Source organism: Pinus tabuliformis, chromosome 9, assembly GCF_031772625.1.
Source record: "Pinus tabuliformis cultivar Carrire ecotype Pingquan chromosome 9, CPIR1, whole genome shotgun sequence".
NCBI classification, from domain to species: Eukaryota; Viridiplantae; Streptophyta; class Pinopsida; order Pinales; family Pinaceae; genus Pinus; species Pinus tabuliformis.
The window spans coordinates 944,582,050-945,158,765 of NC_142307.1; the positions used below are offsets into that span (position 1 = coordinate 944,582,050).

Consider the following 576,716-nt stretch of genomic DNA (forward strand, 5'->3'; position numbering starts at 1 on the left):
GAGACACGTGGTAGACAATGATTGGTTCTGATATGCTACATGGCAGCTGACATCATCATGACGTGGATGTATGGTGGACACATGGCATGTAGATATGGCACTTTCAGGGGTCATATGAGGCCAAAAAAGGATGACACATCTCACCACTACCCATGTGACACATGGAAAATGATGATGTCAGTTCACAGATCAACGATCACAAGTTGAGGCACATCGATGCATGAAAGTTAAATCTTTTGATTGAGAATGTGCAATTAAGGGGCTATGATGTGGGGGCTGGCCCACGGTCACAAGTAATTTAAAGAAGCAAAGGCCAAGGCTGATAACAAATAGGTTAACTAAAGTTTTATAAAGATGAGAAGTTTAATAAAGGAGTATATGTGTTAAAATCTTACACGGGCCCTTCCTCATCCCCTCTCCATGTGGATTAGGCCACATCACTCATCGGGGACCGCAAGTTTTAGGACTGCAACCAAATGCTACATTGTGAAATCGCTGATTGTAAAGTCTTGATATCTCAAAGGCCCGGGTGCATATATGTTGTGGTCCCATGTATCACACATAGGGACTGGTCATAAAGATTCTGCCTAGCCCCCAAGGCTAAGCATATCACAAAGTTTCATCCCTGCACAGTTCAAAGTGGCACTTAACAAAAAACACCAATTTTGTTAAAGTTCCAATGTATTGGCCCCCAGTTGTACCCTTGGTCGCAGAACAAAGAAGTGTATTAAGGCACACAAACAGGGAATATTACACAGTTGCAACACATAACATAGGGGCCATTGTTTCTTATTTTTTCATCCCAAAGGACGAGGAACCTGATAAGCTTGAAGGAGGTCGATAAAGTAAAAGATGAATGAACCAAGGCGTCCAGAGGATTTTAGTTGTCTTTAGCAGGACTTTTAGCATTATGGATGACAGTTTCAGTTTTTTCCAAAGGCACTATTTTGAATTGCTGTGTCTATTTTTTATGAGAAAAATTAAGTTTCTATTTTTGTGGAATGGATAACTCATACATTGAATCTGGTCATGAGATTTTTTTATGATGTAATTCTATTTAAAACCTTGAAAGGTGATGTAGAAAGGGTTGGTTGTTTCGTGTGTGAAGAAAAAAGACTTGTATTATGTTTTTTTAAATTATTTTATGTGAATAGAAGAAGGCCAAGGGTGTTTTGTTAGGAATTCTCAGGTCAGGTGTCTGTTGGTACGTGTATTCTCTTTTTTATTGGTGTTTCTTATGTTTCCATGGTGTGAAAACAATTCTTCATGCTCACATTAAGGAAATTTACAGAATTCGCTTTGAGATTTGCTTTGTATCAGCTGAACATTTATGTGTTTCCTTTTCTTATAATGGAAATTTGAATTCATCTGTAGTTTGATTCTCTTATTGTCACCTTTTGGTGTTTCACTCATCCACTCACTACAATGAAAATTGTTAATTATCAATAGAGTTGTCTATCTTGCCCCTGCCCAAAATATCATCATCATCCCTTATTCACTTAAATCATTAAATATAATGAGCCTTTTCAAAGTGGATCTCCCTTATATCACCTACCTTCAAGCAACAACTTAAACCTACCTTTTTTTATCGTCATAAATAGTCTAAAATCCACATCCTATTAATATTTTTTATTCATAGTTGATACAACGAGAGATCCCTCTCCAAGGTTAAGGGGAATGGAGCTTAACCTACAAGTGGTTTGTTGTTACCTCTAGAATCCATTTCCTCATCCTTAAGGGATTTACAAAGTGCTAACATAGTGGTGCCGTTTTCAGGGATCGAAAGCCAAATTTTCCCTGGGAAGATATCTTGTTTTGAGAGTTTCATCCTAGTCCTGTAGGTGACAGGTTGCTCAATATTCATAGGCTAAAACCTTGAAGATCACCCAAATTTGTGTTGAAATTGGTTGCGTGCAAACCTATGCAAGAAAATATGGCTTCTAAGAGGCATACTAGACAAAATCCTAATCCAAATTCTCTTGTAATTGTGAATGATCCTGAAATACTATTGAGGAAGAAACGAACATTTATGGAGAGTCAAGGAAGTAATATCCATTTTGAGAGATCTATTTCTTTGCCATAAATTTTGACCATACATCTTTATTTTGAACCTCCTCTGTCCAAAACTAGATCGGAGTCTTGTATTTCTAAAGCTTTGGTGGATTATTCCATTATCAATCCTCACATCCCACTTCTCGAATCAGAGTTTAACATAAATATATTGCAACAGTTCAGTTAACTTAGAGGTCTAGTCAGTAAAGTACCAAAAACTGCTAAGAAAGCGGTTCTTTTTAAAAAACAGTCCATTCACAAGTTGTAGCTCTTGTTACATTTGCAACTCCTACCAGCTTAAGTTTCAGTGCAATTCCCACATCATCTATTGTTTCTACATCACCTTCCACAACATCCATCCACTAAAATATTCCATCATCGTTTGTTGCATTTACATCATCAGCAAGCTCCTTAACTACGCAAGCAGTAGTTATGGCAGCAAGATATGCCCCTTTGGTTCTACTTGCTTAGTTGCATGATCTACCTCAGAATTATGGCTAGAGACTTCCCCAATATGATGGTACAGGGGAGATTACTACTCAACAACATGTGGATAAAGTGAATGATTTTGTGGACCTGGAGGAAGTAGATGATGATGTTAAAATGAGATTGCTTGCTCAAAGTTTCTTTTGTGAGGTCTAGAAGTGGTTAAGAACTATTCATGCTAGAACTCTTGCCAACTATCAAGAAATGGAGGATGCCATCATTGCTAGATGGGGTGAGAAGAAGAATTCATTACAAATCCTTGTTGAGTATGATAATTTGAAAAGGAATCCTGGTCAAACAATCTAGGATTTCTCAGCACATTTCAACAAGGTGTACAATTCCATACCTGCATACATAAATCCTCCTCTTGTACTAGATTTTCTCCATTATCCTAATGGTTTTGATCCTGAAATGGCATACCAACCCAGGAAGAGAAATCCAATGACACTAGAAGACATGCAGAACAATGTAGTCAGTGTAGAGGTTAATTTATTGGTGAAGAAGTCCAAAATGTAGTCATAAAGAAAGGTGACTATAAAAGAAGAGGCTACCACTTCCTCTAATGCAAAAATGGAAACCTTTGTCAAAAAAATGGAGAAGATGATGGAGAAGAGGACATTAACTTATTGAGCTCCTGTTAGAGAAACTCAAGTTGGTCCTCAAATCTGGAATCCTAATTTTCGAAGACAGCCACAAGTGCAAATCAAGAAAAGGGAGCAGAAAGGTCCAGAGCAATCAAAACAACAAGAAAGATCACCTTTTCAGCAGAACTATGCCCAAGAACACGACAAAGAAGATGAACAATCACTAGAAGAGCAGATTCTTTTCTTTGGTGATGAGCAACAAACTATGTATTTGACCAAGGAAGATCAAGAACAAGAGAAGTTCAAGAATTTTATGACAGAAGAGGAAGAATTGCTGCATGCTCACTCCCAAAATGACATGATGATGGCTGAATGCGAAGAATACAAAAAAGGGTATCAAAATTCCATCATGGAGGTCTAGAGATAGTACAATTTGAGGAGCATAAATGTGGGAAACAATGCAGCAAAGAAAGATGTGGAAGCCAATGGTATAAAGAAAGATTTCCCAAGCGCCAAAAGAAATAGCCTCCAATCACAATTTTGCATAGGAAAGAGGATCCTTCAAAGGATATTATAGACAAGAGAGATGTTGTCCCTAAGGAAGTAGACAGAGCACCAAATCCTTTTAATTTTAAGAATGAGCTTGCAAAGTTGAAGATATCCATTCCCCTTGGTGAATTTCTAAGAAACGATCAATACAAAACTCAAATTTTAAAGGCATTGAGAATTGAAAAAGCTTATGATACTGTAAACATAGCTGATGACCATCCAACTATGATTTCTGGGCCAAAGATTGATGGAAAATGACAAGAAAGGGATGTGTCCCCTTTTTATGGTATTTTGAATGTGCATGATCAAATATTACACAATGCTATGTTGGATTCCTGGGCTTCACACAATTTGATGCCAAAGGTGATTATGGAGAGGTTTGGGCTTGACATCACTAGACCTTACAAGGACCTGTACTCTTTTGATTCCAGCAAAGTGAAGTGTCTGGGATTGATCAAGGATTTAGAAGTCTCATTAACTCAGATTCCTTCCAAAAGTATGGGGATGGACATCATTGTAGAAAACATACCTCCCAAATATGGTATGCTCCTTTCCAGATCATGGATGACAAAGATACACGGTGAAATGAAAACTGATATGGCTTGCATCATCATCTCATTCTTTGGTGGTCAGGCAAGGAGGTTGTACAGAGTACCACTCATGCAATATATGATCAGTAGCAAGGAGAAGCCTACAAATCATCTGGTATATGCTATTCATTTTGATTTAGATTCTTTTTTTTTTGTTTAATTCTAGTTGTTTCGATGAAGAGGAGAAAAATACAGTCTTGTTAATAGAGATAGAAGAGGAAGAAAATGTAGAATAGACCAACAAGCAAATTGAAGAACAGAGCAGCAAAATATTTCATGAAGAAGTTGAAAATTTGAAGGTTAAAATATGTGAAGAAGAAGAACCAAAACAACACCTTTGGACCATGAATTTTGATGGAGTAACAAGTAGAGAAGGTGCTGGTGCAGGTGTATGGATAGTTAGCCCGGTAGTCGGAAAGACCAGGCTCTATTCATACAAGTTAGTTTTTGATTGTACCAACAATGTGGTGGAGTATGAAGCACTCCTTTTGGGTTTGCAAGTCTTGAAGAAATCAGGAGCCAAAAGGATAGTTGTCTATGGAGATTTAGAGTTGGTCATTAGGCAAGTTAGAGGTGAGTACTAGACAAAACATCCTCGGATGCATGCTTACCAGAATGTTGTTCTAGATTTCTTGCAAAAATTTTCTGAGTATAGTTTTTCAGTTGTTCCTAGAAAAGAAAATGTTGTTGCAGACGCCTTAGCCACATCAACCTCTGATTTTGAGATTTCTAGCAGTGTTAGAGGCAAGTATAAGGTTGAAGTGAAACATAGGCTTACTGTCCCAGATAATGTGAAGTACTGGCAGGTTTTCGAGAATGATAAACAATTGGAAAATTTCCTCCTGATGAAAGAGGAATTTTCCAAATCAAGGATTGAAAATGACTGCAAGATAGAGGAAGATGAAAAGCAGATTTTCATAAATCAAATTAAGGAAGAGTTGGACAGATAGGGGACAAAATTGAAGGTGCTGCAACTAAAAGATAATGTCATACCAAGAGGGTTGGTACTGTTGGAGGATATTTTCGACCAGAATGATGTAGCCAAGAGGTCGAAATTGATGCCTACTAAAGTTGGAGTGGAGGAATGTAATATAGGCACAATGGACCAACGAAAAATGATCAAGTTGTCCAAGAATTTAAGTCCCAAAATGAAGCAGAATTATTTAGACCTATTGAAATATTTTTCTGATGTCTTTGCCTAGGGATATCAAAATTTAAAGGTATATGACAAGGACATCATAAAGCACACAATACCGATTAAGGAAGATAAGAGGCCATTTAAACAGAAGTTGCAGAGAACAAATCTTGTTCTGCTGCCCTTGATCAAAAAAGAGGTGAGGAAATTATTTGATGTTAGCACTATAGTACCTCTTATATTTTCTAAATGGCTATCTAATTTAGTGCCAGTTAGGAAGAGAATGGGGGAAATCAGATTGTGTATAGATTTTAGGAATTTGAACAAGGTGTCTCTCAAGGACAACTATCTATTACTGAAGATGGATCGTATCCTTCAGAAAGTGGTGGGTGCGAGACAGATGTCATTGTTGGATGGTTTTTCTAGGTATAACTAGATTTTGGTTCACCCAGAAGATCAAGATAAGACTACATTCACCACACCTCAAGGAACCTTAAAATATGCTAAAATGCCTTTTAGTTTGATGAACGCGGGAGCGAGATTTCAGCGAGCTATGGAATTAGCTTTTGCAAATGAGATGGACAAGTTCCTGGTGATATATATGGATGATATCACTATTTATTCCCAGCAAGATGAGGAGCATTTGCAACACCTGAGGGCATTTTTCTTAAAGTGCAGAAAATATGGCATATCACTCAACCCCAAAAAATCTTTGTTTGGTCTTAGAAAAAGGGAAATTGTTAGGCCATATCATTTCCAAAGATGGTATTAGAATTGATCCAAAAATAATTGCAACCATTCAGAAGATGAACATTCCCAGAAGTAATAAAGAAATTCAGTCTTTTATGGGCATAATAAATTTCCTTAGAAGGTTTATTCCTAATCTAGCTGAACTCTTGAGGAAAATCACAGACATGCTAAAAAAGGATAGAGAAGTAAAATAGGATGAAGAAATAACAAAATCCTTCGATGAAGTTAAATCTATGCTTTCCCGTGCCCCTGTGCTTATTATTCTGGACTACACCCAAGATTTTATTATCTTTTATTTCACCTCAGAACATAGTATTGCAACTATTTTGATGCAGAAGAATCAACAGGGTGAGGAGTAGCCCATAGCCTTTTTCAGTAGAACACTCAAGGATGTTGCTCTCAAATATAATATTATGGAAAAACAAGCATTTTCTCTAGTGAAGCCTCTGAAGGAATTCCGGTTGTATATTTTACATTCACATGTTTTTGCTTATGTGCCAAGCGCTACTGTCAAAGACATTCTTACAAAAGATGATATAGAAGGTTGACATGGAAAGTCGATTGCTTCTATACTTGAGTATGATATTGAAATCAAGCCCACAAAGTTGATCAAGGTACAAGGGTTGGAAAAAATGATGGCAGAATCAAATCTTCATGCTCTGGAGATAAATTCCTTGTTTTCCCTGTCAGAAGAAGATGTGTTGCGTCTAGTTCAACAGGTTGCAGAGAAGTTCATTGTATCTCCATGATATGCAGACATCTTGTATGTGTTGTAGCACTTACAAGTGCCCCTAGGTTTGAATAAAACGAAAGCTATATTTTTGAAGTTAAATGCATTCAATTTTTGTATTATAGATCATTTTTTGTATTGGAAGGATCCTGGTGGCATGTTGTTAAACTGTTTGTTAGAAGATGAAGCTCAGAATACCATGGAGGAATTTCATAAAGGGGACTGTGGTGGACATTTGTTTTGGAAAACCACTGCAAACAATATCCTAAGAGTGGGGTTTTATTGGCTAACTTTATTTGCTGATGTGTATAAAAGAGAAGTTAGTTTTCAGGAATGCAAAATATTCAAAGGAAGGAAGAAATTACACCCGTTGCCCCTAAAACCCATTGCAGTTGGGTCACCATTTTAGCAATGGTGACTTGATTTTATCGGTGAAATCCATCCTACTTCTTCAGGACAACACAAGTGGATATTGACAGCAGCCGACTATTTCACCAAGTGGATCAAGGAAGTTCGAGCCATACATGCTACAGACTCTATGATCATTCAGTTTTTGGAAGCTAATATTTTGTCCAGGTTTGGTTGCCCACAGAAAGTCATCATAGACAATGTTGTTGCTTTTAGATCAAAGAAAATGATAGATTTCTATCATAAGTACAACATTGTTCTTGGCCACTCAACAACCTATTACCCTCAGGGTAATGGCTTGGATGAATCTTCCAATAAGTGCCTACTTAATATTATCAAAAACTTGCTACAATAAAGAAGAGGAATTGGCACAAGAAACTGGTAAATGCAATGTGGGCTAATCGGGTGAGCACCAAAAATTCAATAGGCATGTCTCCTTTTCAACTTGTCTATGGTACTGATGTAGTTTTTACTTCTTCATTAGGAGTTCCTGTGATGAAATTGTTGCAAGAAGTGAAGTGGAAACAAATGACATACAAAGGAGAATCAATCAGATGATCCAGCTTCAACAGTCAAGAGAAGAGGTATTCAGAAATACTCAACTTATATATGACTGAATCAAGAAAATTCATGACAAAAGAACCAAAGCAGCTTATTTCCATATTGAAGACTTGGTGTTGAAATGGGATGCCTGAAATAAGGAGAAAGGAAAACATGGGAATTTTGACAACTTGTGGAAAGGTCCTTTTAAAGTTACTACATTTCATGGGAAGAATGCTTATCTACTAAAAGACCTGTCAGGAGAGCTACTTGGAGGAGGGCTTGTCAATGAAAGGCTATTGAAGCATTTTCCTGTTTAAGTTATATTTGATCCAACATTCCATTGTATATACCATTTTATTTTTCAATATTGCAATTGTGGGCAGTTGTCATTAGGATTTTAAGCCCGAAGTGAAGGCCCTAAGATCTTGATGGTCTTTTTCCATAAGTAAGTTCAGTCAATCAGTCAGTTATATTTTATTTCAGTTAGCCAGTCAATCATGCTTTCAGTTTTTTATTGTTTTGACTCAATTTCCCAATGGTCCGAATAGGCTACTAGTCTACGTTTTGTTCTTGTTACCTCACTAGGAGGTTGTCATCCCCATTGGAGCTAATGTTAGGGTCCCATAATAGAAATCAGTGGTGTTGGACTCTTACTATTCATTTTGGTCAGTTTAGCCTTTGAATCACTGGGTGTCATAGCCTAAACATTTTCCATGTTAAAAGGGTCATTTATCAAACCAGTCAAAGTTTGGGGAGACTTTTTTCTTGTCAGGTGTTTGTAAAATGACTTTGCAGCTGAAATCAAAATGAAGAACTCTAAATTAAATTTCCAATGAGCTATAGATCTCTCCAAATGGGTTCAAGCATTAAAATCTATGGAAAAAATAAAATCCTTCTTCAAAAGCCAGAAAACAAAGGGAAAGGATAAGTGTACCACATATCAGAAGTTTTAAAAGAGGAGCAGTGGAGGTCGGAGTAAGTCTACGGTCAGCGATCACTGATATCACATATCGGCGATTAGAAGGTTCAAACATAGCACCACAATAGAGTAATATCAGTGATGTAGAAATTCTCACTGTAGATTAAACTGATTGTGAAATGTACTAAAGCAAAATACTCAATCTACATCTACTATCAAACTTGTGAAAGCTTAATCGATTTTGAGCAAGATCAAACAAAACACATATAATAGAGAAGAAGATTCAATCACACATGAAACACAGAAGAATACTCTGGGGAAAGCCTCAGCTAAAAACCCTGGTATCTGTATTATCATACAAGTGGAAATATCTCAGGATTACACAAAGCTTTAGCTCTCAAGCTATCCAGCTCTCAGTACAATCCCTCACTGCTGCTCATAGATAGAATAGACAACACATATGCCTTCTCCTCTATCCTCCAAGCCTCCTATTTCCTTGCGCAGTTTCTCCTGGGTCCTCTAGCTGTAACCTGGGTGATTCTCACCTCACACACTACTCTAACCTCTATAGTAACTGCGCAATCATCAAGGAATGAATTCCTTCTACATGCAAGAGATATTTACATGGAAATGTTCTAGCAACTGATAGTACACTGTCCCTACGTTTAATCTCAACTGGGTCTTTGTCTGAATTGACATGCATGAATTTATGAGAGAATATTCAGTTACCTGGAGAACACTAGTTGCATGCATGCATGCATTAACTGACTGAACTCACAATTAGTTCCACAAATTGTTTGGAACTAATTTAACTGGACTTAACTTAGTTAACTGAGCTAACTAATTACAAATCAAATACAACTCATCCTTATCTCCTTAATTAAGGGATAACTTCCTCAATCAAAGAAATAACTGTTGTATGTCTTCACAAAGACTTCATGTTTGAATTTCTCCAACTAATTAACTCAAGATGAATTAATTAATTATTTTTCAAACAGCTAGTGAGACTAAATTCAAATTTTAATTCTCAATTTTAATTCAAGGACAAATTTGTTGAGAATGCAATGAGATGATGGAGCTTAGTGGAAAGGAGTCGCCTTCACTAAGTGGGCCCGCAGGCAAATTATGGCGCAAAGTCTATTTTTAGACTATGTCTATTTTTAGACATATGGATCATGGTCTATGAGTTGCGGGATGTTGTTTATGGATGATTGGTCATGTTGGGAAAAATAGATGGACTTCTATTTTTGGATCACAGCAGGAGTGATCAGAGTCTATTTTTAGACTGCTAGTCAAAAATAGAAAAGTCAAATATTATTGTCTCATAATAATATTTAGACTATAAACAATATCTTATCCTCTTGGAGCACTTCAATTTGAGCTACAGATGTGGCACATGCAGCTATCAGAAGGAAATACGCTTTTCTTGTGAGTCAGTTGAGCTATTGCATGCAGGACTTTAGTTAGAACTCAAGCAGTTGAGTTTGGTGGAGTTGGATGTGGAGTTGATGGAGTTGTGTTCAGTTTGACTTGGTTAAACTAGTTGTAATTAGTCTAACTGCAAATAGACTAGTGATGAGTGATGTGAATTAATTGATTAAATTAATTCACTAATTATTAACTCATAATGCAACTGAAGAATACATCAGTTAACTCAGTGAATGTACAGTTCAGTGGAGACAGGTGTTAGAGGTTGAGATTGCTATCAGTTGTGACTATAGTTGTGCATGAGATCTTGCACAATCAATGTATTGAGTATGCCCATGATAATTGCCTAGTATATGCCCAGTAGAATAGCCTGTGCTCACATTATTTCCAGTGTGAGTGATTCTCAGCAGGTATTGTGCAGTGGAGGCAGGCAAAGCAGCGAAGGAGATTTGAACTTGTGACTTGTTCGGATCTGAGCTAGTTTTGTGTGTAATAGGTGGAGATAGTGCTGGATACTTGTGAGGAGTATTGTACTCTGTAATGTTACATGTTCTCAATCATTAATATACAGATAGTGTGGGGTTTTCAGCTGTAAGCTTTCCCCAGGATACATACTGTGTTAATGTGTGCATGCTATTGATGTTTCATTGTTTTTGATGATGCTAAATTGATGATCAACGTAGAGGAGCTTATGTATTATGCATGTATTCCGCAATAGTGTATAATCGGGATAATCTCTGTTGAATAAGTGTTTATTATTCAAAATTTCTACATGGTATCAGAGCTGTTGATCATCAGATCTATTATTCAGGAAGTGTTTACATCTTATTTCTTCAGGCAGAGTCTGTAATCGAGCCAGGTAGCCTCTGGATTCATCCTTCTTTTGGAAGGTGAGATATCCGGTAAAAGCCCATACAGTTAATCTTTGTATGAGAAATACTTCGTTCTCACGAATTTTAGATCCGAGGCGGTTGAGTTTGGAGCTGGTGGAATTTGAATTTGCAGCAGTGTTTTCTTGGTATCAACGAGGCAATGTCTTTCAACGGATTGCGATTGGAGTATGCCCTTGAGGGTAGCTCGAACTATATTGCATGGAAGGACAAGATGGAGGTAGTGTTGGATGATAACGGGCTGAAGGATTTCATAGAGGGTGATGTCCCAAAGCCTACTGATGCTGCGCAGGTTGATGCTTGGCAAAAGAAGACAGCAAAGTGTTGAAGGATTCTTTTGGAGGGCGTGAAGGATCACATTGCGTCCAACCTGCATGGTAAGGCTTCTCCATACTTGATGTGGAAAGCGTTGACAGATCTATTCCACAGCAAGAGTGATCAGAGGAAGCTGGCACTCAAGGATAAACTCAGAAACATCAAATGTGAGAAGGGAGACAGTATGCCCAAGTATCTCACGAAGTTCACTCAGTGCAGAGATGAGCTGGGAAGTGTGGGGGTGACTGTCAATGATGAGGACTTGGTGAGCTTGGCTCTCCTTGGTCTTCCGAAAAGTTTTCATTCCTATCAGGACTCTGTCAATGGTCGGGAGAAATTGCCAGGATGGGAGAGACTTTGGTCAGATCTTGTGCAGGAGGAGATCAGGCGGAATACCAGGGATGGATCTTCATCAAAGGGAACTGATGAAGAAAATTGCGCTTTGGCTGCCAAAGGAAAGAAGGGGAAGAGCAAGAAAGATTTTCAGTCTGGTGCGAAAGGCAAGAAGAAGGACATGTCCAAGGTGAAGTGCTTTCACTGTCACTAGCACGGACACTATGCCACTAATTGTCCGCAGAAGAAGAAGAACAAGCAAGCTGACAGATCTGCAGTAGGAGAGGCTCTAGCCTCGCAGTTTGAGCTTGATTTTTCATTGATCGCATGCTTGGTTTCAAGTGTGATGGGATTGGTGTGGTTCTTGGACAGTGGTGCGTCTTTTCACATGACAAGAGATCGAGATTTGTTTTTTGATCTGGAGGACAAAGATCTTGGAGTGCACATTGAGATGGGCGATGATGGTAGATACAGTGCGACCGGTATCAGTACCATTTCCTTTGAGAGGGAGTTTGGTAAACCCTTCGTATTGAAGGAAGTGATGCATGTTCCAGGATTGAAGAAGAATCTTATCTCTGTGGCGATGTTAGAAGACAAGGGATATGATGTTGTTTTCAGCGAGGGAAAGGCTTTCCTGTGTAGCAAGACAACTGGAGAAACTCGGAAGATAGGGGTTTGAGTGAGGAACCTTTATCAGTTGCATGTAGATGGATGCACAACAATGGCATGCAAGGCAGAAGGATTGGTGAGCCAGGATGATGGCGAGCTATGGCACAGGAGATTGGGTCACCTTCACCATGGAGCCTTGAAGATACAGGGCTTCCTAAAGGCACTCTTGCGCAGTTAGATCAATGCAGGGGGTGTACTTTGGGAAAGTTTGTGAAAGCCACCTTTCACGAGAAGGATAGTCGCGCCATGACGATCCTTGAGAGAATTCACACAGATGTGTGTGGACCTTTCTCAGTAGCTTCGACAGCAAAACATAGGTATTATGTGATTTTTGTTGATGATTTGTCTCGTAAGTGCTGGATCTTCTTCATGCAGAAGAAGAGCGAGACATACTCAAAGTTCTGTGAGTTCAAAGCACTAGTTGAGAAGGATTCAGGGAAGAAGGTGAAGGCTCTTAGGAGTGATAATGGTGGTGAATACATCTCTGACGAGTTCAAGGATTTCTGCAAAGCAAAAGGGATTCGAAGAGAGCTCATAGCTCCCCATAACCCACAATAGAACGGGGTTGCTGAGCGGAAGAATAGAACGATCGTTGGTGCTGCACGGGCGATGTTGCATGATCAGGGCCTACCCCTTCACTTGTGGGCGGATGCATGCAATACAACAGTATATGTGCAGAACCGTTGTCCTCACAGGATACTTGAAATGAGTACACTCGAGGAGGCTTATTCTGGTAAGAAGCCTGATCTTTCTCATTTGAGGATTTTTGGTGCTAACATTTACATATATGTGATGAAGGATGCTAGGAAGAAGTTGGAGCTGACCGCAGAGGTTGGGATATTTGTGGGGTACATTGATATGCCCCACAACTATCGTGTGTATTTTCCAGACAGTGGTAAGACTGTTGTGCGACGGGATATAAAATTTTAGGAGGAGAAAGCCATGAAGTGTTCGCTTGAGAGGGAGCCACACTTGCATGTAGATGAGGAGCTATTAGTTCCTAAGGATGAGCTTCAGGACGTGGATCAGCCACAGGACGAGGTTCATGGAGTGGAAGAGACCACTCATGCAGCGCCAACCATCAGAGGGCGAAAGCGCTTGACAGAAGCTGAGTGATTGGCTCAAGATGCAGAGAAAGTTGTAGGACCACCTACAACCCAACGTAGGCAGAGACAGTCACTTGATCGGTACACTGGATACATGGCTCTTATGAGCAAATGTGTTGTGACTGAGCCATCCTCTTTCGAGGAAGCTGTGGAGGATCCCGCATGGGTGGATGCCATGGTGGAAGAGTATGATTCGATTGTCAGAAACAGTGCAAGGGAGATTGTTCCTAGACCGGAAGGGAAATCAGTGGTGGGTTCGAGATGGATCTAAAAAGTTAAGTAGGCAGCTGACGGGAGTGTGGAGAAGTACAAGGCAAGATTTGTTGCCCGAGGCTTTTCACAGATAGAGGGGATCGATTATGAGGAGACCTTTGCACCTGTCACAAGGTATTCTTCCATACGGACGATTCTTGCTCTCTCAGCGCAGATGGGGTGGCACATTCATCAGATGGATGTGAAGATTGCGTTCCTCAACGGAGTCATTGAGGAGGAGGTGTACATTGAGCAGCCCGAAGGTTTTGAGATCTTCAGCAGCGAGTCGCATGTGTGCAGGCTCAAGAGAGCGCTGTATGGGTTGAAACAAGCACCACGTGCTTGGTACACATGGATAGACAGTTATTTCACCAGACTTGGATTCTCCAAGAGTGAGGTGGATCCTAACCTATACCAGATTGTGGTGGAGGGTAAGTTGCTTATCATTGTACTTTATGTAGATGATTTGATTCTAACGGGTGATGAGCTATTGATACTTTCATGCAAGGATGATCTTGCTAAGGAGTTTGAGATGAAGGACTTGGGCCTCCTTCATTATTTCCTGGGATTGGAAATTTGGCAACGCAGTGATGGACTATTTGTTTCTCAGGGTAAGTATGCTTGGGAGATAGTGGAGAAGTTCAACATGCATGGCTGCAAGCCTGTTGATACTCCTCTTCCTAGAGGTTGGAGGAAGGAGGATGCCACTTCGGCAGAAGAAGTGGATGCCACTATTTATCGACAGTTGGTGGGGTCGCTTATGTACCTGGTCAATACATGACCCGATATATGCTATGCTGTTAACCAGCTTTCACAAGATATGGTTAAGCCAACCAAGCTCTTCTGGAAGGCAGGCAAGCATGTATTGCATTATTTGAGAGGCACATCAGGATATGGATTGTGGTACAGACAGGGGGATGAGGTGAAGCTATGTGGCTTCACAGATGTAGATTGGGCAGGGAGCCCAACGGACAGAAAGAGCACATCAGGAGGGGTCTTCAGTATCGGGTTGACCACAGTTTCTTGGTACAGCAGGAAGCAGAGATCCGTGGCACTCAATTCAGCAGAGGCCGAGTATATGGCAGCAAGTTTGGCTGCATGTGAGGCTATATGGATGAGGAAGATCTTGGTCGGTTTGTTCGGTTCTCACTTGGAGCCTACTGTGATTTACTGTGATAACTAGAGTTGCATTAAACTCTCAGCTAATCCTGTATTTCATGATAGATCTAAGCACATTGACATCAGGTACCATCATATCAGAGATTGTGTGCAGCGGAGAATCATGTTACTTTCATACATTCCAACGAAGGATCAGGATGCTGATATCTTGACGAAGGTGCTCACTAGGAGCAAATTCGAATACCACCGACGCAGGATAGGGGTTGCTGATAATCCATATCTTGTTGAGAGGGAGTGTTGAGAATGCAACAAGATGATGGAGCTTAGTGGAAAGGAGTCGCCTTCACTAAGTGGGCCCGCAGGCAAATTATGGTGCAAAGTCTATTTTTAGACATATGGATCATGGTCTATGAGTTGCAGGATGTTGTTTATGGATGATTGGTCATGTTGGGAAAAATAGATGGACTTCTATTTTTGGATCACAGCAGGAGTGATCAGAGTCTATTTTTAGACTGCTAGTCAAAAATAGAAAAGTCAAATATTATTGTCTCATAATAATATTTAGACTATAAACATTATCTTATCCTCTTGGAGCACTTTAGTTTGAGCTACAGATGTGGCACATGCAGCTGTCAGAAGGAAATACGCTTTTCTTGTGAGTCAGTTGAGCTATTGCATGCAGGACTTCAATTAGAACTCAAGCAGTTGAGTTTGGTGGAGTTGGATGTGGAGTTGATGGAGTTGTGTTCAGTTTGACTTGGTTAAACTAGTTGTAATTAGTCTAACTGCAAATAGACTAGTGATGAGTGATGTGAATTAATTGAAAATTAATTCACTAATTATTAACTCATAATGCAACTGAAGAATACATCAGTTAACTCAGTGCATGTACAGTTCAATGGAGACAGGTGTTAGAGGTTGAGATTGCTATCAGTTGTGACTATAGTTGTGCACGAGATCTTGCACAATCAATGTATTGAGTATGCCCATGATAATTGCCTAGTATATGCCCAGTAGAATAGCATGTGCTCACGTGATTTCTAGTGTGAGTGATTCTCAGCAGGTATTGTGCAGTGGAGGTAGGCAAAGCAGCGGAGGAGATTTGAACCTGTGATTTGTTCGGATATGAGCTAGTTTTGTGTGTAACAGGTGGAGATAGTGCTGGATACTTGTGAGGAGTATTGTACTATGTAATGTTACATGTTCTCAATCATTAATATACAGATAGTGTGGGGTTTTCAGCTGTAAGCTTTCCCCGAGATACATACTGTGTTAATGTGTGCATGTTATTGATGTTTCATTGTTTTTGATGCTGCTAAATTGATGATCAACGTAGAGGAGCTTATGAATTATGCATGTATTCCGCAATAGTGTATAATTGGGATAATCTCTGTTGAATAAGTGTTTATTATTCAAAATTTCTACAAAATTAAAATTGGAATATATCCTGAAATGCTATCTATAGCAATGTTATTTTTAGCATTTCTTGTTGCTATTTTCAACAGGTGATTTGTGATCGCCAATTAGATATATTGGTAGATCGACAATCAGTAGGGTCCTATGCACAGTGCAATCAGCAAATCAGCGTGTCAGGGGGTTTGGGACATATCACAAATCACAACAGCGAAGGCACATCAGTGAATAGCCATATTGGCGATCAACAATCGACATTCGCATGTCGCAGGGGTGACAATTTTTGAAAAATTGTGATATGCGATATTGTTAAAGCTGCTAGTGTTAAAGCACCGAGAGGGCCGAATATAATTTAACAAAGGATTTTATTAAAAAACAAAGTAGTTCTGGGCCTTTTCTCTCTCCTCTAGAGAGAGACATGGCAAACAGTGATTGTTCCAATATGCTACGTGGCAACCCACATCATCATGATGTGGTTGTATGGTGCACACGTGGCATGCAAATATGGCACTTTTAGGGTTCATAAGAGGCCAAAAATGGGTGACACGTGTCACCACTCACCATGTGATGCATGGAAAATGATGATGTCAGGTCACAGATCGATGACCACAGGTTGAGGCCCATTGCTGCATCAAAGTTACATCTTTCAATTGAGAATATGCAATTAAGGGGCCCCGATGTGGGGGATGGCCCACTGTCACAAATAGTTTAAAGAACCAAAGGTTGGGGATGATAACCAAAGGCTATCTCACGTTAGCAATCGCAAAGGCAGGCAATGACATGAATATATGTTTTTTGTTAAAGTCAAATCTTTGGCGGAAAAGGTTAACAAACTTTTATAAAGCAGAGAATTTTAACAAATGAGTATATGCGTTAAAACCTCATGTGAACCCTTCCTCATCCCCTCTCCATGAGAAGGAGGCTACAACACTCATCGAAGATTGCAAGTTTTAGGACTGCAACCAAATGCTACATTTTGAAATCGTCGATTGTAAAGTCCCAAAATCTCAAGGGCCTGGGCGCATATATGTCGTGGTCCCATGTATTACACATGGGTACCGTTTATAATGTGGAAATATTAAAAAGAATTGTCCCCCGTCCCAGCCAAAGGGTTTAGCCCCTAAAAAGGCTCTAGCCTTGAGTTTCTAGGTCCCAGTCATAAAGATTATTTCCAAGCCCCCAGGGCTAAGCGTATCGCAAAGTTTCATCTCCGCACAGTTTAATGTGGCACTCAATAGAAAACGTCCATTTTGTTAAAGTTCTGATGTATTGGCCCCCAACCGTACCCTTGGTCACAAAATAAAGAAATTTATTAATGCACACCAACAACGATTGTTACACAATTGCAGTGTGGAATAGAGGGGCTGTTGTTTCTTCTTTTTTCATCTGAAAGCTAGAGGAACCAGATAAGCTTGTGCTGACAGTGCAAGACCCGCCAACATTCAGGGGATCTCCCTGGTATGAAGTCTCAAGTAGATCTCAAACCATTTGGTGTAGGAGTCTCATTCTGTATAAAGGCCTGGTTGCCATATACTTAGAGATATGCCTTGGCTCTAGCTATCAACACATGAGAGCATTGTGCTAGTATGTTCAAACAACAAGGTAAGTGTACTTGGTGAGTGTGTAATGTAATTTGTGTCTTGGTTCTCTTACTAAAAAGGGGGAGAGTAAAGTGAGCCTCTAAGTGAGAGGTAATAGTACCACTGAGGAAGAGACACACATGAATCGAAAAGGTTTGTCCGGTATCCAGCAGAATAGTCCACAGCAAATGCAGTAGTTGTTAAAACTAAAGTGCAAGGGAAAACAGGTACACAACTTAGCGGAATAGTCCACACGGATGTGACGGTCATTAAAATAAAAGTGAAGGGGGCAATACATACACCACCTAGAAGAGTAGTCCACACAGATGTGATGATTGTTATAACTAGAAACAAAGATGGTCTTTTGAGTATCCCGCAGAGTAGTCCTCAAGGATGTGACAATGATGATAACCAATACAAAAAGGTGGTCTATCTTGTATCCCATGGAGAAGTCCATAGGGATGATACAATGGTGATAACCAATACAACACATTCCCAAAAATGTAAGTACTAAAACAACCGAAGTAGTTCAACTATCTTAGTTCATGTGAAACAAACATGCATTACAAACTCTGAAAGAATAGTCTTACAAACATCTACAAAACATGCATGAAAACATGTTGTCCTTAACAGGCTTTTGAATTAACAAAAAGTCCCAAGACACATTTGTACACCATACATCACTAGTCCCAGTAGTGGGACATTGGAGCCACTCCTTTCTCCTAAAAGAACTGACTGTCTACTCCTAAGGCTATGTTGGAGGAGCCAAGGTGAAAAGTCCTTGCTCATACAATGGGAGGGGTATATATAGCCAAGGGTGATGCTTGACCCTTGTTACTCTTGGACTACCCTCATGACCATTCAACTTCCTATGACTTTTCAGCTGACATGACTCTTCATCTTCATGTGTGTGTCCATTGGATGTCCACTTTACATTAATTTGGTTACAATAGATATGGACCATAATAGTGATGTGGCCTTGAAAACTCTTGACACAACTTGAGATGACATTGCTGACATGTACTGGCTGGCTATGGTGGCCGTGTCAAGTTGCTACACTGCTAAGTGATGGATGTACTCTAGGGTGTGCTTTGTCTTCTCCTCCGCATGTCTTGATGTTGCGGGGTCTTCAATGGTCTTGGTTTTGCAAGATGTTTCTGTCCATATGTTCCATTTGCTTGAGCTTCTCTTGTCCATCCAACTACAATTAAGTATTTCAGCTTGTTCGCTCCTTCTTCATCTCCTTCATCGTCTCGCCATGATCCATTAGTCCACCTGTCCTTGCAGTTCACTCATGACAAGATGACATCAAATCCAAAACCTCCTAGTCTAAGATGTGTGCATTGTTTTCCATGATTCGGTCCCAGGACAGATAACAGGCTGGGAAGAGGGCCCAGCAACTATGAAATGTGCAGTTCCAAGTGACGTGGAGGTGGACTAGTCACTGAGACTACACAGAGCCAAGTTCATGCTTGGACAAGGAAATCTGGGGCACAGTCCTCACTGTCCTAGAAAACTGTGCATAGGCTACTGGGAGGCAGAATTGCATAGTTAAGGACACCAGTGGTAGCTTCAAGGTTGGAGCCTAAGGGACACCTCTGCGAAGTTTCTAGAGGGTAGACAAGGCAGGACAATAGAGGGACCATAGTACATTTTTGTGCAGTTTTTGAGAGCAGTGAGTCCTAGCTGAGGGAAGTCACTGGGAGGACATATTTGCGCAATTTCTGGGAGAAGTGTAGGCTCAAGTATCTACACAATGTAGGATTCTAGCAAACAGGAAGAAGGCTTGATCACTGATCTTATGAGGTACGAAGTTCAGGTCGGGGCCTTGAGGTAATTTCTGCACATTTCTGGGAAGGAAGACAGGCTTCTCACCTTTGGGATTATGCAGTGCAACTGACCCGGATGACGCCTCAAGCACTTCACAGTTCCATGCATCATAGCAGCACCAATGAGGGTTGATACTACACAGTGCATGATCCCGATTTAAATAGGAACGCAACAAATTATAGAGATAACCATAAAAACAAAGATGTAGTGGAAATAATACTTCATTTGATTAATGTAAAATACTGAATTATGCTTACAAATAGAAATGGAAATACACTAGCTAGGGCGATGGTAGCTTATCTCTAAGAAGAGATGTGGCGAATACATGCCTCTGAACTCCGTTACAATGAGGCTCGAAGGCCTATTTTTTGTTGAGAAACAATGAAAAACCCTTAACATCCCAAAACCTAACCCTAGAAGATGAAACGCCAAATTGTGGGCCTCGTTTTGGGTAAGTTGGTACATCAACTTCCCGGGGTCTTAACTTTGGCACTCGATCTCCGTTTGACGCGTACAATAGCTTGTTAGAAAGATCTATCCGAGAACTATAACTTTGGGAAGACCAATGTTGCTCCTAGATTTCCCAAAAAAATGTAGTTTAAGGCCTCAAAATGGCTCCAGAAGTTCAGGACCCGAAAAACTGCTAAAAATAGTAAATTGTGCTACAATTACAGAAACTGAAAAATTGAAAGAGATAGTTGTGGGGGTCCAAGTGGGATAGGTGGGTGGCCACCAACATCCACCTAGATAATTCCTCCCCCCTTAGGAAGTAATGGTCCCAATTGTGTTGAGTTCCTCCATATGTTGAACTTGGTCCCTGGTGAGCTGTTTTGCAATCTCAGATGTGTCCAGTAATGGTGGGAAGCATGGTCGAGGGTGGTACACATTGAATACTTGGTGCAGGCGAAGGAATGGAGGAATCCTATGCTCGAAAGCATTATTTCCCATAGCCTTAGTAATGGTGTAAGGACCATGTCGGTGTGGTCAGAGCTTTTGATGGGCTCTTGTAAGGCGTTCTTTCTGCAGATGCAACCAGACTTTGTTGCCCACCTGAAGCTTGTGTGGTACCCCTGTGGGTGAGGAGAAGTTGTTCCTGTGTTCTGTCATGATTGTATCCTTCTACTGTTGCTGCTGCGTGGAGGAACCCTTTGCAGGGGTCATGGATGTGGCTACGATCTTCCCCTTACCTTGGGAGCGAATTAGACAGAAAATGAATTTCCTAGTCTGGGAGATGAGCTTGCTTCCTTTCTTAGTAGAAATCAAAGAGGTGGTGGTAGGTGGGGCTTGACTCATACACAGCATGTCGCCTCCACAAGTATGGCTGGCCTAATAATACATCACAAACATCCAGAGGTGTAACATCACACAATACCTCATATGTGAAGGGCTTGATGCTGTAGGGAAGGCGACACTACTGGCGAACTGGTCTTGCAAAGGTTCGACCAGTTCAAGTCCTAACTCCTTATATCTCGACCTCATTGGGGACATGCAAAGAAAAATAGAGAAAAAGCAGACTGCTCTGATATCACTGATCCCGATTTAAACAGGAACACAAAAAATTACAGATATAACCATAAACACAGAGATGCAATGGAAATAATACTTCATTTCATTAATGTAAAATACTGAAATATGCTTACAAACAGAAATGGAAATACACCAGCTAGGGTGATGGTAGCTTATCTCTGAGAAGAGATGTGGCAGCTACATGCCTCTGAACTCCATTACAATGAGGCTTGAAGGCCTATTTATTGTCGAGAAACAATGAAAAACCCTTAACATCCCAAAACCTAACCCTAGAAGATGAAACGCCAAATTGTGGGCCCCGTTTTGGGTAAGTTGGTACATCAACTTCCTGGGGTCGTAACTTTGGCACCCGATCTCTGTTTGACACGTACAATAGCTCTTTAGAAAGATCTATTCGAGAACTATAACTTTGGGAAGAGCAACATTGATCGATGGACCCATGTTGCTCCCAGGTTTCCCAAAAAATGTCGTTTAGGGCCTCAAAACGACTCTAGAAGTTCAGGACCCAAAAAACTGCTAAGAATAGTAAATTGTGCTACAATTACAGAAACTGAGAAATTGAAAGAGACAGTTGTGCAGGTCAGGGTGGGATAGGTGGGTGGCCAGCAAAATCCACCTGGATCAGTGCAACTTAGACGGGGTATGGTGAAGTCGGGTTGTTTAGTCAGAGATATGTTCACGAAAATAATTATGTGTGAGAGGCAAGTGAACTTGTGAGAACTTTGAAATTGTGATCACACACTTAGCGTACTTTGACAACATGACAACACTGACCTCTAGGAAAACAGAATAAAGCATGACCCTCTATGGGATTGTTTAGAGTTGAAAGAGACAAGTGCAACATTTCTTATAGACCTTTGGACAAATGTGACAACACTTGCTCGATAGTCCTTACAACTTTGTGTATGAGTGCAATAGGTGTTCACATGGCTAGGGAAACTTGTATACACAAAGATCATCCTTCATGGTCACTAGAACGGTTAAAAAACATGACATAACAACCAAACATGTGAAAAGACGACAATTGATCCAACAAGCTAAAGGGTGCACAACACGTAGAGGAAACACATGGAATGAATTTCAGTGCTTGCAACCATGCATGTCATTAAAGATAGAATGACATGACAATGATAAGCAATCCTTCAAGTTAAACTAAGAGGTGTATTTCAAAATATGTGCTTTGTTTTCCATACCTACCCTCTAAAGGGTTATGCATTAGATGGAGTCTTCATGCAGTCCCGATCTTCTATCATACCTTGGGTTCCTTGGTCTACTTATCTTCCTCCTCAACTCCTTGAGAGTCCTCTAGAATTTCATCCTTCTTGTGATCACTGAGAGACACATCTGTGTAGTTTCAGTGCCTAGTGACTGCTGCGAGATGAGGCCCTGGGATGGAACATCTGTGTAGTTTTAGGATGCAAGGAAGACTGATTAGCTGGGAACAAGCTACATAGCTTTAGGATGCAAGATACTGCTGCGAGATGAGGTCCTAGGAGGACACATCTGCGTAGTTTTAGGATGCAAGGCAGACTGGGAAGTTGAGGGACAAAAATGTGCAGTTTCTAGAGATAGTGGCTTCCGACTAAGGGAAGGACACTGGAGGAAACCACTACGTAGTTTTGAATGCTAAGGGAGCTGGGCAGGTTTCTCCTTGAAGCAAAACAAACTTCCCTTTGCATAACAAGCGATAATCCCCATCGCTAAGGATGACACATACTGTAGAAAGATAAAAGTGTGAACAACTCTTCATATCGAAAAGGGGAGATTGAGATCATCAGCTTACCAATAAGTGACTAAGATTGATTGATCACATGATCCCCAGTAGGCTCTGAAATTTGAGTACAAACCAAAATTTTGGAGGGTGTTGCAGCCGCTACAACACTTGGTGACACAATGGTTGAATTCTTGCTTCTCTATCTTGGTTCGTTTAGTGCAGGGCCTTTGTCCATCAGGGAGTATTAATTCATCATGCAGATTACTTCAGCTTCCCCACTTACCCCATGGACAGACATGGTTTTCCTTGTACCAACTCAGTTGAACACAACACAAGATTCAGCCAAATCATAGTGTTTCGAATTGGGAAGGGTAGTTTAGCTCGCGAGCTTAAGATTTTCAGAGTATATTTTTTCATCTCTGGTGTTGCTCAAGTGCCAGCAGGCCTGGACAGTACCTCGATGGAGTCACGTAGGAACAAAAGCATTTCGCCACTGCTGGCGAGCCTGGACAGTACCCCTATGGAGTTTCTTGCTTCACCTCTCTGTGTAAGAAACTTTTCTCTTCTTTCACCTTTGTTATTTCTCAAAGAGAATTTTGCATTGACACTTATTTATTTTTTGGGCGGAAGAGGGATCCTGACTTATTGAGAGCAAGAGAGGTTGTTCCTTCAGAGAAGCATGTAAATACCTCTAATTTAGGTTTTCTCATTTAGATTTTCCCCTTTTTCATTTATACTAGTTGGATAAGCTTGAACACACCAAAGAATAAAATTGAGTGTAGCCATGAGGTTCCCAAACTGGAAATAGGTTCATGGTTGGACCAATGTTGTCCTTATGGACGAATCATATTTTCTATCAAGAATTCATCATCCAACAATTACAACCAAACATAATGAAGATGGAAATAGAACTAGCCAAGGGCTGTAGTGTCACAAGACTCTTTTAACTTCAGCCACATACACATTCAGAAGCTAGGACATAGGTCCGGGCACAACACTTATTCGTGTAGTGAAATCCAACAAAAATTGAACAAGGAAGGACATAAAGCAAAAAGAAAGTAGACACAGAACCAGGAAACCAAAATAGAAAGACAAGACAACAAAATAACTAAAGTGAACATGATGTAAAACTGCAATAAGAAAATCAAGACGAACTACTAGGAACGAGTGCAAGATGAGTGCAAGGAAAAAAAATAAGATGCAACTAATCCCACTCCTATCCAACTAACCCCACTCCTATCCTAACATCTAGATGATCTAGGTTACATGTACTGAAATTTCCACTAAAACCATCATAGCTTTTCTCGACCTGCATCCACAAAGACATGAACAATTAAAATAGATAAACAGTGATGTGCAATAGAAAATACAAAAAACTTAAAAAACTTGCACATGGGAAGGAAGGACTTTTCTGTGGGCAAAAAGACGTGTCACAACCACTACTTTTACCCAATTTACATGCTTACCTCTTTGATGGATACCAGTTTTCAACAAACCTCGGAAGCCTCTTGCGGGTGCGTCCTTGTCTGTACCAAATTTCTTAGCAAGCACAAGGAAGGATTGAAACTTGATACCTGCAACAGAGATTGCCAAGTAAGATTGTTCCAACCATTCAACAATTGGAACGTAAAATTCGTAATGGGTGTTTGGAAAGCCTCATGATATTTGAAAAGATAAATTTTTGATTAGAGAGATGAGATCACGTTGGGAATCTTGTAAAGAAAAATAGATCTGATCATTCTTTGTGGTTATGCTGAGACAATGTTGACCTGCCATAGCCATCAGCAAAGGCTGAATTGCCTCACCTACTTGAAAAAAGTCTGAAGAGAGATGTTAAACAGTGAAGATCAGAGAGCACAAAGCCACTATCATCAGATGTGTTGATGGGAAAATGATACGCTAAATGATAGTCACCCAAGATAGAGAAATCAACTAATTGAGACGTTAGATTCCCAGTTTGCAATGAACAAAGAAAAAGCCATGTGAACAATCTTGCAAACACTCGAACCAATGGAACTAATTACACTATGAGCTAGATATGATAGAAAAATTTTCAATACAAAGTTTGCAAGAAGACCGAGGAGCTAACCATGAAGGGGAAAATTCGATAAGTATGATTGTGAGAAAAGATAGTCTTTGAGATGATCGACTTCACAGTTCCATGACTTCATGAGATATGGACATTCCCAACCCAAGTGTTATGTGAGAGATGTGCATGAAGATGGATACATTGTAACAAATTTGTGAATTCAATCATAAGTGAAATTTTGAAAATTTGAGAGATCACATTCAGAATACCAAACATTTTTTACACAGGGATCCACATCGAATGAAACCATGCAGATAGATAGATTTTGCGTGAGAAACCAGATTTGATTTGGTTCGAGGGGTTTACCAAAGTCGCAAAGTCCTGACATAACCATCAACAGATGTTGAAGTGCCTCGACTCCTTGGAAAATTCTAGATTTCCAAAACTGTAGAATCACATTTTGAAACTTGAACCAGATCATGTATGGCTTGAGGGTGGTTGTTGTTACTAATTTCATAACTGCTTTCTGGATGGAAACCATCTCTGTCACAGGTTTCAGCAACAATCACATTGCTCAATTAAGGAGGTTATCCTAATGGTACATCCAAAGATAAATGAATTGGTGAGCTCGCATGAGCAAGATGATTTGACGAGTTGTCTTCATGCAACATAAGAGATGATGAGGGGTGGGAAGAGTCCTGTGCAATTAGACTATTTTCAATTTTATCATGGACAACCTCACCATCTTGTGTCAATCGAGGAGATAGCTCATCAGATGAAGAAGCAAGAGAACATGGAGCATCTCCATCGCATGTAGATGCATTGCGAATGGTAGGACACAAGGGAAAGTGAGGTGGAGAGGAAGTTTCGATATGGACATCTTCTTTGACCGGAGCACATTCTAGATCTAAGTTTAAGTCTTCATGAAAAAACTAAAGATCAAATGATGTGCTTGGGCATTCGTCACGGCATATGGAAGCATGGGAGTGATGGCTACCCAAGACCGGGGGTTGATTGAAAGAATTGGTTGTACAGGATGTTCCACCGAGATTAGCAGATTGAGAATCGTCTAGAAATGGAAACCCATTGTTTTGATGCGGAAAATTTTGAAACAGAGAGGAAAGATTGATAATTTCCTCACCTTTCTACTCCTCTTCCCATGTAATGTGACTGCCTTGCACCAGATTGCTATTTGAGCCAGAAAATTGAGAATCAAGAGAATGCAAACAACTATCTAGTGAAGCGGATTGATCAAGAGAGTCATGGCTTGCTGATGATAAAGGATGGCAAAGATGCAAATCATTTTCAAGACTTGAGTTATGCACGGTGACATCCTCTTGCGAAATGGAGGAGTGAGTCTTCACTGTAGGCTTCCGAAGACATTCTAGAATGTCTTCCATTGAAGCAAGAAAAAGATGAGAAGACGAGATGGGGACTTGATGCACATATTTCTCAGCTTCATGATCACCGCAAGGGGGCACCCACATCTGGACCAGAAAAGGAGGAGGACAAGGAACAAATGGGGTAGTGGGCTCCTCCTCTGCAGTTTGAGGTGCCTCATGATCCGCAAGAGTTGGGGAAGAAAGGAAATTAGGAGGTTCACTGTATTGAGAAACATGAACCAAGCATTTGAAATCTTGTCTCACGAAATCTAAGTTCAAAAATTGGTTAGGAATTTTGCAATAGAGGTGAAGGCACCACTCAGCAAAGTCCTCAAAATAATTCATTAGGATCCATTCTTAAACAAAGGATTCGTTTATAGACATCTTGGTGGTTTTACTTATCGAAATATTTACACAACATCTTGGCAAGCTGAGCGAGCGAATGGATAGAAGCAACGGGTAATGTATGACACCATTTCTCAACACGACCTTTGAATGTGAGGGTGAGTAATCTAGAGATGACATATTTGGAACCTACTTTCTTACAAAAAAACAATGAACAACTTGAAAGATATGTTCACGAAATGTTGATTCACCCTCACCATCAAACTTAAGTTCGGACAAGTCATGAATGAGTTCCACAGGGATGGTACAATTAAACTCTTTGGAAAAACATCCAGGGATTATGATTTTTGGATGAGCCATTTTAAAATTAAGAGATTCAAACTAGACTCAACAGGCTCAACCTGTCTTCTGGCCCTCCTTTTAGCGCCAGAAATGTTGATGGTGCTGGACCCATCAACATTCAGGGGATCTCACTAGTATGAAGTCCCAACTAGACCTCACCCCATTTGGTGTAGGGGTCCTATTCGATATAAAGGCTCAGTTTCCATACACTTAGAGATATGCCTTGCCTCTAACTATCAGCGCATGAGAGCACTGTGCTGGTATCTTCAAACATCAAGGTAAGTGTGCCTGGTGAGTGCGTAATGTAACTTGTGTCTTAGTTCTCTTACCACAGAGGGGGAGAGAAAAGTGAGCCTCTAAGTGAGAGGTAATAGTACCACCCAGGAAGAGACACACATGAACCAGAAAGGCCTGTCCAACATCTAGCGGAATAGTCCACAGTGGAGGTGGTAGTTGTTAAAACGACGTGCAAGGGACAACACATACACCACCCAGCGGAATAGTCCACATGGATGTGATGGCCATTAAAATTGAAGTGAAGGGGACAACACATAAATCACCCAACGGAGTAGTCTAGACGGTTGTGATGATCATTATAACCAAAAAACAAAGATGGCCTATCGAGTATCCCGCGGAGTATTCCACAAGGATGTGATAGTGGTGATAACCAATACACAAAGGTGGTCTGTCTAGTATCCCACAGAGTAGTCCATAGGAATGAGATAGTGGTGATAACCAATATAGCACATTCCCAACAATGTAAGTACTAAAATAACCAAAGTAGTTCAACTATATTAATAGTATAGGTGAAACAAACATGCATTACAAATGCTTAAAGAATAGTCTTACAAACATCTACAAAACATGCATGAAAATGTGTTGGCCTTAACAGGTTTATGAATTAAGTAAAACTCCCAAGACATATCTGTACACCATACATCACTAGTCCCAGTAATGGGACATTGGAGCCACTCCTTGGTCCTCAAATAATTGACTGTCTACTCTTAAGGCTATGTGGGAGGAGGCAAGGTGAAAAGTCCTTGCTCATACAATGGGAGGGGTATATATAGCCAAGGGTGATGCTTGACCCTTGTGACTCTTGGACAACCCTCATGAGCGTTCAACTTCCTATCACTTTTCAACTGACATGAATCTTCATCTTCATGTGTGTGTCAATTGGAAGTCCACTTTACATTACATTCGGTGACAACAAATATGGCCCATAATAGTGATGTTGCCTTGAACAATCATGACACAACTTGACATGACAGTGTTGATATGTACTTGCTGGCTGTGGTGGCCATGTCAAGCTACTGCTTTGCTAGGTGATGAATGTACTCTCGGGTGTGATTTGTCTTCTCCTCCGCATTTCCTGATGATGTGGGGTCTTCAATGGTCTTGGTCTTGCAAGATGGTTGTGTGCATGTGTTCCTTTCACTTGAGCTTCTCTCATCCATCCAACTGCAAGTAAGTCTTCTATCATGTTCACTCCTTCTTCATCCCATTCGTCATCTCACCATGATCCATCAGTGTACTTGTTCCTTCAATTCTTTCATGACATGATGACATAAAATCCAAAACCTCCTAGTTTAAGATGTGTGCATTGTTTTCCATGATTCAGGCTCGGGACAAATGATAGACTTGGAAAAGGTCCTAGAAATTTTTCAATGTGCAGTTCCAGGTGATAGGGAGGTGGATTAGCCACTAAGACTGTGCAGAGTGTAGTTCAGGCTTGGACAAGTAACTCTGGGGCACAATCTTCACTATCCAGGAAAACTGCGTAGAGGCTACTAGGAGGTCGAATTGTGTAGTTAAGGAAAACAGTGGTAGTTGCAAGGTGGGAACCTGAGGGACACCTCTGTGTAGTTAAAGGGAAGACAAGGCAGGACAATAGAGGGAACAGAGGACAATTCTGTGCAGCTTTTGAGAGCAGTGAGTCCCAGCTGAGGGAAGTCACTGGGAGGACATCTCTGCGCAATTTCTGGGAGCAGTGTAGGCTTAGGTCTCTTTGCAATGAAAGGTTCTATAAAATGGGAAGAAGGCTTGATGAATGATCTTGTGAAGTGTGCAGTTCAGGTTGGGCCTTGAGGAAGTTTCTGCGTAGTTCTGGGAAGGAAGATAGGCTACTCACCTCTGGGATTTCATAGTGAAACTGACCCAAAGGACAACCTCAAGCACTGCATAATTCCAGGCATAAGAGTAGCACTACTAAGGGCTGAGACTGTGCAGGGTAGCTCAGTTGGGGTCCGGTGAAGTGGGGTTGTTCAATTAGAGAGATCTTCAGGAAAATAGTTAAGTGTGAGAGGAAAGTGAACTTGTGAGAACTTTGACATTGTGATCACACACTTAGATTATTTTGACAACATGACAACATTGACCACTTAGACAATAGATCAAAGCATGAACCTCTGTGGGACTTTCTAGAGTTGAAAGTGAAAAGTGCAATACTTGGGATAGACCTTTGGACAACTGTGAAGAAACTTGTGTGAGAGTGATTACAACTTTTTGTATGAGTGCCATAGGTGTTCACATGGCTAGGACAACTCATATACACAAAGTTCATCCTTCATGGTTACCAAAATGGTTTGCAAATATGACATAACAACCAAGCACATCAAAATATCACTATTAATCCAACAAGTGAAAGGGAGCAAGACAAGTAGAGGAAACACATGGAATGACTTTCAGTGCTTGCAACCATACATATCATTGAAGACAGAATGATATGAAAATGATAAGAAGGCATTCAAGCTACACTAAGAGGTGTATTTCAAAAGATGTGCTTTGATTTCCATACCTACCCTCCAAAGGGTTATGCATCAAATGGAGTCTTCATGTGGTCCCGATCTTCTATCATACCTTGGGTTCCTCGGTCTACTTATCTTCCTCTTCAGCTCCCTGAGAGTACTCTAGCATGTCATCCTTCTTGTGATCACTGAGAGACACATCTACGCAGCTTCAGTGGGTAGTGACTGTTGTGGGATGAGGCCCTAGGAGGACACATTTGCGCAGTTTCAGGATGTAAGGCAAACTAAGAAACTGGGGGACAAACTACGCAGTTTTAGGATGCAAGACATTATTGTGGGGTGAGGTCCTGTGAGGACACATCTATGCAATTTCAGGATGCGAGGGAGACTAGGTAGCTAAGGGACAAAACTGCATAGTTTTTGGAGACAGTGGTTTCCCACTGAAGGAAGGAAAATGGAGGGAACCATCGCATGATTTTTAATGCTAAGGGAGGTTGGGCAGATTTCCCCTTGAAGAAAAACAAACTTCCCTTTTCATAACAAGTGATAATCCCCATCCCCAAAGATGACACCTACTGTACAAAGATCAAAGGGTGAACGACTCTTAAGATAGAAAAGGGGAGCTTGAGATCATCTGCTTACCAATAAGTGACTAAGGAATGATTGATCACAAGATCCACAGTAGGCTCTAAATTTGAGTATAGGCCAAAATTTTGGAGTGTGTTGCAGCCGCTACAATAGCTTAAAGGAGGTTGATAAAGTAGAATATGAATGAACCAAGGCATCGAGAGGATTATGGCTATTTTTAAAAGGATTTTTAGCATGATGGTAGACTGTTTCATTTTTTTCCAAAGGCACTATTTTGAATTGTTGTGTCTAATTTTTATGAAAAACATTAAGTTTATGTTTTTGTAGGTTTCCATCTATTCTAAATGGATAACTCATACATTGAATCTAGTCATGAGATATTTTTATGTTGTAAGTCTATTTAAGACCTTAAAAGCCAATGTATAAAGGGTTGGTTGTTTTGTGTGTGAAGCAAAAAGACTTGTATTTTGTATATTTCAAGTATTTTAAGTGAATAGAAGAAGGCCAAGAGTGTTTTTCCAGGGATTCTCATGTCAGATTTCTATTGGTATGTGTATTCTCTTTTTTATTGGTGTTTCTTATGCTTCCATGGTGTGAAAACAATTCTTCATGCTCAACTAAAGGAAATTTGCAGAATTCACTTTTTTCTCTACTTTGTATCAGCTGAACATTTATGTGTTTCCTTTTCTTCTAATGGCAATTTGAATTCATTCATGGTTTGATGCTCTTATTGTCACCTTTTTATGTTTCACTCACTACAATGAAAATTATTAATTATTAACAGATTTGTCTATCTTGCCCCTGCCCAAAATATCATCATCATCCCTTATTCACTTAAATCATTAAATATAATGAGCCTTTTTGAAGTGGATCTCCCTTCTTTCACGTACCTTCAATAAACAACTTCAACCTACCCATTTTTATCCTCATAACCTGTCTAAAATCCATATCCTATTAATCTTTTTGATTGATAGTTGATCTAGTGAAAGAGCCCTCTCCAAGGTTAGTGGGAATGGACCTTAACCTACAAGTGGTTTGTGGTTACCTTTGGGATCCCTTGCCTGAGCCTTAAGGGATTTACGAAGTTATAACATGTTCAACTAAGGAGTTTTGGAGGGAATAGGAAAAAGTTAATTTATGTTTGGCCATAGTATTGAAACAAGTCCAAGAAGGTGGGAAAAGGAACTTTACACCACCGAATATTCAACCTTTGTTGAAGGAAATTAAGGATATTATTGTAGATGATTTACCTACAACTTACCTCCCATTAGTACATCACACCAAATTGACTTGATATTAGAGTCAAGTTTTCCTAACAAATCTTCTTATCAGACGAATCCAGTAGAAAGTGACGAAGTGAATAGGTGGATACAAGAGGTTCTTGACAAAGGAATGATAAAAGAGAGTTTTAGTCCCTATGTTGTGCCAGTAGTGTTGGCACTCAAGAAAGGGGGTGAATGGAGAATGTGCATGTATTTGCATGCTATTAATAAGATCACTATCAAATATAGATTTGTGTTATCTAGCATGGACAACCTCATTGATTTTTTAAGTGAAGCCAACTACTTTTCAAAGATTGAATTGAAGAGTGGATATCATTAGATTTAGATAAGGGAAGGTGATGAATGAAAGACAAAGTTCAAGAATAAATATGAATTATTTAAATGGTTGGTCATGCCATTTGGGTTAAGAAATTATCTTAGCATATTCATGAGATTTATGAATGAAGTCCTGAAACCATTTTTGGAGAAGTTCTTTGTTGCATACTAATCTTTAGTAAGACCAAGGAATAATACCTGGCGCATGTGAGAAAGGTCGTTATAGTAGTTGAAGGAAGAGAAATTGCTAATATTTTAAAAAATGTGTTATCACACAAAAAAATGATCACCTAGCCAAAATCATTAGGTGGATCAAAATATGCCATGTTAGTATGGGTTTTACACATTAAACCCCACTTTCACATTAAACAATTTTCCTAAGTTATTTCCATTAATTAACCCATTTACATGAGAATAACCCATAAATTCATTAATTTTATGTTATTATCATAATTTTACCCATTTAGGTGAAAATAATTTAATATATTTTCACTCACATTATTCATTTCCACAAAAATACTTTAATATATCATTTATTTATTAATTACTTCTTAATCTTTTAAACATTCTCATGGAAATAATTTATTACATCACTAGTTGTGGATTATTTTCAACCTATTTTACCCATCCAAATGAAAATAATCTAATAAATCATTTATTAATGGATTATTTTCATTAATTAACTCAATGAATCATTAATTTTGAGTTAGTTACCAAAATAAATGTCATTAATTGTTATTTTTGACCTTTTTCTCTCACAAATAATAATAAAATACCAAATTAATTAGATCTTGATTTGGTCCAATAAATGTTTTATTATATTTGACCTCATGAAATCTAGCTAGAATTTCATTATAAATAGAAAGGTTTTCTCCCCATCTCTCATTATCTATTTTCATCACTAAACTAATGATCCTAAACCTTTTGAGTCTTCTCCATAAGAAGTGCTCTATTTTTCTTCTTTTTTATTTTTTAGATAATTTTCCCTTTGGAGAGAGGGAACTAGTTGATGCAGTCGTGATTTCATATGAACTCTCCTAAGGAGGAGCTCCCCAGAAACACAATTCATTTAGAGCTCCCCACAAGTTACACATTGTAAAGTCTTTTTCTGGGTAAATTGGAGCATTTCACACATTATATTGACTCATATTTTTTTCCTTCAATTTCTGTTATATTTTTACATATTTTAAAGTAGGTATATGAATGTGTGCCAATCCCATGGTTTTGTTATAAATCCTAAGTCCTCATAATATTCTTGTTGGACTACTTACAACTTGTAGAATAGATATTTTTGCTAACCTTTGTTTTAGAAAAACATCCAACATATGGTGACTCCATTAGGGATCTAAAAATTTTAGGTATTAGGTTATGTGATGTAAGCTTTCTTCCCCTTCCCTCTTTTAGCGAATTTCCAGTTTTGGCGATTTTCGGAAGAATTTGGTGCCTTTTTCCTTTGCTAAGTTTTTTTTAGGTCACAAGTCTTGGGACAACAACATATGGAAATCTGAAGTAGACCTCGAAAACCAAATCGCTCAGGCAACCAACACATATTTTTGCCTATTTTTTGCACTTCCAACACTCTTATTGGCCCATTTTCTACACCTCCAAAACATTTTTAGGTCATATTTTTGCATGGGCCAAATTATTTTGAAAGTTCATTTATTTATTTTTCTGCCTAAGTCTCTACTATAAGGTTTTTGGCTCCCTCTTGTCAGTAGTATATTAGAAAATCCTTCATGTTTTTATCTTCTAAAACTTAGGAGGAAGAAACAACCACCTAAATGGATTATAGTACTTCTCCACCAAGCTCAGTTTTAGGGGTTGCATTCGTAGTTTGTTGTATTTTGGATAAAACCCTATCACCAAATTTTCAAATCTATTCACTTGCTTATCCCTTATAGCTTGAGGTTAAGAACATCCCTTTTTTTATTAGTATGAGTCTCCCCTTTATATTCTCTTTGGATTCCCCTTTATAATAGATCATTTTTATGATAAATTACAATCTAAAACCATTGTTTTCCTGCTATAACCTCTACAAAAAGTTGGCTATAGGATACTAAATCAGATCTCATATTCATTTTTTATTGTTTTCTATCCATTTGAGCCTCCTTTTTTCCATTTTTTCTTGCCTTCATTTTCTTTGCATGAAACCTTCATAGGTTAGGTAGTGGCTTAAGTATGGTGAATGTTTAATTACTATTCATTTGCAATATTTTGTTTACTATTTTTAAGAAGTTCATTACCTTTAATTTCATTGGAAAGTAATTCCATTTTAGGTTGTAAAACATTACACTTGCACATACCTACACACAAGAAAAGTAAAACACTTAGTTCATGACCCAAGATAAACATTTAAAATCAACCTTAATCTAGCACACATTTAATAAGCCCACTTGAGCACCAAAGTAATCTATTAGTTAGGTTATGATTAATGGGACAAAAATCCATATAACATCCATTGATCACTATACATTGAAACATAGAGATTCACTTTAAGGATTTTGAAATACTTAACCATCTAGTAGTACAAAGCTAGTGCATAATAAAAATTGTGAAGGGGGTAAGGCTTATATTTCCTAAAATACCAGTTCCCCTTAAGGCTTCCAACTCTTGGTAAGGAATCCAATTCCAAAGTTGACACCCAAAAGCTAATATTCTCTCACCCCCACCGAACAATGGTAATATTAGTGGAAAATATTGTAGGAAAAATACCCCATTAGTGGTGGTTGTGGGAAGAAACCACATTTGGGACAAATGTTTGTGGGCTTACAGGATTTCATCACCTGACAAATGTAAGGGTAAATGTCTCTGATACTTACACTCATCATTGTTGGCCTTGATAATCTAGTATAGGTTGTTTGGAAGGCCATTTTGAAACAAATATAGGGCTTATTTGAGGAGTAGTTGATCTATTAGGATTTTCTTTTGTAGGTTGAGCCTGCTTGAATTAGATTAGCATATCACTCATATAGGACACCATACTATACCACTACACATATTTTATGCTTTCTTCTTGTCAATTTGATTCACTTCTTCATCCCTTTAGCCTCCCATATTCAACCCAGTTTATTGTGTATATTTTTTCTCAACATCATAACTCTTATCAAGTGCTAGTCATGGAGATTAGAGGTCTTCACCCTCAATTTCCTCTTGGATGATTAATAACACTTGTTTGATGAGCTAAGGTCCCTCCCACTATCCCTCGTTTAGGCTCTATCTCTTCTTATCCCTCTGTTAGTTCCTATTATTTGATTTCAAGTCAACCCCAACTTACTAACATGGCAAGTGTTAACCTTTTTACCAATATTAGTCCCACTATGGGTGCCATCAGTGGAGGAAATGTTGGTGCTAATGCCAGTAATAACATGTTTCCTAATCGCAAAACCATGTAGGAGCCCCTATCAAAACGAACATAACTCAACCATTTCTACCATTTATAGCTATCTTGAATCTACCTTATTTGAGAAAACTCATTAATGACCCCCTCCTCCATGATTCAACATGACCTTCAATTCCACCTAAGCTTCCATCAAGTATCACCAAGTTTTAGGGGAACCCAGAAGAGGATCCATGATGGACTCACCTTGTTGATCAATATATTGTCGCATTCATTCCTCCATTGATCTAGGTGGATATTGGTGGCCACCCACCTATTCCACTTGGACCCCCATTGTTGTTTCTTTCCAGTTTCCTTAATTGTAGCACAACTGACTATTTTTGGCATTTTTTGGGTCCTAAGCTTCCGGAGCTATTTTGAGGGACTAAAAGAGTTTTTTTAGCAAAAATGGAGAGAACAGAAAAGTCCCAAAATAGTTTACCAGTTTACTTTTGGCCTCCTCTTTGAGATATTTGAAAATAGGTATTATGATAGCCAAACAGAGATCATATGCCAAAGTTACAACCCTGGGAAGTTGATGTACCAATTTACCCAAACGTGGCCCACAGTTTTGGTGCTTCATCTCCTAGGGTTAGGTTTTTGGATGTTTAGGGTTTTCCATTGTTTCTCAATAATAAATAGGACTTTGAGCCTCATTGTAACACAGTTCAGAGGCATGTAGCCACCACATCTCTTCTTAGAGATAAGCTACGATTGCCCAAGCTAGTTTATTTTTATTTCTATATGTAAGCATATTTTAGTTCTTTGATATGAATGAAATAAAGTTTTATTTCTACTACATCTTTATGTATATGGGTATTTCTGTATTTTGTTGCACTCCTGCATAAGTCTAGAATGGTGGTATCAGAGTGGTTTTCTCTTTTTTTTTTTTCTTTACATGTCCCCAACGAGGTCAGGGTATAAGGAGTTAGGGCTCGATCTAGTTGAATCTTTGCATGACCAACCTCGCAAAACTCGACGACCTCCCATGGTAGAAGAAAAGAAAGATGAGGGGGTAGGAGATCCTTTCAAAATACTGCTCGAGGAAGCTCTCGAGTGACAAAGGAATGCGGTCATGGATAACGTTGCCCAGGTCCTTTGATGGCTACCCATAGGTGACACATCTTAATCCATCAGCCACTTTGGAGGCCCCACTCCTTTTAAGGTACAAGTTAACTTTGATATTCCCATATTTGAGGGTCAAATAGATGTAGATGTCGTAGATAAATGATTAAATCTATTGGAAGGACATTTTTTAGTTCATGAGTTTTCCAATTAGGAAAATATTACTTTTTCACTCCTCAAATCCGCCCCACATGTCAAGGACTAGTGGGAAACCTACTGTGAACAGAAGGATGAGAGGGAATCCTCATTGTTTTTAGCTGCATCCACTTGAAATTATTTCTGAGATGCCATCAAGGAAAAATATTACCCTGTTGGGAGCTATGAAGATAAATACATAATGTAGACCACGCTACGACAGGGAAGGGACCAATATGTGTCAAACTTTACAAATTTTTTCCACACCCTTCGCATAAAGCTGGGTATCAAGGATTCTAAGCAGCATTTGGTACTCAAGTACCGTGGTTGTCTACACAAGTACATCTAGGATGAGATGGAGTTCTTGGACATTTCCTCACTCGACACGACGCATCGATATGTTGTCAAGATTGAGAAGAAGTTTAAATAGAAGAAGTGAGATTTTCGATCTACGAATCCAAAGTAAGGAAAAGGCGCCCTCAAACCACAAGCAAAGGACAAATCCAAGGTGGGGTGACCCAGGACAACCCACCAAAGCCGAAAGCAAAGAAAAACACCAAGAAGACATAGAAGGACACAAGAAAATGGTGTGAGTGTCGAGCCAAGAAATCATTGGTGGCTGAGGTGAAGGCTTCCAAATCAGATGCATGTTTCAAATTTGAGTTTGAACCTTACAAGGGGAATGACAAATAGAAGAAGATCATTGACATGGATCTTAGTGCCATCGTGGCCACCACTAAGATCTAGAAGAATGAGCCTGAAGATCCAGAGGAGGGGGAACACTTCCACTCGCAAATGTGGGTGAAGGGTTCTCCATTTCAATTCATTGTCAACAGTGGGAGACAAAATAACCTCATGTCAGCAGTGGTTGTCAAGTGGCTAGGCCTACTCACTACAACACGTATGCAACTATACACCATTGGGTGGCTTCACGAAGGACGCGATCTCTGCGTCATCCATAAGTGTCACCTTCCCTATAAAATCAAGCCCTTCAAGGATGACATACTGTGTGATGTTTCTCCCCTTGAAGTTTGTGATTTATTATTAGGACAACCATACTTGTGGAAGCAACATGCTATATATGAGTCTAGACCTCGCTATGTGATTATTAATTTGGGTGATAAGTTGTACAAGATACTGGAGGTAGCCCCGCCTACCTCCATCTCTTTGATCACTGCAAAGAAATGCAGTAAGATCATTTCCCAGACTAGGAATTTTGTTTTCCTTATGATTTTCCATCACGAAAAGAAGAATTTTATGGCCATGGCTTCCAGACAGGGCTCCTCCTCACAACAGCAGAAGATGGACAAGGTCATGGAGGAGTATAGGGACATTCTTGCCTCACCTATAGGGGTACCTCTACACTGTTAGGTCAAGCACTCCATCGATATGACCCTGGGCACATTGCTACCCAATGGACTAATCTATTGATGCCCTATTCTGGAGAATTATGAGATCAATAGATTGAGGATCTATTGCAGAAAGGGCACATCAGGCCAAACTCATCACCCTGTGGGAGCTCAATTTTATTGGTACAGAGGAAGGACATGACCTGGAGACTCTACATTGACTATCAGGTGCTGAACAAGATCATTGTCCAAAATAGGTATCCAATCCCATGGATTGATGGCCTTTTGGACCAACTCAAGGGGTCTAAATATCGGAAAGATTGACTTGAAGTCCAATTATCACCAGGTTCCTATCGAACCCTATGATGTGTGGAAGACTGCCTTCAAATCCAAGAAGAGCCTTCTCAAATGGTTGGTGATGCCTTTTGGGTTGACAAATGCCCCCGAAACCTTCATGAGATTGATGGATGACTTCTTGCGACCCTTCACCAATGAATTTGTGGTGGTGTATTTAGATGACATCTTGATATTTAGCTAGAGTTGTACATATACGAGGTACACCATTGATGAGTAGGGCATGCATGTGGACCCAGCCAAGGTACAAGTCATTTGGGATTGACCAACCAAAACCACTCTAACAGAGTTCTGCAACCTTCTGGGTCTTGCCAATTTCTATCACAGGTTTGTGTTGGGGTTCTCTCATATCACTTGACCTTTAAGTCAAGTCACCAAGGGTAGAGTGAAAGAAAAATTCTTTTATTGTGAATCCCAACATAAGGTGTTTTTCAAGTTAAATCATCGCCTCTGCTTTGCACCAGTGCTCACATTACCAGACCTGTAACAACCATTTGAGATTGAGACAAATGCCTCCAACTATGCTATTGGTGCAGTTCTTACTCAGTAAGGGAATCCATTGGAATATCACAATGAGACACTTTCAAACACAGTATGAAAGTATCCCACCTATGAAAAAGAGATATATTCCATTGTGCAAGTCTGTCAACAATGGAAACATTACATTCCGAGGAAGGAAACAACCATCCACACATACCACCAACCCCTGTAGTTCATACAGACACAAGGGAAGTTGCATATCGATCACCATCATAAATGGTTCACATACCTGCAACAATTCCATTTGAACATAAAGTACAATAAGGGAAGCACCAACAATGTTACAGACTACCTCAGTCGACCACTAGTCATGGCGCTGACCACTGCACTCGACTCTTGTGGGCACGAAACTGCGGGGTGGGCACATCTTTACAAGAGTGATCCAAAATTTGAAAGCACATACCAGACACTCTTGGAAGGTGAGAAAGTTCCAAATTTTCACCTCCAGGATGCACTATTATGCCACCTTGGACACATCTGTGTTCCTTCAAGTGAGTGTGCCAAGATTATTTAGGAGGTGCACTACAGTCGGGTCGCTCGACATTTCGGGATAGCGAAAAGAGTGGCAGTGTTGCAAAAGTATTTTTATTGGCTAAACCTTTGACATGATGTTAGGAAATACATCAAATCTTGCACTACCTACACGATTGCCAAACTGGTCATCAAGATGTAGAATTTCCCATTGTAGATCACCAGATTATGCTTTATACTAAAGAAAAATACAAGATCTACTTCTACAACAAACTTTGCAGAACCTTAATCGAATATGAGCAAGATCAAATAGAACACATATGACTGAGAATGAGAAAGCAATCACACATGAACACAGAAGAATACTTTGGGGAAAGCCTCAGCTCAAACCCTGATCTCTGTATTATCATACAAGTGGAAATATGTTCAGATTACATAAAGCATCAACTCACAAGCTATCCTGCTCTCAGTACAATCAAACAATATGGCTCACAAACTGAATAGACACAACATATGCCTTCCCTCAGCTCTCCAAGCCTCCTATTTCCTTGCGCAGTTTTCCTTGGGGTGCAATCCTACCACTTGTGTGAATTGACCTCATCACACACTCATCAAACCCAAAAGTAATTGTGCAATCTACAAGGAATGAATTCCTTCTATATGCAAGAGATATCCTCCATGGAATATTCCTACAACTGATAGTACACTGTCCCATCATCTAATCTCAATTGGGTCTTTGTCTGAACTGACATGCATGAGTTATTTATGAGAGAATATTCAGTTATCTGAAGTGCAACAGTTACATGTATGCATGCATTAACTAACTGAACTCACAATTAGTTCAACAAACTATTTGAACTAATCTAACTGGAATTAACTCAGTTAACTGAGCTAACTAATTACAACTCAAAGTAAAACTCATCCTGATCTCCTTTAATCAAGAGATAACTTCCTCAATCAATGGAGAAACTGTTGCATGTCTTCACATAAACTTCATGTTTGATTTTCTACAACTAATTAACTCAAGTTGAATTAATTAATTATTTTACAAACAACTGCTAAGATCAAATTTGAATTTCAATTCTCAATTTTAGTTTAGGGACTAACTAAAATTGGAATGTATCCCGAAATGCTATTTATAGTAGTGCTATTTTTAGCATTTATTGTAGCTATTTTCAACACTCCCTCTCAACAAGAAAGGGATTATCAGTAACCCCAATCCTGTCTCTGTGGAACTTGAACTTGGATTTTGACAATGCCTTAGTCAAAATATCTGCATCCTGTTCCTCAGTCGAAACATACAGCAACAACATGATCCTCTTGACCACACAGTCTCGAACATGGTGATACCGAATATCAATGTGCTTGGACCTGTTATGAAAAACGGGATTCTTAGAGAGTTTGATACAACTCTGATTATTGCAGTAGATCACAATTGGATCCATCCTCTGACCAAACAATCCCACTAGAATCTTCTACTTCCAAATGGCCTCGCATGCTGCCTGACTGGAAACCATGTATTTAGCCTTTACTAAGCTAAGTGCAATTAACCTCTATTTCCTGCTGTACCAAGAAACTGCCGCTGAACCAAGGTTGAAGATTCCTCCAGAAGTTCTCTTCCGGTTTGATGGACTCCCTGCCCAATCTGCATCTGTGAAGCCCTGAAGCTTCACTCCCTCTGTCCGTCTATACCACAATCCATACTGAGATGTGCCTCTGAGGTATCTCAGCACATGCTTTGCTGCCTTCCAAAACAGCTTGGTAGGCTGAACCATAGCTTGACTCAACTGGTTCACCGCAAAGCATAAGTTTGGTCATGTGTTCACTAGATACATTAGTGAACCCACAAGCTGCCGATAAATAGTAGCAGCTACTACCTCACCTGAAGTAGCATCCTCCTTCCTCTAGTTCCCAACTAGAGGAGTTTGCATGGGCTTGCACTTCTCCATGTGGAAGTGCTTGAGTATCTCATTGGCATACTTGCCTTGAGACACAAATACTTCCCCATCTTTCTACCACACTTCCATGCCTAGAAAGTAGTGCATAAGACCCATGTCTTTCATCTCAAACTCTCTTGCAAGGTCCTCCTTGCAAGACTTGATCAACTGATCATCACCTGTCAAAATCAGATCATCCACATAAAGAACAATGATCAATGGCTTACCTTCTACCATGATGTGGTAAAGGTTCGCATCTGCTTCACTCTTGGTGAAGCCAAACCCGGTGAAATAGTTGTTGATCCTGGTGTACCAAGCACTGGGTGCTTGCTTCAGCCCATACAAAGCCCTCTTGAGCTGGCACACATGTGACTCATGATCGAAGGTCTCAAAATCTTATGGCTGCTTAATGTACACCTCTTCCTCAATCTTTCCATTAAGGAACGTGGTCTTCACATCCATCTAATGGATCTTCCAAACCATCTGGGTTGATAGTGCCAACATTGATTTGATAGATGAGTACCTTGCTACAGGAGAAAATTTCTCATCATAGTCGATCCCCTCAACATGTGAGAAACCATGGGCAACAAACTGTTAGTTCCAGTCTTCGCAGCCTGTCACCAGGGATCAAAATGGGCTCTTACTATGTCCGGTTTTCAGAGATGTTTTGCACATAATATTCAGTTCAAATCATATCCTTAGTATTTCCATAAGAAGAATCTCGAAAAGATCTTTCCAACAGTATATCACACTCCCGTAACCGGTTTTTGGATCAAAAGATATGATCGAAATGAATGAGTGATTCTTCGTTATGCATGTTTTGAGGTCAATTGCTGCACACAACGACAAGTTTACTACAAAATCAGTTTCTGAAATAATGGTAAGGAATTTTTCAAAAGTGAAAGAATTTTTTGTCCATCACATACAAAATAACAAAAACCTCCTTTAGTTTATGCACATGTGCTACTATGTGGGAGATATGCAGTGATATTTGGAGCCTACATTAAAACAAAGCAAATTTTTTATTTATTTTACTGTTTTAGTCATTTTAGTGCGGTGCCATTTTACAACAGATGGAAAGTAATTTTGAAAAAACCAAGTAGGTTTTTGTTAATCATGAGCCATATAACAAAAACCTCTTTCAGTTTTGTAACAGGTGCTATGGTTTAGGAGATACGAATTCATCTTCAACACCTATTTTCAGAAATGCGGTCCAAGTTTAATGTAACTGATTCTATTTTGAAGAAGATGGTTGAGCTCAATTCCATTAATACATGGATGAGCTAAATGTATAAATTTTATGAATTTCATATTGTAGAGGTTGGATTTTTGCATCAAAAGTTTTATTGAATATCATAATAAAGAAGTTTTTGCCCTTTAGGCTTGGGATTCATCACGGTGCTTAAATGTTCAGTATGTTTTTTCTCCTGTAATTCATTTACACATTATGTTTTTCTCCTTTGTTTCAGCATTATCTAAGTGATATGTTAGGAATTCATCCATAATGATGCTCCTTTCATGATGATTTTGTTGTTAGTTGTAATGGTAGTTTTAGCAGAATTCATCTGTTGTTAGATGCTCTATTGAGCAACCTCATTATTCTCTTTCATCTAAAGTTGCTGCTGCAGATCCATCCTTTGTTTGATGCCTGTAGGCCAGTAGTCCTTCTCCTTTATACTTCTCACATTTACAATCTTCACTTGGTTGAACATGGCACTTAATTTGCCCCAGGTTTGCCAACAGAAACTGACATTGATGCCATAATCCAAATCATCCTTTCTCTTGCTATTTCGACCCAAACAAATCCAAAAAAACCCTAGAGCTACTATACCTAGCCTAAAATCAGCATTCATTTCAGTCATCTCAAGACATAATTGCAGTCATCTTAATTGATATTGACAAGGAGAGAGCCCTCTCCCGACCTAGTAGGGCTAGCTACCATGTTAAGCATGGTTTGATGTTACCCTAGACCTACCTTCCTTCAGCCTGAGGTAGATCTAGGCACTAACATAGTGGCGACTGTACTGGGGAAGAGGTGACAAATCTTCTCCGAGAAAGATCATTCAAGTTGCAGATCTGATTGCTGATGGTGGACAACAGTTAGACACATATGTGCGCTGGGCGAGAATGAGCGAAATTCACATAGGGTTTGGGGAATATTCTTATCTTTTGGAGTCATTTAGAAGTTTCCCTTACTTATAAACTCCTATGAGCTCAAAAATGGATGAGGAATGAGTTAAGGTGCTTCCTATCCTCTTATCCCTTCCTCCATGGAACTAGTTCTAAGTATGGAAGGCCATTCAATGCCACCATTAATGACAAAACCTCCTTCATATTCCTATAAATTGACCACTCATCTAAGTGATCAAGGGCTGGACTATGTTGAATTGTAGGGAGATAATGATTCTATGAGATTTGGCTTTGAAGAAAGTATTGTGATGCTACAAGTTTGTCATGCTTTTGATGTGATGTGGATGGGATCCAAGCTGGAGGAATGGCTTTGAATCAGACACCAATGGTTGTATTTCCTTCTTCTATCTAATAAAGTGTTTGAACCTTTTTCCCATATGTTTGTATTGTTTTATAATGCTTATGTGTGTGAATTGTATCTGATTCCTTTCACTTATATTCAATAGATCGTATGCTTTGATTGGTTTTTGTCTTCTGTTGTGTTTACAGGGTACTTCACAAGCAGTTTAAGTATGGGAAGGAGCGATGAAATTGATACAAGGGAGACAAGAGGAAAGTGGAACTACAGGTAGGCCTTCTATCTTCTCATCTTATCTATTGCTTATAGGAAAAGTCTAAAACGCTTTAAACTATTGTTCTAGATACAACTACTTATCTAGGGAATTAGTATTTATTTGTAGATGATAAATTCTCCAAAACACAGATTCCCCCTAATAAATGAGGTTAGAAGGGGTACATGATGGCTGAAATATATTAAGTGTATAGAAGGAATCATGCCAAGACTAAGGAGGGGTTCACCAGAATTCACGTTTGCTAGACTCGTTAAAACATAAAATAGCGATGGATTCACCCGAAGGGTGAAATTATACAACAAGCATATGTTATCCTCCTCAAGCTTGATAAAAATAAAGAGGTACTGGTCAACAATGACCGGGGAAATGGGAAAAGGGGAAAACCACTTTATGGTAGCAGGTCACTCTTGAACATGACACTTTCACTTCATCTTCGTGACTATTTGGGTTGGGTTATTTGCTTGACGTTTATCATAATTATGGTCTATCACACCATCCATCAGTTTTGTTTTGGGTCAATGTTTCTAATTCATTTAGACTATTTGGGTTGGGTTATCTGCTTGATGGTTATCATACCTATGGTCTATCACACCATCCATTACTTTGGTTTTGGGTCAATGCTACCAATTCATTCAGTGTCGATGATATGTTCAAGAGAAGTCATCCTTTACAGTACCATAAACCTTCATTTTCATGACCGCTAGTCCTGAACCTTGTGTCGTCAGTCAAATTCCATCTCTAAAATCACTACACTCATTTTGTGTCGTTGATGTGGGATACATCAAGGCCCTCCTACAATGAGTCACTTCTTGTCAACATAAACATATTATCTCGGAAGTTGACTTAGAAACACCCATTCCATACCTTGAAGCTTGCATACATCAATGGCAGGTTTCTCACTTTCGGCGACAGGCATACATCAATGGCCTTCAACCGAAAGAATTTGTATGGTGTTCGACATCAAATCATCCATTCACACCATGCAGAATGTACTGCAGTACCTTGAGGATCATTATCATTATCGGTGATTTCTCTCACATCTGTTAACATCTTACATCATTGGTTGGTAATCAGATGGTGTCTTCCCATGTTCGACTTCAGATCACATATTCACATGGTTAGATTCATACTTGAGCGAACGGTTGAATGAGATTGAAGACCTCGGATCTAGTTTCATCCATCCGAGCTACGATTTGAGGAGTACTAAATCATATGTACAATGGCTTTACATTGATGGTCATTCTGATCATGGATCTATATCTGTAGACGACTATTTATGTACATGCCCCACTTTGTGAAAGGACCAACGATGATAACAGGAAAAAGTGGAGCTAGATGTGCACACATTTTCTGAGTATAGACCTGACAAGGACGACATCTCTTGACCGCCTCAATACAATATTTGAAGATTGAAGGCCAAAAGTAGCTTGCTCGCAATTTTTTTTGGGCTATAGCAAGCCCAGATAGATGACCACCACAAGCTCCACTGTGGAAATCATTAAGCATTGACTTAGCCTTTTCCAAGGTTAAACAACGTCTAAGGATTGAATCAATCGCGCGACGATATAAGGTGTCACTTATAATAACATAATTCTTAGCGAGGTGAGGGGTACATGATGGCTGAAATATATTAAGTGTATAGAAGGAATCATGCCGAGACTAAGGAGGGGTTCACTAGAATTCAGCCTGCCAAGCCAGTGAAAGAGATCAGAAAGAAACTGTTGTTTGAGGCGGGCATACCCATGCTCAGAGATAGTAAGGCATGTCCACATGTCAAGTACAAAAGTGGATCCAATATGCATACAAGTATAAAGGAACTAAAAATACATAATGGATCATCCGATCATATCCAAATAAGTACACGTCTGAATATCACATATAGATTACTGACCAATGATGCTAAAGTGTGAATCTGATCACTGAAGTCATAAAGCTAATCCAAAACTGCACCATATAAGGTGGATGGTGTCAACTAGCAGGAACAAAAGCAATTGACAAGTGAACCAAGAAATGTTAATGCAAACCTGAGGTCTTCATCGACCACCGTGGTACATTTCTACACAATGGGAATAAATGATTTGAAGTCGACCATGTGAGAAATCATTTGGTTACCAGTCATTGATGTATACCATTAACAAATGCATGACTACTCACTGATAATGATGATGAGAGCCAAGGTACCCAGTAAAATCTAACAAGTGCGAATAAATGAGATGTAGTTGAACACTTGGAAGAATCTATCAATCAAGAGACAATGATGTTTTCCTACTGTCGATAGCGAAGGAATCTTCCACTAATGACTGAAAACCATAAGGTACTACCAAATTGACTCTAGATCTCTTTCCTAGAGCAATGAGATGAAGTCGAGGGGAAAAGATCCTCTAGAAGTAAAGCATTAAGGCATCCTTCATCAATGTAGCATGAGTGTAACCCATAGGCTAATAATGTGGAAGGAATCAGACGAATAAAGATGTAGTAACCCAACCGAAGCATGTTTCCGGTGTACACAAGATGTAGCTAGTGCACCATAGAAACCCTCTGAACCAACCAATAATGAAAGTTTTCATAGAGGCGAGGAATCCACCAATAGGGTCAAATGGAAACCAAGGCACTGCACGAATCCTAATGTGTGATAATGAATGCTGATGTCGAACACAAGGGAAACCACTTAGTCAAAGACCCATGATATTGATCGATGCCGAGCACAAGGTGACCTATAAATAATGAAAATAGGGCCAGGGTGTGGCTCTAGATTTTCTCTCAGAGCAATTTGTCATAGTCGATAAGAGAAAGACCCACCAGCAAGAAGTTAGTGGAGACCTTCTCAAACCGGCATGAGTAAAGGACCAAATGGCTGATGTGATAATGAACATGATTTTGACAACGAGGGATACTGACTGAAAAATAGGTCAAGAGACACTGCAAAGAGGTTGACTCAAGTTTACTTCCCTTGAACAAAAGCACGACTCAACTGTGACTACATGGCAGCATATGATAACTTTGTATAAGTTTGTCATGCAGGAGGCATAAGCAAACTCTCCATATGATTGGAATAGATAACCAATCGAAGGAGTATTGACTGAATAACAAGGTTAAGGCTCTCCTAAGTCAAACTAAACCCCATCTCAATGGAAGAAAGACTTATTTTTTGAGTGCTTTGTTCAAGGGCCACACAACTGACTCTCACTACCATCACATATGGAAATAATGTCCCATTCCCGATCTTTTTTGGGATATATAATTTTTTTGTATTTTTCAGTTTTATGAAGCCTGAAAAAGAATAAAAGAATGCTATAGTACAGTGGAAAGAATGAGTGTCAAAAAAGCAGATGCTCTAGTTCCTGGGAGGGGAACATTCCTATGCTCAATGCAAGGTGGAGAAACTGGTCAATGACACTCAAAGTAATGTTCTTTCCATGGGTGAAAGGGTGCGTCAAGTTGCCGAGGCTAAGTGATTGCAAGGTTTATTTTTCAGAAGACATGATCAAAAAGTGGCTTAAACATGAGTCCAAGTGAAGGTGGCTCAAGGCCAAAAGGTGAAAATAGTCAATATGCAATGCAACAGTACAACTCAAAATAAAGGAGCTGTGGTGAAGTAAAATTATAAGTGTGGACATGAACAAATTCCTCTAGCCCAATAATGGGTCTAGCCACAACAGGTACATTCCATGGAAGATTTCCTTAGGTTAGAATCAATCAAGAGGGCCTACCTCTTGGTCACTCATCCTACTTGCTGATGTCCTCGCTTTCTCGCTCTAGCAATATCTCGCTTCCTTCTTCAAGTTCCTGAAACAAGTAAACAACAACAGCACACAAACATAATAATAGACAAATTTCAATTCAACCTACTTAATGAGTCAAGAAGCATCAAGAAATGAATATGTAATATTACAAAACATGTAGGAAATCAATCAATAGTTGCATATATTAATATCAAAGAGAGATTACAACCATTCGTCTTGACGTCGCAGTCTTGCTCTGACAAGACCAGGTTCCCACACACTTCTGCTAGCACTTCATGATGGCTTCAAACACCAATAGTTTAAAGACTCTTCCCTTTTAGGCTTCACTCCAAACCAAACACACTTCTCCCTCAAACAACTAGATGACTACAACTAGTAATAGCTTGCTTGTCAAATCAAAATAGTATACTCACACTCAACCAACAATCTAGCTAGCTTGTGCTTGAGAAGAAGGGAGGTTTATATAGGAAATATGGATGGGAGATGGATCCTTTTCTCATGGGAGAAGGACTTATCCCTTGAGGTAGTTCCATAATTATAGGAGAAAGGATCCCAAACTGTCATCGTCGACCCCATCCGGCCAAACCATTTACCAGAATTATGTTACGTAGCTTCTAGAGATGGAAGCTTCAGCTATAATTTAAAAAAATTTCCATAACAGGACCGGTGTGACTAGAACACAGCTTAGTCACATCAATTGGCACAGGGAATAGTGCTAATATTTGCACATCGACACGGGGGAGGCAAAGGCCATTAGCGCTAATCATGTAAATTGGGAAAAATAGAAGTTTCAGGGAAAATGGTGCAAAAGGGAAATGATCTGCTCATGAAGAGGGACATAATGGGAGTTTCTCCATGAAGTAATAGCATGCGGGGTTCACTGTAGAGGTCCTCCAGGATCAAGGAACAGGGAGTACAAGGACAATGACAAAATGTTGTGTAACAGATGCCCCCTAGCGTGAAGGCCGAGTCGGAGCGAGGGATGAAATGATTTATAAATCAGTGCGGGGAACCAGTCTGCCGTTGAAAAACCTGCAAGCAAGTATAGATACATATACATAAACTGAGATCTGTGTCGAATGATACATGAATCATGGCTTGGATGCAACCATCCAAAGAATGACCATGTAAATGGATCCAGGTATGGGTGCAGCCATCTGTCAAAGAGGATCATAATGAAACCAAGGTATGGTCACAGCCATCCAATAATGAGAAGGATCACATATGATAACTTCATGGTCTAGTCGTAGCCATCCATCTGATAGAGACATGCATATCATCATAACCATGTCACACCACTTCACAACCTCAACTTTTATGATCTGAGTCTAGGGTCTTGAACTCCAACATGACTCGATCAAAGTACACATTCGAACATGTGAATAGATGTGTTGACATCGAACATGCTAGAAATTTTCCTGATTGCCAGTCCATGATGTAAACTATTAACAAGCGTGAGAGAAACCACCAATAATGATAATGGCCCTCAAGGTACTATAAGCACAATTCATGGGATGTGAATACAAGAGCTAAAGTCGAACATCCGTGAAATCACTCGATCAAAAAGCCAATGATGTGAACTTGTCGTCGAGTGCAAATAACTTGCCATTGAGGCATGCATGCTCTAAGGTACTGGAAGGTAGTCTCTCGATCAACTTCCTAGATAATGAATTGATGTCGAAGGAAAGTGACCATGTCAAAGGAGGGCCATAATGAATCCCACATCATCGATGCGAGATGAGAGGATGAAAAATGTTTTTGGATGATATAGAGAAACAGAGGTAAGTGTAATTGCAGAAGGACAACTACTGAACATATCGGCGACACAACTGGATGTTTGGCAGCTTTTGGATCCATAGGATCGGTGGTCATGGTGACATAGCAGAGATTAATTGGAAGGCAAAAATGAACAGCCCAAACCCAGGAAGGTCAATGATGTAAAGGAGGATGTCCCAACTCGACACAAAGTAAAGAGTGTCATGTTCAAGAGTGAGCTGTTGACATGACTTGAGAGATTTCCAAATTTTTCCCCCACCATTTCTAGTGAGTACCACAATTATTTTTTATCGCAAGCTTGAAGGGGATAACATGTGCTCCCACTATAAGTTCATCCTTCGGACGAATCTGGCCTAGTAAGTTTAACGAGCCCTAGGAAGGATAACCTTGTGTTCGTCATGGTGATGAATCCGATGTCGTTTAATAGTTTAATGAGTCCAACAAGGGTGTAACTTGGTATATTTTTCATGTTTAGAGAGTTTGAAAAAGACATGTAAAAGAAAACTCCACATGGTCCCTTTTCGTACATTTGTGTCTCTCAAGCCCAAAAAGGTAGAAACTAATACTTGGGAGAACCACTTGACCATTTCAGTCAAGGAGTACCTTTTTCATAAATAGTGCCTACTAACCCAAAAAAGGGGTAAACTTATACTGGGTGCACGACATTTCATAGCCATTAACGAGTTCAAAACGACAAGGGCTTGGCCATCTTTTCGTTGTTAAAGGGTTGGAAAAGAGCTTAAAGCAGACCCCCAATTTTTATTCTCTTTAACGAGTCAAAAAGGGAAAAATACTCGGCAATCTTTTCATATGAGTTTAACGAGTCGAGAAAAGAGCTGAAATATGACTCATCGCCATCGTCAAATGTCCATCACCTTTCGCTACACAACCAAGGAAAAGTGAATTATCAAGTCCTTGAGGCAAAATAAGTCAAAACTATTTACAAAACCTGATATTTTCATGAAAAAATGAATAAATAGGGGAAAAGTAAATATATTTTTACCATTTACCTTTTTACCTTTGCAGTGAAGACTTTTACCCACTTTTGCCCTATTTTTTCCAGAGCAGATTGCGGGAGATCCCAGAGGCCAATCGACAAGACGTCAGTTCCAGGTAACAGCCGAAGCCCTGAGCTCCATTTTCATGATTTTCATTTATGCTTTTAAACATTTTTTTGGATTTTTAGGGAGGTTTCTGAGAAATTTTTTCACTCTCGATTAGTGCGATTTCCGAGCATGGGATCGTGCCAACCAAGGGTTATTTGCACGGCCATCTGTTCTGACCAGTGTGACTGTTTCTAAAACAGGCGAGCCAACACCATGGATAGGGCAAAAACAAATTTTCTCAAGAACTGACTGTTAAAATTTGATTTTTATGTACCAAAATTGATGATTGACTCAAATAAATGGCTTTTATAGGAGAGAAATCATCGAAAATGGTGGATTGGAAGGAAAGAGAACACAAAGATGTGGACACCCAAGCAATGAATGATCCAAATTGCCTGGAGGCTTTGAGGGCTTGTGGGTTCCTCAAATTTTTCCTTACACCAGGGATGTGGGCCCAGCCCGAATTGCTTCGGTATTTGATAAGCCTTTGGGACATCAATCATGAGATTTTTGTCATTGGGGACCATGAGCTGGAGTTGACAACTTCATACATTTACTTCATCACTGGGATGTCTCACAAAGGTGAGCCAGTGAATTTGTATGGGTCACGTCTGGTTAGGGCAAGCATATCTTCCTTGCTTGCCACGCATTGTCCTAAGGCTTTGAAATCCAAGAGTAGGAAGATTGAGATTTCTAGTATACAGGATTTGACACTGAGGGTGCCTCTGTTGACCATCAACAGAGTGGCGAGGTCCCAGGTGAACCATGAGACTAATAAGTCAAAGTTCCTTTACACTATTGACTGCATAGCTCCTACGATCTTCAACTGGGCAGAGGCCATGAAGATGAATATCAAACACCAGTTGTCCAAGGCAAAGGTGGGAAATCTGAAGCAATTTGGCTTCAGATCAGTACTTGTGACCTTTTTCCTAGAACGAGTGCCACTATTCCAATATCAGTTGACTGAGGTGGATCCTCCTATGCCACGCGATCCGCAGATGGCCTACTGGAGTCATTTGATGCCCAAGATCATTAGGGGTCAGAAAACGTCCTACCGACCAACATTCTTTTCGTGGCTACGAAGATAGAAAATCATCGTGGAGGACTGGACGTACAACAACACACTGATTTCCGTGGAGACTCAGATATGCCCTTGCCAGACGGGGAGGACTTTGATGACAAAGGTAAAAAACCAAACCGAATTTTGATTTTGATGTTTTTTAATTGTTTTTAGTACATGCATGTTTATAAAATTTCTCTTGTGTATGCAGATGTTGGACCAAAGCGGCCAGCCGGGATGTCCCTGATAGCCAGGCACTATCCCCGTCCTATTGATGTTGTCGCCCCTTATTAGGAAGGGAGCGATAATGAGGAGGAGATTGTGAGGAACCTCGAGGGGTTGACTCATGGTATCCCTGAGTATGCTCGGATAGGAGACATGCTTCGACGGTACCAAAGGCACACAGTGGGAGTCTCAGATTGGATCCACCGATTACTGAGTCGTGTAGTATGATCTTTCTCATGCTAGCATGACCACCATGTTGAGTAGTTCCTAGGTCTAGTACTTACATATTGAGGCCTGCGTGCCACAGATGTATGAGTCCTATGAGCCGCCAATGTTATTGTAGACAAATATATTTTTTTTTGGGGTTTTGATGTATCAGACATTCTCACATATGTATATATGTTATATTTTCCTGTCTATTATGGTACAAATGGTTTGTCTTATCTTTTACATGTTTCACAAATGTCTATCCAACACGTAATTAGCTAATGCATATGTTAGTGTATTCATGCATCTAGGAATATGATGATATGTGATATAATCAAAATGCCTTTCCAACAGACAGATACAGAGATAAATTCGTAATATTTGAGGGTTCCTGACGGAATATTTCCCGTTGAGTTGAAGCAGGACAAGCTGTGAATCTAGGTTGACAACCAATTTTCTAATTCCCAAAGCGATGGCTTCTGATAACAGTTCGATGACCGCCCTGTATTCAGCAATGTTGTTGGTTGTACGACCTAGGAAAGTACCTTAAAGGTCAATCAACTCACCGTTAGGATTATAGATAGCCCATGCCACAAATGATAGGTTCTGGGTACTTCGGCAAGAACCATCGGCGAAACTGACGTGAGGAACTGCAGATATCTGCAAAGCACGAAAAGCAAAGTAAACAGGAAAGTTGTTTGAAAACTTCCACACAAAACCACACTGTATAGAAATGAATCACACACTAATGTACATAAGTAACCATGCAATATGAACTAAGCATAGTACCTTTTGAGGTAAAGCCCGTTTCGGGGCTTATCGAGAGGATTTCCTTCATAATCAATAAGTTCATAGGCTCCTTTCTACAAAACAAGTTTTACAATATAGGGCCCATGCCACATAAGTTCAAACTTTCCTACCCCCAGCTTATCATTAGCTTGGTCATATAGCAAGACCAAATCACCCTCAAAGAAAGCGTGAGGGGAGACCAACTAGTCGAAATGGGATTTGACCCGTTTCTTTTGTGCTTCGATGACCAAGGCAGCGAGACGACGAGTCTCGTCCAGTCATTCCAAATATAAGAGGTGTTCCTCTTGAGGTGATGTTTCAGGGAGGAGTTCAACAACTAACTTAAGTGAAGGAATCTCACATTCAATCGGCAATGTTGCTTCCAGACCATAGACCAGCTAGAATGGTGTGAAACCAGTGGCATCTTTGGTTGAAGTTCGGTAGGCCCATAGAGCTGAAAAAAGCATGAGATGCCAATTTGACTTGTGCATCCCAATAGTATGCTGAAGCATGGTGACCAAAACTTTGTTCATGGCTTCAACTTGGTCATTGGCCTAAGGGTAATATGGGGTCGAGCCATCGTGGCACAAGCCCAATGCAGATGTCAGTTCTGCCATCATGTAATCTCTAAAATGGGAGCCATGATCTGTGACAATGGCTTGGGGTACGTTGAACCTGGAAATAACATGGTTAAAAAGGAATTGAGCTATCGTCTTACCATCTGCCAAATATGTAGGCATCACTTTGGCCCATTTGGTGAAGTAATCCACAACAATGATAATGTAGTCGTGCCCCCCAACTGAACGAGGGTTACATGTCATACAATCGATGCCCCATTTGGCAAAGGGACCAACGATAATGACGGGGTGTAGGTGAGCGGGTGGGGCGCACATCTTGCGTTGGTAGATTTGGCATTCGTGACACTTGCGGATAAAAGGAATGCAATCTTTGAATATGGACAGCCATAAATAACCAGCATGAAGGATTTTCTCAACTGTAGCATAACCAGACATATGACCACTACATGCCCCAGAGTGGCAATCATTGAGAACTCTTTCAGCTTCCTCAATTGTGAGGCATCAGCGAAGAACAGAGTCGACATCGACACGGTATAAACTATCACCAATAATGTGGTAGGGTTGAGAATGATGTCAAATCCTTCGATGATCATCTTTGGTTAATGCAAACCGAAACTTGGGGGTTTGGAGATACAAGATGATATCACCATACCATGGATCAAGGGTGTTAATTAGGAAAAGGGTCTCATCTGGGAGTTGTTCATCTGTACCAACAGGGAGAGCTTTGGAGGGAAGTGAACAAATCAATTCTGTGAAAACAAGTGACTTCTTAGATTTGGTCGTAGTGAAGACCAAATCAAATTCTTGCAGGATAATGATCCATTTAGAATACTTGTCCCCCAGCAACTGATGAGTCAGGATGTAGGTCATAGGGTTGCATTCAGAAATCATTGTAGTCATTCGTAAGAGAATATAATGTTGAAAACATTGAAGAACTTGGACGGTGGCCAAAGCCAACTTCTCGACATGTGCATAACGCATTTCAGTGTTGAGGAGATTTTGACTCAAGTAGTAGATCACGTGTTCAGTAACTTCGTCATCATCTTGAACCAACACCATAGCTATGGTGCTAGGGGTTACAGCTAGGTAAAGGAAGCAATCATGATAATAATCCAGCAAATGCAACAGAGGAGAATTTATGAGGACAGCCTTAAGATCATCGAAATATTTTTGGGCTATGTCATCCCATGTAAAGGGTGTGCCTTGTTTGAGTAACCGGTAAATCCCATAGCTAGCCCGATGCAGTTGGGTATAAAATGACGAAGAAACTTGGCCTTTCCCTAGAGGCTCTGGAGTTGGTGCAATGAAGATGGAGGGGGTAAGTTTACAATGGCCTCGACTTTTAGCAGATCCAGGTGAATCTCGTCCTTCGAAACGATGAAGCCGAGGAGTCATCCTGATTCTATGTAGAAAACACATTTGTGTGGATTTAACCGGATGTTGTAGTGCTTGCAACGTAGAAAAATCTGTCAAAGGTGGTTTGGGTGATCTTGTCGCTTATGAGAATGGGTAGGAAGGTCATCCAAGTAAGGTTGGACAATGTTGCGAATATCATGAAACGCATAGGACATTTCTCGCTGAAATGTGGCCCCAACATTTTTTAGGCTGAAAGGGAGCTTCTTGTATGCGAACGTACCCCATGGGTAGATAAAGGTTTTCTTCTCTTGGTCAACCAGTGCGATATTGATCTAGTTGTAACCAGAAAAACCATCCATGAAGGAAAAAATCTTGCTCCCGGCACATTCATCAATGATTTGATCAATGAAGGGAGTAGGATAGTTGTCTTTAGGACAGGCATGATTAAGATCTTGATAATCCATGCAAACATGGATCGTGCCTTGTTTTTTATTCACTGGGACAATGTTGGACACCCAGTCTGTAAGGGGAATGGGATAAATGAATCCAACTTTTAGAACTTTTTCGACTTCGCCCTTAATAGCAGCGGCCTTTCTAGGGTGCACCAGACGAAGATGTTGGTGAACGGCTTTCGCATCCGGATACGTTGGTATTTCATGCACCATGATGTTGGGATCAATGCCAAGCATTTCTTCGTAAGACCATGCAAACACATCATAGAATTCTTGAAAAAGACGAGTATATGTCTTGATCTCATCTAGAGAACAAGATACCCCGATATGAACGTGTTCAACAACACCGGGTTTGATAGAAATGTCAATCGGCATCGTTTGGGTAATATTACCCAGATTTCCTTCCGACCATACTTCATGAGTAACAGTCAGTGGTGGAAATGGAGAAGAGGACTCTTCGAAAGAAGTAGACATGACCGTCAGGCGAGGCAGGAACGAGGAGCGATGGTGGGTATCGATCCATGGTGGTTCCTCGAGAGACATGATTTCCATGATACCTTCATCGGCGAGGAAGGTCTCGACTAAGGGATCAGATGATTCCAAAGTGCCAAGCCAGGGGGATTGAGAATACATATTGAGATAGGTCTTCGAGATATAAGAATCAAAGGATGCAGAGTTCGCATCCGAAGAAATTTCCACGTAATTGACTTCGGCGGGACTAAGCGGCATGACGTCACCCCAAGCATCAACCAGATCTAGTGCAGGTATCACCCAGGGATTAGACTTGACTGAGATCATGTTGACAGAGGCAACATGAGGAGGTGAGAGTGGAAAACCCCCATTAAGGCAGAATCTTTGAAGAGACCTGCCCCCACACTCTCAAAGGGAGCACCGGAGTGCTTGACATATGGCACGTTGCCTTTAGAGGAGGAAGAGGCAAAGAAAGATAGCTGATCAACGGTGAAAATACTCCCTTGATGGGGAAAATGAATCACACAAAACAAAGACGAGGCCACAGCATGCATGGCATGGGTACAACTTCGGCCGAGTAGAAGATTATAATTGAGATTGGCATCAACAATCTCTACTTCGACTTGCACTGTCTTGCCTTCCAGGGTGATGGCAAGGTTGGGTAAAACACTGAAGGGTCGCGAATCATGCCCATCGAAAGCTTCCAATGTGTTTGGAGATTGGTTCAATGTAGGGGAACCAATAGCCTTCCAGCATGCAGTTGACATGATGCAGGTAGAAGCACCTTCATCAATGACAGTGCGGTGGATGGTCTTTTCATTAATGATTACCTGAATAAGAAAGGCAATCTGATGAGGGAGTCTCGGAACATGGTTCTCTAGATTGAAACAGATCAAATTAGAATCGGTGGGATTCATGCCCCCAATAGCTAACAACAAATATTTCTGCTATGATGGGCAGTTTTGGAGTACCTTGAGAGCTGACATGGCTGACGGCGCCTGAGCCAAAACTTCAACAATATTGTAATGTTGAGCGGCTTAGGCGTTGGGATTGTATGATGATTTCCTTAGCACACCTCGATAGGGTGGTCGTGGAGCGGAATCAGGGTTAGGGAGCTTGATTTGTAGAGGGCCAGAATTCAGGGTAGAAGAAGAAGGTGGAACTTCTTTTTCTTTCCTTATTGTGGGAGCTGGAGTTTGATAATCCTTCAATCGGGTAGGCATATTAATGCACGTGCTCATCATGAACACTTGGGATCCAGAGGAAGGAGATCATGGTTGGTCTACCATTTGAGTTTTCTAAGACGGAAAAGGCTCTCTGAGAACAGCAGGGGTCCCCTTGAGCAATCGACTAACTTTGGATTGTCATGGACAATCCTTAGTATAGTGATCCTCCTCGCAAATGAGGCAAGGATACTTAGGTTTCCATTGTGATGATTTACCGGCAGATAATTTGGGAGGACCTTGTTTTGGGGCATTGGCTTTAGCCTTGCCTTTGCCTTTATTTTTTCCTTTCAAAGATTTGTCCACTGTGGTAGACTGGACAGCGTGAACCTCTGAGGTTTTACCAAGGCCTGGAGGGTTTTGAGATGAACTGTTGGGAGTAGTATTTGAGACCGACTTCTATTTGGAAGAAGTTTTGACACGAACCTAGGATACTAAACCAATAACTCCATCAATGGGAGGGATAGTGGGTGACTTCGATGTTGCGGGATTGGATGATGGCTGCGGAGCATTGGGTAATAATTCGTATAAGGTGCCAGACTAAGAGTAGACCAGGTCCAAGTACTGGGCACGAGCGATGGCTTGCTCTTCAGTGACGCATCCACCCATGGCTATATTGTGAGCAATTTGGGATACGAATGATTTGGTAAAACATTCGGTGAGCAACTGATCAGCTATTTCGAACTTGATCAGTTGACGTCTACGTCTCCATTCATGGATATGATCAGAGATGTGCGTCGCAGTGTCTTGCTTAAGTGATGTGAGAAGATAGGTGCCCATTTCATAACAAACCGACAACTGAAAATGTGTGAGAAAGGCCATGGCTAATGAATTGAAGTCATGAAAAGTACTTCAAGGTAGCTCGATGTACCATTTTGCTGTGGCACCTGTAAGGGTGCGTTGGAAAAGAAGAAGATGAATGGAATCGTCCATGTATGAGTTTGACGAGCACCAGAGGTGATATTTCATCACATGGGCCTCAGGATCTTCTTTAGCTTTCCCATCGGACTTAAGGCAATCACTTGGTATCTTGGATGGCACCCATTGCCAGTACAGCAAATGAAGAATCCGAACATTTGTGAGATGTGATACATCCAGAAACTCAAGTGTAGCCAAGAAAGGTAATTGAGTGTTAAAAGGCATGGGAGGATGATAAGTGGGCCCATAAGGAGGAGCCCATCCTTGCTGGTAAGGATTTTGTCCCCACAGTGGGGGATTTTGGCCATATGGCATCTGAGGCTGGCCCCATTGCAGGTTACCTTAACCAAAGGGAGGATTCAGACCAAGAATACCTTGAAACTATCCATGCATAGGTTGCTGATAGGCAACGTATGGGTTAAAAGGCTATTGAGCCTATTGACCTTGGACATGTGGGCATGGGACCTGCTGTCCTGGAACATAGGGCTGTTGAGTCTGTTGTCCCTTAACAAGAGGGTTTTGGACCTGCAGTCCTTAGGAATAAGGTTGATATGCTTTTTGCCCTTGGACATAGGGTTTCTATACTTGGTGCCCTTCGCCGGCAGGATTCTAAACCTGTTGGCCTTGGACAAGAGGATTCTGCACCTACTGCTGCAGGATTTGACCTTGAACCTGTCCCTACAAGGGTTTCCCTTGTTGATAGGTATACAAGGGTTGCTTTTGCATAGGTTGCTTTTGCTGACCTTGAGGTTGCAAAATTTGTCCCTGGTTTTCCAGAGGTTGGCCCTGCAAGGGTATGGGTTGAGAGGTATGTAGAGCATATTTCATCTACTGTTGCATGGGTTGTTGCAACTGTTGGAAGGACTAACCTTGCGATTGTTGCAGGTGACCTTGTTGTGGGATAATCTACCCTTTCTATTGCGTGGAAATCCCTTGCTGCAACAAAGGTTGTCGTGGTTGTTGCAAAAGTTGTCCTTGATGATGCAAGGGTACTTCAACAGTGCCCGGGAAATTACCGAATTGAATCTAGCCGTAAGCAAGCTGCATGCACTACCCAGACGGGATGGTGTAAGGTTGATTAACCAATCCCAGAGAACCATATGGAACGTAAGGATTTTGGTATTGGACCTGAGCCCCATAAGGCTACTGATATTGAACATTGTTTGATCTAGACAGACCACTAGGATTCTGAACCTGTTGGTACTGGACATTGCTTGATCCAGTAGGGTTAGCAGGGTTGTAAATAATACCAGAAGAGGGTTGGTTTATACCAAGCATGTGAGCTTGTGAGCCGCTCACATTAGTGGCACCTGACACCATAGAGACATTCAGATTCTGCCCCCCAGGTGGTGGCACAATCTGGCCATTGACTAACGGGACAGAGGAACTGGCAGAGACAATCTTTGAAACTGCCAGTTGCGACTGACATGTAACTGGGATTGATGGTACAAGAGTGTTCGGGATGGTGGGTTGCACTGGGACTGAAGTAACAACTGGTTGGGAGGTCGTGTTCATGACGAATGGACTTGACATAGGTATGACACCTGATGCCCAAACAGAGTTATGGTAGAGTGATGAGGCACTCAGCGTGCCCAAAACTAAGTGCCCTAAAGACACATAGCCAAGTGGCAAGCTAGCAGGAATACCTTCTAAATAAGGGAAACCCTAAGGAGGGAACTGAAGCTGCAATTCTTCTACCTCAATAGTGTTTGGATTTGAGACTTCAGACTCATCCGGAGAAGTGACTGGAGCATCACCCTCGGGTTCCATGTTTGGAACTAAACGACGACAGACAACTGAATGTGTACTAGGGAATAGTTCCAAAGGAACACCTGGTTGATCATACAGACTATAAGGGTGTTGTGGTGATATCTCAACAACATCAAACAGAGGGTTCGGAGGATAGATAACCAGTCCAAGCTGACCGTTAGTGGCCGAGAAGTTCTCTAGAGTTCGAACGGGATTATCTGGAGATTCCAGGTCAAAACTAGTAGAAGACCCTGAATCAAAAGTAGGTGGATGACGAGATGATAATGGTTGAACAATCAAAACAATTGCAAGTTCAACATTTTGGTCCTCGAATGGATCTGATAACTTAGGAAGTGGATCCTCATACAATATTTTAGACGGAGGAGAGGAAGACGAAATGGGTGAACCAGATGGTTCAGCCACGATAACCTTGTCTTAGCTGACAAAACAAATAACTTCGTGGATTTAAAATGTCCTTTTAAGGGAACTTGTGATTTGGTCAAAAAATCTAATAGGATGTTGTGGATCATGGGCAATCAATTATTTAAGACACATAAAACACTGATGTTCTTTCATTTTTAAAGAATTGAGAAAGAAAAAAAGATGACTCTGTCACTTTCGATTGGAAACGAGCTCGAAAGGACAAATGCTCGGATGATCTTTTAAGTTTAATGAGTCAAAAATATCAAATGACTACTCTGGCTGATCTAGGTAAACAGGATTACCAGGCAACCATGAACTGCAGAATACCTCCTGGTGAACTAAGAAGTACGAGCAGGCAATCTCCCTAAATGTTGTGTTTGATGTATCACATTCGCAAGGCGGCCAACTCGGCTTCCTAAGGATAAAAGGATTGCAACCTAGTGGGGTCTCCTGTTATATACGCGATGGTACGAGGAGCAAAAATCTGTGCTAGCACTGTCTAATGCTGAAGCTAACGACAGATGCTAGGTTTACAGACGCCAGAACACGTCTCTAGCCTAGACCTTCTAGATGTGATCGTTAATGTTAAATGCACCTTAGGTAAATTGAATTCATTTTAGAGTTGATCTTGAGTTAAGTTTCAGTTTTCAGGTCTTAGCATGCTACTTGGAAAACCTAAAATGCAACTGAATGGGACAAGACCCTTTCAATTCGATGAAATGCCTACACTAAAGAGGGTAGAAACTACTCAATCAAATCCAAACAATCAAGCAACTGAAAACGGAATGATTTTTCACTAGTTCACTTTTTTTGAAAAATAAATTAATGAAAAATGCATTCCAATTCCTAATTTCCTGACAAGCACTTATCTATTAGTCCTTTCGAAATGAAAAAAATTCTCTTCCTTTTCAAATGCTGATGAAATTCTAGTTCCTAAGAGATGCGAATCATAATGAAATGACAAGCTAGAATTTCATATTTTCTCATGAAACAACGAGACAAACTTTCGCATATAATATTTCAATGAGAAAATTTTCAAGACTATGAGCTCTTCAAGCAAATGAAAACATGAAAACAAAAGTTCATTCAGATCGACGAAGCACCGACTTTGCCAAACAAAAGACTGACAACGTAATCTATGTTGGAAAAAGACGTTCAAACTAGTAAACAAAATTTTTTCAAACTTGTGCGAAAAGAGGTCAAAGTCATAAGAGGGACCAAAAACAAATGCAAGTAGCAAATACACCCAAAAACAAACTCGACGAATCCACAAGCTGCTGAATGGACGACTAGCTAGACGTCCTAGTGTCGCTGGCCATTCAATGACTTCATCAATCAAACAAGAAGATGACAAGCCTACAAGCAAGCAAAACCAAATGAAAAGTAGCTTTTTAATCAGGGAGAAAAACAGTCAAAAGGCTCATAGGGTCAAAAAAACAAGAGCAAAACACACTGGCCGACATTGGGATCTGTCCATAATCTTCACTTACAGGAATCGACGCGAATGCCTAACTGACAACAAACACCAAAGGCGGGACGACACGACTATTCCCCTACAATTCGCACTGATCGGTGGGACTGTTCCTCTGCAATTCACGCTGATTGGCATGACTGTCAACTGATTAACGTGTTGTCTGAGGAAACTAAGAAAATATAAAAAAAAAACTCAAAACGAGGACCAGATCTACTACTATGATTTTTAGACTTAAGCCAGTAAGCAGGAGAAAAGAAACAAAACAGAAGGGAAAACATGAAACTAGCAAAGTTCTCATGAAATCATGAAATCCAAAACAAACAAAAAGATGGGATCTCCCTAGTGGAGTCGCCAATTTGTGGTGAAGTAAAATTATAAGTGCGGACACGAACGAATTCCTCTAGCCCAATAATGGGTCTAGCCACAACAGGTACATTCTATGGAAGATTTCCTTAGGTTAGAATCAATCAAGAGGGCCTACCTCTTGGTCGCTCATCCTGCTTGATGATGTCCTCGCTTTCTCACTCCAGCAATCTCTCGCTTCCTTCTTCAAGTTCTCGAAATAAGTAAACAACAACAACACACAAACATAATAATAGACAAATTGCAATTCAACCTACTTAATGAGTCAAGAAGCATCAATACTTGAATATGTAATATTACAAAATGTGTAGGAAATCAATCTATAATTGCATATATTAATATCAAAGAGAGATTACAACCATTCGTCTTGACATCGCAGTCTTCCTCTAACAAGACCAGGTTCCCACACACTTTTGCTAGCACTTCATGATGGCTTCAAACACCAATAGTTTAAAGACTCTTCCCTTTTAGGCTTCACTCCAAACTAAACACACTTCTCCCTCACACAACTAGATGGCTACAACTAGTAATAGATTGCTTGTCAAATCAAAATAGTATACTCACACTCAGCCAACACTCTAACTAGCTTATGCTTGGGAAGAAGGGAGGTTTATATAGGAAATATGGATGGGAGATGGATCCTCTTCTCATGGGATAAGAACTTATCGCTTGAGGTAGTTCCATCATTATAGGGGAAAGGATCCCAAACTGTCATGCTCGACCCCATCCAGCCAAACCATTCACCAGACTTCTGTTATAGAGCTTCTAGAGATGGAAGCTTCAACTCTGATTTAAAAAAAATTCCATAATAGGACCGACGCAACTGGAACACAACTCAGTCGCACCGATCGGCGTGGGGAATAGTGTTAATCTCTGCACATCAGCGTAGGGGAGGCAAAGGCCATTAGCATCGGTCTTGTAAATTGGGAAAAACAGAAGTTTAATGGAAAATGGTGCAAAAGGGAAATGATCTTCTCATGAAGAGGGACATAATGGGAGTTTCTCCATGAAGGAAAAGCATGTGGGGTTCACTGTAGAGGTCCTCTAGGATCAAGGAATGGGGAGTATAGGGACAATGACAAAATGTTGTGTAACATGAGCTTCTAGGGTATAAAGCCAAAAAATAGCGAAGAAGAACAAGAATGAGTCTACAACGCATAAGTCATGGTGGGAATAAAGAGGACTCTCAAGCCTACTCAATATAGCAACATGGGCAACATATGTCAGTGAGGATCTAACTAAGATGCCCATGTAAAGGTTGGCTCTACCATCACGTCATGATTTTAAAAGTCAACAAGTGAAAATGGTTTGTGAATCAAGACATGATGGGGTCAACCCTATGGAAAAAATATCGCAGTATGGAGGCTAGTATGCAAAATGCAGTGGAAAGTGATATTCCCTAACCTATATGCTAGTAAGAAAGTGATACCTACCATGACGGGTCTGCAATCATGGGACCGAAGTGATTTCTCAAAAAAGTCTCCAAAATATCCTGTAAAAACAACCCATTCTCGACACTCCAAGCCAAAAGGTCAAAAATTCCATAAGATAAAAATCAACTTTAGAAAAAATAATTTTCATTTTTCAACCTATATAAGGACTTTTGGACTCACATTTTTGTCATTTGTGTTTTGAGCAAGGAGTTGTGGAGAAAAACTCAAACAAACTTCCTCCGTCAAATTCAATCATTCAAATTGCTTCAAATCTTCTAGGTAACCCTTTAATCATGCTTTTAATAATTTTTTATGGTTTCTAGATGTTTTTTCATAATTTTTACTGTAGGAAATTATCTTAAAAATTTCAACTCTGAGTACACGCAGCTTGGATATAGGTAACCCACGTATACGAGGGCCCTACATGTGACTGTGTAAAAAGGGAACCCGCATGTGTGCGAGTAAAAAATTTCAAACATTGATTTAATGATTTGAAACATCTTTTTTGGAAGGATGAAAATTACCTGGTGTGAAAGGCAACATAGTGCCATTGATAACCAAGTGATGGAGGATCAAAATGCCTTAGATGCTTTGAGAGGTTGTGGTTTGTTAAAATTCTTCAAAATGACAAACATGAAGGTGAATACTCGATTGCTTGAGTTGCTGATTCACTACTAGAGTGCAGAAGATGATGCATTCATGATTGATGAGATGCCCCTGAGGATCGAGGTAGAAGACATTTATTTCATAACAGGTCTTTCCCAAAGGTGAGAGAGAGTGGAGTCAACTGGAAAGACAAGAGGTAGTCTTAGTGTAGAAGACTATGTTCGCATATACTGTCGTGGCCACCTCGAAAAGGTTGGAAGCTAGGGGGTGGTGAGATCCCTAGGATGACTTTTGATGCCAATTTTTTATTTTTTTTACAGGTCATTGTAGTCAACGAGTACACCTATGCTGGAATGGATTTCCGAGGGGATCCAAATCTAGTATTTCCACCAGATGCAGCATGGGGTGCCATAGGTAGAAATGATTTTTTTAATTTTTGAATTTTTAGATTTCTTGGACTTTTAATATAAATGAATTAAAAATATTTTTGATGAGACAAGATGCTTACAACATTTATTTATTATGTTTCATATGTGGGACCAGTGAGACCTGATAGATTTCCTCGACATAGGCATCGTGGAAGAGATGTCAAAGGGGTTGCAGCTGAGATTGAGAGAGTTCTCCATGCAGTCCAGAGGAACTTGGTGAGATTGACTCACCAAGTACCCATGGTGGCCATAGGGGAATTACCAGAGGAGATGTAGCGACGCATGGAAAGAGTACCACGGGACTGGGTGTGACTATTTCGACATGTGGCTAATGTTTTCATTCATTTTCTAGCTGCTCATCCTAAGCAGGATCATTAGATAGATGATCAGATATTTTTGTGATTAGACATGACAATGGGCATAAGCCCAAATTTTGTAGGGCATTTTGTCCCAATTTTTGTATATTATTTTGGACACAAACACTCTATCTATATACAGATGATGTTATGATGATCATATATACAAATGATACTTCGATTATTTTTGATATTTTTTAATTGATGAATGATTTATATGCCAATCCAATGCTTGATTAGCAATAGAATCTGCTAAGGAAATTTTTATCATGGAATGTGAACAAATGTGATGTAAACAAATGATCGTTGCAAAAGCCACACTCTCAGAAATTAGCGATACAAATAGGGATCTAGTACCTGATAGATGTTATTTAGTTGAGATACCACCAGTTGTGAATCTAAATAGACTACTAATGAATCAATATCAAGAGATATCGCTTCAGATAGTAAATTAATTATAGCAGTATATTTTGAAATATTATTCGAAGCATGACTGATACATAATCCTATCGAAACCATCAAGTGGCCAGATGGATAATAAATCACCCAAGCCATGGAAGAAAATTCCGGGTGTGTCTACTGGCACCATCGATGAATCCTAGATATATCAAACTGTCCATCAATACCTGCCAAAGCAGATCAAAAAATATCGACATCATTAAAACCTATAGATAGATATGTACAAACATACAATATATACAAACAAGTAAATTCTCGGCCGAAGCCTAAAGAAAGTACTTCTTAAGGTAGAGCCCATTTCTGGGCTCCGCCAACTTGTTTCCTTCAAAGTCAATCAATTCATAAGCTTCGTTTTTAAAAACTCGCTTGAAAATAAAGGGACTGTACAACATAGACTTAAACTTGCCTTCCCCCAAGGCATCTTTGTCTTGGTCGTAGACCAAGACAAGGTTGCCTTCAGAAAAATTTCTAGGACGGACAACTTTATCATATTGAGTTCTTATGCTCTTTTTATGGGCTTCGTTTATTGTGGTAGCATCTTGATGCTACTCATCAAGAAGATCCAAATGAATGAGGTGCTCTTTGAGACTAGAAGTCTCAGGAAGAAGTTCTACAACCAGTTTAAGGGAAGGAATTTCACATTCAACAGGAAAAATAGTTTCCAACCCATAAACCAGTTGAAAAGGAGTAAAATTAGTGGTAGTCTTAATTGACGTTCGATATGCCCAAAGTGCCGGATACAACATGATGTGCCAATTGGATCTAGCTTTGTTAATTTTCCTTTGTAGGATGATTTTAAGGGATTTATTCATGCCTTCAACCTACCCATTGCCCTGAAGATAATATGGAAACAAATTCTCCTACCGGAAACCCAACTCGAGAGCCAATTCAAACATCAGTTGATTTTGGAAATGATTGCCATGGTCAGTGACAATCTCTTTAGGAATACCGAATCGGGAAATAACTTGATTGAAGAGAAACAAGGTCGATATCTCACTATCATTCTTGAAATTAGGCATGGCCTCGGCCCACTTAGTAAAGTAGTATACAACCACGATGATATACTTGTGATTTCCTGCCGAAGGAAAATTACAAGTAGTAAAATCAATGCCCCACTTTGTGAAAGGACCAACGGTGATAACAGGAAAAAGTGGAGCTAGATGTGCACACATTTTCTGAGTATAGACCAAACAAGGACAACATCTCTTGACCGCCTCAATACAATATTTGAAGATCGAAGGCCAAAAGTAGCTTGCTCGCAATTTTTTTTGGGCTATAGCAAGCCCAGATAGATGACCACCACAAGCTCCACTGTGGAAATCATTAAGCATTGACTTAGCCTTTTCCAAGGTTAAACAACGTCTAAGGATTGAATCAATCACGCGACAATATAAGGTGTCACTTATAATAACATAATTTTTAGCGAGGTGACGCAATTTTCTACACTCGTCCTTAGAAAAAGCGGGTGGAAACTTTGAAGTTTGGAGATATATAATGATATCTCCATACCAAGGATCTTGTGAGGAAATAAGAAATAGATGTTCATCAGGAAAATTTTCCTCATGAATGATTTCTTCCTTGCAAGGCAGCTCTAATATAAACTCTACAAATACTAAAGATTTCTTAGATTTAGCCGACATGAATTCGAGATCAAATTCTTGAAAAATGACAATCCATATATTATATTTTCCCCCAATCACTAGCCTATTGAGAACAAACTGAAATGGATTGACGACTTCTAAGATGAACATTTTTCAAAGCAGAATATAGTGTTGAAGCTGTTGGATAACATGGACAGCTACCAAAGCTAATTTCTCGATGGGAGAATAGCATAGTTTAGGACCTACCAAGCCTCGACTTAGATAGTAAATTACATGCTCACATAAGGCATCATCTTCCTGAACCAAAACCATACCAATGGTTGATTCTACTCTAGCGAGATACAAGAGGAAATCTCTGCTATAATCAGGTGGACTCAATAATGGAGCAGAGGTTAATGCTTTTTTCAAAGCATCAAAAGATCATTGCGTGAAATCATCCCATAAAAATGGGACCCCTTTCTTAAGAAATCACATAAATCCTTTTGTTATCTTGGCATAATTGGCTATAAATATCCTCAAGAAATTTTCTTTTCCTTGGAGGCTCAGAAGTTGACATATGGAAGATGGGGGAGGCAACTGAAGTATTACCTCAACCTTGAAGGCATCTACACGAATCCCCTCTGTTGACACGATGAATCCCAACAACCGACTGGATGTGACTGTGAAAACGCACTTATTCGGATTCAACTGGATTTTATAAAAACGACACTGCTAAAAAATCAACCAAAGATGTTTAGGATGATCAATTCTCTTTTGAGAATGAGCAGATAAATCATCCAGATATGCTTCGATAATGTGCTTGATGTCGTGAAAAGCATAAGACATGGCCTATTGAAAAGTAGCTCCAACATTTTTGAGGCCAAAAGGCATCCTTTTGTATGCAAATGTACCCCAGGGACAAATAAAAGTTGTCTTGTGATGATCTTCTAGATGGATAGTAATTTGATTATAACCAGAGAATCCGTCCATAAATGAAAAAATCTCATTACCCACACATTCATCAATAATTTGATCAATAAAGGGTGTGGGGTAATTATCCTTAGGACAAGCCTTATTTAGATCCCTAAATTCAATGCATACTCGAATTGTTCCTTGCTTTTTTTCTACGGGGACTAGGTTAGAGACCCAATTAGTTAAAGGAACGGGGTATATGAAACCCGCCTTAAGAAGCTTCTCGACTTCAGCTTTAATAGCTGTTGCATTTCTAGGATTGACCAGTCAAAGTTTTTGATGAATAGGTTTAGAATTTTCATACGTCTTGATCTCATGATGGACTATAGATGGATCTATTCTAGGCATTTCCTCATAAGACCAAGTGAACACATCATGAAACTCTTTGAAGAGATTGGTATAAGTTTGAATTTCTTCAGGGGAACAATCAACTCCAATGAGGAAATTTTCAATAATGTTGGGATTCCTAGAGATGTTCACCGGTATAGTTTTTGAGATAACTGACATGTTACCTCCAACATAAAATTGTGCTGGGGCCAAAGGGTTTAAAACTGCATGAACATCCCTAGTAGAAGGACTGGACAAACTTGACTCAACTTCTCGCAAATGAGGGAGGAAATACGAACGATGATGCAAATCATCCCAAGGTCTATCAACACCCATCATTGCTTCTAGAATTGCTTCTTTAGATGGTAAGACAGTATCTAAGCAATCTTGAGCAGAAGTCGAATCGAGGGTCCAGGCCGAAGCCACATCTCCATCTAGCTCCTCTGGTGAAAAAGGAGTAGGAACAAAGTCTGCAGAGTTAACAGTAGACTGATAAGCAATTTCTACTATAGACATAGGACATGCCATCCCACCTACCCGCCCTTCATCTAATGTGGTGGTAGATGAGGGTAAAGGCCAAGGGTCTGAAAAATAATAAGTTCTAAAGAAAGCTCTTCAAGAAGGTCCCTTGGAGGATGAAATAACATTAATTCTAGCTATAGGATAAGGAAGATAAAATGTACACATTAAGCAAGAGTACATTCCAACTCCTAAATTCTCTATAGGTTGTTTGGGATTGTCCACTAATGGAACAATAGACTCAGAAGATGTGTGGGAGTCACCTCGAGAATAATCCATCTGATCAACCTTTACAATTCTACCTTCACGAAGAAAGCAAAGGATGTGAAATAATGATGATACAATGGCATCCATCTCATAAATCCAATTCCTGCCTAAAAGGAGGTTGTAATCCAGATTGGCATCGACTATTTCTACTTCAATATTTAGCAACTTTCCCCAAACACATATGGGAAAGGCTGGAATAATCCTGTGCAGCCTATGAGAATGACCATAAAATGTTGTCAACAAAGTTGGTGAAGGAACATCTTGGAGCGATCTAATCGCCTTCCAACATGACATGGACATTACACATGTGGAAGCTCCCTCATCGATAACAGTTCAAAAGATATTAGTCTTTTGATATGTAGACTTTATCTGGAAATCCATATGATGCGGGAGTCTCTTTTTTATGTTTAACATTGTAAGTTTTAACCACATATAGAAATTACTTGCATACGAATTCTAAAACATAGAAAATAAACAATAGCGAAAGAATAACACATAAAACAAATATACACAGAGATTTTCCCCTGGATCCCAAAACCGGGACTACCAGATTGATTTTTCATTATTTTCCTTTCAATGTTACAATACATATATATACATGTCAAAGAATCCAATACCATGGACCGAAAACCATTGTGCCCAAAACCATGTGCGAAAACCATGCGCAAAACCATAGGTAGGTCTACCCCCCCTCTAATCCCCTGGTTAACTAGGGTAACTAGTCGTGGAAAGAATATAACACAACCCAACAGACATATCAAATGTAATCACAAGATATTTTTTTGGATCAACTGCTATGATTGTAGTGAGTAATGCACTCCTTTGCACAGGGCACGACTGGAGTACCTCTAACGCTGAGATAGCACAAGGACTCTGAGCCAGATCTTCTACAATCGAGTAGTTTTGGGCTGCCCTAGAATTAGGGTTAATGTTCGAGCATTTTGTGGAGCCTTTCGGCATCCGAGGTATAGACTCAATAGAGGGCCTCTCAATATGGAGTGGCTTGAAACATCAAAAGTGGACTTAGCCTTGGATGACTTTGATTCACCATAATCACATGATCACGTGGCAACGTCAATATGTGAACTCATCATGTAGATATTTGATGTATTATCCCCTTCTTGGTTCCCCTTGCGGGGGTATCAGTATTGGAGTTCGTGCCAACAAGTAATTGATGCCCTTGGGGAAAAGGGTTAGTGAGCACAATCTGGGAGCTAGAAGACCCCTGCTGAACTAATAAGCGATGAGCATCTTGGATCTTAGGGCAAAGATGAGTCAAATGATCTCCATTGCATAACTTTCATGGAAATTTTACTTTTTTCTTACACTCCTTTCTACCCCCTCCGGCATCATTGCATGGTTGGTTTGCATTGCCCTTCCCATCCTGATTCTTTTTCTTACCTCGTCCTTTCTTCTTCCCATCGAATTGTTGGTTTTCTTTGGGGTTAGAAGTTTGGACGACATTTATAGACATAGGTTGAGAAGGCATAGGTGTCAATGGTGATCCCTGCATAGTAGAGGAAGTTTGTAAAGACAATTGCAGCAATTGATTCAACAAGTTAGTTGTGTTAGCATCGATCGATCCAAAAAACCCAGTGGAGTCACCAATTATGTTGCAGGTGAGAACACCCTAGGGTCTTGGGTTCAAAACCCCAATAGAGCGGAGGGAAAATAGGAAAAATAAATTCTCAGAAAAACAATCTAAATGCTTATTCTACTGAACTAGGAAGAAGTGTCCTTACCCAGAGGTCCTATGTTGGGGTAGATCCCGCAGGGTGCAAACCCTCTACTTCTCTTGATGCCTTTAAAACCTGTAAAGTATTCAAGAAAATCATATACAGTAGTAGAAACATAAAGCATATTCATGATATATATGTTGGATCATATAAACAAATGAACAATTACACATTAATATAAGGTCTATAAACAAATCACAATATAGATCAATGCATAAACAAAATTAATATCAAGAACAAAACAACCTTTCTTTATTGATGTAAGCTACAAGAAAGGTGGAAAAGTACAACCTGAGTCTTCCTCCATCTCCAAGTGGAACCGTCCTCTGGATCCGTCTTTTCCCGGCCTCAGCAATCTTCCTCCATCATCATACACAAGGATATCTCAAGAAGGATGAAGGATATCTCAAAAAAGGAAACAAGGGTTTCCTAAAGCTTTGTGGAGTGCAGGAGGCACAGATATTTCATCAGACTTGATCAGGGATCAATCAACTATAATATCAATATATCATTTCTTCTCCCTTAAGGCCTTCCCATGGAGGTTTATTTATACTTCTCCAAATTAGTTTTTTCAGTTGGGAAACAGTTGGGCCACAGGCTATAGGAGGTGAGTAACAGGTAAAACCCATGAACTTTGCCCGAAATTAAGGAAATTTATTATTTTTAAGTGTTTTAACACATGTACGTAAGTTGGGTATACGCTGACCCGCGTGTACACGCTTTTATCACAAGGCAAAGTAGCATATAGGAAATAAAACATTGTTTTTTAGGTTTTGGATCAAGTCTGGAAGGAAGGGTTGCCCTAGGCCATAACTAGAGCATCAAATCTACCAAGAGTGGTAAATAGTGCTATAACACTTAATTGTAGCAGAACTTACTATTTTTGGCAGTTTTTCGGGTCCTAAACTTCCGGAGCCATTTTGAGGGACTAAAAGATGTTTTTAGGGAAAATAGAGAGACTAGAAAAGTTTCATACAAGTTTACTAGTTTGTTTTCTTTGAGATCTTAGAAATGAGGTATTATGATAGCCAAACGGAGATCATATGCCAAAGTTACGACCCCGAGAAGTTGATGTACCAATTTACCCAAACAAGGTCCACAGTTTTGGTGCTTCATCTCCTAGGGTTAGGTTTTTGGATGTTTATGGTTTTCCATTGTTTATCAATAATAAATAGGCCTTTGAGCCTCATTGTAACACAATTCGAAGGCATGTAGCCTCCACATATCTTCTGAGAGATAAGCTACTGCTCGAGCTAGTTTATTTTTATTTTTGTATGTAAGCATATTTTAGTTCTTTGATATTAATGAAATGAAGTTGTATTTACATTGCATCTCTGTATATATGGGTATTTCTATATTTTGTTGCATTCTTGCATAAGTCTAGATCATCCACCTAAGCCACAATCGACACCCTCCACAAAGCCTTTGTCATAAAAAAATGGAACCCTATAGATCCATTTACCAATGGTTGAGGAACAACCTAAGATCACCAAGGGACTATTATGTTTAAATGCTACCTATTCCCTTACATTGGTTTCCCACAACTATAGTAGAGTAGATGACTTGGCATAGTTACCTATTGCCATGTCAACTCTATAAGTCCTCCAAACATGCCCTTCATAATGCAAGGCTCTAATTTCTACTTTGGGTGATGTGGACCTTTCTAATGATTATATGATCATCTTTGATATCGATAAGGTAGACACTCCTTGTCTTCCACCATTTGTTTCTTTCCAAGTTCTAGTGTCTATCAAGAATGTCATTATCCAAAAGTGCATCATTAATGAAGGGGCATCCACATGCGTGATGTCCACCCAAATCTAGCAGAATATCGGTCACCTGAACACTTACCATCTATAATCACATTAGGAGTGTATATTGGTATCCCCTTGCAGCCAAAATTCTTGTATCATAAATGGCCTGTCAACTTACCCAACAAGAAAGTTTTGATTGATGTGGAGGTTATTGACACCTGTTTATACTATAATATCCTATTAGGTCGTAGTTTCGTGTATTCCATGAAGGTGGTTTGTTCTTTTGGCTACTATACCATGAGAATCCCTCATAATGGGAATATTTTCACTAGAAACTAAATTACATACTATGATCCTCAGCTTCAAGTTCATCTTGATAATATCATTTCCTCAATGGTTGGAAACCACACTATGCCTTCTTTAACTAATATCATCCCCGAGGTCCAAAAAGACCCCTCCTTACTAGGGGCATATTATGTCCCACTGCATGTTGACCCTACACCTATCACCTCTCAAGTGTGTATGGTGTTTGGTTCCCAAGCTTCTTAACAGTCTGGGCCCTCTTTTTAGTAGTTAGCTCCTTGGAATATTTCCACTGCAAATGCAACCACTGTAACTGGGGATGTTCGCCTGATCACTATCCATTCAGTTACCTTTCTTATTCCCACCTTTAGGAATGGTTAGTACATCCCTAATTCCCACATTGAGCTTACCTAATATCACTTTGGGGCTTCTAGTTTTGTACTTGGATCCTCCATCCTAACCCCTCCCAACCAATTAAAAACTTATGTGGATTTCACACCCACGCAACCTATTTTTTCAACCCCTTCCACTAGTTCAGTTCCACAACAACCTCAACTGGAGTCTACTCTTATTGTACAAGTAGTAATAAAAAGGACAAAACCAAAAAGAAGGGGGGAACTAAGAAGCCAACGTCACTTGTGGCCACCCAAAATTCTACACCAATGACTCTACCTCCTTGTTCCTTATGCAATATTCACAGCCATGCCAACCACAATTGTCCCTATCTCCCCAAGCTAAAAGGTCTCATCAACCTGGATGAATTTCAGAAAAATCTAATGGTCCTATGAGTGCAAGTCACTCTCCCTGTGTCATCCAAGAGGAATAAGACTTGTACCGAAACAATCTATGATAATTTTTCAATATGTACGAGCATTACTCCCATCACTACCCTCATCTTCCACACTTCCACGATACCCTCAATGTTCTATGTGAATTGCATGCCACTTATAGTGGAATCTCTACTCCTCTAATTATGATCCCTAGTACCCCTTCCATGCTTGGGTAGGAAACCAATCAACTAATCACATATTGTTCCCCGTGATGTGAAAATGGTAGAGAATATTGTAGACATCCTCTATCTATCAACATCCATGACATGAACATTTTTAGACCCCCTAGAGTGTCTAACAATGTACATTCCAACATATCTCTTATGTACCATATCACTTTGGTCTAAACATTGGTGGAAATTCAATCCACTAGCTTTTACTCAATTTTTATATATGCCACACTAATGATGATTCATATCCTTCTTCATCATCCACATCATATGGTCCTTTTCAGTTTTGTAATCCAATATTTCATTCCAATGAGAACATTATGGAGTCCCTTACCGTGCCAGAATAATCATGGGATGATATGTATCATCATTCACTAGTACAAATGGGACCAAAATTTGACATATATTCATCAGATATTCGACCTATGGTCATTATCTATTTGAAACATTGGATCCGAGCTCCCCATCAGTGGGATTGTGTCAAATAGTCAACACTTTATTAAACATCGGATATTCGATGGGAATATGTCGCATATTCAATGCCAAAGATAACAAAAAGCTTCTTTAAAAATCCGATGCTTTGAGGTCGGTTTTGCGATGCCCACATTCATCGGATATGTGACGAGGAAAACATCGGTTGTGATTCTCGCATTCAACGAATATGCAATGATTAAACATTGAATATCCTCTACCCCAGATGGAAAATATGGTGACGCTTTGGCATTGGATATTCAACACATTATTACTATAGTCTGACGAGACCTGAGGGTTCATTTCATCAGTATGGAGTTAGATTTTTGACAATTGAGCATCAAGTAATAGACATTAAGATATTTTTTTGTGAAGGGAGTGTTATAGCTCTATCACCCTAGATGTAAAAAATGGCAACACTTTAACATCAAGTATTCAATGACATATTAGTTTAGTCTGACAAGATAGTTTGATGATTGAGTGTTAGATAATCAGCGTTATAACAAGTTTATGTGATGGGAGTGTTATAGATCTGATGCTTCATTTCATCAGTAAAGCATCAGATATCTGATAATTTTTCCCATCAGATAAGAGCTAGATATTCAACAATTTCCACTTCTTGACGAATATCTGATAGACTTATGCGCATTAAAAAATTTAATTTGATCCAAGGATATAAGAAAAGCCTCTTAAGGCTGGAAGGAGAGGATAGAAATAGTATACCATATTGTTATTCTAGAGAATTTCTGCTAAGATACCTTTCCCTATTGCATAAATGAGCCCAGTCTATGTCTATTTCTCAAGAAAGGGTGATGATAAAGGGACTGGAGAGGAGAACCCTACTTTGAAGGTATATTGTACTTCTTTTACCATACATACATACATACATACATACATACATATATATATATATATATATATATATATATATATATATATCTATATATAAGTTATTTCCCTCTTTTAAATTCTTTTTTATATGAGATCATGATGTGTGTCTTCATGTTATGATTAGATCATATTATGTCCACCAACTTTCCTTTGATTGAAGGAAAATGATCATCATTTTCTTGTTATTGTGTTAGGTGACAGGTTTCGAGCATTAGAGTGAGCTCGTTTGGTAATCAGGAGGAAGATATTTAGCTATTGGATCAATTCCATAATTTGCCTTGGCATGCAAGGATAACCAAGTGATCCATGCTTCCATTGTTTCTAATTTTTTGAAAGGATTGTGTACATAAATATTCAGGGGAGTTCTACTTAGTTTTTATAGTCTGGTAGTTCTCAAGGTGGGATCTACGGGAAAAAAATCCATTTATGCTAGTGTAAAAAATTTGTAGACAAATATACAATTCTCCTTGATCAAAATTGAGTGATGTTATTTATGGTGGTATGCTCAAATTGACTCAATACCACCAATGATCCTATAACACACCCCCTTACATAACCATGGGTGGTCATTATGTTAACTCGAGACTCAACGTGTGGTTAAGAGAAATGGTGTAATTTTTTTTTTTTTGTGAAGGAGATCTTCATTTCAGTGTAATAGCTAGCAAAAAGAAACATGAGACAGTTTTAGTCATTTCCCATAACATCTCCTTGTTAGATTACAAAGCACACTTATTCCAGGTAGATCGACAAGATTACATTTCATAAATGGAGTTTTAATTACAGTGGGTGCATATTTAGGACCACCTACTATAGATCATCAAAAGGATCATTACTCTTTATTTTTGATTAGTGATGAGGGAAAAGACAATTACTATGGTGGTCAAATTTAGCATAGACAACTTTGTATGGAAAAAATGAAGAATCATAATAAAAATTAATCCCTTTGAGGGGCCCTTAAGTGGGTGTCAATGCACAAATATTTTCCAATATTATTATTGGTGAAATCCATTTGGACAATATTTATATTTGATCATTCTGTGAGTATTTCTAAAGTAAAATTGGGCTATGTACACACATTTTTCACAATGCTTCTGTTAATGGTGTGTGGGGAATTGAAATGAGGTAAGTTGCATAAAATATTTGAGTATGCAATAAGCACATCATGTAATAGCTAAAACTCAAGTGAGATGAAAAAATAGAGAGTTACTTAGGTAGGTAAACCAAAATAGAGAAACTTATAATTAAAGATTATTCTTCATGCTACAATATTTGTATTCTTTAAAACATGTCCAAGTTATCACAAACATAAGACAACAGGTGATCCTTGAATCCAAGGATAGCTAAAATGTTCCTTTACCAAGTCATCATTGTGATTACAGATCATCATGCCTCACGCTAAAACTAACTTTCTTCATACTATGTAACTTTTGCGGATCTTTTAATATTGAATGTCATAAGGCTCTAATGATGATATAAGATGTAATAGTGAAGCAACATTGTTTTGTGCAATGGTACACAATGAAAAACATTGCCATGGTTCTCTTACAACTTACTTGAAAATGCAAAAGCATCAGTTTGTAACATTCTTCACATAAAATCACAAACTAAAGCCTTTCACCAACAAATTTTAAATCCTTTGTTAGTTCCCTAATTTGCATCCTTTTTGACCATTTTTTTCCTTCCCAAATCATAACCATTTACCCTTGTTTTACTTATCTTATGCGCCCTAATCTTGCACTAGTGCGAAAACGATGACACATTTTGCATTAACTTCATATTTTACATTTTTTAATTTAACTTAGCATTTATTAACTATTTAGTACGTGATTTCCTGCTTAGAATTACTTTTGTAACTTATCGTTAGCTCCTATGTTATTTAATAGTTAAACGCTCACCTTGATTGCTGATTTTAAGCGCAGATCAGATCTTGCACTAGTGCTAGCATCGTGAATCTTGGCAGCACATCTGGATCTCTTAGATTGCCACCCAATTTTGCACCGCCTTAGCCACAAACAGCAGAACATATCTGAAGGCATCCGAGTCCCAGTTATAACAGCAAGTCAATCTGGAGTAGCTGAGATCAGACTTAGGTGGAACGAACAACTGGAGATAGCCACAGCCTGTTCTATTAAAATGTCTAATTGTGGAGGCTGAGAGCTTATTTTGCAATCGGTTATGTAATCTGGTGTAACGAAAGCTTATTTTGTAATCAGTTATGTAACGAAAGCTTATTCTGTAATCGGCTATGTAATGAGTTAAACGATCCTTTTGGCCTTCAGCCAAGGATCTATATAAGAAGAAATGTAAATAGGATGAGACGCTAAGTGGTTGATAGAATTGTATAGAACAGGGAGTAGAACCAAGAAGGCGGTAACAGGACTGTCTTTTGTTATCGCCCAAATCTAGGCTGGATATGTAATCACGCATGTACTTTCTTTGATGATTTAATAAGAAGAGCTCCGCCTTATGCTTCATGAATTTTATTCTTTATGTTTAATAGTTGATGAATCGATTCAATACTGAGTAGCGTTTCCATTTAAAAGGGAAACACGCTAGTTGGCTAGGGCCCAACCAACCTAGCACATTTTCCCTCTTTTTTGATCTTGTAATTTATGTTTTTGAACTGCCAAGTGTGATTTACTTTACAACATTTAAATTCCCGTCTGAGTGAAAGTAGATCTGCAGCTTGAAGTAGTTAAATTTCCTTTTCTACATCTGATTTTGAGTTGGTTTTTCCCGCCTAGTTCGAGCAGGAGAAATTACCTGCACCAGTGCATGTTGGAGTGCTATTCACCTTCTGCATGATTGGTTTGGTTCTACACGCCTGGTTCGAGCAGGAGAAATTACCTGCACTAGTGCACGTTGGTGTGCTATTCACTTTCTGCATGTTTGGGTTGGTTTTTGCCTGGTCTGAGCAAGAGAACTGTTCCTACACCAGTGCTAGATAGTGTGATGCAGTAACCCTCTTTAGTTTAATTCTAATAGCTTTCTTGCTTTCGTTAACATTTCACAATAGGATAAATTGAAAAAGATTGTTTCTTCACTTCTGCAAATATTCATCTTTTTGATATGCAATCTGGTTTCACAACACTTGCAGTAATTAAGCATTGGTTTCAAGAATTAAAAATTTAAAGTATAAGAAGCTCTGATCGAGTACAAGAACCAGTTTCTTGGTACTAGATCTGAGTGCTTTGGACTTGGGAAAGTTCAAAGCCCTTGCACGAAGAAAAGCACTTTTAGTACAAGACATTACTTGACACCTTTTGCATAAATTGTTGTTCTTGCACTAGTGCAAGATCGATTCCTATGAGAAGGACATCTTTACATAAGCAGGTTTGAAGGGGCCCATTTGTTGAAGACTGCTAAGGTGTCTTTGCTAAAGAAAACCATTCTCAGTAGTTAATCAATAGTCAACTAGAGTAATTTCCTCTTATTTCTGAATCTCTTTTGCGAGCACCTTTCTTCTTGTTCCAGCCTTGATTATTTTGATGGTTCGAGTTGCCTTTTTCCTTTATAGTTTGATTCTGCAATTTTCCCTTTAAAGAAAGTAGGAGTTGATATTAGAAATATTCCTACCATCTCTGGCATTGCCTGTGCTTCGTCTCTAAGTTTACGAATCCCCTAGGTTGACAATTTAAGTGTTGAGGAGTTTACTTAAGTGTAATTCCTGCACCCAACATTTTGGCACCATTGCCGGGGAGGCGATTTGATTTAGTAAGAATTTTATTTTGATGCAATAGGGGTAAGTTTCCTTTATCTTTATGCAAGTGTGGTGAGCTTTATTTAAGCTAATAACTTTTAAAATCAATTATCTTTAGATCCTAATCTTTAACGTTATATCATTTTTGGGGTGTTGTAAGAACCCCCGTTACTAATATGTGTGTGGATACAGGGACTATCAATCAACCAGATGGACTTGAAGATGATAAATATGAAGGACCTCTCACAAGACCTAGGAGTTGCTGGGATCTTGACCTCTACCTCTCAAGGAGAGAACTTCTTAACAATATTCAAGAACTTGTCCATTTCTCCACCACCACAAGAGGATTTGGAAGTCTCTTTTGATTTCCCTGACTAGTCATCTAAGGAGACGAATGAATCATGCACTATAATCAATGGAGAACATCCACTGGAACCCGAGATCGAGGAGTTCTTGACATGTCTATTAGCAGATCTAGAATGTAAGCAAGAGACTGCTCACCCTACGGAGAACAATCAACATGACATGGAAGAAGAGGATGAACAGCATGGGCCAAATCAAGAAATGGACCAGGAATACCATGATCATATCGAACATTGGTTCCGAACAATGACTCAAGCGAGGGAATGTTCTTCTCTTGTAAAACTCTTGTTGTCATATCAAGTACATTGGTTGGTTCTTCATGCTCATGTACACTTTCAAGTTTGTATGATAAATTTGAGCATGAATATATATTTTCACCTGATCCGCACATGGCTTCATTGGAAGTACTCCTATACATAAAAGGAAGTTTTCCACCTCCTAGGTAAAGTAGGGTAGGTGAATAAAATTCTATTAAGGTTTTTGATTTTTAAAGTGTAGTCACTAAAACTACTTTTGATCCGCATTGGTTGTTAACACACACATCTGTGACACATCTTGTTGAGTATGATTCACTCTAATACCTCATGATTTTTCAAAGTAACCATGACTAATCACTCTAAGAAGTTGTCATCTAATATATATAATTTCAATTTCCCTTAGAAGGTACTATTGGAAACCCCCTGTGGAGGACCACTCTTGTTAAGATCATAATAAGCTATTCGTGAGAACACTAGTGTTCTTAATTCAAGGAGTCTTTTAGTCATTATCTGGGATATCTTTAATAAGTTTTTGGGGCAGAGGAACTAGTCAGTAATGATTAGTCATTAAAAACTTTTCACGCCATCCCGTACTCTTAAGGAGTAGATATGTCTCCCCACTTATTAAGTAACCTTTTAGGTTAATCATAATCAGTGTATACAAAATATTTATGGAAGGATAGGAGGTCTCGTGATGAGCCGACGTACCACGATCATGAGACCTAGCATGCATGAAATTACTGCTTCTAGTCACCAAGCCAAAATAATGGCTTTCAACCAAAAAGTTGGAAGACAGGAGGTCTCATCACGAGTCGACCTGTTCATCCATGTTACTTCTTGTGAGTGGCACTGCCATTAGTTGGTTACCAAGCCGAACAGTGGCCCTCATCTAAAATTAAAATAAGATAACTCTGAATCCATGCCTAGTAAGCTGGACACAGACATTTCGATGGGTCAAAAGACACCCCCGCCGAGGTTATGGACACCTGCGGGCAGCAGGGCTATGTTTGTGGTATTAAAGTTAATTGCATACTATGATTTTCTTGGCTATCTTTCTCTTCCCCTAAACTTATCCTTTTTTTTCTTGGAAAATGGTTTTAAAGATGATTTGAACATGATGCTTTGAGTTATATCTTCCAAAAATCAAGAATCTTTAAGGATGTGGTACCCTTAGTAAAGGTTATTCTTTGTGCTATATTAAGAGGAAATTTAGTTTAAATCTGGATGACAACGAAATTTAGAGTGTTCAATAAAGAGGTTGTTAATTGGTATCATAACTCATTTTGACTTTCATGGTATTTAGAGTGATGAATTACTCAATGATGACTGCTCACAAGATGTTGGTTGGCAACAATGTGTATTGATGGTAGTTGCCTCTAAATATGTGCTGCATAATCTAGGTACAAGATTGCTATAGTAGGTGCATGAACTTGTGGTAGTTATTTTAAGATTGCACCTTTTCAACAAAATTTGATTTTCATTATAAGACTTTGGGCAGAAAAAAAACAAGGAATTCATTTGGGACAAGGTAATAGGTATGTACCATACTCTTTTGTCTATAATTTCTAATTTTTTGTACCTAATCTTGTTGCATTCTTACAATTGATATTTTCATTAGAAGTGTAACGTGGTTAGTAGGCAGATTTTCCAAAAAAAAAAAAAAAAACTGCCTTTCTTCATATTCCACTTTCGTAATACTCCCTCAGGTTTCTTCCTTTATCCCAAAATATTGACCTTCCCACATTCTTCTAAATTTACCTTGTCCGTTTTGAAGAAATCCCACTTTAACCCTGAATTTTTTTCCTATCCCACTTCCATTTATTCCCTCTTTTGGTACTTTCTTGGAATCCCTATAACAGAATTCCTTCCCATTCTAAAAATTCCCCTTTCTCACTCCTTTATTCCCTCATGGTTTATTGCAGGATCTTGCATACGAAGAGCAAAAGGATGTGCTCTGAAACATCAGAAAGGGTGAAGCAAACTTCAGAACAAAGTTGAGGAAATCATGTGAAATCTAGCCTATATTTTAATTCTCTGTCTTAATATTATGCTTGCACTAGTGCAAGCATGTTGTCCTATGTGATAAGATGAGTAGAAAAGTACCAGCAGAATGATATGATTTAAGTGGTGCAAAGATCAGTACGAGCATGCACTTCATTGGCAGCATAGTACAAGTTATCATATGACATAAGAAAGTGGTTATTATGGAAATTTATATGATGTATTTTCATGTCATCGATGAGTATTTATGCTATTATACTACCTAGGAGGAAATTATTTAAAAGTACAAAGTTTTTAAGTAGAAGTCATGATTTTTTAATGAGTGCTAAGTCCTTTTTTTGTAATTATGAAGAAATGTAAGAATTGTGTTAATCATTGCTTGCATATAATCTACCCCACTCCACCATGATTTGAAACATCTTTCACTCATAATTCCCCTGCTCCTCCATTTATCCTAAACATCCCTTCACTGTGATTATTATTGCACTCAACCGTTAAACCGCTGCCGCACGTACCAATTAGGCCTGACCAGAAATGCTGAGTATCTATGACAAATAAATCGGAAACACGGTGGATGAACGGTTAGATTTTTATTTATGAAGGCCAATTCCCCGGTATTGCATGCAAAGTCTCAGAGCTCAACTGTTCACAGACGCTAGCAGCAATGCCGCCTGTCCGAAATGAGACCCTGTCTCTCAGCAAAATTGAGCAAACTATCGAATATCACAACAGTCTTGCACTGTTGCAAGAGTTGGGATTTTTACAGTTCCTGCAGAAGTTCGACGGGTATGACAGAGAGGTCGCCCTACAATTTGCAAGAAGTTTTAAGAATGGTCAAGTGAGAATTGGGCCGCTAAAATTTAAAGTCACGAAGAAATTTGTAGCAACAGCAACGGGTTTGGAGAATACGGGGGAAAAGTGGTTCAAGAACCAAAAGCTGGAAAGCAAAAGTTGGCACCATTTTTTCGAGGATAAAAAGATAGAGGTGAACTGGAAATGCGAAGTCCCGCGCAAAGCCCTGCTAGGTCAATGGCAGGACCTCCTGTTTATTTTGTAGAAATTTGTGACTTGCAAAGGGAGATACGCCCACACCCTGGTGTATCACTTCAGAATGCTGCAACATTTTGAAGCAGGTCGGCACATTCATTGGAGGATGAACTTCCCTCACTTCTTGCTCAAAAGCCTGGAGAAAATGGCTAGAAGTGTACAGGACGGAAGGGAAGACCAGGTCGATACACAGTTATACCATCATAGCTTGATCAATATCTTGGTCCTAAAACAATTGGAGAGCAAAGGTATGTCATGGGAAGAGCTATTGAAACAGTTACACGAAGAGTCAACCAAGGAAAAGAAGACAAAGGCCGCTGCTAGTACAAGCAAGGGCCTGAACAAAAGTGAAAAGGGAAGTCCTTCTCGCACTAGTGCAAAAAGGAAGCAGTCAGAGAAATCAACAGAAGAGAAGACCTCATCTTCCACTAAGGAAACAACTAATGCACCCGCTGAAGAAACCCCTTCTCCATAGGCACAGGCCTCTGAATGTGAAAACTTGTCAGTCCTTACAGACGCGGTGAATATTGCACAAGTCAGGGATGATACTCCGCTGGTAGATTTTATCAAAAGGTCCCATAAGAAGAGTAAAATCTCTGGTGTAGGTAAAGAACCACAACCCCCACAGGGTATGGAACCCCATCCTGCACCAGTACAGGAGGAAGCACCAGCCTGAGAAGATGAACAGAAGATAGAAGGAGGAGCTGAAGAAAAAGAAGACGCAGGAGAAGAAGAGATAGGAGAGGAGGAACCAGACAACGAAGAGCTTGAAAAAGAAGAGACAGAACCCACAGAGGAAGAAGAATCGGAGGAAGAAGAACCGAAAGAAGAAGAACCGGAGGAAGACGAACTAGAAGAAGAAGAACCGAAGGAAGAAGAAGAGGCAAAAGAATCCGAAAAAGGAAAGGAAAAATCAGAAGAAGAGCAGAAGGAAGGAGACCTGGAAAAAGAGGGACCATAGGAAGAAGAATTCCCTGATATGACCATGGCAGATATGGAAGTCCCTGAAAATGTGATAGCCCCTGCTGAGATAGAGGGAGGAAAAGAATTGGGGATTCCTGCTGCTCGAATAGCTGAGTTAGAGCTCCAAATGCAAAACTTGGAGGAACTTGTGACCAAAGCACAGGAGGAGAAAGAAAAAAGCAGGGAAGAATTAATGGCAGAGCTCAAACAAAAGAAAAGCGAGGTCAGAGTTTGGAAATACTGGGCTGGACGCTATTTTAGGTGGTTGAAAAAGGTAGCAAATAAGTTAAGGCACATCAAGAAGAAGAAGGCCGAAACAGTGCAACCTGAGGACAACATGCCAGAATAGGATTGAGTTGGAGTGCTCAGAATTTTGAAGTTTTTTGCAGAGGTAAAGAGTTGTGTGAGGACACACAATAGTTTAGGGATGGGAGGATGTTAGTTCCCTAATTTGCATCCTTTTTGACCATTTTTTCCTTCCCAAATCATAACCATTTACCCCTATTTTACTTATCTTATGCACCCTCATCTTGCACTAGTGTGAGAACGATGACACATTTTGCATTAACTTCATATTTTACATTTTTTAATTTAACTTAGCATTTATTAACTATTTACTACGTGATTTCCTGATTAGAATTACTTTTGTAACTTATCATTACCTCCTATGTTATTTAATAGTTAAACAACCACCTTGACCACTGATTTTAAGCGCAAATCAGATCTCGCACCAGTGCCAGTGCCACGAATCTTGGCAGCAAATCCGGATCTCTTAGATTGCCACCCAATTTTGCACTGCCTTAGCCATGAACAACATAACATATCTGAAGGCAGCCGAGTCCTAGTTATAACAGCAAGTCAATCTGGAGTAGTTGAGATCGGACTTAGGTGGAATGAACAACTAGAGATAGCCATGGCCTGTTCTGTTAAAATGTCTAATTGTGGAGGCCGAGAGCTTATTTTTCAATAGATTATGTAATCTGGTGTAACAAAAGCTTATTTTGTAATCAGTTATGTATTGGAATCTTATTCTGTAATCGACTATGTAACGAGTTAAACGATCCTTTTGGCCTTCGACCAAGGATCTATATAAGAAGAAATGTAAATAGGATGAGATGCTAAGTGGTTGATAGAATTGTATAGAATAGGGAGTAGAACTAGGAAGGCGGTAACAGGCTTGTCTTTTGTTATCGCCCAAATCTGGGTTGGATATGTAATCACGCATGTACTTTCTTTGATGATTTAATAAGAAGAGCTCTGCCTTACGCTTCATGAATTTTATTCTTTATGTTTAATAGTTGATGAATCGATTCAGTACTGAGTAGCATTTCCATTTAAAAGGGAAACATGCTGGTTGGCTAGGGCCCAGCCAACCCAACATGTTTTCCCTCTTTCCTTATCTTGTAATTTATGTTTTTGAACTGCCAAGTGTGATTTACTTTACAACATTTAAATTCATGTCTGAGTGAAAGTAGATCTGCAGCTTGAAGTAGTTAAATTTCCTTTTCTGCATCTGATTTTGAGTTGGTTTTTCCTGCCTGGTTTGAGCATGAGAAATTACCTGCACCAGTGCACATTGGTGTGCTATTCTATTTCTGCATGATTGGTTTGGTTCTCCCCGCCTAGTTCGAGCAGGAGAAATTACCTACATCAGTGCACGTTGGTGTGCTATTCACTTTCTGCATGTTTAGGTTGGTTTCTGCCTGGTCTAAGCAGGAGAATTGTTCCTGCACTAGTGCTAGATAGTGTGATACAGTAAGCCTCTTTAGTTTACTTCTAACAACTTTCTTGCTTTCGTTAACATTTCACAACAGGATAAATTGAAAAATATTGTTTCTTCACTTCTACAGATATTCATCTTTTTGATATGCAATCTGGTTTCATAACACTTGCAATAATTAAGCATTGGTTTCAAGAATTAAAAAGTTAAAGTGTATGAAGCTTTGATCGGGTACAAGAACCAGTTTCTTGGTACTAGATCTGAGTGCTTTGGACTTGGGAAAGTTCAAAGCCCTTGCACGAAGAAAATCACTTTTAGTACAAGACATTACTTCACACCTTCTGCATAAATCATTGTTCCTACACTAGTGCAAGATCGATTCCTACGAGGAGGACATCTTTACATAAGCAGGTTTGAAGGGGCCCATCTGTTGAAGACTACTAAGGTGTCTTTGCTAAAGAAAACCATTCTCAATAGTTAATCAATAGTCAGCTAGAGTAATTTCCTCCTTTTATTTCTGAATCTCTTTTGCAAGTACCTTTCTTCTTGTTCTAGCCTTGATTATTTTGATGGTTTGAGTTGCCTTTTTCCTTTGTCGTTTGATTCTACAATTTTCAATTTAAAGAAAGTAGGTGTTGATATTAGAAATATTCCTACCATCTCTGGCGTTGCCTGTGCTTTGTCTCTAAGTTTACGAATCCCTCGGGTTGAAAATTTAAGTGTTGAGGAGTTTACTTAAGTGTAATTCCTGCACCCAACATCCTTGATTCTAAACTCTTGAATATTAAGAATCTATGATGTGTTAACCAAATAATACTATTTTTGGGATGCTTAGAAAGAAAACAACACCTATAGTTCTCTTGACAAGACCAACATTTTTTGTAGAAATACAATTGGGTAAAAATATGTGCAAACTCATAACCACAAAGGCACAAGCTTCCAACCCATATCTGACATTATTGAATCTATATACCTGAATCTATCTATGAGAAATTTTGACTCATATTTTATTTCTATTAGGACCAAAGCTCTTTATCTGAATGAAATTGTCCAACTTATTGGAAAGGATACATTATTTTTGAGAAGATTCTTTAGCGAAAATCACATAGAGATACTTTTGTTGACACGTTTCGAACCAACCAGTGTGGTTCATCGTCAAGACAAGTTGAGTGAACAGATCTCGTATTGCACATTAAATAGATAGGGAAAAATATCCAATGACCCAAAACCTTCTCAAAAATTGATATGGATCACAGAAGCCTAAATTCAATAAGTAAAATGGTTGTTAAATATTGTGGATCTGTAGCAAATGATAGAAACAAAACCTACCAAAGTCCTGATATATGCAACAAAATTCGCTAAAAAACAAATGAAATAAGAAATTAAGTGCAAATAGCTCCAATAAACCAATGAAAACCAGATATAATGAATAGATTTTATTATGTGAGACTTGTGAAAGGAAAAAATGATGTTACCAGTCCCCCTCTGTGGGATGGGTTCTTGGCTATCCTCAATGTCTTCAGCTCTATAGATTCTCTCCTCTCTACAATGTGTAGACCCAACAAAAAATCTTTGAGCTCAATGGGAACTCAAATGGAAAAATAAAATGGCAAGCGACAGTGATTATAATCAAAGTCACAACAATGAAAATGATCCAAAGTGAAGAATGAATGTAAAACCCTCCAATTTATAACAAAATATAGGGTTATTCTTGAATAATGGAAAATAATATAATATTATTAACCAAAATCTAAAGTTAATTGTTTGGGATATTTTATTATATTTGGTTGGAGGGAAAAAGTATTTAAATTGGTTAAATACTATTATTTAGAAATAATAAATAAATAAATGATTTATTTATCATCTCAAGGAATGTGGTTAAGGAATAATATACAAATAATTATTTGTTTAAGTATTCCTAGAGGATTTAGTCAAACTTGACAAGGAATAATAACTAAATAACCATTAATTATTCATAGAGAAAAATAAGAAAAATAATGATTTATCTAATTATTTCTCATGATTGGGTCAAATATGACAAGGAATATTAGTTAAACAGTGGTTTAATTAATTATTTCTAGAAGATAACTAACTAAATAATGATTTATTTAATTATTCCTCATGGGTTTAACTACAAATAACTTAACGAATGTGGTTTATTAAGTAATTTCTTATAGCGAAAGCAATTTTACTATGGTAAAATTGGCCCTACATGGTGTAATTTGATCCATCTAATAAGTTATGGCTAGATGATCAAATTTTGGTGATAATAATTTTTTTTATGAATTTGACTCTTATTATGAGAATATTTCAGTTTGAGAGTATCCTTTTATCGCTGGTACAGTTATGAATACCTTCGTAGTTAAGAGGGAGTGTTGGAAAATGTAACTAGTTTCAGATTCTATGATTCTCATTGTACTCATGTCATGATGTATATATTATGTAACAAGAAAAAGGAGAAAGAAAAATATAATTTTCAAGCATGGGTTTCATGCTACATTTTATTGGTCAACTAGGTCAAGTATTTTCTTCATGCTTCTAGGGTTTGTTAAGTTGTAAGAATATTTTTCATGAGTCTTAAAGTAAAGTCTCATTTAAACTTTGAAAATAACTTTTAAAGAAAAATTTATTTTGAGTCAAAATGTCATTTTTATCCCTACAAGACCAAGTCAACCCTGTCTCTTCAAGTCTACCCAGTTTGGGGTAATTTGACACCCACAGATAAGTATATATAAGAGTAGTTTGGCTTCATTTGAGACACACAAGAAAGTTCAATATCTTGAAGAAGGAGGAGAAAAATATCAACAAAAAAGTCAAGAGAAGAAGTCAAATCGAAAGGAGAAGAAAGTGAAGTCAAGAGAGAGAGATAATCTACCCTAGAAAACCTCACACATGCAAAATTTTTAGAGTTGTTGGGAGGATGAAAATTACAAGTTTGTTGCAAGAGGCTGAAATTCTATTGCAAGGGGTCGAAGTCTGAAGTTTGACCAGGTTTGGAATGATTTTACCATCGTTGACTTGAGGACACTTTGAATTGTTGAAAACGCTGGAAAGGAGGGATGACTTGGGGCTTGTGAGTGGACTCGGTCTTGGAATTTGGGTCTTGGATTTCTTATTTGAACTGATTCTATAAGAAGAGAAGATATTATTTCTAGATTTCCCCCTTGGAGGGGCTTTCCCTAGATTGGAGCCTATATTTTGTGTCCATTGTATTTTATGATCTTTATGGTGTATGCTCTTGATAATTTTTTGATGAAGAGAATTTAATAAAGAACAAAAAGAAGCTAACTACTGTTCATAATAAATTATTAAGAATATGCGAATTGTTTTAATAGTTTCCCTACTAGTTTCTCCAAGAATATGATGTCAACTTCCTTTGCATCAAAATACAAATACCTTAATTTTACTCAAGTGAAATACTTATAGGTCTTTTTGTTACCTTTATACATGCATTGTGACCAAATACCTAGAGGGTTACTATAAATCATGAATATTCTCTTCTTTAAAATGGATCTTTGTTGAAACACACTTGAATGATTAAAAAAGGTATGCTACAGGTGGTCCTGCAACCACCTCAATGTTCATGCAACTTTGTTTCAAATACAAAAAAAACAACATTCTCTTGCTTGGTCTAGTTTTCTTGAAGCTAATGAAAGGAATGAATGTTGGATTTTCTCCTGTGCTCGATCCATCAATGTCAAGACTAGTCTTCATTATTTTCCAATAGAATAACTAATGTCAAAGCTTCCATAGGAATTCTAGCAATGTTGTTACTGCATAAACAATGTTATCATTGAATACGAAAAGTGGGGGAAGGAATCAGAGAAATAAAATAACCTGGCTTCAAAATTTCTACAAAGCATCTCATGAGTAGCCTAAGTTAGTCATTCTTCACCTTAATATCCTCATTATAAATAAAATTGACTTGAATGCTTTGGCATTAAAAGAAGATGTGATATTGGCAAAAAATATTAATAAAATGATGCATTCCCAGGATGAGCCAGTTATCCTGCCTCATCTCTCAAATTCTTACCATCATCCATGTGTATAATAGAATCCCCTCTTATGCAAGCAAAGTGAATCACCTACACTAAGGTTCCCACTTTCATGAAAACCTCCTTATTTCTAAAATATAGAACACCAAAGCATAATACGAGAAAGATCTTAAAGCCATTCTCAGGAAGGTATGAAGTTTATTTCTTAGCTTCAACTTTAATGATAATTGCTTCAAAATGTGTCCCATGGTTTTTTCTTGCAATGAGTTTTAAATTTGTCAATGTGTGTTATCCATCTCTCTTACCTGACATGGCCCCGCTGCCAGCAGACCTGTTCAATACCCCAACAGGTTTTCCTTGGTACTATATAAGCATAGCCCCACCGCAAGGAGGCTTGGTCAGTACGCTAATGGGTTTTCTTGTACTTTTTGATACTTTCTTTTATCATTATCTATCTATCTATCTATCTATCTATCTATATATATATATATATATATATATATATATATATATATATATATATATATATATATATATATATATATATATATATATATATATATATAACTCAAGAGATTTGAAATAATGTATACTACTCATTGGAAGCTTATAGAGTGTAAGGAAGCCAAGTGGTACGAGAGTATTTTAGATTTTCCAAGAACATAACTAATTATTTATATTTAGCCTAGGGCGAAATCATCCACAATAACCTTAAATCTTAGTTATCAATGTATAATAAGGCATTTCGAGAATGACTAACAGGTCCCTCTTGTTGATCATACTAGGGTTCTCATGAAATCCCATTGAGGTTCTATAAGAGCGATCGACCATAGGATGATTTTCAACAATACCTTCTTACAGAAACTTAAAAATATTTATTGGATAACGACTTGCTAGAGCGAATGGACTAGGAGTAGTGTTTTGGGCTTATGAATAACAAAAAAAAATCCCCTTGACTAACTAAATGGATTATCTCAACCATAAAACATAAAAATGGACCAGTTAATCAATTATAGTAGCAAGTTCACAAAATAATGAGGCATTAAGAGTGAATTTCACCTGACAAGACTTACCACAAAAGCACTTAATGTTGATAATAGAAGTCTCAATAGTTGTGCCTAAGGAGTTGCAGTTTCAAGAGTGTTGTTGTAATAATTTTATTTCAATATAGTATCTATATATATATATATATATATATATATATATATATATATATTTCTTATATATTATCCTATCCTATTTTATTTGGAAACAGGAAGATATCCTTCAAGTGTAGGAGTACTTCTAGTGCAACCATGTTTGTAACATAATACTAGATATACTCATACTCAAATTTAAAAGGTAAGATCTAACATATATTAGAGTATAAGAAACCAACTACTTTAATTGATATGGTGCAAAGAGCTATTGAATGATGGAGGAATGTTGTATGTCGACAATTTCTTGAAACCAGGCTTTGATGTGGTCCACATATTCATGGTTCTCCAATTCATTAAAAATTGTTGCCATGTACTTGTTTGTTATATTATGGAAGTCTTCCACAACTTGATGACTGCTCTCTTGAAGGCATAACATATTTGGTGAGAGGTAAGAGAGAATCTCCTTGATCTCAGGCTCCAATATCTGCTCTTCACTAATGATTTCTTCTCCTTGATATTGGTAAGGATGATTAAGGAAAATTCCCTTGTTTTTTTATCAATATTGTGCATGAGATTTAACAATAGTTTTAGAACAAGTTCCAACTATATATTGTTCCTATAATGATATTTGGATTGGAGCTTCTTCCCAAGGTAAATGCTTTGTGGTAATATGGTAAGTTCTCGAATTCACTCCTCTCCCCAATATGAAATATATGCCATTACATTAAATAGCGGAGTAAGTGGGAAGGGCAAGTGTTTTGACTTGTTGTGCAACCTTCTTCTTTGGATTTGGGTTAGGTTGTATAGGTAGTTGGAACTGTAGAGGATAATTACTTGGTGGTGCATTGGATAGGAATTGCAGTTGTTGTTTCTTAATAAATTGAGTTTGCATGGAGAACTACCCTAGAAAGGAGGCTCCAAACAATCCTCGAGGCCATAGGAATATCTGACCCTAGGGAGAGGGTCATTATGGCTATAGGGTAGGCTATTGAATCAGAGCAGGACTAGAATTTTTCCATGGAACTGTAGGATTATGAATTTGTTGAGGAACTTGTTGAGGATTATAAATGTTATTCCCAATGTAAAAAAATAATGACAGATTTTAATATATACCCGACAGTCTATTTTTTTCTTCACTTAATACTTCTTGTAATCCTAATAGTGATAGGAAATTATTTTTTGAATGATCCTCCTCACAAATACCATAGACCTTCAGACTACTAGGTGGACGCTCTATGAGGGAGTGTTTCTCCCTATAGATGGAGCAGAATATCAGTAGTGCATTTTCAATTTTAGCCTGCTTTTGTTTTCTTTCAAAACATTCAATTGTGAATTCAAAGAGCTACTGATATCACTGAAATCTTCCACAACTTGATGACTGCTCTCTTGAAGGCATAACATATTTGGTGAGAGGTAAGAGAGAATCTCCTTGATCTCAGGCTCCAATATCTGCTCTTCACTAATGATTTCTTCTCCTTCATATTGGTAAGGATGATTAAGGAAAATTCCCTTGTTTTTTTATCGATATTGTGCATGAGCTTTAACAATAGTTTCAGAACAAGTTCCAACTATATATTGTTCCTATAATTTATATTTGGATTGGAGCTTCTTCCCAGGGTAAATGCTTTGTGGTAATATGGTAAGTTCTCGAATTCACTCCTCTCCCCAATATGAAATATATGCCATTACATTAAATAGGGGAGTAAGTGGGAAGGGAAAGTGTTTTGACTTCTTGTGCAACCTTCTTCTTTGGATTTGGGTTAGGTTGCATAGGTAGTTGGAACTGTAGAGGATAATTACTTGGTGGTGCATTGGATAGGAATTGCAGTTGTTGTTTCTCAATAAATTGAGTTTGCATGGAGAACTACCCTAGAAAGTAGGCTCCAAACAATCCTTGAGGCCACGCGAATATCTGACCCTAGGGAGAGGGTCATTATGGCTACAGGGTAGGGTATTGAATTAGAGAAGGACTAGAATTTTTCCATGGAACTGTAGGATTATGAATTTGTTGAGGAACTTGTTGAGGACTATAAATGTTATTCCCAGTGTAAAAAAATAATGACAAATTTTAAGATATACCCGACAGTCTATTTTTTTCTTCACTTAATTCATTGAATACTTCTTGTAATCCTGGTAGTGATAGGAAATTATTTGTTGAATGATCCTCCTCACAAATACCATAGACTTTCATATTACTAGGTGGACACTCTATGAGGGAGTGTTTCTCCTTATAGATGGAGCAGAATATCAGTAGTGCATTTTCAATTTTAGCCTGCTTCTGTTTTCTTTCAAAACATTAAATTGTGAATTCAAAGAGCTATTGATATCACTTTTAGTATTTTCAAACAAAATAATGATTTATTCCCTCGTGCCTTCGCCATTTGTTGATTTTTTTATATCAGTAGAAGTATCTGATAATACCCTTGAACTTCTCATTAAGAGACTCCTCGAAATTCCTTTTTCTTGTTTTCAACAAGCTTCTTTAGCAAGTTGGTATACTCTTTCAGCATATGGATTAGCATATATTGGGGGGTTCTTACAACACCCTATAAATGAAAACCCTTTTAAAAATACAAACAAAATATGCAGGAAGGGAACAAATTCAAGGAGAAATATCTCATGTACTTGGAGGCTCTCATGCTATCAAGACTCTGTTGAAATGACTTAGATTTTCCTTTCCATGAATCTACTCAAAGAAAGAAAAAACTTGCAGGAAAAAAAGGTAAATAAGCAAACCAGAATGAGAAGTCACTAAGATCTATCCTGTAAGCACCTCCCCGGAAACAATGACAGGATTTTGGTGGCGATATATGTTAAATTAATGTCCCAACATCATTATGTCAATTCGAGGTCCATAGACATCAATATGAATCATAGGATGTGCCAGAGAAAAATTCTAGAGACCTGCAAAACCAAACCCTATCCTATTCTATAAATTTTCCATTAACACTCTTAGATTCCTACAAACATCATTCCTGAATTCTAATGGAAATTGAAAAGAAAACCCTAACTACTTGATCACCTAGGAATCTGGACTCTAGCTCCTCACCAAACGAAGAAACAAACTTCAAACCATAAAAAAAGGATTATAAATGTAAACCAATTCTTTCCCTAATTCAATGCAGAAAGAAAAATCAAAAGAGGAATGAATTCAACTACAAATTTGCATGCAATCCTATTTTTAATTACTCTCTATCAAATCAAATGACCTTCTTCAAAAAAGAAAGTTCTAGATTTTTTTTAGTCACACATTATCTTTGTAAATAATGTGCTAACCTATCCAAGTCAAATATTCCACTTTAAACACGATTTGACAAGAAAAGGGAAATCTTGTCAGAGAGGATTGTAGGTCTTGTATTTCATTTACAGGGAACAAAACATTAGGGGAATTTTGAGGTCTAAAATGGGCCTCCTAAGGAAATTATAGAATAATAGTGGAAATAATAAAATAAGATTAGATTACAACATCAAATGTTAGATGGAAAAAATAAAAAGCCTATTTTTTTCAACTTATCTCTATATCGGTTTACTCAAATTTCAAGAAGAAACACTCATTGGAAGAATACTTTGATTCCTCATCCAAGGAGTATCCATTTTGCATACTTTTGATGGATCCTACTACACGAAAAATGAGAAATACATGAAAAACATGATTGTAATCACAATTTTTCATGTCTTTCTTGTTTTTTGTGTAGCAAGGTCCATCAAAAGTATGCAACATGAGTACTCCTTAGATGATGAATTACATTTTTCATCCAACAAGTACTCCTGCTCGAAATTTGAGTAAAAACTTAGAGAGATAAGTTGAAAATATGAGTTGAAAAAGTAGCTTTCTTATTTTCTTATTTTTTAATCTTTTTACATTTTTACTCCAAAAATGATGAATCATCCCCATAGTTGAAATCATCATCTTGAATCCTATTGGTTCTTATAAAGTTTATTTTGGTTGTACATTTTTCTTAGGAGGCCCATTTTAGACCTCAAAATTCCCCTAATGCTTCCATATCTAAAAATGACATAAAACATGCCTTTAGAGAATATGATCAGGTTTGTGCACATCCTACAATTGGATGAGATAGAATGGCACTTCATTGAAGATGATGGTTTTGGTCCATTCAGTCCTCGGAATGGGTTGTAAGCCTTAAAATTCATCCACTCTATTGCATGTGACCTCCTTCAATTTTATAGTAGTGAAGATGCACAACCATTGCAATTTAAAGTTTTTGATCAGATAGTCTGCTCTACAAATGAACACGCAGAAAATATAGAAGGTGTGAGATGTACTGGACAAGCAAAAACATACTTATTTTACTAGGCTTAATACCCTATAATAACAAGATCTTAAACTGGATTCACATCAAGTTCACTTGCAATGGTTACATGGATTTTTTTCCTTTTCAAAATATTCTTATATATCAAATCTTCCAAACGTAATCTTCCCAAAACGATTAAGGTAAAAAATTCATATAAATAGATTACGACTTCACTGGTATAAAGAAAACTGAAAGACTTCAGATAAATAGCAAGGTAAATATACTTTGTTCTCATTTGAAAAAAATAGACAGATCTTTGAAATGATACTACAGAGACACCTTGTATCATGATGGTTTTAACAAGTTACAAATCAAAACTCAAATATGTGCCACAAGTTTTGGATCCAATAATCATAGCCTTCCTATGATGAATTGTGTGAAATAATCCTTATGAGCATAGAGCATTCAACAATTTCTTAACCAAATGTGTACATACACAAACTTCCAGTGCATTGTATATGGTATTAAATGTAGTGAATCATCATAGTTTTAATCCTATCATTTCCATATTAATACACACATCTCGAATATAAACAAACGAATAGTGTATTAGGAAACAAAGCATACAATATTACTTTACTATTGGCACACAAAAATTTCCAAATTTGCAAGCAATGAGATAGATCGAAACACCACACTTCAACAAATTAAATGTTGGAGAACAAATCTATAAACTAGAGCATAAGATAAGTAAACAAAGGAGGGAAATGGAGGAGAACAATGGGCTAGGTTGACAGGCCCAACTAACTAGCTCTTTGCCTCATGTAGGAGACCAAATTGCAAAGTGATCAAATAATAATATTGAACATAAAACCTAGCATATCATCCTTGTATTACATCGACTGCTTAGTCTTTACATCACAAGGAAATAACTCAGATTCCAATGACCAAAGGGAGTGACCCAAGAGTCTAAACCATCATCATAACCTTACAATGGTATGCAGCCAACCATGAAATAAGACTTGGTTAATACTTTACATTATTTACATTACAAAAATGGGCTTTGAATGAGCCAGAACATATACAAGAAAAATAAGTATATATCATAACAATATGTGGAAGAAGATAGATCTGTTGCACCCATAAGCTAATTCATGAAGATTGAAAATCTTGTGTAGGAATAAATTCAAGATTAGTTCCTCCTATCTCGGCCATGAACTAGCTAAAGTCTCATTAAACTGCACTTGACCTAACCTTCATTAAATAATTTGATAGGGTGTGCAAGTCATCCACTCATCACGGGCCCATGTGGTGATCATTGTACCAAATAGTCACGTGCATCTCCTCCTTGAGTACCTAGGCACAATTGGACAATTATTAGTAACAATATGATGTGAATCCTATTGAAACAAAGGAAATATATCAAATAATAAACAATTACCTTGCCATGCTCAAATTTAAGATAATATCCCAAGAATGTGCAAAATAATGACAACACCCATAAAACCTAGGTAAAAATATAAGTGATCACAGGGAAAAAAGTTGTGAAACTACATCAAAATGGAGGTTCAACAATCTCATTTCACTGCAAAACAGGTTTGCACCTCATGAGATTTGATCCATCTTGACACTTAGTAGATATTTTTGTAAATACTAAGCGGGGGTGGGAAAAAAATCAATATTTAGTTTATTAACCAATTTTTAATCAACAAATCACTACATCAACCATTCGAATTTGAACATGTGAACATAAAATATTTATAATTGAAAGAATTTTTTTATAAATATAAAGAGTACAAATAAGTTTATCATCTCCAACTCAAAATTTTTTAGCTTCTTACATATGAGATACACCAATCTCTTAACTGAGCACCAATTCAGTGAATTCATCGACACCAACCCACATGATACACCAATATTAATCTTCTAGATGAGCACCAACTCAACAACTTTGTAAGATCCAACCTCCTAAGCTAAGCACCAACTCAGAAAAACGTCTTGGGAACCAACTGAGCTCAAATTTATACTATGTATTTTTCATCAATTACTTCTAGTCTTTAACAATTCCTTCTATCTGAATTGATAGTCACTTCACCATGCAATCTTTATATTTACGCTCTCAACTCTTATGGAAACCACCTTGCCTGCACTTGAATTTTCTTCTTCTTCAAATGGTCTCATTGAATACCTTTAAGCTTGTTCCTCTTCTCATTTTAACCTGTTGCATACTTCCCCTTTCTTTTTTTCTGATTCCCTTAGTCTTTTAATTGTCCTACATGCATGTGGCCTAAATAACCCTTGTCACCTTCTACAACCTAATAATTGTGCACAATACAAGATCCTTTCCTCCAACCTGCTTGAGTTGATGAGTCAGTCCTTGTATGAGCTCAACCTTGTCCACAAAAATCACACAGCTCGATCTAGATGACAGAGTTGGGGTTTTTATAATCAGTCACAACGTTGTTAATTGATTGCACTTAAAGTCAATTGAATCATTGGATTGATATATCAATTATATTAAATTTATATTCATTGTAGGTGCCATTTTTTTTTTCCTTCTACCACGTAGAAGAAAAATAATAATGTACTTCCTCTTTTTGGAACTTGGACCTCAGAATTAGTATTGCTAAAAACTCACCTTAGACTGCCTTAAGTCTCCTTTCTTGACTTCCTTAGAATACTTGTGCTCATTTTTCCTTGAAATGGAAAGTACTAACTCATATTTAAACATGTATAGGTGTATAATTATTGAAATTTGTCCGGTAATTTTTTACGAAGCCAACCTATTAACCTTAACTTGAAAATTACTTGTAATATTTGATGGATTTGATTGTCAACCTTAACTTGAATCCAACTTGTAATATTTTAATGGGACCTAATCTGAATAGATCTTACAAGTATGTTTGAATGTTTTGTGATGAGCTCAAGTCCTTTACTCACAAACTAAGCAGAGATTCAATGATCTAATTAAGAGTTTGAGGAGGTTTAATTAAGGATTTAATGCTCAAACTAATTCAGTGACAGAGTGTGATAACATAGCCCATATTTTTCATGATTCCTAGACAATTGTGAGGACTATTTTTTTTTGTATCCTTTCAATCAAAACCAAAGATTTGATATGACATCTATGAGATCGACTTGCCTTGAAATGAATTCAAATTTATGTCTGTGGATCTATAACTATGAAACTTGTTCTTATCTTCTAGAGTGGGGGAAGAAGTAACCAAAAACCAATATGAAATATCCTTATTGATAATGATGGGTTTTGGAATAAGGAATTACTGAGAGGTGGGGGCAGGGCGGGGGGGGGGGCGGCGTGTGGTTGAATCAGTAATTAGTGAGGTTCTTAAACTTTAAATTCAATTCTTAGTTTCTCTTCATCCTTGGCAAATACTTATGTGGAATTATTAATACAATAAATGTACAACTATGTAAACCATTCACATGAACACAAATTCCATCAATTGAGAAGCATGCACATATTGACACATGTATTTTTATGTGGAAACCCAAAGGGAGAAAACCACCAATCTATTTTTTATTATGATATAATTTAAGATCCTGATTAGTTACATCAAGTTGTTTGTGAGCACCCAGTCACAGGAGGTCCAAACCCCTTTAAGATAGAAAGCCACTACTTTCCAAGAGGCACCAACCTCTTATGAATGCATGTCACCACCTGCTCTAGCCACCAGTTCTAGTTTTCATACAATTTTGAAACTGAAAACATAGGCCTATACAAATGCTCAGAAATATAAACCTGGTCAATTTCTCCACACAACACCTTCCCCTCTTATCTCCAGTCCTTCTTTCCACTACACACTTTAGTGCTCAAACAAATATGATCTCGACCCTCAGTTGCTCCATATGACAGACAAAGCTCAGCTCCAATCTCCATTTTTCTCACTCACAAACATGTCACACCTTGATTTTTTCCCTCATCTCACAATATTGAAGCTCACAACATTGCTCCATCTCCCAAACACACAATTGTAATGCAGGTTTATGTTTCTTTGTTACACAGAAAATGATGTTATCTGAGCTGTCAGCCACTCTGCCCGAAAGTGTACTCTTAGTATGGCTCTCCATCCTATTGTTGCTTCAATAATCTTGGCCACTACAACAACATTAAACCTGATAATGGGCACCTATGTGTTACTCCACACTGAGAATTAAATCTCAGTCAAACTGCACATTACAACAACATTAATCACATATTGGGCTCTCAGATTTTTTTTCATACTGAGAATAAATTCTCTGTTGAATTACATGCTTCAGTAAGGCTCTTCCATGCTTATTAACTAATTACAAAGTTAGGCTTGTACCTCTAGCATGGCTCATTTGATCCATATTCGATTCTTCTGCACCCAACAATAATTTTCATTTAATTTTTCATGGTGTCAAATAAAGTTTAGTTTGAATCAGGCTCATTAAATCATTTTGTACACTGCCATCCTTGCATTCTCATTTTCTTGTTCTGGACAATTTTCCATTATGGATCATTAACATTGATTTTGTCATTTTCACTACTTTTCCTATCTAGCTCTGACCTGTTCAAGCTGTATTATCCATGAATATGGCACAATGCCACATTTGGTACCCCTGCCAAAAATGAAGGACTTATCCCAGAGTTTTTGACTCATTCCAACCATTAAACATATGTCTTCAATGCTTTTTCCTATAGCCCAAAGCCCACAACATTTTTCATTAAAAATAGCTCATATGCTCTCAGTTGCTTGACACTTAAAAATGTAGCAACAGAACCATGTCCTGGTGCTTTACTTCAATCCCTAGTTCATCCTCTAGTCACCTTTTCTTTTTATTTTTTCGAAAGGACCATGGTCACTTAAGAGGCAGAATCAACGCAAAAAAATAACTTGGGCCTCTGTTCCATCAATTGAAGAAACTATCAAATTTCGGTGAAATATCCATCACCCAACTCTATTCCCCCGCTATATCTCAATTGCATATTTATAAACCTCTGGGGTAAGCCTTATGGGCTTACATGTCCCATGGGGCCGCCCAATGCCTATTATCATTGGCTCTTTACCGTCTATTCTTTTGTTGCACTGGCTCGATGCCTTGTTAGCCTAACACTTTCTTTGCACCCCACTCCAAAACCTTCCATTGGGTTGGTGGTCTTATTATGTGTGCCTTGAATCCTTCTAGGCCAGACTTTGCAGGATGAGTTGTTAGGTGGGTACCTCCCACTATAGGTCCCAAGCCAATAAGCTACTTTCACTGTGCTGCTATGATTTCCACCATCAACCTGTCTCACATCATCCTACTCATACAGTTAAGGACTCCTTAAGATCGTCCAGGATAGACCCATCAGGGTAACTGCATCAGGATGATGTGTATGGGTGGCTCCACCTTGACCAATAAAAGAGCCTCTTTGCTAGTGCGTTATTGTTCCAATTCATCCAACACAATCTCCTTGTGATCCTTATAGTTTCTCTAGGGTATTATCATCGAGCTACCTCCATTAGTATGATTGTTATGCGGGCTTGACCTAGTCCAATGACCATGTTCTCTGTTGCTATGTTGTTACTTCCACGTGCACCCAACACTTTTGATGGCATATCCTCCATTATTTTTGTTGAGTTTTGAAACTTCACAAACTTAACTATGTGCACAATGGGTCTCCAACCAATCTTTAGTTATGCTACTTTGACCTTGGGCATTCTAATCTTTGGCTAGATCTAACTTATGATCCAAGAGGCCATTTTTTGACTTCCACATACCATTGGAAATCTCTTTCCAAGCACTATCTAACTATGTCATTTCCAATAGAATCTAAACTAATCTTTTGAGGCAGATTTTCCTCAAAATCTTGGGACTCCCAATCATCATAGTTATCATATTATGGCTTCTCCAATAAGCTTGGTACTATGATGATTCTGTATAAGAGACTTCAACAACCATGGGACTCCCCCCTGAGATGAACATAAATGTTGGTTTGGTTGACATCAATGCCAACACGTAGGATGTTGAGAAATGGCAAAAAGAAATTCCAGTTTAATTTGTCCTTGAATTAAACTGAGAATTAAAATCGAATTATATTCTCATAGAAACTTGTAAATAGTTAATTAGGTTTAATTAACTTAATTATCTTAGGAATTTTGAGTTGGAAGTCTTTCTAAAGTCATGTATATGTTTTCCCTAAGTTTTAGGGGTCCAGTATGAGTTTAAATTGAGTTGGAAATTAGATCACTTAGTTTACTGAGTTACGTTCAGTTAAATTAGATCCAAACTATTTTTTATACTAATAGAGAGTTAACAATTAGTTGGTGCATTAGTGCATCCACAAGTGTTACTCTAGTGAATTGAATATTCCCTCATTAGAAACTCATTCATGTCGATTTTGAGAAATACCCAATTGAGACTAGAGTGTAGGGACAATGTACTATCAGTGGTATTATTTACTAGAGTGTAAATATCATGCATGCATTAGAGATCGATCCTGTGTTTGGATTGCTCAATTTTGGAAGCATGAATTCCCTTCAAATACGGGATATTCATCCTATGAATTACACAAGAGATTAGGGGCTTGGAGAGCTGCATAATTGGTTAAGTGTTGGCCAAGAGCTAGCTTGTGAGATGAGAGAGTTGAGCATACTTGTGCGGAATTTTTCTAGTGAGAAAAATATTTCTATCTTCACTCATATTTTTGATATATGCAATACAAATAATGGGGTTTTGAGCAGTGGATTTCCCCAGATACATCTTGTGTTATGTTCCATCGATTTATCTTCTTCTTGTTCATATTGTTTTCATTGATCTGTTGGCTTCTGCTAGTTTAAAGTAGAAGTAGATTCTTGTCCTGTGCTTTAGTAAATTGCATGAGCTTGTGAATCTACAGGATTTTCTACATGGTATTGGAGCTGAGAACAATATACTAGAGGAGAATTTAAAGTTTTGAGTTTTGGGTTATAGGTGAAATTCAAATTTGCAATACATACTTCAGGATCAGAAGATGGTGTTCTACAGTTTGTGGCTCGAGTATGCCTTGGAAGGAAACTCGAATTTTATGGCCTGTAGGGACATAATGGAGTTTATGCTAGAGGATAATGGCTTGAAGGAATTCGTTGATCAAGAAATTCCTAAGCCACCAGCATTAGATGCACATAATTTGACTGAATGGAAGAAGTGTGTGGTGAAGGCGAGGTGAATAATCCTTGAGGGAGTTCGAGACCACATTGTCTTGAGTATCCATTGTAAGGAAACTTCATATGCTATGTGGAAAATAGTGACCAAAGGAAATTGGCACTGAATGACAAACTTCGAAACATCAAAATGGAGAAAGGCGAGATGATTCCAAAATACTTGACCAAGTTCACTCAGTGTCATGATGAACTTGGAAGTGTTGGAATCATGGTTGTCGAGGATGATATGGTGAGTCTTGCTCTTCTAGGACTCCCAGAATGTTGTCATAGTTATTAGGACTCTATCAATGGTAAGGAGAAAATTCTATATTGGGAACGACTATGGTTAGATTTGATGCAGGAGGAGATCAGGAAGAACACCAGGGATGGCTCTTCATCAAAGAGTGATGATGAAGAGAACTATGCCTTAGCGATTAAGGTGAAGAAGGAGAAAGGGAAAGATTCCCATTCCAAATTAGATTTTTATCATGGAGGTAAGAAGAAAGACATGACGAAATTTAAGTGCTTTCATTGTCATGAGCTGGGCCATTTTGATACAAATTTTCCACTCAAGAAGTCAAAGCAGAAGTCCTTAGGAGGAGTGGTGGGTGAGGCTTTGGCCTCTCAATTCGAATTGGACTTTTCCCTCATTGCATGCATGGTATCATCAATGATGAGAAGTGTATGGTACTTAGATAGTGGATCTTCATTCCACATGAATGGTGACAGAGAGTTATTCAGTGACCTGGAGGAGAAAGATCTCCAGATGCATATCGAGATGGGTGATGACGGGAAGTATAGTGTTATTGGATTGGGCACAATTACTTTTCAGAGGGAGCATGGGACTCCACTAACCTTGAAGAATGTTATGTATGTGTTTAGTCTGAAGAAGAAATTCTCGAAAGGAAAGGCGTTCCTTCAGCACATAGCCACAGGTCAAGTAAGGAAGATAGGGATTTGGGTGAAGAATCTATATAAGTTGGAGGTAGAGGAGTGTGCTTCTTTGAGAACAACATCAGAAAGGGTGTAGAGCTAAGACGTTGGTGAGTTATGGCATAGGCAATTGGGCCACTTGCATCATAGGGCTTTGAAGATATTGCAACAGATTTCTACCGGTCTTCCTAAAGTCATGCTTGAGAAAGTTGATACATGCAAGGGGTGTACTTTGGGAAAATACACCAAGTCTTCCTTCATGACAGAGACAGTAGAGCAGAGGCTATTCTAGAGTGTGTCCATTCAGATGTGTATGGACCATTCTCGAAAACATCCACTACCAAACATAGGTATTATGTTATATTTGTTGATGACTATTCTCATAAATGTTGGATATTTTTCATGTAGAAAAAGGATAAAAAATTCACAAAGTTTTGTGAGTTTAAAGAATTGGTGGAGAAAGATTCGAGCAAGAAGGTTAAAGCTCTACATGGTGATAACAATGGTGAGTATGTCTCAAACAATTTTAATAACTTTTGTGCAGCAAAAGGGATTAAACGTGAGTTGATAGCACCCGATAGCCCTCAGCAGAATGGGGTGGTTGAGAGAAATAACATAAGCATAGTAGGCGTAGCCAGGGTGATGTTGCATGATCAGGGCCTACCGCTACACTTGTGGGCTGAGGCATGCAACACAATGCTTTATGTTCATAATCGTAGCCCACATTAGATACTTGAGATGAAGACACCAGAGGAGGATTATTCTGATAAGAGGCCAGATGTTGGTCACTTCAAGACTTTTGGGTCATTGATATATTTCCATGTGACCAAAGATTCACAAAAGAAGCTTGAGCCTACATCAGAGTTGGGGATATTTGTGAGGTACACTAATACAACTCACAACTATTAGGTGTACTTGCTAACCAGCAGGATGACAGTGATTTGTAGGGATGTCAGATTCGATGAGGAGAAGGCCATGCAAGTTTCCCTTGAGAGGGATCTTGAGCTACATGTAGATGAAGAGCTTTTAGCTCCTAATGTTGAGGAGCCTCAGATTGATGTGGAGCAGCCACATGCAGAGGATTCGGGAGTGGAGACATCCACTCAGACAGAGTCTTCCAGAGAGGGAAGAAAGCACACCAGAGAGGCTGATAGATTGTTGGATGATGCACAGGAGAATGTGGGAGAATCCACTTCTCAGCACAGGTAGAGGAAGTCACTTGAGAGGTACACTAGACACATGGCTCTTATTGGTGAATGTGTTGTGAAAAAGCCATATTCCTTTAAGGAAGCAGTGAAGGAACCAGTTTTGGTTGATGCCATGGTGGAGGAGTATGACTCCATAGTTCGTAACAGTGTTTGGGATGTGGTCCCGAGACTAAAGGACAAGTTAGTGGTGAGGTCCTGTTGGCTTTACAAGGTAAAGAAAGCTACAGATGGTAGTGTGGAGAAGCATAAGGCTATATTTTTGGCCAATGGATTTTCACAGGTAGAGGGGATTGACTATGATGAGACCTTTTCTCATGTTGCAAGCTACTCATCAATCAGATCTATATTGGCACTATCAGCTCAGATGGGTTGGAAGATACATCAAATGGATGTAAATATAGCCCTCCTTAATGGCATGATTGAGGAAGAGGTTTACATAGAGCAGCCTGAAGGTTTTGAGACCTTTGACCATGAGTCACATGTGTATCGACTCGAGAGAGCGTTGTATTTCCTGAAGCAAGCACCCCATGCTTAGTACACTAGGATAGATAGTTACTTCACAAGGATGGGCTTCATGAAGAGTGAAGCAAATGAAAACCTATGCCACATAGTGGTGGAAGGTATACTATTGATCATTGTACTTTATGTTGATGATTTCATACTGACAAGTGATGATCAATTGATCAAGTCCTGCAAGGAGGACCTTGCAAGAGAGTTTGAGATAAAGTACATGGGGCTCATGCATTACTTTCTTAGCATGGAGGTATGGTAGGGAGATGGGGAGTTGTTTGTGTCTCGGGGAATGTATGCCAACGAGATACTCAGGAGATTCCGCATGGAGAGCAACAAACCCATGGAGACTCCTCTAGTAGGTAACTAGAGGAAGGAGGATGCTACTTCCAGAGAAGTAGTGGAAGCTACTGTTTATAGGAAGTTTGTTGGTTCACTCATGCACTTGGTGAACACATGACAAAAAATGTGATATGTAGTTAACCAACTTAGTCAAGCGATGGTTAGGCCTACCAAGCTATATTGGAAGACAGAAATGCATGTGTTGAGATACCTCAGGGGAACTTCTCAGTATGGATTATGGTACAGATGCACAAAGGGAGTGAAACTTCAAGGATTCATCAATGCAGATTGGGCAAGGAATCCTTCTAACCGAAAGAGCAGATTAGGAGGGATCTTCGGTATTGTGTCAGCGACAGTCTCTTGGTACAACAGGAAACACAGATCGATAGTACTCAGTTCGACAGAGGTAGAGTACATGGCTGTGAGTCAGGTAGCATGTGAGGCCATCTAGATGAGGAAGATCTTGGTTGGTTTGTTTGGTCAACAGATGGATCCAAATGTGATTTACTACGATAATCAGAGTTGTATCAAACTCTCTGAAAATCCATTTTTTCATGATCGGTCCAAGCATATTGATATCTGATATCATCATCTCAGAGATTGTGAATTGAGGCGGATTATGTTGTTAGAGTAAATTCCCATGGAGGAGAAAGATGTTGACATTTTGACAAAGGCGCTGTCAAGATGTAAATTTGAGTTTCATAGAGATAGAATTGGGGTATTTTATAATACCTTTCTTGTTGAGAGGGAGTGATGAGAAATGGTAACAAGAAATTCCAATTTAATTTTTCCTTGAATTAAACTAAGAATTAAAATTGAATTCTATTCTCATAGCAACTTGTAAATAGTTAATTAAGTTTAATTAAATTAATTAGGTTAGGAATTTCGATTTGGAAGTATTTCTAAATTCGTGCATATGTTCTCCTTAAGTTTTAGGGGTCTAGTATGAGTTTAAATTGAGTTGGAAATTAGATCACTCAGTTTACTAAGTTAAGTTCAGTTAAATTAGTTCCAAACTATTTTTGGAACTAATAGAGAGTTAACAGTAAGTTGGTGTGCTAGTTCATCCACAAGTGTCACTCTAGTTAACTGAAGATTACCTCATCATAAATTCATGCATGTTGATTCTGAGAAAGACCCAGTTGAGACTAGAGTGCAGGGACAATGTAGTATCAGTTGTATTATTTACTAGAGTGTAAATATCATGCATGCATAAGAGATTGATCCTATGTTTGGATTGCACAGTTTTGGAAGCATGAACCCCATTTAAATATGGGCTATTCATCCTAGGAATTACGTAAGAGATTAGGGGCTTGGAGAGCTACAAAATTGGTTGATTGTTGGCCAAAAGCTAGCTTGTGAGCTGAGAGAGTTGAGCATACTTGTGTGGAATTGTTATAGTGAGAACAAGATTTGTATATTCACTCATATTTTTGATATATGAAATACAGGGGGTTTTGAGCAGTGGATTTCCCAAGATACATGTTGTGTTATGTGCCATTAATTTATCTTCTTCTTGTTCATATTGTTTTCATCAATCTATTAGCTTCTGCTGGTTGAAAGTAGAAGTAGATTCTTATCATGTGCTTTGTTAAATTGCATGAGATTGTGAATCTACAAAATTTTGTACATGGGATTCCACCATCCATTCTGACAATGCTAACTTCCTAGCAATCTTCCCCTTTGGCATGGATGGCAATAGACTAGGCTCCTACTGAAACTAGACCAAGCTCCCCCTAAAACCAACCATGGTTTTCTCCATTTTTGTACTTCCCATAGCATCAATAAATTTCTCCCCTTTGACATCAATGGAAAAGGATGCACCAAAAAACTCCCCCTGAAACTATGCATCCTACTTTCCAATTGATTCCACAAACTTAGTAGCTACCAATGCTCATTTTGATTGAGTCATTTGGCTGGATGTGAGACAACTCTAATTTGTTGTCTAAGATATTCAAAGTGTTCTCATGCTAGTGGGTTAGTGAAAATATCTACAAGATTCTCATTAGTGGCCACATATTCAAGTCGAATAAAAATAACAACAACTTGTTCTCTTCAGAAAGGAAACTTGATGGGAATGTGCTTGGTATTTGAGTGCATGATAAGATTTTTAGAAATGTTTATATCACTAGTATTTTCACACATGATTGGAATTATATTAGTCAAATCTACCTTGATGTCCTTCAAGGTCTGCTTCATCCACATAATTTGTGTGCAACAGGTGGTAGTGACAATGTACTCCACTTTATATGTTGATAATGAGATTGAGTCTTTCTTTCTACTAACCTGTTAGTGTCAGTCTTTCCAGCCTTCCTCCAGTGATCAAATATGCTCTTACAAAGTGGTCTCAGAGTGTCAAGGTCAAATTTTGTCATTTCAGTGAGTCTTCAAGTAAAATTTGGTCACTAGGCATTAGGTCTAGGGTTTGCTTTCACTCCTTTCAAAATTGCCCAAATGCCTATCCATGTCATCATTCTGCTGAGTTTATCATCATTCATTGGGTTTTCATTATCATGTCAGTGTCTAATGAGTCATTTTACATCTTTTCATGCTTAAGTTGCGCCTAGGCAGGGTCATTTCCCTCTCCTAGGGTTTTGAAAGCTAATTTCTCTTGGACGGTCAAATCATTAGCAAAACTTGTATCCTGATGTTCATACACCTTCCCCTATCCTTAAAATACCTTATCAAACACTTCCCATCCCTTAGATCCGCCAAATTCCTCATTTTTGCACAAACCCTAGTTTCTAGCTACAACTTGGCAATTTTCTAGGTTTGGCCTGTGTTTTTCCCTTTTGGACCCCTTCCCCTCACTCAATCTCTGAGATTCCACTTTCCCCTGCTTCCTAACATCCCTCCCTACTTCCAAAAATTTCCCCAAGAATTTAGAAGCCCCCTATCCCCTTCATTTTTCTCCATTTCGACAAAATTCCTTGTTTCACACATCGGGACAAGTCGCACTCAAATGATGTTCCAGAGAAATAAAAGATGAATTTTGGAAAACTGAGAGAGGTTTTTGTCCATAACATGCCAAAGAAGAAAAACCTCCTTCACTTTTTTCACAGGTGTCACGGTTTTAGAGAAACGTCAAAATTGCAACCGCTAGATCCAAGGAGGTTGGCCAAGGCACTAAAATTACGGAAAAGGCCCGATCCACTCCAAATGTTGGCCAAAGCCTTTTTTACTGAGCATGATACTTGATTGGGGACTCCCAGCACAAATTCCAAGAAATTTTGAGCATTTTGGGTAATTTTTGGTTTTTAAAGCAAAGAACAGGTTTTTCCGCTTGACGGGTCTCACCCCTCGCGCGACCCTTTCATTTGGCAACTCTGTTCTGGGAAAAATCAGCATTTCCAGATTTTTCATGAAAATTTACACATTTTCATCCATTTCCAAGAGATTTTATGAAGTTTTGGGCCTCCAGAAAGTCAAAAAACAAGCAAAAAATGACTTTCTGCCACATTTTTGACACACAGAAAGCAGTCTTGGGAGATTGCAATTTTGGAGGGGAAAATGACAACCAAATTTAGAAATTCCAGTTGGGTTGGAAAGTAGACTCATAGGCCTTTCCAAAAAGCCTACTCTTGCCCCATTTGGACACCTGGAAGTGCCCCAAAAGTGCCCTCAAAGGCGCGAGACCCGTCAGGGAATGGCGCGCGACCCATCAGGCAAATTTCTCAAAATTTCAGTGTATAGCGCAGCAAAACGCAGTTTTGACCATGTTTAACTTTTTGGAGTGGATTGTCATCCTCCTTGATGTAAATAATGTAATTTTATGACATTTTTACACTTATGTATCTCTTCTGGAAGATTCATTCATGAGATAGGTGAAAATTAAATGAATGAATTGGTTTCCTAGTTTATAGAGGCAAGTTGTTTTGACTACCTAGTTTTCAGTGCTTAGTTTAGAATTGGTTGAAACAGCTCCTAGGATAGTGAGCTCGACCCCTAGAAGCAGGGAAAGATGTTAGATGATCTATATTATGTACTCTCTTGCTCATTTTCATGGTTGGACTCTTGAGGGAGAAGCTCTTATTGTATTACTCACTGTATCTCTGCAATTTTTGGCAAAGGAAGACCAGGGTTTTGCAGTCCTTTTTGAGATTCTTGTGGTCACATGTATTGATGGTGTGTTTCTCTTTGTACTTGTAAGTGTGTTATGTGAATCACTTCCTTACTTTTCCTTTTGCACATTAGGCAAATGAAGTGTTAAAGTAGAACTCATGACTGTCATGCTCTGCTTTTAAGTTTGCTCAATATCAATGTTTTCGACTGTTTAAAGGGAATTCAAGGTTATTGATTGCTATCTTTAACTCCTCACTAGTCATTCTCATCCATCCATCTCTATTAAAGGCATCAATACTATTTCCTACCTCGCCCCAAAGAACCCCCTGCGAAAACTGTGTCCAATCCCCGCACCTAAAATTGCCATTTCCCCAATTTTCCACCAAAAACCCTAAAAATCCTAAATCAACCCTTTTGATCAGTTGACTAGCCTAAAATCAGTGTTACCCTATTGGTTATCTCGCCCATTGAAGATCTTTATCGAGATAGACCGGAGAGAGCCATCTCCTGCCCCATAGGGCTAGCTACGAGGCTAAGTGGTTTGATGTTGCCTTGAGGTTTACCTTTGTCAGCCTGAGGTGAAATTTCAAGCGCTAACATAACCCAATACACTAAATAATATCCTAGAAAAAATGCTTCTCTAGAGATGTTTTTCTTGTCATAGAGACTACCTACCCAATCAACATCAGTATAATCCTTTAATTTAAAATATTTACTTCTAGAATACCATATCCCATTGTCTATTATGCCTCATTCATATTTGAAAATCATTTTTGTAGCAACGACATGGCTATCATAGGGGTAGGCTTGAAATCTAGCCACCAAGCCTACTACTTACATGGTATCTGGTCTTGAGGTTGTGAGGTACAAAAAACTTCCAATCATTGATCTGTATATTGGCTTATTTACCATATTTGTCTCATATTCTTTGCATAACTTACAACCAATAATCAAGGGGGTACTAAATACTTGGATTGGGAGATGAGGATGTCGTATTTGGATTGAGTCATCCATAACCCCAAAAATAAGGAGAGTTATCCTATCATGGACATCTCGAATTATCTCTACAACAGTTTGCAAATTGGTGTCCTAAATACTCCAAGCCACTACCAAAGATTATGCCATCTACATAATCCACCACAATCAACAAGTGATTATATTTAGATTTTATTTACAGATTTCTACCTGGAGTGCCTCTTTTGAGGCCTTATTTTTGGAGGTATTTATTCAACCTAGCATACCAATCTCTAGATCCTATTTGAGCGCATACAAATCCTTATTCAACTTATAGACATAATCTTAATTCTCTGAGAGCATGAAACCTTCTTGTTGTTCTATATATACTTAATCTTCTTCTAGATCACAATTGAGAAAAAAATATTTCACATCCATCTGGTACACCTTGATGTTCTTGTGACTTGCAAAAGTAAGGAACATTCTGATAGCTTATAATCTAGATACAGGTGAAAAGTTTTCTTTGAAATCTATCCCTTTTATTTGACTCCTAATCTAGCTATGGGTGCAAAGGTTTCTTGAAAATATGTCCCTTCTATTTGAGCATATCCTTTGGAGACTAGTCGAGCATTGTTCCTTATTACTTGGCCTTGCTCATTTAGCTTGTTTTTGAAGACCCATTTTGTGCCTATCGTGTTATTCTATATGGGTCTTGGAACAAGCTCCCACATATCATTCTTCTCAATCTGATCCAATTCTTCATTCATTTCCTTCACCTAGGACTTATCTTCACTTACCTAATTGAGATTCTTGGGTTCAACTTGAGACAACAAAGCATGATTTGTGTTGCTTGAACTTCCAAGGAATATCCTCTTAGTTTGAACACGAAGTCTTTAATCACTAATAATTTGACTTTCATGATGTTGTTTCTATACATACCTTGAAGGAGTTTTGGGCCTTTGCATTGTATTTCTTTCTTCATCTTTTTCCTCCATTTCTTCTTGGTCTGATATTCTGGTGGTTGAATTTTCTTCTTCATTTAAATTCATGTTTTCTTTGGATGACCTAGATTGTGGTAGTATTTCATCCACTACAATATCAATGTAGTCATCAACTCTTTTTGTTATCTTGTTAAAGAATTTGTAGCTTTTACTTTTGACTGAGTATCCAAGGAATAGAACTTCATCAATACGAGGATCAAACCTTCCAATATTTTTATCATTTCTTTTAATGAAGAATTTTTTGCCAAACACCTTATAATGTTTTAATAATGCATGTCTCCCTTGCCATAGTTCATAGGGACTCTTATCATTGTTAGGCTTGAGTGGTGTTCTATTTTATAAATACACTATTGTTTGTGCTACCTCTCCCTAAAAGGTGTGTGGTACATCTATCTTATCCATCATAGCTCTGGCCATCTCTTGAATTGTTATGTTCTTTCTCTCTACCACTCCATTCTACTATGGAGTTCTGGCCATTGAGTACTTCCTCCTTACGCCATGCTCTTCACAATACTCTTCAAACTCTCTCGATGTGAATTCTCCACCTTTGTATGATCTTAGGCACTTGACCTTTAGATCTTTTTCATTCTCGAACTAAGCTTTGAATAGCTTGAAATTATTTAGAGCTTCTAATTTCTCTTTGAAGAGAATTATCCACGTGGCTCTAGTAAAATCACTAATAAATAAAATAATGTACCTCTATCCTCTTGGGATTTTTGTCCTAGTTGGGCCACATATATCGATGTGAGTCAACTCTAGAGGTTTAGATGTTGAGAACTTTGTTGTCTTGAACTAAATCCTAATCTACTTACCAAATTGATAAGACTTGCAGATTGAGTCATCAAGCCTTGATGGTCTTGGAAATCCTCTTATGGAACCCATCTTGCTGCTTTTTATTACACTATCAAAATTCATATGACTAAGTCTCTTATGCCACAACCAGGTTTTACTTTTATTACTTATGTAGTAACTTATTTTGGAGTCATCAAACACATATACATTGTAGTGAGTTATGACTTCTTTTTCCACTATATTTCCATTCTTTTCCTTTCAAATCTCACAATCTTTGGAAATAAAAGTCACATTATATCCATTATCACACATTTGATTCACACTAAGAAAATTGTGTTTGATACCTTCTACATATAGCACATTTTGAGCCTTAGTCTTTTCATCAAGACTAACTATGACCTTACCTTTAATTATTTTTGGAGCATTATTTCCGAAGGTGACATTATTCCCTCTATATTTTTCTTTCAGAGACAAGAATTTACTCTTATCCATAGTCATGTTCTTAGAATATCCACTATCTACATACCATCTATTTTCTTGGTCATGCATAGATAAACGAGTCTACACTCCATGGTTCTTTTGGTCTTATTGTTTCCAAATCTTCTTGTCTTTTGAGAACCTTAGTTCCCAAGCATATTGTAATTTATAAGGGTGCTCAAACCTACTTCTGCACTCACTTGCCTTGTGCCCAAAATTATTGCATTTGAAGCATTCAACTTCATCCATCAAGGGAGAGAAAGGATTTCTATCTCTGATAGTGAGTTCAGAGGACTAGAATTCTGATAATTTATATATCTTAAATTTTCATCTCTTTCAACTTTTATTCTTCTGCAATTACTAGATTTATGTCCAAAGATATGTCATTTATGGAAATGACCATAAAACAAATTTGGGTACATGAAATTAGAGAGTTTACAATTTAGGGTCGGTTATAGGTACTTGTGTTGTCTTGTTCATTGGTTCATTTTTCTCTGGCATGAGTACCTTGAGAGGTTACAATTCTTGTTCCAATGTTGGTTGCCTTGCTGGCTTGATTTTTATTTATCTTCATTGACTCTTCCTTGAAGCACTTTTGCATAGCTCTAGGGGTCTTTGAATCTTGTGGACCTAAAGTTCATCTTTCCCATAGAAGACTTTTGTGATTCAGAGTATACCAATCCTATCTTGTTCTCTGGTGGCATTTGGCTGCTCAAAATGTGGTTCAACTTCTTTGTCCCTTTAGAATTTGTTTTATTCAGATCCTTCTATGTCTCTAATCTCTCAAGATTTGTTATCAAGGAGACAATTTCTACTTCTAAACTATGACAGTTATCCTCCCATTCGAGAATCATATCATTCAAATTTTTTTTCCATTTTTCTTCCTCTAACTTGACTTTTAGGGACAAAATCCCTTCTTTACATGGTTCAGAGATTATCTCCACCTTATTCTTGATCAGTTCCTACTTTAAGAGTCTATTCCCTTCTTCTATATTTTCACATGTTTTTTGTTTCTCTTTTAAACAAGGAGATAGGTTATCTTTACTTCTAATGGCATCTTCAAATTTTTATCTTTTATAAACAAATTCCTCATTGTTTGAGTTGTGCATACCTTCTTTGGCTCGCAATAATTGCTCTTTTAGTTGCTTGTTCCTTTTTTCTAGCCTTCTTCAACTCATTAATAGCATCGATGAGATTCCCTTCAAGGTCCACTACTCCCTCTTCTTCTTCTTCTTTTGCATAGTCTATGACATTTTGTTTCTTGGAGTCAAATTCAAGTGCCATAAGTAGAAATTAATTTGACTCACCTTCTGAAGAATCCTCATTATCTAATTCTGGTGCTAAGTTATCCTCTTTGGAGTAGAGCCCCTTCTTCTTCAAGAACTTATTCTTTTGATGTTTCTAATATTTGTCTTTGGAGTTTTGATATTTTCCTTTTCTTTGTAAGGGCACTTGGATGAAAAATGTCAAACTCTTTCATAATAAAATCATTTGAAGGGAAAATTCCCCTTATAATTTCTTGAACCATTTTTTAGTTTCCTGGAAAAGTGAGCCAAATCTCGATCATATTCACAGCTCGAACATTCTTGATGATTTTTTTTCTCCTTAGCCTTCTTGGACAACTTGAAAGTTGCCTCCTTTGGTTCAGTCTTCTCTTTTCCTACTCTCATCTCATAAGCAGTAAGAGTACCCAGTAGTTGGTCCATTGTGAGACTTTTCAGATCAGTCATCTCTTCAATGGTCGAGATTATGGCATTAAATCTCATAAGCAAAGATCTTAAGACCTTATGAACAATTACATTTTCTTTGATATCTTCACCAAGTCCTCTAATCATATTGGTTACTTCATCAACTCTCAGGAAATAATCTATTATACTTTCTTCCTCATTCATTCTTAAGCTCTTAAGCCTCATTATGAAAGTATGCATTTTAGCCTACTTGACTTTCTCATCTCCTTCATGAATTTGATTAAGTTTGTCCCATACTTCCTTAGAAGACTTGCAGTGCATAACTTATACAAGTTCATATTGACTAAGACCGAAGAGAATGGAATTCTTGGCTTTAGCATTACTTCCATACACCTTTTTACCATGTACATTTGTAGGAGGGACTGGAGGAATAAGACAATCTACCAACATAGAGCTCCAAACATATACCCCTAGAGACATGAGATAGGCTTCCATCCTAACTTTCTAAATGACGTAGTTTATCCCATGAAATATTGATATCTTACTTGAGTAGGCATCCTGACTCTCTTGCCTAGACATGATTCCTTATAGATCTACCTTCCAGTGGCTAAAATGTTCCTAAAGGAACTTGGAACTGATACTTATTGTGTGGATAAGGAATTACTAAGAGGGAGGGGAGTGAATTAGTAATTAGTGAGGTTATTAAACTTTAAACTCAATTCATAATTTCCCTTCACTCTTGGCAATTACTTTGTTGGCATTATGATGCATGTGTTGTACTTGATGGAAACCCACTCATAGAAGAACATCTCACTCAGTTATAACTAGATGAATCTTCAGAAGAGATATTAGATGTGACTGAATGCATGGGATGCAGGACAGCTCAAAGGAATTAGATGAAAGTTCTAAGTGTGACAAGTTAGCTTTGCCATCAAGTCCAAAGGGGGAGATTGTTGGCATTATGAGACAAGTGTTGTCCTTGATGGCAAATCACACAGATGACAGATCATAGTGAAACAGGTCAGCAGCAAGGATTTGATGATCAGACTACAAGAATGAAGAGAAAATATATATACGCAGGTTCATCGTGACCGAGCCGTGTATACACGCGGGTTAGATGTTACAAAGGCACCTATGCGTATACATGCACTTTCATGCAAGGAAAAGCGCGTATATGTTGGAGAACTTACTTTTGGTCCGTGGTAGTTAGTCCTTGGTATTTGAACCTATGGTTTTGGACCATAGTATCTCGTCAGATGTGTTGATCCCAAGTATTGGGTCCATGGTATTGGTTTGTTATGGTTTTGGACCATGGTATTTAGCAAGGCCTAAGACTATAAAAGGAGAAGAAGATCATTAGGCAAGGGTATCGAAAAAGTCTTGAATATCTGATAAAGGATGAGATCCAGTATGCAGGTTATGGGTTTATGATGCATTGCTTGATCTGAGCTAAGGAGGGATCTCACTAGTTGATGGAGAACAAGATCTAAGGATAGATCGGGATCAAATGGTTTGAAATGAACTATCTCTATATGGTGATTATGTTTATTCTAGATCTATATACTGACGCATGTAATGATCTGAACTAGGTATAACTTAAGTTTGAAATCGCTGCAAGTCATGATTGAATATGTATAGATATGTACGTGGGTTGGATTTGGTGAAAGCGCGTATGTATGCTGGTTTGGTTCATTGTAGTAGCGTATACATTTTGAGCTATGATGTTTGAAGTTACAGGTGATTTTGGTTGTTGATGAGTTCTGATGACTGTTTACTGGTTTCAGTATTCTGGATATTCAGATTGGTTGATTATGTTTAGCTTCAGTATTGATGGATGAGATCTATAATGGATCAGGATCAGAATGAATTATCCTTATGTGATCTGATGAACTAGATCTGGTTGCTAACACACGTATTACCTTTGTATATGCAATGATCTCGGTATGTCTGAAGTCAGGAAGTGCAGCAAAGTTATGAATAAGTAATTAATGACATATACGCTGGTTCGCTTTGGTGAAGTTGTGTATACACGCTGGTTCGGCACTTCCAAGCAGCGTATGCACTCTGATGCATGATTTTGATGATACAGTTGGTTCTGAATATTGTTGCAGAGTTCAGTGTTATGCTCTGTGTTCTGGTGACTGTGTTGTTGACAGGGTTTCAGTGTTTCAGTGATTCAGAATTGATGATGCTAGTATTGATTGTTTTGTGCTTCAATGATATTTATGGGTCCAGTATGAAAATTTGATGAAACATGGCCTTCAGATTATAGTGTTGTGCTTCAGGAGTATCCAGTCTGAAAATGTATGAAATGTGGTCCCTGGAGGATGAAAGGAGATTGTAGGCCGGCGCCTACGTACTAGTACATCAGCTAGTGCAAGAACAAAGGGAGTAATAGCTCCCTTATAGTAGCAGCTAGAGAACAAGTGAAGATTGGAGCATTCAGTAGGCAGGCACCTACGTACTAGTAAATGGATTAGCTAGTACAAGAGCTAAGGGGGTTGTAGCTCCCATCCAGGAGAGTCTGGAGAACGAGAGAAGGTTGTAGCCTTCTGCAGGTAGAAGCCTGTGTACTGGTATAAGACTGCACCAGTATAGAAATATTGTAAAATGAAGTTTCTTATTAAAAGAAGATAGAGATGACTTGCAGCAGGTGGTTTTCACCCACATTGGGTTTCCACCTTATATCATGGTGTTCATGTGTGCTTCTTGTGTGTGATGATCTGTTCTGTTTTACTGCACCTGCTTATTGTTCATATGGTTAATGAAGTTCTGATGCACTAACTAAAGATCAACATTTAATGGATTAACTGAATCATAAGTATTCTGGATATACGCTAGTTGCATTAGACACAGTTGCGTATACATGTGGGTTCCATTAACTGAAGTGGCGTATATGTATATAAGTATGGAAATGAAAAAGTTTTATTGATTTGATAATACTGATTCACCCCTCCCTCTCAGTATTATTTCCAACAATTGGTATCAGAGCAGGTCCTTTGGTAGAAGCTTGATCGCTTGAAGGAGATCCATGGAACTATGGGAAAGAAGCTTAAGAAGAAAGCACCTAAGAAGAAGAAGGCATCTCAGAAGAACTATGACAGTGGGTGTATTGATTGGGGAATATGTGTAAGAAGCACTTCAGATTCAGAATCAGATTCAGAATCATTTCAGAATGAAGATGAACTATCAGGTATGAAGTTGTTATCCTCTGATGTTCCAACTATCTTTCCATTTGAAGGTGATGTAAGTGATAATGAAACAACTGAATGTGCTCTTATGGGTGAGCAAGAAGGATATCAAATAGAGGTAGAATTTAAAAGGCTGACGGACAAAATTAGAGATCAAGAAGATCTATTGAACATAAAGGATGGTGCCTTCAAAGAAGTAGCTACTAGACTAAAGGCTCAACAAGAGGAAGGAAGCAAGGTAAGGAAGTTATTCAAAGACAAGTATCAAAAGTTACAAGACGAAGTAACATCACTAAGAAATGAAGTCAATGAAAAGAGCACAACAATCAAGAAACTCAGAGATAGATCCAGTTATTATGAAAGGCTTGAAGCTACGATCCTCTCACTAAAAGAAGATCTTGAAGAATCAAAGAAGTAGAATAAAGATCTACTCCAAGCTATTGAAAAACAGGAAAACGAAGTTATCAGCTTAAAATCTCAGTTGGAATGTGCCTTCAGAATTTGTCAAATGCAGCAGGATCTGAATGAAGAACAAGAAAAGGAGATTCTCAAACTAAGGCAACAAATGGAAGAAGGAAGAAAGTCTGAAGAAATTTTGAAGAAGCAATGTCTGGAAAAGGAAGAACAACTTCAGATTGAGGTAAATATCTTAAAAGGTAAATTAGAAGAAAAGGATAAACTGTTGCGATTTCAAGATAGTACTAAAGCCTTGGATGATATTCTTAGTAGTCAAAGGTCTCCTGCTATCAAGACTGGTCTTGGTTTTCATGAATCTATTGAAGGTGAATCTAGTTCACAAGGTGAGGCAAGGAACTCTAAAGAGAAATCTAAAATGATCAACAAGGAGATGAGAGAGATGAGAGGTCAACCCCATCAACAATCAAGGAAAGAGATTCTTCAAAGAAAATCTTTTACTCCTAACTATGGAAGTAATAGTCGGCCATTTACTCAGATGAATAATATTGAATGTTATGAATGTCATAATCTTGGACATGTTGCAGCTAGATGCAGAAGAAGAATGGTTCAAGATCATCACACAGAAAGATCATCTCATTCCAGGTACTTTAATGGATATTTCTTTGCTTGCAATATGTTTGGTCACAAAGCTGTTGATTGCTACAGAAGGAATATGAAACATGTAAGATGTTATGCATGTAACAAGCTTGGACATAGAGCAAAGGAATGCAGGAACAAAGTACACAAACCATACCAAAAGGAGAAAACATCATCACGCTTGAAGATATGGAAGAAGAAGGAAGTACAGTCAGAAAGATGTGGCACAACACAATATACTCAGACACAGCATAGCACAGACATAACAGACTCAGGGGGAGCTGAAAGTGTAAAACTTCAGTGTCCTAAATCTCATACGCAAGTTTCATAAAGGGAAGTCACGTATATACGTGAGTTAGACACTGAAAAGTCATGTATATGTCAGTCTGAAGAAAAGCAGTGGGGACAGGCTCAGAAAAAGGGTCTGATATGACTCAGTCCATTATATGCTCTATTAGTTAAATAGTTACAGTCTACTGAGGATGTGTGGAAATGTCTTGATACTTGTAAGATGTCTAGAAGTGTTTTGATCCTAACTTGATGATGATGATGTCTTGATACTTATTGCTGAGATATGCATGATTAGATCTAAGCAGATGGCATAGGTTGAGGGGGAGCATATGCCTTTAATAATGCATTGTTGGCATTATGGTTAATAGTTCTTGGTGATGATGCCTATATGGCTAAATGATATATCTTGTTATGATGTGGTTATGATTTTTCCATGATAAAATCTCATATGATTCTTGGGGTTACATAGTTGATGTTCAGATCATATTTGTGGATTGATTCTTAGATGGTGCATATATGATGCTTACATGGTGATCTTCATAAGGATAAGGAGAAGTACAAAGCTTGAATACACAACTTCATTACTTGATGATGAGTCTCTCATATGCTACTGTCGTCATATACATAAAGATCATATAATACAATTATGCTGCAGGATTCCTATAGTTCTTGGCACTCATGTGGATGAGGTTTGATGCTGTTGATGATATCAAGATACACAGTGCTATGTTGGATACATGGATGATTACTCAAAGTTGCATTGTTGGAGACATGATGATGATGAGTTATTACCTATATGTTGATAGGTTGATACTTACATATGTTGATTGATGCAGATATTCCCAAGTGATGATACATGGATGATATATAAGATCATCTTGTTGATGAGATGGCTATGGTGTTTTACACATATGATATAATGTGAATGATTTTATGATGATGTTCAAAAGGATGAGTTGATATCTATATGCAGACGTATCTTGTCATAGGACATTTACAGGTTGCTGATCTGGAAGTGGTTGCACACGAGTTTCATGAGGAGGATCCGCGTATATACTCCTTTTTCTGTGGATACAGTCGCATATATGTTGATTTGAAGGAAATCAGTGGGCCAAACTCAAGATGAGAAGAGTCTGATATGGGCCTGACAGAGACCATCTGGCACATATGGAACAGGTACAGAGGGAGAACATGATTGTTGATCTAGATGTTGTTGATAGCTGCTTATGGAGCAGATCATACATTGTGTATGATAGTTGCTGATGACTATCATGATCTTATTTAGATGTTTGGTCTCATGTAAAGGTCATATCAAGACTCATGATGTAATAGTGTGTCTCTATCTATTGTAGTCATTTGATGAAATCTCTTCTGGTCATATGATGTAATTTGTACCCCCACCATGCATAAGAAGGATGATGAAATATTTCAGTCATGTATTTCTTTTATCAAGGTCATGTAACGGCCTATGTTGGTTTCCCCACTATGCCTGAGATGAATGTTGTAATGTACTTATTTGTCATATGTAAACTTCTGGTATATCCCCACTTGGTTGGAAGATGGATGTATGAGTCTTTGGTGCTAGGAAGGTCACTTATGATGCATAGAGTCATGTTCTTTCTTGTAGAACATTTGTTTGCAGACCTTGCTTACAGTCAGGGGGAGCAAGAACAGCACACTTCAGCAGAGTAGAAACTTCAGCATGTACTCAGAGGGAGCATGGTTAGATTGGTACACCTTGGCATATACAAAGGGGGAGCTCACTCAGAGATTTTAGCAGGTACTCAGGGGGAGTATGGATAGCAGAATGTTGATCAAAGAAAGAATATCTTGGTCCGCCCTTTGCCCTTGATGTCAAAGGGGGAGAGTGATTTGGTGTTGTTGCCATCAAGTCCAAAGGGGGAGATTATTGGCATTATGATGTATGTGTTGTACTTGATGGCAACACACTCATAGAAGAACATCTCACTCAGTTATAACTAGATGAATCTTCAGAAGAGATATCAGATGTGACTGAATGCATGGGATGCAGGACAACTCAAAGGAATTAGATGACAGTTCTAAGTGTGACAAGTTAGCTTTGCCATCAAGTCCAAAGGGGGAGATTGTTGGCATTATGAGACAAGTGTTGTCCTTGATGGCAAATCACACAGATGACAGATCATAGTGCAGCAGGTCAGCAGCAAGGATTTGATGATCAAACTATAAGAATGAAGAGAAAATATATATACGCAGGTTCATCGTGACCGAGCCGCGTATACATGCGGGTTAGATGTTACAAAGGCGCGTATGCGTATACACACACTTTCATGCAAGGAAAATCGCGTATATGTTGGAGAACTTACTTTTGGTCCGTGGTAGTTAGTCCTTGGTATTTGAACATATGGTTTTGGACCATAGTATCTCATCAGATGTGTTGATCCCAAGTATTGGGTCCATGGTATTGGTTTGTTATGGTTTTGGACCATGGTATTGAGCAAGGCCTAAGACTATAAAAGGAGAAGAATATCATTAGGCAAGGGTATCGAAAAAGTCTTGAATATCTGATAAAGGATGAGATCCAGTATGCAGGTTATGGGTTTATGATGCATTGCTTGATCTGAGCTAAGGAGGGATCTCACCAGTTGATGGAGAACAAGATCTAAGGATAGATCGGGATCAAATGGTTTGAAATGAACTATCTCTATATGGTTGATTATGTTTATTCTAGATCTGTATACTGACGCATGTAATGATCTGAATTGGGTATAACTTAAGTTTGAAATCACTGCAAGTCATGATTGAATATGTATAGATATGTACGCGGGTTGGATTTGGTGAAAGCGCGTATGTATGCTGGTTTGGTTCATTGTAGTAGCGTATACATTTTGAGCTATGATGTTTGAAGTTACAGGTGATTCTGGTTGTTGATGAGTTCTGATGACTGTTTACTGGTGTCAGTATTCTGCATATTCAGATTGGTTGATTATGTTTAGCTTCAGTATTGATGGATGAGATCTATAATGGATCAGGATCAGAATGACTTATCCTTATGTGATTTGATGAACTAGATCTGGTTGCTAACACACGTATTACCTTTGTATATGCAATGATCTCGGTATGTCTGAAGTCAGGAAGTGCAACGAAGTTATGAATAAGTAATTAATGACATATACGCTGGTTTTCTTTGGTGAAGTTGCGTATACACGCTGGTTCGGCACTTCCAAGCAGCATATGCACTCTGATGCATGATTTTGATGATACAGTTGGTTCTGAATATTGTTGCAGAGTTCAGTGTTCTGCTCTGTGTTCTGGTGACTGTGTTGTTGACAGGGTTTCAGTGTTTCAGTGATTCAGAGTTGATGATGCTAGTATTGATTGTTTTGTGCTTCAATGATATTTATGGGTCTAGTATGAAAATTTGATTAAACGTGGCCTTCATATTATAGTGTTGTGCTTCAGGAGTATCCAGTTTGAAAATGTATGAAATGTGGTCCCTGGAGGATGAAAGGAGATTGTAGGCTGGCGCCTACGTACTAGTACATCAGCTAGTGCAAGAGCAAAGGGAGTAGTAGCTCCCTTCCAGTAGCAGCTAGAGAACAAGTGAAGATTAGAGCATTCAGTAGGCAGGAACCTACGTACTAGTAAATGGATCAGCTAGTACAAGAACTAAGGGGGTTGTAGCTCCCATCTAGGAGAGTCTGGAGTATGAGAGAAGGTTGTAGCCTTCTGCAGGTAGAAGCCTGTGTACTGGTATAAGACTGCACCAGTACAAAAATATTGTAAAATGAAGTTTCTTATTAAAAGAAGATAGAGATGACTTGCAACAGGTGGTTTTCACCCACATTGGGTTTCCACCTTATATCATGGTGTTCATGTGTGCTTCTTGTGTGTGATGATCTATTCTGTTTTACTGCACCTGCTTACTGTTCATATGGTTAATGAAGTTCTGATGCACTAACTAAAGATCAACATTTAATGGATTAACTGAATCATAAGTATTCTGGATATACGCTAGTTGCATTAGACACAGTAGTGTATACATGCGGGTTCCATTAACTGAAGTGGCATATATGTATATAAGTATGGAAATGAAATTTTTTTATTGATTTGATAATACTGATTCACCCCCCCCTCTCAGTATTATTTCCAACATACTTATGTGAGAATTATTAATACAAAACGTGTAAAACAATGTAAACCATTCACATGAACATAGATTCCATCAATTAAGCAGCATGCACATATTAACATGGGTATTTTTATGTGGAAACCCAAAGGGAGAAAACCACCAATTTGTTTGTTATTATGATGTAACTTAAACTCCTACTTAATTACATCAAGTTGTTTGTGAGAATCCACTCAGAGGAGGCCCCAACCCCCTCTAAGATAGCAAGCCACTACTTTCCAAGAGGCACAAACCTCTTATGAATGCAGGCCACCACCTACTCTAACCATCTGCTCTACTTTTCATACAATTTTCAAATTGAAAACAAAGGCCTATACAAATGCTTAGAAATATAAACTTGATCAACTACTCTACACAACACCTTCCCCTCTGCGCCGTTGTCCTTATTTTTACTGCTCACTTCCCTTCTAAACAACTATAATCTCGACCCTCAGTTGCTTTGTATGATAGTCAGCTCTTAGCTCCAATATCCCTTCTACTCACTCACATAAATGTCGCACCTTGCTCTTTTCCTTCAACCCACAATACTGTACCTCAAAATAATGCTTCATCCCCTAGAGGCACAACTGCAATGCAGGGTTCTATTTCTCTGTTACACGTAGAACAATGTTATCTCAACTGTCAGCCATTCTTCCTAAAAGCGTACTCTCAGAATGGTTCTCCATCCTGTTTTTGCTTCAATAATATTGACCACTGCAACAACATTAAACTAGATAATGGGCACTTGTGTGTTACTCAATGTTTAGAATTAAATCTCAGTCAAATTGTGCATTACAACACCATTAATCACATAATGGGTTATGAGAGTATTTCATACTGAGAATCAATTCTTTTTAGGCTTCACGCTTCAACAAGGCTCTTCCATGCTTATTAATTGATCAAAAAGTTAGGCTTGTGTATATGGCATGGCTCATCTGATCCATATTCAATTCTTCTACACCTAAAAATCTTTTCCATTTAATTTTTCATGGTGTGCAAGAAAGTTTAGTTTGAACTAGGCTCATTAAATCATTATATACATAATTTTTCTTGAATCCCCATTTTATTGTTCTCGACAATTTTCCATTATGGCTCATTACCACTGATTATGTCATTGAAACTACTTTGTAGAAATGTCTACTTTCTGACCCATTCAAGATCTGTTATCCATGAATATGGTGCAATGCCACATTTGGCACCCCTGCAAAAAATGGAGGACTTCTTTGATATCTTCCAACTAATTCCAATAATTAAACATGTATTTTTCCTACAGCCTAAAGCTCACAACATTTTTCATTGAAATTAGTCCGTAATCTCTCGGTTGCTTAACACTTAAGAATGTCACAACGAAACCATGTCCTAGTGCTTTAATTCAGCCCTCGACTCGTCCTCCTAGTGCCTTTTATTTTTATTTTTCCCAAAGGCCCATGGTAACTTAACAGGCAGAATCACTACAAAAACCATGACCTGGGCCTTCCTTCTGTCAATTAACGGAACTGTGAAGTGCTGAAGAAATCTCCATCACCTAGCTCTATTATCTCAGCTTTTATTCTCCAAACCATATCTCCAGTGCACCTTTATAAACCTCTGGGGTAAGCCTTATGGGCTTACATGTCCCATGGGGTCGTCTAGTGCCTTTTCTCATTATCTCTCTACCACCTCTTTGTCTATTGCATTAGCCCAACACCTTGTCATCCTGATGCTTTCTTTGTGCCTCATTACAATGTTAAGAAATTTACCAGAGAATATAAATTAATTACAAAGATCTACCGAGAAGAACAACCAACAAAAAAAAATATAAACAATACAAACAATATTTAAGCGGGAAAAACCCAACTCCGGGGAAAACCCACCATAATGAAATTTCATTATCGTTGGCTAAAACCCTAGCCAACCCAGCCAAGTGAGCCTTCACTGCTCACCTCCCTGGCATATTTTACAATGAATTATTTCCAGCCTTTTATTGACTCCATTACATGCAATACCATAGGTATAAAACCATGGGTACACATTGCCATGTGCCCCAAAACCATCACCGTGTAATCTAGTGAACCTTGACTCAAAACCTAAGTCAAATTTACCTAAAAATACCCCCCTTAAACTTGACTTAGGGTTCCTTGACTAAATCCAGCCAAAACTGCTAAGTGAGACAACCCTGTTAATTCTATCCCTTACCCCCCTCAAATTTTATGCCAAGGTATATGTTAACCTGACATCCCCCCTATCAACTAGGTCTAATCGAAACTGTATCAGTGATTACCCAGGGGTACGTATGCCTTACCAGGTCTTACAACAGTATGCCCATTTACATGCAATAATTAACTCCATTCTATATATATATATATATATATATATATAGTTTAATTCCTTGTTTCTTTCTTTGTATAACTATCCTCTCATTTATCATGGATCTCTCATGACCCATTTGCCATGCTACTCACTGCTTACATTCATTCCATTCATCCTAATCCCCGGTTCACCATCTTCATGTAACGAAGGAGCGAATGTTCCCACTGCAACTTCATGTTGTTGTTCACCTAGGAAATGAATGCCTCCACTCATCTATTCAGCTCGTCTTAGCTCAAAGAAGGATCTTTCTTCAACCCCAAGGGAAATTTAGGTCCTCAGAGGAGGTTATCAGTTCGATTCCTGGTGAGCTAAAGGTCTCTGATTTTTGAAGCACTAAAGAAGAGAGTTGTGTGATGCATGCTCTGGAGCATCACCATGAGAGATCATTTCCCAGGTCTTGGATTTACGAAGGTGTCATGTATGAGGATCACATTGAGCTTCCGTGATGGCCTTCCACGTCACCTCTAGAGACATTTCTTCCTCCTTCAACTGCAAAATATCCAGCGATGTGGCATTCAGACTCACTCCTTGCTCATCCCACCACAAAGAATCCAGCAGCGTGGCTGCTAGAGATAGTGCTTCTTCCTTCAGTTGCTAATTATCCATCGATTTGACCTCCATGGATGATTTTTCACTTGCATTTCTCCTATGAAGCTTTTTAAAGAGTGATATCATTGAAGGCATTTCTACCTTATGAATGTCTTAGGTTTGAATCCTCTTAGATCTTGCAGCGGAGCTGACCTCCTCCTCTTCCAATTATGTTGTTACAGATCTTTCTGTTGACTCTTTATCATAAATTGGCTCCTCCTCTGTCTTAGGTCTATTTACTCTGTGATGCTCCAGCTCAAAATCCATTTTTTGGCAATCCTTTCCCTTTTGTTCCAAAAAAACTTCGCATGGTTTCGCATCTCCAAAGGGATTAACCTTAGGATGAGCCTGAGGGGGTGAAACATCATTGAGAGGAATTTGAGGGAGGCTCAAGTGGGCAATGGTGGGACGACTGGAGGTTCTACTCTCAATATTTGAGTCCACTTTCTTCCAATCCTCACCCCTTTTAGCCAAAACCTCCTCTCGGGGGCGAGCATTTATGAACTAATTTGGTTTCGGCTTCGTTTTTGGCACATCAACCTCTGGAGTGTCTGATAAATATGATGCTAACAGTGGATAATTCCTTGGTTAATTCGGTGCATCCAATACAAGTTGAGGCCTTCCCCTATCCTACCACCCCATCGCTTAGTGTTCATAGACCTTAATGATCTAGATCGGTGATCGCCCAAATCGGGCCTCTTCCCAACAGCCCAATTGTTGGCCTCATCTACTCTGGATGCCTACCTACCAACATTGTATCTGGATGTCTGTCCACCAACACCATAATCATATTCGCATTGAACTCATTTGATGTCATCTGCCCCAGCCACTGTATAACCTCTCACAAGTGGCTTCTCCCCGCTCCATACCATTCTTAACCAAGGTATAACAACAAATGCATGTTGTCACTTTCCCAAGAACACCATGCCACTTCTCTCGACTGATTTGATCTAATCCATGCCAAACTAAAAGAACAATACAACCCTACTAGTGTTTGGCTACAACTTGATACACAATCTATGGATTTTGATCCATATCTCTAGATCTACAAGAAAATTAAATTATCTCTCTATATACCAAGCCAATACAAACCCTTGGCAATAAAAACGTCCCTCTAAAGCCAAAATGGTTCTGTAACCAATTGTTAAGAAATTTACCATAGAATATAAATTAATTACAAAGATCTATCGAGAGGAACAACCAATAACAAATCACATAAACAATACAAACAATATTTAACCAGGAAAAACCACAACTCTAGGGAAAACCCACCATAATGAAATTTCATTATCCTTGGCCAAAACCCTGGCCAACCCAACCAAGTGAGCCTTCACCACTCACCTCCCTAGCCTATTTTACAATGAAGTATTTCCAGCCTTTTATAGACTCCATTATATGCAATACCATGGCAATAAAAGCATGGGTACACAATACCATGTGCCCCAAAATGATCACTGTGTAATCTACTGAACCTTGACTCAAAACCTAAGTCAAATTTACCTAAAATCCAAAACCTTTTGTCATGTCAGTGCTCCTCTTACGTGTGCCTTGAATCCTTTTGGGCTAGCCTTTGCAGGATGACTTGTTAGGTGGGGACGTCCTGCTCTAGGTCTCAATCCAATAAAATACTTTCGTTGTGCTACCGTGATTGCTACAATCAGCTTGTATCATGTCATCCTGCTCATATGCTCAAGGACTTCTTAATATTTTTCTAGATATGCTTGTGGGGGTAACTGCATCAGGATGATGTGTATGAGGGGCTCCACCTTGACCAATAAAAGAGCCTCTTTTCCATTGTGTTGTTTCTCCAAGTCATCCTACTCAATCTCCTTGTGCTCCTTATAGTTTCTCTGAGGTATTACTTCTAGGATACCTCCGTCAGGATGACTATTATGTGGGCTCCACCTAGGCCAATGATTGTGCTCTCCATTGCTATGTTACTTCCACATGTGAGTGACACTTTCAATGGTGAATCCTCTATTATTTCCTATGGGTTTGGAAACTATGCCAAACTTAACTATGTGCACAACAGGTCTCTAACCAATCTTTAGCTCTGCCACTTTGACCTGGGATTCTAATCTTTGATTGGCTCTAATTTATGATCTAGGAGGTCATTTCTAGACTTCCACATACCATTGGAAATATATTTCCAAGCACTATCCAACTATGTCATTTCCAAGAGAATCTGAAATAATTTTTTGAGGAAAATATTTCCTCCAAATATTGGGACTCCCAGTCATCATAGTAATCATATTATGGCTACTATGATGATTCTCTACAAGATACTGCAGGAACCATGGGACAACCCCTAAGCTTAACATCAATGTTGGCTTGGTTTAAATCAATGCCAACACATTGGATGCTACCAACCATTTTAACAATGCTAACTACCCAATAATGGGAACTTATTTGGTGCATTTTTCAATTGGCTCCCAAGGAACTCCACAAAGATGACTATAATCAGTCATCACAATTTCCCAAGCCTATTTGATTAGCTGGGATTTATTAAGCCAATTCAATGCTTCTAGCTAAAGAGGATCCTGCAATGTACTGGGATACTCTATAAGTGATTCAATTTCACTTCAGTGAATTTATCTTTGTAATTCCTTGCAATGATTTGTGAGTCACAATCCTTTATGGTTGAATCCACTTTTCTTGTGGCTTTGACATCAATGACAACTTCACACAACAATATCTTCCTTTTACATTGATGGAAACACACATGTAATGAATCCTCTATGATAATCCTTCTCCTGTCATTATGCTTCTTGATTTTTCTCCCCTTTAACATCAATGGAAAATGGGGTGCTTCCCCTGATTGAATTTGCTCCATATTACCTGTCGGATTCTCCGTCAATATTTTCTAACACTTCGAGCTTCTACCCCTACTCGTATTTCCTCATTTCCTTCAATTTTTTTCCTTTGATAACATTTCCTACAACTATTTTTTTATTCTCTTCGTAATTTCTGTACTTTCCTCTTGAGTCAGCATGTCCTTGGACTTGCCAACAGGCACCCTACCAGACTCAATTTTGGCATCTAGAAGAAGATTAGCATGTGAAAACCTTATAGGGACTAAAAGAAGTTCACTGTACTCATTTTTATACCATGTAGAAGTAATATTTAATCATGACAATTTTCTTGGTTCCTAATCAATTATAGAGGGCGATACCTTAGCTTTACTCTGTATCAATTATAATAATGGATAAATTAATCTTACATGAAGCATTGATATTAATAGAAAATATACTTTAAGAAGAGGAATCTTAAGACAGATTTCCTCTAAACCCATGCTATTTTATTTGGCTTCTTGTATGGCTACTCGCAAGAGAAAGGTTTGGTATATCAATTAAAAGAAATATGTAGATTTCCCAGTGAAAAAAATATAAAATGTTTTTCCCAAGATAGATATATTCTGAATTATAGGATCATCATTAGAGGAATATCTAAAAAGTTTGATTAGTCAAATGGGTTATCACTGACCATAAAAGAAATTTTAGTTTCAGTGTTTTAGAATAAATTTTGTAAGATTATTCATATTTAGTTTGTGCTATAGATAGGGTAGAATCCAAGAACTTATCTTTTGTGAATGGAAGCTCCTAGATGGAGAAGGCATTACTAATATATGACTTTGACAGGGGAGTATCTAAAGTTGGAGTTTTTTCTCTGTAATATCTCACCACAATCCACTAACTATAGGTGCTTCAAAACCAATTAGGGTTGTCAGCAACATCAAATTCACAAGTTGTGGCAAGTGCCATCACTCTATCCCTAGGAGAAAGCCTTGGGCATTGCTCAACTAACTTCTTGTTGTCAACAATTGTATTACATTCCTATGTTGGGATTAAGATGATGAGTGACAGAATTTGAATAGTATAAGAAGAGTAGCAATACCATACTTTCTTCCTAAAATCCAAATTCCTAGTTGGGGATCTCGAATTTCTGTAGCCAAGTAATCTCAATTAGAATTAAATTTGGAGAAAAACTACGAGAAAATTTATTCATTATATGGCTAATGTAGAATTTTCCCTTTATCATAATTCTATCTCAAAAATGCACAATTTATATTACAACAATAGGAGAAGAAAGCTCCTTCCTAAGTAGTAGAGAACCTCTTATCATCAATCACCTATTACATGTATTCCAATACTAGCTGAGAAAATGTAGATGTCAAACATCATAGTTACATCACGTAGAACTCTAGGTCTACCCCTTCCGGATAACTCTATTCAATATGCAACTAGCAACTTTGTATCAGAATCATGATCAATCATCACTCATAAGGGGTGCATTTGGAGGCACCATCAACCTAATCCTGATTGTTATTGTAAAAATTTTCAACATTCACTTGCTTCCCTTTCTAATTGAAACCCTTATCTTGTGAATTTTTTGACCATTCTAATCTTCTTCCATTGTGAACTTGTCTGTTAATTATTTCACTCTTGTAACTCCCACTGGAACTAAATTTAGATTGGTTGGACTTCCACTTTCAGAACATTACTAAAATGACCATGGCTTGGTTGTTCATTGTATTTTGTACCTTACTAGATCAACACTTATAGGTAAGCACTTCTATAGATGAGCTTTGATTATTATGTTTCCTACTAGTATACTTACTTTCATGAATAACTTCATCGTCTCTTTCATATGAAGTAACCACTACTTTAGGTAGAACTTTTGATGGATTTAAATTAGAGTCAAAGTGTTTATTCTTGGATGCATGATCTTCCTATTTTATTCTCCAATTTCTGGTGGGATTTTTAGATAACTTTTGTTCTTTGATTTTTTTAGGAACCAACTTCATTCCACTTCTACAGTATCGTGCTATATGTCCAAAATTATGACATTGATAGCATTCTATCTTGAATAATGGAGCAACTGAGTTGTAACTTTTATTTCCATAGCCATTAGGGATTTTGTCTTTTCTTTCTGCAAGCTTACTTCCAAGATTTTGATGATAACATTATAATCATTCTCGTATTACACTCTATAATGTTTAGCTTTATGACCAAGATTAGTACATGAATAAAAATATCTAGAGAATATGGTATGATACCTACATTAGAAGAATTCCCTTGATGGTTTTCTAAAATTGCTTTGTCTTGGAGGAGGTTCAATCCTTGGTTGATTCTCATTGTTACTTGCAATAAGAGAAGATTCCTTGAGGTCATCAGCATAACTTGCAACATTTTGTTGGATTTCATTGTGATTTTGCGTTTGGATAATGATGAAATCACTTTCAGGTTTTTCTTCTAATTTAGCCTTTGGATATTTACCTGCGTAACCAAGTCCCCTTTTGTGAAATGGTGATCTATGATGGTTGATACTTTCATCCAATGATTGAGAACTCTCTAGAATCTTGCATAGCTTTTCAACTTCATTTTTTCAATGAGACAATCTCTTCTTCAAACTTCTCACAATCTTCTTCTTTCTTCATCAACTGGATCTTTCATTACTTCTTCTATTTTCTTTGCTTCTTCTAGCTAAGTTGTCATGGAGATGACTTCTTCTTCTTCATGTCTCATTTCTTGTTAATCATGTTTTTCTTCAAGCTTGTTGAAATCCTTAGATCTTTCCTTAAGATGGTTCGTTAGAATTGCTTCTCTCTTTTCTACTTCCTCTAATTGGAGTCTTAAGAGGACAACTTCTTCATTTGTATCATCAAGGTCATGATGTTTTTGTTTAACATCTTGCATCTACTTCTTAATTAATTTATTTTATTTTCTCAATATATTTATTTCTTCTAGAGTAGCCATAAGCTACTTTAGCCTCTACTTTAAAGTCTTCTCCATCTTAATAGTCTTTCATGTTTTTGATGTCTTCATCTATCTCCTTTGATTCTTGATAATTTTTGTGTTATTGTTCCACATACTTTGGTTCTAGCTTAGAAAACACAAATACAAAGTCTGCATAAATGGTCTAGTGAAATATGTACTCTAGATATCCTAGGTGGACTACGTACCTTAGTGAGGCAATGCAATGTACCATTGAATGCCTAGCAGTATTGTGCTTTGATCTTGTAAGAGATAGAGTGCATAGGTCAAGGCCTTGGTAATATGAAAATGTTGTATATGATGATATTTTGATGCTTGTCAATCTAGATCCCTTATTATGAGAATATTTCAACTTGATATGGACCTATTGAGTCAATATGAATGCCTCACTAGTTAAAAGGAAGTATTGGAAAAATAAGGTTCGGTCTTCATAATTGTCATTGTACTCATGTCATTATGCATATCTTATGTAACAAGTAAAAGAAGAAAGAAATTTATTATTTTCAAGCATGAGTCTCATGCTTCTTTTGATTGGTCAACTAGGTTTAAGCATGTTCTTCATGGTTCTAGTGTTTTTCATGTCATAAGAGTAATTGTCACTAGTCAAGATAGTCAATATTAATTTTATAAGACCCATTTGGGAAAGTTGTAACATGTAAAATACTTTATTTTTGAGTCTAGAAAGTTAAGTACACTTCTAAGACCAAGTCGACCCAAGTCAAGAAAAAGTCATCCTAGAAAAGGATTATTTGACCACATGTGAATGGTATATAAAGGATATGAATTCAATTCATTTGATGACTCTCCTACAATTTGATTTGAAGAAACAAAAGGAAGACAAGGAGAATGAAAGTATAGAATACAAGAAGGAAGACCAAGCGGAGAAGGAGATCTAATTTTTACCAATCTCTATCCACATGTGTGAAGATCATAGGGTTTCTGCAATTGTTGCAGGGACAAAAATTGCAGGTCAAAATTGCATATCTTGATGAGGTATGAAATATTGGTTAGAGAAGAATTTGAAGCAGTTGACTCTCATTGACTTTGGAAGACCTTGTCTTGTTTTGAAGGATATCATTTCAAGGGTTGACTTGGTGCTTGGAGGAGGTTTAACTTTAGTCTTTGGGTCTTAAAGGTCTCATTTTGATATGATTCTATAAGAAGAGGATTGTTTAGGCTTTCCCCGATGTTGGCTTGATGGGGCCTGACCCAGGTTCAACATTATCTACCACAACCAACAAAACCCTAACTGCTGGCCCTTTTGGCAACAACCTATGTAGCGCAGGCTGCAGTCTCACCCAAAGCAGTATTGGGGGATGGCAGAACTAGTTTAAAGCATCTATAGGTCTGTGTGATAGGTTTCAGCAGTCCTAGGGTGTAGATCTACCTTCGCGAACCCTTAACCCTTCTGATCAGACAATTATTGTAAACTCACTTAACAACTTCCAGATCTTCGTGAAGGTTCTTAATCATTCATAACATGCATACTTATTACTGATCTACTACTTTCGCGCACCAGATAAGCATTAATTCATATAAAGTTTAACACAGAGCGAAAATACAAAAACTTGCAAAAGTAAGGAATAAGACAAAGATGCATCAGAATTCACTCAAAACTGTCTTTATTAAGTATAACCGTTCAAGTAAAAACTTCTTTTCCCTGCACACTCAACTGCAGGGACCCACAAACTTAGCCTGTGGACTTACTAAGGTCTCCACACACTCAATTGCAGGAGCCTTCCTCTTTCGCCTAAGTACATGACACAAACCTTTCCTTAGCTTACTTTCCCTTAACAATGATCTTCTCCAAATGTTACCTCTCTAGACTTGCTATGACTCATCTATATATAGCATTTGGCTTACAATACCATGATATGCAAGCCATGGGTGGCTCTCAAAATCTCAATATCACTTACCCACCTAAGGGACTAAAGCCCCTTTGACACATACTAAATTTGCACTCTGCTTCCACATTTCGCAAAGACTTTACATATTTACAAAAATTGACCAAAATTTAACCCCTGGGGAACCTATCCAAAATGCCCCAACACAAATTGGGTGACTTGCCCTCAAGTCACTAGACTAGTGCTGCAATTTTGTTTTGGAGTTCACAAAACTCCATCTTTAGAACCTGTAAATCTGTTGTACCCTACATCGCGGCTTGTTGTACTTCTTCGACCAAATTTTCTGTAGTAGGGTCTTCTACCTCGAGGCTCATTGTTATTTTTGTCTTCTGGATGGTCTTCAACTTGCCTTGAACTGATAAAGTAAGTTGGCTTGCTTCCTCTATCCATGGCTATGTTCTGCCCTCAAGATGACCTCTTTATGACACAACTCTTCAATCTCTGTCTGCAACTATTTTCCTTCTTGTAGTCATGCAAAGCACTGCACTGGTGCCAAAATGTGCACAGTCAACCTCATTTCATCAAAATGTTGCTGCTTCTCCCTAATATTAGTATCAATCTTCTAAATAGTGGGGTCATGTTGCAGAGATGTCCAAAGTTCAATAGCCTACTCGAATAAGTTGGTGTAGTCCTTGACTGTTGTGTCTAATGTGGCCATCCCCTCCTTAATTGTTGCTCCGCATTGCTCCTGGACTTCTGGTGGAGTGGTCAGCTACAACTTCAATGAAAACTCTAAGATCTGCAGTGGAAGTTCAAATCAGACTTGGTCGATTTCATCCTTGGATTCCCTGATCACTATCGCCAACTTCTGAATCTTTGTTACTAACTCTGCGTCTTCGAGAATGTTGAGTTCTAATAGGGTATTACATGCTTGTGTAATGGATGCCTCCAAGTTTTGGCTGCACGTGGCTAATTCTTCCTTATCCTTCAGTGCCTGCACATTTTCTATGAATATATGTTCATTGTTGGTCTTGACCTCGCTAATCACCAGCAAGACGCGATGCTCCCTGACCCTTAGCTCATTGGATACTCCTTGGTGTAGTTCATGGAGGGTTTGGATAGGAAATGCTGCAAGATTGACACCCAAATCTTTGAGTTGTGAAAGTTGGGTGTTCGCTTCCTCTGACTGTGTGCGCAGGGACCCCTCTGGATATTGAATGACTCTGAGATCCAGAATCTGATCTGTATCTAGCACAGTCACACACACTTACTACAGGCTCACCTAAATCCTGCTCCCTTGGCCCATGCTCACTTGCAACCATCCCATTTGAATCTGGAGATTGCAGAGATCCTTTTACACATTGCCTAGTGCCTGCTCGTACTCCTTTTTGAACTGCATCCATAGTTCTATTGTGGTGTCGCGGACCTTATCTTCAATTTTGTCAAAGTCCCCCTCAGTGAGGACCATTGGATCGACATGCACATGCCTGTCAGACTTCTGTTTCTTCCAAGGTCTTGAAGTTGTCTCCTTGGAGCACTTCTGTACTCTAAAGGGGGTGCCCTACTCTGCGCCCCCACCTCCTTCAACATCAAAATCCTCCTGGTCTATGATGTGCTGAGAAGTAGACTCCTAAACATCGATAGTAGTCTCCTTGGCGACCCGCTTTTTCTTAGAAGCTTCCTTAGTAACAGTTTCCTTCTTTTGTTGCACAACTTTCTCTCAAGCTGCATCCTGCTCAACCTCCTTATGCGTCTGTGCTACTTTGGTCTATGCTGAGGAACTTTCCACTACCTTAATTGTACCTGCACTGGTTTCTAAGGGGTGCAACCATTCCTTTGGCCATTTCCCCACAACCTCCTATGCATATACCTCACTCACCAGGTAGGGTAACTTGTACCACATTTTCTTCAGATCTCGTCTCGCATGGATAAACACATTGTGAAAGTCCACCTTGAACTTTGCATAAGCTTCCAGTTGTGCATATAAATTTGGTGACAACCTTGACCATTGGATAATCACCATGCAGAGATCCATATCAACGAGCACCCAAGAAAATTTAGTCTCCATGACCCGCGCAAGGTCCTTTGTCACCCATAGTGAAGCAAACTTTGTGACTTCTCATAAATCAAGTTCTTGTGGAGGGAATTGACTGTCTTTTGGAAGCCTCCATGTGACTATCTCAAGCAATAGTAGAAGCCAAGCATAGTGAAATGCCTTTCCCTCATCTTGGGCCTCCCGACAATTTGCTAAAAACTCCTTGTAGAGGTATTGTGCCTAGTTGTACTTCACACCCTTAGCACATTGTGTAGATAATGAAATTACTGGCATCGAAACCTTGTCCACTGATGAGCATCATCATTGGGTAACTTTATGGACCTTGATACACCTCCAAGCTTATTGAAATCAACCCTTCTCATAATTCCTTACATATTTTGATTATATTTTGCTTAATGCGATGAGTAAAAGTGAGATGTTATGTCTAGTGGACTAATGTGCATTGATTGCAGGTTTTTGAGGGAAAATCATGGAAATTTTGGCTAATCAATGGAAGAAACTCGAATGAGACAAGGAGGAGATATTGTAGGAGATAGATCCTCCTCATTTAATCCTCACCCATTCAAATATTCCTCCATCAAATCACACTAGCTCAGAGTTGCAAGCAGCTGAGTCATGAAGATCAAAAGGTAGTCGAGCCAGTGACAATTAAAGAACTAGTTCATCTTGAGTTTGGGAGTCGAGCCTCCCTAGATTTAAGGAATTCGTTGGAGACTTCAGTTGTATAAATAAAGAGGCCTAGAGCCTCATTAGGATTCGGGTTTTTTATGTAAAAGAACTAAGCATTTTCGAGTTCAAGAATTGTGGAAGACATTGTTATGTAATTTTATGATATGATAATGATAATGAGCATTTCCTTGATCTAGTACTGAGTTGACTCAGAGGGCTGAAGCTATTGGGTTAGGGCCCAACCCTAGTAGCAAAGACTTCTCTCCTTATATTTGTATGCTTAGTTGATTTCATAGATTAATGGTTGAATTGTTCTTAGCATTATTTCATTACAAGTAGTTGTGGATTTGATTAGTTTGGTTCCAATTGTACATTTCTTTAGTAGTAGCTTAGGAAGATAAATGAATATTAAAAATTTGATAGTAGGTATCTTTTGCCTCACTCCTCCCTTCAGGGACCATGGTTTGAGGAAAGAACTCCTATGCAGCCCCAGAAAGACATAATTCTGATTTCTTATGGAATTTAGGGTTTTCTACTACTTAGGCCATCATTTTATCAATTTTCAAGAATAAGATTAAATTGACATTTTGATATCTTCAGCCTTGTATTATATCTCATAGTGTTTCACATTATTCTGCAAGTGTTTCCATGCATGAAATAGGCAACGAGATAGTGAAATTCTGTTTTCTTAGTTGATTGAAAATCTTTCTTGTTAGACATGATTTATGGATAAATGCCAATGATTGATGATGCAGTGCAGGGGGATTTCATGACTAGCAACTCCATCCTAACCTCATCCATCCATGATTATTACTTTTTCCACTAAGTCCCTTACCAAATTCATCATTTCATAAGAACACTTCTCCAAGTTTGTTGAGCAAATCCAACCATCTCACAAACTCTGTTTTAAGCTCTGAAGGAGTCCTAGCCACTCCCTTACCTCATCCCTCCCACCATTCACCTTCCCTAATCCCTACAAAACCTTCCAAATCTCTCATATTTCTCTCAGTTGGATCTTATAGGAATATAGGGGATCTTATAGGAGCATTAGGACATCATGTAGGAGGCATTAGGACATCCTGTAGGACGACCTATAGTGGCCTGTTTTGAGGCCGAATTGTGGAAAACGAACCTAGGAAGATAGGAGAAGACCCCTACTTGCCTCCCAAGCCATCTCACCTTTCATCACCATCCCTAATCCACCTGCCACATCACCAAGAGGATTTATCATTCACATTTTCACAAAAATAGACAAAAAGAAAAAGAGTTATTGTGTTCATTTACATGCATAGCAGTAGAATGTTTGGTTATTTCAGATTACATGCCTAGGACAGTAGGATTACACACATGTTAACTTAGCATTCTTTTGAAGCAAATCCTCTTAGCAGTAGTTATATGAATGTTGTGTTTAAGCATTTGATTTCAATTTTTCATTACTACAGTAGACAAGATTTTAGTTAGTGTAAATGTCCCTTCTTCTCATTGGTTATCAAGCTTCTTCTGAATTAATAGAAGGCTGATTTGAGAAACCATAGTGGTATATCACCAGCTTAGCAGTGACAAAGAGTAGACCCATCGCATATGATTGTGTATACAACACTGTCAACTCCAAGTTTGTACAAACTCTGGGTTGATAAAGTAAAGTTGGTAGCCCCAGGAGTTGCAACATTCTTGTTGCAATACTAGTGCTCATCACTTTTTGGCGCCGTTGCTCGGGAGGTGTCTAAGTAAGATGTGATTTCTTCTTTCTTTCTTCCATTTCTGATCTTTGAAATTATGTTATTAGCTTCATTTCTACAAAGTTAATTGGAAGTTAGTTTGCTTTCTTTTCCATTCTGCAAGTGAGATTTCATTCAAGTAGTTAGTTTCCATTCATTTTTTTATTTCAATTCTACAATTAGTCTTAAAGCTTGAAAAAAACATAAAACAAAACAAAAACACTTCTTTCACGCCTCATAGGAATAGGGATAACTTAGGAAAATTTCTACCAAATACTCCCATCACTTCAAACATCCAACCTTCCCTATTCTTCGGTGGCTGTGGATTGGAGGACCCCTTAGGTGAACAACTAGAGATATTTGAAGAGCCTATAGGGGGAGAAGAAGAAGGAGAATCCATTCCAACTGACGTAATGGCTGAAAATAGGAATGATAGAGGAGATATAGAAAGAATGGAGGTTGAATTTCCCATCAGAGAAACTAATGGGGATACCAAGATGAAAAACATAAGCCCCTCTGCTCTTCCTTATTTCCATGGCCTGACCTCAGAGAATCTAGACACTTTCTTATTTAAGTACGTTGTCATATGCAAAAATTATGATTACACCACTGATGAGGATAAGTTGAAACTATTCCCATCCATTCTCAAGGATGCATCTCTACACTTATTCATGGGTTTACCTGGGGATAACATCACAACCTAGGCTTAGTTGCAACAAGCCTTCAACAATAAGTACCATGACTACTACAGGTCCAAAGACACTAAAGAGGAAATTTTTAGGATGACCTTGGGGCATGATGAATCCCTAGAGGATTATGAATAAAGATTCCAGCTTAGCTACAAAAGGGCTAGGTGCACACTTGATCCTGATTCACTGAAGCTAGTCCTACTTCGAGGAGTAAGGGAGGATCTTCTAGATACCCTAAACCTGCTAGCAGGAGGGGACATCTACCAACTACGCTATGAAGATATCAAGACTGTCGTTAGGAATCATTCTAGGGTAGCTAGGAAAAATGGTAGGGATAGTCAACTAATGGCCAATCCATCCTCTTCCAACACATCCATAAAAGGTGAAACTGGAAATATGTTGGCAGATTTCAAGAGTGAAATGCTACAAACCCTTGCCCTACAGATGGACACTATGCACATCGAGAGAAAGAAGGAGGACAAAGAGAGAGCATTAGCCATCTTCTGCCCTAGATGCACAAGTAGGCACCCTAGGACTAAATTTCCATTAAACCTTATCGAAATCTACCTAGTCTGTGAAGAAAACCACTCCACAGACAAATGCCCTTCTCTACCTGGACTAAAAATTGTGTATCAGGGAACTGAAGGGGTGATTGAACAGCTCTACTACTAAAATCAAAGGAGACCTCACGGGCCTTGGCCATACCAATAGGGCATGAAAGGGTCATCCCATGCATATTACAACCCTAACCAGAACACATACATTCCCTCTTGGGGACCCCCTACTCATCCCTCCTGGTCTACACCTCCTCCTTGGTATTTTACACCTCAATAGCATTCCTAGCCGACCAGCCAGTCATTTTAGCCGTATACTCTACCACAACCTCAGTGGAATGCACCAACCCAAGGGGGGAGGCCCCCATACAACAATGCTCCAGCTTCATTGCCTTCACCTCCTACTCAACCACAACTTTTACACCCTGCTCCACCTAAACAACCTGAGATGCCTGCCCAGCCAAATATGAACCCAAACAACAGACAGACACAACAAGTATACAGTGGAGAGACATCCTATTCTGCTTATGCTGTGGAGTTTCAAGAAATCAACCTAAGATCTGGGAGAGTAGATCCAAACAACCAACCTCCACCTCCACCTAGGGAGAGTGAGGAGGAAAGAGAGGAAATCATGCCTAGAGTGAATCCACCACCCTTTCCTAAAAGACTAACTCATCCAGTCCATCCTACCCCAGAAGAGAATGAACTTCTGGGTGAATTGAAAATTCTATGTGTCAAAATTCCACTTCTCCAAGCCATCAAGGATGCACCTATTTACAACAATTTGATTAAAGAGAAGTGTTTCAAACACCCAGGGAGGTGAAAAAGAGACACCCCTACCATTAATGTCATTGCACAGTTGTTCGACTTAATGCTGGGGCATGTAATTTGCCCAAAGTATTTGGACCCTAGAAGCCCTGTAGTAGATGTGTACATCAATGGCACCATTGTCCCACACACTTTGATTAATATTGGGGCTACGATTAATGTAATGACTAAGGACACCATGCTCAAGCTCAATCTCCAGGGTTCATTAAGAAATACCACGACAATCTTGCAACTTGCAAACCATTCCACAGTAATCGCTGAGGGGATTGTTGAGGATGTGATGGTCTCCATCGACCCTTGGGAGTACCCTGCAGACTTCCTAGTTCTCCAACCTAAGGCCAAGCTTACTGGTTATCCTATCATTCTTGGGAGGCCTTGCTTAGCCATTGTCGATGCTTACATGAGTTGCAGGGCTGGAAATATGACTATCAAAAATGGGCATCTGTCCAAGTAGTTAGTCTTGTACCTTCCTTCTCGGCCATCTCTAGAACATGGCTTACCTTTATGGCTGGAAGAGGAGGAAGAAGATGAAGTCTACTCAACCCAACTCTATATCTTCGAAACAGCGATGGGAGGAAGACAATCGGATGAAGATGATTTGATTGAACACATAATCCAAAGTCCAACTCCCAAAACCTTGTATTTATAGGAAGTAGTAAAGGAAACCAAGAGAAACCATCAAATTGATCTATGCTCAGCTAATTCAAACACTACCTGTGTCAAAACAATAGAATTCGACCCTGAAATAACTTTGAAAATCAACCCCTCTTTCTGTACACCAAGAAGAAAAATTGTGCAACATGCTAAGGGAACATCTGGATGCCTTTGCTTGGAGTTACAAGGAAATGAAAGGGGTGCACCCATTGGTGTGTACTCACCACATTTATATCAAAGAAGGTTGTAAACCAGTCTGACAACCCCAAAGGAGAATGAATCCAACTCTCAAGGATATAGTCAAAGAAGAACTGCAAAAGCTGCTAGATGCAGGATTCATTTTTCCTATCTCGGACAGTGAGTGGGTTTCTCCTTTGGTGTTGGTTCCGAAGAAAAATGGGAAGTGGAGGATTTGTGTCGATTATAGAGAGTTAAACAAAGCAAAAAATAAGAACCATTTCCCTCTACCTTTCATTGACCAAGTGCTATATGACCTGGCAGGGAAATTTGTTTCCTCTTTCCTAGATGAGTTTAGCGGGTACAATCAAATCCAGATTAGCCCAAAGGACCAGGATAAAACTACCTTCACCTGTCCTTGGGGTAATTTCACTTATAGGGTCCTTCCTTTTGGCCTATGCAATGCCCCTGCCACTTTCCAGAGGGAAGTCCTGAGTATCTTTGCCGAGCTAGTCCATGATGCAGTAGAAATTTATATGGATGATTTTACACCCTATGGGTGTGATTTCCATGAGGCTTTGTCTAACTTGGGTAAGGTGTTGAACAAATGCATTGAAATGAACTTGTTCCTTAGTCCTGAAAAATGTGAGTTTTTGATGACTGCAGGGACTATTCTAGGTCATTTAATATCCCAGAAAGGACTGAAGGTGGATCTAAATAAGATAGCCATCATCCAAAGGGTCCCACCTCCGCAAAAACGGAGGGATGTTAGAAGTTTTCTAGGTTTAGATGGATACTATTGGAGATTTATAAAATACTTCAGAAAGTTAGCTTCTCCTTTATTTGGGTTATTGGTCAAAGACTCTAAATTTTTATGGTCAAAAAGCTGTCAAGAGGCCCTAGACACCTTGAAGGACAAGTTGACCACTGCACCTATTCTCCAAGGCCCAAATTGGGCCCTTCCTTTCCATATACATGCTGATGCCTCTCACAAATCCATAGGAGCAGCTCTAGGCCAGATAGATGACAAGTTACCTTATGCCATTTACTTCATCAGTAAGAATCTGTCAAAATTCAAACTGAACTACACTATGACTGAAAAGGAGCTCCTAGATGTTGTGCATTCATTGAAAAAATTTAGGCATTACATTAAAGGTTACCAAACATTTGTACATATTGACCATGCTGCAATTAAATGCTTGATGAATAAACCTGATGTAAATGCCTGGATTATTAGATGGTTACTTTTGTTACAACAATTTGATCTAACTATTATTGATAAGCCTATAAAGGAGAATGTTGTTGCATATTTTTTATCCCAATTAACTTTTCCTCGAGGGGAGGAAGGAATGGTTGATGATCAGTTACCGGATGAACACTTATTCGCCATTTCATTTCTCTCTCGATGGTTTGCTGACATAGCAAATTACTTGGTCTCTGAGCAGTTTCCACTGAACTTGTCCTCCAAAGAGAAAAGCAAGATTGTGAGGGAGAGTGCCCCATTCGCTTGGATTAGGGGCAACCTCTTCAAACTAGGCCCAGATCAAATTCTAAGAAGATGTTTCAGGGAGAAGGAATTCGTTGACATCCTTCTGACCTGTCATGATGGGCCTTGTGGAGGTCACTTTGTAGCTAAGAGGACAACATTCAAGGTGCTACAAGTTGGTTATTTTGGCCCACTCTTCACCAGGATGTGAGGAGGTATACTAGTCAGTGTGATCAGTGCCAAAGGATGGGAAAACCTACCCTAAGGGATGAAATGCCTCTACAACCTCAAGTGACTTTCAAGCCATTTGATAAGTGGGGCATGGATTTCATTAGACCCATTGACCCTCCATCCAGGAAAAAGAAGTACATCATTGTGTGTAATGACTATTTAACTAAGTGGGCTGAAGCTAAGGCCATCAAAGCAACAAAAAAGGAGAAAGTGGTTGAGTTCTTAAGGGAAAATGTATTTTATAAGTTTGGGTACCCTAGAGAACTAGTCATTGATCAAGGTAGCTAGTTTACATCTCACATGATTGAAAATTTGTTAAACCGGCATAAGATCAACCATAGAACATCCAATCCTTACCACCCACAAGCTAATGGGAAAGTGGAGGGGACCAACAGAGCGCTGGAGGGAATTCTGACCAAAGTGATTAGCAGTAGAAGGAAGGACTAGGCAGATAGATTAGTTGAGGCCACTTGGGCCTACAATACCACCAATAACTCCACCACTAGATTCACTCCTTATGAGATGGTCTATGGGAAGAAGGCCCTATCGTCCATTAAATGTGAATACAACACCTTAAGAATGGCAGCACAACTAGATCTAGATCTCACTAGGGCACAACAAGAGAGACTGCTCCAGTTGAATGGGTTAGATGAGTTTAGAATGTAGGCCCTCCTACACACGGAGGAGACTCAAGTTCAAAGGAAGATCTGGCCTGACAAGAACATAAAGGAAAAACAAGTTCAAGAAGGTGATTGGGCTCTATTGTATGATTCCAATTACAAGGATTTTTAAAGGCAAGTTGAGGACTAGATGGTTAGGGCCTTATGCCATAGAAAAATGTCATGATAATGGTTCAGTCCAGATGAGAACCATTGATGTAGAGGCTACTCCTTTACTTGTCAATGGGCACAGATTGAAGGTCTACAAGAAGCCCTTGTCAAAGTAAAAATTCATCAATGGTATCAGCAAGTCAGTGATGGTAGTGGAGCAATTCTCTACATCTACCCCATCAAGTCCCTAAAAAAAAGAAAAAAGAAAAAAGCAAAGAGACTCGGGTGAAAACCTCCATCAGGCACCTGAGTCCCATTGTTGGGTTGAAAACCTCTTGAGGTGGCCCGATGATGTCAAAAAAAAATAAAAGAGAAAAAGAAAGAAGAAAAGATCTTTGGGTGAAAACCTCTTTTGAGGCACCCAGAGCAAGTAGCTAGGATGAAAACCTCTTGGAGGAAAACTAGTTGCTTTCAATATATATATATATATATATATATATATATATATATATATATATATATATATATATATATATATATATATATATATATATATATATATATATATATATATATAAAGAGAGAAAATAAAAACTTTGAAAATGTGTTTGCAGGTCAGCAAGAGGAGGATCAAAGCAATAAGAGAGGAGCAGAGGGACCTATAAACTCCATGTTTTCATTCCTCCATCCCATATTCTTCATTATCCCATCAATCCCTCCATTTAAGAACTCCTCCAGCTCAATTTACACAGGCTCTATGTTTTCTATAGGATTCCTTGTAATCCTACAAGATTCCCTGAAAACCTACAGGAGGATCCTGTAGGAATTATAATGGCATGGAAATCCAATAAAAGTGACCCTAGAGCAAGGTGATGACCTCCTTATGTCAAAAAAATAAAATTTTACTCCACCACTTCACCACCATGCCTCTCACCACCATGATTACCCCTGGATTCATTCAATAAGTCAGTTTCAAAAAGATTATAGTTTTCAGAGAAAAAAAAAAACAGAGGGTAAGAACAGAGGACAAAGGGACAACAACTGAAGTCTATACCTCGCACCTACCAATCACTAGACCCCTTCTCTACCCATGACAACAATCCTCATGCTCCAGAGGTGAAGAAAAGAATAAAATTTTAAGGGAGAGGCAACTATAGGACACCTTGTAGGTTTCCTGTAGGAAATCCTATAGTAGCCTATCCCACAAAAAGAAATTTTACATGTTGCAGTCATCTTTGGCATAAAGATCCTATTTTCAAAGAAGCTCCTCCAGAGCTTAGCAGTAGCAGGATCATCAGCATGACCCTCCAGTACCCACACATCAAAGGAAACAAGCATCAAAGGAGGCCAATAATAAAAAAATACGCAACAAATACACAACACACGAACATCATTCTCCAACAAGTGACATCATCAAGGCATATTACCCACAGGTATGTCATCTCACTTAAGCTCTATCGTTAGCATAATATGATAAAAAATGTAGGATTGTGGAAGAGTTGGTTTTATAAGCAAAGGTGGCCAGTTAACTTGGCCACCCTTGGCCAGTCAACAGGGAGAATATAGTTAGATAACTCCACACGTGGCAAAATTCAAATCAAAAGAAAAAGAAGATGAGGCCAAAAATGGTTAAGTTACAGATGACTGAAGTGGGAGATGATTATGAGGTAAGGAGGAATGATGAAGTGGTAGTGGGACCAATGGTCCAAAAGTGGGTGCTCGTACCTTGGTAGCCAGCACACCATCCCACATAATCACCCATATGAGGAAATAAAACATTAATTCCCATGCAAAGGAGGCATTCACAATCTCGAGGATTCATCAAAGCAAGGTTTCTCTCGGCTCTTGAAGCAGTGTCTATAGGAAAAACAGTGAATAGGTTTCAGCGCAGAAGCACCTACAGGATCCTACAGGAAAACCTACAGGATCCTACAAGAGATCCTACAGGATACATAACAGTCATCTACAGGATTAGTAGTGGGCATTTAGAGAGGAAAAATCAAAGGTTGGCTTCATCAGGCAGTAACCAAGAGGTAGGAGCTATACCTTCCCACATTTTCCAAGTTAAAAAAAATATAGAAAAAACCCTCCATTTGGTTAAGGAAATTGTAGTCTAGGGGAATTATATACAGAGTTTTCATTTAAAATCTCTCACCCATTAGAATTTGGAATTAGACCCATACAAGCCTCCATAATCATCAGAGGAAAAATGACAGGGGGATTTAACAAGAAGAAGCCACAAACACAGTGAGAATTCATCAACACCCTCCTGTAGTTGAGATCTTCACAAGGCACAATTGGATGGGTATCTTTGAAAAAATGAGGGGATACAATGATGAGTTGGCTAGATACATTGTTCTCTCACTCATACCTCTAACTACGACCCATGCCACTACTATGGTGAAACGCCTCTCAGTAGAAATCACACTTGAAGTCATAGGTAGAATCACCACACTTCCTTTAGGGTTGCCTTGGAGAAAGGAAGATAAGGGTAACAACCAACTTGCAAAGAAGAAATTCTTTTTGGAAGGAGAGCAGGCAATGGAAGAAAAAAATGGGATCAGAAGAGAAAGCTTACCATACCTTTGGAATGAAATTAGCTACCACCTCATTAAATATATATCATGTGAGGGGAGATACAATGTGGTATATGGATACCATTTCAGGCTTCTCCAAGAATTAATATTTGGAGCAGACACACCTCCTCAAAATAGACTAAGCATACCCTACTTTCTTCTTCAATCAATGATAGATATGAGCATCAAAGTGCACGAAGGAAAACATCAACAACTAGCCCATCATGGGTTAATCAAATTGATCCTAGAAGATGCCCTCCAAAACCTAAGGCTCCCTATTACATGGACAAATTTCAGAGACATGTTGGCAAAGGGATTAATAAAAGCTCTTGAATATGACAAAAAACCCACTGGTAGTGAGAGGGATGAAGAGGAAACAGAGGAGGAAGAAGAGGAAGAAAAGGAGGAGGAAAGTGAAGAAGAGACAAAAGAAGATTCAAAAGAAGAAACTGATGAGTAGAGTGAGGAACTGGAGGGAGAAGAGGAAGAGAAAGACAAGGATCAGAAGGGGAATGGAAAAGAGGAAACAAAGGGCAAGGAAGAATATAGGTCTACATTTCAAGGCAAAATGGGGGAAGAATCACCAAGGGTATCTCCAGAACCCACTGAGAAAGAGGCGGCAACTACTCTTAGTTCCCTAAGTACACCTATCAAGAAAAAAGGGAAGAGATAGAGACAAACCCCATTTTACTTTAGGACAAGAAAAAGTACAAGGATTAGGCAAGGAAGACCTCAAACACCCACCAAAATTCCTATTGTCATTGAAGACTCACCAAAGCAACAAGAAAATATAGCTCCTCTTGTGAAAAATAAAGGAGAAGGATCATCAGGACAAGCCTCTCCCAAATCTCCCGTCACTTATGTTAGGAGGCATGTCACTAGGTTTGCCTCATCAAAGGGAAAATTTCCCCTACAAGAGACACATAAGGACCTATAGGAAGTAGAGGCCATCCTACAGGAAACTCAAAAAATGGACCAAGAAGGTATCACTCAGCAAGAAACAAGGAAGGAAGATCCAGAACTGAGGGAACCTAGTCCTCAACCCAACCTTGACTTTTACTATAGGTTCATTGAAGGGGGTAGGGTCATTCCACAAAAATTTTCCATCCCCTTATTCTTTGAGCTTGAAAAAGAAAAGGAAAGAACACATAGGTGGATGAAAATTTCCAAATCTAAAGGAGTGGAGGATATAGGCCACATGGAGGAGAAAGTAAAGGAGATGGGCATAGGACTAAGAAGCATAAGGGATAGAGAGGCAATGCTAAAAGCTTAGTTGAAAGCAGAGAATGGATGGCTAAGGGGATAGTTACAAGAGAGAGAAAGTCAATTGGAAGCTATGGCTAGTTTATCCTTAGAGGAAATCCAGTGCAGGATGCAAGCAAATTCTTATACATTGTATCTTAAGGAATAGTGGCTACAATTCCAAATTAAGACTTTAGCACAGAGAGGCACTATGCCCTTCCAGGACTATAGAAAATTCATTGATCTTTGTGATTATTGAGGAAAATTAATTACCTATCATTTAATTGTCAACCCAAGGGTTTCGTAAAACTTGTGAAGTGTGCATGCACTATATATGCTAGAAATTAACTTTCAATTTAGATCAATCTAACTTCAAAACCAAATAACGACAAACCAAATTCACCTATTCTAATTCAACAATCAACTCAAAAGAAATTATAGTAAAATTATAGTACAACGCACGGAATTGAAATTACATAAAATGAAATCTACTCTAAGGGATCATGTGTGCATTATCAAATCAGGATCCTATGAAATGAATAGTCAAAACCACATGACATGAAATGAAAGAAAAAAAGTCATTCTTAACCTCACATATAAATAGATATGAAAGAAAATAAAAACAATTGCTCTTAACTTCTATATGGGAAAGAAAATAAAAACAATTGCTCTTAACCTCTAGGTAGAAAGCAAATAAAAACAATCGCTCTTAACCTCTAGGTAGAAATCAAATAAAAACAATCACTCTTAATCTCTCACATAGGAAAAGATATGAAATAAATAAATCTTAATCTACGAAAGAAATAAATCTAAAAAAAACTATAAATCTCACACATTGTAGGTGGCCAATCCAAAAGCATGAGATATGGAAAGTTGAGAGGCTCCAAATGCAAGCATAACCAAATCAAAGTGAAAATCACTCATGAGCATGGTGCCAAATCCAAATTCTATATTCAAAACATGAGCATTTCCCCAACTTTACACATGCCTTTGAAAGGAGGAGGCTCTCCTATTTATACAAAAACATAAGAAGCTACCTCATTAATGGAGGTCCATTATTCTCTCCCTAGATCCCTAGAAAATCTCATAGAGTTACAACTCAAATAGGTAATGATGAGACACATATTCTCTTTGACCTTTATCCAAATATTCTTCCATATCTTGAAGAGAATTCGAATTTGAGCATTGGAGGCCACATAAGGGTGCCTTGGAAGCTTCCAAATGACCTACACATGTCATGAAACTCAAGCCACTTCTAATTATTAGCAATTATATGTCGTTTTTCTAAGTTTTAACCATAAATTCACTTAAAATAATAGAAATCATTATATTTTGGAAAACACGAAGGTAACCCATATAATTATGAAAATGGAAGCTAATGAAAGGCTATATGTTCATGGAGTTGCAACATGTGAGTGAAATGGTGGTGATAAAGGTGAAATTGGATGATATTTTGAATACATTTTGGAGGCTCTATAGTGGTCAAAGAACCTTGGAGGATAGAGCTAAAATGTCTAAGTTTTACCTACACAACTTGGCCTTGATAGATCTAAATGTGTGGGACCCAAATTCAAAACTAGGGGACTTGCAATTGATGGCCTTGGCATCATGGATGAATCATGAGGATGCAAGAGTTGCAGAGATGAAGAAAGTAATGGCAAGATAAGGGACAAAACCCCTCATGATAAGAGCTGAGCAATAAAATCCAATGGTTGTCATCAACACCCACAACCTGATTGCAAATGACCCTAAGCTTGCACCTAGGTACCTTGCTGCCCAAGAGAAAGTAGTCACACACTTTGAAGACATGTTCAGGTTGTTAGGGGATGATAGCATGCAAGCTTGCCAAAGCAAATGCAACACTTTTCCCTATAGCCAGAAAATTAGAGAATACCATTCTCCCTAGAGAATGAGAGAGGCACTAAAGATAACACCCATGTACAAGGAAGCTCTACAAAGACTCAAAGTCAATTGGATTGGCTTGAGACTCAGTCGACCACTTATCTTAAGAATGTTGGAAGGAAGGAAGGAAGAGGAAGAAAGAAAGCAATGGGAAGAGATAGAGAGGAAGGAAGGATTTTATTCACAGGAGGAAGAAACTACAGTAGACGCATGGGATTTCAGGGAGGCCACTAGAGCAATGAAGGACATGGATATAGATTGAGTTGCTCAGAGGATAAGCAACACTTTCAGTAGGGGGTGATGATGATCCTCATCATTGAGTAACTTTATGGACCTTGATACACCTCGAAGCTTATTTAAATCAACCCTTCTCATAATTCCTTACATATTTTGATTATATTTTGCTTAATGAGATGAGTGAAAGTGAGATGTTATGTCTAGTGGACTAATGTGCATTGATTATAGGTTTTTGAGAGAAAATCATGGCAATTCTAGCTAATCAAGGGTAGAAACTCGAATGAGACAAGCAGGAGTGATTGTAGGAGATAGACACTCGTCATTTAATCCTGAATCATTCGAATATTCCTCCATAAAATCACACTAGCTCGAAGTTGCAAGCAGTCGATTCATGAAGATCAAAAGGCAGCCAAACCAGTGACAATTAAAGAGCCAGTTCATCTTGAGTTTGGGATCCAAGCCTCCCTATATTTAAGGAATTCGTTGGATAATTCAATTGTATAAATAAATAGGCCTAGATCCTCATTAGGGTTCAGAGTTTTGATGTAAAAGAATTAAGCATTTTCGTGTTCAAGACTTGTGGAAGATATTGCTATGTAATTTTCTGATATGATAATGAGAATGAGCATTTCCTTGATCCAGCACTGAGTTGACTCAAAAGGCTGAAGCTCTTGTCTTAAGGCCCAACCGTAGCAGTAAAGGCTCATCTGCTTGTATTTGTATGCTTAGTTGATTTCATATATTAATGGTTGAATTGTTCTTAGAATTATTTGATAACAAGTAGTTGTGGATTTGATTAGTTTGCTTCCATTTGTGCATTGATTTAGCAATAGCTTAGGAAGATAAAGGAATATCAAAAAGTGGATAGTAGGTAGATTTTGCCTCACTCCTCCCTTCAAGGACCATGGGTTGAGGAAAGAACTCCTATGCAGCCCCAAAAAGATAGAATTCTGATTTCTTATGGAATTTAGGGTTTTCTGCTACTTAGGCCAGCATTTTATCAGTTTTCAAGAATAGGATTCAATTGTCATTTCTGATATCTTCAGCCTTGTATTAGATCTTATAGTGTTTCACATTATTCTTCAAGTGTTTCCATGCATGAAATAGGCAACGAGATAGTGAAATTATGTTTTCTTAGTGGATTGAAAATCTTTCTTGTTAGACATGATTTATGGATAATTGCCAATGATTAATGTAGTGCAAGAGTTTCAATAATGTAGGGGGATTTCATGACCAAAAACCACATCCTAACCTCATCCATCCATGATTATTACTTTTTCCACTAAGTCCCTTACCAAATTCATCATTTCATAAGAACACTTCTCCAATTTTGTTGAGCAAATCCAACCATCTCACAAACTCTATTTTGAGCTCTGAAGGAGTCCTAGCCACTTCCTTTCCTCATTTCTCCCACCATTCACCTTCCCTAAGCCCTACACCACCTTCCAAATCACTCCTATTGCTCTCGGCTAGATCCTGTAGGAGCATTAGGACATCCTATAGGAGGCATTAGGACATCCTATAGGACGACTTGTAGTGGCCTGTTTTGAGGCCAAACTATGGAAAAAGCACCTAGGATGATAGGAGAAGACCCCTACCTGCCTCCAAAGCCATCTGACCTTTGACCACCATCCCTAATCCACCTGCCACATCACCAAGAGGATTTAACATTCACATTTTCACAAAAACAGACAAAAAAAAAGGGTATTGTGTTCATTTACATGCACAATAGTAGAATGTTTGGTTATTTTAGGTTGCATGCCTAGGATAGTAGGATTACGCACATGTTAAATTAGCATTCTTTTGAAGAAAAGCCTCTTAGCAGTAGTTAGATGAATGGTGTGTTTAAGAATTTGATTTCAGTTTTTCCTTACTACATTAGACAAGATTTCAGTTAGTGTAAATTTCCCTTCTTCTCATTGGTAATCGAGATTCTTCTCAATTAGTAGAAGGTTGGTTTGAGAAACCATAGTGGTCTATCGCCATATTATTAGTGACAAAGAGCATACCCATCACATATTCTTGTGTATAAAACACTGTCACCTCCAAGTTTGTACGAACCACGAGTTGATAAAGTAAAGTTGGTAGCCCCAGGAGTTGCAGCATTCTTGCTGCAATATTGCTGTTCATCATCTGCGTGACACTTCTGCATGATCTTCCAAGCCAAGATCTGCACGGAAAACTATACTGTCTTTTCTGTAATGGAGCAGATGGAATATTCGTGTGACTTCTTCACCAAGCCGAACTCACTCTTCATCTTGTCTACAATTTTTTTCTTTTTTTTTTCCTCCAAATGCCTTGGCTGGATCCACCCCTTGATGTGGCAAGATAGTGAACTAGTGGATCAACATATGAGTAATAGGGATGGGTTCTCCCAACCAGAGACACCCATCATGCACCAAGGTGAGTAGTTGTCGAACACAGACTATGTTGATGTTGGTTTTACTGAAATGTGGCATGCAGAGAATATTGAAAGACTTGCTTTCTCAACCCCCACGCCCCACTTCATTGGCTCCAGTCTCATTACTGCGGTCTCTTCGTAATAAATCTTCACCAAATACTTGTTCGACGAAAGCTATGGGAACTTCTCATGGTCTGCCAAGTCCCAATCCTCCAGCTTGAGTGAGGGAATGTGCCCTAATAGCGTGCCTTCAAACACCACCTTCTATGGTAGTAGTGGTGTAGAAACCATAAATTTGGTGTTGTCTGGGTCTTTCGGCACCTTTGCTTTGCCTTTTCATGGTGGGATATACTTTGGGAGCCGATTCATAGGCTCAGATTCTTCATCTTCCATCTCCTCAATAACTTCACAAAGCTCTTCTTCATCAATATCAAGGGGCTCATGCGGCTGTTGTGACTTATCCATTTTCCCCTTTTGGTGAACCTTAGTGGGGTTCTCTGCGGTGATTTCCGCACCAGAACTTGTTGCGGCTTCTTCTACTTCTTCTCAGTGATAGATGGCTTAGATCTAGGAGACCTAGGTGCCATTAGAACAGGGGGCAGGACTTCAGTGGTTATAGATTCAGTGGTTGTGGATGCAGTGGTTGCGGATTTAGACATTGTGGCTTTGGTTGTGAGGTGAGTTTCAACCATTCTGTCCAAGAAGGCCTTTCAGAAAGTTTCATATACATTAGCTAACACTGGGGGTGAGAAAAGTTCTTATCAATTAGGCACATTCGTAGACTTCAGCTCGTGGCGCAACACAAGGCTAGAAAGCTCACAATCAATTTTCAGAGAGAAAAGTGTTCTAATGCAGGGTGGCATGCCAAATTTATAGGAGATTTCAAATTCGAATCCGACCATTCCCTCCAATTTTCGATCATTAATGCATCTTTGGTGGCATATTTCCAAATATTTGCGCCATAAATGTGGCCTCCCCACTCCTCCTAATGGAAATTTAGCCATCTAATCATCTACAATGCACCCAACGACTACTTTTTGACCCAGCTGCACGGCACCAGCCTTCATGGTGCAGCCCTCTTGGCACAACTCCTCCTGGCACCTCTCTTGCTTCTGTTGTGCAGTGCCCTTACTTCATCTTTCCAACTCTTGGGCAGTGTAGTTTATAGTCCCGTACTTCCTTGTAGATGCCTAGAGTAATAAGACTATCCCACCATCATATAGTCATTGCGTAGGGGTGGGATCACCCTTGTATGAATTCAATTGACTTCCATTGAATTTTCCTAGAAACAATTCTCCATTCAGCTTTGCGAGTTGAACTACACCATCATCTGTAATTTCCTTGACTACATGGGGTCCCAACCAATGCATTTGAAACTTTCCAGGAAATTTCATAAAATTGTTGTCATATAAAAAAACTAAATTATTTGCCTAAAAGGGATGCTTCTTTATTTTTTGATCATTCCATGCCTTCTCTCTCTCCTTTTACACCTGTTGCTGAAATCCTGCTAAAAATCGATCTTCCTCCAATTCCATTAGTTGTGTGAGGTGTTCCTCTATAGCCTCACGATCATCCATATCAGTTAGCGCTGCAATCTGTTGACTCAGCACAATATACTGCATGGGCATCACAACCTCTATCCCATAGACCAACTTGAATGGAGTTTGGTCTATCAAATTTTTACACATTGGCCTATGTGCCCATAGGACTGCTATTATGTGTACATCCCAATCATTCCTTTTCGCATTGCAGACCTTTGTCAGTGTGCTCTCCAAGATGTTATTGAATGATTCAATCATATGGTTAGATTAAGGATGATAGGGTGTACTCTTCTGATGATAAACCTGGAATTTAAGGATGATAGGGTGTACTCTTCTGATGATAAACTTGGAATTCTTCAAGCATTGCGACAACCGTTTCATTTAAGAAATGCGTACCCCTATCGCTCATTAGTATCTTATGACACCCAAACCAAGTCAAGACAAATTCGAAAAGGAACTTCACAGCTGTAGCAGAGCTATAGTCCTTGACCGGTTGTGCTTCTGCTCATCTCGTCAAATACTCAGTTGTAGTAATAATGTATTGTGTGCCAGTATTTTTCCCTGGTGATTGTATTAGACTTACAAAGTCAATTACCCATTTGTCAAATACTTGCAAAGAAACCTATGGGTTTAAGGGCAATTCGTCCCTCTGCGATGGCTTCCCTATCCTTTGACAAGCATCACATGCCCTACAGTATGCCTTAGAGTCCTTATGCACTGTTGGCCACCACAATCTTGTGCACATAATATTTTGCATAGGTTCTCTACCTGCATAGTGTCCTCCCACAACTCCTCCATGTGCTTCAATGAGGATGTTGGATCGTTCGAACTCCATAACATATTGACACAATATTTTATCAGAGCCCATCTTATACAAGTGTCCAACGATAACAGAAAAATCAGTCACGCATACCACCAATTCCTTTTTCTGCTGTGTAGAATATCCCTTTGGGGCTATGCCAGTGGTTAAAAACTGGATTATGTCAGCAAAATGATCGTCTGTGACATAGGCAACAAAGTTATGCGCATTCAAAAACCCTTCTTCTAAACTAGTGGGCTCTTTGCTTGTCTCAATTCTGGATAAGTGATCCGGTCCGCATTCAATCTTCCTGGCTTCAAAATCACCTCAAAATCGTATTCTTGAAAGAGAAACACCCATCGACGGATTCCCCCCCCAACATAGACTTGTTGACCAGGTACTTGAGAGTGGAGTGATCTGTATACATTTTGAAGTGTGCACCTAATAGGTAACGTCGAAATTTTTGTAGCTTGTAGACCATTTCCAACCCTTCGAGCTCTGTAGTTGAGTAGTTCTTCTCAACCTTTGATAATTTCCTTCTCGGAAATGCTACATGGTGATCAATATCAGCTTCGCCTAGCTAGGTCAATACCGCGCCTAATGTAATACAAGAGGCATCCACATGAACATGAAATTATTTCTTCTAGTTTGGGAACACCAAAATGGGCGCATTCACCATCTTGTCCTTTAAAACATTCAAACTGTGCTGACACTCCTCATTCCAACTGAAATTCATGTCCTTCTTCAGTAATTTCTCCATTCGTGCAGTTATCTATGCATAAGCTTTGATAAACTTCCTATAGTATCCAATGTGGCCCAGCGTTGCACACAGTTGCTTTACATTCTTTGGAGCTTCTAAATTGACAATAAAAACTATCTTCGTATGGTCTACCATTAATCACTTCTTGCATACCACATGGCCTAGAAATATTCCATAGGACACACAAAAGATACATTTCTTCAAGTTCAGGGCAATCTGATATCTGTGACAAGTATCCAACATAAGTTGTAGACTTGCAACGTGGAACTTTACCAACCCAAACACAGTCCAGTCATCAAAGTAAAATTCTCATAATTTATGGATGAAATCCTTAAAAGCTAAAATTACAACCCTTGAGAATATCGCGGGCACATTCTTCAGCCTAAATGGCATCACTATGTACTGGAAGCATCCCCACTCTATCGCCAAGGTGGTCTTGTTGTGATCCTCCGACGTGATCTTAATGTGATGGTACCCCAAGAATCCATCAATGAACAAATAGGCTTCCTGCCCACTAACTTTCTCTAAGACTTCATCTATAAATGGTGTTGGAAATGGGTCATGAATGCAGGCATCATTGAGCTTTCTCAGATCTATGCATATCCTGATTTCATCTTGTTGTTTCTTTTCCTGAACAACCATAGGGCTTACCTAATCAGACTCTTCCACCAGCTCAATGATTCCAGCCTCCAGCATTTTTTCCAACTCTTTGTGCACCTTCTCCTTATACTTTGGATTTAGCTGGTAGGGTCTCTATTTCACCAGCTTTGCATCAAGCTTTAAAGTGATATTCATTACACCCAAATCCCCTACAGTTCCTTTCAGGTCTGAGAACTTGGTAGGAAACAAGTCCCGGTATTCATGTAGTAGTTCCGAAACCTTATTGACTGTATCTTCATCCCAAAAATCACATATCTTTGCAAACTTAGGCTGCGCGTAAGATCCAATGTTCGCTTGCCTGGTCTTCACAGGTTTTGTTATATCAGGGTTTACTGCTTTGAGCCCTTCAACCTCGCACTATCCCTCCGACTCTGGAATGTTGATATTTCGTGGAACATCCTTGCCTAAATATTTCACTGTCAGGCGGGTATTCGCGTACCCTAACCTTAGCTTTGTCATTCACTTGTATTATTTCTAGTCAACAAAGCTACCCTTATGCATACCCCACCAACGGGAAGACGTAGTGCACAATGCCAGATCAAGAGCCTTGAACCAATACTCTTCTGGCACCTCCCTTTGAAACTTATCTAGAAACAAACTAACATCATCTAAGCCATCATAATGAGGAATATTTCTTACCCCTGTGGATACGCATTGAAGTGATTTTGTCATCATATTGTAGCATAATGTTGAAACTTCTTAAAACCTATTCTTCCAATGCTCAAGTTCTTCATATGAATCCGAGGTACAGGAGCTATCTTTATCCCATGTAATTTTCCCATCTATAGTGGGATTGATCAAATCTTCATCACACGCCGTGATCTTGTATATTTGATCCAAGTCGTCTTCTTCTTCATAGTCGTGGACTGGTTCAGTCTAGCACGCTCCTTTAGTGGGATCCAACGCAACAATAACCTGGAGTGACTTCCTTTCAAATGTGATTCTTCACTTTTTCAAGTTAATTACTACATCCATGTCGAAGGCCCAATCAATTCCTAATAGCACATGGTAAGGGTTGTTTTCATCCACTATTTCAATTACTTCAAAGTCAGCTAGAGCGCTTGCTCCCTCAATGTCTATTGTTACCCCATACAAGCGCCCCATAGGAATGATCTTCTATTGATTGGCCATGTGTAGCTATATAGGATACCATTGTAGCATAGGTCTCCCCATCCTTTCCCACATCTGCTTTGGTAGCACGTTCGCATCAGATCCCAGATCTAGGATGACTTGATCCATTTCGTACTCTCCAATCTACGCGGTCAACCTCATTTCGTGCCCTGTCCACTTCTTATGTTTACCCAATTTCCTCATAGTGCATTATTTGAGAGGAGTCTTGATTTTACCTGTACAGTTATCAATTAGCTCCTGGAGTCCTTCCACTACCTTCCTATCCCGCAATAGCTTCATACAGGTTTTTAGAAAAGTAGCCAATAGCGAGGGATCCATGTCCTGCGCTTCATTGTTTCCAGTTGGTTTCTCCTGAATTCCTGATGTAGAAGCCTCAACAAAGTTCTTCTTGGCCTCCATAAAAGTTTCTTTAGCCTTGTTGAGATCAAATCCGACCTCTTTTCTAGTAGCCTTGCACACCTAGCCCTCAATTTTTGGTTGCTTTCCTTTATTGTCTCCTGTGGAAATACCACTTCGTGCCACTATATTGATGCTATGGTATTCTTCGTGAGGCTCTGCCCTCATCATCTGTATAGTTTGTGTGCTTGGCTCATTCTTTTTCTCCTTTATCTTGGCTATCCGCACAAGGCAATCCTCTATCACATACTCAAACTATCTACAATACTGACAGGATGAATGCGTTGGGTTTTGAAAGTCACACACAAAATGTCTCGCTTCTCCACAATTGTAGAAAATAACTTGTCCACGACCTCTTCCAGCCCATCCTCCTCTTCTGCGGCCCTAGAATCCTCTACACGCTGCACCTATGCCCTGATATTGAGGTATATTTTCTACTTGCATCCGATACGTAGTGGCTTGCTCCATCATTAATTCATAGCTTCAACATTTTTGCTCATCATGCCCAAATGATTTATAGAAGGTACAAAACCACAATTGCGGAGTCTGTAAAAACTTTTGCAAGAGGTGACAATGGTCAGTTGCATGCTTCCCAGCTATCTGGAAGATAACGCACCATAAGGGTACTCCTACGCTCAGTCCTGCAATGTTCTCAGTTTTCAAAGGAACATGACCTCCTCCAATCAGGTAATTCTAATAAATAGGACAATGATCCTTATCATGTCCCTTATCTTTACATTTTATGCACCAAACATCCACGTGCATCTCAGGCTGAGCTTCCTTTCCCATCTTCAAGCTCTGCAACTCCATGTGCAGGCTTGCCAACTCCAACTGAGTCTATTGTACTCCAACATTTGTATCCTACATTGGTGAGGCTTCCAACCTTGTCGTGATCTCCATAACTTCTGCCTTCCACACAACTTCCGAGATGAACCAAAATTGTTTGGGGTCCTCACTTCCCACCCCTTTAAAGATCGGAATCTTCATCATGTTCACCATGTGTAGCGGTTGATGCGGAAGCGGAGGTGGAGATGGAGGTGGAGGTGTAGGTGTATGTGGCAAAGATGGAGGTGGAGGTGGAGTGGATGGATGGGGTATCCTTGGGATACCCTAGGCTACTATCTGCAGTGTGCTTCCTGGTGTTCTCAAAATAGTTCCTTCGTTGTCACTATCAGAAGATCCTAACAAGGGACTGTATTCAGAGCCTGATTCTTTGTTCCTTCTAAAGGATTTTTCACTTCGCATAGTCCCAAACATCAATGTAATGGCATAACCTGTTTTTCACACAACAACATCTTAATCCAAGTCTTTAGAGATTTTAAGTACTTACCTCTTGGTCCTTTGAAGAACCTGTGCTTTGCTTCACTATAGCTGATGGTTGTATTAATTGCAAGTTCAATGATGAATCCTCCTAAGATATGATCAATCCAGTGATCAAAGACTCATGAGATGTTATTTTCTGAAGCTTCCATGTGCTTTACCAGTTCTAGGGTCCACACAATAGGGTTGTCAAGCTTCCACGTACCCTGACTATTCATTAACTTTGACAGCCACTCATGCAACTCACAAGGAAAGAAACAGAAGAAGGTTTCAAGCTCATCTAAGTACAAGTATCTCTTCATCCAGTGTTCCTTGGATAAGCATGGGTTTCTGTTCTCCTGTGCTGCAAAAGCATGCATTTTTCGATCAATCCACTTCTCAATTTATTTCTTAGTAGGGAACCACTTATTCGATATCACACATTCCTCAGATAGATCCTGGTCCCGACAACTGAACCATTTGTTGGCTTCATGGGGTGTTACACAGTATTTTGTCACACTTCCTGCACTTCCCTGTGACATACCCCAAAGTTCCTGAAACATGACCACTATACAGTGCACTAATTCATATATGCAGCTCATATCCTTCCTAAGACATTGATTGGAAAATACCTTGAGCTTTCCCTGAGAGAAATAGCTCTAAAACCCTAATTTGAGAATCATCACACTTATGAGACTAAAAACAATGATGATTTCTTATTGCACGACACTTGACCCATGATGGCATCACTCTGTTCACTTGTATACCCACGATGATCCCAAAAAGGATATTTTCCCAAAGAGGATGAGAAGCTTCATGATCTAGAATCTTCCAGAGTAGCGAACTTGAGGTTGTTTGGCATAGATGAGGTCGAATTCTCCAAACTCGACCTCTTTGTGTTATCCCTATGAGATACCTCCTCGAGATGAGGGCCTAATCCTATCTTTGGAGAGGTCCTCACTCCCTTTCCCAACCTATATATTCATCCTCTCCCATTCCGAAATGGTTGGTCTATGCCTATTTGCACCCTTATGCTAATATTGTGCATATATGCTATTCATTTGACTTGTAGAAGGAGTTCTTGGAGAGCTTAGTTTAGACTTGGATATTCATTCAAGGAGAGCCTATCAACATCAAGACTTGGTTGTATGCTTCCCTTTATTTACTATTAATATACAATTGTTCATTCATTTTCCATAAATGTGTATGCTCATGTATCATTTAGCTTAACATTCCTTGATTAGTTAAGTAGGTTGCTTTTGAATATGCTATTTTTATTTGCATGCCTTGTTGTGTCTTGATCTTTTGTGCAAATGCACAAAAGTTGAGAGTAGTAGGAATGATCCCATGACGCAAGTGATTCAAGGTCTTCAACAAAGGAGATCAAAATAGGATTAGAATGAGGTAGGCCATCTTCTTCGTCTCTCTTTTCCATTGCGACTTAGGAAAGTGTCTAGTAGATAGTCACTTCGGTTGCTAGATCCACTCACTAGGCTAGAGGGATCGTCTCTGTCCACAGAGAGGATTTACCTAGACAAGAGAATGGCGATTCCTCTGGGGATCCTATGATCCTTTCCATTCAATCCTTCACCTTGTTTTTGTGATGAATTTGACCAACCATCCATTCCTAGACCTTTTTGTTCATCTTTAAGTATTTTCACTTTCTGGTAATTGCTTGAAGGTTCTTAATTTGTGCTGCTCTTGAATATTTTTTGCTTTCTCTTTATCTTTCTTGACCATGGCAGTTTTGTCCCTAACAGTCGCGATGACATTGCAGATATGTTGATTACAGTAGAAATGATCGTTGCTTTCCTTTTAACATGTGCGATGATATTAGAGGTTGAAGAAAATTAGGGTTTGTCTTCTTGTTTTCAGTTTTTTTCCTTCTATCAGTGGTTTACTAGTGTGATTTTAGTGTCCTTATCTTGCTTGACATGTTTGTCTGATTACAATTTCCTCTTGATTTGGTTTAAGTGTGTTTGGAGCTTGATTTTCCTTTTAGGGTTTCTAGGACTTCTAGGTCATCCTTCATTCACTCATTGGTCTTCTCTTCAGAGATCAATTACCTTTGTTCAAAGAGTCTTTTTGTGTTTGGACGTCTTTTGCAAATTACTTTTGGTTCTTGGGTATTAAGTTGTTTTCATTAGTGTCAAATTGAGTAGATGCTTTGAAAGTCACTTTAGTTCCATTTGGCAAGAAATAGATTACAAAATTGTTTGTTTCGATTGAACTGAAAGGAAGTATTTTCTTTGAATTTTTTGTTTTGAAAAGCGAAAGTGAAAGTGTTTATCTTTTAAGTAGTTTTCGAAGCATTTTTTGCATTCAAAATCATTAATGTGAAAGAGATTTTCATGATTATTGAGTTGTTTGTAATCTCTTTTTCTCTTTTACACTATATTACATTGATTGCACTAGAGTAAAAAGAAATCATCATTATATCTTAAGGTAGATCACTCTAAGATTTTATTTTGGCATTGCATTTGCTTATGAAATTAAAGATTAGATTTCATGTTTTGCATTTAGCATTGGAAAATTGTCATTGATGCATTGTTTCTTGTTTGATGCATGATTTGGGTGTTGATCTTACCTAAATAGGTAGCTTTCATCAAATGAAAGGATTTCAATTTCATCATTTACCTGCATTTTAGGAACATGTGACATTGTTAAGGCCTTGAAATAGAAACATAATTTCAAGATTAACTTTAAAATATATCAATTAATCTAAGGAGAATTTGAAACGTCAATGCTCATACTTAGTGGTCTAGGCTAGAGACGTGTTCCAGTGTCTATAAAACTCAGCAGTTGTCGTTCGCTCTTGCATTAGACAATGATAGCATGGACTTGTTCTCTTCGTACTATCGAGTATATAAAGGGAGACCCTCATAGGTTGCAAACCTTTATCCATAAGAAGCCAAGTTTGCTGCCCTATAAACATGATACACCGAACACAGCATTCGGGGAGATTGCCTGCATGTACGTCAAGTCCTTGGTAAACTTATTTGCTAAGGTGTATATTGCAGTTCATGATTACTTGGTACTCCTTTTTGCCTAGAGTTACCTGAGTGGTCATTTCAATATTTTCTGACTCTTTAAATTTGAAAAGATCATCGAGAACTTGTCCTTTCAAGATCGCTAAACCTACGAAAGCTACTAGAGTCACCGTTTTCGTCCTTTTCTCGACTTTTAAAACATGAAAAGGTTAAGTTTTTGTTTCAAATTCTAAAAATAACTTCCCACGATATGTCGAACTGATGCAGTTGCTTCTTGGACCAATATTGAGTAATTCCCTATTAATTTCAAGTTTGTTCATAAGCCCTTACTGAATTATCTTTCCTTCTCTGCTCTTGAGAGGAAGGCATCATGGCTAAACCATTGAGTTCATCTCACAGTTCCCCTTCATTGTCTGATATTGAAGGGTCCTCCCAAGGAGTTCATCCAGATCTTCCTCAATCACTTGAAGATCAAGGTTTTGAACTTGGGATTATTCCAAGTATCCAACCCATGTCTTCTCATCCACACCATCGGATTCCTTGTCAACTCAAGAATATAATCCTAAGACCCCTTACAATTCTATACAAACCCCTGAGAGTCCACAAACCCCTGAGATTCCACAGAGGCTTGTTATTGATCCGTCGAATCTGTTATTTGATTCTGTTGTGAAATCTCCTCAGATTCCTTACAATTCTTACGATCAACCTAGTATTCCTTTGGATTTATCTCATCGCACATCTCGAATTCCTCGTCACCCATTTTTTCCACCCATGGATTCAGGAGGTGAGATCCAAACATCTTCTTTGGGTCATTTAGAAGTTTCCGCTACTCATACTCCTCATGTCGATGATAAGCAAGGGTGTGAATTTCCTCCAGAAGGCTTTCCTTTTACAGGAAGAGTCCCATCTCACACACTTCTTGAAACCAGTGGACCCATGCTTCCACCTGGTTATACAACCCTAACCCAGTTAATTTTAGGAACTCCTAGTGCTTCATCTTTGTATTCGAACCCCATTTGGTATTCCAATGCCATGCCTACTTTTGGTCCGTTCATTCCAAACGAGACCTCTCAAACTTCACTATAAATTGTTGTTACGTCAATTCCCGTTCAACCTACAATTCCATCACAACCTGTACCTTCTTTTCAACCAACTCTTCCAGTACAACCGACTATTTCAAGTCAGGTTTCAGTTAATTCTTCAACCCCTCCATCAAGTGGACAGAATGTACCACCGCCTGGGGGGGAAATCCAAACATTCCTTTTGTGTCAAGTGAAACCACTGTGAGGGGATTAAAAACTCACATGGCTGGAGTTAATCAACCTTATTTTGGCAGTATTCTTGACCCTGTTGATCCATCTGGGTCGGGTAATATCCAGTACCAACAGCCTTATATGGCTCAGATTCCACTCCAACAGGTTTATGTCCCTTATGGTTCGCAAGCCTTGGTTAATCCACCTTACAATCCACAAGCAGGAGCTTATGTCCAACCTAGCCAATCCTCTATTCTCAGTGGATATGGTTAGATTCAATTTTGAAATTACTAATACCCTCAAGGTATATCCCAAGGAGCTGTCTAACAACCCTTGCAGTAGTAAGGGAAACCCTTTCAGCAGCAAGGGCAACCTTTGAAACAGTAGGGGCAACCTTTGTAGCAGTCTCAGCAGTCTTTGCAACAACAAACTCAATTTATTCAGTAGCATACTCAACCTTTGTACTGGCAAGGCCAACCTTTGCAGAAGCAAGGTCAACCTTTACAGCAACAAATTCAGCCTTTGCAACAACGAGGTCAACCTTTGTAGCAGCAAGCTTCATATGCATATTAACAAGGTTATCCCTTGCAAGCACAAGGTCAACCTCTACAGCAACAGGGCCAATCTCTTTAGGTCCAGGGTCAATAGGTTCAACAACCGTACAATCTATATGCTGCATATAATGCTTATTAATGGCCTATGGTAGGTCAATATCAAACCTACCCTAGACAAATTCCACCTTATGGTCAAGGTAACCCTCAGTGGGGGAAAAATCAAATCTCGTATGGAAAATATCCTCCACTGTGGGGGAAATACCCTTACTAGCAAGGTTGGAACCCACAGTTTGGGTCTCCTCAAAGGCCCTACATGCCATTCAATCTACAGTTTCCCTTCTTGGCTACATTAGAACTTCCCGATGTATTGAGGCTCACAAATGATCCTATTCTTCATTCACCTTACTAACCTCTGGTTCCAACTAAAATTCCAAGCGATTGCCCTAAATTTGAAGGAAAGTCTAAAGAGGACCCACAAGTCCATGTAATGACATATCACCTATGGTTCTCCTCCAATTCATATGTTGACAATTATATCCATCTTCGCCTCTTTTAGAGAACCTTAACATGTATTGCCACAAAATGGTATATCGAGTTACCTCAAACTACCTATGCTAACTTTAATTCTTTGGCTATGGCCTTCCTCACCCACTTCCAATTATCGGTTTGGTATGAAACTGACACTCATTTTCTCACATCCCTTAAGCAAGATACTGGGACCCACATTTCTGATCATATCCATGAATGAGGACGTTGGTGTCGCCTCATCAAATTCGATATTGTTGATGAACTGTTCACTAAATGATTCACAAAATCATTTTTTAACAAGATTGCTAAGGATATAGCTATGGGTGGATGTGTTACTGAAGAACAAGCTATTGCCCATGCTTAGTATCTATACTTAGTCTATTCACAATCTGGCACGTTGTATGAGACGTTGCTTGATGCTCCAAGACCATCTTCGGATCTGGCAGCCTCAAAGTCTCCCGATGTGCCACCTATTGATGGTGTAATTGGTTCAGTGTCTCAGACTTCTGCAAAGGCCTCTTCGAAGCTGAAATCCATTTCAAACACTGGTTCCAATAATCCTTCAAAAAATTTGTCAAATCATTGTAAAACCTCTGAGGTACATGTTGCTCAGTCTACCGCAGTAGATAAGGCCTCAAAAGGTAAGAAAAAGGGTAAAGGTAAAGACAAAACTAATACCCAAAAACATGATCCACCCAAATCATCTACTGATGATGCTTCCAAGTGCAAGATGAAATATCCTTACCTCATCTGTGAGGAAGATCATTACACCAAGGATTGTCCCCACCATTCTGAGGTTAACCACTTATTGAAAGGGACTCCGACCATTTTGGAAGAACCATTTCCATCTCAACAGATGCAGTTGGTAGACCAACCACAATCCTCTGTCTCCTCTAGTTCCCAAGTTTTCATGATGCAAGGTTCATCGCCTATTTCGATTGCTACTCAAACAAAGGACTATCAAACCCCGCAAAAGTAGTCGATGGATAAAGAAGTATTTGATATACCTTCTTCTTCTACTCCATCTAGTTCTGGTCTACTCCATATTGAGCATCCTAACAGTGAGTCTGTAATCCGACCACCTCCCAAGGGTGTACCTTAGAAATAATCTTATAATCCGAATGCTAGATCTACACAACATTATAATATTGTTGAGGATTTAGCTCAAGCACCTTTGATGATTTCTTCTTTGGAAGTTCTCCAAACATGTCCAATGCAACGAAAATCATTGTTGTTTGTTATAGGCATCGTTGATCCTGCCGATTCGAGTTTAATTACCTTTGATCTTGAAAACCATGTCCCTCATCTTCCTCATCAGATTTCTTTTTTGATTCAGGTTTTCATTAAAGGAAAGACGATCCATCAAACTATTATTGATGAAGGTGCTTCCACTTGCATCATGTCTGTTTCGTGCCGGAAGGCCATTGGATCTCCTTCTCTTAATCAGTCCCTGAACACTCTGGAAGCCTTTGATGGCAGAGGCTCTTGTGCATATGGTATTCTCACAAACTTGTCGATCATGTTGGAAGGAAAGATCGTTGAGCTAGAAGTGGAAGTTGTAGATGCGAATATCAATTACAACCTTCTTCTCGGGCGAATTTGGACCCACGCTACGTTTTTTGTGGTTTCTTCTTTGTTCCGGGTGCTTCATTTTCCTCACAAAGGAAAAATTTTTACCGTTGACCAACTGTATTTTTTCTCTTCTGGTACATCGAACGACAATGTCCCATATGTGGGAAATACCGAGATTCCTTATGAGAGTGTGGGGGTAGGTCTTTTCAAAGACTCTTCTTTAATGGGTATTTTTACTCTCCCACCTCCGAATGTTACTTCGATCAATATGATCTATGTTTCTACAGATCCATGGATTATTCCTACTCTAGATCGAATTGATTCATTTGGTGATTCTATGTTGTTAAGTCAATTAGAGCAAAATTATCAAGAAATTGTCTTGGCTTTAATGGCCGCTTCAGAAAGTCATGTTGTTTTTAGGATGAACCTAGATATTTATGTGCCATCTCCTTGGCTTGGTTCTTTGGATTCTCCAGATCCTTTGAATGAGACATTCAGACCGACGAGAGTATCATTGAGATTATGTCTTTGGATGAAACTCCTTGGAATGGTCTCCATCATCGTTCTTCATTTATTCCCAGCCTCGGTGAGATGCCTTTGTTTCTTGAAGCATTTGTTTCTCATTGCCCAATGCATCCATTTCAAATACCTGTTTTGGTGCATGGAGTCCCATTTAAGGGTAATATGGGAAACATTACCACAACCCTGACCATTGACATTTCAGTCCAACCTGAAATCGTCAAAAGTTTTCACCTAGGGGAACTTTTTCTTCGTCATGAAATTAATTTTTTCATGCCTCCTTTTATGATATTTTTTCACTGAATCTCTACCGTTTTCCCATTATCACAATGGGGTTTTCATCTTATGACTCGTAGCCCTCACTCACCTGAGGGGCATGGGGGCATAGCCTTCTATGAGTTTTACTCTATTATTTGGTCGAGTTGATGCTTACACATCATGTCAATGGTGAAACTCCAGTTTTATTCTCTGTTGATTGATTACCCGAGTCCGAACATGGACTTCATCTGAAAAAGTATTATGTGTGAAATTCATGTAATGACTTTGTGTACATTAGTTTGTGGATTCATTAGTGTGCATTTTTTTATTTTTGGTGTTTGTTTGCTTTGCAGACATGTGTTTTGTTGCTTACCTTGTGTTCCAATTGATTTGTAGATGTCATCAAGTCATTATGTCGGTTTTTTTGATGGTGCTTGTTGTAGCACATAGAACTTGTCTTCTACAGTGTGGGTACTCTATGCCCCTATGACGAGTTGATTAATTTACAAGGTATTTGCCTCAGACAGTAAACTAACAATATTTTCGAATACAGTGTAGTCATTGAACTATTGTCAGAAGTAGTTTCTCTTGGCATTAGATATTTAGTTGTCTAGGTATATTCGCAACTTGTTGTGTTACATTTAAACAATCATTATTTAGTGAGAAATCTGTAAATATTGCGTATGTATCTACGTGTTCGATTACTGGAACGAAATTTTTATTTTATCACATATCATCACATTCCACGCAATTTTAATACATTAACAGATGCATTAGCAAATTATGTTCTTGATAGACATTTGCGTCATTTATAAAACTGATCATATTCTGGACACATAAGTAGAAAATAAAACATGCATATATATATATATATATATATATATATATATATATATATATATATATATATATATATATATATATATATATATATATATATATATATATATATATATATATATATATATATATATATATCGAGTCTGTCAAAGTTTTTACATCAAAATATCAAAAAATAAAGTGTTTTGGGACACTTGGTTTTCAAAGCCTACAAAATGTGTAAAATAGTTAGAAAGGCTATTAGCGTGCATGGTGCTCATGGTAGCACGAGACTGCTCTAATCACTCGGCCTAACAGCTGACATAGTCTTGCAGATACTCCCACTGTGTGTCTCTACCAGCGTAGTGGCACCTCATCTATAGTAGCATACTTTGGAACTTCCTGAGTAATCACATCTAGGTTACACTCCATCTTGGTTAAGGGGTCAGCCCCTTCCTCATAGTAAGTGCTCACTATCTGATGAGCAACCCGTCGTGCTATTGGCAACATTCCAGGCGGTCTTTCTAGTCCCACATCTACACATTTATCATAAGTCGAGTCTCAGTTTACACTTTTGCAAAACAAATCATAAGACTTCAAAAAATCCAAAAAATAAGTCTTTACCTGCATCGGTCCACTGTTCCCCTGGTGGCAGAGGTAGATCTGGATCCCATCTGAAATCTATACCAGCACATGCATAGTCGTCCACCATGAGTAATTAGCATTGCAACCAAGTAAAAAACTATGGAGGGTAGTGCATTTGCTAAGCCGTCCCCCCTCGAGGCATGAGTTGACTCCACCTCACTAGCCTCAGGTGTTCGAGGGCATGATCTAGTACCTTTGCCCACTGATAATAGAATAGGGGCACCCACTCTAGGAAGAGAGTCACCAATATTGATCTGAACCCAAATTGTCTGAGGTTTCCCTGCTTCCCTTTAGTCAGTTGTCTTTTCATATTCGCTAGAAGGCCTCCACACCAGTTGAATATGGTGGGACTCAAACACTCAACTCCATACCGGAATTGGGATTTTGAATTGTCATGCAAGGCTTGCATCCTAGATAGGCGAGATATGGTGAATAATATGGTTTGTAAAGGAAGGTTGTTGGTGATCGTGGTGATCTTTACCTTTCCATCCCTTGTTATCTCTGCACCTGGGCAATGCCTCCTCATCAGAGCACTAGTACTCTCACCACCTGGGTGAGATCCAAAGAGTTGGAATCTCTCTCCTCTTCGGGACAATCCCATGATGAAATAGATGTTTGATTCTTCTATTTCCAGTTCCTGTCCTTTGATCATGAAAATCTCTTGATCCACGTCCCAAAGAATGATCAAATAGGGTAGCAATTCAATCTGAACACTCAATCTTGTGGTCCTGAAGAACTTCCACAATCCACAATCTCTGAAAGCATTGATGCATTCTGGATTCTGGGTTGCTTGGTGATCTTTAGCCTCATTGCCTCTTTCTTTCCATTCTAGAACAATGATCTCTTGCAAAACATCATTTAACACCAATTAAAACCTTTTTCATGGATTGAAATTAAGGTTTTTTTCTTAAAAGAAGAGATTTTCTTCAAAAAATTCTACCTCGGCACCATCGCGCCTATTATTATAAATAGAGTGATCTCATCATGGACATATTTTAGCTCGAGAGTGATTATCGCAGGTCCGATGACCAAACCCGCGATGATCATTGATGCTCAAAAAGTTGCAAATCCTCCCTTTTAGCACACAAAATTCCATTAAAAATGCATGAAAATGTGATGAAATGCAAGAGTAAGGACAAACATCTTACATGTTGCAGATGGTTCATGAAATGGAGCCCTGAATTTCCCGCAATGGCCACTTGAAAATCGAGCAAATTAGGGTGCAAATGCACTTTCAAAACTTACTTTGGTAAAATGGTAAAAAATAATGTTACTTTTTGTTATTTACAAGTTTTGAAGTCATTTTTGCCAATATTTTTGCCAATATTTTATTATTATTTCTTGATATCAGTGATGGGTTCATTTCTTTCTGTAGTTACAGGTGCTTTTGGTAGACAATGATTATGTTTGATTGATTCTTATGAGTTTTTGTTTTATCTCTTTTTCAGACTCGTTAAAAATAAAAGAAAAAGGAACCCCCCTGGAGTCATCTTTAAGCTCTTCTCTGACTCTCGAAACTCAAAAATATCATTGAGTACTTCTTATTTTGAACTCGTTAAAATAAATGAATTGACATCGTCTTGGTATATGTTTACCCCTTTTTCAGGCTGAGATTGACTATTTACGAAAAAGGTACATCTTGGTCAACATGATCAAGAGGTTCTCTCATATATTTTTTTCTACCTTTTTGGGTTCGAGAGACAAATTATGAAAAGGGACATGATGGAGCTTTCTTTTTCATCTCTTTTTCAAACTCTCTAAATATGAAAAAGATATTGAGTTACGTTTACGTCGGACTCGTTAAAATATTACGACGAAAGACTCGTCACCATGATGAGACCGATTTTCTCCTTCTTAGGACATAAAACTTACTGGGATGGATTCATTTGAAGAATGAACTTACATGACAAGAATATGCTATCCCCTTCAAGCTTGTGATAAAAATAATTGGGGTACTCACTAGAAATAGTGGGGAAAAATGAAGATGAAACATACTTTGTAGAGGCAGCATGTCACTCTTGAACATGACACTCTTCTGCTTTCATGTTAGGTTCGGGATATCCTCACTCAGTCACTTATCCTCCTGGGTTTGGGTGATCCATTTTTCCTCTCGTTTGACTATTCCATTTTTTCATCATGACCTTCAGTCCTATGTTGATTCAAACGATACCACACTCCAGATTCATGTCGCGAGTGTTCAAGAGAAGTCCTATCTGCAGTCATTTACCTATACATTGTCTAACCCATTGTTACAGTCTTGGATCTTATTCATTTCATTCCACTTTATTCCTTGTTTCATGTCAATGATGGGGGACTCATCATTGCCCTCCTTCGACGGGTCACTTCCTGTCGACTTCAGCTCATTATCTAGGAAGATGACTTAGAAACTCCCTTTCAGTACCTTAGAGCTTTCATGCCTTAATGGCAAGTTCTTCACATCAAATGATAGGTCTTCATCATTGGCTTGCGATTGGATGATTCCATGAGTGTTCGACTTCAGATTCATTATCACATTCACGGATTGTACTATTGTACCTTGAGAGCCATTGTCCTTATTTGTGGTTTCTCTCGTACTTGTTAATGGCCCACATCATTGGTTGGTAATCAGGTGGTTTTCTGGCATGTTCGACTTCAACAAATTTATTCACATGATAGAATTCGTACTTTGATCAGGTCGAGATGGAGCGCAACACCATAAGTCCTGTCTGGTATGACTCAGGTTATGTTGAGTTATATGTTATTCATGATTGTACACATGTTTCTTCTATACGGATGGCTGTGACCATACCCTGGATCTTAGATTCACAGATGATCCTTCTCATTTGGATGGTTGCGCCCATACTATGGATCCTGTCATATAGTCCTTGTCACCCGGATGGCTGCATCCATACCATGACTTCATGATATCAAATATGTGTTGGGCCTTGAAATTGTCATTCACTTCCATTACATTTTCACCTCTATTTCATTACATTTACCTCCATTCCATTACATTTACCTTACCATTATCATTACTGGGTCATTTTGTTTTTCCAAACTTTATTAATTCTTAGCATTTTTAAATGAATTTATGGTTAAAAATTAGAAAATAATTTGCATATGCTTATACCTAACAAGTGGGATGAGATTGTTGACATGTGTAGGTCAAAAGGAAGCTTCTAAAAGACTTTTATGTGGCCTCCCAAAACCAAATTCGAATTTGAGTGGAGAAGATCATGGGATCATAAGGATATGTGTCTCATTTCCTATTTGTATTGAAACTCTAAGAAGACATGTGTCTTATCATTTCCTATTTTGATTGTAACTCTAGAGATATAGGGAGAGATTCATGGACTCTCATTAATGAGATAGCTTCTCATCTTTTTGTATAAATAGGGGAAGTTTTCTCCTATCATAGGGGGTGAAAAGGGGGGTGTAAAAAGAAGGAAAAGAAGAGAAAGAATTATAGAATGTTTTGTAACAAGGCTTGAGATGGAATGGGATGTAAAGTGAAGAGATATTGATGTAATGAGATTAGGAGTGTAGATTTCCATTGTGTAAAGTTGTGAGTTTATCAATAAAGAAGTTTCTTTTCTATTATTGAATTTTAGAATGTGAGTTTTGCGAGTTGGAATGCTATTGGACAATGGAAGGGCCCCCATCAACCATGTGCATCCCTTTGTAAATTTGTAAGATTAATTAGTTTGTTTTACTTTGATTCATGCAAATAGTTTAGTTTTCCATTGCAAATGTTATTTTATTTTTCAAATGTAGATTTAATTCACTGTGTAATTTTATGTTTCCTAAGACCACATCGAGAAAGTAGCGTTTTATCTATTTTCTAAAATTGGATTGCTTAAAGCATTAGAGCATACAGTGACTTAGTTTTCTTTCACATGTCTTTACAATGCTTTCTTAGATTCAACTTTGCATTCATTGTTTAACCCTATGTTTTCTATAGAGCTTCTCAAGAAGGTAGCATTCAACTATTTTCCAATATTGGTTGCTTGAGGCATTAAGAATAAACAATGATTTAGTTTCTTTCCTTATGCTTTTATCATGCTTTTTAGATTAAGTTGTCATCTATTGTGTAGTCTCATGATCAGCAAGTCCAAGAAGGTAGTTCTTCCAATTTGGGTTGCCTAAGAGGCATTATATCACATAGTAGCTGCAAGTTTTCATTTCCATGCTTTTATTATGCTTTCATATATCACATCTAATGTATACTAAATTTCTTAAGTCATTTCAAGAAGATGATTTCGACATCTTCCTATATTGAATGTTCACAATAGTATTTGAGCATGTAGTAGATCATAGTTGTTTTTATATGCTTGCTTTCATTTCATAGAAAAGGATTAGTTTTATTTTTTATCAAGAGTTTTCAAGGATAAGAATAGGAAGTGATTTCATTTTCATCTTATGAATGAATACAATTGTATCTGGAATAATGCTCTGCTTTTCATAGACACAGTGCCGGCCTAGATTAGACTAACCATTCAAGTGTTTGATTTGATTTTATGCAAATTAAATTAGTTGAAATACATTTCCTTTTCTTCCTTCTTAGAAATTAGTTTTTATATTAAACATCCTTTAGACTTAGTTGATCATTGACACTTAACATCCATTAAAATCATTAGGCGTAAAAGACAAAACCCTCAAAATAATACAAAACATACTCAACGAAGTGAGAAACAAGGTTAACTAAGCACATATTGTGCACCACACTTCATCAGTTTACTAACCCTGGTCGATAATTTATGTTTGCAATTTAAGACATTAAATTGACTTAAAAATATGTATATGTATGTTCATCCTTGATTTGCAAGTCTCCTAACAGTGTTTGTCCTCTTCCTTGCAAAAGCTCGTAAAACATCTCAACCATCACTCCTCATTCTACCTTCTTGCTTTAGGGGGCATCTGTTACACAATATTTTGTCACACCTCCTGCACTTCCCTGTGACATACCCCGAAGTGCCTGAAACATGACCACTATATAGTGTGCTCATTCATATATGTAGCCCATATCCTTCCTAAGACATTGATTGGAAAATGCCTTGAGCTTTCCCTGAGAGAAATAGCTCTAAAACCCTAATTTGAGAATCATCATTCCTATGAGACTAAAAAAAATGATAATTGCCTATTGCACTACAATTGACCCGCGATGGCATTTCTTTGTTCACTTTTATACCTGCGATGATCCCAAAAAGGCAATTTTCCCAAAGAGGATGAGAAGCTTCGTGATCTAGAATCTTCCAGAGCAGTGAGCTTGAGGTTGTTTGGCATACATGAGGTCGAATTCTCCCAACTTGACCTCTTGGTCTTATCCATATGAGCTACATACTTGAGATGAGGGCCTAATCCTATCTTTGGACAGGTACTAACTCCCTTTTCCATCCTATATATTCATCCTCTCCCATTCCCAAATGGTTGGTCTATTCCTATTTGCACCCTCATGCTAAGATTGTGCCTATATGCTACTCATTTGGCTTAGAGAAGGAGTGCTTGGAGAGCTTAGCTTGGACTTGGATATTCATTCAAGGAGATCCTATCAACATCAAGGCTTGGTTGTATGCTTCCCTTTATTTTCTATTAATGTACAATTGTTGGTTCATTTTCCCTAAATGTGTATGCTCATGTATCATTTAGCGTAACATTCCTTGATCAATTAAGTAGGTTTCTTTTGAATATGCTATTTGCATTTCCATGCCTTGTTGTGTCTTGATCTCTCATGCAGGTGCATAAACACTGAGAGTAGTAGGAACAAGCTTGTGGTGCAAGCGATTCAAGGTCTTCAACAAAGGAGATCGAAATAACATCAGAACGAGGTAGGCCATCTTTTTCGTCTCTCTTTTCAATTTCAACTTAGGAAAGTGTCTAGTAGATTATCACTTCGATTGCTGGACTCACGCATTGGGATAGAGGGATCATCTCTTTTTGCAGAGAGTATTTACCTAGACAACATGGGGCTTGACCTAGGTTCAGCATTATCTACGCCAACCAACAAAACCCTAACTGCTGGCCCTTTCGGCAACAACTTGTGTAGCACAGGCTGCAGTGTCAGCTGAAACAATATTGGGGGATGAAAGAACCAGGTTTATGCATCCAAAGGTATGTGTGATAGGTTTCTGCAGTCTTAAGGCGTAGATCTACCTTTGCAAACCCTTAACCCTTCCGATTAGACAATTACTGTAGATTCACTTAACAAATTCCAGATCTTTGTGAAGGTCGTTAATCATTCATAACATGCATAATTATTACTGATCTACTACTTTCGCACACTAGATAAGCATTAATTCATATAAGGTTTAACAGAGAATGAAAATATAGAAACTTGCAGAAGTAAGGAAGAAGACACAGATGCATCAGAATTGGCTCAAAACTGTCTTTATTAAGTATAATCGTTCAAGTACAGACTTATTTTCCCTGCGCACTTAGCTGCAGGGGTCCACACACTCAGCTTGCGAACTTACTAAGGTCTCTGCGCACTCAACTGTAGGAGCCTTCCCCTTTTGCCTAAGTACAAGACACCGACATTTGCTGCCTTAGACTACTTACCCTTAACAATGATCTTCTCCAAAAGTTACCTCTCTCGACTCGCTATAACTCATCTATATGTAGCATTTTGCTTATAATACCATGGTCTGCGGACCATGGGCGGGTCTCAAAACCTCCCTATCACTGACCCACTAAGGGACTAAATCCCCTTTGACTCATACTAGCTTCACACTCTGCTTCCACATTTCACTGAGACTTTACATATTTACAAAATTTGACCAAAACGTAACCCCCAGGGACCCTATCCCAACACCCGGTTTTGGGGTTTTCCCTAGAGGGACCTCATAGTCATTATATGAGATTCTTTATTATACATTGATAGCTAAGATTTAAGATTATTGTGCATTATGTTGTCCCTAGGCTAAATATAAATAATTAGTTGTGTTCCTAGAAAATCTAAAACACTCTCATACCACCTAGCTTCCTTACACTCTAAAAGTTTCCAATGAGTAGTATACATTATTTCGAATCTCTTGAGTGATCTATATATATATAATATAAAATGATAAAAGGAAGTATCAATAAGTAAAAGAAAACCGATTGATGTACTAAACAAGCCTCCTACCAGCAGAGCTATGATTGTATGGTAGAAAGGAAACCCCATTGAGGTATTGAATAGGCCTATTGGTAGTGGGGCTATGTCAAGTAAAAAATATGGAGAACACACATTGACACATTTAAAACTCATCACAAGAAAAAACCTTAGGACACATTCTAAAGTAATTATCATTAAAATTGAAGCTAGGAAATAAACTTCATACCATCCTCACAATGGCTTTAAGATCCTTCTAGTATTATTCTTTGGAGTTATATATTTTAGAAATAAGGATGATTTCATGAAAGTGGGACCCTTAGTGTAGGTGATTCACATTTCTTGCATAAGAGGGGCTTTTGTTATACACCTTGATGATGGTAAGACTTTGAGAGACGAGGCAGGATAATTGGCTCATTCTGGGAATGCATCATTTTATTATTCTTTTTGCCCAATATCACAACCTATTTTTATGTTGAAGAATTCAAGTCAATTTTATTTATAATGAGGATATTGAGGTGAAGAATGATTGACTTAGGTTGCTCACAAAATTATTTGTATAAATTTTGCTGGCAAGTTATTTCATTTCTCTAATTCCTTCCCCCACTGTTAGTATTGAATGATAGCATTGTTCTTGCAGTAAAAATATTTCTAGAATTCATATGGAAGCTCTGACATTAGTTATTCTTTTGGAAAATAATGAAGACCAATCTTGACAATGATGGATCCATCGTAGGAGCAAAGCCAACATTCATTCCTTTCATCAGCTTCAAAAGAGTTAGACCAAGCAAGAGAATCTCATTGAAATAGAGTTGTAGGATCACTATAGAGGTTGCAAGACCACCTGTAGCATACCTTTTTTAATCATTCAATTGTGTTTCAATAGAGATCCATTTTGAAGAAGAGAATATTCATGATTGATAGCAAACGTTTGGGTCTCTAGTCAAAGGATATGTACAAATGTAACAAGAGGACCTATAAGTATTTCACTTGAGTCAACTGAAGGTATTTTTATTTTCATGCAAAGGAAGTTGACTCATATTGTTGGAGAAATTAGTGGGGAAATTATTAAAACAATTCTCCTATTCTTAATCATTGCTTGTGAACTTTATTTAGCTTCTTTTTTTTCTTTACTAAATTCTCTTCATCAAACAATTATCAAGAGCATAAACCATAAAGATCATAAAATATAGTGAACAAAAAACATAGGCTCCAAGCCAAGGGAAAACCCATAAATAATATCTTATCTTCTTATAGAATTAGATCAAATAAGAAATCCAAGACCCAAATTCTTGACCTAGTTGACCAATTTTCACATGTGTGAGGTTTTCTAGGGCAGATTCTCTATCTATTGACTTCACTTTTCCTCTCTTTTTGTTTTGACTTCTTCTCTTGAATTTTCCACTGATCTTTAGATGCTTCTTCTTCAAGAGATCAAACTTTCTTATGTGCTTCAAATGAATTCAAATTTATCTTACATATACCTATCTATGGAGGTTGAATTACCCCAAACTGAGGCAACTTGGTCTTTTAGGGACAAAAATGACATTTTGAACTCAAAATAAAATTTTCTTTACAATTTATTTTCCAAGTCCAAATGGCACTTGACCTCAAGACTCATGAAAAATATTCTTATGACTTGAAAAACCATAGAATCATGAAGAACATGCTTGACCTAGTTGAATAATCAAATAGAGCATGAGACCCATGCCTGAAAATAATATTTTTTTGTCTTCTTTTGGTTGTTACATAACATATACATAATGACATGAGTACAATGACAATTATGAAGATTGAAACAAGTTGCATTTTCCAAAACTCTCTCTTAACTAGGGAGGTATTGATAATTGTACCACCGATATAAGGATACTCTCAAACTAAAATATTATCATAAGAAGAGTCAGATTGTTAAGCCATCTTTAAGCATCATCATCATAACCAGCACTACTAATATAGTAAGGCCTTAACTAAAAATCTCTATTTATATCAGAGCATAATGTTGGGAGGATTTACGTGAGACACCACACTACCTCTAAAGGCACATGCCCCATATGGATGTTCACTAGGTATGTCCTTTTATGACTATTCTTATCCTGGATTACCCATCCTCAAAGAATAGCAATCCTCTTCGACCGCTCGTGTCTTGGATACTTGTCCAATCCTAAAAGAGTATTGGTCCACTTCTATCTTGGATTCTCTATCCTCGAGGAGTATCAATCTCAAATGCTTATTCAATACTCCATTCTCCTTCCCATTGCCTTCATTATACTTATGATTGCTAGTCCCGACCTAGTGCATGACACATGGGTAATAATATGTTTAATATCACTCCCTCTAAACAATAGAGAATATCCTTATTCCCACTTGATTAGGGAATATATCCTTTCTACGTAAACATTTTAAGAACATTTCTTACTTCCTCTTAAGCATAGAGGAGATTTTGTACTTCCTTTCAATGTGGAAGTCATAACCATGTGTCTTTATCAATACATCAACCACCCATTTTTCATGGAGATACTCAAGTAGTAGGTGCATGGCTCCTCCTCTCCTTCGTACATTATATCTCTGGATGTAATAGAGACAAATATATGACAAGGTTCAGGTCATCAACCTTTCATATCACTTTCCTCTAGCCATCATCAACATAGCCTTTAGATTGAGCCAAGAAAAATAGAGCTTTAGTCACAAATCCTTCTAATCATGAAAATGATGTTCATTATTATCAAAACCATAAACATTTTGTTATATTATTGTAGTACTACCTTTCAATCCCAAGATTATGTAGACATCTTGACCACATAATCCTCCAAGGATTACTAAAATCCATCAACTCATTCCATGTATTCATTGAGTTAAACACACATTGTTGTAGACATACTTGCTTCAACTACAACATCCTTCTATTTAGCAAAACCATATACCAACCAGATAACCAATATCAAAACATTAATATCATAATTACCTTAACATGATGGCATTTTGTCAAGTTATAAATTCTTCTTTACTTGTTTTCTTTGAGATCAACATCCATCCACATGGTCTATCTCCATATTGTTGGCATTATGATGTATGTGTTGTACTTGATGGCAACCCACTTGTAGCGGAACAACTCACTTGTATATGGTAACTAGATGAATCTACAAAAGATATATCAGATGTGACAGAATGCATGACAAGAAGTGTTTACAGATGTGATGAAATGCAAGGCAACTCACTCAGATGAAAGATCACAGTATACCAGGAAAACAACAAAGAATAATGAAAGAGAGGTATACACAGGTTCACCATTGACCAAGCTGTGTATACACGCAGGTTAGCATAACAAAAGGAGTGTATAATGTACACATGCACTTTCAGAGAAAGGAAAGCGTGTATACCTTGGAAAACTAAGTTTTGGTCCGAAGTATTTGGTCCATGGTATTTTGATCCATGGTATTGGTCCATGGTATTTGATCCAAGGTATTGAACCTAGGTATTTGATCCAAGGTATTGGTCCTAAGTGGTTTTGGTCCATGGTATTGAGAAAGGCCTAAAACTATAAAAGGAGGAGAAAATCATTAGGCCAAGTCACTCAAGCATTGAATATCTGATGAAGAGTGAGATCTAGTATGCAGGTTATTGGGTTATGGTGCATTGTTGGATTTGAACCAAGGATGAACCTTAGCACTTGATGAAGGATAAGATCTAATGATGTATCAAGATCTTAAGGCTTGAAGTGAATTATCTTTATGTGGTTTGATCATTTATCTGAATAATTGGTGCATGTTGTAAGTCTGTAAATGTGGTGATCTGGGTATGACTGAAGTCTGGAATTGTTGTAATATTTAAAACATCATTTACAGATCTATACATAGGTTCACTTTAGAAAAGGCACATATACACGTTGGTTCTGCATATCAAAATAGCATATACATCATTTGCAAATCTGTACGCAGGTTCGCCTTGAGGAAAACGTGTATGCACGCAGGTTCGACACATGGAAGTAGCGTATACCTTACAAAATATATTTTAGTTGCTTCTGTTTGATGTTGCAGTGTTATGTGTTATTTCTTGGGTACTGGTTACTGTATTCTGGTGATAGCATTCTGAATGATCAGATTGATAGAATGATTGATTGATTCAGTTGAGGTTGGTTCAAAAGGAGATTGGTTGATGCAGATATATTTGATGGTTGAATGATGTTGTTGATGGATCCAGTCTGAAAATTTATGAAACGTGGTCCCTGGAAGAAAAGAGAAGGTTGTAGCCTTTTGTAGGCTAGCATCTATGTACTAGTAAACAAATCAGCTAGTGCAAGAGCTAGGGGGTTGTAGCTCCCTTCCAATAGAAGCTGGAGAATGAGAGAAGGTTGTAGCCTTCTGCAGGTAGAAACCTGCGTATTGGTATAAGACTGCACCAGTACAAAAATTGTAAACAAAATTTTCTTATTAAAAGAAGACAGAGACTATTACAGTAGGTGGTTTTCACCCACATTGGGTTTCCACCTTATATCTTGGTGTTGATATGTGTTTCTTATGTGTGATGCTTTAATCTGTTTTTACTGCATTGTCTAATGAATTCCTGATATACTGTTTAAAGTTCAATACATGATAATTTGGGTAAATCAAAATAACTATGCCTATACACTGGTTGCATTAAGTACACGCTAGTTCACTGAGTTGAAGTAGTGTATACAAATTAGTTTTGAATATTAAGTTATTGATCTGACAATACTGATTCACCCCCCCTCTCAGTATTATTTCCAACAATTGGTATCAGAGTAGGTCCTTCAGAAGAAGCTTGATCGCTTGAAGGAAGATCCATCATCATGAGTAATCAAGAAAGTGGGGGATCCATCAAACCGCCAATCTTTGATGAGAGCAACTTTGTTTATTGGAAGGTAAGAACCACAACCTATCTTCAATCTCTTGGATCAGATGTCTGGGAAATCATGGAAGGAGGATATACATTTCCATCAACAATTCCTACAGACACAGCAGGTAAAAAGAAATATGAAACCAATGCTAAGGCTGTCAATACATTATTTGGAAGTCTGCCACAATTAGAGTTTGTCAAAGTTATGCAGCTCAAATCTTCCAAAGAAATATGGGACAAAATCGTTCTAAGCTACGAAGGAGACTCTCAGGTAAAACGTGCTAAACTGCAAACTCTCAGAATTCAATATGGAACTCTCAAGATGCACAATGATGAAAGTATAACTAGTTACTTCTTACGTATAGATGAGATTGTTAATTGCATGAAGAATTTGGGTGAAGAGATAAAGGAAGTTACTTTAGTTGAAATTTTTTTAAGATCCTTGTCTGCTAAGTTTGAATCAAAAGTATCTGCCATAGAAGAAAAGCAGGATCTATAGACTATTACTATGACACAGTTGCACAAAATCTTAACTGCCTTTGAAATGAGAAAAGGAGGTCCATCAGATATGAGAGAAGCCGCATTCAAAGCTTCAGCAAAAGGAAAAGAAGAACTCAATGAATCAGGACATATTTCAGAAGGAGAAGAAGAAGCAAACTTTGTCAAGCACCTTCAATGTGGTTCCGGAAGATTTAGAGGTAAACTACCTTTCAAATGTTTTGCCTGTGGTAGAGTCGGTCATTATGCTACCAAATGTGCTCATAAAGATAAATATGATAAAGGGAAGGAATCTGCAAAATGGAATAGAAAACAAAGTGTAAGTAAAAGGAGCTACTATACTCATGAAGATAGTGATGGTTTATCAAATAGTGATGAAGATGAAAATAATAATGACTATAGACTTCTAATGGCTTATGAAGATGATGACTTTTTGGATGCTTTAGATGAAGATGACCTTTATGAAGAAATATCTAAACTCAAAATCTGTTTATAAGAAAAGAATATGATTATAGATACCTTGACATACCAACTTGCTGAAAGAGAAAAATAGAATGAAAAACTAGAATGTGAAATTGTGGGTCTAAGAAAGGATCTTGAGAAAACGAAAGCTCTCAATCTTAGATTTGTTAAACGATTAGAAACCTTAGATGAAATTATCAAAGATCAACGTTCTCTTTTTGGATGCTTCAGATGAAGATGACCTTTATGAAGAAATATCTAAACTCAAAATCTATTTAGAAGAAAAGAATACGATTATAGATACCTTAACATACCAACTTGCTGAAAGAGAAAAACAGAATGAAAAACTAGAATGTGAAATTGTGGGTCTAAGAAAGGATCTTGAGAAAAAAAAAGCTCTCAATATTAGATTTGCTAAATGATTAGAAACCTTAAATGAAATTATCAAAGATTAGCGTTCTCCTCTGATAAAGACAGGTCTTGGATATACTGAAGAAGCATCTCAAGCACAAAAGTCGTCAACCTCCACTAAAAGCTATCTTGATGTAGCAAAGAGCAGTGAAAAGTTTGATAGTCATCAACAAAGGCATAAAGTAGACCACTAGGTAAAACAGGCTCAATTTACTTCAACAATGAACAGAAGCCATAACCAACCTCAGGTAAATCATACTCAATTTGCTTCAAAGATGAATATCAATAGAAACTACAATCACCAGGTCAGTAGATTCGATAATCGCAAGAACTTCTTTAATGGCCAATGTTTTTCATGTCATAATTTTGGACACAAAGCTGCTTAATGTGTTTCTTACAAAGCCATCATGACTAGAGAAGCACGAAATCAAAGGAATATGACAGCGATCAAGAAAAGTTCCTATAATAACTTTTAACTACTTGAAAATGAAATAGAATGCTCAATCTGTAACAACTTTGGCCATGAAGAATCTAAATGCAGGAGAAAATTTCGGCAAATATCTCAAAAGGAGCAAACTCCATTAAATCCCAAAATACGGAGAAAGAAAGAACCACAAACAGAAAGATGTGGTATAGCCTTGTATGCAGAAGGACAAGAAAACCAGTGGTACATCGACAGTGGATGCTCAAAACACATGACAGGTGACAGAAAAAAGCTACACTCAGATAATTCCTTAGAAAAGGAAAAGAGTGTCTCATTTGGAAATGACATTCCTGCTATCATAAAAGGTAAAGGCTCTGTTTTCTTGAAGGAAAAAATTAAAGCTGGGAATGTTATGTATGTTGATGACTTAAAGCATAATCTGTTGAGTGTGATTCAAATGTGTGATCAAGGAAATGAAGTAGTGTTTCAATCAAATGGATGTGTTGTACGTGAGCTTGATATAGGAGAAACCATGATTAAAGGGACAAGAACTATTGGCTTTATGACATAGGTGTTGTCCTTGATGACAAATAACTCAGATGACATATCACAGTTCAGCAGGTTAACAACACAGAGTTCAGATCAAACTTCACAGGATGAAGAAAGAGAGGTATATGCAGGTTCAGCATTGGCCAAGCCGCATATACACGCAGGTTCTATGTATACAAGTAGCGTATACATACACACGAACTTTCACAGAATGCAAGGCACGTATATCTTGGAAAATTAAGTTTTGGTCCAAGGTATTTGGTCCATGGTATTTTGATCCATGCTATTGGTCCAAGGTATCTGGTCCGAGATATTGACCCCAAGTATTGGGTCCAAGGTATTGGTCCTAAGTGGTTTTGGTCCATGGTACTGAGTAAGGTCTAAGACTATAAAAGGAAGGGAAGATCATTAGGCCAAGGGACCCAAGCATTGAATATCTGATGAAGAGAAAGATCTAGTATATAGGTTATTGGGTTATGGTGCATAGCTGGATCTAAACCGAGGATGAACCTTAGTGCTTGATGAAGGATAAGATCTAATGTTGGGTCAAGATCTTAAGGCTTGAAGTGAATTATCTTTATGTGGTTTGATCATTTATCTGAATAACTAGCACATGTTTTAGTCTGTAAATATGATGATCTGGGTATAACTGAAGTCTGGAATTGTTGTAATGTTTAAATCATCATTTACATATCTGTACACAAGTTCAATTTAGAAAAGGCATGTATACACACTGGTTCTGCATATCAAAATAGTATATACATCTTAAATTTGATTTGCAGATATGTACGCAGGTTGGCCTTGAAAAAAGGGCATATGCACACAAGTTCGACACATGGAAGTAGCGTATACCTTATAAAATATGTCTTAGCTATTTTTGTTTGTTGTTGTAGTGTTTTGGGTTCTGGCTTGGGTTCTGGTTACTGTAATCTAGTTACAACATTCTAAGAAATTAGATTGAAGGGTTGTCAAAGTGATTGATTGATTCAGCTGTGGTTGGTGCAAAGGAGATTGGTTGATGCAGATATATTTGATGATTGAATGATGGATCCAGTCTAAAAATTTATGAAACGTGGTCCCTGGAAGAAAAGAGAAGGTTGTAGCCTTCTGTAGGCCGGCACCGACGTACTAGTAAACATATCAGCTAGTACAAGAGCTAGGGCATTGTAGCTCCCTTCTAGGAGAAGCTGGAGAACGAGAGAAGTTTGTAGCCTTCTACAGGTAGAAGCCTGTGTACTGGTATAAGACTAAACCAGTAAAAAAATTATAAAAAGAAGTTTCTTATTATTAAAAAGAAGATAGAGACGATTGCAGCAAGTGGTTTTCACCAACATTGGGTTTCCACCTTATATCTTGTGTTCATGTGTGTGATTGTCTATTCTATTTTTACTGCACCTGGTTACTGTTTATATGATTCTGTTGCACTAATTAAATATCAACATATGATGAATTAACTAAATCATAAGTTTGTTGGATATACGCTAGTTGCCTTAAACACAATTGCGTAAACATGCAAGTTCCATTAACAGAAGTTGCGTATATGAATATGATTATGGAAATGAAAAATTGTTGACTTGCTAATACTGATTCACCCCCCCTCTTAGTATTATTTCCAACAATTGGTATTAGAGCAGGTCCTTCAAAAGAAGCTTGATCGCTTGAAGGAAGATCTATCATCATGAGTAATCAAGAAGGAGAGGGATCCATCAGACCTCCAATCTTTGATGGAAGCAACTTCTTTTATTGGAAGGTAAGAACCATAGCCTATCTTCAATCTCTTGGAACAGATGTCTGGGAAATTGTGGAAGGAGGATATACATTTCCATCAACAATTCCTACATATGCGGCAGGTAAAAAGCAATATGAAACCAATGCCAAGGTTGTCAATACATTATTGGGAAGTCTGTCACAATCAAAGTTTGTCAAAGTTATGCAGCTCAAATCTGCCAAATAAATATGGGACAAAATCATTCTAAGCTATGAAGGAGACTCTTAGGTAAAACGTGCAAAACTGCAAACTCTCAGAATTCAATATGAAACTCTCAAGATGCACAATGATGAAAGTATATCTAGTTACTTCTTACGTATAGATGAGATTGTTAATTGCATGAAGAATTTTGGTGAAGAGATAAAAGAAGTATTTAGTTAAAAAGGTTTTAAGATCCTTGTTTTCTAAGTTTGAATCAAAAGTATCTTCTATAGAGGAAAAGCAGGATCTTCAGACTATTACTATGACACAACTACATGGAATCTTAACTTCTTTTGAGATGAGAAAAGGAAGTCCATCAGATATGAGAGAAGTCACATTTAAAGCTTCAAGAAAAGAAGAACTCAATGAATCATGACATATTTCAGAAGGAGAAGAAGAAGCAAACTTTGTCAAGAACCTTCAACGGGGTTCCAGAAAATTCAGAGGTAAACTACCTTTCAAATGTTTTGCTTGTGGAAGAGTCAGTCATTATGCTGCCAAATGTCTTCATAAAGATAAGTTTGATAAAGGTAAGGAATCTGCAAAATGGAATAAAAAACAATGTGTAAGTAAGAAGAGCTACTATACGCATGAAGATAGCAATGGTTTATCAATTAGTGATGAAGATGAAAATAGTAATGACTATAGGCTTCTGATGGCTTTTGAAGATGATGATTTTTTGGAAGCTTTATATGAAGATGACCTTTATGAACAAATCTCTAAACTCAAAATTTGTTTAGAAGAAAAGAATATGATTATAAATACCTTGACATTCCAACTTGCTGAAAGAGAAAAACACAATGAAAAACTAGAATGTGAAATTGTGGGTCTAAGAAAGGATATTAAGAAAACAAAAGCTCTCAATCTTAGATTTGCTAAAGGATCAGAAACCTTGAAAGAAATTATCAAAGTGTAGCATTCTCCTTTGATAAAGACAGGTCTTGGATATACTGAAGAAGCATCTCAAGCACAAACGTCGTCAACCTCCACTAAAAGCTATCTTGATGCAGCAAAGAGTAGTGAACAGTTTGACAATTGTCAGCAAAGGCATAAAGCAGATCATCAAGCAAATCAGCCTCAATTTACTTCAAGGATGAAAAGAAGCTACAAACAACCTTAGGTAAATCATACTCAATCTGCTTCAAGAATGAATATCAATAGAAACTACAATCACCAGGTCAGTAGATTCGATAATCGTAGGAACTTATTTAATGGCCAACGTTTTTCATGTCATAACTTTGGACACAAAGCTGCTCAATGTGTTTCTTACAAGACCATCATGACTAGAGAAGCACGAAATCAAAGGAATGTGACAGGGATCATGAAAAGGTCCTACAATAACTTTTCTCTTCTTGAAAATGAAATAGAATTCTCTATCTGCAACAACTTCGGTCATGAAGAATCTAAATGTAGGAGTAATTTTCAGCAAACATCTTAGAAGGAGAAAACTCCATTAATACCCAAAATATGGAGAAAGAAAGAATCACAAACAGAAAGATGTGGCATAGCCTTGTATGCAGAAGGACAAGAAAATCAGTGGTGCATCGAGAGTGGATGCTCAAAACACATGATAGGTGACAAAGAAAAACTTCACTCATATAATGCCTTAGAAAAGGAAAAGAAGATCTCATTTGGAAATGACACTCTTGCTTTCATAAAAGGTAAGGCTCTATTCTCTTAAAAGAAAAATTTAAAGCTAGGAATGTTATGTATGTTGATGGTCTAAAGCATAACCTGTTGAGTGTCAGTCAAATGTGTGATCAAGGAAATGAAGTAGTATTTCGATCAAATGGATGTGTTGTCCATGAGATTGATATAGGAGAAACCGTGATCAAAGGTATAAGAACTCCAAACAACTTATACATACTCAATGGAGGACAACAACAGTGCCATCTAAGAAAAAATGATGAACACTAGCTATGGCACATAAGATTGGGGCATCTAAGTTTTTCTCAAATAAGAAAAGCATGCAGATTCCAGGCTGTTCGTGATCTTCCTGATATCAACATTCCAGAAAATACAATATGCAAATCATGTCAATTTGGTAAGCAAACCAGATCGCACTTCCCTAAAAAGGAAGGATCAACTAGTAAGCCTCTTGAACTTGTTCATACTGATTTATGTGGACCATCAAGGAAAAAGTCACCTCGTGAAGAAGAATACTTTATATTTTTCATTGATGATTTTTCTAGAATGTGTTGGATAGGACTTCTAAAGCATAAAGATGAAGCATTTGAAAAGTTCAAAGCCTTCAAAGCTTTGGTTGAAAATGAATCAAATCACAAAATCAAATGCATCAGATCAAAATTTACTTCGGATGAATTCTTTGACTTTTGTGAAGAACATGGAATAAAAAGGCAATTCTCCACCACAAGGTATCCTTAGCAAAATGGAGTGGTAGAAAGGATGAACATAACTATTCAACAAATGGCTCGTGCTATGCTAGATGAGTCTAGAACTCCTGCAACCTTCTAAGGTGAAGCTGCATTTGCTGCCATCACTACTCTCAACCAAGCAATTGTTCGGGTAAACAACACTCAAACTCCACATGAACTTTGGTATGGTAAGTCTCCTACTATAAAATACTTCAAACTTTTTGGAAACAAATGTTACATCAAAAGGATTGATGAAAAACTTGGTAAGTTTGAACCCAGAGAAGATGAAGGTATTCTCCTTGGTTACTCTTCCTGAAGTAAAGTATATAAATGTTATAATAAGAGACTTGGGAAAATTATTGAAAGTATTGATGTTGTGGTTGATGAAGCATGAAAAAATACAAAACAAATAAAAACCGAAGATTATGAAGAAGATGAGGATTATCCTCCCACATCAAATCACACTAATTCTGAAGAAGAAACCAATGAAGCACCAGAAGAAGAGATAACGGTAGAATAAAAAACTCCGTCCTGGTATGTTCGGAAAAATCATCCAGAGACTCATATTTTGGGACAGAAAGAGGCAGGTGTGCAGACAAGAAGAACTATTACAGAAGCTTCAAGCTATCTAGCATTGATATCCTCCACCGAACCTCAAAATGTAAATGAAGCATGCAAAGATGAATGTTGGGTCAAGGCCATGAATGAAGAACTTAAGCAAATTGAAAAGAATAATACTTGGGAATTAGTTCCTAGACCTCATGATAAGAATATCATAGGAACTAAATGGATATTCAAAAAAAATCTGAATGAAAATGGAAAAGTTATTAGAAGCAAGGCCAGACTTGTTTGTAAAGGATATGCTCAACAAGAAGGTATAGATTTTGAAGAAACTTTTTCACCTGCTGCTAGAATTGAAGCCATAAGAATGTTCCTTGCTCTTTCTAGTTTTCAGAAATTCAAAGTATACCAAATGGATGTAAAATCTACCTTTCTTAATGGAGACTTAGAAATAGAAGTCTATATTGAGCAACCAAGCGGATTCATTCTTGGAAATGATGTAAAACTTGTATGCAGACTTAGAAAGGCTCTCTATGGTCTAAAACAAGCTCCAAGGGCCTGGTATTACCGTCTTGACAAATTTCTCCATCAACAAGGTTTTTCCAAGGGATCAGCTGATAGAAATCTATGTACAAAGATTGACAATAATAAATTGTTAATACTTGTTGTGTATGTTGATGATATCATTTTTGGTAGCAATGAAGAAGCCATGAGTCGAAATTTTGCTTCGGTAATGCAACAAGAATTTGAAATGTCCCTACTTGGTGAGCTTACATATTTTCTTTGTCTACAAGTTCAACAAAATAAAGATGGTATTTTTTTGTCACAAACCAAATATCTCAAACAGATCTTGAAAAAATATGGCATGGAAGATTCTAAACCAGTATGTACCCCAATGGTAACAGGATGCAGTCTCAGCTCAAATGATGAATCAGCAACAGTACATCAACCAACTTATAGATCCATGATTGGCAATCTGCTTTATCTAACAGGTACCCGACCAAACATCATGCATGCAATAGGAATAGTTGGAAAATTCCAAGCAAATCCAAAGGAATCACACCTTCAGGCAGTCAAAAGGATTTTCAAATATCTTCAAGGAACATAGAATTTTGGTTTATGGTATCCTAGAGATACAGATCTTATGCTTCATGCATATACAAATGCAGACTGGGCAGGAAGCGTTGATGACAAAAAAACACTAGTGGTGGTGCATTCTATATGGGTGCCAGATTAGTGTCTTGGTTTAGAAAGAAACAAAGTTCAATTGCATTATCTACAGCTGAAGCAGAATATGTGGCTGCTGCATCTTGCTGCACACAACTCCTTTGGATGATGCAAACATTGCAAGACATTCAGATGACATGTACTCCACCCATCTCCATTCTATGTGATAATACAACTGCCATAAGTATTTCAAAGAATCCAATCATGCATTCCAAGACCAAGCACATACCCCTCAAATATCATTTTCTACGTGAACAAGTGCTTGAACAAAAGGTCAAATTGGAGTATGTTCCCTCCAAAGAACAAGTTGCTGATATATTCACCAAACCACTGCCCAGAGAGACATTTGAATATCTCAGACAGAAGTTGGGAGTAGTTAATGCATCATCATGCTATTAAAACCTATCTGTTTTAGAGAAAGGTGAGTATACGCAAGTTTCATGAAGCGTAGTCGCGTACATATGCTGGTTTCTGTGGATAAAGTCGTGTATATGTTGGTTTGAGGAAAAGCAGTGGGCCAGCCTCAGAAAGAAAGGGTTCTACTCTACTTGATGATGGTTACAGTCTGTGGATGACATGTGGAAATATGTTGGCTCTCATAAGTTGTTGATAACTTGATTGATGATGATGCCTTGATAACTCTTCTATTATAAGAAATGATCAGATATGATAGTGATTGATCTGATAATCACCCTATGAGTGACCTCAGTTAAAGATTTATTGAATAAAGGTATTACAGACTCATATGCTGGTGTGTGTGTCTATGTTATTTAAGCAACGGATCGATCAGATTGCAAATACACAGACACTTGAAATGGAAAGACAGCAGAGAAATACAATAAGCAAACGCAAGAACACAAGAAATTGATAAGGAGTTCACCATATCCTCCAGGGCTACATCTCTAGTCCAGCTCTCAGTGGTGGCCTTATTTTATTGTGTTTTAAGCAGAGAATTACAATGCAGGAGCTCAATATGAGTCACCTGAAACAGATTTTCTTAGCAGGGTGGTTCTTGGATTCCCCTAGCCACTGGAGTGCACAGACTCTGTTTCCTACTAGCTCTTTGATCTCTCTAGTCTGACAGATCCTCTCTGGGATGGCTTGAATCTCTCAAGCTCTTTGGTTTTGACACTGCCTTTGGTCAGCTCGGCCCTCTGTCTTCTTCTACTTTTGCTTCACTATTCTCTATTTTTTGTCTCTCTAAGTTTCGTCCTCCTCTCAGGGTTCTGGTCTCTCTGTCTCTCGGGGTTCTCTATCCCTCTCTGTATCCGTGTGTTTTCTATCTCTGTTCATGGCTTCAAGGCCATTCATTCCAAGACTATTCAGTTCCTTGTCGAATCGCCTTCTGCAGCTGCGCTTAGAGTTCCCTGTTCAGCGTCATCATCGGGCTCACAACGAGTGGCCACATGTCTTCTTGTAAATGGCACCAGCCTACTTCGTCGGTTCGATTCTTCAGTTACATTCATGGAATGAGTCTTACTACACCGTGGCAGTCAAACAGACCTCAAATCCTTCTGAATCGCGGCTTAATCATTCATCGATTCCGCTTCCCCAACGGGCACGATCTCAGCCATCCAATCTGGATCCCCTAGATCTGACACCATTTGCTCATTTCGAGCAGTTGACTTGCTCGACCGTTAGCGTGCGATGAGCAGCGATTTTCTCTCTCCTCCACTTGCCATGGGTTGATCGCTGAGTGGGATTGCTCCAATTTTTCCAAAACCGCTTACCGTTTGAGGGCACCCCGATCAATACCACCGGTTTTTCGGAGCGCAGGTCCCACCTTGTCCTTTAGTGCTTTTTCGCTTTTTTCCCTATGGTTCTCTGGCTCCCCACGCGACCAAGTGCTCAGGGCTTCCCCATTTCAAGCCTTTTCTCCCAGTAATCGCGCATCAAAATCCACCTCTGTTTCCTGATCCGGGCCTCCCAGGGGCTAATTCAGCCTCCCACATAGTCTCCATGGGCCTTGGTCAGTGTGCTTTGACCAAGGTCCTCGTCATTCTACACTAGCTGCCATTGCCACTGGTTCAAGGTGTTTTTGATTTTGGATTTGAGAGATCTGTGGTTTGTGTCTTTTGAATTAGTGATCGGAGAATCCACAGTTTGAACATCTTTATACCAACGTTTCAAATCCCAAGTGGGATCCATCATCAGGGTTGAAGAATGATGATAAAAGAAGAGCAATAAGGTAGAATAAATACTAATGAGGAAGAAGTTAAAGGAAGAACACAGTCGGCTAGAATTTTTTAATATAATTTTATTTCATTTATATTTATTCATTATAATTTAAATTAATTATTATAAATAATTAATAATAGAATTTTATTGTTATACATATTTAATAACTAATATTTATAATAAATTATTGCTATTCATATTAATTATTATACATAATTAATATTTAATAATAATAAATTAATATAATATATTAATTAATAAAATTAATATTATTAGATCCTATTAACTAATTAATATATTAAATCTTATTAATAATTAATATTTATAACTAATTAATATAATAATTAAATATTAATTAATATGATGGCTAATAAATAAATTAATATAATATTAAAATACTAATAATAATCACTTATTATATAATAATTAATTAATTAATATAATAATTAATAATTAATAATTAATTAATATTATAATTATTAAATAAAGTTAAAATATAAGAGATAAGAATTTATAGTTGACTAATATAATAATTAACTAAAAATATTTAAATTATATTAACTAATTAATAAATTAAATCATATTAATAGTTCATATTTATAGCTAACTAATATAATTTTTTATTTTTATTTTTCTAAAAATTAATTAATAAAATAGCTAATAAATTAATATAATATAAAAATAATAATAATCAATAATTAATTAATAATTAATTAATTAATTATTATTATTATTATTATTATAAAATGATAATTAAATAAATAATATAATAATTAATTAATATAATAATTAATATATTAATTAATAAAATTATTAAATAAATTAAATTAAATTAATATATTTATTTAAATTGTTAATATTTATAGTTAACTAATATAATAATAAATATATTAATTATATTAATTAATTAATTAATTAAATTATATAGAACCCTAATGAAGTAAAACAGGGAAAAAGAATAAGAATAGGAGAGGGGACAACATACCAGAGGGATGCATTACCTGGGGATGGGTTGGCGACTTTTAATTTCTTTGATCAAGGGGAGCCAGCTTCCGCTAATTTCCAAACCATTGTCTCTGTTCAGATTCTGAGGATGCTTCATAATTTCAAGAGCTTCTCTGATCTTTCGTCTTTGATGATGTTCCTCTCTTGCGATAATGGATGCGTTTTCCAGGCAAATATGGTGTTTAGTCTTCAAGGAGTGTTCTGCCAATGCTGAGGTACGAGATCTTCCATTCTTGATATCAGCGCCATGTTCTTTGAGCCTTGTCTGGAGGGAGCGACCAGTCTCACCTATGTAGCTTTTTCCACAAGAACAGTCTATTTTATAGACTCCTTTAAGCTGAAGATTGTCAATATCATCTTTAACGGACTTCAAACCTTTTCTGATGGTACCGGGGGCTGAGAAATGAGTGGTAATGTTTTTCTTTCTTAGGATTTTAGCGATTTTGTCTGTAACCCCAAGGATATAAGGTAGAAAAATCTTACCCTGAGGTTGGTCTTGCGCCCTATGTTCATGAGATGACAACTTTCTTTCAGCTCTCTCAAAGGCTTTTTTAATCTCATGCTCTTTGTAGCCTATACTCTTAAAAGCTGAAACCAAATGTTTCTTTTCTTCATTCAGATGCTCTGAGTCGGAAATTCGAAGGGCTCTGATGGCAAGGGTGTTTAGAACACCAAACTTTTGGGCCGGGTGATGGTGGGAATCCGCATGGAGGTAACTTTCCGTGTGTGTTGACTTTCTGAAAACCTTGTGGCCTAGAGAGCCATCTTCCTTTCTGATGATTAGAACGTCCAAAAATGGGATGCTCATGTTTTCTTCAAGCTCCATTGTAAATTTTATTTCTGGAGAGATGGAATTTAAGTGAGTGAAAAACTTATCAAGTTCCGCTTTACCATGCGTCCATTTTATGTTGGTGTCATCGATGAGTCTCTGGATGATTTTTCCACTAACTCTCCTTCTCCTAATTTGAGCTTTGATCTAGTGAGCATTCAACAGCTAAACCAACACAAGCTTGTCTAACCTTACAGCCTAACGCTCTGATAACACTTGATCTGATAATCACCCTATGAGTGACCTTAGTTAAAGATTTATTGAATAAAGGTATTACAGACTCATATGTTGGTGTGTGTGTCTATGTTATTTAAGCAACGGATCGATCAGATTGCAAATACACAGACACTTGAAATGGAAAGACAGTAGAGAAATACAGTAAGCAAACACAAGAACACAAGAAATTGATAAGGAGTTCGCCCTATCCTCCAGGGCTACATCTCCAGTCCAGCTGTCAGTGGTGGCCTTATTTCATTGTGTTTTAAGCAGAGAATTACAATGCAAGAGCTCAATATGAGTCACTTGAAACAGATTTGCTTGGCAGGGTGGTTCTTAGATTCCCCAAGCCAATGGAGTGCATAGACTCTATTGCCTACTAGCTCTTTGACCTCTCTGGTTGGACAGATCCTCTCTGGGATGGCTTGAATCTCTCAAGCTCTCTAGTGCTCGACGCTACATTTGGTCAGCTCGGCCCTCTGTCTTCTTCTGCTTTTGCTTCACTGTTCTCTGTTTTTTATCTCTCTGAGTTTCGTCCTCCTCTTGGGGTTCTGGTCTCTCTGTCTCTCGGAGTTCTCTGTCCCTCTCTATCTCCATGTGTTTTCTATCTCTGTTCATGGCTTTAAGGCCATTTGTTCTAAGACTGTTCAGTTCCCTGTCGAATCGCCTTCTATAGCTGTGCTTGGAGTTCCCTGTTCAGCGTCATCATCGAGCTCACAGGGTGTGGCCTCATGTCCTCCTGTAAACGACGCCAGCCTACTTCATCGGTTCGATTCTTTAGTTACATTCGTGGAATGAGTCTTCCTCCACTGTGGCAGTCAAACGGACCTCAAATCCTTCCGAATTGCGGCTTAATCCTTCATCGATTCTGCTTCCCCATCAGACGCGATCTCAATTGTCCGATCTGGATCCCCCAGATCCGACGCCGTTCACTCATTTCGTGCGGTTGACTGGCTCGACCGTTAGCGCGCGATGAGCGGTAGTTTTCTCTCTCCTCCACTCGCCATGCATCGATCACTGAGTGGGATCGCTCCAATTTTTCCAAAACCGCTTACTGTTTGAGCGCGCCCCAATCAATACCATCATTTTTTTGGAGCACAGGTCCCGCCTTGTCCTTTAGCGCTTTTTTGCCTTTTGCCCTATGGTTCTCTGACTCCCCACGCAACCGAGTGCTCGGGGCTTCCCCATTTCGAGCCTTTTCACCGTGCTTAGCGCGATTACACTAATCGCGCATCGAAATCCACCTCTGTTTCTCGATCCGGGCCTCCCAGGGGCTAATTCGGCCTCCCGCGCAGTCTCCATGGGCCTCGGTCAACGCGCTTTGACCGAGGTCCTCGTCGTTCCACACTAGCTGCCATTGCCACTAGTTCAAGGTGTTATTGATCGCTGTTTTGGAATTCTTTGATGTTTGTCCCAACCTGATACTGTCATGGTTCCTTTGACAATTATTTATGGATCCAATTCGGATCAGTGATCATCTGGCACAAGTTCAGGGGGAGCATATGCTTCTAATAATGCATTGTTGGCAATATCTTATAGGTTCACACAGTTGTTTTTGATTCAGGTGGAACGGGTTCAGGGGGAGGACATGGTTGCTAGTCTGAATGCTAATTGACAAATGTTGCTGATGACTATCATGGTCTTATTTAAAGATATTTGGTCTCTGTTATGTATGTAATGTATATCTTTTAATGTAAAGGTCATGAAACGACCTAATTTGTTACCCCACTGTGCATGGGATGGATGATGTAATGTTTCTTGTTTTGACATGTATAAACACTTGGTATATCCCCACTTGGTTGGGAGATGGATGTATGTATGAGTCATTGCTGATAGGAAGGTCATTTATGATGTATGTATAGAGTCATGTTCTTCTTTTAGAACATCTTTTTGTAGACCTTGCTTATATTCAGGGGGACCATGGACTCGGTCATGGATCTCAATCAACACACTTCAGCATATCAGATAATTCAGCATGTACTCAAGGGGAGCATGACCCTTTTCCCTTAATGACAAAGGGGGAGAGTGACTTGGGGTTGCCATCATGTCCAAAGGGGGAAAATGTTGGCATTATGACACAGGTGTTGTCCTTGATGGCAACTAACTCAAATGATAGATCACTGTTCAGCAAGTTAATAGCACAGAGTTTAGATCAGACTTCACAGGATGAAGAAAGAGAGGTATATGCAGCTTCACCATTGGCCAAGCCATGTATACATGCGGGTTCTATGTATACAAGTAGCATAAACGTACACACGCACTTTCACAGAATGCAAGGCGAGCATATATTGGAAAATTAAGTTTTGGTCCAAGCTATTTGGTCCATGGTATTTTGATCCATGGTATTAGTCCAAGCTATCTGGTCTGAGATATTGACCCCAAGTATTCGGTCTAAGGTATTGGTCCTAAGTGGTTTTGGTCCATGGTATTGAGTAAGGTCTAAGACTATTAAAGGAAGGGAAGATCATTAGGCCAAGGGACTCAAGCATTGAATATTTCATGAAGAGCAAGATCTAGTATACAGGTTATTGGGTTATGGTGCATAGCTAGATCTGAACCGAGGATGCACCTTAGCGCTTGATGAAGGATAAGATCTAATGTTGGGTCAAGATCTTAAGGCTTGAAGTGAATTATCTTTATGTGGTTTGATCATTTATCTGAATAACTGGTGCATGTTGTAGTCTGTAAATATGATTATCTGGGTATAACTGAAGTCTGGAATTGTTGTAATGTTTAAATCATCATTTACAGATCTATACGCAAGTTCACTTTAGAAAAGGTGCATATACACACTGGTTCTACATATCAAAATAGTGTATACATCTTAAATTTGATTTACAGATCTGTACGCAGGTTCGCCTTGAGAAAAGGGTGTATGCATGCAGGTTCGACACATGGAAGTAGCGTATACCTTATAAAATATGTCTTAGCTGCTTCTATTTGTTGTTGCAGTGTTCTGGGTTCTGGCTTGGGTTCTGGTTACTGTATTCTGGTTACAGCATTCTGAAAAATCAGATTGAAGGGTTGTCAAAGTGATTGATTGATTCAGCTGTGGTTGGTGCAAAGGAGATTGGTTGATGTAGATATATTTGATGATTGAATGATGGATCCAGTCTGAAAATTTATGAAACGTGGTCCCTGGAAGAAAATAGAAGGTTGTAGCCTTTTGTAGGCTGGCACCTACGTACTAGTAAACATATCAGCTAGTACAAGAGCTAGGGGGTTATAGCTCCCTTCTAGGAGAAGCTAGAGAACGAGAGAAGGTTGTAGCCTTCTGCAGGTAGAAGCCTGTGTACTGGTATAAGACTGCACCAGTAAAAAAATTGTAAAAAGAAATTTCTTATTATTAAAAAGAAGATAGAGATGATTGTAGCAGGTGGTTGTCACCCACATCGGGTTTCCACCTTATATCTTGTGTTCATGTGTGTGATTGTTTGTTCTGCTTTTACTGCACCTGGTTACTATTTATATGATTCTGTTGCACTGATTAAAGATCAACATATGATGAATTAACTAAATCATAAGTTTGCTAGATATACGCTAGTTGCCTTAAACACAACTAGGTATACACGAAAGTTCCATTAACTGAAGTTGCATATATGAATCTAATTATGGAAATGAAAAATTGTTGACTTGCTAATACTGATTCACCCCCCCTCTCAGTATTATTTCCAACAAGAACTCCAAACAACCTATACATACTCAAGGGAGGACAACAACAGTGTTATCTAAGCAAAAATGATGAAAACTGGCTATGGCACAGAAAATTGGGACATCTAAGCTTTTCTCAAATAAGAAAAGCATAAAGATTCCAGGTTGTTCGTGATCTTCCAGATATCAACATTCTTGAAAATACTCTATGCAAATCATGTCGATTCGATAAGCAAACCAGATATCAATTCATCGAAAAGGAAGGGTCAGCTAGTAAGCCTCTTGAACTTGTTCATACTGATTTATGTTGTCCATCAAGGAAAAAGTCACCTCGTGGAGAAGAATACTTTATATTGTTCATTGATGATTTTTGTAGAATGTGTTGGATAGGTCTTCTAAAGCATAAATATGAAGCATTTTAAAAGTTCAAAGCCTTCAAAGCTTTGGTTGAAAATGAATCAGATCGCAAAATCAAATGCCTCAAATCTGATCGAGGAGGGGAATTTACCTCGGATGAGTTCTTTGACTTCTATGAACAACATGGAATAAAAAGGCAGTTCTCCACCGCAAGGACTCCTCAACAAAATGGAGTGGTAGAAAGGATAAATGAAACTATTCAACAAATGGCTTGTGCTATGCTAGATGAATCTGGAACTCCTGCAACCTTCTAGGGTGAAGTTGCATTCGCTGCCGTCACTATTCTCAACCAAGCAAATGTTCGGGTAAATAGCACTCAAACTCCACATGAACTTTGGTATGGTAAGACTCCTACTGTTAAATACTTCAAAGTTTTTGGAAGCAAATGTTACATCAAAAGGACTGATGAAAAAATTGGTAAGTTTGAACCCAGAGCAGATGAAGGTATTCTTCTTGGTTACTCTTCCTGAAGTAAAGGATATAAATGTTACAATAAAAGACTTGGGAAAATTATTGAAAGTATTGATGTTGTGGTTGATGAAGCATGCAAAAATCCAAAACAGATAAAAGACGAAGATTATGACAATGAAGAAGATGAGGATCATTTTCCCACATCAAATCACACTGATTCTAAAGAAGAAATCAATGAAGCACCGAAAGAAGAGATAACGATAGAAGAAAAGACTCCATCAAAGTATGTTTAGAAAAATCATCTAGAAGCTCAAATATTAGGAGAAAAAGGGGCAGGTGTGCAGACTAGAAGAACCATTGTCGAAGCTTCAAGCTATCTAGCATTACTATCTTCCACTGAACCTCAAAATGTGAATGAAGCATGCAGAGATGAATGTTGGGTTAAGGCCATGAATGGAGAACTTGAAAAAATTGAAAAGAATAATACTTGGGAATTAGTTCTTAGACCTCATGATAAGAATATCATAGGAACTAAATGGATATTCAAAAACAATCTGAACGAAAATGGAGAAGTTATTAGAAGCAAGGCGAGAATTGTTTGCAAAGGATATTCTCAATAAGAAGGTATATATTTTGAAGAAACTTTTGCACCTATTGCTAGACTTGAAGCATAAGAATGTTTCTTGCTCTTTCTAGTTTTCAGAAATTCAAAGTATACCAAATGGATGTAAAATCTGCCTTTCTTAATGGAGACTTAGAAGAAGAAGTCTACATTGAACAACCAGAAGGATTCATTCTCGGAAATGATGCAAAACTTGTATGCAAACTCAAAAAAACTCTCTATGGTCTAAAATAGGCTCCAAGAGCATGGTATTACCGTCTTGACAAATATCTCCATCAACAAGGTTTTTCAAAGGGGTCAGTAGATAGCAATCTATATATAAAGATGGACACTGATAAATTGCTAATAATTGTTATGTATGTTGATGATATCATTTTTGGCAGTAATGAAGAACCCATGAGTTAGACTTTTGCTTCTGTAATGCAGCAAGAATTTGAAATGTCCTTACTTGGTGAGCTTACCTACTTTCTTGGTCTACAAGTTCAGCAAAATAAAGATGGTATTTTTCTCTCACAAACCAAATATCTCAAAAAGATCTTGAAAAAGTATGGCATGGAAGATTCTAAACCAGTATGTACTCCAATGGTAACAGGATGTAGTCTCAGCTCAAATGATGAATCAACAGTGGTACATCAACCAACTTACAGATCCATGATTGGCAGTTTACTTTATCTAACAGGTACCTGACCTGACATCATGCGTGCAGTAGGAATAGTTGGAAGATTCCAAGCAAATCCAAAGGATTCACACCTTCAGGCAGTCAAAAGGATTTTCAAATATCTTCAAGGAACACAGAACTTTGGTTTATGGTATCCTAGAGATACAGATCTTACACTTCATGCATGTATAGATGCAGATTGGGCACGAAGTGTTGATGACAGAAAAAGCACTAGTGGTGGTGCATTCTATATGGGTTCCAAGTTAGTGTCCTGATTCAGCAAGAAACAAAGTTCAATTGCATTATCTACAGCTGAAGCAGAATACGTGGCTGCTGCATCTTGCTGAACACAACTACTTTGGATGATGCAAACCTTGCAAGACATTCTGAACACATGTACTTCACCCATCTCCATTCTATGTGATAATACAAGTGTCATCAGTATTTCAAATAATCTAGTCATGCACTCCAATACCAAGCACATACCCATCAAATATCATTTTCTATGTGAACAAGTGCTTGAACAAAAGGTCAAATTAGAGTATGTTCCCTCCAAAGAACGGGTTGCTGATATATTCACTAAACCACTACCTAGAGAGACATTTGAATATCTCAGACAAAAGCTAGGAGTAGTTTCTGCATCATCCTGCTGTTAAATCCTATCTTCTTCAGAGAAAGGTGGTTATACGCGAGTTTCATGAAGCGTAGTCGTGTATATATGTTGTTTTCCTTGGGTACAGTCACGTATATGCTAGTTTGAGGAAAAGCAGTGGGCTAGACTCAGGAGAAAGGGGTCTGATATGGTTCAATAAATTATCTGCTCTACTTGATGATGGTTATAGTTTGTTGATGACATGTGGAAATATGTTGGCTCTCATAATTTGTTGATAACTTGATATATAAATGATTGATGATGATGCCTTTATAACTCTTTTGATATATGAAATAATTAGATTTGACAATGAACATTTGACACAGGTTCAAGAGGAGCATATGCTTCTAATAATGCATATTTATGGCATTATCTTAGAAGATCTCGGTGCAGATTTTGTTTCAGGTGGAACAGGTTCAGGGGGAGAACATGGTTGCTGGTCTGGATGCTGATTGATAGATGCTATTGATGACATTTACTGATGACTATCATGGTATTGTTTAAGATATTTGGTCTCGGTTATATATGTCATGTATATCTTTTAATGTAACGGTCATGAAAAAGACCTAATTTGTAACCCCACTAAGCATGGGATGGATGATGTAATGTTTCTTGTTTTTGACATGTATAAACAATTGATATATTCCCACTTGGTTGGGTGGATGAGTCAAATTTGGTATATCCCCACTTGGTTGGGAAATGGATGTATGTATGAGTCATTGGTGATAGGAAGGTCATTTTTGATGCATGTATAGAGTCATGTTCTTGTTTTTAGAACATCTTTTTGCAGACTTTTCTTATGCTCAGGGGAGCATGGATTCGATCACGGGAGCTCAATCAGCACACTTCAACATATCAGAAAATTTAGCATGCACTCAGGGGGAGCATGACCCTTTGCCCTTGATTTCAAAGGGGGAGAATCACTTGGTGTGGTTGTTGTTGCCATCAAGTCCAAAGGGGAAGATTGTTGGCTTTATGATGTATGTGTTGTACTTGATGGCAACCCACTTGTAGCAGAACAACTCACTTGTATATGGTAACTAGATGAATCTACAAAAGAGATATCAGATGTGACATAATGCATGACAAGAAGTGTTTACAGATGTGATGAAATGCAGGGTAGCTTCAAGGAATCAGTTCAGAAGGCAACTCACTCAGATGAAAGATCATAGTATACCAAGAAAACAGCAAAGAATGATGAAAGAGAGGTATATGCAAGTTCACCATTGACCAAGCCACATATACATGCAGGTTAACAAAACAAAAGGAGCGTATAACGTACACACGCACTTTCACAGAAAGGAAAGCACGTATACCTTGGAAAACTAAGTTTTGGTCCGAAGTATTTGGTCCATGGTATTTTGATCCATGGTATTGGTCCATGGTATTTGATCCAAGGTATTGACCCTAGGTATTTGATCCAAGGTATTGGTCCTAAGTGGTTTTGGTCCATGGTATTGAGAAAGGCCTAAAACTATAAAAGGAGGAGAAGATCATTAGGCCAAGTCACTCAAGCATTGAATATCTGATGAAGAGTGAGATCTAGTATGTAGGTTATTGGGTTATGGTGCATTGTTGGATCTGAACCAAGGATGAACCTTAGCGCTTGATGAAGGATAAGATCTAATGATGTATCAAGATCTTAAGGCTTGAAGTGAATTATCTTTATGTGGTTTGATCATTTATCTAAATAACTGGCGCATGTTGTAAGTCTGTAAATGTGATGATCTGGGTATGACTGAAGTCTAGAATTGTTGTGATATTTAAATCATCATTTACAGATTTGTACGCAGGTTCACTTTAGAAAATGCGCATATACATGCTGGTTCTACATATCAAAACAACGTATACATCATTTGTAGATCTATACGTAGGTTCGCCTTGAGGAAAACGCTTATGCATGTAGGTTTGACACATGGAAATAACATATACCTTATAAAATATATTTTAGTTGCTTCTGTTTGATGTTGCAGTGTTCTGGGTTATTGCTTGGGTTCTGGTTACTATATTCTGGTGACAACATTCTGAATGATCAGATTGATAGAATGATTGATTGATTTGGTTGAGGTTGGTTAAAAAGGAGATTGGTTGATGTAGATATATTTGATGGTTGAATGATGTTGTTGATGGATCCAGGCTGAAAATTTATGAAATGTGGTCCCTGGAAGAAAAGAGAAGGTTGTAGCCTTCTGTAGGTCGGCACCTACGTACTAGTAAACAAATCAGCTAGTGCAAGAGTTAGGGGGTTGTAGCTCCCTTCCAGTAAAAGCTAGAGAATGGGAGAAGGTTGCAGCCTTCTTCAGGTAGAATCTTGTGTACTAGTATAAGACTGCACCAATACAAAAATTGTAAATAGAATTTTCTTATGAAAAGAAGATAGAGACGATTACAGCAGGTGGTTTTCACCCACATTGGGTTTCCACCTTATATCTTGGTGTTCATGTGTGTTTCTTATGTGTGATGTTTTAATCTGTTTTTACTGCACTATCTAATGAATTCCTGATATATTATTTAAAGTTCAATACATGATAATTTGGGTAAATCAAAAGATCTCTGCATATACACTGGTTGCATTAAGTACAGTTGCGTATATACGCTAGTTCACTGAGCTGAAGTAGCGTATACAAATCAGTTTTGAACATTAATTTATTGATTTGATAATACAGATTTACCCCCCCTCTCAGTATTATTTCCAACACATATTGTGCAAGAATCCTTCTTCATGCTTTCACTTTTAATCAAATTTCCCATGGAACAAACTAACCAAAAAGGTACAATATCGTCTTCCTTGGAGTTGTCATTATCAACTCTCTTTCTTTCTTTATAATACCATACTTTATGTTGACCAATATCATCATGTCTAAGTTAGGCTATCTTATGGAAGAGTCTTGATCCTTAGCCATTCCAAAGAATACCAAACTTCTTTTTCCAAGAATCAAGTAATCACATGAAATAATTTTGAGCACATTCTTATGACCAACTCTTTCTGCAAGATTCTTGTAGATATGAATTATGTCTTCTAGAGAAGAGTTACTGAAGACATGCATACCATTTTCTTTCATATAACCATCTAGCCTTCCTTCCTTTGAATGAGATTTATTTTATCATTAAGATATGTTTTCCTTTTTAAGAGGAAAAATACTTCAATTATGCCTTTATCATACTGCAACTTGACCATCTACATCCCTTCATCCTTCAAGACTATTGTTTCCATACTAAGTGGAATATACTAGTCATGTCATATGCTTCTTCCAAATATTAAGGAACTTCCCTTAAATGATGGTTCTTCTTGGAGGATCCTGATGAAATATGACTACCTCTAACATTATGTTAGAAAATAATTTGATGAATTATGATGTGAAAGATAGTCCCAATATTCTCATTCTTACCATCTAGATGACTTCTTCCAAATAAAATTGATCATGTAGATTCTAAATATTCTACTATCATATTCTTCCTTCTATAATGCCATGCTTCATAAAAACAAAGATTATTCTAGAGAATGCAATGATGCATGCTTACTCTAATGCTAATTTCTAATAAAAGAAAGATAAACTACAAATGAACCTGATAGATATGGATATTTCTTTCAACAGTATATATCCTTGGGATCTTAACCTTTCGACTTCTTCTCAGGTTCTTCCTTTTCTTCAGCTATGTGAGCTCCACTTCTCTCCTTCCTTTTGTTGTTTTTCTTGTTTGAACAATCACTCCTAAAATTTCCATACTCATTGCATCCAAAGCATTAGATCTTGGACATGTCTTGCTTTCCTTTGGACTTTCCAAACTTCCCTTTCTTCCTCTTCTTGAATTTTACAACAAAGGCTTGAGACTTCTCTGTTGATTTGGTTTCATCTTTTGTCTTTATCCTTATTTCTTCTAAGATACATTGATCCCATAGTTCATCAAACGGAGTTGTATATTTTCTTGAGTAGACACTAGTTACAAAAATGCTCCATTCAGGTGGAGAAGCATTTAGAACACAAGTAGTCATCTCTGAATTGGAAATGACTTCCTGAAGCCCTTACAATTGGTCCCTCAATTATGAGATATTCATAAGATATGTGGACATATCTTCATATTTTGACATCCTTGTCTATACAGTTTATTCCTCAAGGATATGTTTTTACCTGATATAGTTATAGAGTATACTTTTACCAACCTATCATAGATTGATTTATATGTACTCAAATCAACAATAGAGGGAATGATATGGTCTTTTATGGATTCAATAAGAATCCTTTATGCCCTCACCTCTCCCTTCTTATATCTTGCTAATTATTGAGTCTTCTCTTTGTCTTATTGAGTAATTTCTTCAAGAACATATTCCATAACTTCATTTTCTTTAAGCACCAAATCAATGTGTTTCTTCCATGCTATGAAGTTTGTTGATCCAACAAGCATGTTGCTTCCCTTGCAAAACAAAGTCATTTGATTTGTATACTAAAACATGGATAACAATATGGTACTTACTTCTCAAATAGTTGTCATTTCTTGATGATTCCCTCAACTATCTTGATGCTTCCTTGTTTTGCTTGTCCTTCTATGATAATGGCTACAAAGATGTCTCCCAACAAACCTTCAATATGATAGCCTTCCAAGAGAGAGATCAATATTCTTTTTCAAGATAAAAAACCTTCAGTGGAGGAGTAGCAGACTTTCTTCAATACGTTCATTTAATATCATGGAGCCTTCAAGATATAAGCCCTTCCTTAAGATTATGATGCCTTTAGTGATAGCTTGACGTAGTAACCTTCCTTCTTAGACCATTAGGTCTTCTTACTTATTCCCTTTCTTGTGTCCTTAGAAAATGATTCCCTTTAACAAGTAACCTTATCTCATGTCAACAAGATGATCTTCAAGCTATACTCTATTCACCTCAACTCTGAAACCATGTTGGAGAAACTACTATGGCAGATATTAAAACAATTGTCCTATTCTTAATAATTTATTGTGAAATTTAGTTAGCTTCTTTTTGTTCTTTATTAAATTATCTTCATCAAAGAATTATCAAGAGCATAAAACATAAATAACATAAAACACAGTGGACAAAAAATATAGGCTCCAAGCCAAGGAAAAACCCCTCCAAGGGGAAACCGAGAAAAAATATCTTCTCTTCTTATAGAATCAAATCAAATAAGAAATACAAGACCAATTCCACTCACAAGCCCCAAGTCAACCCTCCTTTACAACATTTTATACAAGTCAAAGTGTCCTCAAGTCAACTATGGTCAAATCATTCCAAACTTGGTCAAAATTCATACTTTGGCCCTATGCAACAAAATTTTAGCCTTCTACAACAAACCTACAATTTTCAGCCTTCCTGCAACTATGAAATTTTCGCACGTCTGAGGTTTTCTAGGGAGAAATTTTCTCTCTCTTGACTGCACTTTTCTTCTCCTTTTTCTTTGACTTCTTCTTTTGACTTTTTCACATATCTTTGGCTCCTTCTTTAAGAGATCAAACTTGCTTATGTGTCTCAATTGAATTAAAACTTTTCTTATATATAGTTATCTATGAAGGTGAAATTACCCCAAACTGGGTCGACTTGAAGAGACAAGGCTAACTTGATCTTGTAGGGAGAAAAATGACATACTCAAAATACTTTTTTCTTTACAATTTCTTTTCAAAGTCCAAATGGGACTTGCCTTCAAGAATCATGACAAATATTCTTATGAATTGACAAACCATAGAAGCATGAAGAACATTCTTGACCTAGTTAACCAATCAAATGGAGCATGAAACCCATGCTTGAAAATAATATTTTCCTTTCTTCTTTTGCTTGTTACATAAGATATACATAATGACATGAGTATAATGACAAATATTAAGACCAAAACTAATTGCATTTTCCAACACATATAAAACTTAACCACATGCTTTCACCCTAATTAAATCAACCATTTTATAATATCAATTAGCCCTTTGAGTTTTCAATCCATGCCCTAGATCCTTGAGGTAATGAATGTTAAAAAATAAGAATATTTTCGTCAATGCAGTAGGAATCTAAGAGAGAAGCCACAGCCCTATAGTTTTGATCAATTTCGGTATGTGTGAGAATTTTTTCTTGCATGAGAGAATGCAAGATAATCATTCTATGGGGATTTTGAGCTTCTATTTTGATGTAGTTTCACACATTTTTTCCTTGCGACCAGTTATATTTTCACCTAGATTTTATGGGTATTTCCATTATTTTGTACATTCTTAGGCTATTATCTTAAATTTGAGCATGACAAGGTAATTTTTTATTATTTAATATATTTCCTTTGTTTCAATAGAATTTACATCAGATTGTTACTAATAATGGTCCAATTGTTCCTAGGTACTCAAGGAGGAGATGTGCATGACTATTTGGTACAACAATCACCACTTGGGATCATGATGAGTGGGTGACTCGCACACCCTATCAAAGTCTTCAACAAAGGTTAGGTCAACGATACTTCAGTTGCTTTGTGGCCAAGATAGGAGGAACTAATGTCCAAGTTATTCCTACACCATATTTGAAATCTTCCTAGATTAGATTATGGGTCCAATAGATCTATCTTCTTCCACAGATTGTTATGATCTATACTTATTTTTCTTGTATCGGCTATGATTCATTCAAAGCCCATTTTTGTAATGTAAAAATTCTAAAACATTAACCATGGCTTCTTTCCTAGTTGGCGATACCATTGTAAGGTTATGATGATGGTTTAGACTCTTGGGTTACTCCCTTAGGTCATTGGACTCTAAACTATTTCCCTGAGATGTAAATACTAAGAAGTTGATTTAATACAAGGATGTCATGCCAAGCTTTATGTTCCAATATTCATATTTGATTGTTCTGTGATTTGGTATCCTATAGGAGGCAATGAACTGGTTGGTTGGGCCCACCAACCTAGCTCGTTTTCGTCCACCATTTCCCTCCTTTGTCTAATTATATTATGCTTTAGGTTATAGATATGTTGTCTAATATTTAATTTATTGAAGTGTGGTTATGTCAATATATCTCATTGCTTGCATATCTGGAAATTTTTGTGTGCCAATAGTAAAACGATATTATGTGTTATGTTTCCTGGTACACTATTCTTTTGTTTCTGTCTGAGATCTGTGTGTATTAATATGGAAATGATGATTAAAACTATGATGATTCACTTCCTTTAATACCATATATAACACATAACAATTTTTTGTTAAGAAACTATTGAATACGCTATGCTCATAAGGATTGTTTCACACAATTCATCATAGGAAGACTATGATTCTTGGATCCAAAACTTGTGGCACGTATTTGTGTTTTGATCTACAACTTATTAAATCCATCGTGTTACAAGGTGTCTTTAAAGTATCATTTCAAAGATCTATCAATTGTTTTCAAATGAGAATGAGGTATATTTAACTTTTTATTTATTTGAACTCTATGAGTTTTCTTTATACCAGTGAAGTCTTAATCTATTTATATGATTGTGTTGACTCGATATTTTTGGGAAGACTAAGACTGGAAGATTCAATACATAATAATATATCGAAAAGGAAAACAAAATCCCTATAACCATTGAAAGTGAACTTGATGTGAATCCATTTTAAGCTCTTGTTACTACAGGGTAATAGTTGGAACCCCTTCCTTCATAATTCTTTTGTCTCGTTGCGAATTTGTGGCAGTAAGAAGATTTTTCCAGAATTCGAACTTTTGTTGAAATTCGAAGTGGATTTAATTTTCAAAGAGATACATACATAATTATTTTAATGGAGCTTTATATCTGAGTGTGCATCGTGTTTTGAGTGGAATATTTAATTTGGAAATATTAGTACATTATTAGTCCCTGCCTCTGGCATAGCAGGGACTATAGCATTCGATACAGCGTTGATTGACAATTAAACACTTCTTTGACCAAACATTTCGCTTGCGTACAAATATTTAACCAAAGTTTTTGCTGGCAATTTGGTTGCACCAAAATTTTAAGCAAAGTTTTCAAATCGACCTCTTATTGGAAACTTCATGTTTCCTGAGGCAACTTTAGATGTACAAAGCGTTTTTATCCAAAGTTCGGATTGCATTTCTTCTTGGTCTATTTTGTGATATCCAAAGTAACTTTCGCTTCTCGTACGTTGCCACTACCATTTTCTTGGATGCCACCTGTTCTTGTTGCCCTGAATTATGTCACAACTCTTTGATGTGTAACAGCCCAAAATAAATGTCTAATTAACTTATTAACATTAAATTTAAATCAGAGTGGCACTTACCTAACCAAATAAACATGTAATTAATTAACTAAATTCAAACTATGAATAGTGCTTACTTGTGCTTGTGGTAAAAGTAGCCTTACTGCAACAAGGTTTTGGGGACGACTCTCCACCCAACCATAGGCTCAATTGCGCAAGGATTTGCTACAACTGGCCACCCCCGAGCCCCTCAATCAACTTACTACTGCCAGTGACTCCTAAGTCTTAAAACACCATTCTCCCAAGAGAATGAAAGATAGAATCTCGGAATGATGGAATGCAGGAATCCCTCTCATCTTCCTCACCATCTATTAAATAGAGCAAACATTGGAAGGGGAACCACATGCACACACTCCATGTGTCTACATGCAACTTTCTTTTGACTTTTATCTTTCTTGTTTTATTTCTTTACTTTTCTTTTGATTTTTAGCTTTCTTGTTTTATTTTCTTCTTTTTGATAGTTTTCTTGTTTTATTTCTATTTATTCTTATTTAGAGCTTTAGTATGGTTATTACTATTTTTATTTTTATTATTTTTATTTATTTTCTTGTATATATTTTTAATATCATTTATTATTTAACATTTATGATTTATTATTTTTATTATTTATTATTAAGTGATTTATTTATTATTATTTATTATTTATATTATTAATTATTATTTTTGTATTACCACTTTAAGGAACTTCGTCCCGAAGTTAAGTTGAATTATTTATTATTTATTATTATTATTATTATTTATTATTAAGGGGAGGGATATTACATGATGCCACATGTTCTCGGTGAGTTGAGGTAAACTACGGTCGTTTCTATGGATTTAATCGGTGTGTTGAGGTAAACTGCGGTGGTTTCTATTATCTTCAGAATAGTAAATATTTTCGTTGTCAGCGGAAGTCTGTAATGGCAGGAGTGGTAGCAATGGAGGAGTGGAAGAAATGGAGACTCCTTTCATTTGCGCCTGCACCACAAAAGACAAGGTAAGCAAGGTAAGCAACACGAGAACCAGTGGCATAGTAGTTGTTTAAGCAGTATAGCAGTGATTTTGTTTGAAATGTTTTTCTTACATTTCTATTCTTCTCTGGAAACAATTTTCGTTCTGGCATCGTATTCTTCTTTGGCAATGATTTTTCTTTCTGGTATTTTCTTGCTGCGTTGTTTTGCAATACGCATATCATTAGCATGGTGTGTGAAAAGATCATTAGCATGGCTTGCCAAAAGTTTCAAAAGGGCGCATGCAGATAAATTCCTGAAATTATTTCAACAGAAATAGGTAGGTACTTGCTGTTATAACACATCCCTTATAAGTAATATTCTCATAGGAACTTATTGCAGGTATGCCACATTCTTTCAATTACAGGAAAGAGAACCTAGAGGAATGCACCAGACCTCAAAGAAAATAAAAAAAAATAACATTTGCAATATTCCTGAAAAATAAATCTCTAGTTTGAAGTAAACAAAACAGAATTATGAAAAAACACTTACAGCAGCTTTATATTCGTTAATCTACAACCTTATTGTTAATGAAATGAATTGTATTCTATGCAGAAACGAAAGGTAGGGTAAACAATATGTAGTTATGGGCTACCATTAAAACCAGGAAAGTAGTACACACCTGCGCGTAAATGGCCCTTGAAAATCGAACAAGCCGATACCGCCATGCTGCTTCTTTTTCTGAATTCAATGGATCGAAAAACCTTTTTGCAATTCAAAATAAAAATCTAAATACTTGGAATGCCAAAAAATGAACTAGCAATTATACCATCCTATCCTAAAGTCGATCGCTCTCTGAGTAGCCATTTGATCCACCAATGATTTAGAACATGACACCATCCAGTTCGCTGTAAGCACTATGCCTATCGAACCTTTCTGTTTTCCCTGCATTTTATTTTCAACTTTACAATATATTCTTGTTCAACACAAAACCATATCAAATCAGATCACTTATTCTGAGTACCTGGTACTTAGTCTTATATATTTTTACAGCGGCGCTATGTGCAAGAAGCATATTGTGGCCTACAATATAAGGCTCTGTTGCAGAATCACCCGCTGTGCAGTTTCCAAATCCAGGGGAACATCGACCAGGAGCTTCAACCCCAATATCGTAGCCAAGATATGAGAAGTAAAGCTGTTCATTCACAGTTACCCAATATTTCACACGGTCCCCAAAAGCTCGAAAACATTCTTCTGCATATACGTCGAAGTCCTCTCTGAAAGAAAGAGAAAATTCTTAAATATATATTTCCATGTTTTGAAAGCGCCAAACAAGTATTTATGACATGATGAGTGAACATTACACGATGATTTGGCTAAGGAATCCCATATACTCGTCTCCCGAAGCCTGTGGTAATTCCCAATGGAATAGTGTAATGAAAGGCTCTATATCTGCAATTAATGCAAAGGCCATATACAAGTTTTATATATAATGATAAAGGAAAACTTCCCACTCTTTGAATGGTAGGTTTATAAATTTTTTGAAAAATGGTTCAATCCAAACTTTCCACCCTTTGAATGGTAGGTTTATAAATTTTCTGAAAAATGGTTCAATCCATTAACTCACCCCCTTAAACTGAAATAATATATATAAACATTTTGAAGGCAAGAGCAGACACAGAAGCTAAAATGCAGATGAAACAAGACAACCCAGATGAAAAATCCAACTTTTGAACTTCTCAACTTTGAATTGCAATCCACAACGACTGACAACAAGTCCTATAGACCATGCAGGGCTAATAAATGAATTTTATGATACCATTATTGAGAAGCTCGTTTATGAGATTATTGTAATAAGTGATTCCTTCTTGATTAACGCCAGCATGTCTTGGAGAGCCCTCTGTAAAAACAATTGCTAAAAATTATTAGGGAGTTACTAAAGGAAATGAAGGCTGAAAATAGAAAAAAATGACATTTCTTCAACTTACTAGGAAAGATACGTGACCAGGAAATTGAAAAACAATAGACGTCCATTCCCATATATATTAAGCGTTGAATATCCTCCTTAACATCAGTGCAAACCATTTGAATTTAATAAAAAATTAATATATTATGATTCTCTATAAGTCAATGGACTAGTTACAATGTTTCAGACATATTTACGTCAATTGCAGAATCAATTGTTTAACCTCTCACCCTCACATTTGAGGTATTTCAGGAATCTGCAGTCCTTACCTCTATAATTGAACTTACGAAAAAGTGCCCAAAAACATAGCGCACTGAACTTACAAAAAAAGTGCCTAAAACATATCCCAGACGACGCACAGCATCAAATAAGTTTTCTCACAAACGAGAATTCATGGATAGCCTGAATTTATCACAAAGAAAAATTCCCTGCACTCAATGACCCAGAAACCTGTTGTGACAACAAGTTTTTCATTTGATAGTGGGGTTACGTGCATTATAACTACTAAACAACCTCCCTGCTCATCCTTCTGCGTGAGTACTGCAGCAAGAGAATGATCAGATGCAAAAGTATACAATGAGAAATCCTTACTAAAATCTGGGTTATGCCAGTTGTCTGCTGCATTCGAGAAGAGTTCTGGAATGGCCAACCCTGAACCCAGAACCGGGACGGGAATGGGCGTCTATAGATAGATAAGAAATGGCCGGGCCGGGTCCCAGATCTCACAAGGTACAGAGAATTGTCTTAGGGGCAGAGAAAAATGTGGTTTCTTTCGACCAGCCCGGATTATCCCAGCAAGCGAGAAGCAAGCCCTGGTTCTTTTCTTATACCAGCCTCGGGTTCAACCAACTTCGGTTGATTTCTCCCAGCCCTCGGTTTCGACCAACTCTCGGGTGGGTTCGTCAAGCCATCTTGCAGTTTGAGCTATCGCTTTGTTGTGTTTTCCATCTCGCAGTTTGAGCTATTGCATGCGAGACAAGTTGTAGCGTAGTGGGCTCAAAGAGTTAGAAAAATGGTAAATTTGTGGGCCCACAGTGTAAAACGTGGTGATTTATTACTACTTTGTATGTGGCCACATCAAGATATATATCCCTTAGAGAATCTCTGATCCTAACCCAACTGTCGATCTTTCCAAACATATCCGCATAATCCCTTTATTTCTTCAAACTTGTTGAAGAAGATTTTCTGTCAAATACATAGTGCAAAAAGGGGGCTTCCTGAATATGCTTGACAATTTGCTCAACCAGGCAATAAAACAAAGAGCAAAAGTCAGAATTTCACCAGTGGGACATACACAAAAAGATGATCTTTCTAACTTATAAAAATATGATCTTCCTAACTTCTGCCAGAGAATTTGGAAACCAATTAATCAAATTTCATTAGATTCTAACTGCAAATAAAGACACATCAATACAATTGCATCAGAAAGGAAAAACCTAACAAGAATCAAGAATATTGCAGCAAATACTTCCAAAAGGTACAAAATATTAGATTTTGATTTATGGTTACTAGCGTACCTCGATTACTGAATCTCTCATCCATTCTTCGAGCTTCTCAGAGGTAACTGGGGACAGGTTTTTATTTCCTCGGCACAGGTTAGCCCATCTACACATATGGGCAACATGCTCATTTTGTTGTTTTCCTTTTTCCCTGTTTGAAATCCGGTTGCATTGCTGGTTAACACATAGGGTTTGGCGCTTGAAATACTATTCTTACATGAAATTACAGAACAGGGACAAACACCGCAAATAGAACAGAACAGGGACAAAAGTCGCAAATAGAACAAGGCAATATTTATCTGACATTGAATTGTCCAATCAGACGGCCTTCTGGATGCCCTGATTACCCCTCTGCATGTAGACTTGCCCTTGTCTTTAGATCTTGGCAATGGCCATCAGCATTAGTGATGAGGATTTTCAAGCTTGATTATATTCAGGACCATAAAATCCATAAGCGGCACTGACAGTGTAGAAGAGACTGCATATGAAATTATTTTTCATCCATAGATTAACGAATACAATTGGGCGTATGGGAAATTACACGAGTTTCTCAACCCCGGCAGGGACTACCACTACGATAGTGGCTCCCTTGTTTATAAAGTTTATGTGTGATTAAAACAAATATGGAACTTTATTTTGTAAAGAATGTCATTTGATTTGATGTAAAGTAATTAGCAATAGGACTGAGTGTATATTTGTAGTTGAATGTATTCATCTTTTTATTTTTCTTTCTACATTTAATTAGGGAAAGAATTGGTTTACATTTAGTCTTTTTTTATGGTGTGAATTTTGTTTTTCAGTTTAGTGAGGAGCTATAGTTTAGATTCCTAGGTGATCAAGTAATTATGGTTTGTTTTTCAATTGCAATTAGAATGTAGGAATAGTGTCTGTAGGAATCTCAAAGTGTTAATGGATATTTTCTAGACTAGGATAGGGTTTGATTTAGCAGGCCTCTGGAATCTTTCTCTGAAACATATTGTGTTGCATCTCGAATTCTATGGACCTGTTGTAGTGGCTACAACATCCTCCAAAATTTTGGCTTGCATCAAAATTTTAGAGCCTTCCTTGGTTTTTACTTTGATGGTTGCAAAAACTTGAGCTCACCCCATGAACTCTTGTGAATTCTTTCCACCATTTTGCTTGTTTGACCAGCGATCATCTTTCGAAATGTTGATTTCCTTATCATCCTTGTGATTTGATTCTAGAAGTTCTGCCTTTGTGTGTTTAGGTTGTATTCGCTATGTGAACACCCATTGCACTCACACACAAAGTTGTGAGCGCTGTTGCGCAAGTGTCGTCACGGTCGTCCGAAGGTCTATCACAAATATAACACTTTTTGCTCTCAACTCAAAGATAGTCTCACTGAGGGCATGTTTTGTATTGTTGTCATGGTGGTCTATTGTGTCTCGTCGTCAAGTATGCTAATTGTATGATCACAATGTCAGTCTACACAAGTTCACTTTCTTTCGACACTTAGCCGTTTTCCAGAAAATCTTCCGACCGGAAAACCCTCTTCCACCAGATACAAACTGAGTTGCACTGCGTAGTCTCAGCCCTCAGTGACACTACTATGTTGCCCAAAATTGCATAGTTCTTGAGGTTTCCCTCCAGGTCAACTGCACTGTGCAATCATAAAGGTGAGAAACCTGTCTTCCTCCTGAAATTGCACAAAAACGGCCTCCATGTCCAAATGAACTACACATTTCTCAAGCATAGTCATCAACCCTCATTCTTGCTTGCCAGAAACCTACACTCCTCTGAGACCTGGATCTGCACTGCTCCCCAAAACTGCTCATACATTCCCAATTGGTCCTCTGATGTCTTACTCTACACTATTCCCAAAAAATACGCAGAACTTCCTAGCTGACCCTCGTTGCCTTACTCTACACTACCTCCAAAAATTGCGCAGACATGTCTAGTAGTTCCCCTGCTACCTATCCTGCACTGTTCCCAGAAATTGTGTAGTCATGCTCAATAGGTCCCTCTGCAACCCTTCTTTGTCTTCCCTCTAAAAATTGTGCAGTCATGAATAGCAGTCCCTCTGCAGCCTTTTTCTATCTTCCCTCTAGAATCTACATAGAACTACCCAGCAGTCCCTCTGTAGCCCCGCTCTGTCTTCCCTCTGAAAATTGCGCAAAGGTGTCTCCCTTCAGGGTCCCACCTTGCAACTGACACTGGTGACTTTCACTATGCAATTCTGCCTCCCAATGATCACTGTGCAGTTTTTCCCAGCAATATAGATTGTCCTCTTGAAATTATTCATTCCAACCTGAGATGCACTCTGAGTTGTCCTCCCTCCCTGTCACCCAAAACGTGAGAAAAATGCATCATGTTAGACTAGGAGGTTTTGGATTTGATGTCGTCCCATCATGAGAGAATTGCAGGAATAGGTACACTAGTAGATCATGGTGAGATGATGAATGGGATGAAGAAGGAGCGAACATGCTAGAAGACTTGCTTGCAAATGGACAAACGTACCAGGCATATCAAGCAACAAGCAAAAGGAGCACAACCATTGAACCATCAAGAAATATGAAGACAATTGAAGAACTTGTAACACTATGCCATGCGGACGAGAAGACAAAGCACACCAAGAGCACATCCATCACTCAGCGGCACAGCAACTTGACATGGACAACACAGTCAGCCAGTACATGTCAGCAGTGTCATGTAGAGTTGTGTCATGAGTTGTCTTAGCCACATCACCATTATGGGCCATATCTGTTGTAACTAAATGTAATGCAAAGTGAATTCCAATGGACACATACAAGAAGTCGAAGAGTCATGTTAGTTGAAAAGTCATGGGAAGTTGAACAATCGCGATGGTAGTCCAATAGTCACAAGGGTCAAGCATCAGCCTTGGCTATATATACCCCTCCCATTGTATGAGTAAGAAATTTTCACCATGGCTCCTCCCACATAGCCCTGACAGTTTGTATTATGTTCTTTGAGGAGCGAGGAGTGGCTCTAATGTCCCACCATTGGGACTACTGATGTATGGTGCACATACATGTCTTAGGACTTTTGCTTAATTCAAAAGCCTGTTAAGGCTAGCACATTTTCACACATGTTTTGTGGATGTTTGTAAGACTAGTCTTTAAACATTTGTAATGCATGTTTTCCTAACCTATACTAAGATAGTTGAACTACTTTGGTTATTTTAGTACTTACATTGTTGAAGATATGTTTTATTGTTTATCACTATTGTCTTGTCTGTGTGGACTAATCTGGGACATTAGGTAGACCATTCTTATTTGTTGGTTATAACGACCGTCACCACTGTGTGGACTACTCTACTAGATTATGTACGTGTTTTCCCTTGAAATTTGGTTTTAATGGCTGTCACATCCGCTGTGGACTACTCCGCTAGATGTTGGGCAAACCCTTGTTAGTTCACGTGTGTCACTCCCTGGGTGGTACTACTACCTCTCATCTAGAGGCTCAATTTACTCTCTCCCCTTACTATAAGAGAACCCAAACATACATTACATTACGCACTCACCAGGAATACTCACCTCGCTTTTTTGAAGATACAAGTATAATAGTCTCATGTGCTGAAAAACAAAAGCTAAGGAAGATCTATAATATAATGGAAACCGGGTCATTGTACCAAATGGGACTCCTACACCAAACAGTGTGAGGTCTAGTTGGGACATCATACTGGGGAGATCCCCTAAATGTTGGTGAGTCCAACACCATCAACATTTCTGGCACTAGAAGGAGGGTCGCTAGCAACTTATGGCTGAATGTACTACCAACCCTACTTATCTATCATTTGGTCAAGGAAGTAACATGAACTCCCTCTCCCCCACACACAACTCTGAAGTTGGTTATTCCTCACTTCCCATACCCAAACAAGAAATTTTGTATCAGCACATCTGCGTTGTCCATCCCATCACCCGTCAATTTTCTAAGTCTATCAGACTAATTCCAGGAGTGCACACCCCTTCCCTATTCACAAAATAAGCAAAAGATTACTCCCAAAGGAGTGGTAGTCTCATATGTGGAAGAATCAATCCTCGCCACTCTTGAAGAGATGGCAGAAGTTATTGAAAATGAAGAGGAACCTCTAGTCTTCCGAGAGGGAGAAGAAGACAACCTCTTACTCTTAGCCTCGGGTTCTGGCACAGGAGGCGGAGGGGATAACAGCAGAGGAGGTGGAGGCGGAGATGAACCAACGGATTTAGAGGTAGAATCATTAGATTCAGAAGAAGAGGAGGAGGATGAAGAAGAGGATAACATGCCTGACCAAAATCTAGAATGGATGACCCAGGGCCCATTGGCACTCGCATGTTTCTTTCACAAGATGCCAATACATGCAAAAAGGTTGTTAACAAAGTATGACCCTGACAAGACAGTGAAGGCGGAAGATCACCTAGACACGTTCTACCTACATCTGCAGACACTCAAGGTATGTTATGATGATGTTGCATGTAGATTGTTTCCATGTACCTTGGATGGAAAAGCAGTTGTATGGTACCACAACCTTCCTATGAACTCCATTTAGAACTGGGGAGTGTTCAAGAGAATTTTCCTTGAGAATTTTGTTGAAGACAAAACCCCCTTCATGTTGCTAAAAGAGTTGGTTAGTCTCAAGATGGAGTAGAAAGAAAAATTCAAAGATTTGAACCAGAGGTTTAACCGTATCTTGAACAAGTTCATAGCAGACACTAAACTTCATGACTCCATCATTGTTGACTGCTACACATCTGCACTATAAACCAACATTGCGTTGTTCGTCAAGTGATCTGTGAAACAAACACTATTGGAAAATGTCCAAGAGGTAATTGTTGTGGAGAAAGACATGCACGCTACTAGAGTCATTGTAGATGATGAATCAGCTAAAGACTCCAAATACATGGGAAGGAGGTATCAGACTACTATGAGTAAGGCAAAGGAAAAGGAAGCAAGTGAAATTGAGAGCCTTACTCATCTCATCAAGTGCTTGACAAGTTTCCAAACTCAAACAATGGAAGAGCGAGACAACCATGAATAGTAGGCCTCACAAGTTCACACAAAGGAAAAATATGACTTCATGCAGCAGTAGTATCCACCCAGCCAAATTTGTGCAGAGCTCTAACCTTGTTCTCAACCTGGATGTGATCACTACAAATCATTACTGCAAGTTCCATGACGAACGACATTCAGAGAAGACTTGCCCAAGATGAAACCAAGGAATGAACACTCTGGCTACATACTTGACCGACCAATTTGCGTCCATTGAGTAGGCTCGACCTGAGGATGAAGACAAAGAAGAAGTTGATACATCTAAGGAAGCTCCAAGTGCTGGGCATGTAATCAACATGTCTCAATGTGATCGCACCGCCCAGTAGATGACCGCCGAGAAGGAGCATCTGAGCGACCATTTGGCCTCAAAGAAAAAAAATTGATATGACTTGAGAAGTTCAAGGGGCCCCACTATGTTTGAGATATTGAAATAAAAGGTAAGACAACATCTGTTTAGATTAGTTGATCTGCTGGTCAACTCAACACATAAAAGCCAAAGCAAGTCCTGGAAGATAGCTACAGCGAAAAGTACATCCATGAGCAACAAAGATAAGAGTAGCCCACTGGAAAACATGAACACAAGTCCACCCCTAGACATCTTGGTGAGTCTTCCCACTCTGGACTACAACATTGTTGAAGACATGACAAAGACCCATGCAAACATATCTCTCTATGAGTTAACCAAGATCACAGGTAAGTGGGATATTATTTTGTGCGTACTGGGGAAAACCTCCATAGACAGTGTTGCCTCTTTGATCTATGGACCAAGTAAGTCCCCTGACTCACTCACATATGTGCTCAATGCGCTCCGTATGGAGGAAGAAAACTCGCTCTGCCCACCATTTTTGTTATCATTTGAAATATTTAACTTCAATGTCCACAATTGTTGGGTTTATTTTGGTGCGTCAGTTAATGTCATGCCAATCTCCATTGCTAAGAGGATCAATGCTCAATGGAGTAGCATAATTTCACATATCATCCAACTTGACAGAACATGTGTGCCAACCATTGGTGAAATTCAGGATGTGATCATCTGGTTATCGTCTAACGGACGATTTCATCAATGCATTAACATTGTGATTGTGGACATCCCAGAAGCATATGGCTTACTTCCAGCAGAGACTGGTCCAACAAGCTGTAAGGATACTTTGCTACAGACTAGTCACACTTATGGCTTCCGCATAAGGGTAGAAACTACCAAATCCGTGTGTTGTCAGAAATATACATGAAACATAACATTACTCCCTTGAATGGTGAAAATGAACCGTTGGCTTTTGCAAAACTCATGTTTGGCAATTTCTTTCTGGAAACATAGTTGGGGTTTTATCTCACATAGCCAACTCCAACCCCGCCAGACACATAGTTGGGTCTCCTTCCTTACCCAACTAGCGAAAATGAAATTTGTACCATAGATTGTAACAGTAACAAAAATAGTGACAATAATACTAGTGCGCCAAACAGTCCTTGCACAAATAATATGTGGACCCTATACTTTGACAGATCCAATACACAGGAGGGATCTGGAGCTAGTTGTGTTTTTTAGACCCATAGCAAAGGAAACATTTAGTCTCAAGTTGCTTGGAGTTCGAGTGCATGAACAACACTGCCGAGTATGAAGCACTCATTTTGGGCCTATAGAAAGCCATCGACCTGAATGTTGTTGTGCTAAAAGTGGTAGGTGATTCATAGATTGTGGTGTGTCAGGTACATAACACCATACACTATGTTTCATCCCGTCTTAAGAGTTATCAACAAGAGGTATGGTGACTTATCCCTAACTTCCAATTTTTCAATATTATTTTTGACCAAGAATGTGTAATGCAGCTACAGATGCTCTAAGAAATGCAGTTGCTAGGATGACACCGTCAAGGGATAGATTTTCTATTGAAATTTTGTATAAGCCATTTGTCCATGATAACATCACTAATTTACGTGTTTTTGATGATGACCCATAAATACTACATTTCATGGATAAATTTGACATCTTCAAGGATGCAACAATAGATGAAGATGAGCATGAGAAGTCTCTGCAAATCACAGCTGATGACAATAAAGGAAACCTCATCCCCAAGGGTGTGGTATCATTCGAAAAGCGTATGACTTGCAGAACCATTTTCAGGGGCTCATAAATGCCAAAACCCATAGTTTCACATTGTTGCATGAACAAATAAACCTAGGAACAAACAAAGATCCAAAGTTCGTGAATATTGATACATGTTGCACACCAGAAGAGCGACAAGATTTTGTCTGCCTATTTAGACAGTACCGTGATGTTTTCCCGTGGACGTACGATGACTTGAAAAAACATGACACACGAATAATCCAGCACATCATTCCAATCAAGGAAGTGGCCAAACTGTTTCAGCAAAATCTAAGGAAAGTGCATCCATCACTTGAGCCCCTCATTCAGAAAGAATTAACTAACCTGCTGGATGCTCAGATCATTTACAAGGTTCATCATTCCATGTGGGTTTCAAATACAGTCTCTGTTAGGAAGAAGTTTGGGGAGATCCACCTGTGCATTGATTTTTGTAATATTAACCATGCCTCAGACAAAGATAACTACCCAGTGTTGTCTATGGAACACATATTGTAGACAGTATCTAGAGCAAAGATGTTCTCTTTTCCAGACGATTTCTTAGGATACAATCAGGTTCTAGTAGCAGAGCCTGATAGACTAAAAAAAACATTCCATAGCAAGTCGGGTATGTTCACATACCATAGAATGTCATTTGGGTTGGTAAACATAGGCACTACATTTCAGCGTGCAATGGACATCACTTTCTAAGGGCTCATTGGATAGAGCGTAGTGGTCTACCTCGATGATGTGATGGTCTTCTCTAGACAACAGTCAAACCACCTACGCCATCTTACGAAAATATTTGAGTGATGTCGGAAGTGTTAGCACAAGGAGTTACTCCTAGACTGCAAAAGGAGTAAGCCTTACACATCATGATTTCATTTCAAAATTTAAACGAGTTTTTTTGAGTGGTGGGATGGTTTCTGAAGGAGTTTTTAAATGATTGTGTTCCTATTTAACTTTCATGCATTTGGCAAGCTGTGGCAAGCATAAATTGTATGGTTAAGTGAGTAGTATAGGAGAGCAGAGGAAAGAGAACAGGTAGCTGATACTTATCCTAAGAAATTGAGTATCTTAAGACAATCACTTCAACTACATAAAGCCTTGTAGCAAAATCTATTTTTTGACAAGGAGAATAACAGTTAGAAAGTAGGAAAAAGTATAAAGTATTTCACAAATCCTTTGTGAAACCTTCACTAACAATTTCTACTTAAACTGATATTATGATTTACAGCAAACTGGATAGTAGATAAGTCATCATTAGATCCTCTTAATGATTCTCACTCATACTATACTAGCTGCTGTAATTTATCATTTAAAAGATTAAAACAGGTTTGACAAGGAAAACAACAATTAGGAAGTAAAAACAGGTATAAAGTATCTCACAAATCCTTTGTGAAACCTTCACTAGCAAGTTCTACTTGAACACATATTATAATTTATAGAAAACTGGACAGTAGATAAGTCATCATCAAATCCTCTTAATGATTCTCACTCATACTATACTAGCTACTACAAATTTATAATTCAGAAAGTTGAAAACAGGAGATAGACAAACCACACATTAGATATGACTTGAATCACAAAATCCTCCAGCATGAAGTGTAGAAAAAGCTATTTTATTAAGTTGAGTCTTTAGGTGAACCAAAATCCAACCCTGAAATGATATTTACAAAAGATATATATAGGGAGAGAGGCACCAACTCCAACTCTCCTAAATTGGTGGTTCCACTATTTTCTTGTTACATGGGTGTCTTTCAGATATTAAAAACATCTCCCATCGAATTACAACTGAAAGTATAGGTGTAGATGAGAAGAAGAGGAAGAATGACACTTTGCTGCTGGAAAAACTGACTGGCTGCCCCTTTTGCTGCTGAATTTTCTCTTTATGGTCTTGCCTATTGAATGGCCATATGTATTCATTAAATATAACCTTCAACAACCTCATAACTGTCTCATATCCATCATCTTTCTTATCCATATCGTTATGAGTTGTTGTCTTCCAAAATTGGCTCGGAGGTTTGCTGCTGACAACTGTATATTTCTGTTGAGACAGGTGCTACCAGAAATTCCAGAAATACCTGTAATAGCGAAAAAACTGGAAATATTTTTGACATTTTCGGTAGGATAATGTTTCCACTTCAAAACTTTAACAAAAATTCTTCAGAAATACCTTTCATTCCATGTGAGCTGCAACCTCTGCAAGCTTATCCAAATTGGTTTTAATTCTAGTAGATTTAGACCTTGTGATTTTGGTTGTTTCTCCTTTGATGATGGTCTCTTTCTTTTTCTGCTTCTTTTTGGATCTTTCTTATTTTGGAAGGCTCTAATGGCTAGTACATGGGAGCTTTAACTCTTTGCTTCTTCAAGGATCTTCTGATTTCTACAATTGAGGGATCCTCAGTCTGCAACTTTGTATGTTGTTCTTCTATAACTATTACTTCAGTCAACAAACTAGGATTATTTAGGGCCTTTGATTTCAGTCTGTATTTCTTCCGTTCCCTAGTATGCCGCCTCCTAGTTCCAGCAACTAGTTTTAGCTCTTCTTTCTTGTTTTTACTGGTTCTTTCATACCCTACTTCCTTCAATATTTCCTCATCAGAATTAAGAGGTTGGTCTTCTTGTTGCTATTCATATGCTCTCGGAATTTCAGGAAACACCTGCACTTTAGATTTCTCTTTAGCTACAAGTTTTCTTCTCCTAGTTCTTATGTAAACCTTAGGAAAAGGTCTAATAGGAGGAACCATTTTTGAGCTTTCAACTTTCTGGGTAGAAGAGCTTTCTCCTTGCTCCTTTTTCTTTTCAGTTTTAGCAACTAAAGGATTTTTATTTTTTCTGCTTTTGACAACTCTGCTCACACCTTCCCTCCTTGTCTTTCTTTTGGAGCTTCCCTCGGCTGATGCAATTGATGTCCTCTTTGTCTGAACCCATGTTGAAGAAGGTTTAACAGTTTCTTAGGGTTTTGGTGCAGGTTGGCCTGCTCTGTAAAACAAGAAATGGTCCCAAGTCTAGTTCCTCTTTTTCAATTCTTCTTCAACCAGAACCTTCATAATTGCTTGATGATACAGGTTGTACTCTGATGCTTCTTGATGTGTTTGAATCCTGGCTGCCATTTTGGTCAGGCTCTTCAATATAAAATAAGGCAAATTAAGAGTCCTCATACCTGCAAAATGAAACAGAAACCTCATATGGTAAAGAAAAACTACTATATATCTTCTCTCACAAGTGAGGAAAATCTTAACTAGCTTGACTATTTCTTCCCATTCTTTCTTCAGATAATTGCTGGGAATTCCTTTGGCCTAGTTGGGATCTTTGTATTCATCTCTAATAAAAATATTGAGATCTCCTCTTGTAATAATTTGTCCTTTAAACCACTTTTATCCTTCCTGGGGAAGGTTAAAAGCCTCTGCAATTGACTCTTTTGAAACCTGCAACTGAAAATAAAAAATGGTAGCTTCCTATCCATTGAAAGTTTGAGCAAAATCTTAGGCTACACCTTGATGTGAGTCTCCTAAACTTGTGCAGAGTGGATACCAGCCTGCCTGAATAAACAACCTTCTGACCTTTGGATTAGCATCGACTAACTCAACTCCTTGGGGTTCAATTCTCTTGATCTTTCCACCTTTCCTAGACTTTGGTGCCATAGAATATCTGCTTGTTTATTATGAAGAATAGGTGTCAAAGTGTTATAGCACCATTTACCACCCTTGGTATTTGTGATGCTTGGTTTATGGCCTAGGGCAACCCCTCCTTCTAGACTTGGTCCAAATATATTAAAAACAATGTTATATTCCCTATACGCTACTTTTCCCTGAGATAAAAGCATGTACACACGGCTTAGTCAATACCCAACCCACATATATGTGTTAAAACACTTAAAAAATTAAAGTTCCTTAATTATGGGCAGAGATCATGGGTTTTACCTGTTGATTACCTCCTATTGCCCATGGCCCAACTGTTTCCCAACTAAAAAACTAATTTGGAGAAGTATAAATAGACTTCTATGGGAAGGCCTAAAGGATGAGAGGAGATAGAGTTATTATGCTGAGAATATCCCTAACTGAGTCTGATGAATCCCTGTGCCTCATGTACTTCCTCAAGCTTCAGGAAACCCTTGTTTCCTTGATTATAGATGTTCTCCCTCTTGCTTGAGATATCATGGTGTTGGTTATGGAAGAAGATTGAATCCGAAGGACGGTTCTGCTTGGAGCCGGAAGAAGAAGACTCAGGTGAATTCTCTTCATGTTATTTATAGCTTACTGCAATAAAATAAATGTTGTCTTGTTTCTGAAATTAACTTTGTTTATGCATCAAATTATGTTGTAATTCATATATGAATGTTGTTTTGATGTATGATCAATCATTTGCTTATATGATATAAAGTCAAATTTCATGAATATGCTTTACTTCTATATTGCTATGTATGTTTGAATTGAATGATTTTCAGGTTCGAAGAACATCGGGAGTTGCAGAGGGTCTGAACCCTGTGGGACCTACTTGAACGAAGGAAATCTGGGTACGGTCGCTCTTACGTAGTTTGTTTATATAAGCATTTTTCCTAAGTTGTATGAGTGTTTATTCTTGTATTTTTCTTATGCTCTGTTGGGGTTCTAACCCAAAGCCCTAGGGTACTTATTCCCATAATAGAATTGGCGACTCCACTGGGGATAAAAATTTTGTTATTCCTAGTTTGGGTTGTTCAGTGTGAATCAGGGCTCAGTCTTTGGTTTGCTTGCTGTTATAGTCTTATTTGGTCTACTAGAGTCTCAGACCTTAAGTCTGATCTTTTTTATCTGGCTTTTTTTTTTTACTTTTCTTGCAAAGCTTCGTATACGCCTTTTACTCTTTTTACAGTAGTGTACACACGCTTGTTTCTATGAAGTGAACCCATGTATACATGAGTTTCCTATATCAAAAGTGCATATACCAATTTTTGCATTGTTTTTTCAAATCAGTCTGCTTAGAAATATTTGTTGCCTAGTCTGTTTAGTCTCTGTGTGGTCAATTTTTGTCTGTAGAATTTCATTATTCTACAAGCTCACTGTTTCGAAGTCTCTTCCTCATTGAAAATATTTGGCCTAGGTTTGCTTTTTGAGTAAGTTTGTAATTGGTGTTTTGGAACACAAGACTTTGTTCAGAAGTTTTTGATTGTTCTTATCCTCCAGAACAAGTGATTATTTTTAGTCTCAATGTCAAGCTCAGTTTTTGATATGCTTGCTTTGATTTCCTTTGTTTTGTGGCCCTATAGCTTTTCTTTCTTTTTGAAAGTCTTTTTGATGAATTTGAAATTGTTTCTTTCCTGGATTCTTGGTCAGTTTGTCAAGCTCTTTGCTGCTATTTGGGTCATTTAGTACAAGTTGAAGCCTTTTCTACTCAAGTTTTCGTTCATTTCGAGTTTGTAACTTGCAAAGACTCCTTGTGCTCTTTTTTCGGTCTTTGAGTTTTAGTAGCATTTTGAGTGATTTCAAAAAGTTGTTTTGGTTGTTTCTTGAAAAAGAATAGATCTCAAAAAACATTGTTTTTGTTTTCTTTTGCCAAGTTTGATTTTGGTTTTTTTTTGGTTTTTGAAAGTGAATTGCGATCTTTTACGATTTGTCCTTCTTGTTTGGAGAGAACTTTGTATTCAAAATTTGTATCCTCTTCAATACTTAAGTTGTCTCATTGATAGTTATAAACAAATTCTTTCGTTTTTTCAAAGTGATTTAGGATCTTGCATTTTCATTATACCTTGCATTAGGGTAGTTTGCATTGTTAAAGCATTCGTAGTCCTTTTAGTTTTTGTGTGTGTGAAGTGTGTTTCAAGAAAAAAAAAAGAAAAAGTATTTGCTTTATAGAAGTTTCATAGAACCCAAGTAGAGATCTATTTTCATCGAAGAACAAATGATTGCATTCATGTAGTTAGCTTTTCATTGATTTCTTTTGCGTCATACAAACACCATTGGTTTCACTTCCATCTATACCCTTGATTTAAAAGCACAGCCATTAAAATCAAGTGCTTAATTAAAATAAACTAGAACTTTTGTATTTTCATCAGAATACACCAACAAGTTTAGGTTTATTAAAGCTTTGGATTAGGTGAGAGGAGAGTTAACTCTCCAAGGCCGCTCTAAATTACAAAACATAGAAGTTTGATTAATGAGCGAAATCCAATAGCGTTAGGGAGACCAGGAAAGCTCTGTAAGTGGGAGTAAAGCACGAGGGTTAGTGAAGATAAGGACGAGATATACCCCTTCTCTTACTTGACAAATCCTACCTCACGACTGTTCCACCCGTCTTCTGATACAAGTTGGTGACCATAGTTTCCTATCCTAGGGACCACACAGGTGGCTGCGGAGGGGAATCCCATGGCACCTGAGGTTGATGTTATATCACGTTCAACAGTAATTCTGGAGTGCACCCTTGCAAAGCTTGGGGGCTTGCACTGGCAAAGGATGTTGTCTGGAGGTCATCGTAACTACTTCTGATACCTTCGCTAGTAGGCCTGGGGCATAATTACCCTAGTATATTTTCGAAAGGCCATTGTTATTAACTTTCTCATATTTTGGTGTCTGGTCCTAATCACCCGGAGCGGAAATAATTGAGAGTTGTTTGATTACTGATATCTTTAGGGACATTTTAGTGAGTTTTCTTTGCTCCTAGTCGGCCTAGCTTTATAATTTTTTGAGTCTTTAAGTAGATATTTTAAATAATTCAAAGTGGCTAACCAACCATCTCGACGGTCTAGGAGACTTCGTGGGCTATCACCTACGAGTCCGGAGCCTTCTCCTAGAAGGCGTAGGAGCGATTCTGCCAGTGGTTTTCAACTAGTGGTAGCAGGCACATCAGAGATTGATCCTCCGCTTGGGGGCATTAGTTCACAAGATAGACCTGGTACCAGTACAGAGTTAGAAAGGAACACACCAGTTCTTTCTCGAGTACTCTTCCAGTCAGAAGATAATATCAAAGTAGAAGAGATTTCAGTTGGTTGTGGCTTCGAATTCTCCTCTTCCTCCTGACCATCCAGACATTTTGTTATACGTTGGAACTCTAACTCATAGGCCTTCGAGCCCAGGTTTACATACATCTATTCCTTCGATGACCACTGATGGAAGCGTGGCATCTACAACGAGTGTTGTGAGCATGCAGACTCCCATATCTTTGAAAGCTTACCCAATAGCTGTTGCAACTATCTTGAATTAGGCTACCTAAAAATCTGGGATGTGTTCCTAAACTCCTTAATCAGTGTCTCCTTGACTGCACTTTATAAATTCAAAATGGTGACATTTCCTTCACTTTCGAATATTTGAGATGAAGCTATGGTTCAGTCTCCCATGCATATAATCCTTCATGATTACATAAGATTTCATGTCATAATAGATAGATGTAGTTGTCGTGATGAAGTCGAGTTACTCTTGAGAGTCCAACTGATCTGCTATAGGTGGCTGTACGAGAATCTTGCAAATCTAGCAATTTTCCTGCATTAATTCAGACTGTCCAGAAATTCCAGTGGCGTATTACGTAGAACAGAAAGAATGGCCATCAGAATTCAAAAAAATGTCTAAGACTGACGCTGCAGACACGCTTTAGATTTTGGGAAACACAATTTATTTAAGATGGGTGGGGTATAAAACGGTTGGCTATCACTGTGACTGACACCTAGCAAACATGATTAACCAAAACGATTAATGACTACCACTTGACTTGACTTGGAGTTTGTGACCTATCCAATCACGAAATCTCATGATTTGGATTAGATATTCCACCGTTATGACACGTGGACAATTGAAAATGGTTGTGTTTTCGGCTTTATTTTTAAAAACAGGAAACGCTACTGGAAATTCCAGTAGCATCGAAAAATTAAAAAAAAAAAACAAGAAATAACACAAGAATGGAAAGACTATCTGAAAAACAGGGGAGACTCTCTGAACGAGAAAATCGGGCGCTACCGGAAATTCCGGTAGCATTTTAAATTTTTTTGAAATTTACAAAATTAATCCTAAAAATAAAAATTTCAAAACCTACTCATGACTTAGCCTAGAACTGTGCTAACATTGGCTCCACAGGGGATAGAGCTCTCCCTGCGAGAATCTAAGAATTTTTTGCAGTTTCAATGCCTTTTCATTGGGCTATGGAGTCTTATTATGAAATCACACTGGTATTTAGAGTGAACCGAGGCTACCAAAAACATTAATAAAAGATTTTTTTGAGAAAACACCCATTAAATGGGCCTCCATACAGTTTTGTCCCATCAATATTCTGCAACTCAAAACTATTATTCTGCAAGACATTTGAGATTTTGAAAGGACCAAGCCATAAAGCATCAAATTTTGAATGCTTACCTAGATCTTGGTGTTGTGCATCCCACTTCAACACCAGATCTCCTATCTGAAAATCTTCTTTTTTACTCCCTTTATCAAAGACTTCCTTCACATCTTGCTGATATTTTATTACCAAATCATATTGTTGTTCTCTATTTTGCTACACTTCTATGATCTGATACATTCTTATGGTCATGTCATTTGGTTCAGCTTCATGATCTTGTAGTAGTTTGGCTACAGGAATAGCTAATTGGACTGGAAAAACAACATCAATCCCATAAAACATCTTAGAAGGTGATGTATTAATAGACTTTTTGATTGTCACCCTATCAGCCCATAAAGAAAATTTGAGTTTTGAGTCCCAAGCTTCCTTGTTTTGCTCCAGAAACTTGGTGATGATTCTTACCAAACTTTTATTAGATGATTTAGCTAAACCAATCCCTTGTGGATAATAATTTGTAGAATGAGTAAGATGAATACCATAATCTTCACAGAAATTTACCAATGGTGTGGCTTTAAAAGAAGCTGCATTATTTGCTACTAGTCTTTATGGACATCCAAATCTGGTTATGATTCCTTCCAGAAAGTTAATGACAAATTTATGAGTGGCATTCCTGGTAGGTATTGTTTCGATCCATTTGGTGAAGTAATCAGTAGCAATAAGAATCCAACAATGCTGCCCACTTGAAGGTGGATGAATTTCACCAATGAAATCTAATCCCCAATGCCGGAAAGGTGCAGAAACAATTATGGGCTTGAGAGGTAAAGACTTTAGATGCTTTTTACCAGTGAACCTTTGACATTTTTTACATGCTCTCACATTAGCACATACATAAGAAAATAAGCTAGGCCAAAAATAGCCAGTTCTCAATATTTTGTATGCAGTAGGTCTCCAATAATGATGACCTCCACAAACACTACTATGCATTTCAAATATGACCTTTTTAGATTCCTCTAGATCAATTCATCTCAACAAAACTCCTGTAGGATCTTTCCAATACAAACAATTATCCTTGATGCAATACTTAATGGTTTTCAACTTCAAAGATCTCACTTTGCTTTTATCATACTCTGGAGGGGGTTTAAAATATTTCAAAAAATAAACAACATCTTTGTACTAGCTACACTCAGCAAGATTTGAATCTACTGTCATATTGTCAACAGGTTCTAAAATTTGCGCTTCTAGATTATCATCCATGAAATTCAAACCCAACACTCTACAATTTTCTTCAGCAAATAGTTTAGCTAATCCTTGACATTTGATTAGTTTAGTAGGCTTTATCTCTCAAATTCAAGAACTTTAGTCACCCATTTACTTCTCTTTCCATCAATATCAAGTTGAACCAATATCTCTCTAACATTAGATGAAGGGACATAAGCTATCACTTGAGCATGCAAAATATAAACTCTAAAATCTTTCAGAGCTTTAACTAATGTATAAGCATGCTTTTCCAACATTTCATACTTTAATTCTCCATCTCTAAGAGCTCTACTGAAAAATGTTATGGGCACTTCTTTATTTTCTTAATCTTTTTGTAACAAAACAATAGCAATGGTGTCTTGAGAAGCAAAAGAGAAGATTAAGAAAGGTTTTGAATATTTAGGACTTACCATTTGAGGTGCCTCAATGATAGCCTTTTTGATAATCTCAAATGAATTTCTGGATTCAACTGTCCACTTGACTTCTTTGTCCTTCCTTAGCATACAAGTAATATGTTTCACCACTTCAGGAAAATTTGGGATGAACCTTCTAAGAAAATTGATCTTACCAAGGAAAGATGAATCTCTTTCTTGGATCTTGGAAGTGTTAAATCTTGAATTGCAATCACTCTTTTTGGATCAATCCTCACTCCATTTTTAGAAACTATGTGACCCAACATCTTACCTTCTTTGAGATCAAAATGAGACTTCTTCAGATTCAAGGATATACCATATTTTATGCATTTAACAAATACTTGTCTCAAGTGCTGAAGTTGTTCTTGATCTGAAGCTAAAAAAATAGTAATGTCATCATGAGCCCAAATGGCATCTTTGTATACATGAATGTACCCCAAGGAGTAGTGAATGTTTTCTTCTCTCGATCTTCTAGCCAAACAGATATTTGATTATACCTGTAAAAACCATCTAACATGGAAATTATGTCTGACCCAGTCACCTTTTGAAGAATATGCTCCATCTTTGACAATGGATAGTTACCTTTCTTGGAGCTTTTGTTAATATTTCTAAAATCCACACATAATCTGATTTCACCACTTTTCTTTCTTACTAGCACTAGATTGGCAACCTAATCTAAGTATCTCAATGGAATAATGATTTGAGCATCCAACAGTTTCTTCACTTCCTTTTCCATTACTAGTAGAAATATTGGATTGATTTGCCTTAACTTCTATCGGAAGGGTTTAGTACCATATTTCAATGGTATTCTATGTTCAATGATAGATGTATCATATGTCTTAAGTGTTAGAAAATTATATATTATAGAGCAATGGAACACATAAATTATTGCAGAAATATAAACACAGAGAACGCATAAAACAAGAGAGACACAGATATACGTGGTTCACCCAGTTTGGGCTATGTCCATAGAGAAATAGTCAATCCTTCCTTTATATTATCCAACAAACTGAAGAGATACAACCTACAACAGATCTGTTGTCATTCCCTCTTCTCTCTCAATCTCCTCTCTCTTCCTCACTCAGAATACAGATCTACATAGTCACAATACAATTCCGTCATATATAGCGAGGGGTTGCCTTCTAGGGCAAAAACCCCTAAATTAAACATAACTTCTACCCTTAGATCTTTGCCTAATGAATGGCCCAGATTGACTACAAAATTACAACATTTTACAAGGCAATTTTACATCTATTTTACAACTGGGGTCCAATGCGGTGATACCTTTGAATACAGAAGATAATCAGGCTCCACACCCAACATTAAGATCTTCATATTTCCAGGCAAAAACATCAACAAATTCACAAAACATCTTGTGATATTCCATCTTTCTTTCATCTAGTAAATCTTTTGACAACTTCACATACCTTGGTTCTGTTGGCATTATGATTCAGGTGTTGTCCTTGATGGCAACTCACTTAAATGAAAGATCAAAGTATAGCAGGCAAATAGCAAAGAATTACAGATCAATCTTCACATAATGAAGATAGAGAGGTATACACAGATTCATCATTGACCAAGCTGTGTATACATGCAAGTTCACTATATACAAGTCGCGTATACGTACACATTCACTTTCACAAAAGGAAAAGCATGCGTATACCTTGGAAAACTAAGCTTTTGGTCAGAAGTATTTGGCCCATGGTATTTTGATCCATGGTATTGGTCCAAGGTATTGACCCTAGGTATTTAGTCCAAGGTATTGGTCCTAAGTGGTTCTGGTCCATGGTATTAAGAAAGGCCTACAAACTATAAAAGGAGGAGAAGATCATTAGGCCAAAGTTTGCAAATATCGAATATCTGATGAAGTGTGAGATCTAGTATGCAGGTTATTGGGTTATGGTGCATAGCTGAATTTGAACCAAGGATGAACCTTAGCTAATGATGAGGAATTAGATCTAATGTTGAATCGAGATCTTAAGGTGTAAAATGAACTATCTTTTGTGTTGAAGCTCATGTATATTCTAGATCTGAATACTGACAAATATATTATTCTTTAAAGGATATGATCTGGGTATAACTAAAGTCTGGAATAGCTGCAGAACTCTGAATTTATATTTGCAAATGTACACGCTAGTTGGCTTTGAGAAAAGTTCATGTACATGCAGGTTTGACAAATGGAAGTAGCGTATACCTTATAAAATATGTTTTAGTTGCTACTGTTTGTTGTTACAGAGTTTTGGGTTCTGGATACGGTAGTCTGATGATAGTACTATGAAAGGTCAGATTGATGGGTTGTCTAAGTGAATGCTTGATTCAATTATGAATGGTTCAAAAGGTGATTGGTTGATATATATGTATTTGATGATTGAATGATGTTGTTGATGGATCCAGACTGAAAATTTATGAAACATGGTCCCTGAAGGAAGAAAGAAGGTTGTAGCCTTCTGTAGGTCAGCACCTATGTACTAGTAAATATACAGGCTAGTATAAGAGCTAGGGGGTTGTAGCTCCCTTCCAGTAGAAGCTGGAGAGTGAGAGAAGGTTGTAGCCTTCTACAGGTAGAATCCTGCGTATTGGTATAAGACTGCACCAGTACAAAAATTGTAAGTAGAATTTTTTGATTATTAAAGAAGACAGAGACGACAGCAGTAGGTGGTTTTCACCCACATTGGGTTTCCACCTTATATCTTGGTGTTCATGTGTGTTGCTTATGTGTGATGCTTTATTCTACTTTTACTGCACTATCTAATGAATTCTTGATATACTGGTTAAAGTTCAATGTATGATAATTTGGGTAAATCAAAAGATCTCTGCATATACATTAGTTTCATTAAGTACAATTGCATATACATGCTAGTTCACTAAGCTAAAGTAGCATATACAAATTATTTTTGAAAATTAAATTATTGATCTGATAATATTGATTCACCCCCCCTCTCAATATTATTTCCAGCAATTGGAATCAGAGTAGGTACTTCAGAAGAAGCTTGATCGCTTGAAGGAAGATCCATCATCATGAGTAATCAAGAAAGCAGGGGATCCATTAGACTGTCAATTTTTGATGGGAGAAACTTTGTTTATTGGAAGGTAAGAACCACAACCTATCTTCAATCACTTGGAACAGATGTCTGGGAAATTGTGGAAGGAGGATATACATTTCCATCAGCAATTCCTACAGATACGGCATGTAAAAAGCAATATGAAACCAATGCCAAGGCTATCAATACATTATTGGGAAGTCTGTCACAATTAGAGTTTGTCAAAGTTATGCAGCTCAAATCTACCAAAGAAATATGGGACAAAATCGTTCTAAGATACGAAGGAGACTCTCAGGTAAAATGTGCTAAACTGCAAACTCTCATAATTCAATATGAAACTCTCAAGATGCACAATGATGAAAGTATAGCTAGTTACTTCTTACGTATAGATGAGATTGTTAATTGCATGAAGAATCTGGGTGAAGAGATAAAGGAAGTTACCTTAGTTGAAAAAGTTTTAAGATCCTTGTCTACTAAGTTTGAATCAAAAGTATCTGCCATAGAAGAAAAGCAGGATCTACAGACTATTACTATGACACAGCTGCACGGAATCTTAACTACTTTTGAGATGAGAAAAGGAGGTCCATCAGATATGAGAGAAGCCGCATTTAAAGCTTCAACAAAAGGAAAAGAAGAACTCAATGAATTAGGACATTTTTCAAAAGAAGAAGAGGAAGTAAACTTTGTCAAGAAGCTTCAACGGGGTTTCGGAAGATTCAGAGGTAAACTACCTTTAAAAATTTTTGCCTATGGTAGAGTCAGTCATTATGCTACCAAATGTCCTCATAAAGATAAATATGATAAAGGGAAGGAATCTGCAAAATGGAATAGAAAACAAACTGTAAGTAAAAAGAACTGCTATACTCATGAAGATTGCGATGGTTTATCAAATAGTGATGAAGATGAAAATAGTAATGACTATAGACTTCTGATGGCTTATGAAGATGATGACTTTTTGGATGCTTTAGATGAAGATGAACTTTATGAAGAAATCTCTAAACTCAAAATTTGTTTAGAAGAAAAGAATATGATTATAGATACCCTGACATACCAACTTGCTAAAAGAGAAAAACATAATGAAAAACTAGAATGTGAAATTGTGGGTCTAAGAAAGGATCTTGAGAAAACAAAAGCTCTCAATCTTAGGTTTGCTAAAGGATCAGAAACCTTAAATGAAATTATCAAAGTGCAGCGTTCTCCTCTGATAAAGATAGGTCTTGGATATACTAAAGAAGCATCTCAAGCACAAAATCTGTCAACCTCGACTAAAAGCTATCTTGATGCAGCAAATAGAAGTGAACAGTTTGAAAATTGTCAACAAAGGCATAAAGTAGATCACTAGGTAAATCAAGCTCAATTTACTTCAAGGATGAATAGAAGCCACAACCAACCTCAGGTAAATCGTATTCAATTTGCTTCAAAGATGAATATCAACAGAAACTACAATCACCAGGTCAGTAGATTTGATAATCGCAGAAACTTCTTTAATGGTCAATGTTTCTCATGTCATAATTTTGGACACAAAGCTGCTCAATGTGTTGCTTACAAAACCATCATGACTAGAGAAGCACGAAATCAGAGAAATGTGACAGGGATCAAGAAAAGTTCCTATAATAACTTTTCTCTTCTTGAAAATGAAATAGAATGCTCAATCTGTAACAACTTTGGCCATGAAGAATCTGAATGCGGGAGTAAATTTCGGTAAATATCTCAAAAGGAGCAAACTCCATTAAATCCCAAAATATCAAGAAAGAAAGAACCGCAAATAGAAAGATGTGGTATAGCCTTGTATGTAGAAGGACAAGAAAACCAGTAGTACATCGACAGTGGATTCTCAAAACACATGACAGGTGACAAAGAAAAACTACACTCATATAATGCCTTAGAAAAGGAAAAGAGTGTCTCATTTGGTAGTGACACTCTTGCTATCATAAAAGGTAAAGGCTCTGTTTTCTTGAAAGAAAAAGTTAATTCTGGTAATGTTATGTATGTTGATGGCTTAAAGCATAACCCGTTGAGTGTGATTCAAATGTGTGATCAAGGAAATGAAGTAGTGTTTCAATCAAATGGATGTGTTGTTTGTGAGCTTGATACAGGAGAAATCGTGATTAAAGGTACAAGAACTCCAAACAACCTATACATACTCAAGGGAGGACAACGACAGTGCTATCTAAGAAAAAATGATGAAAATTGGCTATGGCACAGAAGATTGGGACATCTAAGCTTTTCTCAAATAAGAAAAGAATGCAGATTCCAGGTTGTTCGTGATCTTCCAGATATCAACATTCCTAAAAATACTATATGCAAATCATGTCAATTCAATAAGCAAACCAGATCTCAATTCATCGAAAAGGAAGGGTCAGCTAGTAAGCCTCTTGAACTTGTTCATACTGATTTATGTGGACCATCAAGGAAAAAGTCACCTCGTGGAGAAGAATACTTTATATTGTTCATTGATGATTTTTATAGAATGTGTTGGATAGGTCTTCTAAAAACATAAATATGAAGCATTTGAAAAGTTCAAAGCCTTCAAGGCTTTGGTTGAAAATGAATCAGATCACAAAATCAAATGCCTCAGATCTAATCGAGGAGGGTAATTTACCTCGGATGAATTCTTTGACTTTTGTGAACAACATGGAATAAAAAGGCAATTCTCCACCGCAAGGACTCCTCAGCAAAATGGAGTGGTAGAAAGGATCAACAGAACTGTTCAACAAATGGCTTGAGCTATGCTAAATGAATCTGGAACTCCTGCAACCTTCTGGGGTGAAGCTGCATTCGCTGCTGTCACTATTCTCAACCAAGAAAATGTTCGGGTAAACAACACTCAAACTCCACATGAACTTTGGTATGGTAAGACTCCTACTATTAAATACTTCAAAGTTTTTGGAAGCAAATGTTACATCAAAAGGACTGATGAAAAACATGGTAAGTTTTAACCCAGAGCAGATGAAGGTATTCTCTTGGTTACTCTTCCCGAAGTAAAGGATATAAATGTTATAATAAAATACTTCGGAAAATTATTGAAAGTATTGATGTTGTGGTTGATGAAGCATGCAAAAATCCAAAACAAATAAAACCGAAGATTATGACAATGAATAAAATGAGGATCATTTTCCCACATCAAATCACATTGATTCTGAAGAAGAAACCAATGAAGCACTAGAGGAAGAGATAACAGTAGAAGAAAAGACTCCATCCAGGTATGTTTAGAAAAATCATCTAGAAACTCAAATTTTAGGGGAAAAAGGGGCAAGTGTGCAGACAAGAAGAACTATTGCAGAAGCCTCAAGCTATCTAGCATGACTATCTTCCACAGAACCTCAAAATGTAAATGAAGCATGCAAAGATGAATGTTGGGTCAAGGCCATGAATGAAGAACTTGAGCAAATTGAAAAGAATAATACTTGGGAATTAGTTCCTAGACCTCATGATAAGAACATCATAGGAACTAAATGGATATTCAAAAACAAGATTAACAAAAATGGAGAAATCATTAGAAACAAGGCCAGACTTGTTTGTAAAGGATATTCTCAACAAGAAGGTATAGATTTTGAAGAAAATTTTGCACCTGTTGCTAGACTTGAAGCCATAAGAATGTTTCTTGCTCTTTCTAGTTTTCATAAATTCAAAGTATACCAAATGGATGTAAAATCTGCCTTTCTTAATGGAGACTTGGAAGAAGAAGTCTATATTGAAGAACCAGAAGGATTCATTCTTGGAAATGATGCAAAACTTGTATGAAAACTCAAAAAGGCTCTCTATGGTGTAAAATGGGCTCCAAGGGGCTGGTATTACCGTCTTGACAAATATCTCCACCAACAGGGTTTTTCAAAGGGTTCAATAGATAGCAATCTATATACAAAGATTGACACTGGTAAATTGCTAATAATTGTTGTTTATGTTGATGATATCATTTTTGGTAGCAATGAAGAATCCCTGAGTTAGAAATTTGCTTCAGTAATGCAGCAAGAATTTGAAATGTCCTTGCTTGGTGAGCTCACCTATTTTCTTTTTCTACAAGTTCAACAAAATAAAGATGGCATTTTTCTCTCACAAACCAAATATCTCAAACAGATCCTGAAAAAGTACGGCATGGAAGATTCTAAACCAGTATGTACCCCAATGGTAATAGGATGCAGTCTTAGCTCAAATGATGAATCAACAGCAATACATCAACCAACTTATAGATCATGATTAGCAGTCTGCTTTATCTAATAGGTACCCGACCTGACATCATGCATGCAATGGGAATAGGTGGAAGATTTCAAGCAAATCCAAAGGAATCACACCTTCAGGCAATCAAAAGGATTTTCAAATATCTTCAAGGAACACAGAACTTTGTTTTATGGTATCCTAGAGATACAGATCTTACACTTCATGCATATACAAATGCAGATTGGGCAGGAAGTGTTTATGACAGAAAAAGCACTAGTGGTGGTGCATTCTATATGGGTTCCAGGTTAGTGTCTTCGTTCAGCAAGAAACAAAGTTCAATTGCATTATCTACAACTGAAGCAGAATACGTGGCTGCTGCATCTTGCTGCACACAACTACTTTGGATGATGCAAACATTGCAAGACATTCAGATCACATGTACTCCACTCATCTCCATTCTATGTGATAATACAAGTGTCATCAGTATTTCAAAGAATCCATTCATACACTCCAAGACCAAGCACATACCCATCAAATATCATTTTCTACGTGAACAAGTGCTTGAACAAAAGGTCAAATTGGAGTATGTTCCCTCCAAAGAATAGGTTTTTGATATATTCACTAAACCACTGCCCAGAGAGACATTTGAATATCTCAGATATAAGCTAGGAGTAGTTGCTGCATCATCTTGCTATTAAAATCCATTTTTTTTTAAGAAAGGTTGGTATACGCGAGTTTCATGAAGTGTAGTCACATACATATGCTGGTTTCTGTAGGTACAGTCACGTATATGTTGGTTTGAAGAGAAGCAGTGGGCTAGACTCAGGAGAAAGGGTCTGATATGGTTCAGTGAATTATATGCTCTGCTTGATGATGGTTACAATCTGTTGATGACATGTGGAAATATGTTGGCTCTCATAAGTTGTTGATAACTTGATGTATATCTGATTGATGATGATGCCTTGATAACTCTTCTGATATATGCAATGATCAGATTTGACAATGAACTTCTAGCACAGGTTCAGGGGGAGCATATGCTTCTAATTATGCATTGTCAGCATTTAGTATCCACATAGTTGTTTTTTATTCAGGAGATTCTTTTAATGGACATATATAGGTTGTTGGTCAGGATGCTGTTGACATGATCATATGCTTATGGAGCAGATCATACATGGTGTATGATAGTTGCTGATGACTATCATGGTCTTGTTTCGGATATTTGGTCTCAATTATATATGTCATGTATATCATTTAATGTAAAGGTCATGAAAAGACCTAATTTGTAACCCCACTATGCATGGGATGGATGATGTAATGTTTCTTGTTTTTATCATGTGTAAACAATTGGTATATCCCCACTTGTTTGGGTGGATGAGTCAAATTTGGTATATCCCCACTTGGTTGGGAGATGGATGTATGTATGAGTCATTGGTGATAGGAAGGTCATTGGAACATATTTGTTGCAGACTTTGCTTGTGCTTAGGGGGAGCATGGACTCGATCATGGGAGCTCAATCAGCACACTCCAACATATCAGATATTTCAGCATGTACTTAGGGGAAGCATGACCCTTTGCTCTTGATGTTAAAGGGGAAGAGTGACTTGGTGTTTCCATCAAGTCCAAAGGGGGAGATTGTTAGCATTATGATTCAGGTGTTTTCCTTGATGGCAACTCACTCAGACGAAAGATCAAAGTATAGCAAGCAAACAACAAAGAATTACATATCAGTGTTCACAGAATGAAGAAAGAGAGGTATACACAGGTTCATCATTGACCAAGTTGCGTATAGATGCAAGTTCACTGTATACAAGTCGCGTATACGTACACATGCACTTTCACAAAAGGAAAAGCGCGTATACCTTGGAAAACTAAGTTTTTGGTCCGAAGTATTTGGCCCATGGTATTTTGATCCATGGTATTGGTCCAAGGTATTGGTCCAAGGTATTGACCCTAGGTATTTGGTCCAAGGTATTGGTCCTAAGTGGTTTTGGTCCATGGTATTGAGAAAGACCTAAAAACTATAAAAGGAGGAGAAGATCATTAGGCCAAAGTGTGCAAGTATCGAATATCTGATGAAGTGTGAGATCTAGCATGCAGGTTATTGGGTTATGGTGCATAGCTGGATTTGAACCAAGGATGAACCTTAGCTAATGATGAGGAATTAGATCTAATGATGAATCGAGATCTGAAGGTGTAAAATGAACTATCATTTGTGTTGAAGCTCATGTATATTCTAGATCTGAATACTGACGCATATATTATTTTGTAAATGATATGATTTAGGTATAACTAAAGTCTGGAATAGCTGCAGAACTCTGAATTTATATTTGTAGATGTATACACTGGTTGGATTTGAGAAAAGCGCATGTACACGTAGGTTCGACACATGGAAGTAGTGTATACCTTATAAAATATGTTTTAGTTGCTGCTGTTTGTTGTTGCAGAGTTCTGGGTTCTGGTTTGGGTTCTGGATACTGTAGTCTGGTGATAGTACTCTGAAAGATCAGATTGATGGGTTGTCTAAGTGAATGATTGATTCGGTTGTGAATGGTTCAAAAGGTGATTGGTTGATATAGATGTATTTTATGATTGAATGATGTTGTTGATGGATCCAGTCTGAAAAGTTATGAAACGTGGTTCGTGAAGTAAGAAAGAAGGTCGTAGCCTTTTGTAGGTTAGCACCTACGTACTAGTAAATATATTGGCTAGTACAAGAGTGAGGGGGTTGTAGCTCCCTTCCAGTAGAAGCTAGAGAACAAGAGAAGGTTATAGCCTTCTGCGGGTAGAATCCTGCGTATTGGTATAAGACTGCACCAAAACAAAAATTGTAAATAGAATTTTCTTATTATTAAAGAAGACAGAGATGATAGCAACAGGTGGTTTTCACCCACATTGAGTTTCCACCTTATATCTTGGTGTTCATGTGTGTTGCTTGTGTGTGATGCTTTATTCTGCTTTTACTGCAATATCTAATAAATTCTTGATATACTAGTTAAAGTTCAATGTATGATAATTTGGGTAAATCAAAAGATCTATGCATATATGCTGGTTGCATTAAGTACAGTTGTGTATACACGCTAGTTCACTAAGCTAAGTAGCATATACAAATCAGTTTGAAAATTAAATTATTGATCTGATAATACTGATTCACCCCCCCTCTCAATATTATTTCCAATAGGTTCTTGTGATGTACCCAAGTTGTAATCTTCTAATTCAACATATGCTTCAACTAACTTTGGCTTGACTGCAACATCACTCTTATCAAAAAGTTTCTCTAGTGGAATTAACCCCTTGGGAATATGATTGGTAGGTAGCTGTATGATAGGCTGATCAGCAATTTGTTTTTTTAGATTTATGGAATCTTGGTGATCAACATCAACATGTGTTAGGTCTTCTTCTTTATCAATATTTAGAACAACAAACTCTTCAGCAACTTCAATGAATTTTCTTATCTCCTGGTCATCTTCAAAAACTTTCTGATGCTTAACATTATCAGGAATGTTAGGTCTAAACCTAACTTCCACTTCATATTTCAACTTTATAGGAATTGGAATTTTGAATGAGTTGGCTGAAATAGAGAGTGAATCGGCTAGAATATTACTTTCTCTTGGAACAAAAGAAATATTAAAGGCAAGGAAGGAGTCTTCTACAATGTCCCATACTGCATTTCGGTAATCTCTGAGTCTAGGATGCTTAGTTTGATAAACATTTATGATTTGCTGAATAATAAGTTCAGCATCTCCAAAAATAGAAATTTCTGATATATTCATATCTTTTTCCTTCTTTAAACCAATTAACAGAGCTTCATATTCAACCACATTATTAGTTGTCTCAAATTCAAGTTTGAAAGAAAAAGTGAAACTTTACTTCAAAGGAGAAACAAGAAAAATCCCTACACTAGCACCTTCTTTGGAACATGAGCCATCAAAAAACATTTGCCATACCTTCAATCCTTCATGACTGATTTGATTTTCAGCATGCTTTAAAATCTGAAATTTTTCTGTAGGCAAGGCAGAGTCATCCATATGTAGAACACTTGAACCAACTCCAGTTGTTCTAGCATATATCGGATGATTAGTAGGGTCTTTGTTGTCACTAATGATATATGCCAGTTGAGCTTCTCTGTAAAGTCTTCTTTATTCTCCTCCAAAAACAAGAACAGTAGAATAAGCTAAATCCATTTGCAAGGTTCCTCCCAACCTTCTAATGCATGACCTAGAAAGTAACATACAAAATCTGGGAGGGATATCAGCTACAACAATATCCATTACCATCCCTCTCATAGGTAACTGAAAAAGACTTACTACAAGGTCTTTGATGACACCAAGGCATTGGAATTTTCGGGAATCAAAAGAATAGAGATCTTGGTACTCTTTAGTTATCTCAAGACCTAGTTCATCCATAACTACCTGGCGCATTAAATTATGTGAAGCTCCAGAGTCCATAAGAAAATTATGCAGGGTATTTTCATGAATATTGAGAGATAAATACAAGGGAGGGGTAGAGTCATCTCTGTCTTCTACCAATGGACCTAAAATAACAGTGGGCTTATCATCTTGAAGGTTAAAAAAATCAGAGACTACTTTAGTAGGTGAAGGCTGCAAATCTTTCATAAAAGTATTTTTGAAATCTTGATTTTTCATGAGTTCTACAAGGGGAACAAGAATCTTGATCTTCTTAATCTCATTTTCAAAATTGAAGGCAAAGTGTGGTTTGTGAGAAATTTTTACCTCAAGTGAAGGAAAATCATATGCTACTGGAATATTCAGTTTGTCAAGTTCGGTCCCTTGTTTCTCTGCTGGAATATCAAATGCTACTAGAATTTCCGGTCTGCCATATTTTTCCGCTGAAATTTTAACTACATCTTTATTCTTCTTTGGCTATGCAATAGGATTAGAAGTGTCATTAGTTTTCTTTGATCTGAGATTGTATCTACTTTGATGATCAGCTACAATCATGGAATGATTAGGACTTACTTCATTATTCTGAGTATATGACATGAAGTCTTCATACTTTGCTTCTGTAAGATGAATCATCCCTTCTTTGTCTCTAAGGCAATTTATATCAACACCTCTTTCCAACCCTTCAACTTCTTCTTCATCTTCAAATATAACATTTTGCAAAGGATGTTTCACTTTTTGATCTTCAGCATCTCTTCTTTCTCTCAGCAGAATTTGAGGAGCATTAGGTCTTCTAAATGGTTGTCTATTTGGAAAATCAAATGAAATATTTTTGGTAGTAGATGGTCTTTCTTCCATCTTAAACTTAGAAATATCAGTAGTCAATGATTTGACCATCTTGGTAAGCCCATCCAACTTAGGATCTATGTCAGAAGTTCCTGAAGTAGAAACTTTAGCTTTTTGCTTTCTTTTTTCTCTGTTAATCCCTCCTCTAAGTCTATTAGCTGCTAATATATTTGATTCTACCTCCAGTGCATTGTCTTTCATTTGTGATAGCATAGTAGATCTTCTTTCTCTCAACAATAAACAAAAGTCATGATCAAAAGCACCAACATAAGTGATTTTAGCTGAAACTTTAGTAGGCTTGATTTCAGTAGGTATCTTGCTATACATTTTATTGAATCTCTTAGAAAAATCAGAAACTGATTCTCCTTCATTTCTTTTGATTGCACCAAATTCTGTGATATAATACAAAAAATCTTTCTTGTCACCCCATTTTCTTAAAAATGTATCATCTATGACTTCAATTCCAGTGATGCTGCCAGCTGTCAGAGATCTGAACCATTTCCTTACATCACCCTCAAGGCTCTGCACAAAAAATCTCATCCAAACATCTTCATGCTCAATGTTCAAATTATTAGCATAAGCATAAAAGTCAGCAAGATGGTCTTCAGTTGTTACCTCCCCTTCACCATTAAATTTAGGCATATACTTTAGATAATCTCCTACAAGTAATGCATTCATAGGTTGAGGTAAAACTAAAGGAGCATACCTAGTAGTGACAATTGCATCCATTCAGTTAGGGGGTGGATTAGGACCTGCCATGGTGTGAGTTACTAGGATTTGTGGAAATAAAAATTTGAGGATTTTGAATAGTAGATGAGGAAGCACCAACACTCGATGTAGTTGTTTGTCAACTGGAAAACGAGAGAGGTACAGAAATTTTTGTAAAATCAGGAGACAGAATTTGCTGTAATTTTTTAGGAATAGCTTTTGAAAAACTAGAAACAGAAGAAACAAGCTTTCACTTATTATTTTTCTTGATTAGCTTCTTAGGATCAAGGACTTGGTTTTTCTAAGGAGAATATGGGTTTTCCCTCGTTCTAGCCTTTCTTGGAGCCACAGCTTCAAAAATGGAGTCACTAGGTATAAAGTAGTCTAAAAAGATAGCTGGAACTGTACACCTCAGAACCAGACTTATAACTTTGTCATTTACCCAGGGATAAAATTTAATTCGCCTGCTTGGCAGCGGCACCAAAGATGTTAACAGAACGACTTACTCCTAGACTGCAAAAGGAGTAAACCTTACACATAATGATTTCATTTCAAAATTTAAAAGAGTTTTTTTTAGTGGTGGGATGGCTTCTGAAGGAGTTTTGAAATGATTGTGTTCCTCTTTAAATTTCAGACATTTGGCAAGCTATGGCAAGCATAAATTGTATGGTTAAGTGAGTAGTATAGGAGAGTAGAGGAAAGAGAATAGGTAGCTGATACTTATCCTAAGAAACTGAGTATCTTAAGACAATCACTTCAACTACTTAAAGCCTTGTAGAAAACTCTGTTTTTTGACGAGAATAACAGTTAGAAAGTAGGAAAAAGTATAAAGTATTTCACAAATCCTTTGTGAAAACTTCAGTAAAAATTTCTACTTAAACTGATATTATGATTTACAACAAACTGGATAGTAGATAAGTCATCATTAGATCCTCTTAATGATTCTCACTCATACTATACTAGCTGTTTTAATATGCCATTTAAAAGATTAAAATAGGCTTGACAAGGAAAAAAACAATTAGGAAGTAAAAACAGGTATAAGGTATATCACAAATCCTTTGTGAAACCTTCACTAGCAAGTTCCACTTGAACACATATTATAATTTACAGAAAACTAGACAGTAGGTAAGTCATCATCAAATCCTCTTAATGATTCTCACTCATATTATACTAGCTACTGCAAATTTATAATTCAAAAGTTGAAAACAGGAGATAGACAAACCACACATTAGATATGAATTGAATCACAAAATCCTCCAGCATGAAGTGTAGAAAAAGCTATCTTATTAAACTGAGTCTTTAGGTGAACCAAAATCTAACCCTAAAATGATATTTACAAAAGATATATATAGGGAGAGAGGCATCAACTCCAACTCTCCTAAATTGGTGGTTCCACTATTTCTTGTTACATGGGTGTCTTTCAGATATTAAAAACATCTCCCATCAAATTACAATCGAAATTACAAGTGAAGATGAGAAGAAGAGGAAGAATGACACTTTGCTGTTGGTAAAACTGACTGGTTGCCCCTTTTGCTGCTGAATTTTTTCTTTATGGTCTTGCCTATTGAATGGCCATATGTCTTCATTAAATATAATCTTCAACAACCTCATAACCATCTCATATCCATCATCTTTCTTATCCATATCGTTATGAGTTGTTGTCTTCCAAAACTAGCTCGGACGTTTTCTTATGACAATTGTATATTTCTGTTGAAACAAGTGCTACCAGAAATTCCGGAAATACCTGTAATAGCGAAAAAACTAGAAACATTTCCGACATTTTCAGTAGGATAACGTTTCCACTTCAAAACTTTAACAGAAATGCTTCGGAAATAACTTTCATTCCATGTGAGTTGTAACCTCTGCAAGCTTATCCAAGTTGGTTTTAATTCTAGCAGATTTAGACCTTGTGATTTTGGTTGTTTCTCCTTTGATGATGGTCTCTTTCTTTTCTGCTTACTTTTTGGATCTTTCTTATTTTGGAAGGATCGAATGGCTAGTCCATGGGAGCTTTACCTCTTTTCTTCTTTAAGGATCTTCTGATTTCTATAATTGATGGATCCTCAGTCTGCAACTTTGTATGTTGTTCTTCTATAACTATTACTTCAATCGGCAAACTAGGATTATTTAGGGCCTTTGATTTTAGTCTGTATTTGTTCTTTTCCCTAGTATGCCTCCTCCTAGTTACAGCGACTGGTTTTATCTTTTCTCTCTTGTTTTTACTAGTTCTTGTATACCCTTCTTCCTTAATATTTCCTCATTAGAATCAAGAGACTGGTCTTCTTTTTGTTGTTCATGTGCTTCCAAAATTTCAAGAAACACCTGCAATTTAGATTTCTCTTCAGCTACAAGTTTTCTTTTCCTAGTTCTTATGTAAACCTTAGGAAAAGGTCTAACAGGAGGAACCATTTTTGAGCTTTCAGATTTTTGGGTAGAAGATATTTCTCCTTTCTCATTTTTCTTTTCAGTTTTAGTAGCTAAAGGCTTATTTTTATTGCTTTTGACACCTCTACTCACACCTTCCCTCTTTGTCTTTCTTTTGGAGCTTCCCTCAACTGATGCAGTTGATGTCCTCTTTGTATGAACCTATGTTGAAGAAGGTTTAACAGTTTCTTGGGGTTTTGGTGTAGGTTGGCCTGCTCTGTAAAACAAGAAATGGTCCCAAGTCTGGTTCCTCTTTTTCAATTCTTCTTCAACCAGAACCTTGATAATTGCCTGATGATATAGGCTGTACTTTAATGCTTCTTGATGTGCTTGAATCCTGGCTGCCATTTTGGTCAGGCTCTTCAATATAAAATCAAGCAGATTAAGAGTCCTCATACCTGAAAAATGAAATAGAAACCTCATATGGTAAAGAAAAACTACTGTATATCTTCTCTCACAAGTGAATAAAATCTTAACTAGCTTGATTGTTTCTTCCCATTCTTTCTTCAGATAATTGCTGGGAATTCCTTTGGCCCAGTTGGGATTGTTGTATTCATCTCTGGTAAAAGTATTGAGATCTCATCATGTAATAAGTTGTCCTTTAATCCACTTTTCTCCTTCCTAGGGAAGGTTAAAATCCTCTGCAATTGACTGTTCTAAAACCTGTAACTGAAAACCAAAAATGGTAGCTTCCTGTCCATTGAAAGTTTGAGAAAACTCTCAGGCTACACCTTGATGTGAATCTCCTAACCTCATTCAGAGTGGATACCAGCCTACCTGAATAAACAGCCTTCTGAACTTCAGATTAGCATCAACTAACTCAACTCCTTGAGGTTCAATTCTCTTGAGCTTTCAACCTTTCCTAGACTTTGGTGCCATATAATATCTGCTTGTTGATTATGAAGAATAGGTGTCAAAGTGTGAAAGATTACCCAATAGTTGTTGCAACTATCTTGAATTAGGCTACCTGAAAATTTGGGATGTGTTCTTAAACTCCTTAATCAGTGTCTCCTTAGCTGCACTTCATAAATTCGAAATGGTGACATTTCCTTCACTTTCGAATATTTGAGATGAAGCTATGGTTCAGTCTCCCATGCATATAATCCTTCATGATTACATAAGATTTCATGTCATAATAGACAACATGTAGTTGTAATGATGAAGTCGAGTTACTCTGGAGAGTCCAGCTGATCTGCTACAGGTGGCTGTACGAGAATCTTGCAAATCTAGCAATTTTCCTGCATTAATTCAGACTATCCAGAAATTCTAGTAGCGTATTACGCGGAACAGAAAGAACAGTCATTGGAATTCAAAAAAATGTCTGAGACTAACACCACAGACACGCTTTAGATTTTGAGAAACACGAGTTATTTAAGATGGGTGGGGTATAAAACGGTTGGTTATGGCTGTGACTGACACCTAGCAAACATGATCAACCAAAACCATTAATGACTACCACTTGACTTGACTTGGAGCTTGTGACCTATCCGATCACGAAATCTCATGATTTGGATTAGATATTCCGCCGTTATGCCACGTGGACAATCGAAAATGGTTTCATTTTCGGATTTATTTTTAAAAATGGGAAACACTACCAGAAATTATGGTAGCATTGAAAAAAAAAAACGCAAGAACAAAAATAATGTCCGTAAAATAGGGGAGACTATCTAAATGAGAAAATCGGGTGCTACCGGAAATTCTGGTAGCGTTCTAATTTTTTTTTAATTTTACAAAATTAGTCCTAAAAAATAAAAATTTCAAAACCTACTCATGACTTAGCCTAGAACTGTGCTAACAGGAAGTACAAGATATCCTTGAATCCCAAGAAGAGCGTCTTCGTAGTGTTTTAGGGTAACTGCCTTGGGCACATCATTGTCAAGAGTGGGATAAATTTAGATCCAAATAGAGTTCAAACCATCACACAGATTTCTTATCCCGTGAACAAGAAAGCTATGTAGTCCTTCCTGGGGAAGATCAACTTCCTCAGAAAGTTGATCTTTGATTATGCGTAGATTGTCAAACCCATTCAAGAGATGACCAAGAACGATGCAATTTACAGTTGGGGAAAAAAGGAAAAGGAAGCATTTTCCCAGATTAAGAAAGCTATAGCAGAGGAGCCTGCAATGTACAACCCAAACTTCAACAAATATTTATTTCTCTACACGTATGCTTCCGACACTTCACTCACTGCTATGCTCACTCAAAAAGACAAGTTGAACAATGACCGACCTAACTCTTTAATGAGCGCAAGCTTGCAAGGACCTGAACTGAACTATCCCATCATGGACAAACAAGCATACACAATATACAAGGCAGTTAAACACTTCAGACCCTACCTCTTGAAAAATCATTTCATTGTCTTTGTGTCACACCTAGCAGTCAGATCACTTCTTGTCTAGCAAGAGCTCAGTGAAAGAAGGGAAAATTGGATGACATGATTGCAAGAGTATGATCTTGACATCAAGCTAGTTCACATCATAAAGGGTCATGGTCTTTGCAAATTAGCAGCAGAAGCAGTACATGCACAAGAGGAAGAAGAAGAGCTCGCCAGTTGGACGCAAGAAATTGAAATGTATAATGCTGAGCGAGCCCCCTCCACTTTGCACAGGAACACTTGGTACGCATACGTGCACCAATACCTTGAGCATGGAACCATGCCCTCTCACTTCTATATGTGGTAGAAGAGGGCACTCCGAATAAAATCTCTATCCTACCAGTTGGTGCATCGAGTGCTTTATAGAAAGAACCACAATGGTGTTTTTCTCAGGTGCCTGGGCACACAGGATTAAGAAAGAGTGTTATGTGGTCTCCATGACAGGCCAACTAGGGGTCACTTTGCGGGAAATAAAAAAGTGCACAAGGTCATGTGGGTCAGTTTCTACTCACCTACATTATTCAAATATGAACATTCCTATGCCCACAAGTGTATGGTTTGTTAGAGATCTATCGACAGAAAACAAAGGTCAGCATCCCCGTTGCAGCCTGTTACAGTGGATGAACCATTCCAATAGTGGGGACTAGACATCATTGGGGATATTTTCCCACATTCATCAAAGAAACACCACTACATCTTAACTACTACAGATTACTTCACTTAGTGTACAGAAGTAGTTCCGCTAAAACAAGCGAATGAACAGGAAGCCATTAGCTTCCTAAGACAGAACATCATCTCTAGGTTTGGGATTCTTCAATCACTTGTTTTTTACAATGCAACATAATTCTCTTCCTTAAAGGTTTATGATTTTTCATTGAAAAATGGTATTGTGTTAAATCATTCTGCTAACTACTACTCGTAGAAAATGGTCTTGTCGAGTCCACAAACAAAAACCTTATCCACATCATAAAAAAGACCATTTACTTTGAACAACGAAAATAACACTCCACTCTGGTGAATGATCTATGGGATGACCGATGCACACCCAAACCCTCTTTGAATACCTCCCCCTATTTCGTAGTATATGGAAAAGAAGCCATCCTCATGCTGAATATCTACTTGTCTACTCTCTAGTTGTCCCAAGAATCCCAAGGCAAGCCATGTCTATTAGTTCAGCATAGGATGGACACATTACAAAAGCTACAGGAAGAAAGGGTGAAAGAAAAAGAAAATTTTACACTTCACCAGAACCATATCAAGAAATGGTTCTACAGAAAGTCTACAGGGGATACCTGCTTCAGTATGGGTGACTTAGGCTTGAAGTGGGATAAACCCCACGAAGACAAAGGCAAACACATGAAGTTTCAGTCCTTGTGGATTGGCCCATTCACCGTTCACGAGAAGTTTGGCCAACACACATATCATTTACAATCACTTGACGAGAATATTAACACTCTTTCTGTCAATGGCCAAGACTTGAAATATTATTTTAATGATTTGGGGCTGCGCCCCGCACTGTGTACATAGTTATTTTATTATTGTTCTTTTATTTGATTTTCTTTATTGCTTTGTTATTTGCTTGATTTGCTTGCTTTTTTGTCATATTGTTTTGTTTTGTAAATAAGTGTTGTTTAGCTTCTGAATGTGCATGTGACTGAAGTTCAAAGAGTCTTGTGACATTGCAGTGCTTGGCCAATCCTGTTTCCATCTTCTTTGTGCTTGGTTGTAACTTTTCGACGATGAAGTATTGATGGAAAATACGATCCGCCTGTGAGGAAAGTCTTAGTCAGAACATGAACCCGTGTCTAGTCTGGGAAACCTAATGACTATACTCAGTTTTTTTCTCTGTGTGTTCAAGCTTATCCAACTAATAGAAATGGAGAAAGGGAAAATCTAAATGAGAAAACTTGAATCAAAGTTCTTTACTTGCTTCTCTGAAGGAATAACCTATTCTGCTCTCAATAAGTCAAGATCCCTCTTCTACCCCAAAAATAAATAAGTGTCTATGCATATTCCTCTTTCAAAAATAATAACAAAGGTGAAAGAAGAGAAAGGCTTCTTGTGTAGAGAAGTGACGCAAGCAACTCCACTAGGGTACTGTCCAGGCTCACTAGTAGTGTAGCAATGTTTGTTTTCCTGCGTGACTCTATCAGGGTATTGTCCAGGCCTACTGGCTACAGAGAAACACACAAGATGAAAACTTATACTATGAAAATATTAAGCTCGCGAGCCAAATTACCCTTTCCGATTTGAAACATTGTGATTTGGCTAAATTTTGTGTTGTGTTCAACTGACTCGGTACAAGGTTAATCATGTCTGTCCATGGGGTAAGTGGGGAAGCTGAATTGATCTACACAATTAATCAATACTCCCCAAAAAGCCAAGGCCCTGCGCTGAGAATGAACCAAAACAGAGAAGTTGGTATTCAACTAATGTGTCTCCAAGTGTTATAGCAACTACAACAGCCTCCAAAATTTTGGCTTGCATCCAAATTTCAGAGCCTTCCTTGGTTTTTCCTTTGATGGTTGAAAACACTCGAGCTAACGCCATGAGCTCTTGTGAAGTCGTTTCACCTTTTTTCTTGTTTGACTAGCAGTCATCTTTCAGCATGTTGATTACATTGTCATGCTCATGATCTAATTCTAATGAGTTTAAAGGTTTGTCTTTATGTGTTCGGATTGTCTTCACTATGTGAACACTCATCGAACTCACACAAAAAGTTGTAAACACTATCACGCAAGTGTCATCATGGTCATCCGAAGGTCTATCACAAGTGTCACACTTGTTGCTCTCAACTCCAAGACAGTCTCAACGAGGGCATCTCTTGTATTATTTTCATGGTGATCTATGTTGTCTCATCATCAAGTATGCTAAGTGTATGATCATAATGTTAGTCTGCACAAGTTCACTTGCTTTCGACACCTAGCCATTTTCCTGAAAATATTCCCAACTGGACAACCCTCTTCCATTGGACCCCAACTGAGCTGCACTCCATAGTATCAACCCTCAATGACCCTGCTTTGTTGCCCAAAACTGTGCAGTACTTGAGTTTGTCCTCCAGGTCAGCTGCATTGCACAATCGTGGAGGTGAGTAGCCTACTTGCCTCCTAGAATTGCACAGAAAATGCCTCCATGTCCAATTGAACTACACTTTCTCAAGCACAGTCATCAACCCTCCTTTCCTCCCCGAATCTTGCACTACTATGAGACCTGGGTCTGCACTGCTCCCCAAACCTGCAGAGACCTACCCATCTGGTCCTCTACTGCCTTGCTCTACATTGCTCCAAGAAATTGTGCATAACTACCTTGTTGACCCTTGCTGCCTTTCTCTGCATTGCCTCTAGAAATTGTGTAGACATGTTTTGCAGTTCCCATGTTGCCTGTCCTAGACTCTTCCCAAAAATTGTGTAGTGATGCCCAATAGGTCCCTCTGCAACTCTACTTTGTCTTCCCTCTGAAAATTGTGCAGTCATGACCAACAATCCCTTTGTAGCCCTTCTCTATCTTCCCTCTGGAAACTGCGCAAAACTTCCCAACAGTCCCATTCACCGTTCATGAGAAGCTTGGCCAACACATGTATCATTTACAATCACTTGACAGGAATATTAACACTCTCCCTACTAATGGCCAAGACTTGAAATATTAGTTTTAATGATCTGGGGCAACGCCCCACACTGTGTACATAGTTCTTTCATTGTTGTTCTTTTATTTGATTTGCTTTATGTTTTTTTATTTTCTTTGCCGAGTTGCTTGCTTTGTTGTCCTGTTTTTTTGTTTTGTAAATAATTTTTTTCCCGCACTGTGTTCTAGCTTCTGAATGTGCATGTGGCTGAAGTTCAAAGAGTCTGGTGACATTGCAGTGCTTGGCCAGTCATGTGTCTATCTTATTTGTGCTTCGTTGTAACTTTTGGATGATGAAGTCTTGACGGAAAATACGATCCATCTGTGAGGAAAATTTTGTCAAACCATGAACACGTGTCCATTCTGGGAAACCTTGTGCCTATACTCAGTTTTATGCTTTGTGTGTTCAAGCTTATCCAACTAGTAGAAATGGAGAAAGGGAAAATATAAACGAGACAACCTAAATAAGAGGTATTTACATGCTTCTATGAAGGAACAACCTATTCTACTCTCAAAAAGTTAGGATCCCTCTTCCGCCCCAAAAATAAATAAGTGATATGCATAGTCCTCTTTCAAAAATAATAACAAAGGTGAAATAAGAGAAAGGCTTCCTACATAGAGAGGTAAAGCAGGAAACTCCACCGAGGTATTGTCCAGGCTCACTGGCAGTGGAGCAATATTTATTTTCCTGCGTGACTCCATGAGCATATTGTCCAAGCCTATTGGCAGTGAAGCAACACACGAGATGAAAACTTATACTCTGAAAATCTTAAGCTCATGAGCCAAATTACCCTTCCTAATTTGAAACACTATGATCTAGCTAAATTTTGTGTTGTGTTCAACTGAGTCGATACAAGGTTAACTGTATCTTTCTGTTCGGTAAGTGGGGAAGATGAAGTGATCTGCACAACGAATCAATACTCCCCAAAAAGCCAAGGCCCTGCACTGAGAGTGAACCAAAACAGAGACGCTAGTATTCAACTAGTGTGTTATCAAGTGTTGTAGCAACTACAAAACCCTCCAAAATTTTGGTTTGCATCCAAATTTCAGAGCCTTCCTTGGTTTTTCCTTTGATGGTTTAAGACACTCATGCTCACCCCATGATCTCTTGTGAAGCCTTTTCACCTTTCTGCTTGTTTGACTAGCAGTCATCTTTCAGCATGTTGATTGCATTGTCATGCTTGTGATCTAAGTCTAGTGAGTTTGAAGGTCTGTCTTTATGTGTTTCGGTTGTCTTCGCTATGTGAACACCCTTCGTACTCACACACAATGTTGTAAGCACTATCGCATAAGTTTCGTTACGATCGTTCAAAGGTCTATCACAAGTGTCGCGCTTGTCGCTCTCAACTCCAACACAGTCTCACCGAGGGCATGTTTTGTATTATTTTCATGGTGGTCTATGTTGTCTCGTCATCAAGTATCCTAAGTGTATGATCAAAATGTCAGTCTGCACATTTCTCAAGCACAGTCATAAACCCTCCTTCTTTCATGTCAAAATCCTATACTGTTATGAGATGTGGGTCTACACTGCTCCCCAAAAATGTAGAGACATGCCCAGTTGGTTCTCTGCTACCTTGCTCTACACTGTTTCGAGAAATTTCACAAAACTGCCTCACTGACCCTTGCTGCCTTGTTCTACACTACCTCTAGAAATTGCACAGACATGTCTTGCAGTTCCCCTACTGCCTGTCCTGCACTATTCCTAGAAATTTCACATTCATTCCCAATAGTTCCCTCTACAGCCCTGCTCTGTCTTCCCTCTGAAAATTATGCAGTCATGACCATAGTCCCTTTGCAGCCTGCTCTGTCTCACCTCTGAAAACTGTGCAGATTTTCCCAGTAGTCCCTCTGCAACCTCACTTTGTCTTCCCTCTGAAAACTACACAGAGGTGTCTCCCTTTAGGTTCCCACCTTGCAATTGACACTGGTTACTTTCACTACACAATTTTGCCTCTCAGTTATCACTCTATAGTTTTTCTTGACAATGCAGGTTGTCCTCCCAGAATTCCTTATTCCAGCCTGAGCTACACTCTATGTTGTCTCAGTGATTTTTCCTCCCTCCCTGTCACCCAAAACATGAGAACAATCCTGTCATCCTGTCATGAGTGAATTGCAAGAACAGGTACACTAGTAGATCATGGAAAAATGACGAACAAGATGAAGAAGGAGTGCACATGCTAAAAGACTTCCTTGTAGTTGGATGAATGTACCAAGCATATCAACCAACAAGAAAAAGGAATAGATACATTGAACCATCAAGCAAGACCAACATCATCGAAGACCTCGCAGCAGTATGCCATGTAGAGGAGAAGATAAAGCACACCAAGAGTACATCCATCACTCAGCAGAGCAACAGCTTAACATGGAAACCACAGTCATGTAGTACATGTCAATAGTGTCATGAGTTGTCTCGACCACATCACCATTATGGGCCATATCTATTATAACTTAATGTAATGTAAAGTGAAGCCCAATGGACACATACAAGAATTCGAAGAGTCATGTCAGTTGAAAATTCATGGGAAGTTTAATAATAACGAGAGTAGTCCAAGACCTCACAAGGTTCAAGCATCACCCTTGGCTATACATACCCCTCCCATTGTATGAGCAAGGAATTTTTACATTGGCTCCTCCCACATAGCCTTGAGAGTCTGTACTCTATTCTTTAACAAGAGAGGAGTGGCTCCAATGCCCCACTACTGGGAATAGTGATGTATGGTGTATATATGTGTCTTGGGACTTTTCCTTAATTCAGAAGCCTATTAAGGCCAGCACATTTTCACACATGTTTTTTGGATGTTTGTAAGACTAGTCTTTAAACATTTGTAATGCATGTTTTCTTACCCTGTATTAACATAGTTGAACTACTTTGGTTATTTTAGTACTTACATTATTTTGGGTGTGTTGTATATTTTATCACTATTGTCTCGTCCGTCTAGACTACTGTTGGGTGTGGATCCTAATTATCTTCTGTATTCAAGTTTCAGCTGGATGTATACCCCAGGAAGACTGTACACCCCTCCACGTGGGGGGTGCAGGGGGGACTTGTCCCCCTCGGCGGGGGTTCGGGGGCAGCACCCCTGAAGCTAAAATAGATGTAAAATTACCTTGTAAAAGTCTAGTAATTTCTAGTCAATCTGGGTTGTTCATTGGGTGTAGGATCTGACGGTAGAAGTTACGTTTAATTTAGGGATTTTTTCCCTAGAAGGCAACCCCTCACTATATATGAGGGAATTGCATTGCATCTATGTATATCTGGATTCTGCTATAGGTTGTATCTCTTCAATTTGCTGGATAATATAAAAGGAAGGACTGGTTGTTTCTCCGTGGACGTAGCCCAAACTAGGTGAACCACGTATATTTGTGTCTCTCTTGTTTTATGCATTTTCTATGTTTATATTTCTGCAATATTTTATGTGTTCCATTGCTCTGTAATATATAATTTTCTAACAACTACTCTGTAGGACATTAGACATACCATTATTGTTTCTTGGTTATAACGACCGTCACCACTGTGTGGACTACTCTGCTGGATGGTGTACTTGTTTTCCCTGGCACATTGGTTTGAACGACTATCGCATCTACTATGCAATACTCCGTTGGATGCTGGATAGACCCTTGTTGGTTCGCGTGTGTCTCACCCTGGGTGGTACTACTGCCTCTCATCTAGAGGCTCACTTTACTCTCTCCCCTTACAATAAGAGAACCCAGACACAAGTTACATTACGCACTCACTAGGCATATCACCTTGCTTTTTTGAAGATACAAGCATAACACACTCATCCGTTGAACAACAAGAGCTAAGGAAAATCTATAAGATAATGGCAACCGAGCCATCGTACCGGATGGGACTCCTACACCAAATGGTGTGAAGTCTAGTTGAGACTTCATACCAAGGACATCCCATGAATGTTGGCAGTTCCAACACCATCAATAGGACCTCAGATTGACATAATGATTTTGGGTCATTAAGTTAACATATACTGCAACCAACAAATATTTGACCCCTCTCAGCACTTGGTAGATCCGGAGTTAAAATGGATCTAGGCCAGTTTATATGTGTGTGTGTGTGTGTGTCCATTCCCCCTTTAAAGAGTCTTTCACCCTTTAAATAGGCTATATTTCACATGAATACGATGGTTCATTACGTTATTTTTATTTTAATGTATGGTTATTTTATTCCAATTTTATCTTTTTATTGTTTTATGTTACAAGACAGGACATTACAGCTTCTCTTCTAGATTGGGTTGGAGAGTGTCTCTAAGCACAATCATTATGCACATGTCTATTTTGGAATAGGGCTTATAGAATTTTAACTTAATTATCAATAATTATTAGGTGGATGGTTAAGTTAATTATCAATAATTAACTTAAGAACTTCTACCCCTGCTCATGCTTCCTCGTTTCCTCCAATTTTTTTCCTTTGATAACATTTCCTACAAGTGTTGTTTGATTTTTTTCTTGATTTCTACACTTTTCTCCTGAGTCAACATGTCCTTAGTCTTTCCAATAGCCAAATCCAATTTTGGCATCTGGAAGAAGATTATCCAATAAAAACCTTAGGAGGAGTCAAATAAGTTCAATGTACCCATTTTCCCACCACGTATAAGAAATATCTAATCATTGTAACTTTTTGGTTCTTAATCAATCATAGAGGGAAATACCTCATCTTTACTATGTATCAATTATAATAATGGATAGAGTAATATGAAATGAAGCATTAATCTGAACAGAAATGATACTTTAAGAAGAGGAATCTTAAGACACAATTCCTCTCAACCCATGCTCTATTATTTCGCCTCTTGTGTTAAAATTCTAATGTTCTATGTTGTTACAATCACGTAAATCCATAACTTCTTTATGCTACAAAATAAGATAAGTAATTGTAGATAGAACATATACCATATAAGCCATTTTCATAATGGAAGATAGTAAATAACTCAATGAGAAACAAAGAATTTATGTCAATGACTAGGGAAAAACCCAGAAGGGGAAAACCCAACCAGATTCTTCTTTTGTTAGAAATCAATTGTTCAATAGAGACAAAGTACAATGAGAGAATGAAGAAGTTCACCCAAATCTGAAGAAGAAATCTGATAGAAGTAGTTGATGCAAACATTGAATCATTTTGGCTCTCCAATATTGGCTCTTTATCTTCAAGACTCTCTCTCTCTCTCTCTTAATATTCCTCTAGACTCTCCAACTCTCTCTTTCTCAAGTTCAAATTCTCTTTTCACAAGCACAAGTAAGTGTGTCAAGTGAGGATGAGAGTCACAAATATATATGAAGAGAAAGGACATTAAATTCATGAGGGAGTAACTCCTATGCCTTGAGGAGGAGTTACATATGCCAAAATAGAATTGTAACTTATGCCATAAAGGAGAGGAGTGTATCTTGTGCATTTAGGAGAGAAGTGTAACTTATGCATTAAAAGGGTGTAAGAGGAATATTTTTATGATGATTCATTAAAGTGTGTAAGAGAGTGTAAGAGGTGCGTAAGAACATTAAAGAGAGAGAGGAATGAATCTATTAAGAGAGAGAGAGTAACATATGAATGAATTTAGGGGAGTTACATATGACATGATTAAGTATCATGATTGGGAGACTTGAATTTATTTTTAATAATAATATAATAATATCATAAAGAAGATAAACTATAATAGTAATAATGATGATGATGATGATGATGATTAATTTAAAAATTAAACAATTGAGACTGATTACAGACAAGTGAAGTGATTTTCCATCATATATATATGATTACAAATTAATGGAAGGTGATTTACTATTTTTGGAAAGTCATGGTTGCAAATATAGACACGACTTTCTATTTTTAGATAGTCACTTTAGAAAGGTTTGAAATGAAATTTTATTCAATGAAATTCATCCCATAGCTATCAATTTTCAATACTCCTCTTATCTAGGGAGGAATTTCTTTCTGATACAAGGATATTTCTTATCTCTTCTTTGGAAAAATGATTTTACAATCTAATGAAGAATAAGATTCATAGGGGAGATACATCCATCACCCTATACACACTTTGGGGGATCCACTTGTCAACACATTAATAGGATCTCACTCCTCCAAGACTCATCACTTCTTGGGGGGATCCACTTGTCAACACATGACAAGGATCTCACACATTGAAGGCTCATCATTGCTTGGGGGGATCCACTTGTCAATTTTTCAAGGATCTCTCTCATCCAAGGCTCACCACTACTTGGGGGGATCCACTTGTCAACACATGATAAGGATCTCACTCATCCAAGGATTCATTGCTTGGGGGGATCCACTTTTCAACGTATGAAAAGGATCTTGCACATCCAATGCTTATCATCTATAACCACCCTCTTTAGGAAGGGTCACTTTTTGCATTCAAAGTTTCTCTCTGAAAGAAAAGTACTTTTCTTTCAGAAAATTCTTGGTAAGAATGTTGATGATCTCGTCATCAGTGACTATATGATGAAATATTACTACTCCTCTTTGCACCATATCCCATATATAATGATATTTTATCTCAATGTGTTTGGACTTGTCATGGAACATGGGATTTTCAGCAAGTCGAATCCCAGTATTATTTTCACAGTAAATTACTATAGTATCCAATACTTTCTCAAAGAGTTCTCCAAACAAATTCCTTATACATACTTCCTCACATCTAGCCATGCTAGCAACAATGTATTCCTCTTATGTCATGCTAAGGGAAATAAACTTTTTCTTTCTTCTCATCCAAAATATCATGGAAAATCCTAAGCTGAGGAAACACCCTAATGTGCTCTTTCTATCAATAGATTTACCAGTCCAATTAGCATCAGATTATCCTTGTAGCCTTACATCTTTGACAATATATCTCAATCCAATATTGATGGTACTCAACACATGCTTTGTAGCAACCCAGTGTGCATGAGTAGGCTTAATCATGTATTGACTATGAGTATTGACTGCAAAGCATATATCTGGTCTAGTGTTCACTAAGAACATTAGTGCCCCAATCAGTTGAAAATGCTTAGAAGAATTAGCCAAATCAATTCCTACAACTTTACCACAAATCTTCTTGAAATTCATTTCCATTGGAGTATTCATGGACTTACACTCAGTCATGCCAAACCTTTCTAGTAGTTTGACAACATATTTTCCTTGAGAAAGGAAAATCTTACGAGATTTATACCATACCTCCAAGCCCGGAAAGTAGTGCATCAAACCAATATCTTTCATTTCAAATTCATAAGCTAACTCCCTCTTACACTAGAGAATAAGAGGTTCACTTCTGGTCATAAATAAATCATCAACATACAATACCAAAATCAAAGGCATACCTTGGATTGTCTTAAAATAAATATCTGGATCTGCATTTCTTCTGGTAAAACCAAGCTTCATGAAGAATTTGTCTATGTGAGCATATCAATCTCTTAGAGCTTACTTCAAACCATAGAGTGATTTTGTTAGCCTACACACATGAGTTTTTGGATCATGTACTTCAAAGCCTTGTGGTTGTTTCACAAATACTTATTCTTTAAGGAACTCATGTAGAAAATCAATCTTCACATCTGTTTGGTGAAGAGACATCCTTGGCTTGTAGCTAGAGCTACAATAGATCGGATGGTGGTGTAACGGGAACCAGGTGCAAACATTTCGTCATATTCTACTCCCTCTTTCTGAGAGAAACCTCTAACCACAAATCTAGCTTTATATTTTTCAATATTGCCATCAACACCGTTTTTAATTTTATACAACCATTTATAAGATACAATATATTTACCATGGGGTCCTAGAACTAATTCCCATACATCATTATGAATGATGGATTCATATTCTTCAGCCATTTCATATTTCCACACTTGGGCCTTGATAACTTCTTCAAAAATGCATTGTTCGACTTGAATAATGTTGCTCATGGCTACAACATATCCTTGGAACCAGCAAGGTTTCTTTCTTTCTATGAAAATTTCTTTGGGGCGACATGTTTATCGGCATCTTGAAGAGTGTTATGAAGCCATAAAGGTCTCCTTTTAAAAGGAGGATCACATGGAGGAGGATCCAAAGAATCCATGGGCTCCATGGGTTCATCAGCAAGATCAATTTTAGCTTTAGGATATTCTTGTATTTCAAATACATCATCCTAAATATCAACATTAGTAGAAGGAAGAGGAGCATCTCTTTCTCTTCCAAGAGTTTCATCTTCATCAAATGTTACATCCCTTCTAAATATATTTAGGTCCTTATAATAATATGGTATTCCCCTTATTTTTATTCTTAGTGTAGCCCCCTATTGTTATTGTTGTGCCCATGTATTCCCCATGTTGTTATTATTGTGCCCGATAGAATCCCACTATTTTTGTTGTTTTTCCCTCACATTTTTTTTTTTTTTTTAACACGATCAAATACTGATATATTATAAAAACTTCCTCAGAGATACAAGTTTTTTTACAGATAGTAGAGGAAGCGAAGCAGAATTGATCCAAAATGGGCACGCAGTCCCTTGATCCAATTCACTAGGCTTGAAGTTTAAAACTTGGAAGGCATAATGGCTATATTGTCGTATGAACTGACCTAGGAGCAAACAGTATTTACAATGCATAAGATGGCTTTACCAGAACTGGTTTACTGAATCATCAGGCGGCTGCTCTTTTTTGTCACTGTTCTTTGTTGAGGCCTCCCCTTGCATGCTTTGATTCATAGATCTAATGTGGTTGATGGCTTCTTCCAAGTGGTTGCATTTTTCTTTGAGGCCTTCAATTTCCGCCCTCTATTTTTCTAGCTTCTTCTTCTTGGATTTATTCTCTGCATGAACTTCTTCTTTGAGATCGTTGAAGTTCTTGATGAAGCAGGCAATCATGAAACAGTGCGCCTTGCAGAGGGTGCAGCTATTTGATGAGCCCCAATTTTGGTACAATTTGGGCTCATTTTTGGCCTATTTTGCTTGCTCAAACTATTCATTTTTATTGTTTATGCATACACTTCTTAGTTTATTCATGTTGTTTGTAGGAGAAAGGATAGGCACTTTATCTACGTAGCTAATGCATTGTGATTCCAGGTTTTGGCATTAAAAGGGAGCAAAAGACAACGAAAAGGTGGCAAGGAGACAACGAGTTGGCATTGCTGACGTAAGGAGAGGTTGTCCACAGTCTTGGGGGACATTCCTCATGATCCTCACCAAGAACTCCGAGCCCCACTCCATCCTCCCTCCGAGCTTAATACACGGCCAGCTGTTCTACAGGAACAGCAGTTCAAAACTGCTCTACAGGAAACAGCATTTATGATCATCCTACAAGATCAGCAGTTAAACTATAGATTGAACAGCCGAGCTCCTAGAATCATGGGTACTTGTTGGAGCATCGTTTTGTATAAGTATAGAGGCCTTAGCCTTGGTTAGGTTGTTGAAACTCTCGTATTACTATTGTAATTTTGGAGCACAACTCAAGATTCGTTCTCTTTTGTAAGCCAATTTGGCATGTTATCAGATTATGAATAAAGATGGCCACTTTTGAGTTAGTTCTGAGTTTTCTCAAGGAGCTATAGCTCTCAGGTTAGGGCCCAACCTGAGAGCCATAGACCTCCTCAGTGTTGTAATGCATTTACCATTAGTTCCAGCACTTGAGTTTGTTTAGTTTCCTATGCAATTCGGATTTCCAGCTTGTTAGTTTAATTGTTTTCATTAGCATAGATAGGACTGGTATGATGCTTTGTTTTCAGTATTCAAGTTTGATAGGTTGGTAGAATAAATCTCTTGGAGCTCCAACAAAAACAGGTTGTAAAGGTTCACTGCCATCTCACTGTTTGGGATTGGGGTGTAGACCATGATCAGCCACCAAAAAGAACAGCAGTCGTTTCATCTCCACGCAAGCTGCCACATGAACGTTTGTATTGAAGATCCATTCATACATTCTCGACATTGATCCATACTGCACTCTCACGCATTAGTTTCATTTCTTGTTTTCCATTTCGGATTTATAGGTTTCATGGCATAATAGGTTAATGAATTTCTTGTTTTGATGCACATGTCATTTGTTTCATTTACACTGCTCTTTCTCAAGCCACTTCCTTCGTCGTTTTCTCCATCCACCTGCAAGTTCTATTCACCTTCTATCTCACTCACTTGCCCTCCAACTCTCTCATTTCACGTACAGCTCCATCTCCTGCACTCTCGTTGATTCCACCTTTCCAAAACATCAACCCATTGCATGCACCCTTCCTTCGTCTGACTTTCCATTTCCTGAGACATCATCAGGTCCATCTCCATCTCCCTTAGCCTCCCACACCATTCCATTTCTCCTCCATCACTCCAACCACTCACAGTAGGACATCCTGTAGCCATTTATAGACATCCCGTAGAAAACAGAGTATCCTGTAGGATCCCCTGCAGCCTTCCTGTAGGAGGCCACTCACTTCGTTGCCGAGATTCTGAATGTGAGGGACCTCTGTGGATGGGTGCTAAGGATCCCTAGGGACCTTTCCTAGCCTCCCCAACCTGTCCCACACTTTCCTTCCTTCTACATCCCACCTGCACAATCAAACCCTAATTAGGCCAAGTTCACACTCATTCCACACACCTAAAAGAAAAACACAAAAACACATTTCTCATGATGCAAGTATCTCAGACCCATCCATTTACACTTGTTAGAGGTAATGACAGCATTCATAAGAGTTGCATCCACATTCTTTGCATTATAGAGGATAGACTAGTTAAATTAGGGTTTCATAGATTTACATGCTTTAAATTGCTTTTGATTCAGTTTGTCAAGTAGAGTAGCCTTCCTTTGAGTTAGCTTTCATCCATCATTGATAAAGCTTCTTCTGTGAGCCTATAGAAGTTGGCTTAAGCCCTAGCGGACTTGTGCCAGCTGACCAAGTGACAGCTGCGACAAGGGCTAGTACTTGTGCATACAGCACCGTCGCTTCCAAGTTTGTACGAACTACCGGGTTGATAAAATTAAGAGACAGGAAGCCCCAGGAGTTGTAGCATTATTGCTACAATACTGGAGCTCACCATCTTTTTGGCGCCGTTGCCAGGGAAGCGTCAGAGTATTAGTAATTGTTGCTTTTCTTCTACTTTCGTACTCTTACTTCTGCTAAGTAGTTTGCTTCATTTCCATTCTGCAAAAGTAGCATAGACTTTCCTGCTTTCCTAGACTAATCTTTCTTGCTTTCTTAGATTAATATTTCCTACTTTCCTAGATTAATCTTTCATGCTTTCCTAGATTAATATTTCCTGCTTTCCTAGATTAATATTTCCAATTCCGCAAATTTCATTTGAGTAATCTAGTTAGTTGTAGATCACTTTGTTTCAGTTTTGCAGGTACAAGAAAAAAAAACAAAAGCACTAAAAACAGAGAAGAGTCCTTTCCCTTTCATGCCTCGTAGGAACCGAGATAGATCAGGCAAATTCCTACCAAACACCCCCACCACATCACTTAGTCACCCTTCACTCTTCGGTGGTGACAGTGATTCAGAGGAAACTATAGGTGAACGTCCCAAGACATACCGAAATCCTATAGAAGAAGAAGAGTTAGAGACCACTCCACCTAAAGCTATCGCTGACAATAGAGAGGATGAGAGGATAGAAGGAGCTTTCCCCATCCGAGAGACCAATGGTGAGATGAAAATGAAAAACATTAGCCCCTCTGCTTTGCCTCACTTCCATGGAATGACCACTGAGGATCCTGATACCTTCCTATTTGAGTTTGCTGTCCTCTGTAGGACCTATGACTATACTGAGGATGAACAAAAGCTAAAACTTTTCCCTTCTACTCTCAAGGATGCAGCACTACGCTGGTTCATGGGTTTGCCTGGGAATAGTATCACCACATGGGCTCAGATGCAGCAAGCCTTCAACACCAAGTACCGGGATTATTGTAGGTCCAAGGAAACAAAGGGGGAAATCTTTCGGATGACCATGGGAAACGATGAATCTTTAGAGGACTATGAGGAAAGGTTCCAACTTAGTTACAAGCGGGCCAGGTGCACACTTGACCGTGAATCCCTTAAGTTGGTTTTGCTCCGAGGAGTACCTGAAGATCTCTTAGATACCCTTCACATGTTAGTTGGGGGGGACATTTACCAACTGCCTTATGAGGACATCAAAATTGTGTTTAGAAATCATTCTAGGGCAGCTAGGAAACGAGGTAGAGGAAACCTCCTCTCCACTGGTGTCCCTTTCTCCAAACATGAGTTTACAAACCAATTAGAAGACCTTAAGAGTGAGGTGAGACATACCATCGCCATGCAGCTGGACACATTCAGGATCCAGCAAAAGAAAGAAGAAGCTGAGAGAGCCCTGGCTGTCTTCTGCCCTAGGTGCACAAGAAGACATCCTAAGAACGAATGCCCATTGCATTCGGTTGAAGTGTGTTTTGTTTGTGAGGAGGACCATCCTACCAATCAGTGTCCTACCTTACCTGGGTTTAAAGCCATGTACCAAGGGACTGAAGCCCCCATTGAACCTCTCTACTTCATCAACCAAAGGAGGCCACAAGGATCTAGACCCTATCAGCAGGGAATGCAAGGGGCACCACAAGCCTATTACAACCCCAACCAATCGATTCCTATGCCTTCCTGGGGTCCCCCTGCTCATCCTTCTTGGTCCATGCCTCCGCCATGGTCTTATCCACTGCAGTATCCTACTCAACCCACTACTCATTCATATCACTCACATGCCCAGTCACAGCCTCAGTGGAGTGCACCTCAGTCGGGGTGGAGGCCTCAATACAACAATCCTCCCGCCATTCTGCCTCCACCTCCAGTTCAGCCACAACCATTACCTCCTGCTCCTCCAAGGCAACCTCAAATGCCTGCTCAACCGAACCCGAACCCCAACAATAGACAGGCTCAGCAGGTATATACTGGGGAGACCTCATGCCCTACCTATGCTGTGGAGATCCAGGAGATCAATCTTAGATCTGGAAAGACTCTTCCAGATCGCCAACCTCCTCCCCCAGAGGATGAGGAAAACCATCAGGAGAGTGAACCAAAACCTATTCCACCCTTTCCTGAGAGACTTACAGCCACCACACAACCCAACCCGGAGGAAGATGAGCTTCTGGGAGAGCTCAAGCAGTTGTGTGTGAAGATACCCCTTCTCCAAGCCATCAAGGATGTGCCAATCTATAACAAGCTGGTTAAGGAGAAGTGTTTCAAACATCCAGGCAGACGGAAGAAAGATGCTTCAACTATCAATGTCATAGGACAACTGTCTGACCTTATGCTAGGACAAGTCATCTGCCCAAAGTACTTAGATCCTGGAAGTCCTGTAGTAGATGTCCACATCAATGGCACCATCATACCCCACACCCTGATTGATCTGGGGGCTGCCATTAATGTAATGACCAGGGATACCATGTGCAAGCTCAATCTTCAAGGTTCCTTGAGGAAGACCTCGACAGTACTGCAATTAGCAGATCGCTCCACTGTGACTCCCGAAGGAATTGTGGAGGATGTCTTGGTCTCTATTGACTCTTGGGAGTATCCTGCAGACTTCCTGGTTCTGCAACCAAAGGCAAAGCTTACTGGATATCCCCTCATTTTGGGAAGGCCTTGGTTAGCCACTGCAGATGCCTATATCAGTTGTCGTGCCGGAAATATGACCATCAAAAATGGTCCTATGTCCAAGCAACTTGTCCTATACCCTCCTGCCCAACCCTCTTTAGAGCATGACTTACCACTCTGGTTGGAAGAAGGAGAAGAAGACGAGGTGTATTCAGCACCTCTATGTACCATAGAAACCAATAGAAGAAATCCCCCAACCGAGGATGATTTGATCGAGAACTTGATCCAAAACCCACCTACCAGTGCACTACCTTTAGAAAAAATGGTGGAGGATGCCCAAGCCAGCACCTTAGTGGATCTTTGTACAACCAACCCTGTCACTCCCAGAGTTAAGAATGTGGAATTCGGCCCTGAGAGAGCATTGAAAATCAGCTCCTCCCTATCTCCTTCTCAGGAAAAGGAGCTGTGCAACCTGTTGGCCAGCCACTTAGATGCTTTTGCTTGGAGCTATAAGGAGATGAAAGGAGTCCATCCCTCGGTCTGTACTCATCATATATACATCAAAGAGGACTGTAAACCGGTTAGGCAACCGTAGAGGAGAATGAATCCAGCCCTTAAAGACATTGTCAAGGAAGAATTGAAAAAACTGTTAGATGCCGGATTCATCTACCCCATCTCAGATAGTGAATGGGTGTCCCCTCTAGTGTTGGTTCCCAAGAAGAATGGGAAGTGGAGGATCTGTGTAGATTACCGGGAGCTGAACAAAGCTACCAAGAAAGACCATTTCCCTCTACCTTTCATAGATCAAGTGTTGGATGGACTGGCAGGAAAGAAGTTCTTCTCTTTCCTGGATGGGTTTAGCGGGTACAATCAAATCCAAATCAGCCCAGAAGACCAAGATAAGACCACCTTCACTTGCCCTTGGGGTACCTTTGCCTACCGAGTCCTTCCCTTTGGGCTATGCAATGCTCCTGCTACTTTCCAGAGAGCTGTCCTAAGCATCTTCTCGGAGCTGGTCCATGATACAGTGGAAATCTATATGGATGACTTTACTCCTTATGGGGCCAACTTCCAGGAAGCATTGTCCAATTTGGGAAAAGTCCTCACCAAATGCATTGAGATGAACCTGTCCCTCAGTCCCGAAAAATGTGAATTCCTGATGACTGAAGGGACCGTGCTAGGCCACACCATCTCTAGCCAAGGATTACAGGTGGATCCTAACAAAATTGCTCTAATCAAGAAGGTTCCACCTCCACAAAAGGTAAGGGATGTTAGGAGTTTTTTGGGATTAGCGGGATACTACAGGAGATTCATTAAGGACTTCAGCAAGCTCACCTCGCCATTGTTTGGCTTGTTGGCAAAAGATGTGGAGTTTAAGTGGACTGACGCTTGTCAGAAGAGTTTGAATGAGTTAAAGGACAAGTTGGTGTCAGCACCAATCTTGAGAGGTCCAAACTGGGCCCTACCTTTCCACATCCACACTGATGCCTCAAACAAAGCCATAGGGGCAGCTTTAGGACAAATTGAGGAAAAAATTCCATATGCCATTTACTTCGTTAGTAAGAACTTGTCCAAAGCTGAGCTGAATTACACTGTAACCGAGAAAGAGTTCTTAGCTGTAGTCCATGCACTAAACAAGTTCCGTCATTACATTACCGGATATCAAACATTTGTACATACTGACCATGCTACTATTAGATATTTGATGAATAAACCAGATGTGAATGCTCGTATTATTAGATGGTTACTTTTATTGCAGCAGTTTGATCTAACCATTGTTGATAAACCAGGAAAAGAAAATGTTGTTGCTGACTTCTTGTCTAGATTGGATTTGTCTGCAGATGAAGATGGGACGGTGGATGACCAGATGCCTGATGAGCATCTGTTTGCTATCTCAGTACTCTCTCCATGGTTTGCTGACATAGCAAACTACCTTGTTTCAGCTCAGTTTCCTCCGCACCTCTCTTCAAAAGAGAAGAGCAAAATCATCAGAAAGAGTGCCTCATTTACATGGATTGGGGGCAACCTGTTCAAGCTTGGCCCCGATCAGATCTTAAGGCGTTGTGTAAGGGAGGAGGAAGTCTTTGACATTCTCCTCACCTATCATGATGGGCCTTGTGGAGGACATTTTGCAGCAAAGAGAACTGCCTTCAAGATCCTGTAGGCAGGCTACTATTGGCCCACACTTCATCAAGATGTCAGGAGATATGTTAGCCAGTGTGACCAATGCCAAAGAATGGGGAAACCGACCCAAAGGGATGAGATGCCTCTCCAACCTCAAGTGACTCTCGAGCCATTTGAGAAGTGGGGCATGGACTTTGTGGGCCCAATCAATCCCTCTTCGAGGCAGAGATCCTACATCATAGTGTGTACTGACTACTTGACAAAGTGGGCAGAGACTAAAGCAATCAAAGCAGCAACTGAAGAAAAGGTGGTAGAGTTCTTAAGAGAGAACATCTTCTACAAGTTTGGCTACCCAAGAGAGTTGGTGACTGATCAAGGGAGCCAGTTCACATCCAACTTGGTTGAAGATCTACTAGCTCATCACAAGATCAAGCATAGGACTTCCACCCCCTATCATCCTCAAACAAATGGGCAGGTGGAAGTCACCAATAGAGCATTAGAAGGGATCTTGACCAAAGTGGTGAGCAGCAGCAAAAAAGACTGGGCAGATCGCCTAGTTGAGGCCACATGGGCTTACAACACCACTTGGAAGACCACCACCGGCTTCACACCTTATGAGCTGGTCTATGGGAAGAAAGCTTTGTTGTCCATTGAGTTTGAGTATAACACTTTGAGGTTGGCAGCTCAGCTGGACCTAGATCTCAGCCATGCACAGCAAGAAAGGTTATTGCAGTTGAATGGACTAGATGAGCACCGCATGCAGGCCCTCCTTCACTCAGAAGTGGTTCAACTTCAGAGGAAGGTGTGGCATGACCAACATCTCCATGACAAGCAATTTCAGCCGGGAGATTGGGCCTTGTTGTATGACTCCAGATTCAAAGATTTCAAGGGGAAGTTGAGAACCAGATGGCTAGGACCTTATGTGGTGGAACAATGCCATGACAATGGATCTGTCCTCATTCGAACCATTGATGAGGAATCCATTCCCATGCTTGTCAATGGGCACCGATTGAAGATCTATAGAAGACCTCTCTCAAGACAAGAGTTTATCAGCACTATGGAGAAATCTGTTTTGGTCATAGAGAAGGGTTCTGCCTCCACTTTGGGCATACCCTGAAGGATCTAAAACACAAACAAAAAAAAAATAAAATAAAGATCCTTGGGTGAAAACCTCTCTGAGGCGCCCAAGGCAGGCAGTAGGGGTGAAAACCTCATTGAGGCGCTCCTATTGTCTTTCGAAAAAGAAAAGAGAGAAAAATAAAGATCCTTGGGTGAAAACCTCTCTGAGGTGCCCAAGGCAAGCAGTAGGGGTGAAAACCTCATTGAGGCGCTCCTATTGTTTTTCTAAAAAAAAAAGAGGAAAAAAGAAAAAAAAAGGAAAAAGCAATCAGCACCATAAAAGGTTTGCATGCAGATGTTCTATGGAGGAGAAGAAGCCTCTCCACTCCAAGCCAGGGGCCTTCATCATGCTAGCAAAGGATGTCATCAGCACCACCTCCAAGAACAGCAATGTTTTTTAAGGTATGTGCAATTATTATCATGCTTTGGATCTTCTACAGGAGGATACAGTTTTTCTACAGGAACAGACAGTCTTCCTACAGGAAGACGCGGATCTTCTACAGGAAAGTGCCAATTTTCTACAGGAAGCTCTGTGTTCTACAAGAAACTTCCTGTAGAAAGTTACGATGGCCGAAATGTGTTTCAAATGAAGATCTAGCGACTGAGGAGTGGATTGAATGCATGCATGCCAATGATGGCACCCCTGAACATTGCCATTATCGTCCTCCACCATCCTCGTCGCCATGCAACCAAGATCCCTGCAGCAACACAACAAAGTAATCAGTTCTCGTGAGAAAGCATCTGTCAAAGAAAAACTAGGCACCGAGAACCATACCACATCCACGTTGATACATCAGAAGCACTGGGATCGTGATCGAGAAGCCAGAACCGCCAGCATGCAGCATACACCCGAGGAGAAAGAACGGTGACAAGACCCCTCGCGGGGATCCTGTAACAGTTCAACCTGCTCAAGTGAAGACCGTTCATAGCACCGCCATCTGAGATCAAACACGGGCGCATGAACGCAAAACCATTCACTCCATCGCCAGCATCCTGTAACCACGAGCCTACAGGAATGTGCAGCCACATGCGGCAGGTAGATCCATCGCTCAAAAAACTGGAAATCATGTGTAGCCGCGCGCAGGTAAGTGTTCTAATCCTTCTCTCCATCAAACTGCATGATTATTACTTCGATTTGTTTTGCATGGCATAAAGGTGAATGGTTGAGCGGCCTAAAGGCCAGTGATTGGCCACGTCGGTTAGTAAAGGGATAGTCAGAGGACAAGGTGGCAGCCACGACGAAAGAAACACGCAGCAAGCACATGAAGATCAGTCCCGTCAACCGAGAAGTGAAGTTTAATCGAAAAGGGCGGCGGCAGATCTGTGGGAATGAATGCGGCAACAAACGAATGTGCAGGCGGATGATGGGTGACGTCACCCAACGGTCCGGCGGGGACAGCTCACCCCCGCGCCACGAGCTGCGCCGATTCAAAATCTAATCGGCTCGATTAAGCGTGTATCTCCATCAACCTCACTTCAAAACTCGAGTAGATCCTCTGCTTACCTCTGCATATTGATACGCCGAGCTCTCGGCTACCTGAACGCTGGTAAAGCACCTCTCGACCGCCAGCCAACTAAAGCTCTTCCCGAAGCCTGCGCACTGCTCCTACAGGAACAGTTTCTACAGGAACGCCGTCCTACAGGAAGCAGTTTCTACAGGAACGCGGCTCTACAGGAAGGTGAAGTCTTCACGTAAAAAAAGGTGGCAGAAAAGAGGTAACCCTGCAACTCCTTCCGCAATTGTTTTTTAAAGGTGGCAAGGCCTTTAGTCACAGTGTGGTCATAAAAAATTGGATTGCCGTGCCTATACTATCGCTCCTATAGGATAGCTGTATAATCAACTGTGGTCTGAAAATTCATTGCATGTTCTGCCTTTAGACCGAATTTCCTGTGTATCCACCACCTCTGGTATAAACCACTGTGTTCATCATGCCTGGCGGGTTTATCAGGCGAGAGCCCACTAATTCAAATGCATTAAGGAGAAACCCGGCAGTGGTTGAGCTCTTCACTAGAGCGCAATGGATGCCTTTCTGTGATAAACTACAGGGCTACGATGATGAAGTAGCCGAGGAATTTTTGCAGGCTCTACAGCCTAAATCACAGACATTGGCCACAGTAACCTTCAGAGGTCTCAGCCTCGAACTCACCCCAGAGCATATCAGTCGGATTACAGAGCTGCCCATGGGTCTGCCGTGGGACAAAGAAGAGTGGAAGATGAGCCAGCAAGCAAAGAAGGAGTTCTTCCCACCGGAAGAGTCATTCACCGAAGACAAAAATGGAGTCAAAAGGGCAAGCCTGTTGCCGCCATGGAACGAAGTCAGTCTACAAATTATGAAATATATCACCTGTGAGGGTCGATATAGCATTGTATATGCGTATCACTTCAGGCTGCTTAACGAACTAAGACACCAGATTGACCTCCCTGCAGCACAGAGGTTGAGCATTCCTTACTTTCTACTATAGTCCTTAATGGAGTGTTCCACCAAGCTCAAGGACGGAATTCCGGACCAGATAGCCCACCATGGGCTAGTCAAGCTCCTCGTGGAGGATGCTCTCCGCTCATATAAAGTCCCCCTCACTTGGGAATCATTTAGGAACTTATCCAGAACGGGGAACATAAAAATGTTGCTTGAAGAAGCGGAATCCTCTAACGGAGAAGAAGAAGAGCCAGCAGCCGGGAGTAAGAAAGGAAAAAGCCAAAAAGTTCCGGCTCCAGCACAGAAAAGGGAACGAAAGAAGAAGGAAGAGGGAAAAGATGACAAAGTCAAAGAGGACACCCCCATCCTATCAGCAAGGGAACAGAGGTTGAAAAGCAGGGCAGTCAAAGCTGAGGTGGCCCCTGCCAGCCCAAGCACCTTGTCAGCTTCTGCAGTCAAAGCCAAATGCAAAAGCCACGAAACAAGGCAAGAGAAGGTGGTGAGAGTTGCATCTGCAGGAACGCAATCACAGGCTTCTACAGGAAGCCCGAAAACGCAAACTCAGGCTTCTACAGGAAACGCAAAAACAAAGACAAAGGTTTCTACAGGAAGCCCGAAGATCAGTAAGGAGCAGGCTTCTACAGGAAGCCCAAGAGCAACGACCAAGGCTTCTACAGGAAGCCCAAAAATTGTTGGAAAACAAGCTTCTACAGGAGGCCCAAAGATGGAGACAAAGGCTTCTACAGGAAGCCCGACAGTACAACCACAGGCTTCTACAGGAAGCCCGAAGACAGAGACAGGGGCTCCTACAAGAATCACAAGGCTGGAAAGAGGGGTTTCTACAAGAGGCCCGAAGGTCATTGCGAAACAGCCTCCTGTAGAGAGCCCGAAGACAAAGAAAGAATCTTCTACAGGAGGCCCGGAAGCGGGCAAAGCAGGGTCTTCCACAGGAAGCCTGAAATCAAAAAAGGAGGGACCCTCTACAAGGAGCTTCGAGGGAGCAAAACACAAGAAAGAGAAGGCTGACATCCTCGATAAGGAGGCAGCAGTGGCACTGGCTGCCCTCAGCACACCTCCAAAACCGAAAGAGAAAAGGGAGAGGGAGATCCCTCTGCCACCTGAAGCCAGGAGAAGCAAGAGGATGTCCCCGAGCAAACCACAGCCTTCACCCAGCGGCCATACCACTTCAAGGGACGTACCTACTTCACCCAGTGCAAGAACCCCCTCTAAACCATCAGCTACCCCCGAAAAGAGGAGCCCAAAAATAACTTCCTGGACATGAAAGATAGGCCAGTCACCTTCTGAAGCCCGACTCAAAGAAATAGAAAAAGGGAAGGAAGCATCACCCTCATCACCATCAGGGGCAGAAAAGGCAGGGCCATCAAAAGCAGAAAAGAAACAGCCTGTTCTGGTCCCGAGTCCTTGGCCAAGGACGAGGAGCAGGGGCAAGGTTGCTCAAGGATGAGCAAATGGTTCAGCTGGGGGGTGATGATGAGCCCCAATTTTGGTACAATTTGGGCTCATTTTTGGCCTATTTTGCTTCCTCAAACCATTCATTTTTATTGTTTATCCATACACTTCTTAGTTTATTCATGTTGTTTGTAGGAGAAAGGATAGGCACTTTATCTACGTAGCTAATGCATTGTGATTCCAGGTTTTGGCATTAAAAGGGAGCAAAAGACAACGAAAAGGTGGCAAGGAGACAACAAGTTGGCATTGCTGACGTAAGGAGAGGTTGTCCACGGTCTTGGGGGACATTCCTCGTGATCCTCACCAAGAACTCCGAGCCCCACTCCATCCTCCCTCCGAGCTTAATACACGGCCAGCTGTTCTACAGGAACAGCAGTTCAAAACTGCTCTACAGGAAACAGCATTTATGATCATCCTACAGGATCAGCAGTTAAACTATAGATTGAACAGCCGAGCTCCTAGAATCATGGATACTTGTTGGAGCATCGTTTTGTATAAGTATAGAGGCCTTAGCCTTGGTTAGGTTGTTGAAACTCTCGTATTACTATTGTAATTTTGGAGCACAGCTCAAGTTTCGTTCTCTTTTGTAAGCCAATTTGGCATGTTATCAGATTATGAATAAAGAAGGCCACTTTTGAGTTAGTTCTGAGTTTTCTCAAGGAGCTATAGCTCTCAGGTTAGGGCCCAACCTGAGAGCCATAGACCTCCTCAGTGTTGTAATGCATTTACCATTAGTTCCAGCACTTGAGTTTGTTTAGTTTCCTATGCAATTCGGATTTCCAGCTTGTTAGTTTAATTGTTTTCATTAGCATAGATAGGACTGGTATGATGCTTTGTTTTCAGTATTCAAGTTTGATAGGTTGGTAGAATAAATCTCTTGGAGCTCCAACAAAAATAGGTTGTAAAGGTTCACTGCCATCTCACTGTTTGGGATTGGGGTGTAGACCATGATCAGCCACCAAAAAGAACAGCAGTCGTTTCATCTCCACGCAAGCTGCCACATGAACGTTTGTATTGAAGATCCATTCATACATTCTCGACATTGATCCATACTGCACTCTCACGCATTAGTTTCATTTCTTGTTTTCCATTTCGGATTTATAGGTTTCATGGCATAATAGGTTAATGAATTTCTTGTTTTGATGCACAGGTCATTTGTTTCATTTACACTGCTCTTTCTCAAGCCACTTCCTTCGTCGTTTTATCCATCCACCTGCAAGTTCTATTCACCTTCTATCTCACTCACTTGCCCTCCAACTCTCTCATTTCACGTACAGCTCCATCTCCTGCACTCTCGTTGATTCCACCTTTCCAAAACATCAACCCATTGCATGCACCCTTCCTTCGTCTGACTTTCCATTTCCTGAGACATCATCAGGTCCATCTCCATCTCCCTTAGCCTCCCACACCATTCCATTTCTCCTCCATCACTCCAACCACTCACAGTAGGACATCCTGTAGCCATTTGTAGACATCTTGTAGAAAACAGAGTATCCTATAGGATCCCCTGCAGCCTTCCTGTAGGAGGCCACTCACTTCGTTGTCGAGCTTCTGAATGTGAGGGACCTCTGTGGATGGGTGCTAAGGATCCCTAGGGACCTTTCCTAGCCTCCCCAACCTGTCCCACACTTTCCTTCCTTCTACATCCCACCTGCACAATCAAACCCTAATTAGGCCAAGTTCACACTCATTCCACACACCTAAAGGAAAAACACAAAAACACATTTCTCATGATGCAAGTAGCTTAGACCCATGCATTTACACTTGTTAGAGGTAATGACAGCATTCATAAGAGTTGCATCCACATTCTTTGCATTATAGAGGATAGACTAGTTAAATTAGGGTTTCATAGATTTACATGCTTTAAATTGCTTTTGATTCAGTTTCTCAAGTAGAGTAGCCTTCCTTTGAGTTAGCTTTCATCCATCATTAATAAAGCTTCTTCTGTGAGCCTATAGAAGTTGGCTTAAGCCCTAGCGAACTTGTGCCAGCTGACCAAGTGACAGCTGCGACAAGGGCTAGTACTTGTGCATACAGCACCGTCGCTTCCAAGTTTGTACGAACTACTGGGTTGATAAAATTAAGAGACAGGAAGCCCCAGGAGTTGTAGCATTATTGCTACAATACTGGAGCTCACCACTATTGTTGGAGATGACACGTTCCAGAGGGTTTTCAGACATTGTTGTCGAGTCTTGAGTAGTCTTGGTGATCTTGAGGTAGAGCTTGGTTAGATTGCTATAGAGAAGAGAGAAAAGGTTGACTGATAGATTGGAGGAAGGAGGCAGGCAGATCAGAGAGTTGAAGGGAGGGGAGCAGATCAGAGAAGAGAGGATCAAGACTCCACGGGGAGGGGACGGGATGCTGGGGGTGGCAGAGAGAGGGAGAAAACAACTTCTGGAGATAGGAGCAGAGGGAAGAGCGTGAGGATAGGAACAGAGGGAAAGGGAAACCGAGATCTACATGACAGTGGCCAACAAAGCTGAGAGGAGCATGAGCGAACAACGCGATTTCGAGCCTTTGACAAGGAAGCAGGGGACCACTTCAGCGCTAAACTTATTAGCCCAAATAACCATGAGCAAGATGAAACTGGAGCATGAACCTTTACTATGAGAGCAGAGCGTAACTAAAGGACTGAATTGGTTGAACTGAAGGACCTCGGGCTATTTATAAGCCCACTCAAGCATCAGGGCCTATGAATGCGGATCGTGTTGCTCAGAGGAAATCCTGTCCTGGATGTCATTTCTGGGATTTCTTGAGCAGCCACTAGGGATTGGGAAATAACTGGAGCCTAACTTCTAAGTGATATTATCACGAGACTCTTCCTGTTCCATATTCCGGTACAGATTCTCCTTAAGCCTGAGGATTTCTTTAACAGAGGGTATGATGAGGAAGAGGATACTGTCAGAGGGGAGGGGATCGAACATCCAGAAAGAGATGGAGGGAGAGGATGACTTGTTATTGAGATGACTGTTGGGGCCTTCGATCACGAGCCCGATAGGGATGAGGGGCGTCTTATGGGATTGATTTATCATAAGTATTGTCGTTCTCACGGACCTGCTCAGAGGGTCTGATGACTGCACTATTGGCTAGAGAATCTGCCTTGCTATTGTGGTTTCTCATGACATGTTTGAATTGGATGGTCCCCAGCTGATTAGAATTGTCCTTGATCCTGTGCTTGATTCTATTGAGGGCCTGATTTTTGAAATCAACCCCTGAGACCATAGCTACAATCACAATTGCCAAGTCGCCAATTATGACTGGATTTTTGGCTTGAAGTTTTCTCAGGATGCAGGTACCTAAGAGAAGGCTATAGGCCTCTGCCATATTGTTTGTCATATTTCCCAATCCCCATTCATAAGTGGTGATGACTTGCCCATTTTGATCTGTGATTATTCCCCCTGCCCCTGCTTGGCCGGGGTTGTTTTTAGAAGCATCATCGAACTGGAGAGTGAAAGTCTTTTGTTCTTGAATCCACTAGTCTATTTCTTGTTGAGTTCCCCTAAGTTTCCATTTTTTCCCCTTACCTGACTTTGCTGGAGATTGTTTTTCCTTTGAATAGACCAACTGAAATTTATTGTACCATTCTTCCTCAACTTTCTGCCAATTGGAGTGATCAGTTTTTGATATAGTGTTGGCACTTATCATTTCTGCTACTAGACCCAGAGTTTTGGCCAAAGTGCGAGCTGGGTTAGGTTTCTGGTTTTTGAAGATGCAATTGTTCCTGGAGAGCCAAATTTTCCAACATAGAGTAGAAGAGATGCCTTTCCATAATCGAGTAATGATGGCTTTGCCTTTTCTTGCATGGGGTTAGCTTTTTTCCCAGTTTCTATTAAGAGTTGTGAGTTGATCGAAGTTTTCTCTTGGAAGCCTCAAAGGGATGGTAATTTGGGACCAGCAGTGTTGAGCGAAGGGGCAATCGAGGAATAAATGTTGGCTACTCTCCTCCTCTGAGCAGCAGTGGCAGCAAATTGAAGGACCTTGAATCCCTTTTTTTTTAGATTTTCAGCAGTGAGGGTCTTCCCTTTGAGGAGGGTCCATGCAATTTTTTTTATCTTTGGGAGGCATTCGTTCTTCCACACTGCTGACCAAAGATTCCAGTTATCTAGATTGTTGCTAGATTGGAGGAGTTGCTACCCAACTTTCACAGTGAACTTTCCACCGCTTGGGTCCCAGACGAAGCTGTCTTGAGTGTATTTATTTGTTGGAGCTACTCCCATTAGCGTTTTCTTCAGATCTGCCGACTGATTTCTAAGGTGGATTGGAAGAGGAAGGTCCCTCCAATCAGACCAACTGTTGTGATCCCAAGCCGAGATGTCAAATAAGGAATGAATGATTTTAGTCTCCATCCAGGTTTTCAGGGGACTGAACTGCTGAAGAAGGTTTCTTGGCTCCGATCCCATAATTCGATCTGTCCAGATATTTATATCTTTTCCATTTCCAAGGGATTTTGAGATATGGTTTTTGATTTGGGGGATGATTTTTTTAATGAGTCTCCATGCCGGAGTGCATGATCTTTCCACATTCAAATCAGTGAGAACCTTGGAGTGCTGCCCATTGAGGTATTTTTGTTTGAGAGCCTCAACCCACCAGCTGCCTTTTTCCATTAGCATTCTCCACACAAGTTTGAAGCCAATCGCTTTGTTAGTTAGGCTTGGAATTTTGATGGATAGGCAACCTTTTTCGAAGGGGAGGATCACCTGTTCCCATCGAACCAAACTAAATTTTTTTGTGTCTTGTTTCCCTCCCTGCCAGAGAAAGCCTCTCATAATTAACTCCAATTGTTTGTGAATACTTGCTGGGGCCAAAGTGACAGCATATTGATAAATGGGGAGGGTTGAAAGGAGAGCCTTTATGAGGATGGTCTTGCCCGCTAGGTTTAGCCACGACAGCCCCCAACTTTGAAGAATCCCTCTCATTTTTTCAATCTGTTTGTTCCAAATCTCAGACTTGACAACTTCCTTTGCCAAGGGAAGGCCCAGGTAGGAGAAATGGCTCCAGTTTCTTTGGACTGGGATTTCCATGATTATAGAGATTCTTTGCATTACCTGGAGTGAGACATTCCATGTGTAAATTCTGCACTTTTTGTTGTTAAGCGAACCCCCTGAGACAGCCAGGAAAGAGTCTAGGATTCTCTTGAATCTCCTTGCAATTAAGCTTGAGGCTCCTCCTATTAAGAGAGTGTCATTGGCGAAGAGCGAATGATTTATTTCTTTTATTCCTCTCACTATGCTTATACCTGTTATCTCCTTTTGCTTCCTTAGATTTTCCAGATGTATGCTTAAGGTTTCCGCCATGATGATGTAAAGGAAGGGTGAGAGGGAGCAGCCTTGTCTCAAACCTCTGGAGCTTCTGAAGTAGCGACTAGGCCCGCCATTGATTAGGGGGGTTGTCCAAGGGTTTGATATGCATTCCATAATGATGTTTATAAATTTGTTGGATATTCCAAACTTCCGGAGAACAACTGCTAGGAATTGGTGATTGACCCTGTCGAAGGCATTTGCCATGTCGAGTTTTATGATCATACCTCTTTCATTTCTATGTAAACTGCTGTGTATTGCTTCTTGGACCAGAATGACATTGTCCGTAATTTGTCTTTTAGGGACAAATCCTCCTTGATTCTCTGAGATGAGAGTGGGCAAGAGCTTTTTCAGTCTATTTGCCAAGATTTTGGTGACTATTTTGTAGGAGACATTGCAGAGGGAGATGGGTCTGTAGCAGTCAAAGGAGAGGGGGTTTGGTTCCTTGGGGATAAGCGCCAAATGGGAAGTTTTTGTATTTTCTCCCATCTTGGTTTTTTTGAAAATATTTTTGACCATCCTGATGAAGTCTTTCTTTATTAGATCCCAATGAGTCCTATAGAATGCAATTGTGAAGCCATCAAGTCTGGGAGCCTTGTCCGGCTGCATACTGTACACAGCTTCTCTGATTTCTTCCTCTGAGACTTCCTGATCCAGCTCGCTGTTTTGCTGCTCATTAATTTTACATTCTACTGGTTGAAGGAAATCCACGCTATCCATATATTGGGAGTCAGCAGTTAAGAGAGATTTGAAGTGATTATGGGCAGCTTCTTTGATTTCCTCTTGTTCTCTTAATTCTTTACCCTCAGCAGTGATTTTGTCGATTTGATTTCCAGCTCTTCTGAGCTTAAGGTTGTTGTGGAAGAAAGAGGTGTTTTTGTCTCCCGCACTGAGCCAGAGGCACCTCGATTTTTGTCTCAGCTCCTCTTCCTCAACTCTGTTCTTCCTGTACAGCTCCCTGAATATTTCGTTTTCCTGAGATTGCTCTTCCTTTGAAGTTTGTTGATCCTCCTTTTCCTGGTTCCATTTTTCCAGTTTTCTGTGTAGCTCTATTTTTTTATTTTTCTCTATTGTTGCGTTCTCTTTTGCCCACTTTTTGATTGCTGATCTTGCTGATTTTAATTTGGATTCCCAGACATAGTGGGGGGATCCAAAGACTTCCATCTCCCAACTTTCTTTGATGATCTTGCAGAAGTCCTCCTTGTTGTCCCATGCTTTATTGTATTTAAATGGCATTGGGCCGAGATTTCCTATTCTATCAAGGATCAAGACCACTGGCTTGTGATCTGAAGCTGTGGCATGGACTATCTTACTTTTTATTGAGGAGAAGCCTGCTGCTATACCTTTGTGGATTAAAATCCTATCGAGTCTTTCTTTGATGTTGTGCATTCTTGCTCTCTTATTACTCCATGTGAATTTCCCGTTGCATGGGGGGATGTCGATGAGCTAGTGAGTTTTGATTATTTCTTCCAGAGCATCTCTTGAAGGGTCAGCAAGGTATTTTCCTCCTATTTTTTCTTCTATGTTTCTTATTAAGTTCAGATCACCACCCAGAATTTTGTTCCTATTTTGACATGTCTGCAGCTCTGAATTGATAGAATTCCAACAGTATGCTTTGTCCCTGTAATGATTTGGGGCATAAATGTTGAGCACAGTGAATTATTCTTTTGTGGTTTGATTTTTGAAGTTAGTTCTGACCCACTAGTAAGTTGAGTTTTGACTGATAAGATCCCATTTTCTCTTATTCCACAATGTGCCTATTCCTCCTAAGGCACCCTGAGAGTTTGTTGTTGTTCCTGCATAGCTTTTGTATCTTTTTGTAGTTTTTTGAAAGTCTTGGTTGGACATTTTGGTCTCTTGGATCAGGAAAAAGTTTGGATGCTCTTGACTGATTATATCCTAGGCTGCGTTGGATTTTAGAGGGGAGCCCAGGCCCCTACTATTCCAAGAGACCACAATCATTGCTTACTAGGTTTTTGGTGAGCCCCGCTCTTCTCCTTTGTCTTTTCCCCACTTCCTCTTTGCTTGGCCAGAAAGGAGTCCATCGGTTGTTGAGTGCCCGTGGCCATTTCTTTAGTTGTTGTTTCATCTCTTATTTCTTTATTTGATTTCCTGCCTACTTTTTTTGGTGGCTCTGAGTTGATGCTTGCTTCTTTGAGTTTGTTTCTTGTTAGGATATGATCTATGGTGGGAGGGGGGGAGGGGAGGATCTGAGAAGGGGAGTGAATGACTGCTAGAGCAGTGGCTGAGGGAGAAGAAGGGGGGGAGGAAGGGTCCTCATCTACCAGGGATTCGAAGGGGTTTGAAGAAGAGGGGAAGGGCTGAGTCAAGATGGGAGGGAGGGGAGGGGGAGTGGCTTGAGAAACAGGGGGAGGCTTTGGTTTAGGGCCAGACTGGTTGGGGTTTGTTTTATTTTTTTTTTACTTGCTCCCATGTGTCTTCACTGGCTTCAGCGTTTTCATTCATTTCATTTTCTTTAAGCTTACTACATCTATTAGCAAAATGACCATATTCATGGCATACCTTACATTTGAACGGGATTTGTTCGTAGTCCAGCTGTTGAATATGGGTCCATTGGTCCACTTTGATCTTGATGGCTTCCGGTAGGCCCTTCCCTAGGTCGACTTCAACACAGATCCTTGTGCAAGCATGCATGTTATCCTTTGGTTCACATCTGTCAATGTATTTTCCCACAGCGTTCCCAATGGCTTTAACTGATTCATCTCCCCAGCAATGGAGAGGGAGGTGGGGCAAGTGAACCCAGACCGGGACAGCGTTTGGGATATCCATTTCTGGGTCGAAGTTAGGTGACCATCTATTCAGGTAGAGACCTCTCGAGTCCATGAAGTAGGGACCGTTTCTGAAGATGAGATTTCGGTCTTCTTTGGTTTCAAAGAGGAAAGTATAGTAACCCCTTCCGCAAAATCTTATGGTGATTTTCCCTTGGATATTCACGTTCCAGTTACACTCCACCCATTTCTGAACGGCTCTGGGAGAGGGCCACAGGCCAGTAAATTGCCCGACCAGACCTCTCTCAGCTATAGAGATCGCTGCTTTCCTTGGAAGGCTAGGAGGAAGCGAGATTTTTGGAATGTCGGCCAGCTTCTTAACAAACTTTGAGGCTGAAGGTTTGATTCGATAAGTTGCATTTTCGGAAATAAGAGAGGCAAAGATCTAAGCCTAGTCTTCATTGTCTTGCAACTGAGAAGGATCGAGCCCAGCCATGAAAAGAACTCGGGGGAGCCAGTCTCGGCACTGGCCAAAGGAGGGGCGGGGTCCAAAAGCAGGGGAGTCGAAGAGAAAGGAGGGAAGCCCAGCAGTAGGGCTTGCAAGGCAGGAAGCCTGTGGAGGGTCGCAGGAGGCGAAATAAACAAAGGCGCGAGGGGTCTTGAGCAGAGGGGGGGCTGACTGCAGGGGACGGGTAGGGCAGAGGAGGGCCCAGCAGCAGGGGCTACCAGGCGACAGGCCTGCGAGGGGCCACAAGATGCAGAGATGCAGGCGCGCGGGAGCTCCAATTCAAAACTTGCCCATGCCCTCGATCAAATTCCTCCCTTACATTATTATTGTTATGTAGTCTCTGATTATATTATGACCCCTTAGACTCCTATATATACCAAGGAGGTCTTATCATTTGTATCATCGAAGAATTGTTCATTTATGTAATGTAAAGGAGGTTTCCCCTTTGAAGATGCTAATTTTTAAGTCATTGATCTACATTTTATTCTATTTTGTGAGTTGGTTGCATAACATTTGGTATCATATATGAATTTCAGATCTTGGTTCACTATATTTTGGGAGATATGATTTGAGGAATTGTTGGGTAGGGTGCCCCTAGGTCAAAGTTTTGTAAAGAATCCACATTTTGTGAGAAGAATTCGAATCGTGCAATGTTTTAGGAGTCATAGGGGCTTTAGGGTGGGTCAAAGCCCCTTATTTTGTAAAAGAATGGTATTAAATTGTATGTTTTGAGTACACCCATGGTTTGTGGACCATGGTATTGTAAGGGACAAAAAAAAGGGATGTCTTAGTAAGTCAAAGGCATGTTATGTTACACTCAGACATTTTGAGTCTGTAATTGTTATATCTTTCTGTATTTGGGTGAAGGGAAAGGCTCCTGTAGCTATGTGTGTGGAGACCTTGGTAATTCTGCAAATGTGTGCGCAGGGTAAGAAATATTCTAATTCTAAAGATCTGAAGATAATAAAGAATATTTTGAAGGCAGATCTATGTACTTACCTATTGTTCTTATTTTATGCAATTACTGTTTACTTCTGTGTTGCACAAGTAAAAGATAGATCATAATTGATGTATGAATGTTGTTATAGTTAATTACAGTTAAGATCCATTGATTTATGCACAGTAGATAGAGTTTAGATCTACGAGTAATCTTTTGCATGAATAGATAAAATTTGATATAATACTAAGTAAGACCGCATAACGTAGATATAGATCTAAGACTAAGTCAAGATCCACACTCCATATCCTTCTGGATGTGGAAACCTGGTTCCAGCATCCCCCAATATTGCCTCGGGTGAGACTGTGATCTGCGTGACAAGATCGTTTCCGAAAGGTCAGATCATATAGTGTTTTGTTGGTTAGCGCAGCTAACTCTGAACCTAGGTCTGGGCCCCTCAAGCCAACAAATGGGTTCGTTGATGGGACTGGGATCTGTCTGAGGGATATTTGATGTGACGTGGCACCTAACCAGAAAAGAGATTCAATATTGGGTTGATCTGAAGTTGTGTGAATTTACAGCACAAGAGAATAAAAATCCATGCTTGTCAACATAAAGGTGGTTGTAGAGGTATATCTATACAGAACAACACGGGATCTTTTTCGCATAGTTCACTTGCAAGCTTCACGAGTGGCTTTCAAAACTAGCTAGACCGAAGACCTATTGGAAGTGCGAGGAGCCTACAGCATGGACCCTAGAGTTGATTAAGTAACTCAAGGAGACTAACAGTAAGACCACAAGAGTTTTTTATTATTGGATCGATAGTGTTCTCAGAGGCTTTATTACTGAATTCGCAATTGACACATCAATATCCTACAGTGAAGTTGAGCGTCGGTTTTTCAAAGGTCTAAGAGGTAAGTATTTGAATTCCTTAAAGCTTTGGATTAAGATGTTGTTATGTGAAAAGGGCATACTACGCATGCAAGAGGATTTATTTTTAAAGGGAACAAGACTGGATCTACATGGAGCGGAAAGAGATTCAGAATAGACTATGATAATTTCATTGAAGCTATTTACAGTGTGTTATTAGGTGAATCAGAAAGCAAAGAAGAAAGGAGAAACCCTAGTATGCCTAGAGGTGTGTCGCAATCGGATACTCAAGGAACTTCTAGGATTCCCCATTCGACCACTCCATCTCCACCTTCACCTCCACCTCATACACCTACACCTCCACCTCCACTTCCCCCATTTAATATGGCTAACATAGTAAAGATGCTTATTTTTAAGGGTCAGGGATCAGAGGATCCTGAGCAATTTTGGTTTGTCGCAGAAGCTGTATGGAAAGCGCAACAGATCAATGATGAAGATATGAAGAAAGCTCAACTTGTCACAGTGCTACAAAACAGAGTGTTATCATGGTATATTAAGTACATTATAATAAACAAGTCAACTTTCATATCTTTGATGAGCAACACAAAGATTGGTCTATAGTTGTACTATTACTGCATCTCAGATTACCGCTATCACAACAAAAGATCACATCACAAGCTAAGGCATTAGAAATTGCGATGAAGCTAGAAGCATCACCGATATAGGATACTCACATAGGAGTTCAGTAGATATAGACCCAGTTAGTGAGCTTACATATGGAGCTACAAGATTTGAATAAGGGAAAAGAAATTTGGCCTGATACGCGCTTAGATGTTTGGTGCATAAAGTGTAAAGTGGAAGGTCACTATAAGGACTAGTGTCATGTCTATCCTAACTATTTGGCCATTGGAGGTCCTAATCCTCTGAAGTTGGAACCTAATGCTAGACCAAGTACCAGATTGAATGTATGGTGTAGTATTTTCCAAGTTGCAGGCCAACACTCGACTGACCATTGCTACCTATTATAAATGTGCAGGTGCCAAAGCAGTTATTTTGTAACTTCTACTGGTCAGTAAGACATGTTGAAAGAAATTCTCGTAGCGATCATTTAATGATAGAGCAAACTAAGGTGTACAGAATTCAAGTTGAAGCTCGTGTACAAGAAGATCATGGTTCAACTGTGGCCCATGGAGGATTTCAGGACCGAGGACGCAGTCGAGGAGGGGGCGTTGGACGAGGTTGGGGTTAGATTATATGTTATAACTATAGTGATGCTAGGTATTTTTCACATGATTTTTAGAATCCCACCACCCCTTCCTGTAATTACTATAGATAGTTTGACGATGTAATAGAGAATTGTCCTGTTTTGATGGCTAAAATGCAGAAAACAAAGAGTCAGTAACCTGTGAAAAACTTGCAAATGTTTAGGGTTGAACCACATGAAGATGATCCAAGTGTTAACATAGTGACACGAAGTGGTGCAGCTACATTAGAAGATAAAATAGAAGGAAAGAAGCCTATGGTGGATACATGGGTCAGGTAGGCTAGAGAAAATTCTACTGGGTTCAATATGTAGAGGGAGAAATAAACCTTCATGGAAGCAAAGAAGAGTTTCATGGACTGTAGGAGCTTCGACGTCAAAGACACAAATGCAACTAACAACACGGAAGAATAATCCTAAAGTAGTTACTGCGATCGAGAGCCCTGATCCAACCATTCTGAAGTCCTTTTTGCAAACATGTATGAAGTTGCTAAGGGATCAAAAAGTAGTGGAAGGATTGCAAGAACTAATCAAAAATTGTGCTAGTAAAGAGAAGCCACAACTTGAACAATGCGCAGTACATAAGGTCAACAAAAATAAGAAAAGAATCGACTGAGAGAAGCGATTAACTGCGCAAATTTGAGAATTTGAAATGGATCAAGTAATTTTGGACTTGGGATTGGATGAAATTGTATTACCGAAGCATACTTGGGAGCGAATGGGGCAACCAAAGCTACAATGGTCACTAATTCAGTTGCACATGGCCAAACAATAGAAAATTATCCTGATGGGTCGATTGTAGGGTGTTGTTGTAGACATTGAAGGAGCAAGCGTGATGGCATATTTTGAAGTCATTGAGATTGTGGATGATAGTAATATGTATCTGGATTTACTTGGAATCGATTGGGATTTTGATATGGATGCCATAATTAATCTGAAAAGGAGAAGTATAGTATTCAAGAAGAATGGTACCAAGGTCGTTGTTCCTTTGGACCCCTTTGAAGGAGTGCGGTATACAAAACCAACCCGTGACAAATATGGCGATGAAGATATTTACCATATATATAAGTTAACTACACAGGATGAGGATTGGACCAACCCCACCATAGATGGGAGGATAAGCTGGGAAAAGGATAGTTCATGTGTCTCGGGCTGTGATGAGGAATTGGAAAACTAGTAGAACTAGTTGCACGAAGTTTCTACTTTACAATGTAATAGACTTACAAAATATCTTCGCTGCATCTCAACAGAGGTATGTAATTTACCCTACTATGATGGGCTAGGTGATCTCATCTATTTCTTGATGATTTTGAATGGGATGTACTAGAAGAACAACGATTACAAGCCTTGGATATAGATTTGAGGGATACACTTGTGCGATGGTGGGGCACGCATTAAGACAATATAGGATATTGGAAGGAGTATCACCGATTAATGAGGCTCATGTTTGGTCATGCAAACACAAGGCTTGCAGAGAAGTAAAATGGCAAGGATGATCCTCGAGAACATTTATCTCATTGGACTATGGCATGGGGCGAAGAACCTCGACAATAATGGGTACATATATTTGTTCACACTTTGGATGTGATACTAATGAATTGGTATCTCGAAACAGATCTACGCCATGGCACCACCAACTGGTACGGTCTGAAGGAAAGCTTCACATTGAACTTTAGCTTTAAAGATGGTTTTCAGTGTATCAATGATGCCCTTCAGGAAATCAGAGCAACAATTTTTCGAACACCAAATGAGCCAACGATTTGGGTATAGCCCAATTGGAATGCGCAGTTATAACATGCAATCGAATGCTATAATATGATCACAGAGGAGGGCGAGGAAGCTCTATGAAAAATTAACATGTTTGAATCAGAAGGGAAAAAATGAAGTTTCGGGACCAGAAGTTGAGATACCTAACATAACACAACATGTTAAGATGAAGCAAGTCAATATAGGCTCAGAAGCGGAGCCAAAATTTGCACTAATCAGAGATTACTGAGTAAGGTTGCCAAATTATTGCATGACTACCAAGAGTTGTTTCTGATGAATTTCACTAAGTTAAAAGGTATTGTAGGTGATCAGGGCATAATGAATATCACTTTGAAGCAAAATACAAAACCTGTAAAACAACGACCATATAGGCTAAACCCAAAATACAAAGAGAAGGTGAAGGAGAATCTTGAGAAGATGGTCACAACTGGAATAATTGAACCTGTGGAAGAATCTAAATGGGTGAGCCCGATGGTAGCATAGGAGAAAAAGAATAAGGGAGAAATAAGGATTTTTGTCGATTTAAGAAAATTGAATGATGTAACGTCAACAGAAACGATTGGTATGTGTGCATACCAACAATTTTATGGGCATACAAGACTACCTACAAGAAGTTGATGGGACCGACTTTGTTTGATTGGCTTATGGACAGGAAGCCATAATTTCTATGGAATACATAGTACTGAGTCTTAGGATTTCCATAGTCATGGACATGGCAGACAACAACATTATGGAGGAGAGATTGGAACAACTACTTGCACTCGAGGAAAATCGCTTTATTGAAGGATTTCACCAACAAGTGCAAAAAGCCAGGGAAGAGGCCTAGAATGGCCAACATATTTAGCATAAAACTTTAAATAATGGAGACTTGGTGCTGTTGTACGATAGTAATTTCACAAAATTCCTGGGAAAATTCAAAATGCATTGGTTAGGACGATACATTGTCTAGGATATCTCAGATGGTGGCACAATTCAACTCACAAAGCTCAATGGAAAACTCTTTCCTGGATAAGTAAATGTGAGTAGGTTGAAACTCTACGAGGATGATTTTTTCCCTGGGACTACGCAATGACTATATGAATGGAGAAGAGTCTTAGTGATATAGGCAGTTGAAAGGAAGCATGAGCCTTTAAACTACGCTACCAAAGAAGGACTTCGTCGAGGGGGAAGTGTTGCGCAGTATTTAGGAGGATGGCACATGTGGAGGAAGCTGTGGTGGAGAAGGATTAACTACACTGTAGGGAAGGGTCTAACATAATTCATCCATAATATGACCATTAGGGTTGCTACAATTGACTTGACAGGGAAATTGTCATTAAAAGGAGCGAGGGGAATGCATTTAATGAGAAAATCTAGGCAAATCTTCCGCCAAATTCGCATTTATGAGGTGGATCTAAAGGAGATCATGTAGTTTGAAATTCAAAAGGGTTATAAATATGGAAACCTGCTCCACATTCGAACACTTTTCTCACAGAGATTTCGAGTGGTGGTTTTTCACATGTGTGAGATGAGTGTTCTATTGCATGAATTGGGAGGAGATTGAGCAAGAATTTCTTAGACAAGGGCTAGGATTCCTAATGATTGCTACACCACCAGCACCTGTCACTAGGCCGAGGTCCCCAAGGAAGAAAACTATTGGCACAAGCATGCAGAAGTAGAAGACGAATCATCCTCCAGTTAGGCAATTGCCGAGAAAAATCACTAAGGAAAAGAGAACTAAGGAGAAGCTGGACAAGCAGAAACAACCGATGGAGCCCCAAGATTTAGATTTGCAAGAAGTGGCTGGTGGAATAGAATATATCGACATAGAATATGCGGAACCAATCTCCAAGTTCCACCTTATATGTCGCCATGAAATCCGACCACCAAAGTTACAAAGGACCTAAATGCTATAAAATTCAAAGTGTTTACACCATTGTTATCGGATGAGGTGTCGATTGAGGGAGATTTGGCATGGGTGCCAAAACTGCGCATGGAGGACTGGGATCTTAACGATCAGAGAAAGTATCACCAGTTTGAGCCTAGAAAGTATATGAAATCAGTTTCCTATGAGGAAGCTGGAGTAACAGGGGTCGAACCATTGCCATGGGCAACAAGAATTCAGCGAGCTGGGTCGTTGAATATGCCCTATATTCTGCACTTTCGGTGCAACAATATCAACACAATTTGTGTGAGCCAATTGTTGGAATTAGTGCATGATGTATGTCTGTGGTTGGGGGTGAGGACCCCGATTGATGATATTCTGATTAGAAAGATAAATATGGAGTGAACCCCACAGACGCATTCGTCGGAAAATCTTAGGAGAAAATGTTAGCTGAGATGATGGAGTATGATCTGATTAGGAAGTTTAGGGGATTTTTAATCAGCTCCATTAATGATCAGGTTGTACATTTTTCCACGCACATTTTGGCCAGGAAAATAATGAGGAAGTTTTGGGCGAACAAGGTACCCATGCCGGTCATATCATTGGCTACGTTGTGCAGCAAGGGTGTCCAGTTTAACTGAGTAGGGTATTTGTGCTAGGAATTTTTAAATCACTATCAGGAGGCACAAGAAGAAGGAGAAATATTCCACTATGTGATTGTTCCTCTTAATAGCATTGACAACATGGAGAACACCGGAGGAGTCACAGTTTCCCACTATGGACCAGGACACCTATGAGGCTGCAAGGCTTGCCTCGCTATGGGCTTCCAAGGAGCTGACCCATGTTACAGAGAAAAAAATGTTTGGGACTTGTTTGAAATCGAGTTGCACACTGTGAATAGCCAGAAGCCGAGGCTATCACCAATTTTGTTTGAACAATATAAAGCGATTGCAGACTTCAAGGCAGACTTTCACAATGTACACATTTGTGCTAAGAAGGACCTGGAGGAAGTATGGTATGAGCTTCCATTCTTGGTCACTGATGACAACATTACGCAAGTAGTGAGAAACTAGCCAAGTGATTTGCTAACTCCACCAATGGAAGGAGAAAAGAAAGAGCAAGCAGCCACCAATCGAGCAGTGAAATATGTTTTAGGTGTGTGGATTGAGAAGCAGCCAACCAAGAAGGGAAATAAGAAGGGCCAAAAGAAGGTGACTGAGAAAGTCACAGTCAAGCTAGAGAAGGGCGCTGCTCTAGAGATAGAACACACAGTTGAGCATGAAGAAGAGGCCACCAAAGGTGATGATCAAGGTGGTGAAGACCCTTTTATTGACATTGAGGAGATAATTTCCTTGTTCATAATTAAAAGGCAGAGCCAAAGTGATGGAGGAGTGTAAAAGAAGAAAAAATCAGATAGATCCACTGGCACCGAGCTGATGGTCCTCATTGAGGGGGATATCGATGAGATTAGGGACAATTTATGAGAAGTAACGATAGATATGTGGGGAAACATTAAAGACTAGTACAAAGCAGTGTTGGGAGAGGTCCAACAGGGCCTTAAGAAGCTGGTAGTTTAGGTGAGCATGTTTCAAGCGAGCGTGACTCAAGCGATTGTGGGTCAAGTGAGCGTGGCACCAATTAGTATAACTACAAAAATCACATCCCATCTTCGAGCTATGCAACTACTAGTGGGCTCTCTACATTTTGAGACATCTGAAGACAAGGAGCATGTGCATCACTAGAAAAATCTGAGTCTCAACCTTGCGACACTCACCATTCAGACATTGGACGAGTTACACTATAGAGTCATTGATGAACTGAAGATACAGGAACATCACGCTTTCTTGCTGATTAAAGAAGTTAAAGATGACAAATGACAGATGTTGGAGACTAAGAATCAGGCCATCATGGAGTGTGATGAGTCAGTCACGCACAGGCAGAAACTAGAAGAGGCAATCACCAAAGCATGCGGTGAGCTACCATAGCTCCATATCCAGATAGAGGGAACACTAGAAGAGAAGCTTCAGAATCTTGCAGCAGTAGTAAAATACTCAAAGGCGCAAGTTGACAAAGTAATATTTGAGTTGGAAATGCAGATTGCAGAGTTGCAGATGACGCTGTAGCCAGAAACTACGCTAGAGGTTTGCGAATAGCATGCAGTGGACATCAAAGCTGCTATGGAAGATATAGAGACTACATTCAAGGACTGTATTCAAATCTTTGAAGACACTATGGAAATATGGACCTCGCTGCAGGAGGACCCACATGTACAAAAGATCCAGGCGGAGATACATGACACGCAGCAAAATTTTGACAAAATAAAAGTGACGACGCAGACCTTAGCACATGTGCAACAATTTTCCTGTCTCTAGGAGGAAACATTTTGCAGTGACAAATTCAAGAGCTATGGTGCAAAGAGTAGATAATTTCAGCACAGACGCAACCATGGGATGAGGAAGCCATTCAGTTCTCATAAACAGTGGAGAACAAGATGAAGAACATTAGGCAGATGTAAAGAACCATCATTCTAGTGACAAAAGGACCAATGACCAAGAAGTTGGTCATGAAAGTCTGATAGGCCACGCAATGTGCAAAGACAGTTCGACATTTGAAGGATGCATACAATCGTCTTAAAGCAAAGATTCAGTACATGCCAGCTGAGTGACTCAGGACGAGTCACATATTTGCGTTGGGGGCTTGTTGGGTAGGGTCCCCCTAGGTCAAAGTTTTTTCAAATTTTTGTAAAGAATCTGCATTTTGAGGAGAGGAATTAGATTCACACAGTGTTTTAGGAGTCATAGGGGATTTAGGGCGGGTCAAAGCCCCTTATTTTGTAAATGAATGTGATTAAATTGTATGTTTTGAGTATGCCGATGGTTTGCAAACCATGGTATTGTAAGGGGAAAAATATATATAAAGGGATGTCTTAGTAAGTCAAAGGCATGTTATGTTATGCTTGGACATTTTTAGTCTGTAATTGTTATATCTTTCTGTATTCGGGCAAAGGGGAAGGCTCCTGCAGCTATATGCACAGAGACATTGTTAAGTCTACAACTGTGTGCATAGGCCCCTGTAGCAGTGTGCGCAGGGTAAGAAAGACTGTAATTCTGAAGATATAAAGATAATAAAGAAGATTTTGAAGGCAGATCTGTGTACTTACATATTGTGCTTATTTTATGCAATTATTGTTTACTTCTGTGTTGCACATGTAAATGATAGATCAGAATTGATGTATTAATGTTATTACAGTTAATTACAGTTAAGATCCATTGATTTATGCACAGTATAAAGTGTATATCTGCGAGTAGTCTTTTTGCATGAATAGATCATATTCGGTATAATACTAAGTAAGAATGCACAACACAGATATAGATCTAAGACTAAGTCAAGATCCACACTCCATATCCTTCTAGATGCGGAAAATTGGTTCCCCCCAATATCGCCCCGGGTGAGACTGTGGTCTACACGAGCAGATCGTTGCCAAAAGGGCCATTAGTATAGGGTTTTTTTCGTTAATGCAGCTAACTCTGAACCTGGGTCTGAGCCCCTCAAGCCAACAGGTAGTTAGGGTTTTTGCAGGCTCCATAATTCAATCGCAAATAGGTGACCTAGGGAAAATTGTCATAATGTTTTCTCTGAGCTTGGATTTGAATTTTGTAAAAAATTTCCAAAATTACAAAGATTGTTGTTTCTCTTGTATCATTTTCAGGGTTGAAGGTTGAAACAGTGACATGTGGCACTTCGTACAAGTTCTCTCTATTGAACTAAATTATAATTAGGTTATTGTGGGAGATTGGGCATAATTCTTTCTTGAATAATCCAATATCGATCTGACTTGTGGGGTTGTAAATAGCAATTATAGGGATACCACAGGACAAAAATTCAGATCTTGGAGATCCAAAATTACAAAGATACAATAATTTCAATGTCGAGCTCCTAGAAAACAAGAAAAAGGTGTGTAATTTTTTTAATTTTGCATAACTTTTGTTTGAAAAATCAATTTGAAGTTATTCAAAGGGCATAAAGAAGCATATATATCATTGCTTGATTTCAAAATTCCTTGAAACAAATAAATGGACACATCTATTAAGCATCCAGAAATCTCTTCTATGACGCATGAAGAAGAGGAAAAAATGCAGCATGATATATCAAAATTACGAGACCAAGTGAAACAAATTTCACTCTCACAAAAAGTAACAAACAATGAATTGGAAGCAATGATGGATGTTAATATGGATGGTTTAAAAGGTAACATGGATGCTTTAGAATAAAAATTGGAAGTTTTTAAGGAAGGTTTGACAAATTTGCTACAAGAAATTCTTCCTAATGGCGATAAGGTATTGCACGAAACTCATGATGAGAACAAAAGAAATATTAATCATGATTTTAGAGACTCTAACTTTGGGTTGAAGACCGACCACATTCCAAAGATCAATATGAGTAAGTTTGATGGCAAGGATCCAGTAACATGGATAATATAGATGGAGCAATATTTTGATCTACATGATGTGCAACACTCACAAAAGGTACATATTGCATCTTTATATTTAGAACCTAATCAATTTGTATGGTATAGATGGCTTTTTTCTTGTAAACCAATTGTTGCTTGGTCAATTTTTATGAAGGAAAGGATTGCACATTATGAAAATACAAAGAGAAACACCTTCTTTAGCTAATTAATAAATCTCAAACAAAAGGGTTCAATGGTGGAGCAAATTGAATACTTCCAAAAATTGAATATTAGGGTAACTGATATTCCAGAGGAGCATATGATTGATGTCTTCATAGGGTATTTAAAGGATAACATCCAAAATTAGGTTCTCCTTTGGGAACCTGATTCATTTGAGAAGGCATTCAGGGTGGCAAGAAAAGTTGAAAGAAAAATTATAGAAATAAGGAAGTCTACCACTCAAACTATAAATATGGAATTGTTGTTACTCCTAGTCTTCCACAACCCACAAGGTTGAAAGAACAAAAATTGGAGGAAAATAGAGTAAAAGCTCTTTGTTATAGTTGTGACAGAAAATAAACTAAAGGTCATAAGTGTGTTGAGAAGAAATTATTCTACATATATTGTGAAGAGGAGGAAGAAAAGGAACAAGAAACATAAAAAGAGGAGGATATACACCAAGAACCAACCCCAGAGAAAGAAGAAATGAATCTAACCATATCTTGTAATGGATTGGTAGGAATTACCACTCAAACTCTTCAAATAGAAGGATATATAAAGAATAAAAAGGTAATAAATCTGATTGATTTAGGTAGTACCCATAATTTTATTCATTGTAGGATAGCCAAGGAATTGAATTGCTTCCTATATCCAAAACTAGAGCATCAAGTGATGGTTTCCAATGGAGGAACTATAAATTGCTCTAGAAAGTGCCATAATATTAAGCTAACCATGGGGGAATATGTATTGAATAGTCTAATTATTTCCATTCCAATGGGTGATGTTGATGTTGTAATAGGAGTTCAATGGTTACAATCTTTGGGGATGATAGCTTTTAATTTTCAAGAAATTTTCTTGAAATCATTTTGGGAAGGAAAGGACGTTGAATTAAGGGGCATCACAGGGAAAGTAGGAAATAAAACGAGCTCTAATGACATGAAAAACTTTTGAAGAAAGAACAACATGGCATAATTGCACAATTACGCTCACTGGAGGCTCAAACATTGAAATCATTTATTTCTCTAGATATCCAAAAAGCCTTCGACAATCATTCCAAGGTATTTGAGATCCCCAAAAGCCTCCCACCTATTCTTGATTAGGATCATGATATTCATTTGATTCTAGGAAGCATTACTCAAAACATGAGACCCTACAGATATCTCTATGCCACAAAGAGTGAAATTGAACTTATGGTTGCAAAAATGATAGAAGATGGTATAATTCAACCTAGTTAAAGTTCTTTGTTTGCTCTAGTAGTATTCATGCACAAGAAGGATGGATCATGGAATATGTGTCAAGATTATAGGGAGCTCAACAAGCTCACTATTAAAGATAAATTTCCCATTCTTGTCATTGATGCATTGTTGGATGAATTACATGGAGCAATTTACTTCACCAAGTTGGATCTTCGTTTAGGATATCATCAAATTAGAATGAAGACTCAATACATTCTGAAAATGACATTCATAACTCATGAGGGTCATTATCAATTTTTGGTCATGACTTTTGGCCTTACTAATGCACCTTCCACATTTCAAGATTTGATGAATTCCATTTTAAAACCCTTCCTTAGAAAATTTGTGTTAGTATTTTTTTATGATATACTAATCTACAACAAGTCTTGGAAGGATCATGTTTAGCATGTTGACATGGTGCTCAAACTATTGGAGGAGAAACAGTTATATGCAAAAACCTCTAAATATTTCTTTAGAGTAAAAGAGGTGGAATATTTGGGTCATATTGTATCTCATGAGGGTTTTAAGGTATACCCTAACAAAATTAAATCCAGTAAGGAATGGTAAATTCGCACAACCATAAAGCATATTTAATGATTTCTCGAGTTGACAGGGTATTATTGAAAGTTTGTTAAGAATTATGGGAGAATAGTAGCACCTATAACAACATTATTGAAGAAAGTTGCATTTTCTTGGACTCCAGAAGCAACTAAGGCCTTTGAACACCTTAAAGAGGCAATGTGCCAAGCACCGATCTTAGCTACACCAGACTTCACAAAAACCTTTATTATGGAATGTGATGCCTCGGGAAATGGAATTGGTGCTATTTTAATGCAAGAAGGAAGACCCATTACTTTTGAATGCTGGCCAATCAAAGGAAACTATTTACACAAACCCATTTATGAGAATGAAATGTTGGCAATACTACATGCACTAAACCATTGGCGACCTTACCTATGGAAAGACACTTCAAGGTAAAAACAGATCATGATAGTATTAAATAATTTTTGGAACAAATATTATCTTCAGAAGAGCAACAAAAATGGGTCACAAAGATGTTGGGTTATGACTTTGAAATCATCTACAAAAAATGGAAGAAAAATGTTGTTGCAGATGCACTCTCAAGAAAGGATAAGGATGTGGAAGAATTGCTTTGTACCATTTCTATTATCCAAACTTATTGGGTAACCAAAGCAAGGGATGAATGGAAGAATGATGAAGAGGTGTGGACACACTATTAGTGTCAAAATTCCTGGAAGGTGTACCAAATATTCTCACTTAAGTCACTAGGTGACAAGTGACCCTAACAACAATTTGATGGTTGATGTTGTTCTAGATCTGCAATACAAATGGAAAATATGTAGTAAAAGAAAACAAGATCCAAAACAAATAGTAGGAAAACAATGTATCCAGAATAATAACCAAATTGGAAAGACAGTTTTAAATGAATAAATCCTTATTGATAACACCTGGTGAAGGAGATCTACAGAATGGTCTGTAAGTCCCCCTCCTTGGGATGGGTCCTTTGATATCCTTGATGCTTCAAAAATAGAATTCCCTCTCTCAATTTTGTGGAAAAACTCAAAGATGAATGAAGAACTCAAAATGGTAGCTCAAGAAAAGTGATGATAATGTTGACGATGATAATGATCATGGTGAAGAATGGATGAAAAACCCTCCTTTATATAGAAAAGTCTGGAGTTAATCTCAAAAATAGAGAATAATAAAATATTATTGACCAAACTAGAATCTAACTACTTGGAATACTTTATAATATTTATTAGAGAGGGAAAAGGAATTTAAAATGGTTAAATTCCCTTATTTAGAAATAATTAACAAATAAAATGATTTATTGATTATTTCGCGAGAAATAAGAAAGGTTTGAAATCAAAATAATTATTAAATAGTGATTTAATAATTATCCTAATAACATAAATAAGGAAATTCAAATAAATAATCATTTATTTAAATATTCCGAAGGGATTTAGTTAAATGTGACAAGGAATAATTATTAAATAATGATTTAATAATAATTCCTAGAGAAAATTAACTAAATAATTATTTATCTAATTATTGTCATGGGGGTTTTTGATTTAAATCAGAAAATAATTTTACAAAAGTGATTAACTAAATTATTTTCCACAGTGAAAGTGATTTTACTATGGTAAAATTAAATCCACATGGTGTATTTCGATCCACCTAATTAGAAATGGCTAGGTTATCATTTTTTGGTGATAACACACTCATTCAAAAGTTTCACCAAGTTACCATTACATCTAATACATTTAGCTAGAAAATTGATTCATTATGTTACAAAGATCACTTATATCTTTGTAAGAATTACCAACTCAAGAAAAAGACTCTTTTGGAATTTCACACCTCCTCTTTAGGAGGGTACTCGGATTTTTAAAAACTTACCACAAGGTCAAGAGGGAATTTTTTTGGGATGACCTTAAATGTGATATTGAGAAGTTTTTGGCAGAATGTTTGGTTTTCCAATAAAATAAAGTTTAGACAATTAAGACCCCGAGTTTGTTGCAACCTTTACCCATTCCAAGTGAGTGTTAGGAGGAGGTCTCAATGAATTTTATCATAGGTTTACCCAAGTCTGAAGGAAAGAGTGACATCATGGTGGTAGTTGATAGACTTACCAAGTACGCACACTTTTGTGAATCTCATTCTTCCAAAGCTAGTACACTTACTACTACATTTATGGAAACCATTCAAAATCTACATGGAAACCCCAAGATTATTGTAAGTGAAAGAGATCCCATTTTCACTAGAAATTTTTGGATGAAATTATTTTCTTGTATGGGTATTTAATTAGCTCATAGCTCATCATATCATCCTCAATCTGATGGAAAAACTGAGATAGTGAAAAAATTGTTTGGAAGGATGTCTTCATTTCTTTGTATCTGATAAACAAACACAATGGTTTAAGTGGTTACCTCTAGGTGAATGGTGGTATAAAACTTCCTTCCATACTACAACAAAAATGACCCCATTTATGGCACTTTATGGATATCATCCACCATCTACCACATCATCTTTAAGAGAAAATTCTAAGGTTCAAGCAATGGAAGATCACATCAAGCATCAATAACAAGTTCTCCAACTCTTAAAGGATAACCTCACTGTTATGAAACCAGCTCAAGAAAAGATAGAAAAGATAGATCAACGCCTTAGAATTCAGCCTCTTCAAGGGGGCAACCTCCTTTACATTACATAAATGAACAATTCTTGGATGATTCAAATGACAAAACCTCCTTTCTATATATAGGAGTCTAAGGAGTCACAATATAACCCAGCCGACCTAACAATAATAATATAAATCCACAAAAATAACAATAGAGGGATTCTATGGGGCACAGTAATAACAATATGGGGACAATAGGGGCACAACAATATTAATAAGGGATACAACTACAATAGTAATGGGGTAATCACTAGTATTATAGGGACCCAACATGCCCCTCTCCTTCAAAAAAGTGTTGTCCTCAACACTTGAGTAGTTCTGGATGCTTCTGTATAAAATTCTCATCCTCCCATGTGGAATCTTCAGCGGATAAGTTCTTCCACTTGATAAGATACTCTGAAATTGATCGATTTCGTAACTGTCGAGTTCTTGTTTCTGTGACTGCTTTTGGTTCCAATATAATTTTTCCTTCCTCATCAAGTTCTGGCAATATTGTTTGAACTGGGAGCTTGTCGCCTATAACCTTCTTTAAACATGAAACATGGAAAACTGGGTGCAATCGAGAAGCTGCAGGAAGCTCCAATTTGTATGCCATAGTACCAATCTTTTGCAACACCTTGTACGAACCATAATACTTTGGTGATAATTTATTATCCTTCTTAGCTTGCTTGAGGGACATTTGCTTATATGGTTGTAGCCGTAGGAATACCCAATCACCTACATCAAAACTTCTTTTGCTGCAATGTTGATCTGCCTGTTGTTTCATTCTATTTTGTGCCAACACGAGGTTATCCTTTAAGAGTTGGAGGACTTGTTGTTGATGTTCGATGTGATGTTCCACTGCTTGAACCTTAGAATTTTCTCTTAAATATGATGTGATGGATGGTGGCTGATATCCATAAAGTGCCATAAATGGGGTCATTTTTGTTGTTGTATGGAAGGAAGTGTTATACCACCATTCAGCCAAAGGCAACCATTTGACCCATTGTGTCTGTTTATCAGATACAAAGCAACGAAGATATCCTTCCAAACATTTGTTTACTATCTTAGTTTGCCCATCAGATTGAGGATGATAAGATGAGCTATGAGCTAACTGAGTACCAAGACAAGAAAATAATTCTATCCAAAAATTTCCAGTGAAAATGGGATCTCTGTCACTGACAATAATCTTTGGGTTTCCATGTAGCTTTTGAATTGTTTCCATAAATGCAGTAGAAACTGTACTAGCTTTAAATGGATGTGATAATGCACAAAAGTGTGCATACTTGGTAAGTCTGTCAACTACCACCATGATGACACTCTTTCCCTCAGACTTGGGTAAACCTGTGATAAAATCCATTGAAACCTCCTCCCAACGTTGGCTTGGAATGGATAAAGGTTGTAATAGACCCGGTGTCTTAATTGTTTCAACTTTATTTTGTTGGCAAACCAAACATTCCGCCACAAACTTTTGAATATCTGATTTAAAACCCTCCCAAAAAAATTCCTTCTTAACCCTGTGGTAAGTTTTTAAAAATCCTGAGTGCCCTCCTAAGGGAGAAGTGTGCAATTCCATAAGAATCTTTTGTTTTAGCTGGGAATTCTTACAGAGGTATAAGCGATCTTTGTACCATAACGAATCATTTTGCCAACTAAATTTATCAAATGTACTGGAGTCTTGTTGTAACTTTCGAATAAGTGCCCACACTTCTTCATCATTCTTCCATTCCTCCCTTGCTTCGTTTATCCAATCTGGTTGGATAATAGAAATGGCGCACAACAATGCTTCCACATCCTCATCCTTTCTTGAGAGTGCATCTGCCACCACATTTTCCTTCCCTTTTTTGTAGATGATTTCAAAGTCATAACCCAACATCTTTGTGACCCACTTTTGTTGCTCTTCAGAGGATAATCTTTGTTCTAAAAAGTATTTAAGGCTATCATGATCTGTTTTTACCTTGAAGTGTCTTCCCATTAGGTAGGGTCGCCATTTCTTAAGTGCATGGAGTATTGCCAACATTTCCTTCTCATAAATAGCTTTGTGTAAAAACTTTCCCTTGATTGGACGACTTTCAAAAGCAATGGGTCTTTCATCTTGCATTAAAACAGCACCAATTCCATTTCTTGAAGCATCACATTCCACAATAAATGTTTTTGTGAAGTTTGGTGTAGCTAAGACCGGTGCTTGGCACATTGCCTCTTTAAGATGCTCGAAGGCCTTTGTTGCTTCTGGAGTCCATGAAAATGCATCTTTCTTCAATAATGTTGTTATAGGTGCTGCTATTCTCCCATAATTCTTAACAAACTTGTGATAATACCCTGTCAACCCGAGAAATCCTCGCAGATGCTTTATGGATGTGGGGATTTTCCATTCCTTAATGGCTTTAATTTTGCTAGGGTCTACCTTAACTCCTTCATGAGATACAATATGACCCAGATATTCCACCTCTTGTACTCCAAAGAAACATTTGGATCTTTTTGCATATAATTGTTTCTCCTCCAATAGTTGTAGCACCCTGTCAACATGTTCAACATGATCCTTCCAGGACTTGCTGTAGATTAGTATATCATCAAAAAATACTAACACAAATTTTCTAAGGAATGGTTTGAAAATGGAATTCATCAAACATTGAAATGTTGAAGGTGCATTGGTAAGGCCAAAAGGCATGACCAAAAATTCATAATGACCCTCATGAGTTCTAAATGCTGTTTTCGGAATGTCTTCAATCTTCATTCTGATTTGATGATATCCTGAATGAAGATCCAACTTGGTGAAGTAAATTGATCCATGCAATTCATCCAGTAATTCATCAATGACAGGAATGGGAAATTTATCTTTAATAGTGAGCTTGTTGAGCTCCCTATAATCTGGACACATGCGCCATGATCCATCCTTCTTGTGCACCAATACTACTGGAGCAGAGAAAGAACTTTGATTCGGTTGAATTATACCAGCCTCTAGCATTTTTGCAACCATACGTTCAATTTCACTCTTTTGGGCATAGGGATATCTGTATGGCCTAATGTTTGGAGGAACACTTCCTGGAATCAGATGAATAGCATGATCATGATCACAAATAGGTGGGAGACCTTTGGGAGTCTCAAATACCTTGGAATGATTGTCCGAGACTTTTTGGAGATCTGGAGAAATAGATGATTCCAATGTGGAAACATCTAGCGAACATAATTGTGCAATTACACCACTTTGTTCCTTTTTTAGAAGCTTTGTCATACCGTTAGAGCTGATTATCTTTCCTGATTTCCCTGCAATACCCCTTAATTCAACTTCCTTTCCTTCCATAGAAAATTTCATGAAAAGTTCTTGAAAATTAAAAGCTATTGTACCCAAGGATTGTAGCCATTGGACTCCTAGTACAACATCAGCACCTCCCATTGGAATGGAAAGCATTGGGCTAGTCAATACATATTCTCCCATGGATAGCATGATATTATGGCACTTTCCAGAGCAATTTATTGTTCCTCCATTTGCAACCATCACTTGACACTCTGGTGCTGGATATAAGAAGCAATTCAATTCTTTTGCTACCTTACAATGAATAAAATTGTGGGTACTTCCTGAATCAATCAACACTATTACCTTTTTCTTCTTGATTTGTCCTTCTATCTTGATGGTTTGAGGAGTGGTAATTCCCACCAATGCATTACAAGATATGGTCGGATTCATTTCTTCTTTATCTAGGCTTTTTTCTTGGAGTATATCCTTTTCTTTTGACCTTTCTTGCTCCTTTTCTTCTTCCTCTTCACAATATATGTAGAATAATTTCTTCTCAACACACTTATGACCTTTAGTGTATTTGCTATCACAACTGTAACAAAGCCATTTTTCTCTTTTTTCTTCCAATTGTTGTGGTTTCAACCTTATAGGTTGTGGAAGACTAGGGGCAACAACACTTCCATCTTTATAGTTGTGAGTGGTATGCTTCCTGGTTGCCATAATTTTGCTTTCCATTTTTCTTGCTAACCTGAATGCCTTCTCTAATGAATTAGGTTCCCAAAGGCGAACATCATGTTGGATATTATCCTTTAAAGTCCCTATGAACACATCAATCCTATGCTCCTCTAGAATATTTTTTACCCTTATGTTCAATTTTTGGAACTCCTCAATGTGCTCCATTATTGAACCCTTTTGTTTGAGACTTATCAATTGGCTAAAAAAAGTGTTGCATTTTGTATCCTCATAATGTGCTGTCAATTCTTCCGTAAAAATTGCCCAAGTGATAATTTGTTTACGAGAGCAAAGCCATTGATACCATACAAACTGATTTGGTTCCAAATATAAAGTTGCAATACGTACCTTTTGTGTGTTTTGCACATTATTGAGATCGAAAAATTGCTCCATCTGTAATATCCATGTTGCGGGATCCTTGCCATCAAACTTCCTCATATCGATTTTTGGAATATGGTGGGTCTTTGATCCCACATTAGAGTCTATGGAATCATGATTAACATTTCTTTTGTTCTCATCATGAGTTTCCTTTACTACCCTTTCACCATTAGTGACCATTTCTTGTAGCAACTTATTCATATTTATCTTCAATTCTTCCATCTTATCATCCATGCCATCCATCTTAGCTTCTATGCCTCTCTTTAAACAATCCATCTTAGCTTCTACACCTTTCTTTAAACCATCCATCTTAGCTTCTACATCTTTCCTTAAACCATCCATCTTAGATTCTGTTGCTTTTTGTGCAAGTGACACTTGTTGCACTTGGTCTCGTAATTTTGATATATCATGTTGCATTTCTTCCTCTTCTTCATGAGTCATGCTAGAGCTTTCAGGTTGCTTACTAGGTGTTTGCATTTTTTTTCCTCGGGGCATCAATTACCAATTCAAACTAATTTTTCAAACCAAGCTTATGCAAAAATTTAAAAAAAAACTACACACCTTTTTTCACTTTGTAGAAGCTTGATATTGAATCTGATGTATCTCTGCAATTTCGGATCATCCAGTTCTAAAATTATGATTTGTAGTAGCCCTCTGTGTCCTCTTTCCAATGCCACCAGTCTGATCCAAATTGGATTCTCTAAGGAAGAGTTATGCACAATCTCCCAAGATGACCTGATTATAGACTAGTTCAGTAGAGCGAACTTGTACGACATGCTACGAGTCACTGTTTTGACCTTTGGCTCTAAAAAATATACACAAGAAACTACAGTCTGTCCTCTTTCTATACCTTCTTATTAAATTTCAATCCGATGCTCAGAGAGAAAGTTATGACGATTTTCCCTAGGTCACCTGTTTGGAATGTAATTCAGGAGTCTGCAAAAAGACCAAATTCCTCAGATCATATCTCCGAAAATATAGTGCAAAACGCTCTGAAATTCGGATCAGAGATTCAGCGTGATTTCTTATCAAATGGGTTTTTTTTTTAGCTTCTGAAACATTGCAGAAAAAAAGTTATAGTGAAAATGCCACGATGACCTGTTTGGAGCAGCGAAACCGTAGAATCCAAAGCTCTGATACCAAATGTTATGAAACCAGCTCAAGAAAAGATAGAAAAGATAGATCAACGCCTTAGAATTCATCCTCTTCGAGGGGGAAACCTCCTTTACATTACATAAATGAACAATTCTTGGATGATTCAAATGACAAAACCTCCTTTCTATATATAGGAGTCTAAGGAGTCACAATATAACCCAGCCGACCTAACAATAATAATATAAAGCCACAAAATTAACAATAGAGGGATTCTATGGGGCACAGTAATAACAATATGGGGACAATAGGGGCACAAAAATATTAATAAGGGATACAACTACAATAGTAATGGGGTAATCACTAGTATTATAGGGACCCAACACTCACTCTGGTGTAGAATCAAATGAAACAACAAGCAGATCAGCATCACAGTGAAAGAAGTTTTTATGTAGGTGACTGGGTATTTTTACGACTACAACCATATGAATAAATCTCCCTCAAGCAAGCTATGAAGGATAATAAATTATCACCCAAGTACTATGGTCCTTACAAGGTGTTACAAGATATTGGTACTATGGCATGCAAATTGGAGTTTCCTACATCTTCCCGAATACACCTAGTTTTGCATGTTTCATGCTTAAAGAAGTTTATCGGTGACAAGCTCCCAGTTCAAATAGTGTTTCCAGAACTTGACGAAGAACGAAAAATAATATTTGAGCCTGAAGAGGTCATGGAAAGAAGAACATGGAAGTTACAAAATCGATTAATTTCATATTATCTCATTGAGTGGAAGAACTTGTTGAAAATTCCACATGGGAGGATAAGAATTTTATACATAAGCATACGGAACTGCTCAAGTATTAAGGACAACACTTTTTCGAAGGAGAGGGGCATGGTAGGTCCCTAAACCACTAGTGTATTCCCCTTATTTTAATTGTTAGTGTAACCCCCTATTGATATTGTTTTGCCCATGTATCCCCCATGTTGTTATCGTTGTGCCCCATAGAAGACCACTATTGTTATTGTTGTGCCCTTACATTATTATTGTTATGTAGGCTCTAATTATATTGTGACCCCTTAGAATCCTATATATACCAAGGAGGTATTATCATTTGTATCATTGAAGAATTGTTCATTTATGTAATGTAAAGTAGGTTCCCCCCTAGAAAAGGATAATTTTTAAGTCGTTGATCTATCATTTCTACTATTTTGTGAGATGGTTGCATAAAAAATTCTATATCTCTTTGACTAGTTACATATATTCTGTAAGCTTTAGAATTCTCACAATAACTAACAAATGTACCTTTCTTACTTGAAGCTTCCAACTTGTTCCTTTTTTCTTTTGGGACATAGAAGTAGACAATATAACCAAAGATCCTAAGGTACCCAACTTCAGGCTTCTTTCCAGTGAAGACTTCTTCAACAGTATTATTGTTTAGGGCACATTGAGGAGATCCATTTTTGACATAAACAATTTTGTTTGCAACTTCTCCCCATATAAACTTTGGCAGTTTCTAACCATGCAACATAGCTTTGTCCGCTTCCATGATAGTTCTATTATTTATCTCAGCCACACCATTTTGTTATGTGTTATATGGTACAATGGTTTCTTTATGATTCCAAATTCCTTGCAGAATCAATTAAATCACTAGAAGTGAACTCTTTTCCATTGTCAAATCTGAAAATTTTGATCTACTTTCCAGTTTGATTTTCTACTAGAGCATTGTAATCTTTGAAAATATTAAAATCTTGGATTTTATTTTTCAAAAAATAAATCCATGTTTTACGAGCAAAATCATCCACAAAGATAATATAATATAAGTAACCACCAAGAGAAGTTATAGGCATTGGTCCACACAAATCAGAATGTACAATATGCAATACCTGACTAGTTTTACTTTTGCTTGAAGGGAATGGTCCCTTAACTTGATTTATTCTTACAAATTATTTGCAAATGCCATCATTATCATATATGATTTCCGGCATTCTAGAAACCATCTTTCTCACATGGGGTAATTCTTTGTAGTGAAAGTGAATGAACGTTTGGTGCCAAAGTTCACTTTGATGATTGATTTCATGGATTAGTGCATGAATAGATCTTCCATTGATTTTGTATATAAATTCACATCTAGATCCCAGAGTGAGGGAATCTCTCATGTTGGATCTTGATGGCCAAGTGAGAAATTTACCATTTATGAAAGTAACTCCCATTCCTTTATCCTCTAAATTTGATATGGACACAAGATTCTTCTTTAAACCAGGTAGATATGAAACTCCTTGAAGAGTCAAAGTTTTACCTTAATCTAGATGGAAATAAATAGAACTAGATACTTTCATGGGATATGTAGAGTTATCTCCAGGAATGATATTCAAATATGTCTCCCTCTCAACCAAATTAGAGAGTACTTCTTTGTAACCAGTAAAGTTCCTTGAAGCACCACTATCAACCAACCAACTATCACAAGAATCTGTAGGAGATAATCTAGAAAGAGTAGAAACAAGAAAGTACTATGATTGAGTCTCAACTACATTATTATCATACCTTTTGTTCCTTGATGAAAGATAATTTCCTTTGCAAGAAGAAGGGGATTTTCTTCTTCTTCTGTAATCAGATTTGTTGGAACGATTCTTGAAGTTGGATTTTGATGCTCTCTTTTTCCTAAATAGTCACAAGCATAGTGGCCATGCTTGTGACGATTGTAGCATTGGACTTTTGATAAGTCTTTGGTCCATTGATAGGAGTTTTTGGGAGAAAACTTTCACAAATAGTGCATTCCTCTTCTTCCTTTTTGTTTTCCATTTACAACAAAGGCAATAGGTTCTCCCTCTTTGTGCTTGGGAATTCTCCCTCTGGAAATCATTCTAGCTTCTTCTTGACTTCACTTTCCAAGGAGCTCATCAAATGTAGGAAACTTTTCATTATTACTAATTGTAGTAATAAAAGTTTTTAAATAAGAAGGAATGCCTCCAAGCGTGATCAATACCATTTATTTATCGGAAACAACTTCACCATAAGTTGATAGGAAATATTTTATTTTTTATATCCTCATGAAGTATGCTTGAATGGTTTCTACTTTGTTCATCTTAACATCCTTGAGTTGATTCTTAAGAGCAATAATTTGACTCAAGTTGTTCACTCAATACATTCCAATTAGGTTGTCATACATTTCTTTGGCTTTCTTCAAATTGGAGACATAAGTGATGAGGTGGTCTCCAAGAGAGACAAGGATAATATTTTTAGCCTTGAATTCTCCTTTCTTGTATCTGTCCTTGATAACAATAATTATATTTTTCAGCTAGTTCTGCTACCTCTCCTTCAACATACTCTATAACATCATGTTTCTCAAGAATAATATCAAATATGGCCTTCTAAGGGAAGAAGTTTGAAGCATCAACCAACTTCTCTTCATTCGTAAAGTAGTAGGAAGACATCTTGATTTGCTCAAAATTTAAGCAGCAAATTGAAAGGAACAACAAGAGATATTTCAACTATAAATGAGATATTTCAATAGCGAAATATAAGAGAAATTTCAACAAAAAATGAGTATCAAGTAGAAGTAACAACAAGATATATTTCAGTAGAAAGAGAGCTGCAAATGGAGTGGACAATAAGAGATATTCCTATAGAAAGAGAGATGGAAATGGAGATTGTCTTCACCAAAGCTAGGATAGCATGTTGAAGTTCTAATGTTCTACGTTGTTACAATCACTTAAATCCATAACTTCTTTATGCTATAAAATAAGTTAAATAATTGTAGATAGAACATATACCATATAAACCATATGCATAATGAAAGATAGTCAAGAAGTCAATGAGACATAGAGAACTTAGGTCAATGACCAGAGAAAAACCCACAAGGGGAAAACCCAACCAGATTCTTCTTCTATTAGAAATCAATTGTTTAGCAGAGATACAGAGTACAATGAGATAATGAAGAAATTCACCAAAATATGAAGAATATCTCTAATAGTAGTAGTTGATGCAAACACTGAATCACTTTCTCTCTCCAAGATATACTCTCTCTCTCTCTCTCAATATTCATATAGACTCTCCAACTCTCTCTTTCTCAAGTTCAACTTATCCTTTCACAAGCACAAGTAAGTGTGTCAAGTGAGGATGAGAGGCAGAAATATATATGAAGAGCAAGGAGGTCAAATTCGTGAGGGAGTAAATCTTATGCCTTGAGGAGTGATGAGCCTCATCATTAGGTAATTATGTGGGCCTTAATTCACATCCTAGCTTAGTCAAACCAACTATTCTCATAACTTATTGGATACTTTTGATTATATTTTGTTTTGTTGGCACTATGACATAGGTGTTTTCCTTGATGGCAACTCACTCAGATGACAGATCATAGTTTAGACTCACAGAATGAAGAAAGAGAGGTATACGCAGGTTTCCCATTGACCAAGCTGCATGTACACGCAAGTTAGCAGACCAAAAGGTGTGTATAGCGTACACACGCACTTTCATGGAAGAAAAGCGCATACATGTTGGAAAACTTAGTTTTGGTCCGTGTTATTTTGTCTATGGTATTTTGATCCTTGGTATTGGTCCAAGGTATCTTGTCCAAAGTGTTTACCCCAGGTATTTGGTCCAAGGTATTGGTTCGAAGTGGTTTTGATCCATGGTATTGAGTAAGGCCTAAGACTATAAAAGGAGGAGAAGATCATTAGGCAATTACACTCATGCATTGAATATCTAATGAAGAGCAAGATCTAGAATACAAGTTATTGGGTTATGGTGCATAGCTGGATTTGAATCAAGGATGAACCTTAGCACTTGATGAAGGATAATATCTAATGATGGGTCAAGATCTTAAGGCTTGAAGTGAAGTATCTTTGTGTTTTTTGATCTTTTATCTGAATAACTCGTGCATGTTGTAGACTATAAATATGATGATCTGGGTATAACTGAAGTCTAGAATTGTTGTAAAGATTAAATCATCATTTATAGATCTGTACGCAGGTTCACCTTAGAAAAGGCGCGTATACACGTTGGTTCTGCATATCAAAACAGCATATACATCTTAAATTTGATTTGCAGATTTGTACGCAGGTTCGCCTTGAGAAAAGTGCATATGCACGCAGGTTCGACACATTGAAGTAGCGTATACCTCATAAAATATGCTTTAGCTACTTCTGGTTGCTGTTATAGTGTTCTGGATTCTGGTTACTATTTTTTGGTTACTGTATTCTGGTTACAGCATTCTGAAAAGTGATTGATTGATTCAGTTGTGGTTGGTGCAAAGGAGATTGATTGATGTAGATGTTTTTGATGTTTGAATGATGTTATTAATGGATCTAGTCTGAAAATTTATGAAACGTGGTCCCTGGAAGAAAAGAGAAGGTTGTATCCTTCTGTAGGTCAGCACCTACATACTAGTAAACATATCAGCTAGTACAAGAGCTAAGGGGTTGTAGCTCCCTTCCAGGAGAAGCTGGAGAACAAGAGAAGGTTGTAGCCTTCTGCAGGTAGAAGCCTGCGTACTGGTATAAGAATGCACCAGTACAAAAATTGTAAAAAGAAGTTTCTTATTAAAAAGAAGATAGATACGGTTGCAGCATGTGGTTTTCACTCACATTGGGTTTCCACCTTATATCTTGTGTTCATGAGTGTGTGATTGTCTATTCTATTTTACTGCACCTGGTTACTGTTTATATGGTTCTGATGCACTGATTAAAGGTCAACATTTAAGAAATTAACTGAATCATAAGTTTGCAGGATATACGCTAGTTTTCTTAAATATAGTTGCGTATACATGCAATTTCCATTAACTGAAGTAGCGTATATGAATCTAATTATGGAAATGAAATATTATTGACTTGCTAATACTGATTCACCCCCTCCTCCTCTCAGTATTATTTCCAACAATTGGTATTAGAGCAGGTTCTTCAGAAGAAGCTTGATCGCTTGAAGGAAGATCTATCATCATGAGTAACTACGAAAGAGAGGGATCCATTAGACCACCAATCTTTGATGGAAGCAACTTCATTTATTGGAAGGTAAGAACTACAACCTATCTTCAATATCTTGGAATAGATGTCTGGGAAATCGTGGAAGGAGGATATACATTTCCATCAGCAATTCCTACAGATGTGGCAGGTAAAAAGCAATATGAAACCAATGCCAAGGCTATCAATACATTATTGGGGAGTTTGTCACAATCAGGATTTTTCAAAGTTATGCAGCTCAAAACTGCCAAAGAAATATGGGACAAGATCATTCTAAGCTATGAAGGAGACAATCAGGTAAAACGTGCAAAACTGCAATCTCTCATAATTCAATATGAAACTCTCAAAATGCACAATGATGAAAGTATCGCTAGTTACTTCTTATGTATAGATGAGATTGTTAATTGCATGAAGAACTTGGGTGAAGAGATAAAAGAAGTTACTTTAGTTGAAAAGGTTTTAAGATCCTTGTCTACTAAGTTTGAATCAAAAGTATCTGCCATAGAAGAAAAGCAGGATCTTCAGACTATTACTATGACACAGTTGCACGGAATCTTAATTACTTTTGAAATGAGAAAAGGAGGTCCTTTAGATATGAGAGAAGCCGCATTCAAAGCTTTAGGAGGAGAAGAACTCAATGAATCAGGACATATTTCAGAAGGAGAGGAAGAAGAAAACTTTGTCAAGAACCTTCAACGGTGTTCTGGGAGATTTAGAGGTAAACTACATTTCAAATGTTTTTCTTGTGGAAGAGTCGATCATTATGTTGCCAAATGTCCTCATAAAGATAAGCTTGATAAAGGTAAGGAATTAGCAAAATGGAATAGAAAACAAAGTGTAAGAAGAGCTACTATACTCATGAAGATAGTGATGGTTTATCAAATAATGATGAAGATGAAAATAGTAATGACTATAGACATCTAATGGCTTTTGAAGATGATGATTTCTTGGATGCTTTAGATGAAGATGACCTTTATGAAGAAATCTCTAAAATCAAAATCTGTTTAGAAGAAAAGAATATGATTATAGATACTCTGACATTCCAACTTGTTGAAAGAGAAAAACACAATGAAAAACTAGAATGTGAAATTGTGGGTCTAAGAAAGGACATTGAGAAAACAAAAGCTCTCAATCTTAGATTTACTAAAGGATCAGAAACCTTAAATGAAATTATAAAAGTGTAGCGTTCTCCTCTGATAAAGATAGGTCTTGGATATATTGAAGAAGCATCCCAAACACAAAATCCGTCAACCTCCACTAAAAGCTATCTTGATGCAGAAAAGAGCAATGAACAATTTGACAATCGACAGCAAAGGCATAAAGCAGATCACCAGGTAAATCAGGCTCAATTTACTTCAAGGATGAACAGAAGCTACAAACCTCAGGTAAATCATACTCAATCTGCTTCAAGAATGAATACCAATAGTAACTATAATCACCAGGTCAGTAGATTCGATAATCGTAGGAACTTCTTTAATGGCCAATGTTTTTCATATCATAACGTTGGACACAAAGCTACTCAATGTGTTGCTTACAAGACCATCATGACTAGAGAAGCACGAAATCAAAGGAATGTGACGAGGATCATGAAACGGACCTACAATAACTTTTCTCTTCTTGAAAATGAAATAGAATTCCCTATCTACAACAATTTTTGTCACAAAGAATCTAAATGCAGGAGTAAATTTTGGCAAACATCTCAAAAGGAGCAAACTTCATTAAATCCCAAAATATGGAGAAAGAAAGAACCACAAACAGAAAGATGTGGTATAGCCCTATATGCATAAGGACAATAAAATCAGTGGTACATCGACAGTGGATGCTCGAAACACATGACAGGTGATAAAGAAAAACTTCAGTCATATAATGCCTTAGAAAAGGAAAAGAATGTCTCATTTGGAAATGACACTCCTGCTATCATAAAAGGTAAAGGTTTTGTTCTTTTAAAAGAAAAAGTTAAAGATGGGAATGTTATGTATGTTGATGGTCTAAAGCATAACATGTTGAGTGTCAGTCAAATGTGTGATCAAGGAAATGAAATAGTATTGCGATCAAATGGATGTGTTGTTCGTGAGCTTGATACAGGAGAAATTGTGATCAAAGGTATAAGAACACCAAAAAACTTATATATACTCAAGGGAGGACAACAACAGTGCTACCTAGGCAAAAATGATTAACACTGGCTATGGCACAGAAGATTGGGGCATCTAAGCTTCTCTCAAATAAGAAAAGCAAGCAAATTCCAAGCTATTCATGATCTTTCTAATATCAGCATTCCAGAAAATACAATATACAAATCATGTCAATTTGGTAAGCAAACTGGGTCACAATTCCCTGAAAAGGAAGGGTCAGCTAGTAAGCCTCTTGAACTTACTTGTTCATACTGATTTATGTGGTCCATAAAGGAAAAAGTCACCTCATGGAGAGGAATACTTTATATTTTTCATTGATGATTTTTCCATAATGTGTTGGATAGGGCTTCTAAAGCATAAAGATGAAGCATTTGAAAAATTCAAAGCCTTCAAAGCCCTGGTTGAAAATGAATCAGATCGCAAAATCAAATGTCTTAGATCCGATCGAGGAGGGGAATTTACCTCGGATGAATTCTTTGACTTTTGTGAAGAACATGGAATAAAAAGGAAATTCTCCACTGCAAGGAATCTTCGGCAAAATGGAGTGGTATAAAGGATGAACATAAATATTCAAAAAATGGCTCGTGCTATGCTAGATGAGTCTGGAACTCCTGCAACCTTCTCGGGTGAAGCTGCATTCGCTGTCGTCACTATTCTCAACAAAGCAAATGTTTGGGTAAACAACACTCAAACTCCACATGAACTCTGGTATGGTAAGACTCCTACCATAAAATACTTCAAAGTTTTTGGAAGCAAATGTTACATCAAAAGGACTGATGAAAAACTTGGCAAGTCTGAACCCAAAGCAGATGAAGGCATTCTCCTTGGTTACTCTTCTTGAAGTAAAGGATATAAGTGTTATAATAAAAGACTTGGGAAAATTATTGAAAGTATTGACGTTGTGGTTGATGAAGCATGCAAAAATCAAAAGTAGGGAAAAACTGAAGATTATGGAGAAGATGAGGATTATCCTTCCACATCAAATCAGACTAATTCTGAAGAAGAAACCAATGAAGCACCAGAAGAATAGATAACGATAGAAGAAAAGACTCCATCTAGGTATGTTTAGAAAAATCATCCAGAGACTCAAATTTTGGGACAGAAAGAGGCAGGTGTGCAGACAAGAAGAACTATTACAGAAGTTTCAAGCTATCTAGCATTGCTTTCCTCCATTGAACCTCAAAATGTAAATGAAGCATGCAAAGATGAATGTTGGGTCAAGGCCATGAATGAAGAACTTGAGCAAATTGAAAAGAATAATACTTGGGAATTAGTTCCTAGAACTCATGTTGGGTCCCTATAATACTAGTGATTACCCCATTACTATTGTAGTTGCATCCCTTATTAATATTGTTGTGCCCCTATTATCCCCATATTGTTATTACTGTGCCCCATACAATCCCTCTATTGTTATTTTTGTGGCTTTATATTATTATTGTTAGGTCGGTTGGGTTATATTGTGACTCCTTAGACTCCTATATATAGAAAGGAGGTTTTTTCATTTGAATCATCCAAGAATTGTTCATTTATGTAATGTAAAGGAGGTTTCCCCCTCGAAGAGGCTGAATTCTAAGGTGTTGATCTATCTTTTCTATCTTTTCTTGAGCTGGTTTCATAACATTTGGTATCAAAGCTTTGGATTCTAGGGTTTCGCTACTCCAAATATGTCATCATGGAATTTTCGCTATAACTTTTTTTCTGCAATGTTTCAGAAGCTAAAAAAAACCAATTTGAGAAGAAATCGCGGTGAACCTCGGGTCCAAATTTCAGAGCTTTTCGCGCTATATTGCAGAGAAATGATCTGAGGAAGTTGGTCTTTTTGTAGACTCCTGAATTACATTCCAAATAGGTGACTTGGGGAAAATCGTCATAAATTTCTCTCTGAGCATCGGATTGAAATTTTGTAAGAAGGTATAGAAAGAGGATGGACTGTAGTTTCTTGTATATATTTTGCAGATCCAAAGACCAAAACAGTGACTCATGGCACGTCATACAAGTTCACTCTACTGAACTAGTCTATAATCAGGTGACTGTGGGAGATTTCACATAACTCTTCCTTGGAGAATCCAATTTGGATCAGACTAGTGTCATTGGAAAGAGGACACAGAGGGATACTCCAAGTCACAATTTCAGAACTGGATGATCTGAAAGTACAGAGATACATCAGAGGCGATATCGAGCTCCTACAAAGTAAAAAAAGGTGTGTAGATTCTTTTAAAATTTTGCTTCAGATTGGTTTGAAAATTTATTTTGAAGGAATTCAAAGGGCATAGTAGAGCATTATTATTGGTAACTGATGCCCCAAGGAAAGAAAATGAAAACACCTAGTAAGCAACCTGAAAGCTTTAGCATGACTCATGAAGAAGAGGAAGAAATGCTACATGATATATCAAAATTACAAGAACAAGTGCAACAAATGTCACCCTCACAAAAGCTAACAGAAGCCAAGATAAATGGTGTGGAATCTAAGACAAAGGGCATGGAAGCTAAGATGGACAGTTTGAAGATAGATTTGAAGACAGATTTGAAGAGAGACATGGCAGATTTGAAGACAGATTTGAAGACAGACATGGCATATTTGAAGACAGATTTGACAAATTTTCTATAAGAAATACTTACTAATGGTGAAAAGGTAGTAAAGGAAACTCATGATGCGAACAAAAGAAATGTTAATCATGATTTCATAGACTCTAATGTGGGATCGAAGACCCACCATGTTCCAAAAATTGATATGAGGAAGTTTGATGGCAAGGATCCCGCAACATGGATATTACAGATGGAGCAATTTTTCGATCTCAATAATGTGCAAAACACACAAAAGGTACGTATTGCAACTTTATATTTGGAACCAATTCAGTTTGTATGGTATCAATGGCTTTTCTCTCATAAACAAATTATCACTTGGGCAATTTTTACGGAAGAATTGACAGCACATTATGAGGATACAAAAAGCAACACTTTTTTTAGCCAATTGATAAGTCTCAAACAAAAGGGTTCAATAATGGAGCACATTGAGGAGTTCCAAAAATTGAACATAAGGGTAAAAAATATTCCAGAGGAGCATAGGATTGATGTGTTCATAGGAAGTTTAAAGGATAATATCCAACATGATGTTCACCTTTGGGAACCTAATTCATTAGAGAAGGCATTCAGGTTAGCAAGAAAAATGGAAAGCAAAATTATGGCAACCAGAAAGCATACCACTCACAACTATCAAGATGGAATTTTTGTTGCCCCTAGTCTTCCACAACCTATAAGGTTGACACCACAACAATTGGAAGAAAAAAGAGGAAAAGGGCTTTGTTACAGTTGTGATAGCAAATACACTAAAGGTCATAAGTGTGTTGAGAAAAAATTATTCTACATAGATTGCGAAGAGGAAGAAGAAAAGGAGCAAGAAAGGTCAAAAGAAGAGGATATACTCCAGGAAAAAAGCCTAGATAAAGAAGAAATGAATCCAACCATATCTTGTAATGCATTGGCGGGAATTACCACTCTTCAAACCATCAAGATAGAAGGACAAATCAAGAAGAAAAAGGTAATAGTGTTGATTGATTCAGGAAGTACCCATAATTTTATTCATTGCAAGGTAGCAAAAGAATTGAATTGCTTCTTATATCTAGCACCAGAGTGTCAAGTGATGGTTGTAAATGGAGGAACAATAAATTTCTCTCGAAAGTGCCATAATATGAAGCTATCGATGGGAGAATATGTATTGACTAGCCCAATGCTTTCCATTCCAATGGGAGGTGCTGATATTGTACTAGGAGTCCAATGGCTACAATCCTTGGGTACAATAGCTTTTAATTTTCAAGAACTTTTCATGAAATTTTCTATGGAAGGAAAGGAAGTTGAATTAAGGGGTATTGCAGGGAAACCGGGAAAGATAATCAGCTCTAACGGTATGAAAAAGCTTCTAAAAAAGGAACAAAGGGTGTAATTGCACAATTATGTTCGTTAGATGTTTCCACATTGGAATCATCTATTTCTACAGATCTCCAAAAAGTCTTGGACAATCATTCCAAGGTATTTGAGACTCCCAAAGGTCTCCCACCTATTCGTGATCATGATCATGCTATTCATTTGATTCCAGGAAGTGTTCCTCCAAACATCAGGCCATACAGATATCCCTATGACCAAAAGAGTGAAATTGAACGTATGGTTGCAGAAATGCTAGAGGCTGGTATAATTCAACCAAGTCAAAGTTCTTTCTCTTCTCCAGTTGTATTAGTGCACAAGAAGGATGGATCATGGCGCATGTGTCCGGAATATAGGGAGCTCAACAAGCTCACTATTAAAGATAAGTTTCCCGTTCCTGTCATTGATGAATTACTAGATGAATTGCATGGATCAATTTACTTCACCAAGTTGGATCTTCGTTCAGGATATCATCAAATCAGAATGAAGACTGAAGACATTCCGAAAACAGCATTTAGAACTCATGAGGGTCATTATGAATTTTTGGTCATGCCTTTTGGCCTTACCAATGCACCTTCAACATTTCAAGGTTTGATCAATTCCATTTTCAAACCATTCCTTAGAAAATTTGTGTTAGTATTTTTTGATGATATACTAATCTATAGCAAGACTTGGAAGGATCATGTTGAACATGTTGATAAGGTGCTACAACTAATGGAGGAGAAACAATTATATGCAAAAAGATCCAAATGTTTCTTTGGAGTACAAGAGGTGGAATATCTGGGTCATATTGTATCTCATGAAGGAGTTAAGGTAGACCCTAGCAAAATTAAAGCCATTAAGGAATGGAAAATCCCCACATCCATAAAGCATTTGCGAGGATTTCTCGGGTTGACAGGGTATTATCGCAAGTTTGTTAAGAATTATGGGAGAATAGCAGCACCTCTAACAACATTATTGAAGAAAGATGCATTTTCATGGACTCCAGAAGCAACAAAGGCCTTCGAACATCTTAAAGAGGCAATGTGCCAAGCACTAGTCTTAGCTACACCGAAATTTACAAAAATCTTTATTGTGGAATGTGATGCTTCAGGAAATGGAATTGGTGTTGTTTTAATGCAAGATGAAAGACCCATTGCTTTTGAAAGTTGTCCAATCAAGGGAAAGTTTTTACACAAAGCTATTTATGAGAAGGAAATGTTGGCAATACTCCATGCACTTAAGAAATGGTGACCCTACCTAATGGGAAGACACTTCAAGGTAAAAACGGATCATGATAGCCTTAAATACTTTTTAGAACAAAGATTATCCTCTGAAGAGCAACAAAAGTGGGTCACAAAGATGTTGGGTTATGACTTTGAAATCATCTACAAAAAAGGGAAGAAAAATGTGGTGGCAGATGCACTCTCAAGAAAGGATGAGGATGTGGAAGCATTGTTGTGTGCCATTTCTATTATCCAACTAGATTGGATAAACGAAGCAAGGGAGGAATGGAAGAATGACGAAGAAGTATGGGCACTTATTCAAAAGTTACAACAAGATTCCAGTACGTCTGATACATTTAGCTGGAAAAATGATTCTTTATGGTACAAAGATCGCTTATACCTCTGTAAGAATTCCCAACTAAAACAAAAGATTCTTATGGAATTGCACACTTCTCCCTTAGGAGGGCACTCAGGATTTTTAAAAACTTACCACAGGGTTAAGAAGGAATTTTTTTGGGATGGCCTTAAATCGGATATTCAAAAATTTGTGGTGGAATGTTTGGTTTTCCAACAAAACAAAGTTGAAACAATTAAGACACTGGGTCTATTACAACCTTTATCCATTCTAAGCCAATGTTGGGAGGAGGTTTCAATGGATTTTATCACAGGTTTACCCAAGTCTGAGGGAAATACTGTCATCATGGTGGTAGTTGACAGACTTACCAAGTATGCACACTTTTTTGCATTATCACATCCATTTAAAGCCGATACATTTTCTACTGCATTTATGGAAACAATTCAAAAGCTACATGGAAACCCAAAGATTATTGTAAGTGACAGAGATCCCATTTTCACTAGAAATTTTTGGACAGAATTATTTTCTTGTCTTGGTACTCAGTTAGCTCATAGCTCATCTTATCATCCTCAATCTGATGGGCAAACTGAGATAGTAAACAAATGTTTGGAAGGATATCTTTGTTTCTTTGTATCTAATAAACAGACACAATGGGTCAAATGGTTGCCTCTGGCTGAATGGTGGTATAACACTTCTTTCCATACAACAACAAAAATGACCCCATTTATGGCACTTTATGGATATCAGCCACCATCCATCACATCATATTTAAGAGAAAATTCTAAGGTTCAAGTAGTGGAACATCACATCGAACATCAACAACAAGTCCTCCAACTCTTAAAGGATAACCTTGTGTTGGCACAGAATAGAATGAAACAACAGGCATATCAACATCGCAGCGAAAGAAGTTTTGATGTAGGTGATTGGGTATTCCTACGGCTACAACCATATAAGAAAATGTCCCTCAAGCAAGCTAAGAAGGATAATAAATTATCACCAAATTATTATGGTCCATACAAGGTGTTGCAAAAGATTGGTACTATGGCATACAAATTGGAGCTTCCTATAGCTTCTCGATTGCACCCAGTTTTCCATTTTTCATGCTTAAAGAAGGTTATAGGCGACAAGCTCCTAGTTCAAACAATATTGCCAGAACTTGACGAGGAAGGCAAAATTATATTGGAACCAGAAGCAGTCACAGAAATAAGAACTCAACAGCTACGAAATCGATTTATTTTGGAGTATCTTTTCAAGTGGAAGAACTTATCTGCTGAAGATTCCACATGGGAGGATGAGAATTTTATACAGAAGCATCCAGAACTACTAAAGCGTTGAGGACAACACTTTTTTGAAGGAGAGGGGCATGTTGGGTCCCTATAATACTAGTGATTACCCCATTACTATTGTAGTTGCATCCCTTATTAATATTTTTGTGCCCCTATTATCACCATATTGTTATTACTGTGCCCCATACAATCCCTCTATTGTTATTTTTGTGGCTTGATATTATTATTGTTAGGTCGGCTCGGTTATATTGTGACTCCTTAGACTCCTATATATAGAAAGGAGGTTTGTCATTTGAATCATCCAAGAATTGTTCATTTATGTAATGTAAAGGAGGTTGCCCCTCGAAGAGGCTGAATTCTAAGGTGTTGATCTACCTTTTCTATCTTTTCTTGAGCTGGTTTCATAACACCTCATGATAAGAATATCATAGGAACCAAATGCATATTCAAAAACAAGCTGAATGAAAATGGTGAAGTTATTAGAAACAAGGCTAGACTTGTTTGTAAAGGATATGCTCAACAAGAAGGTATAGATTTTGAAGAAACTTTTGCACCTATTGCTAGACTTGAAGCCATAAGAATGTTCCTTGCTCTTTCTAGTTTTCAGAAATTCAAAGTATACCAAATGGATGTAAAATCTACCTTTCTTAATGGGGACTTAGAAGAAGAAGTATATATTGAGCAACCAGACAGATTCATCCTTGGAAATGACCCAAAACTTGTATGCAAACTCAGAAAGGCTCTCTACGGTCTAAAAAAAGCTTCAAGGGCCTGGTATTACCATCTTGACAAATACCTCCATCAACAAGTTTTTTCAAAAGGATTAGCTAATAGCAATCTATATACAAAGATTGACAATAATAAATTGCTAATACTTGTTGTGTATGTTGATGATATCATTTTTGGTAGCAATGAAGAAGCCATGAGTCAAAACTTTGCTTTGGTAATGCAGCAAGAATTTGAAATGTCCCTGCTTGGTGAGCTCACGTATTTTCTTGGTCTACAAGTTCAACAAAAAAAAGATGGTATTTTTCTGTCACAAACCAAGTATCTCAAGCAGATCTTGAAAAAATATGGCATGGAAGATTCTAAACCAATATGTACCCCTATGGTAACAAGATGCAGTCTCAGATCAAATGATGAATCAAAAGTAGTACATCAACCAACCTACAGATCCATGATTGGCAATCTACTTTATCTAATAGGTACCCGACCAGACATCATGCATGCAGTAGGAATAGTTAGAAGATTCCAAGCCAATCCAAAGGAATCACACCTTCAGGCAGTCAAAAGGATTTTCAAATATCTTCAAGGAACGCAGAATTTTGGTTTATGGTATCCTAGAGATACAGATCTTACACTTCATGCATATACAGATGTAGATTGGGCAGGAAGCATTGATGACAGAAAAAGAACTAGTGGTGGTGCATTCTATATGGGTTCTAGATTAGTGTCTTGGTTCAGCAAGAAACAAAGTTCAATTGCATTATCTACAGCTGAAGCAGAATATGTGGCTGCTGCATCTTGCTGCACACAACTCCTTTGGATGATGCAAACATTGCAAGACATTCAGATCATATGTATTCCACCCATCTCCATTCTATGTGATAATACAAGTGCAATCAGTATTTCAAAGAATCCAGTCATGCATTCCAAGACCAAGCACATACCCATCAAATATCATTTTCTACATGAACAAGTGCTTGAACAAAAGGTAAAATTGGAGTATGTTCCCTCCAAAGAATAGGTTGCTGATATATTCACCAAACCACTGCCCAGAGAGACATTTGAATATCTCAGACAGAAGCTAGGAGTAGTTGATGCATCATCTTGCGGTTAAAAGTTATATGTTTCAGAGAAAAGTGGTTATACGCGAGTTCCATGAAGCGTATCCATGTACATACGCTGGTTTCTGTGGATATAGTCGCGTATATGTTGGTTTGAAGAAAAATAGTGGGCCAGACTCAGGATGAAAGGAGTCTAATATGGGTTTGACAGTGATCATCTGGCACAGGGGGAGCATATACTTCTAATAATGCATTGTTGGCATTATCTTAGAAGATCTTGGTACAAATTCACAGTTTTTTTTTATTCAAGTGGAACATGTTCAGGGGGAGATCATGGTTGCTGGTCTGGATGGTGATTAACAGATGCTGCTAATGATAGTTGCTAATAACTATCATGGTCTTGTTTTAGATATTTGGTCTCTATGTCATGTATATCTTTTAATGTCAAGGTCATGAAACGACCTATTTTGTTTCCCCACTATGCATGGGATGGATGATGTAATATTCTTGTTTTGACATGTATAAACATTTGGTATATCCCCACTTGGTTGGGTGGATGAGTCAAACTTGGTATATCCCCACTTGGTTGGGAGATGGATGTATGAATGAGTCATTGGTGATAGGAAGGTCATTTATGATGTATAGAGTCATATTCTTCTTTTAGAACATCTTTTTGAAAACCTTGCTTATATTCAGGGGGAGCATGGACTCGAGCATGGAGCTCAATCAACACTCTTTAGCATATCAGAGCATTCAGCATGTACTCAGGGAGAGCATAACCCTTTGCCCTTGATGACAAAGGGGGAGAGTGACTTGGGGTTGGCATCAAGTCCAAAGGGGGAGATTGTTGGCATTATAACACAGATTTGGCACTATGACACAAGTGTTGTCCTTGATGGCAACTCACTCAGATGAAAAATCAGAATTCGGACTCATAGAATGAAGAAAGAGAGGTATACGCAGGTTTCCCATTGACCAAGCTGCGTGTACACGCGAGTTAGCATACCAAAAGGCGCGTATAGCGTACACATGCACTTTCACGGAAGGAAAGGTGCGTCCATGTTGGAAAACTTAGTTTTGGTCCGTGGTATTTGGTCCATGGTATTTTGATCCTTGGTATTGGTCCAAGGTATCTTGTTCGAAATGTTGACCCCAGGTATTTGGTCCAAGGTATTGGTTCTAAGTGGTTTTGGTCCATGGTATTGAGTAAGGCCTAGGACTGTAAAAGGAGGAGATGATCATTAGGCAATTAAACTCATGCATTGAATATATAATGAAGAGCAAGATCCAGAATACAGGTTATTGGGTTATGGTGCACAGCTGGATCTGAATCAAGGATGAACCTTAGCACTTGATGAAGGATAAGATCTAATGATGGATCAAGATCTTAAGGCTTGAAGTGAAGTATCTTTGTGTGTTTTGATCTTTTATCTGAATAACTGGCGCATGTTGTAGACTATAAATATGATGATCTGGGTATAACTGAAGTCTGAAATTGTTGTAAAGATTAAATCATCATTTATAGATCTGTACATAGGTTCACCTTAGAAAAGGCACATATACACGCTGGTTCTGCATATCAAAATAGCCTATACATCTTAAATTTGATTTGCAGATTTGTATGCAGGTTCACCTTGAGAAAAGTGCATATGCATGCAGGTTCGACACATTGAAGTAGCGTATACCTCATAAAATATGCTTTAGCTACTTATGGTTGTTGTTATAGTGTTCTGGATTCTGGTTACTGTTTTCTGGTTACTGTATAAAGGTTACAGCATTCTGAAAAGTGATTGATTGATTCAATTGTGGTTGGTGCAAAGGAGATTGATTGATGCAGATGTATTTGATGTTTGAATGATGTTATTGATGGATCCAGTCTGAAAATTTATGAAACGTGGTCCCTGGAAGAAAAGAGAAGGTTGTAGCCTTCTGTAGGTCGGCACCTATGTACTAGTAAACATATCAGCTAGTACAAGAGCTAGGGGGTTGTAGCTCCCTTCCAGTTGAAGTTGGAGAACGAGAGAAGGTTGTAGCCTTCTTCTGGTAGAAGCCTACATACTGGTATAAGACTGCACTAGTACAAAAATTGTAAAAAGAAGTTTCTTATTAAAAAGAAGATAGAGATGATTGCAGCAAGTGGTTTTCACCCACATTGGGTTTCCACCTTATATCTTGTGTTCATTTGTGTGTGATTGTTTGTTCTGTTTTACTGCACCTGGTTACTGTATATATGGTTCTAATGCACTGATTAAAGATCAACATATAAGAAATTAACTGAATCATAAGTTTGTAGGATATACGCTAGTTGCCTTAAATACAGTTGCTTATACACGCAAGTTCCATTAACTAAAGTAGTGTATATGAATCTGATTATGGAAACGAAATATTATTGACTTTCTAATACTGATTCACCCCCCCCCTCTCAGTATTATTTCCAACATGTTTATGAGATGAGTTAGAGTTGGATATTTTGCTTTGTGGTCTAATGTGCATTTAACGCAGGATTAAAGGATTAAAGCAAGGAATTTTGGCAAACACCTTGGTCAAAACTCGAATGGGACAAGGTAGAGGAATTATAGGAGGTAAATCCTCCTCATTTACTACCCCTCCATTCAGATATTCCTCCATCAGCTCAGACTACAAACAGCCAAATCATGAGGACTAGAAGGCAGCCGAGCAAGTGAACGTCAAAGCACCAGTTTATCTCGAGTTTGGGAGCTGAGCCTCCCTAATTTTAAGGAAGTCATTGGAGACTTTGGTCATATAAGTAAAGAGGCCTAGGACCTCAGTATGATTCAGATTTCTCATTGTAAAACTTTACTCTATTTTCGAGCTGCAAGACTTGTGACAGTTTTTGATGTAATCCATTGTTTTTTATAATAAGAATGAGCTTTGTTTTGAACTAGCACTGAGTTAACTCAGAGGGCTGAAGCTCTTGGGTTAGGGCCCAACCCTAGCAGCTAAGGCTCCTCTTTATTGTACATGTATGCTAGTGTAGATTCATGGTTTAATCGTTCATTTGCTTAAGTAGATGCATTTCCATTACAACAGTGTAGCGTAGATTGGTTGTGTTTTAGTTTACTTCCATTTGTGCCTTCTTTCAATTAGAAGGTTAGCAAGGATAAAAATATCACCATAAGGTTGTCAGCAGATGTCTTGGCCTCACCTCCTCCCTCTGGGACCATGACTTGAGGAAGAGACCCTTCAACAACCCCAAAAACACAGATTTCTAGTTCTCGCATGAGCTTTGGAGTTTGTCATCTTGATTCAGTACTTGGTTCATTTCATCGTTATCTTTCTGTAATAAGATCTCACTCATATTCTCATTTCCTTCAACACTTTCTTCATGCATAATATATGCGAAAGCCAATAAATCACATCTTAATCAGATTATACCCGTAGATCTCCTTACCGTCTGATCCATAACAAACCTGCCCAATCGCCATTAACCACATGTCGCATATTCATTTCAACGTTTGACTTTAGGTGCTCCAAATATCCACTGTTGATCTGTTTTGCTTGATCCAACGACTATTGTGTCACCCGCTCACCAACTAGCTTGGCCGATCTCCACCGTTGATCAATCTCGCATGATCCAATGGCTATCGCACAATCTCGCGTGAATTATTGCACGACCGATACCCGACCGAGAGCACACGAGAAAAGTGGTTTTCCTGTGCTACGTGTCACTCACTTAGGCTAATCTGTGAAATTTAGAAATACAGCTTACAGCTCTTAGGGTGCACGAGATACTGCTTACCACCTATATTCATTTCAACGTTTGACTTTAGGTGCTCCACATCTCCACCATCGATCTGTTTCGCTTGATCCAATGGCCATCGTGTCACCCGATCGCCAACTAGCTTGGTCGATCTCCACCGTTGATCAATCCCACATGATCCAACGACTATCATGCAATCTCATTTGAATTCTTGCACAGCCGATATCCAATCGAGAGCACATGAGAAAAGTGTTTTTCTCGAGCTACGTGTCACTCACTTAGGCTAATCACATAAAATTTAGGAATTCCACTTACAGCTTTGAGGGCACGCGTGAAACTTCTTACCACCTGCGAAGACCGCTCCATCATTCAGCAGGTTTTTTTCCTTCTGTCGCCAAGTGACTTAATGTGATCCATCCATCTATTCACTTAAACTACACGATAAGATCTCCGCGCTCATCTTCTGTTAATCCTGTTCAACCATCTGTTAACTCAATCTCCTACGATAAGATCTCCGCCACTCATCTTTTGTTAATCTTGTTCGTCCATCTATTCACGTAATCTCCTATGATAAGATCTTCGTTGCTCATCTTCGTGTGCATTGTTGCTTCATTACATCTTCCTTTCGTTGATTTAAATATTCACTTACTCTTTCACTTGATTCCTTTTCGAACGTTGTTCTGCATATCATTTAAACGTTGCCACTCCTGATTTTCAATTTGGTTATTCAATCAGACTCTAACACTGTCTAATCATAAAAAAAACCAGAAAAGTGAAAACATATTTAGTCTAGTTTCCTTTCTTACACATTATTTTGGTTTGATGCTCTTTACTTCTATAACTTAGATAACAGCATTAGGTTAGTGTTGATTTAGAAATTTTTCTTAGCATAGCTATTTAAATGGTTAATTAGGATGGTCCGATTTAGCATTACATGTTGTTTTCTTTATTACTGCAGTAGATTAGCTCTCTTAGAATAGATTTTCTCTTCTCCCATCAAAGAATCAAGCTTCTTCTGACTCCATAGAAGTCTGGCTTGGAACCCCTGGGGTCTCTCACTAGATGAATAGTGACAACAGGAAGGACCTTCACTTCTACTTGTGCATATAGCACTGTCACCTCCAAGTTTGTACGAATCCCAGGTTGATACGTAAAGCTGGTAGCCCAGGAGTTGCAGCATCCTTGCTGCAATACTAGTGCACATCACTTTTTGGCACCGTTGCCGGGGTGGTGTCTAAGTAGAATGTGAGTAATGCTTTCTTTTCTTCTATTTCTAGTCTTCTTTCTTTTCTCTATTTCTAGTCTGCTTTCTTTTCTTCTATTTCCAGTCTTCAATTTTCTACCATTATTTTATTTCTACAAAAGTAATCTTGTAGCTTCCTTTCTTTAAATTGTCATTATCTACTTTCCTTTCCATTCTTCAAGTAGAATTTCAATTCAGCAAGTAGTTTCTTTATGTCATGAGTTTTCATTCAATCAATAATTTAATTTTTGCAAAGTACTTTCCAGCTTAAAAAATCTTATAAAAGCCAACCCAATAGCATTTCCTTTCATGCCTCATAGGAGTAGGGACAATTTAGGGAAATTCTTGCCAAATACCCCCACTGCATCCAATATCCAACCTTCTCTCTTCTTCGGTGGCTGTGAACTAGAGGAACCTTTAGGTGAGCAACCTGACATATTTGAAGAACCTATAGGGGAAGAAGAAGAAGAGGAACCTATTCCAATTGAACCAATGGCTGAAAACCGAAATGACAGAGGAAATAGAGAGAGAATTGAGAGTGCCTTCCCCATCAGGGAAACCAATGGGGACACTAAGATGAAGAATATAAGCCCCTCTTCTCTACCTCATTTCCATGGCCTGACCACAGAGGACCCAGAAACTTTCCTATTTGAGTTTGTTGTTATATGCCAAACCTATGGCAATACAGATGATAAGAAAGAGTTAAAAAATTTTCCATCTACCCTTAAGGATGCAACATTGCGTTGGTTCATGGGTTTACCTGGAGATAGCATCACAACTTGGGCTCAGATGCAACAAGATTTTAACAATAAATATAGGGACTACTATAGGTCAAAGGATACTAAAGAAGATATTTTCAGGAATACCATGGGCCAGGATGAATCCTTAGAATACTACGAAGAAATATTCCAACTCAGTTACAAAAGGGCCAGGTGCACACTTGACCCTGAGTCACTAAAGTTGGTCCTTCTTAAAGGAGTAAGGGAAGATCTTCTGGATACCTTACATTTGTTAGCAAGAGGTGATATCTACCAATTACCCTATGAGGACATCAAGACTGTCTTTAGAAACCATTCTAGGGCAACCAGGAAAAAGGGTAGGAGTAGTCAACCTATGGCCAGTACATCATCTTCCAACTCATCCATCAAGACTGAAATTGGAAATATGCTGGAAGATTTCAAAAGTGAGATGTTGCAAACCCTTGCCTTGCAATTGGACACCATGAATATCAAAAGGAAGAAAGAGGAAGCAAAGAGATCCTTGCCCATCATTTTTCCTAGGTGCACCAGGAGGCATCCTAGGAACGAATGTCCATTGAACTGCATTGAGATTTGCTCGGTCTTTGAAGAAAACCACTCCATAGACAAGTGCCCTTCTTTACCCGGACTCAAAGTTGTATATCAAGGAGCTGAAGGGGTCACTGAGCAGCTTTGTTACATCAACCAAAGGAGACCTCCTGGGCCTAGACCATACCAGCAGGGTATGCAAGGGTCATCCCATGCATATTACAACCCCAACCAAACCACAGTTATACCTTCTTGGGGACCCCCTGCTCATCCTTCCTGTTCTACACCCCCTCCTTGGTCCTATGCATCTCAGTATCATTCCTAGCTATCCAAATAGTCATTTCAACCTTATGTTCTGCCACAACCTCAGTGGAATACCCCACTCCAGGGGTGGAGGCCCCAGTACAACAATGCTCCAACTCTATTGCCTCCACCACCTACCCAACCACAACTCCTATAATATGCTCCACCCAAGCAACCCCAGATGCTTTCCCAGCCAAATCCGAACCCAAACAATAGGCAGGCTCAACAAGTATATAGTGGATAGACATCATACCTAGCTTATGTTGTAGAAATCTAGGAGATCAACCTAAGATCTGGGATAATTATCTCAGATAAGCAACCTCCCTCTCCACATCAGGAGGTTGAGGAAGAAAGAGAGGAAAGCAACCTTAAAGTAAATCCACCCTTTCCTGAGATATTAGCCCAACCACTCCAACCTACCCCAAAAGAACTTGAACTTCTGGGAGAATTGAAAAATCTATGTGTAAAGATCCCCCTTCTCCAACCAATAAAACATGTTCCCATTTACAATAAGTTTATTAAGGAGAAATGCTTCAAGCATCTAGGAAGAAGAAAAAGGGATGCCCCTACCATTAATGTCATTGGGTAGCTATCTAACTTAATGCTGGGGCAGGTAATATGTCTGAAATATTTGGACCCTGGAAGCCCTGTAGTAGATGTGAGCATCAATGGCACCATTGTCCCACACACTCTAATTGATCTGGGGGCTGCCATTAATGTGATGACCAAGGACACCATGCTCAAGCTCAACCTCCAAGGGTCACTGAGGAAGACCACAACAATTCTGCAACTTGCAGACCCTTCCACAGTCACCCTTGAGGGAATTGTGGAGGATGTGATGGTCTCCATTGACTCCTGGGAGTACCCTGTAGATTCTCTATTTCTCTAGCCTAAGGCTAAGATTACTGGTTACCCTCTCATCCTTGGGAGGCCATGGTTGGTCACAGCCGATGCTTACATTAGCTGCAGAGCTGGGAATATGACCATCAAGAGCGAGCATATTTCCAAACAGTTAGTCCTATACCCTTCTGCTCAACCTTCTCTAGAGCATGATTTACCTTTATGGTTGGAGGAGGAGGAAGAAGATGAGGTTTATTCAACCCAACTTTATTCTTTGGAGGCAACCATAGGAGGAGGACAACAAGATGAGGATGACTTAATTGAACACCTGCTCCAAAGTCCAAATCCTAGTTCATTACCATTAGAAGAAGAAGTAAGGGAAACCCAGAACAATCATCCAATTGACTTATGCTTGGCCAATTCCAACCCACTCCATGTCAAAACCATAGAATTTGGCCCAGAGAAAACTTTGAAAAATAATCCATCTCTTTCTGCTCTTGAAGAGGAAAAGCTATTCAACATGTTGAGAGAAAACCTAGAAGCCTTTGCTTGGAGTTACAAGGAAATGAAGGGAGTACACCCCTTAGTGTGTACTCACCACATATACATCAAAAAAGGTTGCAAGCCGGTCCGATAACCACAAAGGAGGATGAATCCATAAAGATATAGTCAAGGATGAACTGAAAAAACTGCTAGATGCAGGATTCATTTACCCTATCTCTGACGGTGAGTGGGTCTCTCCTTTAGTGTTAGTTCCCAAGAAAAATGGTAAGTGGAGGATTTGTGTCAATTACAGGGAGTTGAACAAAGCCACAAAGAAGGGTCATTTTCCCCTACCCTTCATTGACCAAGTGCTAGATGGCCTAGCAGGGAAGAAGTTATTTTCTTTCCTAGATGGATTTAGTGGGTACAACCAAATCCAAATCTGCCTAGAAGACCAGGATAAGACCACATTCACCTATGCTTAGAGTACTTTTTCCTATAGGGTCCTTCCTTTTGGCCTATGCAATTCTCCTGCCACTTTCCAGAGAGCAGTCTTGACTATTTTTGTTGAATTAATACATGATACGGTGGAAATTTATATGTATGATTTTACACCTTATGGCTGTGATTTTCAAGAAGCCCTGACTAACCTAGCCAAAGTATTTCATAAATGCATTGAAATGAACCTGTCTCTCAATCCAAAAAAATGTGAATTCTTAATGACTAAATGGACCATGCTAGGTCATTCAATATCTCAGCAAGGATTGCACGTGGACCCGAAAAAAATAGCAATCATCCAACAGGATCCACCTCCACAAAAGCAGAGGGATACCAGGAGTTTCTTGGGGTTAGCTGGATACTAACGAAGGTTCATAAAGGACTTCAGCAAGTTGGCCTCTCCTCTATTTGAGTTGTTGGCCAACGATTTTGAGTTTATATGGTCAAAAAGTTGTCAAGAGGCCTTAGAAATTTTAAAGGGTAAGTTAACCACTGCATCAATTCTTCGAGGCCCAAACTGGGCCCTTCCTTTTCATATTCATGTTGATGCCTCACACAAAGCCATAGGAGCAGCCTTAAGTCAGGTAGAGGAGAATTTTCCCTATACCATCTATTTTATCAGTAAGAACCTGTCAAAGGCTGAGCTAAATTATACTGTGACTGAAAAGGAACTCCTGGCTTTTGTGCATTCATTAAACAAATTTAGGCATTACATTACAGGATACCAAACATTTGTGCATATTGACCATGCTACAATCAAATATCTAATGAACAAACTATATGTGAATGCTAGAATTATAAGATGGTTGATTTTATAACAGCAGTTTGATCTAACTATTGTTGATAAGCCTGGTAAGGAAAATGTTGTTGCAGACTTTCTATCTAGGATGAATCTACCTACAGGTGGAGAAGGAATGGTTGAAAACTAGTTACCAGACAAGCATTTGTTTGCTATTTTAGTTCTCTCCCCATGGTTTGCTGATATAGAAAACTATTTGGTATCAGCACAGTTCCCACCAAACTTGCCCTCCAAAGAAAATAGCAAGATAATAAGGAAAAGCGCCCCCTTCACCTAGATTGGGGGAAATATTTTCAAAGTTGGCCCAGATCAAATCTTGAGAAGTTGTGTAAGGGAAGAGGAATTTTTTGACATCCTTCTGACCTGTCATGATGGGCCTTGTGGAGGTCACTTTGCAGCAAAGAGGACAACATTCAAATTATTACAAGCGGGCTATTATTGGCCCACTCTTCATCAGGATGTGAAAAAGTACATTAGTCAGTTTGATCAGTGCCAGACGGTGGGAAAGCCTACTCCAAGAGATGAAATGCCCCTATAACCTCAAGTTACTTTTGAGTCATTTGATAAGTGGGGCATGGACTTAATTGGGCCTATCAATCCTCCTTCAAAGAAAAAACAGTACATTATTGTGTGCACTGATTATTTGACTAAGTGGGCTGAAACCAAGGCGATTAAGGCAGAAATAGAAGAGAAGGTGGTTGAGTTCCTAAGGGAGAATGTATTCTACAAATTTGGGTACCCTAGAGAGCTAGTCACAGACCAAGGTAGCTAGTTTACCTCCAACATGATTGAAGAATTGCTCAGCCATCACAAAATCAAGCATAGGACCTCCACTCCTTATCATCCACAAGCTAATGGGCAAGTGGAGGTGACCAACAGGGCACTGGAGAGCATCTTAACCAAGGTAGTAAGCAGCAGCAGGAAGGATCGTGCAGAGAGACTATTTGAGTCCACCTGGGCCTATAATACAACATGGAAGACCACCACTAAATTTACACCCTATAAGCTGGTCTATAGGAAAAAGGCTTTGTTGTCCATTGAGTTTGAATATAACACATTGAGGATGGAAGCAAAACTAGATTTGGATCTCAATCATGCACAGAAAGAAAGATTGTTCCATTTGAATGGCTTGGATAAATTCAAAATGCAGGCCCTCCTACATACAGAGATAGTTCAGCTTCAGTGGAAGATTTGGCATGATAGACATATTAAGGAGAAGCAATTTCAAGAGGGTGATTGGGCATTGTTATATGATTCTAGGTTTAAAGACTTCAAGGACAAGCTAAGGACAAGATGGCTCAGAGCTTATGTGGTGGAAAGATGCCATGATAATGGTTCAGTGCAAATCATAACTATAGATGAAGAATCCATTCCATTGCTTGTTAATGGACACTGATTGAAAATGTACAAGAGGCCTTTATCAAAACAAGAGTTCATTGACAATATCAATAAGACAGTGATGATGGTGGAGCAAGTTCCAGCTCCTCCCTCATCAGGTCACTAAAAAGGAGAAAAAAAAATAAGGATTCAGGTGAAAACCTCCATGAGGCGCCTGAGTCCCATATTTGGGTTGAAAACCTTGTGAGGTAGCCCAATGAGGAAAAAAAAATGAAGAAAAGAAAAAAGAATAAGAAGATCCCTGGGTGAAAACCTTCCTTGAGGCACCTAGGGAAAACATCTAGGGTGAAAACCTCTTTGAGGCAGCCTAGGTGTTTTTCAAAAAAAAAAAAGAGAGAGAAAAAAGACATAATTGTTATTTGCAGGTGGGCGAGAAAGACAATCAAGGAGCAAAGAGAAGATCCAAAGGGAACCCTACCTCACATATATTCATCTCCTCCACTCCTTACCATGCATCCCTCCATCAATTCCATTGTTTTTTCACTTCATTGCTTCAATTTAGGTGAAGACTGTGTTTTCTACAATCATCAACTATAGGTCTTCACTAGGATGATCCAGGAGCTCTAGACAGCAGAGGAGGAAGAAGAATGACCATGCAGCAAATAAACAACGCAGCACCTCTGATGTTTGACAACTGCACCATGAAATCGAGACCATAGGTAAGTATCCCGCTCACTCACTCATATGCATCATTTGATCAAAAGTTGTAAGGGTTATGAGGTAGTTGGTTTATAAGTGAAAAGGTGGCCAGTTAACTTGGCCACCTTCGACAAAGAAGACAGTCAGGTGGAAAAAAGGAAATTCTTTTTAAAATCAAAAGAGAATGCAAGAGTCCGAAAATAATGATTTATTTTTTATGGCATTCAAATCCGATGTAAGGTGGGGCCCTAACCCATATTAAAGTTCGAGCGATAGCACAAGATTTAATTAAGTGTGGGTTCAAGAGGCAGATAAAGTGCTCTGCGGGGGAGCAACGAGAATGATTTAAAACTCAAGCTCAACCCCCACAGTTGACCATGACGTCAAGGTGTTTGACCGAGATCTATGGCCTGAGATTTCTGCAAGGGGGTTCAAGCCTGATGAACATCCTGTACACTCCCTAAACCTGCAGCGGGCCACCCTAATCGCTCCACTCCATCTTATATCCTCCATGTCATCCACCACCCTCATTCATTACTGTCCACTTCATTCACCGTACCCTGTCACCTCATCTTCCATTCCATAGATACAATGTTGTTTATGGCTACCATTTTAGGATGCTTGAAGAATTAAGATTTGGGGTAGAAACACCAGCTCACCAAAGACTCATCATACCCTATTTCTTGATTCAATCACTCATAAACTCCAGCAACAAAGTAAAGGAAGTGAATTCCCAACAATTGGCTCACCATGGGTTGATCAGGATCCTCATTGAAGATTCCCTCCAACACCTCAGGATCCCTATAACATGGTCAGTCTTCAGAGACTTACCAGTAGAGGATGACATCAGAACCCTCACCTATGATGATTAGTCCTTCTGTTAGTGATGGGGAGGCAAAACAAGAAGAAGAAGATACATAGCTAGATGGGGATGAGATGGATGAAGAAGAAACTACAATAGAGGAACATGATGAAGGAGAAGAGAAGGAGGATGATGTTGAAATAGAGGAGGAAAAGAAGGAAGAAACTAATGGAGATGAGGAAGAACAACAAGAGGAAGAAGATAAGAAAAACCGAGAGGAAGAAGGCATTGAAACAGAAAGGGAAGAACACAAGGAGGAGCCACCTAGGGTGTCTCCAGAGGCCCCTGAGAGGGAGGTAGTATCTGCCCTCACTGCTCTCAACACCCAATCAAGAAAAAAGGAAAAGAAGGAGGCAAACCCCTCTATATTTCAAAACAAGAAAGAGCACAAGAATCAAACAAGGGAAGCCACAAATATCAACAAAAATCCCTATTGAGATTGAAGATTCCCCTACACCGAGAGGAAAAATGCCTTCCCCTAAATCACCAATCACCTATGTAAGGAGGCCTAGTACCAGATCAACTTCCTTAAAGGGTAAGGCCATCCTACAGGATCCACAACAAAAATTACATGAAGCACAGAAATTGGAAAGCAAGGTAGGGGAGCAGCAAGAAACAAAAGAGGAAGACATTGGGCACATGGAAGAGAATCTCAAGGTAATGGGAAAAGAGCTAAGTGGCTTAAGGGACAGATAAGCAATAATGAGAGATCAACTTGAGAAGGAAAATGCATGGCTGAGAGGACAACTGTAGGAAAGGGAAAACCATCTAGCATGTATGGCCAGCCTCTCCTTGGAGGCCATCCAGTGTAGGATGCCAGCTAAATCCTATGCTCTTTAGCTCAGAGAACAATGGCTGCAATTTCATATTAAAACACTAGCACAAAGGGGCACCATGCCATTTCAGGACTACAGGAAGTTTATTGATCTTTGTGATCAAAGTACACTAGAGGATAGGGCAAAAATGGATGAGTTTTACTTGCGCAACAAGGCCCTCATAGACATGAATGCTTGGGATCCTAATGCCAAGATAGGAGATCTACAATTAATGGCTTTGGCATCATGGATGAACCATGAGGAGTCATGGGTGTTGAAATGTGGCAACAAGAATATTCCAATTTTAATTTGTCCTTGAATTAAAATCAAATTTAGTCTCACTAGCTTCTTGGAAATAATTAATTAATTCATTATGGAATAATTAGTTGGAGAAATTCAAGTTAGAAGTATTTCTGAAGTCATGCAAGAGTTATCCCTTAAATTAAGGAGATTATCCCTTAATTAAGGAGATAAGATTGAGTTATATTTGAGTTGTAATTAGTTAACTCAGTTTACTGAGTTAAGTCCAGTTAAATTAGTTCCAAACTATTTGAGGAACTAATTGTGAGTTATCAGTCAGTTGTTACATGCACGCACTCAACCAGTGTACTCTAGATAACTGAAGATTCCCTCATCAGAAACCCATGCATGTCTATTTAGATAAATACCCAGTTGAGATTAAAGACAAGGACAATGTACTATCAGTTGCATGTGTTTACTTATAAAGGAAACTCATGCATGCAGTTAAGGTAAGGTTCCTTGAGGATTGCGCAGTTCTGACAGTGTGTTAGAGCCATGTGTGAGAGTAGTGTTCCACTGGGTGGAGGAGAATCATCCACTAGGAACAACGCAAGGAGATAGGAACTTGGAGGGAAGAGGAGAAGGCTTGTGAGAAGCCTGAATTGCCTGTGATAATCTGTGAGGATTGTATTGAGAGCTAGCTAGCAGTGAGAGCTAAGGCTTTGTATAATTCCTATGTATTTCTACCTTCTATGATAATATAGATAGTGGGGTTTTTAGCTGAGGCTTTCCCCAAAGTATTTTCATGTGTATTGAATGATTGATTCTTCTTCTTCTAGTTATATGTGTTCAGCTCGATCTTGCTCAATATTTAAGCTTCCACAAATTGATAGTAGAAGTAGGTTATAGTATTTTGCTTTGGTTATATTGCATTATTGGGTTAATCTACAGTCAGATTTTCTACATGATCTTAGTGCGAGATTTGTAGAGAATTTGCAGAATTTCTACATGGTATCAGAGCCAAGTTTATTGGAGCCTAGTTTATCAAAGCTGTGAACAGTATACAGAGAAGAGAATTTGAAGTTTGAAGTTCGGGGTTGCAGGTGCAAATCGAATTCATATCATACTTCAATTGAGATGGGACATTATGCTATTAATTTCCCATCGAAGAAGTCCATGAAGGGATTAGCAGATGGATCAGAAGGTGAGGCAATGCCTCTTAGTTCGAAATGGACCTTACCCTCATCGCATGCATGGTTTCATCGATGATCGGTTGTGTCTGGTATATTGACAATGGAGCCTCACTCCACATGACTGGTGATAAAATTTTATTTAGTACCTTGGAGGAGAAAGACCTCAAGATGCGCATAGAGATGGGTGATGACAGAAAGTATAGTGTTTCAGGAGTGAGCACGGTTACTTTTTAGAGGGAGCATGGAGTTCCTATCACCTTGATAGATGTGAAGTATGTGCCTGGATTGAAGAAGAACTTGGTATCGATCACGATGTTGGAGGACAAAGGCTACAATGTTGTCTTCAGTAAAGGAAAGGTGTTCATAAGACACATAGCCATGGGTCAGACCAAGTGGATAGGGATTCAGGTGAAGAATCTCTATAAACTAGAGGTAGATGATTGTGCAGCATTAAGTATGAAAGTAGAATTGGTGCAAAGCCAAGACATTGGCGAGTTGTGGCACAGGTGGTTGGGCCATTTTCATCATGGGGCTTTCAAGATAATGCAATATATATCTACAGGACTTCCCAAAAGTAAACTTGAGCAAGTTGACACATGCAAAGGTTTTACCTTGGGAAAGTACACCAAGTCTTCCTTTCATGATCAAGACAGTCGAGCGAAGGCTATCTTAGAGCGAGTTCATACTAATGTGTGTGGACCATTCTCGATGGCATCCACAATGAAGCAAAGGTATTATTTGATTTTCATTGATGATTATTCTCGTAAATGTTGGATTTATATCATGCAGAAGAAGGACCAAACCTTCAAAAAGTTTTGTGAGTTCAAAGCTTTGGTCAAGAAAGAGTTAGGGAAGAAGATATAGGCCTTGAGAAGTGACAGCGGTGGAGAATATTTCTCTCAAGGGTTTAAGGAATTTTTTGCAGCAGAAGGAATTAAACGAAAGTTGACGACACCTCATAACCAACAACAGAATGGGGTGGCCGAGAGGGTAGGGGTTGCATGGACGATGCTGCATGACCAAGGCCTACCAAGACCTACCACTTCACTTGTGGGCTGAGGCATTCAACATAGTGGTCTATTTGCAGAATAGAAGCCCGCATCGAATGCTTGGGATGAAGACACCAGAGGAAGCTTTCTCCGGTAAGAGACTAGATGTGGGTCACTTCAGGATCTTTGGCTCATCGATATATTTCCATGTGATAAAGGATGCATGGAAGAAGCTTGAGCCGACATCAGAGTTGGGGATACTTGTGGGGTACAATGATACACCTCAAAACTATCGAGTGTACTTGCCTACCAGTTGGAGGATAGTGGTTCGCAAATATCTCAAGTTTGATGAGCAGAAGGCCATGTGAGTTTCCCTTGAGAGTGAGCTCCAACTACAGTTTGTGGAGGAATTGATGGTTCCTAAGGAGGAGGAGCCTCAAACTGATGTGGAGCAGCTGCATGTAGAGGTTCCAGGAGTGGAGACATCCACTCAAGCAGAATCTTCCAGAGATAGATGGAAGCGCACAAGAGAAGCTGATAGATTGTTGGAGGATGCAAGAGAGAATTTGGGAGCACCATTTTCTTAGTGCAGACAGTGGAGGTCACCTGAGAGGTACACTGGATACATGGCCCTTGCTGGGGAATGTGTTGAGACTGGGCCATCTTCCTTTGAGGAAGTAGTGTAGCAGCTGATTTGGGTTGATGTCATGGTGGAGAAGTATGACTCCATAGTTTGTAACAGTGTTTGAGATGTGGTTCTGAGACTAGAGAACAAGTCATTTGTGAGTTCCTGTTGGCTTTACAAGGTAAAGAAAGCTGTTGATGGTAGTGTAGAGAAGCATAAGGCAAGATTTGTTGCCCGTGGCTTTTCACAGGTCAAGGGGATTGACTATGATGAGACTTTTGCTCCTGTCGCAAGGTACTCATCTATCAGATCTATGTTGACACTATCAACACAGATGGGTTGGAAGGTCCATCATATGGATGTGAAGACTGCATTCCTCAATGGAGAGATTGAGGAAGAGGTGTACATAGAGCAACCGGAAGGTTTTGAGACCTTCGATTATGAGTCGCATGTGTACCGACTCAAGAGAGCCTTGTACAGGCTAAAGGAAGCACCTCATGCTTGGTACACCAGGTTGTGCTTCACAAAGAGTGAAGCCGATGCGAACTTGTATAGCATCATGGTGAAAGGTAAGTTGTTGATCATTGTACTTTATGTTGATGATCTCATATTGACTAGTGATGGTCAATTGATCATGTCTTGCAAGGAGGACCTTGCAAGAGAATTCGAGATGAAAGACATGGGTCTCATGCATTACTTCCTTGGCATGGAAGTGTGGCAGAAGGATGGGGAGTTGTTTGTGTCTCAGGGCAAGTAGGCCAACGAGATACTCTGGAGATTCCACATGGAGAAGTGCAAGCCCATGCAGACTCCTCTAGCTAGTAACTGGAGGAAGGAGGATGCTACTTCAGGAGAAGTAGTGGAGGCAACTATGTACAGGAAGCTTGTGGGTTCACTAATGTACTTAGTGAACACTCGACCATATTTGTTCTACACGGTGAACCAGCTGAGTCAAGCGATGGTTCAGCCTACCAAGATGTTTTGGAAGGCGGCAAAGCATGTATTGAGATACCTCATAGGCACATCTCAATATGGATTATGGCACAGACAGACAGAGGGAGTGAAGCTGCAGGGCTTCACTAATGCAGATTGGGCAGGGATTCCATCAGATCAGAAGAGCACATCAGGAGGGATTTTCAACCTTGGGTCAGTGGCAGTTTCTTGGTACAGCAGGAAACAGAGGTCGGTTGCACTCAGCTCGGCAGAGGCTGAATACATGGCTGCAAGTCAGGCAACATGTGAGGCCATCTGGATGTAGAAAATCCTAGTTGGTTTGTTTGATCAGAGGATGGATCCAACTGTGATCTATTGTGATAATCAGAATTGTATCAAACTCTCTGAGAATCCAGTATTTCATGATAGGTCCAAGCACATCGACATCCGGTATCATCATCTCAGGGACTGTGTAGCAAGGAGGATCATGTTTCTGCAGTATATTTCGACAGAGGAGAAAGATGCTGACATTTTGACAAAGGCATTGTCAAAGTGTAAATTTGAGTTCCATAGAGACGGGATCGGGGTGGCAGATAATCCCTTTCTTGTTGAGAGGTAGTGTTGAAATGTGGCAACAAGAATATTCCAATTTTAATTTGTCCTTGAATTAAAATTGTGAATTAAAATCAAATTTAGTCTCACCAGATGCTTTGAAATAATTAATTAATTCATTATGGATTAATTAGTTGAGAAATTCAAGTTAGAAGTCTTTTTGAAGTCATGCAAGAGTTATCCCTTGAATTAAGGCGATTATCCCTTAATTAAGGAGATATGATTGAGTTATATTTGAGTTGTAATTAGTTAACTCAGTTTACTGAGTTAAGTCCAGTTAAATTAGTTCCAAACTATTTGAGGAACTAATTGTGAGTTATCAGTCAGTTGATGCATGCATGCACTCAACCAGGGTACTCCAGATAACTAAAGGTTCCCTCATCATAAACTCATGCATGTTTATTCAGAGAAAGACCCAGGTGAGATTAAAGACAAGGATAGTGTACTATCAGTTGCATGTGTTTACTTATAAAGGAAACTCATGCATGCAGTCAAGGTAAGGTTCCTTGAGGATTGCGCAGTTCTGACAGTGTGTTAGAGCAGTGTGTGAGAGTAGTGTTCCACTGGGTGGAGGAGAATCATCCACTAGGAACAACGCAAGGAAATAAGAGCTTAGAAGGTAGAGGAGAAGGCTTGTGAGAAGCCTGGATTTCCTGAGAGAATTTGTGAGGATTGTATTGAGATCTAGCTAGCAGTGAGAGCTAAGGCTTTGTATAATTCCTATGTATTTCCACCTTGTATGATAATACAAATAGTGGGGTTTTTAGCTAAGGATTTCCCCAAAGTATTTTCATGTGTATTGGATGATTGATTCTTCTTCTTCTCGTTATATGTGTTCAGCTCAATCTTGCTCAATCTTTAAGCTTCCGCAAATTGATAAGAGAAGTAGGTTATAGTATTTTGCTTTGGTTATATTGCATTATCAGGTTAATCTACAATCAGATTTTCTACATGATCTTAGTGTGAGATTTGTAGAGAATTTGCAGAATTTCTACAAAGGGCTACAAAGATGAAAAGAATATTGGCCAGAGAGAAAAATGAACCTCTTTTCATCAGATATGAACAATCAAATCCCATGGCCCTAATCAACACCCATAATCTAATTGCAAATGATCCTCAGCTGGCACCTAGATATCTTGTTGCCCAAGAGTAAGCAATTTCACATTTTGAGGATATGTTTAGGCTGCTAGGAGATGATAGTATACATGCGTACTTCAGAAGATGGAACACACTGCCATATAGCTTGAAGATCAGAGAATATCACTCCCCTCAAAGGTAGAGAGAGGCACTCAATAGGACACCTATGTAAAAGCAATCAATGCAAAGGTTGAAGGTCAATTGGATATGCCTAAAACTCAGCCCACCACTACTCCTAGGGATGCTATAAGGGAGAAAAGAAGAAGAGGAAAAGAGGCAGTGGGAAGATGTAGAAAGGAAACCAGGCTTCTATGAACAAGAAGAAGAGACCACAGCAGAGGCATGGGATGTCAGAGAGGCTACCATAGCCATGAAGGACATGGACATTGACTAAGTTTCTCAGAGGATGAGCAACACTTTCAGTAGGGGGGTGATGATAAGCCTCATCATTGGGTAATTATATGGGCCTTAATTCACCTCCTAGCTTATTCAAACCAACTATCCTCACAACTTATTGCATACTTTTGATTATATTTTGTTTATGAGATGAGTTAGAGTTGGATATTTTGCTTTGTGGTCTAATGTGCATTTAACGCAAGATTGAATGATAAAAGCAAGGAATTTTGGCAAAGACCTTGGCCAAAACTCGAATGGGAGAAGGGAGAGGAATTATAGGAGGTAAATCCTTCTCATTTACTACCCCTCCATTCAGATATTCCTCCATCCACTCGGAGTGCAAACAACCAAATCATGAGGACTAGAAGGCAGTTGAGAAAGTGAAAGTCAAAGCACCAGTTTATCTTGAGCTTGGGAGCTGAGCCTCCCTAATTTTAAGGAAATCATTGAAGACTTCAGTCGTATAAGTAAAGAGGCCTAGGACCTCAGTAGGATTCGGATTTTTTATTGTAAAACTTTACTCTATTTTCGAGCTGCAAGACTTGTGATATTTTTTGATGTAATCCATTGTTTTTTATAATAAGAATGAGATTTGTTTTGAGCTAGCACTGAGTTAACTCAGAGGAATGAAGCTCATGGGTTAGGGCCCAACTCTAGCAGCTAAGGCTCCTATTTATTGTACATATATGCTAGCGTAGATTCATGGTTTAATCATTCATTTGCTTAAGTAGCTGCATTTCCGTTACAACAGTGTAGCGAATAGATTCATGGTTTAATCATTCAGTTTCTTAAGTAGCTACATTTCCATTACAGTAGTGTAGCGTAGATTGGTTGTGTTTTAGTTTACTTCCATTTGTGCCTTCTTTCAATTAGCAGGTTAGCAAGGAGAAAAAGATCACCATAAGGTTGTCAGTAAGTGTCTCGACCTCACCTCCTCCCTCTAGGACCATGACTTGAGGAAGAGACCCTTCAGCAACCCCAAAAACACGTATTTCTAGTTCTTGCATGAGCTTTGGTGTTTGTCATCTTGATTCAGTACTTGGTTCATTTCATTGTTATCTTTTTGTAATAAGATCTCACTCATATTCTCATTTCCTTCAGCACTTTCTTCATGCATAATATATGCGGAAGCCAATAAATCACATCTTAATCAAATTATACCCATAGATCTCCTTACCATCTGATCCATAACAAACCTACCCAATCGCCGTTAACCGCATGTCTCATATTCATCTCAACGTTTGACTTTAGGCGCTCCAAATCTCCACCGTCAATATATTTTGCTTGATCCAACGGCTATATTGTCACCCACTCGCCAACTAGCTTGGCTGATCTCCACTGTTGATCAATCCCGCATGATCCAGTGGCTATCACACAATCTCACGTGAATTATTACATGACTGATACCCAACCAATAGCACGCAAGAAAAATGGTTTTCCTGTGCTACGTGTCACTCACTTAGGCTAATCGTGTGAAATTTAGAAATATAGCTTACAGCTCTTAGGGCGCATGAGATACTGCTTACCACCTATATTCATTTCAACATTTGACTTTAGGCGCTCCACATCTCCACCGTCGATATGTTTCTCTTGATCCAATGGCCATCGCATCACCACCATTGATCAATCCCGCATGATCCAAGAGCTATCACGCAATCTCGTGTGGATTCTTGCATGGCCAATATCCGATCAAGAGCATGTGAGAAAAGTGGTTTTCTCGTGCTACGTGTCACTCACTTAGGCTAATCGAACAAAATTTAGGAATTCCACTTACAACTTTGAGGGTGCGCAAGAAACTGCTTACCACCTGTGAAGACCGCTCCATCATTCACACATTTTTTTCCTTCTGTCACCACGTGACTTAATGTGATCCATCCATCTATTCACTTAAACTTTGCAATAAGATATCTGCGACTCATCTTTTGTTAATCCTGTTCAACCACCTATTAACTCAATCTCTTGTGATAAGATCTTCATCGCTCATCTTTTGTTAATCATGTTCATCCATATATTCACATAATCTCCTGCAATAAGATCTCCACCTCTCATCTTCCTATGCACTGCTACTTCATTACGTCTTCCTTTCGCTGATTTCAATATTTGCTTGCTCTTCTGCTTGATTCCTTCCCGAACATTGTTCTGCATATCATTTAAATGTTGCCACTCCTAAGTTTCAATTTGGTTATTCAATCAGACTCTAACACTGTCTGATCATCAAAAAAAAAAAAAACCAGACAAGTGAAAATAGATTTAGTCTAGTTTCCTTGCTGACACATTAGTTTGGTTTGATGCTCTTTACTTTTGTAAATTAGATAGCAACATTAGGTTAGTGTTGATTTATCAATTTTGGTTAGCATAGCTATTTAAATGGCTAATTAGGATGGTGTGATCTAGCATTACATGTTGTTTTCTTCATTACTGCAATAGCCTAGCTCTCTTAGAATAGATTTGCTCTTCTTCCATCAAAGAATCAAGCTTCTTCTGACTCCATAGATGTCTAGCTTGGAACCCCTGGGGTCTCTCACTAGATGAACAATGACAATAGGCAGGACCTTCACTTCTACTTGTGCATATAGCACTATCACCTCCAAGCTTGTACAAACCTCGGGTTGATAAGTAAAGCTGGTAGCCCAGTAGTTGTAGCATCCTTACTGCAATACTGGCACTCATCAAGGAGGAGTTACATATGCCAAAATAGAAGTGTAACTTATTCCATAAAGGAGAGGAGTGTAACTTATTCATTTAGGAGAGAAGTGTAACTTATGCATTAAAATGGTGTAAGAGGAATCTTTTTATGACGAATCATTAAAGTGTGTAAGAGAGTGTAAGAGGTGTGTAAGAACATTAAAGAGAGAGAGGAATCAATCCATTAAGAGAGAGAGAGAGAGAGTAACATATGCATTAATTGAGGGGAGTTACATATGACATGATTGAGTCTCGTGATTGAGAGACTTGAATTTCATTTTAACAATAATATAATAATATCATAAAGAGGATAATACTATAATAGTAATAACAATAATAATATTGATGATTAAGTTAAACATTAAATAATTGAGATTGATTAAGGATAGGTTAAGTGATTTTCCATCATATATATATGATTACGAATTGATGGAAGGTGGTTTATTATTTTTGGAAAGTCGTGATTTCAAATATAGACATGACTTTCTATATTTAGAATGTCACTTTAGAAAGGTCATAAATGAAATTTTATTCAAGGAAATTCATCCCATAGCTTCCAATTTTCAACATCTTGTATGACTACTCCCAAGAGAAAGGTCTAGCCTATCAATCAAAAGAAATATGTAGACTTCCTAATGAAGAAAATATAAAATGTTTTTCTGAGATAGATCTATTCTGAATGCTAGGATCATCATTAGAGGAATATCTATAAATTTTGGTCAATCAAATGGGTTGTCACTGACCACAAAAGAATTTTTAGTTTCAAAGTCTCAGAGTAGATGTTGGAGGCATTACTAATGTCTAATTTCGACAGGGGAGTATCTAAAGTTGGATATTTGTTTCTGGAAGATATCACCACAATCCATTGACTATAGGTGCTTGAAAACCAATTAGGGTTATCAGCAACTTCAAATTCACAAGTTGTGGTGAGTGCCATCACTCTATCCCTAGGAGAAATATTTCAGTGTTTCTCAACTGACTTGTTGTTGTCAACAATTGTATTGCATTCCTATTTTGGGCTTAATATGATGAGTGACAAAATGCGAATAATCTAAGAAGAGTAGGAATCTCATACTTTGTTCCTAAAATCCAAATTCCTAGTTGGGAATCTCGAATTTTTGTAGCCAAGTAATCTCAATTGGGATTAAACTATAAGAAAAATTATCTATTCTATAGCTAATATATAATTTCCCCTTTATCATAATTCTATCACAACAATGTATAATGTATATTACAACAATAGGAGCATCAAGGTCCTACCTTAGCAGTAGAGAATCTCTTATCATCAATCACCTATTACATGTCATCTAATGTCAACCAAGAAAATGTAGATGTAAAACATTAGTGTTATATCAAGTAGAACTCTAGGTCTACCCCTTCTAGATAACTCTATTCAAGATGAAACTAGAAACTTTGTATCAGGACCATGATCAATCATCACTTGTGAGGGGTGAATTCGGAGTCACCATCAACCTGTTCTTGATGTTTATTGTACTAATTTTCAACATTCGCTCGCTTCCCTTTCTAATTGAAACCCTTATCCTGTGAATTTTCTAACCATTCTAATCTTCTTTCATTGTCAACTTGTCTATTCATTTCCTCACTCTTTTTACTCCCACTGGCACTAAATTCATATTGGTTGGAGTTCAGTTTTTATATCATTAATAAAATGACCATGGCTTGGTTTTTCATTGTCTTTTGTGACTTACTTACTAGACCAACACTTATAGGTAAGAACTTCTATAGATGATCTTTGATCACTATGTTGCCTACTCATATCCTTTCATGAATAGTTTCACCATCTCTGTCAAATGAAATAACCATTGCTTCAGGTAGCACTTTTGATGGATTTAACTTAGAGTTAAAGTGTTTGCACTTGGATGCATGCTCTTTTTTTTCTTATCCAAAATTTTGGTGGGATTTTTAGATAATTTTTGTTCTGTGATTTTCTTAGGAGCCCACTTTATTCCACTTCTATAGTATTGTGCTATACGTCCAAAATTGTGACATTGATAGCATTATATTTTGAATAGATAGCAACTTCATAGGCTCCAGCCTACAAGATACACCATAGGCTATTCTTCAATCTCTTAACTGAGAACCAACTCAGTGAATTCATAGGCTCTGACCTATAAGATACACCAATCTCCTAGGCTCCAGCCTCCTCAACTACGAATAAACTCAGTAAAAATTCATGGGAACCAACCTGACTCCAAGTTATACTATGGATTTGTCATTGATTAGTTATAGTCTTTAATAATTCCTTCTATCTAAATTGGTGCTCACTTCACCATGTGATCTTCAAATTTGTGCTCTCAACTCTTATGACAACCACCTGGCCTGCAGTTGAATTTTCTTCTTCTCCAAATGGTCTCAAAAAATACCTTTAATATTTTTCCTTTTCTCCTTTTAACCTGTTGCATACCTCACCCTACTTTTTACTATTCTACCTTCAATATTTTAACTGTCCTACATGTATGTGGCCTAAAAATCTCTTGTCACCTTCTATAGCCTCTTAATCATTGTGCACAATACAAGATCCTTTCCCGTGTCCCACTTAAGTTTACTAGTTAGATCTTGTATGAGATCGACCTTCTCCACAATAATCACACATTTCAATCCAGATGATAGAGCTCATGTTCTTAAAATCAATCACAATGTTCTCAATTGATTGCACTTAAAGTCAATTGAATCATTGGACTGATATCTTAGTTGCATTAGATTTCTATTCATTGGAGGTGTTAGAACAAATTTTTCCTTTTGTCACCCAGAACATTGGAAAACAATAACATACCTCCTTTTTTTGGAACTCAGACCTCAAAATTTGCATTGCTATAAACTTGCCTTAAACTGCCTCAAACCTCCTTTCTTGACTACCCCAGAAGACTTGTGTTCATTTTTCCTTAAAATGGGCATATAATTATTGAGAGCCAACCTATAAATTTTTATGTAGCCAACCTATCAACCTTAACCTAAAGCCGACTTGTAATATTTGATGGAGACGACCTATCAATCTTAACTTGGATCTGACTTGTAATATTTTAATGGGACTAGATCTGTATGGGTCTTACAAGTATGTTTGAACATTTTGTGATGCTCTCAAGACCTTAATCACAAACTAGGTGGATACTCAATGATCCAATTAAGAGTTTGAGGACATTTGATTAATGATTTAATGCTCAAACTAATTCGATGATAGAGTGTGATGACATAAACCATCTTTTGTTTTTGTATCCTTGTAATCAAACCTAAAATGTTGATCTTACATCTACGAGATCAACTTGCCTTGACATTACTTCAACTTTATCCCTGCGCATCTATAAGTATGAAAACTATGCTTAACTTTTAGAGTGAGGGAATAAGTAGCCAACAACCAATATGAATCATCCTCCTTGATGATGATGGAAACTTATCTGGTGCATTTTTCAATTGATTCCCAAGGAGCCCCAGAAATATGATTACAATCAACCATCTCCATTTCCCAAGACCTATTTGATCATGTTAGGTCCCTATAATAATAGTATAGCTCCTATATTGTTATTGTGTTCCCCATAGAATCCCACTATTGTTATTGTTGTTCCCTTACATTATTATTGTTATATAGGCCCTAATTATATTTTGACCCTTTAGACTCCTATATATACCAAGGATGCCTTGTCATTTGAATCATCCACAGTCTGTTCATTTATGTGATGTAAAAGGATGTTCCCCCCTCGAAGTGGATTTTTATCAAGTCATTGATCTATCATTTCTTATGTTTCTATGTTATTTTGTTTTGGATACATAACATATCGGCTAGGATTTCCTCAGCAAATTCAATGCTTCTAGCTTATGAGGATCCTTCAATTTACCAAGAGGCTTTGTAAGTGGTTCAATTTCACTTGGTCTTTGTCTTTTCTTGACAGTTGAAATAGTGTTTTCGTGGATTCATCTTTGTAACACCTTGCAATGATCAGTGAGCCACAATACTTTCTGGTTGAATCCGCTTTTATGTGGCTTTGACATCAATGACAACTTCACTCAATAGATTTGGAGTTAAGATGGATCTAAGATGGATAATTTAAAATTATTTCCATTCCTAAATCATCATTATAATCCTCACTCTTGCTGTGTTATAAAACTCATCAATAAATAAATTTAAAAAAAATCATTAAAAATATAAATAAAATTTTGAAAATTTTAATTACAATTATGAAAATTTTGTTGATATATATATATATATATATATATATATATATATATAGATATAGATAGAGATATATATAATTGATCATTTCCCATGCATTTTAATTTTTTATTCTTTTATAATATATATAATCATTTCCCATGTATTTTAATTTTTTATTCTTTTATAGTCCTTGTTTACTAACTTCACCTTTGATATTGAACTACCATATAGCTTTAAAATAGTGAAAAGGAACACCAAAAATGGATGTCTCACAATTAAATTAGAGTGGTATTTCAATAATGGGTTTATATTTTTATTGTAATCTATAAAATTGATTGTCATAAGAAAAATATCATTTTGTATATTAGTTAAATTATGAGTTTCAATCATTATGATTCATATTCATAATTATTATTCATACTCATAATTATGGTATTTTAAAACATATAATTTAAAAAATATAGAAACTTGATAAATTTAATTAATAAAGATATAATTGGGAATAAAAATATTTCTCAATATATAGAAATGTGAAATAAATATAGAATATTAATAATAACTATAAATTAATATCATTTTTTACAAAAAACTTTCGGTATGCGAACGAAACACTAGGAAAAACGATGGAAGCAATGGAGGCAGAATAAACTAGGGTTTTAGGGTTGTTGCAGAGGCGATTCTCAATGGAAGGGCGAAAAGGAGGGAGCTCCACTCCCTCCTTCAAACAGGCTGTGACCAGCAGGGGTAAAAAACCAATGGAATATGACAGAGGCGCTGCAAAGGGAAGGAACAGGAACAGTGAAGAGGAACAAGATGGACAGAAGTCAAAGGAGAACAACATCACTAAAGAAAATGAGGAAGAAGACAAGGAACAAGGAACAAAAAACAAAGCACACATGGGTCCATGTAAACCCAAAGCTGTTGTTACTCCCAGAGTTGTTTTAAATGAGCCTGCTCTGCAGGCGCATAGGGACCATATGCAAACTTATGCTATCATTTGTAAATTCATGGGTTTATGGCCCACTGAAAAAGCCTTACAAATGTGGATAAAATATCATTGGAAACCAAAAGGAAGCATTGACCTACACCTTGGGTCAAAGGGTTTCTTCACAGTGGTATTTGCAAACATTGAAGACAAGGATAGAATTTTTGAAGGCGGGCCCTACTTTTATGCTGCAGCAGGTCTCTATATGAGACCATGGATCATGAATTTTGTTCCAGAACATGAGACCTTTACTTCGGTCCCAGTTTGGGTAAGACTCTATTCTCTTCCTCTCGATTATTGGCAAACAGAGTCCTTATCAGCCATAGGAAACAAGTTAGGACGTTTTGTCAAAGCTTCTGAAGCCACTAGGAGGGGAAAGTACACTTCCTTTGCTAGAATATGTGTGGAGATGGATCTCTCTAGAGCTCTACTAGATGAGGTAATCTTAGAAGTTTTTGATGAAGAATGGGTGCAAACTGTGGACTACGAACATATTCCATTCAGATGTCGCAAATGCCATGAGCATGGGCACTTATTCAGGGACTACCCTCTCACTAAAATAGAGAATAAGAGTAAAACTACCGCAATGAAAGACTTTGAAAGCTTTCACAAAGTGGCAAGCAAAGGAAAAGGAAGCAAGAGGGGGTCAAAGATACAAAAATATGATGGACAACAAGTCAGTCAAAACAGGTTCCAAGTCCTGGAAGGGGAGGAAGGGATTACTACTGCAGACCAGATGAAGGGAGAAGGTTTAATGGAGGAAGGGAAAGAAGAGGACAGGGAACAAACACCAGATAAAAATCAGTAGATAGAAATGATGGTGAGTGATGCAGAAACAGAAATGGATCATGAGATGACCCAAAGCGAGATGGAAACGGAGGACCAAGAACTTCAGGAGATTCTTGAGAAAGAAAATCTAGATCTAGAGGATTTCTTGATTCAAGGAACCAAAGAAGGGATAGACTCTTTACCTCCAAAAGAGTTTAGCAGAGTCCAACAGTTATTTATATGGAGAACCCAAAACAAAGGGCCAGAGAGGCAAAGAAACAAGGAAAAGCATAATAGCGAAGGGGTTAAAATGGTGAAAACCACACCAGGATTAGCACCCAGAAACCCAGGAAAGAAAAGAGGCAGGAAAAGGCAGAACAAGCTATTGATGGAATGTGGAAAGCTAATGATAGACTCAGGTAAGATGAAAGACCTAACTAGCTACTCTTTTACCAATCTTTAATAATGAAGTTTACTTCTTGGAATATTAGAGGACTTGGTAGTAAAAGAAAACAAAGACTGATTAGTAATAGAATGAAACAAACAGCACCGGATGTGATCTTCATCTAGGAAACTAAATGTTCCATTCAAAAAATAAAAGAGATTCATAGTAAATGGCTCAATAGTTATGAGTTTCTGGAAGTCAAAGAAGAGAATACAACAGGAGGTATACTCACCCTTTGGAATCCAAAAAAAATAGACATTTTAGATGCTGAGGCATCTAGAGAATATTTATCAGTGGTCATACAGCCTGTAGGAGATAAGGAAACCTACCTGGTTACAAATGTTTACGGCCCCCAAAGATTGGAGGGTAAACTCAAATTTCTAGATTCTCTGGAGAGCCTCAGAGATAGACATTCAGGCATTCCTTGGATTTTGGGAGGTGATTTCAACATGATCAAATCACTTTCAGAGAAAAAGGGTGGAACCAGAGTTCTAAACAAAGACTCTCTGAAGTTTCAGACTTTTATAGATACTATGAGGTTAGTGGATATAGCAACGGGTAACGGCATGTTTACCTAGAACAACAAAAGAGGAGGAGAGTCTCAGGTGGCTTCAAAACTAGATAGATTCATGATTTTAGAAGACCTTATGCTCAATGACAAGGAAATATCAGCAAGAATTCTCCCCTTTGGAGGCTCTGATCACTGGCCGGTTCATCTGGAGGTGCAGAGTATTGGTACTCCCCGGAACAGACCTTTTCGATTTGAAAACATCTGGCTTTCCCATCTAGATTTCAACAACAACATAGCCAAGTGGTGGTCAGAGGATTTGAACATTCAAGGCACAAGAATGTTCCTTCTTCAGAAAAGACTAAAACATATCAAGCTCCGGCTCAAAGATTGGAATAAGAATGAATATGGCAACATTTTTTAGGCTAAAAAAGTTGTGGAGGGAAAAATGCAGGAACTCAACCAAGCCCTTATCACAGATGGCTTCGATGTAGCCAGAAATGATCAGGCTGCTAAATATAATCAAGACTGGGAGAATTTATGCAAACAGGAGGAAATATTTTGGAGGAAAAAATCTAGGGTTCAATGGCTCAAAGAAGGAGAACGCAATACCAGATTTTTCCATAGATCCACTATGGCTAACAGAGCACACAACAGAATTTCACTGATCAAGGATGAGAAAGGTAATCAACACAACTCTCATGTAGAGATAGAAGCAGTTCTTGTTAAGCACTTTTGAGATATAGCCAAGGAAACCTGTCATGATAGAGAAAACTCCATCAGGGACTTCACCAAACATATTCCTAGGCTGGTGTCCAGAGAAGACAATTTCAACCTTAACAAGCCAGTTACCGAAGAAGAGGTTAGTGAAGTGCTCAAAGAAATGCAAAATGGTAAAGCACCTGGCCCAGATGGGTTCAATGTAGATTTCTTCAAGGCTTGTTGGAATATTGTAAAACAGGATATTCTGCATGTTGTAGAAGATTCTAGGTTGAATAGAACTATTTTGAAAGCTCTGAACACCTCCTTCATCGCCCTGATTCCTAAACAGGAGGTAGCCCAAACTCCTGACAAGTTTAGACCAATAGCTTTATGCAATGTGGTTTACAAGATTATCTCAAAAGTGGTGGCCAACAGACTCAAACCTCTCCTTCCTACCCTTGTTTCCATGGAACAATCTGGGTATGTGGAAGGAAGGCAAATTCTTAATAATATTATTCAAGCTCATGAGGTGGTTCACTCTCTGACTAGCAACAGAAAGGCTGGTATGATCATGCAACTGGACATAGCCAAGGCCTATGATAAACTGAATTGGAATTATATCAGGAAAGTTCTTATTGCTTTTGGGTTTGATCACAACTGGATGAGATGGGTCCTGGCCCTGGTCACTTCCTCTAGCTTCTCAATTCTGGTCAATGGCTCTCCTTCTGAAATGTTTCTTCCTTCTAGAGGCCTCAGACAGGGGGAACCGCTATTTCCCTTTCTCTTCATCCTCATGATGGAAGGACTGTGTCGGTCTATCAAGCATGCTAAAGAAGTGGGTAATATCAAAGGTCTCAAACTTTCTGATAGGGGACAGGCTTGGACACATCAACAGCTTGTGGACGACATTATGCTGCAGGGAATCCCCACAGTCAAAGAAGCTCTCGCATACAAACAAATTCTAAATGACTTTGCTAGGGCTTTAGGTATGGAGGTTAATCGATCCAAATCTAAGATTTTTTTCTTCAATACTAATATTGCCATTTAGAGAAACATTGCTAAAATTATGGGCTTTCAAAGGGATTCTCTCCCCTCAAAATATTTGGGGGTTCCTCTAACTGCTAAGCCATTACACAAAAGCATCTGGGAGCTGGTCATTAATAAATTGCAAGACAAAATTAGGAAATGGACTATGAGGACCTTAAACTTGACATGACAGGTTGGTGCTCATGAAAGCCGTTCTTCAATCAATCCCAATTTTCATGCTTTCTGCTCTCCCTATGCCTAAAGGAGTCTTGCATCTATTCAGAACCATACAGAGAGATTTTCTCTGGGGCAAGGGGGAAGAAAAGAAGAAATGGGCCTTGGTAGCTTGGGAAAAAATCTGCAAACCCAAAAAACAAGGGGGTCTTGGTTTGGATGATCCTGAAATTTTAAGCAAAGCTTTAGGGGCTAAATTATGGTGGCGTTGGATAAAAGAACCAAAGGCTCAGTGGGCTATAATTTGGAAAGAAAAATATGCCAGCTCATGGCAAAGTAACGACCATATTCGAATGGATGGAAATATTAAGGGATCTCACATTTGGAACAAGGCCTGGGATAATAGAAGACTAGTCCAAGATAATGGCTTCTGGGAAATCAGAGAGGGAAACTTAGCTCTGTTCTGGGAAGATAGATGGCAACAAGAACCCATTCTATTAAGTGAGGATTTGAAAGATCTTAAGGCAGAGACGGATGCTAAAGGATTATACAAGGTTAAGGATTTCTGGGGTCAAACCTGTTAACACCCAGGTTGTTCCCTTTGACTCCCAAGGGAATACGGCTGGGGTAACCACTAACCAATCTTTGGGTTACAGCTTCTAGCCAAACTGCAACCAGAGAGGGCTCTCTCTTTATGATTTGTCTCTGTTCTTATAGTATTTTAGGCTAGCTACTATGCTCAGGTTTTTGGTTTATGTTTTGGTTGAAGGACTTCTTTCAGTGCTTAAGATGTAGTGTTCAGATAGTAGTATAACATTGGGCAATGGAGTCTAGAGCTGTGAAATGCTTGAAATGCTGGAGTGATGATATTCAGACTGCAGGGCCTATTGGGTATCTCAAACAAACAAAATTTAAACTTAAGTGGTGATGTATGGTCAGCCAACAGAAAGCAATTAAGAATTCTCCATTAAGCTGGTGATGTGAAAGTGAAACATGTTGCACAGGAGCAAACTTGAATTCCTGAAACAAAGGTCACTGTGAAAGATATATTCTGATAGTGCAGCAATTAAGAATTACACTTATCAAGATTATAGCTGAAGAAAACATTCATCAACAACATAGATTGAGCTCAGGGTATTGCATGAATAAATCCTGAAGGCTATTCTTTTTCTTTGTTGCTGAATATTTAGAAACTAGAAACATGTATGGATTGTAAAAGATTGAAACACATAACAAAGAGAGTTACAGAAAACTTATTGTATTGTGAGGTACACAGGAATCCTGCAGTTTTCAACGAACACCAGAACGCATTCAACACTTCAGAACTTTGAGAAATTCCATCACTTTCTTTATTAGACTCTGAAAGGATTACAGCATAAGAACTTCTTCAAGGGAAATCAACAACAACCCTTGCAAACTCATGCGAAGGGGGCTTTATAGAAATGTTCATACAAAATATCTCAGGCATTGAGTCATCTGAGAAAGAGATATCTTCATTACTTCGTACAGAAAAGTAGATAAGAAGTTATTACAGTTTTGAATATAGCATAACTGCTCTTTAAGTCTGTCAGAAGATATTTTGACCTTTGGAGGTCGCTGAGTCGGTTGGAACGCTTTGCTTTAAAGCTGGAAAATGTGCCTTTACGTTTGCTGCGCTGTATCTTCTCGGCCCTGCCACCTGTGACTGTGCTTGCTGCTGTGGTGGCCGAATGGCTTGCTGAGCTGGCTCAGCTTTCATCCTTTCTTCGCATGCCGATTTTGTTAAGTTTTCCTGTGCATGATCATTTATAAAATTTGCAAAAATTTGATTTACAGGTTCTGGTTTGATAATATTAACTGTATCAATCTATTCCAGACTTCCTGTGTGGGCAATTGGTGCTTCACAATTGCCTCTATGGTTTCATCTGCCTCGGTATATTTATAAAAATTTGGAGGCACATCGAACAGATGATTGATTTCGTTCATGATGAAGAACAGGTTTTCCACCCTGTTGTAGAGAGTCTGCCCTGATGCTGGCCCTGATTCTGCTGAAGTGCTGGGCTGTTCTGCAACTTGACTGGCAGCATAGGCATTGACCCTTTTGGCATAGTTTTCATGGGTAAGCAGTTTGCCTACACTGCTTAGTATGCTGGGGAGACCTCTGTTTTGCAATGCCTGGAACCTGTCCATGAACCTGTTGATTTCGGTCTGCATATCTTGGGTCCTTCTCTCCAATGTTCCAATCAGGTTTCTTAATGTCAGGACCCTTTTTACCATTGAGATTGTCTCAGTCCTGTTGGCAATTCCCATGGTGGTCAGTTGAGAGCTTGTCCTGTGATTTAATATATTGATCATTCTATTGGCAGCATCAGGCATGTTGCCAAGGCTTGCTCTTGCTCTGTGTATCTCCCTATTTGCCTTTGTAATGAGCTCTGACTGCTCATGTATGGTCTCAATGAAATGCCACTGGTCAGTAATGGACTGGCCAATGTTGGCCCAGAGGACTGTTCTGAGTTCTGCTGTTACTTTATCGAGTGTGAGCTCTTTCTCAAGCTCAGTTATTCTCTTTTTGAGAGCCTTTATCTCTCTTTCCTTCTCAGCTACATTCTGTTTGCTCTTATCATATCTTTCATTTATTTTGGCCAATTTCTCCCTGGTCTCATTCAGTTCTGTCATTTGAGCTTCCAGGGCCTGAATCTCATTCCTTAGTTTTTGCATATCCAAGCTAGGGGCCTGCTCTGTTGTTGGTGGTGCTGAAGTAGATGGTGCTGCTTGTTCAGTCTGTTGAGGAGGAGGAATAGTAGTTGGGGCAGCTTCCTCAAGGTTTATTACTTCAGGAGGAGGCTGAGAGGTCTGACCTTCTTCTCTTTGCTTCAAAGCTGCCTGTAATGCTGCCTGTGCAGCCTCTGATTCTCCCAGCTTTTCTTGTGTCTGGATGAGCTGTTTATAGAGAGACACCAACAAAGCTGTGGCATCTTGATCATGCCTTTGTTGAGCTACTTCATCTGTCTGAGGGTGAATTGTGGCTGGGAGTTTGATCTTTCTTCTTAAAGCTGCCATATCTGCATCCCTCAACTTTAATATTTCTTGTATGCCCTTGATATCTTTGGGGTCATGCCCAATCTCAATAATTATATCTTCTAGGGACCTTATTCTGTTGTCCTTTGCTTGTGAGGATGCCCTTTCCAACTCAAGTTGGGCAGCCGTATTATTAAGGCTATTTTCTAGCCTATAGTTATCCAATGTCTTGTCTGCCAAGGAAGCATAGACCATTTCACCTGTTTGTTTATGCAATTCAATTTTATCCATTGGGTGGATGTCCTTGGCAAGGACCTCAAGGTTGGTCCTCAAGTAGTCAGAAGGGGACTTTGGCTGCAAAGTAGTTGGCATGAAATGAGTCATGATCATCTTGCCCTCCTGGACATCATATGCAGACATTAGTCGCTGCTGGTTGGTGGGAGCCATGTTCAACAAATGGTTATACAGCTGTATTTTTATGGGCTCATTCCTTTTCTTTATTTCAATGAACTGCTGCTTAATGCTCAGTTCACCCTCTCTCTGCTGGCTAGAGGAGCTCACTTCTCCTCCCACTGTTCTGTCCTGTTCCTGCTGAAAGGAACTTGCAGATGCTTCCCTGCTGGGTGGGGCCATGCCAAAAGACCGTCCTATTGGCATTTCTTCCTCTGAGAAAGGATTGATTCTCTGTCTTTTCTCCCCATGAGTTGTGGATGTTGTAAGGGGAGTCTCTCTGTCCCTTTTCCTGCTTGTATCCTCCTTTTGTGGGGTTTGGAGGATTGATGCCTCAGCTGAGGTTTCTTGCCTTGGAGGCACAGTTTGTTCAGTGGATTTAGGGGCTTCCACTGTTTGCTCTTGCTGGACAGGCTGCTCCTGTCTTTGTTCTTCTTGTTGTTCCACCTGTGTTTCCATTTGCTCTTCAGTCATAGGAGGTGGCTGCTCCTCCCCCATTTGCTTTTCTTTGCCTTTGCTGGATGTCTGCTGAGTGTCCATGGCAGCTTGCTGATGTGTTGTTGATGATGAGGCAGCTGCTCCAAGTTGCCTTTGATATGAGAAGGAAACCTGTCCACAAGTTTCCAAGTCAGCTTCTTTTTGAATATTTCTAGCCTCTTGTTCTAGCATCTGCTCTCTAGTAATTTCCTCTTCTAGGGTGCCCTCTTTCCAGCTCAAGGAATTGGCATACTTTTCAATATGGGGCAGCTTAACATGTGAATAGTTACCCAATTTGTGTTTTATCCTCCTGAGGGAAATAAAATGATTGCGGTCATAAGGTGACCATTTGAAACTGGTTTGCAATTTGAGGCTTGCTAGGATCATATCTGCCTCCTTCCATCCCTCCTCTCTTTTGTTGTACAAAAAAGGGCCTAGCTGGCTCCTTACCTTCAGTTGTACCTTCTTGTTTTTGCTTTGGAAATGGAAGTAGTCAGCATATCCAAACTGCCTGAAATATTCTAAGGCAAAAAGTCTCATGGGGACATACCTTGGAAGCCTAAAAGGGTCCAACTCACAGCCATATACTCTGATTACTGTGTGATGCTGGTAAAAATACCAATCACCAATGCTGTAGGATTTGGAGAGATGGAGAACTCTCTGCATATCATCGGTTAACCTTGGAGGAGGGACACCATACAGCAATGTCATAGCTGGGTGAATGAACAGGTCTATAAATTCACAGTATGTGTATGGCGATTGAGAAACATGATGGAAGACTGGAGTCCAAAACACAACTGACCTTGGATTCCCCTGGACATTAAGTTTCTTGAGGGGAATGGAGAAACTGTCTGGCTGATAAAACAAGAACAGATGGTAGATGTATGAGGTGTATCTGAACACCCTCTCCCTTGGTAGATTCATTAGCTGCTCATGGATCTTTTCTGCAATATAAGTGGCATAGTCATAGTGTACAGCTGGAGGCTTTCCAGGAGAAAATATGGACAGCATTGCCATTATAGTATCATCAACATCTTCAATTCCTCTAAAGCCCAGGACATAGCTGATCAAGTCCACTAGCATTCTACCCAAGTCATTCAGGTAGTGTGTTACACTAAAAAATGTCACCTTGACTACTTACAGTTAGTATGGCTCAAATCAATAAGTCATGCTACCCTCTTAGGCAAGTCTCATGCCTCTGTTATCCATCTCAAACTCAAAGAAGAGAGAAAGTCTTATAAAAATCATGTTTATCTCTGGGGTCGCAGGTTCTCTCTAGCCTTACCTGCGGGGACGCTGACCATGTTCACAAAATCTGCGTCCATAGACGCTCTGTATGTTAAGGGACAGGTGCGTCCCTCTGTAAAAGGCAAAATGCGCGAGTTTTATCTTGAAAAAGTTACTTGTGGTTACTTCTAGAACATTCTAGAGGTCGGTTTGATGAAATGGATGCGCCTCCAGTTGGTTCATGTATCTCTATTAAGGGGGAACTTATCCCATCAATAAGGGAGCTATCCCACCCATAGAGGGGGATGATCCCATTGATAGTGGACCTGAATAACCTCTTTACAGCACTATAAATGAAGGCATTGAGCCAGAAGGAGAGGAGGTTGGAGCTATACATTTTCTTTGGGTAAATGCTGCAGGATTTAGGTCTTCCATTAGAGCCTTTGTGAGGAGAGATTGTCTTCACTTGATTCTACTTGGGAGAGGGTGAGCTTTGTCAAAGTAGAGGAAAACCCTTGATGGACCCTGGGAGGAACTTGCACAACACCAAGGCCAGGTTGTAAGAGTTTCTTTGTTTCGTTATTAATACAAACTGGTTTATTTTTCTCAATAGCTTGTGTTAATGAGTTATTTCATGTGTTCCTTGGTCTGCATGTTGAATATATGTTTTATTATATGAAATGCAAGTGCTTGGTAATTGTTTGATTGTTTGTGGTTGCAGGAATTGACTTGAAGGAGGAGCTCATCCGGATCGTCAAGAACGGACTTCAACAACAGCGTTTTGGAATAAGGTAAGCCTAAACACTTGTAGTTTTCATGTTGTAAAAGGTGTATTTAGAGAAAGATCACTCCATTTTGTCTTGTTTGTCATTAGAATGTCTTAGACTTCTAGGAAGGTCAGTCGTGTCCGCACCCTTGACAGATTCCGTGTGACAAATTGGCGACTCCACTGGGGAATCCATTAATGAGAGAGTCTTTTCCTTTATATGAACTTTGCTTTGAGAAAATCATTTTTATTTTCTGGTTTTTGACTGTGAGAATTAGTATTTGGGTGGCTTAGCTGTAGCTTTAGTTGGCTTTAGTTTTTCTTCTTTTTTCCAGAAAGACGCAGTCTCTGTGTGCTGCACAGTGCGTCCTTGGACGCGCTGTTGTCGACTGCACAGTGCAGGGCCGCACCTGTGACAACGGTTGGCCTGCGTCTTCCTGTAAAAGTTAAGAAAATTCCATTTTTGCCTTAAATTACTTTTAGATTTTGTTTTTTCTTAGTGTTTTCTGCCCAGATCCTTTAGTACCCTGTCAAGAATTCTCACCTGAACTCGTTTTGTGAGCTTTGAGTGTTTTAGTGGTTTTCAACGAAGTTTAGACCTAGGGTTTGATTTTTGGAAAGGCTTTGTAGTGACTTTGAGCTTAGAAAGTTGTCCAGCCTTAGATATCTCTGGTTAGTCAACCTTCTTAGAAGTTGAGCCTGCCGTAAAGTCTCCTTGTTTGAGCAACTTGTCATTTGAGTTGTTTTGGGTCAAATTTCGAATTGCTTGTTTTTAAAGTATTGATTTCCATTTTCAAAAAGGACAAAAAGATTAGAATTTTGTTTTGACTAGTTTTTGGTTCTGCAATAAGCTAGTCCTTGATTTGATTGTGATCAAGTAAAACACCTTAGAAATAATCATTGTTAGTTTTGGCCTCGTTAAGATTGCTTAGAGTAAATTTGCCTTTAGTTTGCTTATGAGTGCATTTTCATAGATTTTAAGAGTTTTTAAGATTGTTTTTTTGGTTATATTAGATTTATTTGCTTTATTAAAAGAAAAATACAAAAACATCTTCTTAAAAGTCTTGTTTCAAGTAGCTTTTTGTTTTCAAAAGAAGAAAAGAGTTTTTTTCGTGCATGTAAAGAGAAGTTATGTTTTTATGCTTGGAAAAGAAAAACGAATTGTTTCTTTGATTGTCTTCAATTAAGAAGTTGCTTTTATAAGGATTGCATTCTCTCAACTTTTTAGTTAAGCAATTCATCGAAAAAGTAAAGTAGTGGATAAATCATTTTAGGTGCATTTTGTAGTGGTTTCGAGTCGAGTCAACATACCACTAGTTTCACTTCCATCACCTTTTGACTTAAGAAACAACCTTAAAAGTAACGCTTAAATTAAAATCAATCTAGTAATCTTTATTTTTCTAGGGCTCTGAAGCACCAACATAGCTTAGGCTAGGGTCTTGGAGTAGGTGAGTACTTAACTCTCCAAGACTACAAAACCAAACAGATAGTCTATCTTGAGTAGAACAAATCCAATTGTTTCAGTTACATTCTGGGAAAGCTCCTCTTAAAGGAGAAACACGAGCTCGTGTCCGAACCAGTGAGGGGATCATTCCTCCCTCGTTGGGAACGACGCCAGGCAGTACGTATTACAAACGGTAAACCTCGGATTAACCATTGTCGAGGAGCCAGGGGTCACTTATCGGTAAACCTTGGATTGTTGTCAAGGAGCCGGTAAGGGGATTGGAGCTTGCTACTCTGCCCTTGCGTGCTGTCGGAGTTTAGACTGTTCCCCCAGGTGTAATTGTTGTGATTGGTAACCTTAGTGGCCATAATATCTAGGATTCTACCCAAGGTGACGGTGGAGGGAAGGTCCCACTGTACCTGGAGCAGACGTCGGTTATACTCACTTGGATTTTCTGGGGGGTTCGCTTCACTTCGAGACGGTTAAAGTGGAGGAACTTGGTCCAGTCTATTCATTAAGCAGGTTGCCGGGGTAACTGTTCCACCCACTATTTCTGTACTGAATCCTGCGAGGTTGGGCCTAATCACCAACTAGCGCTTTTGGTCCGGAAGACTACTGTTTGTGTGTGGTTTGACGCTCTAGATTATTTAGGCGTGTGCTTCAAATTTGATTGGTTCTTTAGAAGACTTTAGGTGGTTTGATTTGAAATTTTTTACTTTGATTTCGTGTGTTGTAGTTAAAATCTTTAATTGTGGCGGAATTACCGAGACAGTCCCGTAGACTTCGGGGCAAGTCTCCTGAGATTGTTACCGGGATAGATTTGTTAAGAAAACTCCGTAAATCGCGGGGTGAATCTCCTGAAAACATTCCGGGTCATTTAGAAGGGTTAAAGGTCCTTGTAACTCCTCCTAGTGGCAGTAGAGTAGGTTCACCTGAAGAAGGAGAATCTTCTTTGGTAGTCCATCCAGATTACCAAAGATTAGAAACAGGTTACAATCCCGAAGCTGTTACAGTTTCCGAGCTTGCTGGTAGTTTTTCATCTGCCAGTGAAACAGGCGAAGAACCTGAAATTTCAGAACCTGTTACTCCAACTCCTAGTGTTCCTGATTCACCAAGAATAGAAAGAATTATCACCGAAAATCTTCCTGTTGGATTAATTGCTATAGAAGAACTTGTTCCAGAGGAAGAAATAGGCGTTTCTGATTCTGAAGATCTAATTACCCTTGATCTAAGGGAGCGTGAATCCATCTTTTACAGTCCTCCTAGAAGTGAGTCTTGGTACCTTGCATTAACCAATTTTTTAGACAACTCAGTAGGTTTTTCTACACCTCGTACTCCGGTTCCACCTAGAGGAATTCATTCTCCTGTAAATATGTCTGGTCAGTCGTCTGTGTTTTCACAAAGTCCTGAATCATTTTTACATGGCGGTCCTTCTGTTCCTACTGGGTATCAGTCACTTTCTGGTACCTTTGCGGGAGCATCTCCTCAACCTGTTGATCATGGGTTATTAGTTGGAAACAGTGGTAATGTACCATTGAGTATAGGTGAAGTTTATATGATGTCAGGTTCAACTCCCATTAACCAACCTCAAGGTGGCCAATTACCGCCTGGGGGGCAACCTTCGTTAATGCCTGGGGGGCAACCTCAAGGTACTTCATTTGTGACTGGGGGGCAACCTCAAGGGTATCAACCCCAAGGGTATCAACCCCAGCCTCAATATGTACCCCAAAGTCAACCTCAGTATCAGTATCAACCTCAAGGATGGCAACCTCAAGGATGGCAACCCCAAGGGTATCAACCTCAAGGATACCAACCTCAAGGTCAAGGTCAACCCCAGTATTCGTATTTACCTCAAGGTTATCAACCTACGGGTCAATACCCTGGTCAAGGTTATCAACCACCTCAAGGGCAATCATATGGGACTACACCTTACAGTTATCAACCCTATCCTCAATACGGCTATGGATCTCAGTATCCTCAACCTGTTACGAGTCAATACCCTGGAATGTTAACATGGGATCCGTCACAGGGTCAACAGATGTCGCAACCAAGTATACAGTCGGTACCTCAAGCAGGACAACCTGCAGTTCCTGGTCCACCCCAGCAACCGCAACCTGTCCAGTCAAGTGTTCAGACCCCTGTAACTTCTGTAGTTACTCAGCCGCCAATTGCACCGAGTACTCCACCTCACACGGCTGCAGCAACTACCGCTTCATCTACCATGCTTACATCTGGAGTATCGGCAGCTCCGGTTTCTACTGTCCCTGTAACCGTTCCTCAGACATCTGTACCGTTGTCTGGACCCACGGTTCAAACCACAGTCCAGATGCCTGCAGGTCAACCTGGTACAAGTACGGTTGTTACTACTCAACCTCAATTTGTTCAACCTCCGTACCAGGGACAGTATCAACCTGGGCAAGCTGCCCAACAACCGGTTTACCAGTATCAACCGTATCCTGGGTACAATTATCAACCACCTCAACAACCCCAGTACGGTCCGGTTAATCCTGGTTTTCCAGGAGGATATAATATCCCCAATGCGAATCCTGTTCCTAGTTATCCTGGATATCCTCCTCCTGGGGCTGGTATTGTGACTCAGAGTTTCAGAGATCCTAACCGGCAGTTACCATTTATTGCGACTTTAGATTTACCCGACTTGACGCGCCTAACGAACGATCCAATTCAATATCTTCCGTTCTGGCCGCCAATGCCAAATAAGTTGCCCAGCGATATACCCAAGTTCGAAGGTAAGTCTGGAGAGGATCCGTCTAATCACGTGATGACTTACCACCTCTGGTGTGCATCAAATTCCATCTCAGATGATTCTATCCGCTTACGTCTTTTCCAGCGTACACTCATTGGTCTCGCAGCCAAGTGGTACATTGAGTTGCCACGGGCTTCTTTTTACAACTTTAGCCAGTTAGCTACTTCATTCTTAACTCATTTTCAGTTACCAGTCAGATACGATAATGGTACGGAATTATTAACTTCGCTAAAACAATCGACATCCACGTACATTTCTGATCACATCCATGAGTGGAGACGTCGAAGGAGATTAGTGAAAGTTTTTATCCCGGACCAAATTTTAGCTGAATGGTTTGTAAAATCATTATTACCAAGAATTACTGAAGATGTAGCTAAGGCCGGCGTAGTTACTGAGGAGCAAGTCATTGCTCAGGCACAATACCTTGACTTAGTTTACACTCAGTCGGGTACGTTACACGAGAAAATTCCGGATCTTCCAAAGTCAAACCAAATCGCTGCTGCTCCTTCGGGATCTCATGCCGCTGATGGTATGATCGGTATCGTGACTACGAAGAGTAAGAAGAAGTCTTCCAAGACCTCCAATACTCCAATTATCACTTTGCCTGATTCTCCGACAGGAGAGTCTTCTCCTCCTGAACTTACCGCCGACATTCACGCTGTAGAGTCATCTACGGCCAAATCCAAAAACGGTGGAAAGAAGAAAGGAAAGAAGAAGGCTAAAGCAGACAAGGCTCCAAAGGAGAAAACGGAAAAGTCGGAAACTAATGACGAAAAGCGCAAACCTCGTTATCCTTGTCTCATTTGTGAAGAAGATCATTTTACGAGAGACTGCCCTCATCGGGCCGAGGTAGTGAAAATAGTTAAAGGTTCTCCGACTCCTGCTGTGTTAAAGAATCCATTCCCCGAGCAGGAAAATAAGATGATAGGTTCTTCTTCGAATGCCAGTGAAGAACCCATTTTGATGATGTCTCATGTCAGGATTGCGACTCGATCGCAAGATTATGGTAGTAAGGCTCCTGTTGATGGTAAAGAAGCAGAATCTTCTAACTCTAACCCATCAACCTCAGCTCCTGGTTCCGATCCACTACAGATCGAAAAACCTAACCCAGACTTAGTGATTAAGCCGCCCGCCAAGGGTGTACTTCGAAGGTCTGCTTTCAATCCACATGCGAGAGCAGCCCAGAATTACAACATTGTTGAAGACTTAGCTGTTTCACCTTCAGCAATGTCGGCACTCGAAGTGCTGCAATCATGTCCAGCGCAACGAAAATTGCTTTTGTCGGCTATTGGAGCTGTCGATGTTCAGGACCCGAACCTAATGATCTTTGATCTAGAAAGTAGTACACCGCGTCTCCCCCATCAAATGGCTTTCCAAATTCCAGTGATAGTCAAAAACAGGCCTATTCATCGGACTGTGATTGATGAGGGAGCTTCTACGTGTATTATGTCGATTCAATGTTGGAGATCGCTTGGTTCTCCTTCGTTGAACCAATCCCCCACCATCCTTAAGGCCTTTGATGGCCGTGGGTTCCGTCCGTTTGGTATTCTACAAGAATTGCCTATAGGGGTCGAAGGTAAAACCGTTAGTCTGGATGTGGAAGTGGTTGATGCCCCTCTAGACTACAACCTTCTTTTGGGTCGAAGTTGGTCATATGCTATGACAGCGGTCGTTTCATCGGTCTTCAGAGTCATTAAGTTTCCACATAACGGTAAGATCGTGACTATTGATCAGCTGACATACTTTTCATCCGACCCAACCTCTTTAGAAACTATCCAGCATGTTGGTAAAACGACAATCCCTTATAGGGACATTGGTGTAGGTTTAGTTAAGGATTCCGGTTTACTGGGAACTTTTCCTCTCCCTCCACTCAATGCAGACCCTTCGTTCGCAACAATTCATATGATCACGTCAGAAAACATTATTTATGATGATCCTTGGTATGTTCCCTCTGACTCTGAGCTAGACTCACTCGGTGATGTTATGCCGTTGAGTCCGTATGAGATTGCTTATGAAGCTCTTATGTCTTTTACCGACTTTCATTCAACCGACCAAATGAATGTGGTCAGTGAAGAGTCACTTTTCACCTCACCCTTAGAACGGATAACGTTTCCCGAAGAAGTGTCATCTGACGAACAACTTCGCGAAATCCTAAGTGTAGATGATCTACCATGGGACGATCTCCATCACAGATCTTCGTTTTTACCTAAGGATGATGCCTTTGAAAATGATTTTTCATCTATCTTTACCGCTGAATATGTCAAAGACGCTCAGGATCCAACGAAACATTCTGATTCAGAGCTGAATTTAGGGAATATTTCTCGTACTATTCCCATTGATATTTCAGTGAAGCCCGGAATCAAGGAGAACATTCATATAGGTGCCGCATGTACTGACGAAGAAATTGAAACTTACAAGGCCCTATTCCAAGAATTCCGCGACGTGTTTGCCTGGTCCTACGAAGAAATGCCAGGAATCGATCCTGCCATTGTTGTTCATGAAATCAAAACCTACCCGGATGCTAAACCCATTCGGCAACGGTTGCGTCAGATTCACCCTCGAAAAGCAGCTGCAATCAAAGCCGAAGTCGAAAAGCTGTTGAAAGCAGGTTTCATTTATCCGATCCCGTTAACGGATTGGGTATCGAATATTGTTCCCGTCAATAAAAAACAAGGAACAATAAGAATCTGTATCGATTATAGGGATATCAATCGAGCTTGTCCAAAAGACAACTATCCTACGCCTTATATCGATCAAATTATTGATGATTGTGCCGGAAGTGAGATGTTTTCCTTCATGGATGGTTTCTCGGGTATAATCAAATCAATATTCTACCTGCCGATCAACCAAAAACGGCATTCATTTGTCCATGGGGGACATTTGCTTATTGCAAATTACCTTTTGGCCTTAAGAATGCCGGTGCTACTTTTCAACGGGCCATGTCTTATGCATTTCATGACATCAAGCACATTGTGCAACCCTATCTCGATGATTTGCCTGCTCATTCTTTACACCGAGCTGATCACCTTGTCCATTTACGAGCAATCTTTATGAGGTGTAGGCATTATCGAATTCGGTTGAATCCCCACAAGTGTGTTTTCTGTATAGAAACAGGTCGATTGCTGGGATTTGTTGTTTCCAAAACCGGCATTCGCGTCGATCCCTCGAAAGTCGAGGCTATCATCCAATTGCCTCCTCCTTCGAGTTTGCGCCAACTCCAAAGTTTGCAAGGGAAAGCAAACTTTTTACGCCGATTCATCCCTAACTACGCCGAGGTCACTAAAGGTTTTACACGGTTGTTGAAACAGAACGTACAATTCTTTTGGGACGAGATTGCTCAACAATCTTTTGATGCACTGAAACACGCGTTGACCCATGCACCGTTATTGCATCCTCCCAACTACAACCAGGACTACTTCTTATACCTCGCAGCTTCGCATTCCACCATTGGAATGGTGTTAGTTCAAGAAGATGAATTCAAGGCAGAGCATGTGATATATTACCTTAGCAGAACCTTAAATCCAACTGAGTTAAAATATTCGCATGTGGAGAAATTGGCCCTGGCAGCCGTTCAAGCTGTCCAGCGTTTTCGTCACTACATTCTTCTCCGCAAAACTACTGTTATTTCGGATTGCAACCCTATGATTTATATCTTGACAAAACAACTGCTAGGGGGCAAGTACTCTAAATGGATCGTCATCCTGCAAGAGTTCGACTTGGAGTTTGAGAAGTCCAAGTCTAAGAAATCTTTAGTCTTCGCGGAATTGATGTGTGATTTCCCGAGTGCTGACACAGAGACTGTGGCAGAGGAGTCCATTGCGGACGAATCTTTGTTTCTTATTAGCACTGTAGATCCGTGGTATGGGGATATAATCATCTATCTCCAAACCCAAACCTTTCGGCCTGAAACTTCCAAGGAAAACCGTCGAAAAATTCGGTTTCAATCCCAGCAATACAGAATTATTGGAGATACACTTTATCGCCTGGGGGCAGACTTAGTTTTTCGACGTTGTTTAACTCACGATGAGGCTGAGAGAGTTTTGAATGATTGTCACTCTGGAGCATGTGGCGGTCATATGTCTGGGTATGCCACAGCTCAGAAGGTGTTGCGCGCTGGCTATTTCTGGCCGTCTATGTTTAAAGATTGTATCCTTGCCGTCAGAAAATGCCACAACTGTCAAGTGTTTGATCGCAAGATGCGCGCTCCACCTGCTCCTCTCCACCCTATAATTGCCGCTGGTCCATTCGCCAAATGGGGCATTGACTTTATTACTTGTAACCCTCACTCGGCCGGGGGGCATGCGTATATCATCCTTGCGGTTGATTATTTTACTAAGTGGGCCGAGGCGATGCCTACATTCGACGCAAGCGGCAAGACAGCTGCACTTTTCGTATTCAATCATATCATAACTAGGTTTGGTGTCCCACAAGCAATCATTACGGACCATGGAAGCCATTTTCGAAATGTCATGATGACTGAACTTACAAGCCAGCTTGGTTTGCGCCACGATAGCTCTACACCTTATTATCCGCAAGCCAACGGTTTGGTTGAGTCAATCAACAAAGTTCTAGTCGTCATGATTCGACGGATCATTGGTATCCATCGAACGAATTGGCATAACATGTTATTTTCGGCACTATGGGCATATCGAACTTCAGTGAAAAATTCAACAGGTTTCACCCCTTTTCAGCTAGTTTATGGCTTAGAAGCTGTGTTACCTATTGAGTGCGAAATCCCATCACTTCAAATGGCTGTCGAATTACTTCCAGCTACTTCCGAAGAGGAGAAACGGTTGTTATACTTAGCTAAATTAGATGAGACTCGACGTGACGCTACTTTAGCTATCGAGACTCACGCGAAACGAATGAAAGCTCAGTACGATAAAAATGTAACCCCTCGAAGTTTTTCGGAAGGAGACCTAGTACTATTATATGATCAAGCGAACGATAAGCTAGGTGCTGGAAAATTCGTTCCCATGTGGCATGGGCCCTACATTGTAAAGCGAAAGCTAGCAAAAGGGGCTTATGAGTTAGTTGATTTTGATGGGGACTCTTTGGGCAAACCCAGAAATGGACTTTACCTAAAGAGGTATTATGCTTAAAATGATGGATGGAGAAATTTTTAGATAGGTTAGATTTCCTTTCTAGCTAGCAAGTGTGTTAGTTTAGTCAGTGTGCTTAGCTTAGCAAGTGTGGTTTTTCGTCATTATTTTGGCTCATCTTGGTTTTACTCTTGATATTGTAGATGTCGACGCCTCTCCAAACATACATTGGATTTGCTGATGGTGCTTGTCGTAGTACACGGAATATCTCTTCCGCAGCTTGGGTTATCTATTCGCCCTCTGACGAGTTAGTTTCTATGCATGGGGTAAGCCTCGGTCAAACAACGAATAACATTGCAGAATACAGTGCAGTGGTTGAATTATTATCCGAATCTATTTCATTTGGAATTCGACGTTTGATAGTGAGGTTAGATTCTGAACTTGTTGTATTACAGCTTAATAGAGTTTATGCCATTAGAAATCCTGTGTTATTAAGGTTGTTTTTGAGAGTGCGTCTCTTGGAACGTGAATTTGATTACATTGAATATCAACATATTCCAAGGTCTTTGAATACATTAGCAGATGCAATTGCTTCTCAAGTGTTGGACAGACATTTATAATAATCATGCAAGTAAATTTAAAGACATTTCATCATACATGTTAAACAAGATAAGCCGATAATAGTGATATATAGATATAGATAGAAGTGTGTCCAAAAATATATACATCGTCTTCGATCATAGGTTTAACACACCTTATGATCGGCAAAATGATAGTGCAAAAAGTCAAAAATGTCACATGTGACTACAAAAGTGACTAGTCAATCACTGGTGGTGCTCTCTGTACGACACCACTGCGCGGGCTATCTTGCGCAGAAATCTCCTAAACGGTCCAGGGACTGCAACCACGAAGCGCTGAAGCCTCATTGGAATGTCATCCATAGTAGTCTCAGGTATATCTGCCGTGAGACGCTCTAGATCATGCTCCAAATCGGCTAGTACTTCTGCTGTCGCATCCTGTAAGGCCGGTGCCGGTGCAGCTGGATGTCGTCTGTCGTAAGGCCGGAGATTGGCTGGACGCTGTGGTCCAACATCTGCATTTTTAAAATTTTACTGTTACTTTGAGACGATATATATAAAAAATAAAAAATACATAATTAGAAAACTTGTGAAAATGAAAGTACCTCTGTCATCCCATTGTTCTCCCTGTGGAAGAACCATGTCCGGATCACCTCTGAAATCCATTCCGGCATATGGAAAGTCTTGTATCACAAAAAGCTGGCCCTCTAGCCAGTCGAAGTAACTGTCTGAGAATCGAACCACTGCAGCACCCTCGTCAGGATGCCGGGCCATCACCGCAACCCATCGAACAAGCTTTGGCTCCCGAGGACCCAAGTCATCAACAGTGAGTTGCTGAGGGATCAGCATAGGAACTCTCTCCAAGGCAAAGCTCACGACTAGAGGCCCATATCCAAAAGTCTTTAGTCGTCCGTTCTTTGCCTTGGTTAGTTGGCTCTTCATATGAGCCGACACAGCTTCGCACCAGTTGAAGATGGTGCCTTGGTAACAGTCAACTGCCATCCGCATTTGGGATCCGGAAGCAATGTGCAAGGCGGCCGCGCCACAAATCCTAGTGACCGTAAATGCAATAACTCTAAGTTCCGCCAGAGCGATGTGCTTTATCTCCACGCCTTTTTTATGGCGAGTCCCTGGTCTGCACCACTCCTCGCGGAGATCATCAAGGGATTGGCCACCCGGCCTGGTCCCCGCAAGGTTGAGTTGCTCACCTCTGTTTGGCAAGCCAGTGAGAAAGTATACATCCGAGGGCTCTATCTCGAGCTGGTGCCCTCCAATGTAAAAGCATTGATCTTGAACGTTCCATCGCTCAACTAGCCATTCCAAAAATCTTACCTGGCCCCTCATGCCCGGTATGGTCCAATATTTGTACAATCCACATGTTCTTAAGGCATCCAGAGAGGGTTGGTGGTTAATCGCAGCTTCATCGTCTTCTACGTGCTCTCTCTCTCTCCAGTCTAACATGTTTTGGGCCCTGCACATCAAAAGAGTCAATTAGAAATTAATTTGAGAAAATTTGGTGGTTTTTTGAGAGAGTTAGGGTTTTGAAATGCGCCCTTTGCGGAAGACGCACCCCGGCTTTTTAGCACAGGGCGTCCGGACGCAGCTCGCCTGAAGGCGGACTGCGTCCCCAGACCTTTTTCCCGTGTGAGAAAAAGTCGGGGGACGCGGCTCACCCGAAGGGCACCTGCGTCCGCCGAGGGGCGCATTTTGAACCCAAAACCCCCCAAAAAATGAAACAGAGACCAAAAACAAAAAACTAAACGGATAAAAATGAAGAGTGGGATGTGTAAAATACCTCGGTGAAGCGGCGTTCGATTCCGACGGTCAGATTTTCCGCAGCAACCACGGGAAGTTTCTTGTCAAAAGCTCCTTTTTCAACCTCAACAGTGAAACGGTAAAAATGACATGGTAAAAGGTCTTTTTATAGGTTTTTTGGATGAATTAGTTCATTTTTTACCATGAAAAGATGTTTTCAAATGTATTTTTTCCTATTTTAAACAGGTATGAGTAATGTGTCGCTTTTGTGCAGGACGAAGGGATTTCAAGGGAAATTGTAATTTTTCACAAACAAAATTTCAGAGTCATCTTTTAAGCCCTTTTCTGACTCCTAAAACATGAAAAGATCGCCGAGTGTTTCTTTTTCACTCGTTAAAACGGAATTAAAAGACGGTCCCCTTTTAGCTCTTTTCTGACCGCAAAATCAGGAAAAGATTGCCGGGTTTTTGTCGTTTCAAACTCGATAAGGAAATAAAACGACGTGTCTTTGATCGCTTTTTACTTTTCAGGTCAACGATACTATTATGAAAGTACTCCTTGGTCGCAAGATCAAGCGGTTCCCCCAGGTATTATTTTATACTTTTTCGGGCTTGAGGGACACAAATATACGAAAAAGTTCAACGTGGAGTTTCCTTAAGTTTTTCAGACTCTCTAAAATTGAAAAACGCCGAGTTTCTCCTATACTGGGCTCGTTAAACTTTTACAGTAAAGGACCTGTTCAATTACAAACAGGAACGAACCACTCCTTCCTAGGGTTCGCATTTAAACTAGGTTGGACTCGTCCGAAGGATGAGCTTATAATCAAGCATATGTTATCCTCCTCAAGCTTGTTAAAAATAAAGAGGTACTTGCCAGAAATGGTGGGGGAAAAAAGAGAAGAATGAACCTATTTGTCACCTTTTGCCTCAGAAGAAACTTTATTACCGCTCTTGAACACGACACTTTTCATTCACCTGGGTTGGGAAATCTTTTACCTCACAGTTGACTAAATCACTTTGAAAATCTTTAACCGGGTTCAGGGATCAACTTTGAGTTATTCGTCACCAAACCATCTGTTGTGTCGTTATGTGTTCAAGAGGTCTGCAAGCAAAACTTTCATCTGCAAAATACTTGTCATCCATTGACCATCCCTGAGTCAGTCCTTACAGCAACATTTCTTCAACTTGAACAATGATTTCGTGTTGCGGGCTTGCCTGCAACGGGTCGCTTTCTATCGACATCGACACATTATCTAGAAAGATGACTTAGGAATCGACAGTACCTTGAAGTCTGCATGCATCAATGGCAGGTTTCTCGCCTTTGACGTCAGTTTACATCATTGACTTTCGATCAGAGGATTCCGTGAAGTGTTCGACATCAAAACATCTATTCACATTTCACGGGTTGTGCTTGGTACTTTGAGAACCATTGACATTACTGGTGGTTTCTCTCACACTTGTTAACAGTTTACATCATTGACTGGTAATCAAGTGGTTTCTACCATGTTCGACATCGAATCATTTAATCACATGACTAGAATCGTACCAATTCGGGAAGTAGAAGTGAAGACCCTGGATCTAGTTTCTACCATCCAGGCTGCGAGGAGTTTTGTATTCATTGTCTATGTAGACTTATCATAAACAGATGGCTGCGTCCATACTGTGTCTACAAAAGTCTATAAAAATAATGTACTGCAAGATCATTCCTGTATCAGGATAGTTAGTCCATTAGTTAAAGTTTTGAATCTGAGTATGGGAATGCCTACCTCAGTGATGATATAATCTTATCCATGTATTTTGTGTTGAAAATTGCAGGTTCCAACCAGGCCATCCACAAGGCAATCCTTGAAATGATAAAGCGCTTCACCCTTCCTAGAATTACAAAACCCTATTCTATTCCAGGCTTCGCACTTTAGGGGGCAATCTGTTACACTAAAAAATGTCACCTTGACTACTTACAGTTAGTATGGCTCAAATCAATAAGTCATGCTACCCTCTTAGGCAAGTCTCATGCCTCTGTTATCCATCTCAAACTCAAAGAAGAGAGAAAGTCTTATAAAAATCATGTTTATCTCTGGGGTCGCAGGTTCTCTCTAGCCTTACCTGCGGGGACGCTGACCATGTTCACAAAATCTGCGTCCATAGACGCTCTGTATGTTAAGGGACAGGTGCGTCCCTCTGTAAAAGGCAAAATGCGCGAGTTTTATCTTGAAAAAGTTACTTGTGGTTACTTCTAGAACATTCTAGAGGTCGGTTTGATGAAATGGATGCGCCTCCAGTTGGTTCATGTATCTCTATTAAGGGGGAACTTATCCCATCAATAAGGGAGCTATCCCACCCATAGAGGGGGATGATCCCATTGATAGTGGACCTGAATAACCTCTTTACAGCACTATAAATGAAGGCATTGAGCCAGAAGGAGAGGAGGTTGGAGCTATACATTTTCTTTGGGTAAATGCTGCAGGATTTAGGTCTTCCATTAGAGCCTTTGTGAGGAGAGATTGTCTTCACTTGATTCTACTTGGGAGAGGGTGAGCTTTGTCAAAGTAGAGGAAAACCCTTGATGGACCCTGGGAGGAACTTGCACAACACCAAGGCCAGGTTGTAAGAGTTTCTTTGTTTCGTTATTAATACAAACTGGTTTATTTTTCTCAATAGCTTGTGTTAATGAGTTATTTCATGTGTTCCTTGGTCTGCATGTTGAATATATGTTTTATTATATGAAATGCAAGTGCTTGGTAATTGTTTGATTGTTTGTGGTTGCAGGAATTGACTTGAAGGAGGAGCTCATCCGGATCGTCAAGAACGGACTTCAACAACAGCGTTTTGGAATAAGGTAAGCCTAAACACTTGTAGTTTTCATGTTGTAAAAGGTGTATTTAGAGAAAGATCACTCCATTTTGTCTTGTTTGTCATTAGAATGTCTTAGACTTCTAGGAAGGTCAGTCGTGTCCGCACCCTTGACAGATTCCGTGTGACATAGTGATATCCAATAGGAGGAGTCCTTATAGTTTCAGAGCTTGGCAGTACAAATAATTGGTTAATTTTGGTAATCTGGGCACTTGACAGATTCCTCCCCTTCTTTATTAAGTCCACCATGGAAAGAGGGATTAATGGCCTTGCAGAGTGGAAATGTAGCATCTCATTTATGGTTTCTGGGGTGATAAAGAACAAAACTGAGCCTGTAGGACTGAGAACAGCTCTCTGGCAAGGATCATAGCATTCCTGGCACTTATGGATCAAGTCTGGAAGGGCATTGACTTGAGGGAGGTTGTAAATGGGCAAATTTGAGTCCCAAATCCCTAAAATATCAGCTCCATTAAGATGTTGGGCTTTCAATTCATTTAGCATGTGAATATTGAACTTGGAACCCATTGGAAACCAATCTAACATTTGATAATCCATGTCCCCCAGGGGTTTCCAATCTATTTCTTTCTGAGGGGCATTCAGAGGCTGGATGTTTAGAGCTATTGGTGTCTCCATGGCTTCTGAGGCTCTTGATTTGTATGTAAACCGGTTCCAATTGAACAGAACGACACAGAGGAGTGTTTCTTGGTGAGGGAGGTGAAATATAAGAAACAGAAGGCAAATTGAGTAAAACAGCAATTGAAATACTGTTTAAAGGACTGATAAAACAGTAACAGGACTGAGCAAAGTGTTTTCTGTGGTGAATTTGGTCAGTTAAGGTTCTTAGTTCGCGACTGCGCGAACCAGCTGTAAATTTCAACTCAATTTGTCAAATGCGGCCCTACAGGAGTTTAATGGCTTCACTGGCTGGATATAAGTGCAGGTCACTGTGTATTGGTGGTGAAAACAGTGTTTTACAGCCTCTTAACAGTTTGCTTGAAGAAATTTGGATAAAAAACCAGGTGCAGAGAATAATTTTGAGAAATACCTTGCGGATTGCCAATGGTAGTTGCAAATGCAGGTACGACGGAGGCGCCCACGGTTTCAGAGTCGAACTGTGCAGGTTGGCGCTGGTATGGTCGTAAAATACATGCAGGAACAACAACAGATGCTTTGGCGAAAAGTGAGAAAAACACGAAAAATTGGCTAAAATATGGATTTTGGGCATTTTAGCGCGCTTTCTGGGATGACGTCAGCATGACGTCATCAGGTGGGGTCGAAGTCGGATGACGTCAGGATGACGTCACCAGGTGATGTGGCAGGTCCTGGTTGGCCCACGGATATGCTGAAGTGGCGGACATGTCAGCGAAGGGACGGACGAATGAGGTGATGCGACGGCGGGGTGGCAGCGACGTGGCTCTGACGTGGGCATGACATGGGACCAGCAAAACCAGGTGGTAAGTGAAACAGCGGTAACGGTTTTCTCGGACCGCTTACAATACGGCCCTGGTTTTGTCAGAGGCCGACCCGAGAGACTGAGAAGGTGACGCGTGGCCGAGGACTGACGTAACCCTTCGTCAGTTTCTCGGGTACTAACTGTCGGGCGTCGGGACCAACCCGATACGTATAAGGGCCGTCCGATCAGAGGCGCTCGATCGGACGGCTGACGGGTTGATGAAGTGATCGGGCAATACGGAAGGGGGGCAGGACTAAAAAATATATATTTTTTGGGATGCGCGCTTAGCGGAAGACCATTGGGGTATGGAGGATTTCAATGGTTTTTCAATGTATTTTCAATAAAACCAATATAGCGCCCGAACCATTGGATAACATAAAAAAGGGTTTTTTATGAATATTTTTGTAAAAATGCGCCCGGTGCTTAGACTTTGGATAAAGGAGAAAAGTGGGTTTTTAGAGCATTTTTGCAAATGAAGCGGGTTAAAGGGACAAAGGGGTTTTTAATAAGGTTTTCTTAGGCAACAAAGGGTTTAATGGGTCAAATGGGTTCAAAAAAGAGGGGAGGGGGTAAGGCTTAGGTTTATCAAAGTGACCAGATGTCATTTTGATCCCTGACAGAGAACATATGGCTATAATGCCAAGGGAAGGGATATTTATACCATGTTTGGGGTTTATACACCATGGTGTTATAATACTAGGGAAAGGGTAAAATGGGGGATTTATATAATAGAATTAGTGGTCAATATGGATGAAATGGGTGGATGAGGGGGAATATCACTAAGTTTATTTGAAAATCACTTAGCTTAGGGAGTAGATCAAAATGAAAAGAATTTTAGACAAGAAATGTGGCTTTTAAAGGATCAAGAGCCACCATGAAACCATAAATTCTTACATGAATCTCAACTGATGAGGGGATGTTAGTAACAAATGGGAAAAAGGGATAAGTGGGAAGTTAGACATGCTTCTTTGCTTTGCTGCAACCTGCTAGAGAAGAAGGACTTCTCAATCCATTGAATTTGCTTTGTGAACATAGGTCAACACACATTCAATTGTAATGAATGATACTTCTGCAACCCCATCTGCCTACCCATCTACTTGCCTAGCATTTTTTATTTCTTCTTGGAGGGTGCACTTGGACTTGCAGACCCTTATCTGCCTTTTCTTTTCTTTGGCTTTTTTCTTTTGTTTTTCTATCTACTTCTACCCTTATTTCCTCCAAGGTCCCAGATTAAGCAGTTGGGAACCTTACTTCTCTACCTAAGCTACTTGTCTGCCAAGATTAAACAGTTTGGACAGACTTCTCTCTCTATTCTACAACTGAAAATTTAAAACATGGCATGATCCTGATTAGGCTGTTGGACCATCCATCAAAATTTAGACAACATCAAGCTATAGGCACAGATTGTATTCTCTTGGAAATATGTGATCTTTGCATCATCAAAGCAGAGCATATTTGGGCCTTTCCTTGCCAATCATGAAATATGAAACCTATTGGTATAGGTAGCTAACAAAACCAACAGTATAGGAAAATGGAGAAATTGGAGGAAATTTGATTTTAGGGATGACAACCCCTTAAAAGATAGAGCTGAGAAGCTAATGCAAGAGTTAGATCAAAGAAAAATTTTAGTGTCAGAAGGGAATGACCAGCTGAGATGGGGCAACAACAACGAGGGCACCTTTAATCTTAAGGAAGCTAAACTTATTCTCCTTGGCTTGGCCTCCCAGGCTCAGGACACAGTGTGGCAAAGACTTTGGAGACATCAAGGTTGGATGAAAATTAAACTTTTCATGTGGCTGGTTCAGCATAGGAAGATTTTGACTTGGGACAACATCCGAAAGAGGGGAGTTTTGGGGCCTTCCAGATTCCAAATTTTTGAAGCTCAAGAAGAAATAATGGAGCACCTCCTCAACAACTACACCTTTACCTCCAGGTTATGGGATTCTTTTGCCACCATTTTCCAGCAGTCAGATAGAGACAAAGAAAGCATCATCAATACCCTTAACAAGTGGAGAAGTAATTTTTCGAATAATGAAATCCTCGACTCAGCTTGGGCCCTTACACCAAGCTTCATTATTTGGAATATTTGGAAAGAAAGGAATAACAGAACCTTCAAGGATGTAAAAAAACTAGCCCTTCACCTTTTGGATCAGATCTTAAAACAGCTTCAGGAGACCGTGGGTACTATAGTCCGAAATCTCCCTAAGAATCCACCTTTGGCTCCAGATTTGAGGATTCTCTATCAGCTAGGGTTGCAGGGTCTTGTTCCTTAGGGTTTGGAAAGGAAGATTCTCATTAGAGACTCTGAGCTTGATTTTTGGCACCCACCCCCCAAGGGTTTTTTAAAATTCAATATTGATGGTGCCTCAAAGGGGAACCTGGGTAATGCGGGTCATGGCGGGGTTTTAAGAGATGAAAGAGGAGATATTCTGTTCATTTTCCATGGTCACCTAGGGAGAGCCACCAATAACATGGCAAAAGTTATGGCTATGGAGCAATGTTTAGAATTCATGATTCAGGATAATCGACACAATGTGATTGTGGAAGCAGATTCCGAGTTAATCATTAACTCGGTCAAGAGAATCAGTTGGGGTACAGTGTTGGAAAGGCCTCAAGGAACTGGAGGTTGATTCAGATCTTTCAACAGATCCACAACCACCTTATGAGCCTCCGCACAGTTAATTTTAAACATGTGCGCAGATCGGCCAATAAACTGGCGGATCTTCTGGCCAATCAAGGAGTGAATTGCACAAAAAATAGGTTTGCAATGAAATGGCAAGATCTACCTCAACATAGGCTAAAAGTGAAGTGCCATGATCAGGCTAAGGAAGATTGGTTGGTGTTTTGGAGCAGGGCCATGGAGGAGAGCATAGATGACTCAGAAGCGTTATGATCAGCGGAGTGTACATGATTGATTATCCAGCGAGTGTTGTGCTTCGGAAGACCTTTGCTGTTCGGAGCAATACGCTCAATCAGGTTATTAGTGGTTGTAAAGTGGGAGTTTTATTTCTCTGGGTTTCAGGCAGGCTGGCGGATGCCTCTTCTCACAATGGCACAGGTAAAGCAGATATAGCGAGCAATTGGATGCAGGGATCCCGTGGCGTCCCCGATACCCTGATTCTTTCGCCTTTGTTCGGAATACCACGGCTAGAGCGGTTTTGGGATGATCGCAAGCCTCATGAGCAGGAAGCAATTTTCCCTTTTTTGCAGTGATCCCATTCAGTGAACACCACATGGCAGAGGGGCCAGAGGAAATACCGCTCTGATCGCACGCTAATGTTTGGCAATGTTGATTGGAGCGATATGAACCTCAACCGTAGGATTTCGCAAAGAGGATCTATGGTTCGTATGGATCGAGCAAGTTGGTGGGTCCACAGGAGCAAATGGCAGCTGTATTACCATGGGTTATCTGCCTATGAACATTATACCGGTTCAGGGGCTGTTTTCCGGCGACCGCGGGCCTCGCTAGCAGTAAGTGGTATTTCTGTTTTGGGAGTGATCCCATACAATAGGCTACACGTGGCAGTGGGGTCGGCCAAAATACCGCCCTCATCACAAGCTAAATTTCAGCATTTTGGCCATCACGATATGAACCTCTGTCGTCGGATCAAGAGAGGTGGATCGACGGCTGCGATTGATCATGCAAGTTGGCCGGATTGGCGGGTAAGTTTTCCACTTTTTAACTGGGTGAATTAGTCCTCTGCCATCGGATTGGGTTAGCGGGCTCTTCAACAACAGTGACGTTTAAGGCAGCATGTTTGGGAGTTAGCGGGAAGTGTCAGTGCTCCTCTTCTTGTCGGGAGGTTTTGGTCTCAGGTGGGAGGCTTGTTGTTTTGGCTTCGCTGCAGGCTTCTTCTTCGTTTTGACTTTTTTAAAAACTTAGATGTAGGGTTTTCAGGGTTGGGAATTTGGCCTTGGGATCGTTCACTGTCGGGGTTGGGGGTCTCTTCCTTGGTCCACAACTCCTTGTGGACAGTTGTAAATTTTGTACTTTATTAATGAATTGAAGGTCTGACTCTTGCATTAGCAAAAAAAATAAAATTAATATCAATTTTACCATATAAATTAAAATAATGATTCATATTCATAACCATGATATTATTTTAGAACTTCATATTTAAATTTAACTAGCCTAGATCCATCTTAAATTTGGATCTACCAAGCAGCTAGAGGGATCAAGTTTATTATCAACTTATTTTACCCCCCTAGAGTGGTGACCCTTAGTCCTCATGGTTGTTTGACTTTTTCGAGACCTGGGACCTACGTTTTCTCTAGTTTGACCCCCAGACACATGGATGAAGGCCTACGAGAGAGTCTAGAGCCTCCTAGATGTTACCATCCCTTCTTTATCAGAGTGTCCAAAGTCTTTTTCACTTATTTTTGTGCCAACATCTAGGGATGACTTCTAGAGTGCCTTAGTCCCTAGGAGATTAGTTTGATTTGTCACCTATTCGAGTTGGCCAGGACTTATCAATTAGAAGTCACCATGACTTCTTGTCTTCTTGAGCATCCACGTACATCCTCTTAGGACCTCTCTTCTGCCTATTTATAATGATCATTTGAGAGTGTCAAACTAGTTTTGGAGAGATAGAGTTTTAGAGAGCCAAATTTCTGGGCTAGAGATGTTGAGCCTATGTTGTCATCTTGCTGCTAGTGAGAAAGCCCGTGAGCTCTTTTCTACTTGTGTGTTTCTCTTCATGACTCATTTTCTAGATATAGTGGGGCAACTATGTTGGGTTGTGGAGAGGAAGTTTTGAGGCGAAGGTATAAGCGTTGTAGTATGTTTTTCATGACTAATGGAAACCCATTTTCCTTCCCTGTATGAATCTATATGTAGTGTATTATATAGTTGATTCTATTACTTTATGATCTAACAATATTTTGAAGAAGGTAACTTGTTTCTTTCTAAGGGATTATTCTCTGTATGTTTTTCTTTCTTCTCAACTTGTGCATGGGTTTTTAGGGTATTTTTAATTTTTGTCCTCATACACTCCCAGAGGGAGCCATTCGTATGTCCGGAAGTTCCCAAACGCACTCTTACAGTTAACCTACGAGCGTTTGACTGCTATGTTCCTTGTGTTGTGCGTGTATCCAAGATTTTAGCACTGAAAAAAAATGTTTTCTTTCTGAAGTTTCTACTTTCATCCTAGCTCAATTTGGGCCTCTTACTTCCTTACTAGATCTGGTCCAGATCTATCTCTATTTTCTTGATTTCCTCAGATTAGTTATTCTTCATTGAGAGGAATTTATTTCTTTGATTGGGCATTGATCTTCTTGTCTTTCACCGATCTATTGGAGACCTATTTGATCTATGGTTTTTTGTTGTTGATCAGCTGTTGTATGAGTCTAATTTGATCCATTTTGATTAGTTTATCCAAGGTCTTCCATTACCCTTTATCTTTCAAATTTCTCTTGAATTCTTGTTGGATTATTTAGCTTAAGGCTTGATTCTTGCCTCTAGATCTCATTTTCAGATCTAATTGGCTGTTTTCATTAACTTTGTAGACCTATTCTACATTTAATTTTCAGACTTTTATGGCCTTTTCTCACCTTTTTCACTTATTGTTGGGTGATAGCTTTCCTTTTTTGGTCATTTTTGTCACAATTTGTGGTGTTTTGATTGGTTGTGAAGTTGTCATCTAGAAAATATATTTTGAGTGTGTTTTCATTATTTGTATCACCCTCATTTGATCTTGTTTAGGCCCTCCTGCTTCTAGGGTCTAGTTTTGACCTTTGTAGAACATTGGCCTTAGTTGAGCCATTGTGCTACAACCCTAGGCTGTCGACATTTCCTTCTTCCACTTTTGGCTTTCGATTTGATCGCTTTGAGCGTGTTTTTTTGTTTGGCTTTGTTTTCCTAGCTTTAAAATTTTTGGAGTCATTTGCATTCTTGCTTGGGAATTATTCTTTGGTCTCTTCTTAGTTACTTTGGTTTTCCTTTTTTATTCATTTTTGGATCATCAATCTAAAAAAAAAGTGATAATTTTCATATTAGAATTTAGTGAAAGGTGCATCAATAGGTATTGGTGTATTGTGTGGAAAAATTCTTACCCTCCTATAGTTAGAAATCATCGAACTGAAGCAAGAAATTGCATATAGATGCATCAAGGTTACTAACAAAGAGTCATTCAAACCATTTTAGTTTCACGCTGAAACCCAACTATGCAAGTAAAAGCCATTTAAAATCAACGTGATAATAAAAATAACTAGATTCATATTTTATTTATACTAGTAATACAATAACACTAGCTTAGGCTAGGGTCTTGGAGATAGGAGTGTGAGCTAACTACTCCAAGACTACAAAATCAACTTAGAAGCTTGCGGTAGTGATTTAAATCCATTTCCAGTAGTGCAGTATGGGAAGCCCTCCTCACAAAAGGGTCAAGCATGAGGTCACACTTGGGCTAGGTGAGGTGATACAGCCCATTTCACTTAGTTTCGGATGGCACAATATAGCGAAATTTGCACGCATACAAACGGTGTTATTAGAACTTGTTGTAGCACTTGGGGACCACTTGGTAGGAAAATATCAAGGGGCTTTCAGTCTTTTCTCTCTGATTTAAGTTTCTTGCCCTTGTGCGTGGATTTGTCCTGCAACTATCCCCCCAGGTTGTGTTATTGTCGGTGGTAACAATAGTGGCCTAACTCTTAGGGCTCATACATGGGTTCAGGGTCGAGTTCATCTTCTCTGTACGTGGGAAAAATATTAATCATACTCTCTCAGTCCTCTTAGAGGACACACCATGGCTAATAAGCAAACTTGCACTGAGTTCACAGCTAAAAGGGTTAGGAAGCAGGTTTCTAGTATAACTGTTCCACCGCCAACTTCTTTGTATTTTGGTTTGCATGTGATATCTTTTAGGGAGTTTCTAGTGTGTGTTGTTTGGTATGAGTCAATATCTTTTTCCTTAGTGTGTTTTCACTAATGTAATCATTTTTAATTTATAATTTATCACCCTGAGTAAATTTGTTCATTGATAGTCACGTTTTCTTCCCAGTCTATCTCCTGATCAAGGTGGACTAATTACTCCTGCATGGAGAGTGCCTATCAGTGCTCAAGACTTAGACCAAGACATAGTCTTGGATTCTATACCTAGTCCTTCTCGTACTGATCTAGTTTCTATCAAGACTTTGGAGGATGATTCCAATGCTCCTGCCAACCCACCTTTGACTGATCCATTGGGACCTGAGTTATTGCAGCTGAACCGTCACGGTTCTACACCAGCCTATACTTTCATGCCTTTGTCAATTATTTATCCTATGGAAAATTCTGAGACCTCCTTACCCTCTACATCAGCAGTATCAACTATCATGTCATCATTATCGCCACTCAGTGTTGCTATACCTACTCCTCTATCCACACCTCTCACTTCTTCTTGGGGCATTCCACCATTCTCATCTATAGCTCCTACAACTTTCTCGAATGTTTCCTTGTCCACACCATCTCCTATACTGACCATGGTTCCTCAACCTAGTCATCCAATAGGGTCAGGATTCATTTGTCCTTCCTTTGCTCAACCGACTATTCTTGTTCCTCACTTAGGCATGGTTACTTCTGGAAATATGTGGGGGGGGTCATCAGTTGCTCCTGGTCAGCTTGGGGGCAGTGTTGCTTCTAGTATGTCACAAGATTGGTACAGTTCACCTTTAGAGGGGCACCACCTACCAATACATTTCCTGGAGGGGATAGTTTACCTAGGGGCAACCCCACTGTCAGTGTCGTCTCTCACATGGGTTATCCTCCTTATGTCAATCCTACCGCGTAGATTGGTCCTTCTTTTACTTCTAGATACAACCCCACAAGAATCCATGATCTTGGGGGGCCTTTTCTGTCTGGAGGAACTTACCCTAGGGGGAAACATCCATTCACCAGCCATTCTAGCTCGCAATAGTCTTATGCCAGGGCGAACCCTTTTCTTCACCAGCAAGTGCATCATTCTACTCCTTACATGGGGGGACCGCAAGGTTGGTCAAGGGTTGATCCTTCCTTTGATCCATTTAGTCAACGCCATAATATGTTCCTATCCTTTGTTGATTTACTGAACATGGAAAAATTGACTAATGACCCCATTTGTCATGATCCCTGGTGGCCACCTATGCCTGCTAAATTGTAATCCGATATTCCCAAGTTTGAATGGAGGCCTAGGGAGAATCCATCCATTCACATTACCACCTATCACTTATTGTGCTCATCTAATTCTTTGGTGAATGATTATATTAAACTTTTCTTATTCCAACGTATGTTAACTGGGGATGCCGCAACGTGGTATATCGAGTTAGATATTGCATCCTACGGTGACTTTGCCTCCCTAGCTCAAACCTTATTGACGCACTTACAATTGCCTACTCGGTATGATATCAACTTTGACCTATTATCTAACTTCAAACAAGATGATTCCATGTTAATTTACAATCACATTCATGAGTGGCGTCGTCACAAGAGAATAGTGAGAACCAAGTTACGAGATGAAATACTACGTAAATGGTTCATTCATTCACTCTGACCCCAAGTTTCCAAGGATGTGTCTATGTTTCTATTTGTTATCGAGGAACAAGCTATTTTAGATTCCAAATAATTGGATCTTATATATTCATAGTTGGGTACGCCTTACGAAGTGTTTCCGAATTCCCATTGGCCTTCTATTGACCCTCCCAAACCTATTCCTGGTCCACATACCGATGGCGTGATCAGGTATGTTTCTGATTCCATGAACCAACTTGCTGCCCAACTTGGGAAATTGATTGTAGCATATCAAGCCCCAAGAAGTGCATCTAGCTCCACTAAAGCACCCTCTCTTGAGGATTCCATCGATGTTCTAATGGTGAAGTCCACTCAACCAAATAATATCTAACAATCAGGTGGTAAAAATAATAATAAGAAAAACAAACAAAAGAACCAAAATGCTCAGGAATCCAAAACCAACCCCTAGAATCAGGGAATCATGGAGGGGGCACTAGTGAACGTCGTCATAAAATCAAATTCCCTTTTAAAATTTGTCAAGGAGACCACCTCACTCATGAGTGCCCTTGAATGGATGAAGTCCATAGGCTTCTTTCACCACCATCTACTCAACAACCTACTAATTTGACTCATCTATTTTCTACGCAACCTCAACAACAGATGGTTTCTTAACTGCTCTACCTCCGCAAGGGGGAAATGAGGGGTGACCTTTTCACCCCCCCCATAGTTCATCCATGCTTATGTGCAAGGAATACATAAATGTTACTACGCGAGATAAATCCTATGATGTACCTAAGTTGATTTCTCTCTCTAAGGACTCCCCTACTCCACCTACCACCACTCGACCTATCACTTTGGATAAGCTTGTGGAACCTATCTATCGCCCACCCAATGGTGTTCTTTGTAAGATGACACACAACCCTTCCGCCACGACTGCTCAACATTACATTATTATTGAAGATCTTGCCTAGGCTCCTTGTGCCATGTCTACCTTGGAGGTCTTGCAAAGTTTTCCTTAGCAGGGAAAAACCTTGTTATCTACCATTGGTGGAATCAATCTATCTGACTCTAGAATCGTCACCTTTAATGCTGACAAATTCGCTCCTCACCTTTCCCATTAGATTTCTTTCCAGATTATCATGTGTATCTTCCATAGGAATAGTCATCTCACTTTGGTGGATGAAGGCTCTTCCACATGTGTTATGTCAATATCCTGTTGCAATTCTCTTGTCTCTCCAGCACTTGCCACATCCAACACCACTCTCCAAGCCTTTGACAGTCACAATTTCATACCTAAATGGGTTCTTCCAAAATTTTCCATTGAGTTAGGAGGGAAAACTGTATATCTTGATGTCGAAGTTTTTGACACCTCATCAGATTACAACCTACTCCTTGGTCGTAGCTAGTTTTATGTGATGACCATAGTCATCTCGTCTCTCTTCCATTTGCTTTGCTTTCCTCATGAAGGAAAAATTTTCATTATTGATTAGCTTAACTATTGGATGTCGTCAGCCCATATTTCCACCATGGGGAATTCTGTACCACTTGTGGGAGATCATTGTGGTCAATTTCAATGTGTTGGCACTGGAATCTTTAAAAGTTCCACTCTTATGGAAGTTTTTCCTCAAATCGACCCAACACTCATTTTAATCCTACCATTTCTTGCTGCCACGTGATCGCTTCGCGCACCTGTAGACCCCAGCTTCTTGACAATCCTTGGGTGGCTCCAATTGAATATGAGATTGATCAATATGGTGTGTCTATGCCTTTAATTCGAGCAGAAATTTCTTATCATGCTATCCAACTGGCTTCTTCATCCAATGATTCTCGTGATGCCATGTCAGTGCCACTTGATGCTTTCTTTTTTCCTTCATGGGCCATTGACCGTCCTTCCTCTTGTGACTTTCCCAACTTCCCATTATCGTCTAATGAAGATATTCGAGAAATCATGTCAATTTCTAACCATCCTTGGGGAGCTCTCCATCATTTTTCTTCTTTTCTCCCCCATGTAGAGGATCTGGATGTATCTCATCAAATGTTAGCTTCCTCTGGCAATGCCTCTCTTAAATTCCAATGGATGTTCGCCATTTCTTTTGAAGGGAACTTGGCCAATATTTTGGCTACTATTCCTATTAATATTGCCACAAAACCAGGTGTCATGGAAAATATATTGATTGGGGTTGATTGTACTCCCTCCAAAATTGGCACTTACACCACCCTTTTCAATGAATTCTCTGATGCTTTTGCATGGTATTATGATGAAATTCCTCGCATTGATCTACATATTTTCCAACATGAAATTAAAACCTATCTTGGAGTTAAGTCTGTTGAGAAACAATTCCGGTCGGTTAACCCATGCAAGGAAGCCAAAATTAAAGCTAAGTTCAAAAAATTTGTGATGTTATTTTTATCTATCCTGTACCTTTGACAGAATGGGTCTCTAATCCCATTCCAGTTGATAAAAAACAAGGAACTATTCACGTTTGTGTTGATTACAATGACTTGAATCTGACCTGCCCCAAGGATAATTATCCTATCCCTTTCACTGACCAAATTCTCAATGTGTGCGTCGGTAATGTTATATTTTCCCTTATGGATGGCTTCTCTAGCCATAACCAGATAGAAATTAAACCAAAAGACCAACACAAGACTGCTTTTATATGTCCGTGGGGTATATTTGCCTATCGTAAACTACCTTTTGGTCTAAAAAAACTTGGTGCCACTTTCCAGTGGGCCATGTCTTATGTGTTTCAGGATATTAAACACAACATTGAAGTGTATCTTGATGACCTTACCAATCAGTCTTTGGTTTGTGGGTATCATCCATCCCACCTTCGAGAGGTGTTTCTCTGATGTCATTTTTACAAAATCTGGCTCAACCCACACAAATGCATATTTTGCGTATGATATGGGAAATTGTTAGGTTTCATCATTTCCCAAGAAGGGATCCATGTTCATCCCTCAAAGGTCGAGGTGATTATCAATATGCCTCCTCACCATACTATTTGCCAACTTCAAAACCTCTAGGGAAAAGCCAACTTTTTATGACATTTCATTACCAATTATGCTCATCTTTCCTAAGGCTTCATGTGCTTGTTGAAGAAAGGAGTACCTTTCATCTAGTACGATTAAACCCAATGTTCATTTAATGATCTCAAACAGGCTTGGTTGTCTACACCTTTACTGAAACCTCCTTTTTTCAACCGATATTTTATTTTTTGTCTCACTGCCTCAAAGTCTTCCTTAGGAATGGTTCTCATCCAACAGGACGACATTTGCAATGAGCATCCTTTTTATTATCTTAGCAAAGGCCAGATTGGTCCCGAGCTTCATTATTCCCATGTTGAGAAGTTGGCCTTCGCAATAATTATCGTTGTGCAATGCTTGAGACTATGGTTATTGTTGAATCCAACCCCATGGAACACATCCTTATACGTCAAATCATTGGTTGGAATAAATAAGTGGATCGTTATCCTTCAAGAATTAGATCTAGAGTTTGTTATTGCCAAATATAAAAAATCCCTAGCTTTCACTAAGATTCTTGCTGAATTGCCTCAAACTGATTAATAAGTTGTTGCTATCGATCCTTTGCTTGATGAACCGTTGTTACTCATTAATACCTCTGACCCTTGGTATGGAGATATTATTCTCTATCTCCAAACACAATGTTTTCGGCTCAAATTGTCTCATGATGACCGTCGGCGTATATACCATCAATCTCGACACTATCTCATTATTGATGATACTATTTACCATCGTAGTGTTGACACAATCTTATGATGATTTCTTACTCATACCAAAGCTGAACATGTCTTGAATGATTTCCATGTAAGGGTGTGTGGTGGTCATTTATCTGGGCTTACACTGCTCAGAAAATATTGCGTGCAATTTACTTTTGGCCTTCACCTGTTAAAGATTGTATTATGGCGGTCCAAAAGTGCCATCCATGTCAAATTTTTTCTTGTAAGATGTGTGCTCATCCTATCCCGTTACATCCAATAATTATTGTCGGATCATTCTCCTTGTGAGGACTTGAATTTATGCACTGTAACCCACCCTCTGCCAAGGTCATCACTATATCATCGTAGTTGTTGACTATTTTACCAAATGGGTTGAGGCCATGCCTACACGTCTAAATGATGGTAATACTGCTACCTTATTCTTCTTTAACCATGTGATCACTAGATTTGGTGTGCCTAAACTCATCATGACCGATCATGGCAAACATTTTCAAAATCATATGATGCAGGAATTAGCTGCTAAGTTGGGTTTCTGCCATGAACATTCTTCACCCTATTATCCTCAAGCCATTGGTCAAGTAGAAGTTGTCAATTGAACTTTGAAAACCATGTTGCAATGGATGTTAGGAAAACATAAATCCAACTAGAACCTTATGCTATTTTTCGCCTTATGACCATATCGAACCTTCATGAAGTCTACCTATGTTATTTACATTTCGTGGAGAGATGAAGAGGCAAAAAGATGTAGAGACATGGTTTCTTGGAATGAAGAAGTTCTTCAAATGCATAGCTACTCAGAGAACATGAAAGATAAGATAGCCACTTTCAATCTATTAGTCCCTTACATTTTCCTAGGCCTAAAGGAGATCGAGAAGGGTAACCTCAAACCACTTCAGCTTAGTAGCTAGCCCTACTAAGCATGAGAGGGATCTCTCAAAGTCTCTTATCAGTGAAATGACTTTAAAGAAAATAAGTTTTAGGCTAGATATGTATAATTGTTTGTGTATTGGTGAAAATTTAGATTTTAGGGTTTGCTGGACTAGGGTTTGGAGCCACAAATAGGTCTAGGCTATAGGAGTGCAGAAGAAAATATGGAAAGGAGCTAGATGTCAGAAGACCATGGTGTATTTAGAATATTTTCAATGTAGTATAGAAGAGAGAGTGAAGAAGAAACTAATGAGCATAAGTAAACATGATTTCATTAGCTTAGGAAGACATAAACATAACTATGAAAACCAGATAAACAGAGCTTGAGAACAAGAATTATGTATATTTCACTATAAGGCATCCATAGAAAGAAGAGATATCATGTAGATAAATATGTTTTAACCATTAGAAAACAAATAAAATGAAGAACAAACACCATGAACTCACTAGGCTAGAGTTCCTTAAAAATAGTTGCAATTGTCTCTGTATTAGTTGAAAAGATGATTACATGCAAACCTCCTCCACAAAAGTCCAACCCTTCTCTCTGAAAGAGAAATGATACATATAGACACTCTTAGACGACTTTCCCACCTTCAAAAGTCGAATTCCTTGGTGGAGGAACTGACGCCAAGATTCTCTCAACCAACAGGTGAGAGTGAGAAGGTGAAACTCAAACACTTCTTGGAGAGTATGTTTAGGAGTTTGCTACCTCTATGAGGCCTAATAAACATAAAAAAACCTATCATGTACATTTATTCATTCCTACATCGCCTAGCCTCAAAACAAGTGCCATTACATAAAGAGTCTTGACTTTGACTAAGTCAAACTGGAAACTAGAAATTTTACACAGTGAAAGTTACAATTTAAAACACAGAAAAATGCATAAGCGCATTGCCAACTTTGATCTGATTTTTAGGTGCCTTCCTGAGGTCCAAATGTAGATGTGAAAAAATGGTCAATTCACCCTTCAAGTCTAGTTTCTAGGAAATTTTGAATTTTGGAAAATGACCCATGGGAAGGCCTTCAAATATCCATTCTCCCAAGGTCGCTCCAGAGGCGCAGCGCCTGTCAAAAAAGGTTCCAGAAAGCTAGTTTTTTCCCACTTTTTTCCATTTTTCTCAAAAACTAAGGCACCTCTGGAAAATATGAGAAAATGAGTTTTTAGAGGATGGCAAGAGCTTTCCAAAAATGTAGACTTTTCCTTAAATGGATTCTTGAGGAAGAAGCACAGCGCCAAGGAGTTGCGCTCCTGGAATTGCTAAATTCCTAAATTTGGCTTCAAAATTCACAAAAAACCAAAATTGTTTAGAATTTGCCTAAAATTGGCCAAGAGCTGTAAAATTATGTATGTTAGGCCCTCATATATGTAGAAATTTTTAATAATAAACACTTATTCAACAGAGATTATCCCGATTATACACTATTGCGGAATACATGCACAATACATAACCTCCTCTACGTTGATCATCAATTTAGCAGCATCAAAAACAATGAAACATCAATAGCATGCACACATTAACACAGTATGTAACCCGGGGAAAGCTTACAACTGAAAACCCCACACTATCTGTATATTAATGATTGAGAACATGTAACATTACATAGTACCACACTCCTCACAAGTATCTAGCACTATCTCCACCTGTTACACACAAAACTAGCTCAGATCCGAACAAGTCACAGGTTCAAATCTCCTCCGCTGCTTTACCTGCCTCTATTGCACACAATACCAAGTGAAAATCACTCACCTTGAAAATCACGTGAGCACAGGCTATATCACTGGGCATATACTGTACAATCCTCATGGGCATACTCAATAAATTGATTGTGCAAGATCTCATGCACAACTATAGTCACAACTGATAGCAATCTCAACCTCTAACACCTGTCTCCACTGAACTGTACATGCACTGAGTTAACTGATGTATTCTTCAGTTGCATTATGAGTTAATAATTAGTGAATTAATTAATATTTAATTCACACAACTCATCACTAGTCTATTTGCAGTTAGACTAATTACAACTAGTTTAACCAAGTCAAACTGAACACAACTCCATCAACTCCACCAAACTCAACCACATGAGTTCTAACTGAAGTCCTGCATGCAATAGCTCAACTGACTCACAAGAAAAGCATATTTCCTTCTGACAGCTGCATGTGCCACATTTGTAGCTCAAACTGAAGTGCTCCAAGAGGATAAGATAATGTTTATAGTCTAAATATTATTATGAGACAATAATATTTAACTTTTCTATTTTTAGCCTGGCAGTCTAAAAATAGACTTTGATCACACCACTGTGAACCAGAAATAGAAGTCCATATATTTTTCCCAACATGACCAATCATCCATAAACAGCATACTGCAACTCATAGACCATGATCCATATGTCTAAAAATAGACTTTGCGCCATAATTTGCGTGCGGGCCCACTTAGTGAAGGAGACTCCTTTCCACTAAGCTCCATCATCTTGTTGCATTCTCAACACTCCCTCTCAACAAGATATGGATTATCAGCAACCCCTATCCTGCCTCAGTGGTATTCGAATTTGCTCCTGGTGAGCGCCTTCATCAAGATATCAGCATCCTGATCCTCCGTTGGAATGTATGAAAGTAACATGATTCTCCGCTGCACACAATCTCTGATATGATGGTACCTGATGTCAATGTGCTTAGATCTATCATGAAATACAAGATTAGCTAAGAGTTTAATGCAAGTCTAGTTATCACAGTAAATCACAGGAGGCTCCAAGTAAGAACCGAACAACCCGACCAGAATCTTCCTCATTCATATAGCCTCGCATGCAGCCAATCTTGTTGCCATATACTCGGCCTCTGCTGAACTGAGTGCCACGGATCTCTGCTTCCTGCTGTACCAAGAAACTACTGTTGACCCGATACTGAAGACCCCTCCTGATGTGCTCTTTCTATCCGTTGGGCTCCCTGCCCAATCTGCATCCGTGAAGCCACATAGCTTCACCTCATCCTCCTATCTGTACCACAATCCATATCCCGATGTGCCTCTCAAATAATGCAATACATGCTTCCCTGCCTTCCAAAAGAGCTTGGTTGGCTTAACCATAGCTTGTGAAAGCAGGTTAATAGCATAGCATATATCGGGTCGTGTATTGACTTGATACATAAACGACCCCACCAACTGTCGATAAACAGTGGCATCCACTTCTTCTGCTGAAGTGGCATCCTCCTTCCTCCAACCTCCAGGAAGAGGAGTATCAACAGGCTTGCAGCCATGCATGTTGAACTTCTCCAGTATCTCCCGAGCATACTTACCCTGAGAAACAAATAGTCCATCACTGCGCTGCCAAATTTCCAATCCCAGGAAATAATGAAGGAGGCCCAAGTCCTTCATCTCAAACTCCTTAGCAAGATCATCCTTGCATGAAAGTATGAACAACTCATCACTCGTTAGAATCAAATCATCTACATAAAGTACAATGATAAGCAACTTACCCTTCACCACAATCTGGTATAGGTTAGGATCTGCCTCACTCTTGGAGAATCCAAGTCCGGTGAAATAACTGTCTATTCGTGTGTACCAAGCACGTGGTGCTTGTTTCAACCCATATAGCGCTCTCTTGAGCCTGCACACATGCGACTCGCTGCTGAAGATCTCAAAACCTTCGGGCTGCTCAATGTACACCTCCTCCTCAATGACTCCGTTGAGGAACGCAGTCTTCACATCCATCTAATGAATGTTCCATCCCATCTGCGCTAAGAGAGCAAGAATCGTCCGTATGGAAGAATACCTTGCGACAGGTGCAAAGGTATCCTCATAATCGATCCCCTCTATCTGTCAAAAGCCTCGGGCAACAAATCTTGCCTTGTACTTCTACAGACTCCCGTCAGCTGCCTGCTTAACTTTGTAGATCCATCTCGAACCCACCACTGATTTCCCTTCCGGTCTAGGAACAATCTCCCATGCACTGTTTCTGACAATCGAATCATACTCTTCCACCATGGCGTCTACCCATGCGGGATCCTCCACAGCTTCCTCAAAAGAGGATGGCTCAGTCACATCACATTTTCTCATAAGAGCCATGTATCTAGTGTACTGATCAGGTGACTGTCTCTGCCTGTGTTGGGCTGTAGGTGGTCCTACAACTTTCTCTGCATCTTGAGCCAGTCGCTCAACTTCTGTCAAGCGCTTTTTCCCTCTGATGGTTGGCGCTGCATGAGTGGTCTCTTCCACTCCATGAACCTCGTCCTGTGGTTGATCCACATCCTAAAGCTCATCCTTAGGAACTAATAGCTCCTCATTTGCATGCAAGTGTGGCTCCCTCTCAAGCGAACACTTCATGGCTTTCTCCTCCTGAAACTTTATATCCCGTCGCACAACAGTCTTACCACTGTCTGGCAAATACACACGATAGTTGTGGGGCGTATCAGTGTACCCCACAAATATCCCAACCTCTGCAGTCGGCTCCAACTTCTTCCTGGCATCCTTCGTCACATGCATGTAAACGTTAGCACCAAAAATCCTCAAATGAGAAAGATCAGGCTTCTTACCAGAATAAGCCTCCTCGGGTGTACTCATGCCAAGTATCCTGTGAGGACAACGGTTTTGCACATAAACTGATGTATTGCATGATTCCACCCACAAGTGAAGGGGTAGGCCCTGATCATGCAACATCGCCCGTGCAGCACCCACGATCGTTCTGTTCTTCCACTCAGCAACCCCGTTCTGCTATGGGTTATGGGGAGCTATGAGCTCTCTTCGAATCCCTTCTGCACTGCAGAAATCCTTGAACTCGCCAGAGATGTATTCACCACCATTATCGCTCCTAAGAGCCTTCACCTTCTTCCCCGACTCCTTCTCAACCAGTGCTTTGAACTCATAGAACTTTGAGTATGTCTCGCTCTTCTTCTGCATGAAGAAGATCCAGCACTTACGAGAGAAATCATCAACAAAAATCACATAATACCTGTGTTTTGCTGTCGGAGCTACTGAGAAATGTCCACACACATCTGTGTGAATTCTCTCAAGGATCGTTGTGGCATGACTATCCTTCTCGTGAAAGGTGGCTTTCACAAACTTTCCCAAAGTACACCCCTTGCACTAATCTAACTATGCAACAGTGCCTTTAGGAAGCCTTGTAGTGATCTGCTGCAGTATCTTCAAGGCTCCATGGTGAAGGTGACCCAATCTCCTATGCCACAGCTCGCCATCATCCCGGCTCACCAATCCTTCTGCCTTGCATGCCATTGCTGCACATCCATCTACATGCAACTGATAAAGGTTCCTCACTCGAACCCTTATCTTCCAGGTTTCTCCAGTTGTCTTGCTGCGCAGGAAAGCCTTTCCCTCGCTGAAAACAACATCATATCCTTTGTCTTCTAACATGTCCACAGAGATAAGATTCTTCTTCAATCCTAGAACAGGCATCACTTCCTTCAATACGAAGGGTTTACCAGACTCCCTCTCAAAGGAAATGGTACCAATACCAGTCGCACTGTATCTACCATCATCGCCCATCTCGATGTGCACTCCAAGATCTTTGTCCTCCAGATCAAAAAACAAATCTCGATCTCCTGTCATGTGAAAAGACGCACCACTGTCCAAGAACCACACCGATCCCATCACACTTGAAACCAAGCATGCAATCAATGAAAAATCAAGCTCAAACTGCGAGGCTAGAGCCTCTCCTGCTGCAGATCCAATAGCTTGCTTGTTCTTCTTCTTCTGCGGACAATTAGTGGCATAGTGTCCGTGCTGGTGACAGTGAAAGCACTTCACCTTGGACATGTCCTGCTTCTTGCCTTTTGCACCAGACTGAGAAGCTTTCTTGCTCTTCCCCTTCTTTGCTTTGGCAGCCAAAGCGCAATTTTCTTCATCAGTTCCCTTTGATGAAGATCTGTCCCTAGTATTCCGCCTGATCTCCTCCTGCACAAGATCTGACCAAAGTCTCTCCCATCCTGGCAATTTCTCCTGACCATTGACAGAGTCCTGATAGGAATGCCAACTCTTCGGAAGACCAAGGAGAGCCAAGCTCACCAAGTCCTCATCATTGACAGTTACCCCCACACTTCCCAGCTCATCCCGACACTGAGTGAACTTCGTGAGATACTTGGGCATATTGTCTCCCTTCTCACATTTGATGTTTCTGAGTTTATCCTTGAGTGCGAGATTCCTCTGATCACTCTTGCTTTGGAATAGATTTGTCAATGCTTTCCACATCAAGTATGGAGAAGCCTTTCCATGCAGGCTAGACACAATGTGATCCTTCACGCCCTCCAACAGAATCCTTCGACACTTTGTTGTCTTCTTTTGCCAAGCATCAACCTGCACAGCATCAGTAGGCTTTGGGACATCAGCCTCTATGAAATCCTTCAGCCCATTATCATCCAACACTGCCTCCATCCTGTCCTTCCATGCAATATAGTTCGAGCTGCCCTCAAGAGCATACTCCAATCGCAATCCGTTGAAAGACATTGCCACATTGATACCAAGAAAACACTGCTGCAAATTCGAATTCCACCAGCTCCAAACTCAACCGCCTCTGATCTAGAATTCATGAGAACAAAGTATTTCTCATACAGAGATTGACTGTATGGGCTTTTACCAGATATCTCACCTTCCAAAGGAAGGATGAATCCAGAGGCTACCTGGCCTGATTACAGACTCTGCCTGAAGAAATAAGATGTAAACACTTTCTGAATAATAGATCTGATGATCAACAACTCTGATACCATGTAGAAATTTTGAATAATAAACACTTATTCAACAGAGATTATCCTGATTATACAGTGTTGCGGAATACATGCACAATACATAACCTCCTCTACGTTGATCATCAATTTAGCAGCATCAAAAACAATGAAACATCAATAGCATGCACACATTAACATAGTATGTAACCCGGGGAAAGCTTACAGCTGAAAACCCCACACTATCTGTATATTAATGATTGAGAACATGTAACATTACATAGTACCATACTCCTCACAAGTATCCACCACTATCTCCACCTGTTACACACAAAACTAGCTCAGATCCGAACAAGTCACAAGTTCAAATCTCCTCCGCTACTTTGCCTACCTCTATTGCACACAATACCAAGTGAAAATCACTCACCCTGAAAATCATGTGAGCACAGGCTATATCACTGGGCATATACTATACAATCCTCATGTTCATACTCAATACATTGATTGTGCAAGATCTCATGCACAACTATAGTCACAACTAATAGCAATCTCAACCTCTAACACCTGTCTCCACTGAACTGTACATGCACTGAGTTAACTGATGTATTCTTCAGTTGCATTATGAGTTAATAATTAGTGAATTAATTAATATTTAATTCACACAACTCATCACTAGTCTATTTGTAGTTAGACTAATTACAACTAGTTTAACCAAGTCAAACTGAACACAACTCCATCAACTCCACCAAACTCAACCACATGAGTTCTAACTGAAGTCCTGCATGCAATAGCTCAACTGACTCACAAGAAAAGTGTATTTCCTTCTGACAGCTACATGTGCCACATCTGTAGCTCAAACTGAAGTGCTCTAAGAGGATAAGATAATGTTTATAGTCTAAATATTATTATGAGACAATAATATTTGACTTTTCTATTTTTAGCTTGGCAGTCTAAAAATAGACTTTGATCACACCGCTGTGAACCAGAAATAGAAGTCCATCTATTTTTCCCAACATGACCAATCATCCATAAACAGCATACTGCAACTCATAGACCATGATCCATATGTCTAAAAATAGACATAGTCTAAAAATAGACTTTGCGCCATAATTTGCCTGCGGGCCCACTTAGTGAAGGAGACTCCTTTCCACTAAGCTCCATCATCTTGTTGCATTCTCAACAATATATGCTTCAGCAAGCATATCCAAGTTTCCTTCATCCTTTTGATTCGTTTGAGCTTGTTTTCAAGCTGCTTGACCTTGACATTGAAGATCATGTTTTGAGCCTGGTAGTGGTGCACCATATGCCTAAGCAGCTGATTGTCTTTGTTTTCCTTCTCTAGAAGCTTCTCCAAATGATCATTCACCCTATTGAGCCAATATTCCTTGTCTTGATTGACCTCTAGAGCAATTCTGTCCTCTAGGTCTAGCTCTTCATTCAGCAAAATATGTTCTTCTTCCTCTTGCAATGCCTTCTTTAGGCCCTTTGTTCTTGGCCTTTTCCTCTTACCCTTCCCTTATTTTCCTTCAGGCTCACTTGACTCAATGATTGCTTTGCCCTTGCCAACCTGCTGCAATAATTTGGTTTGCTCTTTTTCCATGATCAATTGCTTTTCTTTGAGCTGACTATTCCCCTGTTCAAGGAATGAAATGATATACCTTGCACTCTCCATGTTTACTGTGAGATCTTTGATCTGATAGTCTTTATCTCTGATCATCTGCTGCATGCTTGAAGTCTGATCCTCTGCCTCTAAATCAACCAGCTCAAATTCATGTTCAACCATGTCTTTATCCCGCATTGTTGATCCCTGCTTTGCTGATGTAGAAGGCTTGGCCCCTTTCTCACCATGAGAAGCAAACACAAGCCTCTTCCCTCTCTTGTACATCCTAGTCACCTCGAGCTTAGGTGCTTTTGTTCTTTCAACTGATTTTCTATAGGACCCCACTTCCATTTGTTGTGTTGGCATGCTAGAGGGTTGAGCTGCTACATTGGCTTCATGCCATTTCAAGGTTGTTTCAAAAAAAGTTTCCCAAGTCATACCTTTCTCTGCAAGTTGATGAAGGACTATAGTCTTGATCAGACTATGATGAAACAGGCTAGGGTAGTGCTCCTTGTTCTTCATCTGAATCCTCTCTGACATTTTGGCAATGCTCCTGCATAGGTAGTTGCACATATTGAGTGGCTTCTGAGAGGTAAAGTGCATTAGGAGGCGAATATGATAAGCATACAATATGGAGAATCTTCCTTCACATGTAAAGAAATTCATGACAATCTTCATCAAGGGGGCATACTTCTCCAATAAGTACCTGAAAGGCATAACATGAGCATGTTTTTCCCTGTATGGTGTTTTCAAGAAGGGTCTATAATACTCAAGATCTAGGCTCATCCCCTTGAACCAATATTCACCATTTTCTGGTAGCCCTATAGCAAGTGAAATGGAGGCCACTGAAAAAGTGAATTCAACACCAGCAACAACAACACTTTCACCCTTCAACTAAGTTGCCACCTAATCTGTCAACTGCTCATTGAAACCCACCTCACTCACCCTTTTGTAGAAATCCAAGCAATGTACATCTTCAAAGCACTGTTTGATAAAGGGATATGAGTTGATTTCACAGCAATTTGATGGCTCATATTTGAGGATTTTCCCTCCCTTGTGATGTCTCTTCCTCTCTAGTGAATATTCTGCTTCCATGATGACAAAAACCCTAGCATCAGGAAAATGAGAAAAACTGTGAGCTATGAGTTGAAAATGGAATGATGGGAAAGTGGAATTTGATAAAATGGTAAAGGAGGTTTGAAAGAGGTGGAAATGAACTATGGAGAGTTGATGAAAATGAGTGGAAAAGCAATGGAGGAATGATATGCTTGTGAGAAGGAAAAAACAGAGTTTTTAGTGAAAGTGCCCAAAACCCCTAGGAATGAACTAGGGTTTCACTTTTAGAGAGGTAAATTTTTGTTTTGAGGTTGATTGAGTGGTTTAAATAGCTTATCAAACATGTATATAGGTGTAGGGAAACATTTTACATGTTTAAAAACCAAGAAATGAAAATGGCCATCATCAACCTATCATTTTTCATGAAAAATTCACTACAAAACCCTAATTGGAAAAATCATTGGCATGAGATGATTTTGAAAAACAAAGAAGGAAGTGCAATGATGTACTTACTTGTTGCTTGGCTTAGGAAGCAATGAAATTAGGTTAACAAGCTTAAAAATCGATTTTGGGAGAGATTTGGGCATTTTCTGGACACTCTGGCCCGAGCGTAGTGCAGTTAGCCTGAGCGCAGAGCCCAAGCACAATGCAGTGTCCCTGAGTGCAACGCCAGGCCTCCAAGCGCAGCGTAGTCTTCTTGAGCATAGCGCCTTGAGATTTTTGCCAGTTTTGCCTATGGAAATGAGTTTTTCTCTCTTTTGGGTAGGAGAGCTCGATAAACAAGAGTGAAGGAGAGGTAAACAAGACAAGTTTGGGGCTTTTGAATTTATATAGGAAAATTTATTTCTCCTTTTAAAAAGAAATGGGACCCACAAACCTTTGAAAAATTTATTTTTTTCACTTTTGAAAATAGAGTCACCTTTAATGTTGAAACTTGAGTTGTCTTTTCACTTTCCTGAGCACTGGAATTTCTTCTTCTGGAGATTTTCAAACTGAGAACATGATGAATGTGTGATAACTCAACAAATCAATGTCAAAGAGCAGCTTGTCATGCTCTATTCACTGCTGGATTTATACATGATAATGGTGGACCTTGGAAACCCTAATGACCTAATGGAGGACCTGAAACTGAATGAAATGATGATGATGATTGTCTTGCCTTTATTATGACACCTTCATAGAAATGTGATAGGTGACCAACATGAGTGAATTCTCAAAAGACTGAACTTACTCCTAGACCGACCAAACAGTGATCAAATTTAACTATGTAAACCTAGTGACATGACAAAATTTGATTTTGAAAGCCTTGACAAGCCTAGTAAAAGCACATTTGATCCAGGTGACAGGCAAACAAGACTGACACTAACACACTCTTAAAGGGAATGCAGATATCTGGTGGGAGGATGTGAATAATTTCAAAGGTATTCAAGAAGAATACTTGACTTGGGATGAGTTCGAGAAAATCTTCAATAAGAAGTACTTATTGGAGAGGTACTATGATGATAGAGCTAAGGATTTTTATGAGCTACATGTGGGTTCTATGATAGATGATGAGTACACTAGCAGATTCTTGAAGTTGTTAAGGTATGTGACATATCTCAAGGAGGAGAAGGCTAAGATTCAAAGATTCATGAGTGGATTTCCAGCAACATATAGAGAACAGATTGAGTTTTATGAGCCTAGATCGTTAGAGGAAGCCATCCGTAAATTGAAGCATTGTTATGAGCAGTCAAAGAGAAAAATTGAGCCTAAATGTGACTTGAAAGGAAATAATAAATTCAATGGAAAATTGCCACCGAAGCGGGGAAGACCTAAAGATGCTGGTGAGAAAGAAAATGTTTCCCCTTACAAGAAGTTCAATGCAGTTGAGAAGGGACATGTGTCACAACCTGGAGAGCAACATATTAGAGGTGATAGTAGAGCACTGTTGTAGTTTTATATATGTGGCAAAGATCATCAAGAAGTATTTTCCATTGTACTAAGGAGGTAGGCCTCATATATATAGTGCTCAGGAGGCGCAGACAGTTTGGGATGTTGGTCATTCCTCGGATTTATGTGGTTATGGAAAACAGGCAGGCGGATCACCATGCATCTATCATTGAGATGGACAATAATCTTTGTGATCAAGTTATTTATATTTTGATTGATCTTGGATCTAATTATGGCTATGTTAATCCTGACCCGATGGATAAGTGTGGCTTGAGAAAATAAGTGCATGTTGTGAGTCTTGGTTGGTGTAGTTGGCTATAGGTACGAAGAAGAGAGTTCCTCATTGGGTAAGAGCTTGTGCATTTGAGTTGAATGGTATGCCTATAGCAGCACATTTGAATGTACTGCCACTGGGATCGTATAGTATGCTTTTGGGTAAGGATTGGTTGTATCTCCATAGAACCAAGGTAGATTGTTATGATAAGGCTATTGAGTGCCTGGATTATAATGGAGAGAAGATAATCTTGCAAGGGAAGAATAAGCCTACATCAGTGAGGATGGTCATAGTTATGTGGATAAGCGTAGTTATAGGAAAGGGTGTGTGATTTTTGCAGTTCATATTTCCAGTGATAAGGGTAAGGATGTTGAGGATGCAAAAATATTCAAGAGGTACCCTGTATTGCAGCAGTTTCAAGATGTGCTTCCAGCAGAGATTTTAGAGTTTCCTTCGCACAGGGAAGTATACTTTTCTTTTGAGTTCATACAAGGGGCAACACCAACATCAAAGGAACCTTATAGGATGAGCACTCCAAAATTAGTAGAGTTGAAGTTGCAGTTGAAGGAGATGCTTGATAAGGGATACATTAGACCAAGTGTATCACCTTGGGGTGCACCAGTATTGTTTGTGAAGAAGAAGGATGGTACTCTTAGATTGTGCATTGATTACAGGAAGCTGAACAAGGTGACGATCAAGAACAGGTATCCATTGTCGAGGATTGACGACTTGTTTGATCAGTTGAAGGGAGCAACAATGTTCTCAAAGATTGATCTATGATTAGGATATCATCAGGTATGCATCAAAGAAGAGGACATCTACAAGACTACCTTCCAGACCAGGTATGGGCATTATGATTTTGTTGTAGTTTCATTCGGTTTGACTAATTCTCAAGTTAATTTTATGTGTTTGATGAATAGTGTGTTGCATTCTTATCTAGACAAGTTTGTTATTGTATTCATTGATGACATCTTGATATATTCTAAGAATGAGGAAGATCAGGCCGAGAATTGAGTAGAAGTGTTGAGATTGATAAGAGAGCATCAGTTGTATGCTAAGCTTAGAAAGTGCATCTTCTTTTAGATAGAATTACACTAATTGGGACATGTTGTTTCCAATAATGGCATAGTAGTAGACCCGGAAATGATAAAGGCTATCTTAGAGTGGGAAGCTCCTAGAAATGTGGAGGAAGTCAAATCATTGGGCTTAGTAGGATACTATAGGAGGTTCATCAAGAACTTCTCATTCATTGCATATCCTTTTACATCACTGCAAAGGAAAGGTAAGAAGTTTGAATGGACCGAGGAGTATGCAGCCAATTTTGAGGAGTTGAAGCAATTGTTGAGAAATACTCCAGTGTTAAAGATTGCAGATCCGAAAAAAGATTTTGTAGTGTGTACAAATGCTTGCAAGAGAGGACGTGGTTGAGTCTTGATGTAGGAGGGACAAGTGATATGCTATGAGCCCAGGAAACAAAATGAGCACGAGCATAAATACGTGACTCGTGATCTTGAGTTGGCATATATTATTCATGCCTTGAAGATGTGGAGACATTATCTTCTTGGTAGGAGGTTTGTGTTGATGAGCGATCACAGTGGGTTGAGATATTTGTTTGACTAGCTGAATATGAATGCCAGGCAAGCTAGATGGTTGGCTCCTCTAATGCAGGAGCATTCACCCAAGAGAAAATCATTGTAAAGAAATAGACATGAGGGGGTCATGTATTTTAGGAAATAGTTTTCCTAAGTCTCACGTTAATGTAATATCTAGGCCTTTAAGTGATTTAATTAGATATGTGAGAGGAAATTATAAGTGCTCTCGAATAAATGAGTACATGAGTGGAAATAATGACAAAAGAGCCTAAAGTCAATTAGGACTCTTAGAACCGTTCATGATTCTAGGAGCGAGAGAGAGCTTTTAGGCATTAAATGGAAAATAGAAGTGGACATAGAGGATAGAGTACATCTAGGAGTCGATTCAATGGATATAGGAGTCGAACTAGGATAGTTCAACAGAACTCCTGGCATATATGTAAGCCTACGACCAGAGTAGTAGAGGAGGCAACTGACATTGAAAAATAGGCATGTGTGAGACCAAGGAGTCTCGAATGTAATCTTTGCTTTTACATTAATATATGCAGAGTTTGTTCCTGACTGTGTCAGTGCATTGGGGAGTATTTCATGAATGAATTACTGTGAATTCGTAGGCTCTGCAATAGGTTGTAGGTAGAATTTTGAAGGACATAGAGGAACGGAGTGATTTAGAGGAATCACAATGGAACATTGAATCCAATTGAAGAAGCAAAGTAAAACTCTGGAGAGAAATAGCGAAGGGAGATTTCGCATAAAAGCAAGCTTTGAGAAAGTTGAGCAGCGGAAGCAGACAGTAGCATTCTGAAGAACTGCACAGAGTAGAAGAATGAGACAGAGGGTTATAATGGATCTTTGAATCCATTCAAAGGAACAAGTAAAGTCCAAAAGGACAGTGATCGAAGGAGTATGCAGAGTTAAGCTCAAACGAGAATGAATTGAGCAGCAAAAGAGCGTAAGGCGGAACCTTGTGAAAAACCCAGAAACCACAGGAAACATTGAAAATGGTGGAAAAATTCTAAGTAAAAGGAACGAGTGGAGGAGCAAATATTGATGCTCAGGAACCGTTAGATCTCTTAAGATCAACGGTCCAGATCATATCGCATCAGCGGAAACCATTGCAACGAGGACTGGAATGGGCCTTTGTAATAGAGTGATTGCGATTGTGCGATTAATCATCGACCGTCGAATCATGAATCTAATCGACAATCACAATTAAATCGGCCATCGCATATCAGCGAAACAGAGATCGAAGATATCGGGTGATCAGATGTCGAGCCTTAATATAGTGCAGCACTGTGGAGCAACGGAAGGAAGCGGACCCAATGATAAATATAGTCGCTGCTTATAAATTTGAAGTTTTCCTTATATGGTTGGGGGCGGAAGTTAATGTATCTCCTTTGTATTATGTTAAAGAGCTGCAGCAAGTCTTTTAAGGCTTAAGCAGTGTTTAACAATTCTAATAGTCATATATCAGAATTGGAGGGGTGATGAGGCACATGTGTAATGTGGCCTATGAAAGTTCCGATAGTCGATAGCGATTGAGATGGAGGTAGCCTCGGGGTCCGTGTAGAGACCGTATAAAGTTGTAAAAGGTATGGTTTGTGCATATTTTCCTTTGTAAAGGAAGATGCCAAATAAGCAATTTATGCGTTAAACATATGTTAGCCAAGGTGTAAAAAGAGAAGGTTGTATACATGCAGCCTAAGAGCTTAAGCTAAGGTTTTTGGGAGTAAATGAGTCCCAATAGAAGGTTTTGGCGGGGTGATTGAGTTCTGATAAAGGAACTGTTATGTAAGGCCTTAACCATTCATGTATATTGAATATTTGACTCCATTGTAGAGTTCAATACCTGGGATAGTTGAGTTTATGCAGATTCTTGCATACTGTGGGTATGTGCGGGTTTTTACCCTGCACCATTAGTGGTATCAGAGCAGAATTGAAATCAGAGCGAGGAAATATTTCTGTGAAAACAAGGTTGCACACAAAAGAAGATAATGTGCATAAGTTAAATGAATGAATGATAGAGACTACAGTGGGAGATTGTAGCAGTTCCAGCAGAGGCTTGGAGTAGGCAGAAACTGAGGATTCCTTAAAGGAAAGAGAAAGCAAGATTGCTTAAAGTAAGTTCTAAAGGAAAGAAGACTTGAGGGACAAAACAGAGGACAATCCATTAAAAGTGCAGAAGAATGGGTGAAACAAGATCATGTTGAGATCTTGAAGGAGAGGTAATATGTTATGTTTTGTTATAAATTGAGAATGTGTGTTTATATATTAATGCACAGGTGAGAGCAAGAGAAGTTGTGAGAGGAGAACTAGATGTGTTCTTGAAGGCAGAGTAAGGAAAACACTCTGATGAAGAAGTGGCAGTGAACCTGAAGAATCCAACAAGAAATTGGACACAGAGAGGACAGTTGAAGTGTTCTCAAGAGGAAGTGAGAAATTGCAGAAGCCTAGAAGGAGCAAAGGTATTTCTCAAGAGAAGGTTCCAGATAGAGGACCTATGCTTACCAAAATACTGAGTGAGGAGAGCTTAGTGAGGTAAGATAGCAACAAGGAGGACTAGTTGTTGCAGAGGCTTGTTGCAGATGAGTGAGAAGCTCATGAAGAAAGAGAAGAAGATGACTACTGATAGTCATAGCAGAGGTTCAGAGAGAAGCCACAGAAGAAGAAAGATGAAGAAAGAGGATGCTAAGGCAAATGGCAAGAGGATGAGTCAAGAGGAAAGTGACAAAGAGATTGCAGAGTTGAAAGAACAACTCAATGCATTAAGAAGAATGCTTGAGGGAAGCCAGAGACTAGGTTGGGTCTTGAGGAAGAAGCCAATGAAGTGGCATGAGATACAAAGAAGGCTACAACAGAGGCAAGTAAGGTGTCTAAAGGGAAAACTCAAGGAAGTTGAGTTAGAAATGGAAAAGTACATTTGTGAACTAGAACAAGGAGAAATTCTGGGAGAAAGTGAAGATGAAGACTTGGATACTGAAACTTCAAGTGAGGCCAAAGGATCACATGATTTTAAAACTGACCATTTATGTGTGTTTGCAAGTGAAACATGTAAAGAAGGAAAATTTGTTGATATTGTCATAAAAGAGGAAGAAGACCAGCAGAATCTAAGTTCTGTTTTGGAAGAAGATGAGATAGATAAATCTCATATATAGCTAGAGAAAGATATCAAGCAACGAAGTGAAGGGCTTGAAGAGATTGAAGAAGAGGAAACCATACGAAGGAAGAAAAGGTATGTTATGTATATATTTTCCTTTATAAATCAATTATAAAGGGATATAGTGCCAATATATAATAATGTGTGTTATATATATATAACCAAGGTTATGAGGGGTGGTTATGTGTATGCGATTAAAGGGATATGTAAAGGTGCATTGCTGAATGGTTTTTAATTCTGATAGAAGGATTCTAAAGGAAGACTTTAACAAAGTCATAACCAAAGGCTTGAAGCCTATTTAAAGGTTCCAATAGGAGATTTGGTGGGGTGATTGGATTCCGATATAAAGGAACCAAGATAAAAGGGCCTTAACCATTCATGGTTTGTAGTTTTAACTCCATTGGAGAGTTAAACACCTGGGATAGAAGTGTGGATGCATATTTATGCATACTGTGGGTATGTGCGGGTTTTACCATTAAAAGGAGGGTTTTTTTGGTTGTTTCTAATGGTGCAGGGTATAAACCCGCACATACCCACAGTATGCAAGAATCTGCATAAACTCAACTATCCCAGGTATTGAACTCTGCAATGGAGTCAAATCTTCAATATACATGAATGGTTAAGGCCCTACATAACAGTTCCTTTATCAGAACTCAATCACCCCGCCAAAACCTTGTATCGGGACTTATTTACTCCCAAAAACCTTAGCTTAAGCTCTTAGGCCGCATGTATACAGCCTTCTCTTTTTACACCTTGGCTAACATATGTTTATCGCATAAAATGCTTATTCCGCGTCTTCCTTTACAAAGGAAAATATGCACAAACCATACCTTTTACAACTTTATACGGTCTCTGCACACACCCTGAGGCTACCTCCATTGCAATTGCTATCGGCTATCGGAACGTTCACAGGCCACATTACACATGTGCCTCATCACCCCTCCGATTCTGATATATGACTATTGGAATCGTTAAACACCGCTTAAGCCTTAAAAGACTTGCCATAGCTCTTTAACATAATACAAAGGAGATACATTAACTTCCGCCCCCAACCATATAAGGTGGACTTCAAATTTATAAGCCGCGACTATATTTATCGTCGGGTCCACTTCCTTCCGTCGCTCCATAGTGCTACACTATATTAAGGCCCGACCTCCGATCACCCGATATCTTCGATCTCTGCTTCCCTGATATGCGATGGCCGATTTAATCGTAACTGTCGATTAGATTCATGATCCGACAGTCGACGATTAATCGCACAATCGCAATCGCTCTATTACAAAGGCCCATTCCAGTCCTCGTTGCAATGGTTTCCTCCAATGCGATACGATCTAGACCATTAATCTTAAGAGATATAACGGTTCTTGAGCATCAATCTTCGCTCCTCCACTCATTCCTTTTACTTAGAATTTTTCCGCCATTTTCAATGTTTCCTGTGGTTTCTGGGTTTTTCACAAGGTTTCGCCTTATGCTCTTTTGCTGCTTAATTCATTCTCATTTGATATTAACTCAGTGTACTCCTTCAATCACTATCCTTTTGGACTTTACTTGTTCCTTTGAATGGATTCAAAGATCCATTATAACCCTCTGTCTCATTCTTCTGCTCTGTGCAGTTCTTCAGAACGCTGTTGTCTGCTTCCACTGCTCAACTTTCTCAAAGCTTGCTTTCATGCGAAATATTCCTTTGCTATTTCTCTCCAGAGTTTTGCTCCGCTTCTTCAATTGGATTCAATGTTCCAATGTGATTCCTCTAAATCACTCCGTTCCTCTGTGTCCTTTAGAAGTCTGCCTGCAACCTATTGCAGAGCCTACGAATTCACAGTAATTCATTCATGAAATTCTCCCCAATGCGCTAACACAGTCAGGAACAAACTCTGCATATATTAATGTAAAAGCAAAGATTACATTCGAGACTCCTTGGTCTGACACAAGCCTATTTTTCAATGTCAGTGGCCTCCTCTACTACTCTACCTGTAGGCTTACATATATGCCAGGAGTTCTATTGAAATATCCTAGTTCGACTCCTATATCCACTGAACCAACTCCTAGATGTACTCTATCCTCTATGTCCACTTCTATTCTCCATTTAATGCCTAAAAACTCTCTCTCGCTCCTAGAATCATGAACTGTTCTAAGAGTCCTAATTGACTTTAGGCTCTTTTGTCATTATCTCCACTCATATCCTCATTTATTTGAGAGCACTTATAATTTCCTCTCACATATCTAATTAAATCACTTAAAGGCCTAGATATTACATTAACTTGAGACTTAGGAAAACTATTTCCTAAAATACATGACCCCTTATGTTTAATTATTTACAATGATTTTCTCTTGGGTGAATGCTCCTGCATCATCCTCTTAGTGATTTTGACTTTGAGATCAGGTACATTAAGGGAAAGGAGGATAGGGTTGTGGATGCTCTCAGCAGGAAAGTGTAGTTGAACGATGTTGCAATATTGATATCATATGGGACAAATTTACATGATCATATCTTATAGGTAGGATAGGAGGATGACAGTTACAAGGAGATTATGCACAAGTTTCAGTAGGGTATAGGTGATCAGGATGTGGGTTATCATCTTATAGCAAATGGCTTGGTGAGATTTAGGGACAGGATCTATGTGTCAAATGAAAGTCAAATCAAGAAGCTTATCTTAAGGGAGTTATATGTAAAACCATATTCAGGTCACCTAGGATATTAGAAGATGTTGAAAACAGTTAAGAAGTTCTACTACTGGCCGAACCTAAAGAAGGAAGTGGCAAAGTTCATGGAAAGATGTTTGGACTGTTAGTAGGTAAAAGAAAAGTCTAAGAATATTGGTGGATTGCTTCAGCCCATTCTGATTCCAGAGTGGAAATGGGAGGTCATTTCCATGGATTTAACTACAGGTCTTCCGAGGACATTGAGGCAACATGATTCTATCATGGTTGTGGTATACAAGTTCAATAAAGTAGATCACTTCATTCTAGTGAAGACTACTTGTTCAGCTAGTGAGGTAGAATAGGTTTTCATCGGGGATATTATGAGATTGCATGGCGTTCTAAAGAATATTGTGTCAAACAAGGATGCCAAGTTCACTTCCAAGTTTTGGAAGGAGCTGTTTGCAGGATTGGGGATAGAGTTGGCCTTCATCACAGCTTATCATCCATAGACAGATGGATAGATAGAGAGGGTCAACATGATACTAGAGGATATGTTGAGGATGTATGTCATGCATCAGAAGAGGATATGGGAGGAGTACCTTCCATTGGTTGAGTTTGCATACAACAACGGTTATCAAGGGTCACTGAGGATGACTCTGTTTAAGGCACTTTATGGGAAAAGTTGTAGCACTCCCATCTATTGGATTGATCCAGTGAATAGGGTGCTTATTGGAACAGACATGTTGGTAGACATGGAATAAGAAATCCAAGTTATAAGGAATAATCTAATGCAACACAAGACAGGAAAAAAAGTTATTCATACCAACAAAGGGCATTTAAGGAGTTTCAGGTTGGCGAGTAGGTATATTTGTGCATCAAGCCCAAGAAGCGCTCCTTGAGGATTGGATCATGTGCCAAGTTGGAACCACAGTATTGTGGGCCTTTTGAGATCCTTGAGAGGATTGGACCAGTGACCTACAGGCTTGGATTGCCTTTGACAGTGAAATTCCATGATGTTTCTCATGTTTCATTACTTAAAATATATGTAAAGGATGTTGATCATGTTATTGATTGGTCTATATTTCACGTGGAGCAAGAAGGAGAATTCCATCCGTAACGTAAATGCATATTGCAATGGAAACATCTCGTGCTCGGAACAGAGCAGTCGAGAAGGTTAAAGTGCATTAGAAGAACTTTGGGCCTGACGAAGCTATATGGGAGATGGTTAATCAAATGCGGGCTATGTATCCTTCATTTTTTCCCAGTGAAGGTAAATGAGTCTTGGTATTTGTACATATTTATGTATGGTTGTTATTGTAAATACTGCAATGAGCTAAGTTATAAATATCCAATAAGCGGTATGGTTGTTATGTTGTCATGTTTTACATGATGGTTTTTCTTTTGAGTAGGATGTTATTGTAAATACTAAAATGAGCTAGGTTATAAAGCTCCATAAGAAATATGTTTTTTTCTCTTTAGCGTTTTTGCTAGGTCTAGGTGTGGTTTAACACTGAGGACTGTCCCCTAAGGGGGAGGGGCCTGTAATAGCCCCGAGTTAAAATTTCATGTAATAAAAATTAATAAAGGTAAAATAAGACCATGGGAAAGGGGCACTTATTCCAAGCTGAATGTTGGGAAAAATATCCTAGTGGGCATCACTTGTTGTGTTTTATGGCTAAGGGAAATTAGCAAAGGTAACGGATAAGGATTTGGAAAGGAAAATAGGCATTATTTGGCATTTTATTTATGAAAATAATGGAAATTAGGAGAAAAGGAAGGTAAAAGGTCACAGGGTGTATGTGAGGAGGAAAATGAAGGAAAATACTAGAAAATTGAAGAAAAAAGTCTTATGAGAATTAGTTGGTACCTTCTGTCAGAACATTTTTGGGATTAGCATCAGAGAGGAGAAGAGCACCAAGAGGGGAAGGAAAGTAAGCAAGAAAGGAAAGTAAAAACAAGGAAAGGAAAGGAAAGGAAAGGAAAGGAAAGAAGGATAAGGAAAACAAAGGAAGCCAAGGATCAAGCAGATTCAATGGGAGTTCTTGCAGGTAATAGATTGCATGTGTGATTTCCTAGTCGGTTTTGACATGCATGGTATGTGCATGTTGGTATATGGTTCTTTTGTTGTCATTGGCATAGATTTTGCTGGGATTGACAATGGATTTTAGCCTAGCCTTGCAATTTCTGGATAGAGAGGGTGTGATGGGATTGTTCTCGGTTTGAGCTTTGGATTGTTGGATGGTTTTGGAATTTGGGGTGAGGTGGTCTCAGGAAATTTCCCAAAGGCCTAGGAATCCTTTGACTGATAATGGTGGGACACACGGTAAAGCTTGAGGGTGGAGACAAGAAAATTCCTCAAGAATGGTGAAGAAATTCTGAGGCATCCAAGCTCAGTTGGGTTTTGTGATCTCGTCACTAGTTTAGGTGTGATCATGGTATGGAAAGGGTGGAGGTGGTTTAACCTCTGGATTCCCTTGGTTGTATTTGGATTTTTTATCCCATGATATCCCACATTCATGCTTGGAATATGGAATGGGGATGATTGGTTGAAAGAAAGATATGGTTAAGCTAATCTATGTTCTAGTGGAATGTGGGAGTCCCAAACCTGGTCAGTATTTTCCTATGTTTAATTAAAGCTAAGTTTCTCTTGCTTTTGGTAAGGAAATGTACTAGATATTATGTGTCTTTAATGGTTGTTCCATTATTGTTATTTATCTAGTTATATGTTTGTTTTAAGCATGGTTATATGAGAATTCAATGTCATGGATCTATTCATGTTTTTACTTGTAACTGAATAAATAATGAATGCAAGAACTAATTGATGATATGACAGCTAATGTGAGAAGGTAGAGACCCTTCTTGTTAAGCCTCAGTTAAGTTTTCAATCCCTTATGTTCAGACTTGCATTCATGACCTATAGGTTGCATATCTACCAAGTGTTTGACAAAATGTTAGTCCCGGTTGGGGATGGTTAGGTTAAGTCCTAGTTCCAGTTTTGGTTTATAAGCATTGTCTTCATGTCTTTTATGAGTTATGGAAGTTTCATGGATTTCTGGGTAGAAGCTTAGCCCCAACACTAGAAGGTAGCCTTAATTCTCATAGTTGCTAGCACAACACTAGCAAAAAAAGGCCACAATCACACTGATGCGGGCCTATAGGAGTGATTGGGAACCCATAGTCGCATAGAGGCCTTGACAAGGGAGAGACTGGGGCTCAAGGTCATGGGAAAAGTGAGTTGTCTCAGGGTTTGGACACCTAGAGGGGTTAGGTTACTCCTGGAGGTCCTGTGGCACCTGAGCGAAGATAGTAAGGTCTTCAGTTGTCGACTCCATTTCCTTAAGGTCACATAGGAGGTTGGGTCATATCATAGTGACCCTTATCTCATGTTTACCCTGAGAAAGCTAGTGAAAGTGGGTAAATGTGGGAGGAGGAGTTACAACCACAATTTTGTGGGCCATTTGATTTACTTGAAAGAATAGGGTCAATAGCCCATAGGTTGGCCTTGCCTCCATAAGTGAAAGTTCATGACGTTTTTCATTTTTATTTGCTTAAAAGATATGTGTCAGATTTAAATCATATGATTGACTAATCAATGCTAGAGGTAGAACCAGAGGGAGAATTCCGGTTGGAACCTCTATGCATCCTGGAACAAAGGAAGCTCACACTCTTGAATAGAGTAATAGAATAATTCAAGGTGTAGTGGGGGTACATTTGGCTTGAGGAAGATAAATGGGAAATAACTGATCATATGCAGGAAGCAATATCCTTTTTTGTTTATTGAAAGAAGAAAATGTAAATAAATTGTACATGGTTATGTCTATAAAGCTCCAGATACATTTTTTTTTTCTGGCCTAAGGCCTATTTTTTGTGTTTAGTTATAGAAAACCGAGGAAGGTGTTCCTCCAATGGGGAGGAGTTTGTGACAACCCTAGCTGATTCCCTCATATTCCAAAATATTATCTCTTTTTTTGTTAAAATTAAAATGACTAATAAATTAGGACACAAATTCCAAAGTTTTGGGAAGGATATTTTCTTGAGAAGGCCAGGTTAATATTAATGTTGTATTTCATGATTTAGTGAAATGGTTGCACCATAAATTCAATTTGAAAAATGAATATTCAAGAACCATACCATCTCATTGAAAAAAAATGCAAGAGAGAGAGAGTGGGAATTAAATGGAAATATAGCTACGCCGATAGAATGAAAAGGGAAACGAATAAGTTATTCCCACGTAACTAGAAATGACCTTGATAGCCTTAGCAGGAGAAATTAATGAAAAACAGAATTACCTCTATGCACAACAAAAGAGACAAGCACCTCTACGCACGATGGAAGAGGCAAGCATGTCTATGTACCAGGAAAGGGAAAACATCGAAATTAGAGGAAGAGAAGATAATTATTTAAGAGATCAATGATGGGAGTAGGGCAGTTTATTTTTTTGGTGTTGTGCTACTCGGTTCGCTCTATTATGATCTATTTTTCCTATACTTGGAAAAAATTACATTATGATAGATAGAGTTAGCTTTGTTGCAACGCAAGTGATGAAACCATTGTGCATGGCTTATTGGCTCAAAATTCCCAAAGAAGTGGCATGACTTGAGGCTAATGAAACCACTGTAAATGGCTTGCCAAGTTCTAAAGAACCCACTCGGAAATTTTCAGATTGATGAACCTACTAGCCAGGAGATGGAGACACTCAGGTACTTGTGAGGCTGATGAGCCACTAGGTGTTTCCTTGGGGTTGAAGCACTAGTGCTTTCCTTTATTGAAGAGTTACCTGGAAGAGTGATTTTCATACTCCAATGGTAGCTTTTTTGTTCATGAAACTACTTGAAAGTTGAAAGAACTTCCCTCTTGGTATTGAATTGTAAGTATTTATGCTAGGAAGAATCTCATAGTTAACGTTAACTTAGTTAGCAATATTTGTTATGTAACAACTGGAAGCTTTTGATAAAACCTAAAGGAAGTGAATTATTGGTCCTTGTGTTAAATTTTGATTGGCTGGTGGGTAAATGTGGGTTACCTTCGGAGGCCTTGTTTTAGTCAAAAGTAATGATTTTTACAATTTAATCACTCCTCCTCAAGCTCTGGAATCTGGCTCGAGGGTGAATACTGCAAGAAAGGCTTGGTTGTAATGTGCCCAACACTGGGTTAGGAGTCAAAGTACCAACCTCAGTTGTCAGTATTTGGATATAAGATAAGTGTTTATTTCATTTATATGTGTAATTGAATTCCCCATGAATACCTATTGTGTTGATTGAATTCATGAAACTTGGTTTCATGAATGATTTAGAGTGTTGATATCTTGAGTATTGGTTATGTTGAGTAAAATCCTTGAATACTAATCGTATCTGTGAGATTTGGCTCCTGTAGGCTAATTCCCTAGCCAATATTCTGAGTAAAGATGGATTAAGCACATGGACTAGTGCTAAGGAATGACATAATTCTAATTTTTTTGTGCAATAGTGCTCAATATAAATAATGTCCCTATGATTTTATATGCATGCCGATTATGAGGTTTAATTATCATGGCAGATGTGAAGGATGTATATTCCCTATATAAAGTAATGTTATTCCTGTAATTGCTACATGAAAGCTGGATTCACTTATAGTTTCTTGAAGAATGGTTGAAATTATGTATGTGTTGTGTGAACATGAATATCTGTATTCTTTTCATTAAATTGATGAGTAAGATTTGTTGGCATGTTTTCTATTCATATGATTTGTATTGTTAAGCTATTATAAGCTAAAAACAAATGCATACATCTATATGTTGTGGTTGGGAGGCAGAAATGAATTTCTTGTAATTAGGAAGACATACACTCGAATGCTCACAGTGTATCCTCTTGTACATGTAGTTCCCCAAGTTCGTCATGGAACTCTTGTTTATTTTTAGTGAGTTATTTGCAGGTTGCGGCACCTGCGTAAACTAAGAAGAAAACTCGAAAAATATTCCAAGTGTAAAAATCTCGCAATACTGACCTGAAGTCTCCTGTAGGACCTGCCAAGTTGGAGGTCGGGAGGTCAACTGCGAAGGTTGGACTTAGGGTGGAGTCATGTCCAACCAAGGTTCATAGCTTGAGTTGTTGATGGGACTTTCCAGTCGAGGGTCAAGGGTCAGTCTAAATGGCCAGGCTGGCGTCGAGATAGTCAATGCCCAAAGTGTAGACTTTCATGAGCGAGGTAGGGGGTTGAGGGTCAGGCCCTTTATTAACTTTTAGTATGCCATGGAGTTGTGAATCAAGTTTACCTCTGATTATCCGAAGGAGAATGTCTATCCACATTAACTTGTACAACATAGCAGGGATGGCACATAAGGTGCTACATGGGTTAGCATGTGATTTTCATGTGGAATCAGTCATGGCATGGCAAAGGTGAATTGACATATCTTTGAAAGGTCATATCTTTCGATCCATGAGTCAAATCATGGAAACATTTATATTGTTGGAAAGGTCTCGATGAGACAAACACAATGATGTCACCCATTATAAGTTTTGAGGAAGTGGAAAATGGTCAGAAATTTTAGACCTCATTTCCATAACGGGACCTTGGAGATTCAGTCAACACAGTAACTACCTCCTTATAACCTAGTTTGGGGCAAGGATTAGGAGGGGGTGTGTTACAAACATATTGCATGTAAGGTTGGAAGTTATGAGTTTTTTTTTTTTTCCAAATTTAGAGAATCATGTATTTATTGTTGTAATAGGTTACCATGCAAGTTTTTTCTTGCAATAAAAATATCCATAGATGTCCTTAAAGAAGCGATGATTAATAGCGTTGTTTTCAAAAACCTTTTAAATGTTTCCTCAAGACTCTTGATTCATATACAAGGAAATTTTTAGGGGAAAATTTGCTAATTGGCTCTTTTTTGGACATTTCCTACACACACATATTACATTATATATATTTGTGAAATCGTTCATGCTTCCAATATTGAACAATATGTCAAGTGGTGGGAGGGACGTTAATACATTGTTCAATGAGGCACACAAGGCAATGTAAGGAGGGATCAATGATATACGTGGCATGCATAATTAAAATATATCCAAATTCCCTCTTCTCCAAGGTAAAACTCCATTCACCATTAATACTACCTCTAATTCCAACTTCTTCATAAATATACCATCCCTTGGTGAATTGAAGATGATGCATTGGATGTCACATTATATTTTTGTTCCTAGAACTATGTAAAACAAAATCCTCAAGTTGTTGGAGGTGGCAAGTCCGAGCACACTTTATAGAAGAGATGTGTTGTAATTGTAGTATAGAGCGAAGGGGGCATCTCCTCTAGAAGCAACAACACCCTCACCACATTTGTATAGTTTATTAATAAATTTAGTAAAAAATGTCAAGCAATTGTGGGTTTAGTAGAATAATTTGGGGGTATCCACTATGTGTTGAACTCATAGGAATTATAAGGAGAAGTCACTGGACATGGTGAATAAGATGCACATGTATTTGATGGTGGTCATTTCAAATATTGATTTGAATCAACAATGTGATTAATTCATTGACATAATTTTCAGTCCCATAGTTCTATATGTGGATTTTGCCATTCTTATTATTGAACTCAATGTAATTTGGAAGCATCACCAATGCAGTTGAGTTTTGCTAAATGCGATGAAATAATAGAGAAAACACTGGAAGGATATGACAAGAACCATTAAAAGGCCTCATTGTTACAAAAAGAATTGAAGCAAATGTCTCATCATTCACTTATAAAATAAAGCCATTGTATCAATATTCTCTTTTGAAAGTTTAAATGTATAGAATATTAAATGTTTATCTATATGTACATATATCTAAAAAACACATTTTATAAAGTGTTGTTAATTATGAGATAAAAAATGAAGTGTTGTTGATAAGAGCTTGATATGCTAGTGTAACAAGTTTGATATGATAATATAGTTTATCCTTTATTTTTACCTATTTACTCTATTCTACGTATTTCTTATGACACATCGTCATGCAAAGGTGTGTGTCATTGAGTCTACTTATTGGTTATGGCACGACATCAAATATAGAAGTAAATGCAAACAACAACAATGTATCTCAACCAAGGAAACTTACTAATATCAATACACCATTAAGGAACGGGGAGAAAGTAATAAATACTTTCCACAAAGATCACCCATATTAGCTTACCCTCCTTGATGTGCGCCATTTGTAAAATGTTAAAAATATAAACTTTTCCCTTTTAAAAATATTTTTAATTTGTATTATTATTCCTGCCACTAGCAGGTAATAACGTAATGGATTTGCGTTGAACAATGAATTAATTCAAGTGGACTAAAAATTAAACTTTTCAATAATTTTTTTTGTTTATCTATATTTTGATTGGTGCAGAAGACTTCCCTCTTATTCTACGATGATGATTTTGCATTTCGATGGTACATGGTACATTAAATAAGATATGGAAATGGTAAAGGCTATTAATGACTATGCAAACAAGATATAAATGCATGCTCACCAAACATGACACGTAACCAGAACAAGAGAGACTACGCAAACAAGATCTAAATGCATGCTTATCAAATGTGACACTAACAACAAGAGGGAAAGATTTGAACATTACATAATTTGGAGAAGAAATTAGATGTTTTGCAGAAAAAATTAAATGTTTAGAAGAAAAAACTGCGTTGCGTACTTAATTTCGAGAGTTTCCATATTTATGTTGACCAGTGTTCTTTGTTTGGTTTTTTTTGGGAGTAACTCCTCTTTATTTTCAACCAACTTCCATCATATCCTGAATTTTTAGCTCCATTTAAGTTTGCACAAGAATGTCCTCATTCAAATAAAAAATAATACTATTTAAAAATAATTTATTTTATTTAATTTTTTAATATTTTAAATTTATATATGAATAAAAATAATTAAATAACAATCATAATTAACCAATAATAAACCATTTAATCAATTAATATATTAAATTAAAGTAAAATAATAGACCATTTTTTATTTTATAAATATATAAGTGAAATTAATCAATCTCAATTAAAATAAATAAAATGCAAAAAAAATTCATATTTTAATTATTCTACTTTAATTGTCCACGAGGTCTTGGATATACGAGGAATGGGTGCCTTGTTAAGGCATTCCTACATGTTAAGTCACTAGTTCAATTCCCCACCTTATTTGAGTGTTATTCTTGGACATGACAGTTATGTAGCCTCACTGTTGCTGAACTCTCTCTCTATATATATAATTTAGCTATATTTAAACTAAGCTAAATTTAAACTGAGCGGTAAGAAATACTAGCTATGCGGCCTTGTTTAAGCATAAGAAATAATATTTCTTTTCCTTTTTCAAAAAGAAATTTATTACACTGAAAAGATAATTTTACACCTTATTATGGTATACAACTTATAGGAAATTGATGACAAAATTCAAACGTTTTTTTTGAAATTAAATACATATATAAATAATTTTTTAAATAACTAATTTCTATTAATAGTACCAAACATATGCAAAATGTTTTATGTTCAATTTAATTTTAAAATTAGCTTAAATGGAGAGGATTCAAATCTTAATTTTAGGAACAATTTTAAAATGTAAAGAGTTAAGATGATATTTATATTTCTAAATATTTGATTTTTTTCTTATATTTAATTAAATCTTAATTAAGATAGATATAAACTCAATAAACATAATTAAGATAGATATAAATTTGTATATTAATAAATATTATTGAAAGATAGTAAAATTTAATTTAAATATTTATGAATGAAAATAACCTCTCACATATAATGATATGCCATTTGAACTTATAGTCACATTTTTCCAACCATTAATATGCTTCGCTAAGAATATAGAACTTTTAGGGTCTACCCAAATTCTCCTCCCATGTCAGGTGTTCCTTACAAAGGATATATAGAACTATAATTGAATACTACTTTATGGTTCCCAATGACAGAAATGGAGATATGAAGTATAATTAAGTAATAATTTAAGGATCTATTGTAGCGGCTGCAACCACCCTCCAAAATTTTGCCTTAGCTTCATTTTGGAGCCTCCCTACCAACCCTCCTCAGCAGCATGTCTTGCACTGTCAAGTACATGAGCTTCAATGGTTTTCTAGGAGCTTGCCAGCCTATGCATGATTGCTTGATTCACTCCCCTCACAGGTTGCCACTCCAGACATGGTCCAACTGCTGGCTGAGCAGCTCCCTCAAGAAATTACGAAATTCTGGAGGGGAACCAACCTTCCCTCTAGAAATTTTGCAAATCTCACTGGCAGACTGCTGGGCCCAGAAACTATGCAATCGTGTCAAACAATCTTCCCAGTGAAAACTGCGCAATCTGACCCAGCAGTGCTGCTTAGCCCAAAAATTGCACAATTCTGGGTAGCAGTGAGCTGGTCCTCCCAAAAATTGTGCAATCCCTCTGGATAGCCAGCCCATCTTCCTCCCAGAAATTGCGAAAAATCCCCCTTAGTCAAGCAGGTTGTTGCATGTGCCTTCAGGTTGACTGGTTCCACCTGGGACTGAGGAAACCTGACTTGCACGCATGGGCTACTTTTTCCTGAAATAGAAAAAAGCAACATGACAAAAGCATCCCTAGATTTTAGGGAGCTATTTTTAGCAGATGGAGGTTACATGCAAAGATTGTTTTAGAAACTTTCCTCCTAGTGTCGTTTTTTCCTAGATTTGTGGCATGCATGTCATAAGCCTCAAACTTATTTATTCGACACTTCATAGCTCATTCTTCACATCGATCTTGGAGCTCTGACATCCCTCAGCACATCTAGGAGTCTTCGACACATCTAACTCAGTTATTTCCGGGTAAGTCCCCTTAACTTGTCTTTTGCAGCATTTCTGTCGCTTTTTGTGTTTTAGCTTGTATGAGTGTTGTCTGCTTGATTTCTATGATTCTTGTTGTCATTTGCATGCATGTTAGCTTGTACAAGCACCATTTCAATTTTCGTTACCATCTCATTGTTGTCGCATGCATGACACAATTTTGCATGAATGGTCGCCGATTCAGCGACTCATTTCACACACATGCATGTTGTTCCATTTTCTGAGTCTTGGATTCACTATTTACATGCATAATCATTCACTCCTTCTTACACTCAGTATCATCATGCATTCACATCTTCATTTTCTTTCAGTTGCTTGTCAGTGAGTCTGGACAACCTTGGCCCGGACTCTGCCTCACCAAGACACCATTGGGCAATTCTGAGAGGGAAGGCTCTGCCTTCCTCCCAGAAAATGCACAATTCTAGCCAGTGACTGCCCTCTAGTCTTTCCTTGCACAATTCTGAGAGGCAGTGACCACTGGCCCAGAAAATTGTGTAATGCAGTCCCTAGGCCTGCAGCACTTGCCAGTTGAAACTGTGCATTGCGCAATCCCAGCACCCATCAGGCCAGTCTGTATTTTGCATTGCGTGATTCCAAAAGTCAACCAGCCTCCCAACAATTCGTACTACCTTTTTTGTAGTTTCGACAGTCAATCTCCCGGCCTCCCAGTGGAAGTTATGCAATCCTTGCTAGTCAATCCACAGGTGTGTTGCATGTCATCCCTTAATTTTTCTTTGGTTTTAACTGACAAATTTCTTGCCATGCATGTCACCATGTCTCTAGATACATCAAGTGTTCGTCTGTCTCTCAGCAGTTCAGGATCAATGACCTCCAAGAGAGCAGGGTCAAAGGACACCAATGGAAGCACAACTAGAGCAATAGTTGACCGAGTGTCTACGAGTTTTCCAATCTATGAAGACACCAAGCTGATCGTAGACAAAGACATCAAGCTGAAATGGCAAGAGGTCAATGATGCATTCTCGGGCACATTTGGGGAATATCTCAAAGACCTCCAAGTCTATGTGAACATTCACAAGTTTGACTTGTACCGGATTGCATGTAGGTATCCCGCATTCCCATGCACGGACATGATACATTGGATCGTCTCGCACACTGATCTTGAGACGATGACATTGAGTAATGTTAGCGGGATGGATGTTTCTACCTTCAAGGCACACGATTATGAGCAGATGTACCATTTGTTGAAGCCAGTGATCACCATGGAGACACCCTTCAGCATACCCAGCAACAATGCCAACTCCAGGGATATCTTGAAGAATTGGGTAAAGGAGCTAGCCAAATTCAGGATGACACCCAACTAGATTTACAAGAGAAAGATATTGCGGAAGGCATATCAATACTTGGTCATCTTTGCATGTCGCTTATATGGCCAAGAGAGAACGGAGACCTTCCCGCATATTTGGGTGATCGTATTGGACCAACTGGCCAGTGAAGGCAAAGCATGCAACTGGTCCGACATGTTGGCCCACAAGCTAAAGGAACAGGTCACAGGAGCTTGGTAGCTGCCCAAAGGTCAACAAGAAGAAATCTACATGTCCTCTTACACCTTGGATGCAATTTGTGCCTGTAAATAGTTGTCGGGCATGAAGTGGGCATGGACATCAGTGGAAACCTCTATCAATAGTTATTGTAAATTATTTTCCGAATGCAGATTTAGAGGAGTTATCACACAACTGTCAGATCATTTTTTCACCCCGGTGTACAAGACGATATTTGACCAAGATCCACCTTGCATGTTGAAGGCAACAATGGAGGCACTGATCGACATAGCAGATTGTTATGCCTCACCATCCGACACCTTCATACGGATGTGCAACGTGAAGAAGCCTCCGCATGTTTTGCCGAAGTTTTCCATGGATAAGCTCATCATGCAAGAAGTATCATACCACATCTCGGTAGGACTATCAACTAGGCTGCACTAGAAGAAGAAGGCACCTTGGCACACTCTTCCATTTCAGATTGGGTTGTATGAGACACGGAACCTTAAGCATGCAAATGTCGAAATAGAGGAAATTGAGAAATATCCTTTCGACTTCTAAAGCTTCAATCTGTATGACCCACATTATATTGTGAAAGATCAGTGTGCGATAGTACAGTTTCAGTGGATCCACGGGGCATGTCATTGGGCGGAGGAAGACCATGGAGATATTGTTGCAACTTCTCCAGGCCCAATGAACCGGTAGGCATTATTGTGGAATTGTTAGCGAAGCAGCATGAAGCAACATCCAGGAGAGCACCAATAGCAGCAACAACGAAGGTAAACATACCAAAGCGCGAAAAAGGCAAGAGAAATATTGTCAACAGCACAAAGGTGAAATAAAGCTGCAAGTTCAGAGCAGAACCACTTGTGCAGAAAGCAGCTTTGGCAATAGAGGCGAAGAGGCAACAATGTGACAGGAGGACCGCGCAAAGGTAGAGAGAAAAACAGAGGATGGAGGAAACAATGAAGGAGTTGCATGAGTTGAAGGAGCAACTCCGGAAGGAACAGGAGTTGTGCAGACAGGAGAAGGAAGCGCAACAAGAACATGTACAACAGGGGGTGCAACATGTATAGACAGGTGAAATTGCGCACGTACAGGTAGTAGACTTGTCCAAACATCTGGCACCAAGCAGACAGGGTGAGCATTCGCAAGAGCAAGACTTCGCTCAAGAGATTGAACAAGCACTTGAGCATATGGATACAGATATGGAGCAGCAAGAGTTAGAGCAAGAGATCAACCTCATGCCTTACTACCAAGAGGTTGACCCACCAGCTTCATTGGATTGGAATGCAGAGCAAGTCCCAAGCGACCAAGGAGATACTGAGATCCTTGGAGACAATCCAGAATGAGAGATGCCCAACATATCATTTGATGAGTCGCAACATAGAGTTGTGTAATCACGCAGAGTGTCTACTCCATATGAAAACACATCTCTTGCCTAGTTTGAAGAATGAGTGATCGTTTTTGACGTGCGCAGGCATCCAACGACATTGGTCGATGCTACCAAAGCATATGCCGAAGCCACTAGCTTGAGTGTTCACTTCTTGATAGCTGAGAACGAGCGAATGGCTAAGGAGTTACAGACGACCAAGCAAGGAGGAGAACTGGTTATAGCATCCACCCGAGCAAAGTTGAAGAAGGAAATACTAGATGAAGTATTGTCCCTTGAGACAGTCATGTGGGTGTTGTATTCCAAGTTTGGTACTGTGCATAAGGCAGTTGTCCATCTCAATGGTTGGCAACAACGATGTGCTAGGAGAGCACGTATCTTGTCAAACGTGCATATTGTTGTCGACTACATGCAAACATGGACAATGAGATACAAGGGAGCCCCATTACACTTGCCCAAGATGATGAAGCCCAGAGCGGTCGAGCTGAAGGCACGCATCCAAAGTCAGATCCGGAACTATGAAGATCTCCTGCAGCTCATCACTAGTTTGCAGGCTTCCCATGCATGAGTATTCAGGAGTATGGATGTTGTTGTGCGCACACATGTGATCCCATCTATTGGGACACTCACCGAGGCAAAGACAAAGGCACAAGTCCGACTAGAGCTTGACTTGTACTTTGACGAGTTGATGCGCATAGCCACCAGCGCAGACTTGTGATCAGTGCAGACACCATGCATCAGTATGTCTCTGGGCCAGCCGCACTCAAGACAATGATGCACATGTTATTAGACAATTTGAATAGAGGAGCTAGAGTAGTGTACCTAGATGAAACAGAGGCAAGAGTTCATTTCCAGAAAGATGTCACCACAGAGTACACAGACACCATTGCGAAATACCAAGCTTGGCATCAGTTCACCACCGTCGACCATCATGAGGATGTCGAAGAGTTGGTCTTCCCACAGTTGTCCGAATCATAGTGATGTCTTGCATGGCTTGCTCAATCCTATTTTGTCTCACATCGGTAAATGTGCAGATTGTATGTAACGTCTTGTTAAACGGAAGTTCAAGTGTCGATAGTTGGATATAACAGTCATAGAGTAGTTGAAGAGTCTGAGGGTAGATGAACAGTCATAAAGGGGAATGTCAAGGGTCACCCCACCCTTTGCTATATATAGTCCCTCATAACTCATTGTAGATGTTTTTTGTTAGCCAAGCTTCTGATAGGAGTATCTTAGAGAAAGCTTGGAGAGTATTGTAATGAGCCTTGGCTTCTCCACTGTGTAGAGCTAGTATATCTCTTTGGAGGAGCAGGGGGCAGTGATTGTAACGGTGCGTTATCAGAACTAGTGGTTGGTCCTGGTTGTATTGTATGACTAGTACTTTCACTTCTTAATATAATAGAGCCTACACGTTTCATGCATATGTCATATTGTGTTTTAGCTATTTTTTTACTCTAAACGATATATGTATCTGTTTTCTTATGCATGTGTGTATATACTCTTTCTATATAAGTATGTATGAATCTTATTGAAATGTGTTATTGGTTTAACTGTCACTTTGGATTGCTAGCTTACTTGCCTTCTAGTTTGTGATGCATCTTTGCTCGTGTGTTCCCTTCTTAACTCCATGCTTTCACAAGTTTCCAAGGGGTGCACTCACCTCACCCTTAATGTGTTAGAACCATTCATGCACCTTCCTTGACTTGTTGCATATGTCACACCCTTGCTACCAACAAGGATATATTACTTGCCTCTGCGCACAACCGCAGTAAAGGCAATATCGTATGACCCACTGGTGGGACTCCTACACCAAACAATCTTAGGTCTAGTTGGGACTTCTTGTCAGGGAGATCCCCTGACATGTTGGCGGGTCCAGCACCGTCAACAAGATCATAATGGCAACAAATTGAGTCATAAGACCATAATTTTCATCATTCTTTTACTTCTCAAAGATCAAGGACAATGTGAGTATTGTCATGAAGCGTATCAGATTATCTATATAGGTAGTAATACTATGAATTTTCATTGAAGTGTTTGTAACAAGTGAAATTGGATATATATGGTATCTAGATTGCAAGTGGTTGGATATATTCTTCATTTATAATAGTAGATGGAATATTTGATCCTAAGATTTGCTCATACTACAACATATTACATTCACCACGGCTAAAAGAAAAATTGAAATTGGATATCCATAATACCAATAATTAGGGAATGAGAAGCAATGATCAAAAGTATTTTCCCATTCTCTTCAATAGTGTTGAAGTCATCACAAGGCTTAAGTTTACCTTAGAAATGAACATTTCAAAATCCAATTCAGTGCTTTTATGGGGTTCCTTTGTGGGTCACAGAGGAATTTTAATACAATAACACTACATTTCCTCCATTCATGTTATCACGATTTCACACAAATATGGAGGATATAAATTTTAACTTCCTACAAGAAGTGTTCTCCATGAGATTTCCTTTATTATCAAGGGCCTCAACATGATCTATTGTCAAATTCAAATCAATCTTCTTGATGGTTTTGGAAGAGGACTTGTAAGAGTATGCTAAGTAACTCAGTTCCTAAGCAAATTCAAACTCTTTCTTCCCTATATGCAATTTGTATGTCTAGCCCAAATAACCCATATGATTACTTAGGCACATGTTCATATCTGTCATTGGTATTGCTGTACCGTAAACTCACCTCATCAAAGTTTTGTTTTTACTTTCTACAAATTTGACTTACCCACCAGCCTTTCCCTCCTATCAAAATCAGTATCAATCCAATATAACTCCACTTTTATAATTTTTATCCTTCATCTTACTTTATCATACCCTAGATTCTAATCGCCATTATCCAAAGTCAAACCCCAAAATGTTCCATAAATTTTTTTGAGCTTGATCACAAAATTAGCTTCTTTTTCCATAATTGAGTTTTTTCTAAATTCAATACAAGTTTTTCCAATTCTCGTATCCATTAGTTTTGATTATAGAAAAACAATTATGTTCTCGAGCCAAAATTTGTGAGTTTGATCTATCAAGCAAATTTTCCTTGATCATAAAAGATAAATAAACCATGAATTCCTAATACTTTATATTTTTACTATATTTTAAAGTTTAAGAAAAAATGAATTATAAAAATGGTGATTATTTATTTAACTCAATCTCTTTTAATCATTCAAGTTAACCATATACTTCTATTAACAAAACTATTTCTTAATTCATAAAAGAACAAAAGGTTTTTTACGTTGATAGGTGTGTCTATTTTGGAATATAGCTTCTAGAATTTTAATTTAATTATTAATAATTATTAGGTGGATGAAGGGTATTTAACTTCCATGGAATATTCTAGAATATCTTTATTACTATTCACAAATCAAAAGTTGACAGTTATCTCCAAAGTAGTTATTGCCTTTTAATTAAATTGATTAATTAGAAAGAAATGTCATAGTCACAAGTTTCATGTGATATCAATGATGTTTTTTTTAAGCATGTGGTATTGATAATTCATGAAATTGACCCATGGTATTGTAAGAAAGCCTATTTACATGTAACACACCCTCCTAGCCCCTTGGGTATTTCTCGAGCTGTGGAAGGTGTTACATCAAAATTAACCTGATCTTCAAGGTTTATAATGAAGACATGGTCACAAAAATCATCCTTTTCCAACCTCATTGAAACTAAAATTAAATGGAACCATCAGTTTTGGCTCATTGAGAGATTTCTAGTTATATAATTTTTATCTCCATTCAACCCCGAGATTGAAGGTTATGCCCATTCAAATATTTACTCTTAAAACTTAACACATTTGCAAGCATGGACATGTCGAAATACCAAATGGCATATGTGTCTTGGCTATGTAGCTCAAAATATAGTGTGGCTCCTGCCATATCATATTGCCACAGTGCCACCACACCATTATTTTGGAAATATCCTACTCAACCTTCATGGTGCAACAGTAAATTTCATGTTATCTACTGGAGGGTTTGCCATCTAACACTCTTTGTTAGGCCCTATATGGAAGGAACTGATGGGAACCTTCTTGTCTCATAACACCATTCTCTGAAATTGCACCTTCTATTGCTTCCAATGTGGCATGACTTGTGGTGCCACCTGGTAGTTGCGTCATCCAGCTCCACGACACCTATCTCCTTCACTTCTTACTGACGTCATGTTATATTCATGATGTTTTCACCCTGCCATGTACCATCCTTTGACGGTGCCACATTTCATCCAAAATTTGACTTTTTGACCATCCAACAAGGCCAGTTTTACCTACCATGTGTCACATTGCGTAGGTGCCTCATTAGCAATAAATCCATGTCACCATCTATTGGGTGTGGAGCCTGATTATATTCCTAATTATTTAGAGTTTTTTGTTTCAGTCATGGTTGGATCCTAGTCCCTGATGGGGGTTGTGGGGGGGCTTTTCCCCCCTCTATTTCTGGTGGTGGATTCCATGGGGTGGTGGAAACCACCGAGGACCCCCCTTGGTGGGGGCTTGAGGGAAGCGCCCCATGAAGCAAAAAAAATAGAGAAAAAATTACCTTGTAAAATATTACAATTTCTTATTCAATCTAGATCATTCATTAAGCAGAAGATCTGACGGTAGAAGTTGTGTAAATTTAGGGTTTTTTTTCCCTAGAAGGAAATCCTCAGTTTATATGAGAGAATTGTATTGCAGTTGTGTATTATTCTATGAGGGAAAAGGAGAGGAGAGTCTGTGAGAGAAAGAGGCAGTTACAATATATTTGTTGTATGTTGTATCCCTTTAGTTTTCTAGATTATATAAAAGGAAGGGTTGGTTGTTTCTTCGTGGACATAGACCAAATTGGGTGAACCACATATATCTGTGACTCTCTTGTTTTATGTTTTTTATTTTATTTTATTTGTGTTTTCACGATATTTTGTTTGTTCTATTGCTCTAATATTTAATTTCTAACACCATTAATGTGACATCCACATAGGATTATCAGGCCTATGTGGCTCATTCCACCTCAGCTTGCACTAGGGGGGTCCCATAGGGTTAAGCCCCTTCATGTAAATTTGCACCTTCCCATTATATATAAAAGAAAAGAGGGTCGACATGATTTGTTGTCGTGCCTCCACATTATAGTGCCATAGGACTAAGACTGCAGGTAGACACTATGCTAAACAAGGTATGGCATGAAATTAACATTCACATTAAGTAACAAAAGGGGAAACTCCATCCCGTCCCCTCTTTCAACAACTCCCCTTTACCAAAATGTTCCCAATCATATCGCTTGGAGAGGGAGGCACGACACAACTTGAACTTTCATGTTGGATGACAAGGAAATATTTGTCTTCGCCCTTCATTACGATGCACATTCCCAAGTGATTAACACATTTATCTCGTTAAGGGAGGTGTTACTCGACGTGAATATTTACGTTGGACTATGGGGATATTCCCATACCATGTGCTCTATTTACAATGCCCAAATCCAGAGCTCTTTTATATACATTAATTCAAAGGTTTATTCAATTGAATACAAGCCTATAGCTTGCAATACGCAGGCATAGAAGCTTCAAGGGTTCTCGACCCAACTTTTTCATTAGAAACCCATAGCCTTTCCAACTCTATAGAGTTCGGGGCGTAACCATTCACATAAATTTAAGTGAGAGCTCTATAACTCTTGTAAAGTTCTTATACAACAAATAGTGCATAAAAATGAATAACATTATTAATTAATAAAATTGAACCTTTCAATTTATATGCATGTTAGTCTTCAAAGCATTGGTATTAACAATTATCTGCATGTCTTCATGCAACTAGTACAATTGCATATATAATCAAGAACATTCATATCATCCACTTAAATCTAGTATTCCAACCTGGCCAAAAGAACATACATGGAATTTTCCCATCAAGGACATCCAATAATTTTCAATGACCATTTAGGAATAACATAGAGCCCTACATTATTCATTAACATACCAATCATCATTAACATTATGCATTAATATACACAAGCCATGGCACTTATCTAAATGGTAAGAGATGGTTGGAAACTAAATATGGGACTTCAACTCTCCACCCAACCATAAGCTAGCTACACCACAGTATTTCTTGTAGTTGTCCACCCCCAAGCCAAATCTTGGATCTGAGGAATTTCTTTCTCAAAGAATCCAACTAGTTTCAATTGGGGTATTTCTTGGTTTTTAGGACTTTGGGTTTACTTTATAGGTGGTTTATCAGTTATATTTTCAAGACAAACATTGCAATAACATGTAGCTCATTGTCTGGGTGGTTTATATGCTTACTTGGAAAGCACTAAGTGGTTTATTAACCTCCTCAACAAGAAATTAGTGGTTTATCAATGCTTTTTAGCAAGCACCCCAATGTATTTCTAGCTTGCCTAATGTTTTATAAACCTACTTGGAAAGCATTAAGTGGTTTGTCAGCCTTCTCAATAAGAAATTACTAGTTTATTAGCCCCATAGCAAGCTTGAATTTGATGGTTTATCAACTTACTTGCAAAGAACTAAGTGGCTTATCAGCCTTCTTAGCAAGCACTTAGTGGTTTATCAACCCTTTTTAGCTAGCACTCATATCCCAATACCTCCTCTGAGCCTCCCACTAACATTTTTCGTTTGGACACCACACTCCAACAATTTCTATGCATTGATTACTAGGAATCACATCCCATCAATCTAAGAAAAAATTCTCAGGATTGAAACTCCTTGCTCCTACGCACGGCCTTGTATTTTCTCCATAGTTCTCTCCCTCTACCTATCCAGGGTTCTGCTACTCCTTGAATCTTCTATATGTTTTCTTCTCCTTCTATTTTTTCTTACCTCCCTTCTTTTCCCCTAGGTTCTTCATTCCCCCACATGGGACTGTTAGTTTCCCATCCCTTTCACTTCATGGAAGCAGGGATGCATGAGAATCTCCTCAGCCCTATCATTTCTTACCAATTTTTTTGTGGTGTTTCTTTAGATATGCCCGCCAACACCACTCACAATGCTCCCTTAGATCGCGGGTCCATATGTCCCTCTCTTCAAGCCAACAAAATATAAAATTTCTTTATAATTACATTCATATTTTATCATTACAAAATCAGGGGCTAACATAAGGGGTGTTATAAGCCCCATCCCCTTAGGGGAACACCATCCTTGGTGTTTTTTGTAACTAGAAAGAAAAAATAAAAAATAACTAAGATTTATATAATAACTCTTACATCTGCTTATTCATCAAACAAAAATGGGTATATCAACATCATTTTTTCTACCATCTCCTAGGTGGCTTCATTGGGTCCAATGTTATTCCATTGCACCTTGACCTGCTTTATTACTTGATTCTAAAGCGTGTTCTACCTCCAGTATAGGATGCATAATGGTTCTAGTTGGAACTCTCCCTCGGGTTCCACCTATATCATAGACCAATCAAAAATATGATTAGCCTCATGTATGTATTTCTTAAGAAAAGAAACATGAAAAACATTATGTGCATTCATTGTGGGTGGCAAGACCAATCTATAGGCCATTGGCCCCACTTTTTCCAAATTATGAAAGGGTCCTCAAAATCTTGGTGTCAACTTGGCACAAGAATTCACTTTCAATGATCTCTTCTTTAGTCTAATGTGGAGATACATGTGCTCTCCCACTTGGAATTCCTTATGTATTCTTTGGTTGTTTGCATAATGCTTTTGTCTATCCTGAGCTGCCTTAATTTTCTATTTGATCGTGATGACTTCTTGTTCTGTTTCCTTCAACAGATTAGGTCAAAGAACTACTATGTTTATTAGGCCATCCCAACCGATAGGAGTGTTACATTTTCAGCCATGCAGTACCACAAAAGGACTCGACCCTAGTGATTCTTGATATCCAATGTTGTATGCAAACTCCACCAATGATAGGAAATATTCCTTCTTCTTTTGTTGATGAATGACATATATTCTCAACATGTCCTCCAAAATTTTGTTCAGTCTTTCCGTCTAGCCATTTTTCTAAGGATGGTATGTGGTATTAAAAGCTAGCTAGGTTCTAAAACCAGCAGAAAACACCTTCAAAAAGTTATAAGTGAACTTAGCATCCCAATCTGACATAATGTAATCTAAAAATTTCCTTCATGAATATCTAAGCTATATCAATGGCTTTGTGAGTGGAAATGACAACTATAAAGTGAGCTTCCTTACTCAAGTTTTCCAACACCGCCATAATGGCATCATTTTTTGGTTGTTTTTTCCAATCTCATAATAGATTCCATAGATATGACTTCCCACTTCCACTTATGGATTGGGATTGTTTGCAACAATCTTGCTAACTGTCTACATTCTGCTTTTACTTGTTGGCACTTCAAACACTTTGCAATATATTTAACCATTTCCTTCTTCAAAATTAGCTAATAATATTTTTTCTTTATGTTTGTTATCATCTTCAGATAACTAGGATGACCTGAGTAAGGTTTTTTTATGGAATTTATCCATGATGAGCTTCCTTAAATCAATTACATCAAGAACATGATTTATGTTCATGAATAGCAACATACCATCATTAGTGAGCTAGTAACTCTTTCCCATGGATCCTTCTGGTTCCTTCTGCAAAAAATTATTTACATGTTGGTAGCCTTCATCATGAGAAAATGCCTCTATAATCTTTTCCTTAATCTCAATTGTGCAAGTACTCAAGGCTACCAAATCAGCTACTTGTAGGCTACTACTAAGTGAATCTCCCACCTTATTTTATTTTCCCTTGATGTGCTTTATCTCAAAATCAAATTCATTAATCAAATATTACATCTTACTTATCTAGAATTTAATTTAGGTTGTTTAAATAGATATCTTAGTCCCCCATGGTTTATCATCAACACAAACCTTCTCCCCAATAAATAATTCCTCCACATTTTATAGTGTGCACTATTGTTGCTAGCTCTAAATTGTGGGTAACATAATTCTTCCCATGTTCATTTAATTTTATTAATTCATATAAAACCACATGACCACCGAGTCCTCCCTTGCAAGAATTTTTTCAAACCACAAATTCATTCTCCGGATCTACTATTCTTAAGATAGGCACAAATGTGAGTAATTTCTAAAGCTTCTCAAAACTAGTTGCACATTCTAGTGTCCACTAAAATTTGACTTCTTTCCTTTACAAACCAGTGATTGGATTCCCAAACCTTGAGAAGTATTGAATGAACCTTCGATAATTGGTATACGCCATTATTTTCTTGGTCTTTTCCATATATACAACCACTCCTCCTTTTGAAATGACATGCTCCAAGTAGTGAAACTGGGTTTGGAAAAACACACTTTCTATGTTTTGCATGCAACTTATGCTCCCTAAGTAATTGTAATACTTCTCTCATGTGGCCTTCATTCTCTTCTTTGGTTTTTTAATATACCAGGATATCATCTACAAATACCAATACAATTTTTTCAAAATAATGTATGAGAGCACTATTCATCAAGCACATGATTTTTGCTAGGGCATTCATAAGCCCAAATTGCACCACTACAAACTCCTAGTGGCCATATATTGTCTTGAATGTTGTTTTATGGATATCTTCATATTTAATCTTGACCTGATTGTATCCAAACCTAAATTCTATTTTGGAAAACATTATAGCCCACTCAATTGGTCAAATAATTCACCAATTCTAGGCAGTGGATACTTGTCGTTCATTGTATCTTTGTTTATCTATCAATAGTTGATATGCAACCACAATGTGGCATCCTTCTTTCTAGAAAATAGCATTGGGGATCCCCATGGTTTTACGTTGGGTCGAATGTACCCTTTATCCAACATCTCTTTTAGTTGTATCTTCAATAGTTCAAGTGTACTCCTGTGACATGGAGGATTTCTTGTTGGAATTGTTCCCATAATTAAATCAATGGTAAAGTCAATATCACTTATGGGTGGTAATCACGAGATTTCTTCTGGGAATGCATTCCTAAATTGATTTAACATTGGGTGTTCCTTTCAAATCAGTTTTCACTTCCTTCCAACTCCTTAGTCATTTGGATAACAGACTATGCACAACCCTTTATGTTGCATCGCTTTACTTGAAGTGCAATTATTTTCCTGAGCATGGTTGTTTTCTTTATCCCTACCACATTATCTTCTCACAGCGTCACTAAGGCATTATAATGCCTTTCTGTAATAGTAAATCTTGTTTTTTTGGGTTGTTAACCAATCCATGTTCATTAAAACATCTTATCATCCCAATGGTAATAAATTTAGAGTAGTTGTGGTGATCATACCACTAATCTCCACAGGGATTGACTCCATTATGTCTATCACCCACCTTTTAATCCCTGTGTCCAGTTGAACCAGCCAAGATTTTTCATGAGTTTTCTTTGGCAATCCACATTTCGCTGCAACCTTTGGGCTGATATAGTTGAAATTAGAACCTGGGTTAATTAAAATTGAAACAAGTTGGCTAATAACCATACCTTACATTTTGATTATTGCATCTTGTTGGTATGCCTTCCTATTATCTAGTGCAACATAAATTTGTGGTATTTTATGGTATGCATCATTCACCATTGTTTATTTTTTTACATTGTATAACTTCATGTCAGTATGTTGTCACTGAGGATAGTTCCTCTGCAGATGGTTTTCTCCACAAGTCCAACACTATATAGGCCCTTTCCTAGACCTAAAGCCTCTTATTTTTTTGATTTTGAGAGCCTATTTATGCCTTTCATTGTGGAATTTCACTTATATTCATTCCTGGCAGAAGTGGTGAACTTCCCATTTTTCCCTCCTTTATTATAGCTTAAGGGCTTTGACCCTTTTCCTTTGAAGTCTACCTTATATTTCTTCTTCCATTCTATTAAAAATTTAATTTTGTGTTTGTAATATTCATAGTAATATTTGGCCTTCTGAATGGTGTCCTCTAGTGTTATTAGTTCATCAAATTCAATCCTATCTTAATAATTTTGTGGTAAGCCACTAAGGTACTTTTGAATCTTCACCTTATTGTACATACCTCAATAATTCCAAAAATATGTTGGTCTACTCATCAATAATGAGTTTCCCCAAATTATTCTCATGGAATTAATTGACCTTCTTATCATTGTACCTCTCAAACAGGTACTTCTCCCAGAAGTATTTCTCAAACTTTCTCAATGACAACTCTTTCTCTCTGTTGTCTTTAACATTCTTTAAATCTTCCCACCATATATCAGTTTTTCCTTTCAAACTTAAAATAACCATTCTAGCTTTTATGTTCTCAATGCAGTCATGCACCCTGAAGTATTTCTTCATCCCAAATAGAAAAGCCTCTACATATTTAGCTTTTTTTATCTCTCGATCAAAGGTGGGAGGCTTTTATTTCTTGAACTCCTCTAGCATTGAACTCTTATTGCTTCTCCTCTAATGATGGTGTTTTTTAATTGAATTATTTGATGATTGATCAAGGCTACTTGAATACATTTCCATAGTGATGAGTAGGATTGTGCCTTCATCTGCATGTCTAATATTTTCCTTGACTTGCTTCTTCCTTCCCTATTGGTATCTAGACTTTTCTTTTAGACCTATAATGGGCTAGGTTTGGACTTTTCCTGTTTAGATGGCTGACACTGAGCTCTTGTTGTTTTTGCCTTTGCAAGTCTGATAAGATTTGCAATATCACTGCATTTACCTCTTCTTGCATTTCTTGTTCTCTAACAACCTTTCCTTTATCTTCTTTGGATCTTCTCAATTCAACTCTTAGGCTTCTAAGGGTGTCCATCCAATCAAGAGAGTCTTTTTTCCTTTTCCCAACTGAATCTTCTTCTTGATTATGTTGGGATCTATTTGTGCCACACTTATCCATCTTTCTACTCATCGTTTTTACCCTTTTGATATTCCTTGATTCCTACTTATGTGTTGTTACACACACATAATTGTTAGCCAACCAAAAATGCAAATAAACACAATTACCCATCACCTCAACTTATTTTCAATAAGCATCTTGATGAAAAATCATCTTAAACATCATATATGAGTTAGTAAGTTGATTTAAAGATAAAATAACCAATCTAAAGTTATGTCAAATCAAACATTAAATAAGTTGTCATTTAAAATCCATACACATCTATAAACGGAAAGGAAACTAGCAGATTAAATACTCATCCTGTGTGTGTGCATGTGAGCCTCTTTAGGTCCAATGTTAAACCTTTTCTTTTATACCACTTTGCAACACACCCTCCTATCCACTTGGGTATTTCTAAGAATATGGATGGTTTTACATCAAAATTAACCTGATTTTCAAGGTCTATTATGAAGATGGGATCACAGAAATCCTTTTTTTTCAATCTCTTTGAAACTAAAATTAAATTCCACCATTTTATTTGTCTTGTCAAGAGTTTTTCAGGGATATAATTTTTATCTCAATCCGACCCTAGGATTGAAAGTTATTCCCATTTGAATATTCACTCATTAAACTTTGTCAGATATGTAAGCATCACCATGTGGTAATATTGAATGGAATACGTAGCTTTTCCACATATCTCAAAATCCATCATGGCTCCCACCATGTCATAGATCCATAGTGCCACCTTGCCATTCCTTCAAAAATGTCCTTCTCAACCTTCATGGCACGACAATAAATTTCATGTTAGCTGTTGGCCGAGGGTTTCCCATCTAGTGCTCTTTGTAAGGCGCTATATGGAAGGCACTAATAGGAACCTTCTCATCGTATAAAACCATTCTCTAACCTCATGTTTCTATCACATTTAACATGGCATGACTTATGGTGACACTTGGAATTCATTTCATCCAGGTCCATGTTACTTGTATCCTTCACTTCTTGTTGATGTCAAGTTGTCTTTAAGGTGATGTCACCCTACCACATGACATCATTTGATAGTGCCAAATTTCATCCAAAAGTCGAATATGTGGCCATCCATCAAAGTCGATTCTACCTACCACATGTCACACAACGTAGGTGTCATGTCAACATAAAATCCACATCACCATCTATGTGATGTCCGGAGCACTAATGGGTCCCCATAAGGCCAATCCCCTTCATGTAGATATGAAAATTTCTAATACATATAAAAAAATCAGGGGTCAGCATGATTCCTCGCAATGCCTCCATGTCATAGATCCACAATGCCATAGTACCAAGACAAGAGGTAGGTGCTATGTCAAACCGGGCGCGGTGCAACGTTAACATTCACATTAAGTGACCAAAGAGGAAACTCCATCCCACACCCTCCATCAATAGTGTCCCTTTCCCAAAGCATTCCCAATCATACTGCTTGGTGAGGAAGGCATGAAGCGACATGAACTTTCACATCAGATGACGAAAAAATATTCACATGTGCCCTCTATTACAATTCCCATTCCCAAGTGATTAATGCATTCAACTCGGCAAGGGAGGTGTGCCATGACGTAAATATTTATGTTGCATGATGGGGATATCCTATCTCGTGCACTCCATCTATGCCCAAATCCATAACTCTTTTATACACATTAGTTCAAAAGCTTATTCAGTTGAATGCAAGCCTGTAGCTTGTGATATGTACGAATAGAATCTCCAAGGTTTCCCAAACCAACGTTTTCATTGGAAACCCATATCCCTGCCAACTCTATAGAGTTAAGGGCCTAACCATTCACATCAACTTAACTCAAAGCTCTATAACAATTAAAAGGTTCTTATACAACACATAGTGTCACACCCATCCCGTGCATAAACAAAATTCATAACATTATTAAGCAAGAAAAGTGAAGCTTTCAATTTATGTGCATGCCAACCATTAAATAACTTATATTAACAATTATATTCATGTCTTGATGCAACTAATTACAATTGCATATATAATGAAGAACATTCATATCATCCACATAAATCTAGTATTCCAGCCTAGGCAAAAGAGCATACATGACAATTTCCCATCAAGGACATGTAGCAATTTTCAATGACCATTCAGGAATAACATTAAGCCATACATTATCCATTAACATACTAGTCGTGGTAATCAATATCATTCAAATATACACAAGCCATGGAACTTATCTGAATGGCTAGAGATGGTTGGAAACTAAAGATGTCACTTCAACTCTCCACCCAACCATAGGCTAATTGCACTATAGTTTTTCTTATAATTGTCCACCCTTGAGCCAGATCTAGGATCTGAGGGATTGCTTTCACAAGGAATCCAACTAGGTTTAGCTGGGGTATTTCTTAGCTTCTAGGAGTATGTGTTTAATTTATAGGTTGTTTATCAACCATGTTTTCAAGAAAAGCACTGTGGGAACTTGTAGCTCACTTTTTGGGTGGTTTATCAACTTACTTGGCAAGCACTAAGTGGTTTATGAGCCTCATTAACAAGCACCTCAATCGATTTCTACCCTTCCTATTGGTTTATCAGCCTTCTCAACAAGCACTTAGTGGTTTATCAACCCTAGAGTAAGCAACCGAGTGGTTTATCAGTTTACTTGGAAAGCACTAAGTGGTATATCAGCCTTCTCAACAAGCACTTAATGGTTTATTAGCCCTTTTTAGCAAGCACTCATATCCCAATTCCTCCTTTGATCCTCCCATTGACCTTACATGCTTGGACATCATAGTCCATCAGTTTCCATGCATTAATTACTCATAATCACTTCCCATCATTATGAGTATACTTTATCATATTTGCAACTCCTTGTTCCTGCACTAAGCCTTGCATTTTTTCTAGAGTTCTCTCACTTTGTCTATCCAACATTATGCTTCTCCTCGAATCTTATGTCTATTCTCTTATCCTTTTGTTTTTTCTTACCTCATTTTTCTCTAGGCTCTTTGAGCCCCCACATGGGACTATTTTTTTCCCATCCCCTTCACTTCATGGAAGTGGGGAAGCATAGGCATCTCCTTTGCCCTGTGATTGCTTGCAAGTTATTTGGTGGTGGGAATTCAACTACACCAACCAACACCACTCATAGATCTCCCTTAGATCATGGATCCATATATCGCACTCTTGAGGCCAACCAAATATATAATGTATTTATAATTATAATCACCATTTATCATTATGAAATAAAGGGCTAACACAAGGGGTGTTAAATTACAAATTAAGACTTTCCATGGTAAAGTGTTGGGGGGGGGGGGGTGTTGGGTGATCTTTAGGTTAAGAATATTATTACATGTTATTTTAAATATATGTGTGTGTTTAATTTATATATATATATATTAATAATAATAATCAAAATTATAATTATAATTTAGTTAATTTTTGTCATTTTTTAAATTTTAGCAAGGTGAGATGTATCATGAAGTAAATGTCTTTATTCTCATTATCTATTGATTCTTACTAGTGTTTACAACCATTTAATTTATATGGTTTCACTAGTTATAATTTTGTAAACATATATTGGACTTTTCCCAAGACGGGTTCCTATTTTCATAAATTTGTTGTCATAGATCAATAGCGCTTTCCAGCAATTAAGGAGATGGTTTACTTAAACTATTCTAGGGTCCCCAAATTTACTCACAAATGACACGTCATTTGGGCAGTTTTTCATATTCTTGGTGAAAGAAGAAAAAAATAAATTATATTTATGTTGTGATTGAAATAAACAACCACCACTGATCTATCATTCTAATTGACACTTCTTCATTTTGGATTCTTCAATTGGAATGTAGTGATACATTTTTTGGTGAAACAATGGTTTTTTTTGTTATTTAAAATGTAATTTGATAAGCATAAATTGATTCAACATATTGAAAAAATATATTAGCGCTTGGATTACACATAGTTCATAACTCAAACTTCCCATTCCAACAAATCCCTACTAAATTCCAAGTAAAATTAATCAGAAAATATTCCTTTACGAAGATATAGAAGATTTAAACTATATATATTTGATCAACACCTTTTAGCACTTTCTTTTAGTTATGAAACACATGGAATTGACTTGGCATAGTGGAATTGTTGATTTCTATTTCAATAATCAACAATGCCATGTGTTTCATAACTATAAGTGAGTGATAAAAGGTGTTGACAAAACCCATATGAGAGTCAAGAGCCAAACACCTGTAGAAGCATGCATATAATTTCCAAGTTCCCATTAGCTTATCAAGAGAACTATTAAATGATTTGTCAATTCAAACTATATATCAATTAACCCCACCATGAAATCCTACGAATCAATGAATGTGCAATATGCGTCAATTATAGTGGAAATCAACATAACTATTGGTGTCATGGGATCCCTTGTGGTTGTGGTGACTTTCTTACTACTTATTTCTATGAAAAATTGATATCTTGATTGAATCACACTTATTTGGGGAAATCATGACAGCCAACATAGTACATATATAGGTATGTGAGTTCTAGGGTGAAAGCCTTCAGAAGTAGGGATCAACTAATGTGTGGCAACATTACACATATATATTTGTTTATTTGATTTTATATTTTCTCATTGAGAACCATATTTCTAGTATGCATGGTTGTCATTCTCCCATGATATCAAATTTAGACTTGATTAAAATAATTGATCGAAAGCATGAAATACCTCATGATGGTGCTATGTGTGAGCTTTTTTGGTCAAATCCAAAATACATTGTTGATTTGTGGGTTCCAAATCTAAGAGGTGCTATATTTCTCTTTGGAGGAAATGTTGTCTCTATATTCATTCATTACCAATAACATTGATTTCATTTTCGATTCCCAATTAATAGTCATGGAATGATATAATTGGATGTTCAATAATCATATTGTGGTAATTTGGTTAACTCCAAATTATTATTACAAATGTGGAAATGTTGTTGTCATATTGAAGCTAGATGAAAATGTTGAAAAATGCAACAAGAAATTCTCAATTTGATTTTGCCTTGGTCAAATTGGGGAAATTTTAATTTCCACATCAGCAGACAACTTGGATGCAGTTAATTGAGGCGACATGGATCTTTTTACTTATTTAGCTCAATAAATTCGAGTTAGAGGAGTTATATTTTAGTTAAGCATGTGTGATTACTAATTTGTAGCAATCAAGATTAGTTATTTAAAGTTGTTTTTAGTTAAGCTAATTTAAATTGTTGGAGGAACTAGTGGAAGGTTAGTTAAGTAGTGAGACTTTAGTCAAAATAAATGATCATCCAGTTAACTAATCAATCGACCAAAAATATCTAGTGCATGAAGAGAATTCCAGTTGCCCAGATGTGGTGGAGATTCCAAGGCAGTGTAACATCAATTGTAGACTATTCCTGAGCGTACTTGTGTTGCATGAAATCATATGATCAACCCATGGAATTGTGTAATCCATTTTGGAGAAATTCCTAAATAATATAGGCCAAATTTCTGAAGGAATTACACAAGGAAATAGGGGCTCAAGCAAAGGAAAAAAATGACTAAGTCTGGTTTAGAGTTTCTCAGTGAGCAGAGAGATAGGTTATTCACTTGCAAGTTGTGCTGAGTTGAGAAAACCAATTGTAGTACATCTCTATTCACCAGATTAATGCAAGTAGGAATTTGCGTTCTTAGCAAATTACTTTCCCCCAAAAGAATATTGTGTGCATGTGTCGTATTTCTTATTGCATGTTTGTGATTGATGTTATAAATTGTGAATTGGTTTCCGTGGAGCAATAGAGTAGGTTTGTGTCTTGTGATTTTGATTAAAACTTCATGAATAGTTGCAAATATACACCATAATTTCTACATGGTATCAGATCAGGATTCACACTAGAGCAAGAAGTTTGAATTTTTTTCTCAGGAGGTAAGAATTTGAAGTTCAATGTAGTAGGATCTCTTTAGAGCTGAGAATATGGCCTTCAATGGACTAGGGCTAGAGTATGTCTTAGAAGGTATCTCTAATTTTATCACATCGAAGGACCGCATGGAGGTGGTATTGGATGACAATGGATTGTTAGAATACACCAAGACAGATGTTACGAAACCACTGGAATATGATGCCCAAAACCTTGCTCAATGGAAGAAAGATGTAGCCAAGGTGAGGAGAATAATATTGGAGGAAGTAAAGGATCACATTGTCTCAAATATCCACGGGAAAGAAACTTCATTCATTGGCACTCAAGGATAAACTTTGAAATATCAAGATGCAAAATAATGACTATTGGGACGAGGTCCCCTATGTCAAATTTTGATAAAGTATTGTAAGTCTCTGCATTTTGAGGAGCGAAGCACGAGTAGCATAGGTCAATATGAGTCAAGGGGTTTTAGGAAGGTCAAAATCCCTAACATTTTTGTATTGTTTTGAGATCCGCCCATGGTTTGCAGACCATGGTATTGTAATAGAAAAGAGTATATAAAAGGGTATCTTAATGACTCTAAATATATAACTGAACATAATGGGATTTTGATATATTATGAGTCTATACGATATTTATATGATTTTGGTGAAGGGGACGGCTCCTGTAGTTGATTGCACAAAGACCTTGGTAAGTCCGCAACTAAGTGCGTTGGCCCCTGCAGCTGTGCGTGTAGGGTCTAGAAAGTTTATATAAGGAAGATTTGAAGTAATAAAGGATATTTAAAGAAATTTTGTGTCTATTTTTATATACTTGTGTATTTTTTGTATTTATGTGCAATTGAATGACATTTATCTATATTTTTTGTTAATCACTCCGCGAAGATTTGGATTTGCTGTTATATGTTATTTTATGCATGATTAGACATTTATGTGAAGTTTATAGCTCTATTTAACTAAAAAACACTTTAAGTTCAGAAATTTCATGAATAAAGGTTCACAAAGGTAATATCAAGCTTGTAATTAAAGAAACTCCTTAACACATCATCACATAACCTTCTAGATGTAGAAGCCTAGTTCTAGCATCCCCCAATACTGCCTCGGGTGAGATTGCAACCTGCGCTACACAGGTTTTTTTCGAAAGGGCCGGTAGTGTAGGGTTTTGTTGGTTATCGCAACTAACTATGAACCTGGGTCCAAGCACCCTCAAGCAAACAAATGGTTCCATTGTCAGGATGAGGATCTATCTGAGGAATGTGTGATGTGGCATAAGTGGATACCAGCTAAGAAGGAAATCAAGAAGTGGATAGATTAGAAGTTGCATGAATTCGCAGCCTAGGAGAATAGGAATCTATGCCTGTCATAATAAAAGTGGTTATAGAGGTATCTCTACACAGAAGTACATGAAGTTTTCTTTTCAACATTCCCTTGCGAATTACACGAGTGGCTATCCAAATTAGCGGATAGCAAACCTACTTGGAAGCATGACGATCCTATTGTGTGGACTCCATAATTAGTCAAACATCTTGAAGGATCTAATTATAAGGTTACAAGGGTTGTTGATTACTGGATTGATAGTATCTTGGGTGGTTTCATCACTGAATTTGCAATAGATACATCTATGTCTTATAGCGAATCTAAATGACTATTCTTCAAAGGCCCGAGAGGTAAGTACCTAAAATCGTTAAAAACCTGGATTAAAATGCTTTTGTGTGAAAAGGGGATTATGCCTTTACCTTAATGTTTAAGAGGGGTCTGACTGGATCTACGCAAAGTGGAAAGCGATTCAGAGTATATCTAGACAAATTCGTCGGAAGTGAATACAGTCCCTTATTGGGAGAGTCTAAAAGTGAAGAAGAAAGAAGTAGCCCTAGTACGCCCAGAGGTGCAACACAGACAGTAGATCAGGGTACTTTTGGAATTCCACATCCATCCACTCCACCTCCACCTTCGCCTCCGCCTCATACACCTACACCTACACCTCCACCTCCATCTCCACCTCCACATCCACCTATGCTATTAGTATGGAAAATACAGTGAAAATGGCTGTATTCAAGGGTCAGGGATCAAATGATCCAAAAAAAATTTGGTTCGTCGCAAAGGCTATGTGGAAAGCATAGAAAATCAATGATGATGACATGAAGACAGAGCAACTAATTACACCACTACAGGATAGAGTGCTTACCTAGTACATCAGATACATCACAACTCATCTGGCTTCTTCATTGGCTAACACAAAGGATGCACTGAATGCAGAATTTATGAAGCTGAAGTTGAAAGCTCAATGTGTGACAAAAATCAAGGAGATCAAACAAAGGGTTGATGAGTCTGCATGGGATATAGATTAGCAACTGGAGTGCTTATTGGGTCAAGATAACCTCTAGATTTTAGATGAAAAACATAGGGACTAGTATATAGCTTTACTATTACCTCACTTATGATTGTTGTTATCTCAGTAGAAGATTGGGTCCTAGGCCGAAGCGTTAGAAATCTTCATGAAGCTAGAAGCCTTGCTGATCCAGGATACAAATTTAGGAGTTCAACAAATCCAGGTGCAACTAGTAAGCCTGCATATGGAGTTGCAGGATCTAAAGAAGGGAATGGAGGTTAAGTCAGAGACACATTCTAAAGTTTGGTGCACAAAATGCAAGGATGAAGGTCATCATAAGGATCAATGCCTTGTATTATGGGATTATATACCTACGGGAGGTCCTCACTCACTAATGACATAATCTTTCGCTAGATAAAGCATCGTGCAAGTACCTGGTGTAGCAACTACCAAGTACTAGGATAACATTCGACAGATAATGGTTCCCTATTACAGAAATTTATACAATCTCCAAAGAAAATCTTTTGTAACTTTTCTAAATCGATTGGCCATGATGAGAGGAATTGTAGAAGCTATGAACTAATGATGGAAAGAACTCTGCTATATAGAATGTAGGTTGAAAACCACACGTAGAATGACCAAGGACCACCTACAGCTCACGGAGGATTCCAAGGACGGATAAGAGGATGAGGAGGAGGAGCTAGAAGAGGTCAGGGCCAGATTATTTGTTACAAATGCAGATAACCAAAACAATTTGTGCACAACTGTTAGAATCCAACGCACCCTTCATGTCAGCACGGTCATCAATTTGATCATGTTATAGAAGATTGCCCAATCTTTATAGTGAATATGCAGAAGAAGAAGAAACAATAGCCAACATAGAATATTCACATGATGAGATCCAAGCCATGTGAAGACGATCCCAGTATCAACATAGTCACATGAAGCGGTGTAGCCACTGGTGAAGACAAGTTCGAAGGAAAACAACGAGGATCAGATTCATGGTTCCAAAAATCCAGTCAGAAGAATGTTGGGTTTGATTTATATAGAGAAAAAGAGATGTTCATGGAGGCAATAAAGAGTTTTGTTGGTCCAGGTGCTTCTACGTCTCAGAACCAAATTCTAATAGTCTCACAAAAGGAGAAACCTAAAGACACTACTACAAAACAAGATTTAGATCCCATAGTGTTAAAATCATTTATGCAAACTTGCATGAAGTTATTACGGGATCATAAGGCGGTAGAAGGGCTGCAAGAGATGATAGATAACTACTCCAGCAAGGATAAGTTGTTATCAGAACAATGTGCAGTCAATAAGGTGAACTAATGTAAGAAGAGAATTGGTAGGGAGATGCAGTTGACTGCACAAATTATCAATTTCAAAATGGATCAGGTAATCCTAGACTTGGGATCTGATGCTAACGTACTGCCAAAGAAGACTTGGGAACATATGGGAAAGCCTAAGTTATAGTGGTCACAAATTCAGCTACCCATGGTGAACCAACAAAAAATAATTCCAGTGGGTCGCCTGCATGGAGTAACTGTAGATATTGAAGGTGAAAGAACAATGGTTAATTTTGAAGTTATTGATATCGTCAATGATAGTAATCCATACCAACCATTTCTCGGGATTGATTGTGCCTTTGACATGAACACAATCATTAACTTAAAGAAGCAAAGCATGGTATTTGAAAAGAATGAACTTCGAGTAATTGTCCCATTGGATCCAGCTGAAGGTGCGCGATACACAGAACCAAACTGTGACTATTATGAAGATGACGACATTGAGCACATCTATAAGTTAACTACGTGAAATGAAGATTGGATCAATCCCACTATGGATGGAAGGATCAGCTGGGAGAAGGATAGTTCCTTCCAATCATATTCAAATGAAGAGTTAGAAAACTGGCAGAATCAGTTACATGAGGTCTCTACGCTACAATGTAATCTACTTACAAAATCACTACGCAATGTATCTAATGAGGTACGTAAGTTACCTTATTATGATTTCTTGGGTGATGTAAATATATTTCTTAACCATTTTGAAAGGGATGTACTAGAGGAACATTGGTTCCATGCCTTAGATCTAGCATATGCAAGATGGTGGGGTACACACAGGGATAATTTTACTGACTGGAAGGAATATCGTAGAATGATGCGATTAAGATTTGGCTATGTGAACACCCAACTCACTGAAAAATACACCGGGAAGGATGATCCGCACAAACATCTGGCATGATGGACTAAGGCATGGGGTGAGATACCTCAACCTGAGTGAGTGAATATATTTATTCATACCCTGGATGTTATCCCAAATAACTGATATTTAGAGATGGAATTGCAACATGCGATCGCTAATTGGGATGATATGAAAGAAAGTTTCTTGCTGAAATTTAGTTTCGAAGATGGGTTTGAATGCTTTGATGAAGCACTTCAGGAAATTAAAGTAGCACTCTTCTAAATACCCGACGAACCTATCACATGGGTACAGTCTGACTAGAGTACACAATGACAACATGCTTTATAATGTTACAATGGCATGATGGAAGAAGGTGATGAGGATCCACGAAATATTAATATCCCTAAATCAGAGGGATAATGCGAAGTTGGTGGACCTAATGTGGAGATCCCTGATATTTCACAACCGGTGCCGATAAAACAAGTAAACATTGGCTCAGAAGCAGAACCAAAATTCGTGAACATTGGTGACTATTAGGATGAAGATACAATGGATAAGGTAGTTGAATTATTACATGAATATCAGGATTTATTTCCAACCAAGTTCTCTAACTTGAAAGGGATAGTAGGAGATTTGGGGATGATGAAGATCAATTTAAAACCTGATGTGAAGCCAATTAAGCAGCGTCCATATCGGTTGAATCCCAAATACAAGGAAAAGTTATGAGAGGAACTTGATAAGATTCTCGCGGATGGAATAATTGAGCTTGTATATGAATCCAAATGGGTCAGCCCTATGTTGGTCCAAGAGAAGAAAACAAAGGGTGATATTAGAATCTATGTAGATCTGCGGAAGTTGAACGATGCATATGTATATAATCCATTCCCTACACCATTTACAAATGAAATTCTCGAGAATGCTGGTGGACAAGAAGCTTATTCATTTACAGATGGATTCTCAGGATACCACCAAATTAATATTTCACCAGAGGATAGAAGTAAGACTACCTTCGCTACAAACTGGGGGTTGTTCCAATATACAGTCACGCCTTTCACACTAAAAAATTCCCCTGTGATTTTCTCAAGGGTGGTTGTCACAACATTCAAGGAATTCATTCATAATTTTTTAGAAGTCTACTGCAATGATTGGATAGTGTTTGGGCTGGTCAAAAAACATGTCTCCAACCTACGCTTGATGTTGGATACACGTAGGAAGTATCAAATCTCCTTGAACTTGAAGAAATTATTTTTTTTCTACCTTATGGAATATTATTAGGCCATGTTGTCTGTAAGTAGGAATTGATGGTAGACCCCACTAAAATCATCGTAATTATCAATCTAGGGCCCCCTAGGAACATAAAGTAGCTACGTTTGACATTGGCTCATACTGGGTACAATAGGAAGTTTATTAAGGAATACACCCAGATAACTACGCCTATGGATGAAGTTCTATGCCGATATGTACCTGAATATGAAAGACACAGTATTGTAGCGAAGCACATGGTAGTGTCACTAGAGGACACTATGATAAGGATACTACACAGAAGATCCTACGACCAGGATTATGGTGGTCGTTGGTACATGAAGATTGCAAGGAATACTGCAATGTATGAGAGGTGTCTCAAAGGACCAGGAGACCATCGCGAAGGGATGAACTTCCATTAAATCCATAGGTCACGTTACAAGAATTTGATAAATAGGAAATTGACTTCGTTAGACCTATTCCGCCACCATGAAAGAAGATGGAAGCACGTTATATTATCACCGTGATGGAGTACTTAAACAGGTGGGCCGAGGCACAGCCTGTGAAGGATTGCAACATGGGAAATACTGCGAAGTTCATATTTGAGTTTATTCTATCAAGGTTTGGATGCCCAAAGATTCTGATGAGTGACTGGGGTTCCCACTTTTTGAACAAGACAATTACAACTTTAACCAAGGAATTTCATATGTACCATTAGAAGAGTATGTCATATCACCCCCAGGCGAATGGCATTATCGAAGCTTTCAACAAGATATTGGAGAATGCACTCACAAAGGTCTGTAATGTTAATAGGAATGATTAGGATGTACACATACCAGTTGTTATATGGGTATATAAGACTACCAATAAGAAATTGACAGGGCAAACACCTTTTCAAATAGTCTACGGGCAAGAAGCAGTGATGCCTTTGGAATACATAGTGTCCAGCCTAAGGATCGCAGTAGTAAATGAGATGGCATATTGCGATGTAATGGAGGAATGCCTAACGTAACTACTTGCACTAAAGAAAGACCGCTTTTTGGCTAGCTTTCATCAGCAAGTACAAAAATCTAGAGAAAAGGCTTAGTACGATCGTCACATTAAGCAATGCACTTTCAAAAATGGTGATTTGGTCCTGATGTATGACAACAAGTATACCAAATTTCCGGGGAAGTTTCAGATGCACTAGCTAGGACCATATGTAATTAAGGACATTTCAGATGGTGGCACAGTTTAGCTCGTGAAGCTGAAAGGGGAAATATTTCCTGGCAGGATTAATGGGAGAAGGTTGAAGATTTATGGGGACAATCCTACCCCTACGCAATGACTACATGGCCGCAGGAAAGTATTAGTGATTTTTCCAGTTGAAAGAAAGTGCAGGAATTTAAACTACTCTGCTGAGGAAAAGCTTTATCGAATAAGGAAGGTTGTGTGATGTTCTAGAAAATTGTGCAGGAGGAAGTTGTGATGAGGTAGATGCATCAAAAGGAGGATTGTTGCGTGGCCTACCCAAAAAGTAACCGTTGGAATCGCTACAACTGATTTGAAAAGTGATTTTTCTGTTAAAAGGAGTGGGTGAAATGCATTTAAGGCGTAAATCTGGGAAATATTCCGCCAAAATTGCATTTATGCAGAAGATTTGCTAGGGAACAAGTAGTTTTATTTTGAATCAGGTTATAAATATCGCACTACACTCCACCCTTGGACACTTTGCTTCTTGAGAAATTGTTCTGTGTTGTTGTGATTAAAGAGCCGAGTGTATTGCTACATGTTTGGTTACCTAAGTTGGGCAGAATTTGAGTAAGAGCTCTTGAAGACAGGATTAGGGAGATCATGACTGCAACACCGCTAGTCCCTAATACATCACCCAGGTTGCTGAGGCCAAAGCCTATTTCTTTCGTGGTAGGAGAGAAAAAGAAGAAAAAGCCACAACAATCCCCGGTTCAATAACCACTGTGGAGCCTACTGCCAAAGTAACTAAGGACCCCGACTTTGTAAAATTCAAGGTATTCACACCATTTCTCCCAGAGGAAGACCTATTGAGGGTGAATTGTTGGCCCAGGTACCATATTTGAAGATGGAGGATTGGGATTTACGCGACCATGAGAAATTCCCACAAATGGAACCTACCAAGTACTTGAAGAGGGTCTACTATGAGGAGGTGGGTGTTACAAGACTTGAACCAATGAAGTGGGTGGCTAATATTGAGCGTGCGGGGTTGCTCAATATATTATATTTCCCGAACTTTAACTGAAGCATTATTAACACCATTTGTGTGTGCTAGTTGTTGGCACTAGTCCACGATGGGTGTCTCTAGCTGGGAGGCCCATCCCAATTGATGACATGATAATATGAAGAATCTCAATGCTACCATATTAGGGAGAGAACCCCGCAGATGATTTTCTAGGGAAGTCACATGAGAAAAATCTCACAGATCAAATGAAGAGTGACTTCAGATTGATCAAGAAATCATGGGGATACGCCATCAGTTCCGTCTGCGATGAGGCTGTGCAGTTTGCTACATAGATATTGGAAGAAAAAATCATGAGAAAGTGTCAAGTTGATGAAGTGTCGATGCCAGTGGTATCCTTGGTTGCACAGTGTAGCAAGGGGGTTCAATTCAATTGGGCAAAGTACCTATCCCAAGAATTCTTGGATGATTGTTGTGAAGCGTAGGAGGAAGGAAAATCATTCCAATACACTTGGTTGTTATTGTTGATCGTGTTGATAGCCTAGAGGATGCCAAAGGATTCCCAGTTCCCCACAACAAATCTGGAGTTGTATGAGGCTCCCAAATTTTCCTCGCTGTGGGCAACAAAAGACCCTATCCGTATCATTAAAAATAAGATGTTTTGGGTAATGTTTGAAATGGAGTTGTGAATGGTGATTAACCAGAAGCTAAGGTTGTCACCAAGTCTGTTCATGGAATATCAGAGCATTGTTGATTTTAAGGCCAATTTCCACCATGTATACATCTGTGTGAGGCAGGATTTGGTGAAGAAATGGACGACATTGTCATTTCTAGTCACTGAAGATGATATCACACAACTAGTCCTTCAATGCATGACTGACTGGCTCCTTCAGATAGATATTGTCGAAGGTATAACAGGGACTAGTAAAGAAGGCGTAGCAGGTACTAGTAAAGTGACACATAAGGAAAAGGAAACAGTGACCATCAACCTAGAAAGGAATACCACACAGGAACCAGAGTGCGAGCAAGAAGAAGAGTGACATACATAAGAACTTGATCAGGGTACCAAAGATCCCTATGTAGACACGGAGGACATTGATTCTCCCTTTATTGTCAAATGACAACACAAGTCAAGTGCCGAAGGTGCACATAAGAAGCACAAATCCGATAAGCCCACCGACATGGAGGCCATGGTCCTCACTAAGGGGGCCCTTCATGAAATTGGATATATTTTTAGGTCTGCAATAGAAGACATCTGGGGCCACATTGAAGAACTGTACCAATCTGTCTTAACGAAGGTATAGGAGGGCCTTAAAGAGTTGCAGGGTCAAGAGAGTTAGGTTCAAGTGAGCCAGTCTCAAGTGAGTGAGAAACCAACGACATCAGGAAGTGTGCATTCAGTACTCACTTCATAGCTCTGCATTGTACCCCTACTTGATGGATCCTCACACTTGAATGATGTCACAGAATGGGAGAGCACCCAGTCGCCTAAGAACATGAGTATTAACCTCGTTGTTCCCTCCTTATACACATTGCATGAGCTACACCAGGGTGTAGCAGATGAGCTTATGGCGTGGGAGCAACGAGCTCTCATTATGACAAAGGATGCACAGATCACCAGTTAACAAATGTGTGATGAAAAGTAAAAATCTCTCCAAGATCTCGATGAGGCAGCTGCGAGAAGGGCACAGCTGGAGTAGGCCATTTCCAGAGTATGCAACAAGCTTCCTAAGCTCCAAATTCAGTCTGAGGCCACTTCTGAAGAAAACATGCAGCAACTAGCAGATGCATTTTGAGAATCAAAGACATAGGTGGATAAAGTTTGCTTTGATCTACATATGAAAATTAGCGAGCTTCAATTGAAACTACAGCCCACCACACCATCACAAATCTGAGAGCAACACAAGCCTGCCATTATAATAGATAAGGAAATGCTCGACACTGCAGTCAAGGATTTGTAGCTAGTTGTTGGAAGAGACTCTAGAACTGTCAGCCGCGCTATAGGAGGACCCACAGGTGAAAAATATTGAAGCCGCCATATAGGATACACAACTATAGTATGACAAGATAAAGGCTACAACACACACCTTATCCCCTATGCAATGATTATCTTGGTTGAAAGAGGGAACATCCTTGCAAGGATAGATCAAGGAGCTACGGAAGAATATGTATATTATCACTACATGGATGCAGTCGTGGGAAGAAGAAGTAGGGAAGCTATCACAAACTATGGAAGGCATGCTCAAGTGTATGCAGTAAACATAGCAAACAATTGTCTTAGCAGCAGAAGGGACAACTATGGAAAAGTTGATCGAAGAATTTCGACAGGCAGTAGTACAATGCACAGAGGTGCTTCACCGAGTCAAGTCTTCATTCAACAACTTGAAAGCAAAGATCCAAAGCATACCATCGGAGTGACTTGAGGACAAGTCACATATTTGTGTTGGGGGCCTATTGGGATAGGGTCCCCTCAGTCAAATTTTGATAAAGTATTGTATGTCTCTGCATTTTAAGGAGCGGAGCACGAGTAGCGCAGGTCAATGGAGTCAAGGGGTTTTAGGAAGGTCAAAACACCTTACATTTTGGTATTGTTTTGATATCCGCCCATGGTTTGGAGACCATGGTATTGTAATAAAAAAGAGTATATAAAAGGGTGTCTTAGTGACTCTAAAGATATAACTGAACAGAATGGGATTTTGATATATTCTAAGCCTGTACGATATTATTGTGTATTTGGTGTGTTAGAGTCGGTCTGGTCGGCCCTCAGTCAGAGATCAAAACTCTTTATGCATTTCATTTTTAGGTGTCCCGCTTCATTCACTCAGCTGCATTCCGCTAGGGGCATGCCATAATCTGACGGAGAAGGTCATGCTAGTCATTTCCCTTCATGTCTAGTTACTGCTGGCTTAAGTCTTTGTGTCAAATAATCAAAAGTCCATAACAGTCAAGGTCTGGTCCTTTAATGGACAAAAGTCATTTTTGGTCATTCGGTCTAGGGATAGATCAATTTGGCCTCGAAATATTCCCAGTAAAGCCATGCAGGCCAGAGTGAGGCCCTTACACAGTTATGGTTCAGAGAGCTTCATCGTCATGTGGATAGACTTCGACTCTTCTTCAAAACTCTGTTTTGAAGAAAAGTCAAACAATGTCATTTATGACAAAATTTTCCAAAAAGTCGCCAGTTGATTTTTTCAGATGTAGTCATGGTTTCCGTGGCCAAATGTCCTATCGTACAATCCCTGCAAAGAGTGCCGAAAATTTCATCATTTGAGCCAAAATTTCAAAGGGAAAGTGAAAATCAATGTGTTTTAAAGTTAGTGAAAAAAGTGCAAAACACAACATTAGAAAAATGGGTTTTCAAGGAAGAAAAAATTAAACCTGTTAGCCTCCTGCTGCAACAGGGTTTCATTTTTCATGATTGACATTTTTACATGCCAAATATGTCATACTTTACAGGCTGCAGTGTTCCATATTTCCACAAGATGCCATGAAGTATGCTTAGTCCAAATGCACTGTTGTATTCCAATTTTGATGAGTTGTTCCAGTTTTGAAGAGTTTTTAAAGGGAGGTCCAAACAGTCTAATCTTGGTCTCCCTAGGTTTCAATTTCCTGTTTTAGAATGTAGAGAATGTATCTGTCCAAACAGCTTAATCTTGGCAGATTTGTAGATAGGTAGAGAATCAAAGGGACCCAACTGCTTAATCTGGGCCCTGGCAGAAATAAGTGTAGATCTAGATAGGAAACATTCAAAAGAAAAGTTGTAAATCTGGGTTTGCAAGTCTAAGTGCACCCAAATCAAAAGAAGAAAAAATGTTAGGTGAGTAGGCTGGGTAGGTCGCTGTGAGGTTGCAGAATGATGATTTATGATCAATTTTGTGTTACAAAGTGTTTTATCTTTTCAGATCACAGTTATCAGGCAGTTTTCATCTGGAGGAGCTCAAGCTGGACATCACTAACTTCCCCTTCTTCTAATTCCCCAAGTCACTTACTAATTTCCCCAAAGAGGTCAAGATCTGCTTGATTCCTCTTAGTTTCATCATTTTCCATGTTCCCCCGAAAATTAGCCTAAGGTCCCCCACCTTAGCGCCTGCTTATCATCTCCATATTAACTACTAACTCTAGTATATAACTCCCTATCAGTTTTCCCCCTTCCCCTACTAAACTATGTATATAAAACTCCCCTAAGTAAATATCCCCTCCCTGGCAATATAGCCATATGTCTTCTAAGTCAGGGAAAAGGCAGTCTATCTGGGGCTGTTTTTAGCCCATCCGAGTCATAGCAGGAGTTAGATGACACCTGGTCATGCTAACAACCTCTCCCCTAGCCCTAAAACCCTGTAAAAACCCACTTTGGCGCTCGTATACCAAAGTTTCATTCACAAAAACATATCCCGCTCGCTTATTAACCCCCCAAACCCACAAAACCTAAGTTTTAAACCCCGCCGCGCTTTATTTAAATCCGAATATTCCGCGGAATCCCCACCCCTTATCCCTCCGCCGCCTCACCTTCGCCGCCAACCATCCGATCGCCCATTCCGTAGATCAATGGTGGGCGGGCCTTCCCGTCTCCTAGCGCACCTGAAGGTTAGCGTCCGAGAGATGGGCAGTATTGCCGCCGTACTCCCGCCACGCGTCGCCTTCTGGGCTGTGGCGGAGCCCCCCCTGACAAAACCACTCTTCCCCAAAGGCGGTGCGCCCCAAAACCGGAAACCGCCTCCTGCCCAGTGACGTCACCCGCTTGCGTCACCCCCATCTGCCTAGTCACCATGACACGTCATCCGCCTGCGTGGCCTCCTGCCACTATACCGCCGAGTCACCCTGCCACGTGTCCTGCCACCGTGTCCCCTGCCGTACTGCCACGTCACCTCCGTACGTGATGACGTCATCATGCTGATGTCATCCTGCCACGTCATCCGCCGTACAAAGTCCCGTCATGCTGACGTCATCAGCAATTTTGGCGCGAAGGGCGAAAATCGCACTCTAGAGCCCCGAAATCAGTTTCTGAGGCAGTTTTTGATACGCGATTTGCGCTATCGCGCATCACTGGATAAATTAGGCCAAAATGGGGAATCTTCTCATCACGCAGCCCCCAGCAAGCCCGAAAGGCGCCGAATGACCCGTTTTTCTTCGCGAAGCATTCAGAAAGGAGCCGAAGACAGTTTTGAAGAAGACCGAGGGCCGAACAGCGGCCATTAAATGTTGATTTAACGCACAGCACATCAGAGCAACAGCCCAGTTTAGTGCCAAAGAGTATCAGAGGAAGAAAAAGAGCCAAAGAGTATCATCCAAGATGTTAAAGGGGCTCGAAGCACCTGGAAATTAATGGGCCCCCCAGTAAAGTCAAATCAAGCAGCATAAGCCCATCCCTGCGCTCAAATCACAGTTAAAGCTTTAAATGCAGGCAAACAGCCACAGAGCAGAGACCCATGCACAGTTATTACAAGAAGCACTGCACCAAGCCACCGAGGACAACACAATTTATTCAATTTGATATGGCCGCCCTCAGCGCAGCCCAAGATATTTTCATGCATTTATTTATGATAGAATTAGGTCAATTAATCATTTTTTATGACTCGTTTAGGTCAAGATGTAATAAAAGCAGTTGTAGAGAGTTTTTCCCTATATATACCGCCCCCAGCATTGTTTCAAGGGTTGGTCAATTGAGAATTTTCACTAGAGACTCGCATTGTACACCTAAGTTTTTTCTATAGCCAAATATTGTTGAAATCTTGGAGAGCAAACTGTCTGTTGTTAATGAATGTTTTTTGAAGATCTGAAGATGGAATTCTTGTGCTGCAGCCCGAAGCAATAAGTGCATCTTATCTCTGTCTTATTGTTTACCACTATCTAAATAACAGAAAGAAAGAATAGCTTAGAATTTGTTTAAATACACTCTATGCTCAATTTCTGCTATTTCTTTATGTTTTCCTCTGAATGATTTGGTCATGAATATGAATTCCTCCTGGCTCATATTTACCCCGATTCACCTGTGTTTGCCAATTATCTAGGGATTCTTTACTGCCCCTAGATAGAGCTCTGTTGCCTCCATCTGTTAAGCTGATTGAGAGATTCTTAACTGCCTCTCATTACTTAGCATTCTTTCCATCATCTAAACCTGAAACATTGTTTCATGCGTGGCTATCTTGCTCCATTTTCCCTTTATTGTGACCAAGAAAATGCACCAGCAGTCCTCCTCCTCGACACCACGCCCAATGGTTTGAAATTTTCAGATTATGCTTTGCCTCTCTACCTGAAGACATCAATTTTCCCACCAAAACCAAAACAAAAACTCTCTGAACTCAAAACCTAGCCTAAAATCCTTTTCAACAAAGCTAAAATCAGAAAGAGAGAGCCCTCTTTGACTGCAGGTGGGCTAGAACCTGCAGTCCAAAGTTGGTCTGTGGTTACCTCGGCCGTATCCCTCACTCCAACCTGGGGACAACCTGAGTGATAACATAATGGCGACTCCGCTGGGGAACATCCTCAGTTAATTTCACAAAGAAGGTTGGAAAAATCCCCTGGAAAAATCGACTTTCTATTTGCTATGTATCCCTTAAAACTACAGATGAAGCTTGAATGTCAGCGAGGAAGCCTTTGAAACTGTTTTTGTTTTACATTAACAGAAGTAAATAAAAGTTGCTTCAGTCAATCTTCATGCTAGTTTTAAGCTATACACGGCCATTCCAAAATCTGATATGTCCCTTGTTAATTACAAAAATATTCCCGTAAAAATACCCAAAAAAAAAAAAAAAACAATTCGGAAGCTGGCTCCCAAGAATAATCCACAATATACAAGGTCAAACCCAGATCCAGACCCTCCAGCTGTTTTTGAAAACCCTAACATAATCCCAAAAATCCTTAGGAAGCAAGAAAGACAGGAAAATTTTGCTGATTTGAGTCCTGAAACAGCTTACCCTAGCTGTATTCCGACTCCTGTCAAGGTTTTGTTCCGTTCAACCCTTATTTCCCCTAGTTCATCATCTACATCTCGAAGTACTCCTTCCACACCTTCATTCACTGCACATACTACCACCACTATTGTTTCCACCGTTCCAGTTACTCCTGTTATTCCCATTATCCCTGTTATCCCAGTTGTTCCATTCGTCCCTGTTATTCCTGCCAATATGGCCAATAGATATGCACCCCTGCAATTGCCTGCTAATGCTGGGGCTTTACCTCAAGATTACCAATCGAAGATCACATATTTTGATTCCACTGGTCCTTTCACAGCCATTCAGCATACCAAAAAGATGCAAGACTATTTTGAAAACTACGAAATAGATGATGATAGCGTGAGAATGAGAATTTTTGTTCAGAGTCTGATAGGTGATGTAAGAACTTGGTTCAGATCACTTGCTGCAAATTCCATAACCACTCCTGATGAACTTTATCAATCCTTTACCAACAAATGGGAGAAAAAGAAAGACCCCTTGCACATACTGGCTGAATTTGATACAATTAAAAGAGGTCCTCAAGAGACTGTTTTGGAGTATTGTGCAAGATTCAATAATGTCTATAATGCAATACCACAGAACCTAAGGCCTCCCCCTGATCTGGCCTTGTACAAATTTCCGGATGGTTTTGACCCTGATATGGCATACCAGTTAAAAGAAATAGCTCCTCAAACCCTCGCAGACGCACAAAATATTGCTGTTAGCGTAGAAGCTAACTTAATTTCCAAGAGAAACAGAGCTAGAATGGAAAGAGGAACCACCTTTAAGGAAGAACCCTCAGCCTTTGACCAGAAGCTTGACGCTATTATAAATGGCCTGCAGAGGCTGGAGAAAGAGTAGAAAATGTCGAGAGGAAAGCATCATGGGAAGGACAACAGTCTAATACCATAAGGAATTCAAATTTTAGGAAAACACAGAACACAAATGCTGGTAGGTCTAACCAAGACCATGATATAAGACCCCCTTTTCAAGATAACTATGTTGAAGGATCTACTTCTAGTGAACCCATAGAGGACACTCACATGAACCTGATGGATCTAAAGGGTGAGCATAAAACTTTCCTGTCCCAAGAAGACCAAAATCAGCATGACTGTAATGAGTTTCACACTAAATCTGGTGAATCTTTTGATTTTAAACAGGGTTATGATACTACTATGTATGAAGTACACAAACAATATAAGTTGAGAACTAGGACCATTGAAATTTCTGAACCTAGAAAAACAAAGGATGGCAAACAACCCAACAAGATTAAAGGCAAGGCTGTCATAACAGAACCAGCTGATATACCTGTCCCAAGACCGCATCAAGTGACTGTAGAAGACATAACAGACCTGCAGCCTTCCAAAGGGCAGCCTTTGCCACCTTCTTCCTCAAAAGAAAACTCGAACAGCGTTCCAAAAAGCCCTCCTGAAACTAAGAAACCGCAAGCAATCAGAGTTGATAAGCAAGAGAAAATCGTAGATAATTCAGATGAAAAAGAAAAAACTGCCACTATCAACACCAAGACTCCATTGGAAAAGCCATTTAATTTAGAGGCAAAAATAGCTAAGTTGAAGATATCCATTCCCCTCTCAGAACTTGCCAAACACGATGTATATAGGCAACAAATACAAAGGTCACTTCATATCCCAGAAAACAAAGATGACGTAAATGTTTTGGATGATTCCCCTGAACTGCTGTTTGGTCCTGAAGTCAATGGAAAATCAACACATGGACCTGTCCCACCCTTTTATGTCAGTTTGCATATACATGACCAGATTTTGCATAATGCTATGTTTGACTCAGGGGCATCGCACAATCTTATGCCCAAAGCAGTTATGGAAAAACTGAATCTTGATGTTACAAGACCTTACAAAGATTTATACTCATTTGACTCAAGTCAAGTAAAATGTCTAGGCCTCATCAAAGACCTGTGTGTCTCCTTAGTCCAATATCCCAACAAGACCATCCTCATGGATGTAGTAGTTGCTGACATTCCACCAAAATACGGTATGCTCCTATCAAGATCATGGGGAGCAAAGCTCCAAGGATCCCTTCAATTAGACCTCTCCTATGCAACCATCTCAGTCTTTGGGAAACCAAAAAGACTATACAGAGAAACGCTGATGAAATATGTGGTAAGTAGCGAGAGCAAGCCTGAAAATTTTCCCATTTACTCAATCCACTCTGATATGGATTCCTTTATTTTATTTAATGATGATACAAATTCTCTAACTGAGGATGAGCCTTTGGCTCTGGAACAACAAGTGCAGATCAATGAAGAATCGGCTGCACACACCGATGAAACTGTCACAACAGTTAATGCAACCAGCCTACCAAAAGAACTTCCCCAAACAGAAACTTCAAGTCTACCCAATCCTAACTTAGCTGACACCTTTTACAAGCAGGAAATCACATGGTATTTAGAGTTTGATGGCTCTGTTAACAAGTTGGGAGCAGGGGCAGGTGTCTGGATTCACAATACGCATAACAATCATGCGGAAGGTCATGCCTACAGACTGAACTTTAAATGCACAAATAACATGGCGGAATATGAGGCTCTGCTGCTAGGCCTTAAACTGCTCAAAGCTATAGGAGCTGCGAAAGTGTCTATCCTAGGAGACTCTGATTTAATCATACAACAGATGAAAGGTAATTTTGTAACCAATGACAATAGAATGAGAGCCTATAGGACTGCTGCCACTAATATACTCAATGCATTCACTGAATTCAAGCTGGCCAAAATTTCAAGAGAACATAATATTCATGCACACAGCCTAGCCACCTTTGCTAGTACATGCAAGCTTCCTTTTGACCCAAACCATCACTTCACAGCTGAAATAAAACATAGGCCCACTGTCCCAAATAACATTAAAGATTGGCAAGTATTCGAAAATGATGCCCAGATTAATAATTTTCTTACCCTTGAGCATGAGTTTTCAAATATTAACATTGACTTGGATGCTATGAACGACTCCCAACAGCAAACAACTGAAAATCAGCAAGATGTAACAGCTCCAGCAGCCAAACAGATCCTGAACCCAACTATTTTTGACAACGAAAACATATAACAGCTGAAACAAATGCACTTAGAAGAGACAGTCAAAACAGAGGCAGAGATCATTGACTTAAAGGATAACTTTCTGCCTGCTGGCCTAACCCCATTAGAAGACATGTTTGACGCTAATGACGTGCCCAGAAAGCCAAAATTGCAGCCCATAAACACTGATATAGAGGAACACAACATTGGGACAAAAGAGAATCCCAAAATGATCAAACTGCCCAAAAATCTGCCACCAGATCAAAAGCCCAAGTACATCGATTTGTTCAAAGAATTCCAAGATGTATTTGCTTGGAGCTATGAGGACTTGAAATCCTATGACACCTCGGTGATTCAACACACAATTCCATTAAAGCCCAACCAGAAACCCTTCAAGCAGAACCTTAGAAGAATTAACCCTATGCTTCTTCCCCCAATTGAGAAGGAAGTAAAGAGGATGTTTGAAGCAGGCATAATAGCACCCATCAGATTTTCTGAATGGGTGTCCAATCTTGTTCCTACAAGAAAAAAGACAGGTGAAATCAGACTTTGTGTAGATCTCAGAAATTTAAATCAAGTTTCCTTAAAAGACCACTATCCCTTGCCCAAAATGGACCACATCCTACAAAGGGTAGTGGGGTCATCTAGAATCTCTTTACTAGATGGTTTTTCAGGTTTCAACCAAATACTTGTTCACCCAGACGACCAAGACAAAACTACTTTTACCACATTGTGGGGAACATTTAAGTATGTAAAGATGCCATTTGGTCTTAAAAACGCTGGTGCTACCTTTCAACGAGCAATGGATATTGCATTTGCCAAAGAAATACACGATTTCCTAGTTGTCTACCTTGATGACCTGACCCCATTTTCCAAATCTGATGAAGAACACCTCAAGCATCTTAGGCAAATATTCATGACATGTAGGAAATATGGCATTTCCTTGAATCCCAAGAAGTCCCTATTTGGCCTTGAAGAAGGAAAATTACTCGGCCACATCATATCAAAAAATGGGATCAGAATTGATCCTGAAAGAATACAAGCCATCCTCCAAATTCCATACCCCAGAAACATAAAAGAGCTACAAGCATTCCTTGGGAAAATCAACTTCCTAAGAAGATTTATTCCAAATCTAGTTGAATTAATAAGACTGTTAAGCAACATGCTAAAGAAGGATGCCAAGGTAAAATGGTCTCTTGAAACCAAGCAAGCATTTGAGAGTATCAAGTCTGCCTTAACCCAAACCCATGTCCTCACAAGCCCACAATTTGACAAAGATTTTATCATTTTCTCGTTTGCATCTGACCACACGATAGCAGTTGTCCTGCTGCAAAAGGATGAACAGGGAACTAAAAAGCCAATTGCTTTTTTCAGCCGAGCCTTAAGAGACGCCCCTTTAAAGTACCCAATAATGGAAAAACAGGCCTACGCACTTGTCAAGGCCATCAAGGATTTTAGAGTGTACATACTATATTCACATGTGATTGCCTATGTCCCACATGCTGCTGTAAAAGACATATTGACCCAAGAAGGATTAGAAGGCAAAAGAGGTAAATGGATCGCAAGCATTCTTGAGTATAACATAGAAATAAAACCAACCAAGCTGATAAAGGGACAAGGTTTAGTTAAACTGATGTCCGAAACAAACTTTCAAGCCTTAGACATTAACCAGCTGGACAATGAACAGGAGCTGGCGACTCCACAGATCAGTGAAATCTTTCTGCAATCCCCATGGTACGCTGATATATGTTTTGTATTGTTAAACCTGTGTGCTCCACCAGGATTGTCCAGAACCAAGAAAAGATTTTTGAAAATGAAGGCTTTAAAGTTTTGTGTTATAGATGGTGCATTATTTTTGAGAAATCATGAAGGTATATTGCTGAATTGTTTAACCATGAATGAAACTAACAATGTCATGAAAGAATTCCATGCAGGTGACTGTGGAGGACATCTATATTGGAAGTCCACTGCTGATAAAATTCTAAGGGCTGGTTTCTATTGGCCCACTCTTTTTGCAGATGTGAAAAAGTTTTCCATGACATGTCACAAATGCCAAATTTTTGAGGGCAAGAGAAAGTTGTTACCCCTGCCCTTGAAACCCATCACATTTTCAACAATGGGATCTCGACTTCATTGGGGAAATCCATCCCTCTTCCTCAGGCCAACACAAGTGGATCCTAACAGCCACCGACTACTTCACTAAGTGGGTTGAAGCCATTCCCTGTAGACAAGCCAATGACACCATCATTATCCAATTCCTTGAGTGCAATATCCTTTCTAGATTTGGCTGCCCTGAGAAAATCATCACTGACAATGCCGCTGTCTTTAAGTCCAAAAAGATGATCAATTTCTGCCACAGATTTCATATTACCTTGGGCCACTCTACAGCTTATTACCCTCAAGTTAATGGTTTGGCCGAATCATCTAACAAAAGCCTCATCAACATCATAAAGAAAGTGCTAGAAGAAAACAAGAAGAACTGGCACAAAAAACTGATAAATGCCCTATGGGCAGACAGACTTTCAAGCAAAAGATCAATTGGGATGAGCCCTTATGAGCTGGTATATGGCATGGAGGCTAGATTTCCTTCATCCCTAGGCATTCCTACTATCAAGCTGTTACAAGAGATTCAGGCTGAACCAAATGACATTCAAAGAAGAGTTAATCAAACCATTCATCTTCAGCAAACCAGAGAACAAGTTTATGATAGAGCACAAATTTTGCAGGAAAAGCTTAAAAAGATGTTTGATAAGAGAGCTAAGGCTGAGGATTTCAATATTGGTGACAAAGTTTTGAGGTGGGACTCAAGAAGAGAAGACAAGGGAAAACATGCAAAGTTTGATTTTTTATGGAGAGGTCCATTTGTCATTTCTGCTGTTCAGGGAAACAACACATATTTTCTCAAATTTGTAGAGGATAGTTCTGCTGAAGAAGGCCCTGTCAATGGTCGTATGCTAAAACATTACTATGACCCCTTTTAAGGGACATAATGCAGCTTTGTATATATCTTTGTATAGTCTTATTTGTATATATCAGCACTCTGTTCTTATTTTTATAAGCAGGCCGATTGTTTAAGGAGCAGCAGTAAATTTGTGAAGACACAGCCGATGCAAGTATTCCAGTTTTAGAGGCTCTGTCTCTACACCAATTTCAGCAAAACAGCAAGAGGAAAACTATCACATTACAAGCAATTCATGGTAGAAAAGAACTATTTTCAGTCAAAGATATGCTCCAGCAGCATTGTACATAATCATCAAGCACGCAGAAGAAAGCAGGCGGTGCTGTACAGTTCACAGTAGCCAGTTAAGGAGAGAATGGTTTAGATTTCAAAGTTTCATATTTTTAACAGCCAGAACAAAGAGGTGTTTCCAGTCTACAACAACAAATAGAAGATCAAGGCAGTCTGACCTGCTGTTCTTGGCTTTTCACAAGGAAAAGCCATCCCCAAGTGGAGCCACTGTTAGCCTCCTGTTGCAACAGGGTTTCATTTTTCATGATTGACATTTTTACATGCCAAATATGTCATACTTTGCAGGCTGTAGTGTTCCATATTTCCACAAGATGCCATGAAGTATGCTTAGTCCAAATGCACTGCTGTATTCCAATTTTGATGAGTTGTTCCAGTTTTGAAGAGTTTTTAAAGAGAGGTCCAAACAGTCTAATCTTGGTCTCCCTAGGTTTCAATTTCCTGTTTTAGAATATAGAGAATGTATCTGTCCAAACAGCTTAATCTTGGCAGATTTGTAGGTAGGTAGAGAATCAAAGGGACCCAACTGCTTAATCTGGGCCCTGGTAGAAATAAGTGTAGATCTAGATAGGAAACATTCAAAAGAAAAATTGTAAATCTGGGTTTGCAAGTCTAAGTGCACCCAAATCAAAAGAAGAAAAAATGTTAGGTGAGTAGGCTGGGTAGGTAGCTGTGAGGTTGCAGAATGATGATTTATGATCAATTTTGTGTTACAAAGTGTTTTATCTTTTCAGATCACAGTTATCAGGCAGTTTTCATCTAGAGGAGCTCAAGCTGGACATCACTAACTTCCCCTTCTTCTAATTCCCCAAGTCACTTACTAATTTCCCCAAAGAGGTCAAGATCTGCTTGATTCATCTTAGTTTCATCATTTTCCATGTTCCCCCGAAAATTAGCCCAAGGTCCCCCACCTTAGCGCCTGCTTATCATCTCCATATTAACTACTAACTCTAGTATATAACTCCCTATCAGTTTTCCCCTTTCCCCTACTAAACTATGTATATAAAACTCCCCTATGTAAATATCCCCTCCCTGGCAATATAGCCATATGTCTTCTAAGTCAGGGAAAAGGTAGTCTATCTGGGGCTGTTTTTAGCCCATCCGAGTCATAGCAGGAGTTAGATGACACCTGGTCATGCTAACAACCTCTCCCCTAGCCCTAAAACCCTATAAAAACCCACTTTGGCGCCCGTATACCAAAGTTTCATTCACAAAAACATATCCCACCCGCTTATTAACCCCCCAAACCCACAAAACCTAAGTTTTAAACCTCGCCACGCTTTATTTAAATCTGAATATTCCGCGGAATCCCCGCCCCTTATCCCTCCGCCGCCTCACCTTCGCCGCCAACCGTCCGATCGCCCGTTCCGCAGATCAACGGTGGGTGGGCCTTCCCGTCTCCCAACGCGCCTGAAGGTTAGCGTCCGGGAGATGGGCGGTATTGCCACCGTACTCCCACCACGCATCGCCTTCTGGGCTGTGGCGGAGCCCCCCCTGACAAAACCACTCTTCCCCAAAGGCGGTGCGCCCCAAAACTGGAAACTGCCTCCTGCCCAGTGATGTCACCCGCTTGTGTCACCCCCATCTGCCTAGTCACCATGACACGTCATCCGCCTGCATGGCCTCCTGCCACTGTACCGCTGAGTCACCCTGCCACCGTGTCCCCTGCCGTACTGCCACGTCACCTCCGTACGTGATGACGTCATCATGCTGACGTCATCCTGCCACATCATCCGCCGTACAAAGTCCCGTCATGCTGACGTCATCAGCAATCTTGGCGCGAAGGGCGAAGATCGCACTCTGGAGCCCCGGAATCAATTTCTGAGGCAATTTTTGATGCGCAATTTGTGCTTAGCGCAAATCGTGCATCGTTGGATAAATTAGGCCAAAATGGGGAATCTTCTCATCACGCAGCCCCCAGCAAGCCTGAAAGGCGTCGAATAACCTGTTTTTCTTCGCGAAGCATTCAGAAAGGAGCCGAAGATAGTTTTGAAGAAGACCGAGGGCCGAACAGTGGCCATTAAATGTTGATTTAACGCACAGCACATCAGAGCAGCAGCCCAGTTTAGTGCCAAAGAGTATTAGAGGAAGAAAAAGAGCCAAAGAGTATCAGCCAAGATTTTTTAGGGGCTCGAAGCACCTAGAAATTAATGGGCCCCCTAGTAAAGTCAAATCAAGCAGCATAAGCCCATCCCTGTGCTCAAATCACAGTTAAAGCTTTAAATGCAGGCGAACAGCCACAGAGCAGAGACCCATGCACAGTTATTGCAAGAAGCACTGCACCAAGCCACCGAGGACAACACAATTTATTTAGTTTGATACGGCCGCCCTCAGTGCAGCCCGAGATATTTTCATGGATTTATTTCTGATAGAATTAGGTCAATTAATCATTTTTTATGACCTGTTTAGGTCAAGATGTAATAAAAGCAGTTGTAGAGAGTTTTTCCCTATATATACCGCCCCCAGCATTGTTTCAAGGGTTGGTCAATTGAGAATTTTCACTAGAGATTCGCATTGTATACGTGAGTTTTTTCTATAACCAAAGATTGCTGAAAGCTTGGAGAGCAAAGTGTCTATTGTTAATGAATGTTTTTTGAAGATCTGAAGATGGAATTCTTGTGCTGCAGCCCGAAGCAATAAGTGCATCTTACCTCTATCTTATTGTTTACCACTATCTAAATAACAGAAAGAAAGAATAGCTTAGAATTTGTTTAAATACACTCTATGCTCAATTTATGCTATTTATTTATGTTTTCCTCTGAATGAATTGGTCATGAATATGAATTCCTCCTGGCTCATATTTACCTCGATTCACCTGTGTTTGCCAATTATCTAGGGATTCTTTACTGCCCCTAGATAGAGCTCTGTTGCCTCCATCTGTTAAGCTGATTGAGAGATTCTTAACTGCCTCTCATTACTTAGCATTCTTTCCATCATCTAAACCTGAAACATTGTTTCATGCGCGGCTATCTTGCTCCATTTAACCTTTATTGTGACCAAGAAAACACACCAGCAGTCCTCCTCCTCGACTCCACGCCCAATGGTTTGAAATTTTCAGATTATGCTTTGCATCTCTACCTGAAGACATCAATTTTCCCACCAAAAACAAAACAAAAACTCTCTGAACTCAAAACCTAGCCTAAAATCCTTTTCAACAAAGCTAAAATCAGAAAGAGAGAGCCCTCTCTGACTGCAGGTGGGCTAGAACCTGCAGTCCAAAGTTGGTCTGTGGTTACCTCAGCCGTATCCCTCACTCCAACCTGGGGACAACCTGAGTGATAACAAAACCCATCTCTTCCAAGGCTATATATACATGTTTTCATCCAAATCAAGGGCATCGTGCTATTACAAGCCTTGGAGAGACGTTGCAAAGGTGTGAGTGCGAAATTGTGAGCGTTTGAGTGAGTTGGAGCTGGTTTTAGAGGGCGCAGCGCATATACCCAGGAGCGCGGCGCACACAGAGGGCACGGCGCACACGCAGCCTACCCACAGTTTAATTTTTCTAAGGGCGCGGCGCATACCCAGGGCGCGGCGCACTGGGCTTTGCGTGCGGCGCACACAGACAAGGACCAAAAACAGTGCCCAAACACTTCCAAATTTTGGTGTATGCTATCAAATCGAGAGGTAGGCCTTATGACATCACCTGTTCATCAAATTTTATCAATGATATGGTGTTTATAGAGATGTTTCAATGTCACCAAAATGCATAAAGTCAACCATAAGGAATCACCAAGAAAATGATGGCTAGGGTTGTTAAATGTGTGGTTAGTGCCAAGGTTTCACTCCACTCACCTTTTTCCCCTCACCTATCATTTTCACATCCCCCCTTTATCATTTTTCCTAAAACCCCTGCCCTAAATTACTACCAAACCCTCTCCCCTATCCCTCCACTATTCAGTCAACACAAAACCCCAAACCCTACCCCATCAACACAATACCCAAACTCCTACCAAGTCCCTAACAAATTTCTCCCTATCACCCCTATTCCCATTACATCATTCCCTTCCTAATACTCCCTGTTTAATTGTCCCGTTGGTGGCAGATTATCAAAACAACCTCCAGCTTCACAATCATCAAAGGGGAAGCCTAAATACAGTTTATAAACAGCAGTCATGGCTTCTGAGGATTCATCAGAGTATGAGGTGGAGACCCACAGTGATACAGCTTCAGGAGAACAGGCCCCCAGGAGACATCACCGGAGTGGCAGACATCTTAGAGATGATCCAAACACCCTCACCGAGTTGCAGGCATGCCCTCTTGCTATGTCTTGTTTCCAGCAATTAGCATGTTTTGAATTTTTTCAGAGGGTGGCAAATGTCAAAGTTCATCATGAGTTGGCCCGTCTTTTTGCACTTCACCTACATGGAGGACAGTCTATCTTGGCTGGGGTCACTTTCACACTGACACCTGAAACCATATTAGTGGCAACAGGCATACCAAACATTGGAGAGCATTGGCATAAGAAGAAGAAGGTGGAGAGGCATCATTATGAGCCTTACATTAAGGACAGCTGTTTGAGCCAGCTCACGAGAGTTTTTCCATTCAGATTTTTGAGAGATGAGTATGCTCTGCTCATGAAATTGATCATGAAGTACTTCAGTTGTGAGGGGAGGTTTTCTCGCCTTTATGTCTACCACATCAGGTTGCTCATGCACTTTACCAGGGTGCGAATGATGAACCTCCCATTTTTCATTTGTGGGAACATAGAGAGGATGAAAAATTTCATGCAGCACAAGACCCCTCGACAGCAGCTCAACAATGTTTATCACTTTGCTCTTATCTGGATTTTGGTGGACCATCAGTTGGGATTGCAGGGTATTGCTTGGGAGGACTTCATCTCCCGTGATTTCTTCAACGCTCCACAGGTAGTATCAGAGGCAGAGCATGAGATAGGTGGTCCGTCACATCAGCATGAGCGCCATGAGACTGCTGCTATGCCAGTATACATCACCTATCAGAAAGGCAGTAGACCCTTATTTGCAACAGCAAAGCGAGTGTTATCTCCACCCGGGGTGGAAGGGGCCTCGCTTCTGACATCAGCATCACAAGAGCAGGGCAAGGGTAAGGAGCCAGTGTAGGAGGAAGGGCCATCGGGTGAGCGAGAGACCGAATTCGTTCTCCTCCATGATGATGAGACAGATGCAGAACCAACAAATGCAGAGCTTACAGAGATCATCCAGGAGCAGCAATCAGTGATTGAGTCCTTATCCCTTGACTTGGATAGGTCCAAGTGGAACATGAAGTACCTGGAGCAGAGAAACAAGCAACTTGAGGACCAACAGATGATTATGGAGCTGCAAAACATTCATGAGCATTGCCAAGCGGCTCAAAGAAGAAGGGTTGAGCTCACATCTTTAGAGCAAGAAATCAATGAAGATCAGGAGGCCAACCTTGAGAGGGTCAACATGCATTTGGAGAGGCTACTGGAAAAGGCCGACCAGGACCTTGCTCTACTGAGACATATGGCTTTCCATTACAGGGTGCGAAACATGAGTGCACAGGCTGAATAAGGAGTTTGAAAGCGAAATTGAGGAAAGCAACAAGAAAGGCAAAAGAGCAAGATCGGCTTCGAATCTTGGCTGAGGCTTCCTTGGCTCAGCATAGCACCCCATAGGGAACCTCCAGCCCAAATTTCAAAAAATTTGGGGAATTTTTGGTCACATGGTAATTTTTTGGGCAAAAAACACGGATTTTCTCCGCTAAAATTCTAGAGCTATAAATGAGGAATGGCTTGCATTTTTGGATTTAGCATGGAAAATCATGACTAATAGTGTCCAGGCAAGAAATTTTGACAAGATCTGAGTTTCCTAAAGGTCAAAAAACACCCAAAAATGGCCTCTCTGCCACTTTTTTGACACACAGAAAGCAGTCTTGGGAGAATGGAGATTTGGAGGGGCAAATGAGCACCAAATTTAAAAATTCTAGTTGGGTTAGAAAGTAGACAGGACAGGATTTCCAACAAGCCCACTTGGGCACATTTTTGACACCAGAAAGTGCCCCAAAATAGGCCCCAAAGTAGCACGATGCACAGAGAAAATGGTGCGACGCACAGAGGAAAAATTGCCAATTTGCTTCCGTTTCGCGAAATTTCGGTTCGCGACTTCTCCAAGTGGGCCTGCTCATCTACATTTCGGTTTTTTGGCACCAAAGGCGGCATTTAAAGTGTTTTTTCTCCAGATTGGCTTCTATCCAAGTGGCGAAGGAAGGCAAACGGTCACCCAAGCCAAATGTCATGTTTGTAGCGCTGCACCTGTAGCTGATGGTTGGCTCTCCATCTCCATTTTGTAATGATTCGAGTACTCCCCAACCCTTGGGCGTTCTATCTCTTCCTTACACAGTCTATATATTGTATGCAATCTATTTGCAAAGGGTTGGTTGGCTTGTAACTTCTGGGAGACTGTGGGAAAGAAACTCTGTTTCTGCACTGTGTAATTTTGACAGAGAATTAATGAAAGGCAACGACTCTGTTTCATGAGATTCTTGTGGTTGTGAGTGTAGCAAATGTGTCTCTTATGTTTTCATATGTAGTTCGTAATGTTTCATAATTCAATTCATGTTCATTTCCAGTGAAATTTTCTGAGTGAGATTAGGTAGAATTCAATTTTATTGCTTTGCCTGTGGGAAAATTTCATGTTCAGTGTTATTCTTCTGTTGAAAAGGATTCATGTCACCATGCCCTTTTCACTTTCTTCAACAATCTATTCATGCCGCGGTACCTCAAACTAAATTGTTACATTTTCCGCCTACCTTGCCTCACGGAATAATCTATGCCTTTGTATTAAATTCTCTGTTCTTTGCTAACCGTTGGTCCCATACCATCCTAGAAGCTCGGTCATTCATGAAAATTGTTTCCCGAATCCCTGTCCACTTACTAGCCTAAGGTAAATATTTCATTTTAAGTCATCTCAGACCATTTTCGATTATCTATTCACTGAGTGTGACTCGGAGAGGACCCTCTCCTGTTCTAGTAGGGCTAGTTGCCAGACTGAGCGTGGTTTGTGGTTACCCTAATTTTTGCCTTCCTTCAGCCTAGGGCAGATTTAGGTGCTAACATAGTGGCGACTCCACTGGGGAATAAACTAAATTCAAATCCCCTTGTTTCATAATAATTCTAAGCTTCCGAATGATGAGCCTAGGATTGGATAGGCTAAGTAAATTGGTTGTGTCCTATGATTTTTCTCAATACCACGCTAGCTTCGAGACGATATACCAGAGCCAATCCAGACCTGGATCCTCCTCACATTTATGAAAACCCCAATTTGATTCCAAGACTCCTTCGTCAAGAAAGCACCATAACTCCCGTATTCAAATCCCATTCATGTCTCGACATTTTTGAGTATCTTGAAGAGCTTGAGTTTGACAAACGGTTTGAGATATCATTGTTTGAGTCTAAATCTGAAAGGGCTGTTGACTATACTGTTCCCAATCCTCAATTTCTTGTAGACCTCGAAACATAAAGAGCTAACCGATTGATTGATAATTATATTACGGCACAGCCCCAAACTCCAATTGCTAGCCCCTTGCAAACTGTGCACACTCCTCCAACACCTCCGAGGCCAAATCCACCGAGAGTGATGGCTGCCCGTTTCGCACCCCTTGTTCTGCCCTAAGTTCTAGATGATATGCCCGCAGATTATCAAAGTAAAATCCTGTTTTTTGATGGCACTCCTAACAGCATTACCGCTCAGCAACATGTAGACAAAATGGCAGACTTCTATGAACTTCATGAGATCGATGCGGAGAATGTGGCAATGAGGCTCTTTGTACAGACATTTGCAGGTGATGTGAGGAAATGGTTCAGAGGTTTGCCGGCAGCAAGTATCACTACCTTGGCTGAACTACAAAGACAATTTTTGAACCGGTGGGAAATGAAAAAGAATCCCCTTGAAATTCTGGCCGAATATGAACAAATCAAATGGAATGCTGGTGAGTCGGTCCAAGATTATTGTGTTAGATTTAATGCAGTCTATAACGAAATTCCAGATCATCTAAAGCCACCTGTGGGACTAGCTATGATGAATTTTCCAGATGGTTTTGATGCTGACATGGCCTACCAATTAAGAGAGAGAGAACCGGCCACAATGGAAGACATGCAGAAAATTGCGGTCAGCGTTGAAGCAAATCTGCTGTCCAAAAGAGCTAGAGCGAAAGCAGAAAAGAAAATCACTGTGAAAGAAGAGTCTTCTTCAATGGATCAACTACTCAAAAAGGTAGAGCAGATGCTTGAAAGGGTAAAACTCGACAAGCTTGAGCCACACGTTAGAAATCCTAACTTCCGTGGCCAGCAGCAGCCACAATATAGAATAAGATAGAGAGATCAGCGAACCCAAGAGCAGGCTGCATAACAGCTGGTACAAACACCTTTGCAGCAAAATTTTGTGCATGGACCAGAGTCAGATGAGGACGAGAATGTAATAGGTGAAGAAAACCACCTCTTTACACCAGATGAGCTGCCTACTTACATTACCGAAGAAGAAGAATGTGCAGTGAACTCAGCTCCACACAAAGATGCAGATTTCATCCTAGCAAGTGACATGGTTTTAGAAGAAGAATCAGAGGAATATCAAAGGGGGTATATGAATGCTCTGTCCACACAGCAGCAGCGATATTCACTTAGAAACAGAGATGTGCCGGCCAAACCAGTTCAGAAAAAGAAGGAGGTTGAAGCATCAAAGAATGATTCATCAATTACACAAAGAAAAGGAAAAGAGGCGGTTGGTCCGGAGAGCAGCAAATCAAAATTAGTAGAGCAATCACAGCAGCAAGCTGCATCAAAGGAAAAAGAAAAGAAAGAGATCCCAGTCAAAGAGGTAGAAAAGACCCCGCTTTTAGCTTAGAGAATGAGATTTCTAAGTTAAAGGTATCCATCCCCTTGACTGAAATAATGAAGAACAACAGTTATAGAGGAAAGATATCTAAAATGTTGAATTTGGACCCAATGTCCGACATGGTGAATGTAGAAGATGATCAACCTGAAATGATTTTTGGACCAGCATCAAATGGTGAGTCTCCTGATAGCGAGGTGCCACCCTTTTACATCAGTTTACGATTACAGGATTTCGTGTTACATAATGCCATGTTCGATTCCGGAGCTTCTCACAATATCATGCCCAAGGCCATCATGGATAAGCTCGGTTTGGACATCACCCGACAATATCATGATCTCTATTCATTCGATTCCAGCAGAGTAAGATGTATAGGACTCATCAAAGACTTGGTTGTGAGTTTGGATCAGCTTCCCATGAAAAATGTTTTGATGGTGGTAGCAGATATTCCTCCAAGGTTTGGCATGCTTCTTTCCAAGTCTTGAGTAGCGAAATTGAAAGGGACACTACAACTAGATTTATCCTATGCAACGATCCCAGTGTTTGGACAAATGAGGAAGTCATATCGGGAACAAAAAATGAAATATATGATCACAAGCAAGGAGAAACCTATAAATCATCCTATTAACTATGTACATACAGATTTAGAGTCTTTTGTTTTGTTTTCAGATAGTCTAAATGATATAGATAGTCAGATAGTAGAAGCAGATGACATTCCGGAAATAATAGAAAATTTCAGAGAAATTTTGAAGAAAGAAGGACAAGAAAGCAGGAAAATGTTGGGCAATCAGCTGAAAGTAATGGACAGCAAGCAGACAAGGCACAACAAACAGATTTCCAGCACTTACAAGAGGAGGAAGAAGGCTTGTGGACCATGGATTTTGATGGAGCAGTAGGAAATGATGGCGCTAGAACTGGTATTTGGGTACGCAGTCCTTTCTCCGCCCCAAACAAAGTGCCTAGCAGCGTGAGGGTTTGATCTTACAAGCTGGCCTTTGAGTGTTCAAACAATGAAGCTGAGTATGAAGCTCTGATTGCTGGCCTGAAGATTCTTAGAAAGCTTAATGCAAAAAGGATTTCGGTATATGGCGACTCCAAATTGGTAATAAAGCAGGTCAGAGGCAAGTATCAAGCAAAGCATCCTAGGATGCGGGCCTATCGTCATGCAGCTTTAGACATCTTAAAATTATTTTTAGAATACACCTTGACATGTGTGCCTCGTATACAAAATAGTATTGCTGATGCTCTTGCCAAGGCAGCAAGCAGTTTGAAGATCCCCATGAACTCCAACAATAAATTTGAAATCCATGTCAAGCATCGTCCAACCATTCCAGACAATCAACGATATTGGCAAGTGTTTCAAGATGATGAGGAGATTAAAGATTTTCTGCAAAACAAAGGCAAGTTCAAAGAAACCTCCATTGATGTAGAAAATGACGATGGCAAAGGGAATGGTACAGATGAAGTGCAGATCAATGAAATGGACGTGTTGCAGCTGAAGAACAACATTATTCCTAAAGGCTTGATACCTCTAGAAGAACTTTTTGATCAAGATGATGTAGCCCGCAAGCCAACATTGCAACCAACAGAGAAGGGTGTAGAAGAGGTCAACATCGGAATAGCTGCTAATCCTAAGTTGGTAAAATTGTCTAAAGCATTTCCGCCAAAGATCAAGGACAAATACATCAGTTTGATGGCTTCATTTGCAGATGTGTTTGCTTGGGACTATTCTGATTTAAATACATATGATACCAATATTATTCAGCACACAATACCCATCAAGCCCAATCAAAAACCATTTAGACAGAAGCTGAGAAGGATAAATCCAAAGTTGCTGCCATCTATTGAAAAAGAGGTAAACAGGTTGTACAAGTCAGGTATCATTGTGCCCATCAGGTTTTCAGATTGGATATCAAATTTAGTGCCCGTACGAAAGAAGACCGGTGAGATCCGCCTATGCATTGATTTCAGAAATCTCAATAAAGTCTCATTAAAGGACAACTATCCACTGCCCAAAATGGACCATATACTTCAGCGAGTAGTGGGGGCATCTCGTATGTCACTGCTTGATGGTTATTCCGGATATAACCAAATTTTTGTCCATGAAGATGATAGAGACAAGACAGCATTCACCACTCCATGGGGAACCTTTCATTATGCCAAAATGCCCTTCGGTTTAAAGAATGCAGGTGCCACATTTCAGCGGGCAATGGACTTGGCTTTTGCGAATGAGAAATGTGTTTTTGGTGGTGTCCCTGGATGATTTGACGGTATTTTCCAAATCTGATGAAGAACACATGCACCATCTAAAAACTGTCTTTCAAAAGTGCAGAAAATATGGTTTATCGCTGAATCCTAAGAAGAGCTTATTTGCCATGGAGGAAGGAAAATTACTTGGGCAGATTATTTCAAAGGATGGCATTCGTATTGACCCAGCACGTGTGCAAGCAATTCAGCAAATCGATCTGCCTAGGAACAAAAAAGAGATACAATCATTCAATGGTAAGATGAATTTTCTACGTCGCTTTGTGCCTAATCTTGCAGAACACTTAAGAGAAATGACCAACATGCTTAAGAAGGACAGCCAGGTGAAATGGACAGAAGAGGCTGTAAAATCTTTCAACTTGGTCAAATTGGCCCTTTCTTCAGCTCCAGTTCTAGTCAGCCCGGACTATACTCAAGATTTCATATTGTTTTCATTTGCTTCGGAACACACTATGGCAACAGTATTATTGCATAAAAGAGATGATCATGAAAGACCCATAGCATTCTTTAGCAGGGCTATAAGAGATGTAGCTTTAAAGTACAACATCATTGAGAAGCAAGCCCTGGCACTTGTGAAGGCATTGAAGGATTTCCGGGTATATATTCTACATTCTCACATTCTGGCCTATGTTCCTAACGCTGCTGTAAAAGATGTTTTAGTGCAGACCGATCCGGAAGGAAGAAGAGGCAAATGGATCGCAGCCTTGCTGGAATATGATGTGGAAATAAAGCCCACAAAGCTGGTCAAAGGACAGGGATTGGCAAGGTTAATGGCCGAATCAAACTTGCATGCCTTGGACATAAATCTGATCGCTGCCATGTCTGATGAGAATGAAGAAGGATCGTCAATTCAGGTATCTGAAATGTTTGCTCTGTCCCCATGGTATTCAGATATAATATATGTGCTGAAAAATCTGTCACCACCGCCCGGAATGACTAGAAACAAAGTGAGAACACTCAAACTGAAGGCTGCCAAGTTTTTCATTTTAAATTTTGCGCTGTATTGGAAAGATCCCGGTGGCATTTTGTTAAATTGTTTGGTGGAAGAGGAGGCAAAGAAAGTCATGGAGGATTTCCATGGAGGAGAGTGTGGTGGTCACCTTTTTTGGAAGTCAACAGTGAACAAAATTTTGAGAGCTGGGTACTATTGGCCTACTTTGTTTGTTGATGTGTATAAGATGGTCAAGCGCTGTCATAAATGTCAGATTTTCGAAGGAAAACAGAAACTACAGCCTTTGCCACTTAAGCCTATTGAGGTGAGCGCTCCTTTCCAGCAGTGGGGGTTGGATTTCATTGGGGAAATTCATCCCGCTTCTTCCAGACAGCATAGATGGATCCTTACAGCGACAGACTATTTCACAAAATGGATTGAGGCGTCTCCCACCAGACAAGCTACAGACACAGTAATCATTTCATTTCTCGAAAATAACATCTTGTCTCACTTTGGTTGTCCAAACAAATTAATCACCGATAATGAAGCAGCTTTCAAATCGAAAAGGATGATGGAATTTTGTCATAAGTATCACATCATTTTGGTTCATTCAACTGCCTATCATCCGCAAGGCAATGGATTGGTGGAATCTTCGAATAAATCATTGGTCAACATCATCATGAAGCTGCTGGAAATAAATAAAAAGAGCTGGAATAAGAGGTTGGTCCATGTGCTTTGGGCAGATCGGATCAGTAAGAAAAAATCCATTGGTATGTCACCGTTTGAGCTTGTCTATGGAGTTGACACAGTATTTCCTACCTCTCTTGCTTGCCCGGTAATCAGACTTCTTCAGGAGGCAGGCAGTGAAGAAGATCCCATGCAGAGAAGGTTGAATCAAATGGTCCACTTGCAGCAAACAAGAGAAGAAGTTTTCAAGAACACATCCAAATTGTAGGAGAAAATAAAGAAAATTTATGATAGAAAAGAAAAGGCAGATAAATTTCAGTTGGATGATGTGGTGCTGAAGTGGGATGCAAGGAATGAAGAGAAAGGTAAGCACGGAAAGTTCGAGAATCTTTGGAAAGGTCCTTTCAAAATTGCAGCATATAGGGGTCAGAATGCCTTTCTTCTGAAGGAAATGAATGGGGAAGATTGTCCAGGAGGGCCGATCAATGGTCGGCTGCTCAAGCGGTACCACTACTGATTTATTAACGCTTCTTCCACTGTCATTGTAAATACCATTTTTATTTCAGTTTGGTTTCAGTCTGTCAAGTCAGTTTTTGAGTCATTTCAATGTCAAGTTTGAGTCAATCTCTTGGTCATTTCAATTTCATAAATAAGTCAGAGTCCTGTGTTGTAGTCAAAATAATGACTCCATAGCCCAATGGACAAAAGGCACTGTCTAGCTCCTCCAGAGATCTGCTGTTCTTGGCACCTCCAAGGAGCTACCATCCCCCATTGGAGCCAATGTTAGAGTCGGTCTGGTCAGCCCTCCGTCAGAGATCAAAACTCTTTATGCATTTCATTTTTAGGTGTCCCGCTCCATTCACTCAGCTGCATTCTGCTAGGGGCATGCCATAATCTGACGGAGAAGGTCATGCTAGTCATTTCCCCTCATGTCTGGTTACTGCTGGCTTAAGTCTTTGTGTCAAATAATCAAAAGTCCATAACAGTCAAGGTCTGGTCCTTTAATGGACAAAAGTCATTTTTGGTCATTCGGTCTAGGGATAGATCAATTTGGTCTCAAAATATGCCCAGTAAAGCCATGCAGGCCAGAGTGAGGCCCTTACACAGTTATGGTTCAGAGAGCTTCATCGTCATGTGGATAGACTTCGACTCTTCTTCAAAACTCTGTTTTGAAGAAAAGTCAAACAGTGTCATTTATGACAAAATTTTCCAAAAAGTCGCCAGTTGATTTTTTTAGATGCAGTCATGGTTTCTGTGGCCAAATGTCCTGTCATACAGTCCCTGCAAAGAGTGCCGAAAATTTCATCATTTGAGCCAAAATTTCAAAGGGAAAGTGAAAATCAGTGTGTTTTAAAGTTAGTGAAAAAAGTGCAAAACACAACATTAGAAAAATGGGTTTTCAAGGAAGCAAAAATTAAACCCATCTCTTCCAAGGCTATATATACATGTTTTCATCCAAATCAAGGGCATCGTGCTATTACAAGCCTTGGAGAGACGTTGCAAAGGTGTGAGTGTGAAATTGTGAGCGTTTGAGTGAGTTGGAGCTAGTTTTAGAGGGCACGGCGCATATACCCAGGAGCGCGGCGCACACAGAGGGCGCGGCGCACACAGAGGGCGCGGCGCACACGCAACCTGCCCATAGTTTAATTTTTCTAAGGGCATGGCGCATACCCAGGGCACAGCGCACTGGGCTTTGCACGCGGCGCACACAGACAAGGACCAAAAACAGTGCCCAAACACTTCCAAATTTTGGCGTATGCTATCAAATCGAGAGGTAGGCCTTATGACATCACTTGTTCATCAAATTTTATCAATGATATGGTGTTTATAGAGATGTTTGAATGTCACCAAAATGCATAAAGTCAACCATAAGGAATCACCAAGAAAATGATGGCTAGGGTTGTTAAATGTGTGGTTAGTGCCAAGGTTTCACTCCACTCACCTTTTTCCCCTCACCTATCATTTTTCACATCCCCCCTTTATCATTTTTCCTAAAACCCCTGCCCTAAATTACTACCAAACCCTCTCCCCTATCCCTCCACTATTCAATCAACACAAAACCCCAAACCCTACCCCATCAACACAATACCCAAACTCCTCCCAAGTCCCTAACAAATTTCTCCCTATCACCCCTATTCCCATTACATCATTCCCTTCCTAATACTCCCTGTTTAATTGTCCCCTTGGTGGCAGATTATCAAAACAACCTCCAGCTTCACAATCATCAAAGGGGAAGCCTAAATACAGTTTATAAACAGCAGTCATGGCTTCTGAGGATTCATCAGAGTATGAGGTGGAGACCCACAGTGATACAACTTCAGGAGAACAGGCCCCCAGGAGACATCACCGGAGTGGCAGACATCTTAGAGATGAGCCAAACACCCTCACCGAGTTGTAAGCATGCCCTCTTGCTATGTCTTGTTTCCAACAATTAGCATGTTTTGAATTTTTTCAGAGGATGGCAAATGTCAGAGTTCATCATGAGTTGGCCCGTCTTTTTGCACTTCACCTACATGGAGGACAGTCTATCTTGGCTGGGGTCACTTTCACACTGACACCCAAAACCATATTAGTGGCAATAGGCATACCAAACATTGGAGAGCAGTGGCGTAAGAAGAAGAAGGTTGAGAGGCATCATTATGAGCCTTACATTAAGGACAACTGTTTGAGCCAGCTCACGAGAGTTTTTCCATTCAGATTTTTGAGAGATGAGTATGCTCTGCTCATGAAATTGATCATGAAGTACTTCAGTTGTGAGGGGAGGTTTTCTCGCCTTTATGTCTACCACATCAGGTTGCTCATGCACTTTACCAGGGTGCGAATGATGAACCTCCCATTTTTCATTTGCGGGAACATAGAGAGGATGAAAAATTTCATGCAGCACAAGACCCCTCGACAGCAGCTCAACAATGTTTATCACTTTGCTCTTATCCGGATTTTGGTGGACCATCAGTTGGGATTGCAGGGTATTGCTTGGGAGGACTTCATCTCCCATGATTTCTTCAGCGCTCCACAGGTAGTATCAGAGGCAGAGCATCAGATAGGTGGTCCGTCACATCAGCATGAGCGCCATGAGACTGCTGCTATGCCAGTATACATCACCTATCAGAAAGGCAGTAGACCCTTATTTGCAACAACAAAGCGAGTGTTATCTCCACCCAGGGTGGAAGGGGCCTCGCTTCTGACATCAGCATCACAAGAGCAGGGCAAGGGTAAGGAGCCAGTGCAGGAGGAAGGGCCATCAGGTGAGCGAGAGACCGAATTCGTTCTCCTCCATGATGATGAGACAGATGCAGAACCAACAAATGCAGAGCTTACAGAGATCATCCAGGAGCAGAAATCAGTGATTGAGTCCTTATCCCTTGACTTGGATAGGTCCAAGTGGAACATGAAGTACCTGGAGCAGAGAAACAAGCAGCTTGAGGACCAACAGATGATTATGGAGCTGCAAAACATTCGTGAGCATTACCAAGCGGCTCAAAGAAGAAGGGTTGAGCTCACATCTTTGGAGCAAGAAATCAATGAAGATCGGGAGGCCAACCTTGAGAGGGTCAACATGCATTTGGAGAGGCTACTGGAAAAGGCTGACCAGGACCTTGCTCTACTGAGACATATGGCTTTCCATTACAGGGTGCGAAACATGAGTGCACAGGCTCGAATAAGGAGTTTGAAAGCGAAATTGAGGAAAGCAACAAGAAAGGCAAAAGAGAAAGATCGGCTTCGAATCTTGGCTTAGGTTTCCTTGGCTCAGCATAGCACCCCATAGGGAACCTCCAGCCCAAATTTCAAAAAATTTGGGGAATTTTTGGTCACATGGTAATTTTTTGGGCAAAAAACATGGATTTTCTCCTTGTGCAATTCTAGAGCTCCAAATGAGGAATGGCTTGCATTTTTGGATTTAGGATGGAAAATCATGACTACTGGTGTCCGGGCAAGAAATTTTGACAAGATCTGAGTCTCCTAAAGGTCAAAAAACACCCAAAAATGGCCTCTCTGCCACTTTTTTGACACACAGAAAGCAGTCTTGGGAGAATGGAGATTTGGAGGGGAAAATGAGCACCAAATTTAAAAATTCCAGTTGGGTTAGAAAGTAGACAGGGTAGGCTTTTCCGCAAGTCCACTTGTGTACATTTTGGACACCTGCAAGTGCCCCAAAACAGGCCCCAAAGTAGCGTGACGCACAGAGAAAATGGTGCGGCGCACAGAGGAAAAATTGCCAATTTGCTTCCGTTTCGCAAAATTTCAGTTCGCGACTTCTCCAAGTGGGCCCGCTCATCTACACTTCGGTTTTTTGGCACCAAAGGTGGCATTTAAAGTGTTTTTTCTCCAGATTGGCTTCTATCCAAGTGGTGAAGGAAGGCAAACGGTCACCCAAGCCAAATGTCATGTTTGTAGCGCTGCACCTGTAGCTGATGGTTGGCTCTCCATCTCCATTTTGTAATGATTCGAGTAACTCCCCAACCCTTGGGCATTCTATCTCTTCCTTACACATTCTATATATTGTATGCAAGCTATTTGCAAAGGGTTGGTTGGCTTGTAACTTCTGGGAGACTGTGGGAAAGAAACTCTGTTTCTGCACTGTGTAATTTTGACAGAGAATTAATGAAAGGTAGCGGCTATGTTTCATGAGATTCTTGTGGTTGTGAGTGTAGCAAATGTGTCTCTTATGTTTTCATATGTAGTTCGTTATGTTTCATAATTCAATTCATGTTCATTTCCAGTGAAATTTTCTAAGTGAGATTAGGTAGAATTCAATTTTATTGCTCTGCCTATGGGAAAATTTCATGTTCAGTGTTATTCTTCTGTTGAAAAGGATTCATGTCACCATGCCCTTTTCACTTTCTTCAGCAATCTATTCATGCCGCGGTACCTCAAACTAAATTGTTACATTTTCCGCCTACCTTGCCTCACGGAATAATCCGTGCCTTTGTATTAAATTCTCTATTCTTTGCTAACCGTTGGTCCCATAACATCCCGGAAGCTCGGTCATTCATGAAAATTGTTTCCCGAATCCCTGTCCACTTACTAGCCTAAGGTAAATATTTCATTGTAAGTCATCTCAGACCATTTTCGATTATCTATTCACTGAGCGTGACTCAGAGAGAGCCCTCTCCTGTTCTGGTAGGGCTAGCTACCAGACTGAGCGTGGTTTGTGGTTACCCTAATTTTTTCCTTCCTTCAGCCTAGGGCAGATTTAGGTGCTAACATGGTGAAGGGGAATTCTCCTACAGCTGAGTGTGCGGAGACCTTGGTAAGTCCACAACTAAGTGAATGAGCCCTTGCAACTGTGTGCGTAGGGTCTGGAAAGTTTGCATAAGGATGATCTAAAGTAATAAAGGATATTTGAAGCAAATCTGTGTCTATTTTTATATACTTGTGTATTTTTTGTATTTACACGCAATCGAATGAAATTTATCTGTATTTTTTCTTAAGTACTCAGCGAAGATCTAGATCTATTGTTATATGTTATTTTATGCATGATTATATGTTTATGCAAAGTTTGTTTAACTGAAAATCACTTTAAGTTTAGAAATTTCATGAATAAGGGTTCGCAAAGGTAAGGTTAGGCTTGTAATTAAAGAAATGACTTAACCCCTCATCACATAGCCTTCTAGATGTAGAAGCCTGGTTCTAGCATCGCAAAACTGCCTCGGGTGAGACTACAGCCTATGTTATGTAGGTTGTTGCCGAAAGGGTTGGTAGTGTAGGGTTTTGTTGGTTAGCGTAGCTAACTCTAAACCTGGGTCTAAGCCCCCTCAAGCCAAAAATGACACTATTCCAGAGTGTCTAAGTAGGTTCACACAATTTCATGATGAACTTGAAAGGGTTGGTGTTAATGTTGTAGAAGACGACTTGGTAATCCTAGCACTTATAGGCCTTCCCAAGATGACTAGCATAACTATCAAGATTCGGTGAACAAGAGGGAGAAACTACCGAATTGGGAACACTTATGGTATGATTTGGTACAAGAGGAAATATGGAAAAAATACCAGAGATGGGACTTCATTCAAGGGCGAGAATGAAGAAAAATTTGCATTGTTTGGAAAGGGAAATAAGGGAAAAGGGAAGAAATCATAAACCAAACCAGAATCTAGCCAAGGGGGGAAGAAGAAAGATTTGTCAAAAATAAAATGCTTCAATTGTCATGAATTCAGGGATTGTGCCATGAAGTTTCCACACAAAAATGCAAGCAAAAAGACCTCAGAAGGAGCAGTAGGTGAAGCCTTGGGTTCATACTTCAAGATTGACTTTACCCTTATCGCATTCATGGCTAGCACAGTGATGGGGAGCTTGTGGTACTTGGACTCAGGTGCATTGTTCCACACGATAGTGTGTAGAGAGTTTTTCAATGGTATGGAGGAAAAATATTTGCAGATTCACATCGAGTTAGGGGACGACAAAAGGTATAGTGCGATCGAGGTTTGTATAGTTGATGAGCACCAGTATTGTAGCAAGAATGCTACAACTCCTGAAGCTACCAAGTTTACTTTATTAACCCAGGGTTCGTACAAACTTGGAGGTGACAGTGCCGTATACACAAGTAAAAGTGACATTTTTGCCTTTTGTCACTCTTCAGCTGACGAGAGACCACCAGGGTTTTCAAGCCAGACTTCTACATATTCAGAAGAAGCTTGATTGTTGATGAAAGAAAGAGAAATCTACTCTAGGAGAAAGTTTGTCTACTGCAAATAAGGAAAATGACTGAAATCCTATGCTAAAAACACACCATTCTCTAACTAACTACTGAGAAACTATGCTTTACAAGAATTCCAAGCTAACATGTATGAAATGCTACTGTCTAAAGCATGGAAATTAAAGACATCAAACATCACTATTGTGCATGTCAAGGACTGACATAAATATGTTTTTTTATTTTTATTCTTTTTATAGAAAATCAAGTGTAAACCCTAATCTCTTTTGGTGATGTGGCAGGAGGATTAGTGATGCTGGTGGATGGTTGGGAGGTTTAGGAGATGGTTGGAAGGTTTGGGAGACCCTTGGGTGTCCTGGTGTGGCTCCCTAGAGGTTTTCCCTCAATTTTCCCTCAAAACAGGCAACTATAGGAAAACCTACATGATGTACTAGAAACCTACAGGATTCCTTGTATTTCTACAGGATAAAACCGAGAGAAAAACGATGGTTGCTGGAGGTGATGAAAGGATTAGGGAAGGTGGTGGATGGGTGGAATGGAGTGAGAAAATTCCTAGGATCACTCAGAACTCAAAACCAAGGTTAGGAAATGGTTGGATTCACTCAACATGCTTGGAGGAATTTCTATGTAAAATGATGAGATTGGTGGGGATCTTGGTGGAAGCAAGGAATGATTATGGATGGATGAAGTTGGAAGGTGGTTGCCTACTATGATATCTCTTTATATTTATGAAGCACCTGCTCTGCATCAAACATTTATAATTTCCAAAAAGTCATGTAAACAAGAAGAATTCTAACAAGCTAGAAAAGCAAAATTTAATGAACTAGCTGTCTACTTCATGCATGAGGAAAGTTGCTGAATAAAATGAAATAATGGATGAGATCTACTGTAATACTGAAGATGGAAGAGATGGTAATTAAATCCTACACTTGCAAAAATGATCAAATTCTGGTTCAAGTACAATAAACTCTAAATCTTATGAGAAAATGGAAATCTGTCTTTTTGGGGCTGCATAAGGGTCTTTTCCTCAAATCATGATCCCTGAGGGAAGAGGTGAGGCCAAGACACCTACTAATATCTTTTTGGTGCTCCTTTTATCCCTTCTAACCTTCTACTAAAGTAAATCACAAATGGAAGCAAACTAATAAACAATTAATCAAATCCACAGTACTTGCAATGAAATACTTCTAGAGACAATTTAACCATGAATCTATGAAACGAAGCCAAGCAGACAGATACAAGAAGAGGAGCCTTTGCTACTAGGGTTGGGCCCTAACCCAAGATCTTCAACCTTCTGAGTTAACTCAGTGCTAGATCAAGAAAAAAACTCATTTTCATTATCAAAACAGAAAATTACATCAATGTCTTCCACAAGTCTGGAGCTTGAAAATAATTAGTGTTTTTTTACAACAAAAATTCAAATCCTAATGAGGCTCTAGGTCTCTATACTTATACAACTGAAGTCCCTAATGAATTCCTTAAAGCTAGGGAGGCTCAGCTCCCAAACTTGAGATGAACTAACTCTTTGTATATCACTTACTCGGCTGCCTTTTGATCTTCATGACTTGGCTGATTGCATTTGAGTTTCAAACCTTAGTCTTGCCAAAATTCCTTGATTTTCTCTTCCAGACCTTCATTCAATGCATATTAGTCCACCGGGCATAATATCTCACTTTAACTCATCTCATTACACAAAATATAATCAAAACATGTAATAAATTGTGAGAAGAGTTGATTTGACTAGATAGGAGGTGAATTAAGGCCCATATAATTACCCAATGATGAGGCTCATCCACCCCCCTACTGAAAGTGTTTCTCATCCTCTGAGAAAATTAATCAATATCCATGTATTTCATAGCTCTAGTGGCCTCCCTGGCATCCCATGCTTCTATTGTGGTTTTCTCTTCTTGTGCATAGAGTCCTTCCTTCTTTTCTACCTCCTCCCACTGCTTTCTTTCTTCCTCTTCCTTCCTTCCTTATAACATCGCCAAGAGTGGTGGTGGACTGAGTCTCAAGCCAACCAAATTGACTTTGAGCCTTTGGATGGATTGCTTTTACATGGGTGTCCTGTTCAGTGTTTCTCTTGTCTTTTGAGGAGAGTGGTACTCTCTGATATTCAAACTGTATGACAAAGTATTCCATCTCCTTAGGAAATATTGCATGCTGTCATCCCCCAACAATTTGAACATGTCCTCAAAATTTGTAATGGCTTGCTCTTGGGCAGCGAGATAAATGAGTGCAAGTTGAGGGTCATTTGCAATTAAATTATGTGTGCTAATGATAGCCATTGGATTGGACTGCTCAGCTCTGATCATAAGAGGCTTTGTTTGTTCCCTTGCCAATATCCTTGTTGGGAGTATTAATCGATAATTAATCCTCCTAATATTTAATTGTCAATCTAGGCTCGTAAACACGAGTTGTCTTGCACTTCCTTCATCCAGTTCTTGGTTAGAGTTTTAACGTTTCCTTATGATGATCAGCTGGGTAAAATATACTAATGCTTGCAAACTTAAAATAAATCAAACATCTACTTAGCATAAGCATACTCAACAATCAAATTTAACCTAGAGATTTCAGAAATCTTTACGAACTCTGCCTAGCATTCTAATCTGAACTTAACAGACTACTGAATGATAAATATCAAGTGATGAAAATAGAGTTCCAATCACATAAAACTTACTCAATCAAACCCTCATATGCTGGTACCAGATCTTCTACCTGTAATAACAATTCAATCCTTACTTGACAAGCAATCTATACTAATAACAATTCAATCCTCAAGCAATTTGTACTAATAACGATTTAATTCTTAAGCAAATAAGCAATCTATACTAATAGCAATTCAATCAAACAATCAATCTGTACCTAATGGTTTGTTACCCTATTAACAAAGATTCAGGAGTTAAGTACTGATCTTGAACAATCACTCTATTCCACTCTATAACCCACCAACTTACTATTGTATTCACAATCAAGCCACCTGCAGGTCCTAGTTAATCATAGTGATGAAAGCAACTTCAAGCATTTATCCTATTTAGCACCTAGCAATCCAATCAAACAATTCCAAAGAAACTATACTTAAATCACTCTATAATCAAACCAATCCTCACTTGCAAATAACCCGATTTGAAACCAATGTGCTATTGTTAAAATCCAATCGATATCTAGCTATGGGCAATGTAATCAAGAACTCTACGAAACAGGGGAAATCAATTATCCAAATGAAATTGATTATCACACGAAACAAGGGAAAGCATGTATCTAACTAAACTAATGAGTTTATATTAACAACTAATCACACAAAGCGTTCTTTTGTGTTCTACTTTCAATCCACACAGTTCATTAATCAACCCAAGAGTCTATTTGCTTAAATGAAACAAGACAAAAGCGATAGTAAACCATTCAACATCCCGCAAGCAATGTATGTGTTTTGTGACCATCAGTTTAAAATCAAATCAATTATAGCGTTCAAACAATAACTAAGCATTTCCCTATGTCGTATTCCCTGCAAAATGATTTAATAGAGAATCAATTCGATCTGGTTCTTTAGAGGAAACAAAGGATGATTTGGTGAATAAACTAGTCTTGCTCTAATTAATTTGAATCTCATTCATTCCTGATCATTGAAGATGTTTAAAAGTTATCTTGGCACTATCAACGGATAAACAAATTCATTTCATTCATCAAACGACTATGTAGCACGTTTATGATGACTACAAATCAATATGATCGCGAGGTTTTGAGCATAAATCTGTTCTGAAAGCAAACAAGGATCACATGGAAATTTGATTGCACACTATGCAAATAAAGGGGTTTCACAAGCATTCAACGCATTTGCATGCTCTTAAACAACCAAACAAAGCAATCAAACCAAAACTAGCTCGTAGTGAAAGAGGAATTGACTATAACTAATCTAACAGTGTCATTGTTTATGCAATATACACAACAAACCCAAATGGGTGGGCCCGGCTGCACATGGGGGCTAACTAACTTACAGTAATAGGAAGATTTCGAACATGATCAAGTCGTTATCATCAGCAATCCATCAACACACTTAATCTGAATTCAGAGTAGAAGCATTGTTAATATCTTCGATTAAAAACAAGTCATGAAAGACACAACAATTACTTCCATGTTTGAGAGCTGCCTCCTTTCCTATGTTCACTGCTCTTCTTTTATACATGTTGTAGATTAATTACAAACAAATTCATGTCATGTTTGAATTGTCTAGATGGCCTTCAAAAGCCAATGGTTGATTTTGATGTTAATCAATGCAGGGATGGAGGACAAGAACTTATCAAACCATAACTATGGCATAAAAATAGGCAAATCCGAATTTGATTGTTAAGTGCAAATATGGACATTTTATATAAATTGGCCTCAGTGAACTCCTCATATCTCCCAAACCGTAAGGAATTTTAGAAAAATGGTTTAGGGTTAGTAAATTGGCTATACTGGGACCAAAACCCATATTCCATATTGTCTTCATTTGCCGTAATCTCTATGGAAATCGAGGTGGAAGTTGGAATTTTGAAAATTATTGCAGATTTGGGCAAGTTTATGAATTTCCTTCTAGAGACCCACATGAGTGACTTGGGTGCAATCCAGGTTATGGAAAGGTATTACAACATCATTTTTGATAATAACCTCTCTCGGTTTCTCCGGAAGCATGTCGAAAGTGTCAAAGGCCCCAAATTGACCATTTTCGTACTCCACTGGCTCGTGAAGGAACTTGGTGATGGAACCTTGTGAAAGTGATCTTTAGCGAAAATGTCATTAGTAAATCATGGAATAATCATCTTTAATCATAGAAAAGCTAATAAAACCAATGATAATCAACCACGAGGCATAGGATGTGATTTGGCGATAAATGATGGAATTAGGGTACGGAGCGGGTTAAAGACCTAGGGCTTTAGGGTATGAATAGTGATATTGCATGATGAAACATGGGCATGGCCCATCATCCCCCCATGCCTATTTTTCATTTCCTCATGCAAACAAATACTTTGCTCAGATATTGGTTCTTGTGGGACAACATTACCTGGATATTTGAAGGTGCTGGTTCTTGTGGAGTAGCACGCACTTAAATGCTTGGAGGTGTTGGTTCTTGTGGTGCAACACTCTTCATACTTAATAGGTCACACTATCTTGCTGAGCAATACAAATTGAGGACAAGAAAGGGACAAGTGAAGGAGAGATGAGCGATGGAGATGGTGAATGGGCGATTGATACTCTGTCTTCGTAAGACAATTGTCTATAGGCGGTTTCCTTTATCATTTTATAGCAGTAATGACTTCATCCTAATGTTTTTCATCATGGAAGGAGAAGACATCATAGAGGTTGCTTTATCAATGCACCATAAGGTTTTTGCTTTTAACATGGTCTTGTAATCAGAGTATATGCGGAGTGAATGGAAGGATAATAAAAGGATGATGGTTTATGAAAGATGAAATGCATGGAATGAGAAGTGGTGAATCATTAAGTTTCTTTAACCTTCTAATGAATTAGAGAATCATAAGCCAAATTTACCTCAAGTTTTACCTTTATCATTGATGTGTCTGGTGCTGCAAGATGAAGTGGAAGATGAACTGGAACACGGCTGAGGGTTGGAGTTGGAATGACTGCTGCTGATGTGTATATGGATTTGTTGAAGAAGGTTGAACTAGAGATAGTAAAGGAGGCTGAAAAATGAAGGTCCCCTTCTTCCCCCATGCTTGAGGAGTTGTATGTCCCCAAACAAGGAAGGAAGGTGACTGCTGTAAATGATGATCAAGCTAATATATGGCAACCTTTATTGAAACAAGATGACTGCTACAGGAAAAGAAAATGCTACTACAAATGTCCACACTGCTACAAATCTGTACTGAGATCACAAAACCGTATAGTCTTCAACCGCTACACACCGAGTGCAAGCCTGCTTATGTGAATAAATGGTGTCGATGTCGAAAATAAGAAAGAATCATTGGATTATCGACCATTGAGGAAGTCGTTAACCAATGCGAGATATCCCATCTGTGATGTCAATGGGAATCAAGGCACTAGGTACATTATACTAGCCATTAATAGATTTGTCGAAGTCGAATGGACTGTAGAATTCATCCACCAAGAAACATTGTTGTATTCCCTTGGTAGATGACAAGGATACCTACCATTAAGGCATTCATGCTCCTAAGTACCTTATCTAACCCTAACCTTGGTCCCAGATAATTTGTTGATGTTGATGGGACAAATCTTGTTGGTAGGTGGGCCTTAAGGGATCCCACATTAACCAACACGAGTATAAGACATAATGATTTTAAATATACATGATTTGAATAACTCATACAAATTTACAAACATTATTGGGAACTTTGCCCGCTAGTTACCTAGTTTTCAAGCAAAGTCCCTACCTAGTTGCGCCAGACAAGCTGGTTTTCACAAAAGGACTTATTTTCTCTTTATTATTTTCATTTATTTATTTACAATACAAAATTTCCTATTGTGCTGAAGAAAGGGAGATAAACTCCTTCAAGTGAAGGAGTACTTCCAATGAAGCCATGTGCGGAGCAGGTACAAATAGATATTCATGCTCAGATTTAGCATATAAACTTGGAAGTGTACATGAGCATGAAAAACCAACAAATGTACTTGATATGACAACAAGAGTTTTAGAAGAGGAGAATATTGCCTCACTTGAGCCATTGTTCGGAACCAATGTTCAATGTAATCATGGTATTCTTGGTCCATTTCTTGATTTGGCCCATCCTGCTCATCCTATTCTTCCATGTCATGTTGATTTTTCTCCGTAGGGTGAGTAGTCTCTTGATTACATTCTGGATCTGCCGATAGACATGTCAATAACTCCTTGATCTCAGGTTCTAGTGGATGTTCTCCATTGATTATAGTGCATGATTCATTCGTCTCCTTAGATGACTGGTCAGGGAAATCAAAAGAGACTTCCAAATCCTCTTGTGGTGGTGGAGAAATGGACAATTTCTTAACTATTGTCAAGAAGTTCTCTTCCTGAGAGGGAGAGGTCAAGATCCCAGCGGCTGCTAGGGCTTGTGAGAGGTCCTTCATATTTATCATCTTCAAGTCCATCTAGTTGATTGATAGTCCCTGTCTCCACACACATATTAGTAACAGGGGTTCTTACAACACCCAAAAATGATATAACATTAAAGATTGGAATCTGAGGATGAATTTCAAAGCTATATTGACTGAAATAAAACTCACCACACTTGAGAGTGAATCAAAATACTACTTAATCTACTAAAAGGAAAATAATTTGAAAATTAAATATCTCACAGAGTGTTTTAGACTATTCTAAGGCCTGTGCTGCTTGTGAGGCTTAGCTATAGTTCCTGTATATGTGTCTTAATAATTCTATGAGATTTACAAACTTTTGCGAATTACATGAAATACAGAAATGAAATCAAACTACTTCTTCTTCTACGCATAAATATAAAGGAAATAGAAACTTAAGAAAGAGCAGTGATCGGTTAGACTTTGGAGCAACCCCAACAAAAGTGGATGTGTGGCTCTTCACTCACATCTTACCGTACTCTCTCTGCCCTCTGACAGTCCTGCAAGATCCTGAAACTTAAATAATAATGGTTAGCTGAATAAGAAATGACAACTTTCTTGGCAACGACACCAAAATGTTGAGATATTAAATTTTCAGATTAAATCCCTTAATATTAATTGTCAACCTGGGTTTGTAAGGATGAGTTGTCTTGCACTTCCTTCATTCAGTTTTAGGACAGAGTTTTAACGTTTCCTTATGATGATTAGCTAGGTAAAATATACTAATGCTTGCAAACTTAAAATAAATCAAACACCTACTTAGCACAAGCAGACTCAACAATCAAATTTAACCTAGAGATTTTAGAAATCTTTACTAACTTTGCCTAGCATTCAAATCTGAACTTAACATACTACTAAACCATAAATCTCAAGCGATGAAAATAGACTTCCAATCACATAAAACTTACTCAATCAAACCCTCAAATGTTGGTACCAGATATTCTACCTGTAATAACAATTCAATCCTTACTTGACAAGCAATCTATACTAATAACAATTCAATCCTCAAGCAATCTGTACTAATAATGATTCAATTCTTAAGCAAATAAGCAATCTATACTAACAACAATTCAATCAAACAATCAATTTGTACCTAATGGTTTGTTACCCTATTAACAAAGATTCAAGAATTAAGTACTGATCTTGAGCAATCACTCTATTCCACTCTATAACTCACCAACTTACTGTTGTATTCACAATCAAGCCACCTGCAGGTCCTAGTTAATCATAGTGATGAAAGCAACTTCAAGCATTTATCCTATTCAGCACCTAGCAATCTAATCAAACAATTCCGAAGAAACTGTACTTAAATCACTCTGTAATCAAACCAATCCTCACTTGCAAATAACCCAATTTGAAACCAATGTGCTATTGTTAAAATCCAATCGATATCTAGCTATGGGCAATGTAATCAAGGACTCTACAAAATAGTGGAAATCAATTATCCAAATGAAATCGATTATCACACGAAACAAGGGAAAGCATGTATCTAACTAAACTAATAAGTTTGTATTAACAGCTAATCACACAAAGCGTTCTTTTGTGTTCTTATTTCAATCCACATAGTTCATTAATCAACCCAAGAGTCTATTTGCTTAAACGAAACAAGACAAAAGTGATAGTAAACCATTCAACATCCCCACAAGCAATGTATGTGTGTTGTGATCATCAATTTAAAATCAAATCAATTACAACATTCAAACAATAATCAAGCATTTCCCTATGTCGTATTGCTTGCAAAATGATTTAATAGAGAATCAATTCGATCTGGTTCTTTAGAGTAAACAAAGGACGATTTGGTGAATAAACTAGTCTCATTCTAATTAATTCGAATCTCATTCATTCCTGATCGCTAAAGAGGTTTAAAAGTTATCACGACACTATCAACGAATAAACAAATTCATTTCATTCGTCAAACGACTATGTAGCAGGTTTATGATGACTGCAAATCAATATGATGGCGAGGTTTTGAGCATAAATCTATTCTAAAAGAAAACAAGGATCACACAGAAATTCGATTGCAGACTATTGAAATAATGGGGTTTCACAAGCATTCAACGTATCTGCATGCTCTTAAACAACCAAACAAAGCAATCAAACCGAAAGTAGCTCGTAGTGAAAGAGGAACTAACTATAATGAATCTAACAATGTCATTGTTTATGCAATATAAAAAGCAAACCCAGATGGGTGGGCCCAACCACACCTGGGGGCTAACTAACTTACGGTAATGGGAAGATTTCGAACACAATCAACTCGTTATCATTAGCAATACATCAACATACTTAATATGAATTCAGAGTAGAAGCATTGTCAATATCTTTGATTAAAAAAAGTCATGAAATACAGAACAATTACTTCCATGTTTGAGAGCTACCTCCTTTCCTATGCTTGCTGCTCTGCTTTTATACATGTTGTAGATTAATTACAAACAAATTCATGCTGTGTTTGAATTCTCTAGATGGCCTTAAAATAGCTAATGGTTGATGTTGATTTTGATCAATGCAGGGATGGAGGACAAGAACTTAGCAAACCATAACTGTGGCATAAAAATAGGCAAATTCGATTTTGACTGTTAAGTACAAATCTAGACATTTTATATAAATTGGCCTCAGATAACTCCGCATATCTCCCAAAATGTAAGGAATTTTAGAAAACGGTTTTAGACTTAGTAAATTGGCTATATGGAGACCAAAACCCATGTTCCATATTTTCTTCATTCGCCTTCATCTGAACGGAAATCGAGGCAGAATTTGGCAGTTTGAAAATAATTGCAGATTTGGGCAAATTTATGAATTTCCTTCTAGAGACCCACATGAGTGACCTGGGTGCAATCCAGGTTATGGAAAGGTATTACAACATCATTTTTGACAATAACCTCTTTAGTTTCTCCGGAAGCATGCCGAAAGTGTCAAAGGCCCCAAATTGACCATTTTCGTACTCTACTGGCTCGTGAAGAAACTTGGTGATGGAACCCTGTGAAAATGAGCTTTAGCGAAACCGTCATTAGTAAATCATGGAATAATCATCTTTAATCATATAAAAGCTAATAAAACCAATGATAATCAACCACAAGGCATAGGATGTGATTTGGCGATAAATGATGGAATTAGGGTACGGAACGGGTTAAAGACCTAGGGTTTTAGGGTATGAATGGTGATATTGCATGATGAAAACATGGGCATTTTCGAGGCCCATCAATCCTCTTCATTTTTTCAGCCCTTTCTTCCTCATGGTTCATCCATGATGCCAAAGCCATCAACTATAAATCTTGTAGCTTTGCATTAGGGTCCCATACATTCATATCTATTAAAGCCATGTTATGCAAGTAGAACTCAGACATCTTAGCCCTATCCTCTAATGTAATTTGATCATAGAGATCAATGAATTATCTATAATCCTGGAATGGCATGGTGCCTCTCTGTACTAGGGTCTTGATTTGGAACTGCAGCCACTGTTCCTTAAGGTATAGTCCATAGGACTTAGCTGGCATCCTGCACTGGATTGCTTCTAAAGATAGACTGGCCATGGATGCCAATAGATTCTCTCTTTCTTATAGTTTTCCTTTCAACCATGCATTTTCCACCCCCAAGTGAGTCTTCATGATGGCCTCTCTGTCCCTCAAGCTACTTATGTCCCTTCCCATCTCTTTGAGCTTCTCCTCCATGTGACCAATGTCCTCCACTCCCTTGGACTTGGCAATATGCATCCATCTATGAGTTCTGGCTCTTTCTTTCTCAAGCTCAAAGAATAATGGAATGGAAAAATTTTGTGGAATGACCCTACCCCCCTCAATAAATCTGTAGTAGGAGTCAAGGTTAGGTTGAGGACTAGGTTCCCTTAGCTCTGGGTCCTCTCTCTTTGTTTCTGGCTGCTTACTTCTTTCCTCATCCAATTTTTGAGTTTCCTGTAGGTTTAGCAGAGTTTCTTGTAGGACTGCCTCTGCTTCCTATAGGTCCTGTTGTGTATCCTATAGGATGTCTTTTCCTTTGGATGAGCTAGACTTGGTTACATGCCTTCTCACATAGGTGACAGGAGACTTAGGGGAGGTTTTTGCTGAGGATCCTTCTTCTTGAGTTTTGATAGGAGGAGCCATATTCTCCTGCTATTTAGGTGAGTCCTCAATAACAATGGGAACCTTGGTTGGAGTTTGGGCTTTTCTCTGCCTTATCCTTGTACTTTTCCTTGTTCTGAAGTAGAAGGGGATTTGCCTCTCTCTTTTGCCTTTTTTTTATAGGGGTGCTAAGGGTAGTGAGGGCAGTTGTTGCCTCTCTCTCAATGGGTTCTAGAGACACCCTAGGTGACTCCTCCTTGTCTTCTACCCCCTCTTTTCCATTGCCCTTTTTACCTATGCCTTTCCCTTCTTCTTCTCCCTCTATATCCTCATCTTGTTTATCAGTTTCCTCCTTGACATCTTCCTCTATTTCTTCATCACCTTCTTTCTCTTTCTCTTCCTCTTCATCCTCATCTATCTCCTCTTCATCCCTCTCTACTTCTTCTCCATCTATTTCTATCTCTTCTTCATCCTTTTCACTGACAGTAGGGCTAATATCATATGTGAGGGCTTTGATATCCTCATTTGTCTGCATGTCTCTGAAAATATCCCATTGGATAGGAATTCTGAGGTTTTGGAGGGCATCTTCTATGATGATTCTAATTAACCCATGGTGGGCTAACTATTGGGGGTTCCCCTCCTGCACCTTTATGCTTGTATCTATCAGTGATTGCAGAAGGAAGTATGGTATGTTGAGCCTGTGGTGTGGAGGTGTTTCTACTCCAAATCTCAATTCTTCAAGGAGCCTAAAGTGATAACCATAAACCACACTATACCTACCTTCACATGATATGTATTTTATAAGGTGGTAGCTTACCTCATTCCAGGGGTATGGTAGGCTTGTTCTCCTTACTCCATTCTTGTCCTCAATGGGCTCCTCTCCCTCTAAAAAGAATTTCTTCTTGGTAGTCTGGCTATCTCCCTTGTCTTCCTTTCTCCAAGGCACTCCTAGGGGAAGTTTGGTAATTCTTCTTCTGAGTTCAGGGGTGAGCTCCATGGAGAGGCCTCTCACCACAAAGGTGGCATTGGTTCTGGTTAGTGGAATAAGGGAGAGAGCAAAATCTCAGGCCACGTCATCATCATACCCCCTCAATTTCTCAAAATACCCCATCTAATTATGCCTCGTGAATATTTCTAACACAGGAGGGTGTTGGTGAATCCTCACAGTGTTAATGAGCTCCCTTCTATTAAACCCCCTCTATCATTTTGTCTGGTGAATTTTGAGGAGCAGTGATGGTTGATACAAATTTTAATGCGAGAGGAATTGTGACTGAAATAATTGAGGAGACAATTCCTTTACACAACTATCAAATTCACTCAAACTAGGAGATTTTTCTATTCTATTCACTTGGAAAAATAGAAGGAAATGCAGAGCCTACCTCCTCATGGTGTTTTTTGTAGCCAACCCCTGTGTTTTCCCTTCTGAAACTGCTCTCAACCAATCCTATAGATTGTCTAAATATATCCTGTAGGATTCCTGTGTAATCCTGTAGGAAGTCTTGTGTGATACTGTAGGAAGTCCTACGCAGAAGAAAGATGGAATTTTTCTCTTCTGTAACTTGCTTGGGTATGAGAGCGATTTTTCTAGAGTGAGCCTCAAGGAGATGAATGCATGGGTGCATGGGGATCAATGATTATTTCCTCTTATGGTCGAGTTGAGTGAGGTGGTGTGCTGGTAGCCGAGGTACGATTTTTTTCTATTTTTGGACCGTTGGTCCCCACTACCACCTCATCATTCCCCTCTCCTCATAATCAACTCCCACTTCAGGCATCCGTAGCCTTAACTACCTTCATCCTCTTCCTCTCTTTTTTTGACTTGACTGCTGCCATGTGTGGGAGGACCAATTGTTTTGTCTTTGTCGACTGAATGAAGGTGGCCAAGTTAACTGGCCACCTTTTTCTTATAAACAAACTCACTCACAACCTTTACATATTTTTACTACATAATGCAAATGAGAGAGTGAAGCGAGATACTTACCTATGGTGCTAATACCTTGTTGCAATTTGTTGAAGGCATGAGGTGCTTGCAGTGTGTTGGTTGCATGTTATTTTTCCCTTCCCTTTTTATTGCCCTCTGATGATTCCCTTGATGTGAAGGTACCTGGTGTTGAAGATGATGGTGCTACTGCTACTCTGGAGCTTCTTCTTCCCTTGGATATTCATGTTGGAAGCTTGCTACTACTCATGATTTTTATTCTATGGGATAGGCTGCTACAGGATTTCCTACAGGGTGTCTGGTAGCTACTTCTCCCTCAGAATTTTTAATCATTTCTTCTGCTAGGAATTTGAGGATGATGACATGGATAGAGAGGAGGTCTAGGAGTGTGAATAATGAGAAGTACACTCAGGTGTTGTTCCCTTCTACTCCCTGTTTCATTTTCCTCTGTGTTTTCTTTTGAAGACTGTGAATTTTTTTTTGAAAATTGATTTTTTTTTTTATGATGGATGCAGGGGTGATCATGGTTGAGAGAGGTATGGTAATGAAGTTATGATGTAGGGTTTTTTTATTTTTTTGACATGGGCAGGTCATTTCCTTTCCCTATGGTTACTCATTTTAGGATTCCAAAGCCACTGTAATTCCTACAGGATCATCTTGTAGGTTTTGAGGGGATCCTGTAGGTTTACAAGGAATCCTGTAGAAAACACAGTACCCTTGCAAACTGAGGAAAATGAGTGAAGAAATGAAAGGAATGGTGGAATGATGAAAGATAATGGATGGAAAAATAAAAATGTGAGTGGAATAGGTCCCTTTTGATTCTCCTTTTCTCTCTGATCATCCTCCTGTTGACCTGCAAACAATTTTTCATGATTTTTTCTTTTCTCTTTTTCATTTTTTTTGAAAACAACTAGCCTGCCTCCAAGAGGTTTTCATTCTAGTTGCTTGCCCTGGGTGCCTCAAGAGAGGTTTTCACCTAGAGATCTTTTTATTTCTATTTTTTCTTTTTTTTTGACACCATTGGGCCGCCCCAAGAGGTTTTCAGCCCAATAGTGGGACTCAGGCGCCTCATGGAGGTTTTCACCTGAGTCCTTATTTTTCTTTTTTCTTTTCTCAGTGACTTGATGAGGCAGGAGTTGAAACTTGCTCCACCACCATCATTGTTTTATTGATACCATCAATGAACTCTTGCTTTGAAAATGGTCTCTTGTAAACTTTCAGTTTATGCCCATTAACAAGTAAAGGAATGGCCTTTGCATCTATGGTCTGATCTGCACTAAACCATTATCATGACATATCTCTATAGCATAAGGCCCTAACCATATTGTCCTTAACTTGCCCTTAAAGTCTTTATATATGTGATCATATAACAAATCCCAATCACCTTCTTGAAATTGCTTATCCTTGATGTTCTTATCATGCCATATCTTCCTCTGAATTTGAGTTACCTTTGTGTGTAGGAGGGCCTGCATTCTGAACTCATCTAAACCATTCAACTAGAGAAACATCTCTTTTTGTGCACTACTGAGATCTAGATCTAGTTGGGTTGCCATCCTCAATGTGTTATACTCAAATTCAATGGACAGTAGGGCCTTTTTCCCATAGACTATCTCATAGGGTTTGAATCCAGTGGTCGTTTTCCAGGTGGTATTATAGGCTCAGGTGGCCTCAACTAGTCTAGCTGCCCAATCTTCCCTATTGCTGCTAACCACTTTGGTCAATATGTCCTCCAATGCTCTGTTGGTTACCTCCACTTTCCCATTAGCTTGTGGGTGATAGGGAGTGGAGGTCCTATGCTTGGTCTTGTGCTGGTTGAGCAAGTCTTCCATCATGTTGGAGGTAAAATGGCTGCCTTAATCAGTGACTAGTTCTCTAGGGTACCCAAATTTGGAAAATACATTCTCCCTTAAGAACTCAGCCACCTTCTCCTCTGTTGTTTCCTTAATTGCCTTGGTTTTAGCACACCTAGTTAGATTTTCAATGCACACAATGATATACTGATTTTTCTTGGAAGGGGGGTCAATAGGTCCAATGAAGTCCATGCCCCACTTGTTAAATGGCTCAAAAGTCACTTGAGGTCACAGAGGTATTTCATCTCTTGGAGTAGGCTTTCCCATCCTTTGGCACTGATCATACTGACTTTTATATCTTTTCACATCCTGATGAAGAGTGGGCCAATAATAACCATCTTGTAACACTTTAAATGTTGTCCTCTTTGTTGCAAAGTGACCTCCACAAGGCCCATCACGACAAGTCAGAAGGATGTCAAAGACTTCCTCCTCCCTGACACATCTTCTCAGAATTTGATATGGGCCAAGATTGAAGAGGTTGTCCCCAATCCAGGTGAAGGGGGCACTCTTCCTCACAATCTTGATTTTCTCTTTGGAGGACAAATTCGGTGGGAGTTGTGCAGATACCAAATAGTTTTCTATGTTAGCAAACCATGGAGAGAGAACTGAAATGGCAAATAAGTGCTCATCCAGTAACTGATCATCAACAATTCCCTCTTCACCTGCAAGCAAAGTTAATATGGACAAAAAGTCTGCAACAACATTTTCCTTGCCAGGCTTATCAACAATAGTTAGATCAAACTATTGTAGTAAAACTAACCATCTAATAATCTGGGCATTCACATCAGGTTTATTCATTAAATATTTGATTGCAGCATGGTGAGTATGTACAAATGTTTGATAGACTGTAATATAATGCCTAAATTTGTTCAATGAATGAACAACAACTAGGAGCTCCTTTTCGATCACTATGTAGTTCAATTCAGCCTTTGACATATTCTTACTGATAAAGTAAATGACATAAGGCAATTTCTCATCTATCTGGCCTAGGGCTGCCCCTATGGCTTTGTGTGAGGCATCAGCATGAATATGAAAAGGAAGGTCCCAATTTGGGCCTCAGAGAATCGGTGCAGTGGTTAACTTATCCTTTAGGGTGTCCAGGGCCTCTTGACAGCATTTTGTCCATACAAACTCAGAGTCTTTGAACCCAAATAAAGGAGAAGCCAACTTGCTGAAGTATTTAATTAACCTTCGGTGATATCTAGCTAACCCTAGGAAACTTCTAACATCTCTCTGCTTTTGTGGAGGTGGGAACCTTTGGATGATAGCTATTTTGTTTAGGTCCACCTGTAGTCCTTGCTGAGATATTGAATGACCTAGCACGGTCCCTGCAATCATCAAGAATTCACATTTCTCAGGACTGAGAGACAGGTTCATTTCAATGCATTTGTTCAGATGTTTACCTAAGTTGGACAGAGCCTCCTCAAAATCACCTCCATAAGGTGTGAAATCATCCATATAGATTTCTACCGCATCATGGAATAACTCGACAAAGATACTCAGGACTGCTCTATGAAAAGTGGCAAGAGCATTGCATAGGCCAAAAAGAAGGACCCTATAGGCGAAAGTACCCCAAGGAAAAGTGAAGTTGGTTTTATCCTAGTCTTCCGAGCTGATTTGGATTTGATTGTACCCACTGAATCCATCTAGGAAAGAAAAAAACTTTTTCCCTGCCATACCATCTAGCACTTGGTCAATGAAAGGTAGAGGGAAATGGTCCTTCTTTGTGGCTTTGTTTAACTCCCTATAATCGACACAAATCCTCCACTTACCATTTTTATTTGGAACCAACACCAAAGGAGAGACCCACTCACTATCTTAGATAGGGTAAATGAATCTTGCATCTAGCAATTTTCGCAATTCTTCTCTGACTATATCCTTAAGAGTTGGATTCATCCTCCTTTGGGGTTGTCAGAATGTCTTGCAACCTTCCTTGATATAAATATGGTGAGTACACACTGAGGGGTGCACTCCCTTCATTTCTTAGTAAATCTAAGCAAAGGCATCCAGATGTTCCTTTAGCATGTTGCACAACTTTTCTTCTTGGAGAAAATAAAGAGATGGATTGATTTTCAAAGTTCTCTCAGGACTGAATTCTATGGTTTTGACATGGATAGGGTTTGAATAGGCTAAGCATATATCAATTTGATGGTTGTTTTGGGTTTACTTTACTACTTCTTATGAGGACAATGTACTGGGAGTTGGACTTTGGAGTATGTGTTTGATCAAATCATCTTCATCCTGTTGTCCCCCTCCAATGGTTGTTTCTAAAGTATAGAGTTGGGTGAAATAAACTTCATCTTCCTCCTCCTCTTTCAGCCACAAAGGTAAGTCATGTTCTAGAGATGGCTAAGCAGGAAGGTATAGGACTAACTACTTGGACATATTTCCATTCTTGATCTTCATATTTCCAGCTCTGCAGCCAATGTAAGCATCGGTAGTGGCTAACCAGGGCCTCCCAAGGATGAGAGGGTAACCAGTAAGCTTAACCTTAGGCTGGAGAACTAGGAAATCTACAAGGTATTCCCAAGAATCAATGGATACCATCGCATCCTCCACAATCCCCTCAGGGGTCACTGTGGAGCGATCTGCAAGTTACAAAACTGTTGTGGTCTTCCTTAATGAACCTTCGAGGTTGAGATTGAGCATGGTGTCCTTGGTCATCACATTAATGGCACCCCCAATATCGATCAAAGTGTGTGGGCCAATGGTGCCATTGATGTGCACATGTACTACAGGGCTTCTAGGGTCCAAATACTTTGGACAAATTACCTGCCCAACATTAAGTCGGACAGTTGTCCAATGACATTAATGGTAGGGGCATATCTTCTTCACCTCGCTGGATGCTTGAAGCACTTCTCCTTAATCAACTTGTTGTAGATAGGTACATCCTTAATATCTTAGAGAAGTGGAATTTTGACACATAGGTTTTTCAGTTCTCCCAGAAGTTCAGTCTCTTCTAGGGTAGGCTAGAGTGGTTGGGTTAATCTCTTAGGAAAGGGTGGTGGATTTACTTTAAGCACACTTTCCTCTATTTCTTCCTCAACCTCCCTAGGTGGAGGTAGAGGTTGGTTGTTCGGGAGTACTCTCCTAGATCTCAAGTTGATTTCCTGAATCTCCACAACATAAGCTGGATATGATGTCTCTCCACTGTATACTTGTTATGCCTATCTGTTGTTCGGGTTTGGATTTGGTTGGGTAGGCATCTGGGGTTGTTGAGGTAGAGGGGCAGGTGGTGAAGGAAACAAAGTTGGAACATTGTTGTATTGGGGCCTCCACCCCTGGGGCGGTGCATTCCACGGAGGTTGTGGTAGAGCATATGGTTGAAATGACTGGCTGGCTAGCTGGGAATGATACTGAGGTGCAAAGGACCAAGGAGGAGCACATGATGAGGTGTAGACCAAGAAGGATGAGTAGGGGGGCCCCAAGGAGGTATGGATGTGGTTTGGTTGGGGTTGTAATATGCATGGGGTGACCCTTGCATGCCCCGCTGGTATGGCCTAGGCCCATGAGGTCTCCTTTGGTTTATGTAGCAGAGTTTCTCAGTGACCCTTTCATCTCTTTGATATATAGCTTTGAGTCCAAGTAAAGAGGGGCACTTGTTTGTGGAGTGGTTTTCTTCACAGACTGAGCAAATTTCAATAGAATTCAATGGACATTCGTTCCTAGGATACTTCCTAGTGCATCTAGGACAAAAAACGGCCAAGGCTCTCTCTGCTTCCTCCTACTTTCTCTTAATGTGCATAGTGTCTGTCTGTAGGGCAAGGGTTTGCAGCATCTCACTTTTTAAATCTTCTAGCATATTTCAAATTTCACCCTTGATGGATGAATTGGAAGAGGATGGACTGACCATAGGTTGACTACCCCTACCCCTTTTCCTGGCTTCCTCTAGAATGGTTTCTAAAGACAGACCTGATATCCTCATTGGGTAACTGGTAGATATCCCCTCCTTCTAACAAGTGTAGGGTATCCAGAAGGTCTTACCTTACTCCTCTAAGTAGGACCAGCTTCAGTGACTCAAGGTCAAGTGTGCACCTAGCACTTTTGTAGCTAAGTTGGAATCTTTCTTCATAATCCTCTAGGGATTCATCATTGCCTAAGGTCATCCTAAAAATTTCCTCTTTAGTGTATTTAGACCTACAACAGTCCTAATACTTTTTGTTGAAGGCTTGATACATCTGAGCCCAAGTTGTGATGCTATCTCCAGGTAAACCCATGAACCAGTGCAAAGTTGCATCCTTGAGAGTGGATGGAAATAGTTTCAACTTCTGCTCATCATTTTCATAGTCATAGGTTCAGCATATGACAACAAACTCAAATAAGAAAGTGTCTTGGTCTTCTATGGCCATGCCATGGAAATGAGGAAGGGCATAAGGGCTTATATTTTTCATCTTAGTATCCCAATTGGTTTCCCTAATGGGGAAGGTACCCTCAACTCTTTCTCTATTTCCTTTGTCATTTTTGTTTTCAGCCATAGGTTTAGTAGGAATGGGTTCTCCTTCTTCTTCTTCCCATGTAAGTTCTTCAAATATGTCTGGTTTCTCACCTAACGGTTCCTCCAGTTCACAGCCACCAAAGAAGAGGGAAGGTTTGTTGTTTGAAGCAGTGGGGGTATTTGGCAAAAAATTCCCTAAGTGATCCTTATTCCTACGAAGCATGAAAAGAAATGTTTTTGTTTGGTTTTGTGTTTTTTTCAAGATTTGAAAGTAATTGAAGAATTGAAATTTCAGACTAAATGAAAACTACTGACTGAATGAAAAATTAACTACTTGATTGAAATCTTACTTGCAGAATGGAAAGGAAAGTGTGATGCGGGAAAGTGTTCCCTTTGCGGACAAAGGCAACCCCTCTAGCCCTAGAGTGGGTCTATCCACAAACAAGGACAAATCAACAATAACTTTCCTTAAACAGTCATAGTTGGAGGCCTACCTCAACCGGTGGTTGATGGAATTCTGTTGCGCTGCTCCAGCTTCTGCTTCCTTCTCCTAATGAGTAATCAACTTGAAACAATGAAAAGTAAATACAACAAAGCACATAACTAGAACAACAATGATCTATTTACTCACAAAGTCAAGAAGTCATGAGCTATCAAGTACATTACATACAAGACATAGGAAAACATCATTGATTGCATTAATTATGAAATAAGAGTAAGCATACAATCAAAGTCTTGACGTCACAAGCCTTCTCAAAGGGATCCAACCAGCATGTTCTTCAAGCATTCAGTCTTGAAGATGGATCTCCCAACATAAAAATCTCTCTCACTCACAAGTTTTACACAAGATCAAGGGCACTTCACAACCTTCCTCAAGCTATCAACAATCCCACACTTGTCACACTCACACCAGCTATCTAGCAAACTCACAAGCACTAACAACACTATCAACAACCATTCCAAACTCTAAGAACTCCAAAACTAGTAGCACATAGCAATGGTGAGAGTTTAAATAGGAGCAGGAGTCTCCATGAAAGGTGGAAGAATGAGCTTATCTCCAAGGAAGGTAGCACAAATGAAGGAACAACCACGCCAAAGAAAGGAGGGTGACACAAACTAGGCCAACAACCAGGTCTGGAGTCATCTAGAAGGCCGATTGTTGGAACAAATTCGCCCAATCTGGATCATTGCGGGCACATAATTGGTCTTCCGCGCTGACATCGCTATTGAATAATGTAGCTAGTTAGGTCATCGCAGAAGATTACAAGCAACAGTCACGCTGGCACATAAAATTAGACCATTGCAGGAATCGGGTGTACTTCCGCGATGGCAGTGCTTCTAGACTATTTTGGAGCGCCCTTCAGCGCGTTTATTTGGCCAACAAACGCGATGAGGCAGAAACCTTTGGAAAAGTGGGTCATTTGGCAACATCAGAGATAATTTATCTAACATGAGCATGAATGATTTTGGACCCATGACACAGTAGGAAGACTGGGATGAAGACAGTGACAAATTACTGTGTAACAGATGCCCCCTAAAGTATGAAGCCCGAGAGAGAGGGAGGGGTGAAATGCTTTACGATACTGATTGAACTGGAAAACCATCTGGAAGAACCTGCATGCAAGTACAACTGATATCTCTGATAATGAAGTACATGTAGTCTAGGCAGGGGAACAACCATACAAAAGACATATGAAAGAGGTCTGTGGTATGGACGCAGCCATCCAGCTAATAAGACCATGACGATAATAAAGGTATGGTCGCAGCCATCCATCAATGAGTCATGTAATCATAAACCAATCCATGCAGCCCGAAGATGTGTAATATGAGTTCGGGGTCTTGAACCCATCCGATCATAGTACAAATTCTAACATGCAAATAGATGTGCTAAGGTCGAGCATGATAGAAAGTCGCTTGATTACCGGTCAATGATGAAAACCATTAACAAGCGCGAGAGAAACCACCAATAATGCCAATGGCTCTCAAGGTACTGTCTAGCACAATCCACGACGTGTGAAGAAGGAGCTGAAGTCAAACACTTGTGGAATCACCCAATCGACGACCAATGATGAAAGTCGACCGTTAGGTGCGAAGAACTTGCTATTGAGGCATGCAAGCTCTAAGGTACCAAAGGGGATCTCTAGATCAATCTCCTGGATAATGAGTTGAAGTCGATAGGAGACGACCTGTCACAGGAGGGCCATAATGTTCCCCCCATCAACGACACGAGATAAGGAACAAGAGGTAGATGGAGAAACATAGTACCATAGGAGAAGGCGAGGGTGTAAACTGCAGAAGGATTATACTCTTGAACATGTCAGCGAAACGACTACGGAGGGGGGGGTGGCAGCATTCAGGCACCAAGGGATCAGAGGCTCAAGGGAGATGACATTAATCAGATGGAATGAGGCTAAATGATAACCCAAACCCATGGAAGGCCAAATGACGATGTATGGATGTCCCGATCCAACAAGAAGTGAGGTGTCAATGTTCAAGAGTGACTAGCTGCCATAGACAATCAATGATAAACCTGTTGATGAGTCCAACCTAGCAATAGTTTAACGAGCCCTAGGAAGGAGAAGCTCGAGTCTCGTCATGGTGACGAGTCCAATGTCGTCAGAGTTTAATGAGTCTGACATAGGTAAAACTCGAAGTCTTTTTCATGTTTAGAGAGTTTGAAAAAGACACAGAAAAGAAAACTTTAGGGGGATCCTTTTTCGTAGAGTTGTGTCTCTCGAGCCCGAAAAAGTATAAAATGGTACTCGAAAGAACTGCCCGACCATTACGATCGAGAAGTACTTTTCGTAACTAGTGACTTCGACCCGAAAAAGTAGAAAAGCAGTCGGAAGCACGTCGTTTCGTAACCGATAACGAGCTTGAAACGACAAAGGCCTAGCAATCTTTTTGTGTTTAAACGGTCGGAAAAGAGCTTAAAGGCGACCACCTCTTATTTCTTTTAACGAGTCAAGAGGGAAAACTCGGCAATCTTTTCATCTTTAAATGGTCAGAAAAGAGCTGAAAGTAGACCTCCATTTTTATTTTCTTTAACGAGTCAAAAAGGGAAAAAATACTCGGCAATCTTTTCATCTTTTACGAGTCAGAAAAGAGCTTAAAGGAGACTCGTCCTAGAGGAACGAGTGGTATAAATGGTAGTAATTGGTTCTGGCAATGGTGGAACTACTCAAAACATGTAATGGTCAAGAGGTTGGCTAATAAAACCACTCATCACTGCAGTTCCTCAGGAAAGGAAAAACAACCAAGTGAAAGAATATGATCGGCCAAAGAGATGGTGGCAATGGAATGAAACAACCAAGGCTCATCTAGTAGAATTTAGTAGATAAAAATGGCAATCACGAGATGTAAATCGGGTATGGGTTCATTTTTACACAAGCTTGAACCATGGAGAACTCTGCTTGGATTCGGTTTCATGTTTACACAAGCTTGAAACGAAAAACTATGCTTATTATGAGTTCGCATGCCCCCAGGCATAATGACACAAATCGAGGTACATGCCCCCCAAGCTTCATTTCATTCAACGAGGTGGATGGAATGAAGGTTCAATTTCGAGATCTTGGAAAGACTCAACTTGGATTTTACGAGATCTTAATCAAAGACTCGATTTGGAAAGGGGAGTTGTTTCATTTTTTTAATGAGGTTGACACAGTGAAAAAGAACTATCCTCATAACCCTGGTTTCATCTTTTAACGAGTTTGACACAAGAGAAGGAACTGTGCTTGAGACTCCTTGTTTCATTTTTTAACGAGCTTGACACAAGATCAGGAACTATGCTCGTACACCTTGTTTCATTTTTTAACGAAGTTGAGACAGGAACAAACTATCCTCGTAACTCCTGTTCATGGGCCACACAAGAACATGGCTCCCAAGAGGTCTTCACGGGATGGAAGAAACGCACTCGGGGAGGAACACATGTCATGATGTACCAATGATAGATCAGGTTCCAATGCCCCCAGTACATCATGTACTAGACCATCTGCATGATCATTAGCAGAGGCAGAGATGGAATAGGTAGCCACATAATTGACTTGTGGCAAAGAAGGTACTGCTTGAGAGCAAGAACTGAGAGGGGATGACAGTTGTGTAGGAGGCACCGGGGGACTAAAGAATGATAATTGATCAATAGTCACCATTCTTTCGTCATGTGGAAAACAAACCACACAGAAAACGGAAGAAACGAGGGCCCCCATGGCATAAATATAGTGACGGCCAAGGAGAAGACTAAAATTCACACCTTGGACAACCATGACATCTATATAGATGGCTTTGCCCCCAAAAGTAACTAGAAACTTTGGGAGGATCCCTACAAGTTGACAGGGTTCTCCGTCGAATGGCAATAGATTCTGTGTAACCGACACAAGCTGTGGGGAGCCCAAAGCTTGCCAAGTAGTGGAAGGCATAAGACTGACAGACACACCCTCATCCAAGACAGTGCCAGGTACTGCCTTATCATATGCGTGTACTGTAATCTCAAAAGGCACATAGGATGGAAGGCGGAAAGCAGTCAAGTGACTCCAATCGAAAGTAACAGCCAAACTACTTGGTGGAGGAATCGTATGATTGCCCCCATGCTCTACAGGAACCGAAGAAGGACTCCCTAGATTAGCTGGGAGAGGAGAGTTGTTTTCAGACTATGGAGAATCTGATGAGACGAGAAGAACATGAGCATGATGCTCTTCCGAGACAAAGTGATCAATAGGTGGTGAACCTAAGTCGACACTCATTCCGACCAATGGTTGGTCTGGAATAGGCGGAGCACAGCCAGGCTCAGAAGAAGGAGGATGGACAAGAGAAGAATCTAAGCCAATCTCTTTGTCAATGGAGGGAGGGTCTCAAGAAAGCTGCTGATAACCAACGGGAAGTTGGGGTGAAGAAGCTGTAAGACTTTCCAAAATGGTGGAAGCTTTATCCATGAGTGGACAAAGGTGAAGGGGATGGTTGCCTTCACATAGCCTACAAGGGAATCGAATCTTCCCTTTCTTCTTACCATTGCCAGTTAATAGGGTAGCATCGCCATGAGCTTCAGAGGATGATGAGGGACGAGCCGGATCATGAGACCATACTTCTAAGATCCTAGGAATGCTAGGATAATCACGAAGAAGATGGTCACCCTTGCACAATTTACAAGGAAACTTAACCTTCCGCGAAGGAGTAGAAGGTGGTCTGACCTGAGATGTATTCGGAGCAGTAGCTGCATAGGTGGCCTCACGTTTATCGGACTTCTTCTTCTTCTTCTTCTTCTTCTTTGTCTCCTGGTTACTAGATGTGAAACTTTCACCAGGCGAAGGAGGAGAGGAGGAGGAAGAAACAGGGGAAGAAGGCGTAGGCTCAACCTTGGAATCATCGTGTTGTGGTTCGAACGAAGGAGATGGTGGAACAGGAGTCATGACACTCGGGACCACCGAGGTTGAAAATAACCATACGGGCAAACCGATGGTTAACCCAGGCAAGGATAGTGTTTCCATATACGGAGCACCAGCATTTCCAAAAGAAGGAAATGGACTAGGATTCCCAGCCGGGGAAGACCTTGGCCGGTAGACTCGGGGAATGTTGCCATTGAGAACAAGCCTGAAAGACACTCTTCTCACAACCAAGAACTCAAACTATTACCAGGAATATTTCGTGGGCAAATAAATTTTATGACGCAAGAACAAAACTTGAACTTTTCATGTTTCAAGAGTCGAGAAAAGGATGAAAAGGTGACTCTATCTCTTTCGAGGTTTTAATGAGCCTGAAAGGACAAGTGCTCAGATGGACCTTTTCTTTTAGGGAGTCCGAAAAGGAACGAAAGTGACTACTCTGGAGAACTAGGCAAAAGGTTTACCAGACAAATCCGTAAAACTGCATATACACCTTGGCAGTCATATGAAAACCAAGGACTTTTCGTACAGCAGTCAATCTTCCCGAATGATGTGTTTGGTGTGTTACGGCTTGTAAGGTGGCAAACACGGCTTCCTATGGATAAAGGATGATAACCTAGTGGGGTCTCCCCATATAATCGATGGTACGTGGGAGCACAAGTCCGTGCTAGACCACTATTGAGTCACAAAAGGAGGAATCACCCAACCTTGAGTGGAAACAAAAGTGACTAGGTTTAACAACGCCAGAGCATGTCTCTAGCCTAGAACTCTAAATGTGTGCGTTATGTTCCAATGCGTTGTTAGATTTATTCAATTCATTTTAAAGTTGATCTTGGATTATGTTTCAGTTTTCAGGCCTTACCGTATGTATATAACAGAACCTAGGATGCAGCTAGAATGAATGAAATATCCTTTTTCTTCGATGAACACCTACCTATGGGAGGGTAGAGAGATCATCCCAAACCAAGAAAACCAAGGCAACAAGACAGTCACTCAATGCAAACAGACATCAATTCCTAAAGTGCACGGATACTACTAATGAGAGATTTAATCATTCGCTTTTCAATATGCAACTTGAAATGAAAATTCACTTTCACTTTCGCATGCTAAATGAAATGCAATCTTTTTGATTTTGATGTCTCTTAAATCTAAAAGAAACCAATAAGCAACAAACAAATGTGGAAAAACGGTTGATCCAAACAATTGTAATCTATGTCCGGGTAGTGAAGAGAAATCGAATCAATGCCGAGATTGGTCCAATAACAATCACTAAACAATCAACCAAAAGTAAGCAAAGGGGAAGGCTCAATCAAACCAACAGTAAGCAGCAAACGAATCCTTGCAAACAGGCAACCAAGCGAAATTGATCCAAAAGACTTGAAACAATGAAACTAGGTCACAAAGCAAGAAAAACAAGATTCATTTAACAAAGCTCACAAGAGAGTGCCTCAACCTCTAAACAGTGAAAAACAAGTCATCAAACAAGTGAGAACAATAAGGGACTAGCAAGACTGATGGATTCAGGAGGCAGAATTGAAAAAATCAATTCTACAGCAATCACCGCGAGTGATACACAAGCAACAAGCGCTGATAAAGAGCACACCGCAGCAACAAAGTGATGTCAGCGCAGAAGTACACGACTTTTCCGCGATGGTCCGATTTACAGAACGGTCACGACTGTTAGGCGTAATTACGCGATGAACAGGATATTACAAAAAGGGGTGACGCGATGACAGCGCGACTGTTAAATTAAAAACCGCGATGGTGTTCAAAACAGTAACAGGCGAACCAAAAACTCCCAAACCAAAGACAATCAATCTTTAATCAAATAAGGGCATTTCCCAGATCAGACCAGGAAACTCAGAAGACTAGTAACTAATCCCCAAACTTCAAAAGAGACCAAGTCAAAAAAATTCAAGACAAGAGTAAACAAGAAAAGAACAAAGGCCAAAGCTCCCCAGCGGAGTCGCCAATTTGTGATGCAGGAAAGTGTTCCCTCTGCAGACAGAGGCAACCCTTCTAGCCCTAGAGTGGGTCTAGTCACAAACAAGGACAGATCAACAATAGCTTTCCTTAAATAGTCATAGTTGGAGGCCTACCTCAGTCGGTGGTCGATGGAGTTCCGTTGCGCTGCTCCAGCTTCCTCTTCCTTCTCCTAATGAGCAATCAACCTGAAACAATGCAAAGGAAATACAACAAAGCACGTAACCGGAACAACAATGATCTATTTACTCACAAAGTCAAGAAGTCATGAGCTATCAAGTACATTACATACAAGACATAGGAAAACATCATTGATTGCATTAATTATGAAATAAGAGTAAGCTTACAACCAAAGTCTTGATGTCACAAGTCTTCTCAGAGGGATCCAGCCAGCATGTTCTTCAAGCATTCACTCTTGAAGATGGATCTCCCAACATACAAGTCTCTCTCACTCACAAATTTTACACAAGATCAAGGGCACTTCACAACCTTCCTCAAGCTATCAACAATCCCACACTTGTCACACTCACACCAGCTATCTAGCAAACTCACAAGCACTAACAGCACTATCAGCGACCATTCCAAACTCTAAGAACTCCAAAACTAGTAGCACATAGCAATGGTGAGAGTTTGAATAGGAGAAGGAGTCTCCATGAAAGGTGGAAGAATGAGCTTATCTCCAAGGAAGGTAGCACAAATGACGGAACAGCCACGCTAGAGAAAGGAGGGCGACACAAACTAGGCCAACAACCAAGTCTGGAGTCATCTGGAAGGCCGACTGTTGGAACAAATTCGCCCAATCTGGATCATCGCGGGCACATAACTGGTCTTCCGCGCTGACATCGCTATTGAATAACATAGCTAGTCAGGTCATCACAGAAGATTACAAGCAACAGTCACGCTAGCACATAAAATCAGACCATCGCGGGAATCAGGTGTACTTTCGCGATGGCAGTGCTTCTAGACTGTTTTGGAGCGCCCTTCAGCGCGTTTATTTGGCCAACAGATGCGATGAGGTAGAAACCTTTGGAAAAGTGGGTCATTTGGAAACATCAGAGAGAATTTATCTAACATGAGCATGAATGATTTTGGACCCATGACACAGTAGGAAGACTGGGATGAAGACAGTGACAAATTACTGTGTAACAGAAAGCAAAGAATGAAGAATAAAAAAAGGAAGCAAATTAAATTACGTTTGCAGAAATGAAACTAAGAGCATAATATTAGAAACAAGAAATAGAATAAACAAAGAAGTAATCACATATTACTTAGACACCTCCCCTGCAACGGTGCCAAAAAGTGATGAGCACTAGTATTGCAACAAGAATGTTGCAACTCCTGGAGCTACCAGCTTTACTTTATCAACCCGGGGTTCATACAAACTTGGAGGTGATAGCGATGTATACACAAGTAAAAGTGATGGTTCTGCCTTTTGTCATTGTCATCTAGTGAGAGACCACTAGGGTTTTCAAGCCAGACTTCTACAGATTCAGAAGAAGCTTGACTGTTGATGAAAGAAAGAGAAATCTACTCTAGGAGAAAGCTTGTCTACTGCAAATAAGGAAAATGACTAAAATCCTATGTTAAAAACACACCATTTTGTAACTAACTGCTGAGAAACTATGCTTTACAAGAATTCCAAGCTAACATGTATGAAATGCTACTATCAAAGCATGGAAATTCAAGACATCAAACATCACTACTGTGCATGTAAAGGACTGAAATAAATTTGTTTTGTTCTTTTTATTCTTTTTATAGAAAATCAAGTGTAAACCCTAATCTCTTTTGGTGATGTGGTAGGTGGATTAGTGATGCTGGTGGATGGCTGGGAAGTTTAGGAGATGATCGGAAGCTTTGGGAGACCCTCAGGTGACCTAGTGTGGCTTCCTAGAGGTTTTCCATCAATTCGGCCTCAAAACAAGCCACTACAAGAAAACCTACAAGATGTACTAGAAACCTACAGGATGTACTAGAAACCTATAGGATTCCCTGTATTTTTAGAGGATACAACCGAGAGAAAAATGATGGTTTTTGGAGGTGATGGAAGGCTTAGGGAAGGTGGTTTATGGGTGGAATGGAGTCAGACAATTCCTAGGATCACTCAGAACTCAAAACCAAGGTTAGGAGATGGTTGGATTCGCTCAACATGCTTGGAGGAATTTCTATGTAAAATGATGAGATTGGTGGAGATCTTGGTGAAAGCAAGGAATGATTATGGATGGATGAAGTTTCAAGGTGGTTGCCTAATATGAGATATATTTAGATTTCTGAAGCACCTTCTCTACATCAAACATTTATAATTGCCAAAAAGTCGTGTAAACAAGAAGAATTATAACAAGCTAGAAAAGCAGAATTTAATGAACTAGTTGTCTACTTCACGCATGAGGAAATTTGTTGAATAAAATGAAATCATGGATGAGATCTACTATAATACTAAATATGGAAGATATGGTAATTAAATCCTACACTTGAAAAAATGATCAAATTCTGGTTCAAGTACAATAAACTCTAAATCTTAGGAGAAAATGGAAATCTGTCTTTTTGGGGTTGCATAAGGGTCTTTTCCTCAAATCATGATCCCTAAGGGAAGAGGTGAGGCCAAGACACCTACTGACAACGTTTTGGCGCTCCTTTTATCTATTCTAACCTGCTACTGAAGTAAATCACAAATGGAAGCAAACTAATAAACAACTAATCAAATCCACAGTACTTGCAATGAAATACTTCTAGAGACAATTTAACCATGAATCTATGAAACTAAGCAAGGCATACAGATACAAGAGGAGGAACCTTTGCTGCTAGGGTTGGGCCCTAACCCAAGAGCTTCAGCCCTATGACTTAACTTGGTGCTGGATCAAGAAAAAGCTCATATTCATTATCAAAACAGAAAATTACATCAATGTCTTCCACAAGTCTAGAGCTTGAAAATAACTAGCGTTTTTTTACAACAAAAATTCGAATCGTAATGAGGCTCTAGGCCTCTCTACTTATACAACTAAAGTCTCCAATGACTTCCTTAAATCTAGGGAGGCTCGTCTCCCAAACACGATACGAACTAACTCTTTGTCTATCACTTGCTCGACTGCCTTTTGATCTTCATGACTTTTCTGATTACACTCTGAGCTAGTGTGATTAATGGAGGAATATTCAAATGGGAGAGGAGTAAATTAGGAGGATATACCTCCTAAAATCTCTCTCCCTTGCCCCATTCAAGTTTCAAACCTTAGCCTTGCCAAAATTCCTTGATTTTCTCTTCCAAACCTGAATTCAATGCATATTAGTCCACCGGGCATAATATCTCACTTTAACTCATCTCATTACACAAAATATAATCAAAACATGTAATAAATTGTGAGAAGAGTTGATTTGACTAGCTAGGAGATGAATTAAGGCCCATATAATTACCCAATGATGAGGCTCATCAATAGTCACCTTTCAGAGGGAGTCAGGCTCCCCTCTCAGGATCAAGGATGCCATGTTCATTCTGAGCCTACAGAAAAAACTCATCTTTGTTGCAGTTTTGGAAGACTATGGTTATGATGTGATCTTAAGCAAAGGAAATTCATTCTTGAGACACATAGCCACGAGACATGTGAAGCAGACCAGGGTTCGAACCTGCATAAGCTAGATGTGTAAGACTTTGTTGCATTAAGCACTAAGGTTGAGAAGGTACAAAGTCGCAATGTCAGTTAACTTTGGCATAAAAGACTTGGACATTTGCATCAAGGCACCCTGAAGATTATTTAGAAAATAACCAGTGACCTCCCTAAAGGAGCACTTGATCAGTATGATGTTGTCAAAGGACGTACCTTGGGGAAGTACACAAAATCCACATTCCATTATCGGGAAACAAAGCACATGCATTCTTGGAAAGGATCCACTCTAATGTCTGTGGAACTTTCTCAAAAACCTCCACTACCAAATACAAATATTTTGTCATTTTTATTGATGACTTCTCACGAAAATGTTGGATCTTCTTCATATGGAAAAAAGATGAGATACTCTCCAAGTTCACAGAATTCAAAACACTGATTGAGAAAGAAACTGAAAAGAAGGTGGAGACTCTCAAGAGTGATAATGGAGGTAAGTACATGTTGGATGAATTTAAAATTTTCTATGTGAAAGAAGGTATTCGACGAGAGTTGACAGCACCCCACAACCAACAACAAAATTGGGTGGTTGAGAGAAAGAACTATAGCATTGTGGGAGCAATGAGGGGGACGTTGCATGACCAAGGCCTACCACTACACTTGTGGTAAAAGGCATGCAACACAACATTATACTTGCAAAACTAGAGTCCTCATCGGATTATAGCCATGATTACACCAAAGGAGGCTTTCTTGGGGAGAAAGTTGGATCCGTCGCACTTCAGGGTTTTTAGAGCCTCTATCTACTACCATGTCTCCAAATAATCAAGGAAGAAGGTTAATCTGACAATATAATTGGGGGTATTTGTGAGTTACACAGAAAATCCTTACAACTAACATGTGTACTTTCCATCCCTTAATATGATAGTTGAGTAAAGGGATGCAAATTTTGATGAGGAGAAAGCAATGCAGTGCTCTTTTGAGAGGGAGCTTCAAATCCCAGAAAAATAGGAGCTTTTATCTCCAAAGGATGAACCTCAAGAATTTGTGGGGCAGCCACAAATTTAGGAGAAGAGAGTGGAGAAATCCACTCAAGCAGAACCATCTAGAGAAGACATACAAATAACTAGGGAAGTTGAAAGACTTGTGGAGGATGCGACAGAGAATGTGGGAGCTTCTTTAAATTTGTGCAGGAAGAGAAGGTCACCTAATTGGTACAATGGCTACATGTCTCTAACGACTGAGCTTGTAGAGACTGAGGCATCATCTTTAGAGGAAGCGGTAGAGAAAGCTGTATGGGTTGATGAAATGGTGTAAGAGTACAAATCCATTTTAAGGAACAATGTTTGGGAAGTGGTCCCAAGACCAATAAAGAAATCAATGGCGGGTTTGAGATGGATCTTCAAGGTTAAGCAGACAGAAAATGGAAGCATAGAAAAGTATAAGGCTATATTTGTGGCCATGGGGTACTCTTAAGTTGAGGGAATTGACTATGAGGTGAAATTTTCTCATGTAGCAAGGTACTCATCCATTAGATCAATTCTTACTATGGCTATGTAGATGGGGTGGAAGATCCACAATATGGATGTAAAAATAACATTTCTTAATGGGGCTATTGAGGAGGAGGTGTACTTCGAGCAACTAGAAGTTTTTGAGACTTTGTATCGAGAGTCTCACGTGTGCAGACTCAATCGATCGTTGTATAGTATCAAACAAGCAACATGTGCCTAGTACACCTAGATCAATAGCTATCTCACTGGTTTTGGCTTCAACAAAAATGAAGTGGATGCAAACCTCTATCATGTCTTGGTATAAGGTGAATTTCTTATTATTGTCTTATGTATTGATGATTTAATTTTAACTCGTGATGAGCAGTTGATCATATCTTGCAAGGAGGACCTTGCAAGAGAATTTGAAATCAAGGACATGGGTCTCATGCACTACGTCCTTGGCTTTGAAGTATGGCAAGGAGATGGGGAACTGTTTGTCTCTCAAGGAAAGTATGCAAATAAAATACTATAGGGATTCTACATGGAGAGTAGCAAACCCATGGAGATACTTTAGAGACCAAGTGGAGGAAGGCGGATGCCACTTCAGGTGAAGAGGTGGATGTTACCATTTATCGGAAGCTAGTGGGTTCACTGATGTACCTTGTGAACACATTACTAGATATGTTATATGCAGCCAACCAGTTTAGCCAAGCTATGGTTATGCCAACCAAATTATATTGGAGGGAATCTAAGAATGTTTTATGTACCTCAAAGGCCCTACCAAGTTTGGACTGTGGTACAAATGGACAGAGGGAGTGAATATATGTCACTTCACAGGTGTAGAGTGGGTGAGGAGTCCATCCGACTGAAAGAGTACATCAAGTGAAACTTTCAGTGTTGGGTCTTCATGTGTTTCTTGGTACATTAGGAAGCAAATATATGTGGCACTCAACTTGGCAAAAGCAAAATACATGGTTGCAATTCAAGCAACATGTGAGGTGATCTAGATAAGAAAGATACTTGTGGGACTATTTGGTTAGATGATGGATCCAACTGTGATATATTGTGATAATAAGAGTTGCATCAAGCTCTATGAGAATCTTATTTTTCACGATCTATCCAAGCATATAGATATCCAATATCACCATTTGCGAGACTATGTGCAAAGGTGTATAATGTTGCTAGATTACATTCTGACAGAGGAACAAGATGCTAACATTTTGACAAAGGCCTTGTCAAGAGGGAAGTTCAAGTTCTATAGGTGCAGGATAGGGGTGGTTGATAATCCCTTTCTTGCTGAGAGGGAGTGTTGAAAAATGCAACAAGAAATTCTCAACTTGATTTTGCCTTGGTCAAATTGGGAAAAATCAAATTTCCACATAAGCAAACAACTTGGAAGCAATTTAACTGAGGTGACATGGATCTTGTCACTCAGTTATCTCTATAAATCAAGTTGGAGGAGTTAGAATTCAGTTAAGAATGTGTGATAGCTAATTTGTAGCAATCAAGTTCAGTTATTTCAATTTGTTTTCAGTTAAACTAGTTCTAATTGTTGGAGGAACTAGTGGAAGGTCAGTTAAGCACCGAGACTTCAATAAAACTTGGTGATCATCTAGTTCACTAATCAGTCAGCCCAAAATAGCTAGTGCAAGCAGGGAATTCTCGTTCCCCAGTTGTGTTGGAGATTCCAAGGTAGTGTAACATCAGTTGTAGACTAGGCTTCAGTGTACAGGTGTTCCATGCAGTTAGATAATCAACCCAAGGAATTACGTAATCCATTTTGGATAAATTCCTAAATAATAGGGGCCTAATTTCTCAACAAATTGCACAAGGAAATAGGGGCTCAGACAAAAGCATAAATTGGATAAGTCTGGTTCAGAGCTTTTTAGTGAGCAGAGAGATATGTTATTCACTTGCAGGATGTGCTTAGTTGAGAAAAGAAATTGTAATACATCTCTATTCATCAGATTAATGCAAGAAGGCATTGGGGTTTTTAGCAAATTGATTTCCCCAGAAAAAATATTGTGTGCATGTGTGTTATTTCTCATTGCATGTTTGTGATTGATGTTCTAAATTGTGAATTGATTTCCATAGAGCAGTAGAGTAGGTTTGTGTATTGTGATTTTGATTAAAACTTCCTGAGTATTTGCAAATCTACACCATAATTTCTACAAAAAAATTTGAATAAGAATTTTATGATCTTTGAAGCAAGCTTTAAGGAATCCAGGGGTGTTCCTTAAAAAAATTGGCACCAAATTACTTTCCTTAAATTAAAAATCAAAAATTATTTTTCATCCAGTGCACTAATATGATCATATATAACCACTTTGGTACCATGAAATTGGAAGGGTATCATATATCTTGGATGTTGGCACCATTCAAATTCCTTGGCAAGTGCATTTTTGAGGTTATTGTTGCTATATAAAAAAGTGAACTATGGACATTTAAAATCTTAGAAAAAAATATCCACTATTCTTCATCATAGGATGATCATGGAAGAGTAATGAATAGACTATTGAGAGGATTCTCATATCTGATACCATAATAGAAAAATTTCTGAATTACTTGGTTAGCTTTTAATTTTTATATAATACTTCAACTAAGTGTTCCTTGACAAAGAACATATATTACAAGCATTGGAAACACACTTTTTGTAAGTTGAGGATTATGGTGCGTTAGAAAGATTGTTGCATTTGATGTTTGGTTATTCTTTTTGGAGTTTGTATTTGGTATTTTAGCTTTGAGTGTGGAGAGGAAAAAAAACTAATTTCAAGAGTATCTTGAAGTAGTTATTTGGGACTCATAATTTTGAAAATATAATGACGTATATTAAAGTAGAAAATCTAGTTACAAATTAGAAAATTCTCATTTGAGGCGAGTGATATTTTTACCATTAATGATAACATACACACATGAATGTCTCTCTAAAAGATTCTGACCATATCTCATGCTAGTGTTTGAATTTTCAAGGATGAGTAATAGTTACATTTGTAAAAAACTTCTAACTTGTTGTAGCTACTAAGCCTACACAACCTTTCTCTTAGAGTGACAATGATAAGGTTATACTCCAGTATGGAATGATTGGGAAGTATAAAAAGGGGTATTTAGTAAGAATAGGGAACATCTATAAAAAGTATGGGTTTTTATTTATTAGAAATATGTATTGGGAAGGGGGTTCATCAAAAGTATTTTGGTAGTTTTTTTATCAATATTTAGTGAGAATAGAGACATTATTTAATGTGTATTCTAACTAATACATGAAATGGCCTTTTTTCGAGTATTTTTCCTTGTAAAATTTGTCCAAAATCTGGTAGATATTTTTAATAATTATAAGTTTAAGTTGTTTAATTTGGAAAGTACAAGTGCCTCAAGGATTTTTCAATGTACCGAATCTATTTATGCATTAAAAAGTGCATTTTAAACAACAAGAAATTATAATTTTGCGAGAAATTGTATTGTCGAATTCCAACCAAAAAGGTAGTTTTGTCTATTAATTAGATTATGCCATTATTTAATATCAAATGAATGTAAGAGCTATTATGAAAATTAACTAAGTGGAGACCCCATGTGCCTAATAGACATAAATATGAGGACATCCTTCTTAGATTCAAAGAAGACGATAATAATAGTATTGCTTTGCATTTGAAGTATTCACTTATTGTTGAATCATCTCAAGATAGTTCATGATGATGTATGTATGAAGATGTTCTTAATGTCTCTTAAAGGAGAGATGAGAATATCGTATATAAATTTACATGTTGTTAGTATTTCTTCATTAAAGGATTTTCATGTAGTATTTCAATCTTATTACAAGATAAGGTGTACTACTAACCTCCTTTTCAAGGATTCTTGTGAAGAATATTTTGAAAGTGAAACTTACTATAGTAGTGAAAATGAGGAAGATATCATTGTGGAATCAAATGAAGAGATATAATTGGAATATGATTACACAAATAAATAATAAAAACTACAAAAAGATTCAATACCTCTTTCTTCTTTGGAAAAAAAATCCATGATTCTAATTACACTACAACAAAAAAGGTCATTGGTGAGGGTCATGCCTATGACGGACCTTTAATGTCTATCACCAATGTTCCATATGGTGACAGTCCTTAAAAAAACATTGTTGTAAGTGCATATAGTGACGATAATTTAAGGTTTGTCACCAAAACCATTTTTAGTGACACTTTTAGTGAGGGTTGTTAAAGGCCCGTCACTAATTCTCTATTTGGTGACACTTCTAGTGACGATATTTTATTGACCCTCACCAATGCTCTTTTTTGTTACTTTTGGTGTCGGTCAAAAAATGTTTGTCATCATTGCTCATTCCAATAAGTTTTTGATGATGCTATGTGCATGTTACTATATTTTTTTGTCAATGTATAATGATTTAATACCATTGTTGTGGAGCCTTTTTCATTATGTGTCCAAGGTCGTAGTGGTTAGATTCAGTCAATTTGTTAAGAAGAAATTAGTGTGTATCAATTTCCTCAATGAGAATATATTTTTCCTATGAGTCAACACATGATTCATCTATATTAGGTTTATTATCTAACAAATTCCCTTTAGATAAAGTTCCACTAGTGTGTGTAGGAACTATATTATTTAAAACATAATCAAGCTCTGTCAATTCTATTAATGAGAGAGACCTATCACTCCTCAACACTCTTGGCACACCTTAACATGATTTGGCACACACTAATATTCCTTGTGTTAGGTCCCTATACTACTAGTTTAGCCCCTTATTGTTATTAGTGCAACCCCCTTATTGTATTGCTGTACCCATGTAGTCCCCATATTGTTATTATTGTGCCCCATAGAACCTCACTATTGTTACTGTGCCCTTACAATATTATTGTTATCTAGGCTTTGATTATATTGTGACCCCTTACACTCTTATATATATAAAGGAGGTCTTGTCATTTCTATCATCAAAGAATTTTTTATTTGTGAAATGCAAAGGAGGTTTCCCCTCAGACAGGCTAATTTTGAAGTCGTTGATCTATCTCTTCTTCTATTTTGTGAGCACGTTGCATAACATTTGGTATCAGAGCTTTCGATTCTAGGGTTTTGCTACTTCAAACAGGTCATCGTGGAATTTTCACCGTAACATTTTTTCTACCAATACTAAGAAGCTAAAATTGAAACCACATGGAACCAAAATCTTGATTAACTTCTTGTCTGAATTTCAAAGCTTTTCTCGCTATATTTTTGGAGATATAAGCTGAGGAAGGTAGGTTTTTTGCAGGCTTCTGAATTCCATCTCAAATAGGTGACCTAGGGAAAATCGTTATAAAATTTTCTCTGAGCATCCAAAATGAATTTCATAAAAATTAGTAGAAATAGGACGAATTGTAGCTTTGTTAGATATAAATTTCCGAGACGAAGGTAGAAACAGTGACACTTGGCACTCCATACAAGTTAGCTCTACTGAACCAATCTATAATTAGGTTACCCTGGTAGATTGAGAATAACTCTTTCTTTAAGAATAAAATATTTATATTACCCATGGGGTTGGAAAGAGGACTCAAAGGGATACTACAAGACAAAATTTCATACCTTGGAGATCCAAAATTACAGGGATACGAAAAATTCAATATCGAGATCCTACAAAGCGAAATAAAAGGTGTGTAGTTTTTAAAATTTGCATAAGTTTTGTTTGAAAAGTTAGTTTGAAGTGATTCAAAGGGCATGGTGAAGCATAATAATCATTAATTGATGTCCCGATGAAAGAAAATGGAAAAACCTAGTAAGAAACCTGGAATCTCTACCATGACACATGAAGAAGAGGAAGAAATGCAACATGACATATCAAAATTACGACACCTAGTGCAACAAATTTCGCTTTCACAAAAAGTAACAAAAGCTAAGATGGATAGTTTGAAGAATGGAATCAAAGATAAGATAAATGGTTTTATCTATGGCATGGAAGCTAAGATTGATGGTATAGAAGCAATATTGGAAGGCAACATGGAAGATGTTATGAAACCAGCTCGGAAAAAGATAGAAAAGATAGATCAATGCCTTAGAAATAAGCCTCTTCGAGGGGGAAACCTCCTTTACATTACACAAATGAACAATTCTTGGATGATACAAATGACAAGACCTCCTTTCTATATATAGGACTCTTAAGGGGTCATAATATAATAAGAGCCGACATAACATTAATAATGTAAGGGCCAATAATAACAATAGTGGGCTTCTATGGGGCACAATAATAAGAATATGGGGACTACATGGGCACAAAAATATAATAAGGGGGTTGTACTAATAAGAATAAGGGTTTACACTAGTAATATAGGGATCTAACATGCCCCTCTCCTTCAAAAAGTGTTGTCCTCAACACTTGAGTAGTTCTTGATTCTTCTGTATAAAATTCTTGTCCTCCCATGTGGAATCTTCAGCAAGTAATTTCTTCCACTTGATGAGATACTCTGAAATTGATCGATTTTGTAGCTGTCGGGTTCTTTTTTTGTGACTACTCCAGGCTCCAATATGGTTTTTCCTTCCTCATCAAGTTCTGGAAATATTGTTTGAACTGGGATCTTCTACAACTTTTGAATGACTGGCCACACTTCTTCGTCCTTCTTCCATTCATCCCTTGCTTCGTTTATCCAATCGGGTTGCATAATATAAATAGCACAAAACAATGCTTCAACATCCTCATCCTTTCTTGAGAGTGCATCTGCAACAACATTTTGCTTCCCTTTTTTGTAGATGATTTCAAAGTCATAACCCAACATATTTGTGACCCATTTTTTTTGTTCTTCTAAAGATAATCTTTGTTCTAAAAAGTATTTAAGACTATCATGATCCATTTTTACCTTGAAGTGTCTTCCCATTAGGTAAGGTCGCTATTTCTTAAGTGCATGTAGTATTGCCAACATTTCCTTCTCATAAATAGCTTGCTTGAGATGTAGCCATAAAAATACCCAATTGCCTACATCAAAACTTCTTTCATTGCGATGTTGATCTACCCATTGTTTTATTCTATTCTACGCCAAAGTGGCATTATCCTTTAAAAGTTGGAGAACTTGTTGTTGATGCTCGATGTGATCCTTCACTTCTTGAATCTTTTTCCTCTTTATATATCCTTCTATCTTGAGAGTTTGAGAAGTCGTAATTTCTTCCAATGCATTACAAGATATGGTTGGATTCATTTCTTAATTCTCGATGCGATCTTTCACTTCTTGAACATTTTTCTTCTTGATATGTCCTTCTATCTTGATATTTTGAGGAGTGGTAATTCCATCCAATGCATTACAAGATATGGTCGGATTCATTTCTTCTTTCTCGATGTGATCTTTCACTTCTTGAACCTTTTGTTTCTTGATATGTCCTTCTATCTTGCGAGTTTGAGGAGTGGTAATTCTTGCCAATGCTTTACAAGATATGGCCGGATTCATTTCTTGATGCTCGATGTCATCTTTTACTTCTTGAACATTTTTCTTCTTGATATGTCCTTCTATTTTGAGAGTTTGAGGAGTCGTAATTCTTTCCAATGCTTTACAAGATATGTTCGGATTCAATTCTTCTTTCTCTAGGGTTGGTTCCTGGTGCATATCCTCTTCTTTTGATGTTTCTTGATCCTTTTCTTCCTCATCTTCACAATCTATGTAAAATAATTTCTCATCAGCACACTTATGACCTTTAGTGTATTTGCTATCACAAATGTAATAAAGTCCTTTTTCTATTTTTTCTTCCAATTGTTATTGTGTAAACCTTGTAGGTTGTGGAAGGCTAGAAGAAAAAGCACTTCCATATTTATAGTTGTGAGTGGTAGGATTTCTTGTTTCCATAATTCCGCTTTCAATTTTTCTTGCCAACCTGAATGCCTTCTCTAATGAATCAAGTTCCCAAAGACGAACCTCATGTTGAATGTTATCCTTTAAAGTCCCTATGAAGACATCAATCATTTTATTCTCTGGAATATCATTTACCCTTATATTAATTTTTTTGAAATCCTTAATGTGATCTACCATTGAACCCTTTTGTTTGAGATTTATCAATTGGCTAAAGAAGGTGTTACTCTTTGTATCCTCATAATGTGCTATCATTTCTTCCGTGAAAATTGACCAAGTGACAAGTGCTTTACGATAACATAGCCCTTTATACCATAAAAATTGATCTGGTTCTAAATTTGAAGATGCAATACATACCTTTTGTAACAGTTGCACCTCATGTAGCTCAAAATATTGCTCCATCTGTAGTTTCCAATTTACCGAATCCTTGCCATCAAACTTCCTCATATTGCCTTTTCTTGATTTTAGAAGCTCGATATTGAAATGACTGTAACTCTGTAATTTCAGATTTTCTAGTTCTAAAATCGTGATCTATAGTAGCCCTCTACGTCCTCTTTCCAATGCCACCAGTCTGATCGAAATCAGATTCTCCAAGAAAGAGTTGTGGATAATCTCCCACAATGACCTGAGTATAGACTGGTTCAGTAGAGCGAACTTGTACGACATGCTGTGGGTCACTATTTCAATCTTAGGTTTTGAAAATGATACCAAAACAAATTACAGTCCGTTATATTTTTGTAACTTCTTACGAAAATTCAATCTGATTCTCAGAGCGAAAGTTATGACGATTTTCCCAAGGTGACCTGTTTGGCATGTAATTTGTGGGTCTACAAAAACCCTAACTTCCTCAGATCATATCTCCGAGAATATAGTGAGAAAAAATCTGAAATTCGGAGCACTGGTTTAGCACAATTTCTTCTCAAATGGGTTTTTTTTTAAGCTTTTGAAACATCGCAGAAAAAAAGTTATAGTGAACATGCCACGATGACCTATTTGGAGCAGCGAAACTCTAGAATCCAAAGCTCTGATACCAAATGTTATGAAACCAGCTCACAAAACGATAGAAAAGATAGATCAACACCTTAGAAATAAGACTCTTCGAGGGGGAAACCTCCTTTACATTACACAAATGAACAATTCTTGGATGATACAAATGACAAGACCTCCTTTCTATATATAGGAGTCTTAAGGGGTCATAATATAATAAGAGACAACATAACATTAATAATGTAAGGGCACAATAATAACAATAGTGGGCTTCTATGGGGCACAATAATAAGAATATGGGGACTACATGGGAGAAACAATATAATAAGGGGGTTGTACTAATAACAATAAGTGTTTACACTAGTAATATAGGGACCTAACAGAAGATTTGAAGAAAGACAGGGAAGGTTTGAAGGAAGGTTGGACAAAGTTGCTACAATAAAGGATTCCTAATGACAAAAAGGTAGTAGAGGAAACTCATGATGAGAAAAAAAGAAATGTTAATGATGATTTCATAGAATCTAACATTGGATTGAAGACTCACCATATTCTAAAGATCGATATGAGGAAGTTTGATGGCAAGGATCCCGTAACATGGATACTAAAGATGGAGCAATATTTTGATCTCCATAATGTGAAAAACACACAAAAGGTACGTATTTCAACTTTATATTTAGAACCAAATCAATTTTTATGGTATTTATGGCTTTTCTATCATAAAACAATTTTCACAGAGGAAATGATAGCACATTATGAGGATACAAAGAGCAACACCTTCTTTAGCCAATTTATAAATTTCAAACAAAAGGGTTCAATGGAAAAGCACATTGAAGACTTCTAAAAATTGAATATAAGGGTAAATGATATTCTATATAAGCATAGGATTGAATTCTTCATAACGACTTTAAAGGATAACATCCAACATGAAGTTCGCCTTTGGGGAACCTGATTCATTGGAGAAGGCATCCAGGTTGGCAAGAAAATTTGAAAGCAAAATTGCGGCAACAAGGAAGCCTACCACTCATAAATATAAAGATGGAAGTGTTGTTGCTCCTAGCCTTCAACAACCTACAAGGTTAACAACACAACAATTGGAAGAAAAAATAGCAAAAGGGCTTTGTTACATTTGTGATAGAAAATACACTAAAGGTCCTAAGTGTGCTGAGAATAAATTAATTTACATAGATTAGGAAGAGGAGGAAGAAAAGGAACAAGAAACGTCAAAAGAAGAGGATATACACCAGGAACCAACCTCGAAGAAAGAAGAAATGAATTTGGCTATATCTTTTAATGCATTGATAGGAATTACCACTCCTCAAACTCTCAAGATAGAAGGACATATCAAGAAGAAAAATTAATAGTGTTGATTGATTTGGGTAGTACCCATAGTTTTATTCATTATAAGATAGCCAAGGAATTTAATTGCTTCCTATATCTAGCACTAGAGTGTCAAGTGATGGTTGCAAATGGATGAACCATAAATTTCTTTGTAAAGTGCCATAATAACAAGCTATCAATGGGAGAATACGTATTGAATTGTCGAATACTTTCCATTCAATTGGGTGGTATTGATATTGTACTAGGAGTCCAATGGTTACAATATTTGAGTACGATAGCTTTTAAATTTCAAGAACTTTTCTTGAATTTTTTTTGGGAAGGAAAGGAAGTGGAATTAAGGGGTATCTCAGGGAAAATAGGAAATATAATCATCTCTAATGACATGAAAAAGCTTCTAAATAAATAACAACGAGGCGTAATATGTTCACTAGAGGTTCAAACATCGAAATCATATATTTATCCATATCTCCAAAAAGTCTTAGAAAATCATTCTAAGGTTCATGTAGTAGAAGATTACATCAAGGATCAACAACAAGTTCTCCAACTCTTAAAGGATAACCTCACTTTGGTGCAGAATCAAATGAAACAAGAAGCAGATCAACATCACAACGAAATAAGTTTTGATGTAAGTGGCTTAGTATTTTCACGGCCACAACCATACAAACAAATGTCCCTCAAGCAAGCTAAGAATGATAATAAATTATCACCAAAGAACTATGGTCCTTAAAAGGTGTTGAAAATTATTGGAACTATGGCATAAAAATTGGATCTTCCTACATCTTCCCAAGTGCACCCAGTTTTCCATGTTTCATGCTTAAAGAAGGTTATAGGCAACAAGCTCCCAGTTCAAACAATATTGTCAGAACTTAATGAGGAAGGAAAAATCATATTGGAACTTGAAGCGGTCATGGAAACAAGAACCTGAAAGCTACGAAATCAATCAATTTCAGAGTATCTCATCAAGTGGAAGAACTTGTCCGCTGACGATTCCACATGGGAGGATGCTAATTTTATACAGAATCATACAAAACTACTCAAGCGTTGAGGACAACACGTTTTTGAAGGACAGGGGCATGTTAGGTCCCTATACTACTAGTGTAGCACCTTATTGTTACTAGTGCAACCTCCTTATTGTATTGTTGTACCAATGTAGTCCACATATTGTTATTAGTGTGCCCCATAGAAGCCCACTATTGTTATTGTTGTGCCCTTACAATATTATTGTTATGTAGGCTTTGATTATATTGTGACCCCTTAGACTCCTGTATATAGAAAAGAGGTCTTGTCATTTGTATCATCCAAGAATTGTTCATTTGCGTAATCTAAAGGAGGTTGCCCCCTCGAAGAGGCTAATTTTGAATTAGTTGATCTATCTCTTCTTCTATTTTGTGAGCTAGTTGCATAACACCTTGGCACCTAGCATGTCTTGGAACATCTTTGTATGTTGAACATATTTCCATGACTAGGAAACCCAAGCACATGTTGGCAAACCCTAGAATAGCATAGCACTCTCCTAGAATGTGTTGGCATGCCTTGTAGTTGTCGAGCAGTAAAAAGGGTCTTTTTCACCTATATTTACCCTACATTAACTTATCAATCCAGGAATGATTTGTTATCTCAAAGAGTGTACTCAGTTTGAGGTGGTCATTTGTCAGAGTAATGCTAGTAGTATAGTGTTCTAAATACAAGAGTAAACGGATGCTTGAAATAAGATTTACTTACAGAAAAGAACCTTAAAACTCAAATCATGCACTCAACAATTTATCAGTCAAGGGTACAGTAATGGTAACTCATCCCTCTGTAAACTGATGTAATTAAAGACAATCAAGGAAAAGATCATCAATCTGGGAACTAGACAACAAATGTCAATGTTCACTACAGTCTCAGATCGTTCTACACACCAAAGCAATGATAATACAAATGACAGGAAATGGAACAACAACTAGTCTTGTAAGCAAGATTGAATAGCAAAATCTTAGTCTACAGAAATAAATGTAGCAATCGTATCCTATAAGAATTAGATAACAATCTTTTCTCTAAAGATAAATTAGACAGCAACAGAAATGGAACGGCAATGAACAGAGATGAAATATGGAACAACGACTAGAGTCAAACATAAATGTACAGTGAACCAGAACAAATATCACACATGGCACGCTTAATATCTAGAAGAAACAATAATATGACTTCGATACAACAAGTATAAATCTCAGTTATAAAGAATAACGATTGTAATTCGTAATGGAACAGCAATGCCAGTTGAGCAACAATTGCGATTAAGTGTAAACCGTAGATAAATATAGTAATACCAACTTATGAATGTTACAGCATGGTTACTCGGTAATCGAACAACAATAGCATTCTGTGAGGAACAACAATTTTATATCAATGGTTAAAGGAATAGCAATGCGTTACAAAGTCAGAATGAGCAACACAACATTCCTGTTACAGAGAACAACATTACTCAGTTGAGCATAAACGAAATATAACAGAATCGTGATGTAAAATAGAAAAACACATCAGATTACCGAACAAAGCTAATAATGAAAACCACACATGAATTAGAGATAATGGTACAGGAGCAAGTGTTCCACCAGGGCCAGGCCCTTAGCCTTCGGGGACACACCGCTTGAGATTACTCTAGAATCAAAGATGGAACACCAACCAGATTTATATTAAAACATCAAAACAGAGTTACAGTGGATCACTCTTCAACGAGAGTTGATGATCAAAGTTTTAAATACAAAGGATAATTACATCAAAATAACAATAAGTCGTCCCCTGGGCTAGCTGTGCTGCCCCTTCTTATAACAACCAAGTCGAGATATCAATGATGCAAAAATCATTAAGATAGCGATCCCTCAGGATCAAAGGATCCTGAGGGATTCACCAGACTATTAATTCTCAGTTATCCTCTTGTTCTCTTGCACTGATTTGATATCTCCTTTTCCCTTTCCTGGCTGATACGCTCCAATTTGGATCGCCTTGTTTGCATGGGGTTGCCTACCAAATGGACAGTAGTTAACTTTGTCCTATCTTTTCCTTTGGGACGACAATATTCTGTTTTCTCCTTTTCCTGCATAAGAAAAGGGAAATTATTAGTGGTTTTGTGTTGCATACAAATCCCATAGATTTTGTCATAATTTCTTATTATCTACCTAGTTCATGATGCAAAGAGGTTATGAGTTTTAAAGAAAAGATGACAAAATAAATGATAAAAACATACCTTCTTCAGTACTCCACACACCCCCCTGCTTACCCTTTTTCATGCCCTCATGAAAACATTGTAGTTGACATGCAAGGCAATGAGAGAGTAGGCTGGAGATGGGATCTCATGAGGTGGTCTACAGCCATGATGCCTAGCTAGGTGTTCAAAAAGATGTCATATCTGACCCTCAGGCATTTCATACAAGGCTTGGTATCCAGGTGCAAGGTTCCAAATAACTGGACTGCGGAACCTACAGCCTAACCAAGATGGTCCTTCTCTCAAAATAAGGTCACCATAAAGACCGAAGCGATCAGCAGCTAGCTTAAAGTTCTCATAGTTAAATGGTTCCCTGAGTTGGATGTTCGGATTAAAAGTCTGATATCAGAATTTGGCAGCTGCAATGGCAAGGTCCTTAATGGTAAAGAAATATTCTATCCTTTTGCCAATTGACTACTGTATGAATGGGTCCTAATGGATCAATCACGCCCGGAGTCCTCATGAGGTTCCTATGTTTATTCCACAACTGTAATGGGTCTCTAGGCTTAGCTCTTACCCATGAGTCTAATCCATTTTCTTGTCTTTGGAAGGCATTATAGGCTTTAAGCCATTTTATTTGATTAACTCCAAACGAAATAAATGCCTGCAGTTGGATATCCCCAACGAAAGGGCTGGGGTTCTGCTCTGTTTCTTGATATAACACAAGGTTGTGCAAATAGAACTCGCATAATAATCTATGAACCTTTACCCCATAGTGCTTACAACAATTTATGAAATCGTCAATAGTATTTATTTCTATCGGGACTCCTGCTTTGACAGCTTTAATTTTCAATTGCAAATATTGTTCCATTAAAAACAAAGCATAATTCTTAGCAGACACTTTACATGCTAGGATGTCCGTGTACAAAGAGCATAAGGTATCCATTTGTTTGATAACTACATCTAACCTATGAGTTACCTTTGTGACTCTTTCTTCTTCCTTTCGCCATCCTTCAAAGGCCTGACTTTCAGATAAATTGACATCCCTTAGCTGCTGTTGTAATTCTTCATACTTTTCTCGAGAGACCATTTGTTCTATAAGTTTTTCTACTGCTTGTTGGGCTTGCATCAAACCCTCTTGTAGGGTTACTATCCTCGGATCACTGTCCCACATGGTAGTTGTAAGCGGAAGGTTTACTTGAATCTTCTTATTGCATCATCTCGTGTTTATGGTTCGCATTCCTTTAGAGGGTTGTGCCTCTGTCTAAACTTCTTTGTCACAGGCCGATATATCATCTGTTTGTACTTCAACATGGGCAACAGCTGAATGCTGTTCCTTTTGGTTTTGAACGGCAGGCTGGACTTGAGTCCTCCTAATCTTTTTCTTGAGGGGTTTCGCCGGAGTGGTTGCATGTCTTACCCCCAAGGTTCTTTTTGCTCTCTTTCCCATTTTCAAAACCCTGATTTGTTGTTGAAGTCGTGCTATCACATTCAAAAATCTTTGCTGTTCTTTACGTAATCTTTTAATTTCTTATGTTTTCTTAGAAAGAACAGCTGTCTGTTTGCTTGGGCTTGGACTTTTGTCTTGGCCAATTTCCTAGTTCTCTTCTTAGGGTGCTTCTTCATTGTTCTGATCAGGTTGTTCAGGAGTAAAAACCCTAGCTTGTTCTGTTATTTCTTAGATGGCTTCTTCTTCCACCCCTTCTCCTTCATGAAATTATTCCGGTGTAGTCTGGCTAAGAATAGATTGTTCCTCCTCTGTGTCTTCATCACTTTTCTCTCCAGATATACTTTCATCATGAACAGAGTGATTCTCTTCTTCTTCTTCCTCGTCGCACAATTCTTCAGATGCATATTTGTCATGAGTAGAATGCTCCTTTGGTTCTTCTTCGATGTGGAGGTCTAGCTGGCTAAGAGGTTGAGCATATTCGCCCATATTAGCCAGAATTTGGGCCAATTCGTCCTCCTGCCATGGATTTTGTAATGGGCTCTCTTCGCGTTGCTCTGTCTCTTCCTCTGCCTACCCAGACTACTCGGTCTCTGTTTCTCCTTCCTCATTTTCCTCCAACTCTTTTTCATTCTCCTCTCCTTCCAATTGCAGGGGTTGCTCATCCCCTGAATCATCTATCTCCACTGGTTGGCTGGTATTCCCTTGGGAATTTTCCAGCCTCCCTCTGATCCATGCCAATCTAACTGATTTCCTTCATTTCAATGGTCTATTCGGTGTACTGGTAGCATGTTTTTGTTTTGGGGCTGGCAAAGCCAGTCCCCCGTCTATCGTGACAATTAGTTCTTCCCAACTACTCTGTTGCTGAGAAAGACTGTAGCTAACTATCAGTCATATCAGCCCATGGTGACTTACTACCGATTCTACATGTCATGATTTTTTCATGCTTCAGGCAACATCATGTAGTAAAGAATTTAAAAATGCAGGAAAATTCACAGAGCATTTCTATTTTAATACGGCTAAAAGTTTAAGGTGTCGTGGTCTTACCACATCTTTCCTACCTTCATAGGTGATGTAGCTCTGGATGACTCTTTCCAATTCTACCCACGGCTCTCCTAATGCTGCTGGTAGAACTCCCTTTCCTCTTACAGTCAGGTTTTGGCCTTCATATTGGAAGATTTTTATGATTTTTCGCAGTCTCTCCTTCTTTAGAGTCCACACAGGTCCAGTGGCTAGCAGTCCCGAGACCTCTGCAATTATGTCATCAATGACTACTATGTGTCTCCCTCTTACCGTGGAGTGATATTCTTGCAAGTTCTGCAAGAATTCTATTGCTACGGTCTCGTTAGATTCTTGTAAACGATTGAGATAAACTATCCATCCTCCCCTTGTTAGGATTTCTCATGCAGCATAAGAAATTGTCAATACCTTTGGTTCTCTCCGAATTGATCTTACTCCCATGCTTTAACACACTATAAAAAAATGCAGAGATGGCAATGGAACAATATGCTATTCAAACTGTTAGAAAATACAGAGAAAATAACGAAACAACAAGCTCATTCAAAATCCGAGTCACTTACTAATTGTTGCAGAGCATAATACAGAAATAGCTTAGGAACAACAAGCCATGCAAATTGGAAAACAATATATTGTTAAGCCTTACTATTCCCAAGTGAAAATTCTCTGAATAATAGTCTGACACGTATACCATCAAATTATGATGTCACCTGCTTCCCCCCTACAATGTGATAGGCCGTCCTTGGCCGTCAAATGAGGGAGCGGTGTGCTGAACTGCCATGGTACAGAGTCATAAAGGAACAACGTATACCAAAATTCCATGTTTACAAAAGGAGCAGGTTGTCAAAATCGAGGTGTATAATAGAATCGCTTAATAAATAAGAGAACACCATGATATGATGCGAGGCTGGGAGGATAGGATAGCTGACGTGCACAAAAAGTCTGATGCGGTCATTATCAACTTTTTTCATCATGATTGGTTGTAATAGATTTTCATGTGTTTAAAGGTTTGGGGAAGTTATATACATAATCTCATTTGACCTATTACAAAGGTATAAGGCAGAGAAGGGTCTTAATAATTGCTATTGGTGTATAAGGAATGAGACTTCAATACCATCAACAGAGCTCTGTTGTCCACATGTGTCCATAACCTTGACAGAGTTGTTTGTTTCACCCATGGAACCATTATCCATTGTGTATGCTTAGGAAGTGTTGGGCAATGTCAAAATGGAGGTCATTATGCTAGCTTGGTAACCAGATAAACCATAATGCCATTCACCAAGAAGGAGTGAAAGGTGGGTAGGCAGGCTCGTGATGAGACCTCCTGTTCCAAGGACTCTTTATTTTTTCTGATGTGCCTCTTAGATCATATCCCTAGTGTGGTGGCCATAGAGGGAATTCCACTTCACTTTCTTCCTTATGATCATGGTAGGCTGGCTCTTGATGAGACCCCCCATCCTTCATTTGACAACGCATATTAGCAGATCATATAAACATTTTTCTCTTTTATAAAGTACTTTCCTATTTATACACAAAGGGTGGTTCAACACTCCTTAAGAGTAGGAATGGTGGAAGAAGTCTTAACATCTCAATAGAAAAATATACCCTTTGTTCTTATTCCTTAATAATGATCAAAGAAGATTATGGGAAATTAAAAAGAACCACCATGATAAAGATAACCAATCATATCAGTATTAGTAGAATAATGACAGCAAAGTGATGAATAGTTGTGTCCTTTCCTCTTTTCTGCTATCAATTCAAAGAAATTTCTAAAGAAATAGTGATTTTTATGTAATTTGCTTATTTCAGTATGCTCTAGTTTTGTATCCATTGCATAAGTGTATAGTTGTGCTCCAAATCACAAGAAAAAGACTCGAAACTATTGTATATTGACAAGAACAACAATTGTCCTTTAATTGGAATAACAAGGAGAACAAACGTAAGTAAAAGGAATATGAAAATGTTGTCCTTTCAAAAAGGAACAACAGAAAACGCAAGTGCTATTCCTTCGGAAAAGGAACAACAGAAAACAAAAGTGTTGTTCCTTTGAAAAAGGAACAACAAAAATGAAAGTGGAAAAAGAACAACCAAAACGAAAGAGTTGTTCCTTCGGAAAAAGGAACAACAAAAACAAAAGTGATGTTCCTTTGGAAAAGGAAAAGCCAAAACGAAAGTGTTTTTCCTTCGGAAAAAGGAACAACAAAAACAAAAGTGTTGTTCCTTTGGAAAAGGAACAACAAAAATGAAAGTGTTGTTCCTTCAAAAAAGGAATAGTAGAAAAACAAAAGTGTTGTTCCTTTGGAAAAGGAACAGCAAAAATGAAATTGTTGTTCCTTCGAAAAAGGAACAGTAGAAAAAAAAAGTGTTGTTCCTTTGGAAAAGGAACAGAAAAAATGAAAGTGTTGTTCCTTCAGAAAAGGAACAGTAGAAAAACAAAAGTGCACACAAGTGCTGTTCCTTTGGAAAAGGAAGAACAAAAACGACAGTGTTGTTCCTTCGAAAAAAGGAACAACAGAAAAATGCAAGTGTTGTTCCTTTGGAAAAATGAACAAAAAAACGGTGAAACTGTTGTTCCTTCTATAGTGGTGAGTATTCCCGCCTGTCATGCGGGTGACCTGGGTTCGTTCCCTGGCAACGGCGCCAAAATATAGAGCAGTAAAAAGGGTCCTTTTCACCTCTATTTACCCTACATTAACTTATCAATCCAGGAACGATTTGTTATCTCAAAGAGTGTACTCAGTTTGAGGCGGTCATTTTTCAAAGTAATGCTAGTAGTATAGTGTTCTAAATACAAGAGTAAACGGATGCTTGAAATAAGATTTACTTACAGAAAAGAACCTTAAAAATCAAATCATGCACTCAATAATTTATCAGTCAAGGGCACAGTAATGGTAACTCATCCCTCTATAAACTGATGTAATTAAAGACAATCAAGGAAAAGATCATCAATCTGGGAACTAGACAACAAATGTCAATGTTCACTATAGTCTCAGATCGTTTTGCACACCAAAGCAATGATAATACAAATGACAGGAAATGGAACAACAACTAGTCTTGTAAGCATGATTGAACAGCAAAACCTTAGTCTACGGAAATAAATGTAGCAATCGTATCCTACAAGAATTAGATAACAATCTTTGCTCTAAAGATAAATCGGACAGTAATGGAAATGGAACGACAACGAATAGAGATGAAATATGGAACAACGACTAGAGTCAAACATAAATGTACAGTAAACCAGAACAAATATCACACACGGAACGCTTAATATCTAGAAGAAACAAAAATCTGACTTTGATACAACAAGTATAAATCTTATTATAAATAATAACAATTGTAATTCGTAATGGAACAATAACGCCAGTTGAGCAACAATTGTGATTAAGTGTAAACAATAGATAAATACAGTAATACCAACTTATGAATGTTACAGCACGGTTACTCGGTAATTGAACAACAATAGCATTCTGTAAGGAACAATAATGTTATATCAATGGTTAAAGGAATAGCAATGCGTTACAAAGTCAAAATGAGCAACACAACATTCCTGTTACAGAGAACAACATTACTCAGTTGAGCATAAACGAAATATAACAGAACCGTGATGTAAAATAGAAAAACACATCAGATTACCGAACAAAGCTAATAATGAAAACCACACACGAATTAGAGATAATGGTACAGGAGCAAGTGTTCCACCAGGGCCGGGCCCTTAGCCTCCAGGGACACACCGCTTGAGATTACTCCAGAATCAAAGATGGAACGACAACTAGATTTATATTAAAACATCAAAACAGAGTTACAGTGGATCACTCTTCAATGAGAGTTGATGATCAAAGTTTTAAATACAAAGGAGAATTACATAAAAATAACAACAAGTCATCCCCCAGGCTAGCTGTGCTGCCCCTTCTTATAACAGCCGAGCAGAGATATTAATGATGCAAAAATTGTTAAGATAGCGATCCCTCAGGATCAAAGGATCGTGAGGGATTCAACAGACTATTAATTCTTAGTTATCCTCTTGTTCTCTTGCGCCAATTTGATATCTCCTTTTCCCTTTCCTGGTTGATACGCTCCAATTTGGATCGCCTTGTTTGCATGTGGTTCCCTGCCAAAGGGACAATAGTTAACTTTGTCCTATAGTTTCCTTTGGGACGACAATCTTCCATTTTCTCCTTTTCCTGCATAAGAAAAGGGCAATTATTAGTGGTTTTGCATTGCATACAAATCCCATAGATTTTGTCATAATTTCTTATTATCTACCTAGTTCATGATGCAAAGAGGTTATGAGTTTTAAAGAAAAGATGACAAAATAAACGATAAAAACATACCTTATTCAGTACTCCACAGTAGTCCCTAGCATGCCCTAGAACACTTTGGCATGCATTAACATACCTTATCACTTGGAACACATTGGAACTTGGCATGTGTTAGAACCTATTATTAGTGTACCTAGCATGACCCTTTTGAAAAATATAAAGTATTAACTTATTAACCCTCTTATGTTTTCATTTCCATGCATTTTAGCTTGGTTCTTCCTTTTGTTGCCTTGACACTCCTTGCCACATATTGGCATACCCTGGCACCCTCCACATCCTAGCATGCCTTAGCATATGGAATGTCTTGGCATGCCTTGGCACTATTTGGCACATGTTAACACACATTGGAACTCCCTAGCACACTCTGGCACTTCTTGACATGCCCTAATATTCGCTAGCATTCCTTACCAGTTCTTATCATACCTTGTCACTCCCTCCTTGGCATGTTAGCTATCACTCATTCACACTCCCTAGCACACCCTCATATTCATTCACTTCCATACATTTTGACCTAGTGCTCCCTTGTGTTTCCCTAGTACTCCATAACACTCATCAACATGCATTAGCACTCTCTGGCACACCTTAGCACTCTTCAACATGCCCTACCACTTCATAACATGTATATCACTTGCTAACACACATTGGCACTTGGCACGTGATGGCGCTTGGAAATTCTTAGCATGTCTAGCATTCGTTGAGATGCCTTGGTATTCTTTGGCATGGTTTAATATTAAAGTTATTTTAGATCAATTATTAGAAAGTAGATGATAAGTAACAAAGGAATATTTGGCACTTAGAATGCACTAAGACTTGGCACTTGGCACCTATTGGCACCTGGTGTTGATGTGCCTAGCACGCCCCTCTTGGAAAAGGTAGATTGATGAATTATTCACCCTCTTATGTGTTCAGTTCCTTGTAGTCTAACTTGTTTCTCCTTTTTGTTGCATTGACAGTCCCTAGCATGTATTGTCACGTGCTTTCACATCATGGCATACCTTAGCACTTGGAACATCTTAGCATATTTGACATTCCTTCGCACTATCTGGCACATGTTAGCATTCCCTAGCATGCCTTGGAACTAATGCCCTCACAACTAGCCTTACATTTTTTCACGACTTGGGAATGAAATCAAGTCCTTAGCTATTGCAGTTCATGTGACATTGGCCTGCTTCATCCACAACAACTTGACCAATTGCACCTACTACAAGTATATTGTGCCTTGTTCACCTAATAACTACCTATAAATCATCTTAGGCCACTCTTGTCCAAGCTCAACTTGTCCCATTTAAGAAGTTTCCAAGACAAGGATCACATCTAGCCATGGCCATAAAACAACTAAGAAACATAACTTAAACAATATTTCACATGTATGTCTAGTTCATATAAATAGTACAACATTAACTGAGAGTTTGCAAGAACCACAATATGTTCAAGACACACAAGTTATAAGCTAGAACAAGATGAGTGCCCCAAAACATATACATAACAATGTACAATATGCAATTGTCTAAAATAGTTTAAAACATGAGAATTCGACCAATGTGTGCCACTTGTCATATAAAAATAATACAATGTTGTTCCTAGCACAAAGAATCCCTTTGCCTAAAATTCTTTATCAAGCCCCTTATCACAACCGTAGGCTTGCCTCCTGCAAATCCTATTATGAACTTCTCATAACACACTTTGTCCTTGTCACACTTGAATTCAATGACACTCCATGGCACACACTCTTATTTGTTCATTTCCATGCATTTTGACCCAGTTCTTCCTTGTGATGCCTCGACACTCCCTAACACTCCTCAGCATGCATTGACATTGTTCGGCATGTGTTACCACGCCTTTTCATTCCTTCGAATGCCCTGACCCTCCCTAGATATCATGCCCTCATAACTACCCATACTTAATTTTCAACTTGGGAACCAAAGCAGGTCCTAGCCTGACTACAAGATCTTGACCAAGTTATGGTTACTACAACTAGATTATGTTGTTGAATTGTGTAGCTTGGGAGGTACTCCAAAATCCTAGTGATATGGCTTTGTGTGAATTTGGTCACAAAAGGCTTTGTGGGCAAGAACCCAAGCGAATGTGTTTTGAACCTAAGATGGGTTTTAAAATCTAAAAGAAAAATAAAAAGGGAAATTAATATTTCCTAAGGTCTAAGTGGATAAAACTCATAAGTTATAGAGGGTTCCTAAGAAGCCTAGCTAGGAAAAACTATTTAATGAGGCCTTAGTATGATGGAAAGAACATCAAGTGAGAAGGAGCTCATTTGATCAAGTAGGCTAGGAGAGATGTAGTCCTAAAGTAGGTTGAGTTAGAGGGCTGAGTAAGGGTTGCTAAAGGGAGGCTATGATCATCCACCAAGAGAAAGATCATCATGTGAGGGTTCACAAGAATGTCACATACCTTAATTGGTTTGAGCTAGGAACTATGATGGCATACTATTGGTTCTCTTCTGGTAGATCGAGCTCAAGAGAGGCAGCTCATGAGAATTTGGGCATCTAATTTCAGTGGTGTTTCTATGTGAAGGCCACATCAAATTATGAAATATCAAAGAGGGTTGAGACCATGTCTTGTGGTGGTTAGTAGGCCATAAGGTCTGTGATAAAGACCAACACAAATAAGGGAGGACCTTCACTAGAATTTAGGGCCTAAACAAAAGTAGCCATAGGTGTAATATTGATTGAGGTAACCGTAGTTTTAGCGTTGTATAAATCTGAAGTTCATGTCAAGATTTAGTCAAAGAAATGCCCAAAATCTATGGATATGTATGAGCTAGGGCGAGTCTCTTATGGAGGAAAGAGTTATTGTTTTTGTTATGGGTGGATAGGGTTTTTTATAAAGCATTTAAAACAAAATTATAATGACCTTGTTAGGGTGGTTTCCTAGCATGTTTAGTCCATAAGGTATTCCCTTAAGGTTGTGACAAATTTGTGTATAAGAAGAGGGGTTGTGACCCTTAGAGTGAGGTTTATCTCTACAATATAGACCACCGATCTGAAAGATGGTTTGTAGAAATATGTGTGGAGACAACAAATCCAAAGGAGGGTGGAACCTGAGTAGAAAATTGAGCAGAAGAAATGTGCCATATGAGGAATGGATTGACATGAAGAGGAGTTGATTTTAGTGGACTGTCCATAGAGTTTTGGACAAAGATCTAAAGCAACCTATAAAAAATTAGTCAATGGACTATTAGTGGATGATTTGTGACCCTAATTTAGTCATCTACAAATTTTTAGAAGGATTATAAGAGGAGTAGTTTAGATTTGTTCATAGATTGGACAACAAATAAATTGGTACACAATAATAGTGATTTTGAGAGGGCTCAAATCACTATTAGGTGGAAGATTTTAAGAGCCCTAGTTGAGGGTAGTGTTGTGGGCCCTATATTAGTAAAAGAATTTACTGTGGTTGGGTAAATTGATGGCAGTCCACATACAGTTGGAGGGTTGTTAGGTGACTTTCAAAGAAGAGCCCTAAATCTTTTACTTGTGAAGCACAACAAGACTGGTAGAAGGGTAGGTGTATTGGGCCTAAGTATGTGCAGACTTTGAAGGACTAAAGTAGTAGTCAAGTGGGATAGCCAACTAGCCATAGTTCAATGTATTGTATAGGATTAAGCTAGTGAGAAGAAGGGAAACCTCCACAGTCCTAGACTTGTCATATTGGAGTAGAAGTATGGGAAAAGTGGGTAGGCCAAATAGGTGTTCACAAATAGAGTTATGAACAATTGATCAAAGACCCTAAGTGTTGCAGATCTTGAAGGAAAAAAGAGGTAGATAGAGGGAAACATTTGTTGAGCTGAGTTCAATAACCTATAGGAGTTGAGTTAATTGATAGAGTCATATTGAGGAGTTGTTGAATGGGAGGTAAGAGGACCTACCAGATGTGTTCACAACATGTGGACTGAAAGGGTTGTGTGTGGCCACATCAGCAAGTAGGTCAAGTGTTGTCTTATTCAAGCCATATTGGTTTTCAAAGCACTAAAACCAAGTACTAGTTGTATTCCTTGTATCAGTGTGATTGTAAAGGGACACGATCCCTAGTACGAGAGCTCTAACATGTTCTATTATAGTTTATAATATAACAAAGAAGGGTTTGAAAAAGTTAAAAATTGTCATGTGCACTAGTTGATTCCATGATGTGTGTAGATTTTGTTGTGCAAAGTAGATGTGTTGTGGCACTTGAGTGTGTTTGCATCAAATATTCTAAGACCAAACCTAGATTCTCATGTGTTGTGGAAATTCAACATATGCCTTGTTCACCTAAGAAATACCTATAACTCATCTTAGGCTACTCATTTCCAATCTCAACTCATCCCACTTAACAAGTTACCAAGACAAGGCTCATCACATCCAACCATGGTTGTAAAACAACTAAGCAACACAATTTACATCTTGACATGCCATAGCACCTGGTATGTCTTAGAATGCATTGGCACTATGTGGCATGTGTTAGAATCCCCTACATTCCTTGGCATGATTTGACACTCCCTAGCACACCCTAGAAATTCCTGACACACCTTGGTATTTTAGCATATATTGGAACTACCTAGCATATAACCTTGTCACTCCCTCCTTAACACACCTAAAACTTGTTAACACTCCCTATCACACACTCTTATTCATTCATTTCCATGCATTTTGACCTAGTGATTCCTTATGTTTCCCTGACACTCCCTAACACTCCCTAGCACACATTGGCACATGCTGGTGCCTAACACATCTTGGCATGTTTCCTTGGCACTCTAGCATTCCTTGGCACTACCTAGCATATCTTATCACTCTCTCCTTAGCACACCTAGATCTCACTAACTCTCCCAATCACAAAATCTTATTCATTCATTTCCATGCATTTTGACCTAGTCCTCCCTTGTGTTTCCCTAGCACTCCTTAACACTCCTTGGTATGTGTTTGTACACCGTAGCACCTAGGAAATCTTAGCATGTTGCCCTTTCCTCTAGCATGCCTTAACACTGCCTAACATACCTTGTCACTCCCTCCTTAGCACACCTAAAACTCACTGACACTTCCAATCATGAACTCTTATTTGTTCATTTCCATGCATTTTAATGTATTGTTCCCTTTTGTTTCCTTGGAACTCCTAGCTAGCACTTCCTTAATGCATTAGCTCACCTTCACTGCATGTCACCCTAACACTCTAGCATTTCTTAGCACTTCCAAGCATGCCTTGTTACTCATCCTTAGCACACTTGTAACTTGCTAACACTCCCTGTCACACACTCTTATTCATTAATTTCCACGTATTATGACCTAGTGCTCCCTTGTGTCTCCCTAGCACTCCCTAACACTCCTTGGCACACATAGAACTCGCTATAACTCCTTGCCACACATTCTCATTCATTCATTTACATTAATTTGAAACTAATTCTCCCTTGTGTTTCCCTATCACTCCATAATATTCCCTAGCGTGCCTTAGCACTACCTAACATAACTTTTCACTCCCTCCTTAGCACACCTAGATCTCACTGACACTTCCTCTCATAAACTCTTAATCGTTCATTTGCATGCATTATTTTGACCTATTTCCCCCTTGTGTTTCCCTAACACTCCCTAACTCTTCCTAGCACATTGGCACACCTTGTCACCGGACACATCTTGGGAGCATGTTGCTCTGGCATTCTAGCATGACGTAGTGATGACTAACATACCATGCCACTCCCTCCTTAACACACCTAGGACCCACTGACACCCCCTGTCACACACTCTTATTCATTCATTTCCATTCATTTTGACCTAGTGCTACCATGTGTTTCCATGACACTCCCTAAAACTCAACATGCATTGGCACACCTTGGCACTGAGGACATCTTGGTATGATTCCATAGCACTTTAGCACGCCTTATAATTGTCTAGCATATCTTATCACTCCATCCTTAGCACACTTGGAACTCATTGACACTTCATTTCCATCAATTTGAAACTAGTACTCCCTTGTGTTTCCCTAGCATCTGGCCCAAACACTCCCTAGCATGTGTTCACAACACACCCTTCCACCTGGAACATCTTACTAGGCCTTATCACTTGCATGTCTTGGAAATCTTAACATGCCTTGGAGTTGTATATAATGTGTTAGTACTTCATGTCATTCCTTGACACACCTTGGCACTCCGTAGTTTTCATGCCCTCATAGATAACCTTATTTTTTTTGCGCTTGGTAACCCAACCAAGGCATTGGAAAACTAATGTTGTTCCCAACCCAAAGTTTCCATTTGTTTGAAACTTCTTTGGCTAGTCGCTTATCAAAACCATAGGCTTTCCTCCCACAAGTCCTATTATGAACTTCTCCTCGCACGCTTCATCCTTGGGACACCTAGAATTTGCTGACACTTCTTGGCACACACTCTTATCGTTCATTTCCATGCATTTTGACCTAGTTCTCCCTTGTGATGCCCTTGAACTCCCTAACACTCCTCAGTATGCATTGAAAATGTATGGCATATGTTAGCATGCCTTTTAATTCCTTTGCATGCCATGGCACTCCTTAGTTATCACACCCTCATAACTACCCTTACTTTTTTTGGGACTTGGGAACCTAACCAAGTGCTTTCTTGACTACAACAACTTGACCAAGTTATGATTACTACAACTATATTATGTCGTTTTCACCTAATAACTTACTATAACTCATATTAGGCTACTCATGTCGAATTTTAACTTATCCCAGTTAAGAATTTACAATTTATCGAGTCAAAGCTCACATCCAACTATGGCCATAAAACAACTAAGCAACATAGTTTGCATCTTGATATGATATAGCACCTTGCACGTTTAAAACTCCCTTGGCACTATGTGGAACACGTTAACACAGTCTGCATTCCTTGGCATGTTTTGGCACTCCCTAGCACACCCTACCACTCCATGACATTCCTTGGCACTCTAGCATGCCTTGGCACTGCCTAACATATAACCTTGTCACTCCCTCCTTAGCACACCTAAAACTAATTGACACTCCCTATCACACATTATTATCTATTCATTTCCATGCATTTTGAACTAGTTCTCCCTTATGTTTCCATGGCACTCCCTAACACCCCATGGAACGCATTGACACTCCCTAGCTATCATGCCCTTATAGATAGGCTTACATTTTTTACGACTTGAAAACCCAACCAAGTCACTGACAAAAAAATGTCGTGCCTAGCCTAAAGTCTCCCTTTTTCTGAAACTGCTTTGTCTAACTCCTTGTTGCAACCACATACTAGCCTCTTATCATTCATATTTTGAAATTCTCTTAGGAAACTCAATCCTTGATACACTTGAACTCATTGACACTCCCTAGAACACACTCTTATTCATTCATTTCTATGCATTTTGACCTAACGCTCCCTTGTGTTTCCGTATCACTCCCTAACACTCCCTATCATGCACAAATAGTCTCTAACACACCTTCTCACTCCCTAACATGCCCTATACACTCCATAGCATGCTTTATCAGTCCCTGGAACATATTGGCTCTTGGAACTTGGTGGAACCTAACAATTCTTGGCATGCTTTGGAATGCCCTGGAATGAATTTGCATGGTTTAAGATAAAATTTATTTGAGATCAATTATTCACAATTAAGAGAGAAGTAATAGAGGATGATTTTTCACTTAAGACACACTAGCACTTGGTCGTTGGCATGTATTGGCACTAGTGTTGGTATGCCTAGCACGCCCCTCTTGAAAAGGAAAGATCCTAACTTATTAACCCTCTTATGTGTTCATTTCTTTGCATTTTAACTTGGTGTTCCATTTTTTTGCCTTGACACTCATTGACACATGTTCACATACCCTAACACCTATCACATCTTGTCATGCCTTAGCACATGGCATGTCTTGGCATGCCTTGGCACTATCTATCACATGTTAGCACACCCTGACTCTTCTTGACATGCCCTAACATTCCCTAGCATGCCTTGTCACTCCCTCCTTGGCATGCCTAACACTCATTGACACTCCCTAGAACACCCTCTCATTCATTCATTTCCATTCATTTTTACTCGATGATTTACGTTTTATGGGGTGCATGCATATAAATAGTTCCTTCAAGAGAATAAAAAAATTATCGTGCCATTACTAACATGATTAATTCTGAGATTCTACTTGAATGACATTAGGAAACTACATAAGAGATTTTAATAATAACATTTTTAGGGTTTTTTTATGGTGTGGGAATGGTAAGAAGTGAGAGATCAATATTGTGATTTTCTTTCTCATTAAAGTGCTTATCCTTATGAGAGACTCATCTTGAGAAAATGACACACTTGTCATGCTTACCCTCCAATTCCTAATCTTCTCAAAATAAATGCCAACTTGCAGAGTGAGGGAAGGCATGTTGGTCTATGTTGTGCTAAGTGACTAGGTCCGAGTGTTAATGTACTATGAGAGGGAATGAACCATTTACTTTGTGTCATCGATGGATGACATGTTGTAGGTGTGTGTCATGGGACCACACGACCATTAGAAAGATTGTGTAAGATATAACCCAAAATAATCAATGCCTTGAGAGAAATATGTGGAGAGGGATCAAAATAAATGATATTTGTGAGTCCACCAAAAAATATTTACTAGACAGTGACATCTTGGTGATCAATGCCACACATGGAGTCTTTTGAGCTAGGCATTTATTTTTCTATAAAATTGTTTGGAGTGTCACTGAATTGGTGGAATTCTCAAATTCATGACATTGTAAATTATGTAGGAAATTTGTTCCTTTGTTATAGAGGATAAGGTTTGCAAGGAGAATATAGGGTTTGTAGGGTCTTAGGGGAAAATAAGAATCAATTTCTAGCTCTTTGATATACCAAAGAGTTTTTTAGAATAATATTTGGTCAAATATTCCATGGCACTAACTAAGGAGGAAAAATAGTACCATTAGTTGTATTACTCAATTCCTTGGTATGCAATATTGATCTCCTCAAATGTTTTTCTTGATCTATTATAAAAATATTGTTGATAGGATTATGATATGCTAGTTTCAAGTGTTCTTCAGGGTCTTCCACTATCCTTAAGGACATGCAAAAGAAAACTCTATCTATAAGTGTTGTATGATGGGATAATACTTGAAGGCACACCAACAAAGGTTAAAGGTGTGTCCAACCAAGTGATGCCAACAAGATGGATGATATGATTATGTTAGGTTGGTTTCAAGTGTTCCTACGAGGCTTCCAATTTTCCTGAGGATATGTGGAAGACAACTTCATATACAAGTGTTTTCCGATATGATACTACACAAAGGGTACTTAAGACCTTCTTAATAAATAAATGAAATGACATACTGATAACTAGACCCAAAGATAGATCTCAACATTCAAGGCCAAACTCAAATATAAAGAATCACACCATGGATTAAGCATTGGCATTGAGTTTTGGTAAAATCAAGGACCTCCTTTCAAGATCATGACCTTGTTTTTAGCATTCTCAAATGGAAGGCTTAAAACCCACATTAAAAATGGGAGATTTTCACCTTAGCCTTTGTAACCTTTTTCCAAGACGAATCTACCTAATGGACTAGCTTGGATATGTTAGGACTTGGATTTCCAAAGTACCCAATCAATGCTTTTGTGGCCAACTCCCTAGCTGCAACTAAAAATTAATCCCATTGAAGAGGAAACTTGAAAAATCTTGCTAAAAGGAAACATTTTTCATTCCTTTTGATTAATTTACAACAAACCTCAATGCCTCTCCTTTCTTATCTTCCTCTTCCATTCCCCAACAAAAAATCATTAATATTATAGTGACAACACTTTATATAGGTAAGCTTTGCAATCATTTTCCTCAACTCATGGGGTACGTTTACACCAAAACCCATGAAAGTGGACCTACATGGTACAACCCATCACACTCTAAGATGGTTCTAATTGTCACCTTAAAACTAGGGCATAACACACCTTACAATGCCAAATGGTTAAACCATCTCAAACTTGTGGGATTTTTGCCTTCATGAAACACATTATAGCTAGTGCTCATCAAACATAATGCACTTAACACCACTAACACACACCAAAAGTCCAAGATACTCGTAATATGTGGCCTACACCCAAGCACTTAGACTACACTTTCATAAAATGCACCTTCAATTTTGGATGTCCAAAAACAGTAATATCCTAACCCAATATGGCCTATTTGTGTAATTCACTCCTTATCAAATCCTTGCACCTCCTTGACACTCCATGACTAATATACTCCAATGGTCACCTTCCAAGTTCCAACACCCCCTATTGCAACATGACAAAACCACATATATATGTTGCAACAACCTTGCCAACTTATTTAGTGGGTTGCACATATATTTCACGGATTTTCTTTGTCTTGCAAAGCGGTCATGCCAAGGAGAGGGTATCAACTTCGATAAAGGAAAGTGCACTTAGTACTATTGCCAAGTTTCCTTCATGCAATTTTTCAAATGTCTTAATTTTTCTTCACAACTTCTCATGGTTCTTAACTTGCTTATATACACCTCGAAGTCAAACTAGAACCCCTCAACCTCTCTAAATATTCCACCTTTTCAACCCTTGTTAGAGTGTTTTTAGACGTGCACTCATGCCTCATGTAAAACATAACATTAGCATCCCAAATGTGCGTTCTTGTTCCATCTTTTAGTGCCTCATTGAAAACACATTATTAGACTACTTAAAATGAAATGTTCACAACATAAGGTAAAGCGCCTAGTTTTCTCATGGCAACCTAATCAATGCGAATGACTAGGAGAGGACTCCATTTTCTCAAGATAAAAACATAGGGTCTTACAACCTCATTCACACAACAATTTGAATATATTTAACTTAAAGGGTACATACCCTACTCCTTCCAAATTTTTCATATGACTTTTAATAAACTAACACTTGTTTTTAACTATTAAATCCACTTACCATATACTCTCTTTTGTTTCCACCTACCTAATATACAATAACACTTAAATGTTTTCAATACAACCAAGTCAAGAGAATATGTTTCCTTTCTACATTTAAATGTTTTCAATACAACCCGAGTTAAAAGCATGTGTTTCCTTCTAAATAGGTCTCACATTCAAATTTTAAAAGTCCAAGATGTTTACCTCCATTAATTTTAGCAACAAATAATTACATAAAATCAGTAATCTTAAAATTAGATTATTATTATTATGATAAATAAGCCAAAGTCTCACATTCAAATTTGAAAGGTACAATATGGTTACCTCCATTAATTTTAGCAACAAAATAATTACATAAAATAGGTAATCTTAAAATTAGATTATTATTATTATTATAAATAAGCCAAATATACATGAAATGCTTTCAAAAACAAGAAGTTTTTCTCAAATATACTTAAATGAAAATAAAATAAAATAGTGTATTCATTGCTTTTGAGTAGGAAAATTTTATCTTTTTCGAAAACATTAATTGTTAATTTTGATTTACAAAATCCCTCTCAACCCCAACATTTGTTTAAGTTAGTATTTGTTGGCTTTTTAGAGGGTGGGAGCCAAAACGAGATTGAAGAGAGTTGTGAATTAGGGTTTTACCAGTAGTAGACCCGATATCGAACCCCACCATTAGATATTCAGTACATTGATGGTGCCGAAGGTATGTTCTATTTTTTACTTCAGTGCATTTCCACCCTTTCAGTCTTCCACACAGAAAGGAGTACATACACCTCAGGTTGCTAGTTCAAAAGCCAATGTTTTTTTCATCCACGCTTGATGTTTACGCTTTAATGCTTTTATGTTTAGGCTTTAATGTCTGTGTTGCATTTTGTTATTGTTCACAGGGATGGTGTTGGCATTTGATGAGTTCGGGAGGCCATTTATCATAATAAATGAGCCAGAGAAGAAAACCCAAATGAGAGGTGTAAATGCTTAGAAGTCCAACATTGCAATCACTAGGGTAGTTGCAACAATCCTCCGCACCTCACTCGGTTGCAAGTGAATAGCAAATATTCCCAAGATACCAAAGGTGATGACACCATCAGTGGGATCATGTTCTATTTTTTATTCTCTATTTTTCGATCAGTGAAAGACCTTAAATTATGAAAATAAGTAGAATTTATTTTTAAAAATGTGTGATTCATAAATAAAAATTACTTAATTTTTTTTTAGGATTGCAAGGAGTGAAAAAAGAAAATACTCTGTGATCTGCACACTCTTTCTCACAAAATGTGAGGCCCACCAAGCTTCTACCAAAAAAAAAAAAAAAATTCTGATAGTTGAAGGCCATTGCAAGATATTGTCACAGTCCATGATACCATTTCCAAGTTCTTTGTGGGAAGTCGTCTAATGGATGAGGAACATTTTTTTATCATAAGAATAATTCTTGTACTAAGCACCTCCAAGAAACCTTCCAGAGGAGCAGCTTAATGGAACTTTTCCCAAAGCTCAAAAATCCACTTTCAGTACACCTTGCTTCCATGAGATCCCAAAAACTATCTCAACCAATACAATAGTTTTCCTTCTTTTTCTATAACTCGTCAATCACTAAGAACAATGTCCTCAAACCATAAATAGATATCTCAAGTCTTCCTGTGTAAGGTGTGTTTGACAACCACCAGCTTCATCCTCCCCAAATGTTGATGCAACCATTTCTTGGTTTTGTTCCTAGAGTACAAAAATACAATCTTCCACAGTATCTTTGACTATAAATCGAGAAACCATTATAGGATGCATTTTTTTAATTCGATGTGCTCTATAAATATTTTGGTCTTCAGTTGTTGGATTCCACCAAAGATCAAGCAAAAGAACATGACACATAGCAACCATGTTGAGACCAATACTTTCAGCTTTTAGGGACATTATCATAATAGTTCCCTCAGGGAGCATCTTGAAATCATTCATAGTGTTATCCTGTGCTATTACAAACATAGTTCCATCCAACCTTCTATATTGTATGCATGATTTTTTTAGTGGAACCTCAAGAAAATCCAATATACTCGACCACTAGGAGAAAACTATGGCTTTAATATGCTTCTTTAGAGTTGGCTATGCATGTTGATCACTATTACCACTATCAGACATTTTAGCTAAATCTTTATTGATATTATTGACATAATTGTTGGTAGAGGCACCCTATATGTAAATTTGGGAGGGATTGGAGAGTTTCCATCACAACTTTGATCTTTGAAGAATGAAACTCTGGATTATCAAATTTCTAAACTTGCAGAGGTCTCATCATTGACAATATCATCAAAATGAAATGTTTTATGACTATTTTGGCATAACCACCTCTACTAAGCAACATGTTTATTCCTTCAAAATGAATAACAAATCTTGTTAGGATATGGGTATGTCCCTTTGATCATATGCATCATTCCTCAGGCCTGAAGTTACCTACTTGGGTAGCATGTGGCTCATCCCCGTCGGTGCACTCATCTCCATATCCTACAACTCAATAAATTGAGTGGTTGGCAAGATATTTCATACAGAAAACCTAGAATCACCCTTCGGATGCCTTTTGCAACCTTGATTAGGGAAAATGATATTGTATGACTAAGTAAGGTGATCTAATATGAACTAATTAAAAAATATATGACTGCAGATGGTGACAACAACTTTTTTAGGGGGCATCATTACAGAGGCCACAAATAGATAATGAACCTTCCAAACAATTTATCAAATCAATTTGTTTTTCCCTAGGTAGCTTCCTACAATGTTTTATGATTCTTTTGGCATAACCACCCCCACTAAGTGACATGTTTATTCCTTCAAAACAAATAACAAATCTTGTTGGGATATGGGTTTGTCCCTTTGATCATATCCAACATTCCTCGAGCTTGAAGTTACCTGTGTGGGTAGCACGCAGCTCATCCCTATTGGTGTGCTCATCTCCATATCCTACAACTCAATAAATTGAGTGGTTGGCATGACATTTCACACAAAAAACATAGAATCATCCTTCAGATGCCTTTTGCAACCTTGATTAGGGAAGATGTTTGTTACACAGTAATTTGTCACTGTCTTCACTCCAGTCTTCCTACTGTGTCATGTGTCAAAGTCATTCATGCTCATGTTAGATAACTGCTCTCTGATGTTGCCAAATGACCCACTTTTCCAAAGGTTTCTGCCTCATCGCATCTGTTGGCTAAATAAACGTGCTGAAGGGTGCTCCAAAATAGTCCAGAAGTGATGCCATCACGAAAGTACACCTGATTCCCGCGATGGTCGGATTTTATTTGCCAGCGCAATTGTCGCTTGTAATCTTCTGCGATGACCTGACTAGCTACGTTATTCAATAGCGATGTCAACGCGGAAGGCTAGTTATGTGCCCGCGATGATCCAGATTGGGTGAATTTATTCCAACAGTCGGCCTTCCAGATGACTCCAGACCTGGTTGTTGGCCTAGTTTATGTCGCCCTCCTTTCTCTGGCGTGGTTGTTCCGTCATTTGTGCTACCTTACTTGGAGATAAGCTCATCTTCCCACCTTTCATGGAGACTCCTTCTCCTATTTAAACTCTCACCATTGCTATGTGTTGCTAGTTTGGAGTTCTTAGTCTTTGGAGTGGTTGCTGATAGTGCTGTTAGTGCTTGTGAGTTTTCTAGATAGCTGGTGTGAGTGTGACAAGTGTGGGATTGTTGATAGCTTGAGGAAGGTTGTGAAGTGCCCTTAATCTTGTGTAAAACTTGTGAGTGAGAGAGATTTGTATGTTGGGAGATCCATCTTCAAGAGTGAATGCTTGAGGAACATGCTGGCTAGATCCCTCTGAGAAGGCTTGTGACGTCAAGACTTTGGTTGTAAGCTTACTCTTATTTCATTATTAATGCAATCAATGATGTTTTCCTATGTCTTGTATGTAATGTACTTGATAGCTCATGACTTCTTGACTTTGTGAGTAAATAGATCATTGTTGTTCTGGTTATGTGCTTTGTTGTATTCCTTTGCATTGTTTCAGGTTGATTACTCATTAGGAGAAGGAAGCGGAAGCTGGAGCAGCGCAACGGAACTCCATCAACCAACGATTGAGGTAGGCCTCCAACTATGACTGTTTAAGGAAAGCTATTGTTGATTTGTCCTTGTTTGTGACTAGACCCACTCTAGGGCTAGAGGGGTTGCCTCTGTCTGCAGAGGGAACACTTTCCTACATCACACATTGGTGACTCCGGTGTTTTTCCGCAATCATCTCAGGTTGTCATCCCCTCTCGGTTCTTACTCACAAGTAGTACCTTCTTTGCCACAGGTCAATTATGTGGCTACCCGTTCTGTCTCCGCATCTACTGCCGACCATGCAGATGGTCTCGTACATCATGTACTGGGGGCATTGGAACCCGATCTGTCATTGGTGCATCATGACATGTATTCCTCCCAGAGTGCGTTTCTTCCATCCCGTGAAGACCTCTTGGGAGCCATGTTCTCATGTGGCCCATGAACAGGAGTTACGAGGATAGTGTGTTCCTGTGTCAACCTCGTTAAACAATGAAACAAGGAGTGACAAGGATAGTTTGTTCCTGTCTCAACCTCATTAAAAAATGAAACAAGGTGCCCGAGGATAGTTCTTTTCTTGTGTCGACCTCGTTAAAAAACGAAACAAGGTGTCCGAGGATACTTTTGATCTTGTGTCAACCTCATTAAAAATGAAACAAGGGTTATGAGCATAGTTCCTGACCTTGTGTCAAGCTCGTTAAAAAATGAAACAAGGAGTCTTGAGGAAAGTTCTTGATCTTATGTCAACCTCGTTAAAAAATGAAACAAGGAGTCATGAGGATAGTTCTTTTTCACTATGTCAACCTCATTAAAAAATGAAAAAAGTCCCCTTTCCAAATCGAGTCTTTGATTAAGATCTCATAAAATCCAAGTCAAGTCTTTCCAATATCTCAAATGTGAACCTTCATTCCATCCACCTCGTTGAATGCAATGAAGCTTGGGGGGCATGTACCTCAATTTGCGTCATTATGCTAGGGGCATGCGAACTCATAACAAGCATAGTTTTTCTTTTCAAGCTTGTGTAAACATGAAACTGAATCCAAGCAGAGTTCTCCATGGTTCAAGCTTGTGTAAAAATGAACCCATACTTGATTTACACCTCGTGATTTCCATTGTTATCCGCTAAATTCTGCTAGATGAGCCTTGGTTGTTTCATTCCATTGCCACCATCTCTTTGGCCGATCATATGCTTTCACTTGGTTGTTTATCCTTTCCTGAGGAACTATAGCGATGAGTGGTTTTATTAGCCAGCCTCTTGACCATTACATGTTTTGAGCAGTTCCACCATTGCCGGAACCAATTGCTACCCTTTATACCACTCGTTCCTCTAGGACGAGTCTCCTTTAAGCTCTTTTCTGACTCGTAAAAGATGAAAAGATTGCCGAGTATTTTTCCCTTTTTGACTCGTTAAAGAAAATAAAAATGGAGGTCTACTTTAAGCTCTTTTCCGACTTGAAAAATGAAAAGATGGCCGAGTTTTCCTCTTGGCTCGTTAAAAGAAACGAGAGGCGGTCGCCTTTAAGCTCTTTTCTGACCGTTTAAACACAAAAAGATTGCCGGGTTTTTTTCGTTTCAAGCTCGTTATCAGTTATGAAACGACGTGCTTCTGACTGCTTTTTTACTTTTTCAGGTCGAAGTCACTAGTTATGAAAAGTACTCCTCGATCGTAATGGTCGGGCAGTTCTTTCGAGTATCGTTTTATACTTTTTCGGGCTCGAGAGACACAACTCTACGAAAAAGGACCCCCCTGGAGTTTTCTTTTCCGTGTCTTTTTCAAACTCTCTAAATATGAAAAAGACTCTGAGTTTTACCTATGTCGGACTCGTCGCCATGACGAGACTCGAGCTTCTCCTTCCTAGGGCTCGTTAAAATATTACTAGGTTGGACTCAACAACAGGTTTATCATTGATTGTCTATGGCAGCTAGTCACTCTTAAACATCGAAAATTTTGCTTCTTGTCGGGTTGGGACATCCATACATCTTCATTTGGCCTTCCGCAAGTTTGGGTTATCATTCTAGCCTCATTCCATCCGATTCATGCCATTTCCATCGAGCCTCTGATCCCTTGATGCTTGAATGCTGCCACCCCCCCTCCGGAGTCGTGTCGCCGATATGTTCAAGAGCATAATCCTTCTACAGTTTACGCCCTTATCTTCTCCTCTGATACTCTGTTTCGCCATCTACCACTTGTTCCTTATCTCGTGTCATTGATGGGGGAAACATTATGGCCCTCCTGCGATGGGTCATCTCCTGTCGACATCAGCTCATTATCCAGGAGATTGATCTAGAGATCCCCTTTGGTACCTTAGAGCTTGCATGCCTCAATGGCAAGTTCTTCGCACCTAACGGTTGACTTTCATCATTGGTCGTCGATTGGGTGATTCCACGAGTGTTCGACTTCATCTCCTTCTTCACACTTCGTGGATTGTGCTAGACAGTACCTTGAGAGCCATTAGCATTATTGGTGGTTTCTCTCGTGCTTGTTAACGGTTTTCATCATTGACCAGTAATCAAGCAATGTTCTATCATGCTCAACCTCAGCACATCTATTTGCATCTTAGGATTTGTACTGTGATCGGATGGGTTCAAGACCCCGAGCTCAAATTACACATGTTCGGGTTGCGTGGATTGGTTTATGATTACATGACTCATTGATGGATGGCTGCAACCATACTTGAGTCTTCATGGATGGCTACGACCATACCTTTATCATTATCATGGTCTCACTAGCTGGATGGCTGCGTCCATACCACAGACCTATTTTGTATGTCTTTTGGATGGCTGTGCCCATGCCTAGACTACATGTACTACATTATCAGAGATATCAGTTGTACTTGCATGCAGGTTCTTCCAGATGGTGTTCCAGCTTAGTCAGTTTCGTAAAGCATTTCACCCCTCCCTCTCTCTCGGGCTTCATACTTTAGGGGGCATCTGTTACACAGTAATTTGTCACTTTCTTCACTCTACTCTTCCTACTGTGTCAAGTGTCAAAGTCATTCATGCTCATGTTAGATAACTGCTCTCTGATGTTGCCAAATGACCCACTTTTCCAAAGGTTTCTACCTCATTGCGTCCGTTGGCTAAATAAACGCGCTGAAGGGAATTCCAAAATAGTCTAGAAGCGCTGCCATCACGGAAGTACACCTGATTCCCGCGATGGTCGGATTTTATGTGCCAGCGCAACTGTCGCTTGTAATCTTCCATGATGACCTAACTAGCTACATTATTCAATAGCGATGTCAACGCGGAAGGCCAGTTATGTGCCCGCGATGATCCAGATTGGGCGAATTTGTTCCAACAGTCGGCCTTCCAGATGACTCCAGACCTGGTTGTTGGCCTAGTTTATGTCGCCCTCCTTTCTCTAGTGTGGTTGTTCCGTCATTTGTGCTACCTTCCTTGGAGATAAGCTCATCTTCCCACCTTTCATGGAGACTCCTTCTCCTATTTAAACTCTCACCATTGCTATGTGTTGCTAGTTTGGAGTTCTTAGTCTTTGGAGTGGTTGCTGATAGTGCTGTTAGTGCTTGTGAGTTTGCTAGATAGTTGGTGTGAGTGTGACAAGTGTGGGATTGTTGATAGCTTGAGGAAGGTTGTGAAGTGCCCTTAATCTTGTGTAAAACTTGTGAGTGAGAGAGATTTGTATGTTGGGAGATCCATCTTCAAGAGTGAATGCTTGAGGAACATGCTGGCTGGATCCCTCTGAGAAGGCTTGTGACATCAAGACTTTGGTTGTAAGCTTACTCTTATTTCATAATTAATGCAATCAATGATGTTTTCCTATGTCTTGTATGTAATGTACTTGATAGCTCATGACTTCTTGACTTTGTGAGTAAATAGATCATTGTTGTTCCAGTTACGTGCTTTGTTGTATTTCCTTTGCATTGTTTCAGGTTGATTACTCATTAGGAGAAGGAAGCGGAAGCTAGAGCAGCGAAATGAAACTCCATCGACCACCGGTTGAGGTAGGCCTCCAACTATGACTGTTTAAGGAAAGCTATTGTTGATTTTTCCTTATTTGTGACTAGACCCACTCTAGGGCTAGTGGGGTTGCCTCTGTTCGCAGAGGGAACACTTTCCCACATCACAATGTTATCATATGACTAAGACGATCTAATATGAACTGATTGCAAAATATATGACTGCAGATGGTGACAATAGCTTCTTTAGCGGCATCATTATAGAGGCCACAAAGTGCTAATGAACCTTCCAAACAATTTATCAAATCAATTTGTTTTTCCCTGGGTAGCATCCTGCAATGTTTTATGACTATTTTGGCATAACCACCTCTACTAAGCGATATGTTTATTCCTTCAAAATGAATAACAAATCTTGTTAGGATATGGGTCTGTCCCTTCGATCATATGCAACATTCCTCGGGCTTGAATTTACCTGTGTGGGTAGCACGCAACTCATTCTTGTCGGTGCACTCATCTCCATATCCTACATCTCAATAAATTGAGTGGTTGGCATGATATTTTACAAAGAAAACATAGAATCATCCTTCGAATTCCTTTTCCAACCTTAATTAGGGAAACTTGTATCATATGACTTAGTAAGGTGATATAATATGAACTAATTTCAAAATATATGACTGCATATGGTGACAATAACTTCTTTAGGGGCATCATTATAGAGGCCACAAAGAGTTAATGAACCTTCCAAACAATTTATCAAATCAATTTGTTTTTCCCTGGGTAGCATCCTTGCTACAGAAGATCTCCAAGTAGAAATGGATAAGAAACTTTTAACAAGAAGAGGATGATCACATGCTTTACAAAGACATAACAACATCAATAATATATTCACATAGTTCTTTTTCACAGTTCCTACAGCAACGTAGACCTTGAATTGAGCTTGTAAATGAGCTTCAAGCAAGTGATAAAAATCATGTTCTTCTACAGAGAATTCAACCTTCTGCAAGGTAACTATTTTAGGAGGTAATGTAATAATAGGCTCCCCATCAATGGTAGTACCTTTTGTGCGCTGGAGCATTACTATCTTCAGGTCAGCTTGGAGCCTCTGGTATCCTGAAATTGGATTTTTGGAAATTGGAAACTTTATTTTGGAAGTGAAAGGCTTATAAACAACATGGATCATATTTAAGAAATATAAAGTAGATGAAAATATCATCAATAGAATTTTGGATTGGTGTCCCAGAGAGACACCACCTTCGTTTAGCTCGTAAACCCCAACATGCTCTAGCAACTTGGGTCCTATGATTCTTAATACTCTGAGCTTCATCTAGAACCACCCTAAGTTCACCTGAGGAGCCATTTTCTTTCTAGACTCTATCTTCTTAACAAACTCTGATGTATGTTTTTTATTTTTAAGAATAAACTAGTGAGTTAGACAAGAATCATCAGGGTTTCTTTCAACTTCTTCATAATCGTCTCCAAGATCCTATTATGGAAAGTCCATACTTATGATGGAATAAGTACTCAGAACAACATCATTATTTTCCAGCTCATCAGTGTCCTTTGTCATGTTTCTTCCATGATAGACTAGGATAGACAAATTGGCTTTTGTGGTAACCTTGTCACAGATTTCCTGTGCCCATTGCTTAAGAACACTTGTTGGACACACAACCAAAGTACCGGTAGATGGTCATCCTTTCTTCATATAAAATGTGTTTTGTTTCCCCTTAATGAATTATTCCAGAGAAATATCATTTGCATCATTATTTGATGTATTTCTTTTCAAACATGTTGATACTACATTGTCTTCATCTAGATTTATAATAGATATTTCAACCTCTACTTGATTTTAATCTTCCTGAAGTGATACATTTATAGCATATATTTCAACCTTGATTTTAATATTCCTGAAGTGATATGCTAGGAGGATGCTCCTTCAAAATTAAAGAAATTACTGAGACAGTCTTCCAAGCCCTTGATCATCTGCAATAATACCACCAGCACAGTGCATGTTGGTTGTCTCTTGTAGAACCATCCAATCCAATGCAATCCTCTGGTTCTTTAGTAAAGGTACTGACAAAAGACCATCATTAGGGGTAGCTTCCACTATTGGCAGATCTTGGTACTGCAATAGTGCTCTAAATGTCACTGCTTTATCATCCTTTGGCAAAGATGGCACATGTAGACCAACTGCATTTAAGGATCTTGCACAACCTAGAGTAGAAGGAAAGTGCCTTCTTGTATTGTTGTAATCAAGCTTGTCTTTTGTATCTAAATCACCATTCTAGTTTGTAATACCATTCAGGTTAGGTTTCTCAATCACTTCCTCATCAAGATTTAGTGAACTGGATTTCTAGGTAAAAGGAAAGCTCCCACCGCTCCACTCCTTGATTTTTGGTTTCTGTTTAAAACTCCCACTATTCCACTCCTTGATTTGTGGATTATGTTCAATACTTGCACACATCCACTCCTCCCTGGCTTGTAACTTATGTTCAAAACTTCGATCCATTCACTCCTCCTTGACATGTGGTTTCTGCTCAACACTAAATTCTGAATGATGGAAAGAACTGCTTGTATTCTGCTTTGTTTATGTAACTTTTCCTCCCAATGAAGGTAAAAATGACCCTGTAATTTCAACCCAACTAATCTTCTTTCATTACCATTGGTGTGCATTTTTTGAGAATACCAATATGAAAGGTTAGATTTTTTTTGTGGTATCTTCCACAAACCTTTCTTTACATAGTTTTTATTTGATGGTTTATACTAGGCAGGAAGTATTCTACGAACATCAACATTCACACTATCTAGTTTAGAAGTGTGTCCAAATTGGTTAAGGGTAATTTCAACATCTTCGTCACTGTTGTTTGTATGAGTGATTTCTAGGAAGATATTTAGCATTTCATCTAAAAGAATCTGATTAGTCCCTTGGAGACTGTGCTCTTTGTGCAAATAGGGATTATAATTTGTTGGAAGTTTGACAACTAATTATGTAAATTTGGGTAACTCATTAAGTTAATTAGTAACAAGTTAGTTTTATACTGAAACATCAGTTATGTAACTGAGGAGGCTCATATAAAACTGATGAATGCCCGAACTATTGTATGGAGAATCATTATTGATTGAATAGAGATTCCAATCCCTTGCCCTGTAAATGTTTCCTTGACACTCTGTCAGGGTTTTACCACGTAAATCCTATGTTATTACTTGTGTGTTTACATTTAGTTTCCTGTTAGTTATATTCTTTTCTTGGTTAATGTATAACTGCAAATACCTTCTTTCTTTACTCATTCACCTATTCGAACAACAAATGGTATCAAAGCAGTTAGTTGAGTTGAAGGTCATTGAGTTGGAGGTCTTGGAGAGTGCTATGTAAAATCCAAAGGTATCGGGGCTTTGATCGAATCTGCTCCATTGACCCCGATAATACTCAGTGTACGGGTTGAACAAGATCGAGGCATCAAAGCGTGAAGGGTTGAACGTAGTGTGCGGGACTTGTGACTCTAGAGGTTTGTGTTTTTCTTTAAATCATAGTGGAGTGATTTGAATGTTGAGCGTTTGATTATAGTCAAATGTTGTGTCTGCGGTGTCGTCTCTGTGCTGCATTTGGAATGGAGAACCCATGCTACATTTGGAGGATTTGATTGTAGTGAACTGTTGCATCTACGGTGTAGAGGTGAAGACCCTTGGTGTGATCGACGAGGAGGCCGGTGCAGTGCTGTGGTGTTGTGGTGCAGAGATAACCGCCTACCTCTGTGGTGCAGAGGTGAAGCCCACAGTAAGGCCGGACCCCGTTGCAGGCTGAGTGCTGGTGCAAAGAAGCATTCAACATTGTTGAATTAAAAAAAAAAAAAAAGGACCAGAGCCATCTCTGCGTGAAAGAGAGGTGAGAAGGCTCGAAGTCTGCGTGTTGGAGCAGAGAGAACCAATCTAGTGCATCTGCTGGGAGGTGTGTCCATTTAAGTTGACCTCTACGTGCTGCCAGAGGACTAGCTTGTGGATCCGGGTAATTTTTTTTTAATTTGAGAGAATTTTTCTCAAGAAATTTTTTCCAAAAATTTGAATTGAAGGAAAGAAAAAAAACAAAGGTTTTTTTTATTACAATTGAAGGAAAAAAAAAAAAAGGGTTTGAAAAAAAAGGGTTTTTTCATTAATTTGAAAGAAAAATTTGTTGAAGGGTTGTTTTTTTGTTTGAAAAAAGGGGAATTATTTTTTGAGTACAAAGAGTTTTTTTTTTAAGAAAGGGAAACAAAAAAAAAAAAAATCCTAGTTGAAAGACTAAAACACTATTAGAAAAAAATGGCCAAGATGTCGAATGAAAAATTCGGGGTGGAGAAATTCACTGGCAAGAGCAAATTTGCTCTTTGGAAACTGAAAGTTAGGGATCTGCTTGTGCAACAAGGGTTGCACAAGGCATTGGATGGGGAAACTAAGAAACCTGCAACCATGACTGATTCGAACTGGGAGGACTTGGATGCCCGAGCTCTCATTACCATCAGGTTATGCCTGGTAGATGAGGTTCTCTTCAACATTGTTGAAGAGAGTACAACTTCAGGTTTATGGGAAAAATTGGAAAAACTCTATATGAAAAAGTCGTTAACCAATAGAATTTATCTGAAAAGACAACTATACAGTCTTCAAATGAAAGAGGGTTCAAAAGTTGCAAAACATTTGAATGTTTTTAATACACTCATATGCCAATTAACAGATATGGAAGTTTAAATTCAGGAAGAATACAAAGCTATAAGCTTGCTATGTTCTCTGCCCGAATCATGGGACCACTTCGTAACTTCAATCAGCTTGAGCACCACTAATTCTTTGAAATTTGAATCAGTTGTGGGAGCTCTCTTGTCTGAAGAATTACAAAGGAAATCCAGTATTGAAACAACTACATTAGAAGCCATGATAGCTAGAGGATGGTCAAAGGAAAGAGGAGAAAAAACAAGGGGGTCTTCTAGATCTAAACCAAAGGGAAAGAAGTGTAAGGCAAAATTTTGGCACTGCAATAAAATTGGACACCTGAAGAAAGACTGTTGGAAACGAAAAGAATCTGATAACCTGAAGAAGGAAGCAAATCAATTTGATTCAAGTAATAAGGGGGTCTTCCAGATCTAAATCGAAGGGAAAGAAGTGTAAGGCAAAATGTTAGCACTACAATAAAATTGGACACCTGAAGAAAGACTGTTGGAAACGAAAAGAATCTAATAACTTGAAGAAGGAAGCAAAACAGGTCGATTCAGGTATGATAGACGAAGTTTTATCTACTGAAGAATTATGTATGATAGATGAATCTTCACGTAAATGTAATGTCTCTCAGGGTTTAGAAATCTCGCTGTTAGACTCTGGTGCTTCTCATCACATGTGTCCACATAGAAATTGGTTTACTTTGTATGAAAATGTAAATGGTAGTTCTATGTTTATGGGTAATAATGTATCATGTCAGATTGTTGGGATGGGAAATATCAGGATTAAAATGTATGATAACACAATTAGAACATTAACTAGTGTTAGACATGTACCTGATTTGAAGAAAAAATTGATTTCTTTGGGAGTGTTAGATTCAGATGGTTATAAGTTTACAATTCAGAATGGCGTGCTAAAAGTTTTTAAAGGTGCCCTAGTTGTTATGAAAGTAGAAAAGGTTGGAAATATTTACATATTAAAAGGAAGTTCTCAGGTTACTGAAGAAGCAGTTGCATCAGAAAAGGAAGAAACAGGTACTCGTCTATGGCTTCAGCGATTGGGTCACATGAGCGAGAAAGGTCTTCAGATACTGATGAAATGTAAATCTCTTCCTGATCTGAAATCTTTGAAGTTAGATTTCTGTAAACATTGTGTGTATGGAAAACACTATAAATAGAGATCTAAAATTGGAAATCATAATAGTAAAGATATTTTAGACTATATTCATTCTGATCTGTGGGGACCATCTCCCGTTGTATCATATGGAGGTGCTCTATATTTTTTAATGTTTATTGATGATTTCTCCCGTAAATTTTGGGTCTTTATGCTAAAAAAGAAAGTTGATGTATTCAATATATTTAAACAATTTAAAGAAATGGTAGAGAAAAGAACAGACAAATCAATTAAATGTTTAAGAACTGACAATGGTGGTGAATTCACTTCAATAGAATTTGACAATACTGTAAGGATGAAGGAATTATTAGACACAAAACTGTTGTTTATACTTCTCAATAAAATGGTGTTGCTGAACGTATGAATCAGACTCTTATGGAAAGATCCAGAAGCATGATCTGCAATGCTAAGTATCCACTGCTTGTTATTTAGTTAACAGATCACCTTCAGTAGCAATTAATTGTAAAATTCCTGAAGAAGTTTGGACAAGTCAGTCTTGTGATTATTCACATTTAAGGATATTTAGTTGTGATGCTTATTCTCTTATCCCTAAAAATCAATGTTCAAAATTAGATCCAAAATCTAAATGTTATGTTTTTTTTGGGTATGACTATGCAGTGAAAGGATACAGGTTGTGGGATCCTACATTGCGAAAGATAGTCATTAGTAGAGATGTAACATTTGATGAATCTTCTCTTTTAAAATCAAATGTTGAAATAATTGAACAGGAATAGGTATCGCCAAATCAACAAGTTCAGTTGGAGGCTAGACCTTTCGATGACAGTCAAAAGGAAGGAGAGACTTCTAGAGAAAAAGGTGTTGAAGATACAAAGGAAGTTGTTGAAGTTTCTGAACTAGTTCAAGTTTCTGAACCAGTTTAGCAACCAGTCACTCTAAGAAGGTCTACAAGGGAAAGAAAAACTCCCAAAAGATATGAAGATTATGCTTCATCTTTTGCTTTGATTACTGAAGATGGGGAACCTTCTTTTTATCAGGAAACAATAGATGATGCACATAGTGAAAAATGGAAAACGGCTATGAAATAAGAAATGGATTCCTTAGCCAAGAACAATACCTGGGATCTTGTAGAACTTCCTGAAGGGAGAAGTGTTGTTGGATGCAAGTGGGTCTTCAAACTGAAGCGGAAAGTTGATGGAAGTATCGAAAGGTATAAGGCGAGACTGGTAGAAAAAGGGTATTCTCAGGTTGAAGGTATCGACTTTCATGAGATTTTTTCACTAGTTGTAAAACTTGTTTCTATTCGTACTGTGTTGGCACTAACTGCATTACTTAACCTTGGGTTAGAACAACTAGATGTTAAAACAACTTTTCTACATGGTGATTTGAATGAAGAGATATATATGGAACAACCAGAAGGTTTTGTACAAGGTCATAGCAGAAGATTAGTTTGCAAGCTCAGGAAATCATTGTATTGTCTGAGGCAGTCTCCCAGAGAATGGTACAAGAAGTTTGATTCCTTCATGGTGAGCCAAAACTTTATTAGAAGTGAGTATGATCATTGTGTATACTTCAAAATTTTCAATGGCATATTCATTATCTTAGATTTGTATGTTGACAATATGCTTATTACAAGAAAAATCATGGAAGACATCAATAGGTTAAAGGCTCAGCTCTCTAGGACGTTTGATATGAAGGATCTTGGAGTAGCAAAACGTATCTTGGGCATGGAGATACACAGAGACAGGAAAAATGGTAAGCTTTTGTTATCACAGCAGAAGTATGTGGAGAAAGTACTTGAAAAGTTCTGTATGAACAATGTGAAACCTATTAATGTTCCATTAGCATCCCATTTTAAGCTTTCTTCAGTTTTGAGTCCTAGAACTAATGAAGAAAAGCAGTATATGTCTCATGTACCATATGAAAATGCTGTAGGCAACTTAATGTATGCGATGGTATCTACAAGACCTGACATTTCACATGCAGTTGGAGTTGTCAGCAGGTTCATGGCAAATCCAAGTGAAGAACATTGGTGAGTAGTGAAATGGGTGCTTCGATATCTAAGAGGCACAAGTGACCATTGCATCACCTTTAGTGGTAGTGAAGGATTAGTTTGCGAATATGTAGATGTTGATTATGCAGGTGATTTGGACAAAATAAGATCTACTACAGGTTATGTCTTTACTCTTGCAGGTGGAGCAATTAGTTGGATGTCAAAGCTTCAAGAAACAATTGCATTGTCCACTACCGAAGCAGAATATATCGCTGCTTTAGATGCCAGTAAAGAAGCAATCTGGTTAAAGGGTCTGCTTGATGAGATTGGAAGGACGTAGGAGAAAGTGAATGTACTTTGTGACAGTCAAAGTGCTATTCACTTGGCTACAAATCCTGCTTATCATAGCAGAACCAAGCACATTGATGTAAGGTATCATTTTCTGAGACATGTGATCAATGCCGGAAAAGTAGCTCTTCAAAAGGTCCATACGCGAGAGAATTGTGTAGACATATTCACAAAGCCAATTATAGTAGAGAAGCTACTATGGTGTTTGGCTTCTCTTGGCTTGCAGAAAAGATGATGAATGGGCATGGGCAAGGGATTAGGAAAATTGTTGTCAAGGTGGAGTTTGTTGGAAGTTTGACAACTAATTATGTAAATCTGGGTAACTCATTATGTTAATTAGTAACAAGTTAGTTTTATACTGAAACATCGGTTATGTAAATGAGGAGGCTCATATAAAACTGATGAATGCCTGAACTATTGTATGGAGAATCATTATTGATTGAATAGAGATTCCAATCCCTTTCCCCGTGGATGTTTCCTTGACACTCTGTCAGGGTTTTACCACGTAAATCCTGTGTTATTACTTGTGTGTTTGCATTCAGTTTCCTGTTAGTTATATTCTTTTCTTGGTTAATGTCTAACTACAAATGCTTTCTTTCTTTACTCATTCACCTATTCGAACAACATAATTGATATGGAAGTTGAATGAGTATAAACCCATTGAAGGTGTGCCAATGTTTAGCTGTTTTTCATTATTAATATCTTCTTGCGTAGCTTTTTCTTGGCTAGGAAAAGTTGGGGGCTCTACGAAGGTTTGAAAGAACTCATTGGCATCCATGTATAATCCATCAAAGGTCCTATATCACCCATAATATTTTAGAATAATCTTGTGCGAATAATCTTTCAAAAATCCTTTAGAACAATCCTCAAACTTTGCAATGAAATAATACTCAATCAGTCCTTGAAATGACAATTGAGAGAGTTTTACTATGGTCTTAGTTCAATTGATGCTTAGTCTCAAGGATGTAGGAGTACTATAAGATCAAATCCCACTTTTATGTCAGAGTGATCTTCCATAGAAGGACCAAGATGGGCCTCATGAAGAAGTGCGAGAAACAAATAATGTGATTTTCTCCAGCAAAGAATGTAGACGAGTTTAGCCACAAAATTAATCAAGGTTTATGTCTCAAAGATCTAACTTCCATCTTGTTCTAGGGCTGAAATAATTTCATACAAAGGCTGGTCTTGTGTCTCAAATGAGCCACAAAATAGCCCTTAGGTTCGAGCCTCAAATACTTCAGCAAATAGTACCAAAGAATGCCCAAACAGATCCTTAGTCAACAATCCTCAAATGTGTGTGTAGTAGACCTTGGAAAAGTTTGTAACAATCCTTGGATTAGCCTTACAAAGGGATAAAATTGGCTTCTAAGGTTGCTTCAGATGACATAGATGCAAGCCTAAAAAAAGCTTAGAAATTTACCTCAGACTTAGCATGAATTGATCCTCTTCTCTAACAAATCTCCATACACAAAAAAAAAAACATAAAAATGAAACCCAAAATAACAATAAGATTGATCTCTTTCTTCTATTATGCACTTTGCCCTAGGCCTTAGAAATTCAAAGAAAATATTTTCTTGTCAATTCTACATTTTGGAGAGTAGACAAGTTTCTTTTTATAGTGGTCATGGATGCTTCTAGGAGGGGATGACATGCCCTAATCACCTTGGAGCCGGCCTTTCAAAAATTTGCAAATTCAAATTTCAATGTTGGAGACAAAAAAATTTAGGACTAAATTTTAAATTTTGAATTTTAAATTTGGAGCCAAAGAAAAATATAATAACCCCCTTCTTGGGTGATTAGATCTCGCTTGTTGGAAGAAAATCGTATCCAAACTATTGTGGGAATTAGATGACATAATTTGTTGAAAGTCAAGGTAAATCACCTACTGCCACTCACTCTGTTTATGATAACACTAAAGTAAGATAATTATTCAGTATGATAGCTCATTGAAATGCTACAAAAACAAAAACTATAAGATTTGCTACATACTACTATAGGATAAGTTCAACTAATCAAAATTCTCAACTCGATTGTTGATGTTCTAATATTAATTTTCTATGCAAAGCATGCCCTACTCTATACCAATCTACTCACATCATGTCAGGCATATATATTATAAATTATGATTGACTTCTTTTAAGCATAAAATCAAAATTTTCTTGGGTAATGTATGACAATCTGAAATTAGATAGGAACCAAGTCAATGTTGGCACCTTCAAGGGTAGGACTAGTCGTTCCTTGGAAATCCCAGTCTCCACTAATGAATATTTAGTGTTTGATGAAGGTACCCACTTCTCATACTGGGGCATGATTATCCCATGATTAGCTGTGTTGACCCAAATGCTTAAAATCCTTCCAAATGTAGTGATAAGAAATTGTAATAAAATATAATTAGTGGTTAGTTAGAACATTTGTTAGCAAACTAGCTTGGTGAGAGATGACTATCAATTGTCAACCCCCTACAAGGTTGTAATAAAAGCATATTGAAGAATAATGAAGGTTTTCAGTTTCTATCCCCATCTGTTTTCTATCATTTTTTTGTGTCATAACAGCTAGGGTCATTCCCAAACGCGAGTAGCATATGCATATCCCTCAAATCACAGAAGAGCATGGAATAATGAAGAAGGCAAGGTGTATTTTTGAACTCTTGGGATTTCATTAACACAAAGAAAGAAAATTCAATTGTGACTGCTTTCCCATTCCACTTTAAATGATATTTCCCATTACACTATTTTTGGTTTTCCAAATACTGGAAAAGAATATATTACAAATAAACTGACAAACAAAGCATTACTCTATTAGAAAATAAGTGTTTGGTGCCAAACCTTTCCAACATAAAAATTAAATCAATAGAAATCTTGCTTCTCATGTATTTCAATTGAAAACATACCAGGTAATGAATATTGGAATTGATAAGATGGTAGATGCACACTATCAAAAAATCCATCAATTTGATGGTGCTTTCCACAACCTTTCCTAGCAGATAAGATGAGTTGTTCTTCTTCCCACCATTCTCTGAGAATTCTAAATTTAAGAGAAATAATTTATTGCTTGAAGTTTAAAAAATGCTTCCATTCAACAATCTTTTCTTCCATTTTCTTTCTATTTATTTCATGCACCGCAACATTTTGTTTCCATAGTGAAATCTATCAACATTCAAAAGACAATAACCAAGTGCCACCAATAGAATTTGTAGGAAAAGGAAATGAATTAAATAGTACTGAAATTCCCACTTTAGAACTCAAATGAAAAGATTCCTTAGAGTTATTTTTTATAGAATAATGTGAGCTTGAATATTCAACTATTACTGATTGGCTTTCCAAAACCTCATATTCCAAATTAGAAGCCATGTCGTTAACACCACAATCCTCTATTTTAGTAATTTGTCTTCCAATAGTCCACATGATAGGTTTGTTGTCTCATGTTCCTTTTCTTTGGCATTGAAATGGAAGCTCTATGAAGAATTGATTTCTAACCCCCACTTCATCTTACTTTTATGCCAATGAAGGTACCATAATTCTATCTTTATTTATGTACATTGAAGAATGCGCTTTAATACTTGTTAAATGCTTCAAAATTATTTTTTCATCTATTTCTCTAAATGCTTCCTTTGAGAAATATACAAAAACACCAACACATCTAGAATGACGATTCTCTGTTTGAATTTTAGAATTCAAACATCCAAGTTCCTTCTCCACCCTATCAAACTCACACTCAACTCTCTCCAGTTTCTGTAATATTTAATTTTTTATTTCCAACTGCCACTCAGATGGTTATTGTATCTAAAAAGTGTCACCAATCTTTGAATTTACTAGTGCAAAAGGATTACTATCCAAACACTGACCATTCAATGGAGCTTTTGCATCAAGAATCTGAGAAACACAGACTAGAAAAGTACCCTCTTCTAGTAAACTAATTTCTCCATGTTTAGAAGTGCTTGGAATATTATTGCACTACTTTTCACAATCACCCAACTTAAAAGATATACCTCTGAAGGAATATGCATGTTCATCGGCATATTGTACAACAATTCTAAAATCACATAGGTGAAGAAGAAATTAACATTTCACACTTTTCGTTTTCTAGCTATGAGTCATGCCACATCCTTAATCATCATATTAAATGTAATATATTGATAAACAAGAAGTAGGAAAAACCCCATATATTAATTGGAATAATTGTAGGCAAGGAGAACACATTTTATGGAATTGAAACGGAATCAAAAATATGGCTAGGGAAGGCCAACTCAAGTTGAAAAGGACTAACAAGTATGAAAACTACACTGCTTGGAAATAAGTGGTGATATTGGCATAAGCCCAAGGGTAGTTTCAAGTGGTATTGTTGTAGAAAATACTATAGATTCACAAGCTAATGAAATTTTCTAAAGAAAGAGACAAGAATCTACTTCTACTATTTATAGTGGAATCCCATAAACATTGAGCAAACAATAATCAATAGAGGAAGAGAATCAAAGGCACATAACACAATAAATATCTAGGGAAAGGCACAACTCAAAACCCCACTATTTGTTTTTTATTAATCCGGAAAATCAAGATGAAATTACAATGCTTGTTCTCTCTAGAACAATCCCAACACTCAGCAAATTCAATCTCCAACTCATAAGCAAGCTCAAGTGCAAGGTTTAGCCAATTCACAAGCTCTCCAAGTATCTATTCCAATGTGTAATTACTATGAAGGGTAGCTTATATTTAAAGGGCAATAAAGCATCTAAAAATAGTGCAATCCCTCAAGGATCAATTCCTGATTGCATGCACTATCAGTGCAACTTAGAAAAATCTAAAACAAATAGTACATTTTCCCTTCTCTCTAGTCTCAACTGGGTCTTTCTCATAATCGACATGCATGAGTTTCTGATGAGAAAATATTCAGTTAACTAGAGTATCACTGGTAGAGTTCGTTAGTGTCACCACTAACTGTTAACTCACTATTAGTTCTCTCAGTCAGTTTGAGAACTAATTTAATTGAACTGACTCATGAAACTGAGTCTTCTATTTTACAACTCACAATTAACTCACACTGTACTCCTACAAAGTAGGGAGAACATATACATGACTTCCAAAAGACTTCCAAATCGAATTTCCTAAGTCAAGTAAGTTTAATAAACTTAATTTAACTATTTTAAGTTGCTATGAGAATAGAATTCAAATTTAATTCGCAGTTTAATTCAAGGACAAATTAAATTGGAATTTCTTGTTTCCATTTCTCAACACTTGCAGCCAAACGTCAGTTCTTTCAGAGTTGGAAGCTTAGGGCTTCAAATCTCAGTTCCCTAAGGGTTAAGCACCACAATCATTTCAAATAAGTTCCAATGGTTTACCCCATTCTATCCACAGATCACGACAAAGTACTCATGGCTTTCTACAAGGTTTTCCTTGGGAAGAACAAAAAAATATTAAAAAGAGGTGGTGATATTGGTCAGTCTGATGCAGGAATGGTTGAAATTGTGGATAAAATATTGATTGGATCAATATGATAAGATTGAATAATAGCTAGCCTAGTAGGCTATCTCAAGTGGTTGAGTATTTTGAGGATTGAACTTCATGTATGAGGTCTTGAGGTCAATCCCCTATGGTGGCTGCCTCTAGTGCATGCTTCACTCAAAGCCCTTACTAGGTCAAACACCATAATTAGAGGTCGGAAGGTATCTATTATCACCCCAAGAAACTCTCCTAGGTTGTATCTCAGAGATGCTCGGGAACATTACAAACTCAACAAAAATGTTGGAAATAGGTGGATGAATGGAAGGAATGGTGCATATTCAAGCTAGATAACCACTTCTACTATGCTTAACTCCAGACATGGGTGAACACCCCTAGACTACAAGGCTTTAGACCACCAATTACTCACAGTTTAGGATTAGGTGGACATGGAGAATACTGACCACACCAGCGGATGCACAAGACCATGTGATGGCCGGCTGCAACCAGTAAAGAGGTCTGGAAATCTATTTCCTAATGCACAGACAGGATGACAGCTCTCTGGCACTAAGTAAACAGAAACCTGCATAACACATTCAATGATACATACTAGATTCTAACACAGAGGTGGGATGGCAGCCCCTCTAATGCCAACTATCAAGAGCACATGAAAAATGCATAACAGGCGCAACCTAGAACATAGCAGAAATGGAAAGTGAGCAATTAACAACAAAAGAAGCTTGTATTAGCTAAAAATGAAGATCGGACCCTGCAAGTATCATAGTAGTTACAGTCTCCAAAAGTTGAACCTTACATCAAAACTACAACCATCAACCCTGATTACATTTGTTTTCTGGGTATATATAGAGTTTGTTTACAAAAATGATCTGTTGTTCTATGCGTGGAGGGGTCATAATGGACCACCAACCACATTAACTATCTAAAATGGGCCTCTGCTACTTCAATGAATGAATTTGACATTCTCTGGTACTCTGTTGTACTCCTCGAGCAGGTGGAATGCCGTATGGAAGAAGTTCCATAACTGGTAAATGTGTTTATCTGCTCGAGGCTGTCCTTTGGCCATACTACTCTTGAATGTAGAGGTTGAGGATTAACAACGCAAAGTGCCGAATGTTGGTTGCCTTCTTCCTTTAGATGCACGGGACAAGCCAAAGACATGAAAACTGCACGGGAATGAATGGAGGGCAGGGAATAAATGTTAGCCGTTGGATCACATGGATGGATGGCGTAGATTGATTTGCAGGAGCTATCAGGAGATACAGGAGCGGGACAATCACAGGCCATTGGATCTTGGGTGGGAAGATCCAACGGTGAACGGGTGGAAGATGTGCACGAGGGTTAGCGAGTGGGGAGGGTAGTTTTGGCGGTGAGCGCTATTCCCCGCACCGTTTTAGGAGGATGGCAGTAAAGGTACAATGGTTAGCAATCATAGTCATTGTATGACATGTGGCAGATGTGACAGGGGGAAAACTGCTTTCCCCGCGGGTTAACGAGTGGTTAGGTTATGGCAGCGGGAGGTGCGAATGTCGTTGGATCTTACGGAAGATGATAGAATGATGGAGGAAGTAAACGGGGGTTATCGGCTAGGGAAAGCTATGCAATATGGCAAAAAACACTATCAGCGGTGGAAGGCAGACTTGAAAATATATACATCATGCTTCTGAAACCCCTCAGGTCCGGGTCTTATCGCATTGCTCACATATATGTGTAAAGTTTGTGCCCCTTGGTTTCCTCGATTGCGATATAGCGATGCATTGTGGGCCGTCGATCCGTGCATGCAATCGACAATCCACATTTCATCACTGATCGCAATCGCAATGCTCCTTCTGTCCACGCCAATTACCACTACCTGCCTGTGTCGATTGCGATCTGTCGATTAGATTTGGACCATTGATCGGCCAGATCGAACGACTGTCATGCATTGGACTGTTAAGCCTAATATTTTGGTTTTTTCCTGGTTTTGGAGTGTTTTTGCCTCCCGATAGTGTATTTCCAACCTTCCAAGGGCTTTCTAGCTGCAACTATTTCGGTCAGTGGATGACCCTTTGCCAAAAATTGGAGATTTCAATAGCATGAATGGATCCCTTGGTATGATTTTAAGCAGATTTGCAGACTTTGGGAGTGTTTTGGATCCATTTTTATCCTTTTATGCACCACCAAGCAGACCAAGCCTGTCTCCGACCATAGAGAATCCTCATTGTATAGCAGAGCTAACATTGGCTCCTTCTGGGGATGAGATCCTCCCTATGAGGTCTCAAGAACTTGCAGATCAATGCCTTTCCTATGAAAAACAAATTAGCAAAATTTCCTAGTGTTCCATTGGGCATGGAGTCTACTTTGCTTACACTAAACTGATAAAACAAAATGTTTACAACTTTAACGCCAAAAGACCTTAAACAACATAAATTTTCAAAAAACACCCATTAACTGGGCCATGAAAAACTGCCTCTCCTCCCATACTTTTTAGGATGAAGGTGTTGTTCCCTTGAATTTGAGAAATGATAAAAGGCCCTGTCCAAAAAGCATCAAACTTCCCATGATTGCCTTTCTTCCCTTTTAGTGCATCCCATTTCAGAACCAAGTCTCCCACCTGAAAATTATCTGTCTTTGTCTTCCTGTCAAAGGCTTCCTTGATCTTTTTCTGATGTGCTGCAGCCTTTTCAACCAGCTGTTCCCTGACTTGGTGTACCTCTGCCAAATCGGTGATCCTTTTTGTCATGTCTTCTTCCTCATTTTGTTCTTGTTCAATCAGAGGAAGGGGCAGAGGGTTTATTGGCCTCAGCTTCTGTTTGAAAGGGATGGTGTCTTTCTGTAAAGGAATTTTGTGGGGGATGATTTTCTTATCATACGTTTTCAGGTCACTATATTCCCAGGCAAAGACATCAGCAAACTACCTCATTAAACTACAGTACTCAGTATTTTGGTCAGCAGACGGATGAGTGGACGGATTTATGTATCTTGGCTGACCTAGACTCCCTATATCATGTTTACAGACTGCAAACTGGTCTTCATTTTGGGCAGCCTTGTAAGGCACATCATCATGGTCAAATAATCTTTCTAGAGGAATTAGACCCTTAGGAAAATGATTGTTGGGAGGTTGGACAATGCTATCTTTGCCAATTTTGTTTCTAAGCTGGGATTGGGGGCTTTCTTCCAAGGCTTCATTCTCTTGGTCAATTTGCATTTCATAAAATTTATCAATTAACTGTAGGAATCTATTCACTTCATCATCATCTTCAATCTACTCCTCCTTTGCCTGAACAATTGGTTTCTTGAGCTGCAACGAGGCCTTTTTAGATTCTTCAATTTGGAGGACACATGCTCCAAAATCAGTGTGAACAACATAAATAGTATGATCAGAAGGATTCTTCTCATCACTGATTATATATGCCAACTGTGCTTCTCTGTATAATCTCCTTCTTTCTCCTCCAAAAACCGGGACAGTGGCATAAGATAGGTCATTCTACAATGTCCCACCTAGTCTCTTAATTCATCCTCTTGACAACAACATGCCAAATTTGGGAGGGACATCTTCTACCACAATGTCCATCATCATACTCTTCATGGGCAGCTGAGTTAAGGTAATGGTCAGGTCTTTGATTAATCCTAGGCATTTCACTTTCCTTGAATCAAAAGAGAATAAATCATGATATGGTCTAGTGATATCAAGGCCTAACTCTTCCATGACAGCTTTAGGCATCAGATTGTGGCTGGCCCCTGTATCTAGCAAGCAGTTGTGGAGGATTTTGTCATGAATGGTCAAGGAGACATAAAATGATGGAGAATTATTATCAACAGGTTCAATCATAGGGCTAAGCACAACAGCAGGCTTATCATCTTGCAAATTGACAGAGTCAGTGGAGGTTTGTGTGGTTTCCAGCTCAAGAGCTTCAAGGATAGGCTTTCTAAATACTTCACTCTTCACCAACTCTACCAGAGGCATAGATATTTTTAACTTCTAGACTTCTGACTCAAATCTGAAAGAGGAAGGTAACTTATCAAAACTTCTTACCTCTTGAACTGGAGCTTTGAGGATGACTGGATCAACTGCTGGTCCTCTCTGCCTGATATTCTGTGACTCTATTTGGACAACAGCTCTTTGGGCAGGATTCTCCTTGATATTGTTTACTTTTGACCTCAACCTGTATCTTTGCTATTCCTCAATTTGTAGAACAGCCTCTCTGTCCCACCTTTGATTGTCTTGTTCCTGCAGCAAATATTCTTCGTATGCATCCAAAGTCAAAAAGGGAACACTTCCTTTATCTTCTATACAATGAAATTCATCCTCTTCTTTAATTTGTTCCTCCTCCATGACTACATTTTGGAAAGGAGCTTTAACTCTTTGATCCTCGATTGGTTCTTTACCCCTCTGAATGATTTACATTTGCTCATTTGCTCTTCTGAATGGATTTGGATTTCTTGGAGCAAATGTATTTTGCTGCCTTGTCTTTCCTGAATTCTGCTCAACCTTCAGCTTAGATATTTCTGCAGCCAATGACTCTATCATTCTAGTCATCTTATCTAATTTAGGCTCTAAAGATGAGGCAGAGGAAGAAGAAGCCTCACCTCTCTACCTCCTTCTATCAGCATGACTCTTTAGCTTTTCTGCAGCCATAATATTAGATTCCACCTCTAGTGCTGCATCCTGCATGTCAGCTAGAGTGGCACATCTTCTTTCTCTCAACAATAGGCAGAAATCAAAGTCAAAAGCATTGGCATAAATGAGTTTGGCAGAGGTCAGGGTAGGATTTACCTCAGCTGGTATCTTACTATACATACAGTTAAATCTTTTATTGAAATCAGGCAAAGATTCCCCATTTTCCCTCTTTAGGTTACCAAACTCTGTATGGTAGTAGAGCAAGTCTTTTCGGTCTCCCCATTGCTTCAGGAATGCATCATCCAATGCTTCAATGTCTATTATGGACCTATGGGGTAACTCTCTGAACCATTTTCTAGCCTCTCCATCAAGGCTCTGAACAAAAACTCTCATCCACACATCATCTTCACTGATATCTAAGTTATCAGCATAACTATAAAAAGCTTCAAGGTGTTCTTCAACAGTTACTCCCTCTATACTAGTGAATTTAGGAAAATATTTTTGATACTCTCCTGCAAGCATGGCATTCAAAGGAGCAGGCAAGACCAGGGGTCCATACCTAGTAGCTATAATTCTTTCCATCTTCGTGGGAGCTTGTTGGCCCGCCATGACAGGGATATGTGGAAGGATACTAGGAGATTGAATGGTAGGAAGTGATGGAATAGATGACAGAAATGAGGGAAATTGATGGACTATATGGGAGGCCTTATTTGGACTGAGATCCAAAGGGGAACTAACTGAAGAAGGAGCTGTATTAATCTCTGAAGGAATTTCCTTACTAACAGTGCTGGGCTCTAAATCTTCAAACTGTATATCCTCAGTTATAACCTTATCTTTCAGAGATGTATAAGATTTCTTAGGCTTACCTGATCCTGATGCTCCTTTCAGTGATGTTTTCTTTGGTTTAACAATCTTCTCAAGGTCAGGCACTGATTCAGCTGGTGATTTCTAAGGATTTCTTTGAGTATGTCTCACAAACTGAGCCAGAACTGCAATGTGGAGTCCCCAAAGGTTGGTCTTCCTCCAATGGAGTCACCAGATAGATGATTACAACCAGAATATGTGTCCAAACCTTGTCTATCATCAAAGCTTGGAACTGTGTCGTCTCCCAGGGAAGCTGAGCTTCAATCTCCTCTCCCCGGCAATGGCGCAAACTAATGTTATCACCCCAAGAAACTCTCCTAGGTTGTACCTTAGAGAAGCTCAGGAACATTACAAACTCAACAAAAATGTTGGAAATAGGTGGATGAATGGAAGGAATGATGCATATTCAAGCTAGATAACCACTTCTACTATGCTTAACTCCAAACATGGGTGAACACCCCCAGACTACAAGGCTTTAGACCACCAATTACTCACAATTTAGGATTAGGTGGACATGGAGAATACTGACCACACCAACAGATGCACAAGACCATGTGATGGTTGGCTGCAACTAGTAAAGAGGTCTGCAAATCTATTTCCTAATGCATAGACAGGATGACAGCTCTTTGGCACTAAGTAAACAGAAACCTGCATAACACATTCAATGATACATACTAGATTCTAACACAGAGGTGGGATGACAACCCCTCTAATGCCAAATATCAAGAGCACATGAAAAATGCATAACAAGCACAGCCTGGAACATAGCAGAAATGGAAAGTGAGCAATTAATAGCAAAAGAAGCTTGTATTAGCTGAAAATGAAGACCAGATGCTGCAAGTATCACAGTGGTTATAGTCTCCAGAAGTTGAACCTTACATCAAAACTACAACCATCAACCCTGATTACATATGTTTTCTGGGTATATATAGAGTTTGTTTACAAAAATGCTTTGTTGTTCTATGTGTGGAGGGGTCATAATGGACCACCAACCACATTAACTATCTAAAATGGGCCTTTGCTATGATCTGTTGTTTCAATGAATGAATTTGACATTCTCTGGTACTCTATTGTACTCCTCGAGCAGGTGGAATGCCGTATGGAAGAAGTTCCATAACTGGTAAATGTGTTTATCTACTCGAGTATATCCTTCTTGTCCTTCAGCCATACTACTCTTGAATGCAGAGTTTGAGGATTAACTGCGCAGAGTGTCGAATACTGGCCGCCTTCTTCCTTCAGATGCACGAGACAAGCTAAAGACATGAAAAATGCACGGGGAATGAATGGAGGGCAAGGAATGAATGTTAGCCATTGGATCACATGGATGGACGGTGGAGATTGATTTGCAGGAGCTAACGGGAGATACGAGAGCGGGACGATCACAGGCCGTTGTATCTCAGGTGGGAAGATCCAATGGTGATCGGGCGGAAGACGTGCACGAGGGTTAGCGAGTGAGGAGGGCAGTTTTGGCAGTGAGCGGTATTCCCCGCACCGCTTTCGGAGGATGGCGGTAAAGGTACAACAGTCAGCGATCACAATCATTGCGCGACACGTGGCAGATGTGACAAGGGGAAAACCGCTTTCCCCGTGGGTTAACAAGTGGTTAGGTTATGGCAACAGGAGGTGCGAATGTCGTTGGATCTTACGGCAGATGATGGAATGATGGAGGAAGTAAATAGGGGTTATCAGCTGGGGAAAGCTATGCAATATGGCAAAAAACACTATTGGCGGTGGAAGGCAGACTTGAAAATATATACATCATGCTTCTAAAACCCATCGGGTCCGGGTCTTATCGCATTGCGCACATATATGTGTAAAGGTTGTGCCCCTTGGTTTCCCCGATTACGATATAGCGTTGCATTGTGGGCCGTCAATCCCCACGCGCGATCGACGGTCCACATTTCATCACTGATCACAATCGTAATGCTCCTTCTGTCCACGTCGATTACCACTGCCTACCTGTGCCGATTGCAATTTGCCGATTAGATCTGGACCATTGATCGGCCAAATCGAACGGCTGTCATGCATTGGACTGTTAAGCCTGAGATTTTGGTTTTTTCCTAGTTTTGGAGTGTTTTTGCCTCCCGATAGTGTATTGCCGACCTTCCAAGGGCTTTCCAGCTGCAACTATTTCGGTCCGTGGATGACCCTTTGCCAAAAATTGGAGATTTCAACAGCATGAATGGATCCCTTGGCATGATTTTAAGCAGATTTGCAGACTTTGCAAGTGTTTTGGATCCATTTTTATCCTTTTGTGCACCACCAAGTAGACTAAGCTTGTCTCTGACCATAGAGAATCCTCGTTGTATAGCAGAGCTAATAGTTTCCACTAGGTACCATTCATAGATGTGGGGAACACCCTGGTGCTTCCCCATGAGGCTTTATTTGGAAAACAAAAGTTTGAAGAATAGGATCTATAGCACTAATTAGAATATCATAATGGAACATTAGAGAGAATGTAATGGAGAAATAAGGAGAAACTAAATAGGTATATAGGGGCATAAAATGCACCCACCCATGCCCTCTAATGACATAGATCCTTATCAAGATTGGAGGATATATCAAGCTTTTTCAATTCAGTTTTTCTCCATGCTAGATTATAAAAATGTTGGAAATCTATAAAACACTACACTCTCAATATCAACCTCGATGCTTCTTGAAATACTATCCCTTACCCACTTGATAAGGTGGTGTGCATGGGGCTCTAATCCCATACGAAAAATACTCAAGAATTTATAATTTTATAAAGAAGACTCTTTCTATCTATCATTAGACAAAACAACAACCAAGGGGGTGAGCGTAGCAAAATTAACATGACAAAACCAAAGTGCAAGTATGAAGTCCATTGAAATAATTTCACAACTAAGGATCCCCTCGAAAATAATTGTAAATAAATAATTTGACAAACATGGATGCACCCAACTTGGATGAGTGGGGATGTTGCTAATTGACTTTACTAAATAAAAACAAATAGTTTACTATTGGACTATAACACATGAGATAAATCCAAGAAATTTGAAAGATAAGGTATGTATTCTAGCAGGTTATAACATATGCATGCTTCCATCTATGATAATGAAAAATGAGAAGGCAATGGAGTCTTGAAAGAATGGATGCAGGATAAGAAGGAAACACTAAATTAGTGACACATTCTCCTTGATAATATAGACAAAACATGAGCATTTTAGGAACTTTTAACAAGAGGTTCCATTTGTCTAAATTGTTGGATTGATCAACATATTAGGGAATGTGTGAAATACCATATTTCATCTCCATATCAACCAAAATTCCTCTAGAAAGGTTCGTCCTTCACTTCCTAGAATACATCGTCAATTTGACTTCTCCATATGTCAAAGTAGTCAAATGATATGTTTAGTCACTTCTAGTCTCGTCAAACTCCAATTAGCTAGGTGACCAAGGTCTTTTATAGTTATATATGCAGGAGGATATCAGTGTTCAAGATGCCTTTAAGTAAAGCTCCAATAGTAAGATAGTTTTCCATTTGCAGAAGGATTTATTTTCAACACTTCCATACTATGCAACAAAAAATAGATGACGCTAGCTCTATAATATTTGACAATAAAGTCGAGGTAAATCACCTATCGCCACTAGCTTTGAAGGTTTTTAGAGAGGTGGTTTCTTTATCAGAAGGTAAAACACCATTAGAAAGTGAGTACTTGAAGGAATTTCCTTCTGAGACCAACTTATTAAGGACTGGAAGGCCTAGACTCATTGGAATGGAACAATTAGAAGATATGAATTTCTCAAATAGAGTTCAATTATTTGCAAGTCACTCAGAAGAGGAATGTGAATTTCAGTCTCCAAGATCCAATAGTTCTACATCTTCACTTGGAAGGGAGTGTAATATATTTAAACAAAATGAAACCAATTGTTTTGTATCCCCTTTGCAGAAGACATATAATATAAAGGCAATATCTAGTCAACAAATGGAAAGAAGAGCTAGGAGAGAAAAGGTAGCAAAGAAGGCTGCTAGTGTGGCGTCTACCATTTAGCCTACCCATTCAACTCAGAAGGGAAAAAAGGTTGTCACATCTAAGGGTCATATTTCTCATTCAATCTACTTGTTGTGAGACTGGGGTAGTTCAAAACTTGTAATTGCTAATGTGTAAGTAGAGCTCTCACAAGGAATATAGGTATTTTCTTCATAAATTTCTTGATTTTCTTCCTTAATTGAGTAATGCTATCATGTGGTGTTTTTCACCCATGTATTCGAGCACTTAGGTATGCAAACATTTATGAGAAGTTATCTCTATTTATAATGTCACATGACCAACACCAATATCCTATAATGTGAAACATATTATATATGATCTGAAACTATTATTCAAACAATTGTTTCCTTTTTGTTTTCAATTTTAAATAACTTTTGTTATTATGAAAAAAAATATTCAATATATACATGGATGAACTTAGGGTCAAAATAGGATGATGGTAAGTGTTTTCTCATGCTTCTATATTGAATCTAGATTTAATGTGTCCTGTTAGAATTTATTCAGTGTGTACTTTCTAGTGTTTTAGGCTTGCAAATTTCAACCCTTTGGATGGTTAGCCTTGTATGGATCATACCCAACCACTTATTATAATTCCTGGTACAGGTGGAAATGATAATAACATAGAAGAGAACACAAAATTTTGTCCCTAATGTCTACAACGAAGTGAATCTGAACCAGAGATGACTATTTTTTTATATTATTCAATACAAATAGGGCTATGAAAATCTTAATCTATATTCCTTGCTCATTTATATTATAGGTGAGATTTCCTCAAAGAATATGATATGGATCCAGGTCTTGGACAAATTGGAACCTTGTAGATGGCATGTGTATGTCATTATCAACCTAAGCATGCATCTTAGGTTGCAACCTAGGAAACTATAAGCTGAACTTTATCAATTTATAATGTTTATAACCATTTACTAAGATTTGAAACATAAGATTTGAAATTTATTAATTTGACAAAAAATATAAACTGTTAGTCTTCCCTACATAGGCTACATGGTTTATGTCACCGTACAATACTAGAAGGCTTGAAGGACAAGTTTTCCATTCACACTTTTGTCTATACCAAATTTTTTCCTATCTATTTTCTTCTCTTTGCAGTGTGATCTATGTTGAATTTTAAGTGATGTACTTAACAAATATACAAACTCCCTTTAACATGCCCCTTTTGAGAAGCTAGTTTTTGTAAACTAATCATGTAATGATATGGAAATTGGAACTAATAATACACTGCCCTATCTTTCTTGTAAAGATTAGTTAGGCATCAATCATAGGATAGTGGTTTCTTGTTCGTAAACATGTATTTATTATTATTACAAAGACAAGTTAGGTAATTCTTTGTCATTAGGGTGTCACTTAAGGTTATTTTGATGCCTGTGCAATGAGGCTTTTGGAAAAGTCTGATTATAATAATTAGTTAGACATGTTTAAATATAGGATATAGAAAATTTATAGGTTATTTTGATATCCTATGCCATGTATATTTCTCACATGTGTGACCAGAGAAAGTAGAAATTTGAAGTCCATTATGGGAAGCTATGAGAAGTATAGGACTGTAGATTTTATGGTTTCTCTGCTGAGAAAAAATAGAAGCATAAGGGAAAACATTGTGTCAAGATATTACATATCATTTTGGTAATTATGAATAGGACAATCACAACTGAATAAATAATAATAGCATTCTTTAATAGCTATTAATAGAGAGACTATGTGACTATTTGATGAAGAGATATAAAGACAATATAATTATTCGTGAACCTATTGTAACAATCATTGGATATGTATTGATAAAAATGACATTCACTCTTTGGGCTCTCTCACCTCTGGTGTATGAGAAATCCCCTCTAAGGATGGATATTTTCCATCACTGGGCCATGCACATATCTTCTCTCGTGGCGAACAAATCAATTCATTATGATTATCTTTTCTCTAGTAGATCCTAGATGCCAGGAGCTAGGACCATGTATTCATTACAAGAGCCTAATCTGATTGGTTTAAAATATCACTCATCAATGGTCATTTTGCAAAAGGAGCCAAGAAGAGTAGCATATTTTGTCATAAAATTACTTTTTAAAAGATAAAATAAAGAATTTTATTTATTTATATAGACTGGGACATGCACATAACTTCTCTTGTGGCGAACAAATAAGTTCATTATGGTTATCTTTTCTCTAGTAGATCTTAGATGCCAGGAGCCAGGGCCATGTATTCATTTCAAGATCTTAATTTGATTGGTTTAAAATATCACTCATCAATGGTCATTTTGCATAAGGAGCCAAGTAGAATAACATATATAATAGCATTCTTTAATAGCTATTAATAGAGAGACTACGTGACTATTTGATGAAGAGATATAAAGAAAATATAATTATTCGTGAACCTATTTTAACAATCATAGGATATGTATTGATAAAAATGACATTCACTCTTTGGGCTCTCTCACCCCTGGTGTATCAACAATCCCCTCTGAGGATGGATATTTTCCATCACTGGGCCATGCACATATCTTCTCTCGTGGCGAAAAAATAAATTCATTATGATTATCTTTTCTCTAGTAGATCCTAGATGCCAGGAGCCAGGGCCATGTATTCATTACAAGCTCCTAATCTAATTGGTTTAAAATATCACTCATCAATGGTCATTTTGAAAAAGGAGCCAAGTAAAGTATCATATTTTATCCCAAAATTGCTTTTTAAAAGATAGAAGAAAGAATTTTATTTATTTATACAGAATGGGACATGAACATATCTTCTCTTGTGGTAAACAAATCAGTTCATTATGGTTATCTTTTCTCTAGTAGATCCTAGATGCCAGGAGCCATGTCCATGTATTCATTACAAGCTCCTAATTTGATTGGTTTAAAATATCACTCATCAATGGTCATTTTGCAAAAGGAGCCAAGTAGAGTAGCATATTTTGTCATAAAAATGCTTTTTAAAAGGTAAAAGAAAGAATTTTGTTTATTTATACAGAAATCCCAAATAGGAAGTTGGGTTAACTACAACCCCAAAATCCAAAAATTACAAGCATAACCTCCTGGCTCAAACCCAAACTTCTCTAAGGGAATATACCTTTCGGTCGAGGCTATGGTGCTTTTCCAGTAGTTTAAGGAGTTTTTCCTCATCTCCAGTCTAACTTTTATTTCACTCCCTTGGTATTGTAAATCAATGCACTCATTTTGTTCATGCTAACTTTTCCAGTACCTTGTCCAATTGCATGTTTTGTTCCTCAACTTGTTTTTGTTGTTTAATCACATTTTCCCTCAGATGTTGTTGTTTTTCCATGTCCCACACATCAGCTCCAAGATTTACTGTACTCCATAGATTGATCATATTCCCATTAAATTTTGAAAACTTCTTGCCTAATTCCAAAGAGAACTTTTCAAGCTTCATCTTGGACATCTTTTGCAAAGTAAAAGTATTTTCCTAGTTCTGGAATGACCTAGGTCACTTGGTCCCCACCTCTTCTTGAAATCCCTCCTGTTGCTTCCTTTCCTGCTCTCCTATTTTCTTCAAATTCAATCACTACATCATTTTCTTCTTCTACTTTCGAGGCATGTGTTTTCCATGGCCATTGCTTTGCCTTCATCCTTCACTTGGATTTTAAAAGTGTTAATATTCAAGAATATTTCTATCTTTTTGTAAGCAAAATCATAAATATGATTGTGGAATTTGATACCCACACTACACATCAATACACATACTGAGAGGGTTTCCTTATTTGGATATATTTTTCTATAGGTGTCCTTATCAGCATTAGCTTTCTGAATTCTGTATATCTCTCCTTGTCTAGTGAATATTTTTTCTGACCCCAAATTATTACCCATGATGAATACCTATGGGAATAATGATGTTAGCCTCTAACTTCCTCTGTAGTTCAATTTATATAATTGGAGCTAGCTTATGATTTGTAGGCCTATGTTTTTGTCTGAAAGGCTTAGCTCTCTCCTTCACTAAAATATCATGTTGATGATGTCTTCACATCCATTTTCTAGTTGAAGTACTTGTGGGAGGACATAGTTATCATTGAGAGGGTAGAGAGTGCTTTCTTTGTATCCATGCAATTGCATCTTTGGATACTTGTTCTTGGTGTAGATTTGGAAGTGTTTGAATGCTCGGATATTTTGTTGGTGTAACGAATATTAGCCAAACTTTGTGCTTACAATTTTAACCTTTGTTTAGTGTTTACATTTCAGGATCATTGTTATTGAACATTGTTTTTTGATATCTTGAATTAATTAATAATGAAAAGCACTCCCAATTAATTTTCTAGACCCCATAGTCAGTAGGATTTAAGCATGTAGCTCATTATTCATAATTGCATCACATATACTCATTGTTTTTTACTTTTTGGCATGAAAATAAGTCTTTTAGAGGCAAAATTTTATGTTGTCACAACTGATTTACATGATTCATATGGTGAGAAATCAATCTTTGGTGTAATTGCAGATTTTAGGTTTAATAATTATAGGTCATTTATAGGCTATAAATGTATTCAAAGTTTCACTTATAATTTATTATTCAACTTAACATATTGAGTATCTTATATGTAACTATATTTCCCTCCACCAACTTTTCATAACGTTCATAACCATTAGCAAGGGACCCGCAACTTTGATGCTACTTTTCTTGTTTAGTAGAAGATTTGCCAAGATTTTACAAAGTTTTATAATTTATTGAAAGTTTTAGAATTAAGAATTTATAAAGTTTCAAGGTCCATTTTTTTAAAGTCTATTATTTAAAGGGTGCTAGCTCAATGGAAGAGCACTTGCCTTACAAGCAGGAGATTGGTGGTTTGATTCCATCATGCCCTGATATTCATATGAAATAGTGACGATCAATTTTTGGTGACAGAGGCTCTTTTGACCATCACCAATGAGCTTATGGTGACATTTTTTGACCCTCACCAAAACATGAAATGGTGATGGTATATGCATCAATAGTGACGACCATGAAAGTTCCATCACCATAAATCATTGTTGTTCATATGAAATGGTGATGGTCAATGAACATCACCATATATATACATCAATAGTGATGACCATAAAGGCCCATCACAATAAATAGTTGTTGTTCATATGAAATGGTGACGGTCACTATCTGTCATTATAATCATTATTCATGATGAACTTTGCATGTCACCACAACGCCTATACTTTTGGTGACACCATCTTTAGTTACGTATAGTTTTTTGGTGATGGAGGCTAAGGTTTTGACACCAGCCTAAGCTGAATCTACCCACAGTATGCATACAAAATGCATAATCTATTATGTCCCAGGAATTTCAAATTCCCCTGCCTAGTCAAACCTTCACATACTAAGGCTTACGGCTTCTTCATTAATCTTCATGCGGAAATGATTTAATAACTAACCACAGTCTAACACTTAATTAATTCTTTTGAGCAGAACCTTATAACTCAACCCTTCAACCTTCATAACAACTTTGGTTAATTTTTATTACCCGCTCCTATCAACCCAAACCATGGTTTAGGACTTTGGTTAAACCCGACTTAACCCAAAGTACATTTAATTCCTTTATTTCTATTATAACTCTAATATAATAGAAATACACATAACTCACTTAACTTTACCTTTCCGCTAATCCACGGCCTTTACACATTTTATGACTCTCACCTTTAATGTGTTCAACCTCCACCGTTGATTTCACTCCATCAGATCAATGGCTGTTGCGCAATCTCGATTCATCCTCTGGAGCTCAAACAAACTTAACTCCAATACATAACCCTATCAGGTTCGCTCAGCATATTAACCTGTGCACACCTTCTCCACACGATATATTTCCAATCAGTCCACCAATGTACGGTCCTAATCACCGGATCTCAACAAGATTTAATCTCGTTGAATAAAAGCTCATCAGGTCCATTTTTCAAAGATTCCTCCATACTTGCTTAGGAGGTGATATCCATCCGATCTCGGATTCAACGGACGGTCCTGATCACCAGCGGACTTTAGCTAATTAAGATATGGTTCATAAACCTCATTGCGTCTATTTTCTGGAAACCACTTACGGTTTTGATGCCGAATGAAACCCACTTCTGCCTAAGGAAACCACTCTTCTATTCTGCTAGCACTTGGGTTTAATATCTGCCATTCATTTCTCATTCACTATATACTGTGCAACTTAATCTTGGTCGCCCATCACCGTCAACCTCATTCGTTGATCTTATAGATCCAATGACTCTTGTGCATTGTCACCTCATTTCCTAGTCCTTCCCTTTACTTCATTTTTGTGCCATTTCTTCAATTTTCTTCTGTGGTTTTGGGTTTCTTTGAGGGTTTTGGTCTTTAGTTGTTCTGCCACACAACTCTCTCCTAAGATTAACTCTACATAATTTAATCATTGTCACTCCTAAATCTCAACTGTGATCCTTCTAGTGGATTCAACAATCAAACCCGATCCTTCATCCTCCACCTCTTCTTTGTGTTTTGCTCAAACTCCACATGCATGCATGTATTATGCAGAACTACACTAATTCACACACAATTTATCATTTGATTACTCAATCCACACTTACACAATTTAGGAATTGAATCTTTGTATATATATATCTATAAATGATTACATAATGAGACTCTCTGTCTTTCTGACCTGATTTTCTAATCATTGGCCTCTATTTTCCTACCTGCCCATAAGCTTACAATCAAACCTCTAATTCCTAACTAGTGACTGACTAACTAACTAGCTAACTAGCTAACCATCTAACCCCTTTCTATGCCTTTTAGGCTTCCATTTATACAAAAGGATTCTATAACCAAGTCCCGGTTTAGATCCATAAACTTCTCAACAAAATCCTAAAATCTCTTTTTTATCCCTAAGGATCCTCTTTAATCCACAGATCATGAAACCAAATCCTAATCTAATATTTACAACTGATTCCCAAATCCTTCAACTATCCTAAATCTCTCATGTTCTCCAACATTCGAGAACATTTACAAATATGCCTCACAATACTTAATTAATTCCTATTCTCATTAAAATCACTCAAAAGCCTAAATAATTACATTAATTTAACACTTAGGAAACCAACTTCCTTAAAACACAAGACCCCCTATGTCTACTAAAATACAATGATTTTTCTTGAGCTAAATGCTCCTGCATCAGACTCCCAAGGTAGAAAACATTCATGATCTCCTGATCATATGTCTTTATATGTTGATAGGAAACCTCCAGGGTCCCAAACTTTAGTTTGTAACTGTTTGAAAGCTCTGCACCTTTGTTGATGTTGTATGTCTGATGTCTTTTGTTTCATCTTCCTCTTCTTGTTAATCTGGTTCAAGTTTTGATTGATCATACTTCCTGCTGTCATTTCCCTCATCCTCGACCGTTTCATCATTATCCACCATAATTGTTCAAGGTTTGTTTCCATCACATCCTTGGGCTGGTACATACTCTACCACTTACTGCTTCTTCTTTCTCTTTGTTTCAGTTTGTTGTTGTTGTCTACTAACTCTTCAAATTGTTGTTCATTATCTCTTCTTTGAATTTGTCGGATTCTATCACTTACTCGTTTTTCGCTTATTCTTACTGCCTCCATTTCATCCTTACCCTCTTTCATGTTTGTCTCTTTCTGCATTGAATCCTGACTTTCCAACATTCTTTCCAGCAATTGAACATCTCTGTTCCATGGATTAAATACTTCCACAAAATCTTCCTCTTTCATTTTTATTTGGCTGCTCATCTATGCCAAATTTTCTCCAGCATCTGCAACTAAACCTACACTCATAAAACAATTGTTAAAATAAAAATCATAAGGCCTCAGTGCCTCTTCTTCCTTTGGCAACACATCAGTATGCTGCTCTGATTTCTCCTCCTCTATTAGCACATTAGTATGCTGATTTAAATTCTCAAAAGAATTCATGAGACTGTCAGCTAGTCTCTCCTCCATACCATCTACTTCAATGATGTCTTTCTGCTCTTGCCCACTATAGTGAACTCCTTCCTCTGCAATCACACTGTCATACTCTGAATTTTCCAGCAAATACTCCAGCAATTCAAGTTCTCTATTACACTTCATAAGTACTTCCTCATTACTTATGATTACTGCATTTACACCCAAATTATCAGTTTGAAAATTACAGAGTTCAACAGTCTTAACTGTTGCTTCACATATCAGCTCTTCAGACTGAATTTCATCTCCTTTTACAAGAAATTGTTCTTGTCTTGTAACAACTTCAAACATCAATGTTTCATTAAAACATTTCTATTGTTCCAAGTCCTCCACATGACTCAGAAATATTTCAATGGTCTGCTCTTCTGCCTCTTCAATCCCTCCACTTGGTTTCTTGATATCCTTCTCCACTTATTCTTTCTTTTGGTCATCATCATGAGTCAAACTTCCTCTACTTTCAATCCTTGCAATATACTGAAAAGTAAAAAATTTCCCAACTGTGTACAGGTATTTACATGAGACCTGTCTATCTCATCTTCTTTCAAATCAGAATTTAGATTATGCCTGTCTTCTTCCTCCTTTATGACAATATTAGAAAATTGTCCTTCTTCACCTGTTTCACCTTCAAACATACATAAATCATCAGATTTAAAATCATGTGGCCTTTTGGTCTCACTAGAAGTTTCAGTCTTCACGTCTTCATCTTCACCTAGAACTTCACCCTGTTCTGGTTCATAAATGGACACTTCCATTTCCAACTCATCTTCTCTGAGTTTTCCGATTAGCCACTTCACCTACCTCTATTGTAGCCTTCTCTGTAACTTATGCCACTTCATTGGCTTTTTCTTCAAGACCCAACCTAGTCTTTGGTTTTCCTCAATTATCATTATCAATACATTGAGTTGTTCTTTTAACTCAGCAACTTCTTTGTCAATTTCCTCTTGACTCATTCTCTTTCCATTTTCCTTCAAATTCTCCTTCTTCACTTTGTGGCTTTTCTTTAAACCTCTGCAATGACTATCAATAGTCATCTTCTTCTCCATCTCTATGAGTTTCTCACTCACTCACTATGAGCTGCACAAGTCTCTACAACAGCAAGTCCTCCCTGTTGCCTCTTACCTCACCAAGCTTTCCTCTATACTTGGTCTTTTGGCAAGCACTTGGTTCTCTATCTCTGGAACCTCTTTTGAGCACTTCTCCCTGCTCCTTCTAGGCTTCAACTCATCTTCACCCTTTTAAGAACACAATTTTCCTCATTATCCAACCTCTGTTAGAATCCTTCAAGGTTCTGGCACATTCTTCTTTCATTTAGAAACTCTTACCATCTTCCTTCATTCCTTAGCAATTCTACCCACATCCTCTATGGAATCACCTTTATGATCTTCCTATGAGCTACAACAATACCTCTGCAGTAACAAGTCTCCTTCTTGCTACATATGCCTCACTAAGCTTCTCTCCTCTGAGCTCAGTCTTTTGGCATCTGTTTGGTTCTTTCCTCTTTGGAACCAATTAAGCACTCCTTGCTCTAGGTTGCTACAATATTCTCACCTTATTATGCCACTACCTTCAAGACCTTTGCATGATCTTGTTCTACCATTCACTTGCACTTTGAATGGATTGTTCTCTTTTCCTTGCATCTTCAAATTCTCCCAAATTCTGCTACACTTTACCTCTGTGTGCCTACTGTTTGTCAAATTTAACATCTGATCTCCTTTCACCTGTATACACACCTTCAAAACATAATTATGTTCTTAAAAAAAAATTAAAAGAATTTTTCACACATAATTTCTTTATTCAACTCTGATACCAAATGATGCCAGCCTAAGCTGACTTTACCCACAGTATGCATACAAAATGCATAATCTATTATGTCCCAGGAATTTCAGATTCCACTACCTAGTCAAACCTTCACATATTAAGGCTTAAGGCTTCTTCATTAATCTTCATGCGGAAACAATTTAATAACTAACCACAGTCTGACCCTTAATTAATCCTTTTGAGTGGAACCTTATAACTCAACCCTTCAACCTTCATAACAACTTTGGTTAATTTTTATTACCCGCTCCAATTAACCCAAACCATGGTCTAGCACTTTGGTTAAACTCGGCTTAACCCAAAGTACATTTAATTCCTTTATTTTTATTATAACTCTAGTATAATAGAAATACACATAACTCACTTAACTTTACCTTTCCGCCAATCCACACCCTTTGCACATTTTTTGACACTCACCTTTATCGCGTTCAACCTCCAATGTTGATTTCACTCCATCAGATCAACAGCTATTTCGCGATCTCCATTCATCCTCCGAAACTCAAACAAACTTAACTCCAGTCCATAACCCTATTGGGTCTGCTCAGCATATTAACCTACGCACACCTTCTCCATGCGATATCTATTCGATCAGTCCACCAATGGACAGTCCTGATCACCGGATCTCAACAAGATTTAATCTCATTGAATAAAATCTCAGCAGGTCCGTTTTTCAAAGATTCCTCCGTACTTGCTTAGCACGCGATATCCGTCCTATCTCAGATTCAACAAATGGTCCCGATCACCTACGTAATTCAACTAATTAAGATATGGTTCATAAACCTCATCGGGTCCGTTTTCTAGAAACCACTTACGATTTTGATGCTGCGCGAAACCCACTTCCGCCTAAGTAAACCACTCTTCTATTCTGCTAGCACTTGGGTTTAATCTCCGTCATTCATTTCTCATTCACTATATGCTACGCGACTTAATCTTGGTCACCCATTACCTTCAACCTCATTCGTTGATCTTATAAATCCAACGACTCCTGTGCATTGTCACCTCATTTCTTTGTCCTTCCCTTTACTTCGTTTTTATGCCATTTCTTCAGTGTTCTTCTTTGGTTTTTGGTTTCTTTTAGGGTTCTGGTCTTTAGTTGTTCTGCCACACAACTCTCTCATGAGCTTAACTCTGCATACTTTAATCACTATCACTC

At 38.8% G+C, this 576,716-nt stretch overlaps 2 pseudogenes; both read right to left on the reverse strand.

Moving 5' to 3' along the window:
* Positions 1–536,411: 536,411 nt before the first annotated feature.
* Positions 536,412–537,746, reverse strand: LOC149151863 (helicase-like transcription factor CHR28 pseudogene; annotated as a pseudogene).
* A 5,169-nt stretch (positions 537,747–542,915) lies between these two features.
* LOC149151864 (helicase-like transcription factor CHR28 pseudogene) lies at positions 542,916–544,453 on the reverse strand (annotated as a pseudogene).
* Between the last annotated feature and the right edge of the window lie 32,263 nt (positions 544,454–576,716).